Source organism: Jaculus jaculus, chromosome 1 (assembly GCF_020740685.1).
Source record: "Jaculus jaculus isolate mJacJac1 chromosome 1, mJacJac1.mat.Y.cur, whole genome shotgun sequence".
Taxonomy (NCBI): Eukaryota; Metazoa; Chordata; class Mammalia; order Rodentia; family Dipodidae; genus Jaculus; species Jaculus jaculus.
Genome location: NC_059102.1, coordinates 206216390 through 206793105, shown reverse-complemented (window position 1 = coordinate 206793105; position 576716 = coordinate 206216390). Strand labels below are relative to the sequence as shown.

Here is a 576716-nt window from a genome sequence, read left to right as displayed (position 1 = left end):
ATTTGCAACAGTATTTCATTTCTGTTCTTAAAAAGTAACCTTGATCATTGATGAACTCATCCATCTGTTAACACATGGAATCCACACTAATATATTTTTCATTTCATCTGAAATTTCCAATATTTGGCTACCTGAGGTATAACTGTACAGACCCTCTTGATGGTGAGTTTCATATCATTGCTTCCTCCTGGTTCCTTGAAATGGTTTGTTTTGTGGTTCCTATTATTATCATTATTATTGTTACTGACAATTTTCATATAGGAAGTCAATGCATTTTGATGATAATCCCTTCTAATATTTTCTTTTTTATCTATATCACCTATCCCCCTGAACTGAGTTCCTTATTTTCAATAAGATCCCTATTTTGATGACCTTTTTCTGCCTTCTTTCATAATCCAGTCTGTAATGCTGATGAGCTCATTTATATGGAGTTCATATGGAAATAATAACAGCAACTATGAGATCATAATGTAAGTGACTTCGTGTACTGAAGATAATGTCCCATAGTGCTCCTCCCCTTTATATGGCCCTGAAAACCTTGCTTCTTCCTCTTTTTCCATGTTCCCTAAGCCTTGGAGGGGATGTTATCTCTGTCACGATTAATGCTGTGTTCTCAGTCTTATTTACAGCACGTTGGAAAGTTTCAATTCTCCTCAGTAGTGACTGTGGTCTGCCAAAAGAAGCTTCCCTGACCAAAGATGTGATCAGCACTAATCTATGGGGGAAAATATCAATATTTAAAAGACAACTTGATGGGTACAGCATATCCATTTAGTCAGTCAACATTAATGACTTCCCTCCTAGACTTCTCAACACCAGACATGTATTCTCAGTACATTCCAGATATTGGCATTCTGTCTAAGACTGTCAGCCAAACCCATGTGACGCTGCTGGGGTTAGTTAGGTTATGAGGGCTGGGGTGGTCGCTGAGTCTACCACAACTATAATCCACTGGGTCTGGGCTTGGTTGCTGCTGGATAAAACCAGTCATTGGCTGCCAGAGCAGAATAAGAATCTTCCCTAAAGCAGGACTTGTAAACATGGCCAGAGAGCTTTTCTTAGCTCTTTGCCCAGCTCTTGCATCTTAGAAAGTAAGGGGTGGCTCTCAGCTGTCCCTTTCCTCCCCATCTGAGCTAAGTGAGGCCAGACGGGTTTACCAGCCCTCTGCTTAGCCTTCAGTGGTGTGAAGTCGATAAGAAGGGGTGAATCGCCATACTTCTGCTTCTCCACCAGCTGCAGCTACTTCTGACTCCTGCCTCAGATGCTTTCTCTCAGGTCTCCTGCCTTAATACCTTTGGCCCATGTGTGCACTTGGTGGAGAACCCTGAGAAAGAATTGAGAAGTGAGCCTGGCTGATATATTGATCTATTTACTGGGGATTCTACAGACTGGATCATGCTAAGCCTTTAAAATTATTAGTTAAGTTATCAGCTTATAACAGGAGTGGAGAGTCAGAAAAAGTCCCTAAACTCCAAACCCTGAGCTCATATCTGTTTTTCACAAAAACTGCAATAAACAGATTGAGAAGGATAATTTATAAACAATTGCATTTATCCAGGGAAGTCAGGGCAACAAGGGAGAGTTTGTGGACCAAGGAAAAAGGAATGGATATACCCACTGGTCTGACAGCCGACATGAGAGTTGAACATGGGCCTGGGTGAAACAAAATAAAAATAGAAATTTATTTTCTAAATGTAAATAATGAAAGGCCATAAATATAGTAAAAACAGAACATTCTGAGTGAGATGGACATATATTACTAGCGTGAAGATCCTGGCGTCTCAGGTGCTGGGAAATGAACAGCCAAGAAGCCAGAAAATGAAAATGGTAAGCCAGTGTGGTTCTAAGTATTTATTGGGGCCGGGGGGGCTGTCTCTGGAAGAGACTGGCACACCTTGGTAGGGTATGATAGCCAGCTGGCCTGGTTTCAAAAAGAGGTACATACACCTGACAAGGTAAAAGAGAGAAAGCTGATTGGATGAGGCTGGGGCAGACTCTGAATTCCTGTTCTGTGTAATGTTTTTGAAAGGGAGGAAGAAGACCCTTGTCATCCAAGAAGCAGGCAAAGATCAATTTAAGATTTCTTTTTGAGGGCTGGAGAGATGGCTTAGCAGTTAAGCACTTGCCTGTGAAGCCTAAGGACCCCGGTTCGAGGCTCGGTTCCCCAGGTCCCACGTTAGCCAGATGCACAAGGGGGTGCACGCGTCTGGAGTTCGTTTGCAGAGGCTGGAAGCCCTGGCGTGCCCATTCTCTCTCTCTCCCTCTATCTTTCTTTCTCTCTGTGTCTGTCGCTCTCAAATAAATAAATAAAACATTTTTTAAAAAAAGATTTCTTTTTGAGAAAGAAAGAAAAGGTACATATGCCTGCATTAGAAAAGCTAATCTCTCTATGTCAGGGCAGGTTTTGGGTTACATATGTTTGGTTGGCTTTACCATTTTCAAATAAGCTGTATTTGGGGGTTGAATATTGTTGCATTTGATGCTTTCATATTTATAGTGTCTTTATTTTTTGCTTCTGTCATTATTTTGGGCAGGGTCTGATTCATATGCAGGCTGACTTGGAACCCAAATCAGAGCAGATACCTCTACTTCCCAGCTGGCAAGATTAAGAGTGTAAAACACACTAGAAGAATGGATAACTAAGATGTGGTATGTCTACACAATGGAATTCTACACAGCAGTAAGAAAAAATGACACAAAGTAATCTGAGGAAAACTGGGTGAACCTGGAACAGATCATCCTCAATGAACTTACCCAATCACAGAAAAAAAATCGCCACATAGTCTCACTCATCTACAGCACCTAACCTGAATCTACCCAAGATACCTTACATACCCAGCAAGCATCTCATGGACTAGACACTAGGATGGATGGGGAGGGAAGGGAGGGCATAGAAAGGGTGGGAAACACTAATTTAGACCCAAACAGCAATGGTAACATAAAATTCTACTTCCTAAAAGGCAGACCAAATGGTTGAACCCTCACCAGGCCCTTGTAGGAAACACATGAACCACAAGACACTGGAGAGGGTAGGATCAATCTAACCTAAACCTTCTACATCTTCCCTCCCTCCCTCTCCCTCTCTCTCTCTCCTCCCTAACTCTTGTATATTAGTTATATTCTTCCTCATTTTCTTAGTGGGTACTGACCTGTGACTCCCAGTACCAGCATGGGGCTATCATCCACAGTGAGCTTTTGATCAGAGAAACCTACAAGGTTTCCTAAAAGAATGACAGATTTCTGTCAGAGTACTTGATGATCCACCAAAGGTGAGTGGTAAGACCCTATTGCTGAAGACACCAAATGCAGCTGACATGAAAAATAGAATGGCATGGCTGGAAGCCAGGAGAGAGTCAGTCCCCAGTCAGCATATCTAGTACCAGAAGGTACTACATGGGCTACTGGGGGAAATAACCAATATCTCTCCAAGCAAATCATAGTCTAACCTACTTAGCAACAAATAACCGGTTGTGATGCCTACACAAGTGCAATAGTGGCACACAGCCATGGTGGGGAACCATCTGCTCTTGATTTGGCTAACTGATCCCATCAATGGTATGGGACCCATAGCTGGAGCTGGGAAACAAGTCAGAATCATATCCAAACATAAACCCTCTCTGCAATATCAAGCTACCATCAATCATGGGCTACAAGAGGGCCTACACCTACTAAACTCTCTATTAAAAAAAGAAAAAAAGTAAGGGTTATTTCATTTGTCTTGAAACTAACTTACTCTCTGTTGGAGAATCTGCTTCTCTTTTTCAGATAGATGTAGATCCTAAGGAGAAAGCCACCTCATCATACCTCAAAAGGGCCCCGGCTGAAACCAAGGAAAATTAGCAAAACAAGCAAGGGTGCTGATTTCCTGATGAACCAGATACCAGCACAAGGGGGAAGGAGACCAACACAGAGAAAAATCAACTCCTACCAAATCAGAGAGCCAGATCCTCAGAGGCCCCCAACACCTCAGCACTGAAGCAGACCAAAAATGAACCCAACATGGCTCAGGGAAATTTTGTGGAAGAGGAGGCAGAAAGAATATCAGAGCCACATGTTGGGTCAGGATTATGCAGAGACATTTATTGTACCAGTAACTGTGGGCTAACTCCACAAGGCATGACCCATATACTTCAACAAGGAGGGCCCAATGGGGAGGGGTTAAGTCATGGATGAGCCTAATAATGGTACCAAACTGCCTGTATTTGCTGAATAGAAAACTAATTAAAAAAAAAAAAAGAGTGTAAAACAACACATACTCTTAGGGATTTGGGCTTTATAAGACTATCTGTTTGTTTTAATATTCACACTTGCATACTCTGTGCTGGTTTTCATTTAATGTGTATATTGCTCAGTTGAAGTTTAGAATCTGCCACTAAATTGTTCCACCCAGTCCACTAGAATACTTGCTTAACAAGCAAACTCACTACCTAGGATTACTTCTGTGGTTGGATTGGAGTATAAGAACTACACTTGGTACCATAAACCCATATCCTGAAAGTATATAAAGGTGGATCACCACATCTAAGAACACTACAGATAAGTAGAAAACCCAAGCATCAAGTCATTCATGAAGGAACAGATGCTACATTATAGTACAAAAAAACACAAATAATCAAGACGATACCATCCCACCAAAAATTATAAATTCATCAGAAATAATCAACAGAGACTGTTTTAGATGAAATGCCTGACAAAGATTTCAAAAATTGTTTGTATCTGGGGCTTGAGAGATGGCTTAGCGGTTAAGCACTTGCATGTGAAGCCTAAAGACCCCGGTTCGAGGCTCGATTCCCCAAGACCCATGTTAGCCAGATGCACAAAGGGACACATGTGTCTGGAGTTCGTTTGCAGTGGCTGGAGGCCCTGGCACACCCATTCTCTCTCTATCGGTCTCTCTCTCTCTCTCTCTGTCATTCTCAAATAAATAAAAATGAACAAAATTTTTTTAAATGTGTGTATCTGTAATCAAAGAAATAAAGGAATTAAAAAAGCAAACAAAGGAATTAAAGAAGAAAAACTCCTGAAAGAGAACATAGGAAACCAGCTTAATGAAAGAAGGAGGCCATTACATGACATGAGCAAGGAAATAAAAATACTGAAGAGAAACCAGGGTGAAATTCTAGCTCTTAAGAACACAGTTAGTCAAGTAAAAAACTCTATGGAAAGTCTCACCAGTAGAATGGATGAAGGAAAGGACAGAATATCTAAACTAGCAGACCAGGTGGAAGACCTAATACAGTCCAACAAAGAGAAAGACAAGCTAATTGGAAGGTATGAATGGGAATTTCAAGATATCTGGGACACTATGAAAAGATCAAACATAAGAATTGAGGGTATAGTAGGAAAAGAGGAATTTCAATCCAAATGCTGCAGAATATATATTTTTCTCAGAAGCACATGGAACATTCTCTAAAATAGAACTTATATTAGGACACAAAGCAAATCTCAACAAATACAGGAAAATTGAAATAATCCCTTGTACTCTCTGTGACCACAATGAGATTAAACTGCAAATCAGCAACAAGAAAAATTACAGAGCACACAGAAATCCATGGAGACTAAACAGTACATTATTGAGTGATGAATGGGTCATTGAAGAAACCAAAAATCAAGTAAAAAAATTCATAGAATCAAAGAATGATGAGAATACAACATACCTAAACCTTTGTAACACAATGAAAGAAATCCTAAGAGGGAAATTTATAGCTCTAAGTGCCTATATTAAGAAATTAGAGGGCTGGAGGGATGGCTTAGCAGATAAGGCGTTTTCCTGCAAAGCCAAAGGACCCAGGTTCGATTTCCCCAGGACCCACATTAGCCAAATGCACAAGGGGGCACATGCATCCGGAGTTCATTTCCAGTGGGTGGAGGCCTTTGAACACCCATTCTCACTCTCTCTCCCCCTTTTTGTCAAATAAATAAAAATAAATAAATATTTTTTTAAAAAAGGAAATTAGAAAGTTCACAAGTAAATAATCTAATGCTTCACCTTAAGGCCTTGGAAAAAGAAGAAAGCAAAAATCAATAGGTGGAAAGAAACAATAAAAATTAGGATGGAAATTATTGAACTAGGAACCCCCCCCAAAAAAAAACAATCCAAAGAATCAATGAAACAAAGAGCTAGCTATTTGAAAGGATAAAGAAGATTGATAAATCCTTAGCAAATCTGATCAGAAAAAAGAGAGAAGAGATAGAAATTAATAAAATTGGAAATGAAAAAGACACCTAGCTACAAATGTATAGACTTGTGTGTGAGCTGAAATCAAAAATTGGTAGCAGAGGCCAGTATGCTAGAAAAAGGCTATAAGGTCTGGCTGGGTATGGTGGCACATGCCTTTAATCCCAGCACTGGGGAGGCAAAGGTAGGAAGATTGCAGTGAGTTCAAGGCCACCCTGAGAATACAGAGTGAATTGAATTCCAGGTCAGCCTGGGCTAGAGTAAGACCCTACCTTGAAAAACCAAAAAGAAAAAAGAAAAGAAAAAGGCTATAAGGGAAGGAGGAGAGGGAAGGACTTAAGGGAATGGTGTGTATATATATATATATATATATATATATATATATATATATATATATACACACACACACACACACACACATGCACACACACACATATACATACATACATACATACATATATATATATATATATATACATGTATATATATGTATATATATATGTGTGTGTTTGTATGTATGTATGCATATATATATAGACAGATTACAGGGAGGGCCAAGGCCTAAGCAAGTCCAGGGGAGGGGAAGAGATTATGTAAAAGAAGTGTGGGCTGAGGTGGGAGAGGGTCATTCAAAATTCAAGATATTCTGAATAAGACATATGAAAATCTACTTTCTGAAATAATGGCACATCCAGAAACCATAGACTATTACTAGAAAATTTTCAGTGCCAGGGATGGGATACCTTCCAGTGAGTTGTTGGCCAGGAAGGTCCCTATTGCCTACAAAACAATACAGGCTATTGCCAAGGCCCTTTGTTTCTCTTGAGAAACAGATGGTAAGATCCTATTGCTGAAGACTTCACTTGGCTGAGTGGCAAAGTCACTGAGAAACAAAGCTGGTGCTGAGCAGGAAACCTTCTCCCTGAAGACCAGCCAAATGAAAACTGAAAAAAGCTACACTGTATTCAGCCCTATTAGAGACAGAAGTCATCAACAGTGGTAATAGTGGACACTGGAAGCCTCAAACTTGGCCAAACAGGCCAAATAACCAAACATACAACTGTGGCATGTCTGCCCTGGGGGACATCAGCTGCTCTCTAATTGGACTGGAGACCTGCTCTATGGGATGGTATACACATCTGGTACTAAAAATCTAGTCAAAAGCTATGGCATGAGAGGTCATGAGCCTTAGGGGTATAAAGCTTGCTCTTGTCTGGATAAATGTATATATTATTCTCACCAAACTGCCCTGAAAGCAGTACACTTAATGTTCACACTCACATATTAAAGCTACTCTTACTTCTGGTTAAAGAAGCTTCTCTTTTCAGCTGACGAAGACCGCTGGGATGACCCAAAAGGCAACATAGTGCTGAGAAGAAGAGATGGAGGAGTGTCCAGCCCTGAAACATCTCTATCACACCCTCCAAGGCTCAGGGCCCGTTGTGGAAAAGGTGGTGGAAAGAATGTAAGAGCCAAAGGAAGGGTACCATTCCTTAAAATGCAACTGTCCAGACAGATATTGGCCTTGGTATTCATGACCTCATGATGCCTAACAATACCTACACAAGATCCTCATAATAGGAGAAAAAGATGATGACATCAAATTAAAAGAGAGGCTACTGGAGAGAGGTAAGGGATATGATGGAGAGCAGAGTTTTGAGGGGGAAAGTGGGGCAGCTGAGGGAAATACCATGGCTTATTGTCTGTAAGTATAGAAGTTCTCAATAAAAAAGTCAAAAAAGAAGTATTCCTAGTTGTATTAAATAGAATTTTAAGAGTCTGTGTGTTGGGACAGGACATTTACACTGGGACCAAGAGATTAAACCCACACTGAATTTTTTCACAGTGCTTGAGCTTTGGTTGAATGGAGGAAAGCTGTTACAGATTGGCTAAATATGCTGGAACCAACTGATTAGTTGATGTACTAAGCTGTAGCCAGTAAAGTTTGTATCTCGAGCTCACCTCCATTACTTCATAAATACATCTGAGAAGGTCATTTGTTAGAATTCTTATCACCTGCTCTGATTCTTGGAGTCTGAATTATGTTGTATTTTGTTTAGTTCATCTTTGCACAAACTCTGCATGACATGATTGGCTTATTGCATATTCCCTTTTAATACTTGCCATAGGTGGTGGTTTACAACAATATGTTTCAGTTTGGTGTGTGTTACAGCCAGCTGTACATTGTGGAAATGGACCTCCAAACCAGATATGGTTTATGGGAGGAAGGGATTCATTTCAAACTTACAGGTTCTGGGGAAGTTCTATATAAATGGTGGGAGAAGCTGGTTCCTTTTCATAAGTTCACACAGACAGAGAAAAACTTCAGCAAGCAAAACCAACACCAGCAAATACACACAACCCATCAGAGCTCAAAGTGCTTTGTGCATACCTTTAGGCTGGAATCAGATCCTCCCCCAGTGACATGCCCCTCCAGCAGACTGCTGGACAGACTTAATCAGAAAGCTAAAATACCTGAGGCTATGGGGGTGGGTGTACATTTACACTCAAATGACCACATTCACAGAATACAACTCAGTTGTAAAGAACTTGCTTAGCATGTGCAAGGACATAGACTCAATATCCAGTACTACATAAAAAAAAATAATAATGCTATTTACAGCAACAAACACACCAATAAATAATTAAATAAATAAAACCTAGTCAATGACAAAATGCCAATAAAGAAATGTGGAGGGAGTGCCAGAAGTTTTTCTTAAATTCAAGGCAAGAAATCTTTACTGAGAGTTTTGTAAACAGAACATTAGAAAATACAGTAACCAAAAACATATATCCAGAACAACTTCTTATCCATAGGAACAATGTTTTATTTCTTAGAGAAGTTTAATTTCTTAGTATCTTTTAATAAAGGTGGATAAAAGTGTAGGTGAGTAGAGTTTAACCATTACAGCTGAACTTGCTTTATCTAGCCACATTAGCTGGGAAACTTCTGCTTCTTTGAATTATTCTCCCTCTATATTTCTTCCAGGGCTGAGCTCTCTCCACCAGAAATGCTTAGCTCTTCCAACTCTCCCCTTAATCTCCTTGGACAGCATGTGGGTGTAAAGTGAAGGCTGATGTACCATCAGGAGTGAAGCAGGTCTTTGATACTTCTGGATGCTGGCTGCTATGGTGCTATTTCATTCCTCTTTATCTTGCTTTACCAATGTGGACCATAATCTTTTCCTGGGGATTCTTTTAAGCAGCTCAGCCCTTTCTTCATTCCTGGTTCTAGGGTTCTATGACTGAGCACTGTGCTATACTTAACTCCAACTTTCTTAGTAGTTTACTTCTTTGTCTCTGAGGTACTGTAGTTCCATGCTATTTTGGGAAAATATGTTGACTCTTAATTTAGCAGAAAACCTGGTGTCAAAGTATTCATTTCTTTCCACCTGAAGCCAGGGATCCTCAGTAAGAGATAAGTAGTATATCCTATAGCTTTTTTCTGTGGGACCATCTATAAGATCATACTTAATCCTTTGGACTGATAGCATAAATTTTGAGCATGAATGGTATTTTGGAAGAAAAAGACATGAAAACCTTGTCATCTCGCATGTACAAACATATCAGTTCTATCATCATTTCTACCTCCAACCTTGAGCTCCTCCAATTTAGTTCTAGTAGATGCAGGAATAAATCCTACCAGAGTCACTCTCCTACATGAAATATCTTGACCACTATACAGGAAGGTTTTCATTGAAACTGCTACCTTAGTTTAAATAATTTTTACTTAATTATTTAGTGGAGAGAGAAACAGGGAGAGGGAGAAGGAAAGAGAGAATGAATGGGCACGTGAGGGCATCCAGCCACAAATGAACTCCAAATCATGTGCTGCCTTGTGCATCTGGTACTGGGAAATAGAACTTGGGTTCTTAGGCTTCATAGGCAAGTTCCTTAACTTCTAAGCCATCCCTCCAGCATCTGTAACCTCAGTTTATATTTTGAATCTTCTATATGCTATGATTAACTGTCACAATCCTGGGCTCTGGTTCCCCAGGTGAGAGTTTAGTCACTTAAGTCATAGTTTAAATTGCTTTAATCTGATAAAGTTGATAAATCTCATACTCAAATTAACATTCTAACACATTCTCAAAAGATTGAGACTGAAGCAAGGATGCCCATTATAATCAGGCTTGTTCAGCATTACACTGTTGATCCTTTTCAATAAAGTAAGGAAAAGCAATAAATACAAAGGATGCAGGGAATGAAGCTCTATCTGTAGAAATTGCTGTATGTATATAGCAACTTTAAATGGGGTATTACATAATTGGTAAGGTGGTTGGATATAAGGTTAACATACAACAATATTTTCAGTAACAAAAGCTAATAAAAATAGAATATTTAAGCTATTGAAAATAGTATCAAATATATCAAATAATTATCAAAAATTCTAAGGAGAGATGAGCCGGACATTTTTCTGAACACTGTAGAAACTGAGAGTAACTGAAGAAAGCCAAAGTAATGTAGGAGTTCTGCTCAAGTGTTAGAAGTCACAGTATTTAATGATTGTGCATCTCCAAGTTATTCCAATCACAGTCAAGTTCAGGATTTTTGTGACAACTGTTAAGCTAATTGTAAAAATTATATGAAAAGGAGCTGGAGAGATTGCTTAGCAGTTAAAGTGCCTTCCAGCAAAGCCAAAGATCTCAGGTTCATTTCCTAGGGCCTACGTAAAGCCAAATGCACAAGGTGGCACATGTGTCTGGAGTTCACTTGCAGTGGCTAGAGGCCCTAGTGTGCCTATTCCTTCTCTTTCTTTCTATCTGCCCCTCTCTCTCACACATACATACCCTCAAATAAATAAATGATGTTTTTAATTATATGAAAAGATGAATGAAATCACTTTAAAAAGAATAAAATATAAGATTTATCCCACTTGTTTAATCCCACATTGAATACCATAACCCCACTGAGGAAAGACCCCCAAGGTAACAGGAGGAGGGGCAAGGGGATAAAAGAGTATAACCCATTTTTGTTTTAACTCTGAAAAAGGGTAACCTTAAACAAAAGGATTTTAGTTGTTAAAAAACTGCCAATGGACTATACATATCAATGTCAAATTGTAGGAAGGATAGACAGTGTACAGACGCACATGTGTATGACTTTTTATGATAAAGGCAACACTGAAGAACAATAGCGTGACAGTGAACATTATATTGCTTCATCTAAAATCACTGGATGGCCACTGGAATCTCACAACACACACTAAACTCATTGCTCAGTGGGTTGCTCATTTAAATAAGAAAGATCATAAAGAGGATGTCTGCATGATGTCTGTTGTTCCTTCTTAAAAGGAACATAGCAATCACTAAACAAATGTGAGAACCAACACTTACAAATCAGAATTTCTGCTCATCAATGCAGACTTAAACAGCAAGATTCATACAACTGAGCATGAGCTATATCCACAATTATTTTAGTGCAGATACAGGTAAAGACAGGGAATCCAGTCGAATAATGAGAAAAACACCAACACCAGACACTTAACCAAAGGTGTGTGTCCAAACACTCAACACACATCTGGATAAACACTTAGTTTTCTTAGTCCCCTGAGAAATGCACATAAAGGTCTGGAGTAATGGCTTAGTGGTTAAGGCATTTGCCTGCAAAGTCAAAAGAGCCAGCCAGGTTCAATTCTCCAGGATCCACGTTAGCCAGATTCACAAGGGGGCTGTTACAGTCCAGTTATATGGCTGGTAGAAATAACCCAACCAAGAGCAGCTTCTGGGTAAAAGAGATTTATTTTGGCTTACAGGCTCGAGGGGAAGCTCCACCATGGCAGGGGAAAACGATGGCATGAGCAGAGGGTAGACATCACCCCCTGGCCAACATAAGGTGGACAATAGCAACAGGAGAGTGTGCCAAGCACTGGCAAGGGGAAACTGGCTACAACACCCATAAACCCGCCCCCAACAATACACTCCCTCCAGGAGGCATTAATTCCCAAATCTCCATCAGCTGGGAACCTAGCATTCAGAACACCTAAGTTTATGGGGGACACCTGAATCAAACCACCACAGTGGCACACACATCTGGAGTTCATTTGCAGTGGCTGGAGGCCCTGGTGCACCCATTCTTTCTCTCTATCTCTCTCCCTCATTCTCTGTCAAATAAATAAATATAAAATATTTTTAAAAAGAAATGCACATAAAAGGTGACTGAGACCTACCTTAGACCCAGCCAAGCACCAAAAAATGCTAAAAATGTAAAGATTGTTCTAATAAGGTAGTTACAAAGATCTTGAACAGTGGTGGAGCGTCTGGCAGCAGGGTAGGGCGGCTGCGCCACTCACACTCATGAGGAACAGGAAGCTTACAGGTGGAGTGCGATCCTCCCTATGCCTGCAGGCCCGAAGTTGCTCTGCAGCCAATTTGGCCTCTGTCCAGGACGTCACTGGCTCCTCATCTGCCAAGACAGCATGTCTGAAGACTTCATCACACAAGGCCCCAGACAGACGAATTTCCAAGAAGTTCAAGTATGACAAAGGTCACCTTTTGAAGGCAGAATTACAGAGACTTGTCCCCAAAAGTGACATTGGTGCTGTGCCAAAAGTGGTTCCCACAGCCCCTAGTGAAAATGAGCTTGCCGAAGGGGGCGCCCAGCTCACAGACGGTGAGACTGTGATCCCTGCCCAGCAGGAGAGTGCAGGTGTTCTTCCTGGCCACTGCCAAGCTGTGAGTGAGAGTGAGGCTCCCTCAGCAGAGACTGAAGATGGCCAGTCTGCAGCAGAACCCAGCTCTGGTGCACCAGCCCAGGAGCCAAACAGCAGTTCCAGCAGGCAGGCCGAGCCTGTGCTCCAGACAGAGGCAGTGCGGGCACCACAGCTTCTCATGGACAATAGCATCTTTCGGGATGATGACAGCAATCAGCCCATGCCAGTGAGCCGCTTCTTCGGGAATGTGGAGCTCATGCAGGACCTGCCACCAGCCTCTTCATCTTGCCCTTCGATGAGCAGACGAGAATTCAGAAAAATGCATTTCAGAGCCAAAGACGATGAGGACGACGATGATGCAGAAATGTAGAGAATGGCTTCTTTGTATTTTTTTAGTACAGTTAACAACTGGAGAGTAAGTTTTTAGATTTCCACAAAATTTATCTCCAAGAGAATGTTTTTAATTGAACTTCAAAACTGATCAAAGACATGGCACAAAACACCCAACACCTGCGGGAGGTTCCTCCCAGAAACCCATGAGCTGCTACTGCTTCTGCTCCCGTAGCTTTCTTTACCTTCACCCACAAACAGCCCTGGCTGGGTCAGCGAGGGCGGAACACAAGAGCCATCTGTGTAAGGAAACCCATAAGCATGTTAGTGTTGATGATGCATAAGCTTATTTTACGTTAGCCAAGTGGAATCATTCTTGAGATGAATTCAGAGCCAGTTCTTAGACTTTCCTCTGCTTATCAATGTGAGCCTAATTGTTTAACTTGAAAATTTTACAGAATGCTTATAGGAAAGGAATAAAATCTATTTTGAAAATAAAAAAAAAAAAGATCTTGAACAAAGGGAACTACCTGCATTGTTTGCACTAGTAATCTGCAAAATTTTTCTATAATATCTATAAAAACTGAACATATCATGAAATATAAAATCCAAAAATTCCATTCCTTGGTATACACCTGATAAACTTCATCTATCTGAAAGAGAATGACATTTTTATTGTAACATTTGTAGGATATAAATAGAAAACAACTAATATGTCCTTGAGCAATAGAATGCTATGCTGAGGGTTTATTTTTTTTTCCAATAGAATCCCATAAGGGAAAATTAGATGCATATGAATACTACTCAACAACTATATAGCACTGGGAATAGATGGTGCTATCAGACCACTGAACAAAAGAAGCTCTTCATGAAAAACCACACAGGATTTCACTTAAACTACAGTTCTTTAAAATACATATTCTGGAGATAAAACTATAAAACAAGAGAAGCAACACTCTGGTTACATGTGTTAGGAAAGAAGGTGAGTGATGGTTGGGAAAGCACAGGAAGGAAGCTTACCTGACGCTGTCACAATCCTCTCATTTAACCTGTACCTAGAAGACAGACATTTGCTTTGTGGCAAATTACTGAGCTATGCATTTTTATTCTGTGAGCTTTATTAAACACACATGAATAAATGCATACATTAGAGGAAATGCATAGTTGAATGTGTCTTTATGTTCTGATGTAAGAATGAGGAATGAGAAATTGAAAAGGAATAATGAGGTGAAAATAATGCAGACATTTGTAGAAAAATATAGTTATTAGATGAAATATCTAAGAAAACAAACATCTTTTTTACTATAGTAGAATAAAACAGAGACTTGTTCGACTATATGTAAAGCAAATATTGTATTTGATCTTGATAAAGTAGTATGTACAGGAATGGAAATAATCTACAATGAAAACAGATATTTAAAGTATATTTGGCATCATAATTTTGAGAATACACTCCATGCTGTCTTCTCACATTGAGGGAAGACCTTTTAATTAGAGCCAACTGAGTGAGAAAAGATGCAAATTAAAGTAGCTATGGAATGTGAAATACAAGCTTATTTCATTTGGAAGAAAGACAGGAAAGGGAATAAAATAGTTATTGAAGACATTCAAAGGAAATGAAAATGTTAAAATTGGTACAACTTATCTGAAGACATTCTCGATCACATCCAGGTTGAGCTCATAAAGTGATGAAACAATGAAAATAGGTGAAGTCACATGGAAATAATATAATACACTTTAAAGGATGGAGGTGGCGCTGTAGCTCTGTGTTAGCTTGTTTTGCATGTCTAAGGCCTCAGTTCAATCCCCAGCACCAAGAAAAAGTTTTATAAGACAAGTCCAAAAAATGTATCAAATAAAAGATCAATAAAGAAATTAAAGAGACTTCTGATTAAGATGGCAGCGTAGGTACCACACCAAAGCAGCCTAGGGGGGAAAAAAGACTAACTCAGCAAAATACACACTTTTACTAAACAGTGAGGTACATAGGAAATTGAAGAAGCAGCGGAGAAGTAGAAGAGATCCAGAGCATGAAGAGCCTGCACAGGCCCGCAAAAGCAGCTCTGGCAGCTCCGCCAACCGCCGTGGCGGCAGCACACCAGAAAGCGGCCAGTCTCGGCTCCAGCCGCAGAAAAGCCAGGTGCATGGATTTTCCACTCACACCAGCGCTCTCCGCAACTCAGGAAATGTGAAGGGAGAGCAGCGAGCAACGGAGGAGCAGACCACGAGGTAGAAGAACACGTGGAGCAGCGAGAGAACCAGAGCAGCTGCGGCTCCCTCCCCTCCCCCACCACCTGAGCCCAGCTCCAGTGAACGTAGCAGCGGTCCCGGGACCCAGCCACGCCAACTTAAGCCAACAGCGGGACCCAAGCTGGAGCAGAGTTTGGCAGCAACATCAGTGGCTCCGGCATCAGTAACACCAACCCCAGCAGTAGCAGGTCCTGTTGCGGCAGCAGTGGCAGACCCAACAACAGCAGACGCAGGAGCGGCAGCAGTGGCAGATCCTGCAGCAGCAGCTTCAGTGGCAGCAGCGGCAGTGGACACAGCAGCAGCAGAGGCAGCAGCAGCGGTGAGCCCAGCAGCAGCAGCTTCAGCAGCAGCGGCTACAGACCCAGCAGTGGCAGCTTTAGCAGCAGCAGTACCAGCAGCAGGGGTGCTGATCTGCAGGGCCACACTTGCCAGGCTTGGTTTTCCCCACAGGAAAAACCAGTGCCCAGCTCCAGAAATCAGAACAGCAGCCTGACAAGACAGCAACTTGACTGAGACCAAAATCATCCAAGGTAACTGGGATTGCAGCAGGGAAGGGTCTCACTTGGTCGCAAGCTGACTTGGATCCCTCAAAAGACCAGAAATCTTAACCTCTTTGTTGATAGAGGATCTAGTCACTATAATAACTACTCTTGCATAAATACTTGAGGCTATTTTTGATTCAATGTGTACAGTGTTTAGTTAAATATTAGAATCTACCTGTATTTTATTCCACTCAGCCTGCTTGAACACTCCCATAGCAGGGAAACTCAACCCCTAGGAACACTTTGGAGATACTCTAAGAGTCTGAAGAGCCACACCTAACAACTTAAGCTCCTACCCTGAAAATATATAACAACAAATCAATTGATACAGCTAAGAATACCCAGCTAGCTAGAAAACCCAAGCATTAACTTAATCCAAGATGCAAAAATATATACATTATAACACAAGAAACACTGAAAAGCAAGACGATATAAATCCACCTAAAAGTATTAATGCATCAGAAATGTCCTCCAGTGAGAATCAGTTAGAGGAAATGCCTGAGAAAGATTTCAAAATAATGATTATAAATATGTTCAAACAGGTCAAAGAAGAAATCAAAAAAATCAAAGAAGAAATCGAATCAAAGAAGACACAGGATACCAATTTAATGAAATAAAGAAGGCAATACAAGACATAAATAAGGAAATAGCAATAATAAAGTAAAATCAGTCAGAATTACTAGCAATGAAGAACACAGTTAATGAAATAAAAAACTCTGTAGAAAATCTCACCAGTAGGATGGATGAGGGAGAGGACAGAACATCTACACTAGAAGACCAGGTGGCAGATCAAATACAGTCCAACAAAGAGAAAGACAAACTTATAGAAAAGTGTGAGTGGAAATTTCAAGATATTCGGGACACTATGAAAAGATAAAATATAAGAACTCAGGGCACAGTAGAAGGAGAAGAATTCCACTCCAAAGTCATAGTAGGCATCTTCAACAAAAGCATTGAAAAAAATTTCTCCCAAATTGGGAAAGAGGTGCCAATGCAGATACAGGAAGCCTTTAGAACCCAAGCCAGACAAAACCTGGAAAGAACCTCTCCTCGCCATATTATAATCAAACTTCCAACCACACACACCAAAGAAAAAATACTGAAAGCAGTTAGAGAGGAAAATCAAGTTACCTACAAAAGCAAGCCCATCAAGATTACAGCAGATTATTCAACACAAACATTTAAGGCCAGAAAGGTTTGGAGTGATATATTCCAAGTTCTGAAAGATAACAACTGTCAACCAAGGTTACTTTGTCCTGCAAAATTATCCATTCAAATGGACGGAGAAATAAGGACATTCCATGACAAAAACAGGCTAGAGTATTTGAAGACAAAACCAGCTCTACAGAAAATATATGATAGAATCCTCCGTGCTGAAGAAAAGGAAAAGCACACATATAAGGAACCTAGAAAAAACAAGCAATACTCAAATAGTAGTTAACAGAAGAGAGCGCAGGTAGAACCAGAACCACAAAAAAAAAAAAAAATGGCAAACATAAATACATACCTTTCAATAATCTCTCTTAATATCAATGGCCTCAATGCCCCAATAAAAAGACATAGATTTGCAGACTGGGTAAAAAACAGGATCCTACAATTTGTTGTCTACAAGAAACTCACCTTTCTACAAAGGATGGACACTCTCTTAGGGTGAAAGGTTGGAAGATGGTGTTTCAAGCAAATGGGACTAGAAAACAAGCAGGAGTTGCTATCCTAATATCTCACAAGGTAGACTTTAGTCCAACATTAGTCAAGAAAGATAAGGAAGGTAACTTTATATTGATTAAGGGCACACTCCAACAGGAGGACATTACAATCCTAAACATATATGCACCTAACATGGGGGCTCCCAAATTCATCAAACAAACACTATTAGAACTAAGGTCACAGATAACACCAAACACAGTGGTGGTGGGTGACTTTAACACCCCACTCTCATCAATCGGCAGGTCATCCTGGGAAAATAAACAGAGAGAGATCTGGACTAAAAGAGGTCATAGAAGGAATGGACTTAAAAGATATATATAGGACATTTCATCCAAAGGCTGCAGAATATACATTCTTTTCAGCAGCACATGGAACATTCTCTAAAATAGACCATATATTAGGACACAAAGCAAATCTTAACAAATTCAGGAAAACTGAAATAATTCCTTACATTCTATCTGACCACAATGGAATTAAACTACAAATCAGTAGCAAGAAAGGCCATAGAGCATACACAAAATCATGGAAACTAAACAATACACTACTAAATGATGAATGGGTCAATGAGGAAATCAAAAAATTTATAGAGTCAAATGATAATGAGAACACAACATACCAAAATCTCTGGAACACAATGAAGGCAGTTCTAAGAGGTAAATTTATACCCTGAAGTGCCTATATTAAGAAATTAAAAAGGCCACAAGTAAACGACCTAATGCTTCACCTTAAAGCCTTGGAAAAGGAAGAACAAGGCAAACCAAAAATCAGTAGACGGGAAGAAATAATAAAGATTAGGGCAGAAATTAATGAAATAGAAACAAAAAGAACAATCCAAAGAATTAATGAAACAAAGAGTTGGTTCTTTGAAATGATAAACAAGATTGATAAACCCTTAGCAAATCTGACCAAAAGATAGAAGATACACAAATTAATAAAATCAGAGACGAAAAAGGTAACATCACAACAGATTCCAGAGCAATTCAAAAAATCAAAGGGACATAGTATAAAAGCATATAGTCCACAAAGTATGAAAATCTGAAAGAAATGGATGATTTCCTTAATTTATATGACCTACCTAAATTAAATAAAAATGAGATTATTCACTTAAATAGACCTGTAACAAACATGGAGATCTAAACAGTTATCAATAATCTCCCAACTAAAAAATGCACAGGCCCAGATGGATTCACTGCTGAATTTTAACATGCCTTTAAGGAAGAGCTAACACCATTGCTTCTTAAGCTTTTCCAGGAAATAGAAAAAGAAGGAATTCTACCAAACTCCTTCTATGAGGACAACAACACCCTTATACCAAAACCAGGCAAAGATAGAACAAAAAAAGAAAATTACAGACCAGTTTCCCTCATGAACATAGATGCAAAAATTCTCAACAAAATATTGGCAAACATAATACAAGAGTATATCATGAAGATCATTCACCCTAACCAAGTAGGCTTTATCCCAGAGATGCAGGGATGGTTCAAAATACACAAACCTATAAATGTAATACATTACATAAATGGGTTGAAGGACAAAAATCACATGATCATCTCATTAGATGTAGAGAAAGCATTTGACAAAATCCAACATCCCTTCATGATAAAAGTCTTACAGAGACTAGGAATAGAAGGAACATATCTCAATATAATAAAGGCTATTTATGACAAGCCTACAGCCAACATATTACTAAATGGGGAAAAACTGGAAGCTTTTCCACTAAAATCAGGAACAATACAAGGGTGTCCACTGTCCCCACTTTTATTTAATATAGTTTTGGAAGTCTTAGCCATAGCAATAAGGCAAGAGACACACATAAAAGGGATACAAATTGGAAAGGAAGAGATCAAGTTATCATTATTTACAGATGACATGATTCTATACATGAAGGACCCTAAAGACTCTACTAGCAAACTGTCAGAGCTGATCAAAACCTACAGCAATGTAGCAGGATACAAAATAAATACACAGAAATCAGTAGCCTTCATATATGCTAACAACAAACACACAGAGGATGAAATCAGAATCACTCCCATTTACAATTGCATCAAAAAAAAATAAAGTACTTTGGAATAAACCTAACCAAGGAAGTAAAGAATCTCTACAATCAGACCTTTAAAACACTCATGCGAGAAATTGCAGAAGACACTAGAAAGTGGAGAAACATCCCTTTTTCCTGGATTGGAAGAATCAATATTGTGAAAATGGCAATCTTACCTAAAGCAATCTACACATTTAATGCAATTCCTATCAAAATTCCAAAGGCTTTCTTCATGGAAATATAAAAAACAACCGAAAAATTCATTTGAAATCACAAAAAACCTCAAATATTTAAAATAATACTGAGCAACAAAAATAAGGCTGGTGGTATCACCATACCTGATTTTAACCTATACTACAGAGCCATAGTAACAAAAACAGCATGGTACTGGCACAGAAACAGACATGTAGATCAGTGGAACAGAATAGAGGACCCAGATGTAAGCCCAAGTAGCTATAGCCACCTGATATTCGATAAAAATGCCAAAAATACTCATTGGAGAAGAGACAGCCTCTTCAGCAAATGGTGTTTTGAAAACTGGATATATATCTGCAGAATGATGAAAATATATTCTTCTCTCTCACCATGCACAAGAATTAAGTCCAAATGGATTAAAGACCTTAACATCAGACCTGAAACTGTGAAACTGCTAGAGGAAAAAGTAGAGGCAACCCTTCAACATATTGGTCTTGGCAAAGACTTTCTGAATACAACCCCAATTGCTCAGGCAATAAAACCACAGATTAATCACTGGGACCTCATGAAATTACAAAGATTTTGCACTGCAAAGGACACAGTGACAAAAGCAAAGAAGCAACCAACAGAATGGGAAAAAATCTTCGCCAGCTATATATCTGATAGAGGATTAATATCTAGGATATACAAAGAACTCAAAAAGTTAAATAATAAGGAATCAAACAAGCCAATCAAAAAAATGGGCTATGGAGCTAAATAGAGCATTCTCAAAGGAAGAAATACAAATGGCATATAAGCATCTAAAAAAATGTTCTACGTCACTAGTCATCAGGGAAATGCAGATTAAAACTACATTGAGATCCCATCTCACTCCTGTCAAATTGGCCACCATAATGAAAACAAATGATCATAAATGTTGGCAGGGATGTGGAAAAAGAGGAACCCTTGTACACTGCTGGTGGGAATGCAATCTGGTCCAGCCATTGTGGAAAACAGTGTGGAGGTTCCTAAAACAGCTAAAGATTGATCTACCATATGACCCAGCTATAGCACTCCTAGGCATGTATCCAAAGGACTCATCTCATTTCCTTAGAAGTACGTGCTCTACCATGTATATTGCTGCTCAATTTATAATAGCTGGGAAATGGAACCAGCCTAGATGTCCCTCAACGGATGAGTGGATAATGAAGATGTGGCACATTTATACAATGGAGTTCTACTCAGCAGTAAAGAAAATGAAGTCATGAAATTTGCAGAAAAATGGGTGGACCTGGAAAGGATTATACTAAGTGAGGTAAACCAGGCCCAGAAAGCCAAGCGCCACATGTTCTCTCTCATATGTGGATCCTAGCTACAGATGACTGGGCTTCTGCATGAGAAGGAAAATACTTGGTAGCAGAGGCCAGTAAGTTAAAAAGGAGACATAAAGGGAAGAGAAAGGAAGGGAGGAGGATACTTAATTGGTTGATATTGTATATATGTAAGTACAGTGATTGTGATGGGGAGGTAATATGATGGAGAATGGAATTTGAAAGGGGAAAGTGTGGGGTTGGGGAGGGAGGGAATTACCATGGGATATTTTTTCATAATCATGGAAAATGTTAATAAAAATTTAAAAATTAAAAAAAAGAAATTAAAGATGTATTTAGTACCTAGACATGTTCTCTAGAAAACATTGTGTCATATATTAATGAATGCAGGGAGATATTGCATGCAGGTATCACAGAATGTGTATGTGTATGTGCACTATAATCACCCTAGAATCCAAAATTTTAAATGTTATTTATTTGCAAGCAAAGAGAATAGAAAAAGGGAAGGGAAGGGAAAGAATGGGAGAAGAAAGGAAGGGAGGGGAGAAGAGGAGAGGGAAGGGGAGGGGAGAGAGGAGGAGAAGGGAGAGAAGATAATGGGTATGCCAGAAACTCTAGCTACTACAAATGACCTCCAGATATATGCACCACTTTGAGCATCTGTCTTTATATGGGTACTGGAGAACTGAACCCAGGCCATTTGGCTTTGCAGAAAAAAGCATCAGCCGCTGAGCTATCTTTCCAGCCCCTAGAATTCAAATTTTAATTACTCAATTGTAACAATGAGAGAAATATGCCTTACTAGGACTTTTTGAGATGTGCAGAGTATTAGTGGAGCAATTACAGTTTTATTGGTTCTTTAAGAGTGTTTAGAAGTGCCAAAACATAAATATAGTGAAAAACAAAGTATACATAGGGCTTTTTCTATAAAGAGCTGGGAGATCAAAGACAGCAAAGATTTTATGGGCAAATGAAGAACATGCATGAAAGAAATACTATGTCAATTAAGCAATTATAACATTCCTTTCTATTTCAGCAAAGACTGGGGATTGAGCCTAGGGCTTCACACATACTAAGTAGGAACTCAAAATTATTGAGTTATACTACCAGCATTCTCATTGCAGTTTTGATTGAAACCTTATATAATTCTTTCAATTTCTTCAAAATCATGACACAAAACTTTCCCTTTTTCAATTTTGGTTCTTTGAGACAGTCTTCCCCTGTAGCCACAGCTGTCCTAAACTTACTACATTGCCTATGCTGATCACAAACTCAAAGCAATTCCCCTGCTGCAGCTTCCTAAGTGCTGGAGTTGGCTAACATCTGATTCACTTTTTTCTTATGTATATTAAAAGTAATACTTTAATCACTACTATATGTGTTTAAGTCTTTCTTGTGAGCTCTCTATGTAAGCTGAAAAGGCCGTATTAAGCTTATATAAGCTTATTAATCTTATAAACCTTACATGGTATAGAACCTAGCACAAAGAATGGTTATTTTGACACATGTGTATCTAGTATGTGGGCTGTAGTTTGTGTGGTGTGTGCAGTGTACCCATGAGTGTTGGCAGTTTCACATGCCCTGTGCACACATGCAGAGGCCAGAGGGAAATTCCAGGTTTCCCCTTCTATGATTCTTATGCCTTGTTTCCTTGAGACAGAGTCTCTCTATGAGCCTGGAGCTGCCATGGTCCCCATCAGACTAGCTCAGTAGCAAGCCAGAGTGATTCTCTTGTCTCCACCTTTCACAGGGCTGCAGTAATATGTGTGCATAATAATGCCTAGTTCTTTTCATGAATGCTGGGATCAAACTCAGGCCCACTCAGACCTTTGTGTTCATGTGGCAAGTTCTCTTACCCACTGAACCATCCCCACAGTCATTTTTATTTATCCATTTGAAAGGAGAGGGAAAACAAGAAAGAGGGAGGGAGGAAGACAATGGGTGCCTTGCCACCACAAATGAACTCCAGATGCATGCACCACTTTGTGCATTTGGCTTTACATGGGTACTAGGGAATCAAACCCAGGTCATCAGGCTTTGCAAATAAGTGCCTTAATAACTGAGCGATCTCTCCAAGGTCATCATAATTTTCAAATAGAAATGATTCTTAACACAAAGGAACCATTAGGGACAATCATAATTTGTTTTCTGAACTTGAGCAAGAGTTGATGTTGGAATGAGAATTAACTTAATGGAAGAAGACATGCAGTATTTGAATGAATGCATGCTTGAAGTCAAATATGGTACCAAAATTCCAACTTTTTCCTCTATGAAAGATAATTTTCATAAATAGGAGGATACAACAAAAATTGAAAGAATGATGTCTGCAATGCTAAAATTGATCTAGGTACCTAAAACATGTATGGTCAAACTGGACCACACGAGCCTTCATGCATCTTAGGACAACTATACAACCTGAAATATTTGTAGATGCCAATGCCAAATTACAATGTCAAATGGTTGAATACCCTTGCCTAAATTGTAGTCAATAAATGAGTAATGAATGAAATCAAATGGAATTGGCCATGTTTTTCAAAAATCTCTTTTATTATCTGGAAAAATTATTAAACTAAATCTACACATGCCAGACTTGATAATATTGTAAACCAAAATTAAAACAATAAATTACAAACATTTATTTCTTACATAAAGTATAAATATTGCTTTCTCCTTGAGGAAATAAATTACACTTTCCAATTTATGTAGAATGATATTTTCAGAATACAGATATTTTATTATAATCTATAAGCCCTTAATTTAAACTTAAGTACTTAACTTATTATGACTAAGAAAAAACTGACACAAAGTTATCCTTTCTTATCCATGGTTTATTTTGCTGTGAATTTATGTACTACTAGTGAAACATTTGTTGTCTGAAAATAGTAGAGTTTGTCAGAAATAAGCAATTCACAAGTTTAAAGTTGTATGGTATTTAAATATTGTGATGAGAACTTGTCCTGCTCTTGCATGCCAGGAATATGAATCATATTGGTGCCCCATTTTCCAGTGTTAAAGTAACTTAGTTCCCATCTTGGTTATCAGATCAATTACCACAGCATTGCTGTGCTATGTTAAAATAATCCTTATTTTATGAATATCCTAAATAACAGAAGACTTTTTCTGTGCAATGTTGAATCAATAATTTTCTATCCATAGTGCCAGAAACACCTAGCATTGGGAGGGAAATAATTATGGTATTAGACTTAGAAGGATTTAAATATATACTATCCACACATTCTTCCTAAAAAAAAATAAAATAATTCATACAAATGTCAATAACGATAAATAATTTGTATCAATTCAATGATATTACAAGGAGGAAAGATGTGATTGAAACAAGATGGCTTCAGAGATATACCCAACTAAAAACCTCACATTTGGGTGGTGCAGAGATGGCTCAACCATTAAGGCACTTACCTAAGCCTAAGGATCAACTTGCAAATCCCTAGTACCCACATAAAGGCAGATGCACAAGGTGGTGCATGCATCTAGAGTTCATTTAAAATGGCTAGAGGCTCTTGGGGCCCACTCTCTCTCTATCTGCCTCTCTCTCTCTCTAATAAATAAATAAAACATTCAAAAACACATCATGTTTAAGTCATAATGTTGTAGTTAATGACTATAGACCAGAACTTATTGTAACAATAAATAAGCTGAATCATAAAACTCATACTATTTAAATAAAAACAGAAATGAAAAGGGATGACTGCAATATTTCTTATGTACTATAGATTTGATTTTAGTCTTAATGTTTAAATAAAACGGAAGCATTTTAAAACATAAAAGCAAATGGTACTGGGATAATAACATGGCTTTTCTGATTTTGTTTAGTTGTATGTTTTTACTTTCAGTACCTTAATGTCTTCATAAAGGTTTTAGTTTCTTTTTTCCTAGATCCTGTCAATGTTGTTGGACCTTGTACAATTTGTATTAAGTGCACATTAAATTTTTCAAAAATTAAAACAACAGGGCTGGAGAGATGGCTTAGCGGTTAATCACTTGCCTGTGAAGCCTAAGGACCCCGGTTCGAGGCTCAGTTCCCAGGTCCCACATTAGCCAGATGCACAAGGGGGCACATGCATCTGGAGTTCATTTGCAGTGGTTGGAGGCCCTGGCGCGCCCATTCTCTCTCTCCCCCTCTATCTGTCTTTCTATGTCTGTCGCTCTCAAATAAATAAATGAAAAATGAACAAAAAATATTAAAAAAAATTAAAACAACATATGTTTGTTGATCTATATTAACTTTAATATATAATGTCAATCTCTCTGCAATCAAATAGATATTACCTCATTTTATTAAACACAAACATGTAATAATAATTTACATTTACTCTATGTATACTAAAATATTCTACAACTGATGACCATATAAATTCTTTTGGAATTTTGATATTATGTTATCCTTAATATCGAAATAATTTCTAATTGCAGTTTAAAATTTAAATTTGTAATGATAGTTATTTTGGAGTATATTTTATAAGTTTTTAATGCTTGATCTACTTTTTGGGAATTTTTTAGTACTTGGAAAGAACATATTTTCCCTCTGTTGTGATTTTTTCTAAATTTTTAGTTGAGGTCATTAATACTTAAAATTACCTGACCTATGATGTTGTATCCTTATAGAAAATCTGTTTATACTTGCTGAAGCATTTGCAGCTCTTATCTGACCTGCAGCCAGTTTATACATATCTTGATAGCTGCTCTCCAGAGAAACCTGATTAGGGAAAGGGGCATTCTTAGTGAAGAGTGACTATCAGTAAGGTGAGATTCAGAGGAAGCAACTCAACAAAATGCATGGAATAACAGAAGCATTATATCACTTATAGAGGACAGAGATTAGTGGTAAAATGTGCTGGTGGTTTGAATGCAAGTGTATACCCCCATAGCCTCAGGTATTCAGGTTAAGCTTTCTGTTTAAGTCTTTAGCAGCTTGCTGAAGGAGGTGTCACTAGGAGTGGATCCTGGTGTACGTAGTTATGTTTGGAAGCAGATCTTGATTCCAGCCCAAAGGCATTGAGAGAGCAGTCTTGAGCTCTGGAGGTTTTGTTTGTTGGTGTTCATGTTTTCTGGCTGCAGTTGTTTATCTCTGCTTGGATGTATGAAAGTAAGCAGCTTCTTGCGCCACTGATAGAGTTTCTCCTGGGTTTGCAAGTTGAATTAAATCCCTTCCTCCCATAAACTGTATCTGGCTGGATATTCATCCCAGCAATGTGGAGCTGATTGCAACAGTTATTGGTAGCAGAGAGTTGAGTTGTTGCTATGGATGAGTCTGACCAAATGAATTTTAGTCTTTTGTAAATTGTGTATGGACTTGGTACTTGGGATTGCAAAAAGCCTTACACAGTGGTAGGCCAGATTTCATGGGCTACTGTTGTGATAGTGTAAAAATGTCAAATGCAGAGAAACTAATATACTATGGAAGCTTGATTTATGAACTTTCAAAGGGATAGGAGAGAAAGCAGAGAACTAGATTGGGACTCTGAGCTACTGGCATAAGGGCTGGCTATGTTCTTCTGCCCAATCCCTAAGAGTTTAAGCAAGGTTGAATTTAAAAGTAATGGACTAATGTCCTTGAAAGAAGGTATAGTATGGAAAGATGTATGATTTATCACAGGAAAAATTCAAGCAAGTTTAAAATTACAGGCACAGACACATTTTTTATGCTGATAAAGCTGCTATTGTTAAAGTACCACCATTAAGGGCAGGCCAACTGCTTTACATTGAAACAATGGAAAAGACACCTGAGGATGAAGACCACCTAGAAAAGATTGACTGAGTAGGAATGCAAACTCTTTTGAAAGGAGATAACTGAAAGGAAGAATTGAGAAGGCTCAAGGTCAAGATTTATTTCCTTTTGCAATAACAAATTTGCTGTGCTGCTGAACACCTGATATTGATTTTGAAAGCACAAAGAATGTGTGGAAGTAGGTCATGAAGTGAACATGGTTCAAGGAGACACTGGTGAGATGCAGCTTGTAAAACAGGGTGATGTCCCTGTATTAAAGACTAAAATGACCATCATTAGAGTTGTGAAGACAGACCATGGTGTGCAGTGGAGACCCAAAGATGTGTTGTCTATACAAGGACTGTGCCAAAGCTACCATGAAGTGCTGTTGGCTCAGGATAAAAGTTTTCCCCTAGATACTCAGCCCAGCAGGAGGGGAGAAAATAGAAATCTAGAGACTGCCACCACTAGTCATGGATGTAAGACTTGAATTACAGATGTTTGATGTTTATTTGATGGTTATTGGTTTGTATTGTTCTAGTCTCTCCTTGTTATGCATTTTTGCAGTGGAAATGTTTCCTCTGTGTCATTATATATTGGAAGTATATAACTTGTTTTGATTTTATAGAAGTTACAGTTATGAAATAGTCTTAAATCTCAGATGAGACTTGTAACTTTGAACAGTGTTAAAGTTAATGAAGCTTATTGGGACCTTTGAAGATAGACTGAATGAAATTTGCATTATGATATGATCATGAGTCTATGGGCACCAAGGATGGAATGTAATGGTTTGAATGTGAAAGTATGCCCCCCATAGCCTCAGGTATTTTTTATTTGTTTGTTTTTGAGATAGGGTCTCAGTCTATCCCAGGCTGACTTGCAATTCACTATGTAGTGTCAGGCTGGCACAGAAATCCTCCTACCTCTGCCTCCACCAGTGCTAGGATTAAAGGTGGGTGCCTTTACATCCAGCAAAGTATTTTTGATTAAGCTTAAGATTACTGTGTAAATCTCTAGTAACCTGCTGAAGCAGGTATACTGGAGGCAAATCCTGGGGTCCAGCCCTAAGGGGTGTTTGGGGCAGATCTTGATTCTAGCCCAAAAGTGTGGAGAGAGCTGTTTTGAGTTCTGGTGTTTTGTGCTTGTTGGTGTTTTGGTTTGTTCGCTGCAGTTGTTTCTCTCTGCTTGGATCTGTGAGTCAGCAATTTTTCCACCATTGCTAGAGTTTCCCTTGGATTTGTAAGGTGAAATAAAGCCCTTCTTCCCACAAACTGTGTCTAGTTGAAGGTTTGTCTTGACAACTGTAGTATATCTCCTAGGGCCAAACAGAAAGGAAGAGACATCTAAGACACATGCTTAAGTAGCTGGTTGACAATAAGAATGAGAATGACTTTGGGGCACATGACATGACCCAAGCTATTTTTCAGAGGGAGTTCTAACTAGTGTGTTTGACAGTTCCATTACCTGTTGAGTGACAACATGACAGAGTGGTAGCTGCTATCTCATATCTCACGGCTCACGCAGAGTGTGAGGATCAATGAAGTGAGTAGGTCGTACCTGGCTGTCCCTTAGAAGGTATCAACAGGATAGTGCCAATGTCTGGTTTAACAAATTACATATTTGTAAATTATTTATGTTTACTGGACATAAAACATTTCAGTAGCATCAATATATAATGTCTCTGGTCTCCAATTCTGTATTTTGTTATTATTGCTCAATCATACACAGATTGTTATATATTTTCCTGTTATATAATTGATTATGCTTTTACATTTAACTTTATTTCCAAAGAATTTCTTTAAACAATATAAACTTGACCTTGTTCAGCCACAGCCAAGATTCTTTGTCATACAAAGTTTGATGAGTTTGTCCATTCATGTCTATTGTTACTGAAATGTCCCATACAATTTTTATAATACACTGCTTCCTATTTTTCTTTTTCAAAATATAATATACTTTTAAAGATGGTTTATTTTCTTATAGTTTTCAACTTTTTACATTGCCAAGGGGATGGAAGTTCCTTATATGGATGAGAAGAGAATGCAGAAATGTGAAATTTTCACATTTCTTTCAGATTAAAGTTCTCAATGATATATTCTTGGTGGGTTGGATTTTAATTTTTAATTTGCTACTTTGTTGTAGCAGGTATCAGAACTTCATTCTCACTTATTGTTCAACAACATTACATTATATTGCTACTATAACTGTTTATCTATTATCAGTTGATGGGTGTTTGAATTTTACAACTTTCCTATTGTATTCCAGGTTACTATGGCATCCATATATGTGCTTTTGTGTAAAAATATGTTTTCAATTCCCAAGGAAATCAGATATGTTCCCTAGAGTATAGTTATTAGGTTACATGACACCTCTATGTGCAATATTTAATGAAATAGCAAAACTGCTTCCAAAGGGCTACTTAATTTTAGAATTCCAGCATCAATTTATTGGGACTCCAATTTCTCCAAATCCTCACCAACACTTGTTAACATCTATCTTTCTCAATCTGACTACCTGAATAGGGAAAAGTCATATTTGTATACATTTTCTAACAGCTAAGGATGCTTTCCATTTTTTCATATGATTATTATCTATTTACATATGTTTTAGATAAATCTATTCATATAGTTTATCCATTTTAAAATTGCATTTATTTCTTCATCACTGTTATGCAATTGTTTTGTATTCTGGACAGAATTTCATTATTAGATATGTGGTTTACAGTATTTTTTCTCATTCCATGAGTTGTCTTTTCATTGATTTGATAATGTACTTGTGTGTACAATTTTCTATATACAAGATGATGTTTTGTGACTGGAGACAGTTTTACTGCCTTTCGAATCTTGGTGAGTTTTACTTTATTGTCTTGCCTAATAGTGCTGAGTAGGATTTCAGAACAGTATTGAATCTCAGTGGCAAGAAAGGACATCAAGCATTGCTGATATTAAAGGGGGACTTTTAGTCTTTCATCATGAAGTATGATGTTAACACTGAGTATTTTTACATTTGTACTTGTCATATTTAAGTGGCTTACTTCTATTCCTAGTTTGTTGAGTATTTACTTCATGTAAGGGTGTTAAATTTTATAAAATCATTTCTCTGTATCTACCATGGCAATAAGAACTATATTTAAAAGTATATTGAGAAGGTTTATTTCATGCATTCAACTTTTTCTTAAGAGGCAGATCATACTGTAGGCCAGAATGACCTGGAACTGTCTCTGCAGTCCTAGTCTGATCTCAAAGTCACAGCAATCCTCCTACCTCTGCCTCCTAAGTAAATACTGGAATTAAAGGTGTGCACCACTACACCTAGCTTCAACTTATTTTCAGTTCTTGGAATGATGTTAACTTTGTCATACCATATATGTTTACAGATTCCTAGACATGCTTTCTAGTAATTAATCTAATATTTCTTCCTTTATATTAATAGGCATTGAGCTGCAGTTTTATTTTCTTGTGATTTATTTGTCTAGTTTTGTAGCAAGGGGAAATGGACCAGATAGAGTGAGCACAATGTTGAAATAGTTTTAAGAACTGATGTTAATATTTTTCAAATATTTGGCATAATTCTTCACTGAAGTAGCTGGCCATAAGCTATACTTTGGGAGACATTCTGTTATACATAATTTGTTTTGTACTTAATTGGGTTTATTCAAATTTTCTACTGGTTCTTGAGTCAATGCTGCTAGTTTCTGTCTTTCTGAAAATCTGTCTATTTTATTTAGATTATCTGTTTTGTGACATCTATCTGTTTTTATTATTTCCCTATAATGATTTTATTTGTGTATTCAACAATTATGTCCTTTCTCATTCATGATTTTATTTTTTTTAATATTTAATTTATTAATGTGTGTATTAGAGAGAGAGAGGAAGAGAGAGAGGGAAGGAGAGACTATAGGTGAGCAGGGCCTCTTGCCACTACAAATAAACTTTAGACACATATGCCACATGCATCTGGATTTACATGAGTACTGGGGAGTTGAACTGGGGACATCAGGATTTGGAACTGTCTTTAAACACAGAGCCATCTCCCTACCCCATCATGACTTTATTTTTGAGTCTACTTCTTTTGTTCTTATTCATTCCAACTTAAGTGTTGTCTATTTAGATAGTACTTTCAAGTACTCAATCTTTTCTTGTTTGTTTGTTTGTTTAACAGTAGGGTTGCAAATTAAACACAAGGTCTTAGGCATGTTAGGTAAGTGCTCTCCCACTGAGTAATACCTTCAGACCTTATTTATCTGTAGCTTTTCTATTATCTATTTGATACTTTTTACATCACTATTTCCTTATTTTGTTTTAGGCCTGGTTTGCTTTAATTTTTGTGGCTACTTAAGTGAAAAGTCTAGGTAATGAGTTGCATATTTTAAAAAATGTAAGCTATCTATCCTCTTAGGAATTTCACAAAGCTTCAAGTCTACAGTATATGGCTACAGTTTTCCTGCAGGTCCTATATAATACAATTTTAAAAAATATTAAACTGTTATTGTGAAAATACAAAACAAAAGTGAAACTTGGGTGGTAGTCCTGCTCCTGTCCCCAAATGATATGAGACAATCAAAGATCCCTCTTTTATATTATTCTTATTGAAAAGAGAAAACAGAAGTTATTTTCTAAAACTGTTATTATAAAGCATTATAAAATTAGTGTCTTTAGCAATGAAAGTTATTGTATCCTAATTTTGGAGCCAGAAATCTGAGATTATAATGCTAGTAGAATGGTTGGCTCCTTTTGATGGTTGTTAGGAGATCTACACTAAATAGTTTGACATTTTCCAGAAAGCTCTTAGAGAAATATTAACATACTTGTAGAGCTTGACTTGGGAAAGGAGAGTCAATGCTTCTTCTATCCCATGTAGTAGTCACTTAGTGGCTTCCCTCTGCAGCTTGTACAACTGTGGTCTTCAAGTTGGCTTCCGGGCTTGGATATAGGGACAAGAGCACAACAGACTGAATGATGCTGATGTGCTTCTAGCATCATTCAACCATTCTACTTGAATGAATACTCCATGATTCTTTGAAAACTTTGGGTGGTTTTACAAAGATATGAGATTGTTTTTTCTTTTACCAATTTGATGGAGGTTTTTAGAGTTCTCTATTCCAAAATAGTTTGAAAAAGAGAGATTTTTTAAAGAACAGTTCTATCTCATAATGTGTTGAGCCAATTTTAAGATAAATTGCACATGCTTGTATTTCCATATGAATAACTTTATTCTTAGCCAAGTTTTTTCATTGCACTGATGGCCTGTGGTGTTGAAAATTCACACAAAAGCTACTTGGAACAGAATGAGCTTTTAGTATATTATAGTACAAATAGTGGTGCCACTTGGGAGACAAGCACAATGCTGGTAGACAAAATAGCCAGTATTTCACTTTTTTTTTTATTGTATAGATTAACTATATTTTACAGGACAATAGTACTAGGAAGCATACACTACTTATTTAGAATGACTATAACATTTGTGAAGAACCCAAAATAACTTATCTGACACAACCAATTACAATAAGCAAAACACCACACTGTATGGAACTTGATGTTAAAATGTATTATAAAGATAATGGATTATATATAAATGCAATACCATCATAAGGAAAACACAAATTAAGATTTTGCTAAGGTCACAGCTTATTACATAGATCCAGATATATGAGTGGCACTTGCTTCTAGTCAGGTCTGGGTCTCCCCAGTCTTAGAAAACTCAAAAAAAGAAGGAAAAAAGAAAACTCAAAAAGTACTAAAATATAGAGTATATGGTGAATGGTAAAGGCTCCTTGACTGCCTAAAAATATTACTTATGCTATTTGAAGGTTGGTTTCTCCCATAATATATTCTGCATTCAACAGCCCCCATTTCCTGTCTTATCCCCTTCTGGTTCCTTTGTATTATAAACCCTAAACTTTGCTGGTGATAAGTAATGCCTGACAACTTGTTAGAACCTGGCCATCTAAGAACTTCCTCTCAGCACATATATGTGTACACAGTACTCTGAGTGTGGGAAGATGAGTCATGATGATAACTAAATTCCCTGTACTCATTTTCACTGAGGCCATAGCACAAACATAGTTGTTGAACAGTTAGAGGAAAGAGGGGATTAAAACATGATTAAAGACATGTCAATGTCAAAAGTGAAAAACAAGAGAGAAATGACATTTTAGAAATAAAAATCACAAACATTTTCACTGTATCCAGAGCCTGATTTTGCTATTCATAATTCTCACAAAGACAATATTTTTATTTTTTACTCAAAGCTATCTTAGTTCTTCAGGAAATGAAACAGTACCAACAGAAATTCTTTTGTGCATGAAATGAAAACCTTTCTAGAAATGGTAATTGACAGGCGTACTTGTATGCAATCTATGCCTACTTGGACTTAAAACATACTGATAAATGAGTGTCTGTAGTGGTAAATGTACTCAGAGGGTTTCTTTTAACATTGTTTTTCTGATTGCATTCTAGAGTAGGACTGAAGCATAAACACTGGGGAAAACCAAATTTAAATTTGATCTCAAATATATCATAATTCACTACTCAGAAGTCATTTAATATATTAATGACATGGTCCTCAGTTTTCTAACTTACAGAGGCCCTTGGTATTTCTATTTTTAGGATTAATAAAATCATGTTGCTTTTAATGTACAATAAGAATCTGATGTTAGCTAATTTCCCAAGTGTCATTTTATCAACAAATGCCTCTAAGCCTTCATTTTTGCTTTTTCTTGACTATAAAGATATGAAATTGAAAATGTATTACAAGTTTCCAGCAATATATTTATTTTTCAGATATTTTGTAGTTGCATTGGATGAAACCTCTTCATGTCTCAGTTCACTAATCTAAAAAATGGAAGGGATCCTCTAGAGGATCTCAGACTATTTATGAGCCAAGAATCTTTGTCCTGGGTCTCTTGGTTGCAAATCACAGAAAACCACAACAATCTAGTTTAGAAAAACAAAAATATATCTTCCTAAAAGGCAATTGTGGTGTAGCATGAAATAAGAAGGAATGTTGAAAAATAGGATTTACAGGGGGAGGCTGTAGTCAGTTTGGGAAGTTTAAGGGCAGAAATTGATCTTTATTTTATTGTGATATCAACATAGTCCTTATTGTGAATGCCTACACCTTTTAATTCATACTTTCTTGAGAAAGAATCTGATTAGTTCATCTGAGTTTCCCCCAGCTCCAAAGATTATTCATTATTACTAAAATGAGGCAAACAAAAAAGCTTTTCTGTTTGAGATTTTTATAAAATTGTACAAAATATGTATTATGTTTTAATTTGCCTCTTTTACTGTAATGGTTAATTTCTTCTCATTAACATGACAAGATTTAGAATCACCATACCAAAAAAAAATAATATTAATTTGGTATGACTGTTAGAAATTTTCTAGACAAGATGAAATGAGGTGGGAAGAACCACCCTAACTATGGGTCATGCCATTTTATGGTTTGTGGTCCTGGACTGCATAAAAAGGAGAAAAACAGATGAGCAATAGCATTCATCTCTCTCAACTTCCTACCTGCTCCTATCACAATGTGACACCAGTTTCCTGCTCCTACTGAGTTTTTGCGCCATGATGTACTTTGTCTCTGGAACTATGAATAAAAATAAACACTTCCCTTTTCTAGGCTGCTTCTGACTCAGCAATGAGATACTATCTAATTCATTTACCACTTTTAACAATGAAAGAACATACAATATAGTCTTGGCAAATACCAATATTAACCAAGTATAGAATAAAAACACTCTAAAACAAACTATTTCCCTGATCCTCATCATCCCTAACTTACCCCACAGAGTATTTGGAAGATAAGAGAAAACAGGTAAAGAGAAATGTTTTTAAATGACTGCTAAGAAACTAGGCAGTAGCAACTGAGAGACACTATCAGAAGCTAATTTTTTCACTTAATTTTTTCATGAGACCAAACAATCCTACTATCAAGTTTTCATCATTAAATTCTTTGATTTTTGTTAAGATAAATAGACATTGTTCTTTTCTTTTCTTTTTTCATAAAGATTTTAGTGTCAGCAACATTACTGTGGCCAATGTAAAGCAATCACAGGAAACACTCTGCTAAAATGTCCCTGGCCAGGGTTCATTCATCTTCATTATCAACTTGTCTACATTAAAATACACCTAGGGAATGATTAGTGACGTCACCCCTTTTGTGACTGTAGGGGTGTTTCAAGAGAATTAGTTCATGAGATCTTGGACTTACTCGAGAGTTAACACACTGATGTATTAACATTAGGATGACATTATGGAAAGTGAAAAGTAGAGATGGGTCTAACTGGAGGAAGTAGTCACTAGGATGTTAATTGGGCATTTTAACTTGCCCTGACCTCTTACAACTGCCATCGCCCTCCCTGCAATCATAGACTGAACCCTTTAAAATCCAGAATAAAGAATATATCTTTCTTCCATTAAGTTGTTTCTGTCAGGTATTTTGGCCACAACAATGCAAAAGTATATAATGTATTCACTATCCACATTTAAATGTAAATTGAAGCTAAAATGTTAACTAACCATGTAATATTTTAAAATTACCTTTAACCTTCCCATTTTTCCAAACTGTCATTTACTCATGTTTCTTTAAACCTTTGTTTCATGGCATTTCAGGGAGCCTGAATTCCATATCTGTTAGCCCAGAAATGTGGCTCTTAACATGACTAAATATTAAGCTCTTATCTTTATGCTTGTGTCTCAACCTTGAACATTCTAATTTAATTGATCTGAAGTTCTGCCTGGACAGTGGAATTTTCAAGAGACCATCTAATCTAATTATTCTGTGTGCGTGTTTTATAATATTTTATTTAAAACTTTAACATATGAGCATATTGTAATTTAGTCACATTCCATCACATTACCCCTTATGATCCGTCTCTCTCAACCCCTTTCCACTGAGGATCCTTCTCTTTCAAGGTAGCCTTTCCTCCATTTTGTTGTATCATTCCTTTTATCCTCCTCTGTCCTCTAGGTCAAAATGTTTATAGGCTCAGACCAGTGCAGGTCTTGTGGTGGCATCTATAATCATTATGAGGTCATGAATGCACCAGTGCTTCCTGTTAAGAGAACAGTGTTTCTTGCCATGAGTTAGAGGCCCTCCTGAGACTACATAGTGAATTTCAGGTCAGCCTGGGCTAGAATGAGACCCTACCTGAAAAACCAAAAAAGAGAAGAGAGAGAGAGAGAGAGAGAGAGAGAGAGCAGAGCAGAGCAAGAGAATAGTATGTTTCACAGTATGTCTTCCTACCTTGTGGCTCTTTCTTCCTTCCTTGTCTTCCACAATGTTTCCTGAACTTTTAAGAGTGTGTGATAAATTTCCATTACAGCTGAGCTTTACCACAGCCTCCTATTTTTCGCACTTTGATGAGTTTTGAGTATCCTCAGTGTCTACTGCCATCTCCACAGAGGAGGTTCTCTGCTGGCAGCAAGAACAGTGGCCATATTCAATTTATCACTTCCTCTGTAATGTTTCCTGAGCCATGAAGGGTGTGACAGAGAGGACCTAACCAGTGTTAGGCATTTGTCTTCCCCTTCTTGTCATTTTGTTGAGTCTTGAATCTTCTAGATTGTCACTGTCATTTTTAAATAATTAGCAAAAAACAACAACAACAAAAAAAGCTTCTTTAGCCAACAGTGAGAGCAGCATTAATCAAAGTGACAAAACACATATATTTAAAAGTCTTTTTGTAAACATAACACCTCAATTTACCCCAAGAACAACAGAAACTTTCCACGAGCTTCTATGACCTTCTAAGCCACAGGTCTTTGAATCCGAATCATAACCAGGCTCAAAGTCCCTCCCACTGAGCAGGCCTCCTATCCAATCAGAATGCAGGTTGTTTCCCCCAAGATTTACTGCTGCTATTGTACCTCTGGGTACATCTTGCCTGGCTGATTGATTTGTGTAGTTGGCAGGAACCCCTACTCTTTCATGCTGTTGATGACCATTATCTCTCAGCAGCTTGCACAGCACTTTTCAGCACTATGAAGGCTACCCAGAAAGAATATAGCTTTCATTCCAGCTCCCCCTTGATTTCTCAATGTGCTGTGACCACAACTCATGGTGTTTTCAGCAATAGGGTCTTAACCATCTACTTCTGATGGGCAACCAAGCACTTTGCAAATGGCCTGCATTGTTTTGGAGGCCTCATGGGCTTCCCTGAGGCTCACTGGGGGGGAGAGGGTGTTCAGGGAAGGAAGGAAGAGGAAGGACCTATCTTAGGCACGAGGATTTACTTGCAACAACCTATGGATTTAAGGTAAAGCTTTCTCCACCCATTATGGGTACTTTCACCCAAACAACCTTCTCTCTCTTTTCTCTTTCTCACACAAACACACTCTCTCTCTGTGTGTGTCTCTGTCTCTCCCTCTCTGTTAATATCTTTTAGTTAGCCACAAGTTAAGTTTCCACAGTACTTGTATCATCTTTAGTTTTGCATGTCCCTCCCCCTCCTTTCCCTGCCTTTTACTTGTCAGCCCTTATGCCTTTGTACCTGCGTTCTTGCAATAAAGATGATGATAGAGTTTTTAATTTGTGACTTTCTTCTGTTGAACCAGGAGGCATCTAGCCAGTCTTCAGAGGAATAGGGAGGAATAAGAAAGCATTAAACAAAGAAAACGTTTGATAATGGTAAAAAAGGGGTATCAAGGTGCTTGGGTTGATTAGCTTGAGCTTATCCAAAATCAAGCTGTATCATTGGTTGCTTGGTATTGTTGGGTGGGGGAGGCATGGGATCCTAAGAAGCTAGTGACTGACTCCCACAGACATGAGCGTCACGCCTCCTGCTCCCACCTGTGCATGGCAGGCTTACTGTTCACTTTCAGTAAATTAAGCTGTCCCCTCTGCTTGACTGTTGGATATTTCCCTCAGTCTTTACCACAATTTCCCACCCACAAATTTCAGACTTGATTTTTTGTTCTCTTTCCTCTTGCCTTTCTCCATGAACATGTGTTTGAAGGTGGCCACAGCAAAGTGATGTGTAATTTCTTTTTTTTTCTTTGATAGCAAGCAACATTTTTAATGTTGCAGAAAAAGGTAAGAAAAAAATTTCAAAGTTTCAGAAAAAAAAGTAATTAGACCATCTTAAGATATTGTATTAGCTAATTCAAATCAAAACAATTGATAGCGCTATTATAGTAAAAACTCAGCATCTTCAAGAAAAAAATAGAATATTTAATGTATTATTATTGTTATTTATGAAGGAAGGCACTTTGCCTTTTTTTCTTAACCTTGGTTTTTTAATCAGAAATTTAGAGTGTATTTTACTTTGATAGTTTAACTCCACTTATATTTAACAGTGCCCTTCTTTCATCTTTATATCTCAACCTATCTTTTCTATTTAATCATGGGTGAAGATACAATGAAATAAAATACACAAGGTGGGGAGATATGATTGTTCTTGCTGTCAAAAGTAAACTCAGCCACTGACCCTTTCTGTACAGCTAAGTTTATAGACAGAAAGAAGTCCACAAATGAATTAAGTTCCAGAGAGAAAAGACACATTGCTGTCCATGTGACAAGAGAAGTTGTGTTCATGTCTCTAGCTGTGTTCTTATGCTATAGGGGAGGACAAAAATATCTTGGAAATGGCAGGGGATGTTCTTGAACAGAAAAAAAAAAAAACAGTTTATTGGTTTTTGTGCTGTTGTCTTCCATTTTTTGATTCGGTTTTGAGATAGTGTTTCATTATGTAGCCCAGGCTAGACCTGATTCAAGATCCACCTACCTGTGTCTCTCATGTAAAAGAATTACAGGTGTGCTATTAATTCCCAATCAAAACAAGAGAAAGAAAGAAACAAAAAAATATTATCCTTGTAATAATTCTAAAAAAAACCTATCAAATTGAATTTCTATAGCCAGTAAAAAATGCTATTCAAAACTTATAGCAAAGAAAAAGCTATAAAGGAGGGAGGATAGGGAAGGATTTAAGGGAATGATATTGTATATATGTAAGTAGAAGAAGAGATTACAGAGAGGGAAAAGGCCTAAGTGAGGTCAGGGGAAGAGATTGAATAAAACAAAGGTTGGGGGCAGGGTCAATCAAAGTTCAAGATATTCTGAAAATCTACTGTGGTGGTTTGAATAGAATAGATGCCCCCCCAGTACATTCAGTTGTTTGTTTGTTTGTAGTTTGCATCTTTAGCCACCTGGCTGGAGGCAGTGTCAACTGGGTGGATCTTAAGGTGTGGTGGTGGGTTTCAGATTTCAATCTAAAGATATGTAAAGTGTGCCTAGCTGGAGTTCCTGAAGTGTGCTGTGGCTTTTGGCTTTTGGCTTGTACTTCTCTCTCTCTGATTGGTCCTGTAAAGGCAAGCCAGCTTCTTCTGCCATTTATGAATCTTCTCTTGGATCTGTCAGCTTCAATAAATATCCCTTCCTCCATAACTGTGCCTGGTCTGGAAGCTCATCTTCATCAACCTGAAGCTGTCTGCTACATCTACTTTCTTAAATAATGGCACATCCAGAAGCCATAGACTGTTACTAGAAAATTTTCAGTGCCAGGGATGGGATGCCTTCCAGTGAGTTGTTGGCCAGGGAGGTCCCTGTTGCCTCCAGAACATTATAGGCTATTGCCAAGGCCCTTGGTTTTCCATGAGAAAGAGATGGTAAGATCCTATTGCTGAAGATTTCACATGATTGAGTGGCAAAGTCACTGAGAAATCAAGCTGGTAATGAGCAGGAAACCTTCTCCCTGTAGCTTAGCCAACTGAAAGCTGGATAAAACTACACTATATGCAACTTTATGGGAGACAGAAGTCATCAGCAGTGAAAACAGTGGACACTGGAAGCCTGAAGTTTGGCCAGATAGGCCAAATGACTGAAGGAGTGCAATAGTGGCATGTCTGCTCTGTGGGAAACCTACTGTTCTCTAATTGGACTGAAGACACACTCTATGGGAATATACACCTGGTACTGAAAACCTAATCAAAAGCCTATGGCAGGGGAGGTCATGAGCTTTAGAGGTGTAAAGCCTGCTCTTGCCTGGATAAATGTATATATTACTCTCACCAAATTGCCCTGAAAGCACTACATTTAATGTTCATATTCATATATCAGTGCTACTCTCACTTCTGGTTAGAGAAGCTTCTATTTTCAGGTGGCAAAGACCACTGGGATGACCCAAAAGGCAACATAGTGCTGAGAAGAAGAGACAGAGGAATATCCAACACTGAAACATCTCACACCCTCCAAAGCTCAGGGTCCATTGTGGAAGACATGGGCAGAAATAATGTAAGAGTCAAAGGAAGGGTACCACCCCTTACACACAACTGTCCAGACAGGATTTGGCCTCGATGCCCAAGATCTCACAGTGCCTAGCAATACCTACACAAGATGCTCATAATAGGAGAAAAAGATGACGACATCAGATTAAAAGAGACTAATGGAGAGAGGGAGGAGATATGATGGAGAGCAGAGTTATGAAGGGGAAAGTGGGGGGGGGAGATACCATGGGTTGTTGTCTGTAAGTACAGACAAATTTTTAAAAAATTATATATATGTATGTATATAAAAGGGAGTGTGAAGTTTAAAAAAAATCTCATCCTATTCAAAAAAAACTTACAGCAAAGTGAAAGCTGACACAGTTTTTCATAGAAGGATCATGCTGAAGGAAATGCTTCAGACTTAAGACAAGGGATAGCAGGTGGACGTACTTCTCTTGAGGAAGGCATGAGCACCAAATCACCAATTATGGAGATCAATGGAAAATCTGCATGCATGTGCTTCTTTAAAAGATGCTAGGGAATTTTGAGGAAGACTGGAAGGAAAGACTGTAAGAGCCACAGGTTGGGACTTCATACCCAGAAGCATTGCCCCCACCCAATAAATGACTGCTGCTTCCACAATGCATAAACCACAACCCCATGGGGAGGGCCTTTTGCAGCATGGGAACAGGGAAGAGGAATAAGATGGTACCAAACACATTCTAGGTATGCTCTTAATAAAAAGAATATGGTTAATGAGGGAAACAAAAATGGTAATAAATGACAAGGTTGGGAAATGTGTTGAAATTCAGTGTTAACTTGTGTAAGCAATGGGGAAAAAGTAAGTACAACTTTGACCATATAAAGTTTTATAGTGTGTTTAGAAAAATTGATGAGATATATTTTAATCTCTAAAGATAATACCAAAGCAAAAGAATGGGAAAATGGGGAGTTACTAACAATCCAACAAAACAAAAAGATTGATGACTAAGAAATACTTATTTCATCTATAAGAAACCAAAAATTGGGGCTGGGGAGATGGCTCAGTGGTTAAGATGCTTGACTGCAAAACCTAAGGTTCTGTTCCCCAGTACCAACATAAAGCCAGATGCACAAAGTGGCACATGCATCCGAAGTTTGATTGCAGTGGCTGGAGTCCCTGGTGCGCCCATTCTCTCTCTCTCTTTCTCTCGCTTTCTCTTTTTCTCTCTCTCTCTCTCAAATAAATAAATACATAAATGAAAAAAAGAAGTTTTTAGAAAGAAACCAAAAACTGAAATGAGTAGTGGTAGCTGGACACGGAACCTCAACCCTTGAAGGCAAAGCTAGGGGCATGGTAATTAAGAGGCTCACCTAGGTGACATTCTTTTTTTAAATCAGGACAGGAAGAACAATGGGAGAAATGACCAGATGAGACAGATGAAATACAGCAAAATGATAGACTCATGTCCAACTAAGGAACTCTTTGAAATAGGAAACTGATATCAAGTTTGAATTTATATCAATACAATGATTTCTGCTATAAGATCAGTAATCAGCACTCAATGCCTTTCCTTCCACATTTTCACTGCAGTATTTTAGCCCAAGCTGAGCACATTTGTAGTTGCATGCTTCTTCTGTCAACATGTCTTTCCTACTAAAAGTTACCTGAGGACTGCAGAGATGACTCAACACTTAAGGCACTTGCCTGAAAAGCTTAGTGATCCACCTCAATTCCCAAGTGCACATGTAAAGCCAGATGTATAAAGTGCTGCATGCATCTGGAGACCATTTGCAGTGGCTGAAAGCCCTGATATGTCCATTATCTTCCTCCTGTCTTTCTTTTCTCTCTCTCTCTCTCCCTCCCTTTCTCTCTATCTCTCCCCATGCAAATAAGTAATACATACATTTTAAAAGTTACCTGAAAACTGTTGCTATAGTAGAAAAAATGTAGCTGGCACAAGTCCAATAAACCCATTGTCTATCATCTATACCTTCTGACTGTATTCTTGCCTTTAAACTGGAGAGAATACAAACTGCAAGATATGGATTTAGTTTATCTCTAAGTACAGGAAAATTTATTTTGACAATGAAATATTTATGAAAATTGTTCATGCTTTCTTCAGTTGCTTGGGTTCAAGTTATATTATCTCCCATGGAAAACAGATGATGCATATGTCTTTAGGAAGAATGCTAGAAAATTATCTTCTGAAAGATGAGTCTAAGATAAATATAATTCCAGTAAAGATATAACTAATTTTAAATTGATATGTTAGCATACTTATAAAAACATTAATGCATTATGTTCAGTGTGAGCCAGATTATTCCATATCAAAAAGGAAAAGTCTATGTAAATAGCTATTACTCAAATATCAAATAGAAGGCACTCAAGTTTCCTCTTCTGCTTAAATACATGAAAATCTAGAAACATAATGCCTTTTCTCCCCTTTAGACCTTGCTTGATCATACTAGACTATGTGAACTGGAAATCAGCTGTGTTTTTAATCCACTGAGATTCTGCAGAGAAATCTTCCATAGCTAGTGCACTCTAAACAGAGTAGACAAGTACATTTTTTCAAGTGCTAATATACCAAACTTAATTAAATATGAATTAATTATTTCCATAGAAATAAAATGGCTCTTTAAGGACAGGGTCACTGATGCTCTTCTGAAAGTAATCAGTGGGAGTAACAAGGAATGCAGGTCTCCTGTTCCATGGGTACTTTCTATTCTCCTTAAAACAGCAATTGAAGTAATTAAAATAGGCAGTTGATAAGCAGGGAAAGAGCAAAAAGATATAATTTAATAAGAGCATTATCCATTGTTAACAAAAGCAATACTTTTTAATATTAGAATTATTATGACAGTTTAAAATAAATAGATGAAGGTAAATTATAAGAGGCTCACGTCCTGTTGTTTGCCAAAAAGAAAAGACTTTTATTATTGTGGGTGGATGAATTACTGACACTAGCTCCAAAATCTTCCCCACCCCACCCTCCCATTGTAATGGGGTCAGTTATGATAATTAAGTCAGGAGCTGTGGAGATGCTCACTGCATCCCCACCACCTACATAAATGCCAGTAGGCATAGGCTGCCTGTAAACCCAGGCACATGAGGCAGAAACAGGGAATCTCTGGTGCAAGCCCACTATCTAGACTCACTGATCAACAAGCTCTGTGGTCAAATAAGAGACCCTACCTGTGGTAGTTTGAATCAGATGTCCCACATTAACTCATGTGTTCTAAATGCTTGGTCCCTAGCTGGTGGCACTTTTGGAGGTGGAGCCTTTGGGAGGTGTGTTGAAAATCTATACTCATGTGAGGTGTGTTGCTGTGCATGGGTTTAAGGATGTTATACCCAGCTCCTCCTTGCCAGAGGTCTGCTCACTCTCTTGCTGCTTTTCTTCCATTTGCTGTGGCAGAAATGATGTCCAGCCTCTGCTCATGCCATGCTTTTACCTGCCATCATGAAGCTTCCCCTAAAGACCATAAGCCAAGATAGAAACCTTTTCTCTCAAGAGATGCCACCAGTGAAGATACTCAACAGTGGACACTGCAAGCCTTATATTTGGCCAGCCAGGTCAAATGAGCCAATGGGTGCAATAGTGGCACTTCTGTCATGATGGAAACCAACTGCCCTCCAATTGTACTGTAAGCCCACTCCATGGGAGGGAATACAGCCCTGATACTGAAAATTTAAAACAGGGGTGGTCATGAGCCCTAGGGGGGTAATATCTGCTGATGTCTGGATAAATGTATATACTACGCTTATCAAAGTGCCCAGTAAGCACTTCTCTTAATATTCATACCATTATATTAATGTTACTCTCACTTTGGGTAGAGAATCTTCTCTTTTCAAATGGCAGTGTCCTTGGGACCACTCAGAAGGTATCATGGTGCTGGGAAGAAGTGACTGGAGTAATGAGTAACATCTCAATCACACCTTCCAAGGTTCAGAGTCTAATTCAGAAGAGGTGGCAAAAAGAATATAAGAGCCAAAGGAAGGGTAGGACTCCTTACAACATGCTCCCTCCAGACATAAAATGGCCTGGATATCCATGACCTCAGTCATGGTGCCTGACACTACCTACACAAGACCATCATAAGAGGAGGAAAAGATCATGACATCAGAATAAAAGAGAGACTGATTGAGATGGGGAGGGGATATGATGGAGAATGGAATTTCAAAGGGGAAAGTGGAGGGAGGGAGGTATTACCATGGGATATTTTTTGTAATCATGGAAAATGTTAATAAAAATTGAGGAAAAAAAAAAAAAAAACACTTTCTCTCATCATCCTGTTGGGTGCTTAATTCCAGCAGTGAGAAGAGAGGTACAATACTCCCTCAGTAAAATGAAGAGGAGAGCAATTGAAGAATGCATGTACACATGCACATGAATTCATACACAAACCCCTACATGCATAAACACACACACACACGCACACATATAGCAAAAAACAAAAAGAAAAGAAATCAGAAGCTGATTCTTATTAATATCTCCCATCATTCTGTGGATCTAGGTAGTGCAGTGACTTTCACATTGCTGGACAAATGCCCAACCAGATGCAGGGAGGAAAGAGTTTATTTTAGGCTTACAGATTCCAAGGGAAAAACCAACAATGGCAAAGAAAGTGCCTCAGTTCCACAGATCCATAGCAGGGAGAGACAACTACAGTAATCAGTAAGAAGCAAACACATCCAGAATTCCAACTGATTTCAACACATAATCTGACCTCAGTGATACCTCTTCCTCTGCTGGGCTCTGCCCACTGGAGACTCCAGTTGAAAGCTTACTCTTAATAAAAAATAATGGGGGGGAGGGTATTACCATAGGATAATTTTTATAATCATGGAAAATGTTAATAAAAATTGTGAAAAGATTAAAAAAATAAAATAAAATAAAAATAAAAAATATTGAAAGTACAAAAAACATGCCTGAGGCTATTGGGTCATACATTCAAACCACCACACTAGGCATGGCAATATATGCCTGTAATCTAAGCTACCCAGGATGCTGAGGTATAAGTATCATAACTTTGAGGCTAGCCTGAACAGCTTAACAAACCCTGACTCCAAAGTAAAAAAAAAAAAAAAAAAGAGTGAGTGGGAATACAGATCAGTGCCTGTTGCAGTGACCTTTGCATTGCTGAGCCAAACATCCAAGCAGAAGCAGATTATTGGAGGAAAGGGTTTATTTCAGGTTTACAGATCCCAGGGAATATCTCATCATGAGGGAGGAAGCTGGCTCACATCATCATACGGCCATAGCAGAGAAACAACAGCCAGCACCAGCAAGCATGAGCTGACTCTGAATACCCAAGGACTGGACTCAAGGTCCATCCCAGTGACACACCTTTTTTCAGCAAAAATACCTCAGGCTATGGGGCCATTTACATTCAAACCACCACATTGCCAAAGCACTTGCCTAGCATGCACAACTACCTATATTCAAATTTTAGTTCTAAAAAAAAAAGAAGAAGAAGAAGAAAGAAAGAAAAGAAAAGAAATGAAAAGAAAACTCCTATGCTAGATCTTTGGAAATACAGCAGCCTGGCCTGGCTGACACTCTACTGGCAGCTAGAAGACCTATAATCCAGTCAGTGGGATCTATAATACTAGGGAGTAGCAGGCACCAAACCAAGTAGAAAGAACATTAAGGCTATGTGGAACACACAGGGTGGAGAGTTTTTTCCTGAGTCAGGGATAAGACCAAGGATAAAAGTTTTGCCTTCACAAAATTGTGTCTAGTTTCTTGGTCTTTGACATTAATTCTTGTCCTGTTCTGACATGAAAGTGCTTTCTGTAAGGCAAATTGCCAGAAATGTACTCTAATTACAATAAATTATAAAATCTCTTGTTGACCAAGTTCAGAAAGATTTTGATGATATTTACTAAATTTTACCCCAAAGTCTAAAACTATAGATGCTGATACCAACTAACCCCTGAAGCCTTCGGCCTGTTATGAGGTGTTGCAGTTGTCACTGAGAAGATTAGCTTTGCAAAAAGCCACTCGGTTTGGCATAGATGTTCCTGTTATAGCAAGAAGTGTGATTGATTTTAGCTTTGATATTCAACCCATGTACCAGTTTCTCTGGGTCACCCAAAGTTGATAGAAAGTAAAGGGAGCGTGAACTCTGCCTTCACATCATCACCCTAACTCACAATGCTGATGTGAATTCAGAAACTGTCATCATAGCCTGTACAGAGAACATCCCCAAGCAAGCAGTCACATCACAGGAAAGTAACACATGGATGGCAAATAAATTCCAAGTGCAAAGCTAGAATTCTGAGCCGGGAGTCCAGCTGAGATTTTCTTCCCAGGAGCTTGCTATCTCTCAGGTGGGGCCATAAATCCAAGTGAGGAAAACAAGTCTCTAAGGAATCTGCAATCTGATAATAAGACAATTCCCTTTTCTACACATCATCATCAGTCTGCTAATTTTCCATCTGCTTGTCTGAAGTAACACAGGGAACAGACTTATTCCAGCATGCTTTATTACTCCTTGTAAAGCCAGAAAAACCATCCATGAGTACAGAAAAATTGAACCCATTTTATTATGTGACAACAGCCTGCCATAATGAGCTAATGATGAGTAATGTTCTCTTAGGCTCTTTGAGGTGATTCAGATCAGGTCTGGAAAGTGTAAGCACATATTATTCTAAAAGAACTCATAAAATGTCACATTCCAGTATTCCAGTCTCTGTTCTTTCTATTGGTGTATGCACTCATTTACTAGAACAAAAATGTTACTTAAGTTATATATAAAGCTCCTAAAGCCCAAATAATACTTAATGGGGAGAGACTAAAGGAATTCTCATTGAGATCAAGAACAAGACAGGGGTGTCCACTCTCACCTCTGCTCTTTAACATAGTACTGGAAGTCCTAGCTCAAGCAATAAGACAGGAGAAAGAAATAAAAGGGATATAAGTTGGAACAGAAGAAACAAAGTTAGTGCTATTCGCAGACAACATGATCCTATTCATAAGAGACCCGGAAATCTCCATCTCAAAACTATTCAAGGTGATTAACTCCTTCAGCAAAGTAGCAGCATACAAAATGACCCACATTCCCTAATGAGGAGGATCCCTGAAGAGGGCAGGGAGGAGGCTAATGATGCTCCCAACATGACTGTATGAACACTGTGTACATAACTAATAATAAGAAAAAAAAATAAGTTAAAAAAAAGCCTGATGGCCCATATTCAATTTCCCAGTTCCCACATAAAGCCAGATACACAAAGTGCACATATTTGGAGTTCTTTGTAGTGGTAGGGAGCTCTGGAATACCTATTCTCTCTCTCTCTCTCTCTCTCTCTCTCTCTCTCTCTCTCTCTCTCTCCTTCTCTCTCTCTCTCTCTTTCTCTCCCCCCTTGTGAATATAAATAAATAAAAATTAAAAATAATATAACCATTGATAGTAAATACATTTGTGGGTAGTTTCAGGTAGTCTGTTAATTTTCCTCCTATACAAAGGATTTATAGTTTACCATAAATAAAAAGTAGGAATTGTTTAGTTACAATCACTGTCCTAAGAAAGACAGACAGATGGCTCCCAGAATGCCTTGAGAAGTTGAAATTCACAGAGATACATAATGAGAAACTTTGGTCTACAAAACAGTCTGTCCACAGTCAAGGGCATTTCATGGGTACAATTGTTTCCCATGTTTCCTGATGAAGTAGTTTGTCAAGTAGAAGAATGAGAATTTCCTACCAGATGGCTGGTCTCTGGCTTCCAGCCTTCCTAGAACTCCTCTTCAGTGAGAGAAAGAAGATACATCTTACACATTAATCAATCTACATCCTTTTCTGAACCATTTTTTGCCCTTGGCTTCTCACATCATATTAAGGAAACAGAAGTAGTCCCATAAACTCATTCTTTTTCAACAACAACAAAGAAACATATAAGAAGGACTTTCTAGAACCAATTTAATTCAGTAGGACCCAAGATCCATAGATAAAAGTATCATGTACACTTTTCCCACCAACCAAGTCAAACAGAGCAACTGTGGAGTTCTAAATCACAAATAAATTCATTTGTTCCCACAGTGACACAGACTATGTAGAAGCAACCTGATCTGAAGTAAATATAGCTAACTTTTTCTTCTGATCTACTTTTAAAATGCTACACAGTTTATATTACACTGTGTAAAACAAGGAAATAAGAAAGTATACAAGCTGCTCTAATACTAAAGTTTAATTTTATCTCACTTGTTCCAAGATGATGCTTTGCCAAGGGCAAAAGATGGTTCAGAAAAGGATGTAGATTGACTAATGTTTAAGATGTATCTTCTTGCTCTCACAGTGATGCAAGCACACAATGTTACACATGTGCCCCAAGGGGGTGCACATACCTGGAGTTTGTTCACAGTGGCTGAAAGGCCTTGGCATGTGCTCCATGTGCTCTCTCTCTCACACTCAAAAATAAAATTTAAAAAGTAATAAAAATGTCACAATGTATTCATATATGAATATGCATGAACAAAATTGTATTTTCCTTTCTGATAAAAAACAAGAATGGCTGCAATTGCTTTAGTCGTGTCCTTTTATTTTCTTAATAAAACATCTTTTCTTTGGTAACAATTCAGTTGGCTGTGAACTACTTGAGATAAAGATCATGACAATATTTTAATATAATTTATACTTTTCCACCCTAGACTGAGTGGCTAAATGATTAGAACTCATGCTAGAAAAGACTTTTCTCTTACTTACTCATGTTCTGCTTCCTCTGCCCACTAGGCCAGTTTTAAACAAAGTCAGCACCAAATGGACGGAGGCTGAGATACCTGAATATGAGCAGAGCCCTAATCGTGGGACTTTTCTTTTCTGTGTAGCCACTCAAGAGTGTTCAGAATCTCAAAGTTTGAAAATGTAGCTAATGTTCCCCTTTTTTATTATTAGTTATGGACATACAGTACATATTGGTACCATCTTTCCTTCATCCCTGCCCCCCTCCAAAAGGGCCCTCCTCATTGGGGATGCTGGTCATCCCCATGAAGGTTGTGGGTCATGCATCGTGGAGTAACCATCAGTTGTGGGGAAGAGGCAATGTCTCTGTGCATAATATCCCAACTTGTGGTTCTAACAATATTACCACCCCCTCTTCTGCAAAATTCCCTGAGCTGTGTTGGGTGCATTTTAAGTCTACTTCAGTGATGGGTTCTTAGGAGCATCTGGATGTCTGGTTTGGTAGGTGTTGAGTGTCCTCGGTGTCTTTCTCCTTCACCCTTGTGTTGGTATTAGGGTCACCAAGAAAGCAGCACTCTTGTTCATTTCCCCAGTTACTCTGTGGTTTCAACTGGGGCCCTGGTGAAATGCAATGGGTTGTTCCTCTCCTCAGGTCCAGCTTATGTCTGAAAAAATGAAGCAGGTTCTGCAACAGAGGGTGAAGTCAAAACAGGTTAAGTGGGATAACCATTATTAGTTTAGAGAGAATTGAATGGGTATAGACCCACTTGTAGCCCAACATCAGTGGGAGCTTGATATTGGACAGCAAACTTATTATCTGGATATGATTCTGATTTGTTTTCAATTTCCAGATGTGGGTTCCTTTCCATTGAGCAGATCTGTTAGCCAATCCAACAGCAGTTGGTTACCTACCATGGCTGTGTGCCACTATTGCACTTGTGTGAGCATCACATCAGGTTGTTTGCTTCTGAGTATCTTAGACCTCAAATTTCTCAGACAGATGTTGGTCACTTTTCTCCAGGAGCTCATGTAGTACCTTCTAGCACTAGATAGGCTAACTGTCTTGGGACTGGCTCTCTTCTAGATTCCATCCAAGTCTCTAAATGTCCCATATGGATATCATATGGTGTCTTCAGCAGTAGGGTCTTGCCATTAACCTCTGGTGGGTAATAAAGTGCTCTGACAGAAGTCTGTCTTGTTTTGATAAACCTTGTAGGTTTCTTTGATCAACAGATTATTGTGAGTATTAAACACATCCATATCCTGGTACTTGGAAGTACTGGCCTGTGCCAAGAGGAAAAAAGAATGAAAAGAAAGAAAATAGAAAAAAGATGGAAAGATAAAGAAAAAAGAAACAGGAGAATTTTAAGGTTAGGCTTCATCTTACCTTCTCCAGGGCCCTTCAATTCATGGGCTCCCTATGTGGCCCTGTTGAGGTTTCAACCTTTTAGTCTGTCTTCAAGGATATAGGATTCTATGGCACCAGTTCCACTTAGGTTCAGTTTTGTGTTCCCCCTACCACCCTTACCCTCTTCTCAAGTCCTCTCCCTATTGCTCAGGTCTCAAGATGCCTATTAGTTATGTCACCATCTCAGGCTGATCCAGATTAGGAGACACAAATGAGTGACACCATGCAATACTTGTCTTTCTGTGATTGTGTGAGTTCACTGAGTATGATATGTTCCAAGTTCAACCATTTTTTTAAAAAGTTTTAATTGTGTCATTTTTTTCTAACAGCTAAAAAGAATTCTGTAGTGTATATATACCACATCTTGGTTATCTATTCATCCAATGATGGGCACCTGGGTTGATTCTAGTTCTTAGCAATTATAAATTGAGCAACTATAAACATTGTTTAGTGGTTAAGGCATTTACCTGCAAAGCCAAAGGACCAAAGATCTATTCCCTAGGATCCATGTAAGCCAGATACACAAGGTGATGCATGTATCTGGAGTTTGTTTGTAGTGGCTAGAGGCCCTGGTGCTTTCTTGTTTCCTACTATCTAGAATAATGTCCAGCATACAATAGATGCTCAGTATGGGAGCCCCCAATAGACTCAGTATTATTAAGATTGAATTTCCACCTTTTGCTCCTAGTAGGTAGATTCCTGCTATGGGTGTCACTGAGGGAAGATCTGGATTCCAACCTGTGGTATTCAGAGTGTTTGAGCTCTGCCTGACTTCCCTGCTATTTGACTGCCAGTTTTTGCCCTTGCTTGCGATGCTAGTATTTGTTTGTGGTTCTCTCTACTTGGATCTGTGAAAGGGGACCAGCCTTTTTTGCCATTATGAAACTTCCCCTGGATGTGTAATCCCAAATTAAACTTCATTCCACCTATAAAAAGTGTCAGGTTTGGAGGTTCATCCCAGCAGCCTGTAGCTGACTATGATAGTAGATAATATCTTGTGGTCATTATTATTTATTATTATCAATATTAATATGATTTATGATTATTATTTCAGCAGAGACTGAGAAAATAACAGATATTTGATTAAAATAGAGAAATGAAAAGGGGAAACTTTGGGAGGTCATGTGAGATATTTTAGATCATTGAGTCTCAGCTCTCATTAGTGTTACCTTCCAACAAATACCATCCACCGACATAACATGCCTGTTTATGAAAACTAGACCATCCACTAATGTCTTAAGATTTAGTGCAGTGTTTTCCACTCAAGACTCAGGAAAGAGCTGTTGTGCTTGGATTCATTGAAGCTAACTATGGAACCCACCTTACCCTGGAGATCATGTGATGCTTTCTTTGGCTTAGACTATAAAATAAACTCATTTTCATCTCAGCACTTTTATGTAAAATACTTTCAAAATTATTTGATGATAATTCACTCCTTGTTTCATTATAAATTGTTTCATTCATTTTTTTAATTAACTTGGGTTGACAATTTAGGGCAAACAAATAGAATTTTTAAAAAGCCAACAACTCTAAGCTATTGAAATAGTGGAACATAGTTGATAAGAAAGAACTTTTCACATAGTGGTGAGGATGAATATATTATAATAAGAAATAGCACATAAAAATAGTATTTGTGCCATGAATATATTCGAAAGGTATCTATAGAGTTAAATAAATAGGAAATAATTATATTCCATAAATGTCAGCAAGTATAACTTATTGCCTAATGAATAACATAACTAAATTGGAGTAGCCATTTATACAACCAAATGTGGGAGGATAAATCCAAAATGGAAAGATTTAATGAGAACAAATATTCACTTTCAGATTAAAGATCTGCCTTGCTGATGTACTGTCAAATCACACATTTTATATGCAAATTAATGTTATATAATAATAACAGTGTTAATATTTAATTCCATAGTCTCAGAGTACCATAAACCTTAACTGAGAGAGGCAGGTTAAATTCTATGTCTCAGAGATTTGAAATTTGTAAGACAATCTATGTCTCCAGAAAAGGGGAAACAATATCTAACAGCTTGATAAGTCACTGTCACAGCTACAATACAACAAAGATGGCAAATGTGGACAGAGACCTCAGGAGATGGAGGAAGTTGAAGATGAATGCTACCAACTGTTAATCTTTAATGGAAAACAACTTGGACAGCCTGCTCTAAGCACTCAGACTTCTTTTTTCTTTTTTTTATTATCAGATATGGACACATTTTGTATATAAACATCACATGTTAGTACCACCCTTTCTCTCATCCCTGTTCCTTTTCTGGAGAGGCCTTCCTCACTGAGGATGCAGGTCAACCCCATGGGGATTGTGGGTCCTGCACTATGGAGGCAATTGTCGATTGTGGTTGAAATCATAATGGTTGTATAATTGTCATGGATTTCTTTGACTTAGACTTTATAATTTTTAACTTAATTTTACTTTATGAAACTTCTATGCACTTGAAATAACACCTTTTTCCCCATAGCAAAATATGTTTAATTTATAGTTCTACCATGTGAAAACTTATTTGAATTGGTAATAGACCTTTATAAGAAAGTTGTAGATCTTTCATGACATAATTCAGACATGAAAATTTATACAATCCCTCTGCAAAATAAATGGCATTTGTAATGTATGACTTCAGGTATAAAATAACAGATACAATATAATTAGCTTGAAATATTGTGACAGAAAGGAATAAATTAAATCTTTGGTACTCAAAACTGAATGTTTCAACCTTGACCAAATGGAATCTCTTTGATTTTTAAGCTTTTTGTCTGTTACACAAATTCAAAGCTTTATTCCAGGAGCTCTTCAGGAAAAGTGTGTGGTTATGTAAGGGAGAGAGAAGCATTTGGCATAATCTCTGCCTGTGAGAGGTTTTCAGTTGAATTAAAGAAAATGTGAAATAAGACAGTTCTGTGAACTACTCTGTCATGTTAAGTGACAGATAAGTTCTAGAATGGAAAGTAAGAAATGCTCCAAATAGCAACAAATTCAACCTCCTTGTTTTATAGAAGGTAAAATTTAGCCCTAAAGAAATCATCATATAAACACAGAGACCTGGTCAAGCCAATGTATACTGACTCTTGACTGGGGCTTTTTTCTCCAACTTCACCACTGCACTGTTCTCTCCAATTACAGGCTGCAGGGCAGGCTCACAGCACAGGATAACAACCATTTGAGTCTGTAGAGTCAAAATGCTGACCCACAAGCTTCATGAAGTGAATTTGTTACTCACAGATGTATGCTTAGGGACAGCAGGAGCCTGGGATTCATTGTGAGTGTGTCCCCTAATGTTAGGGGCAATAGGTGCTCAGGTGTGTATGCCTTGTTGGCACTACAGAGGTGGGATCTTAAATGCTTCTACCCTGGGTTTTCAACCTTATGGTCAGAAGACACTAAACTAAAACCTGGGATGACACCCTGTTTTTACAGGAGCACCTGAACTGAAACTGGGCTTTTCCAGGCAGGGCTTTTATCTCAAGATCTTGCTTCCTAGAATTTTCTACAGTTATTCTTGAAAACACTTGTGAAAGGGTTAGTATAAAGCCATCTAGAGGGCTGGAGAGATGGCTTAGCGGTTAAGCGCTCGCCTGTGAAGCCTAAGGACCCCGGTTCGAGGCTCGGTTCCCCAGGTCCCACGTTAGCCAGATGCACAAGGGGGCGCACACGTCTGGAGTTCGTTTGCAGAGGCTGGAAGCCCTGGCGCGCCCATTCTCTCTCTCTCCCTCTATCTGTCTTTCTCTCTGTCTCTGTCACTCTCAAATAAATAAATAAAATATTTAAAAAAAATATTTAAAGCCATCTAGAGAACCATTCTGCCCAGAGGAAGACAAAAGTTGGTGTTCAACTCATGACAGCTGAGGAGTTGATCACAGGATATACATACTCTGCTTAAGAAAACACAGAAAGTCAAAAGTAAAACAGGCCAATATCCATTCTGGAAGAAAAAGGAAGTTCCTGGCACCTCCTACAAAGAATCAGGAAAGGGAAAAAATAAGCTAATACTTACTGACTGCTCACTGAGTCCTGGCCAGCTGATGGGGGACTTTTATGCATCAATTACTATTTGCTAAAAAAAAAGAATGAGCACATATATTTTTGATAAAATATGATTATTCCAAGCTATAAAAGGACAGTGAGGACTCTCTTCTCAGCATCAGTTCACTCATAGCCTTTTGGATACCAGATTTTGTATTATACTCACCATTACAGAGAGGCTTCCAATGTCTACTAAACTGGAATGTAAACTTGACAATCACTTTTCCTTTGAGCTGTATGCACTCAAAGGAGGTATATAGCATTTACAACATCATAAAGCTTAAAATGGAAATGTTAGCTTTCCAAATCAGACTTAGAAGCACTTTCAAATCCTTGCTCTCCCATTGCAGCTCTCAGGCTGATCATTGTAAAGGCAGCAAAGAAAGTGATAGCATCCCATAGAACAAGTCTTGTGTAGAAAACACAGGCAAGACCTTGGAGATGGCTCAATGGATAGTGTTCACTATGCAAGCATTTAATACCTGTGTTCAGATCCAGAAGCCACATAATGCCAGATGTAGTAGTGACAGTATTTGCTATTCCAGTGTGCTTGTGGGAGAATGGGAGAATCTTCTGAAAGCTCATAGGCCAGCTAGCCTGATTATTGCAACAGTAAATAATAGAAAACCCTCCTCAAACAAGGAAGGAGGCAAAGACCAATACCATGGCACATGCATGGCTACATTCACACAGATGAATGAACATGTGTACACACATACCAGAAAGAAGGAAAAAGAGAAAGGGAGGAAGAGAGAGAGAAAGAAAGTGGGAGAAGAGAAAGAAAAGCCCAGTAAGGCAGGCCAGAATAGACATCAGTTTATCAGGAGCACAGGGCACACTGGACACCATAAGCCTTAGTATATGTGTGACTAGGATCCAGGAGACAGCTCTTTGAATCCATTCCCAGCACCTTGAGAAAAATTTCTTCCAAGAAAGAAAGTTGAGAATTTAGAGAAATCTGGATTGGAATCAGGTACTGTATAAAGAAGATGAATTTGTGTTAGAAAGAAATTAACCAGTTGTAAAAATTTTTTACTTGACTATAAAATTTACATCAAAATGCAACCCCTGTTTTTTTCTCATGCATCTTTTTTTCATGTGTTTTCCAGAATCCAGTGATCGCCTCTCTTCTCCTTCATACCAGGACTAATTTCAATCCAGGCAAAATGCTCCCCGGTTTCTTTGAAATCCATGGGACAGGTTGGAGAGATGAGGATGTACCTGGTGTCAAGAATCATAGGCCTTGTTCTTCACTGAGAATAGACTGAGGGTTCAAACTGAGTAGTCTAGAGACTTATCTTGAGGGCTAGGGTCTCTGGTGAGTCTGGAGCTTGGGGTACATGTTTTCTGTGGGGAACAAGAACCATTTATTGTGCAATCATCCTATGAGCTATTTTTTGTTTTCCATTCCTTAGTGATCCACACTGTTAGGAAAGTCAGCCATGATCCTTTGCTGCATATGGAGATATATAAAATTCAATCTTCATATCTAACAAAATTCCAGAAGACTGGGAACATGCTACATAGTAGAACATTTCCCTAGTAAGCTTGAGGCCATAAGTTTAATCCCCAGCACTACAAAAATTGAATAGGTGAATGAATGAATGAATGACTATAATGAAAAAGTGGAATTGTCCTGAGAGTGTCTTTGAGATTCTTTTACAGATGTGTGCCAACATCAGTCTAGTACATGTCTCATAAACATGTATATATACATGTGCGTAAATAGAGAAAGAGCTGGGGCAGAGAGGGAGAGCAGTCTCTTGCATAGTAGGTTGTATTCAAACTCCCTATGTAGCCACGAACTTTATGATCCTCCTGCCTCCACTTCCTGCCTGCTAAGATTACAGGCATGTACCACCATACCCCATTATGATGTTTGTGTATGTGTTTGTGTTGTATGTGTATAGATGTGCACACCCCATGAACTCACATACAGAGGCCAGAGTAAGACACTGAATGTTCTCTATCATTCTTACACCTTATTTTTTCCGACATAGTCTCTTTCACTGAACCCAGAGGTCTCCACTGTCCAGCTAGACCTAGCAACCAAGGCTAACCAAGCAGTCCCAGTGATCCTCCTGCCTCTGCCTACTTCAGTGCTACAGTTATCGCCATACAAGTGCACCATTCCTCGTGTTAGAAAATGCAGGAAATGAAATAAGAGAGAAGACTTGGCTCAGCAGCAGAGACAGGCTTTATCCAGGAAAGCCTGAGAAGGGCTCTGGCCAGGCAGTTCAGAAGAAACTTCCTTAAATACTAGGAAATACTTCTGGGGTGGTGGAGGTCTTTGGAATTCTTTGCCTCCAGGTGGTCCACCTTGGCTCAGGGCTTGGACCAATTTAGCAAAGATAACTGAACAGGTGGTTTGGGGCCATTCAAAGAAAGTGATAATGGGGGTGGCTGCTCTGAGCCATTCACGCCAGGTGATAATTATGAGGGGTGTTTGGGTCACTTGAGAAACAAGGAATTAAAATGAAATGGCAATCAGAGCCCAAAGATGAAGGTATTCTGGTTTTAACACTCAGATTTTTATATGGATGCTGTAGACTCAGTTCTTCATTTAACAAGCACTCCGACATGCTCAGCTATTTCCTCAGCCACTTAAGGTGTTTTAATATACTCAGAACCATAGTGAAATAAGTAAACTGGAGATGAGTAAAAAGCATGCGGCCACTTTGTTCACTTTCCAGAGCAGAACAAAATATTGCTTTTCCTCTAAACACTGACAAGTTGGGGCTTCAATACCTCAATTTTTTCTTGGGACCAAATTCATCCTGTAACAGGGTGTTAGGAGTCCAGGAAAGTCCTTGAACCCCAAGCCCTAGGTTAGTTTCTAATTGTAATCAAAGAATTAAATAAAAAAGAAGATGTAGAAGGATAATTATTAAATTATTATGTTTATTGAAGGAAAGGCACCCACATGGCTAGAGATCCCACGTGGAGGGCCTGAGTAAGAAAAACTTGTGGAAAGAAAAGAGAAAAGAAAGTTCAAGGAGTTACTGCCATGTAGGGATCTAGAAGGGATAAAGGAGCCCATGTGGAGAGTAAGGGCCAAGGGGAAAAAATGCACTCACAGCTGGAAGTTTGCAAGTGGTCAGTGTGCCTGCCCTCCCTTTGAAAAGGTGTTTATGACCTTATGGTGGTGGGCTGTCTTCTGGCCTAGGTGAACCAGAGGAACATTTGGTTGGTTGGGGTTAGGGGCCGTCTCAGGAAGAGGTTAGCCCTGACACCAAGTTCCAGGGGCTGAACTTGATTAATCACAATGCTTAAATCCTATGAAAGCCCTCCCTCCCAGGACAGGTCCTGGTTGTTTGTGGAAAAACAGGCCTAGTGAACTAGGCAAGAGATAAGAAATCAGATCATCTTTGATTTCCAGCAAGTGCAAACTTTCCTGCACTTTTTTACCTTCAGGGGTCTAGTCACCCTAACTGTGCCCCCTGCTCAACCTCAAGTACTTCTCATACCTGGAGATAATGTGATTTAAATATTAAATTGTAGCCGGGCATGGTGGCACACGCCTTTAATCCCAGCACTTGGGAGGCAGAGGTAGGTGGATTGCCGTGAGTTCGAGGACACCCTGAGATTACATAGTGAATTCCAGGTCAGCCTGGGCTAGAGTGAGACACTACCTCGAAAAAAAAAAATATATATATAAGAAAAAATAAATAACTAAATAAATATTAAATTGTAAAATTCATAACATCTTAACATTTTAGAGTGAATGGCGACAGTGCTAAAAATAGTCTGACTCCATGTTCATTAACCTTTTGGGAATGAAGAAAAGCTGAAGTAATTTAGGGAGTCTCTTCTGAACAATGTACATGTGCATATCAACACAATTTTGCACACAACTAAAGGAAGTTCTGAAGATTCTTTAGAAACTCCATAGGTAAGTCAGCCTCTTTTTTAGAGCTCAAGTGTCTTGCACATGGTTGCTTGGCTAACTGATATTGGAGCTGAACAGGAATAAGGTTTTCAAATACATAGCTCACATCTGATGACAGTTACGCCCAAATTACAAGTAGGATGCAAGAGACTTAAAATTCTTTTCTCAAGTTACCCGTCCTCTTTTCCTACTTGTATTGCATGATTTTTGCCTTATATAACCCAGTGAGCAACACTCCAGATGGAATCAAAGAGATACTTAATGAGGTAATAGTAGTCCCTTTTTAATTAATGCCATTTTCTGATCTCTTTTCCTTTTAGTTTTGATCATTTTCTTGTTTTGAATGGTCATGTTAATCTCTCTCTTTCAGGAGTGATAGAAAAGCTTTTAAGAGCATTCATGGTTGCAGCAGGGGTTGTTATGAGTGCCAGGTGTTCATTCTCTCCATTAAGTTGCTGCAAAGTAAAATGAGATCCTGGAATGCACAAGCTTTAACATATCTGAAGCAACATCACTTCCATTGAAATTTATATGGGGATAATCTAAAATATGTGTTGTCAGGATTTATGAGGAGGCTGCTATGCTTATCTTAATGCCTTTTAGACAAGGATTGAAAGAAAGCCTGTCCAAGAACAGTCAACAGCTGAAGGTTATAATGTGATGTGTTCTGCAGTAATGGAGACTATACATGTATTAATATGTATTCTTTAGTCTTTTGTGATAAGAGTATCAGTGGGAAGGAAAAAAAATAGGACAAAGTTCTGCGTTATGGACACTTGGTCTTTCTCTAATTCCATTTTCATTGTCTAAGACACAGCTGAATTCACCACACCTGCTCTCTACTGTTGTACCTTCAAGATGTCTTTGTCATTGACTTGCTGAATCAGTATTGGGTTTTATTTTCTTAAATAGACTCTTAACTTGATAAGGACTGGGCCTCTATTCTCTTGGACAAAGTATCTGACACTAAATACTCAGTAAGTATTGGTGGAATTCTTAACTAAAAGAAGCATATAAGTTAGTTTATATATACTCCATGAACTGGGACATAACCAAATAAGCTCAGAAAAGCTTTACAAAGAACTAATCCTCCAGAGAACTTTTTTTTTTGTTGTTGTGCACTCTTTAAAACAATTTGTCACACTGAATTCTGCTATCCTAGCAGAAAACCAAAATGAAATAAAGGGAGAAAAGAAATTATGGCCCCTTTAGAGATAAACTAGATTAGGAAGGCAATAAAATTATAGATTCACTGGAACTGATAAGAATGTGTGAGAAAGGATATCTAATAGATTTGACAGAAAGTAGATTTCAATTTTATCCTTCAATAAATGAAGGGGATTTATTTATTCAATTCAAATGACATAAGTAGGACTTGAGTTAGAATTGTCCTGAGATATTTTGGAGTTTTTATAGGTGACTTGATTAAATACTTCAGAACACATCTTATGGATACATCAGAACTTCCAAGGGCAAAGCCATATTTCACAAAACTGAATTCCCAGTTTTACCCCAATGCATGGCGCATAATGTTTTAAAACTATGCATGTGTGTGTGAGCATGCTATGTAACTGTGTGTGTGATAGATGTTATAGAATTGCTCTTTACCTATATCAGATGATTTTGAGGATTGATATAAAGGTCCTATTAACAAAAATCAGCTCTTTTATTTTATTCATCTAAGAATTAGAGGGTGCTCAAGAGATGGCTTAGCGGTTAAGCACTTGCCTGTGAAGCCTAAGGACCCCGGTTTGAGGCTCGGTTCCCCAGGTCCCACGTTAGCCAGATGCACAAGGGGGCGCACGCATCTGGAGTTTGTTTGCAGAGGCTGGAAGCCCTGGCGTGCCCATTTTCTCTCTCCCTCTATCTGTCTTTCTCTCTGTGTCTGTCACTCTCAAATAAATAAATAAAATATTATTTAAAAAAAGAAAAGAATTAGAGGCCTACTTCTTCACATTCAGTCTTTCAATCTGGCTTTCTATAATCAGAGGTTTTTTTTTTTTTTTGGCCAGTATTACTTTATTCTTTATTTTTATTTTTTATTAATTAGTTTTGAACTCAGAGAATATAGTTAATTTGGTACCATTACTAGGCTCATCCATTACCTACCCCTTGCCTTGGACCCTCTTTGTTGAGGTATATGGGTCATGAATTCTGGAGTTAGCCTACAGTTATGGGTAGGATAAATGTCTGCATATCATGACCCAACATGTGGCTCTGACATTCTTTCCTCCCCCTATTCTGCAAAATTTTATTTTTTGAGAGAGGGTCTCACTCTAGCCCAGGCTGACCTAGAATTCACTACGGAGTCTCAGGGTGGCCTTGAACTTCTGTAGAATATTTCTTAATTCATTATATTTTTTAAAAATCTGATTAGCAGAGCGTGCTGAGGCATGCCTTTAATCCCAGCACTCTGGAGGCAGAGGTCACCCTGAGACTCCATAATGAATTCCAGGTCAGCCTGAGCTAGAGTGAGAAACTTCCTCAAAAAAACAAAAAGAAAGAAAGAAAGAAAGAAAGGAAGGAAGGAAGGAAGGAAGGAAGGAAGGAAGATATTCTGCAGAATTCATTAAAACATGAAACATCTTTTGTATCGTTTCTATCCAAGATGGGATATATATGCCACAGTTACTTTCAATTAATTTGAAACATACCCTTTTTGATATATTTATTATTTATTTATTTATTTATTTATTTGCAAACAGAGGGAATCAGAGAGATGAGAGAAAGATGATAGAGATAGAGACAGAGATAGAGATAGAGAGAATGGCAATGCCAGGTCCTGTTGCCTCTTCAAACAAACTCCATATGCATGCACCACTTTACATGTGTACTGGGGAGTCAAACTTTCATTGTACAGCTTTGCAGGAAAATAGCTTAATGGCAGAGAAATATCTCCAGCTCTCCAGTCCCTTTTTAAGAAGCATTTTTTCAACTAATGTTAACAAAGATCATTATATAAAGGATACCATAAAGTGATTCACATTACCATGTCATAGTTTTCTTACCACAGACAAAGTGGGGGGGGGGGGTCATGTGGAGGGAAACTGGTGTGACAGTACCTAAATTAGTTAATAAAAAGGAAGAACTGAAGAAAAGTTGCAGGTTTCATGAAAGATGTGTCATTTCCCCAAGCCCCAGCCTCTTCTTCCCTTCCTTGGGAGAACATGTGATATATGAGAACATGAGAGAGAGAGAGAGAGAGAGAGAGAGAATGAGAGGGACAATGGGTGAACCAAGGCCACCTGCCACTACAAACTCAAGACAAATGTACTGCTTTGTACATCTGGTTTCATGTGGAAACTAGAGAATCAAAAAGGCAGTTAGGCTTTGCAAGCAAGTACTTTTAACCACTGTGGCATCTCTCCAGCCTCTGTATTCTTATGATGCATTTACTACACATCCTGGAATAGCAATAACATTTAATGATGCTGAGTTTTGTTTTAAATCAAAGTGTATATTTCATTTTATTACATTATTTGTAGCATGTCCCAGACCAGAAATGAACAGGAGACTACCCAAACAAAAACTGAAAAGGCGAGTCTTTATTTAGCAGGCCAGCAACTGTCCCCTCACAGCAAGGAGCACAACAACCTTGACCTATATTTACAGTGAGGTGCTTTCTTTTTTGTTGTTGTTGTTCTTTTGGTAGAGTCTCACTCTAGCTCAGGCTGACCTGGATTTCACTATGCAATCTCAGGCTGGTCTTGAACTCCCAGTGATCCTCCTACCTCTGCCTCCCAAGTACAGGGATTAAAGGCATATACCACCAAACCCGGCTTACATTACTACATTCCTTTACAATGATCTGAAAAGCTCCCAGATACACCCCCCACAATTGTCTTTAGCAAGAGCAAGCAAGTATGATTACAAAAGCAGAATTTTTGCAGTTAGCACCATGTATGAATCAGATAAGAAATATCAGGACATCTTGACCTCAAGGTGAGAGGAAATACTAGATGCTTTACTGGAACATCTTTATTCTTGTAATTAATGCTCTGTGCTAATATTTCATCTCTTATGGCTCCTTGAGAATATCAAGATGGCTGCCTGGCCTAAGATGGTTTTCCTTAGGTTAATTCATTGGAGGTTGTTTCATGTTAATGCTTTCTGAGCAAAAATATTGGCACCCTGGCTAAAACATGTAGTTGAAAAGCAACAGTCTGGAAAGCTAAAGATATAAAAGTATTCTGGGAATATTCACATTCCAAAGGGTTGAGACAAGCTAAAGAACTACAAGCCTGTTTTCCTTCTAGTGAGGATCAGTTTGGGTTAGAAAACAAAAGGAATGTTTTTCCAAGTCTCTGGAGAGAGGGAGAACAGATGTCAAGGGCCTATATAAGTTCCTTTATTTATTTATTTATTTATTTATTTATTTATTTATTTATTTATTTTTCCAAGGTAGGTCTCACTCTAGCTCAGGCTGACCTGGAATTCACTATGTAGTCTCAGGGTGGCCTTGAACTCACAGCAATTCTCCTACCTCTGCCTCCCAAGAGCTGGGATTAAAGGCATGCACCACCATACCTGGCTGAGTTCCCCTATTTACAGCATGTCGTTTTATGTAGAACTTGGGCGTGGACAACCAATGCTCAGAACATACTCAAGTAAATAATGTTTGTTTCTTATTCACAAAGCCTTGTTACTTGTCAAGATGTAGTGCATATTAGGTATTTACCAAACCTGTATTATGTCCCAGTTACTATGTTAAGTACTTTATGTATAATATCATATTTAATTTTTAGAAAAACCATATAAATAGAATGTTGGGATTGATTCCTAAGTAAGGATATTGAGATTATGACTGTAAGGTTATCAGTCCAAGGTCAGAAGTTCTGTATTAGTTGAGGTACACCTCTAATCCATCAGAAAGAGTCATATCTCTTTTGAAGATGTAGCTTTACCAGGAATTTTCTTTCTTTTTGCTGCCTGATGGATCCATAAAACCTACTAGAGTACTTGAATTTTAGTAGATGTTCAGGATACACTTTTGAATAATTATTCTCCTGATTTCAGGAGTTATGAATGTGGGAAACATTCTTGGGAAATAATTTGTTAGAAAGTCACTAGCAAAGACATTTTAAGTGAAACCTTTAATTCCATCATCTATTATTTTTAGAGCTTTCAAAGAACATATTAGGGTATTATTTAACTAGGCACAGGTAGAAGTCATTTTGATTTGCTATATCCAACTTGTCATTAAACTGAACTCATTCTAAGTGGAACCAATGAAAACATTTGTGGTTACACACTTAACAAGGACACTTATCTTATAATACAGTAAAGATCAATTCTTTAACCATTTAACATTTTCCTAACAAAGTAATAAAGTTTGGGTCAATTTGTCTGCTTACATTATAATAAAACTTATATGAAGGAACTTTATAAATTGACAGAAGAAAATATTTGAAACAATGGCACCCAAGTTTAGCTTAGTAAGCCATTGAGTTTATTGGGGTTAGTTACACCAGTATTTGTGAGGAATTGCTTCCAGAAGCTTGGAAAACTCTACATGACTGAGAAGCCCACACCAACATAAGTGACAGTTCACCAAACTGGCATCACTAGAGCTCACTGCATGACTTACAGGCAGCTGGACGCGTTTTGCCCTCCCTCACCAACTGTCACTGCGTATATAGCCTTGTGAACCTTCCATCTGCCTGAAACTCGTGCTTTGTCTTCTTCCTGAGCCATGTGAGTTTTGTTTACCTCCTGAGTTAACTACATTCTTCAAGGAGAGAATGCTTCGATTCAGAGGAAATAGCTTTCACAACTTCATATTTCCACAAAATTTATTATTTATCACAAGGAATTATGTAAAGATAGAAAATTCAATGTTAAATCTACTTTATAGAATATAAAATTTTGAGCCATATTTCTGGATACATCCAAACTAATACAAAATTTAGAATATGTATATATTTCAATAATTAAATATAACTTTATGTAATTTTAGGATTTATAGCAGCCAATGAACAGATGTACGATAAATCTGAATACTGGCTACATGGCTATGATAATAAATGTCAAGCTAGGGAACAACTTCAGCTAATGTAAAATATAACAAAGGTTTTAATTGGACTAGAGGGATTCTTAGAACTGTTAATAATAGATTCTGAAACACATGAGACTCCCTATTAGTGCTTTCACTAAAAAGTGGAGCAAAACATTTTTTCTTCAAATTTTACCACATAAAATAAGTTTATTTTCACTAAAGTAGTGACTTTAGTTTTTGCTTACTACATAATTAACTTAAGCTGAGAGTCCTATATACATTTTAAATTATTACTTTGGCATTAGTATACATATATATCATATATTAGTATATGGAAGTAAAGAGCCATAATCATTTCTTTCAAATAATAAAAATTAGGAACATGATGGGATTTTCACTGGTTAAATATGCTTAAATTATTATCATATTTACTGTAGAGTTCTTTTAAAGTAGAATTTGTCTTCATGACAATTACATAAAGTTAATTTTACCCAAGAACCAACCTTAAAAGTCATCAAAAACTTGAAATTCTCTTTTCTTTCTTCTTTTTCCTACACTACAATTGACACTTAGTTATACTATGCTTACAGTTTTAAATGATGATGCCATTGATAAAATTTCTAATACTTCAGTTTTCCTCTTGCTATAGTGCTCTAAGATTTTTCATCACTTGCTTCCATTCTCACAGTTTTCTGTTTTAAGTGAAGATTTCCAATGGAAGCAAGTCAACATCCTAAAAGTAAAAATGGGACAATATTTGAGTCTGAGTATGGAGAAGGGACTTTATCATTCAGTCTGACAACAGAAATGATGAAAGAAAGATTCATGGTTATGACACATGACTGAGAGTGTAAGCCTAACTATTTGGCTTTATCATTGTGGTTTGATTAAAGTAGATATTTACCTCAAACTCTGTACCATAACATCTTGGTAATTGCTGCATAGCAATTGGTATTATAACAATGGAGAAACCTGAGTGAGAGAAAGCGTACATGAATGCATAGATGTATAAGTCTTGGGGAAAGTGTTATGCAGCCTGCTAGAGGAGAAAAGTCATCAATGATCTTAACCATCAGTGAACACTGCAAGCTGCATGGTGGCCAGCCAGGAAAAATGTGCTAACTGGCACAGTGTTAGCATGTCCATCATGGAGAAAACCAGCTGATCTCTGTTGTTGTTTTTTTTAATTATTTATTTATTTATTTGAGAGCGACAAACACAGAGAGAAAGACAGATAGAGGGAGAGAGAGAGAATGCGCGCGCCAGGGCTTCCAGCCTCTGCAAACGAACTCCAGACGCATGCTCCCCCTTGTGCATCTGGCTAACGTGGGACCTGGGGAACCAAGCCTTGAACTGGGGTCCTTAGGCTTCACAGGCAAGCGCTTAACCGCTAAGCCATCTCTCCAGCCCTGATCTCTGGTTTTTGAGGCATGCTTCATAGGAGATAATTCATGCCTGGTACTGAAAACCTAATCAAAAGCCTATGGTTTGGAAGATCATAAGCACTACTACTGTTGAATAGCTAAATAGGTATGTTATTCATACCCACTTATTCTCTAAACATTTATATTTGTGTCCATATGTAAATGTTACTATCACCTTTTGTTTGAGGAAGCTTCTTTTTCAGATGAAGTGACCTCTTGGGTAATTCAAAACTCATTAAAGTGTTGAGAAAAGTGACAGTAGAGTGCTCAACATTAAATGACACATCTCTATCATTTCCTCCAAAGCTCAACGACCATTATAGAAGAGGTAAGAATGTAAGAGCCAAAGGATGAGAAAGAATGCTTACAAATGCTCTCTTCCAGATACAAAATGGCATTACATCCATGACGTCACAGTACTTGACTATATCTACACAAGGTCTGTGCAACAGGAAGGGAAAAATTATGGTATCAAAACAGAAGAGGGGGCTGGAGAGATGGCTTAGCGGTTAAGCACTTGCCTGTGAAGCCTAAGGACCCCAGTTCTAGGCTCGATTCCCCAGGACCCACGTTAGCCAGATGCACAAGGGGGCACACGCATCTGGAGTTCTTTTGCAGTGGCTGGAAGCCCTGGCGTGCCCATTCTCTGTCTCTCTCTATCTGCTTCTTTCTGTCTGTCACTCTCAAATAAATAAATAAAAATTAAAAAAAAACAAATGAGGGACTAGTTCAAAAGAAGACGGGATTTAGTGGAAAGGGAATGGAGGAAAAGGGACAAAAGAGGGCGTTAGGATTATGATTTTGGCATATTGTGTGTGTATTTATGGAGGTTGTCAATAAAAAAGCTTATAATAAAAAATTATTATAAGACCCAAAAAAGTAGTGAAAGAAGAATAACAATACCACCAAAAAAAAAAAAAAAAGACCTAAGTTACAGAAAATAGAGAAAAAAAATACTACTTTTTGGCATAACTACATTTCATCTGCAAGATTCAAATAAATACAGGAATTTTAATTTCATAATAGAATGTATACTTTATAAGCCTTTACAGCCAAGATATATTGCAAAACAATAGAACAGAAAAGGGAGAAAGAAAGTGGAAGTAAGTAAGTAAGTATATATTTACTCATTTTTAAATTAAAATCAAAAGAGCCTTGAGGGATGGCTTAGCAGTAAAGGTACTTGCCAGCAAAGCCAAAGGACCTAGGTTCACCTCCCTAGGACCCATGTAAGCCAGATGCACAAGGCAATGCATGCTTCTGGAGTTTGTTTGCAGTGGCTGGAAGCCCCAGTGTGTCCATTGTCTCTCTCTCTCTCTCATCCCCTCTCTCTTCCTCTTTCTCTCTCAAATAAATAAATAAAAATAAAATGTTTTTTTTAAATCTGTATAATTTAAAGTTGGGCTGGAGAGATGGCTTAGCAGTTAAGTGCTTGCCTGTGAAGCCTAAGGACCCCAGTTCGAGGCTCAGTTCCCCAGGTCCCACGTTAGCCAGATGCACAAGGGGGCGCACACGTCTGGAGTTCCTTTGCAGTGGCTGGAAGCCCTGGTGGGACCATTCTCTCTCTCTCCCTCTATCTGTCTTTCTCTCTGTGTCTGTCACTCTAAAATAAATAAATAAATAATGAACAAAAAATATTTTTTAAAAAATCTATATAATTTAAAGTTATAAAAAAAGTGTGGTTGTTTGAATATAAAATGTCTTCCATAGCTTCATGTGCTTGTGATTAAGCCTCATGCTCAATCCCAATGGGTGCTGTTATTCAGGAAGTTTGTGGAGTCTTTGGGTGGTTGAGCTTTGCTGGAGGAGGAGTGTCACTAGGTGTAAGCCTTGGGTTATTATAGTGCAGCCCAGCTTGCCATATTTAACTACACTGTCTACTTCCTCTGTGATAATGTGTGGAGATGTGATGCCTGGCTACTGCCCTCCCATGCATTCTCCTCCATGATGAAACTTCCCCTTGAAATTGTAAGCCAGAAATAAACCTTTCTTTCCATTGCCTGCTTCTGGGTGGGTGTTTTGTTCCAACAACCAAAAGGTCACTGCTACACAAGTAATAGTGTTGAAAATAACATATATTATTTGTGAAAAAGTGGTTAAATAACTCATAGTGTTAACACATCATATGTGCATGCACAGTAGAAAATGATATAATAATATTAAAAAAAGAAAAATGGTCACTATGAGACTAATGTATGAGTCAAACTTTGAAGAAAATCAATTGGCAGATCTTACATTGGGAGGTTGGCATGATCTGGACTAGCATTAGATGATTTTCCAATTCATGCTTTTAGCCTACACATGAAACTGCCATTTAAATATTTAGTGCATACATGATTTTTTTCATTCCAACCATCATTTATCTGACTTCTTATCCTCCCCTAGTGACAAAACAAATGGCATAATAAGATTTAATGTACAAAGAAATGGAAACAAAAGAGCATGTGGCAGCTTTAACAGGCTTGTTAGACAGACAGTATCCAGCACAGTTGCCACCAACAAAGAAATAAATGACAATGTTTCCAACCTTCTGTCTCTGGAAGGACATTTTTACTATAGAAGCAAATATTAGGTCTTATCTTTCACTATGCCTTGCTATATTTTTTCCTAAGAGGAATACAATTTCCTATTTGCTAACACATTATTGTTTTCATCCAAAAGCAATAGTAAAGTATGGTATTATAATTTAGTCTCTTGGGTAAAGAATTTTTATTTGTTTACCATTCAGTAAAGCAAGAGCTCAGTAATACACTTTAGCTATTAAAAACTTGGAAAAATAGCCTGTAGAAGACAACAACAACAACAACAACAACAAAAATCAACATCTCTTAGAGGTCAGACACATGATTATTATTATTATTATTATTATTATTATTACTTAATATTTTATTTATTTGTTTGTTTGAGAGACAGAGAGGGAGAGGCAGAAAGAATGACAGGCACATCAGGGCCTCCAGCCACTGCAAATGAACTCCAGATGCATGCGCCACCTTGTGCATCTGGCTTATGTGGGTCCTGGGGAATAGAATTCTTAGGCTTCATAGGCAAACACCTTAACCACTAAGCTCTAGCTTCTTTTTAATTTTTTTTTTAAATTTTTCAAGGTAGGATCTCATTCTAGCTCATGCTCACCTGAAATTCACTATGTAGTGTCAGGGTGACCTTTAACTCTCAGCAATCCTCTTACCTCTGCCTCCCAAGTGCTGGGCTTAAAGGCATGTGCTACCATGCCTGGCTGAGATGTATTTTTAAACATTAAAGGAAATGAGGATATTAGATGATAGTTATAAAATACACACACACGCGCGCACACACACACATTTATATATATATATATATATATATATATATATATATATATATATATATATATATATATATGGAGAGAGAGAGAGAGATGTTAATTCCACAAGTTGAAAAATTAAATGTAGCAACATGTGCATTAGTTTTCAAGGACTGCTATGACAATGTTCCATAAAGCACATGACTTGGAACACAAGAAGTTCATCACTTCATCATTCTAAAGGCCAACATCAAAATATTTCCAGCATTATACATTCAATGCCAGGCATCTAGCAGCCTCCCACGATCCTTCACTTGTAGATATACACCTATGCTTCTGTTATCCTTACATTGAGCATGTCCTCCTCTGTATCCAAATTTATTTTTATGAAGACTTCCATGTATTGAATCAAAAGCCACCGTTTTGACTTCAAAATAATATTACATTTTTGCATTTGGCATTAGGGCTTCATTTTATGGTAGTGACTAATATAATTCAATTCCTGTGTGCCTGTAAGCCAAAATAAACCTTTTCCTCACACAAACGGCTTTTGTTCAAGTAGTTTGGCCATCATTGTGAATGTAACTATAACAATCTATAAAATAAGTAATGAGAAAATTTAACTGTTTCAATATTCCTAAGTAAAACCCATATTGAACCCTAAATGCTACCCTTTGAGCCCTATTCAAATAAGTGGTAACTTTAGATCATCCTACCCAAGATAATCCTTACCTACCTCTAGGTATTTTGAGGACTATTCATATAGGCAACTCCCTATGTAATAGTAGAGTTTGGTGGAATGTCATTGGAAACATAATTTTTCCATAATTTGTTTCTAGTCTTACACATACTTCAGAATCAAATAGCCAACTAGAATGAGCTTCATAACCAGACTCAAGTGTGTAACATGAAACCTGATTGGTTAGTGAGCCCAAGAGAAACAATGACTCAGGAAGAGCCCATCCACAGGCTAAAGCCAAGAATCTGAGGAAGAAACAGAAAGCTGTTGTTGCTGACTGAGGATTGGGAGGTTATTGCTTATAGCTATCTTGGATGAGACTGTATCAGATACCAGTTCTAGCCCAGGCAAGGCAGGTAAAGTGTCATTCATGTTTTCATGAGTGAGGCACTAGTTAACTATGTACCAAGAGAAAAGCTACCTTGTTTATACTCAGTTAGTAGGATGCTCTATATGGAAAGCATGGAACAATACAAAGAGGACAATTACACACACAAATGAATAATGCCCACCCACACATGACAGAAGAACTGTGACCCACAACCTCTGTACTATTAATCACTCCACAATGGTGAAGATTTGGTCAAGGACTAAAAACGCCCTTACATTTATACCCCTATTTCTTACTTAAGAGCAACCCAAGAGAGCCAAATATACTCTCCAAATCAATTATATAAGCTGTACTGCAGCTTTTTCTATCTCTAGCTTCCCCTTGTGTACAGCTTTCAATCGGAGCATATCTGAAGTCTTCCTTTTGTTCCCTAGAGAACATCGCATTTGTCTGCCTCAAGTGACTGGAGCTAACCCTGTTAGGTCAGGACAAAATGAAGTCATAGCAGGATGGCCACAGAGACATAAGGAAATGGGTCATCCACATTCCTCAAGGAACTGCCCAGCCATTATCCCTTCCTTGCCTAACAATGCCCCAGGTCTAGGTTTCCTGCCCCCTTATCGCTCAGGACACCTGGTCACTGTTCTGGTTCCCCCAACTGAAGAAATTTATATAGTGCACTATCTGTAATCTCAAAGATGACTGTGCTCTGATCTTGAGAGTGAATCCTGGCAGCTCGTGTTTTCCCTGAATAAAAGCTTCCTTCTTTGCTTCAGTGGTCTCCATGGTCTTGGTCAATCCTGAAGTTTACATTTTGTACTGTGACTCAGATAGAAAGGCTTCTGGTTGCCCTCTTGGGCAGCCAGACCTCCTTTCCCCTGATAAGAGCACTGAGCTGCCATTTGACCCTCTGAAGGCCTCAGACCATCTCTCTCTGACACAGGCTCTCACACCCTCCATGATGCAACCTTGCTGTTCTTCCCTTCTCTCTCCTCCCTCCTTCTCAGTAAGTGTCCCTCTCAGGTTGGCATGCTCTCGGGTTTCATCCCTCCTCGTGGAAGTCATGCCTGCATGCCATGCTACACCCTCGGCCGTTAGGCCTCAACCCCAGGTCTCAAGAAAGATGCACTCTCAACACCTTGGATCTATTGCTCTCTGTTCTACTATAAAGGGGCACCTTTTGGTTCAGTTACCATCTCAGGACACTCCCTCTCTCTTCCTCCTCTCCTCTCCTTCTTAAGCTCTCATCTTCCACTGCCAGCCATTTTCATATTCCACATCTAGCTGCTTTCACCATCAGGAGCACAGTCACCCTCCTTGCCCACTAGTAGGCTAAAAAGCCAACAGTTGTGACCTATATGGCCTCTACCCGCATGGGAGGTGCAGGCCCCATTCATCCTAATGGGCCAGGGGGTCATATTGGTATTCTGTGTAAACCCAGCTTAAGCTCTGGTTTATTCTTCTCTCACCCTTGGTTTGCTCTTTTCCTGTCTCCTTAAGAACTTAAAGCCTCTATAACTCATATTTATTTATTTATTTATTTATTTATTTATTTATTTATTTAAGAATGACAGAAAGAGAGAGAAGAGGTAGAGAAAGATAGAGAATGGGCGCACCAGGGCCTCCAGCCACTGTAAATGAACTCCAGACGCTTGCACCCCCTTGTGCATCTGGCTAACGTGGGTCCTGGGGAGCCTCAAACCGGAATCCTTAGGCTAAGCCATCTCTCCAGCTCTTGAACAGCATGTTATCTTTCTCTGCAATTCTACTTGGTCATATCCATAAGCTGGACAATGGGTCCAAGTGGCCTGAAAATGATACTTATGATTTCCAAATTCTCACTGTTTGAAAAAAATAAGGTAGAGTTTAGCCTATTATGCTAAAAATAAAATTTTAGCTTATGTATATTTTTATAAGATGTTCTTACTAAGCTTCAAACACTTTAGTATTGCAATAAGAAGTGTTGTCTTCATCAAGCAAGTTTGCAGATCTTTAGCTGAGCATGTATATGTGAATATATTTATTCTAGTTCTTAACACTAAATAACTTATTCAGAAAGATAAACCCACTTAATTAGGACAGAACATTCTTTGAACAATCTCAAAATTATCTCAAAAACAATCAAATACATTACATATTTCTAGTAAATAAATAGAATAGTAGAAAAGTAAATTCCACCATAATCAAAGGTGCAAGCACGGGTTGCAGACTACAGAAGGGACTCTGGGGATATTTGGAGTGACCTAAACATGAAGGAATTTGACAGGTAGACTTCTGCCCCAGGGCAGTCAGTATATTAACTGTAGTCAGAGGACCAACAACACCTCTGGATGATGGTGTGATATAGAGAAAATCTACAATATTGTCTTCACTTCTGAGTGTTTCCCTTTCTTCTACCCTGACATTGTGGAATTTAATATGGTCCTTCAGAGACTCTATACCTACAAATATACCAAAAAAAAACTCACCTGACCAAGACCAAGTTAACCACACAAAAGAGAATGGATAATAGAGGACTTCCTGGGAAAAGACTGACCCTGGCTCCCAGCCCTAGCCCTGAGATTTTCTTAGACAACCAGCCATCTTGACATGCTCAGCCCTGAGATTCTCTGTTTGGTTTTTGTGGTTGTTTTTATGGATTCCTTGTTTCTTTTCTTTTCTCTTTTTTTGTAAACCTGAGAAAGTTACCTAATCTTTTGATTTTAATTATATCATGTATCAAATAAAATTATTTCCATTTGCTAAAATAAATAAATAAATTGTCACAATGTACAGAAAAATGGTCTGAAATACCCTATTTTTCACTCTGTGTGCAAGGCCTTCTTTCTGCTCTACCTGCGTTTCTCACCAGGCCCTTCTAGCCACGTCACTCCCATAGCTCCTCTGGCTCCTCCAGCTCCATCAGCCTCTCCTGACACTCTGCTTGGTAAAAAGGTTTGATTTCAGTCTCAAGAGTTTTTAACTAAAACAGAAATTTAAAATGGGAATGCATAATTCCTGAATGAATGAATGAATGTGTGAAGGGGAAATGATTATCTAGAGTCTACACGAAAAATGCACTTGAAATGAATGTGTGTTTGTATGAGTATGTATGTGGCTCATAGCCGTAAGGCTGCAGGATGATTTCTGTTCTGAGCAGTGCCATTTCATTGTGGGGATGTTTTCCAGCAAGCCCACTGTACTAGATGGCATAGCCAGTTTTTACTGTTGAGTATCTTTCAGAAGAAACTCTAAAAGTAATTAAGATCATTTTAAAAAATGCAATATTCTTCTGCTCTTAGAGAGTTGTAAAATGGCAGGTTCAAAAAGCTGCCTTGTAGCCCTGAGGAAAGACCAAAACTCTTCCTGGAATTTAGGGGAGAAAAATTAAAAAAGTTTCTTTCTCAGCTTCCCTGCCTTGCAGAGGCAGGGGGCTGCAAGCACAAGGCAGGATCCTGGGCCCAGCATGATGATGAAGGAATGCCAAGTCACTATGGGGACTTCTTATAAGAAATTTGTAAAGGGGAAAGTGGAGGCGGGGGAGGGAGAGTATTACCATGGGATTTTTTTTATAATCATGGAAAATGTTAATAAAAATTAAATTTACGATAAAAAAAGAATTTTGTGTGTGGAAAAAAAAAGAAATTTGTAACTTTTTTACATTTACTTTATCTTTCTATGCTTCTGTGGAACTACTAACAGAAAACAGCCTCAAGATTTATGTTTAAATTTAGAAGTACTCAATATTAAATTTGTAAAATATTCTTTCATATTTTTAAAAAGGTCTTATAGGAAAGTTATAAAAAAACAAAGATACAAAATCTATATATTTATTCCAGGTAAATAGTATAAGTCAAGTATGGTCTACACTTTCAAAAAAGTTATTTCAAAAGGCCTTCTTAAAAAAAATGGTCATATTAAGGGCTGGAGAGATGGCTTAGCGGTTAAGTGCTTGCCTGTGAAGTCTAAGGACCCCGGTTCGAGGCTCGGTTCCCCAGGTCCCACATTAGCCAGATGCACAAGGGGGCACACGTGTCTGGAGTTCGTTTGCAGAGGTTGGAAGCCCTGGCACGCCCATTCTCTCTCTCTCCCTCTGTCTGTCTTTCTCTCTGTGTCTGTCGCTCTCAAATAAATAAATAAAAAAATTTTTAAAAATGGTCATATTAAAAGTCTTATGGGGGCTGGAGAGATGGCTTAGTGGCTAAGTGCTTGCCTGTGAAGCCTGAGGACCCTGGTTCGAGGCTCATTTCTCTAGGACCCACGTTAGCCAGATGCACAAGAGGGCGCATCCTTCTGGAGTTCGTTTGCAGTGGCTGGAGGCCCTGGCGCGCCCATTCTCTTTCTCTCTGTCCATCACTTTCAAATAAATAAATAAAAATAAACAATAAATAAAAAAAAAGTCTTATGGCAAGGACAATAAAAATTGTTGGTAGTTATGAGATAAACTGACTAAAAAAGATAAACTGGAAAAAAAAACTTTATATATTAGATGTTAAATGTTTGAAGAAAAAAGATTGTTACAGAGTGGTTATATAGATTGTAAAGTATGTAAATGATGGCAATGAGTAAAGTATTTAAATGAAATATGAGTAAGCTTATACAGAAGGTTAAGTAAAAAGTACTTAATCAGATTACAGACTTCTTGAGATATAAAATGACTATTAGCCTAGGGTTTACATCAGACTAACAAAGTGGGCCCTGGCTGGTAGCAGGTTGCTATGGTATTTAAGTTGTAAAGCTAACTTTAACTCATTGATGTTAATCTGCTCATAATAATGGTTATGAAAGTCTGAATTAGGAGTACACAACCAAGTTAACTAGGTTCCTGTATTTGTCAACCTTTTAACTGAATTTTAAGATTAATATTGACATATTAATATTTAATTCTCTCCTAAGGTTATATCTAAAACTCTAGACTGGGCATGGTGGCACATGCCTTTAATCCCACCACTAGGGAGGCAAAGGTAGGAGGATCACCATGTGTTCGAGGCCTTCCTGAGACTACAGAGTGAATTCCAGGTCAGCCTGGGCTAGAGTGAAACCCTACTTCAAAAAAAAAAAAACAAAAAAAAAACCTCACAGAGGAACTATTTACTGTTTTTTTTTTCTTTCCTATTTTATAGGTAAATAGAACACATTTAAAATATTAAACAGTATTTATCTGCCATACACTTGAAAACTATTTGCTTCATGAGAAACAGTAAAAAGAAATTCTAAACAAAATTATACTGTGATTTAAAATATAATTCCTCAATTCCTCCAACAACCAGTCTGAACACTTTAGATGTAATTTACATACTTACTCAGCAAGTTTACCAAATTATCATAGGCAAAATATTAGAGTTGGTTAAGGTTCAAATAGTTATAGATTGTGTCATAAAAAATTTGTGTATGTTTGGAATTCAATACAGTTCTATAAAATGGTTTTGGAAGAGATTAAAAATACTTCTTTTCGGCTCAGCAGTTGAAGGTGCTTATTTGCAAAGACAGCTGCACCTAGTAGAGCATCCATTTGGCAGTTTTTTGCAGTGGCAAGCAGCTCTAGCAGGCCTGTTCCCTCTCCTTCGCATGACACGTGTCTCCTTTTTCATTAGATCATGGCAGTTCAATCCAGTTCCTCTGTTCTTTGGGTATGTTAACTATAGCTAAAGTAATTTCAAAAACTGATTTATAACCCGGGCATGGTGGTGCACCTTTAATCCCAGCACTTGGGAGGCAGAGGTAGGAGGATCTCTGTGAGATTGAGGCCACCCTGAGATTACATAGTGAATTCCAGGTCAGCCTGGGCTAGAGTGAGACCCTACCTCAAAAAAATAAAACAACAACAAAAACTGACTTATAGGTTGTATGGACATCTTATTTAGCTTTTAAATGTGTTAAATCTCCATATATATTATAAATGTGTTCCACCTCTGATGAACTTTAAAAATTATATAATTGTTCATGTCTTCATATTTAAGCCAAAAATGTTACTGTATAATATATATTTTATTTTTATTATTTTAAATTCTGTCAGCAGATCTTTTGTTCATAGTTTACTTTCTATAGCCTCATGTGCCTCAAATATGTAAACTCTACTTTTTGTTAATATCAGACTTTTCCAGAAATCAGAATATTGTAATTTGGTTTATACAAAGTCCATGATGTTTAGCTATCAATAAGCATGCATCACCATGCCTGTCTAAAACTCTAATTTTAAGATGGTTCTTTTCTTGTTCATGCTGATTTTGCTAGATGATTATCACGGAGGTTATAATCTAAGTCTTATAAATAGTGACTTATTGTGATTTTTGTTCTTTGAAAAACTGGAAAAGCTTCCCATCTCTTTAAAAAAAATCCACTGTATACAAACAATGTTAATACAGTTTGTCTAAGCTTCATGTAAGTCATAAATATTTTTTTAGTTAAGCCTTAAAATTGTTCAATGGTAAAAGGTACTTATTTAAGAAATTACTTTGTGTCTGCCATATTGTCTCTAATGTAACTCAACAATGACCAAATTTTATTTTATTCTTCAGCTATGTATAATCAGTCTAAGTTAAAGTCTAACTTAATTAATTGTCTCATTTCTGGTATCTTAAGTTCATTGCTTATAGAGATATTGATACCTAAACATGTTTCCTGTCCTAGAAAAATAGTCTTAAATTGCTGTTCTTTGGGGGATAATTGGTACTTGCATGGTATACAGACTAGCCAAAGTTGTTTACAAACACACATGCTAAGTTTTTATACTGCCTTGTCTTTTCCTACCATACAATTTCTATATTAAATCAATTGCCTTAAAGATATTGATAAAATGATTGATAACATTGTTTGCTGGGCTACTAGGATGTTCTGCCTATACTTATAACTGACAGATACTTAAAAGATAAAGTGTGTATGCTTTCTATGTCCCAGGTATAGCTTACACTGTCACCTGACAACTATAGTTAAATATAAATCAGAATGGTTTTTAAACTATTGTATCATTCTCTAACCAGATCTGCTTTGGTAACCAGATATGTTCTACACTCTTTTTACTAAACTGTTTTGCTAATCAGATAAGTACAGTCTCTCCAAGTGAGTAATAACCACATGTAGAAGCCAAAATCAATTGAAACTGTTGAAGTTAAAAGGATAAGCAATATTTTGGTTCCTGCTCCTGGGTCAAAAGGCCACAGAAAATGATGGGACACTTGAACTTCTAGTCTCTGATAAGTTACCTGTCTTCTTGATCAGAGAGGTTGTAGAGACCCAGAAATGAATTCCATGTCAGTGTATCTGCCACAGGAAAGTCACATTGGAGGAAATCCAGTCCTCCCGGCTGCCCAAAAGAGGGAGGGCCACTTGATCAGCATGGCCTTGACTTATCCTAGCAGATGACAATGCTGAGAGCCACAGAACTCCTCACAGGTCCCTGAAAGTCTCTCAGACACTGCCATTATTGACCTCCAAAATATAGTTAATTCTTGCAGCCTACATGGTCTTAATCACCCAGTAAGGTAAATCTAACTATGATATAAATAATGATTCAGACTAATAGGCTCCCCTGTCTGATGCTGACTTATAATATTAGACTCTAACATTAACTCACGCCTTCTGCCTCTCCCTGCCCTGATTAACTTTGCCTACCCTGACACCAGCTCCTTCCACTTGACTTAGCCAGAATCAGAGCTAGTCCTTGAGTGCTCTCCTTCCTTAACCCTCACCCTATCTCATCCAGGGTTAAGTACACTCCACCCCAACAGGCACTCTCAAACTTAAACTCTCTTGTATTCTCACTCTTCCTCTGAACAAGCTGCTTTATTCTCCCTTCTGTCTTCTTACGGGGTTCTGGCAAAAAAAAAAATGTACAGGAGGTTCTCTCAGCTTTGTCATTTCAATGTGTGTGTCTCTCATCACATCCATAATGCATGAGGGCATTTAGTTTTATGTTTCTGCCCTTCTATAATGGCCCCTAATTTTCTTAAAAAAGAGTGAAGAATCCAGGCATGATACATGGTACAAGTCTATAATCAGAGTACTTCAGCATTACTGAAGCAGTAGTGAAAAGGGTTCATGGGTTCAAGTCCAGGCTAAGCTACAAAGTAAGCCCCTGTCTCAAAAATAAATAAATAAAAGACGGTACCATTAGAGCCTTACCTTAAGATTCCCAACACCTTGTTTCAACTTTATAACAGAGCAAATACTTAATAACTGTGGAATAAATGAAAAAATTAATGAATAAAATTCTTATTGTCCTCTGCTTCTCTCCCTTGGTACTGACTATAATTTCTAGAAATGGGAATAGCAGCAGCTGAGAGGACATAATAATATGGCCATAAGATTTGCTGAAAGTGCCGTTACTTCTTTAATTCGTATTAAGTAGCCTACAAATGGTAAGTGAATATTAGGAGCAATAGTTAGGAGTAAAAATGAGGCACTCACTCAGCAAGGACAACATCACTATGGCAACTGGGGGCCAAGACCAGAAATTGGCTGTACACTGATATGCAAATGAGCTAACCCTAAGGTGGCTATCAGCAGGAAAAATGAGGAAAAAATGAGTATAAAAACCCCAGCAAAAGCTCAGAACATTATCACTCAACTCAGAGAGGCAAACTCCACATCTTTCTCTTTGGTGATACCCACTGAAAGAAGAAACAGCCCATTGGAACCCTTGGGTGGCCTGGCACAGAGTAGACAGAGCAGAACCCCTGGATGCTGCCCACAGGCCAAGTGACATCACGAGTGCCCCAGGGTTTAGGCTAGTTGAGAAGATAAGGGAGAAAGAGACCTGGCTTGAGTTTTCTTGAGACTTCCAGTTAAGATGGCGGCATAGGTACCACGCCAAAGCAGCCTAGGGGGGAAAAAGACCAAAAAAACTCAGCAAAATACACACTTTTACTAAAAAGTGAGGTGTATAGGAAATTGAAGCGGCAGAGGAGAAGTAAAAGAGTTCCAGAGCATCCAGAGCCTGCACAGGCAGGAAAAGCGGCTCCAGCAGCTCAGCCAATCGCCGCGGCCGCGGCGCACCAGAAAGCTGCCAGACTCGGCTCCAGCCACAGGAAAAGCCTGGTGCCAGAGCTTCCCCTCACAACGCGCTCTCTGCAACTCAGGGAACGTGAGGGGAGAGCGGCAGCAAGCAGCGGAGGAGCAGACCGCAAGGTAGAAGAACGCTTGGAGCAGTGAGAGAACCAGATCAGCTGCGGCTCCCTCCCCTCCCCCACCGCCTGAGCCCAGCTCTGGCGAACAGAGCAGCGGCCCGGGACCTGGCCACGCCAACTTGGGCTGACAGCGGGACCCATGCAGGAGCAGAGTTTGGCAGCAACATCAGCAGCTCCAGCACCGGTAACAGCAGCCCCAACAGCAGCAGACCCAGGAGTGGCAGCAGCGGCAGACTCGGCAGCAGCAGCTTCAGGGGGAGCAGCGGCAGTGGACACAGCAGCAGCAGCTTCAGCAGCAGTGGTGGCTCCAGCAGTGGCACCTACAGCAGCAGCAGAGGCAGCAGCAGCGGTGGGTCCAGCAGCAACACCTTCAGCAGCAGTGGCTACAGTCCCAGCAGGGGCAGCTTGAGCAGCAGCAGTTCCAGCAGCAGGGGTGCTGATCTGCAGGGCCACACTTGCCAGGCTCAGTTTGCCCCACAGGGAAAACCAGTGCCCAGCTCCAGAAATCAGAACAGCAGCCCAATGACCCAGGCAGCAACTTGACTGAGACCAAAATCATCCAAGATAACTGGGATTGCACCAGGGAAGGGTCTCACTTGGTCTCAAGCTGACTTGGATCCCTCAACAGACCAGAAATCTTAACCTCTTTGTTGATAGAGGATCTGGTCATTATAATAACTACTCTTGCATTCATACTCGGGGCTGTTTTTGATTGAATGTGTACAGTGTTTAGTTAAATTTTAGAATCTACCTGTATTTTATTCCACTCAGCCTGCTTGAATACTCCTATAGCAGGGAAACTCAACCCCTAAGAACATCTTTGTAGATACTCTGAGAGTCTTAAGAGCCACACTTAATACCTTAAGGTCCTACCCTGAAAATATATTACATCAAATCAATTGATACAGCTAAGAATACACAGCTAGCTAGAAAATCCAAGCATTAACTTAATCCAAGATGCAAAAATATATACAATATAACACAAGAAACACTAAAAAGCAAGACGATATAAATCCACCTAAAAGTATTAATGCATCAGAAATGTCCTCCAGTGAGAAAGAGTTAGAGGAAATGCCTGAGAAAGAGTTCAAAAGAATGATTATAAATATGTTCAAAGAGGTCAAAGAACACATCAAAAGAATCAAAGAAGAAATCAAAGAGGAAATCAAAGGAATCAAAGAAGATGCAGGACACCAATTTAATGAAATAAAGAAGGCAATATAAGACATAAATAAGAAAATAGAAATAATAAAGAAAAACCAGTCAGAATTACTAGCAATGAAGAACACACTTAATGAAATAAAAAACTCTGTAGAAAATCTCACCAGTAGGATGGATGAGGGAAAGGACAGAATATCTAAGCTAGAAGACCAGGTGGCAGACCTAATGCAGTCCAACAAAGAGAAAGACAAACTTATAGAAAAGTATGAGTGGGAATTTCAAGATATTCGGGACACTATGAAAAGATCCAATATAAGAATTCACGGCATAGTAGAAGGAGAAGAACTCCACTCCAGAGGCATAGTAGGCGTCTTCAACAAAATCATAGAAGAAAATTTCCCCCAAATTGGGAAAGAGGTGCCAATGCAGATACAGGAAGCCTTTAGTACCCCAGCCAGACAAAACCCAGAAAGAACCTCTCCTCGCCATATTATAATCAAACTTCCAAACACACACACCAAAGAAAAAATATTGAAAGCAGTTAGAGAGAAAAATCAAGTTACCTACAAAAGCAAGCCCATCAGGATTACAGCAGATTATTCAACACAAACTTTTAAAGCCAGAAGGGCTTGGAGTGATATATTCCAAGTTCTGAAAGATAACAACTGTCAACCAAGGTTACTTTATCCTGCAAAGTTATCCATTCAAATAGATGGAGAAATAAAGACATTCCATGACAAAAGCAGGTTAAAGGAGTATTTGAAGACAAAACCAGCTCTACAGAAAATACTTGATAGAATCCTCCATGCTGAAGAAAAGGAAAAGCACACATATAAGGAACCTAGAAAAAACAAGCAATACTCAAATACTAGTTAACAGAAGACAGCGCAGGTAGAACCAGAAACACACACACACACACAAAAATGGCAATCATAAATACACACCTTTCAATAATATCTCTTAATATCAATGGCCTCAATGCCCCAATGAGACCTGGCTTAATTAACATGTGTGAAGAGTAAATAAAGTGTGGCAACCAAATTAAAATAGTCCACCTCTTGACTACTGACTTTAGCTCTGGCAACAGTGAATCAACTACAAAGAGGTTGAATTTCATTTCAAGTTTGTTAGACAAAGATGAACTTGTTGCATATACAAAAGCCTTTAGTGGGACAAGGTGGCGCACACCTTTAATCCCAGCACTCCAGAGGCAGAGGTAGGAGGATCACTGTATGTTCAAGGTCACCCAGAGAATACATAGTGAATTCCAGGTCAGCCTGGACTAAAGTGAAACCCTACCTCAAAAAACAAAAACAAAAATCCTTTAGTTCCAATTCAAGAGAGGCAGGACAGGTTTGGGGAAATTGACTTGCTTAAATTTATGATGGGAATACTATGAGAACTTCATGGAAAAGCTATAGAGCAAGGCTTTTAAACAATCCCAGCTGATGCCTATACCTTGCTAATAGATTTATCTACTTAGCCTCCTTAAAACTCAGCATCTTTCTATTTGAAATCTGTGTATGAACAGATGTTTGAGAACTTTCCTGAGGAAACAGTGGAGTCATTCATGAATCAAGTAATAATTGGCCATTAATAACAAATAACAAGATTTCTTTCACACATGTGATTACTCAGTTATTTGAGATAATAAAATGATGCTCCATTCACCATTATACACATGCTGGGCCTCACTGCCCTCTTCTTTTAAAAATGTCATTGATTTTGTAAACACTTTGTGACTAAATTTTTTAATTCTTTGCATAGCAAAAAATTATAAAGCAATAGAAAACTTATATTTGCTTTTTCTTTTTTTTTTAATTAAACTTTTTTGTTTAAAGTTTATACTCCTATATCTCCTCTATCCTACCCACATCCCACTAATGGCCCTCTCCAATGAGGTTATTGGTATTTTCCTTCTGGAGTCCTGAAGGCATCAGTCAGTCTGGGGGGAGAGGGAGAACCTTGCCTTAGACTAATCCTACTCACCCTAGTGCTATTAAAAATCATTCTGGAGCTGGAAAGATGGCTTAGTGGTTAGGCACTTGCCTGTGAAGCCTAAGGATTCCTAGTTCGAGGCTCAATTCCCAAGGACTCACGTTGGCCAGATGCACTAGGGGGCGCACACGTCTGGAGTTCGTTTGCAGTGGCTGGAAGCCCTGGCACGCCTATTCATTCTTCCCTCCTCTCTCTCTCTCTCTCTCTCTCTCTCTCTCTCTCTCTCTCTCTCTCTCCCCCTCTCTCTGTCTGTCGCTCTAAAATAAATAAATAAAAAAATTTTTAAAAATCATTCTGTCCCTTCTTCCACAATGTTCCCTGAGCCTTGGTGGGTGTGTTAGAAATCTGATTTGGTGTTTAATTCTCTGTAGCTTCTGGGTCTCCTTTTTGGTGAGGCTTGAGTGCCAGTGTCTGTCACGATCTCCTTGGAACTGGTTTTCAGGCCAGCAGTGAGAGCAAGACTGTGTTGTTGCTTCTTCTGTAATGACTCTTGGACCCGGGCAAATGTGGCAGAGTGCCAGTCATAAGCAGGCAGTCAGTTATGATTGATGTATTGATGTAACCTGATCTCCCCATTATTCTCCACCAGTTGTAAAATGATGCAGATTCTCCAACTAAATATGAAAGTAGTTTGGATTCAAGGGTTTAAGCATATTTCCCAACAGACGGGCCATTTTGTTTTTATTTTATGTGAGAGAGCAAGAATGACACACAGAGGATTAGGGTGCCAGGGCCTCTAGACACTGCAGTTGAACTCCAGAAGCATGTGCCCCCTTGTGCACATGTGCAAGCTTGCACACTTGTGTTACTTTGTATGTCTGATGTGGGACATGGAGAGTTGATCCTACGTCCTTGGGGTTGGCAGGCAAGTGCCTTAACTGCTAAGCCATCTCTCCAGCCCTTAAGAAGCTTTCTGATGTTTGTGCCCACTCTTATTAGACAAAGAGAAGCAGAGGTTCTGTTTAGAGTACATTAGAGTACATGAGTTTCCTATCCATGGGGTCCTAACTTACTTTCCAATGTCAATTATGAGTTCTTTTTCACTGAGCAGGTATCATGTCCATTCTGTGAACAGTTGGTTGCCCACATAGGCTATGTGCCACTATTGCAAAGATGTGTACCTCTTGCCAAGTTCAGTGATTTTATAGCTTGCAATATCTTCTGTTTATTCACACTGTTTGTAACCATTATCGTCCAGCAGGTCACATAGCACTTTTCAGTATTATGAGGGCTAACCAGGGGGGAAGTGGTTTCCATCTCAATTCCAGCAAGATTCCCAGTGTCTTATGGCCAGAAGCTGTGGTGTCTTCAGCAATAAGGTCTTACCTTTCAGCTCTGGCAGGTAATAATCTCCAATAATCTCTATCTGGGTATATTCAATGGCTTATTCTTGGTTTTATTTCTATTTTAACTATCAGTAACAACAGATATTCTTCTCTCTTTGACAGCATCTTTTCTAGGTCTCATTTTCCTGGTTTTTGTTGTTGTTGATGTTGTTCTGTTTTGTTTTTTTAACCAAACAAGATGTGCCCTTAAGCTACCCAGAGCTCAGTGCTTTGGCAATGACTTGCATTGTTTTGGGTAACTCATTGATCTCCTGAGCAATACTTACTGTGGGAGTAATTCAATTCTGACCCTTGGATTTACCAGCCAAATCCATGATTTTAGGGTTAAGCTTTTTCCACCTTCTATGAGGTACTTCCCTCTCCCCCAAGCCCATTGCTTTTTGAGAGTTACATCTTATAGTATGCTATCCAGTAGGAAGATTTCTATGGTATGGAGTCATGTTATCATTCGTTTTGTGCAATTCCCCCAGGCCTTATGTAATTTTTTGTGGGTTTTTAATAATACTTTATTTATTTGAGAGAGAGAGAGAAAGAGTCAGGGAGAGAGAAAGGGCATGTCAGGGCCTCTAGTCACTGCAAACAATCTCGAGATGTATGTGTCCCCCTGTGAATCTGGCTTATGTGGATCCTAGGGAATTACCTGTGTCCTTTGGCTTTGCAAGCAAGTGCCTTAACCACTAAGCCATCTCTCCACCCATGTGGTGTCTTTTCTTTTTTTCATTTTTCTTTTTTTATTAATTAGTTTTGTATTCAGCAAATACAGTTAGTTTGGTACCATTATTAGGCTCATCCGTGACCTACCCCTCCCCATTGGCCCCTCCTTGTTGAGGTATATGGGTCGTGCATTGTGGAGTTAGCGCACAGTTATGGGTAAGATAAATGTCTCTGCATATCATGACCCAACATGTGGCTCTGACATTCTTTCTGCTCCCTCTTCCGCAAAATTTCCCTGAGCCATGTTGGGTTCATTTTTGGTCTGTTTCAGTGATGAGGTGTTGGGAGACTCTGAGGCTCTGGCTCTCTGATTTGGTAGGCGTTGATTTTTCTGTGTTGGTCTCCTTCCCCCTTGTGCTGGTATCCGGTTCATCAGGAAAACAGCACCCTTGCTTGTTTCACCAATTTTTCATAGTTTCAGCAAGGGCCTGTTTTAGGTATGATGGGGTGGCTGTCTCCTTAGGATCTCCATCTATCTGAAAAAGAGAAGCAGATTCTCCAACAGACTGTAAGTTAGTTCCAGGACAAATGAAATAACCCTTACTTTTTTTTTTTTTATAGAGAATTTAATAGGTGTAGGCCTTCTTGGAGCCCACGATTGATGGTAGCTAGATATTGTAGAGTGGGCTTATGTTTGGATATGGTTCTGACTTGTTTCCCAGCTCCAGCTATGGTTCCCATACTACTGAGGGGATCAGTTAGCAAAATGAAGAGCAGTTGGTTCCCCACCATGGCTGTGTGCCACTATTCCAGTTGTGTTGGCATCACAGATGGTTATTTGCTGCTAAGTAGGTTAGACCATGAGTTGCTTGGACAGATAATGGTCATTTTCCCCCAGTCACACATGTAGCACCTTCTGGCACTAGATGTGCTGTCTGTCTGGGGACTGACTCTCTTCTAGCTTCAAGCCATGCCATTCCATTTTACTTGTCAACTGTATATGGTGTCTTCATCAGTAGAGTCTTACCACTAACCTTTGGTGGGTCATCAAGTACTTTGACAGAAATCTGTCTGTTTTTTAGGAAACCTTGTAGGTCTCTCTGATCAAAAGCTCATTATGGATGATAGCCCCATATTGGTACTGGGAGTTACAAGTCAGTGCCCCCTAAGAAAATGAGGAAAAATACAACTAATATACAAGAGTTAGAGAGAAAAGAGGGAGGGAGGGAAAGGGAGGGAAGGAAGAGGTAGAAGATTAAGGTTAGCCTTGATCCTACCTTCTCCAGTGTCTTGTGGTTCAGGTGTTCCCTGTAAGGGCCTGGTGAAGGTTCAGCCATTTGGTCTGCCTTTTAGGAAGTAGAATTTTATGGTACCATTGCCATTTGGGTCTAGATTTGTGTTTCCCACCCCTTCAATGCTCTCCCATCCCTCCCCATCCATCCTAGCGTCTAGTCCATGAGATGCTTGCTGGATATGTAAGGTATCTTGAGTAGATTCAGATTAGGTGCTGTAGATGAGTGAGACTATGTGGTGGGTTTTTTGTTTTTTTTTTTGTTTTTTAATTTGTGATTGGGTAAGTTCACTGAGAATGATCTGTTCCATGTTCAACCATTTTTCCTCAAATTTCATTGTGTCTTACTGCAGTATAGAATTCCATTGTGTAGATATACCATGTCTTAGTTACCCATTCTTCTAGTGATGGACATCTGGGTTGATTCCAGCTCTTAACTATTATGAATTAAGATAATACAAACATGGTTGAGCAAATCTCTCTGGCCTGTGGTTTGAAGGTTGTAGGGTAGATGCCCAGTAAGGGAATAACTGGGTCTGTTGGTATTTCTATAGTCAGGTTTTTCAGGAGTATCCATATTGCTTTCCAAAGTGGTTGTACAATCCTACATTCCCACCAACAGTGAATGAGTGTTCCTACTTCTCCACATCCTCATCAGCATTTATTTTCATTTGATTTTTTTTGTAATTTGTACAATTTTTATCGCAACTCCAAGAGATTTTTCGACCTTTTTTTTGTTTTTGTTTTTCATTCTTTCTTTATGTCTCTTGACTTGTTGAGTATCATCTCTCTTCTACCTCCCTATTTCCCCCTTTTACTGGCTTCAATTCTAGTTCTATATTAATACTCCTGATGCTTACTGCCTTTTATCATCAACTCAAGCTGTTCCAGGTTAAGAAGAACATATGAGAGAACATCAAATGTTTGCCTTTCTCAGCCTGTTTGACCTTGCTTAGTATAATAGGAAATGCAAATTAAAACAGTGTTGAGATTTTATCTCACTCCATTCATAATGTCAATCATCAAAAAAAAAAAAAAATGACAGGCTGGGCATAGTGGCACACTCCTTTAATCCCAGCACTTGGGAGGCAGAAGCAGAAGGATCATCATAAGTTCAAGGCCACCATGAGACTACATAGTGAATTCCAGAGCAGTCTGAGCTAGAATGAGACCCTACCTCAAAAAAAATAAAAATAAAAATCAACAAGTGCTGGCAGAGTGTTGGAAAAGAGGAACTCTTATCCACTGCTGGTGGAAGTGCAAACTTATATAGCCACTATGGAAATCAGTATGGAGACTCCTCAAAAGACCAAAAATAGACCTGCCATTGGATCCAATTATACCACTTTTGGGCATATACCCTAAAGACTCTACAGTTAACTACAGAGATATTGCTCAACCATATCCATCACTGCTCTATTCACAAGGGTTAGGAACTGGAATGAGCCCAGATGGTCCCCAACAGGTAAATTTTTAATGAAAGCTGATTTTACACACTGTTGTTTTAGATCCAACTGTTACTTCTCTATGAATAATAAAGGTAGTTGCTTCAGGTTTTCATTTAAATACAAACATTTCACATGTACTAAATTTACTTTGTCAAAGACTTCTTTTATACCATTGTCAGGCTCCTTCCCAGACAGGTAGGTAGTGCCGAGGGAAGGAGCAGGCCTGCTGGTTCCTCCCTAGGGAATGAGGGAATGATGAGTGTCAGATGACCCAGACCTCTCCTGGCCACCAGAGAAAAACCACACTGAGTCGGGAGTCTTTTCAATGCAGGAACTCGCAGAAACAACTCGCTTTATTACTCGGAGCAGTTGCCTATATCATGTTGGGGACGAAGGCAGGGATTTTAGGATGGGGGAAGAGGTAAGGGCCAATGGTAAACTGTAACTATTGAAATGGTAATTACAATTGCCACGAATAAGTGGCAGGTGAGAAGCCATTAGGCATCTTGCTGAGTCCTATCTGGCCAGAGACAGGTAGCCAAAATTTAGCTAGGCTCAAGAAGTTCCACTAGGCCTCATTCCTGGGCCTTTCAGAACCCAACATACCATATTTTTTTTTTTTTTCAAAAAATTTTGTTTTTTGTTTTTCCAAGACAGGGTTTCACTCTAGCTCAGACTGACCTGGAATTCACTGTGTAGTCTCAGGGTGGCCTCAAACTCATGACAATTCTCCTACCTCTGCCTCCCAAGTGCTAGGATTAAAGGCATCCACCACCATACCCATTGACCAAAAAAACTCTTGTGACCAAAGTGTCTGCCACCATCTCCTTCCATGATAGTAATACTACAATAAACTAAATACTTCAAATATAAAATATATTCTTTTATTTGGAAGAATCTACAATGATGAATAAATAAGATCTCTCACTAAACTCTGACTGTAGTGTGAAAATGTAGAAATTTGAAATAGTAACATTGCCTGTGTGCTTTGCAAGTTTTATTTTCATGTAAAGTCATAGTATCATAAAATTTTAAGGAAGAACAAGGCTTTAAAACTACCCTGACCAAAATTCTGTGTTCAAATAAAACTGAGGTTAATAGCTGCTTAAAAAGTAAAGAATAAAATTGAGTTTCCCAAGAGTTGGATTGTTGTAGAGACAGTTATTTGGACTGAAGGTGGGTAGAACTCTGGGAAATCTTTTTGGAAAAGTTACAATTAATCAGTATCTGAGGAACAGGTTAAACTAACTATAAAGAGAAAGTTATCATAAACATAAAGTCTAAGTATTAATTTACATTGAAGGGTTTTTTAAATTTTTTTTAAGATTTTTATCTATTTATTTGATTATTTGAGAGTGACAGAGAGAGAAAGAGGCAGATAGAGAGTGAGAGAGAGAATGGGCACGCCAGGGCTTCCAGCCACTGCAAACAAACTCCAGACATGAGCGCCCCCTTGTGCATCTGGCTAACATGGGACCTGGGGAACCGAGCCTCGAACCCGGGTCCATAGGCTTCACAGGCAAGCGCTTAACCGCTATGCCATCTCTCCAGCCCTACATTGAAGGTTTTAACTAAAAAGCAAACAATAAAAAAAACATTCTCTGACCTGTTACTCTTTTCCATTGGAAAACCTGTCATGAACACTCCAATTAGGGACAATAGTGACAAGGGTCACTGAGCTTCATGGGTTATATACTTTTAACCCAATTTCTCTAATAAAGCTGCTACATTAAAGGCCACCAATAATCTCCATCTGGGTATATTCAATGGCTTATTCTTGGTTTTGTTTATATTTTAATGCTCAATGACAACAGATATTCTTCCCTCTTTGACAGCATCTTTTCTAGGTCTCTATTTCCCTGGTTTTCTTACCACACAAGATGTGTCCTCAGCCTCTTTTGTTGGCCCTTTCTCTTCCTCTGATCTCTAACACAAGCTCCCCAGAGCTCAGTCCCAGACTGCATTCTCTTCTACACCTAGGTTCTCAGCCTGGGGCAGTGGTTCTCTAAGTGAAGTGCTCAGATCAGCACTGTCAACACACCCTGGAAATCTGTAAGAAATGCAAAATTTCACATCTCTCTAAAGACCCAATTATTCAGAATTAGGTCTACTATGGGCCCAACAATCTCAGTTTTAACAAGAACTTAAGGCATAGTCAACTCAAATAAAAGAATGAAAGCTATTTCCCTTGGGGATCTTACAGTCTGAACTCTGTAACAACTGTAAAGCATGTACTACAATTTTAATTACCTATAAACTAATCCCTTCTATATTTATACGTCAACTGCTAATTTGATCTTCCCGTGTAGATAGCTAATACTCATTTCAATCATTGCATGTCAAATTTAGACAATAGACAATTCTCCCCCACCCCATTCTTTTTCTCCTGTTTGTGGTAGTGTTCATCTTAGTGTTCCAGTTGGTGAAGTGAAAATTCTTAGACTTATCAATAATACTTCCTGTTTTCTCGTGCTCCATATCTGATTTACTGTTGGATTCCAAACTATACACAGAAAATGCTATATCTTATTGCCTCTGTTACCACTAGTCTTGTCAAGTTACCATCATCTTTCACCTAGATATGCATCATAGTCTCCTAATAGTTTTTCTTTCTTATCTTTTTCTGGTCTAATTTCAACCAGGCGACTAAAATGATCCCCCCAACATAGAGTTGAGAATTCAATGCCACACTGATGGTAGGAGCCCACTAAATTCCATCCTTCTGCAAATTCCAAGGAAAACTTCTGAACAAAATATGAAGGTCATATTATATAAAAGGAAAACAAAATTGCCTTTGAATTCTCAAGAGCAAACAAAAGGGTACATTATGGGGAGAAGTCAAAGCTTACAGAAACAGCCTTGCTTAGGTGCTTGCTTAGGCCTTCTGTGGTTTTGATTACATGAACAGTTTTAATCACAACAGTTGGTCAATATTCCTGAAAATTATCTTTTTGAGTGTGGTGGTTTGATTCATGTGTCCCCATAAACTTAGGTGTTCTGAATGCTAGGTTCCCAGCTCATGGAGATTTGGGGATTAACACCTCCAGGAGGCTGTGTATTGTTCAGGGCAAGCTTGTGGCTATTGTAGGCAGTTTCCCCTTGCCAGTGTTTGGCACATTCTCCTGTTGCTAGGGTCCAATTCGTGTGTGCCAGAGGGTGATATCCACCCTGTGCTCATAGTGCCATTTTCCCTGCCATCATGGAGCTTTCCCCTTGGGCTTGTAAGCCAAAATAAACTTCTTTTTTTTTTTTTTTTCCCCCAAAGCTGTTTTGGGTTGGGTGATTTCTACCAGCAATGTGAACCTGACTACAATACAGAGAGATAATTATGGAAATATTGGAGTGGGGAGAGCTGGTAAAGACGTTTGCCTAGTCTTATATGTGAATCAGTATAGGCCTGAGATAGGGAGGGGGCAAACTTGAAGAAATGATGCATTTAAAATAAATTATTCCAGAAAATAATTTGGTGGTATTTTAAAACGTCTAAGGCTTGAGGATTGGGGAGAATGTTTAGTTGTTAAAGGAGCTGGCTTCAAAGCCAGTTGGCTTAGGCTCACTTCACTAGTACCCATGTAAAACCAGATGCAAAGTGGTACATGAGCCAGGAGCTAGGTTGCAGTGGCAAGAGACAGTGACTCTCTCTCTCTCTCTCTTTCTCTTTCTTTCCTTACAAAGAAATAAAAGAAAGGAAAGTCAGACTGGAGAGATGACTCAGCAGTTAAGGCACTTGCCTGCAAATTTTAATGACACCGGTTCAAGTCCCTAGTACCCACATAAAGCCAGATGCACAAAGTACTGTATACATTTGGAGTTTGTTTGGCATACCTTTCTTTCTTTTTCATTCTCTTTCTCTTTGCCTGTATTTTTTCTATCTCTCCTTGCAAATAAATAAATATTTCTTAAAAAATGCCTACTGGTTGATTATGCCTCAAACTTTTCACTCTTAGGAAACAAATATCATGTCCATATAAAGGTGGATCTCTTACCTCCTTAGCTAAGATCTATGCTCCCTACTTTATTTAAAACAATACTCTTCTCCCATTTTCTGCAGTTCTTGTCCATCTCACTAACATATTTTATTTTCCCTAGAAGTTATCACCATACAACATTTATATGATGTATGTTTCTATGTAATCTTACTAGATAATAAAATTTATGTATTGGAACTCTGACATATTTTACATATTTCTATGTTCTGGAAACTAAAACAGTGTCAAGTATGAAATATTACATAAGATTTATTGCATAAATAAGTATCCGTCAAAAAGTAGCTAAATAGTCATGTACCCTGAACCTAGCAACAACAAATAATGTATTCTTCCATAGATTTCAAGATGGCATCTGCCAGGGCATGCCTCACCTCTCAGGGAAGGCAAGGCAAGATCCTTGGGGTTCTTTGACGTTTTTACGGGTTTTCAGATACTAGTAGACCTCCAGTGGAGGGCATGGAGGAGAAAAGTAGGGATTTGGCTGATTTCCACACTTTTGGTTATCTCACCAGTTCCCCAATTCCATCATGCAGCCCTCCCAGCTGCAGCTCCAGCTGCAGTTCCAGTCTCAGTCCCAGCCACTGGTTCTTCCTACACTACCCACAGGCTAAGTGGACCCAGATCAGCAGGCTAATGTTCCCCCTCCCTCAGTTTTCCTGACCCTAGGGACCTCCAGATGTGACTACAGTCCCATCTACCACCCCACCATGGGCAGACCAGGTCTTCCTTTGCAACTTGTAGGCTATTCAGACCCAGGACAGCATGCTATTTATTGTTTGCCCCTCCCTTCCACATCTAGCCACCAGAACCACTGCCCATTACCACCCCCCACCACATGTCATGTGACACACAGCAGCCCCATAGCCCCACTCCACTCTGTTGTGTCACAGGACCCAGCAGTCCCATCCACCCCCTGCTTTCAGTCCCACTTCCCTCACTCCTCAGCATCACAGAACCACCACACAATCCCAACCTCCTCTCCTCCACCTCCCTGCTGTAAAAACAGTCTACTTTGTCCCATTCCTCCCTACCCCTTGTTCCCTCAGGCCACATGATCCATGCAGTCCCATACCTGGAACCACTGACCAAAAGACCACTTTATCAGGTCCTTGGACCCCACCAGAGCTTGGAAGGCTCCTTCCATCTGAGAAGACAGGCACTATTGCCACCAGAAGCCTAATTGAGTCAAACATAAAAGGGAATAATCACTAAAAAACACTTCAAGGGTAAACTACAGATCCTCCTAAATTAAATAAGATACCTACACTATGATTGGCAGACCACAGAACAAAAGAAATAGCATGAAAAATAAAATGCAAATAAATCAAACAAGGTTGCCAGGTCCCACAATGGAAGTCTCTAATCAAAACATAGAAGAGACAATAGAATCAGAACCCCAAAATGAACATCCAAGCTATACAACCCTGAAGAAGCAATTAACAGAACTTGAAGAAAATCAACAAAAGTCCAATAATAGTATGAATTCTGTCCTTGCTAGATTAGACCTAATAGACAAAAACCAAGAAGTGTTCCAAATACAGTTAAATGATCTGAAGGATTTCAAAAAAAAAAAAAAAGAAGACGAAAAAGAAAAAAAGAAGAGGACCTCAATAATCAGCTGGCTAAGTTCAATAAAGACATAAATAAATGCAAGGATGAACTCCAAGAAGCACTAAGAAAATCACAGAATGGGGCTGGAGACATGGCTTAACAGTTAAGCGCTTGCCTGTGAAGCCTAAGGACCCAAGTTCAAGGCTCAATTCCCCAGGACCCATGTTAGCCAGATGCACAAGGGGGCACCAGCATCTGGAGTTCATTTTTAGTGGCTGGAGGCCCTGACATGCCCATTCTCTCTCTCTCCTCCTCCTCCTTCTCCTCCTCCTCCTCCTCCTCCTCCTCCTCCTCCTCCTTCTTTCTCTGTCACTCTCAAATAAATAAATAAAACATAAAATATTTTTTAAAAAAGAAAATCACAGAATGATATGAAAATGGAACTCAACAGAGGGATGGAAACTGTAGACAACAAGGCAATAGAAAATACAAACCAAATGGAACAAGTCCAAAACACTATAGAAGTCAGCCATGTGGAGGATAGAAACTCAGAATGGAAGACAAAGTGGAAGAAACAGTTCATGAGTCCAAAAATTTCAATAATTTCAAAAATTTCTGTAAATAGAACATGAGGGAAATCTGGGATACCCATAAACATCCCAACATTTAGATCATGGGAATAAATAAGCTTAAACCTTTTCTGAATCTATGGAAATGATCATGTGGTTTTTGTGTTTAAGCTTATTTATGTGGTATATTATATTGACAGATTTCCATATGTTGAACCACCCCTGCATTCCTGGGATGAAATCTACTTGACAAAGATGGAGAATGCTTTTGATGTGTTGTTGAATTTGGTTTGTGAGGATTTTGTTCACAATCTTTGTGTCTAAGTTCATCAGGGAAATAGGCCTAGAGTTTTCTTGTGGCATCTCTGCCTGGTTTTGGTATTAGAGTGATACTAGCTTCAGAGAAGGTGTTGGGGAACTTTCCCTATTCTCTGATTATGTGACACACTTAGAGAAAAATTTGTTTTAGTTCTTCCTTGAAGGTTTGATAGAGTTCAGCTGAGAAGACATCAGGTCCTGGACTCTTCTTTTGGGGGAGGTTTTTTAGTACCTTTTCAATCTCTGTGGGTGTGATAGGTTTGTTTAGGGGATTAATAAGATCAAAGTTTAGCTTTGGTAGGTTTTATGTGTCCAGTAATTTATCCATTTCCTCCAGATTATCCAATTTGGTTGAGTAGAGATTTCAGAAGTAAGTCCTGATGTTTCTTTCCATTTCACTTATGTCTGTTTTGATCTTTTTCATTTCTAATTTTGTTGGTTTGAAGCATTTTTTTGGCTTTATCAAATTGGCTAGTGGTTTATCATTCTGGTTTATTTTTTTTCAAACAACCAGATCTTTGTTTCATCAGTTTTCTTAATTGTTTTCTTTGTTTCCAATTCATTACTTTTTGCTCAGATCATGATTATTTCTTTCTGTATGCAGCTTTTTATGTTGGATTCTTCTTGTTTTTCCAATGCCTTTAGATAGATGGTTAGGTTATTGATTTGGGATCTCTCTGTTTTTGTTATGAAGGTTTTTAAGGCTATGAATTTTCCCCTAAGGACCTTTGTCTTCATTGTGTCCCATAAATTGTGATATGATGTGTTCTCATTGTAATTCAATTCTAGAAAATTTGCAATTTCTTTTTTTTTTTTTTTTATTTTATCTACTGCCAATTTCTTGTATAAAAGTGTGTTGTTCAGTTTCCAGGAGCTAATGGGATTCCTGGTGCATCTTTTGTTGTTAATTTATAGCAATGCAGTATTGTGATCTTATATCATGCAAGAAATTATGTCAATCTTCTTAAATATAATAGATGCAAGCTTTATGGCCCAGTATATCATTTATTGTAGAGAAGGTTCCATGGACTGCTGAGAAGAATATGTAATCTGTGGATTTTGGGTAGAATGATCTGTAGATGTCTGTTAGGTCTAAGTGCTCTACAGTGTTGTTGAGCTCTCTTACTTCCCTGTTAATTTTCTGTTTGAATGATGTACCTATTGCTGATAGAGGAGTATTGAAGTCCCCAACTATGATTGTGTTGGTGGTTATTTCTGTTTTGTTGTCAAGTACATTTTCCTCTATGAATTATGGTATACCTGGTTTTTGTGCATAAAGATTAATGATTGTGATATCCTTTTGTTGGACCATTCCTATGATAAGTAAGAAGTGGCCTTATTTGTCTTTTTTGATTATTTTTGGTTTAAAGTCTATTTTATCCAATATTAGTACAGGTACACCTCCTTTTATTTTATTTCTGTTTTCTTGGAATATCATTTTCCACCTCCCCTGCCCTGAGGAGGTGCCTGTCTTTAGTGGTGATATGTGTTTCTTAAAGACAGCAAATTGAGGGGTCTAATTTTCTGATCTACCCTGTTAGCTTATGTATGTTCATGGGTGAATTAAGTCCATTAATATTTAGGGTAATAGCTGTGAAATTTCATTTACTCCCTGCATTATTGTGGTGGTTTATGTGATTTGGTGTTTTCTTGGACTTTGTAGTTATTTTTGTGCCTTCTCTGAGTTTGGTGATCTGCTTCTTGTAGGCACTTGAAGTTGGTTATTTGACTCCTCTGTGTGGAGAACTCCCTGATGTACTATCTGTAGGTTTGGCTTTGTGTTCATATAGTTGTAAAGCTGACTTTTACTGTAGAAAATTTTTCTCTCATCATCTACCATGAAGTATACTTTTGCTAGGTAGAGTAGTGTGGGTTGGAGATCAGAGGTTCTTAGACTTTGTAGTGTTCAATTACAGGCCCTTCTGCCTTTCATGGTTTCCACTGAAAAGTCTTAAGTAATTCTGATGGGGTTACCTTTGTATGTAATATGTTGTTTCTCCCTAGCTGCTTTTAGGACTTTCTCTTTGTTATCGATGTTTAGAGTCCTAATGATAATATGTCCTGGATAATTTCTCTTTTGGTCCTGTCTGTTTGGAGTTCTGATAGCTTCTTGAAATTTGATGGTGCTTTCTTTGAAGACAGTGGGAAAATTTACTTGGATACTTTGTTGAATAAGTTTTCCATGCCTTTGGTCTGAATTTCTTCCCCTTCTGGTATTCCCATGATCTGAATGCTGGGATATTTAAGGGTATCCCACAATTCCCTCATGTTCTGTTCACAAAAGTTTTGAACTTATTCAAATTTTTGGACTCATGAACTGTATCTTCTCTTTTGCCTTCCAGTTCTGAGTTTCTATCCTCCATATAGCTGACTCTAATTCTTGAGAGCTTCTGTAGAAGTTTGGACTTGTTCAATTTGGTTTGTATTTTCTATTGCTTTTTTATGTATAGTATACATTCCTCTGTTGAGTTCCCTTTTCATGTCACTTTCTGATTTTCTTAATGATTCTTGGACTTCATCCTTGCATTTATTTATGTCTTCATTTAACTTAGCCAGCTGACTATTGAGGTCCTCTTTTTGTCACACTCCTTCAGATCATTTAACTGTCTTTGGAACACTTCTTGGTTTTTGTCTATCAGGTCTAATCTAGAAAGGACAGCATTCATACAACTATTGGATCTTTTAAAAAATATTTTTCTTCAAGTTCTGCTAATTGCTTGGCCAGGGCTGCATAGATTGTGTCTTTATTTTGGGGGTCTGATTCTGTCATGTCTTCTATGTTTGATTAGAGACATCCATTGCGAGAATGGGCAACCTTGTTTGATTTACTTGCACTTGAGTTTTCATGTTATTCCTTTTGTGCTGTGGTCTGCCCATCACAGCGTAGGAATCTTATTTAATTGAGGAGGAAGCTATATTTTATTCCTAAAGTGTGTTATGCAATTAATTCCCTTTTATGTTTGACTGAATTAGGCTTCTGGTGGCAATGGGTTCTGTCCCCTCAGATGGGAGGAGTCTGAGGGGCTCTGGTGGGAGCCCAAAGACCTGATGGAGGGGATCGTTGGTGGGTGATTCAGGGTGTGAGACTGCATGGTAAGGTGCATGACTGCAAGGTTTGGGGGGAAATGGTAAAAAGCAGTCTGGTATTGCAGCAATGATGTGGAGGAGGCAGGAGTATGGGATTGCATAGTTCTGTGATGTGGTGAGGTGACGGGATGGGACAGAGGTGTTCACTGGCACCACAAAGCAGGGTTGGACGTGACTGTGGGATCCTATGACACACTGGGGCAGGATAATGTAACTGTTGCATGTCCAGGATGTGACACAGTGAGGGGGGTGGCAAGTGCTGGGAAAGAGGAGTTAAACCTACGAGGGAAGGAGAACACTAGCCTGCTATCCTGGGCCTGCATAATCTGCAGATATTGCAGGAGGCCCATGCACAGCAGTGGGCAGGTACCTGGGTAGGAGGTCACGGCTGGGATTATAGTCCTGGTGGTGGGAAGGGGGAGGGGAGTGGAGCTAGGAACTAAGGAGTGTGAGCCAGATGGCCTGGGTCCACATAGCCTGCAGGTAGTGCAGAAGGACCTTGTCCATGCATGGCTGCAGGAAGGCAGATGGGATGGTGGTCATGACTGGGATTAAAGTTTTGGTGGCAGAAAGGGGGAGGGCAGCTGAGGAAGGGAATAGGAATGTGACCCTACTGGCCTTGGTACATGTAGCCTGCAGGTAATGAAGGGAAAACCTGGTGGTGCAGCAGCTTGGACAGTTGTCTGAGGGATTTGTGGGACAGGTGGGCTACCAAAGAGCATGGGAATCAGTGGATTCCCCACTTTGCTCCTCTGTGCCCTCCTACTGGAGGTCTTCCAGCATCTGCAGACCCTAAATGCCCTCCCAGTCTTCCCTTTCCTACCATGAAAGGTGAAACATGGCTAAACAGGCACCATCTTGACCAGAAATTACAAAGATGAATTTTCTAAAAATATACAAATTAGGGATGATAGGCTTAGATGGAATGGCTGGAGATGATAAGGTAATAGAGCAATTATTAATAAATGAGTTCTTGTAAAGAATTTGGCATAACCAGGATTTGAAGACCACACAGAATATGAGTACTTATAGAGAATTCTACAGACAAAATATTAGAAGAAGAAGCAGAGTGGGATATTAAAATGCTTCATAATTTTATTAGAATTTATATTATTTATTTATTAGTATTTTATGAAATTAGAGCATTAGAACAAAAGTAAAAAATAGGGGTGGAGAGTCTAGTGCTGAAAGGCACTACATGAGGTACTGAGGGAAAGTGACCAATATCTGTCTAAGCTACTTGGAAGCAAATAACCTGATGTGATGCTCACCCCAGTGCAATAGGGGGCAACCAACTACTCTTGGATTTGCTAACAGATCCACTCAGTAAAAAGTAACCCATATTTGGAATTGGGAAACAAGTCAGAATCATATCCACATAATGACTTTGCTCTCTAATATCAAGCTCCCACTAATCTTGGGCTATAAGAGGGACTACACCCATTAAAGTCTCTAAATTAATAATTCTTATCCATTTAACCTGTGCTGACTTCACTCTCTATTAAAGAATGCTTCTTTTTCAGACAGGAGTGGGACCTGAGGAGATAAATGACTTCAGTCTGGCCCCAGCTGAAACCATTTTGGAATTGGGGAAACAAGCAAGAGTGCTGTTTTCTAGGTAAACTTGATATTAGCACAAGGGTGAAGGAGATAGATAATGAGGACACTCAACACCTACCAAAGCAGAGATTCAGAGGCTTCTAAGAGGCCATCACTGAAGAAGTAGACTTAAAACATACCCTGACGTGGCTCAGAGAATTTTGTGGAAGAGGGGGCCAAAAGATTGTTAGAGACACAAGTTGGGACATTATGCACAGAGGCATTGCCTCCTTCCCATATCTGACTGCTTCCACACAAGACCCACAATCCTTATGGGGATGACCTGCATCCCTAAAGAGGAGAGCTCCTTTGGAAAAGGGGCAGAGAGGAGGGAAAGGATATTACCAACATGTGTTGCTTACATACTAAGTATGTCCATAACTAATAAAAATAAAATTAACAAATAGTAGTAGGAATCATGGCTATTTTCCCAGGGATTAAAAAAAGTCATTCCTAGTTACACCATAAGCAAACTATATAAAATTGAAAAACAAAAAAGAAAAAAAGAAAAAAAAAATAGAGCTGAAGGGATGGTTTAGTAATTAAGCAGCTTGCCTGCAAAGTCTAAGGACCCAGGTTAAACTCTTCAGAACCCACAAAAGCCAGCTGCCCCACAAAGTGGTGCAAGTGTCTAGAGTTCAATTGCAGTGGCTAGAGGTCCTGGTATGCTACTTCTCTCTCTCTCTGTCTCTGTCTCTGGTAAAATAAATATTTTTTTAAAAAAATAACAAATTATATGGCATGAAATGGTAATGAAGAGATAAATTAAAGTCAATACACAACCCATCTAGAAAAATGATAAATTATATTGACACATAAATTTCTATGGAGATATTAGGGACTGTCAATATTGAAGGCTGAAGAAATAAGCTCTAAAATCTAGAATTACTTGAATTTTCACCAGATTACAGAATGTTCTGAGGTTAGTATAATCTCAGTATAGTATAACAGGCTAACATGCACAAAAATCCTGGATTTGGTCTCAAAAAACAAAAAAAAAAAAGAAAAGGTAAAGGATAATTTCCATGTTAATTTAACTAACAAGAACAAGGTAGACATGTTCTAGATTGAATAACATCTTCACCATTATTAGAAATAATGCAAAAAATTTAAAAAAAAACATAGTATCCAAATATATGATTGGGCTGGGTTAAAATAATGATGATGTAAAAGAAAGAATTAGAAGCAATAGTGTTTAGTTCTTGAAATAAGTAGCTTGAAACACACATCTCCAAGTGTAAGGCATAATTTCTGTTGCCCTTCGTATCTTGAACTTCAAAGGAGAAACAGTAGCATTGGTACCATTATGCTTAAATTTCCTTTTTTATCCTCTGTGTCAATCACAAGGGATTTAGTGAATGAGAGATCTCTATAACCTTTAGAAACTCCTTTTGAAATACCTGTCAAAGGCAATGGCTGAGTGGCAAAAATGAGTAAAATGATTAGATTCAGGTTGTATAATCAAAAGGTTTAGGAGCATTTAATTTTGCCAATTTTGTGAAAATTAAAAATAAAGCACATTTCAAGTATTTTTAAAAAGGCAAATGAAAGTACAACAATAATAACTTATAAAAGAAAGTCAGCTCTAAGGGAAAAAAGCTGAAATGCAGCTGGAAAAGATTTCTATTGAAGTCCTATAATAATAATGTGGAGTCTGTATATGATGTTTGTCTCTGAAGACATGATCATATGATCACTGAAAACAACTATTAGTCACATCACTTTATTTTTCCTTAGCCTATCAAGTTAGGAAAGAAAACTTAAAAGTTTGTCTTGACATCATCTCATGACAAAATCTCATAATAATCTCTGGGTTTCCATTGCTGATTCATTTTGTCCAGGCTTCTCTCTCCTTTTCTCCAAGCTGCTAAAATTTAGTCCTGATGTTTTTTGATACCATGACTGCTATCTGTTTCTGCATTTTCTCCTTCATGAGGCTCCTAAGATGCCTTTTTTGTTTTGTTCCTAGAGTTACCAGTGTGGGGGGGGTTTGTGCCTGACGTCAGGAATATTATAGTCTACTGGCTTTTTCTTGTAACATCTCCTCAATTTACTATAGAGTGAGTTCTAAGATTCAAGCCTTGGCAATATCCATGTTCACACTTTGGCTATATTATCTTACTAAAATTTATCTTTCAAAATTTTGTTAATTTTACAAGCATGGAATGCTCAAATAAAGCAGTTTGGATCCCTCCTGGGCCCTGCCAGCAGGGGCAGGTAGTGCTGATGGAAGGATCAGGCTTGCTGGTTCCTCCCTAGGGGTTGAGGGGATGATGAGTGTTGGATGACCCAGACCTCTCCTGGCCACCGGACAAAAACCACACTGAGTCAGGAGTCTTGTCGATGCACGAACTCACTTTATTGCTCTGAGCAGCTACCTATATAATGTTGGGGACAAAGACAGGGATAGAGTGGAGAGGTAAGGACCAATAGTAAACTGCAACTATCAAAATGATAATTTTCAACTCCCACATGGAGGTGGTAGGCAAGAAGCCATTAGGCATCTTTCTGAGTCCTAGCTGCCCAGAGACAGGTCACCAAACTTTAGCTAGCTCAGGAAGTTCCACTAGGCATCACACCTGGGCCTTTCAGAGCCCAAAATCTCCCCCTTTTGTTTTTGTAAGAGCATAAGTCACCGTGTCCCCTGTCTTAGGTTATCCCCCTCTGGGGATCTTACCTGTCACTGGGTACCATGAGTTTAGCTCACTGGGAACCCACTCCATGGCCTGTCTTAGGTTGTCCCCCTCTGGGGATCTTACCCATCATTGGTCACATGGAGGGCAAGGGAGGTGACAGTGGGTCATCTGAGGAACTTAATTCCTGAGTTGCCAGCCTGTGATAATGTATCTCAACCTGATGAAGTTTTATTGCCTCTAGCCTCTGGTGAATAAATTGTGTAATTTTGTTAATTACACAAGGCCCAACAGTGACGATAAGGAGGAGGGGAAGGAGGGGTCCAGGTAGAGGGAGAAGGCAGGGTAAGAAGTCATGTAAGCCTGTCCACAGTGGGCTGTCCTGGAGGTCCTGCTGCCTCCTCTCCAAGTCTTCGTGGAGCCTCTTAATCTTGTCCTGGATGATTCCAGATTTACTGGCATAAAAGTGGCATTTTTCCTGTAGAAACAAACATATGCCTCCCTTTTTGGCTGTTAGTAGATCTAGTCCTCTCCTGTTTTGTAGGACTACCTCAGCCAGGAATCTAGCTTCCAGGAATGATATCTACATCTGGGATTAAGGTGGCTGGGGCATAAGGGCCCATCCAATTGGCCATCCCACCTCCACAGACATAAACCATTCCAGAAGGTGGGCAGCACTGAGCACTGGGCTCAGTTGTGTTAAAAGTACAGAAGGAAGGATGAATGTATCCCACATCTATACTGGAATTATTAGGGGAAGGTGGGGACCAAATGCCCAGAGGAAACATTGGGAAAAGCTGGACAGGGGTGGGGAAGGTGGCTGAGTAATTGTAATTTCCAGAGAGGCCCAGTTCGGAGGCAAAGCCAGCAATCCTCCACAAAGGAGGGAGTTATTTAGTTTATCAGGGTAAAGGACCATTTTAGGAACAGTCCTCGGGGTGGGACACTCTGTAGAGAAGTGATTGTCAGGGTCCCCTTGTTGGGACAAATATTTTAGGTCTCTCACTGGTTCCCAAAGAGGTCTTTTTTCTTTTTACAAAGTTTTTCCATGGACAAAATTCCATGACCTTCTCATAAGTTTCTATCAAAAAACTCCTTTCGGTTACAGAGTTTTTGTACTTTAATCACTTTTAGTATAAAAGATTATCCCAAGGTTGGGAAACAAACAAACCTTTTGATCTCAGCAATATAAACATAAATATGAAGGAATGGCCAGCTCTTATCAGTAACACTGAATGTGCATAATCATAATCTTGCTTACATTTAGGTCTTGTTGTCAAATGGCCAAGAGGTATGGATACAGGGCAAGCCAAATGGTTTTAGACAATTTCCCCTCTTTTATTTATTATTTTTTTATGAACCAGGCCCCTCTGGGCCTCAGTGCAGAAAGATTGTGCCTGTCTTAGGTTGTCCTCTATGATATTTAGGCCTTACCCACCATCGGTACATGAGTTCCATCATTCATGCCCTGTCTTAGGTTGACCTAACTCAAGAAAATCTTACCCGTCTTTGACTACCAGCCTCTGCAAGGGCTTTAAGATAATGTCTCCGGAAGCCAGGGTCAGGTCGTAGCTGTATTCCATGTATTTCTGTACAGATATCTATAATGGATCTTAAAATGCATTTAAAGAGTATAGGCAGTAGACACAGAATGAGCAAAAAACAAACACCTGTAGTAGCAGAGCTTCCTATCTAAGAAGTGAGAGAATTCCATCTAGGCAAGGCAGACTTAAAAGCAGATATTAAGTCATCAGCAGCTTTAGCTGCATCAAAAATAAGATGATTATTTTGTAAAGATAAAGTCTCTGATTGTAACTGAATTAGATAAATGTATTTTCCCAATGCTGTTGATTGTTATCATAGTTTTTAGAAGTAACATAAATCCGTTGAAAATCTACATGACACTCCAAATGAGTTTTAACTTTTAACCCTAGTATCTCTTCTCCCAAATACGTAACTATATCATATAGAGCATCTAACAGGTTAAACTGTATCTAGGGGTAAGGATCGAGCCCAAGGTCTTAAAGGGAGGTACAGTTTGAACTTTCTCAGGAGCTACTTTAAAGCTGTGAGTATGAAGGATAGAAAGACATTAAAAGTACAAGCCTAAAGCCTAAAGCCACAGCACACTTCAGGAACTCCTGCTAGGCACACTTTGTATATCTTTAGATTGAAATCTGAAACCCACCATCACACCTTAAGATAAACAATTGAATATCTTGGGGGCCATTTATTTAAATTACCACATTTCGCCCCTGGAGTCCAATAGATTTATAACCACCACACATTATAAATTGTTAGAAAAATAAAAATATTTAGGGTAAATACTGTCTTTTATAGTTGGTCATGTGGGGGTAAGAATTCCCCCTTTTGCTTTTGTAATTGAGATTTGAGAGTTATCTTTTAACGATAGCCTGGCCCCAGGGGTTGTATGGGATGCCTGTGGAATGTGAAATTTTTCAGGTCTGGAGAAGATATCCAAAGGCCTTGCTTACGAAGCAGGGGTCATTATCTTTCAATTTGATCAGGCAGCCCAAGAGTAACAAAACATTGAAGCATATGACTAATGGTATGTTTATATTTTTTGCCGGCATGTGCCGATGCCCAGTATGCACAGGAAAAAGTCAGTGAGCCCAATCACCATGAGAGGGCAGACTTCTCCCTTGTTCCCATCTGGGTCAGTCCAAGGGGTCCATGTGGCAGTCTCCCAGGAGGTGGATTGCCTGCCATTTCCCAGTAGGGGAGGGTTGGGCACAAGCTGCCAGAAGGGGGGCCATTTATTTAAATTACCAAATTTTGCCCTGGCTCCCAATAGATTTATAACTTATTATATATTATTAATTGTATTCAGTTTAATTTTAAAGGTGTCCACATTTTTGACCAATTTAAGATATTAAGATTTGTATAATTAAACAAGTTAAACACTTCTAACATATAAAGGCATAGAGTAAACATTTTTAACTGGTATAAGGCATAGCAAGGAGAGACTAAAACAATCTAAACTGAACCACCATAACCTAAAATTAGTCTCAGTGCCTGTAATTTCAACTTGCTTGAGGTTTTCTAGCTTAAAATCTTAACTCTCAGCTGGTCGTGGCAGTGCATGCCTTTAATCCAAGCACTCGGGAGGTGGAGGTAGGAGGATTACCATGAGTTTTAGGCCACCCTGAGGCTTTATAGGGAACTTCAGGTCAGCCTGGGCTACAGTGAAACCCTACCTCGAGAAACCAAAACAAAACAAAAACAAAACTTATATCTCTTAATCCAATATCTCTAGCTAAGTATTTTTTAGTCTATTACAAATTTAACCTTGATTTAACTCCCTGGGCCTGGGAAGCAGGACGTAGCCAGCTCTTATGCCTGTAGCCCAGTTCCAACAAAGTCCCCTGTAGCCTTTCTTTCCTCTTAGAAAGCTTATAAGCCAAGCCTTGAAGTTTAATTCTGTCTGTACTTAGAAATTTTAAACTTTTATCTGAATAGTCCATAAAATTTGGCTTACCACTTCAGAAGACACCTTTAATTGTAAGCATCAAGTCTATGCCTATTTCTTCAAAACAAAGGTTCCAAAAAATCAACATCCACATGGTCAGGTTCATCTCAGCTCATCAGACAGCTTTAGGTTCACTGAGATAAACTTCCAGACCAGGTACAGTTATGGAGGAAGGAACATTTATTGAAGCTTACAGATCCAGGGGAAGGTCCATAATGGCAGAAAAAGCTGGCCTGCCTTCACAGGCCCAAGCAGAGAGAGAAGAAGCACAAGCCTTTAGAAATATAAAAGGCGCAGATGGAGATTGCTGGGCCCCGTTCAGAAATACAAAAGCCGCCGGCGAACCGAAGGTGAAGGGAAAGAGAAAGGGACCGAAGTGATGTTGACATACAAGTACAGGTTATAGAAACAAAGTTTAGTGCACTAAATATGAAGACTGCCTCATAACTCATGAGGGTATGCTCACCCGCACACGTACACCGATTACCTCCTCAACGACTGCCTCTCACAGGGGCACTAGTCTGCTGGGTTCCCAGAGCCCCACGTTGGGCACCAGTTGCCGGGCCCTGCCGGTGGGGGCAGGTAGTGCTGAGGGAAGGACCAGGCCTGCTGGTTGCTCCCTAGGGGTTGAGGGGATGATGAGCATTAGACAACCCAGACCTCTCCTGGCCACCAGAGAAAAACCACACTGAGTCGGAAGTCTTGTCAATGCAGGAACTCACTTTATTTATTTATTTATTTATTTATTTATTTATTTATTTATTGATTGGAGACAAAGGTGGGGATTCGAGGATGGTGTGGAGAGGTAAGCGCCAATAGTAAACTGTAACTATTGAAATGATAATTTTCAACTTCCACATAGAGATGGTAGGCAAGAAGCCATTAGGCATCTTGCTGAGTCCTAGCTGCCCAGAGACAGGTCGCCAAACTTTAGCTAGGCTCAGGAAGTTCCACTAGGCCTCATGGCTGGGCCTTTCAGGGTCCAACAGATCTCCAAATTTCTGTTCCTATGTAATTTATTGTGTGTAAATTATTTAATTGTTCCATGATGTATATTTCTTATATGTCAAAAAGTGACTGCACACCCTACTTTGTATTGTTTTGAGGATTTAATTATACCATGAATGCAGCTATCGTAGAATAATGCTGCCTTGCAATATGACAGAGGAGTAAGACTTTGTGGACATATTAAGTACTGTTGACTATTACCTCTTCCTCAAAATGAAATCTTCATTTTCATGCTGTTGAATGTTCCTGGCTCTGTAACTTTGGTCTTTTTCTCTGTTAACTATTTATATCCTTTTTTTCCTCTGCTTACTACAGTTTTTCATTCAGGTCATACCTCTCCCTCTGTATTTGCTGTCTTATATAGCAGCATGGCAAGGTAGAGGGACTTTGGAGTTAGGAATCAGACAATAGGATATGGAATATTTTTTCTAACAGGTGGGAACTTTGGAAATGTGCCTTACTTTTCTGAACTTCACCTTCCTCATTTGAAAAATTAGCACAAAGTTTCATTAAGGCCAAAAAATTTATAACAAGGAAAGAAATAAGAGAGCCACTAAAATAAAATAATAAAGTTGTATTTAACTTTTTTGTACTTAAACATTAAAAGTCTAATGTTAAATAATTTTTTATCAAACTAATAAAGCCATGTAAGAAATCCTTACTCACCTGAAAATGAATTGATAAATTTCATACTATGAACTCTTCCATGTTTAAATATATATTTCTGCATTGAATGATCCCTGTATCCCCAACTCTTGGATTTTCTGCTCCAGAGCATGTGTGCTCAGAAACACTCATTGAAGATACTACAAAGGCAAATGCTTGCTTCTTCCTCAATAAAATAACACTTTTACCCTGAGATGGGTAGACCTCAACATAAATATATATTTACGCTTTCTTTCTGAAGGAAAGGTTCTGCTTACAGTCCAGTCACTTAAACTTTTACTAGGGCAGTAGCAAAATATTGATAAAGGAAAGAACTTTGCTTTTATGATGAAACAATTTGAACATTATGTAATGATGACAAAGTACTGAGATGCAAATTAAAGCAGATTATCTTTCAAAATATATGTATATGTATGTATATACACACATTTAAAAAATTTATTTATTTTATGAGAAAGAGATAGAGAAAACTGAATTCAAACCCCAGATGCATGTACCACCCTGTGTGCATGCACAGCCTTGCACTTGCATCACTTTGTGCATCTGGCTTACACTGGACCTGGGGAGTCAAATATGAGTCCTTAGGCTTTGCAGGTGAGCACCTCAACTTCTAAGCCATCTCTCCAGCCCTCTTTGAAGATATATTAAAAGAGATGAACTCATCAAAGAAAGAGAAAGAAAAAGCTAGTGAAATTACGTTTTGCTTCAGGTAAATTATTACATATTTTTATATAAAGTAAAGGTTGAGCTCAGCTTTTTCTACCAAGCTTGTCCCTTGATCTGTAAGCATTGCTTGGTCATGGACCACTCTTTAAAAGAGATATTATTCCTAGGGTAAAAATTGATGCTCATAGATGCATTTCTATGTTAACCTCTTTGACCAGTCCATTTCTAAATATTGTGATGTTTGTCCATAAATATGGTTATCTTCAACATTGTGCTAGTCACTTTTTGTTACTGTTAACAAACACCCAATAAAGTGGTTTAAATAAGAAAGGAATTATTTTGGCTTATAATTTCAGAGGTCACTCAGTCCATAGTCACTTGCTTCCATGTGATTTTGGTAAGGCAGCACATCACTGATGGAGGAAAATCATTTACCTCATGATAGTGGAAAAAACAAGAATGACAGGGAGAAAGGGGAGGAGACAAGATTCATTCTTCCAGGACATAGCCACAATGATCTATTACCCCCCAACTAGTTTCTAGGTCTTATGTTTTACTACCTCCAAATAATTCCACTAATTATTAATCCATAAAAGGATGTTACATTAATTAGGCAAAAGATTTTAGGATCTAATCACATTTGGAAACCTAACTCCCAATACATAAAATCTGGGGAGGCAATTCTTATTCAAGTCATGGTTTGATCCTGTAAATTTACACCAACTTCAAAACACAAACCATATTTAACCTATCTTCAAGAGATGGTGGTCTTAACAGTTTCATTCAATATTCCATTCCTCAAAATTCCAAGTGCAAAATTTTCTAAGAATTAAGGCAATACTTAGCTGTGAGCCTATGTCCAGTGAAAACCAGGTTATATACTTTGAAAATAAAATGGTACTGATTAAACATTCTCATTCCAAAATAGAGGAAAGGGGCATATTAAGGAGAAATATTACTAAAGTAAGGCCAGAACCCAGCAGAACCAACATTAAATCCTGCAGTTCCATCTCTGGCTTTTAGGACACATGAGTCGTGATAAGAGCTTGAAAGGGCTTGTGCAACCCTGCTTCTGTGGCCTTACTGGTCACACCATGTGGCCTTTCTCTTGGGTTGAAAAGGTCTCTGTTTGCACTTGCTTTGGCAGGTATCTCATGATCTTGGCATCTCTATTTGAGGTCCTTAGCTCCACCTTCATACAATTACATGTTGCCCTCTTGAAGATCTTCTGCATGGATTCTAATCCTTCTACCTACTACTTGGCTTCCCAGTTTTTTTTTTTTTTTTGAAATTTAGGCATGTTGATACAAAACACACAGCTCTCACCTCAAAGGGTTTTATTCTGGGGCCAAATACGAATGACCATGGCCTAGGAGCACAGATTCAGATAACCTCAAGTTCCACATTCTAATGTAATAACAACTTCATTAAGTTTTTACATTTACAGAACAAAAGAAGGTTATAAACCAAGACACTTTTCAAAGGCATTGTTTGTAGAACCATCAGGAGGTGGGCTATAGCAAAGCAGGGAAATCTCTAGTAAAAGCCAATGGTCTGTTTGTACATTTCAGAAAGGCTTCAATGGATCAATTGCTAGTTATAGGATATTAGGTCAAACACTGATGTGAGCAATAAATGCTATTAAAGGGCTAAAGATAGTCCCTTCATAAAGACAGCCCAAAGTAATTTGCCTCTGAATCCACAATATTCCATCTCTCCACAATCACAGAAGTTCAATTAGTCTGGCAGCCTGGTAGGATGTTTGAAGTAGGTGCATCTGCTTTTTAGGAGCTTTAGTTCACAGGTGGAAGCCTCCATTATCCATCACTCTTACTTTCATCATGGCGACAAAGTCAGCATCATATAAATTGTCATATGGTGGGTCCAGCAGTAGCCACTCTCCATGGAGTGTGCCTGGATGGCTCCACATAGGGAAACACTTGTTCAGTGTTACTTTACTCTGCCTTGGAGCTGTCCTCTCAACACAATGTCCTGCACATAAGATAGAACCTTTACATCCTGAAGCATGCAGGGGGTGGAGTACAGTTGTCCCTGATATGCCTTTTTTATGCCCAGGTCTCAGCACACCCAGTGACCACCAAGGAAAACTGTCGCGAGCACTCTCAAAGGTGATTGGTTGAGAGGATTCCGCCCATGAAGGTCAATAATACTCAGACGCTGGTGTACTCGCAAAGGAGTTTACTGGGATGAAAGTCACACACAAGCAAGTCCAAACTATCACAACTAATATTATAGCTAATATAATATATATCCAAATTATATTCATCACTACTAACACAATATTTCTAGTGAGTCTAAAATGTATACAACCTGATATCGCGACACTTGGGAGTATCGCGAGACTCGGTCTGTGAGATTTCTGACGTCACAACCTGGCGACGCGGGGTCCGTGCTCCGACTTTCTCTCGGTTCGCAGTTTTCAAGGCGAGTCTCAGTCGTCTCGGTCGTTCGGACAGCGTGTCGGGCAGATGAATTCGGATCAGCGATGCGTCTCACGGAGGTCTCAGTCCGGACCGCTGAGCAGCCGTTCAGTCAGTCATAGTGTCGGGAGGACTGGGACAACGGCTGCTCAGTGGCTGGGTTTTTTGTATTTTCCACTACTTATCTAGGGTTGCACACACACCTTCTGGTAATCTCTTACTATGTCATTGTACTCAGCTTTTTCTTAGATTTTTGCTTACAAAGGTTGACTTTGCAATTTTGCTCTCACACACAAAGAAAAACAAACTTATTTATCTAAACTGTCCCTGGACCATATGCTGGTCCTTACATGCTCATAACATTCCACCCCCTGACACCTGAAATGTAATCAGCATGAAAGGTGTCATGTACTGGTTATCCGCTTTCCATAGGATACCAGAGTTGTCTCACAGGACGGGGGTTTACAGAGTCATACGGTCGCCTATCTGATGAGCTTGTAATGTTATCAAAGGGTCTGAATAATTTTATTGGTAAAGCAAGCATTTTTGTTCTTCTATAAGTTCTATGAAGTTCATACCAAGTTTTATAAGCAGAAAATTCTTTAAGCAAATCTCTTAAGAGAGGGCGTAATATTATTCTCATAGACCATGATTGCAGTGATTGTGGTTCTGTAGGTGCACTGATTGCAGTGCAACAGTGCCAATCTCCATATAACAATTGCTCAGCTTCCTCCGGTCTATGTCTAATCATATTTCTACAAAGCTCATAATGGGCATGATTGCCTTTACAAATAAAGCATGAAAAAAGGCTAGCTAAGATATGTAGGAATTTGTCAATTGGATGTCTTTCAACATATTCTGTACCGTGACACATGAAATGAGTAAAGAGTAACAATAAGGAATCATCAGATCTAGGACCATTTAGGAATCTGGAAGAATATCTTGAGAGGCAAAAGTGGCAATCTGGCATATCATTATGGCGAAAGTTGAATCCCATGCGGTAAAATAGGTCCATAATGGGTCTAAGGTGTCTGTTGTAGTGATGCCTCAGAGTAATGATCACACCATTCTTCTGGATTAAATCACATTTCCTTCCAGAGGGATTTTTCTTTGAGCGAGGCATATTTCTTTCTCCTTCTGCAACATATTAGTAATCTCAACAAAATTATGAATGCAACAAGTATCATTATTACATACATGATCTCTTTAAACCATTCCCACCATCCATGTAGTGGGGTGCAAATAAAGTCGAGTTGTATCAATCTTGCCATATAATCAAAGAAGCTACATTTTTTGATTTGTTGTATCCAGTCCTTATGTATCATAGTATTAGTTCTAATCAATCCGACCAGATTATGTGTTTTAGTAATACTATGAGTTAAAGAATATTGTGCTTGTTGTATTTTCTTGTGGATTGAGTCTAATTGTTTTGAATTAAATTCTGCTACTTTTTCCAGTTCTTGTGCTGTTTTTACAAACTGCTCAAAGTGTTCCTTTTCTAGTTGTTGTATAAAGATGTTGGGTGAAGAGTAAAAATGACTTTCTTGTAAGGATAGGGACGTCACCAGTGTCCTATTTAGAGTACTATGTGTTACTTTTGAGCAATTGTGTAAAACCCAGCATCCTGGTTGTGGGTTAAATGAGGAGATATCATCTTCTTGAGTTGTACTATTGTAGTTGATACATGTGACATTAACATTATCTTTAGTGGTACAGATTAAGAATGACCAATCCCCTAAATCTGTGATGGAATCAATCATGGTTGAGGATGTAAGTCTTGTTTCTGCTAAATTTGTTATTGGTAGGTGTGGATAAATGTATGTATTAGCTCCTAAGTTATAGACATCATCTGTTGGAATGTATACTGGTGTATTGTTTAGGTTTATAAAGAAAAAGTGATCAATCGGAGTCACCCATTGTGCTGTAAGTGTTTTCCATGGGTCTGTTTTCTGGTCCCACCTCTGTGGTACAGATTTAGTATGAAATCCTTTATAAGCATTATCTAAGAAAACTTGTATTACATGTATCTTGCAAAAGCCTTCATCACATCCGCTATCCTCATTAGGGTCTAGGAGAGTTTGATATTCAGGAGTCCTTCTTCCTAGGCCTTGAATGAATAGCGTATCTAATTCTCTAGTCATTCTTTCTGCTGCTAGTTTATATTGTAGGCACATAAGGTTATTATGATTGGTTATCATTCCTTCTGTGTGCCAAAGTTTGTCTCTTCCATATTCTGTTTTAAAAATTTCTATTTCAGCACGCATTTGTTGTTGTAGAATATTTAATGAATCAATAGATCCTGATATAGCTGCCAGGGCCTCTGAAGTATGTCTATTGAGTTGATTTATATGTGTGAGTTCAGCTTTTATGGGTTCTAACATAGCTGCGGATACACCTCCACCCATAATACCTCCTAGTATGGCTCCTGCAAGGACTGCTCCTAATACCATAAACTGTAAAGGTTTCCTTCCCACCTTTATTGGGGTTGTATATTGTAATTGTTGTAGTTTGTCTGTAATGGACTGACAATATTTGGAGGGTGCTTTAAGAGCTTGTAGGTCGACTATCATAGAGATTTTTCTTATTTTAGGATATAATATAATTTTTGCTGGTGTAGTCATATCTGGTATTATCATGGGTGCCGATACCATATTTGGTGGTCCGGGCGGTGGGCATAAATATCCTTGAGGAAAATGGGCTGTGAATAAATGAAATTCTTCCTTGTTTTGATTAATTGTGCCTCTATAGATTAGTTTACCATCATGTAATGGGGTTATGCCTTCCCAAAGTTTATGTGTTAGAGGGATGTAATATATTTTATCCCAGTCTATCATAAGAGAATTATTTAAGCCTTTGGGTGTATGTGCGATCCATTCTGCTTGCATCCAATTTTGTTTACGTGGGTGTAGGGTCCATGTTGAAAAATGGTAGGGATGACCTGTGTGTATAGTTGTATGTGCATTATATGATGTTACGTTTATGTATTGCAGCCACAAGATAGATGTTGATACATTAGATGTATAGTGTGTAAAGAGTTTTGTTGCCGCAACTACCAATTTATTATCTGCAACTCTAAGGTAATAAGTACTATATGGTAACACATAAGAAATGTTGGTTATTGTTTCTGTAATATTAATTGTTGGTATACTTATTGGGTTGTTTAGGTTGTTGGTGTATCCTATGGTTAAGTTCCTTGTTTCAAGGAAATAAGTTGTTTCATTAAATGATATATCATATGGTATTGGAAAATCATCAATGTCTGGTAAGGATACGCATGCTGGAAGGGGTCTTGTTATTTTGTCAAATGACGTAATTTCTATTAGTGATGGAATACCTGGGATTTCCTCTGTGCCATTATATACATAATGTGAGGAGTTAAAGATGTAAATATTTGTGGTGTTATGTAAGTATAATACTTTGAGGGGTTGTTGTATGATTACATCCATTAGGTTATCTATTGTCCATCGTGGTACTGAAATATTATATCTATTATTTGTAAAGGTTGTTATTGTTTTATCTATCTGATATTGTAAGCACAGCACAATTAATGTGCCCTTGCTGGTGGTGTTGGAATTTGTTTTAATGGCTTTGGCACATATGTATTGGGGAATTCCACAAGTGGTCTTTAATGAATAATCTCTAAGTTGTCCCCACGGTTGTGGTAATATTGATGTTAGTATAATTGGGAATCTCCAATGTTCCACTCCTAATGCTAAGATTCTATTCCAAAAGGACCAATCCCAATGATCTGATGTGTTAGCTTCGGGGACTGTATGTTGGTTGTATTTTCTAATATAATGTGTCCGAAGCGGTGTTCCATTATAGTCTATAGGTGTCAAATTACCATAGAAGGGTAAGTTTGGGAATTCAGATACGCATAATATGTTGTATTTTGTAATGTTATGTGGTAAATTATCTCTAATTCCAATTGACCTGATTTGTAGTTTCTTTAAAAAAGATTTTGGGCATTTGTTCCCCCATGGTTCTGGTAGAGGTGGCATCCCTTCTTTAATAAAGATAGGTGTGAACATATCGTCCACCCATTGGCAGCCTCTAGTAATATTATTTGTGAATGACATATGTAAGGGTAATTCTAGGTCATCAAAAAGAAGTTTAGGACCATTTACCTCATAATGGGTACATGGGTCTGGTTTTGGTACTGGTATTGGGATGTTACGTGTATCAAAATCTAGGATATCAGTGTCATTGCCATCATCAGTGTCATTATATTCACTATAATCATAGTAGTCAGAGAAGAAGGTTCCTTCTTGAAAAGATTGGGTTGTTCTATTGAACATCAGGCCATGATAATATCCATAAGCTTGGAAAATCATTGGTTTAAACCAAGATCTCACAAAGGTTGTGTTCATGGCCATTCCACATGTGAAATATGGGTTATATTCTGTATTAAATTCTTCCATCTGTGTTTCTACTATCCTGTATTTATTATTAACTTTAATATGCATTTTGTTAATCTTCCATATCCTCCATGCTGAAGCATAGATTGCCATGTGGCTTGTTTTGTTTCCCCATAATTCTATCCCATGGCATTTTAATGGGTTTTGCTCATCTAAATCGGTAGCATTATAGAGCATATCTGCCATGAAAGTTTTATAATGATATGAATGTCCTATTGCTTTCCTATATTCTTCACATCCCATATACCATTGGTATTCCATACAGTAGGAGTATTTTCTCCAAAAGCTAGCAAATATGTTCCTTATTCTGGTAAAAGTTCTTATATCACTCCATACTTCTGGAAATCTATTAGTAATATTCTGGAACTTAACCTCATATTTGTCCCTAATAAATTCTGTATCTTCTTGGGCTGATGTAATTATCATAATCATAAGAAATGAAACCAACATAATGTGTAATTTATGGCCTTTGTGCCTGGGTGTGCTATGGTGAGATTTTCTACCATGGTGTGGTTCCAAATAAGGAAACAAAAATTCCATACCAGGTCCAATATGGGTAGTGCGATCCAGATGAGCACTACAAAAATGGATAGGAATATTAATGTAAGTTTAATTATCTTGTTCCAGGACCACATTTATGCAATATTTTCTAGTTTAGCTAGTTTGAGATCTCCCTTACCTTGCGTGATCCACGCGTTATTTCCTGTTCCTTGGGCCACAATCTCGGCCTTTGTGATCAGATTATTTTTCTGATTCCTGTGGAGGCATAGATGAGATCTTATTAAATCTCTGTTTACCTCCACTGGATATTCTAAAAATGGTTGTAATTTTAGGGCCTCTTGTAAGGGGCTATTTCTGTTTAATCTAGGTCTCTGATTTAATTCTAATGTAGAATATAGTAGTGCTTTTTCTAATGGTTCGCCTATTCTGTGTGTTAATTGTGTTTTTAGCAATCCATTAAAACGTTCTATGGCTCCAGCACTTGTTGGGTTGTATGCTTTATGAAAGTCCCACATTATTCCTAAATTCTTTGCTATTCCTTGTGTAAGTGTTCCTGTAAAGTGTGATCCCTGGTCGGATTGAATGACTTGTGGTGGTCCATATTGGGCACACCACATGATGCATGCTTGCTGGTCTGGATGGTTACCTGGTCTTGTCATAGCTAGTCCTGTAGTAACATCAACCATAGTGCATGCATATTTATTTCTAAATCTTGGCAATGGTCCAATAAAATCAATCTGTACCAGAGTATTAAATCCCATTTTATAACCAACTTTTCCATGATAATTCTTATTGAACCTCAACTTGTTATTGGGACAATTAACACACATTTTTAAGGCTTGGTTTATAGTATGCCATGTAACTTTCAAATTCCTTTGATCAAACCACTGTTTCAAGGCATGGGCACCAATGTGTCCCATAGCATTGTGGAGATTCAATATCTCCTGTTTATGAATATTAATAGTCTCAGAGGAACCCAATGTTCCCAGTTCTGTATTTTCTGGGTTGTGTATTTTATAAGTTGTTACAATTTTCTTTTTAAGAGGACCAATGTCCTCTACCTTATATTGTTTTTTGATTTTAATATTGGTTAATAGAGCTGGTAATCTGTCCACAACCTCATTATTCTTATGGGTTTCATCTTGTTTTCCTGTATGAGCATCTACATGATGTACAATAATTTTAACTGTTTCTGAGATTTTATCTAGTTCTTTCCATATTTTGTCTGACCATAGTGGTTTGCCATTTATTTTCCAGTCTGCTCTACGCCATTTACCTGACCAGACTGCAATTCCATTGGCTACACACCAGGAATCTGTATATAAATTTAGCTCTTTTTTATTTTCTTTTTGAGTTTGTCTTGCAGCTAAAAGTGCTGCAATTACTTCAGCATGTTGTGCAGATTTATCAGTTCCTTGGTCTGTAATAATCATACCATCACTTGGCCTATAGGCGGCAGCTTTCCAGTTTACTCTGTTATTAGAGGTTGTTGAAGATCCATCAGTGAACCAAGCATTTGGGATGCCTTGTTGGAACTCCTTAACGCCCCACAGACCAATGGTCCGATCTGGGCCAGGTTCCTTTATTTTAGGTATTACCTTTGGACTTATTAGCCATTCTGATTCCTCTAGTGCTGGTTGTGTTCTCAGTATGTTCTCTGAGTTCTGGGGTATCTTGCCTTGTGTAGACACTTCATTGTGCTTCACAAAGTCATTTAGATACCATTTCCATTGTAGCACCTTTCCTTCCATGGGCAGTCCAGCCCAGGCTTGCTCTGGTGCCTTAATCCAATCCATGATTGGTATTTCCGTTCTCAGAATGACCTTATGGCCTCTAATTAGGGAATGAGTAGTTCTGCATGTCTCATAGGTTGTCCATATGGTTTTTTCAAACAATGAGAACTTATTATCAGACCAAGGAAACCTTTTACAATAAAATCCAATCGGTGTTAATCTATTCCCTTTTGCAAAAATATTCCAATTGCCATAACCTGAAGTAAATAATATTTCAATAATAATAATATCACCTGGTTGTGTGTAGCCAAGGTCCTTGTATTGTTTGATTAGTTCTAATATAGTGGTAACTGCTTGTTCTTGGGCTGTTTCCCATACAAAATCCTCAGCCTTTTTTATTATTTTATATAATGGCTGGAGTATCAGTTGCAGATATGGTATGTGTTGGCGCCAATAGCCGAACATACCAATTAAGTGCTGTACCTGTGTTTTATTTTGTGGTCTCTCTAATGCATTTAATTTTTCTATCACTTCATCTGGAATTTTTGGTCCACTAGTTGTCCAATGTACTCCTAGGAACTTAACTTGTTCTGCTGGCCCCTGGATCTTGGATGGATTAATTGTCCAACCATGATCCCTTAAGTGTTGGATTAATTTTTGGGCTGCAGTAGCCACTGTTTCTTTATCTTGACCTAAAATCAATAGGTCGTCTATGTAAGTTAAAATTTCCACCCCCTGGCACTCAAAGTCCTCTAAAGTGCTAGTTAGGGTTGTATGGGCTATCACTGGACTGTTTAGATAGCCTTGTGGCAGTCTCAGAAATTTATATTGTTTATTCTGCCAAGTGAAAGTAGTAATTTCTTGGGAATCTGGGTGCAAGGGAATACCAAAGAACATGTCTGATAAATCTATAGTTGCCAACCATTTAGGGGATGCTTGCCTAATCCTGAGGAAAATGTCCTCTACATCAGGTAATGAGCCAGGCATTTTTGGACTTTTCTCATTAATTTTCCTGTAATCTACTGTGAATCTCCATTTACCATTGGGTTTCATTACCGGCCAGACGGGTGAATTATAATTAAAACTCTGAGTTGGTGCCACTATGCCTTCCTTAAGCAAATCCTTCAATGTATTGGTAATATCCTCAATTCCTCCTTTTATAGGGTATTGAGGGGTAAAAGATGGGGGAATTTTTGGTAATCTTACTGGGTCCATTTTTACTTCTGCTAAATTAACAAATACCTTTTTAATAGCCTTATTATTTAAAAATTCTGGAAATATTTTCCTTATTTCATTAATTCCTAGAACGTTAGAGGGCGCTGTTAAGCTTGCGGCTTCTATATCTATAAGCTTATCATAAACTTGTAGACACACATTTATTACTGGCGCATCTCTATGAGAATTTATTCCTTGTATAGAAATATGTTTTTTAGCTTTTTCTTGATTAGGATGAGTAGTAATTATACTTATCTGGCTACCAGTATCTAGTAGCCACTTGGTAGGTATTAGTTTATTTTTTAATTTTATGGGAATATTTACAAACGGTCTGTTGTCATAGTTTCCTAGATTTATCTGGAAAACCTTGGTGGGTGGGGGAGGAGATTCGCGCGGTTTGTTATCTGTCTGCGCGTATTCCGCCCAGCAGGGGGCCCTGACGGGCCCCGTCGTCCTAAAAAAGTTCTGGAATAATTTGGTCTACCAAAGGGATAGTTTCTTTGGCCAAAAACACGGCGAAAGGGGCCCGTGGGTCCCTTAGGCCTTATAGGCATTGTATTTCTATTTCCAAAGGGTCTTATTTTAATATTAAAATAAGGTCTGGGTCTGTCCTTGTTCCCATTAAACCTCTTCCTGGGAAGTGTCCGTGCCTTAACTTGAAAAGACACTACATTTTCTGCTTCAAGTTCTCTGAATCCTTTAAAAAACTGAATAGCATCAGCTATAGTTTCTGCACCTTGTAAGTTACCTACAAGACTCATTTTTAGATGTTGTGGGGCGCCCTTAATGATGAGCCTTCTAAAAGCAGGTAATAAAGGTGAGGCTTGTGGTGTCTCTACCTGATTATACACATAATATAATACTCCCAGTTTTCTGCAAATTTGTATTGCGTCTGAATATGAATTCCACCTTCCTGCAGTTTCAAATTGAGTTAAGTCCAGAGAGGGGAAAGCTAATCTCCAAGCTGCAGTCAGCCAGTCTATCAGGGAATGGGTGTCACCCTTTGAAGTTTCTAAAACATGTTCTAAAGCTTCATGAATGGAGGGGTTTTCAATAATACCTCTAATTTTTCTCATTTCTGTTTCATGAAGCATCACTGTGTCTGCCCCCTTTTCCCATAATTTTACTAAATACTGGGCATCCTTTAGTCCATTCTGTGCATAATCCCTCCTTAAATCAGACAATTCTTGGGGACTAAAGGTTCTGGACTCCTCTATGCAAGTTCCCGGTTCGGCGGGGGCTTTAGACCAATTGGGAGCTAATTTTTGTATAGCTCTACCCATGGGAGTCCTTTTTGTAGTAGTAGTAACCGGGAAGGAGTAAGAAGCACCAGAAGGGTTGATCAGGTCCTTCTGCTTCTTCACAATATTCATGGCTAGCCTTTTGCCCATTAATCTGTCCTTATCTAAATCTTGCACAGTTTTCATTAATACTGCCGGCACCTGTTTTTTAGAAACTGATTTCACAAAGGGTTTAACTCTTTCTGGGTTAATTAAATCCAAATCAATATTAATTGGCTCCATTCCTATCCTAGACTGTACTGCTTCAGCAGTAGTTCTCCATTTGTCTTCCTCTTCTGAGGAGGGAGGTTCTCCTGTAACTGGAGAAACCTTTATTCCCTTCAGTTTTTTAATTAGGGAATTCATCTCCACAATAGGTCTGATAACCAATAAAGAAACTTAACTTCTCGTTTGCGAATATACCAGGTCAAATTCGATGGATTTTCTAGTCTCATGAGCTGTTCAAATTTTAAATCAGCTCTTCTTTCAATCCTTTTGCTTAGAAATTTCCACATAAGTTCTGACTTAGTGACACGGTTCCAATGCGCATCAACCCGCTCTTCCTCCTGTTACAGAGTTGGCATCGTGGCGTCAAGTTACCGGTACTTCCGCACCCTTAGGGAGGGTGGTGTTTTCTCGGCCGGGCTTTTCCCAGCACCAATACCCGCTCTTCCTCCTGTTACAGAGTTGGCATCGTGGTGGTTGGTACTAACCCGTCGGTCACTTAGTCATACACTTAGTTTCAATTTCAAAGCTAGGATTTCTAGAAGCTATAATTTGAAATTGACCTTCTAATTATGGCGGATCCTGCCGACTACGCCAGCTGTCGCGAGCACTCTCAAAGGTGATTGGTTGAGAGGATTCCGCCCATGAAGGTCAATAATACTCAGACGCTGGTGTACTCGCAAAGGAGTTTACTGGGATGAAAGTCACACACAAGCAAGTCCAAACTATCACAACTAATATTATAGCTAATATAATATATATCCAAATTATATTCATCACTACTAACACAATATTTCTAGTGAGTCTAAAATGTATACAACCTGATATCGCGACACTTGGGAGTATCGCGAGACTCGGTCTGTGAGATTTCTGACGTCACAACCTGGCGACGCGGGGTCCGTGCTCCGACTTTCTCTCGGTTCGCAGTTTTCAAGGCGAGTCTCAGTCGTCTCGGTCGTTCGGACAGCGTGTCGGGCAGATGAATTCGGATCAGCGATGCGTCTCACGGAGGTCTCAGTCCGGACCGCTGAGCAGCCGTTCAGTCAGTCATAGTGTCGGGAGGACTGGGACAACGGCTGCTCAGTGGCTGGGTTTTTTGTATTTTCCACTACTTATCTAGGGTTGCACACACACCTTCTGGTAATCTCTTACTATGTCATTGTACTCAGCTTTTTCTTAGATTTTTGCTTACAAAGGTTGACTTTGCAATTTTGCTCTCACACACAAAGAAAAACAAACTTATTTATCTAAACTGTCCCTGGACCATATGCTGGTCCTTACATGCTCATAACAAAAACCAAACACATATGCAAAGGCAAGGACCTTTATTTTGGGCTTAGGCTCGGACTCTTGACTTCACCAATGCAGTGGATCCATAGAAGAGCCCTGAGCAGCAGGAGGGCAGGGTTTTAAATAGGGATTTGAATGAAAAAGTAGGGGGCAGTTACATGATTGGTTGGTTTAAACAGTAACTGTACTTGTCTTCTTTTTGATTGGCTGGGGCAGAGAGGCAGAAGGGACAAGTCTTGGGCATGCCTGGGCATGTCTAGGCGATGACTTAGGTCCTTTGCCTAAGTAGGAACTTGAAACTTAGGCTTTGCCAGGGCAGCACCTTACTGAAGCCTGTCATGGCACCAGTCTGGTTTCTGGGTCTTTCACCTTCATGGCATCTTTCCTATTGTTCCTAGTGAGGAACTTGGCTTCTTCTTTATGGCCTTAATTTCTTAAACAGTCACACCTTTTTTTATTTATACTTTAGAAGTATTACTTTTCTGGAAAAAATGCAAGATTTTCATATTCTTTTACTGTCCTTTTGATGCAAAATTCTTGCTCTAAACCCAACAAATCAGCCAGCAATAATCATGCCATAGCCAGAATGCTAAACTTTTCTTTGCTGGAAATCCCATCACTTTTAAGTTCAGACTTCTAAAAAGACTTAGGAAAAGTTCTTTGCTGGAATGGCCTGCATTCTAATTCCCAACAGAGTCTACATTTCCTCATGAAACTCATAAGCATAATCATTACTCCCCATGTTCCTATTAGCATTTTTATCTCCTGAGTTCATTCCAGAATTGCCCATTAAGCTTGCCTACCAAGGGTTTTCTGACTTGCTTTTCCAAACTTTCCAAACTTCTTATTGGATAGTTCCCAAGACTTCTGAATCACATCATCAGGGAAAGCTATAATAGCTCAACTTCCATGGTGCATTTTTTTCTGTATTAGTTATTTTTCTTCTTGCTGTGGGGAGAAAAAAAAAAAAAAAAAAAAAACACCTGCTAAACAATTTAAAAGGAGTGTAGTAGACAGCTTGCCATTGGTGAGATGAACCTCTGGACCAGACACCATTATGTGAGGAAGGAAAGAATTTATTGAAGCTTACAGATCCAAGGGAAGTTCCACAATGGCCAAAGAAACTGGCCTGCTTTCACGGGTCCAAGCAGAGAGATAGAAAATTCCATCACCAACACACCAGCAAAGGGAAGCACACTTCAGGAACATGCAGGCAAAGCTCAAGAACTTTGCATATCTTTAGACTGGAATTCCAAATCCACCCCCCCCAACCTTAGGGCTGGACACTCGGGTCCTCCCACAGTGACACCTCCTGCATTCAAGACACCTAAATTTATGGGGAACACCTGAATCAAACCACCACAGTAATATTACCATACTGTTACCTTTTGATGGTGTACATTTCAAGTCTTGCTTTCTCCTCTAAAAGTACAAATGTGTTGACAGTGTGGAAAGAGTTGGTAAGACAGCCACCAGACTATGAGTAACCTAAATATGGATTAATAGTCTCATGGCTGTGCTGAGTCCACTACCTAATGGTTCCAAATAACAAAGTGTTTAGAGAGAGAAATGCTGCGGATGCAGACAGAAGTCTGCAATGAGCAAAGATCCCTTTGAAGCAATGATACAATTATATGAGAATCAATGCTGCACTTATAACCTCAAGTTCCAAATTACTAATCAACAATTTCAATTTCTGTGATGGCATCTTGAGTTTTATTCTCCAACAAAATAAAAGAGAAAGGTTCTTGAATTTAGGTTCTCCTGGCTCCACCTCACTTTGTCATTGGGACACAGGGGTCACAGGTGTTATGTGATCATGAGATGGATTTTGTTAGGGTAATAACATGTAAATTTCTGTTACATAAGTGAAATGTAGGAGCCAAGTAAAGATAGCTACTATTCTTAGCATTAACAATTAGCATATATCTTAATTTTAGCTTTGATAAATAGCTCTTTTTGTTTTTTGCAGACTTATTATCACATACTTGTCATATTAACATGAATAAAAATGTCACATGTAATTATTTTGAAGATAAAGAAATACCACCATTTCATAATTTGGAAAAAAAAATAAAAAATAAAAATAAAAAAATAAAAGAGAAGGGCATGTTGGATCAGCCAAAATAGACATAAATAACTTACTCTTTCCCTTTTAGGTGTAGCACCATCAGAGAGAGCATGGTGTTGCTGGGTATTGTGAAACTCCATTTTAGTATAGCCATCAGCCCGGTCTACTGGGTAACTCTCAGATCCTTACTTACATCATATCTTTTAAGGACACTGAATTATATGATGAGTGCCAAAACATGCAGCCACCCTATGAAAGCTCTTAGTTGTGGGGGAAGCTCAAAACTGGGTATGTGAAAGAATTGCTTTCAAGGTGCTAGGATAACAGCCTTGCCCTAAAAGCTTGTTCTGAATGAAGTGCTTGTTCGAAGAAAATGAGCATATAAATTAAGTCTCCAAATATGTTGAGCATACAGTTCCACAAAACCCTGGGATATAAGAGGCAGCTCTTCTGCTCCTCCCTTTTATTTCCTCATGATAAGTTGCATGGAAAACATTTTGGTTCTGTAATATTATCTCTTTCCCTGATTGATTGTCTGAATTTTCACTGTTAGAAATAGTAATGTGGGGCTGGAGAGATGGCTTAGAGGCTAAGCGCTTGCCTGTGAAGCCAAAGGATAGCAGTTCAAGGCTCATTCCCCAGGACCCACGTTAGCCAGGTGCACAAGGGGGCGCAGGCCTCTGGAGTTGTTTGCAGTGGCTAGAAGCCCTGGTGCTCCTACTCTCCTCTCTCTCTCTCTGCCTCTCTGTCTGTCGCTCTCAAATAAATAAATAAATATTTTAAAAAAGAAATGCAAATTATTTTAAAAAATAGTAATGTGCAACAGAGTTTAGTTCGATCAGTTGTTAAAACAGTTTATTATGACTTACAATGCATACAGCACATACATATGATCCCTTCCCCAATTTCTTCAATGGCCAAGTATTTTCTCAGCTTGTGCAAGGAACTGTTCAAATCAGAGAATGAGATTCCCACTTACTTCTCTTAAAACTCATCTTTAGTTCTCTCCATTATCTACTTAAGATGATTTCTCATTATGTATAGCAATAGTTCTTTATAATAGAACTTAATTTATGTGTTTTTGCACAACTTATTTCATACATTGTTCCCCCAACTACACAATAATTTATAACAACAAACATATCTTGAATTTCTTTCGTACTCTGCACACAGCCTAGTTGACTGTTAAGTATTAATTAAGTACTTAATATGTACCAACCCCAATAGTCTTATACAATTAGTTTTTTTTTGTTGTTGTTTGTTTGTTTTGTTTTTTTGATTTTTTTGAGGTAGGGTCTTGTTCTAGCTCAGGCTGATCTGGAATTCACTATGTAGTCTCAGGGTGGCCTTGAACTCATGACAATCCTCCTACCTCTGCCTCCCGAGTGCTGGGATTAAAGCATGCCTGGCTTTTACTCTTTAAATTTTTTTTTTTTTTTTTTTTTTTGTTTTTTGAGGTAGGGTCTCACTCTGGCTCAGGCTGACCTGGAATTCACTATGTAGTCTCAGGGTGGCCTTGAACTCATGGCGATCCTCCTACCTCTGCCTCCCGAGTGCTGGGATTAAAGGCGTGCGCCACCACGCCCGGCTAAATTTTTAATACTGATTAAGTCCAAGGTCATCTAGAAACTTTGTCTGAGGGAGAAATTGGATAAAGCAACTTATTGGATAATTAAACCAAACAAACAAAAATGACTGATATTACATGGATATTTCTGTTAACTACAGGTATATGATTTTCACATGACTCTTGAGCAAATAAATATTTATAAACTCAAGCTAAGTCAAACCATTCAAAATCCTTAAGCATCAAAATTTCCAGAAAAGGGCTTGAGAGATGGCTTAGCGGTTAAAGCGCTTGCTTGTGAAGCCTAAGGACCCTGGTTTGAGGCTTGATTGCCCAGGACCCACGTTAGCCAGATGCACAAGGGGGCGCATGCGTCTGGAGTTCCTTTGCAGTGGCTGGAAGCCCTGGTGCGCCCATTCTCTCTCTTCTCTCCCTATCTGCCTCTTTCTCTCTCTGTCACTATCAAATAAATAAATAAAAATAAATAAATAAATTATTTAAAAAATTTCCAGAAAGAAAGCCAACTAATTTTTAATTAAATACATATTTATTGGCAATGTATTGCACAGAAGAAGCTAAAGAGAAAGCATTTAAATTTATATCATATCACACTTCCACCCCTGCATTTCCCCAAATTGTTCCCCAAATTGTTTAATAAACAATGCTTATTTTTCATGCAAGGAGTAAGATTTTTTTTTTAAGGAGGATTTTGCTTTATTTTGTTTTGGTGAGTTTGTGTCTTTATCAATATACAGAAAATCAAAATCTATATTTTAAAATATAGAAAACCTTGCTATGGTCTTTTTATCATGACACTTATTATGAATTACGCACAACTCTAGCACAGAAAGTTTACAAATATATGCAACATTAAAGTGAGTTGTTACTATTTAAGGTTGACTTTTTTTTAAATTTTTTTTAATTTATTTATTTGAGAGCGACAGACACAGAAAGACAGATAGAGGGAGAGAGAGAGAATGGGCGCGCCAGGGCCTCCAGCCTCTGCAAACGAACTCCAGACGCGTGCGCCCCCTTGTGCATCTGGCTAACGTGGGACCTGGGGAACCGAGCCTCGAACCGGGGTCCTTAGGCTTCACAGGCAAGCGCTTAACTGCTAAGCCATCTCTCCAGCCCTAAGGTTGACTTTTGCTTGCTGATTTTACATTATAGTAAATATCAATAATTATAGGTTCTTTAAGTGAACTCCCAAAAGTGCAAATCAAATGTATGTAGTCTTCACATATAAGCTGCTATAACATGACAGCCTTACTTGTGCAGGAATTGCCAAAAGCATTGTGTAGGTGTTAATTCACTTATGTCTACAATTTCCCAATAGTAGACACTTTTATTGTGAGAAAACTGAGACATAGATGTTAGGTAACTTGTTCAATGTCATAAAGCTATTGCAAAAAAGTTAGATTTTAGACCCAGGTTGACTGACTCCAATGTCCATACTCTTCTATATCTTATTGCATTGCCACAAATCATTGTCCCAACATACTTTGAGAATACTAAATTTGAATGGTTGGTGAATAATATCAAATGGTTAAAAAGAAAACCCTCTCACATCACACTTACTATACTACTTTGATTTCTACTAGTGATTACAGATGCTAGTTGCTCAATAAAAAAAAAAAGTTTATTGAGTGTCTTAGTTTGTTACAGGTAAATGTCAGTGCCATAGGTCTGTCACACCATACCCAGTGAGTCTTTGGTCAGGTCAACCCATGAGCCTACCTGAAACAATCCAGGCTATTATTGATGCTCATGGTTGCCCATCAGCACTATAAGGTAAGACCCTATTGCTAAAGACATCCCATTCTTCAGTTATAGGACACTTAGATGTCAAGCTGGAAAGGAGCTAGAAGCCTCCTCCCTGATGGCTAAATATCATAGTGCTGGAAAGTATTATACAAGCTGCTGGAGAAGACATGTCATCAACAGTATAAACCAACAGTGGATCCTGCAACCTATGCAATGGGCCAGCCAGTCAAAATGTGGTCACTAGCACAATAGTGACAGGTCGTCATGGGAGTAACCAACTGCTCCCTATTTGTATTTGAAGCCTGCTCCATGTTGGGTAAGAAATGCATGCCTGGTATGGACAACTGTGTCCAAAGCCTATAACTTGGAAGGTCATAAATCACAGTGAGGGAAGCTTTCACTTTTTGGCTAAATGAACACTTTGTGCCCATCAAATTGCCCTCTATATGATTATGTTTATACCCATAGATTATGGATGTCCTCACTTTTGGTTAGAGAAACTTCTTTTGCAGATAGTAGTGAATCCTGGGGAGTCCCCAAGTGCACCAAGGTGACAAAAAGAAGAGAAAGTCCAAACCCCAGCACTCAAGAGGCAGAGGTAGGAGGATTGCTACAGTTTGAGGCCACCCTTAGATTACATAATGAATTCCAGGTCAGCCTCTCCTACAGCAAGAGTCTACTTAAAAGAGAGAGAGAGAGGGAGGGAGGGAGGATGAGAGAGAGAGAGAGAGAGAGAGAGAGAGAGAGAGAGAGAGAGAGAGAGAGCAATGTCTGACACTGGACATATATCTCTATAACCTGCAAAGTCACAGGGATCTTTGTAGAGGAGTAGGTAGAATGAATATTAGTGCTGCTCTTACAGCTAGTGAGAGAAGCTTCTTTATGGAGATAGTTGATGGTAGATAATGAAAAGACTAAAAATTCAACAAAGTCCTGAAAATAAGAGCCCATTGAGAACTTGGCACTAAGTGGAGCATCTCTTTCACACCCTCTATTGTTCAGAGAACACTGTAGAAGAGTGTACAGAGAGAAGGTAAGAGCCACAGGGTAGGATGTAGTATTTTAAGGTACTCTCCTCTGGGTATAAGCTGACTGGTGAATCATGCTCTCACAGTAGAGGCTATCACCCCCACAATACCTACCACAATATGGAGCTCATCAACAATTTGTCAGGGAGGATGGCGGAGGACATAATGAGACATCAAAACAGAAGGAGGACTACTTGGAAAGAGGAATAGGCTCAGTGGAAATGGGGTTCAGGAAGGACAAGAAAAGAAAGCAACAGGAGGGGAACATTATCAAATTATATATTCATATACAAAAACCCTCAAAAAATGTACTGAGTTAAAGTAATTTCATTTACCCCTATCTTTCATAGTCTAAACTATGGAAATTTTTTCTTTTTATTTTATTAATTATGAACTTTACTATATGAACAAATCACATGTTGGTCCCATTCCCCTCATGCTATCCTCTTATATTCTCTTTCAAAAATCCCCATTCCATAGAAGGCCCTCCTGAGAGGGGTTATTGGTATTCACCAAGTGATTATGAATGCATCAGTCAGTCTCTATGGAGAAGGGGTCAGTGCCTCAGGATACTACTCCTTCCTACCCTGTGGCTCTTACAATCTTTCCGCTCCTTCTTCAGGACTGTTCCATGACTGGTGTGTTATAAGTTGACTATAGTGTTGAGCTCTCTGCAACCTCTGGATTTCTGAATTTAATGAGATTTGAGTGTCCTCAGTGCTATCCCCATCTCCCTGGAACAATTTGTCATGTTAGCAGAGAGAATAGCACTCATGTTTAAATTGCCACTTTCTGTGTAATGTATTCTGGGCCATGGAAGATGTGTTACTCATTTTATGCTAGGCAGTCAGCTCTCTTTTCCTGTATTGATGGATCTTGGATCTCTCTGGTTTCCCTTGCCATCTGTTAAAAATAAAAATAAAAGCAGTAAATTCTCCAACTAAGAGTGAGAGCAGCATAGATTAAAGGGGATAAATATAGTTAATTAATAGAAATTTTGATGGGTGTAGCCTCTTTTCTTGATCAAAAACTCATGGGAGCTTCTCTCATAGGTGCGTACATAGTCTATGTGGGTAATCATTAGCTGTCTGACTGCATAAGAGGCTGATACAGTAGGAAAGAACTCATACCTGATAATGAGAACCAAGTCAGAATCCTATGGATACAATGGTTATAGACTCTAGAGAGAAGCACTTCACTACCTACCATATTGTCTTGTTGGTTGATTTAGTAGATTGTAGGATCCCCTGCTTGTTTGCATTTTTTTTTTTTTTTGGCACTATGAAACTAACCAGTAGGGGGATGGATTCTTTCTCAGTTCCAGCATAATCTCTCAATGACCTATGTCTGAGGTCTGTGTTGTCTTCAGCAATAGGGCCTTACCATTTAACTCTGGTGGGTAACCAAATGCTTTGACATTGTATTGGGAGCCTCATATTTCTGCCTGACTAACATCTCACTGTGAGATGTAACCCTGGAATTTATAAGACTTATTTCTTGGATTTAGGATTAGGCTTTCTCCACCCTTTCCAGAGTCCTTATGCCTGGATAATCCCATCCCCCACCCATCCCTCTTATTAAGTTATACCTTTTAGTTTGTAATCCAGGAGGAATGTTTCTATGATGCTGATTCATGCTGTCATTAATTTTGTAATTTATTTATTTATTAGAGAGAAAGAAAGAGACAGGAAAGAGACAATGGATGTACCAGGGCCTCTAGCCAATGCAAATAATTCCAGATGTATGCTCCACCTTGTACATCTGGCATTACATGTATACTGGGGAATCAAACTCAGATCCTTAGGCTTTGCAGGCAAGTGCCTTAACTACTGAGCCATCTCTCTAGGCCTGTCATTAGTTTTGTGTATATTCTCTTACCCTCCTTTCCTCCTTATCGCCTTTTATCCCTGTGTTCTGTCCTTCAGTTATCTGTCAAGTATTCCCTCCTTTCCTGCCACTATATTTTCATTTTCTCCAGCTTCATTCTAGTTCCCTGTCCATACTACTTATGCTTACTAACACACATAACTCAAGCTGTTCTACATTAGGAACCACATATGAGAGAGAACATGCAGCATTTATCTGTCTGAGATTGTATGGCCTAGCTTTGTATGATTTTTTTCCACAACCACCCATTTTCCTGAAAATTTCATTGTTTTTTTTTTTCTGTGTGGCTGAGAGTTCCTTTGTATATATGTGCCACATCTTGATTTGTTCATGGGTTCACAAACATCTGGGCTAATTATAGTTCTTAGCCATTGTGAATAGACCAGTGATAAACATGGCTGAGCAAGTATCTCTCTAATAAAGGGTAGAGTCTTTAAGGTATATGTGCAAAAATGGTAGAGCTAGATCAAATTGTATGTCTACTTTTCGTTTTGTGAGGAGGCTCTATACTGATTTCCATAGTGGTTGTACAAGTGCACATTCACCAGCAGTGGATGAGCAACCTTCACATACCTGCCAGCAGTAATTGTTACTTGGTTTTTTTTTTTTTAAATTTATTTATTTATTTATTTGAGAGCGACAGACACAGAGAGAAAGACAGATAGAGGGAGAGAGAGGGAATGGGCGTGCCAGGGCTTCCAGCCTCTGCAAACGAACTCCAGATGTGTGCGCCCCCTTGTGCATCTGGCTAACGTGGGACCTGGGGAACCGAGCCTCGAACCGGGGTCCTTAGGCTTCACAGGCAAGCGCTTAACCGCTAAGCCATCTCTCCAGCCCTTACTTGGTTTTTGATGATTACCATTCTTACTGAAATGAAATTGAATCTCCAAGTTGTTTTAATTTGCATATCTTTGATTGCTAAAGATGTTGAACAACCTTTAAGTGTTTATTGATCATCTGAATTTCTTCCTTTGAGAATTCTTAGTTCAGTTCTCTGCCCCATTCTTTTAGTGGGTTGGTTGACTTTATGTTGCTTAGTTCTTTTTTTGTTTGTTTGTTTTTTGTTTGAGTTCTTTGTAAATTTTAGATATTCATGCTTTGTCAGAGGTATAGCTGGTAAATATTTCCCCCATTCTGTACGTTATATATTCACTCTATTGATGGTTTGATTGTCTGAGTAATAGCTTTTTCACTTGGGATCCCAGTGGTTGAGCATTTGTCTAATTCCCTTCATTACTATGGTCTTAGTCAGAAAGTCTTTCCCTATATCTTAGATCTAGGAGTGTTGTTCTCTTTTGAGAGTTTCAGGTCTTATATTGATGTTCTTGATCCCATTGGACTTTGCTTTCGTGTGCAGGGTGAGAGAAGATGGCCCAGATTTATTTTTCTGCATGTGGCTATCTAGTTTCTCCAGCACCATTTGTTGGAAATACTCTCTCCAGTGTGCAGTTTTTGCCCCTTTGTCAAAGATCAGTGGGCTTGTACTTACACAAACTTGTACTTGGATATTTATTTTATTACATTTATCTGTGTGTCTGTTTTTGTGCCAGTATCATGATGTTTTTATTACTATAGATGTATAGTACATCTTGAAATCAGGTATGGTGATTGTAAGGGTCTGAGAATCACTGAAGAAAGACCCCAGACTCAAATAGTATGTAAAAGTAAAGAGTGTTTATTCTGCAGAATTAGTCAGCATGTGGGGGTCAACCATTCATGCAAAATGGTGACCCTGAGTTGAGCTTGCAGGCTTCTTTTAAGCACAGCAAGAGGTATTTTGGTGGTCTCAATCTTTTCTAACATGATTGGCTAATCTGAACAGTAACTGTAGTTGTAATCTCTTGATTGGTTGGGGCAGAAGTTATGAAAGGGACATGTCTGGGCATGGTCCAGGAACTGACTCAGCCTCTGGTTGGCTATTTTCTGAGCCACATGTCAGGGCAGGCCCTTTCCAGAAGTCCTGCCTGCCTCCCTGGAAAACTGAACCTTAGGACTAGTTAGAGTAGTGGCACCTTACTGAAGCCTGTCATGGCATCAGTTTGGTCCCTTCATTCCCCCCTTGAGTATGGCCACATCTCAAATCCTCCAGATGTATCTAAAGGCTCCAAAGGTTGGTACCGTTATCTCAGAACCATTAATTGTACTGTGGCTAGGCGATCCTTAACAAATTTGACCAAAGTGTTAATGATGCAAGGCCCACAGATGAAAGCAAGCAGTAAAAGAATAAAGGGACCAGTTAGGGCAGAAATTAAATTTGTTGACCAGGGGGGCCAATTGAACATGGACTCATACCATCCTTGAGATTGTTCTGTTTCTAATTTTCTTTCATGTAGTCTTTTTCTAAGTATGGCATGGACTCTAATAACACCAGGATGATTAACATAGAAACAACATTTTTCCCTTAAGGTGGCACAGAGGCCACCTTGTTGGAGGAATAGCAGGTCTAGTCTCCATCTGTTATGCAGTACTACCTCAGCTAAGGAGGAGAGTCTTGTAAGTGGTTAATTGATTTTTATATTTGTTCTAAATCTGCATTAATGGCTGAACTTAGGTATTTATAGTTTTTTTTTTTTTTCTTGAAGCACCAAAGCAAAAGTGCCAGTGCCTATTGCCCCAGCTAAACCAAGGCCTAGAAGAGAAGACAATAAAACACTAGCAATGTTTTCTCATTTTCCCCATCCCATTGGCTCTAATTGTGAAGGAACATCTTGGTGGGAGTAGTAGACTATCTGGAGAATTAGCTGTACTAATACACGGAAGTCTCCTGTTTGGTTAAGGACCTGGGTATAGACACAAGCCCTTGGTATAGTACAAGCCCTGGGTATAGTACAAGCCCACCACCTATCTTGTCATGGGATTAAGTACTGTGGTGGTTTGATTCAGGTGTCCCGCATAAACTTAGGTGTTCTGAATGCTAGGTTCCCAGCTGATGGAGATTTGGGAATTAGCCTCCTGGAGGAAGTGTATTGTTGGGGGCTGGCTTATGGGTATTAAAGCCAGTTTCCCCTTGCCAGTGTTTGGCACATCCTCCTGTTACTGTGGTCCAGCTTCTGTTGGCCAGGGGGTGATGTCCACCCTCTGTTCATGCCATCGTTTTCCCCTGCCATCGTGGAGCTTCCCCTCGAGCCTGTAAGCCAAAATAAATCTCTTTTTCCCAGAAGCTGCTCTTGGTTGGGTGATTTCTACCAGCAATGAGAACCGGACTGCAACAAGTACCCAGAACCAACGGGATACTGAGTTTGGTTACATAGTGGGCTTGAGGAACCTGATCTCCAATGCAAAGCCCATTCCCTGTCACTGACTGTAGGGTTAATTTCCTGATTGTTGCCAATGGCAGGCTATTGCCTCTGTAGCCATGGAACAATGTTTTGGTACTGCTATGCCTTCATAGAAAAGAGATTGTGGGTTGAGACACAACTAACAAGCCTTAGTAATTTCAAGCCTAGAGGAGTTGAGGACCTTATAAGTTGCCTCCAATGTTGAGTGGAGGGAAGATATGAGCCACTGAGTCAGTGTTGGGGAATGGGGATGGGGCTCTAGAAGTTTGAGCAATTAGGGAGGGGTCTATGGTTCTTTGAGGCCAGCTTTGAGGTGGGGCCAACACTTTGTTGGGCCCTAGGGATTGGGGAGGTTCTCATTGGACAAACTGCCAATCTAATAGTGAATAGAGCATCAGGATCTGTTTCCATTACATGTGGTTTGAGTCCCCATGTCCTACCATAGATCCAATTTTGAGTCCTTTTTCCTTTCTCTGTCAATCTGATGGTTAGGGGGTTGCATTGCTTTTTTCTTACATGCCCTGTTTATAAGGTGTTTACCTGTATCTTTCCCCCATGTGGCCCTCTCTTTTATAATTAAGTCTTTTCCTTTGTTAGAAGATGCCCATGTAAAGGTGCCAGTTGTTTCACATCCCCAGGAGGCACAGTAGCAATAGTTGGGGTCCCCACATTTAGATTTGTGGGCTTTTGTCAGGTCACTCCCAGGACAAACATAGATAGTTAAGGCTCAATTCCATTGACGCCTAGCTGGGTAAGTGCATCCAAAAAGGGGGAAAGGGTTGTTGGTCACTGGGTTCCCATTGCCCTTCAAAGATATCACATAAGTCTACTGTGAGTTCTGGCCACCATGTACATGGTGGGGCCAGCCAGGAGGTGGAGTTGATAACAGTCCCAGTTGCAGGGTTAGAGATTATCCAGGTGAGATTATAAAGCTCATGTGAATTATGGTGATGTGGGGTGAGGTTCATGTGGGACACCAGAGTTCTGAGCAGCAAGCAGACATAAGAAGAAACATAACCATAAACATCCCTAGCCTCAACAAGAAGGGGCTTGGGGGAGGGGGTAGGACATGGATGAGCCCAACAATGGTACCAACTTGACTGTATTCACTGAGTACAAAAGTTACTAATAAAAAATTAATAAATCTAAAAAACTGTTTGAATAAAATCTCTCAAATAAAAAAAAAATCCCTAGCATCATTGTTGAGTCTCTATCTTATGAATCCTCAGGTTGAGTGGATCCTGCAGGTGTGCAATGGCTCACCACAGTCCTGGCTTCGCTTCTGGTGTGTAGTCATCTGGATCTGTGTGTGGATCAACAGGTTTCACATGTGAGTGATGTATCCAGATGGGGACACCATCCACCTTGACAGCAGTTGGAGTGGTCAGGATCACAGTGAAGTGTCCCTTCCAGCCTGGTACAAGAGTCTCCTTTCAGTGTCTTTTGATGAGCACTGGATTTCCCTGGTGGAGGTGCCATTGCATAGATGGCCTGCAGCTGAGGCCAGAGATGTTCTTGCACCTGAAATAAAGTTTGTAAGGAGGAGAGGAATCTTTCATCATCAAATTCACTTAACATTTCTGCTTTTATATTAGGCAACTAGGATGGGGGCCTTTCTTACGTGACTTTAAAAAGGGTATGGTATATGGGAAGTTTTGAACTTGGAAGAGGGCAAAGAGAAGAAGAGACACCCAATCACTGCAAGTTTCAAGGATTAATTTAGTTAGGGTCTCCTTTAGGGTCCGATTCATACTTTCTACCTGTACTGAACTCTGAGGACAATACACACAATGGAGTTACCAATTTGTCCCCACATTTTTTTTTTTCAAGGTAGGTTCTCACTCTAGCCCAGGCTGACCTGGAATTCACTATGGAGTCTCAAGGTGGCCTCAAACTCACAGCAATCCTCCTACCTTTGCCTCCCCAGTGCTGGGATTAAAGGCATGCACCACCATGCCTGGCTCTCCCCACAGTTTTAACTATGGCCTGGATTACCTGTGAGATGAAGGCTGGTCCATTGTCTGACCCCAAAAGAACAGGTAAACCATACCTTGGGATTATATCATCCATAGTTTCTTGGCCACAGTTGTGGCAGTTTCATTCTTAGTTGGAAAAGTCTCAGTCCATCCTGAAAAGGTGTCTATAAATACTCATAAATACCTGTATCCATATAAACCAGGTTTTATCTCTATAAAGTCAATTTCCCAATTTACTCCTTGTTGGGTCCCTCTTTCCCTGATTCCCAATGCAGAAACTCCACTTTTTGTGTTTACTAGGCTGCAGGCATGGCATTGAGTTATGGCTTCTGCTGCCTTTTGTCTCAAGTCAAAACCTTTAAAGTTGACCCATCTAAGTAAGTCTTCAATCTCTGTTGTCCTAGATGAGTACTCTGGTGTATTTATCTGATGAGTTGGCAAGCAAAGTTTGATGGGAGGATGATCCTTCTGTCAGAAGTCATATACCATCCTTGTTCCTTATAAGCTGCCATGCAGGTCTTAATCCTCTGTAGTTCTGAATCAGTGTGGATTGGTGTCTCTGGAAAAGTTGGTGCCATCTTTGGAGGAAATTTTGCCACCAGGGAAGTAGCAAGCTGGAGGGTTTCTTCTCATGTTGCCTTGTCAGTCCTGTTGTTCCCTTTAGAAGTAGGATCCTCCTCTTTATGGTTATCAGGGAAGTGCATGATTTCTATCTCCTTAGGGAGCCACATAGCTCACAGGAGGTCCAAAATCTCCTGTTCGTTTTTAATGGTTTTTCCTTCTGCTGTCAATTTCTTTATAAATGGCCCCATGAACATGCACCATTGCAAAAGCATAATGGCTATCAGTATGGATATTAAGTTTCTTTCCTTGGCCTAATTGAAAGGCCTTGGTCAGAGCTATCAATTCAGCTTTTTGGGCAGACATAACTGGAGGGAGGACCTCTGACCATACAGTTGTGTCTTCCATTGTCACTGCAGCTCCTACATACTGGACACCATCCTTAAGGAAGCTGCTTCCATCTGTATACCAGGTCAGCTCTGATCCTTTAAGGAGAACATCCTTTAGATCTGGTTGGGTCCCTTGTAAAGTGCTCAAGATCTCTGAGCAGTCATGTATGTGACTGTCCGGATCTGGGTCAGCTAACAGCATTGTGGAATTGAGGGCCTATATGGCAACACATTGGACCCATGGGGTTTTGAGAAGAAGAGACTGATAATGAGTCAGTCTGGCATTGGTTAGTCACCTGTCAGGGGCTGCTTTAGCACTTTAAGGAGTAGTCACTGTCAGGGTTTGGCCCAAAGTCAGTTTATCTGAGTCTTTGAGCAATGAGGTGGTGGCTGCTATTATTCAGAGGCATGTGAACCATTCCATTGTCACTGGGTCTAATTTCTTTGATAGGTAAGCAATTGGCCTCTTCCAAGGGCCAAGAGTTTGAGCCAATACCTCTTTAGCTTTGCCTTTGTTCTCATTAATGTAAAGATGGAACGGTTTGTGTATGTCTGGCAAAGCTAATGCTGGGGCTTCAAGGAGGGTCTTCTTCTACTAGAGGAAGGCCTTCTCCATTTCTGGGGCTCATTCAAGGGAATTTTCCTGTCCCTTCATGGCCCCATAGAAAGGCTTGGTAATCTCTGTGAATCTGGGTAGCCAGAGTCTACAAAACTCTGCTGACCCCAAGAACTCATGTACCTGTCACTGGGTTCTGGGGTGGGGAATAGTTGGCCCCCCCTTGAGTATGTATCCAAGATAAGTTACTCCCTCTGGAAGAGCTGTTCCTTTCTTGCTGAAACTTGGTATCCCATGTGGTCCAGTTCTCTCAGCAAGACATCTGTGGCTGATCAGCAGGCTTCTTCATCTGAGGCTGCTATGAGAAGGTCATCTACATACTGCAAGAGGGTTATTTGGGGATGGGTCTGGCAGTACTCATCCAGATCCTCATGGAGTGCTTCATCAAAGATAGTGAGTGAGTTTTTAAATCCTTGTGGCAGTCTGGTCCAAGCCAACTGCTTGTTGAATCCACACTATGGATCACTCCATTCAAAGAAGCAGAGGTTGATTGGCCAGGGCCAGTGGCAAACTGAAAAAGGCATCCTTGAGGTCCAGCACCATGTACACATTGCATTCCAGCAACAGAGTGATTAGCAGAGTGTATGGGTTTGGCACCATGGGATGGATGTCTTCCACCCATTTGTTAATTTCCCTCAGATAGATCCTGAACAGACTGGTAGTCATTGGAGTGGGGCTTCTTTATTGGCAGGAGAGGTGAACTGACAAGGGACTGATATCCCTTGTTCCCAAAGTTGGTTTATGTGAGGTTTTATTCCCAGTTTGGCCTACTGGGGCATAGGGTATTGGCAGAGTTGGATTGGACTGGCATTGGGGCCCAGTGTTTGGCCAACCGGTCTGATTTCTTTCTGTCCATACACCTGGAATCCTTTCCCATAGTTCCTTCAGATATGGGCTTTCAGGGGTGGCTTGGGAGGGTGAGGTCTAGAGTTTATATTCTTCCCCCAGTGACGCAGTTAACACGGGCACAAGACCATTCTGATTAAGAACCTGTACTCTCTCGGGGCTGGAATGGATCTGTGCCCTCAGTTTAGTCAAAAGTACTCACCCCAAGAATGGATATGGGCACCGAGGGATGACCATGACCATGAACAAATGGGTTACCTGTCCCATTCCTAAGTCCACTTCTTTTTGGGTAGTCCATGAACATTGATTTGTCCCAGTGGCTCCCTGGACCCATGTCCTTTTGGTGGACAGGAGGTCACATAGGCTGTTTCAGGATTGACTGCTGAGCCCCAGAATTGACTAGAAAGTCTACTGCTTTCCCCTCCACCTTCAAGGTTACCCAGGGCTCATGGAGGGGATGTGAGCTCCAACACTCTCAGTCACTGAGTTCTCCTATCTCCAGGATTTTAGGATTTTTGTCCCTTTGTCTTTGTGGACATTCATTTTTCCAATGTCCCATCTCTTTACAATAAGCACATTTAGCTTTTTGGACATGGGGTTGGTGTTACCCTTCCCCTTTCAATTGTGGGGCTGGTTTGCCCCTGTTTCTCCCATAAGCCATGTTTTTTAATTCCCTTGGGTCATATTTTCCTGTGTCAGCCAGTAGTATTTTGGCCAGGCCTCTAGTTTGTTTATGTTCTTGACTGTCTCTATTATTATAAACTTTTTTCTGCTATTGCTACAAGTGCTAACATCTGCTTACCCACAAAACTGTCCAGTCATTGGGTTGTTTTGCTGATGTCTGGTGCCACTTGGTTGACAAAGGCCATATTTATGGCAGACTGGTTTTCTCTTGCTTGTGAGTCCAGCGGCATATAGGTCCAATATGCTTCCAGTAGTGTCTCTAGAAAGGCCTCTGGGCTTTCCTCCTTACCTTTTATAACCTGTACTACCTTAGATAAACTTGTGGGCTTCCTAGCAGACTCTCGGAGAACCTGCATCATAATCTTGCAGTAGGCTTTGAGTCTCTCCTTACCTTCAGGGTTCTTGGGATCCCAGTCAGGGCAGGCTAAAGAGAAGGCTGCATCCACAATAGCCTGCACAATTGTGGGTTGCACATTAGGTCCAGGAACTAGCTTGAAGGTGGTGGCTAGAATATGTTCTCTTTCCTCTTTTGTGAAGAGAACCTGCAAAAGCTGCTGACAGTCATCCCAGGTGGGCTTATGAGTTTTCATTATAGAATCTAACAAGTTTATGGGAGCTGAGGGTTTATATGAAAACTTTGGATCCTGCATATTCCAATTATACAGGTCACTAGTGGAGAAGGGGATATGGGCCATGAATTGTTGGCCATCCTGATTAGGGGGACCTAGTTCTTGCAAGGGCAGTGCAACAACTGTGGGGCCTGCTTGTCACATGGTTTGGGTTTGTGTATGGGGAGGACTTCTCATGTTTCCTCCTTCTTCCCTTGGACCCAGATCAGCAGCTGCCACTTGCAGTGCAGGTTCTGGCACATGGGCAGGTACATAGGGAGGCAGGTAGAGGTCCTCCTCAGGGCCAGAAGGGGGCAGGACTGCCGGCTTATGATCCTCCAGTGGTTTAAACTCCTTTATAGACAGGATGGCTAGGGCTGGTAACAATAAAAGGGGCTCAACCATGGAGGGGGGTCTTTCTACCAGGTATTTCCAGGCTGTGATGTATGGGACCTGGTTAGGATACCCAGGGACTCCCATACACAATACCTTTAACCTTATAAATGGTGGCAAGGTAGAAGGTGCTTCCCTCTGGCCATCCCACATTGAAAGTCAACCATTCATTCCTGAAAAAGATGGTTAGTTTCCCCAACCATACTGTTAAACCTAAATTGTCCACCAGTTGTGTGAAATCCTTGAAATGTGACTGCACAATGTCCAATGGGGTGGAGCTGGTTGCCTGTCCCATAGTACCTTTCAATAAAACTTTCAAGAAACCAGAAAAGGACAAACAAGACACAGGCACACAGACACAAAAACAAATTTCCCGGGAAGTGAAAAAGAAAACAAAATGTGTTTACCAAAATCAGTGTCAGACTGGATCTCTCAGGCTCTACCATATTGGAGCTTTCCAGCTCCACCATAAGGAGGTCCTGAACATCCTCAGAACCCCCTGCCCCAAGGTAATTTCTGCCTCATCAGCCTTACTTCCATGGGCCTCAAAATTGTACCCAGACACCAGGTTTACCAAAAACGAAACAAAGAACAAAGCAGACCAGAGACATGTAAAACAAAAACTGCTTCACCTTACTGATTTACAGAGAAAGAAATGCTCTCCAGAAAGTGCTCCACTATTGAATCTAGGGTGGCAGGGGGCAGTGGAGGGGTCCACAGTGATCCCAGACGAGTCCCAAAATGTAAGGGTCTGAGAATCACTGAAGAAAGACCCCAGACTCAAATATTATGTAAAAGCAAAGAGTGTTTATTCTGCAGAATAATCCAGCATGGAGGAAGGGGTCAACCATTCATGCAAAATGGTGACCCTGCCTGCCTTTCTGGAAAACTGAAACTTAGGCCTAGCTAAAGTGGCACCTTACTGAACCCTTCATGGCATCCAATTGGTCCCTTCACTGATACCACCAGAGTTATTCTTTTTGCTGAAGATAGTTTTGGCTATCCAAGGCCTTTTGTGTTTGAGACAATCTTTTCTAACTCTATGAAAAAGACTGCCAGAATTTTGAATGGAATTACATTGAATCTGTATATTACTTTTGATAGGATGGTCATTCATACAATATCAATTCTTCTGATCCATGAGCATGGAAGTTAATTCAATCTTCTCATATTTTCCTTTATTCTTTCTTCTTCTTGTCCCTCTCTCTCCCTCTCCCTCTCCCTCTCCCTCTCCCTCTCCCTCTCCCTCTCCCTCTCCCTCTCCCTCTCCCTCTCCCTCTCCCTCTCCCTCTCCCTCTCCCTCTCCCTCTCCCTCTCCCTCTCCCTCTTCTTCTTCTTCTTCTTCTTCTTCTTCTTCTTCTTCTTCTTCTTCTTCTTCTTCTTCTTCTTCTTCTTCTTCTTCTTCTTCTTCTTTTGTCTTTAACTGCATAGTTCTTTCAACTTCTTAGTTAGAGGCATTCCAGTATACTTATGATTTTTTTTTTTTTGTGGCCATTGTAAATGGGACTGCTTGGATAATTTCTTTCTCTTGATTTTATATCCTTACACTTTGCTGAAAGAATTTATTATGTCTAGGAGTGAAAACTGTTTCTCATCATCATTTGCATTCATACATTTTATGTTAAGTTTACTATAAAATATTTTAAGATGCATAATCTTCACATTGGTTCCAACAAAATGGCAGCAAGGCAGTTATTATCACCTGAACTGTCAAGATCTTCTTAGCAGCTTATCCAGAGAGAGAAGTGACATCTTTATTGTTACTATAAGAATGCAACATCAACAGTACTATTAATGACACTGAGGGACAATATTTGTGTAATTTATTTATTTACTTAGAGAGAGAGAGAGAGAGAGAGAGAGAGAGAGAGAGAGAGAGAGAGGTATATGTATCATATATAAATAGAGAGAGAGAGAGATGGGCATGCCAGGGCCTTTAGCCATTGCAAATGAGCTCCAGACACATGTGCCACTTTGTGCATATGGCTTATGTGGGTACTAAGGAATTGAACCTAGGTCCTCAGGCTTTGCAAGCAAGTGCCTTAACAGCTAATTCATCTATCCAGTCTCTAATGTTCATTCTCACTCAATCAAACATTGATTCCCAAAGAAATAGAGCAAATAGGAAAGTCTGTGGACTTTTATTTTTCTTGACATGGTCTAAATGTTTGACATTTGAGGGTTTTTTTTTTTGTTTTTTTTTTTTGGCTCTGTTAGTCTACAATGCTCGATCTGGTAAACTAGCTTTTCATTGTGAACTTACTTGTGTAAAGCTTTGCATACACATGGCACAACACCAGATATGTGTCAAGTTAAGATATCTTTTAATCCCTGCTGACAATAAAATTGAAGCTTCTCATCTGTTAGATGTCCCCAAAACTTTGATAAGAAAACTGATAAAAGTAGTTTTGCGGGCTGGAGAGATGGCTTAGCGGTTAAGCGCTTGCCTGTGAAGCCTAAGGACCCCGGTTCGAGGCTCAATTCCCCAGGTCCCACGTTAGCCAGATGCACAAGGGGGCGCACACATTTGGAGTTCGTTTACAGTGGCTGGAAGCCCTGGCATGCCCATTCTCTCTCTGCCTCTTTCTCTGTCACTCTCAAACCAATAAATAAAATTAAAAAAAAAAAAGTAGTTTTGCATCCTGTGTACTATTTATTTGGTGAATAAAAAGGAATGCAAATTAAGTCAATGAGGAAAGGAGAAAGCATGAATAAAATATTTTAATATATAATCATCAAAGAGAGCATAAAAGTCTGTTCTTAAAATATCCATGACTTTTTTTTTTTTTTTTTTTTTTTAATCTGGCAGAGATCAGTGGCTGGAGAACTGGCTTGGCTATTTGAGGTAAGAACTTGCTACTCAAAGAAAAATGACAGTCTTCAATGGAATTTGAAAATAGAATTTATCCCAAGAAGCTCTTTAACCTTCACTACATTATCAAAGAACTATATGTTTAAGACAATAATCCATTGAGCATGCCACTTCTTCTTTTAACCTAGTTCCATCTTCCTTTCTCCAAATGGAGCTCAAGTATAATATCTACCTGATTTTTCACACCTCTATTTCCTTGCTTCCACTGTATCTTTTCTTCTGTTTCTGCAAATTAGCCAGTTTGGTCTTTGTCAATACCAGCAACACTACATTTCCAGCTCTCTTTGACAGCAGAATCAAGTCCCCAGTGAGCATGATTGTGGTTAGACAGAGGAGGGAAGAAGTGATCTGTGCTACTTCCAGATCTGATTTCTAAAAAGTATTTGTGTGGCTGTCCTATGTTCTTTTTTACCCCTAATAAATATATTATAAAATACTTAGTGGACAGAATTATTGAAGGTGGGGAGTGACTGCATGTGGTTGGAGACTGCATGCAAGAGCAAATCCTCCTGCAACTAACTCCCTAAAAACTCTGTGAAATGTAACATGGAAGAGGAGGACAAAATGCCTTTATCTATGTTACATTATTTTAATTTATTTTTCTCAATTTTTATTAACATTTTCCATGACAATAAAAAATATCCCATGGTAATACCCTCTTCCCCCAATTTCCCCTTAGAAATTCCATTCTCCATCATATCCCCTCCCCATCTCAATCGTTCTACTTACATATATACAATACCAACCTATTAAGTACCCTCCTCCCTTCATTTCTCTTCCCTTTATATCTTCTTTTTAACTTACTGGCTTCTGCTACTGAGTTTTTTCCTTCTCACACAAAATCCCAATCATCTGTAGCTAGGATCCACATATGAGGGAGAATATGTGGCACTTGGCTTTCTGGGCCTGGGTTACCTCACTTAGTATAATCCTTTCCAGATCCATCCATATTTCTGCAAATTTCATAACTTCATTTTTCTTTACCACTGAGCAGAGTTCCATTGTATAAATGTGTAATATCTTCATTATCCACTCATCAGTTGAGGGACATCTAGGCCAGTTCCATTTTATAACTTGAGCAGAAAAAACATGGTTGAGCACGTACTTCTAAGGAAATGAGATGAGTCCTTAGGATATGTGCCTAGGAGTGCTGTAGCTGGGTCATATGGTAGATCAATCTTTAGATGTTTTAGGAACCGCCACACTGATTTCCACAATGGCTGGACCAGATTGCATTCCCACCAACAGGGTAGAAGGGTGCCTCTTTTTCCACATCCTGGCCAACATTTATGATCATTTGTTTTCATGAAGGTAGTCAATCTGACAGGAGTGAGATGGAATCTCAATGTAGTTTTAATCTGCATTTCCCTGATGACTAGTGACGTAGAACATTTTTTTAGATGCTTATATGCCTTTCTTATTTCTTCCTTTGAGAACTCTCTATTTAGCTTCATACCCCATTTTGTGATTGGCTTGTTTGATTCCTTGCTAGTTAACTTTTTAAGTTTTGTATATCCTTGATATTAATCCTATATCAGATATATAGCTGGTGAAGATTTTTTTTTCCCATTCTGTAGGTTGCTTCGTTGCTTTATTCACAGTGTCCTTTGCAGTGCAAAATCTTTGTAATTTCATGAGGTCCCAGTGGTTAGTCTGTGGTTTTATTGCCTGAGCAATTGGGGTTGTATTCAGAAAGTCTTTGCCAAGACCAATATGTTGACAGGTTGCCCCTAATTTTTCTCTAGCAGTTTTAGAGTTTCTAGTCTGATGAAAAGGTCTTTAATCCATTTGGACTTAATCCTTGTGCATGGAGAGATAGAAGGATCTATTTTCATCCTTCTACAGATACATATCCAGTTTTCCAACACCATTTGCTGAAGAGGCTGTCTTTTCTCCAATGAGTATTTTTGGCATTTTTATTGAATATCAGGTGGCTATAGCTACCTAGACTTATATCTGGGTCCTCTATTCTGTTCCATTGATCTACATGTCTGCTTTTGTGCCAGTACCATGCTGTTTTTGTTACTATGGCTCTGTAGTATAGGTTAAAATCAGGTATGGTGATACCACCAGCCTTATTTTTGTTGCTCAGTATTATTTTAGATATTTGACGTCTTTTGTGATTCCAAATGAGTTTTTGGAGTGTGTTTTCTATTTCCATGAAGAATGCCTTTGGAATTTTGATGGGAATTGCATTAAATGTGTAGATTGCTTTTGGTAAGATTGCCATTTTCACAATATTGATTCCTCCAATCTAGGAAAAAGGGATGTTTTTCCGCTTCCCAGTGTCTTCTGAAATTTCTTGCTTGAGTGCTTTAAAGTTTTCATTGTAGAGATTCTTTATTTCCTTGGTTAGGTTTATTCAAAAGTACTTTATTTTTTTTAATGCAATTGTGAATGGGAGTGATTCTCTGATTTCATCCTCTGTGTGTTTGTTGTTAGCATATATGAAGGCTACTGATTTCTGTGTATTTATTTTGTATCCTGATAGGTGGCTGTAGGTTTTCAGCTCTAACAGTTTCCTAGTAGAGTCTTTAGGGTCCTTTATGTATAGAATCATGTTATCTGCAAATAATGATAACTTGATCTCTTCCTTTCCAATTTGTATCCCTTTTATGTGTGTCTCTTGCCTTATTGCTATGGCTAAGGCTTCTAGCTCTATATTAAATAAAAGTGTGGACAGTGGACACCGTTGTCCTCTTCCTGGTTTTAGTGGAAAAGCTTCCAGTTTTTCCCCATTTGTTGGCTGTAGGCTTGTCAAAAATAGCCTTTATTATATTGAGATATGTTCCTTATATTCCCAGTCTCTGTAGGACTTTTAACATGAAGGGATGTTGGATTTTGTCAAACGTTTTCCCTGCACCTAATGAGAGGATCATGTGATTTTTGTCCTTCAATCCATTTATATGATGTACTATATTTATAGATTTGTGTATATTGAACCATCACTGCATCTCTGGGACAAAGCCTATTTTGTAAGGGTGAATGATCTTTCTGATATACTCTTGCATTCTGTTTGCCAATATTTTGTTGAGAATTTTTGCATCTACGTTCAAGAGGGAGATTGCTCTGTAGTTTTCTTTCTTTTTTTTTTTTTTTGTTTTATCTTTCCCTGGTTTTGGTATCACTGTGATGCTAGCTTCATAGAAGGAGTTTGGTAGAATTCCTTCTTTTTCTATTTCATGGAAAAACTTAAGAAGCAATGGTGTTAGCTTTTCCTTAAAGATCTGGTAAATTTCAGCAGTGAATCCATCTGGGCCTGGGCTTTTTTTTAGTTGGGAGATTTTTGATAAATGTTCAGATCTCCATACTTGTTATAGGTCTATTTAAGTGATTAATCTCATCTTGATTTAGTTTAGGTAGGTCATATAAATCAAGGAAATCATTCATTTCTTTCAGATTTTCATACTTTGTGGAGTATATGCTTTTATGGTATGTCCTTATGATTTTTTCAAATTATCTGGCATCTGTTGTGATGTTATCTTTTTCATCTCTAATTTTATTAATTTGTATATCTTCTCTCTTTCTTTTGGTCAGATTTGCTAAGGGTTTATCAATATTGTTTATCCTTTCAAAGAACCAACTCCTCATTTCATTAATTCTTTGGATTTTTTTTTTTGTTGTTGTTTCTATTTCATTAATTTCTGTCCTAATCTTTACTATTTCTTCCCATATACTGATTTTTGGTTTGCCTTGTTCTTCTTTTTCCAAGGCTTTAAGGTGAAGCATTAGGTCATTTAATTGTAACCTTTCTAATTTCTTAATATAGGCACTTACAGCTATAAATTTACCTCTTAGAACTGCTTTCATTTTGTCCCAGAGATTTTGGTATGTTGTGTTCTCGTTATCTTTTGACTCTATAAATTTTTTTATTTCCTTCCTGATTTCTTCATTGACCCATTCATCATTTAATAGTGTTTTGTTTAGTTTCCATGATTTGGTGTATGCTTTATAGCCTTTCTTGCTATTGATTTGTACTTTGATTCCATTGTGGTCAGGTAGAATGCAAGGAATTATTTCAATTTTCCTGTAGTTGTTAAGATTTACTTTGTATCCTAATATATGGTCTATTTTAGAGAATGTTCCATGTTCTACTGAAAATAATGTATATTCTGCAGCATTTGGATGGAATGTCCTGCATATATATGTTAGGGCCATTCTTTCTATGATGTCATTTAGTCCAGATTTTTTTTTGATGAGAGTGGGGTGTTGAAGTCACCCACTACCACTGTGTTTGGTGTTATCTGTGACCTTAGTTCTAATAGTGTTTGTTTGATGAATTTGGGAGCCCCTATGTTAGGTGCATATATGTTTAGGATTCTAATGTCCTCCTGTTGGAGTGTACTCTTAATCAATATAAAGTGACCTTTCTTATATTTCTTGACTAGCATTGGACTGTAGTCTTCTTTGTCAGATATTAGGATAGCAACCCCTGCTTGTTTTCTAGGCCCATTTTTTTGAAACACCATTTTCCAACCTTTCACCCTAAGATAATATCTATCCTTTGTAGAAAGGTGAGTTTCTTAGAGGCAACAAATTGTAGGATTCTGCTTTTTAACCCAGTCTGCAAACCTGTGTCTTTTGGTTGGGGCATTGAGGCCATTGATATTAAGTGATAGTATTGAAAGTTGTATATTTATGTTTGCCATTTTTTTTGTGGTTCCAGTTCTACCTTTGCTCTCTTTTGTTAATTAGTATTTGAGTATTGATTGTTTGTCCCAGGTTCCTTATATGTGTGCTTTTCCTTCTCTTCAGCATGGAGGATTCTTTCAAGTATTTTCTGTAGAGCTGGTTTTGTCGTCATATACTCCTTTAGCCTGCTTTTCCCATGGAATGTCCTTATTTCTCTGTCTATTTGAATGGATAGCTTTACAGGATAAAGTAATTTTGGTTGACAGTTGTTATCTTTCAGAATTTGGAATACATCACTCCAAGCCCTGATGGCTTTTAAAGTTTGTGTTGAGTAATCTGCTGTAATCCTGATGGACTTGCCTTTGTAGGTAACTTGAATTTTCTCTCTAACTGCTTTCAATTTTTTTTTTCCTTTGGATTGCGTGTTTGCTAGTTTGATTATAATATGGTGAGGAGAGGTTCTTTCCAGGTTTAGTCTGGCTGGGGTTCTAAAGTATTCCTGTATCAGCATTGGCACCTCTTTCCCAATTTGGGGGAAGTTTTCTGCTATGATTTTGTTGAGGATGCCTACTATGCCTTTGAGTGAGATCCTTCTCCCTCTTCTATGCCCTGAATTCTTATGTTTGATCTTTTCATATTGTCCCAAATATCTTGAAATTCCCATTCATACTTTTCTATTGGTTTGTCTTTCTCTTTGTTGGACTGTATTAGATCTGCCACTGGTCTTCTAGCTTAGATATTCTGTCCTCTCCTTCATCCATTCTACTGGTGAGATTTTCTACAGATGTTTTTATTTCATTAACTGTGTTATTCATTGCTAGTAATTATGACTGGTTTTTCTTTGTAATTTTATTTCCTTATTTATGTCTTGTAATGCCTTCTTTATTTCATTATATTGGTGTCCTGCATCTTCTTAGATTCCTTTTATTTCCTCTTTGATTACTTTGATTTGTTCTTTGACTTCTTTGAACATACTTACAATCATTCTTTTGCAATCTTTCTCAGGTAGAAGTCATCTCTGATTCATTAATACTTTTTGGTGGATTTATATTGTCTTGATTTTGGGTGTTTCTTGTGTTATAATGTATATATTTTTGTATCTTAGATTAAGTTAATGCTTGGATTTTCTAGTTAGCTGGGTATTCTTAGCTGTATCAATTGATCTGATGTTATATATCTTCAAGGTAGGAGATTAAGATGTTAGGTGTGGTTCTTAACACTCTCAGAGTATCCAGAGAAAAGGGGTTGAGTTTGCCTGCTATGGGAGTACTCAAGTAGGCTGAGTGGAACATAATACAGGTAGATTCTAAGATTTAACTAACCACTGTACACATTCAATCAACAACAGCACTGAGCATTTATGCATGAGTAGGTTTTATGACAACCAGATCCTCTATGAACAAAGAGGTTGAGATTTGTGGTCTGTTGAGGGTTCCAAGTCACCTTATGACCAGTGAGACCCTTCCCTGGTGCAATCCCAGTTACCTTTTTGGATGATTTTGGTCTCAGTCAAATAGGCTAGCTGGGTCACTGGACCACTATTCTGTTTTCTTGAGCTGGGCACTGGCTTTTCCTGTGGGGCAAACCGAGCCTGGAAACTGTGGCCCTTAAGATGGGCATCCCCGCTGTTGGAACTGCTGCTGCTACTGCTGAAGCTGCCACTGCCACTGCTGAAACTGCTGCTGCTGCTGCTCATGGTGCCACTGCTGCTGCTGAAGCTGCCACTGCTGGACCTGCTGCCACTGCTATAGCCACTGCTGCTGGAGCTGTTGCTGCTGCTGCTGCTGTATCCATTGTTGTCAGTGCCAGAGCCAGTGCTGTTGCTGCCGGAGCAGGAGCCGTGGCTTCCAAGGCTACTTCCACTGACAGAGCTGGGGCGCCACTGCCAGAGCTACTTTGGCCTGCCTGTGTGGGCTCTGCATGCTCTGGGAGTCTCCTACTTCTCTGCTGCTGTTTTAATTTCTCATACACCTGTCTTTATAGTAGAAGTGTGTATTTTGCTGAGTTTTCTTTGGCTTTTTTCTCCCCTAGGCTGCTTTGGCGTGGTTCCTATGCCACCATCTTAACCGGAAGAAGCCTATGTTACATTTTTGAGATTCAGGAATTGTTTACTAAAGTTAGTTATCTCTCTATCCTACCTAAAACAACTAATTTAGACAGTGGATCCTAAATGCTACAAGACAACAGTGCCAAAATTTCCAAGTCTGCTTATACATGTAGAAGATTTTCTTATGACTTCTCTTTCCTAAAACCTCCAGCACATCTTCAACTTACTCTGTGGCTAACATCTCACTTCCTCTTTATCAATAAAGTAGGAGCACTCCAAGCAGAAATTCTGTACACACCCACACCAGAGCATTAGCCCTTTGACCCAGCACCTGCATTCACTTGCTCCACTCTGCCTTCCTTCTGTAGTACTACCATAATGACTCTTTGCACTCCCCCCCAGCTATGTTGCCCTTTACCTGGCTCAGCCACATTGCTTTTCCAATTATACACTTTTCTTATTTTCCTATTTGTGGATGTGTGTAGTGTTTGTGGGGTGGTGTGTGTGATGTGGGGTGGGTGGTGAGCACATGTGTATGTGCTGGTGCAGTGCTTGGCTTGTATGGCCAGAATGCCTCTGTCACTTACCACCTGTTTTGCCTTTGAAGTAGAGCCTTTTACTGATGCCAAAGCTTGCCTGCCATTCAGAGCCCTGGTGATTCTTCTGTCTCAGCTCCCCACAGAACTAGGGTTACAGACATGTGTGGCCATATCCAGCTACTTATGTGAATTCTGAAGATTTGAACTGGAGTGGTATCATGCTCTTTGAGGCCTCCATGTTTGCACTTAACTGCTGAGTCATCTCTCGAGCCCAATTCTCTATGTTTCTTGCCAAATTTCTTTCTTTCTTTTTTTATTTATTTATTTGAGAGCAACAGACACAGAGAGAAAGACAGATAGAGGGAGAGAGAGAGAATGGGTGCGCCAGGGCTTCCAGCCACTGCAAACGAACTCGAGACGTGTGCGCCCCCTTGTGCATATGGCTAACGTGGGACCTGGGGAACCGAGCCTTGAACCGGGGTCCATAGGCTTCATAGGCGAGCGCTTAACCGCTACGCCATCTCTCCAGCCCGCCAAATTTATTTCTTTGTTAAAATATTCTCAACCTGTTTCTCTGATTCCCACCAAAAAAGCTCCCAAAAAGAAGTACCAGAGCTTAAGTTTGCAATTCTCATGGTCAGTAGTCCTATTTCTCCACTGAAGCAGCATTTTCCTCTGTCATTGCCCTGCACTGATTATCCATGATCATCTCCCCTGGTGTAGTAGAGGACATGAGTGGTCTCCATAAAGATGCAGGAGATCCTCCGACTTATGAATCCCAACTTTAGGACTTTGTTCAAGTTATCAAATAATTGAAAAACACAGACACAGAGAAGAGTAAGTTATGAGAATTTTCTTGAAAGCAGAGATAGGAAGAAGAAAAACAGAGAACGAAAGAATGGCTGCTCCAGGGTCTCCAGCTGCTGCAAACAAACTGCAAATGCATGTGCCACTATGCATCTGGCTTTATGTGGGTACTGGGGAATCATACCTGGATCCTTAACCACTAAGCAATCTCTCCAGCCTCCTATTGATTTTTTAAATAATCATTAGGAAGAGTACAGGGTACAATGTTTACCTAAGGCTAGCTAAAGTCCAATATGGCCAGATATAAACAGAGACAATTATTGAACACTGCTCAACAATATAGTTATATATTATATAAAATATATAGTAGATATTTACATGTGACAATATCTTTATTTTCTGTATATTTAATTTTTCTATAATCTATGGAATAGATCAGTTTTGTTTGGGGGGTGTCAAGGTAGGGGTCACATTCTATCCCAGGTTGACCTGGAACTTATGCTGTAACACTATTTTTGCTTCAAACTCACAGTAATTCTCCTACCTTGGTCTTCAAAGTGCTGGGATCAAAGGTGTGCACTACTATGCTGAACTAAAGAGAAAAGACCATATCCTTCAAAATGACAACTTGCTATATACTAAAGAAGGTTGACATTAATGGAAGCGTAGTTAGCAGCCCTAGAAACAACATTGAGAAAGCAGGCAGAGTTCCCAGGAGCAGCAACTGGTTATTGCTAAAACCAGCCCACACCTGAACCTGGAAATGTTAAGAATGGAAAGGTCAGTAAGCACACGTCCAACTGCATCTCTGCCTCATAACCACTGGAGAGTGTGAAAGACTTAGACATGGTTTGCTTCTGTTTGCCACATTCTTATGGTCATGAAAGAAGTAACAATGGGAGAACTGAGAACAGAAAAAGTATTGAAAAGAATAATTTTATATAATGTGATTATATCTAATGCCTTGGACAGAAATGGCACATAGAGAAGATTTTTTTACCATTGCAGGTTTTTTTTTTCCCCCCAATATCGAAATTCTCTTGGACTGGAGAGATGGCTTAGCAGTTAAGGCACTTCTCTACAAAGCCTAAGGACCCATGTTCAACTCTCCAGGTCCCATGTAAGCCAGATGTACAGATGATACAGGTATGCAAGGTTGCACATGTGCACAAGGCAGCACATACATCTGGAGTTCAATTATAGTGGCTGGTGGCCCTGGTGCACTAATTCTCTCACTCTTGCTTTCGCTCTCTTGCATAAAAACATTTCCTGTCTATTGGGCTTGTCTCAAATTTTTTTTTTTTAATTCTCTTAAGGATGATGATAAAATATAAAATAATACAACAAAGGCTGAAATACCTAAGTAAGTTATCCATTTTATCACCAAATGCTCAGGGTGTAATATCTTTTAAAAATGATCATGTACTTTTACATATTAAGTGTTTTAAAGTAAAATCCAGTGATATAATGAACCAGATTTGTGACAAAAAAATATCTGTGTAAATATCATTAAGTCCTTTAGTGAACACATTTTATCAGGAAGAAGTTTGTACTAAAGTTGATAGTCAATTGATTTATAATTATACAATTACATCTTTTCTAATGTAGGCCAGAGAACATATATTCCTAATCTCTAACACATGTGGACTAGTACTTTCACAGTATGCTCAAAACTAGTACAAGTAGAAGATTTTAAAACTTTTCTGGTATAAACATTTTTAAACCTATCTATCTAACTTTATATGCTACTGAACATTTATGATCACTTACATAAGAAAAAATATATATATATATACATATGTGTGTCATAATATTGTCATATCAAATTCTTTCATTTTCACTGATTAATATGATCTTTGGTTGATTAGAAATAGTTTGATTTCAGAGTCATAATGAAAGTTGAAACAAATTAAAGATTTTTACAGTTGTATATAGGTAGATGAAGTTATTTTATAATAACAGATTTTTTGGTAGTTTAAACTGCTTTGAATGTAACTAACTAGGCTAATAATACTAAATGTTCTAACTCATAGGCATTTCAATGCTAAATTTTTCATTAGCCTTTCCTTTCCTTTCCTTTCCTTTCCTTTTTCCTTTCCTTTCCTTTTCCTTTTCCTTTCCTTTCCTTTCCTTTCCTTTCCTTTCCTTTCCTTTCCTTTCCTTTCCTTTCCTTTCCTTTCCTTTCCTTTCCTTTCCTTTCCTTTCCTTTCCTTTCCTTTCCTTTCCTTTCCTTTCCTTTCCTTTCCTTTCCTTTCCTTTCCTGGGAAAGAATGATTAAAAATAGCAGTAAAGGGAAATTTTCTGGAAAAGAGATCTTGTTTTCAAAACCAATGCACTCTGTGATCATTTTTAAAACATTTTACATGTGTTGTTCAATTGCTGTGCTGAATGGTGTTTCTCTAAAGGTAAAATTTCAGACGACAGATAACATCAACATTGACTTTATTCCTGAATTTAATTTTTCTATCTTTGGTCAGCCAATATTTCCTTAGGTTGTTTATAATAATCACACATTTACCTTTAGGTAAATGACTACTGTTTTGTCAAATAATTATTTGAGAATTCTGCTCTGTGAACTTCACCTTGCTTTGATAGGAAAGAGATTCTGAGGACTGGGACATGGTCATTTTACCTGTCAAAAAGCTGTGCTGGTTTTGTCAGTCTTTGGAGTCAGCACAGTACAAAGCTAATGGCTTGGCACTACTTCAGAGAGGAAAGACCTGTGGCATAGTGTATTGACTCCATTTTGGGAGAAGTTATAGGCCTTAAAGAGCATTTGCACCGACCAATTCCATTAAATTCCCATGCTGAAGTCCTGATGCCCATGAGCTTGTATGTGAAGATGGGTCTTTGGATGGTAATTGGGTTTAGGTAGGGTGGACAAGAGTACCCAGAGTAGCCTTCAAATAGCACTGTCACAGATATCTTTCATATCCACTTTATGCATTAGCATCATGTCCCCAATTTAGCAAGTCCTATTGCCCTTATATTGTCTTATGTTAAAACACTTAGCACTATATTTTCTTAGTTATTAGTTCATTGAAGTCTTACCTACTATGAATTTATGCTCTAAGAAGGTAGAATTTTGCAGGTCATCACAAGATTCCTCAGTGGCCAGAACAGTATTGGACAGGTATAAGAACCCAAGAAACATTTCTTGTATGCAGGGGCAAATGACTAGAGCAATTTCTGTCTATGTTGTCTGGAATTTTAAACCAATCATGCTAGAATTAGAGTGTACATGAAACCATAATGAAGCCAATGAAAACAGTATCAAAGACAAAATTTTAGATGCCTTTTGTGTTTAAAAACAATGGTTTTTCTATGGTTGGACCATGAGCATGCATGTTTGCAGAAGCTACTGAGAAGGCACCTTACAGGTTAAGGAGCCTAAATTGGGATAAGGAATTGGAAACAAACACTTCTCTGATGAGGCCAAAATGATGCTAAAAAGGCACATCTTTCAAGAAGGTAAGAATTGACTTTGTGATCTGTAGTGAAGGTGTGACGGCAGTTCATGGGGATGGATGACGAGCATGTTGACCACATGGAATGACTAATTGCAAAGTAAGCATTCATTCACCATTCCACTGATGTAAAGAAACAGATGAGGTGTGAGCAGACCAACACTACTAGGAAGCAATTTATAAACAACCTCTAGATGGTGTGTCAGTGTTGCTAACAATCCTCTAGGCAGAGGAACTTCTTTGAGTATCTGATGGCTAGCTCAGAACCATATTATGGGAGAAAATCTTAGTAAATATTACCCTAGAGATGTGAAGGTATCAGGCTAATTGATTGAACTGGCTGGTTCTCTTGGAGCAGGAGGGATGGAGCATTTTAAGGAAGAATGGAGACAGCTGGGCCATCTTATCCCAGTCCTTTCTATATTTTAACAATTAGCCATAGCTCCATTTCAAATCAGTGCTCAGGTGCTTAACTTTTGAATATATATTTGAATTTTTTTGCAGTGAATTTTTGTTTCTATAAAAAGTATTTTCCCCTCTCAGGAAGCTTTCTCTGATATAAACTGTTGGGAAAACCATAGCAAAGACATTGACTAGGATCCTGACTAAACTACTGTGATTTACTCACATGCTGGTAAAAAAGAAAAGAAAAGAAAAGAAAGTTCCACCCTTTCTCTGCAAGATTTCCCTGGTATGACAATTGATAAATATTGTCAGCATTAATGGATTTAGAATCACCTAGGAGATGGCAAGTCTCTCTCTCTCTCTCTCTCTCTCTCTCTCTCTCTCTCTCTCTCTCTGTGTGTGTGTGTGTGTGTAAGGGAATTCCCAGAGAGGTTTAAAGACCCACCCTAAATGTTGGTGGCACCATCTCTTGGCCTATGGGTCTATGGAGTAAAAATGATGCACATCTTTAATCCCAGAACTCAGGAGGTAGAGGTAGGAGGTTCACTGTGAGTCTGAGGCCACCCTGGGACTACAGAGTGAATTCCAGGTCAGCTAGGGATACAGTGACACACTGTTTTGAAGAAAGTAAGAAAGAAAGAAAGAAGGGAGGGAGGGAGGAAGGAAGGAAGGAAGGAAGGAAAAGAAAAAGGAGAAAATCAGACAAATACTGGCACTGTGAGATGATCATAAGTCTATGAGGGCCAAAGGCAGAATGTGGTGGATTGTTTATAAAAGGATCCATAGCCTCAGGTAATTTTGATTAAGATTCCTATTTAGTCCAGCAGGTGGAGCCCTGCTGGAAGAGGTGTGTCACTGTGGATGGATCTTTAGTCTAGCCATAGGTGTGTGTTCAGAGTAAGCTCCTACTTGATGGAGCTGGCTGTTTCCTCTCTCCCTTTCCTGTGTATATACAATGAAGTGACACAGCATGTTCTGCCATGATAAAGCTTTCCCTGGAATTTATAAGCCTGAAATAGACTATTTCCATTCCATAAGCTGCTTCTTGTTGGGTGTTTTTCCCAGAAATGAGAAGGTAACTAAAAAGAAGGTACCTCCTTACAAGATTCTTTCATTTCTGCATATTTTGTTAGATTAACTTCTTTTCATCTAGAAAATAGTCATGGAAGATGGGGATAATGGATCTTTCTGGAACCAGGGCAGGTACATTTACTTTTTCATATAGTAAAACCAGTGCTGTTGGAACAAAAGGCAGAGAATGCTTACTGCCTATTAAAAAGTTAGGGGTCTCAAAGTTTAGGATTCCTTTCCTGTATGTAGCACAATTCACTCCTTATCTGCAACTTTCACTCTTAAATGAATAAATAAATAAAATATTTCAAAATAAATAAAGACCACAGGAAGAGTAGTTCTCAATGGTCGAGGTCTGTTGCAGTCACAAGCAGAGTCTATAAGGATAATTATGCACTAGAAAATATAACATTTGAAAAGTACTGCAACTGAGTCGTGTAGGACATACACTGTTCAATACAGTGAGGTCCAATATAGCTTCACACAAGAAACTGACAGGATGTAGGAGGCAGCACTTCAGACAAGGAGAAAGTGCTCTCAATTTTCTGGCACTTTTGCCATTAGAAGAAGCACCTTGGACTACACTCCCTCCTTCCAAAGTACTGTAGTCCCATTGGCTTTCTCAGGTTTCCTGGAGCACAAAATTTCTTCATTTGCAGGGTAGTTTATGAGCTCCATTTCCTTTCTGAAATGCTTATTCATATGGTTCCTTCAATTCAACACTGGATTATGTCTTTAAGATACTTTTTTTCTAGAATATGTAAATGAGCTGGAGAAAGTTGGGTTTATGAATCAATACCAAGTGAAATTCCATTAGTCAATCTCTTACAGATTCATACAAATGCAGACATGCCTTAGTCTCCCCCATATCCTTGCTTGTGTAGTTTGGTACTTTAAAAAAAAAATCATTTGGATTGGGGTGAGATGCAAAGCATTGAGGTCACATCTCTTGATGACTAGGGGTCTTGAATATTTTTCATATATTTACTGAACATATATATTATTCCTTTTGAGAAGTGTCTGTTCAAATAATTTTGGATTGGATTATTTGTTCTTTGCTAACTTTTTTAGTTCTTTAGTTCTGGATATCAGTTCTTTGTCAGACGAGTGCCTACTAGTAAGTTATTTTCTCTTATTTTGTAGCAAGTGTTGATTATTGTCTTTTCTATAAAATGCTTTATAATATGAGATAATCCCATATGAAAATTCTTGTCTTTATTTCCAAAGCCATTGATTATTGCATTCATTTTCTAGGCTACTGGAGTTCTTGGGAAATCATTGTTTGTGTTAATATCTTTAAGTTTTCCCCATTTCCCTCTCTTTATTAGTTTCAAAGTTTCAGGTCTTCCATTGAGGTCTTGGACTCATTTTCAGATGAATTTTATACAGGTGAGAGATAGAGATCTACTTTTATTCTTCCATGTATAGATCTTAAAACTTCCTAGAACTGGGCTGGAAAGATATCTTAGTGGTTAAGGTACTTGCCTATGAAACTTAAGGACCCAGGTTTGATCCTCCAGGTCCCATGTAAGTCAGATGCATAAGGTGGTTCATGCATCTGGAGCTTGTTTGCAGTGGCTAGAGGCCCTGATGCGCCCATTCTCTCTGTCTCTCTCTCTTCCTCTCCCTTTCTCGGTTTCAAATAAAATTAAATTAATTAAATTCTTTTTTCTGGAACCATTTATTTAAATGGATATCTTTTCTGCAACATAGTTTTCAGTATTTTCAAGAATTAGATGGCTACACGTATGGGATTATAGGCATGTCACACAAGGCCTTTTTGTTATTGTTGTTGTTGTTTCCCTCTTCTAGTTATTACTGTTTTGATTGTGAGGGTATTTAATATATAGACTGATTTTGATAGTATGGGTATTCTAACAATATTATTTCTCCTAAAGTCATGTCATTTGCAGGAAAATGGATGAACCAGTAAAATTCACCAGATGCAAAAGGTAAGAATCACATGTTTTCTCTTATACATGGAAGCTAGAATTTTAAAAGGACAACCTGAAATAATTAGGATAGTAAATATGTAAAATTGGGCCTGGAGAAGGTTGTGGTACTGGCAGCAGAGGAAAGGGGAGGGGCATTTTGCAAGGCTATCTGCTTAATTTTCTTAAAAATTTAACACCTGCCAGGGAGACTAATCTCACATCCCCAAATGGGCTGAGAACTGTGGAATAGTAACAGTACCTTCTTTGGAGCCCATCCCCTCCTCTTGGGGGAATGCTTTTCTAAATCATTCATTCTCTTCTAAAAGATTTTCATCTCCTATCATTGCTGCTATGTCCTGATTTCTGGGCACCTACAGGTTTTGGTGTTCTCTCTCTCTTTATGTTCTCTTGAAAAAAAGGACTGATTAACTATCAGGCATCTGGAAGAAATAAACCCTTCATCTGGCAGTACTCCTAACTGATACTTTCATCCTTCCAGAAAGGATGAAATCCTGATCTCATTTGGTTCTCTTTTTATCCTCTTTAAAATATTAACTATTAACTATTTATACCAATCTCTTACAAGAATGAAAGGATGCTATGTTGGTGACCAAGGTCAAACATGTCACTAGTTCAGGATTTTCTTCCAGATATTCTTTGCTGGTTTTTAAGGATCCCATGGTCATGGTCTGTTAAAGTCCTGATCATACTGTAGAAGTGGGTAAGAAGATTAGAGTGCAGAGGGGCAGGCCACAGCAGTCAACCGTTTTGGAAAACTTCCTCTTTTGAATTATTAATAGAAGACAGAACAGGTGAAAAGCCTCATCTACAGTTATGACTGCATTATCCCATCTCTCCAAGTAGCAACAGATGAAACTTCTTAACAAATAGTAGGGATTGTAACCAAATATCATCCTGGTATGCATTAATTCTTTGAAGAATGAGAATGAAGTAGGTACTGGGATAAAAGGTGTGTGCCATCCTGCCTAGCAATCATATTTTCTTTGCCTCTGTATTTTCATCTGTAAATTGATACATAAAACCACACAATTTACATATTAATGGGGTACCATGTTTCATAATGGTATGTACTGCATAATGTCTAAATCCAGTTACACATATTGGTCATTTCTTTACAGTGAAAACTTTCAAAATTCTTGTCTATTTTGGAATGCAGAGTACATTATTGTTATGTAAAATGTTAAGAGTTATTTTTAATGTCAACTCTGGGAAGAAGATTTGAATGGAAATGAGTTGCCTTAGCAGTAGGTGTCTTGTGGTCAGATTGATTTTTCTTATGTATTAAGATCCAATACAGGGGAGCAGCTCTTCAGAAGTGGATGTAGCAAATTCTAACTTTTTTTTTTTGGAACTAGATATCACAACAATAAGAAGTAATTTGTTGTTTTAAAAATAAATATATAGTAAGAATTGGTCTCATTATGCTAAGAAAGGTTTGCATTGGCATCATAAATTCCCTCAAATAATGTATTTTATCTATGCTTTTTATTACAAGGCTGACATGAACACTCCAGGAACCAAACCCATGATAAGTAATCTGTTGGCAGGTTATTGTGCAGAACAAATAACTATGCACTGATTTTTCTCTACACTTTATATTCTATGTCTGGTTTCACTGTCAACCACTGGTTTCCATCCAGCATTACCCACTATACTAATCCTGTCATTATTCATAATTAGTGCATGTCATGCTAATTGTAGAATTACTTCTGAAAGCATGTTGTAAACAATCTCAGAACTTAACACTTTCTGTCTAAAACAATATTTACATTCTAAAATAACTATATTCTGTAATATAGTAATTAGTAGCCATTTTTATGATAGGAAAATTATGAATTAACAAGGATGCGGTATACATATTTAAGAAATGTGGAGGGCCTGGCATGATGGTGTGTGCCTGTAATCCTAGCACTCAGGAGCTTAGGCAGGAGGATTGCTGCAAGTTCAAGGTCACTGTAGGATACGTAATGAGATCCTGTCTCTTTTTGCTATACTATAGCAAAAGGAAAGCCTAAAATATTTGGAGAATTGTAAAGTTTTAAAATTATTATTATTTGCAAGGAAAGAGAGAAAGATTGAGAATGGTGCACCAGGGACTCCTGCCACTGCAAACACGACTCCAGACACAAGTGCAACTTTGTGCATCTGGCTTTTCAAGGGTACTGTGGACTTGAACTGGGCTGTGAGGTTATGGAAGCAAGTGCCTTTAACCACTGAGCAATCTCTCCAGCTCAGGTAAAGTTTTAAATCTTGAGGTTCAGTGTTGTGGGGTAGACATATTTTTTAAAAGATATGAAAATCACAAAAGAATAGTAAACAATACATTTATAACCATTAATTAATGGCTCTGCTTCCACCATCTGATTCCTTTTTACTCTACCTTAATCTGTTTAACTGGCTCACACTGTTTCAAGTGTGTCTATGTGAGTGAAGAGTACCGAAATCAGAAATGCACTCTGCAGTCATTGTTTTTTTGCTTCAAAAAGGAAAGAAACTCAATGTGAATCCTTGAAACATTTCACTCTTCTTAAAAGCTTCTACATCATTTTATCCACATCACTTTCATCTTAAAGATATATTAAAATACTTTTCTTGCTGTACAGATGGCTTCTTTTCTTTTCTTAAGTTTTCATCTGTGGGCTGGAGAGATGGCATAGCAGTTTAGGCATTTGCCTGCAAAGCTAATGGACTGAGGTTTGATTCTCCAGTACCCACTAAGCCAGATGAATAGGGTGTCACATGTGTCTGGAGTTCATTTGCAGTGGCTAAAAGCACTGACTGGCCCACTCTTCCTCTCTCTAATTAATAAAAGATATTTTTCAAACTTTCATTTGTGTGTGTTTGCTGTGCATGACACTGGGCTATAAGAGGCTATTTTCATAAAATATGTAATATACTTTGAGTTTATTCTCTCCTCTTGCCCCACTACTTTCTTCTTTTGAGCCCCTCTCCATTAGTGTTTTATGTTGCTAGTTTTACATCATATACACAGACATGATTAATGTGTCTACATAAAATCTAGGAGCCGTAGAGGTCATGGACTCTTTAATGATCCAAACTCTCCCCTCCTCAAGGAGAAACTGGTTGCTAACATTCCTTCCTAAATGCATAGGTTAGGTATGTACTGGGTAGGCCTCAGTTTATGCATACTCAGTGGGGATAGATTCTTGGCTGCCCAGTGTAAGGGAGTTTCTCCACTCATTTCTGAAAAAAATTATCTCAAAGGGAACAGATCCGTAAACAGGTTCTATTGGGTATATTTGTGTGGAGGGAGAGTTAGGATGCTTCTATTCTACTACATTGCAGGCAACACCATGATATCCCTTTTTTGATATTGCTAATTTGTTATGAGGTGTATAGACAAAGAAAGCAGAATTCAGGTAGTGCTTAGGTTTCCAAAATCTTGAACTAATTTTTAAAAAGTTAGTTAAGGTTTAATAATGTTCTCTAGATGTTTCATGCTTTTTCCTTAGAACTTCTAAAAACTCTGTTATAGTGTAAATCAGAATTAAAAATTAAATTGTATGTAGTATTGCATTTTATATGTTCTATGGAAACTCACCAGATGTGCTTATTGATTAATGCCCTGCTGTCATATTATGCTATTTGAGAATGTATTAGATGGGAGGCCAAAAGTGAGTGTCATCAAGGGAAATTTTATAATGATAGTGCTCTTTAAACTGAATTCAATAGAATAATATTTATGGTGGAGGAATAAAGAACTGTGCCTGAAATCAGGCAAGAGGAGGAACAGTAGAATATAGTCTAAAAAGACCTTTGTGAGGAATAAGTAGATAAATGTCTGTGGCTGTCATGTGTGCTTTTAACCTGTAAATAGGTTATATTTAGTGAAATAAAATCTCAAGAGCTCACAAATTAGTGAGTGTTCATTTGAATGGTTAAGTATATGCTGTATTTATATAATATGTTATATTTCAAAAATGCATAATATTTTTATATAACAATAGAATGTAATTCTAAAGTGTGTCAGAATATTTTTTCTTGATTCAAGGTGATTATTTTTCACTATGTTGTACTTTTGTCATATACTCATTTTGAAATCTACAATTTAGGTACTTTGTAGAAACAGTACTTACCAACTCTGTTGAACTGTTTAAAAATGGGAATCACTATTCACTTGGTCAATGAATCCTACAGCAGGCAGAGGTAGGATGGTTGCTGTGAGTTAGAGGACATTCTGTTGCTACATAGTAATTTCTAGGTTTGCCTGGGTTAAAGTGAGACCTTATGTACCTAGCATGTGTCGGTATATAAACAACAATGTAGGATGCTTTGTAGTACATTTGTTTTTTCATATAAAGATCTTGTATATATATTTTTAATTTTTAAAGTACTCTTTTAAACATTTATTTACTTGAGAGAGAGAGATACAACCTGGGTGTGGTAATTCATACCTGTAATCCCAGATATTGTAAGGCTGAACAAGTGGATTACCATGAGTTCAAGGCTACATAGTGAGCTTGAGGCCAGCATGAGCTATATAGTAAGAACTGACTGTGCTCAAAAAAAGTATAAAAGTAACAGTAGAAAGATAACCAATTTATATTTCATGTGTCTTTGGTCAGAGTATTTTCACTGTTCTTCCATCACTCCTCAAGATGCAGTAACATACGAATAGTGATCTAATGGTGTCACTGATGAAATCAGGTATGGTAATGCAATCTCTTAGTTCTGAAATTGTGAGGTTGAGGAATGAGGAATGTAAGTTACAGAGTAATTTAGACTACATAGAAATGTCTAGGTCAATGTGGAATACATAGTGAGATCCTGCCTCAAACATGTAAATAAATACATAAAAAAGTGAAGACATGCATGAATACATACATTTATTGGTGATAGATGAATAGGTTGTGATTCTAATTTTGGCATTAGCCATGTAACTGGAAATACTTTAGTTAATATTGTATATTTAAGTTTCCTATGAAAAGATAATATTAAAAGAACTCATATTCTTCATTTGTTGTATTACATTGGGGTAATATATACAAAGTATACAAAACAGGGTCATTTAAGAAAAGTATTGTTCATTAAACATTGACCTTTAGATGCTTAAAAAAAGTGAGACCTTAACTCAAAAAAAAGGTAAAATCCAAGAGACATTAAACCCATAGTTTACATAATCCTGTAAAATTAACCTTTAGAGAAGAGATAAGAAATAAGTATAAATGAGAGATAATAAATGAGTAATAAATGGAGCACCAGTTTTTTTTTATCAATTATTGGAATTTCAATTTAACAAACTCATGAAATCATTAAAAAAATGATTTTCAGTTTCCGCAGCATGTTTTACTCCATCACAGATAGATGTGTGATCCTAAAGAACATCACATCATGGCTTTTGCTCTGTTTCTTTCCTAATGTGTAACTACTACCATGATTCTGCTACTTAATTTAATCCATTGACCTATGTTACTGGTCACATATATATAAGCCTGTCTGTCCGTGTGTGACATCTCACTGGGGATGGTCTGGAAAAGATAGTCATTTCAGCAGTGGGTACTGTCAGGTTTCCTCACATGTTACTGTTTTTGGTAGCCCTCTGTATCTATTCTCATTGCAAGCATTGATTTGGAGAAACCATGCCTCTAGGTGTACATCTTCAAAAATTGTTATTTGTGTGACAATTAAGGTAGCCTTTCATTATTTCATTATCTTGCACCACGAACTTGAGCACCTAAACTATAAAAGGAAAATCTTTATCATCATGAAGAACAAAACTTACTCTAATTTTACTACTAAGTAATAATTATTTATAATTTTTACTATTTTATGCTTTTATGAATTTTTTGTGAAGATGAAGAATTTGTTTGAACATGGGTTGCTTATTCAAAAAGAATCTACTTGTAGTTTTAACTGAAATTATTTTAGTAGTAAGTAAAATCTTTAAAATTTTTTATTTATTTATTTATCTTATTTTAGAGAAACACAGAGAGAACTGGGGCACCAGGGCCTCAGCCACTGAAATAAAACTGCAGATGCTTGTGCCTGAGGCGTGTGTGACCTTGTGCTTGCCTCACTTTTTGTGCATCTGGCTTATGTGGGATCTGGCAAGTAGAACATGGGACCTTAGGATTCGCCGGCAAGTGCTGCTAAGTCTTAATTGCCAAACCATATCTCCAGCTCAAGTAAAATCTTTAAAAAATATTTTAATTAATTTATTTATTTATAAGAAGAGATGGGAGAGAGAGAATGAGAGAGAGAGGGAGATTGAGAATGGGTATGCCAGAGCCTCACTGCAAATGAATCCCAGACACATGTGCTACTTGGTGCATCTGGCTTTATGTGGGTACTAGGGAATTGAACCCACACCATCAAGCTATGCAAGCAAGCAACTTTAACTGCTGAGCCATCTCTCCAGCCCAAGAAGTAAGTAATTTTCTTAAAATTTGACTGTGATTTCTGTGTGAGAAAGACTCACATGATTTTGCTAAGGATTAGCTCACTCAGCAATTGCTCTATTTTTGTGGGTGAAATCCCTGCTTTCATTTCACATTCCCTGATGTCAGTACAAGCAGCAAAGGGACCAAATATTGAGAATTAATAAGCAAGGGTTTTGTGATGCCAGAAATGCCAAAACCTATATATGTTGGCGCTTTAATATATTCCAAAACCTTCAATGGATTCTTAGGGTGTTTTTTATAAGAATATGACATGTCCTTTGCACATACTAATACCCATAATCATGTATGGTATGAGCTCTCAGAGGAAAATACTGTAAGAGTTATTTTTAAAATTTATTTATTTGAGAGCAACAGACACAGAGAGAAAGACAGATAGAGGAATAGAGAGAGAATGGGTGTGCCAGGGCTACCAGCCTCTGCCAACGAACTCCAGACACGTGTGCCCCCTTGTGCATCTCGCTAACGTGGGACCTGGGGAACCGAGCCTCGAACTGGGTCCTTAGGCTTCACAGGCAAGCGCTTAACCGCTAAGCCATCTCTCCACTCCTTAAAATTAAGTTTTATTAGAAACATATGGTTCAATTCCTGGTCATATGGTTCTTGAATGTGTGGTAATAGCAAAACACTTTGAATTATAGTGATAAATACTTGATTATTTTGTTTTGGGTTTTTTATTAAAAAATCTAAGGACCCATCTATTGTCAGAATTCTCACTTACACTTTTGATAAAACTGCTGTTTTTACCACCCAAAAACTATTATAATGTTTGATGCTTGGTTGTTGACCAAAATAATTGTCTTCAGTTTATTTGTTCAGTCCAGTTTATTCTACCTGCTTTCCTTATTTGTCTTCTTTCAGTGGCATGAGTTATCATATTACATCTTTAAATGGTGAATTTAGTAATTATTTATTTTAGAGAGAGAATAAAAGGAAGATAGAGAGAATAGGCAGGCCAGGGCCTCTAACATCTGCAAACAAACTCCAGATGCATGTGCCACCTTGTACATCCAGCATTATGTGGGTCCTGGGGAATTGAACCTGGGTCCTTTGGCTTTGCAGGCAACTGCTTTAATTGCTAAGCCATCTCCCAAACCCAACATAGGTTCTGGAGAACTGAATTTATGTTAATAGGATTTGCAACTTATTTTTTAAAAATTAATTTATGAAATTTTATTCTGAGCATTTGTTAATGTACTAATTTCTGACTTTTTAAAATTAAATTTAAGTTTTCTTTTCAGCAAATACAGGCAGTTTGGTACCATTGTTTAGGTTCATCTATGATCTACCCCCTCCCATTGGACCCTCCTTGTTGACGTAAATGTGTCGTGCATTGTGGAGTTAGCCTCCAGTTATTGGTATGATAAATGTCTCATGACCCAACATGCGACTCTGACATTCCTTCCACCCACTCTTCCACAAAATTTCCCTGAGCCATGCTGGGTTCATTTTTGGTCTGCTTCAGTGCTGGGGTGTTGGGGGCCTCTGAGGCTCTGGCTTCCTGATTTGGTAGGAGTTGATTTTTCTCTGCGTTGGTCTCCTTCCCCTTTGTGCTGGTATCCAGTTCACAGGAAAACATCACCCTTGCTTGTTTTGCCAATTGTCCTTAGTTTCAGTTGGGCCCCTTTTGAGGTATGTTGGGGCAGCTCTCTCCTTAGGATCTACATCTATCTGAAAAAGAGAAGCAGATTCTCCAACTGAGAGTAAGTTAACACCCGGAAAATTGAGATAACACTTACTTTTTTGATAGACAGTTTGATAGATGTAGGTCCTCTTGTACCCCATGATTGATGGTAGCTTGATATTGTAGAGTGGGCTTGTGTTTGGGTATGGTTCTGACTTGTTTCCCAGCTCCAGCTATGGGTCTAGTACCACTGAGTGGATCAGTTAGCCAAATCAAGAGCAGTTGGTTGCTCACCATGGCTGTGTGCCACGATTGCACTTGTGTGGGCATCACATCAGGTTATTTGTTGCCAATTAGGTTAGACAATGAGTTGCTTGTAGACACACTGACTGTCTGGTGACTGACTCTCTCCTGGCTTACAGCCATGCCATTCCATTTTACGTGTCAGCTGCATATGGAGTCTTCAGCAATAGGGTATTACCACTGGCCTTTGGTGGGTCATCAAGTACTCTGACAGAAGTCTGTCATTGTTTTGGGAAACCTTGTAGGTTTCTCTGATCAAAAGCTCATTGTGGATGGTAGCCCCAAGCTGGAAGTGGGGGTTACAGGTCAGTGCCCACTAAGAAACTGAGGAAAAACATAATATACAAGAGTTAGAGAGGAGAGAGATAGAGGGGAGAGGGGGAGAGGGAGGGAGGGAAGATGAAGAAGATTTAGGTTAGTCTTGATCCAACCCTCTCCAGTGTCTTGTGGTTCAGGTGTTTCCTGTAAGGGGCTAGTGAAGGTTCAGCCATTTGGTCTGTCTTTTAGGAAGTAGAATTTTATGGTACCATTGCCGTTTGGGTCCAGATTACTGTTTTCCACCCTTCGATGCCCTCCCCGCCCTCTCATCCATCCTATTGTCTAGTCCATGAGGTGCTTGCTGGGTATGTAAGGTATGTTGGGTAGATTCGGTTAGGTGTTGTACATGAGTGACACTATGTGTCAATTTATTTTCTGTGATTGGGTAAGTTCGCTGAGAATGATCTGTTCCTGGTTCAACCATTTTTCCTCAAATTACTTTGTGTCATTTTTTCTTACTGCTGTATAGAATTCCATTGTGTAGATATACTACATCTTTGTTATCCATTCTTCTAATGATGGACATCTGGGTTGATTCCAGCTTCTAGCTATTACGAATTGAGCTGCTACAAACATGTTTGAGCAAATCTCTCTGGCCTGTGGTTTGAAGGTTTTAGGATAGATGCCCAGTAAGGGTATAACTGGGTCTGTTGGTATTTCTATAGTCAGCTTTTTCAGGAGTCTCCATATTGCTTTCCAAAGTGGTTGTACCATCCTGCATTCCCACCATCAGTGAATGAGTGTCCCTCCTTCTCCACATCCTTGCTAGCATTTATTTTCATTTGACTTTTTTTTTTAAGTTTCAAAAAGCATATTTTGTTTTCCTTTTCTAATTTAGAATCTTGTTAATAATCATTAGCATCATTAATAGAAAACAACAAGCAAGCCATTTAAGAAAATAATGTAGTAATCAACACCTCCAGAAAACAGTTGCTTTCATTTGATTCTACTGGCAAGCCTGGGTATACCCTGAACACTGAGTCCCAGTCATGAACGGATGATGAAGCCATTCAAGTAAAAGGTGGTTATAAGTGTGAGCTTCTTAGGGATACTGCCTAAAAGGAGGCTCAGGAGCAACCAGCCCTCCAGTTTATCCAGGATTCAGATGTCCCTGGGATGACTGGTATAGTTTCCTTTTGAGGACCTGTGTCAGCTCATCAGCCTCAGATTTCAATTGATATAAATTCCATATTTTTTAATATTTTATTTATTTATTTATTAGAGACGGAGATAGGGAGAGAGAGAATGGGCATGCCAGGGCCTCTAGCTACTGCAAACAAACTCCAGATGCTTGTGCCACCATTGTGCATCTGGCTTATGTGGGACCTGGAGAATCGAACTTGGGTCCTTGGACTTCCTGGGCAAGTGCCTTAGCCACTAAGCCATCTCTCCAGCCCTAAATTCCATATTTTTTTTTTAAAAAAACTACTTTATCCATTGAAGTAGGTCTTTCATCGCTTCTCCAACTTCTTGTACTTGGCTTCCAGTTTTTTTGAATAAGCGTCCAACTTGTAGGCTGCCAATTCCAGAGCTGCCACCTGCTCCTCAATGACATTGATCTGATCCACATATGGCTGTAGTTCAGCATATTTCTGGTTTAAGTCCTTTAAGTTTCTACTGATGTTTATAGCAATATCCTTCATTTCAAGGTACTTCAAGCTGGTTAGCTTATTCATATTTCCCAGGAGCTTATAGTCTTCACTGGTGGCTCTCAGTTCCCCAGTCAGGTATGTGGCCATTTTGGAGAACATGTCCCGACAGAGCTCATTGATGTCCGCTTCGGCGGGCTCCTTGGCTTCCTCAGCCGTCTCCACAGTGGCATCCTTTCAAGCCGGCTCCTCGTGCGGCACTGCCGGGACGCCTTCCACAGCCGCCGCCATGCTCGCGTGGCACTGCGTCCCGCTCTCTCATTTGAATTTTGATGTTGGCTGTCCTTACTGGGGTAAGGTGGAATCTCCTAGTTGTTTTAATTTGCATTTCTCTGCTAATTAGGATGATGAACATTTTCTTAAGTGTGTGTTTGCCATTTGTATATATTCCTTTGTGAATTGCCTGTTCAACTCTGTGCTCCATTTTGTGAGTGCGGTATTTGTCTTCTTATTGTTTAGACTTTTGAGTTCTTTGTAAATTCTAGAGATAAAGCCTCTATCAGTTGGATAACCTGCAAATATTTTCTCCCATTCTCTGGGTATTCTATTGGCTTTGCTTATTATATGCTTGTCTGTAAAGAAACTCTTCAGCTTCATATGATCCCATTGGTTGAGTGACTGTTTAAGAATGTGAGCCACTGGGTTTTGTTCAGGAAGTCTTTTTGCATTCCTATATCATGGAATGTAGTTCCTAAATTTTCTTCCAGTAGTATTCAAGTTTCTTGTCTTATGTTGAGGTATTTGATCCATTTTGATTTCAGTGTAGTGCATGGTGAAATGTGTGGATCAAGCTTTAGTTTCCTGCATGTGGTTATCCAGTTTGTCCAGCACCATTTGTTGAAGATGCTATCTTTTTACCAGCCTGTATTGTTTGGGCGTTTGTCGAATATCAAGTAGCTATAGTTGCTTGACCCAAAATCCGGGTCCTCAAGTCAATTCCATTGGTCTATACTCCTGTTTTTATGCCAAAACCATGCAGTTTTTATTATGATGGATTTGTACTATAACTTTAGATCAGGTATGGTGATGCCACCAGAGGAATGTATTTTGCTGAGGATATGTTTGGAAATGCGAGGCCTTCTGCCTTGCCATATGAAATTTGAAATCATTTTTTCTATCTCTGTGAAGAACACTGTAGGGAATTTAACTGGAATTGCGTTAAATCTATATATTGCCTTTGGTAGGATTGTCATCTTCACAATGTTAATTCTGCCTATTCAGGAGCATGGGAGGTCTTTCCATTTTCTCAGGACCTCCTCAACTTCTTTTTTGAGAGTTTTTATATTTTCGTTGTATACATCTTTCACTTCCTTCGTTAATGTTATTCCAAGGTATTTTTTTTTTTTGTTGCTATTGAAAAGGGGACTATGTCCTTTATTTCTTTTTCTGTGTCTTTGTCAATTGCATACAGAAATGCTACCGATTTTTGTGCATTGATTTTGTATCCTGCTACTTTGCTATAGGAGTTAATCACCTTCAGGAGTTTTGGGATGGAGTCTCTCGGGTCTCTTACATATACAATCATGTCATCAGCAAACACAGCTAACTTAACTTCTTCCTTTCCAAATTGTATCCCTTTTATTTCCTTCTCCTGTCTTATTGCTTGAGCTAGGACTTCCAGAACAATATTGAAAAGCAGAGGTGAGAGGACATCCCTGTCTTGTTCCTGATCTTAATGGGAATTCCTCCAGTCTCTCTCCATTAAGTATTATTTGGGCCTTTGGAGCTTTGTATATTGCCTTTATTATGTTAAGATGTGAACTAGCCATGCTGATTCTCTCCAGTGTTTTGATCATGAAGTGATGTTGCATCTTGTCAAAGGTTTTTACTGCATCTATGGAAATGATCATGTGGTTTTTATGTTTAAGCTTGTTTATGTGGTGTATTACATTGACAGAGTTTTGTATGTTGAACCACCCTTGTGTTCCTGGGATAAATCCCACTTTGTCAAGGTGGATAATGCTTTTGATGTGTTGTTGGATTTGGTTTGGGAGTATTTTGTTCAGGATCTTTGCATCTATGTTCATTATGGAAATAGGCCGGTAGTTTTCTTTTCTTGTGGCATCTCTACCTGGTTTTGGGATTAGGGGGAAACTAGCTTCATAGAAGGAGTTGGTAGCTTTCCCTGTTCTTCAACTGTGTGGCACAGTCTTAGAAAGATTGGTTTGAGTTCTTACATGAAGGTTTGATAAAATTTGGCTGGGAATCCATCTGGTCCTGGACTCTTTTTTGGGAGGTTTTTTAAATTACCTTTTCAATCTCTGTGAGTGTGATGGGTTCATTGAGGTGATTAATCTGCTCTGAGTTGAGCTTTGGTAGATGAAATGCATCCAAGAATTTATCCATCTCCTCCACATTTTCCAGTTTTGTGGAGTAGAAGTTTTGGAAGTAAGTCCTGATGATTCTGCCGATTTCACTTATGTCTGTGGTGATCTCTCCTTTTTCATTTTGAGTCTTGATAATTTGGCGTCTCTACTTTTTTGCTTGATCAAATTGGCCAGAGGTTTGTCAATCTTGTTTATTTTTTCAAAGAACCAGCTCTTTGTTTTGTCAATTGCCTTGTTTCCTTGGTTTCCAATTCATTAATTTATGCTCTGATTTTAATTATTTCTTTCCTTCTGGAGCTCTTTGGTTGGATTTTTCCTGTTTTTCCAATGTCTTTAGGTGTATGGTTAGGCTATCTATTTGGGATCTTTCTTTTTTATGAAGGCATTGAGTGCTATGAATTTTCCCCTGAGGACTGCCTTCATTGTGTTCCATAAATTTTGGTATGATGTGTTCTCATTGTCATTCAATTCCAGGAATTTTGCAATTTCATTTCTTATTTCATCCAATATCCATTTATTGTTTAAGAGCATGCTATTCAGTTTCCAGTTGCCATTGTGGTTCTTGTTGGTTTTTTTTTTTTTTTTTATTTCTAGGAATATAGCAGTATGATCTGATATCATGCAGGGAATTATGTAGATTTTCCTAAATATGTGGAGGCAGTCTTTGTGACCCAGTATATGGTCTATTTTAGAGAATGTTCCATGGGCTGCTGAGAAGAATGTGCAGTCTGTGGATTTGGGATGGAAAGTTCTGTAGATGTCTGTTAGGTCTAAGTGCTGTATGGTTTTGAGCTCTCTTACTTCCCTGTTGAGCTTCTGTTTGGATGATCTGTCTATTACTGATAATGGTGTGTTAATGTCCCCAGCTATGATGGTGTTGGTGGTTATTTCTGTTTTATTGTCAAGTAGGTTTTGTTTTATGAACTGTGATGAACTTGTGTTTGGTGCATACAGATTTATGATTGTAATATCCTCTTGATGGATTGTTCCCTTTATAAGTAGGAAGTAGCCTTCTTTGTATTTTTTGATTGTTTTTGGTGTGAAGTCAATTTTATGTGATATTAATATAGTTACACCTTCTTGTTTCTTATACACATTTGCTTGGAAGATTGTTTTCCACCGTTTCACCCTGAGGAGGTTTCTGTCTTTAGTGGTAAGGTGGGTTTTTGGAAGGCAGCAGATTGAGGGGTCTAATTTTTTGATCTATCCTGTTAGCTTGTGTCTCTTGATGGGTGAATTAAGTCCATTAATATTTAGGGTGATGTGAGATTTGATTTGATCCCTGCCATGTTGTAGTGGTAGAGGTGTGTTGGCATTTCCATGGAATTTGAAATTTTTTCTGTCTACTCTGGGTTTGGTTGCTGTGATCTGATTCTTGTAGGCATTTGTGTTTGGTTATTTGTTTCTTCTCTATGGAGAATTTCCTGGAATACTTTCTGTAGGTTTGGTTTTGTGTTCATATAATTGTAAAGCTGAGTTTTGTCATGGAAAGTTTTCCTTTCACCATCTATTATAAGGGAGACTTTTGCAGGGTAGAGTGGTTTGGGTTGGAAGCCATAGTTTCTTAGAGTTTGGAGAGTTTCATTCCAGGACCTTCTAGCTTTCAGGGTTTCCATTAAGAAGTCTTAAGTAATTCTGATGGGCTTTCCTTTGAAAGTGGTGTGCTGTTTTTCCCTAGCTGGTTTTAGGATTTTCTCTTTGGTGTCAATGTTTAGAGACTTAATGATAATATGTCTTGGGGAGTTTCTCCTTAGCTCTAGTTGGTTAGGAGTTCTGTTTGCTTCTTGTATCTTGATGGGCCTATCTTTTAAGAGACGGGGGAAGTTTTCTTCAATTATTGTGTTAGATAAGTTCTCCATGCCTTTGGTCTGAAATTCTTCTCCTTCTGGTATTCCAGTGATTCTGATATTAGGACGTTTAAGTGTATCCCACAATTCTCTCATGTTCTGTTCACAGGAACTTTTGAACTTACTGAAACTTTTGGACTCTCAAACTGTTTCTTCCATTCTGTCTTCCAGATCAGAGTTTCTATCTTCCACTTCGTGACTCTGTTCTTGAGAGCCTCTAGCGAGTTTTGGACTTTTTCAATTAAGTTTTCATTTTCTACTACTTTCCTATGTATCACTTCGATTGCTCTGTCCAGCTCCCTTTTCACCTCATTTTCTGATTTTCTTGATGATTCTTGGAAATCATCCTTGCGTTTCTTTATGTTTTCATTTAGTGTGGCCAGCTGATTTTTAAAGTCCTCTCTTTTTTCCACTCTCCCTCAACTCTCCTAGCTCTCTTTGAATTCCTTCCAGTGTCTTATCATATTGCTCTAGCTTAGTGATGGTAGCATCCACAGGATTATCTGTCCTTTGTAGCTTTCCTGCCAGTTCTAGCAGTAGGTTGGTCAGGGTTGCATTGTTCATAGCTTCCACTTGATGTTCTGATCCTAAACACTCTTCTATGTTTTGGTTAGATGTAATCCTGTTGGACTAGGTGATCTGTCTGGATTTTCTTGCATTTTATTTTTCACGTTATTTCTTTTGCGCTGTGGTCTACCCATGTCAGTGTATGGGCAGGTAGGTGGGTGGAGCAGCCTGGGATCTAGCTTAATGAGAATCCAAGGCAGCCTGGGGCAGTTGCAAGCAGCCTGGGTTTTTGCTCTCTCTTGCCAAAGTTGCCTATGTATAGCTTGACAGGGCGCCAAAGTTGCCTGAAGTCTCACCCAGTAATGCACCAAAGCTGCCTGCCTTCGAGTTTGGAAGCGGACTGAGGTAGCAAGCCCTGAAGCTGCCCAAACTCTGGCTGGGAACACTGGGACCTGCAAACAGTCTGTGCTCTCCCACCTCAGGGGAGTGGGGGATGGGTGGCAATGGACAGGTAGGGGATGGCACCTGAGCTGGTGATAGTGACTCAGTGTGGACTTTTGTGGCCCTTGCTGTGGGACTGGGCCCACTGCATGTGCAATTGTAGTGCAGAGGCAGCTGATGTGGGCACGGGATCAGGACACAGCAGAGGCTGGCCAGCGGGCAAGTGATGGGAGCACAGCAGCAGGAGATCTGGCAGCTGCCTAATTACGGCAGAGGTGGCCCCCGTGGGCGTGTGAACTGAGCACAACATGGCTGGCCTCAGTGCAGCATGCTGGCAGGCATGGCTGGCGGGCACTTGATCTGAGCACAGCCGCGCATGGGGCACGGGGCACGGCCGGGCGTGGTGGGGCGCAGGGCATGCATGGGGGGTGCCGCGGCCGGGCATGGCGCGCGGGGATGTGTGAATCCCTGTTTTTCTCCACTCTGTGCCCTCACACTGGCAAAAAGACCCTGATAGCCCTTAATTTCTTGCCTTTCTTTCCCTGGTATCTGGAGTGCAGCTAGGCGGTTGCCATCTTGGTTGTAATTTCTGATTTTTAAATGCATTTTTGTGTAGGGTATTATTGTAGTTTTTGCTTCTCTGTGATAGTTCATTTCTAGATAAAAATAAATGTTCTCTGCAAAAATTATTATGGAAATATAATATAACTATCCTTTTGCTTATTATGTCAAAAATTGGTAGAGGTGTTAAAATATTTCACTGAAATTTCATTTTTGCTAATTTATGCCTTTATTTGTAACAGTTGTTTTCTAATGTACCAAATGAAACATTTCAATATATAAAGTCAGATATGTTGCCATTTGTATTTCATTGTTTCTACATTCCACTGGTAAAAGCTTGCCTATCATTTAACTCTACACTTAATTTTTTGATTTTTCTTCTTACCTTGAGAACTAAATTTTATATTGTTCTGCTTTGTAGATGCATAATTGGCCTTCAGTGAACAATATATATGCAATTTGGTGCTCTAAATGTGTCAGCATGAAGCATTTGTTGATCCCTTTCTTTGTAAGAGGTTTTCCATCCTCTCCACTCATCCTAAAACAACCACTGAGGTGCTGTTATATAGATAAGCTTACACTTTCTACAACTCCACATACATGTACTAACACAGTATTCTTGGTAATCTACTTAATTCTTTTCCAATTTTATGTTTTCTATAGCAATGGTTGATTGTTTTTATATTGCTTGGTGGCATTCCAGTGTACAAATAAACCACAGATTATTTGTTTCTGCACTGTTTCAGTTTTCAGCTTATACACAGCATATTTCTTTTACCATATTGACTTCTAGTTCATGGGTTTGTTATTACTGGAAATGGCATTTAAATCTCAATTTCTGATTTATCACACCTAATAAACAGAAGCATACCTAACTTTTGATCATGGTATCCTAAAAGTATCTTAAACTTTTTTTTTTGGTAGATTTGGTCAGACTCATGCTACCTGGAATAGAGACACTTTTACCTGGGCCTTTTCAATTGAGCTATCTTTTCTATTTATATAATTTTCCTGGATAGATGTTATACATTCCCAATTGAATAAAAATGAAAATTGCCATTGTTACATATGATCTCATCAGGAAAGTACTATAGCTTTTCCTATAAGAAAGATATTGCTCTAAGTTGCCCTTTCTTAGGTTCAGGAAGTTCCTCTCTGCTAGTTTAGGGAGAGCTTTGATTTGAAGTTGTTTGTTAATGTTCCAAGTGACTTACAATTCATAGATTATGTTATGATATTTATGCTTTGTCAGTTTATGTCCTAAAAATATGGGATTATACTAAAAATAATACTATTTTTTGATGTTTCTTATTTTTGATGTTTCTTTGGCTCAGTTAATCTATGCTTTATACAGTTGCCTCAGCTCTGTTATTTCTCTTCAGCATCATTTGCTATCTCAATCATGCCTCCTTTATCTTATTTTACTCTGATTTTCTATGATATTTTAACCTACATTTTGTTAAAACAGAAGAGATTAAGCTTCTAATTTTAATGAGTTTATCAAAATTATTACAATGATCTGATGGTCAGATGATAATTGGAGCATTTTGTATAGAACTTTGGACAAATTCTTTAATGTGTCAAAGGTCTCATTAGTAGAATAGAATAACTTCTGATGATGTCGTGAATGATGCCAATAGTCAATTCAAGAGCATCCATTTTTCTCATTGATATAATGGAGTTCATATTCAAGAATCTCCATCACTATTTCCATTGTTTATATCCCTGTTTTCTCTGGCAAACTTCCTATGGACTGCTGGGATTTCAGGTTCAGAAGGAATTATATCTGTTGGTACCAGAAGAAGAGATCTTGAGATCATCAATGCAGGAATGAGATGCTTCTTCCTTTGTCACTTCAAACTTTTCCAGAAAAATTCCTATTCAATACCTGAGATAAGTAATTGGACCTTTATGGACAATTTCATAGTAATATTTGTTGACTGAATAATGGTAAGACAATAATTTTATAAAGCTACTTATACTGAAAATCAAAAATATGAATAAGTACACACAAACAAGTGAGAAATTCAAGTACACATTTGAGACTCCATAAGAGTGACATTTGACATGGCATCTGATGCAATCAGATCTGCAAAGATGCTTTGAAGATAGTATCCCCCAGGAATCATGCAACCATGTGCTTACTCTATGTATTTAGTAACCACCCATTCATAAGACAACCAAAGATAGATGCTGAAGATAGAAGAAGCCTGTTCTTCCTCAAAGGGGTCATAGAACACAAGTGTAGTTGTAGTTATTATGACAGGTAAAATCAAAATGAAAGAAATATTAGATTAAAATCGTCATAGGCTTGAAATCTACTGATAAAAGAAGCAATCATCAGTTAGGATGATCTTCAAGTCTGCTTCTCTTTTCATGGCTCATGTGAAGAGGTAATCTTCACATGCCTCAGACTATACGCTGTATAAACTTAAAAACTAATTAGTCTCATTCTCATTTAATTTGATTTTTGTTTTCTGCATTAGCTTAGTTACAATTTTTTTAAAGTTTTATTTTTATTTTTATTTACTTATTTGAGACCAACAGACAAGAGAGAAAGAGGCAGATAGAGAGAGGGAGAATGGGCTGGCCAGGGCCTCCAGCCACTGAAAATGGACTCCAGACGTGTGCGTCTTGTGCATCTGGCTAACGTGGGTCCTGGGGAATCGAGCCTTGAACTAGGGTCCTTAGGCTTCACAGGCAAGAGCTTAACCACTAAGCCATCTCTCCAGCTTGGCTTAGTTCCAACTTTTGACAATTTTCTCATGTTTTCCATACTCATGCACCTATACAATGGTGCATTGAAAAGGAAGTGCATTCAGAAGCCTTGCTCTTTCCCTTAAAATGTGTTTATCATCTCACCATTTTGTAATTACATATATCTTTAGATCTACATGTTTTGGTTAAGATACCCCTAATTGGAACTCTGCCATCCAAAGCTGGGTCATTATGTGGTTGTGTGTGGTGCTGAAGACTGTGAGTCCTTGAATGGGATTCATTATACTTAGCTCATCAAAGGAAGAAATGTAGTCATTCATGGAAGAGAAGATAGGGTGACAAGAGCATAAGGTGACTAGTAACATCACATCCTGCCAGGAAGCAGAGACAGTTGAAAGTACAGAAGGACAATTTGTGTTCAGCTGATTTTCTCCTTTGTGTTAAGCCTACGGGATGGTGCCCCTCACATTCATGATTGTCTGCCTTGTTCTGATACATCTTTCTGGAAACAACTTGCTAGGCACACTAGCAGGTGGTTTCTATGGTGATTCAAAATCTAGTAAAGGACTTCCGGCCAAGATGATGACTGCCTAGCTGCCCTGTGAATCCCGGGGAAAGAAAGGCAAGACATTAAGGGTTTTCTGGGACTTCTTATCAGTGGGAGGGGACAGAGGGGGGGAGAACAGTGAATTGTGGATCCCCTCATGGGCGGGTAGACCAACTCAAACACCAAATAGCCTTTGTGACCAGCGCCGCGACGCACTGACAAGGCCCCGGATGCCCATCTGCAGCACTCTGCTGCCGCCGCTGCCGTGGCTCTGCACCTGCCACCGCTCTGTGCCCACCACCTCGGTTCCGCACCTGCTGCCTGGGACTGTGCCCGACTCAGCAGACCTGTGACCCACCGTTGCAGTACTGCACCTCGCTGCCCCCATTGCACCTGCTTACACACCCAGATCACGCGCACAGATCGATCAGTGCGTGTGGAAGCTTAAACCGCTCTGTACACTTGCCCATAATACTGTTCAGCGAGCCCAGTCACACAGCAATTGCCACACAAGCCCAGAGTGTCTCTCCCTTGCACTAGCTCAGGTGCCCTCTCCTACCTCTCTGCCGCACTCACCATCCTACATTCTCCTATGGCGGAGGAGCACAGGCTATTTCCAGGACCCAGGGTGCCCAAACAGAGTTCAGGCTGCTTCAGGGCTTTGCACCTCAGTCCCCTCCCCCCAAATTCAAAGGCAGGCAGCTTTGGTGCATTACCACTTCAGAATTCAGGCAACTTTGGCGAAACTGTCAAGCAGTAGATAGGCAGCTTTGGCAAGTGGGAGCCAAGGCCTAGGCTGCCTGACAACTGCCCCAGGCTGCCTCACATTCCCATTGTGCTAGAGCCCAGGCTGATCCACACACCTACCTGCCCATACACTGTCATGGGCAGACCACAGCACAAAAGAAATAGCATGAAAAATAAAATGCAAGAAAACCCAGTTAGACCACCCAGTCCTACAATGAATGCATCTAACCAAAACATAGAAGAGTTATTAGGATCAGAACATCAAATGGAAGTTAAGAACAATGCAACCCTGACCAACCTACTGATAGAACTTGCAGGAAAGCAACAAAGGACTGATAATTGTGTGGATGCTACCATCACTAAGCTAGAACAAATTGATAAGAGATTGGAAGGAGTTCAAAGAGAGGTAATAGTTTGAAGGAGAGTGAAAAAAAAAAAAAGAGTACCTTAAAAATCAGCTGGCCATACTAAATGAAGACATAAAGAAATGCAGGGATGAATTTCAAGAATCATCAAGAAAATCAGAAAATGATGTGGAAAGGGAGGTTGACACAGTGATGGAAATGATACAAAGAGAATAAGCTTAAAACTCTCTAGAGGCCCTCAAGAACAGAGTCGGCAAAGTGGAGGATAGAAACTGTGATCTGGAAGACAAGATGGAAGAAAGAGTTCGAGAGTTCAAAAACTTCAGTAAGTTAAAAAGTTCCTGTGAACAGAACATGAGGGAATTGTGGGATAGACTTAAACATCCTAATTTCAGAATCATTGGAATACTAGAAGGAGAAGAATTTCAGACCAAAGGCATGGAGAACTTATTTAACAAAATAATTGAAGAAAACTTCCCCAGTCTCTTAAAAGAAAGGCCCATCAAGATACAAGAAACCAACAGAACATCAAACAGACTGGACCAAAGGAGAAAATCTCCAAGACATATTACGATTAAGACTCTAAAAATTGACACCAAAAACAAAATCCTAAAAGCAGCCAGGGCAAAAAAGCACACCACTTTCAAAGGCAACCCCATCAGAATTACTTCGGACTTCTCAATGGAAAGCAGGAAAGCTAGAAGGGCTTGGAGTGAAACTCTCCAAAGTCTAAGAACCTATGGATTCCAACCCAAACTATTCTACCCGGGAAAAGTATCCCTCATAATAGATGGTGAAAGAAAAACTTTCCATGACAAAACTCAGCTTTACAATTATACAAACACAAAACCAAACTTACAGAGAGTATTTCAGGAAATAATCCACAAGAAAGAAACAAATAACCAAACTCAAATGCCTACAAGAAGCAGATCACAACAACCAAACCCAGAGCAGGCACAAAAAAACTTCAAAGGCCATGAAACACCAACACACACCTAGCACCACAATATGGCAGGGATCAAATCAAATCTCACAGTCATTACCTTAAATATTAATGCCCTTAATTCATCCATCAAGAGACACAAGCAAACAGGATGGATCAAAAAATAAGACCCCTCAACCTGTTGCTTTCAAGAAACCCACCTCACCACTAAACACAGAAACCTCCTCAGGGTAAAGTGGTGGAAGACAATATTCCAAGCAAATGGGAATAAGAAACAAGCAGGTGTAGCTATATTAATATTGGATAAAATAGACTTCAAACCAAATATAATCAAAAAAGACAAAGTAGGCTATTTCCTACTCATCAAGAGAATGATCCATCAAGAGGATATTACAATCATAAATTTGTATGAACCAAACACAGGGGCACCAGAGTTCATAAAACAAAACCTACTTGACAATAAAATAGAAATAACCCCCAACACCATCATAGCTGGGGACTTCAATATACCATTATCAGTAATAGACAGATCATCCAAACAGAAACTCAACAGGGAAGTAAGAGCGCTCAACAAAACCATACAGCACTTAGACTTAATGGACATCTACAGAACTTTCCATCCCAAATCCACAGACTACACATTATCAGCAACCCATGGAACATTTTCTAAAATAGACCATGTACTGGGACACAAAGACTGCCTCCACATATTTAGCAAAATTGACATAATTTCCTGCATGATATCAGATCACAATGCTATATTGCTAGAAATCAACAACAAAAGACCCACCAAGAATCCCAACAGCACCTGGAAACTGAACAGCACACTTTTAAACAATAAATGGATAGTGGATAAAATAAATAAAAGAAATTGCAAATTTCCTGGAATTGAATGACAATGAGAACACATCATACCAAAACTTATGGGACACAATGAAGGCAGTCCTCAGGGGAAAATTCATAGCACTCAATGCTTTCATAAAAAAGACAGAAAGATCCCAAATCAATAACCTACCCATCCACATAAAGGCACTGGAAAAACAAGAAAAATTCAACCTAAGAGCTCTAAAGGAAAGAAATAATTAAAACTAGAGCAGAAACTAATGAATTGGAAACCAAGGAAACAATTAAGACAACTGACAAAACAAAGAGCTGGGTCTATGAAAAAATAAACAAGATTGACAAACCCCTGGCCAATTTGATCAAGCAAAAAATAAAAGGGAGAATCTTCAAATTAACAAAATTCAAAATGAAAAATGAGAGATCACAACAGATGTAACTGAAATTGGGAGAATCATCTTGACTTATTTCAAAAACCTCTACTCCACAAAACTGGATAATGTGGAGGAGATGGATAAATTCTTGGATGCATACCATCTATCAAAGCTAAACTCAGAGCAGATTAATCACCTCAATGGACCCACCACACTCATGGAGATTAAAAAAGTAATAAAAAAAACTCCCCCAATAGAAGAGTCCAGGAACAGATGGCTACTCAGCTGAATTTTATCAAACCTTCATGGAAGAACTCAAACCAATCTTCCATAAGCTGTGCCAAACAACAGAAGAACAGGGAAAGCTACCCAACTCCTTTTATGAAGCGAGTATCACCCTAATTCCAAAACCAGGCAGAGATGACACAAGAAAAGAAAACTACCGACCTATTTCCCTAATGAACTTAGATGCAAAGATCCTGAACAAAATTCTCACAAACCGAATCCAACAACACATCAAAAGCATTATCCACCTTGACCAAGTGGGATTTATCACAGGAACACAAGGGTGGTTCAACATATGGACATCTGTCAATGTAATACACCACATAAACAAGCTTAAACATAAAAACCACATGATCATTTTGACAGATGCAGAAAAGGCCTTTGACAAGGTACAACATCCCTTCATGAACAAAACATTGGAGATAATTGGCATGTTTGGTTTATATCTTAACATAATAAAGGCAATATACAAAGCTCTGAAGGCCCAAATAATACTTAATGGAGAGAGACTTGAGGAATTCCCATTAAGATCAGGAACAAGACAGGGTTGTCCTTTCTCACCTCTGCTTTTCAATATAGTACTGGATTCCTAGCTCAAGCAATAAGACAAGAGAAGGAAATAAAAGGGATACAATTTGGAAATGAAAAAGTTAAGTTAGCTCTATTTGCTGATGACATGATTGTATATGTAAGAGACCCAAGAGACTCCATCCCCAAACTTCTGAAGGTGATTAACTCCTAAAGCAAAGTAGCAGGATACAAAATCAATGCACAAAAATCAGTAGCATTTCTATATGCAAATGACCAAGAAACAGAGAAAGAAATAAGGGACATAGTCCCGTTTTCAATAGCAAAAAAAAAAAAAAAAAAAAAAAAAAACCTTGGAATAACATTAAACAAGGCAGTGAAAGATCTATACAGAGAAAACATAATAATCCTCAAAAAAGAAATTGAGGAGGACTTGAGATGATGGAAAGGTCTTCCATGCTCCTGCATAGGCAGAATTAACATTGTGAAGATGGCAATCCTACCAAAGGCAATATATAGATTTAATGCAATTCCAATTAAAATCCCTTCAGTGCTCTTCACAGAGATAGAAAACATGATCTCAAAGTTCATATGGAAAGGCAGAAGGCCTCACATATCCAAACATATCCTCAGCAAAAGAAGTACCTCTGGTGGCATCACCATACCTGATCTAAAGCTCTATTACAAGGCCATAGTAATAAAAACAGCATGGTACTGCCATAAAAACAGGAGTATAGACCAATGGAATAGACTTTAGGACCCAGGCTTTGGGTCAAGCAACTATAGCTACTTGATATTCGACAAAGGCCTGAACAATATAGGCTGAAAAAAAGACAGCATCTTCACCAAATGGTGCTGGACAAACTGGGTAACTACATGCATGAAACTGAAACTTGATCCACACATTTGACCATGCACTACACTCAAATCCAAACGGCTCAAAGACCTCAATATAAGACCAGAAACTCAAATACTATTGGAAGAAAATTTAGGAAGTACTTTCCATGATATAGGAATGTAAAAAATATTGTTGAACAAAAGCCCATTAATGGGCTGGAGAGTTGGCTTGGCGGTTAAGCGCTTGCCTGTGAAGCCTAAGGACCCTGGTCCGAGGCTCAATTCCCCAGGACCCATGTTAGCCAGCTGCACAAGGGGAAGCACACATCTGGAGTTCGTTTGCAGTGGCTGGAAGCTCTGGTGTGCCCATTCTCTCTGTCTCTATCTGCCTCTTCCTCTCTCTGTCTGTCACTCTCAAATAAATAAATAAAAACAAAAATAAAAAAAAAAAAACCCAGTAACTCACAATCTTAAACAGTCACTCAACCATTGGGATCACATGAAGCAGAAGAGTTTCTTTACAGACAAGCATACAATAAGCAAAGCCAATAGATTACCCACTGAATGGGAGGAAATATTTGTGGGTATTCAACTGATTGAAGCCTAATATCTAGAAATTACAAAGAACTCAAAAATCTAAACAGTAAGAAGTCAAACACCCCATTCACAAAATGGGGCAAAGAGCTGAACAGGCAGTTCACAGAGGAAAAAACACAAATGGCAAACACGCACTTAAGAAAATGTTCAACATCCCTAATCATCAGAGAAATGCAAATTAAAACAACTATGAGATTCCACCTTACCCCAATAAGGATAGCAAACATCAAAAAATCAAGTGAAAATACATGCAGGCGAGGATGTGGAAGAGTAGGAACACTCATCCACTGTTGGTGGGAATGTAGGATGGTACAACCACTTTGGAAAGCAATATGGAGACTCCTGAAAAAGCTGACTATAGAGATACCAGCAGACCTAGTTATTCCCTTACTGGGCATCTACCCTTAAACGTTCAAACCACAGGCCAGAGAGATTTGCTCAACCATGTTTGTAGAGGCTCAATTCATAATAGCTAAGAGCTGGAATCAATCCAGATGTCCATCACTAGAAGAATGGATAACTAAAATGTGGTATATCTACACAATGGAATTCTACACAGCAGTAAGAAAAAAATGACACAAAGAAATTTGAGGAAAAATGGGTGAACCAGGAACAGATCATTCTCAGTTAACTTAACCAATTACAGAAAAAAAAAATCAACACATAGTCTCACTCATCTACAGTACCTAACCTGAATCTACCCAAGATACCTTACATACCCAGCAAGCAACTCATGTACTAGACACTAGGATGGATGGGGAGGGAAGAGAGGGCATCGTAGGGTTGGGAAACACTAATCTAGACCCAAACGGCAATGGTACCATAAAATTCTACTTCTTAAAAGGCAGACCAAATGGTTGAACCCTTACCAGGCCCTTATAGGAAACACCTGAACCACAATACACTGGAGAGGGTAGGATCAATCTAACCTAAACCTTCTACATCTTCTCTCCCCCCTTCTCCCTCTCTCTCTCTCTCTTTCTCTCCTCCCTAACTCTTGTGTATTAGTTATATTTTTCCTCATTTTCTTAGTGGGCACTGACCTGTGACTCCCAGTACCAGCATGGGGCTATCATCCACAATGAGCTTTGGAGCAGAGAAACCTACAAGGTTTCCTAAAAGAATGACAGATTTCTGTCAGAGTACTTGATGACCCACCAAAGGTTAGTGGTAAGACCCTATTGCTGAAGACACCATATGCAGCTGACACAAAATATGCAATGGCATGGTTGGAAGCCAGGAGAGACTCAGTCCCCAGACAATCAGTGTATCTAGTACCAGATGGTGCTACATGGGCTACTGGGGGATATAACCAATATCTCTCCAAGCAAATAATGTTCTAACGTACTTAGCAACAAATAACCTGCTGTGATGCCCACACAAGTGCAATAGTGGCATACAGCCATGGTGGGGAGCCAACTGCTCTTCATTTGGCTAACTGATCCCCTCAGTGGTACGGGACCCATAGCTGGAGCTGGGAAACAAGTCAGAATCATATCCAAACATAAACCCTCTCTCCAATATCAAGCTCCCGTCAATCATGGGCTACAAGATTAAAAAAAAAAAAAAAAGGGTTATTTCATTTGTCCTGGAACTAACTTACTCTCCACTGGAGAATCTGCTTCTCTTTTTCAGATAGATGCAGATCCTAAGGAGACAGCCACCCCATCATACCTCAAAAGGGTGCCGGCTGAATCTATGGAAAATTAGCAAAACAAGAAAGGGTGCTGTTTCCCTGATGAACCGGATACCATCACAAGGGGGAAGAAGACAAACACAGAGAAAAATCAACTCCTACCAAATCAGGGAGCCAGAGCCTCAGAGGCCCCCAACACCTCATCACTGAAGCAGACCAAAAATGAACCCAACATGGCTCAGGGAAATTTTGTGGATAAAGGGGCAGAAAGAATGTCAGAGCCACATGTTGGGTCAGGATATGCAGGCACATTTATTGTACCAATAACTGTGGGCTAACTCCACAAGGCATGACCCATATACCTCAACATCGGACTAATGGGGAGGGGAATGTCATGGATGAGCCTAATAATGGTACCAAACTGCCTGGATTTTCTGAATAGGAAACTAATAAAAATTTTTTTGAAAAATCCAGTAAAGATGACAATGAAGATTTACTTTCAAAATTCCATGTCTTGTCAACTTGATACCCAACTATCACTCACTTATTTATTTATTTTTGAGTGTTATTATATCCTATTGTCCCTGTATTTCTCAGTAATAATAAACATCAAAATAAGAATGAAGACTTTGATATATCTCCTAAAATCTAAGTTATACTCATATTATGACAATTGCACAAACACATAGATGTGTTTCACAGAAGACCCTGACGTAGTCTCATGTAGCATGTCATGTGTGTGTGGAATTTGCATCAGCTATTTGAGCTTGTTAATAATGTCACTTTAAGTAATAAGGTTCCAATCCTGCCTCATAAAGTCTCATCTCATCATGGAAAATGCATTTAATCCAACTAAGCATCCTACTATTGTCTTTGGGCTTTTTTTTTTGTAATGTAAATCCATTTATTTACTTCTAAATCAAATCACTTTCACAACAATGAAAATTCTTGACTGGTAAAGGTGTGCTGCCGTACATATTGCCATTTTCTGACTGTGATCAGGACCTGGTCCTTATCCATGAGGGTGGCAGAAGGATAGAGGTTGAGAAGACCCCCCCCCCCACACACACACACAAGAAAGAAAAGCTACTTTGGCTGAGGTTGAATGTTGATCCTATGGAGGCTACCCTGTAGAGGGAAGGGGGCTCCCAAGCTGGCTCTCCTGCCCAGCTCCATGTCTGAGGTGCATGGGGACCTATAAGGTTCACAAGAGACATGTTGCCACCCCAGCTTTACTAACAGTGTGTTCCCAGATGTCTTTGCTGGTAGAGCTCTCCTGGGCTCACCACATTTCCAAAATATTCCAAAAATTTTTTCTACTCACAACTCTTCTTTAATCTTTCTTCTGGAAACTCGTATCTTTAAATACACTGATTAAAGTTTTCCCTGTACTAGTTAGAGCCACACTACAACAAGAGGACCTACCAATTTTCTCTAGAACATAGACAGACACCCTAAGGACCCCTATACTGGGGATTTCTAGGTGACAAAGAGAACACTTGAGGGGATGCCCATGAATGTCAAAAACCTGTCAGGTACACTATAAAGTTGGTGACTTATTCCTAGAAAGTGAATTTGCCTAACCAACCTGCCTACTCAATACTTTACACTTTTGTCTGAACACTGGCATTGGCAGGTACGTGGAAAAAGGCGGGGACTATGCAGTGGGAAGGCGGGTTTCCTCACCATCCTCAAGGTCTTGGTTTCCATACATTATATAGTTGGATGTGGAAAAAGCACCAGGTAAGGCTTTCTTCCGTTTAGTGGTTATTGCTGCAGCCAAGCCAGGAGCAGTGTGGGCTGGAGGAGTGAGCAAGAGACCCCAGCAGAAGCCCATCTCGCATCACCACTGACAGCTCCAGGGAGAAGCTAGTTTCCAAGATGTAGGTTGGTGGGCAGCGCAAGAACTGCCTCACCTGCCCAGAACTACGTTCCCATGGTCAGATCTGGAGGAAGCACTTTAGGAAACTGGAAAACAAACTAGACCTGGAAAATATAGTTTCTCCTGGATTCACATCTAGCCCTGGCTTTGGCATACGTACAAGTTTTCAGGGACTCTATGGAGCCATACCAAAATCAGGATCACAGGTGGGTACCCCAACTCCCTGTCTCTTTAAAAGTAGAACTGGGCTTCTGAGGTTGGTGTTCTTGCCCATGCACTGGGTGGCCCTGACAGAGCCTCCAGTCTTCTCTGGGTGAGTGCTAGGAGATATAATCAGAGCTTCTGTGCCCTAGGGGCAGGGCCTGCTTGTTTGGTTGTTCCTCTGTCATTGTAACTCTGAAGCAGATCAGCCAGTCTCAGGTTAGCAGTAGTCTAGGCTCTCTTCCCTCTGGAGGAGAGAGGCAGATGCACTTAATTTTGAGGAGAAACTTGATGGAAAATCTGAGTGGAGTGACATGTCTCACTAGGGACAATCTACACTGGGAAGCTAGGAGATCATTCAAGTGGCTTTGTAGGGCCAAGAAACCAGCAAGGCCTGGGTAAGCAAAAGACCTGAGTATTGGGTAAATTCCATGAAGCAACTCCAGCTTCAGCTGATGCAATTATGGTCTTCCCAGGACAGCAATTTCTTATGTCTCTGCTGAGAGAGGGGAAGACAGACAGACCAGCACTGGAATCTGGAAGGGTCCCTCTCTGTAGAAGAAGCCCACTTTGGAGGCGTCTTATTAAGGGGTACTTAAAGAGATAAAAGTAAGTTTCCATAAGTACCATTTAGATCATCCCCTTGTTTCTGCAATATAAAACTCAGGGTAAAGATAATCTGTTTCTTTCTTTCCAATCACTTTCCTGTGTCTACTCAGAACTTGATGAATAGAACTTGATGAACAGGACTTCACATTGCCGCCCATGAGAGGGGATTCAACACCAAGGCCTGAGGTTACAAAAGGACTGTTTACAGCAGTGGTGACACTTGGGGGGTCCTCATCAACTGATCTTGAGTTCCACAGCTCTAATGGAGAGGACAGACTCCTTGAAGTGTTTCTGATCCGATTCTGGGGTCAGGAGAAGCCAGGAAGCCAAACACCAGGAATGGGGGTGGCACATCACCAGTCCAGAGGCTTTGCTATGGATGCAGACAGGACAGAGACCAGCCCTAGGCAATCAGGAGCCAGAACATGATCATCAGGGCTACAAATAGGAAAAGGCTGACAGGAACTGTTTATCCAAGTACTGGGGTGCCCCAGGGACAGCTTGGGGAGGCCATCCATCATTTAGGTTAAATTCTGTGGCAAATATACCAAATGGAAATGCCCCAATTCCAAATGACATCTGGAATCCACCATCTCCAAATCCAAATCCTTGAAATCCCCCTCTATTTTCCGGCTCTGGCCTCTGGCCTTGAGGACGAGGAGGGGTCTTCTCTCTGGGGTCCTGCTGACCAGTGCTGCCCCTGCCATAGAGTGGAATGACTTTGTCTCAGCTGATGCCAGCTTTGCAAACTGGACACACCTGCAAGTTAGGTCTGGTCTCTAACCAGTGATGTAAACACGGCCAACAGAAAAGGTGGCCACACAGGCTGATGACGGCGTCCTTGGCAGTGTCCAGACATATGTTGCACTCAAAGGTACTGTCCTGCCCTCTGTTCTTGCCAGACCCATTACTGATACCGCTGGGACTCCCTCGCTGGAATTTTCAGGAGACACAGAGGCCAAGGGCCCTTTGCTTGCCATCCTTGGCTGTCAGCAAATCTTCCAGTGATGCTTCTTCCCAGGAAATTCTCGCGGGGCCCCGGTCTATCCAGTCTGCCAGCGCACAAGCCAGTCTTACTCAATCTCTTAAGACCGGACCTCCTCCAAGCCTCCTACGCCGACTCCCGTCACCTGACACGCGGCCTCCCCTCTGTCTTTGGGCTTTTGAACAATGTTTGGGATTGTTAAATTCTCTTCTCAGATTTGAGATAATCTCTCAACAATGAGCTCCCATAAAATTAAATAACAGTTACATATCTCTAATATACATTTTATCCACTTGTCCTCTTGATGGACATTTAGACTCTTCTTTCTGTTGGCAGTTATGAATGGTGTGTGAACAAGTTTTGGCTTTAATACCTTTCAATTCTTTTGGGTATATTTCAGGAGTATAATTCCGAGTTCATAAGGCAAATCTCAACGCATTGAAGGACCACTGGATTCTTCCCAAAGTAGGTCACCATGATATTCCAAGAAGCCATGGAGAAAGACTCCATTTCTCCACATTTTTCAAAGCACATTTTCTCTATTTTTTTCATTACATTGTGGAAATTTTGGAGCTATGAAATCATACTCACTGTGACTTTGATTATCATGTCCATAATACCTACGGACACTGGGCATCTTTTCATGTGATCTTTGCCATGGTACATTTTACAGTAAGGTCTGATCATATCACTTTTCCAGGGCTTCTGTAACAGCGTGCCATCAACTAACAGAAACCTAGTTTTAATGTCCTAGAGGTTGGATGTCAGGATCAAGCTTGCAGGAAGGCCACGTTCTCTCAAACTGTCATGGGAATCCCTTGTCTCTTTCTAGCTTTTGTTAGTTGACTGAAAATTTATGGAATTCCTTGACTTATAGGTATATTGTCCCAATTATCTGTTTTATGAAAGTGCCTTTCCTGTGCCAATCCTCATATGGCAATCTTCTTATAAATTATCCTCTTATTAATATAATTATTAATTTACAAATTGATATTATAATTTATAAATTTACCTTTTCATAAATTATATTGCCCCTACCTCTTTTTTTTTTTTTTTTGAGGTAGGGTCTCACTCTGGTCCAGGCTGACCTGGAATTAATTCTGTAGTCTCAGGGTGGCCTCAAACTCATAGTGATCCTCCTACCTCTGCCTCCCGAGTGCTGGGATTAAAGGCGTGTGCCACCACGCCTGGCTCCCTACCTCTTCTTGGCTACATTTTCATCAACTTGTTCCAGATAAGATCACATTTTTAATGGTGTTAGAATTTCATAAGCATTTGTGTGTGCATGTCTGTCATCTGTCAGTCTGGAGGGAGAAACACAATTTTATCCAAGATATCAGTTTTCAATTTGGATTTTGTCTTTTTGCTCTGTATAAATTATGTGTTCTGGGTACTTGATTTTTATAGGATGTATTACTTTTCAAATTGCTTTTCTATTTCTCCCTCTAATTTGGCCTGACTGTGCTAGCTTCTGTGATCAGATGAGAATGGTCATGTTCAGGGTTTTATGGCATGGCAATAGATTAGTTTTTCTTACTTCTGTGGGTAGTCTTTACTCTCCTTCTGAGGTGCATGCTGTGTGGGTGCCGTGCACATATGCCATGGCACAGAAGTAGTGGTCAGAGGAGAACTTTCAGATGGTCTTGCCTTATACTTTCTTTTGAGGTAGGATCTCTGGTTGTTCATGGCTGCATTTTTGCCAGGCTAGTTGGTCTATGAATATCTGGTGGATTCTCCTACGTCCACCTCCTCTCTTGCCCACAGGCAGCACTGGGGTTATATATGCTTACTGCAGTGCTCAACTTTTTATATGGGTGCTAGGCTCCAAGCTCAGGTACTCATGCTTCCATGGCAAGTGCTGAATCCACTGAGCCGTCTCCCTAGTCCCTAGCTTTCTTAACAGTTGTGTTTAACATAAAACATTTTAACTGTGATAAAGTCCAGTCATCTATTTTTATTTTGTTACTTGTTTTGGTGTCATAGCTAAGAAACCACTAACTTCTAAATTCAAGATATTAAAGGCTTACAGTTTTGTTTCTTTCTAAGATACACAGTTTTAGTGCTTACATTAGAGGTACTTAAGGTATTTTTTGTATGACATGAAGTATAGTTCAATCTTCATTATTTTTCATATGTAAATTCAATTATCTATGCATCATTTGTTGAGAAGACTTCCCCCACTGAAGGCCATATGTTGAAAATAGTTGCAATTACAAGAATTTTTGTTTTCTATTTTGTTCCATTTTTTGTAAGCTTATCTTTCAGCCAGTACCTATGTTTGGACAACGTGGTTGCCACCACCAATATTTACTACTGTATGATCATAGCAAATTTTAAAAACTTGTGAATCTTCCAACTATATTCTTTTTAAGTATCACATTGGCTACTAAGAGGCTTAAAAGTTTTCATATGAATTATATAGACATTTCCCTTTTTTTGAATTTATTTTTTAAATTACTTGATTACATGGTTTTAAAGCATGAAGTCTGTAGGTCCTGTTGTGTTGCAATGTCAAAATGTTTATTCTGAAAGGAGCCTCTAAACAGTCATCATGTAGACAGGTCATGCCTCTACTGTCCATTTTGCCAGGACGTGCTTTCCACTGGTGCTCCTGATGAACTTACATTCAAAGATCTGACTGGTAGCAAGATGTAGTTATGTCATTCTGCAATTTGTTTCCTCCATGTTATCTTTTTAAAAATTACAAAGATTCATTTTCCATTAAAAAAACATCTTAAATGTAATTTCACATTACTCTATTAAGTATAATTATAGTTTATACATGACTTAATTTTTTTCAAATTAGTTTTCTTTCATTTATAAAGTGACAGATTTCATTGCAACTTTTTCATTTAATCTTGGTTGCTCTTCTTCATTGACTTCTTGCCCCTCTCCTCCTAATCTTGTTCTCTTCTACTCTCAGTAGTCTCCTTTCCACTTTCATGTCTCTATTCCTCTCCCCAATTCCCTTTCTTAAAACCTCTGACTTCTCTTTCCTAGTTTCATTACCTATGCCTACACTTAGTCTCACATAAATATACATGTATAAAATTAGAAGACAGAAACATAATTGAACACATGGTATTGTCTTTCTGAGTCTGGTATAATAATTTCCATAACAGTGATTTTTCCTAAAAACTTCATTTTGCTTTAAGACAGATTAACATTCTATTGTGCATATGTATTACATTTTCATTATTGATTCATCTGTTGATGAACATCCAGGCTGACTCCATTTCTTTGCGGTTGTGAATACAGTAGCAATAAGCAAAGATTTGCAAAGGATATAGAGGTCTTTTAGCATATGTCAGGGAGCAATATAGTTGGATCATATGGGAGCTGTTTTGTTTCTGGAGAAATTTCCACACTGATTTCCATAGTGGTTATGACTAGTTTATGTTCCCATCAACAGAGAAAAGGGTTCTTTCCCCACATTCTCTCAAGCATTTGTTATGATTTGCTTCCTTAACAGTAGCCATTCTGATTGGGGTAAGATGGAATCTCAATGTTGTTTAGATATGCATTTCTCCAATGTCTAAATATGTTAAACAATTAATATTTATTGGACATTAATGTTTCTTTTAAGAACTATTTAGTTCATTTGGAAGTTTTGACTGAGTTCCGTTTAAGTTTTACAGTTTAAAATAATATATGCTAGGGGTCAGGAGATGACCCAGTAGATAAAGCGCTTGCTTCCCAAACATGAGGATTAGAGTCTGGATCCATAACCCTCACATTAGAAAGTTGGATATGGTAGCCTATGTCTATAATTCCAGCATGCCTACCCACAGTGAGATGTAGACAGGATAATCAGAAGCTTAGGGGCTAGCTAGTCTGGTGAACTCAGCAGACAATAGAGTCTAATTCAAATAAGGTAGAAAGTCAGGACCAGTAATCAAAGTTATCCTGTGATCTCCATTTGTGCACTCACACCCACCATACACACTAAAATATATTCTAGATATTATCTGCCTGTCTAAAGTACAGGTAACAAAGATTTTCTCTCAATTGTAGGTTGTCTGTTCACTCCAGTGATAATTTTCCTTTGCTCCTTAATACATGTAATCCCATTATGCAAATCTTGGGGTTATTTTCTGACTTACTGGAGTCCTTTTCAGAAAGTTTCTGCCTATGTCTGTATCATGAGTGTTTTCCCTTTTACACTTTCAGTGTTTCAGGTTTTACATTAAAACTTAGGATTCAGTTTGATTTTGGTATGGGTATGAATATAAATAGATTATTCTGGAGGTGGATATCCAATTTTATCAGCACAATTTGTTGAACAGGCTTTTTGTTCTGGGTATGGTTTTGATACCTTTATCATAAGTTAGATGCCTTGTAGATGTGTGGCTTATTTCTAGGTCCACCATTATACCCACTGATATAAGTGTCTGTTTTTGTGGCAGCATCATGTTGCCTTTGTTTCTATGGCTTTGCAGTATAATTTGAAGTCTGGTATCATGACAGCTCCCATTAGTGTTCTTTTTGCATAGGAATTCTTTGGCTATCTGTTGTGTTTTATGTTTCCTTGAGATCTAGGATTTTTTTTTTCAAGCTCTGTGAATAATATAATCAGAATTCTGATGGAGACTGCATTGAATCAATAGGAATAGTAAGACTGTTTTCACAAAAATCTGTCAAAGAAAACAATATCTTTCCAAAATCTTTTTCCCCCAGTGTCTTAAATTTTCACTTCAGCAGTCTTTCACCTCCTTTGTTGTTTAATCCTAAGTATTTTATTCATTATTTGAAGGCATTATAAATGATTTTTTCCCTAATTTCTTTTTTCATTGTCATTACCATATATATATACAAGCTACTGACTTTTGTACATTGATTTCATGTCCTGCAAATTTACTGAAAAGGTTTATAAGATTTGAGAGTTTCCTGGTGGTTTGTAGGGTCTTTAAAATATAGAATCATGCCATCTAAAAGTAAGGATAGTTTAACTTGTTCTGACCCAATTTTTATGACTTTTATAGTTATTCATGTTTTATTGTTCTACTCATGAGTTTGAGACCTACACTGAATGAAAGTGGAGGGAGTAGGCATCCTTGTTTTGTTCCACAAGTTAGAAAGAGAAACTCCAGTTTTCCCTATTTAGTATAATACTAGCTCTAGGGGTATCATATATAGCCTTAAATATTTTGAGGTATATTCTGTATACTTGAAATATCTTTAGGGTTATTATCATGAAGGTGTGTTTGGTTGACTTTAGCAGTGAAGCTCTTGACTTTTCTTTGTAAGATTTTAAATTATAGTTTCAGTCTCATAATCTCATTGCTGGTAATGGTCCATTTAAGTTACTTATATCTTCTGGCTTTAACTTTAGTGAGTCATAAGCTTATACTTTTTTTGTTTGTTTGTTTTTGGTTTTCCAAGGCAGGGTCTCACTTTACCTCAAGCTGACCTGGAATTCACTCTGTAATCTCAGGGTGGCTTCAAACTCATGGTGATCCTCCTACCTCTGCCTTCTGAGTGCTGGAATTAAAGGCATGTGTCACCATACCCGGCAGCCTATACATTTTTTTTCAAGGTTCAAAGTATTCACTGATGATCTGAATTTCACTGCAAATTATTATTTTTTTTCTGAAAGGAAGCTTTTTAGAAAAGCTTCCTTTTCTAAAACCCTTCCTTTTCATGTCTCTCTATATAATTTAAAACTTCTGTTTCTCTTTGTTAGTTTGGCTAAAAGTATGCTAATCATATTCTTCTCAAGGAACCTAGTATTTGATTCTTTGCTCTTTTTGCATATATTTCATTAATGTTTGCCCTATTCTTGTTATACATTTCATTTAGGTTTGGATTCTTCTGTTTCTAGAATCTTTAGGTGCGTCATTAATTGCTTGTGGTCTCTATTTTTTTCTTTTTAAAGACAAACACTACTAAACTATTCCCCCCAGGATTGCCTTGATGGCATCCCAGAATTTCTGGTAGATAGTATTATCATTTATATTTGATCCTAGGAAACTTTTAATCACCTCACCAGAATTTACTATTCATTCAAAAGTATGTTGTGCAGTCTCCAAAACTGTCATTTCTGAGGTTTGTTAGTGATTTATAATTTTATGCCACTGTAGTCTGATAAGGTATAATAGATGCTTTTCATTTTTGGTTTTGTTTTATATTTGTTAAGGTTTGTTTTGTGGCTTATAAGACAATCAAATTAGAAATGGTTCCATGTGCTGCAGGGAAGACTGTATATTTCCTATGCCCTAGGTAGAATACTCTGCAATTTCCATATCTGTTAATTCCAATCAATCTATGGCATAATTTAATATGGATATTTATATTTATTTTACAATACCTATCTAAACATCATAATAGGGTACGCTGTACCATTCCACTATTATTGTATTAGGACATAAGTGGCCCTTTCTATCTTTCAGCATTTATGGAATTGGGATACCTAACTTTCAGTATATAATATTTACAATACATATACCTATTTGATGAATTGCTTTATCAATAGGGAGTTAACCTCTTTCTCTCTTCTGACTAGGTTTGTCTTGAAAGCGTCCTTTATCAGATGTGAGAACCACTTTGGCAGTTTTTCTGAGACTGGTAGTTTGGTTTTTCAACCATTGGCTGTTTTTGTATCAAGTTATGTAAGTTCCTTGATCACACACACACAAAAAATGTTGGGTCTTTATTTTTATTACAAATCTTTTAATTGGAGAGATAAGGCCATTCTTCTTGAAGGGTTTGCTACTTCCTGTGAATATGTGGGGTATTCTGGAGGAATGGATTATTGGTAGTTCATTTCTTCTTCGGTTAGTGTTAGGGGTTAATTGGTCTGTGGTGTTGGGCAATTAATTCTACCTCTTTTCTGTTCATGTTTTGCTCTCATGAAATGTATTATTTCCCTGTGGCCTCAGGATAAAATTGTCTTTCTTCATCCTTTACATACAGTATTTTTTAAGAATTTTCTGCTTTGCTGGATTGATCATTATAGATTGCCTTGTGTTTGTCTTGAAATATTTATCCATCAATTATGAGGTATCTTTAATAGGTATTGTAATGTTGGTTGACAATTAAGTACATTTAGGGCATGAAATATACATAGTCCATGTTTTAAGGGGTTGTTGACAAAAGATATTCTGATGTTTCTTCATTTGCATGTGAGTTGGTATTTTTTCCCTTTCAATTTCTAGTGTTATTCCCTCACTTTGTATTTTTGGTTCATCTCTGGTCTTGTTTATTTGGGGTTATCAATGTCTCTTGAATTTGCATGCTGAAGACATTCTGTAGGTCTGGGGTATTCTCAGATACAATTTCTCTTTATCATACCTCCTTCTAACCCACCAACTCTTAGGTTTGGTCTTTTGAACATATCTTGGAATTCTTGGAAGTTTTGGTATGTTCACTTTTTTTTCATTGTGATACTGTAGACCTTTTTCCTCTATACCTAAAATTCATAATTCCCTGTCTGCTGATGTTTTCTGCTATGATTTTTTGACTTTTTCATTTCTTAAATTTGCTGATTTCTTCCTCCATGATTTTAAATTCCTCAAAACTGACCATGATTTCATCCACATTGAAAACTTTCTTATCTAAACTGATTCTGTTCTCATCTAGGTCTATTCTGATTTCTTTGTGTAATTCATCTGATGATTTGATTTCTCTATATGGTCACTGATCCTTTTCTATAGTAAGACTGTGAAATTGTTCTCTGGTATTTATCTCCTTAACTTTGCTTTCTGGTATTCAGAAGCTGTGAGCCTGTGGAAGAAGTGTTTCAGTGGACTGCTGTCTCATTGTGTGTGTGTGTTCCTTTGTTGTGTTTTTGCATATTTTGAAATGTATGTATCCTTAGATTTTAGTTCTCCTACTTTCCTACTCTTTGTGTTTATGAGTCTCCTGGTTGGTTGCATCTGCTTGGATTTTTCTGTGGGGAGGCTGACTGCAATAATACAATGGTTTGATAGCAGTCCCTGAATTAAACTTGTGCATTTCTCTTGTGTCCCTTAAAAGGTTAAATAACAAGTTCTGTACAAACTTCTACAGTCCATAGCTATTCCCTGCTATGGCTGGGGTAGGAAGTGTTGAGATTATTTCAGCACCACATTAAACATACACTGTCCATGATCCTGATCTCTTTTTCCAGTGGAGTAGTGGGGTATTGAGAACCAGTTTCAGACTTCTGTACCTATAATGCTATCTTCACCATCTGTGCTGACCCCATCAGGACAGCACACCACATTCAATCTTTCATTGTGTTCTTTCTGCAGTTCTAGTCCCAGTCCCTTGCTTGTCCCAGCAATTGCATATTATTTTATCACAAATACTTTCTTTTAAGTTTAGATGCTTTAGTTTTCTATATAAATACCTCTTCTCATTTCCTGTTGTTTGGTATTTCAAAATTTGCTAATGGTTACTCTGTGAACTATAATATGACAGATATGCATTACATTTACAATACTTATCATTAATAACAGCTTAGTTTCTTATAAGCATAGAAAATCGATTTATATGCAATATGTATTCCCCTTTATGCAATTACATTTGTACATTGTGTATGTACACTTGTAACATAGATTTTTAATAATAAAAATAACTCAGGAGAAAAAGTTACCAAATTTTAAGCCTTTCATGTAATCCATGCAACTAACCCCTTGCAAGTATTTCATACTCCTCTGCAGGGCTTTTAGTTCTTGTCACTGTACTCAGATTTTAGCTCACAGGACCTCAATAAGATGTTTCATCAGGTAGATCTATGGGCAACAAACTCCTTTAATTTGGAAAAGCATTATTTATCTTATGTTTTAAAGATAACTTTGTTAGGTAGAAAACTTATCTTAACAATTTATTAAAGGGTCTCTTATTTTCCTGAGACTGGGTCTCATATAGCCCAAGTTGATTTTAAACTCACTATGTAGACAAGGATGACCTTGATCTTCTGATTCTCTTGCCTCCACTTCCTAAGTGCTGGGATTACAGATGCATGCCTTTATGTTCCACTTACTCTCTGCACTTTAAAACACCTTCCTGCCACAGTGGTCATTAGTGAGATGCTCACTATTAAACTGAAGACCTCTTATACAGTAATTTTGTATCTTTCAGAAGTCTATAGTATTAAAATGTGTCTCAATATGGATATGTTTGAATTTATACCAACAGAAGTGTATTGCACATCTTCAATATGCAAGTTATTATTCAAATTTAGGAATTTTTCCAAGTATAATTTTTCCAAATATTTTCTTATTGAATTTTTACATACAAACATATGCTTCATGGTGTCTGATGAATCTCCTGGTCATGTTTACTTTTTTCTTTACTTCCTCATACTGGTACAATAAAACCAACCTAACTTCATAGATTCATGTTTTTGTTCTTGAATCTCTCTCTAGTGAATTTTCTTATTATTGCATATTTGATGATGTTTAGAGTATTATTTACTATCTTGATTATGATGTGCATGTGCATATGTGGTTGTGTACATAAGTGCTGGTGGTGTGGAAGATCAAAGGTCAGCTTCACTGTTAGATACACCAGGCTAATGGCCCTAGAGCTTCCTGGATTCTCCTGTCTCTGCCTACTAAGTAGTTGTAGAAAGGCAGGGATTATAGATGCTTGCGACCATAGCTGGCACATCAGAACCCATATTACAGATGCAGGATGCATCTTTAAAATTATGGCTTTAAGAAAGGTGAGAACAAGAATAGGATATAATTTTATTATCACTCCTAATGGGTTCAAGTTGCTTTTATCCTAATATGTGCTTAGATGGTAGAAATCCCTGCTTTCCAAATTGCCAGAAGTTGACACTGACAGTTTTTTTTTTTTTTTTTTTTGTCAGTTTTACTAGTGTTTCTACAGAGGAGTGTGTCTGGAGTTTCTTACTGTTGTTTTCCCTATGTGCATAATTTCTAATGGAAATAAATATTAAACATTTGAGCTTGAGTGAAAATGACACAATTTTCCTAACTCTCAACGCAAGGTATTCAGTTAAGAAACAGTGTAAATAGATTCTCTTTGTACATGATGAAAACATATCTATGTGTTTTCAACATGGTTCTAAAAAGAATGTTGGAAAATTCATAAGTAACAAATCCTGGTGAATTACACAGGATATATGAGGTCTAAGAAATGCATACTTAGGACTTTATGTATCAGCCTCACCCTTCTCTGAACACTGTAGCAATATTATTAGATATAGTAATGGTCTGATCCCAGATATATATATATATATATATATATATATATATATATATATATATATATATATATTCATGCTGAAGTATGAAAAGTACCTTGTTTTATTATTTTAATTTAATAAGCTGTATGAACTCTAAAGAAAATTACTCCAATAATTCAAATATTGTATCCCAAATGCTTTAGCCAATGTGTTTGTCTATATTAGCAGTTCTTCTTAAAAACAATGCTTAATTTAATGTCACTGATCTCAAAATAATGACATACCATGCCTTATTTAGAATAAACACTCCCTTTATGGACACATAGAGAGGTTTTCATAATAGCAAGAAGGGAATACTTGTCAAGATCTCTGGCTAGAGCAAGATCCAATTCCCTCAAATTACCATGCCTGATGAATTTTAATTGACCAGGCATATTACCTTATGTGTAGAAGAAAATTGCAGTAAGCATACAACATTACTGGGCTTGCTTATGTGAATACACAGTGCAAGAAATTTGCTGAACAAAATTTATCAAGTTATCATCACATGTTATTGTAAAATGAAACTACTTGAGATGGAATTTTGGAGCAGGATTTTTTTTTTTCTCCATGCTGTCTAGCTGGAGATTGTTAAACATATAATGAATTTAAATATAAGTTTTAAATAAAATGAATATGGGTTAAAAGCAATATTGCAGGAAGAATAAAGTGGTTACAAATCAGTCCCAACTATCTAGCAAAGTACATGATGATATACATACATACATACATACACCATGTATGTGATTTTGCACATGTTCAATTTAGCCACCCCTTGCAGCTTTTCCTGTAGTATGTTTGAGAGACGATTTGTGTTGACTATTTTCTTTTGCAGTCATTTTCCTAATGCAACAACTATGTACAGAATAGTTATATTTTTCTTAAACTGTGAAATTCTGAAAATACTGTTTTTATCACTAGATTTACTTTTGATGTTCAGAAAAAACAATATAAAATGCAGGTAGAAAATCTTTTATGAAATTGAGATATATTGGTATCTCTGTCATAGGGATGAGAATGACCTGAGGAGAGTCATGAATACCTTATTATTTAGCCTTACAAAAAGGTTAAGATTTGCTTGTTATATCATTTAGTAAATTACATGCCAACTGGAATGTAATTTTGAGATTTAAAGGGACCAAATTAAGGAAATTTTCTTTTTTCTTTTCTTCTCCTTCTTCTCCTCCTTTTTTTTTTTTATTTTTTTGAAGTAGAGTTTTGCTCTAGCCCAGGCTGAGCTGGAATTCACTATGTAGTTTTGGACTAGCCTCAGATTTACAGTGATCCTCCTACCTCAGTCTCCCAAGTGCAGGGATTTAAGGTGTGCAGCATCATGCCTGGCAAAAAAAAAAAATTCTTTTAATGTTATTACTTGTAAAATTCAGCTACAGATTTGAATTGTAGTTTCTGAAGTTCTGAATGTACTTACAAGACTGTTAAAATAAATGGACTAAGAACTGCAAGTGAAGTATTACTCAGGGATAGGCATCAAACAATTACTCTGACTTATGCTTTCACATAAATGTCATTACAATACTGAATATAAAATCTATGAATACAACTAGAAAGATAGTTGTTTAAATAATAGATTTGGGAATATATAATAAGGTTAATATAGCTCTCAATTATGCAAGTTTTAGGGAATATATTATCAGGTCTGAAAGACATTATTTGTTCTATAAGCACATACTTTACCTTGGAACAGAACTTGACAAACATGCCCAGCAGGTTCTTATATTCCCCAATCTCCACTGAAATTCTTAAATACAAAGTAAGTTCAGTGAACGCACATCTGGTTATTTTAGAGTATATAGTTGCAACTCCACTGGACAAGTTCCCATGCTCTTCTTATACTAATCTTAATGAGAATTAGAAAATAAACCTTAAAAATAAAAAAAGTAGGGCTGGAGAGATGGCTTAGCAGTTAAGCGCTTGCCTGTGAAGCCTAAGGACCCTGGTTCGAGACTTGGTCCCCAGGACCCACGTTAGCCAGATGCACAAGGGGGCGCACGCATCTGGAGTTCATTTGCAGTGGCTGGAAGCCCTGGCGCGCCCATTCCCTCTCTCTCCCTCTATCTGTCTTTCTCTCTGTGTCTGTCGCTCTCAAATAAATAAATAAATAATTTTAAAAAATCTTAAAAAAAATAAAAAAGTAGTAAATAAATTTCATTTTCCTAAGATGATCTTTGGATTGTAGTACAGAATAAAACACACACAAGTTTGAAAGACTGGTTACCAGTTTAATTTTTAATTTTTGGCCTCAGGGTTTCATTATTTTGTAAGCCAGGAAAAAAAAAAAAAACACTCACATTTCCTGTACAACTTTAAAGATGTTATAAATCATAGGGTGAAAGGTGTATTCTGAGGCATTGTCTCCCCCACAAAGACTCATCAGTACATTGTCCCTCCTACAGTGGCTACCACTAAGACCCTGAAGAGGGCCTTCAGTGTAATGAAGGCTGGGACCAGAGGAGAACTTAAGAGTATAATCTGATGGAAATAGGAACCATTTGTAATATGTTTATATATTAAAGTTATCAATAAAATGTATTTTTTTAAGATGTAAGGAACCAGAATAGTAGGGTCTGTGGATATGTTTTATAAATTGAGGGTGGATGCAACAATATTCATCCTCTTATATTAGGTTTTTAAGAAAACTTCCTTGATGCATCCAAGGAAAACACCCTCTCATGTGGATTCAGGAAATACGGCTTGGATAGGCAGCTACTTCCACAAAACAAAAAGGAAAACAACTAGCTTAGGTATTTTCTTATAAATCTGGATTACTGGATACCATGTCTCACAATGGATTATTTTACAGTTGTGATGCAGTTTCCATTGCCTGAATCCTTTTGAGACAGGAGGATTTAGTGTATGTTTGCCTTAGATTAGCTCCCAGAAAGAAAGATCCTTTTCCTAGCTCAGGGATTCAAATGTAGGCATTCCAGCTCCCTGTCCCATAGACAATGGTCTAGTTAAGATGAAGAACAAAGACTCTATGTAACAGTGCATGTCCTTTATAGCAGAAACAGCAGTAAGCATAATTTTCCACACATGACAGATTTCATGCATATGCTTTATCCCAATACATTACTAATGATTCTTTAACATACATTCCACATTTCCTTTACTAACACAGTAGTTTCCTTTACTAATGAATGGACAGTTCTAAAACATGAATTCATAGTTACACTGTCATTTAATTCAATCCTGGAGCATACACTGAGTAAAATATAATTGAAAAACACTTTGATGTTCTCCCTGTGAATTACTCAATATCGTTACCTATTTCTATAAATTATATTTACTAGGAAAATCCACTGTTTAAAAAAAGTATACAAGAATAAGCTAGCTTATCACAATCACCAAAGAAATGAATTCAAGAATTCAAAATGGTATAAGATCAATACTTTATCTTCATGGTAAACATTCACTTTATGCAAATCCAACTTGGCTTCATTTAATTAAAAAGCTGTAAGAGAAAGAAAAGCATTATGTATTGAACATTAAGAAAAACAGTAATTTTTTTAAATTCTATATTAGTGCAAGTATATTTAACAAAATTTCATAATTATATGCATCTAATTATTATCAAGGCAAGTTTTTGAAACTTGGTTCTGTAATAGAGTCAGATTTATGGTGAGAATAGTAGCAGAGGTGAGAGAAGATGTGCCAATTTTTATTTTTTTGGTTTTTCGAGGTAGGGTCTCACTCTAGCCCAGGCTGACCTGGATTTCACTATGGAGTCTCACGGTGGCCTCAAACTCACGGCAATCCTCCTACCTCTGCCTCCCGAGTGCTGGGATTAAAGGTGTACACCACCATGCCCGGCAGATGTCACAATTTTAACTGTGCTATAAACACATAAACATTGCTGGATAGACCAACCACTAAACTAGCATTAGAATGATGATGTAGGGGAAATAAAGGAAATGGCTTAAAACAAAAATCTGAAATTAAATATGTTAAGGGAAATTCCTACTTTCCTACCAGATTTCCAATGTACCTACTTATAGAAAACAGTAATCATTTAAATATCTGCTCTTTTGTTATAAAGTTCTACAATTAATTATGTTGAACATCCAAAAGGAAGGGATATATATCCAGTTTGCAACAATAGTCTGATAAATCATGACTACAAATAGATGCTTCTATGTAGAAAACAGTAGTTTTGCGAGAGAAAAAACTATTTTATTTTATTCTTCAAGCTTCCTAAACAGAATAGGGTTTTAACTTTGTAAAGTGATCAATACATTTAAATAACTTTTTAACAGGTTTTTATTTGATTGACTTTTTGTTTTGTTTCGTTTTTCAAGGCAGGGTCTCGCTCTAGTCCAGGCTGATCTGGAATTCACTCTAGTCTCAGGCTGGCCTCAAACTCCTGGCAATCCTCTACCTCTGCCTCCCAAGTGCTGGGATTAAAGGCATGTGCCACCAATGCCCGGCCATCTTAATTGACTTTTATACTTTCTGTCAACAACATGGGACATGGAGTCTTGGAAATATAAAATATGCTTGCAAGGCAAAATACAAACCAATTTTAACAGAACAAACATTAAAGCAATTAGTGAAATCAGTGAGTCCTGCAGTTTAAAAGACATGTTGTAGGAAAAGTGTTCAAACTAGTAAGTGCAATATTTGGGAATTTAAATTATATCCTAGGAATATATGGCTCTGTTGTTCTTAATCTTTACTTCCTCATTAATGACAAATGACACAAGTTCTTTTAAGTATTAATGCTTTATGGTTCTGGTAATACTAGTACTATAATAAAAATATACCTAAAACATGCATATATTATAAAGTATTAAGATATATTTACACAAAAACCTAAGTATGTAAATAATGGTGAATATACAGTATTTAGTGCTTTAATTATTGTACTTATAATTTATAATTAAGTAACTTATGTATTAGTTTGTACTTTATAGCTTCATTTTTCAGGAATTGTTAAGTTCAAAGAAATCATATGGTGAAATTAGGATGCAATGAGATATTAATTTTATTTTGGGGGTGGCAGGTTGTGACTACAGTAGTACAGAGTAGCTTTTTCCACAAAGAGAACAGTGAGTCTTGTCAGAGCACAGGCCATAATGGTCACTCCATCCACAGAACTCTTGATGGCATTGATGGCTGTGGAGAGATGTGTCCCTTGCAGATACACAGTTACATTTTTTTGCTTAGTTAAAAGCTTCCTCTGAGATGAAACTTACTTGAAGAATGAAGGTTAGTAAAGAGAAACCTTTATCAGAAGACACTTTGGGCTTAGAGGTAGAGAAACTGGACCTTGAACCTGAGGAGGATTTGTGAGTGTTTGTTGGGATTTTAAAGAAAGGGATTTGAAAATTTCAAGATGTGGAACATCTAAGTTAACCCTTTACTGTTGATAAAATGCATTTCTACAAAAGCAAAAACAACTATTTCATGTTTTATAATCATATACTTAAAAATTTTAAAGCTAGATAAGTAAAAACACTCTTTGGTAGTTAGAGGTTGAAGAATTTTGTTGACACCTTCTTAATGAAGAAATGGACTGTGGATCCTTATGGATTTTCTAAACTACAAGTTTAGTCAGTATTTATAAATTTTGTTATAACAATCATTTGTTTTTTTCTCTCTGTGAAACCAAAAACATACTCCATCTTTACTTGATCATTTGACTAAATGTCCAGCCACGAATGATAAATCTAGTAAGTAAAATAGTAAGGTACCCTTTCATAAAAAAAAAAATCATTACAAGTATATTGTTTAAGATAATAGAATGATTTGAATCAAAAAATCAAAATGTTTTGCTAATTAAAATGTTTCTCAGAGAAGTATGAGTTGTTGTTCTTTAGAAAATCAATCATATAAGATTTCATGCTTTGCTTTCACTTTCATTATATAACTATAAAATGCCCAAAAATATATACAAATGTTAATGCTTTGTACTGATAGTACCATTCAATAAATTAGTATCTTACTTCTATGTAGCGTCATCTGATTCAATGTACTTTCTTTTATATTATCAAACAGTTTAATAGGAGAAAAATACTCAGGTAAATTCAGCATATTGGTGACATATTTGAGACAATGAGTCAAAGTGTGGAAGAATTTTTTTTTTTTTTTTTGATTTTTCGAAGTAGGGTCTCACTCTAGCCCAGGCTGACCTGGAATTCCCAATGTAGTCTTAGGGTGGCCTCGAACAAACAGCAATCCTCCTACCTCTGCCTCCCAAGTGCTGGGATTAAAAGCGTACGCCACCACAACCGGCTGGAAGAAACTTTTTTCAATAAACAAACATGTAAACTTCTGATTTCCAGTAGTGATATGAAAAAAAGACAGCATCCTGGACCACAGAGATGGAGAAGACAGGCACCACAACATGGAAAGTCATCATGTGCTCTGTTAAAAACAACTAAAGCAGGAACATGCACACCTGCAAAACGCCTACAGGCCAGTATTTAAACCTTTTGGAACAAAGGTCTTGGATACAGTTAATCAACTATACTGTTGTAGTGAAAAGTCCATGGGCACTAAATGGACCTGGATGTTCTTCAGTAAATCTTTTTTTCATAGATACTGAAGCCTAAATTTCACATCATAAAATATTTTTGGCTATAATAATTTAAGACTGCAATGTCTATTCTTAGTTTTGAGGTGCACCACACAGGCAGCAGGGTTTGACTCCTGTTCCCAACCACAAGGGATGCTGATGGCTACTTTTTAAACAATCAATGGAATTTTGCAGTGATTTATAAAAGACGTTTTGTCTATCCAGGAAAAGCATACGTATTCTGGAGGAATTGTTAATGACAGGTGGCTTCTAAAAGATTTATGTTGTACTTCTTCCCTAGGCTCAAGGTATGTACAAGCCAAAGTGCTGACATGTGATAACCAGGCAGGGAGTATGACTAGATCTCACGTTCTTCATTTTGCCTATCTGTCTAAATGGCACATGTTCCTGTCAGGTATTGGTGGATTTGATGAGGAAGCAAGACAATTGGTGCATATCCTAAAATGGCAATGTTGGCAATTAAGCTAGTGCAAGTAATGGATTATAAAAAATAATAACCATTTTAAGATAGGGGAAAGTATGAAAAAGACATAGTATAATTATAATTATACAGTTGTAACATAAATTAATGATAAATTAAGATGGCAGCTGAGGGGCCAGATAAAGGATGGCAAACAAGTCAAATAACGATACAGGATGTGGATAGGGTATACATATTAGATGACTCAAGGTTTCTAGCACATGAGTTTATAGCACAATACTGTCATGGGAGCAAGGGGAAAAAGAAGAAATGCACTTTGGAAACAGACCCTAGTGATTTGGCCATGTAGAAGGTGAGCTATAAATGCAATAGTCATCTCTAGTTCTGGAGCTCAACAGAAATACAAGGATTTGATATGTATATTTGGTATTGAGATAATCCTACAATAAAACAAGCAGGTATGTAAGTGCTAATTTACAAAATCTAGGGTATAAAGTTTGAAAGGGCCAGTCATTTAAAATGCTAGAAAGGTTATGGGAAAAACAAAACAAAACCAATCAATTAAACAAACCAAAAACAAAAACAAAAACAAACAAACAAAACCTCTCAATTTGGTCACTGGAGATGCAAGTTATATGGACTGTATTTGTTTTTCTCTTTCTTTGCAAGGTCTGACAGAGCAGTGAATGGTACTGACTATTTGTCTTGAGTTTTACTTATCCACAATGCTATACAAGGATGTAAATACTGAAATCTTCCACTGTATCACACTTCCTGTTCTGAAACCAAGACAGGATTCAGGAACATCTAGTGCATATGTGAGTGACACATGATGGAGGAGAAGCTGTTTAGATTTCAACTTGGTAACCAAAAAAGCAAAGAAGGAAAGAAAGGTCTCACATCATTAAACACTGATGGGAGCCACTGGACAAATTCCAGCCCCCCCTTTTTTTCTTTTTCTTCTCTTTTTTTCTTTCCAGAAAGGGTCTCACATAGCCTAGACTGGCTTCAAACTCTTGATCATCCTGTCTCCACTTCCAAAGTGCTTGATTACAGATGTCTGCCACAATGTCTGGATTTCCACTGCTTTCAGTAGGCTTATAATTAGTACATTTAATTGATTACTGATTTCACATTCCTAATGACTTTGTTTTTAACCTTTATATTCACAATGTTAAGTGGAATTGCTAGGGACAAGTCCCGTAGAGTCTTTAGCCAGATGTTCTCAGCCTAAAATCTTGGGGGGGGGGTCCTTTCTTCCTAAATGATCTCTGAACCCAAAAAAGTCTTCAATTCTGAAGTCAATGGCCTTTTGAAAGTCTCAAGAAATGAAAAAGAGCCTTTGGGGAAGAGATTTCTCTTTCTGCAATGACACTGGGTAATAGCTATGAAGTAGAACTTCTGCCTAGGCCAGTATTCTACACAGCCTGCAGAGAGGCAGCTTAATAAGAAGCTTGATGACATGGCTATTAAGAACTAGGGACAGTCAGAAAGACAGATACTGGTCTGGTGAAACGGGAACAATGAAGCCAGCACAAGGTGTAGGAACAGATGAAGAGCAAATAATTCATTCAGGCTTTTACTCCCCACTTCTTCCCTATGAGATGCTAATAAATGGAGAATTCCTGCCAGGGGAAGAGCCTTACAGTGAAAATACTCCTGTTGAGCTTCTGATACCTACCTAACCTGGGCCTCTAGGTCTGATAAGTTAGAATGTTCTGTAAAAAAAAAGGCAGAAACTCAATTCCTACAATGACTTTGGATTTAAAAAGGTTTTGATACATTCACTCTCTGGAAGACTTGAATTTTGTTTAAGTATTAATCTTGGATGCCAAGGTTTATACTGTTAGTGGGAAAAAGGATTGGACTATGTTTTTCCCAAGGACAAATTAACTATATTTCTGTTAATTGGTTTAGCTTTGCATTTCTTCTCTAAAGTGACAACAAAAGAAGCAAAATTACAATTAAATTAGATTTCATTTTAGATAGGATATATTCATATATAACTATTATTTAAACAACATACTGTTTTTGAAATTGTTATTACTGGTAGGAATTTATACTGAGAACTTGTCTCCATAGCAGCTAAGAATAGCATCAAACTGCAAAATAACTTTATATCATGGTATTCTTATACTTGTAAAACAATATTATATATATATATATATATATATATATATATATATATATATATTATATTATTATATATATATAACTTATGAGATAAATATGGTCTTTACTTGAAAGATAAGGAAAAGTGAGGCTCAGAGAAGATGAAAAGACTTGCCTGAGGTTATAGAGTTTTTAAGTGCCATGGTCCAAATCACATCTTCTCACTCAAAGTCCAGATCACTTTCCAATACACCACAGTGAAATACAACAATATGGAAGAAATAATCCTTAAGATTCAATTTCCACATGCATGATATTCTTATAAGAATTATCACTGAATTCTTATCTTGATAAGACAGAGACACAATTGTGTCTTTAGTGCACCTCCACTTTTCTCTAAATCTCTTTTTGGGCCTTTGCACCATTTGTTAAAGCTGTAACATAGCACAAGAAAGGCAACTCCAGCTAAATTTTTACTAGCGGCTTATATTGTGCACTTATCCCACTGTTTTGATATTTTTCTATTTTCATAGCTTGATAGTATTATTTTTCCAAACAGATGAAAAATGTGTATCTAAAATGTGCAAAAACATGTGATGTTTGCAAACATACTAGGGATAGTTTTCCCCTTGTGCTTATTCACTAACTATGATTTCTAAGTATGTAAGGATTATTTTTAGGTGCTATTCTATTCTGTACTTACCCCACTGAATGCCATGCCATCTTTTATTGCTATTCATCATCACTCTGAATATTCAAAGACATCATGAACCCCAGTTATCTTTATGAGACACACATACTTTGGGTCCAGCATATGCTTAATTAACAAACATTCTGCTGTTTGTTTGAGTTTGCAACAGCTACGTTTAGAACTTAAGTATATGGCATACCTATTTTCACACATAATTTAGTTATGTGGGACAAAAGAACAGCACCAGGAGTGTCATTCAGCATGGATTCCAGCTCTGGAATTCAGCAACATAGCAGACCAGTACTCTGCAACCTGTTCTAATGGTTCCTTTGCATTATCCCAAAGTAAAGAATGTTTTCAAGAAAACAGGTTAAATCAACAAATATATGATGAACACCTACTGTATTCAGAGTACTTTGTAGACAAACATGGTATATTTGTCAAGGACCCTTCCTCAAATTCCTTATAGTCTGTCTAATAGAAGGAACATAAAAAGCACAAGAGACAACAGCACATGAAAGCTTAATTTTTTTAAAATAAGGTAATGCAGTAACCACTACTTAGTAAGTGGTACAATGGTTGGTAAAGGTGAAGGGAAGTAAAAGAATTTTTATTGAGAATCCACTATACTCCAGTGACTACAAATTTATCCCCATAAAATTCCAAGGTTGGTATTATCACATCATATCCCATCTAGAGATACAGTTCAAGATACTGGCAAAGGACATAGAAATAATTAGGTACCCTTAACTACTGACCCTATCTTCAACCCCATAAAATACTACATTGGGGCTGAGTAAATATGATACTTAGAAGTTTAGTAGATAATTCTAAGTAAGCAGCAGAGGATCTTAGACATGTCAAATTCACATTTGTGTGAGTACAGAACTAGATCTCTTGTTGACTTATACACAAAAGTAAACCCCAGACTCAAACTCAGAACTTCTCCTAATTACTGTCATTTTCTTGTTGTACTATCCTGCCTTGCAGATAGCTGGGGTCAACATGAGAGAATCAAAATGTTTCATGTCACCATCCTACTAAAGCAGCCACTTCATGTGCCAAACATGTTCTTACTAAAGTCTTTAGGAAAGATCTAGTCATGCCAGTGGAAAAACCAAGAAGGTAATTACTAATATGGAGACTATCATATCCCCATTAGCACTATGCTGTCTGAGAAAATACAGCATGGATTAAAGTCAATTTTTATTCATTATATAAAATGAATTCAGTTCTACTATCACACTAAAATTTCTTCTGATTATATCTCAGATGGTAATTAGATAAAATGCATAGATGTTCTGGTATTTCACCCATAGTTTCAAGGACTCAGAAGCTCAATTAAGTTCACTGAAGGGTTCTGCAAAGCTCTGTTCTTTACTCAACTGAATTTCACAACTCTAAAACAAACTGCTTAATGTGCCATACAAATAAAAACCCCATTTAGAGAAAAGCAGATTAAATGTATATGAACTTAAAATATTCATATCAGAATTAGTGATAATAATTAGCATCAAACATTTATTGAGTAATTAATAGGATGTACTACTAGGCAATGAGCTAGGTAATTTTCATGTATTTTCTCATGTAAATGGAGAGTGATATATGTTAAATTATCTTCACTTACAAATAAGAGCACCTACAGTTAGAAAAGTTAGGTAATCTGCCCTGGTCACACAAACGGACTGGGGAGTCAAGGACAGTTTGCTTATTGAGGCTTCAGAGACAGTCTAGGAGAACTTGATAATGGTATGCAACAGCTTGGTACTGAAAAACACCATGAATACTAAAACATGGGGAAGATGTAAGGAAAGAGGATAAATATTCAAAGTAGACTTTTATGCTTTCAACAGGTATGTATATCACAAAATAGCAATTTTGAAATTCGGGTGAAAACAGAAAAAAATGGGAAAAATGTTTAGTTTCATGAAAAAAGATTAAAATTAAAACAATTTGTATCACTCAATAGAAAAATAAAATTAATTCAAAAATTTGAGGAAATAATGAAAAAAAGTTTAAAGATGATCATTATTATGCTATTTATAAAGATAATTATGTCTATCAAATGGCACAAAACCCATACTACACAGAACATCTCAAGGAAGACACTGAAGCTCACAATGTCATAAATCCAAGAAAGTAGTTTTACCTGAATCTTAAACTGGGGGGTTGGTGGTCAAGCCCCTTCAAAAGAGCTCTGTACTTCCTCTGTTGGGCATCCCATTGCTAAGTTTCCCAGGGTCCCCTTAGGGAGTTTTCTTCCCACTGATTTTGTTGCTTGGCAGCAGCTCCTTAAGAGTTCTTAGATAAACTGCCAAATTTCATATTCTCAAGCCAAATCTTAGGCATGCTTTTAATCTCTGGCTTCTTTTAAGACTGGTGGAGCTCCCACAAGGGAGTGGGTATTCTTACATAAGAAGTCCAAATCCAGCCAGTATACAGGTTCAGATATTCTTTTTTATTTTTTATTTTTGGTTTTTCAAGGTAGGGTCTCACTCTGGTCCAGGTTGAGCTGGAATTAACAATGCAATCTCAGAGTGGCCTCGAACTCACAGCGATCCTCCTACCTCTGCCTCCCATGTGCTAGGATTAAAGGTATGCACTACTACACCTGGCCAGATATTCTTACTATTTCTATTTAGGGTAAGGCCTAAGGTAAGATTCTGAGAAACCTAGAGCATTGTACAGTTATTGCATTCAGTGATAACTAGATCTTGGAAAAAAGTACACACTTGAAAACTATCACAGTGAAAAGAGTCCCATTGAATATAACATTATCATAAGACTAACAAAATGTTATTTTTCTTTTGCCTTTTCTAGTTATCAAGTTACTATGTCAGCAAAAATCTACATAGTAAAGGATGTTCAGATACAACTCTGTGCTTGGATGCTAGAAAGAAGAAAAGAGAAATACTTTGCCATTATCTTCTCTTACTTCCTGATTGTCAATAAAACAGGGTTTATGAATCTCAAGAGTGGCTTGGGAGGTAGATCAGAAGATAAATATTCTTGCATGCAAAGCCTATAGACCTGGGTTTGAGACCCCAGTATCCACATTAAGCCAGATGTACAATGTGGTACATATGTCTGGAGTTGATTTGCAGTGGCAAAAGACGATGGTGTACTCATTCCCACCCCCCTTTTGTTCTCTCTCTCCCTCACCCTCAATGAATCTGATGAAAACTTTTGTTATATGTATTTTTATTTTATTTACTTATTTTGGGGAGGAGAGAGAGAAATAGAGAGAGAGAGAGGAAGAGAGAGAGAGACAGAGTGAGTGAAAGCACGAGAGCAAGAAAGCATGTCAGAACCTCTAGCCATTGCAAAAGAATGCCAGACACATGCATCACCTTGTGCACCTGGCTTGCATGGGTACTGGGGAATTGAACCTGGGTCATCAGGCTTTGCAGGCAAGCACCCTAACCACTAAACAATCTCTCTAGCTCGGTTTAATGTTTTTATAAAAGTTAAAAAAAATACCTGAAAAAAACCTCTCATATATTTTAAGTACTATAGATGGGTTAAATTATATTAAGCATCCTAGATAAAAACTTACAAATATAGAATATTTTTATTTCTTTTCATTGTTTCTATTATAGAAAAAATGTATGCTAAACTAAGAGAAATTAATGAATTTTTCCATTTTTCACATTGAGAACCAAAACTGGTTACTTGATATCAAGAATAAAATGATGAAACTATAGTCTTTGTCTTTCTTACTAATCTTTCTACTCTCAGAACTGATGCTTGTAAAGCAAGGTTAAAGGTAAATGGTCCAACAACTCAGATTTTATACATTGTCTCCTTCCCTTTGTCTACTTCTTTTTAATGCATGTGGGAGAAAGCAATAGGAAGTGTACTCTCATTCATAAGAGAGAGTGACAGTGCTCAAAAGCCCTATTTTTTTTTTTATTAGGATTCTACAGTTAGAATTCCTTTTCCCAGGATTAGTGTTGTACTTCAGATGGAACTAAATAATTCTGGTATTGTCTACGTAGAAACATTGCTTAAAATGTTCAAAGTTCACTCAGGGAGATGTGTGCAAGGAGTTATATAAAGTTGAGATTTTAATTCTTATCCCATTACTGGCTCTACTATCTCAGCAAACATGGCCTTCAACATCTGAGTAAGGATATATAGGGCTTTTACTTTAGTAAAAAGAAAGATGTTCTTGTTGTAGGATGGACTCACAAAAGTTAAAATATTTATTTCTTGAAAATAAAGTCAAGGGAGGAACACAGTTAAGAAACAAGTAAGCCAAGCAACTAGCATCAGGCACATCTGCTGAAATGTGTTTCAATGGAAGTATGGTTTGGTAGTAATCTCTGAATCTCAATATCCACCCATTTCTCATTTGGATGTTATTGGTGAAAATCCTATAAGATTTTCATTATGCTGACTTCTAGTGACCAGACATGAGTTTATATTTATATTTATCTTTTCCTTTTCAAGTTGGCTTTTAGTATTTTGAAAAGTTACAAGATTGCAAAATTCAAAACATAGGTTAATTATTTATTAAATACTGAAATGTAGATTATATGAGAAAAAAATCCTTCAAAAAAAAGTAAAAGTCATGTCAAATGAGAAACAAAGAGAGGGAATAATTTTGATGAAGCCTATAAAACTGAGAGCTTATTTTTCAAACACACATAAATATTTCTAAAATGAAAATATGCCTTGGGAACCAGGTCAGTACTTTCTGCTTCCTATAGTCTCCTATTATGCTGAACACATGGTAGGTGCCCAAAAAGTTACTCAGATGAGTTTAAAAGTGTTACTTACTTTACATTAGTCCTTAAGTATATCTTAACTACTTAAATCTGTTTACTAGTTCAAAATGAAAACATCCATGTTATTATATTAGTCTTTATATATTAACCACATAAGATTCTGTTCATCACTTCAAAATAAAACCATCCATGTTAGTATAAATATATTACCTGTAAGGATAGCCATGGTACTTGGAACGAAATATTGAAAGTAGAAAACTGAAGAAGAAAACCACCAGGCCTAATCCCACTAGGCAAATTACTAGAAAGAGAGAAACACACTATTAATGTCTAAAAATCATACAAATGGTAATGCAAATATTAGTAATTTAAAATGCATTCAATTACAGACCACTTACTTTTTATAGTTCATGGCACACACAGGTACAACAAACCAGATAATCCACAATACAATGTATTCATTATTGTCTACATTCTTGTCAATATAAATGGAGAATACAAACAACAAAACTGACTGATCTAAATGTTCTGGTGATTTTCTTCTCTTACAAAGTTCCTATGAATACTAAAATGCCAAGATGGATCAGAACAAAACAAAATGTGGTAAGTCAAAAACAAGATAATTAGCACTGAATTATGAAGAACTGACTACAACATCAGGAACATCTGCACTATTACTATCTTTTTCGGATGCCATGCAATCTTCAGGAAGAAGGCATAATTTTTATTTACTGGTTAAATACTGTCTTACAACCTGTTACTAAGAAATTTACCCCCTAGTGTATACAAGGCTAATAGCAAATCTTTGCAGGTAAGAAAGCATACTTTGAGGGAGAGCCAAGGGGGAGGACAGGCTCTCTGTAGTAAACAACACTGTCAAAGTATTACATTCATGCTATAAAGAACTAAAGGCATAGGTCTCCATAAGATGTGCTGTTGTCCAGTCTTTCAATAATACTCTGTCCTAGGAAAATTGATAATCAAAAAATACTTTCTCATTTTTTCTTCTCCTTTCTATTATGGTTGGAAAGATTTTGCTCTACAATAAGTGGGTAATGAAACATGTTGTTTCTTTTTCATATGTTTTGGTTATTTATATGAGATTCATCATTCTTCAAATTAAACATGCTTCCTAAAAGTTAAATATTTAAAATGAGTCAATTAGAATAAAAATGAATATATTTAAATAAATGGTATATAAAATATTTTCTGTAGTGTTAGAAATTAGTTATTGTTTAATCAGAAACACTTGAATACAGTTTATGAACAAAACTTTTGCATCCTTTCAATAGTTTCTAGCAATACTAAAATAGTTTCAAAAATCTCTGAAATAATTAAAGAATGGAGAATACAAAAGAAACTAAAAACTAAAATTGAAGAAAATCAAAGTTGGATTGGAGGGATGGATTAGTGGTTAAGGTGCTGGTCTGCAAAGCCAAAGGACCCAGGCTTGATTCCCCAATACCCACATAAGCCAGATGCACAAAATAGTGCATGCATCTGGAGTTCATTTGCAGTGGCTAGAGGCCCTGGTATGCCCCTCCCTCTTTCTCTGTCTGCTTCTTTATCAAACAGATCAATAAAAATAATTTTAAAAATAAAAGAAAATGAAAGCCAAATGAATCTACATGCTTCTATATTTCAGACATAAAATTTAAGAACTGATCATCATAGAATGGATGCAAGTTTAATTCCAATCCTGGGATGGAGGGGAAATGAAGAGTGGTGCTGTCAGAGCCCAGTCCAGTAACATGTCTGTGTTCACACTGACACAGCTCTTCAGCAATAGTATTTGCTGTTCTGAGTAAAAATTATTAAATATCATCATTTTTAAGTAGCATTTAATTGTATCTTCTGACATTTCAATTCAGACAACATTCATACAATTAATTTTAAATGAATATTAGCATAAAATAGGGTCTAAAAACAGGGTTGTTAATCTCATAAAACATCTTTTAAAAATATTGTGTAATATTCAAGTATGAGAGAGCTCTGACCCTAAGTGCATCATGTAGCAATTGCTTCCAATAATCTTAGTAAACCCAGAACTAACTACACAGTGTTTTATTTTATACTTTCCCCAATATATTAAGTTTGTCAAATTTTCTTTTTACATTGTTAGAAATAAGACACTTCTTGCTGGTATTCACCTGGCTGGGTATGTTCAAGGGCAGATCACACTCCAGATCCATGGTTTACTTAAATAGAACTGACTTGTTCCTAAGCAGTGGAACAAAACAATGCTACAAGCACCAAAAGCTAAATCAACAAGCAAGGAGTGGGATTGAGTACAGGGAGGGGCTAACTGCTAAGAGAACCAGGACCATTCACATAACAAACCGGAAGGAGACTTGAGTGTTCTGACTGGGCACTAGTAATAACACAGCACATGTGTATATCAAAACCAGAAAGCCAGAAACTTGGGCTGAAGAGATGGCTCAATGGTTAAGGTACTTGCCCACTAAGCCTAAGGACCCAGGATTGATTGTCCAGAACCCAGAGAAATCCAGATGTACATAGTGGCACATGTGTCTGGAATTCATTTGCAATGGCTGGAGATACTGGTGTACCTATTCTCTCTCTCTTTGTCTTTCTCTCTCTTTCTAATAAATAAAAACAAAATACTTAAAAATAGAAAGCCAGTATTTTATCACATGTGGGCACATACTCTCAATCTTACATCCACACATATATAATCTGCAGATGAGTGTGAATAGGAATGATGATAGAAATATCTACCAAGAGGAAAGTACAAAACAATGTTTTTGTTGTTATAAACTTGGTAACTGTAGATGTAAGATTAAAACATACATTTTTTTAGTACTCTTACTAGTCTTAATAGGTCAAAAAATAAGGCAAATATGTAATCATATTAAAATATATCCTCATAAAATATTTTACCAATTTTAAGATTATTCACAAGGTTTATTCAAAAGTTATGTCATAAAATGATGTGAACTATGCTAAGGAAGGAAGTGCACTCATCTCTTCAGTTTCATTACAACCTTGTGGTGAGAGCCTTATGAGAAAATAGCCAGTGTTAATTGTACACTATATGTCCATTATTTCAACACTTAACACTTTTAAGTATTCACAAATCACTATGACACATTAACATATTCATCATACTAGTTAACAACCCTATAAGGAAAATACTTAGTTTTCTAAACTATCTTAATAAATTATTAGTTTTTGAAATACCTATACTTTTTACATAAAAATTTTAGACTTCAAAAAGTTCTGACATGCAAACTGAATTGACAAAAATTCTAAATATAGGGCCATGATATTAATTATAAAGCCATCTGTGGCAGGAAACATTGGATTTAAGATTCTCTTCTTCCCTGACCTATATTCCTCAGGGAAGAATATAGTTCCCAAATATCCTTCTATCTTTCCTCCCAAAATTTGTTGCTTTAGAAAGTTAAGATGTTTACTACACCTCTCTGGTAGAGAAGAGTCCCATTAAAGATACATCAGAGTCAACTTTCTTAAATTTGCAATGCTAGGACAGAGTTGTAAATCTAGGTATTTCAATGGAAGACTCAAAGCCCTATAAAATAGTAACAAGAAAGATTATCCACCCCCCTTACGGAGAAATTATAAAGGAAATAAATGTGTGTGTGTGAACAAAAAAGTCTGTAGAAACTCATCTACCTGAGTGAGCCTGTCTTTAATTGCAAACCTACTTTTCCTAGCATAAGAACCATTATGTGTCAATAAGCTCCCTAAAGACACTGCCTCTCTCCATAGTGGGAATATTCTAAACAGACTTCTGCAGAGATAGAGTAGAGCATCCCTGAGAATGGCGATGGCCCCTCTCCATCTTTTGTATGCAACGTACCAGAAAAGCACCCAAATTTCATTTTGGAACATATCTATTTTTAAATACAGTCTCATACACTTATATGAAATAGGAAAAAGTAGAAAAAAATAAAGTAACCTTCAAACTATATCACCTTCTAAGAAGTTTGTGTTTACAAAATGCTTTTCCATACTTCCCTTTGATTTGATGAAATCTTAACAATAAAAATTCTAAAATCGCAACACAGAGACTTACTCCGTCTTTTTCCAACATCCCCTTTGGAAGTTGCTGCTTCATTTAGAAGAACCATCCCCATGGTGATAGCAGCATCTACAGTGGTTGTCAAGGAAACAGTAGAAATAGATGCAAATAAGCTCTATTAACTTTTTTTTGGATATGAATACCATGTTTCAGCATGGACAGAGTATAAATGCAAACACAGGTAAATGTTATTCCCTATATAAAATAAAACTCTCACCCTTTACAGAAGTTTTAATTTTAGCATATACCCTGGAACTAGATCTTGAAAGCCCAATTCTTAATTCACTGAAATCCTTTCTTACTAGTATATGTGAATTACATGGACTTTTAAAAATCAGATATAATATTTCATATTTAAAAAATATTTCCTACTATGTCTATCACTAGTATTCATAGTGTCATACCTTTCTAACAACCTTAGTAAGTTATAGCAATTCACTAGGATTTGATCTTTCTTTTTCATTTCTGTAGTGCCTCTCTCTCTCTCTCTCTCTCTCTCTCTCTCTCTCTCTCTGTGTGTGTGTATATGTAGTTCCACTAAAATTTTTAACTATTGTTTTAACACTATTTTGTCTAGTTACAGAAACACTTATGTAGAGAATGATACTGTGGGAATCTAGTTACAAGGTCAGGTAACATGGGCACCTAGTTACAAGTCTTACCAAATCAAGTGAAAACAATGCTATAATCACTGAACATATCTTGCAGGTTCTTGGTTTCCAACAGAATAAAAAGATGAAAAGAGGGCTGAAGAGATTGTTCATTAGTAAAAGGCACTTGCATTCAAAGCCTGACGACCCAGGTTTGATTCCTCAGTATCCACATGAAAAGCCAAATATACAAAGTGATAAATGCACCTGGAGTACCTTTGCAGTAGCACTAGGCCCTAGTGTACCCATTCTTATTTTCTCTCTCTCTACTTGTAAATAAATAAATAATTTATAAAAAAATAAAAAGAAGAAAGCTAACTGAGCACCAGCATTCACCTCTCTTTGCATCCTGACTGCTGATGCAATGTGACCAGCCACTATATGCTCCTGTTTGCACGACTTCCATGACATGATGGACTGTATAATTTCAAACCATGACTGAAATTAAATCCTTTCTTCCTTGTTTGAAATAATAACAAAAATGTCATTATTATAAGTAGCATTACTTCTGTACTTCATGCTGTCAGGGATTAAGAAAGTGATGGCAGCTTTCAACTATAAAAGAACATCTTTTTGTCATGTTATTAAAATATTTCTGGGACTGTCTACTGTTAAGATTTTAGAATCTACCAATTCTGAAAATATATTTAATATGTTTGTCCAAATGACTAGTGGACTCAAAAATGAAGAGAGAAAAAAATTCTATCTCACAAATTCCTCCACTTGCTAATTACTTTGACTTCCTTGTCTTCATTTTTGGTGTTACAAGCCTGCAAATAGCACAAAAAGCCTACTACATACAACATCTCTTCTCCTCAAGACCAAAAGCCCAAAGGGTACCATTAGGCTATATCTACATAACTAAATGGAAGTGGTCAAAGAAGGTATTTCTATACTGTCAGTTTACATAACCACATTACTGCACTTGTGATCACAAGCAATTATTACATTCATATTTGATTACCTACTCAGGACCCTACCACCCAACATCTGGACAACAGCTGACCCCTCTAGTTATGCATTCATGTTTTCAATGAACTCTCTAGACAAATGATTTTTCAAATTATTCTATTTATTGTAGCACTGGAGCACTTTCTCAAAAAAAAAATCTAGCAAAAAAATATCTTGGTTGGCGCTGAATATTTTCCTGAGAAAAGTCTTCATCACCCCCGTACAGTGTTTCTTCTTGCCAGCTACAAACACCCATATACTTAATGCTCTACTAAATTTTGAAGAAATACATGATGCACAGCTTATGAGTCAAGGCAAGTCCAGATATTGCTGAAATTGTAAGTTGCAGGCAGGCGGCAACATTGGGGCAAGAGCAGACCTCTTGTACTACTAGGACAAGAGAGTTAGCCTGTAGAATTTAAGGACTCATTACTTGTAGCTTTAGATAATACACCTGTATAAATTCCCCTTAAGACCAAAATCATAGGTCTTTGCTAATAATGAAGGATGGAAAATGAATTAAAAACCTGTATCACTAAACAGTTCATACATAGAGATTTCTATTAATTAACTCTGTTTCTGCTATTTCATACAGAATTCTGGAGTATTTTAACTATAACAAACTATTATCATGAATATTAAAATGTATATGACATTTAAGAACATTTTTGTAGGTAAGAGAACCGAAGCATATCTTCATTTCATGACTCCACCTGCTTAGTATCATTAATTCCATCAATAAAAATAGGGAGAGAGTGGGCTGGAGAGATGGCTTAGTGGTTAAGCACTTGCCTGTGAAGCCTAAGGACCCCGGTTCAAGGCTCGACTCTCCAGGACCCACGTTAACCAGATGCACAAGGGGGCGCATGTGTCTGGAGTTTGTTTGCAGTGGCCAGAGGCCCTGGCATGCCCATTCTGTCTCTCCCTCTATCTGCCTCTTTCTCTCTCTCTGCCCATCTCTTTCAAATAAATAAAAATAAACAACAATTTTTTTAAAAATGGGGAGAGAGTGGTACTATTTCTATTACTGGAGAACATTAAGTTTACAAAATTTAAAGACAGACAATTTGAAATGAACACAAATCCTTGTTAAAAGGTTCTCAGGGTCAACTATTTACTGACATTAGTATAAATTCATGTGTTTATAAACACATACACACATGTGATCTCAGCTAGAAGTATATATTAATGTTGGTATACACAGCAGTTATGCCAGCACTCAAGAGACTGATGCAGGCTAATGATAAGTTTGAGACCAGACTAGACAATTTAGCAAGACATTTTTTTTTAAATTTTTTATTTATTTGAGAATGACAGACACAGAGAGAAAGACACATAGAGGGAGAGAGAGAGAATGGGTTCGCCAGGGCTTCCAGCCTCTGCAAACAAACTCCAGACGCATGCGCCCCCTTGTGCATCTGGCTAACGTGGGACCTGGGGAACTGAGCCTCGAACCGGGGTCCTTAGGCTTCACAGGCAAGCGCTTAACCGCTAAGCCATCTCTCCAGCCCCAAGACCACATTTTAAAGTCAAGCAGGGTTAGGGAGATGCGGTATACAGTTCAGTGGTATATCATACATGAGGCATCTGGTTCAATCTCTAGTCCTAATAAAAAAGAAAATGTATTGACTACTAACTGGATGTATCTTCATTACATATTACTATTCTGTAGTCACCTAGGTCATTCTGACAGCACAGCAGGTTTCTCCAATATCGTATGCTAAAGATAATAACGTGAGGATGAGTTTCTTCATTTTTCATGGGAGTACTTCCCTTCATTGGACTGTACAGCACAAGTGAGCCATCACCAATTCACTATCCGTCTGCTCTTACAGACCCATGTAGCTACATCACCACCTTTTTCTTCATTTACACAACAAGGTCTCTCAGATACCACTTCAAAGCACTTACTCTAGGCACCACAATTCATGACTCTTGGGCGACAGTCTCACTTTGCTTTGAGTAAGGATTTCTTTCTCACATTTGAGGTCTTTAGTTTGACATTTATGTTGACAGAATAAAACTGTTTACTTAAGGATAATTTGTGAGTCAAACATTAACATAAATGTTAACTACAATGTATGGTAACTACATGTGGTAGACTGGTCATATAAATTGAGGTAGACAAAATGTTATTACTTTAAAGCAAGATAATTCATAGCAAATACAAATAATTAAAAATACAGAGCAATGAACATAAGAAGAAAAACATAAAATAGCATATACTTATAAGTGATAACAGCGTTGGGTTATTTCCTTTATTGAACACATTCTGTACAGCAAACCTTTTCAATATCAGAAAGTAAATGTCAGCTATACAGCCCACATAGTTTGCATTACTACTGCTCAACCCAGCTGCTGTAGCATAAAAATAATCATAAATAAGTCACAAAAGAACGGATGTGGCTGTGCCTTAAGGGGAGTACCACATAGGTTGGATTTGGCCTGTATTGGTTCTAATGTGATAACACTTAATAGAAGAAAAAACAAACAATGCACGTTATACCTAACAGGGATTTATTCTGGCTAGAAAACAAGAATGTCGATCTTAGTATATCATATGGCAAAAGTAGGACTATTTTTATGCCAGTACCATGTTGTTTTTATTATTATGGCTTTGTAATATAGCTTTATATCACGTATGGTGATGCCACCAGAGGTATTTCTTTTGCTGAGGATATGTTTGGATATGCGAGGCAGTCTGCCTTTCCATATGAAATTTGAGATCATTTTCTCTTTCTCTGTGAAGCACACTGTAGGGATTTTAATTGGAATTGCATTAAATCTATATATTGCCTTTGGTAGGATTGTCATCTTCACAATGTTAATTCTGCCTATACAGGAGCATGGGAGGTCTTTCCATCTTTTCAAGTCCTCCTCAATTTCTTTTCTGAGAGTTTTTATATTTTCGTTGTATAGATCTTTTACTTCCTTGGTTAACGTTATTCCAAGGTATTTTCCTTTTTTTTTGGTTGCTATTGAAAATGGGACTATGTCCTTTATCTCTTTTTCTGTGTCTTTGTCATTTGCATACAGAAATGCTACCGATTTTTGTGCACTGATTTTGTATCCTGCTACTTTGCTATAGGAGTTAATCACCTTCAGGAGTTTTGGGATGGAGTCTCTCGGGTCTCTTACATATACAATCATGTCATCAGCGAATAGAGCTAACTTAACTTCTTCATTTCCAAATTGTATCCCTTTTATTTCCTTCTCCTGTCTTATTGCTTGGGCTAGGACTTCCAGAACTATATTGAAAAGCAGAGGTGAGAGAGGACATCCCTGTCTTGTTCCTGATCTTAATGGGAATTCCTCCAGTCTCTCTCCATTAAGTATAATTGGGCCTTTGGAGCTTTGTATATTGCCTTTATTATGTTAAGATGTGAATCGGCAATGCCGATTCTCTCCAATGTTTTGATCATGAAGTGATGTTGTATCTTGTCAAAAGCTTTTTCTGCATCAATTGAAATGATCACGTGGTTTTTATGTTTAAGCTTGTGTATGTGGTGTATAACATTGACAGATTTTCGTATGTTGAACGACCCTTGTGTTCCTGGGATAAATCCCACTTGGTCAAGGTGGATAATGCTTTTGATGTGTTGTTGGATTCGGTTTGCGAGTATTTTGTTGAGGATCTTTGCATCTATGTTCATTAGGGAAATAGGCCGGTAGTTTTCTTTTCTTGTGGCATCTCTGCCTGGTGTTGGGATTAGAGTGATACTAGCTTCATAGAAGGAGTTGGGTAGCTTTCCCTGTTCTTCAATGGTGTGGAACAGTTTTAGAAAGATTGGTTTGAGTTCTTCCATGAAGGTTTGATAAAACTCGGCTGGGAATCCATCTGGTCCTGGACTCTTCTTTTTTGGGAGGTTTTTTATTACTTTTTCAAGCTCCGTGAGTGTGATGGGTTCATTGAGGTGATTAATCTGCTCTGAGTTTAGCTTTGGTAGATGATATGCATCCAGGAATTTATCCATCTCCTCCACATATTCCTGTTTTGTGGAGTAGAGGTTTTTGAAATAAGTCCTGATGCTTCTACCGATTTCACTTATGTCTGTTGTGATTTCTCCTAGACCAATGGAATAGACTTGAGGAACCGGATTTTGGGTCAAGCAACTATAGCTACTTGATATTCGACAAAGGGCCATACAATATAGACTGGAAAAAAGATAGCATCTTCAACAAATGGTGCTGGACAAACTGGATAACCACATGCAGGAAATTAAAACTTGATCCACACATTTCACCATGCACTACACTCAAATCCAAATGGATCAAAGACCTCAACATAAGACCAGAAACTCAAATACTACTGGAAGAAAATTTAGGAAGTACTTTCCATGATATAGGAATGGAAAAAGACTTCCTGAACAAAACCCCAGTGGGTCAAGTTCTTAAACAGTCACTCAACCAATGGGATATTATGAAGCTGAAGAGTTTCTTTACAGACAAGCATATAATAAGCAAAGCCAATAGAATACCCAGAGAATGGGAGAAAATATTTGCAGGTTATCCAACTGATAGAGGCCTTATCTCTAGAATTTACAAAGAACTCAAAAGTCTAAACAATAAGAAGACCAATACCCCACTCACAAAATAGGGCACAGAGTTAAACAGGCAATTCACAGAGGAAGAGATACAAATGGCAAACACACACTTAAGAAAATGTTCATCATCCCTAATCATCAGAGAAATGCAAATTAAAACAACTATGAGATTCCACCTTACCCCAATAAGGATAGCCAACATCAAAAAGTCAAATGAAAATAAATACTAGCGAGGATGTGGAGAAGCAGGGACACTCATTCAATGTTGGTGGGAATGCAGGATGGTACAACCACTTTGGAGAGCAATATGGAGACTCCTGAAAAAGCTGACTATAGAAATACCAACAGACCCAGTTATACCATTACTGGGCATCTACCCTAAAACCTTCAAACCAAATGCCAGAGAGATTTGCTCTACCATGTTTATAGCAGCTCAATTCTAATAGCTAAAAGCTGGAATCAACCCAGATGTCCATCATTAGAAGAATGGATAACAAAGATGTAGTATATCTACACAATGGAATTCTATACAGCAGTAAGAAAAAACGACACAAAGAAATTTGAGGAAAAATGGTTGAATCTGGAACAGATCATTCTCAGTGAACTTACCCAATCACAGAAAATAAATCGACACATAGTCTCACTCATCTACAACACCTAACCTGAATCTACCCAAGACACCTTACATACCCAGCAAGCACCTCATGGACTAGACAATAGGATGGATGGGAGGGTGGGGAGGGCATCGAAGGGTGGAAAACAGTAATCTGGACCTAAACGGCAATGGTACCATAAAATTCTACTTCCTAAAAGACAGACCAAATGGCTGAACCTTCACTAGACCCTTACAGGAAACACCTGAACCACAAGACACTGGAGAGGGTAGGATCAAGACTAACCTAAATCTTCTACATCTTTCCTCCCTCCCTCTCCCCTCCCTCTCTCTCCTCTCTAACTCTTGTATATTAGTTATGTTTTTCCTCAATTTCTTAGTGGGCACTGACCTGTAACCCCCACTACCAGCCTGGGGCTACCATCCACAATGAGCTTTTGATCAGAGAAACCTACAAGGTTTCCCAAAACAATGACAGACTTCTGTCAGAGTACTTGATGACCCACCAAAGGCCAGTGGTAAGACCTATTACTGAAGACTCCATATGCAGCTGACACATAAAATGGAATGACATGGCTGGAAGCCAGGAGAGAGTCAGTCCCCAGGCAGTCAGGGTGTCTTGGGCCAGAAGGTGCTACATAGGCGACTGGGGGAAATTACCAAGATCTGTCCAAGCAAATCATTGTCTAACCTAATTGGCAACAAATAACCTGATGTGATGCCCACACAAATGCAATAGTGGTACACAACCATAGTGAGGAACCAATTGCTCTTGATTTGCCTTCTGATCCACTCAGTGGTACAAGACCCATAGCTGGAACTGGGAAACAAGTCAGAACCATACCCAAACACAAGCCCACTCTACAATATCAAGCTACCATCAATCACGGGGTATAAGAGGGCCTATTCCTATCAAACTATCAAAAAAGTAAGTGTTATCTCAATTTTCCGGGTGCTCACTTACTCTCAGTTGGAGAATCTGCTTCTCTTTTTCAGATAGATGCAGATCCTAAGGAGAGAGCTGCCCCAACATACCTCAAAAGGGGCCCAATTGAAACTAAGCACAATTGGCAAAACAAGCAAGGGTGATGTTTTCCTGTGAACCGGATACCAGCACAAAGGGGAAGGAGATCAACACAGAGAAAAATCAACTCCTACCAAATCAGAGAGCCAGAGCCTCAGAGGCCCCAAATACCTCAGCACTGAAGCAGACCAAAAATGAACCCAACATGGCTCAGGGAAATTTTGCGGGAGTGGTGTCAGAAAGAATGTCAGAGCCATATGTTGGGTCATGATTTGCAGAATCATGTATCATACCAATAACTGTGGGCTAACTCCACAATGCACAACCCATTTACATCAACAAGGAGGGTCCAATGGGAGGGGGTAGATCACAGATGAGCCTAAACAATGGTACCAAACTACCTGTATTTACTGAAAAGAAAACTAATGAATTAAATTTAAAAAAAAAAGGAGGACTATTAAACTGCAGGGTTTGCTAGATACAGGTGTGTTTAACCCTGAGAAGAAATATGATAGAAAGTGGTAGGGCCAGAAAGAGGCACAACTGACTCCTCAACTACATGCCAAAACTAGTTTTCTAGGCTCTAAACAGAAAACAGAAGCCAGACTAGTTTAAATTTTCAGGCTGTAATTATGACATATGAATTAAACAAAAATGAGCTTTAATCTCAGCAATCTTTGCACTCTTTTACAGAGATTTTGTTTTGTTTTGTTTTCTGAGATAGGGTCTCATGCTAGCTCAGGGTGACCTGGAATTTACTATGTAGTCTCAGGGTGGTCTCAAACTCTCAGTGATCCTCCCACCTTTGCCTCCCCAGTGCTGGAATTAAAGGTGTGCGCCACCATGCCCAGCTGAGAAAAAAATATTTTTTATCATAAGGACTTTTAACATTTTATCTTAAATTCCATTCTGTGAGCTAAAATATTTTGGGCTAAAAAAAAAAAAGCCTACATCATACTTGCCATTTGGGAAATAAACTGTATTTGTAATATAAAAATCTAAATTTTTACACAGACGAGGGTAGATGATTGTTTGTTGAGATTAACAGTTGTGTAGCATTTTTTCCCCAATGGTTGGAATGATGATAAAAACCCCTCCAAATTGGAAAGATGTCAAACAACAGGAATGCAAATGGTAGATTATTAGGTATCTAGCTGCTCAGGTTTGCAGTGCCCCAATATTAAGAGTATATAGACAACAGGCCTCCAATTGCCTACCCTCAGATACTTAGCTGGTCCAGTTATGAACTCCTTTGTATATGTGAGTTAACATCGCAACATTCCAGACTGCATGTCTGGGGCCAGTTCGCAATTGCTTTGTGATCCTTATCATTACTCAAGCCGGATCAAGCTATCCTCAGTGGTGTATACAAGTGTATCTTCATCCTTGACTCTCTTCTATTATTTATTTTTAATATACATTTTGTCTTTTCCTTGTTTTGGATATGGTATGTCATGTGTGTGTTTGTGATACACATATCTATGTGGGTAGAGGTGCATGGCCTGGATGCACACAGAGGCCAGAGGAAGATTGCATGTCCTTCACTATTGGTCTTCTCACCTTTCATCCTAGAGTCTCTTACCAAACCTTCTGCCTCCACTTTTCTGTTGTGGTTGGACTGGCTGATTAGTGATCCTCCTGTCTCTGTGCTCTTCAGTGCTGGGATTATAGCTATAAGCATCATGGCAGGATCTTGAACAATGAACACAGATCCTCATGTTGGCACAATAATCTCTCTTACTCACTGCACCATTTTTCCAGTCTCGCCTCTTAAATTTTTTGTATTGTTAACATTAAGTTTTCATCAGTAACAAAAAATATTCAGACTCCTGATGAAGGTTTGACTTTTTAGTATGTCTTCCAGGATGTAGGATTTTATGGTACCATTTCCATTTGGGTTCAGTTTTTGTCTCTCTCCCCATCCTTACCCTCCCCTCCTACACCACGATCCCTGTAGTCCAGTCCTTGAAATATTTATTAGGTTTTTCAGCATCACAGGTAGATTCAGGTTAGGAGCCACAGGTGAGTGAGACCATGTGACGATTATCTTTCTGTGATTGGATTAGTTCACTCAGAATGATCTGTTCCAAGTTTGACCATTTTTCTTCAAATTTCATTGTATCATTTTTCTTTACTGCTGTGTAGAATTCCATCCTGTAGATACACCACATCTTAGTTATCCATTTGTCTAACAATGGACATCTGGGTTGATTCCAGCTCTTAGCTGTTATGAAATGAGCAGCTATAAACATGGTTGAGCAAATATCTCTCAGGTGAGGTTTGGAGTTTTTAGGGTAAATGCCCAATAAGGGAACAACTGGTTCTGTTGGTAACTCTATAGTCAACCTTTTTAGGAGTCTCCATATTTGTTGCTATAATGGTTGCACCAGCTTGCAACCCCCACCAACAGTGAATGAGGGTTCCTATTTCTCCACAACCTCATCAGCATTTGTTGTCATTAAATTTTTTAATATTTGCTATCCTTACTGGGGTAAGTTAGAATATCCTAGTTGTTTCAATTTGCATTTCCTTGATGATTAGGGATGTTGAACAATTTCTAGAGTGTGTGTTTGCCTTTTGTATGTCTTCCTCTGAGAACTCCCTGTGCAGATCTCTGACCCATTTTGTGTGTGGGTTGACTTTTTATTGTTTAGGTTTTTGAGTTCTTTGTAGATTCTAGAAATTAAGCCTCTAATTTCGAAATGTATTTTCTCTCATTCTGTGACAAGACAAATCTATTGGCTCTACTTATTGTTTATTTGTCTCTGAAAAAGCTTTTCAGGTTCCTGAGATCCCAGTGGTTGAGTATTGATTAATTTCTGAGCTACTGGGATTTTGTTCAGGAAGTATTTTCACACTCCTAAATAATGGAAAGTTCCTCATATTTTTTCTTCTAGTAGTAGCAGAGTTTCCATTCTTATATTGAGGTCTTTGATCCTTTGATTGGATTTGAGTTTTTGGCATGTCAAAATGTATGGATCAAGTTTCATTTTTCTGCATATGGTTATCCACTTTGTCCAGCACCATTTGTTGAAGATGCTATCTTTTTTCCAATCTACATTGTTAGGGTCTTTGCCAAATATCAAGTGCAATAGTGCCACAGAGCCATGGTGGATTACCAACTCTCTTGATTTGGCTAATGGATCCACTCAGTGGAACCAAACCTGTACCTGGAATGGGGAAACAAGTCAGAACCATATCCAAAAATAAGCTCACTCTCCAACATCAAGCTCTCACCACTAGTGGGCTACAACAGGGCCTACATCTATTAAATTCTCACTAAAATAATAATGGGTATCCATATATCTTGCACTGACCTCACTCTCAGTTGGAGAATCGGCTTCTCTTTTACAGATGGATGCAGAATCTGAGGAGAGAACCAGCCCATTACACCCCACCAGGGCAACAGCTTAAGCCATAGAGTTAGTGGGGTAATGAATAAGAAATGCTTTCTTGGTGAACGTGGTATCAGCAAAAGGATGAAGGAGACAAACAAAGAGAAAACTCAACTCCTACCAAATCAGATATTCAGAGACACAGAAACTCCCAAGACTTCCCATCACTGAAATAGACCTAAAATGAACCCATTATGGCTCAGGGAAATCTGTGGAAGAGGGGGCGGAAAAAATGTCAGAGCCACACGTTGGGTCATTATGCACAGAGATATTGCCTCACCCCCATAACTGATGGCCACCCCCACAATGCAACACCCATATCCTGCAGGGGGTGGGAATGACAGGGAGAAAGCTAATGATGGTACTATCATGGCTGTATACACACTATATACATAACTAAAAAAAAAACAAATCAGACTCCAGAGTCATCCATGATTTCTAACTTTAATCCTCACTTGTAAGTGATAGCTATTAACAGGTTTCAAGCATCCTTATGTTAAGAAACAAATGAATAATCCCTCCACTGCCTTAGATTAGATTTTTGTCCTCTAGCTAGAATAAGTGCCAGTATGTTCCACTTTCTCGGTTCTCCCTTCCTCATGCTACTCAGGTTATTTGGTAGTAGAACAAGCCCCTATTGTCCACTTCTCCTTAAAACAAGAATGGGATATACAGGCCACTTTATCCCTTTCCACAGACAAACTGATTAAGACACTCAAACCTCAACTTCAGTATACTTTGTAAAGAATGAATCATAAGACTTCCGGTTAAGATGGCGGCATAGGTACCACGCCAAAGCAGCCTAGGGGGGAAAAAGACCAAAAAAACTCAGCAAAATACACACTTTTACTAAAGAGTGAGGTGTATAGGAAATTGAGGCGGCAGCGGAGAAGTAGAAGAGTTATAGAGCATTCAGAGCCTGCACAGGCGGGAAAAGTGGCTCCGGCAGCTCGGCCAACCACCGCGCCCGCGGGGCAGCAGAAGGCCGCCAGACTCAGCTCGAGCCGCAGGAAAAGCCAGGTGCGAGACTTTCCCCTCACACCGCACTCTCCGCAACTTGGGAAACTAGAGGGGAGAGCGGCAGCGAGCAGCGGAGGAGCAGACCGTGAGGTAAAAGAACACGTGGAGCAGCGAGACAACCAGAGCAGCCGCAGCTCCCTCCCCTCTCCCACCGCCTGAACCCAGCTCCAGCGAACACAGCGGCGGCCCGGGAACCGGCCACGCCAACTTGGGCTGACAGCCGGACCCAAGCAGGAGCAGAGTTCGGCAGCAACATCAGCGGCTCCAGCACCGGTACCAGCAGCCCCAGCAGCAGCAGACCCAGGAGCGGCAGCGGCAGCAGATCCGGCAGCAGCGGCTTCAGGGGGGCAGCAGCGGTGGACACGGCAGCGGCAGCTTCAGCAGCAGTGGTGGCTCCGGTGGTGGCAGCTACGGCAGCAGCAGAGGCAGCAGCAGCAGCTCGGTTTGCCCCGTAGGAAAAGCAAGTGCCAAGCTCCAGAAATCAGAACAGCAGCCCGACCCAGGCAGCAACTTGACTGAGACCAAAATCACCCAAGGTAACTGGGATTGCACCAGGGAAGGGTCTCACTTGGTCACAAGCTGACTTGGATCCCTCAACAGACCAGAAATCTAAACCTCTTTGTTGATAGAGGATCTGGTCATTATAATAACTACTCTTGCATACATACTCGGGGCTGTTTTTGATTGAATGTGTACAGTGTTTAGTTAAATTTTAAAATCTACCTGTATTTTATTCCACTCAGCCTGCTTGAATACTCCTATAGCAGGGAAACTCAACCCCTAAGAACATCTTTGTAGATACTCTGAGAGTCTTAAGAGCCACACTTAATACCTTAAGGTCCTACCCTGAAAATATATTACATCAAATCAATTGATACAGCTAAGAATACACAGCTAGCTAGAAAATCCAAGCATTAACTTAATCCAAGATGCAAAAATATATACATTATAACACAAGAAACACTAAAAAGCAAGACGATATAAATCCACCTAAAAGTATTAATGCATCAGAAATGTCCTCCAGTGAGAAAGAGTTAGAGGAAATGCCTGAGAAAGAGTTCAAAAGAATAATTATAAATATGTTCAAAGAGGTCAAAGAACACATGAAAACAATCAAAGAAGAAATCAAAGAGGAAATCAAAGAGGAAATCAAAGGAATCAAAGAAGATGCAGGACACCAATTTAATGAAATAAAGAAGGCAATACAAGACATAAATACGGAAATAGAAATAATAAAGAAAAACCAGTCAGAATTACTAGCAATGAAGAACACAGTTAATGAAATAAAAAACTCTGTAGAAAATCTCACCAGTAGGATAGATGAGGGAGAGGACAGAATATCTAAGCTAGAAGACAAGGTGGCAGACCTAATGCAGTCCAACAAAGAGAAAGACAAACTTATAGAAAAGTATGAGTGGGAATTTCAAGATATTAGGGACACTATGAAAAGATCCAATATAAGAATTCAGGGCATAGTAGAAGGAGAAGAACTCCACTCCAGAGGCATAGTAGGCATCTTCAACAAAATCATAGAGGAAAATTTCCCCCAAATTGGGAAAGAGGTGCCAATACAGATACAGGAAGCCTTTAGAACCCCAGCCAGACAAAACCCAGAAAGAACCTCTCCTCGCCATATTATAATCAAACTTCCAAACACACAAACCAAAGAAAAAATATTGAAAGCAGTTAGAGAGAAAAATCAAGTTACCTACAAAAGCAAGCTCATCAGGATTACAGCAGATTATTCAACACAAACTTCTAAAGCCAGAAGGGCTTGAAGTGATATATTCCAAGTTCTGAAAGATAACACCTGTCAACCAAGGTTACTTTATCCTGCAAAGTTATCCATTCAAATAGATGGAGAAATAAAGACATTCCATGACAAAAGCAGGTTAAAGGAATATCTGAAGACAAAACCAGCTCTACAGAAAATACTTGATAGAATCCTCCATGCTGAACAAAAGGAAAAGCACACATATAAGGAACCTAGAAAAAACCAGCCATACTCAAATACCAGTTAACAGAAGAGAGCACAGGTAGAACAAGTAACACACACACACACACACACACACACAAATGGCAAACATAAATACACACCTTTCAATAATATCTCTTAATATCAACGGTCTCAATGCCCCAACGAAAAGACATAGATTTGCAGACTGGGTTAAAAAGCAGGATCCTACAATTTGTTGTCTCCAAGAAACTCACCTTTCTACAAAGGATAGACATTATCTTAGGGTGAAAGGTTGGAAGACGGTGTTTCAAGCAAATGGGCCTAGAAAACAAGCAGGGGTTGCTATCCTAATATCAGACAGGGTAGACTTTAGTCTGACGTTAGTCAAGAAAGATAAGGAAGGTCACTTTACATTGATTAAGGGCACACTCCAACAGGAGGACATTACAATCCTAAACATATATGCACCTAACATGGGGGCTCCCAAATTCGTCAAACAAACACTATTAGAACTAAGGTCACAGATAACACCAAACACAGTGGTGGTGGGTGACTTTAACACCCCACTCTCATCAATTGACAGGTCATCCAGGGAAAGAATAAACAGAGAGGCATCTGGACTAAATGAGGTCATAGAAGGAATGGACCTAACAGATATATACACGACATTTCATCCAAAGACTGCAGAATATACATTCTTTTCAGCAGCACATGGAACATTCTCTAAAATAGACCATATATTAGGACAGAAAGCAAATCTTAACAAATTCAGGAAAATTGAAATAATTCCTTGCATTCTATCTGACCACAATGGAATTAAACTACAAATCAGTAGCAAGAAAGGCTATAGAGCATACACAAAATCATGGAAACTAAACAATACACTACTAAATGATGAGTGGGTCAATGAAGAAATCAAAAAGGAAATCAAAAAATTTATAGAGTCGAATGATAATGAGAACACAACATGCCAAAATCTCTGGGACACAATGAAGGCAGTTCTAAGAGGTAAATTTATAGCCTTAAGTGCCTATATTAAGAAATTAGAAAGGTCGCAAGTAAACGACCTAATGCTTCGCCTTAAAGCCTTGGAAAAAGAAGAACAAGGCAAACCAAAAATTAGTAGACGGGAAGAAATAATAAAGATTAGGGCAGAAATTAAAGAAATAGAAATAAAAAGAACAATCCAAAGAATTAATGAAACAAAGAGTTGGTTCTTTGAAAGGATAAACAAGATTGATAAACCCTTAGCAAATCTGACCAAAAGAAAGAGAGAAGAGACACAAATTAATAAAATCAGAGATGAACAAGATAACATCACAACAGATTCCAGAGAAATTCAAAAAATCATAGGGACATACTATAAAAGCATATACTCCACAAAGTATGAAAATCTGAAAGTAATGGATGATTTCCTTGATCTATATGACCTACCTAAATTAAATCAAAATGAGATTAATCACTTAAATAGACCTATAACAAACATGGAGATCCGAACAGTTATCAATAATCTCCCAACTAAAAAAAGCCCAGGCCCGGATGGATTCACTGCTGAATTTTACCAGACTTTTAAGGAAGAGCTAACACCAGTGCTTCTTAAGCTTTTCCAGGAAATAGAAAAAGAAGGAATTCTACCAAACTCCTTCTGTGAGGCCAGCATCACCCTGATACCAAAACCAGGCAAAGATAGAACAAAAAAAGAAAATTACAGACCAATCTCCCTCATGAACATAGATGCAAAAATTCTCAACAAAATATTGGCAAAAAGAATACAAGAGTATATCAAAAAGACCATTCACCCTGACCAAGTAGGCTTTATCCCAGAGATGCAGGGATGGTTCAACATACGCAAATCTATAAATGTAATACATTACATAAACGGGTTGAAGGACAAAAATCACATGATCATCTCATTACATGCAGAGAAAGCATTTGACAAAATCCAACATCCCTTCATGATAAAAGTCCTACAGAGAGTGGGAATAGAAGGAACATATCTCAATATAATAAAGGCTATTTATGACAAGCCTACAGCCAACATATTACTAAATGGGGAAAAACTGGAAGCTTTTCCACTAAAATCAGGAACAAGACAAGGGTGTCCACTGTCCCCACTTTTATTTAATATAGTTTTGGAAGTCTTAGCCATAGCAATAAGGCAAGAGACACACATAAAAGGGATACAAATTGGAAAGGAAGAAATCAAGTTATCATTATTTGCAGATGACATGATTCTATACATAAAGGACCCTAAAGACTCTACTAGCAAGCTGTTAGAGCTGATCACAACCTACAGCAATATAGCAGGATACAAAATAAATACACAGAAATCAGTAGCCTTCGTATATGCTAACAACAAACACACAGAGGATGAAATCAGAGAATCACTCCCATTCACAATTGCATCAAAAACAATAAAATACCTTGGAATAAACCTAACCAAGGAAGTAAAGAATCTATACAATGAGAACTTTAAAACACTCTAGCGAGAAATTGCAGAAGACACTAGAAAGTGGAGAAACATCCCTTTTTCCTGGATTGGAAGAATCAATATCGTGAAAATGGCAATCTTACCTAAAGCAATCTACACATTTAATGCAATCCCTATCAAAATTCCAAAGGCTTTCTTCATGGAAATAGAAAAAACAATCCAAAAATTCATTTGGAATCACAAAAAACCTCGAATATCTAAAATAATACTGAGCAACAAAAAAGAGGCAGGTGGTATCACCATACCGGATTTTACCCTATACTACAGAGCCATAGTAACAAAAGCAGCATGGTACTGGCACAGAAACAGACATGTAGATCAGTGGAACAGAATAGAGGACCCATATGTAAGCCCAAGTAGCTATAGCCACCTGATATTCGATAAAAATGCCAAAAATACTCATTGGAGAAGAGACAGCCTCTTCAGCAAATGGTGTTTTGAAAACTGGATAAATATCTGCAGAAGGATGAAAATAGATTCTTCTCTCTCACCATGCACAAGAATTAAGTCCAAATGGATTAAAGACCTTAACATCAGACCGGAAACTTTGAAACTGCTAGAGGAAAAAGTAGGGGAAACCCTTCAACATATTGGTCTTGGCAAAGACTTTCTGAATACAACCCCAATTGCTCAGGCAAAACCACAGATTAACCACTGGGACCTAATGAAATTACAAAGATTTTGCACTGCAAAGGACACAATGAAAAAAGCAAAGAGGCAACCTACAGAATGGGAAAAAATCTTCGCCAGCTATATATCTGATAGAGAATTAATATCTAGGATATACAAAGAACTCAAAAAGTTAAATAATAAGGAATCAAACAAGCCAATCAAAAAATGGGCTATGGAGCTAAATAGAGAGTTCTCAAAGGAAGAAATACGAATGGCATATAAGCATCTAAAAAAATGTTCTATGTCACTAGTCATCAGGGAAATGCAGATTAAAACTACATTGAGATTCCATCTCACTCCTGTCAGATTGGCCACCATCATGAAAACAAATGATCATAAATGTTGGCGGGGATGTGGAAAAAAAGGAACCCTTCTGCACTGCTGGTGGGAATGCAATCTGGTCCAGCCATTGTGGAAAACAGTGTGGAGGTTCCTAAAACAGCTAGAAATTGATCTACCATATGACCCAGCTATAGCGCTCCTAGGCATATATCCAAAGGACTCATCTCATTTCCTTAGAAGTACATGCTCAACCATGTTTATTGCTGCTCAATTTATAATAGCTGGGAAATGGAACCAGCCTAGATGTCCCTCAACAGATGAGTGGATAATGAAGATGTGGTACATTTATACAATGGAGTTCTACTCAGCGGTAAAGAAAAATGAAGTTATGAAATTTGCAGAAAAATGGATGGACCTGGAAAGTATTATACTAAGTCAGGTAACCCAGGCCCAGAAAGCCAAGCGCCACATGTTCTCTCTCATATGGGGATCCTAGCTACAGATGACTGGGCTTCTGCATGAGAATGAAAATACTTAGTAGCAGAGGCCAGTAAGTTGAAAAGGAGACATAAAGGGTGGAGAAAGGAAGGGAGGAGGATACTTAATAGGTTGATATTGTATATATGTAATTACAATGATTGTAATGGGGAGGTAATATGATGGAGAATGGAATTTCAAACGGGAAAGTGTGGGGGTGGGGAGGGAGGGAATTACCATGGGATATATTTTATAATCATGGAAAATGTTAATAAAAATTAAAAAAAAAGAATGAATCATACAGCCAGTGTCTACTGTATGCTATTACACCATGTCATTTATTCTGAGAACCTCCTTTCACATTCACCTCCCCGCTGGAACATCAGGTCCACTTGTCTATTGCTCCTTTTTTGCATGCAGTGATTATGACATTTGCCACACTGGCTAATAAATATTTTTTGTCATACTAGCTTTTTGGTAACAGCAAATATATTACATAGTTAAATCATATGTTGAAAGTAAGAAATAAGATGCATTTTTTGTATAGAATCATGTCATCTGCAAATAATAACTTGATCTCTTCCTTTCCAATTTGTATCCCTTTTATGTGTGTCTCTTGCCTTATGGCTATGGTTAAGACTTCCAGTTCTATATTAAATAAAAGTGGGGATAGTGGATACCCTTGTATTGTCCCTGATTTTAGTGGAAATGCTTCTAGTTTTTCCCCATTTAGTAATAAGTTGGCTGTAGGGTTGTCATAAATAGCCTTTATTATACTGAGATATGTTCCTTCTATTCCCAGTCTCTGTAGGACTTTTATCATGACGGAATGTTGGATTTTTGTCAAATGCTTTCTCTGCATCTGATGAGATGATCATATGATTTTTGTCCTTAAGTGCATTTATATAATGTATTATGTTTATTGATTTGCATATGTTGAACCATCCCTGCATCTCTAGGATAAAGCCTACTTTGTCAGGATAGATGATCTTCCTGATATATTCTTGTATTGTTTGCCAATATTTTGTTGAGAATTTTTGCATCTATGTTCATGAGGAAGATTGGTCTGTAATTTGCTTTTTTTGTTTTATCTTTCCGTGGTTTTGGTATCAGGATGATGCTGGCTTCATAGAAGGACTTTGGTAGGATTCCTTCTTTTTCTATTTTATGGAAAAGCTGAAGAAGCAATGGCATTAGTTCTTCCCTGAAGGACTGGTAAAATTCAGCAGTGAATCCATCTGGGCTTGGGCTTTTTTTAGTTGGGAGATTTTTGATAATTGCTTGGATCTCCATGCTTGTTATAGGTCTATTTAAGTGATTAATCTCATCTTGATTTAATTTAGGTAGGTCATATAAGTCAAGGAAACCATCCATTTCTTTCAGATTTTTATACTTTGTGGAGTATATGCTTTTATAGTATGTCTCTATGAGTTTTTGAATTTCTCTGGCATGTGTTGTTATGTTACCTTTTCAACTCTAATTTTATTAATTTGTGCCTCTTCTCTCTTTTTGTTGGTCAGATTTGTTAAGCGTTTATCAATATTGTTTATCTTTTCAAAGAACTAACTCTTTGTTTCATTGATTCTTTGGATTTTTTTTGTTGTTTCTATTTCATTAATTTTTGCCCTAATCTTTATTATTTCTTTCCATCTACTGATTTTTGGTTTGCCTTGTTCTTCTTTTTCCAAGGCTTTAAGGTGTAGCATTAGGTCGTTTACTTGAGACCTTTGTATTTTCTTAATATAGGCACTTAAAGCTATAAATTTCCATCTTAGGACTGCCTTCATTGTGTCCCAAAGGTTTTGGTATATTGTGTTCTCATTATCATTTGACACTATGAATTTTGAGGTAGGGTCTTGCTCTATCCCAGGCTGATCTGCAGGAATTCATTTTGTAGTCTCAGGGTGGCCTCACACTCACAGCAACCCTCCTACCCCTGCCTCCCAAGTGCTGGGATTAAAGGCATGTACCACCATACCTGGAGCCCAAAATGAATTCTTACTAGAAAAAATGTAAAAATCACATAAGTATTTATAGCTATATCAGATATACACCTTATTAAAATGCCCTAAGGTTGCATATTCCTTTTTATATAGTTTTCGCCCAGACACTACACATAATTGTTTTTCATTTTTTCTTAATAAGATACTATGAAAATGAAGCATGATGATATTGAGTAAAATCTTTCTGACAATAAATATCAGATGGTAACTCATGAAATTAAAAATCTCCATCTGCTTTCTCTTAATTGTGTCAAAATTTTTTTTATAAAGTAACTTCATCTAATGATCTGGTTGTCTGAATTAGGAAGAGAAAGTCAAAAGCCACAAACATTCTCAATGGGTTAGCAAGTAGTAACCATCTGGTATTTATTCATTTATTTGCATAAGGGGAAAGATAAACATACATTTTTAAGTGTGGTACAGGTAAAAAATATTTGTAGACTCTGCCAAGTGAAATTGACATTAGATATTATTATAAAGTGGCTGCCTTAAGCTTTTATTGATGATATTTATAATCTCCTATTTTAAAGTAATTCCTCTCTTTCTAATATTTAACTCTGAAATGGAAATACACAGGAGAAATGAAGGAACAATTACTGTCAGTATAAAGAGAATCAGGACCTTCATTGTTTTATGTATTACTGCAAAGATCTGTATGGAAGACTTCACAGTGCTCATGAAGTATCTTTCTAACCTGAATTTCAGCTGATGGCAATGGCCCATATTAGAATGATGATCCCTACACAGCTCTTCGTTGAGACATTCTCATGATGTACTGTCACAGGCTTCCTGCTTTGGCTATAAGATACTGTAAAAATGCTATACTCTAGATACAAGCAAATTAAGAAAGAAAGGAAAAAAAAAAACCTATAAGAACTAAAACAATTCACGTGTAAAAACTACTAAGAATTTCCTATCATTTGCATTAATATACATCAATATTTCCTTAAATGATTTTTAAATTAATTTAAAAAAATCAACTAACAGCAAATATGGCTTTGCTCCTTATTTTAGATGAGGAGATGATCCAATTCACATACATATACTTCCTTTTCCCACCATCTTCTTACTACATTAGAGCTATAGCAAGGAAACCCAGACACTGGACAAAATGACATTGTCTGAGGACATGTGTTCAAATAGAGTTGTCTTTAGCTGCACCTTTGAGACAAATTATAGCCCAAAACAAAATCCTTCACCATGGTAATTTCTTATTTTTGAAAGAATAACACACACTGGTAAGTCAGCGAACGCACACAAGGGAATGGGCTGTGGTAGCACAGTTCTCTGAATGCATATAACTGGGTAAGTGCTATGAGGGAGGCTAGCATGCAGAGAAATGAACTGATAAGGAGGGTGCAGATGGCCAATAATGCAGGTCACCAAATGTCAGAAAAGTATTGACAAAATGGATATTTATAAGCTCCTTCTCAATCTCTTATTTAAAAACTCAAAACTCAAGCTTTAAACAATTCTTTTGCATTAACTTGTAGCTTAATAACTGGAAGAGTTAACAGACCTTACTTTGGAAGAATAAAGTCATTCCAATATATCACCAGTATAGGTTTTATAATTTCTAGTAATATAACGGGACTATAATTTTTCTCTACTTGTCTTAGACTTTTATTATGTATTATGTATGAATTCTATATGTTAAAAGGATAACAAGTGAATATATTTCTGTAAGTTATAATTAGAAAGAAATGAATGCTTTATTCTCTAGTCACCCATACCTTTTGTCATGTGCCACTGAAGTTCTGACCAATAAAAATGCCATCTACAGGACTGAAGAGATGGCTTAACAGTTAAGGTATTTGCCTGCGAAGCCTAAGGTCCAATTTTCGATCTCTCTCCAGATCCCACATAATCCAGATGTACAAAGGTAAGGGAAGCACAAGATTGCACATGCCTATTAGGTTGTGCAACAAACCTGGACTTCAACTGCATTAACTTAGACCCTGGTGTGCCAATTGTCTCTCTCTCTCTCTCTCTCTCTCTGAATAAAACCCATCTACGCAGGCAGAGCATCTCTTACCAGTGAAATGTGGTGTGGTAATGATGGGAACATAAAGGAGAAAGTTTAAATTAAAAAGATTTTTATGAATACTAGAAGTTATATGTGTGCTATTTCATTTTTCCACATATAAGAGAATAATTTTCTCTCTATTATTTATACTAAAGGCACACTTTCTCACCACTAAGATCTTATGCAGATAACCAATACTGAGTAAATCTAATACTTTGAATCTCCACAGTCAGTAACAAAGATTATTCTGCAAATGATTTAGAAAAACAATACAATAGTGTATTAAAATAATTACATAGGAGTTAGAAAATTAGTAATAGTAAAGTTTCAAATTAAATGTCTTTTCATTTTTGATATTGACTATGAGAAAAATCCCCTCATTTTGTTTGTTAGAATTAGTTCTAGCTTGCCCTCTTCAGGTACTCTGTTACTGTAAAGGATACTCAGTACCAGAATAATGTGTGACTCTGCCACGAACTGAGCCTGGCTGCTCCCATGAATGTAGCTCTGAAAGAAAAGATAAATAAAATTTACAACAGGGAAAATAATTATTTTGCAGTTTGTCATGAAGATAAATAACATAGACATCTACCAATTAAGTTCCTATTTGTAAATCTTTTGAACACAAGTATTTCTTAGCTGGAAATGGATGGCAGTTTTGATATTCTCATAAATAAAATTTACTTGTTAAAATCTTCCTCAAATAGACATACATCTTGAACTCAATGGAAGAACAGAAATTATTATGAGTAAAAACAGAGATAATCTGGCATCAATATAAAGAAAGAACATCTTTAAAATATGACATAAAATTATAGTTTCTCTGATAACAGTATAATAATTCAACAAGTTTGCCTTACTGCACTTATTAAAGTTCTTTGGAATTAATTTTGGCTGTTTAAGATTTTTGAGTACACGGGCCACAAAAGAGCTGATGTTCTGTGAATGACAGAACTAAGTTTACCACATGCCTGAGTTTACTTAGACTACAAAAAGAAAATTCCATGGACTAGGTGTCTATAACACTAGAAAATGTATATTCTCCCACGGTGGGGACTAAAAAATCTAAGATTAAGGTGTCAGCAGGACTGGCATGTAATGAGGCTTTTCCCGTGGGTTGAAAACAGCCACTGTCTCACTGTGTACTTGTATGACTATTTGTTAATATGACAGAAGGAAATCATCTCTATGTATGAAGCCACCAACCCTATCACATACGGGCCACTTCCTTATAGACACTTATTCTTGCTTCCTGAAAAGTCTGTCTCTGAATACAGTTAATTGGAGGTTAGGCTTCAACATGTGATATTAGGAGTTAGGTAAAATTTAATATGCACTGTTATAAAATTCTATTTAGAAGTAGCATGATGGTTAATCCTAAGTGTCAACTTGGTAAAAATAGGGGTTACCATGGAAACAAATTTCTGACATGTATGTGAAGGAGTTTCTATATTAGAACCACTTCAATTTTATTAAGTGAGATTGGAAGACCCACTCTGAATGTGGGCAACACTAGTCCATGGGTGTTGGAAAAAATAGCTGAGCATCATTATCATATCCCTCTGCTTTTTCACTGCAGCTGAATGTGAAAAGCTGATTTATGTTCCTGCCAGCCTGCCTTCTCCACCATTATGCTCTCAAACAGTGAGTCTCCTTAAGTTGTTTTGTCAGGTATTTTATCCCAGTAATGAGAAAGACAACCAATACAGATAGCATTTCCAAATATTAGCTAGTAGAAATATAACATACTATTCTAGTCATGAGTCTTTTTTATACACAAGGATAACTTGAATACTTACATGACATAATAACAAATATTTCCTTTTCAGTAGCAAACTACTTCTCAAAAATAATATTCTTGTACTGAGAAGTCTGGACAGACTATAGATTGCAATCAGTGTTAGCATTATTAAGTACATTAGGGATCCTATAGTTGTCCCACTGTATTATACTATGATTCTGCCTATTGGAGAGCCAGGTAATCCTTTAGTAAAATCAAACAAATAAACAACAAAATGTGAAAGAAGAATGAAAGGAAGAAGGAAAAAAAGAAGACAAATCAGTCAGCAGGATTCTGTTTGGCAAAAGGAAGCAGCCTGGGTCACTGCTAACACTATTTAAAATAATCTGAAATAAAAGATTCCAGCAAAACATTTCTTAATACTTATATGTTTCCTAGTCACATCCTCAAGGTCTTCTTTGTTTTCTTCAAGTTGCATTGACTTCTCTGAGGCAGAACTGATTCTTACCTGGCTGCTATGCCAAATGGCAGGTGTGACACTGACAATGAAACAACTAGTTCAAGTCTTTCTGGATTTGTTTGAAACAAGAGATAAATAACTATCACCTACTATCACAAGAAAAGGAACCCTCAAGTTTTATCCCAGAGTTTGTTCATATCATATGCTTGAACTTTCTCTGCAATTCATTAAAGAGAAACTTAAACTAAAGATGGTATGAATATTAGAAACAACATTTCTTTATGAAAACAATGATAAACCTTATTTGCCACAAGAGTATTTTTTCACTGTCAGTTGTTAGTAATAGCCTTCATTCTTGTTACTTGAAAACTTAGATACCTCTTCAAAGTAATTTTCCAGCTATTCTTATTATATGACCATGATTCAGTACTGTGGTAGTATGAATGTGAATGTATGTTCTCACAGACTTAGGTGCTTTATTAAGATTGTAAGTTGGGTCAGAGGTGTCACTGGATGTGTGTCACTGGACGTGGATCCTGGGGTCTAGCCCAAAGGTGTGTTTGGGGGCAAATCTGATTCTAACAAAAAGTTGTAGAGAACAGTCTGAGCTCTGTGGTCCTGTTTGCTTCCAGTGTTGTGCTTGCTAATTGTTTCTCTCTGCTTGAATCTGTGAAAGGGAGTCAGCTTCTCCTATCAATAGAACTTCCCCTGGATCTGTAAGCTTGAAATAAACCCCTCCCTCCCATAAACTGAGTGTAGTTAGATGTTCATCAAGGCATCATGGAGATGACTACAACAAGTGATAAATACTTACTTGGCTCTAAAGGATTCTTTCAGATTTGGTCATCCCACCCAATGATTTAAAAGGGCTGATCAGTACAAAGACATCTGGTTTTCAGAAGTCTCAAACTGTAAGTACATGAAAATGACCTAAGATACCTATTTACAAAACAAATTCTGAGTTGGTATATGTTTATTTTCTAATACAACATGAGCAAAAATTTACATTGTAGATGAGTTAGATGCCACATTTATGCAACCATATTTTCTGAGACTATCTCGTTAATATAATGGTATAAAGTATTTTGGAAAAGTTGGATGTTCTAAAGAAACACTTTTCCTAGTATGTTGTTTATTGATGCAATATATTGAAAGGATTGTCATTGCACTATAGCATTTTAGGAGCTAATATGGCACAATGGCTGCAAACTGAACTTAAGCGATAGTAAAAGACTACATGCCATTTGTTAGGAAGGTAAGTAATAGATAATACGGTGTCAAATCAGCACAGCCACAGATTTCAACCATCCCGTCAAGTCCTGTCAGAAATTCTCTGGGATGCTACAGAGAGGCAGACTCTGAGCCTGTTGTAAATGAAAACAACAACAACAACAACAAATTGTGGGATAGGAAAGAATAATAAACTCAGGACTTGGATAAATTCAGTGTTGTTTGATTGTGGCCACAGGAGGGATCTTATTCACTCTTCTTCATCAAGATGCTAGTCTAGGAGGTAAAGCAGAAAATTACTTCTTTTAAACTTAACCTGAATTTCAGTGTTAATAGGACTGGCTATACATATATCGTATAACAGTAACAACATACTTAATGCTATAGAGACCCTGGACATGGCATGCTGAAAGACATCGTAACTGGCCCTCCTTAGGCCAGTCAATGCACACAACACTCAATGAGTAATATAAAACAGTCCAAACCCCAGACACTAGAGGAGACAGTTGCAGTAACAAGCTGTGTGTGGAAAAGAACTTCTTGCGTTTGGAACAATATTGACACTACATTAAATTATAGAACTTTTTCATCTACTGCATTTTCAAAGTAATTATTGTACAAATAAAAGGATGACACAATTAGATTAAGAAATTTTCAAGAGCAAAACAAATTTACAACTTATTTCTAGACATTTAGGTTTTACAACATTCAGTAACAAAGAAAATTTGAAATGTAAACTGTAATAACATTCAAGTAAGTTTCTTCAATAACTAATGCAATTAAGTCCAAAATGACAAAGGAAATTCCTGAGCATTTTAAAGATCCATTATAACAGCTTTTAATGTGAAATATAACAAAAATGCAATCTATTGTGTAAATGTTTTTGTAGCTGTGCTCATCAGGTATTTATCCAAAGTGCAATATAGTTAAATTATGTCTTTTTTATCCAGGGAGAAAAGCAGTGCAAAAAATTAATCTCACATCATCATTAAACTATATAAAATGCAAGTAAAACAAAACCAAATGCCAACTAATATAAATTAAAATCAGCATCATTCTTTGTTAAAAATTACTCATTTTATATCACCAGTTATGTTATACTTGTGATTACAATAAATAAAAAAATTAAAACTTTTTAAATTAATTAGTTTTGTACTCAGTGAATACAGTCAAGTTGGTACCAATGTTAGTCTGCTCCCTGTCCTCCCCTCTCCTCCGGACCCTCCTGGGTGAGATATATGGGTCATGAAGTGTGGAGTTAGCCCTCAGTTACGGGTGGGTAGGAGGAAATGTCTCTGCATATCATGACCCAATGTGTGGCTCTGACATTGATTCCGTCCCCACTTTTGCAAAATTTCCCTGAGCCATGATGGGTTCATTTTAGGCATGCTTCAGTGATGTAGTGGTGGGAGCCTCTGTGTCTCTGGATATCTGATTTGGTAGGAGTTGATTATTCTCTGTGTTGATCTCCTACACCATTGTGCTGGTACCAGGCTCACCAAGAAAACAGCACTCTTGCTTGTTTTACCAATTATCCTTAGTATCAGCCAGGGCCCTTTTGAGGTATGATGGGGTAGTTCTCTCCTTAGGATCTGCGTCTATTGGAAAAAAGAGAAGCAGATTCTCCAACGGAGAGTAAAGTTTGCACAATATAAATGGGAGGACCTTTAATTTTTTTTATAGAGAATTTAATAGGTGTAGGCCCTCTTGTAGCCCACGATTGGTGATAGCTTGATAATTTTGGATATGGTTCTGACCTGTATCCCAGCTCCAGCTATGGGCTCCTTTCCACTGCATGAATCAGGAAGCCAAATCAAGATCAGGTGGTATTCCATTATGGCTGTGCACCACTATTGCACTTGTGTGAGCATCATGACAGGTTACTTGCTGCTAAGTAGGATAGACCATGAATTGTGTGGACAGATATTGGTCATTTTTCCCTAGTTGCCCATGTAGCACCATCTGGCACTAGATGTGCTGACTGTCCGGGGACTGACTCTCTTCCGGCTTCCAGCAGTATCACTCCATGATAGGTGCCCACCACTAATGGTGTCTTCAGCAGTAGGGTCTTACCACTAATCTTTGGTGTGTCATCAAGTACTCTGACAGAAGTCTGTCATTCTTCAAGGAGAACTTATAGGTCTTTAAGGTCAAAAGCTCATTGTGGAGGATAGCCACCTGCTGGTAATAGGAGTTACAGGACAGTGCCCATGAAGATAAGTAATATAAAAAAGGTAGAGAGGAGGGAGGGAGGGAAGGAGAGAGAGCGAGCGAGAGTGCTGCAGAAGATTAAGTTCCATCTTTATCATACACCCTCCAGTACCTTGTTACTTAGGTGTACCCTCTAAGAGCCTTGTGAAGGTTCAACCATTTGGTCTGCCATTTAGGATGTAGAATTTTATGGAACCACTGCTGTTTATGCCCGGATTTGTGCCCCCAACTCCTCATATGTCCTCCCCTCCTTCCCCACCCACCCTATTGCCCAGTCCATGATATGCTTGCTGGGTATGTTGGCATCTTGGTAAATTCAGGTTAGGTGTTGTAGATGAGTGATACTATGCGGTGATTATATTTCTGTGATTGAGTAAGTTCATTGAGAATGATCTGTTCAACCATTTTTCTTCAAATTTCATTGTGTCATTTTTTTCTTACTGATGTATAGAATTCCCTTGTGTAGATATAACACATTTTGTTATTCTTCTAGTGATGGATATCTGGGTTGATTCCAGCTCTTAGCTATTATGAATTGAGCTGCTATAAACATGGTCGGGCAAATCTCTCAGCACTGAAGCTTGAAGGTTTTAGGGTACATGTCCAGTAAGGGAATAACTGGGTCAGTTGGTAACTGTATAGTCAGCCTTTTTAGAAGTCTCCATATTGCTTTCCAAAGTGGTTGTACCATCTTACATTCCAACCAACAGCAGATGAGGGTTCATTTTTCTCCACTTCCTCACCAGCATTTAAATTCATCTGATTTTTTGATGTTTACTACCCTTATTGGGGTAAGGTGGAATCTCATGGTTGTTTTAATTTGTATTTCCCTGATGATTAGGGATGATGAACATTTTCTTAAGTGTGTGTTTGCCATTTGTATTTCTTCCTCTGTGAGCTGCTTATCCAGCTCTTTGTCCTGTTTTGTGAGTGGGTTGTTTGACTTTTATTGTTCAGATTTGGAGTTCTTTACAGATTATAGAGATTAGCCCTCTGTCAGTTGGACATTCAGCAAATATTTTCTCCCATTCTGTGGGTAATCTATAGGCTTTGCTTATTGTATGTTTGTCTGTGAAGAAACTTTTAAGCTTCATGTGATCCCATTGTGTGATAGTGTAAGATTTTGTGCTACTAGGGTTTTGTTCAGGAAGTCATTTTACATTTCTATATCATGGAAAGTTCCTCCTTTATTTTCTCCCACCAGTAGGCAAGTTTCCGGTCTTATATTGAGGTCTTTGATCGATTTGGACTTGTGTGTTGTGCATGGTGGGATGTATGGATCAAGTTTCAATTACCTGCATATGGGTATCCAGTTTGTTCAGCACCATTTGTTGAAGATGATATCTTTTTTCCAGCCTATATTGTTAGGGCTTTTGTCAAATACCAAGTAGATGTAGTTGCTTGACACAAAGTCCAGGGCCTCAATTCTATTCCATTGGTCTATACTCCTGTTTTTATGTCTGTACCATGCTGTTTTTATTACTATGGCTTTGTAATATAGCTTTAGATAAGGTATGGTGATGACTTCAGAACTATTTATTTTGCTGAGGATATGTTTGGATATCCAAGGCCTTCTGCCCTTCTGTGTGAATTCTGAGATCATGTTTTCTATGTCTGTGAAGAACTATGTTGGGATTTTAATTGGAATTGCTTTAAATACGTATATTGCCTTTGGTAGGATTGCTATCTTCACAATGTTAATTCTGCCTATCCAGGAGCATGGGAGGCCTTTCCATATTCTCATGTCCTCCTCAATTTCTTGAGTGTTTTAATGTTTTCATTGTATAGATCTTCCACTTCCTGTGTTAACACTATTCCAAGGTATTTGTTTTGTTGTTGCTATTGAAAATGGGACCATGTCGCATATTTCTTCCTCTGTATATTTGTCATTTGCATATAGAAAGGCTACTGATTTTTGTGCATTGATTTTGTATCCTCCTACTTTGCTACAGGAGTTAATCACCTTCAAGAGTTTTAGTCTCTTGGTTCTCTTAAGTAGAGTATCATGTAGTCAGTGAACAAAGCTACCTTAACCTCTGCCTTTCCAAATTGTATCCCTTTTATTTCTTTCTCCTGACTTATTGCTTGAGCTAGGGCTTCTAGTAATATACTGAAGAGCAGAGGTGAGAGTGGACATTGATGTCTTGTTCCTGATTTCAATGGGAATTCCTACATTCTCTCTCCATTAACTATCATTTGGGTTTAGAAGCTTTGTGTATAGCCTTTATTATGATATGTACTGACCATGCCAATTCTTCCAAATGTTTTGATTATGAAGTGATACTATATTTTGTCAAAGGCCTTTTCTGCATCTATTGAAATGATCATGTGGTTTTTGTGTTGAACTTTGTTTATATGGTGTATTGCATTGATAGATTTCGGTATGTTGAATCACCCCTGTGTTCCTGGGATGATTCCCACTTGATCAATTTAGATAATGCTTTTGATGTGTTGCTGGATTCCATCTGCAAGGATTTTGTTTCTTTGCATCTAAGTTCATCTGGGAAATAGGCCAGTAGTTTTCTTTTCTTGTGGCATCTCTACCTGGTATTGGAAGTAGGGTGATACTAGCTTCATAGAAGGAGTTGTGGAGCTTTCCCTGTTCTCCAATTGTGTGGCACAGTTTGGAAAGATTGGTTTGAGTTCTTCCCTGAAGGTTTGATAAAATACAGCTGAGGACATCTGTTCCCGAACTCTTCTTTTTGGGAAGATTTTTTTTTAAAATTACATTTTCAAGGTCGATGATTGTGATAGGTTTGTTTAGGAGATTAGTCTGCTCTGAGTTTATCTTTGGCAGATAGTATGAGTCCAGGAATTTATCCATTTCCTCCATATTAACCAGTTTTTTGCAGTGGAGGTTTCTGAAATAAGCCCTGATGATACTCCCAATTTCATTTATGTCTGTTGTGATCTCTCCTTTTTCATTTTGAATTTTGTTAATTTGAAGCATCCCTCTTTTTTTTTTTTTTTGCTTGATCAAATTGGCCATTGTCAATCTTCTTTATTTTTACTGAGAACCAGCTCTTTGTTTCGTCAATTTTCTTAATTGTTTGTTTAGTTTTTATTTCATTAATTTTTGCTGGGATATTAATTATTTCTTTCCCTATGGAGCTTTTTGGGTTGGATTCTTCTTGCTTTTCCAGTGCCTTTAGGTAGATGGTTAGGTTATTAATTTGGGTTCTCTCTGTGTTTGTTATGAAGGCATTTAGTGCTATGAATTTTCCCCTGAGGACAGCCTTCATTGTGTCCCATAAGTTTTGGTACGATGAGTTCTCATTGTCATTGAATTCTAGAAATTTTGCAATTTCATTTTTTATTTCATCCACTATCCATTTGTTTTTTAAAAGTGTGCTGTTCAGTTTCAAGGTGCCATTGGGATTCTTGGTGGGTCTTTTGTTGTTAATTTCTAGCAATATAACACTGTGATCTGATATCATGCAGGGAATTATGTCAATCTTCCTGAATATATGGAGGCAGGCTTTGTGACCCAGTATATGTTCTTTTTAGAAATTCTTCCATGGGCTGCTGAAAAGAATGTGTAGTCTGTGGATTTCGGATGGATTGTTCTGTCGATGTCCATTATGTAGTCATCTATGGATTTGGTGAGCTCTCTTACTTCCCTGTTGAGTTTCTGTTGGGTGATATGTCTATTACTGATAATGATATATTGGAGTTCCCAAATATGATGGTTTTGGCAGTTATTTCAAGTATTATTTTGTTTTATGAACTGTGGTGCCCTTTTGTTTGGCACATAAAGGTTTATGATTTTGATATCCTCTTGATGGATCATTCCCCTAACAAGTAGGAATTGGCCTTCTTTGTTTTTTTTTTTTTTATTAGTTTTGAAGCCTATTTAACTGATATTAATATAACTATGTCTGCTTATTTCTTATTCCAATTTTCTTGGAATATTGTTTTCCACCCTTTCACCCCAAGGAGGTGTCTGTCTTTAGTGGTGAGGTGGGTTTCTTGAAGACAACAGATTGAGGGGTCTAATTTTCTTATCCATCATGTTAGTTTGTGTGTCTTGATGGGTGAATTAAGGCCATTAATAATTAAGGTAATGACTGTGAGTTTTAATTTGATTCCTGCCATATTGTGTTGGTATATGTAGTTTAGTGTTTTCATGGACTTTGAAGTTTTTTGTGCCTTCTCTGAGTTTGGTTATTGTGATCTGCTTCTTGCAGGCATTTGAGGTTGATTATTTGATTGTTCTCTCTGTAGGTTTGGTTATGTGTTCATATAATTATAAAGCTGAGCTTTGTCATGGAAAGTTTTTCTTTCACAACCTATTATGAGGGATACTTTTGCTGGGTAAAGTAATTTGGGTTGGAAGCCATAGGTTCTTAGACATTGCAGTGTTACATTCCAGGCCCTACTGGACCTCAGGGTTACCATTGAAATGTGTGAAATAATTCTGGTGGGGTTATCTTTAAAAGTGATGTGCTGTTTTTCCCTAGCTGCTTTTAGAATTTTCTCTTTGGTGTCACTGTTTAGAGTCTTAATGACAATATGTCTTGGAGAGTTTCTCCTTTGGTCCAATCTGCTTGGAGTTCTGTTAGCTTCTTGTATCTTGTATCTTGGTGGGGATGTTTTCTTCAATTATTTTGTTAAGTAAGTTTCCCATGCTTTTGGTCTGAACTTCTTCCCCTTCTGGTATTCCCATGATCTGAATTTTAGGAATTTTAAGGGTATTTCACAATTCCCACATGTTCCATTCACAAAAATTTTGAACTTATTGAAACCTTTGAATTTTCAAACTGTTTTTTCTGTCTTGTCTTCCAGATAGGAGTTTCTATCCTCCATATGGCTGACTCTATTCTTGAAAGCTTCTAATGAGTTTTGATCTTGTTAACTTAGGTTTGTATTTTGCACTGCTTTTCTATGTATAGGTTCCATCCCTCTTACAAGGTCATTTTTCATATCATATTCTCATTTTCTTGATGCTTCTTGGAATTTATCCTTGCATTGATTTATATCTCAATTTAGCATCATCAGCTGATTTTTGAGGTCCTCTTTTTTTCACTCTCCTTCATATCCCTTAACTGACTTTGAATTCCTACCATTTTCTCATTTATTAGGTCTAGTCTAGTGATGGCAGCTTCCACACAATTATTGGTCCTTTGTTGCTTTTCTACAACTTCTCCCAGTAGCTTGATCAGAGTTCTATTGCTCATAGCTTCATTTTGGTGTTCTGATCCTAATGTCCCTTCTATGTTTTAATTAGAGACATTCATTGTAGGACTGGGTGATCTTATTGGATTTACTTGCATTTGAGTTTTCATGCTTTGAGCTGTGTGGGCTGAGCATTACAGTGTGTGGAAAGGGAGAATAGGACTGTGGTCTCGATGGGCAGGGGAAGTGGTACCTCTTGGGGGAGCTGTCATGAGCTAGCAGGCAGGCAAGCAGATGGGCAGACTGGTCCTGAGCTAACAACTTAGGTGGGTGGATTAGCCTGAGCTAACTCCACAATGCATGACCCATTTACATCAACTAGGAGGGTCTAATAGGAGGGGGTAGATCATAGATGAGAGTAAAAAATGGTACCAAACTGCCTGTATTTGATGAAAAGAAAACTAATAAATCAAAAAAAAAAAAGTACATGGAGAGGAAGAGACAACCTATCTTGCTTATTCAGAAGAACTCTCTCAAATTTACCCTTCAACAGGTATGGATATTAGCAGAAGAAAATGCCATTCACAGAATTTTCACTGGGCAATTTAACAACAATCCAAAGTTACCATTACCATTGGTGGCTACACCTGGAATATTTGCAATGCACCTGAGGAGCATCCCCCACAGAATGGGGTCCAGGATGAGGGAAAACAGGGTACAAACACATGACATATCCATACAAAACATCTGGTTAACAACAGCAATAATAATAAACATAAACATAAAAATACTAGGTACTAGTAAAGACACAGAAGAGAGTTGGTACAAGGTAGGAAGAGAGGGGTTGGAAGAAAAATGGACATGACCAATGCATGATATGCTGAAATGGACATATCACAGTGATGTACAACAAACAACTATTTATCATTATATTAGGAACACAGTAATGACACAGGAAGAAAAACTTGCATATTACACATTTATTTTTTCCTAAATTTAAGGTATACTTCAATACAAAAGAAAAGGATGCTCTATTTTTTTTTAAATTTTTATTAACATTACCCATGATTACAAAATATATCCCATAGCAATTCCCTCCCTCCCCACCCCCACACATTCCCATTTGAAATTCCATTCTCCATCATATTACCTCCCCATTACAATCATTGTAAATACATATATAAAATATCAACCTATTAAGTATCCTCCTCCCTTCCTTTCTCTACCCTTTATGTCTCCTCTTTACCTTAGTGGCCTCAGCAACTAAGTATTTTCAATCTCACGAAGAAGCCCAATCATCTGTAGCTAGGATCCCCATATGAGAGAGAACATGTGGCACTTGGCTTTCTGGGCCTGCGTTACATCACTTAGCATAATACTTTCCAGGTCCATCCATTTTTCTGCAAATTACATAACTTCATTTTTCTTTACCGCTGAGTAGAACTCCATTGTATAAATGTGCCACATCTTCATTATCCACTCATCTGTTGAGGGACATCCAGGCTGGTTCCATTTCCCAGCTATTATAAATAGAGCAGGAATAAACATGGTTGAGCATGTACTTCTAAGGAAATGAGATGAGTCCTTTGGATATATGCCTAGGAGTGCTATAGCTGGGTCATATGGTAGATCAATCTTTAGTTGTTTTAGGAACCTCCACACTGTTTTCCACAATGGCTGGACCAGATTGCATTCCCACCAGCAGTGTACAAGGGTTCCTTTTTTTCCACATCCCCGCCACATTTATGATCATTTGTTTTCATGATGGTGGCCAATCTGACAGGAGTGAGATGGAATCTCAATGTAGTTTTAATCTGCATTTCCCTGATGACTAGTGATGTAGAACTTTTTTTTAGATGCTTATATACCATTTGTATTTCTTCCTTTGTGAACTCTCCATTTAGCTCCATAGCCCATTTTTGGATTGGTTTGTTTGAATCCTTATTATTTAACTTTTTGAGTTCTTTGTATATCCTAGATATTAATCCTCTATCAGATATATAGCTGGCGAAGATTTTTTCCCATTCTGTAGGTTGCCTCTTTGCTTTTTTCACTGTGTCCTTTGCAGTGCAAAATCTTTGTAATTTCATGAGGTCCCAGTGGTTAATCTGTGGTTTAATTGCCTGAGCAATTGGGGTTGTATTCAGAAAGTCTTTGCCAAGACCAATATGTTGAAGGGTTTCCCCTACTTTTTCCTCTAGCAGATTCAGAGTTTCAGGTCTGATGTTAAGGTCTTTAATTCATTTGGACTTAATTCTTGTGCATGGTGAGAGAGAAGAATCTATTTTCATCCCTCTGCAGATATATATCCAGTTTTCAAAACACCATTTGCTGAAGAGGCTGTCTCTTCTCCAATGATTATTTTTGGCATTTTTATCGAATATCAGGTGGCTATAGCTACTGGGGCTTAAATCTGGGTCCTCTATTATGTTCCACTGATCTACCTATCGGTTTTTGTGCCAGTACCATACTGTTTTTGTTACTATGGCTCTATAGTATAGGTAAAAATCAGGTATGTTGATACCACCAGCCTCATTTTTGTTGCTCAGTATTATTTTATATATACCAGGTTTTTTGTGATTCCAAATGAATTTTTGGATTGTTTTTTCTATTTCCATGAAGAAAGCCTTTGGAATTTTGATAGGGATTGCATTAAATGTGTAGATTGCTTTAGGTAAGATTGCCATTTTCATTATATTAATTTTTCCAATCCAGGAACAAGGGATGTTTCTCCACTTTCTAGTGTCTTCTGCAATTTCTTGCTTGAGTGTTTTAAAGTTCTCATTGTAGAGATTCTTTACTTCCTTAGTTAGGTTTATTCTGAGGTACTTTATTTATTTATTTATTTTTTTTGAGGCAACTGTGAATGGGAGTGATTCTCTGATTTCATCCTCTGTGTGTTTTTGTTAGCATATACGAAGGCTACTGATTTCTGTGTAATTATTTTGTATCCTGCTACATTGCTGTAGGTTTTGATCAGCTCTAACAGCTTGCTAGTAGAGCCTTTAGGGTCCTTTATGTATAGAATCATGTCATCTGCAAATAATGATAACTTGATTTCTTCCTTTCCAATTTGTATCCTTTTTATGTGTGTCTCTTGCCTTATTGCTATGGCTAACACTTCCAAAACTATATTAAATAAAAGTGGGGACAGTGGACACCCTTGTGTTGTTCCTGCTTTTAGTGGAAAAGCTTCCAGTTTTTCCCCATTTAGTAATATGTTGGCTGTAGGCTTGTCATAAATGGCCTTTATTTTATTGAGATATGTTCCTTCTATTCCTAGTCTCTGTAGACTTTCATCATGAAGGGATGTTGGATTTTGTCAAATGGTTTCTCTAAATCTAATGAGATGATCATGTGACTTTTGTCCTTCAACCTGTTTATGTAATGTATTGCATTTATAGATTTGCATATGTTGAACCATCCCTGCATCTCTGGGATAAAGCCTACTTGGTCAGGGTGAAGGATCTTTTTGATATACTCTTGTATTATGTTTGCCAATATTTTGTTGAGAATTTTTGCATCTATGTTCATGAGGGAGATTGGTCTGTAATGTTCTTTTTTTGTTCTATCTTTGCCTGGTTTTGATATCAGGGTGATGCTGGCCTCATAGAAGGAGTTTGGTAGAATTCCTTCTTTTTATATTTCCTGGAAAAGCTTAAGAAGCAATGGTGTTAGCTCTTCCTTAAAAGTCTGGTAAAATTCAGCAGTGAATCCATCTGGGCCTGGGCTTTTTTTAGTTGGGAGATTATTGATAACTGTTCGGATCTCCATGTTTGTTATAGGTCTATTTAAGTGATTAATCTCATTTTGATTTAATTTAGGTAGGTCACATAGATCAAGGAAATCATCCATTTCTTTCAGATTTTCATACTTTGTGGAGTATATGCTTTTATAGTATGTCCCTATGATTTTTTGAATTTCTCTGGAATCTATTGCGATGTTATCTTGTTCATCTCTGATTTTATTAATTTGTGTCTCTTCTCTCTTTCTTTTGGTCAGATTTGCTAAGGGTTTATCAATCTTGTTTATCCTTTCAAAGAACCAACCCTTTGTTTCAATAATTCTTTGGATTGTTCTTTTTGTTTCTATTTCATTAATTTCTGCCCTAATCTTTATTATTTCTTCCCATCTACTGATTTTTGGTTTGCCTTGTTCTTCTTTTTCCAAGGCTTTAAGATGAAGCATTAGGTTGTTTACTTGCGACCTTTCTAATTTCTTAATATAGGCACTAGGCTATAAATTTACCTCTTAGAACTGCCTTCATTGTGTTCCAGAGATTTTGGTATGTTGTGTTCTCATTATCATTTGACTCTATAAATTTTTTGATTTTCTTTTTGATTGCTTCATTGACCCATTCATCATTTAGTAGTGTACTGTTTAGTTTCCATAATTTTGTGTATGCTCTATAGCCTTTCTTGCTACTGATTTATAGTTTAATTCCATTGTGGTCAGATAGAATGCAAGGAATTATTTCAATTTTCCTGATATTGTTAAGATTTGCTTTGTGTCCTAATATATGGTCTATTTTAGAGAATGTTCCATGTGCTGCTGAAAAGAATGTATATTCTGCAGCCTTTGGATGAAATGTCCTGTATATATCTGTTAGGTCCATTCCTTCTATGACCTCATTTAGTCCAGATGCCTCTCTGTTTATTCTTTCCCTGGATGACCTGTCAATTGATGAGAGTGGGGTGTTAAAGTCACCCACCACCACTGTGTTTGGTGTTATCTGTGACCTTAGTTCTAATAGTGTTTGTTTGACGAATTTGGGAGCCCCCATGTTAGGTGCATATATGTTTAGGATTGTAATGTCCTCCTGTTGGAGTATGCCCTTAATCAATATAAAGTGACCTTCCTTATCTTTCTTGACTAACGTCGGACTAAAGTCTACCCTGTCTGATATTAGGATAGCAACCCCTGCTTGTTTTCTAGGCCCATTTCTTGAAACACCGTCTTCCAACCTTTCACCCTAAGATAATGTCTATCCTTTGTAGAAAGGTGAGTTTCTTGAAGACAACAAATTGTAGGATCCTGCTTTTTGACCCAGTCTGCAAATCTATGTCTTTTCGTTGGGGCATTGAGACCGTTGATATTAAGAGATATTATTGAAAGGTGTGTATTTATGTTTGCCATTTTTTGTTGTTGTTGTTGTTCTGGTTCTACCTGTGCTCTCTTCTGTTAACTAGTATTTGAGTATTGCTTGTTTTTTCTGGGTTCCTTATATGTGTGCTTTTCCTTTTGTTCAGCATGGAGGATTCTATCAAGTATTTTCTGTAGAGCTGGTTTTGTCTTCAAATACTACTTTAACCTGCTTTTGTCATGGAATGTCCTTATTTCTCCATCTATTTGAATGGATAACTTTGCAGGATAAAGTAACCTTGGCTGACAGTTGTTATCTTTCAGAACTTGGAATATATCACCCCTAAGCCCTTCTGGCTTTAAATGTTTGTGTTGAATAATCTGCTGTAATCCTGATGGGCTTACTTTTGTAGGTAACTTGATTTTTCTCTCTAACTGCTTTCAATATTTTTTCTTTGGTGTGTGTTTTTGGAAGTTTGAGTATAATATGACTAGGACAGGTTCTTTCAAGGTTTTGTCTGGCTGGGGTTCTAAAGGCTTCCTGTATCTGTATTGGCACCTCTTTCCAAATTTGGGGGAAATTTTCTTCTAGATTTTGTTGAAGACACCTACTATGCCTTTTGAGTGAAATTCTCCTCCTTCTACTATGTCCTGAATTCTAATATTTGATCTTTTCATAGTGTCCCGAATATCTTGAAATTCCCACTCATACTTTTTTAAGTTTGTCTTTCTCCTTGTTGGCCTGTATTAGATCTGCCACCTGGTCTTCTAGCTTAGATATTCTGTCCTCTCCTTCATCCATTCTACTGGTGAGATTTTCTACAGAGTTTTTTATTTCATTAACTGTGTTTTTCATTGCTAGTAATTCTGACTGGTTTTTCTTTATTATTTCTATTTCCTTATTTTTGTCTTGTATTGCCTTCTTTATTTCATGATATTGGTATCCTGCATCTTCTTTGATTCCTTTGATTTCCTCTTTAAGTTCCTCTTTGACTCCTTTGATTTGTTCTCTGACTTCTTTGAATATATTTACAATCATTCTTTTGAAATCTTTTTCAGGCATTTCCTCTAACTTGTTCTCACTGGAGGTCATTTCTGATGCATTAATACTTTTAGGTGGATTTATATTGTCTTGCTTTTAAGTGTTTCTTGTGTTTTAATGTATATATTTTTGCATCTTGGATTAAGTTAGTGCTTAGATTTTCTAGCTAGCTGGGTATTCTTACCTTTATCAATTGATTTGATTGTTATATATTTTTAGGGTAGGAGCTTAAGGTGTTAGATGTGGCTCTTAAGACTCTGAGAGTATCTACAAAAGTGCTCCTGTGGGTTGAGTTTCCCTGCTATGGGAGTATTCAAGTAGGCTGAATGGAATAAAACACAGGGAGATTCTAAAAGTTAACACTGTACCCATTCAGTCAAAAAGAGCCCCAAGTATGTATGCCAGAGTAGTTATTATAACAACCAGATCCTCTATCAACATAGAGGTTAAGATTTCTGGTCTGTTGAGGGATCCCAGTCAGCTTGTGACCAAGTGAGACCCTTCCCTGGTGCAAATCCAGTTACCTTGGAATAGTTTGGTCTTAGTCAAGTTGCTGACTGGGTCGTTGGGCTGCTGCTCTGATTTCTGGAGCTGGGCACTGGCTTTTCCTGCGGGGCAAACAAAGCCTGGCAACTGTGGCCCTGCAGATCAGCACCCCCGCTGCTAGAAGTGCTCCTGCTTCTGGGTCTGCTGTTGTTGCCACTCCTGGGTCTGCTGCTTCTGGGGCCACTGGTACTGGTTCCGGAACTGCTGATGTTGCTGCCAAACTCTGCTCCTGCTTGGGTCCTGCTGTCGGCTCAAGTTGGTGTGGCCGGGTCCTGGGATGCTGCTCTGTTCGCTGGAGCTGGGCTCAGGCGGTGGGGGAGGGGAGGGAGCCGCAGCTGCTCTGGTTCTCTCGCTGTTCCACCTGTTCTACCTCGCGTTCTGCTCCTCCGCTGCTCACTGCCGCTCTCCCTTCACGTTTCCTGAGTTGCGGAGAGTGCCGGTGTGAGGGGAAGCTCCCGCACCTGGCTTTTCCTGTGGCTGGAGCCGAGCCTGGTGGCTTTCTTGTGCATCCTGCCACCGCTGTTGTTGGCCGAGCTGACGGGGCGCTTTTGCCGGGCTGTGCGGGCTCTGGATGCTCTGGATCTCTCCTACTTCTCGGCTGCCACTTCAGTTTCTTATACACCTCACTTTTTAGTAAAAGTATGTATTTTGCTGAGTTTTTTTGGTCTTTTTCCCCCTAGGCTTCTTTGGAGTGGCACCTACGCCGCCATCTTAACCCAAGGATGCTCTTAAAGAAAAACTATTTAGAAACCATATGCAAAAATACAATAGCTGAATGGATAAATAATATGTGGTTCATGGATGAATAAAATGGAATTTTATTTAGCCATAAAGTAAAATGAAATTTAGTCCTTTGCTGGAAAATAAATGGAATGGTACTGAATATCATTGTAAGTTCATAAGCCAATCTTAGAGACTATTTTAGTATGTTTTCTCTCACATACAGAATCTATCAATATTTATCTACCTACCTCTGTACCTACATACCTACCTATCATCCATCTATAGATCAATCTATTTATCTATCATCTATCTATGTGTATATTATGCACATGTATATATACATACATGGGGGGAGGCTCAGTCAAGTGTTTACTTCACAGGCATGAGCAACTAAGTTAATGTCCCCAGCACTCATGGGAATAAGAGGTGTGATGGTGAAAACTCTAATCCTAGGCTCAGGAGGTGAAAAGAACGGATTTCCTGGGCAAGCTGGCTAGCTAAATATAGATAACTGGTATGCTCTCGATTCAAGGAGAGACCTTGTCTCAATAAACAGGGTAAGAAGCCGGGCATGGTGTCACATGCCTTTAATCCTAGCCCTTGGGAGGCAGAGGTAGGAGGATCACTATGAGTTTGAGGACATCCTGAGATTACATAGTGAATTCCAGGTCAGGCTGAGCTAGTGTGAAACAATACCTCGACAAACAAAAAACAAAAACAAAATAACTAAATAAAAGATAAGGGCAATTATTGAAGTTTAGACTCCATACACATGGGTAGCCATGTATGCACAAACATAAGAACACATATTCACCCACATATGCACATCACACCTGCAAAAAAATCATAAATGTGTGTGTGTGTGCGTGTGCGTGCGTGCGTGCGTGTTTAGGTCAAAAGACTAAAAAGGGGATCATGAATGTGGAGGAAAAGACCTTAAAGGAGAAGGAGGAAAAGACAATAGAATACAAGCACTGTGAAAGCAGAATGGGGAACTATTTGTTGGAAGGATGAAACAGGTAGGAAGCTAATCTTGGGGATTCAGAGGGGTATTGGTGAAGGGGGATGACCAAAATGAAGCATACTGAAATTCACTACTTTGTTAGCTAACTTAAAAAAAAATGAAAAAGTAAGTAGAAGAAAGAAAATCATTTTACTATATCTATGGAAAATGTTCCTGAGAGGTTTTAATTTTTAAATTGACAAACTTTTTATTTATTTGCAAGCACAGATAGAAGTAAAGAGAAGAAATGAGCAAAGGAGAGGACAGGAGAGGATAAGAGAGAAGAGATGGCAGAGAGAGAAAGGGTATGTGAGGGCCCCCATTGCTATAAATGAACTCCAGATACATTTGCAACTTTGTGCATTAAATAATAAAAGTGTCACATTCTACATGCATCTATATTAAGAACTAAAAACTATAAATCATGACATCACTGTCTATCCACAATAGTGAGTGGTGACACTAATGATTTGAATAACTGTTGTTAGCTTGTTTTAAGAAAATAATCAAAACATTATCTTTCAGTCTCACTTTTTAAAAAGTAGCATTAATTTTCCACAGAATGACAGAGATTATACAAACATTATATGTAGTTTCTGCTGAGCATATGAGTGGAAAGACAGAAGTATAAGGATCTATGTAACACTGAAAACAACAGTTACCTCTGGAATAGATCTGATAAACTGAGAGAATAATATTGAAAGTGACACTTCTCTATCAGTATGGTATACAACTTCTTATAACTTCTATGAAGAAAATATAAATGTGAAAATACTATTTGGGATCAATTTTTTGTGAGGAGGGGTGAGAACAGAATCCATGGGCTTTGGCGATGCTAGGAAAGCACTCTATTGCTGTTCTACACATAGAGTACAACATGTTCTTTTAAAAAGTAGAAACATATTTATTATTATCACTAACAGTGATAATATTTAAAAAATAAGATTCACTTACAAATGCTGTAAATGTTTTTTTTTTTTTAATGTCTGAAAAGGGTCAATGAATAATGATCTAACAACATAAACAGCTAGTGATCAGTTTGATGGGTTCAGATAAGTCTGATTAGCTCATAGTAAAGTGTGAAGATTCCTAGAGATATGTGATAACAAGAAACTTTAGAAACAAGCCCGCTTTTATTAAATCAAAATGGTAACTACGTGCCCTATTTTACAAGTGACAGCACAGCAGAGTGGGGCTTGACATAGGAAAGGAGACATGGGATAGAGATTTTGGAGAAAGAAATCTTAGTGTCATTTAGTTATATAAATCCCTGAAAATAAATGTCTGAAGATGTTAGAATGAATCAAATAATCTCCCAAAATAATATAAGATCCATGAATTTAATTTCTGAGTAAGTTATTAAATTCACTTTCATTTTATAAAATAGATAAATCATTTTCTAACATGAGTTTAAATAACACATCATGCAAAGAAATTGTTCTACAGACCTCAACACCAAGAAATAGAAGTTGCAAATTTAATAAGTCAATTTGTATCAAAAGATCAATTATGAAGCACCTAGAAATTTTCAATTGTAAGAATGTATCCTCTGGGTCCTACTTTGGTCCAGACAATGTTACTTTTTCTCTACTGTGGGTTTTGGTTTTTCCCACCCACCCCCATAAACTGGTTTTGGTGGATCCAAGTCTTAAGTTTCTCAATTAAGGGAAAAAAATCTCCATAAAAAAGAAATTGCCAATCAAATTAATTTTCTCTTGAAAAACTAAAACCTGAAAGGCTAAACATAATTTGTAGTACATAATTATAATTAATGTATCACTTGTTTGCTAATCCAGTGTTTATCCTAAAGTTCATAAAACTGGCTTATGACTTCCTGTTAGTTCCTAAAAATATATTAAAGTCCACTGTTGGTGGGAATGTAACCTTGTACAATCACTATGGAAATTAATTTGTAGATTCCTGAATGGGATAAACATAGAGAGCTACCAACAGACCTGGTTATTCCTGAAGGATTTAGGAACCAGAAGGATGCCATGACAGGCTTCAGAGTCCTCAGTAGGTCTAAGTTTCTGTTTCCTGACGAGGTCTAAGTTTTTATCTTCAGGTAAGGGTGGGTTTAACACTTACTGGAAACTGATTATGCCATACATTCCTGTAGTGATAGATAAGTTCAATTCCCCTAGCCACAGCCTGACAACTTTGCCCACCAAAACCCTAAGCCAACCAGAAAAGTATACTGTTTAAATCAACCAATCATGTACCCATCCCCTTCTTCTATGCTCAAATTCCTATAAAAACCCTACCCTCCCACTATTTAGGGCTCTTGTAAGGATCCACTGCGTTGGTGAAGTCAAGAGACCAAGCTTAAGCCTGAAATAAAGCTCCTTGCCCTTTGCATATGTGTTTGGTTCTCCGTGGTGGTCACTGGGCGTGTTGAGAACTGGGCATAACAATTCCCTTACTTAAATGCTCCACGCATCAGTACAGAGACTTGCTCAACCATGTTTATAGCTGCTCAATTCATCATTGCTAAGAACGGAATCAACCCAGATGCCCATCATTGGATGAATGGATAACAAAGTTGTGTATATTTACACAGTGGAATTCTATACGGCAGTATGAAAAAAACTATACTATGAAATTTGTAGAAACAGACTTGGAACTCACACAATCAGAAGACAACAAACACCACATGGTGTCACTTATCTGCAGTTTCTAACTTGGACCTGTGGAGTTGCTGTCATACCAGTGAGGCAACTCAAGGCCCAAACAATAGCGATGGGTGGAAGGGTTTGGGGGGAGGGGAGGGAAAGTGATAAAACAAACAAACAAGAAACTTGGAATGTGAACTATTTGAAACAAATACAGAGAACTATGTGATTATTGAGGAGGCAAGTCAAAGAATGAATTGCTACAAAGAATTGTAGCAACTATCTGAAAATAGAAAAGAAACATTATGTTGATTTCACAGATCCTCCAGGAGAAGCCAATCCTGTCACTGTTTCTTACTTGAATGTCTAACTTTCTGAACTTTTGCAACACACTTGCTCTTGAATTAAAATACCAAAACTGTGTAACTTTGGTATTAGCAGTCCTAGAACATTAATGTAGCATTTTTTTCCCTGCCAAATTCCTGAAGGTAAAGATACACACTTTCCCATTTCTCTTTTATTGCTTTCTGTAAAGTCATCCAGGAAACATGCTTTTACTCAATCATTCATGCCACAGAAATATTTTCAACTTTATATTTAATCATAATACAGTTGGAAGGTGGTCATGTTTTCACATGGTAATTCCCCAATAGGACTGGGAGCACAGTGAGAGAAGGATGATTCTATTCTTTAATGTCTAGTATTTAGTGATGACGAACAATGACGTGTTAAAATATAAAAAGCATAGGCTTAAAAATAACAAAATTCATAAAAATTATTAATTTTTTTTTGGGGGGGGGGTTCAAGGTAGGGTCTCACTCTAGCCCAGGCTGACCTGGAATTCACTATGGAGTCTCAGGGTGGCCTCAAACTCACAGCAATCATCCTACCTCTGCCTCCCAAGTGCTGGGATTAAAGGTGTGTGCCACCATGACCAGCTAAAACTTATTAATTCTTATATGGTATTCAGTCATTTAAAAGAGAATACCTGGGCTGGAGAGTTGGTTTAGCAGTTAAGGCACTTGCCAACAAAGCCAAAGGACCCAAGTTCAATTGCCCAGCACGCATATTAAGCCAGATGCACATGGTGGCACATGTGTCTGGAGTTCATTTGCAGTGGCTGGAAGCCCTTTATTGCCCATTCTCTCTTTCTCTATTTGCTTCTTTCTCTCTCTTTCCCTCTCCCTTCCTCAAATAAATAAATAAATAATTTAAAATATGAGAATACCTGACATGACTTTCATTGTCAGATTTATCACAGAAATTCTGGATGTGAAACAAATGTCCTATTAACTTCAAACTAATATTACATTTTCAAAAGTATATTTAAAGTCTCATTGATACTAGGTAGTGTAAGCAGTTTTCAGTCTTCTATGCTTTTACTTTAACCTAGTTTTAACTCAATGACTACATGCAGATATTATGGTGGTGCTAACCTTGCTATACAAGGGATGTTGTAGAATCAACCACTCATGGTGGTTATCTTCACAATGAGGATGTCAGTGTGGCTATGTTCATCCATGCACAAGGTAGCCACAGAAGGCTTGTCACTAAATTTACAGTAGTATCTACACACTGTGCAGATGTTTATCTTTGCACACAAGAGTCACAGAAGGCTTGTCACTATATGCACGGTGGTATCCACATAATGAGGACATCAGTGTGGGTATGTTAATCCATGTACATGAGAGACATAGAAGGCCTGTCACTATATTCATAAAATGAGGACATCAGTGTTAGGATGCTCATTTATGCACAAGAGAGCCCCAGAAGGCTTGTCACCATATTCATGGTGGTACCCCACACAATGAGGATGTCAGTGTTCATCCATGCACATGAGAATTACAGAAAGCCTATAACTCTATTCATGGTCTCTACTGTGGTATCTAAACACTGAAGACAGTAGTATGGGGATATTCCTCCATGGACATGAGGGTCATGGATGTAGGCTTACCACTGTATTTGAGTTTTATCTAATAATACTCATTTCAACATGAACAACACAAAATTTTGCATTCTCTAAAAAGATGGATAGCATGCTACCTTTCTTCTTATCTTCTAATTTTAGAGTAGATACTATGACTCCAAAATCTGTCCAAATAAAAGTACAGTTGAATAAAGTTTGATTGCTTTATTTACCTTACTTAAAACCAGTATTTTTAAATTGATTTTTCTGTTAAGATTATATATTAAAAAAAAAAAGTTTTGGTTCGTTTCCTTGAAAAATCAGCTGTCCCTTAGAAATGACATAGTCTTTTATAGGCTTATTTTGCTTATTCAACTGACATTCAGTTAAAATAAGAATATTGCTACTAGGCCATAAAATAAAAATAAGCAGCAGAAGTACAAAAGTATATAAAAATAGATCATATGTATATATCCTAATAGTCATTTATTATTAATTAAAACTTCAAGAGTATACTAAGATAACAGATATTAATGTTTTCTCACTAGATTACAATGTATTCTAATTAGGTACCAAAGATAACAATTTATAGTCATTTAACTTTAAACATTGAAGACATTCAACTAAAGTATAAATAAATGTAAGTCCAAACTTGAATATGAAAACTAGCAGCAAATGGACATCTTGTGAAAGAGCTCTGTTGCATCATAACATAGAGAAGCAGAGAGAGGAATATGAAAAGGACTTGGAATATGAAGAAAGGAATGGAAGAAGATGTTTCTGTAGTTGAAAAGACACTATCAGATCAACCAAGCTGCCTTCCTTCCTATTTATCATGGCCTACGTGCTGAGTTTCTCTCTGTTCATATATTCATACTAGTTGCTCATTTCCTTCAAGCCACTGCTTTTCAGATAGCTTTGTAGAATATTGCCTAAAAAATCTCCCCAACTTCCTGTCACTGTTCTATTCCTCTCCGAGGTCTTCTACAGCTTGCTTTGATGGTTATTCATGTGTCACCATGAGAAAATGAAAACTTTAAAAGGGTAAGAATCACTTTATTCATCACCAAATCTGCACTGCACAGCTCAGGCTGCTTTCTGCTTGAGTAGGAAAATGCACATTCACAGCGCACACTCTGAACTTCTGCTGATGGGACAAATGAATGAACAAATGAATACAGGACAATTAACTACTATTTTCAACATCACTGTACATATGTGCAGAGAATAAGACTGAAACTTCAACTTCTATACTCAAACACATACATGAAATCTAAAGAAATTTTCACATAGATAAGTAAAGGAAAATATGGGTGAGATAGCTGGAATACATAATTTCTTCCAATTTTATGGGGAGGAAGGGGAGGGCTTTGAAGGGTGGAAAACAGTAATCTGGATGCAAATGGCAATGGAACCATAAAATTCTACTTCCTAAAAGACAGACCAAATGGCTGAACCTTCACTAGACCCTTACAGGAAATAACTGAACCACAAGACACTGGAGAGGGTAGGTTCAAGGCTAACCTAAATCTCCTACATCTTCCCTCCCTCCCTCTTCCCCTCTCCCCTCTATCTCTCTCCTCTCTAACTGTTGTATATTAGTTATGTTTTTCTTAAATTTCTTAGTGGGACTGACCTGTAACCCCCACTTCCAGCGTGGGGCTACCATCCACAATGAGCTTTTGATCAGAGAAACCTACAAGGTTTCCCAAAACAATGACAGACTGTCAGAGTACTTGATGACCCACCAAAGGCCAGTGGTAAGACCCTATTGCTGAAGACTCCATATGCAGCTGACACCTAAAATGGAATGGCATGGCTGGAAGCCAGGAGAAAGTCAGTCCCCAGACAGTCAGCGTGTCTAGTGGCAGAAGGTGCTACATGGGCGACTGGGGGAAAAGACCAATATCTGTCCAAGCAAATCATTGTCTAACCTAATTGGCAACAAATAACCTGATGTGATGCCCACACAAGTGCAATAGTGGCACACAGCAATGGTGAGGAACCAGCTGCTCTTGATTTGGCTAACTGATCACCTCAGTGGTACTAGACCCATAGCTGGAACTGGGAAACAAGTCAGAACCATACCCAAACACAAGCCCACTCTACAATATCAAGCTACCATCAATCATGGGGTATAAGATGGCCTACACCTATCAAACTCTCTATCAACAAAGTAAGTGTTATCTCAATTTTCTGGGTGCTAACTTACTCTCCTTTGGAGAATCTGCTTCTCTTTTTCAGATAGATGCAGATCCTAAGGAGAGAGCTGCCCCAAAATACCTCAAAAGGGGCCCGACTGAAACTAAGGACAATTGGCGAAACAAGCAAGGGTGATGTTTTCCTGTGAACCGGATACCAGCACAAAGGGGAAGGAGATCAACACAGAGAAAAATCAACTCCTACCAAATCAGAGAGCCAGAGCCTCAGATGCCCCAACACCTCAGCACTGAAGCAGACCAAAAATGAACCCAACATGGCTCAGGGAAATTTTGCGGAAGAGGGAGCAGAAAGAATGTCAGAGTCATATGTTGGGTCATGATTTGCAGAGACATTTATCATACCAATAACTGTGGGCTACCTCCACAATGCATGACCCATTTACATCAACAAGGAGGGTCCAATTGGAGGTGGTAGATCATAGATGAGCCAAAACAATGGTACCAAACTGCCTGTATTTGCTGAAAAGAAAACTAATAAATTAAATTAAAAAAAAACTCATTAAAAATGGGGCTGCCAGCCAGTTTAATAAAAAAAAAAAGGTTATTTCTTCTAGTCTAACTTCAATTACCAAGTACAGAGTAGTCCCTCAGTAAATGTTTCTAAAACCTTATCTATTCAAGTATAGTTTTCAATCACCAGCTTTGTTGTTGAGGATTGCTTTAGCAATACAACTAGTATACTCCTTTGCCTTCAAATGTCTGGATTTTACTTACACAAACTCATTACAAACACTTTTGAATACTATGCACTTTAAGATAGTATATTTAAGAAAGAAAAATCAACTTTTTTTTCTAAATTAGTAAGCAGTTATAATATACTTCTTAGCATCACCCACATAGAGTTCAGTTCCTCCCTGTAACTGTTACTTCAACTCTGTCTAGTGATGTTAATGTCCAATGAGTCTGATGTAGCATGTACCCATTCATTTATTTTCTCTTTCTCTCTCTGTCTCTTTCTTTGTATTTCTTTCTGTCACTCTCAAATAAATAAAAACGTTTTTTATAAAGACAGAAACAGCACAGAAATGAGCTTTGTTTCTGTTGTTTTCCACTTGTCATTTGTTATTTTAAGTCATATAAATCAGGTTACCAAAGGAAGGTAATGCTTCTACTCCTCCCAGTTCAGAACACATCTCAACAACAGCACCCAACACAAAATTTGCAAATATTAAGAGTGGTACTTGCTCTCTGGACAGCAAAACAAAGCACAGTAACAAGGATGGGGGCCATCAGAAATACAGCAATGGACAAGAGCTAAGGGGCTCTTCCAAATAAAGATTCCTAAAGCAACAGTGATTGTCTCATGAGAATATAAGTTCCTAAAACATCTAAACTGGCAAATACAGGATTTTGGCATTGGTATTTTCTTGATTCCCTTCCATATTAAAATTCCAGCCTAAAAGTCTGGACAATAAAATGTTGAGGTAGGACGGTGTGCAAAAATAAGTTCCATCTGGCCATGAAAGCAGAATCCCCTTACTTTCACTAGTGTCTTCACTGCCATCACAATGCCATTATTTTGGTAGTAGTCTTAGTAACTTGAGATTTATCAAGTACCTTTTAGCTTATCTCTAAGAACTGAGACCATCTGTGTCAATATGACTTAGTAGTCTGTTCAAGGAAATAATCTCCTGGCAAAGATAAGACTATAAAGCAAAGAAATAAGCTCACTGTTTGCTTCAGGAAATTTGTTCAAATCAATTTATCACAGACAACAGTCCACACACCTGGATACGCAACTTAGTTTAAGATTCTTGCCTTACAGTATCCAGGAAACCTAAAGTACTGTATCAAAAAATTTGTCTGAATTGAAAAGCTCACCTTAAGCCATTAAGCTCAGTCTCAAAGTTCTGGAAAAGGTACACTTCCTTCTGAAACACTGCAAAACCTTTTTCCTTGATAAATTCAAACATAACACCTTAGATAGATAGATAGATAGATAGATAGATAGATAGATAGATAGATAGATAGATAGATAGATAGATAGAAAGAAAGTAACTTAAGCATTTATCTAGCTTGAAATTTTTAATGAAAGGATACTCACAAGATATCTAGTATATGGAGTGTTGTAAAATTACATGAGACTAGTTAATTTAAAACACACAGAGGTTTGCATCTTACAATAGTTCCGAAGGCTGAGAATTTCAAATTCAAGAGACAGGCATCTAATGAGGGCCTAAACTGTAGCATGTCAAATAGAGAAGTCAGAGAGGCAAGAGACACTGAGAAGTCCAGAGGCATGTGAAAAGGAATTGGAGAGAGAGAGAGAGAGAGAAAAGGAATTGTGCATCCAACTATACCAAAACTGAGAGCTGTGGGTTCCAAAAACAGTAGTGGCTTGATTCTACCTCATCCTGCAATGTAATGTTCAAGTTCCATCATCTACTCTTGAAAATGTAACGATATTGTTGGTAAGTATACAAATTGCATGTATAATCACAAACACAATACCCAGTCATTACTTATTTCATAAAATTCCCTTTATTGTAAAAATGGCTGTTTTCATTATTTCAGTGGAAGAAGACTATAATGTTTAGATCTTTTGACAGAATCTTATAAGGTTTTATGTGGGACACAATACTTTGTGTTACTTGGTAGAAATCAAATGTTTCTTTTCATACTGATTTTTTCTCTGGGAGAGAATGGAAGCATTTTGCACTGTTCACACAGAAGCTCTGCACTTACATCTATTACTCATTTTGGGGCTGAGGTTTACTTTGCATATTGTGAACTTAAACAGTTTTTTTTTTAATTGAATATTCAGAGAAGAAAGATTGTTAAAATAAAGATAAGCACTATTAAAAAATTAACAAGTTATGGTATATATTAACTCTATTTGGGTAGTTTCAGGCAAATCTAAATTGAATTATCTTAGTCAAATCTCATTTTTCCTATAAGATTAAGCTTTAGTGATGTGACAAAAACCTACATTGAATTAACTGTTAGGTAGACAGAGTAGATAATGTTGTAATGATTTAATGTTTCATAACCAGTAATTGAAACATTCTGTATAGCCAATGGTCTTTTAATGAGATAAATAAATAAATAAATAAATAAATAAATAAATAAATAAATAAACTGAAAGCATGACATTCCCTGATTACTCCAAAAATAAGTCAACAGTGACAGATACAAGGGAAAGCCTTGGGTACATTGTAAACATGTTGAGGAAAACAAGCGGTATTATCAGTGTAAATGAAGAATAAAATAGAATAAATCTATTGGGCTTAGTTATGTTGGGATCACTTTCCTTGGAATATCCATTTTTCACTAGACAATCCAGAAAGCCTTATGAATAGTAACAGTTTAAGACTGGGGTCAACATTTCCATTTCATTGAAAAAATAATGAAGCAAACAGATAAGAGTAAGCTATTCAAACAAATAACTATCATTACCATTCAGAAGAAAACGTATGTCCACCAAAAGACACAGAAAAGTGACATTATCAAGAAGTGGCAAATGACATAGGATAGAAAAAGTGCTTAGGGAAAGACAGGAGGAATACCATTCCAAGAATTCAGCATGTAATAAAAGACAAGATGTAACTCATTTAGTGCAAGCCAGGATTTAAATTCTAAACAATAAATTTCATTAATTCTAGTATGATTTATACTGCATTATTTAATAAAGGCACAGTGTAATAATGTTTAGGGGAAGAAAGGAGGAAATGAGGTATGCAAATGGAAGTCAAGAGAGAAAGCACTTTATTGTTAGTCAGTATGAATTATGCAAAGATATAGGACACATAACAATTCTTGTCTAATTTATCTATGTTGTATTATTAATTATTCTGAAATTCAGTATGCATTTATAAACTAAACCATATTATGGTCTACCACACAAATCATGCTGATTTGTAGCTATATGTAACAGGAGACCACATACTTTTGTTTCATTAATGAATATTACATCTACGACCTAATAAGACTATGGAAAAAAAAATTATTAGCCTCCTTACACATTTAAAAACATTAAGATATTTTAAAAAATTCTGAAGCCTTTTGCCCAAATTTTTATTTTTTTACCTGACAGAGGAAAAAGAGATCATATTAATACTGAAGTAATAGATGTATATTTTGACATTTTATAAATGTATATAGTGTACTTAGATCATATCCACTCTTTTTATCTTTACAGAAATGAGATTATTGAATATTTATTTCATCTAGTTATATGTGAAATTCATGGCATTAAAATTATTCATTAGTATCATATAATAACATAAATATTATTGTACTTTACATGAATTCATAGAATAAGAACAAATGTAAATTATACAAACTTACAGGGTCTTAATTTGAAGTTTCAAGACATAAATTTAAAATATTCTTACATCGGGCTGGAGAGATGGCTTAGATCAGAACACTACAATCAAGCTATGAGCAACGCAACCCTGATCAAGCTAGTGGTAGAACTTGCAGAAAAGCAACAAAGGACCAATAATCATGTGGATGCGGCCATCACTAAACTAGACCTAATAGATAAGAAAACAGAAGGAGTTCAAAGATAGTTTTGAAATATGAAAGAGACTGAAAAAAAAAAAAAAGACCTCAAAAATCAGCTGGCAATGCTAAATGAAGACATAAAGCAATGCAAAGATGAATTCCAAGAAGCATCAAGAAAATCAGAAAATGATGTGAAAAGGGAGCTGGACAAAGGGATGGAAACTATATATAGAAAGTAGTAGAAAATGCAAACCTAACTGAACAAACCCAAAACTGTTTAGAAGCTCTCAAGAATAGAGTCAGCCATGTGGAGGACAGACTTTCTGATCTGGAAGACAAGATGGAAGAAAGAGTTCAAAAGTTTAAGTTTCAAAAAGTTCAAATTTTTCTGTGAACAGAACATGAGGGAACTGTGGGATACCCTTAAATGTCCTCACATCCTGATCATGGGAATACCAAAAGGGGAAGAATTTCAGAACAAAGGCATGGAGAACTTAATTAACAAAATAATCGAAGAAAATGTTCCCACTCTCTCAAAAGGAAGGCCCATCAAGAAATAAGAAGCTACCAGAACTCCAAACAGATTGAACCAAAGGAGAAAATCTCCAAGACTTATTGTCATTAAGACTCTAAACACTGACACCAAAGAGAAAATCCTAAAAGCAGCTAGGGAAAAAATAGCAAATCACTGTTAAAGTGAACTCCATCAGAACTACTCCAGACTTTTCAATGGAAACGCTGAGATCCAGAAGGGCCTGGAATGGACCATTGCAATGTCTAAGAACCTATGTCTTCCAACCCAAATTACTTTACCCAGCAAAAGTATCCCTCATAATAGATGATGAAAGAAAAACTTTCCATGACAAAATTTAGCTTTACAATTATATAAACACAAAACCAAACCTACAGAGAGTATTTCATGAAATTCTCCACACAAAAGAATCAAATAATCAACCTCAAATGCCTACAAGAAGCAGATCACAATAACCAAACTCAGAAAAGGCACAAAAAACTTCAAAGTCCATGGAAACACCAAAGCACATATTTACACTATATCACAGGGATCAAATCAAACCTCAAATTCATTACCTTAAATATTAATGGCCTTAATCCACCCATCAAGAGACACAAGCAAACAGGGTAGATCAGAAAATTAGACCCCTCAATCTGTTATATTCAAGAAACCCACCTCACCACTAAACAAAGACAACTCCTCAGTGTGAAAGGGTGGAAAACAATATTCCAAGCAAATACAAATAAGAAACAAGCAGGCGTAGCTATACAAATATTCGATAAAATAGACTTCAAACCAAAAATAATCAAAAAAGACAAAGATGGCCACATCCCACTTATTAGGGAAAAGATCCATCAAGAGGATATCACAATCATAAATCTTTATGCACCAAACACAGGGAAAACAAAGTTCATAAAACAAAACTTACTTGACAATAAAACAGAAATAACCACCAACACCATCAAAGTTGGGGACTTTAATACACCATTATCAGTAATCAATCACCCAAACAGAAACTAAACAGGGAAGTAAAAGAGCTCAAAAAAACCATAGATCACATAGACCTAACGGACATCTACGGAACATTCTATCCCAAATCCACAGACTACACATTCTTCTCAGCAGCCCATGGAAAAATCTCTAAAATCGGCCATATAGTGGGTCACAAAGCCTATCTCCATATATTTAGGAAGAGAGACATAATTTCCTGCATGATATCAGATCACAATGCTATATTGCTAAAAATTAACAGCAAAAGACCCACAAAGAATCCCATCAGCTCCTGGAAACTAAAGAGCACACTTGTAAACAATAAATGGTATTGGATGAAATAAAAAATGAAATTGCAAAATTTCTGGAAATGAATGATGAAAAGAACACATTGTACCAAAACCTATGTGACACAATGAAGGTAGTCCACAGGGCAAAATTCATAGCAGTAAATGCCTTCATGACAAAGACAGAGAGATCCCATATCAATACCATAACCATCCACCTAATAGCACTGGAAAACCAAGAACACCCCAACCCAAAAAATTCCAGATGGAATGGAACAATTAGGATCAGAGCAGAAATTAATTAAATGGAAACTGAGAAAACAATTAAGAAAATTGATGAAACAAAGAGATGGTTCTTGGAAAAAATAAACAAGGTTGGCAAACTCCTGACCAATTTGATTAAGAAAAAAAAAAAAAGAAGAAAAGAAAAGAGATGGTTCAAATTAACAAAGTTCTAAATGATAAAGGAGAGATCACAACAGACATAAGTGAAATTGGGAGAATCATCAGGACTTATTTCAAAAACCTCTACTCCACAAAATTGGACAATATGGAGGAAATGGAGAAATTCTAGGACATATATCATGTACCAAAGGTAAACGTACAAAAGATTACTCTCCTAAACAAACCTATCACACTCATCGAGATTGAAAAGGTAAAAAATTTCCCCAGAAAGAAGAGTTCAGTACCAGATGGCTTCTCAGCTGAATCCTATCAAACCTTCAGGGAAGAACTCAAACCAATCTTTCTCACACTATGCCACATAATTGGAGAACAAGGAAAGCTCCACAACTCCTTCTATGAAGCTAGTATCACCCTACTTCCAAAACCAGGCAGAGATGCCATAAGAAAAGAAAACTACTGGCCTGTTTCCCTGATGAACTTGGACACAAAGATCCTGAACAAAATCCTTGCAAATGGAATCTAGCAACACATCAAAAGCATTATCTACCTTGATCAAGTGGGATTTATCCCAGGAACACAGGGGTGGTTCCACATACAAAATCTGTCAATGCAATACACCATATAAATGAGGTTAAACACAAAAACCACATGATCATTTCAATAGAGGCAGAAAAGGCTTTTGACAAAATACAACATCACTTCATAATCAAAACATTAGAGAGAATTGGCATGGTTGGCTGATATCTTAATATAATAAAGGCTATATACAAAGCTCTTAAAGCCCAAATAATAATAGTTCATGGAGAGAGACTGGAGGAATTCCTATTGAGATTAGGAATAAGACAGGGGTGTCCACTCTCAGCTCTGCTCTTCAATATAGCACTAGAAGTCCTAGCTTAAGCAATATGACAACAAGCAAAGCCAACAGATTACCCACAGAATGGTAGAAAATATTTGCTGAATATACAATTGACAGAGGACTAATATCTAGAATCTACAAAGAACTCAAAAAGCTAAAGAATTAAAAGTCAAACAACCCACTCACAGAATGGGTCAATGAGCTGAACAGGCAGTTCACAGAAGAAGAAATACAAATGGCAAGCACACACCAAAGGAAATGTTCATCATCCCTAATCATCAGGTAAATGCAAATGAAAACAACTATGAGATTCCACTTTATTCCAGTAAGCATAGCAAACATCAAAAAATCAAATGAAAATAAATGCTGGCAAGGATGTGGAGAAATAGGAACCCTCATCCACTGTTGGTGGGAGTGTAAGATGGTACGACCACCTTGGAAAGCAACATGGAGACTCTTAAAAAACTGAGTTTAGAGTTACCAACAGACCCAGTTATTCCCTTCCTGGGTATGTACCCTAAAAACTTCAAGGCTCAGTCCAGAGAGATTTTCTCAACCATGTTTATAGTAACTCAATTCATAATAGCTAAGAGATGGAATCAACCCAGATGTCCATCCCTAGACAAATGGATAACGAAGATGTGGTATATCTATACAATGGAATTGTACACAACATTAAGAAAAAAAGTGATACAATGAAAATTAGAATAAAAATGGTTGAACCTGGAATATGTCATTCTCAGTGAACTTACCCAATCACAGAAATATAATCGCTGCATCGTCTCACTCATCTACAGCACCTAACGTGAATCTACCCAAGATGCTGAAACACCCAGGAAACATCTAGAGAACTGGACAATAGGGTAGGTGGGTAGGGAGAGCAGGGGAAGGGAGTGGGTAGGAAACACAAATCTGAACCCAAACAGCAATGATACCATAAAATTCTATATTCTAAAAGGCAGACCAAATGGCTGAACCTTCACCAGGCCCTTAGAGGGAACACCTGAGTCACAAGGCACTGGAGAGGGTACATGAAGTCTGACCTTAATCTTCTACAGCCTCTCTCTCTCTCTTTCTCTCTCTCTCTCTCTGTCACTTCTTTCTAACTCTTTTATATTAGTTATCTTTTTCTTCCTTCTCTTAGTGGGCACTGACCTATAACTCCCAGTACCAGCATGTGGCTATCATCCACAATGAGCTTTTGATCAGAGAGAACTATAAGGTTTCTTAAAAGAATGACAGATTTCTGTCAGAGTACTTGATGACCCACCAAAGGTTAGTGGTAAGACCCTACTGCTGAAGACACCTTATGTGGTTGACACGTAACATGGAGTGACATTGCTGGAAACCAGAAGAGAGTCAGTCCCCAGACAGTTAGCATATCTAGTATTAGAAGGTCCTACATGGGCAACTGGGGGAAAATGACCAATATCTGTCTAAGCAACTCATGGCCTAACCTAGTTAGTAGCAAATAACCTGTCGTGATGTTCACACAAGTGCAATAGTGGTACACAGCCATGTGGGAAACCAACTGATTTTCATTTGGATAATGCTCAGTGGAACAGAACCCATAGCTGGAGCTGGGAAACAAGTCAGAACCATATCCAAAAATGAGACCATTCTCCAATATCAAGTTACCACTAATTGTGGGCTACAAGCGGGCCTACACCTATGAAATTTTCTATAAAAAAAAAGAAGTGTCATCCCATTTATCTGGTGCTAACTTTACTCTCTGTTGGAGAATCTGCTTCTGTTTTTCAGATAGATGCAGATCCTAAGAAGAGAACCATACCATCATACCCCAAAAGGGCCCCAGCTGAAACTAAGAATAATTGGCAAAACAAGCAAGAGTACTGTTTTCTTGGTGAACCTAGTATCAATACAAGGGTGAAGGAGATCAACACAGAGAACAACCAACAACTACCAAATCAGATATCCAGAGACATAGAGGCTCCCAACACCTCATCACTGAAGCAGACCTAACATGAACCCAACATGGCTCAGGGAAATTTGTGGAAGAGGGAGTGGAAAGAATGCTAGAGCCACATGTTGGGTCATGATATGCAGAGACATTTCCTCCTACCCATAACTGAAGGCTAACTCCACAATGCATGATCCATATACCTCAACAAGTAGGGGTCAGGGGGAGGAGGGTGGACATGGAGGAGTGCCTTGCCAGGATCTAAGGATATTAATCATATCATTTTTGTTTTTAATTACTTGTGAGGGTCACATGAAGCAATGCTAGAAAGAATGCAGCTGATCCCTCTAAAAGCTGACTACCTGCATCCCCACTGAGGAGCATTCCCAGTGGAAAGGGGGCAGAGATGAGGGAAAAGAAGGTATCAACACATGATGTATACATATGAAATATGTTGTTAATAATAACAGAAAAATTTGAAAACATTAAAAATCTGACTATTTGGTCAGATACCTAGGGTAAAGGTAGACACAGTTAACTGTAACAATGAAAGCTAATACCAGTGAAAAGGGTCAGTGCACAGCAACAGATGTTAGAGATGAAAGCAAGCAATTTTGCTAGAGCCAGCTAGGCAGACAATAACATCAAAATTCAGCGATGCCACTCTTGAGCACACCCTGAGAGGACTCTATATCCTACCACAGAGATACCTGCACATCTAGGGCCCTTGCTGCTCTTATGAAATACCTAGGAAATGGAACCAGCCTAGACGCCCATCAACAGATGGCTAAATTAAGAGAATGTGGGCATATGTACACCATAAAACTTTACAGTAAAGAAAATTAAATAATGACAATGGCAGGAAAGTGGATGAATCTGCAAAAACTAAGTGAGGTGATCAAATTCAGAAAGACCAAAACATCAGATTCTCTCTAATATATGTATCCTAGCTTCTAATATTTACAGACTTGTATATATTCTCTTTATATCAGCTATGTATGCATATATTTTCTATTAAGTGTGTATTTGTATATATGCTAGAGTATACATAGAGATTTGTATACAACTATATGCATTTATATATACATACTCTACTGGTAGCCCAAACTGTGAGCTATTATTACCAATGTTTCCTCAGCTGTAGATTAGAGATTGCAAGGTAAATGGAAAGTAGGGGTGGATGGTGTAGATTATTGTAAGCAGTTACCATTTCTGAAGAATACAGTTCAAAACACAGGTCCTATTAAGAAAACATCAATGACAATCTTCCTGTAAGAGAACTGTGAAGGTTTAAATGTAATATATTCCTTGCGCTCAAGTATTTGTAATTAAGCTTCTTGTTTGGTCTGTAGCTTGTGAAATATTTAGGAGGAGGAGCCATGCTGAAGGAGATATCACTGGGGGTGAACCTTGAAATTGATACTCAAGGCCTACTGAGGGTTGAGAGCTGGCTCAGTTAGACTGCTCTCTTTTTTTTTTTTCTGCAGTTGAGATATGACATGAGCTGGTTGCCATGTTTTCTCCACTATGATGAACCTTCCACTCAAAATGCTGAGCTTAAATAAGCCTTTTTATTTTTTTTTTACCATAAGTTGTTTCTAGTCAGGTGTTTTACCCCAGCGATGAAAATCTAACTGTTATATGAATAAAGCACTTATTTACATATATTAAAATTATTAAAATGAAAAACAAAGATAAAATGAATTATGAGAGATTTTCTTAAAGGTGTATACCTTCTCTCTATTTTTCTTTTCATGATTGTTTATAAGACATGTATGATAGTGTTTTATAAAATAAAACTAACCATCATAAGAGAAATATACAATAGGTCAAAAATGTCAATAACAAAATGTCTTTCTTTATACATTATTTTCCTTTGCTTTAAAACTGAAAAGAAGGGGGCTGGAGAGATGGCTTAGCGGTTAAGCTCTTGCCTGTGAAGCCTTAGAACCCCAGTTTGAGGCTTGATTCCCCAGGACCCATGTTAGCCAGATGCACAAGGGGGCACACGCATCTGGAGTTTGTTTGCAGTGGCTGGAAGCCCTGGCGCACCCATTCTCTCTCTCTCTGCCTCTTTCTCTCTGTCACTCTCAAATAAATCAATAAAAATAAAAAATATAAAAAAATAATTAAAAAACTGAAAAGAAACAATCCTGCATGAACTGGAATCAGAAGGAAGCAATGCCTATGAACACAATATTCATACATCCTTGCTTTTGTGTGACCTGTTCTCATTGGAAGCACCTTCCTCTAAGTATGACCTGTTCTCATTGGAAGCATCTTCCTCTAAGTATGACCTGCTTTCACTGGAAGCATCTTCCTCTAAGTGTGACATGTTCTCATTGGAAACATCTTACTCTAAGTGTGAGCTGTTCTCACTGGAATCATCATCCTCTAAGTATGACCTGCTTTCACTGGAAGCATCTTCCTCTAAATGTGACCTCAAAATCACTTATAAGAAATTATTCCCATGGTTGTTGTTTTAACTTTAAAAATGAAGGTATTTTGGGATATCTGCTACATGGAATCTTACCTAAGTTATGTCTATGGTCCTCTGCAATGTAAAAAGAGAACATCTTGCTCTCAGCAATCACACACATTGGGCTTGGTTATATTCCTATGTACATGCTCCTATACTTTGCACTCTGGGCCATTTACCAGCAGTCTGTTCTCAAACTGCCCATGGAGAACAGCTGCCTCTACCGTTATGACAACACAAGACCTACCCTTTCAATACTGAATTTTCTTTGGTGCCAAAATCATGCTAGGATACATGAAATGAGCTCTGCAGTCCATCTATCCTTTTACTACACTCCATGAAATGGAGGCAAAGAGTACTGAGTTTTAATGAGGCACCAGAGTAAAATCTTTATATAGACTTAGAGATTTTCAAGATGAGGAACAATTAAGTATTGAAAGCATTTATCTGATGGTTCAAAATTTCAAAGTTATCCAAAAGTGGAAAAAAAAAGTAAAAGTGATTATTATTCTAAACTTCAGTGGTACATGATAAAGTCATATTGTTTAATGTTTTGGCTCAAAAACAGAATCTGTTATCTGCTTATATTTCAGAGAGAAAGTTTATTGTTCTGTCACTGGTATCTGTAAGACATGAAAGCATGAGGAAGAATACAACACACTGTGGTATGATACAAAATTTTTTTTTTTCATCTGACATGGAACAGTATTTCTGGGAAGTGAAATAGATGAAGGAAATACCAAGTGACTTTTGAAGATGTTCACAGTATAAAGAAACTTTCCATTTTAAGAGACTGGGATACTATTTTTTTTTTTTTTTTTGGTTCTTTGAGGTAGGGTCTCACTCTGGCCCAGACTGACCTGGAATTCACTATGGAGTCTCAGGGTAGCCTTGAACTCACGGCGATCCTCTTACCTCTGCCTCCCGAGTGCTGGGATTAAAGGCCTGCGCCATCACACCCGGCGAGACTGGGATACTTTACATTCATTTATCAACATGCGAGCATAATAAGAGTACTTTTCCACATATATTTTAAATGATGAGTTGAAACTTAAATAGCATACATTTAGTACTCATTGTTAAAATAATCATTGTCTTAAGTGAAAATTATTTATGCTGTGTCCATTTCATTTTATAAAATAAACCTAATCTTCTATTTTGTTCCTCGAGTATAAAAACACATTACACAAATATATTCACTACAACAGAAATTAAAGTACATTTTTTTGCAGCATATGCTGACATTATGTATATATAAAGCAGGAAAGGAAGGTCTCCTAAGACATAGTAAAAGGATAAGACAAATACCATAATGTGAGATCTTCTCTTATCTCTTCAGCAATGCTATGGCAGGTTGAAGGTACTATCTATTCTATTTATTAAAAAATAACTTTAGTAAACATGGTATAAGAATTTTTTATTTTTATTGTTTTGGTTTTGTTTTTTTGAGGTCTAACTCTAGCCCAAGCTGACTTGGAATTTATTATGTAGTTTCAAGGTGGCCTTGAACTCACGACAATCCTACTACCTCTGCCTCCCAAGTGCTGAGATTGAAGGTATGTACCACCATGCACAGTAGAAATAAATGTATTTATATATATAAATATGTACATACATATAACATTAAGAGAGTAAAAGGTTATAATAAATTAAACCTCTCATATAGTTTGCCTAAAAGCCTTAAATCTGATTATTTCCATAAATCTTAAAAAATTTGTTTTTAACATAATTATCTATACATATTGGGTATAATGACATAAAATGTATATATTGTATAATTATCAAACTGGAAAAGTTACCATATCTGTTATCTCAAGCATTTATCGTTTGTTTATGGCAAGAATCCTCAAAGTCACCCCTGTTGAAAGAAAACCTATGGAGGGAACTATAAACAGCACAAATAGGCTAACACTGACTTTGTCTGCAAAGTAACAGAAAACATAAATAAAATAAAATAGCAAAAGAAAAATGACAATGGACGGGGAATCTGAAACATTAATATTTCCAAATTCAATGGTAACTGAACTCCATACATCTCAACATTACAATAAGGAAAGTATGTTTCAGGCATACTAATCTCAACAGCTGAGCGCTTCCTATGGATTCAATTGTTTTTCACATATTTGTAGTGAATAATTGGGCATAGAAAGTGGAGCAGTAAGATATGAAAAACATGAAGTCTGGCAGGAAAGGAGTGGACAATGCAAGTTTAGATGAAGCCACTAGAGCCTGTAAATAGATCGGCATCAATAAACAGAAGCTGTGCTCATTGCTCGAGGAAAGTAGGAATGGTAGCTTGATGGTGAGAGCCGACCCATCAAAGACTCCAGGTGTCATAATGTGCACACATTTGATAGATTTTCCTGTACACTGGGAGAGCAGCTTGAACACTGCCACCCAAAGATGTGTCCTGCCACTCGCCTGCACCCTCATTCTCATTAACGCGCTGTGTTAATCACCCAGGGCCTGCTACAGCCAGAGCACAAAGGAGCCCCATCACTCCTCAATATGGCAACATAAGTTGGTTTTGCAGGCATATGGAACTTAAGAATTTAAGAATTATGCACCAGGATTCTTGAGAAAAGCCTGTTAGATCAGACAATGTATAGAAATGATACATTTGTATTCTACACAGGAAGCCCGAGTGGGTATGGATGAAGATGTGAGGGGGTACCCTTAGTAGTAATGTACAACCAAGGATGCCATAAGCGCTAGAAATATAAGACATTTGTCAAAAAAGCTGCAGGCAGCAGGGTTGGAGCAGGGGGCAAGGCTACCCACACCTACTGGATCAGAAAATACCACCAGGAGGTGGATATGGAACTAGAGGATCTAATTTCTGCTGGTTGGGTTTTTGTTTTGCTGTGACCCAATCTCACCTTGCCATCTCCCTTTTGTAATGGAAATGTTTACTCTGAGCCATTGTATATTGTGAGTATATAATTTTATTTTTATTTTACACAGGCTCATAGCTAAGAGATTTCCCTGAAGCTCAGTAGAAACTGGATTTTTGAACACTGTTAGAACTTACAAGCCCTTGGGGACTCATGAAGTTGGTCTAAGTGCATTTTTTATTAGGAGATAGTCATAAGCCTTTTGGGTACCAAGGGGAGTGTTATAGTTGAAATTTGAAATTTGCTCCACAAATTCAAGTTATGGCACTTGTTCCCTGATTAGTAGTGCTGTTCTGGGAGACTGTGGAATGTAATTTTTGTAACAAAAGATTACCAACACTATAAATACAATGTTAGGATTCATAAAGATATTTAATTATCCTCTTCTGATTTGTTAAATTTACCAGTGATGGAAAACTGATTTCTTGCCGAGCATGGTGCACACATTTAATCCTAGCACTTGAGAGGCAGAGATAGGAGGATGGCCGTGAGTTCGAGGCCACCCTAAGACTATATAGTGAATTCCAGGGCAGCCTGGGCTACAGTGAGATCCTACCTCAAAAAACAAAACAAAACAAAACAAAAACCCCAAAACTGACTTCTTATTATTCAACTTTTTTCTCTTGTGGCATTACATGTCATTGTCATGATAACCTATAGACTTGTAGAAGTATCTTACATATATCTACACTTAAAAAAAATAAAAACATCAACACCAAAGCAGCTCTTATTCTAAAAAAGTAATGTGTGTTATGAGTGTATGCATGCATGTGTATATATGAAAGCTGTAGTAAACTAGAATGTATAAACAGAATCTATTCACATGAAAGAAAAAAAACATTATTTCATTAAACAGGATAACATTCATAGTACTGATGGTTAGAAAATACACTTACCACTTGTCCATTGTGTGGGTTCTTGTGAGCATATGGAGGTCCACGAATATGATTCCACATCTGGCCAGACGTCATAGCAAAGACTATACACTGAAAACCAGGGCACAATATTTCAATACCTAAGCCAGAGAAGGCCAGAATAATGCACTTAAAAAATCTTATATCAGCCTCTCAATAAGAAATGTTCATATATAATGGGACATTGGGCAAATTACTTATTATGCATTTCCAGTTCCTCATCTATGATACTGGGTTCCCTATTTTGCTGAAGAGATACTCATTAAATGGAATGAAACTATGTTAAAATATCTCCTATGGCGAAAGAGAATCTGATAGCATGTGCCAACCTGAGCAAGGTAAAGCCACAGATGATACATAAACTTTTAAGTGATAAAGGATATGATAATAATCCATATTTTCTAAACTTAACTCTATACCAGTTTGAATTCCCAAAAGCCTATATTCTTGAGTCATAGTACTTATATCCTCATAAGTATTTAAAGGTTTTCAGCAAGGTGTCTAACAGTAAATTCAGATGTTTAATGAGAGGAAATCACAAAAAGATACAGGCAGGAATAAGTCATAGAGATCAATTTTATGTTGCTTGGGCTGATCAGGGAAATGTTTATTTGGAATACTAATCTTGAAGAGCCAAAGCATTAATAGGGAAGGTGGGAGAGAGAGTGTACAAACAGCTCAAGTGCTGTAACATGAGTATGTATGGTCTGTTTAAGTATTATTTTTACATTCATGAACTTGAATACCTTTAGAATGAAATGTATTCTTCAGTTTTTAACAGTGTGCAGCACTTTATCTTAGAGTCATATAACTTGGTCACTCTTTACTTCATTTGCTTGTCAATGGAAGCTTCCTTAACCAAGACTGAAGAGAAGCAGCAGCAGCAATCTAAACAGCCTAGGTTCACACAATTTGTGAAGATATAAAGAGGAAACAAAGAGGAAAAGCAGGAAGGGGTAGAAGCATGGAAGATACATGAACCTAGAAGATGAATTTGGATTATGATTCTTGGGAACTAAGGCATCTCAACAGAAAAGGCCATTGCCGAGACCCTTGGTTTCCCACCAGGAATAAATGGTAAGACTCTATTGCTGAAGACTCCACACACTTGGGCTGCAAGACCACTGAGAAATCCTGCTGGAACTGAGCTGAGAACCTCCACCATGTAGACCAGCTGATAGAAAGCTGGAAGAAGCCATTTTTCATGCAGTTCAATGGGAGAGAGAGAAATCACCAGTGAAGATCCTCAACAGTGGACACTGCAAACCGTATATTTGGCCAGACAGGCCAAATGAATCAACAGGTGCAATAATGGCACTTCTGATGACTCAGAAGGCATCATGGTGCTGGAAAGAAGTGACAGGAGTGCTCAGCACTGCAATATCTCTATCACATGTTCCAAGGCTCAGGGTCTGTTGTGGAAGAGGTGGCGGAAAGAATGTAAGAGACAAAGGAAGGGTAGGACTCCTTACAATGTGCTCCTCCCAGCACAAAATGGTCTGGATATCTATGACCTCACAGTGCCTGACACTACCTACACAAGACCATCATAATAGGATGAAAACATCATGACATCAAAATAGAGACTGATTGAGAGGGGAGGGATATGATGGAGAATGGAATTTCAAAGGGGAAAGTGGAGGGAGGGAGGTTATTACCATGGGATATTTTTTTTTTTATAATCATGGAAGTTGTTAATAAAAAAAAAAGGATAAAGATTAGAAGAGCTAGAGAGATGGTTCAGTTGTTACATCCTTGCCTGCAAAGCTATAGGACCCCGTTCAATTCCCCATTACCCGCATAAAGACATATGTACCATGTGGTATATGCACCTAGAGTTCTTCTGCAGTGGCTAGAGGCCCTGGTGAGCCCATTCTCTCTGTGTCTCTATTTGCTTCTCTCCCTCTCTCTCTCTCTCATGTAAAAAAAAAAAAAGTATGAACCCGATGTAAAGTGTCAGATATAGTAAAGGTCAGACACTGGATGAGATCACCAAGGAAGAAAATATAGTCAGAGAGAAACAATATAACCACTCATAGTGGAAGGTGTAGAATATAAGAATGGAGAAGAAAGGAAAGCAGCACCATTCACACAGGACACTCACACAAATGGGATTAGAGGAATCCACAGAGGATACTCCTGAGTGGGATAAATAAATAGAAGCTTCCATAGAAAGCACTCACATGAGTGGGATGGGTGGAAGCATCCACAGAAAATGCACAAGTGGGGATTAATAGAAGGCAAATAAAGAAAGTGGTTCAGAATGAAGACATCAGAGTGTACATGTATGAGTCCTCAATCATATTAAGTTATCAAACTATAAATACAACTTAGCTCACTGGAAGAGATCTGTGGACTTGACAAAAACAGGAAAAAGAGCTTTATGAAGAAAAAAATTGAGAGTATTCAGAAAACCAGTTTAAGGTTTTTTCCTATAAAAATAAGACAAAGAGGAGACTGAAAGTAAAGGTACATATATTCATGTTGTTAAAGAGAATTATTCAATCAGTAAAGTAGATGAAAAATTCATAGTGACGGAGAAAGGGGGGGGGAACTGTTGAAACACTGTTATTGAATAAGTGACAGGACAAGATCTAGCATACAAGAAGGAGGTGTTAGTGTTGGCTATGAGTAGAAACTGCTCAAATAATAAAATAGCAACAGACCACAGGAGATCCATGTATCAAATTCAGTGGTATAACAGTCTCTGAATCTGTGTAAGATAAAAAACAATCTTTCTTTTCAATCTTATAATGGAATATATACATATGTGTATATTTTCACATTCAGCTGTGTAATTAGATCAAATCATTTTTTTAAATATATACAATAATCTCAATAAAAATACACAAATTCTCATAAGGTTTCCATATTACAGTAGTTATAGTCAATACCTCAAATATTGTTTATAAAGAAAATCACTTCAACCTATCAAGTCTTGTGATTTCATGCATTAGTAAGGAGGAAAATACTCCAGACACAAAATGGCCTGTATATCCATGACCTCACAGTGCCTGCCACTACCTACACAAGACCATCTTAATAGGAGGAAAAGATCATGATACTAAAATAAAAGACAGGCTAATTGAGATTGGATGGGGATATGATGGAGAATGGAGTTTCAAAGGGGAATGTGGGGTAGGGAGGGCATTACCATGGGATATCTTTTTACAATCATGGAAGTTGTTAAAAATAAGAATAAAATACCAAAAAAGAGAAAACATTTCATACGATTTGCCAGTACTTGAAAGAAAAAATGATGGGTTGGAGAGATAGCTTAGCAGTTAAGGCATGATGTCAGGAAAAGAATGGCAGTGCAGAGGCTAGGCATCACAGTTTTCCACAGCACATGGGAAACAGCAGCAAGAAAGTGAACTGAGCTTTGGCAAGGGGGAAGCTGGGCTATAACACCCCTAAGGCAGCCAGCCCCCAACAACACACCTCCTCCATCAAGGATCCACCATGCAACTGGCACCAGTTAGTGGGGGACCAAACATTCAAATCACAGAAGTTTATATGGGGTGTCTGATTCAAACTACTACACATAGTAAACACCACTTAGTAAGTTAGTGACTTTCATTTTTTAGTGGGGTCTTTCACCAAACAGTTTTTCATTTTAATGCACTTCAATTGATAAATTATTTCTTCTATTATGGCTCCTTAAGTTTAAAGTAATTCTTGACTAACTACATATATCTCTGTGTTTTCAAAAGTGTCAATCATTGTTTCCCATTTAAATTCACAATTCAGCTTGATTTTTTTTTTGGGGGGGGGCACATGTTAGATGGGAAGTACAGATGACATTTGCTTTTTCTCACATGATTGTCCCAATAACACTAAAATCATCATATTTATCTCCTCTGCACTCTAAGGCTATTTATATCTGAAATGAAGTGATTGTATAAGCATGACTCTGTTTATGGACTAAGAAATGTGTTCCATGTGCCTTTCTGAGAAATGAACACACAATTTTAATCATCAATGCTCTACAATAAATGCCAATATCTGCAAGTGTGAACTTGATACACTGTTCCTTTTACTTGACAGTCATGGATCTATTTTTTTTAAAGAAATTATGTTTATTTATTTACTTGAGGGGGGAGAGAAAGACACGGGGGGGGGAGAGAGAGTATGGGCACACCAGGGCCTCTAGCTGCTGCAAATTAACTCCAGACACATGTGCCATGTTGTGTACATGGCTTATATGGGTGCTGGGGAATTGAATGTGGGTCCCTTGGCTTTGCAAGCAAGCACCTTAACCATTAACCCATCTCTCTAACCCCAGAAGTCATGGATCTTTTTCTTATTCACTATCATACAATATTTAGAATCTTCATCACATATCATAACCTTTTTTTTAATTCTCAAGTTCAACATAGACATCTTTATAGCATTAAGTCACCCAATCTTGAACACATTGCACCTGTGCTTAAGGAACACAGTATATGAACATTGCTGAATTTACTCATTTGGTCTAATATTTTCCCATACACATAACCAAATCCTTTTATTCAGGAAAGTTTTACATTTTAAAAAATAATTCATGTATCTATAACTGAGAAGAGGAAGGACTGGACATGCTAAGGCCTCTTACTATTGCAAACAAAATCCAGATGTATTGCCATTTTGTGCATCTGGCTTATGTAGGGTACTGGGAAACTGACCCAGGCCTTCAGGCTTTGCAAGCAAGTGCCTTTACCCACTAAGCAATCTCTCCAGCCCCCTTAACTTTTTAAAATTCATAACCTCTATCTATTTACATGTTTCTCTTATCTTGTCCTTAGTGTACTGACCTGGGCCCACAGTAAGGCCATCAAGTAAAAGACATATTATTCTACAGTTCAGGGACACAAAAGCTGTCAAATGTGATATTTACAGGTTTCTTATCAGATTAAGTAAATGTTCTTCCATTTAGTTTTTTTAAATCTTTTAATGCCAATAAGCACTGAATATAAAAATGCTGATATTTGTAAGGCCATGCCATTCTTCTCTTTACCTATAGTGTAAAGAATTATACTGGTAAATAACTTATGTTACTGAAATAATTATTTGACAATGTATAAGGGTTACTATTTTACTTATAATTATGTTCTAGAAATTTCCTTAAAACAATTGCATCTATATTCATGAGATTGGTTATTTTCCCATTTTTAAGTCTCACTGTCATAATTTAAAACCAAAGTTATTCTTGAATCAGAAAGTAAGTGGAGAAGCATTTCCTCTTTTCTTATTCAAGAAATTATTTATATAACAAAAGTAGTGCTTCCTTTTGTATGAGAACTAGCTACTGGTTTTTTAGGAATAGATTCAATTACCTGACTTGAATAGAGTAGTATATACTTTCTGACTAGCCTTATGTTACTTTGGTATACTAAGATTATTGAAATCCCTTAAAAGTATGTTACTTGGTAAAGTGTGATCCCTTATCTTGACATGATAATTCACTGAGTCATGCTAACTTATGCCTCAGACAAAGCTCAAGTCTCTTTCTAACCTGCCATTAATCAGATCTTAAATGAAGACTGGAAAGTCTTACTTTATAAAAGTGCAAAGAAATGTAGCTTGCTTTTAGGATTTTAGAACATTCCTCTTCAGGAAGTACCCTAAGGTACAAGACTTGTGGTAAAGTTACTGATAAAACACTGTTTATTTTTTCTATTTTACCATAGAACCAGAAACTTGGGTAGCACCCAAAAATATCCCCCTGCCCCAGTCAGCCCTGCCTTCAGATCAAGAGGCTAAATCTGCAATGCTATAAACAGCAAGAGTTAAAAAAAATCACTCAAATTATTTGCTGTAATTAACAGAGATACCAGGTAGATCAGCTTTAAAAAAATATTTTACTTTTATTTATTTAGTTGAGAGAGAGAGATACAGAAATAGGCAGGCAGAGAAAGACAGAGAGATAGGATGGGTACGCCAGGGCCTCCAGCCACTGCAAATGAACTCCAGATGTGCGCACCCCCTTGTGCATCTGGCTCATGTGGGTCCTGGGGAGTCAAACCTGGGTCCTTTGGCTTTGTAGGCAAGCTCCTTAACTGCTAGGCCATCTCTCCAGCCTTAGACCAACTTTTGAAAAAAGATAGGTAGCAGGAAGGAAAAGTCCCCAGCTGGCCATGGAACATGTCCTCTCTGTGACACAGACCAACAGTGAGGAACATCAGCCGAAACTTAAATAAGGAGATTTGAGCTAGAAATTACTGAAAGAACTACAGAATTCAGATTATTTACTAGTACTCAAAGCCTAGAGACAACAAAAGGCTCACTCCTTAGATCATATCCCCAATCCCTGCAATAGTATCAGAAGAGTGAGGAATCAAAGCCATGGACTTTTGAAAACCCCTCCTGGTTCAGCAGCCTCTCCCTCTTTTTGGTCTATTAGATACCACATAAACCAATAAAAACTTCTTTCTTTGTTTTCTGCTCAGATCAATCTATAAAAGCACCCTGATACAGTCATTCACCTGACATTCCACTTTCAGGTCCTCTTTGGCTGCTAGGAGGACTTTCCCTTTCCTTTAGTAAGATCTCCTTGGTTGTGCTCACACCTCATTGTCTATGTTTCGCCTTCTTTTTGGTCATGAGGAATCTACAGAAAGAAAAGAAAATCTCCAATACAGCTGATTCAATGAAGTCCTTAAACGTGGCCCCCTTGGAAAGCACTGTGGTTTTCAGATTTGCATTTTCCCTGAGTTTCATCTCAGAAAATCAAAATTTGAACATGTGTTAATAATGGCATAATGAATAAATGTTAATAAATAAAGGTATATACGTGGACAGAATTTTTATTATAAAACTAATCAAAATATAAGTAATGTTAAGATTTTTTAAGAAGGGAAACAGTATACTATGATATTACAACAGTAAAAACCTATCTATTCATTTAACTTTCATCAAACAAATATTTACTTAGCTATTGGGATTCAAGTTGAACTTTAAAACTCTCCACACTTTCCCCACAGGGATGTTGCTAATTCCCAGAAGTAAATATATTCCATTAAGCTTATATATACAGTCTTCACATAATCTCTGCCTTGCTCTTTTTAAAAAAAAAAAAAAAGCTGACATACTTGCCTTTCTTTTTTTCCTCTGCCACCCACACACATGGAATTGATAACTCGTTTTATTTATTCATTTAAGACAGAGAGAAAGAGGCAGGTAGCAAGAGAAGGAGAATGATCACTCCAGGGCCTCTAGCCACTGCAAACAAATTTCAGAGGCATGTGCACCTATCTGGTTTTACATGCGCACTGGGGAATTGAACCTGGGACCTTTGGCTTTGCAGGCATGTGCTTAAACTGCTAATCCATCTCTCCAGCCAGAACTTTAAAAAAATATATTTATTTATTTATTTATTTATTTATTTATTTATTTATTTATGACAGAGAGAAAGGGAGAATGGGAATTGACAACTCTTAACTCCTCTCTGCTCTTTCCTAGTAAGTTCAAACTCTCAAGTACAAACTCCTTTGATGATCAATGTAACAATTCTTAGTTGTTTTCCTAAAGTTCATTAAGTAATTACCTACTACTCGAGCTTTTCATCTATAACCTTGAGAGTAAACATGTATTTTTCCCCTAATAAAAGTAGAGCTCCCTTTAAGCTGTGTGCTTCTCCACTTGGAATTCACCTTGTGAGGTTACTCAGTTACAAACTGTTTGTCTGAGATCATGTTGTATCACTGTTCCATAGGTTATTTTTTTTTTCTTTTACACTTGTCCTTAATTTTCTACAATGAGCACATTCTACATGCTGAGCACATCTAAACACCAGGATGCACACACCATCTGATCTTCCATACCTCATTGTAGTAACATAGTACTCATTTCTGATATCTAATACCACAGGCAAGCATTCAATAAACCCCAAGTTTAACACAAAATCACACAGTATCTCTCTCACAGAGGTTGCAGAGCACTGTGGTGTCCTCCTTTAAGAATCCTTTTCAAATGAGCTCCTCAGCCCCTATGATTTTCCAGTGAATGTATTTCCTGTCACCTTCAGGCATAGCATCTAGGCTTTTAACTGTTCTGTACAATGGGCTTTCATATCTCACTGCAGGGAAATGCTGTCAATGCCTCAAAGAATAGGAAAAAAAGAACACAATTCTTAACACACATTAACAATTCTGAGTTTCATACATTTCTATTACTTAAAATAAATGTGAAAATTAAGAGGGTTTGTTATCTTCTTCTGAACATTACTGTGAGTCAATTTTAAGATATCCTAATTTAATTAAATACTAATTAAGTTGTTACTGAAAGTGAAAAATTAATTACAGTTGTGTCTCCCATATCTGTGAGTTTCACATGGGAATTCTATTTACCATAGATAATAATATTTCAAAAACTTTGACTGTTCTGAAACATACAGACATGTGTTCCTTGTCATTATTCCCAAAATGGTACAGTATAAAACTAATTTACATAGTATTTACAGACTGTTGTGCATTATATGTAATTTATAAATGATGCAATGTATCCAAGAGGATGTGTGCAGGCCACATATAAGGGTATAATATTTACATATGGGACTTGGGCAGAATTTGGAATATTTGTGGACTCCTGAACCAATCCCTCAAAGAGACATAAGTATTCAAAAAAATATAATATTCTAATTCTTACTATATAGTTTTTATGTGACATATATTTAAAATATAAGAATTCAATTGAGTCATGAGTATGACATGCTTATTTAATAAATATATATAAATGACAAAATAAATACTGATAGGCAGGCCAAGGAATTCAAACAGTATTCACTTTTCGTATTCACAAGTGAGATGCCTGTAGAATTTTAAAAATAAGGAAAATGTTATATAGATATACTATCATAATTTCTAGGTACTTTATCTATTACATTTGTAAGAAAATAGGTAGGAAATGTTTTATGATACTGTCAGCTCGCAATAAAAGTCTAAATATTGACTTCCATGGAAAGAAACTATACAGTGACGATAACTGGTCCAATAAATACTATTTATAACTGGCACTGACTTAGGTTAAGGTTAGCATATAATGCTATAGACCCACAGACTGAATCTTCACAGAAAAGTTATGAAGCTATGGCTTCATAAGAAACAAAGGACTGAGGAAACAACAACCAAGGGCAAAAATGTATTCTTAAAATGTCTATCCATAATGAGTATAGTAAAATGTTCTTTGATTTATTGAGGCCATTGCTTCCTCTCACTATAGAAAATAAGGACAAATTTTATTAAGAAAAACATGCTCTAAAAACATAATCCATCTCAGTATACTGCTGTGACAATTCAATATAAATATAACATACCTACTTTGTAAAAAGACTTATGTATCTTCAAATGCCCAAATGTCAGAACTGCCTGACAGAAAAACTGTTTAAGACAACAAATTCACTGGGAAAGAAAATGATAATAACAGTGATCGTTGGCTTCTCCCTTCCCCACAAAAGAATAAACCATAAAAATATTATTTGGATAATTAAAAGTTATATAGTTTTATTAAAGTAAGTTTGGGAGGAAAAAGTTATTTTCTCATGCTGTTTGAAGTCAAAGTTGTCCAGTAGCTTTGAATGGGCAGAAGAAATACAACTGTTCTAGCAAACCTCACTGGGTATAATACAAAAAAAAAAAAAAAAAAAACTTTAATAAATGTGAAAGTTTTCTGAGAATTTATTCTAATTTTCAGCGTTTAAGATTTCATAAAATATCAAGTAATTAAACTGATAATAACTTTGAGGTGGAAGAAACACAATGGAGTATGAATCATGCTACTAATACAGACTATCAGCATAAACAGGCAGAAAAAGCTTCTATCCTACTATGATTTACTATGATAATAACATTAGGTTACTACACTGTTAAGAATGTTTTATCATGTTTTTAATTGCAGATCCTTAGGATGTTTTCATTTGTGTTTGAAATAAATTTTACTACTCACCTCATTGATATATTCCATAATGAAATGACAATCTATGAGGAGCTAAGCTGTAGGTTACTAGGACATTCAGTATTTTTATGGGTTACAAATTTTTACACCTGTTGGTATTTTAAGTAATGCAGGTTTTTATTTTTTGCAAACTATGAATATCAAACCCACATTCCTTGAAATTATGTACTAATATAATTCAACATTTTACTTATCCATTCGACTCTATAAACATCAAAAACAGGTCATGTATCTACTTATATGCCATACCACAGAGATGTATAACATAAGAAGCAAAGGGTCTGAAGACAGTGAAACAAAAATCAATCAATGATAATTATTCTGCTCCATTAACCATTATCCTCATCTACAAAAAATAGTATTTAACAAGTACTTTTTTTTCCTGTTTAGGCAGGATATAAGGAGAAACTTATGAGTATTCTTTTACTATTCTCATTTTTGAAGATTCAGACATAAAAAAGCTCTGAAGTAGGTATGTTTTAATATTTACATATTTTCTTTTTTTTCTAAGAAGTTATGTATAACCTTTTTGTGCATCATAAAAACTAAGAAACGATTAATAACTTCCTCCTTAAACCATTATATTCCATTCTTACCATAGAGATGATCCATATGTTGCTAGATTTAAGATGGAATCTTCCCAGAACTAAGGGGCTCATAACACAAAGTAATTCCTCTAAGTATTTTTGCAAGGGTTCAACTCTAAAACACACAACAGCTAATGGTATCTATCTGATTCTTTTTTTATAAATTATTTATTTATTTATTTGAGAGCGACAGACACAGACAGAAAGACAGATAGAGGGAGAGAGAGACAATGGGCGTGCCAGGGCTTCCAGCCACTGCAAGTGAACTCCAGACGCGTGCGCCCCCTTGTGCATCTGGCTAACGTGGGTCCTGGGGAACCGAGCCTCGAACCGGGGTCCTTAGGCTTCACAGGCAAGCACTTAACCGCTAAGCCATCTCTCCAGCCCTATCTGATTCTTTACAAAGCAATCACATGGCATGGAGATTACATACCTAACCACATTTTCTGGTGTAATTCTTTCTATTAATCATCTACTCTTGTAGAATTAATCAACACTTTAAGAACGTTCCTTCTACTTTGCAATCACAGGCTTTTGTCTGAACTTGTAAAATCAATAATAGTTTTGGGAAAATATACTAAAGGTACTCTAATATGCAAAGAAAAATGAGTATTACTTATTTTAAACAGATAAATATTTATAAATCATCTGAATAGGTCAACATTATAGACTGCCTCTTAACTTTCTAAAAAGAAATCTTAAAAACAGCTTAACAGGACTTCCACTTAAGATGACAGTGTAGGAACCATGAACAAGGCAGCCTAGGGAGGAAAAAGCCAAAATAAATAAATAAATAAATAATAACCCTGGCAAAATATACACTTTTACTAAAAAGTGAGGTGTACAGGAAATTGAAACATCAGTGGAGAAGCAGGAGAAATCCAGAGCATCCAGAGCCCGCACAGGCCTGAAGAAGCTGCTACGACAGGGCAAGTCTGTGTGCCAGACCATGGCAGCAGCTCTTGGCTTGAGCCACAGGAAAAGCCAGGTGAGGGGATTTTTCACTCACACCACAGCTCTCTGCAAACTCAAGAATTGTGAAAGGAGAACGGCAGTGAACAACTGAGGAGCAGATCACAAGGTAGAAGAACGCGGGGAACAGTGGGCAAACTAGAGCAGCATCAGCTCCCTCCCCTTCCCCGCCACCAGTGCCCAGGCCTCTGGAACAGAGCAGCTGTCCAGGGACCAGCCACACCTATTTGAACTGACAGAGCACCAAAGAGGAACCCAATGAAGAGGGCAGCTCAGACCAAAATCCAAAAGGTAACTGGGATTACACCAGGTCACTACGCGCCTAATAAGCCTGGTATATATGCCTGAACCAGAAGTGCTAATTGGACCTTCCATATCAGAATATATTCTATGTTGAATTGGATGGATGGTCAAATTTGCCATTCTTAAATAAGCTGTATTTTGGACTTGTTATTTGTTGTATCTTGAATTACAGTGGTTTTGTTTATTCTTCTGGTAAACATTAGGGAAGGGTATCACCTGGTCACAAACTGACTTGGAACCCTTTACAGACCAGAAATCTTAATCACCTTGTTGTCAAGATTAAGGGAGTGGGTGAGGCATCACACAGCCTAAGGGACAGACAGAGGACCTGGTTGTCATAATACCCACTCTTGGATAAATACTCTGTGCTGTTTATCATTGAAAGTGTACATTGTATACTTAAATTTTATTACCTGCCTGTATTTCGTTCCACGTAGCCTACTAAAATACTCTCATAACAGGCACACCCAACACCTAGAGTCCCTTTTGTAGATACTCTAAGAGTCTTCAGAGCCACAACTAGTGCCTTAAGCTCCTACTCTGATAATACATAACATCAAATTGATTGATACATCTCACAATATCCAGAAAACAGGAAAATCCAATCATTAAATAATCCAAGAAGCAAAAACATATACATTATAACACAAGAAACACCAAATATCAAGGCAATATATATACACCAAAAAGTATTAATGCATCAGAAATGACCTCCAGAGAGAACAAGTTGGAAAAAATGCCTGAGATTTCAAAAGAATGATTATAAATATGCTCAAAAAACTCAAAGAAGCAATCAAAGGAAGCAAAAAGACACAGGACGCCAACTTAATGAAATAAAGAGGTCACTACTAGACATAAATAAGGAAATAAAAATCATAAAGAAAAACCAGTTAAAAATTACTAGCATTAAGAACACAGTTAATGAAATAAAAAAAAATCTGTAGAAAGTCTCACCAGTAGAATGGATGAAGGAGAGGACAGAATATCTAAGGTAGAATACCAGGTGTCAGATCTAATACAGTCCAACAAAGAAAAAGACAAACTTATAAAAAATTTGAGTGGGAATTTCAAGATATTCAGGACACTATGAAAAGATCAAATATAAGAATGCAGGGCATAGTAGAAGGTGAAGAATTTCAGTCCAAAGGCATAGTGGGTACTTCAGCAAAATCATAGAAGAGGGCTGGAGAGATGGCTTAGCAGTTAAGCACTTGCCTGTGAAGCCTAAGGACCCCGGTTCAAGGCTCGGCACCCCAGGTTCCACGTTAGCCAGATGCACAAGGGGGACACACACGTCTGGAGTTCGTCTGCAGTGGCTGGAAGCCCTGGCGCGCCCATTCTCTCTGTCTCTCCATTTGTCTTTCTCTCTATGTCTGTCGCTCACAAATAAAAAATTTTTTTAAAAAATCATAGGAGAAAATTTCCCCCAAATTGGGAAAGAGGTGCCAATGCTGATACAGGAATCCTTTAGAACACCAGCCAGACAAAACCTGGAAAGAACCTCTCCTCGCCATATTATAATCAAACTACCAAACAGAAAATATTGAAAGCAGTTAAGAGAGAAAAATCAAGTTACCTACAGAAGCAAGCCCATCAGGATTACAGCAGATTATTCAACACAAACTTTAAAAGCCAGAAGGGGTTGCAGTGATATATTCCAAGTTCTGAAAGAAAACAACTGTCAACCAAGGTTACTTTATCCTGCAAAGCTATGCATTCAAATAGACAGAGAAATAAGGACATTCCAAGACAAAAGCAAGCTAAAGGAGTATTTGAAGACAAAACTAGTTCTACAGAAAATACTTGAAAGAATCCTCCATGCTGAACAAAAAGAAAAGCACACATATAAGGAACCTAGAAAAAACAAACAATACTCAAATACCAGTTAACACAAAAGAGCAAAGGTAAAACTGGAAGAACTACAAAGAAAATGGCAAAAATGAATACACACCTTTGAAAAATATCTCTTATTATCAATGGCCTGAATGCCCCAACGAAATGACATAGGCTTACAGACTGGGTTATAAAGAAGGATAATTCAATTTGTTGCCTAAAAGAAACCCACTTTCTACAAAGTATGGACACTATGGATGAAAGGTGGGAAAACAGTGTTTCAAGCAAATGGGCCTAGAAAACAAGCAGGGGTTGCTATCCTAATATACAGAAAGGTAGACTTCAGTCCAACATTAGTTAAGAAAAATAAAGAAGGCCACTGTATATTGATTAAAGGCACCCACCAAGAGGAGGAAAATACAATTGTAAAAATATATGCACCTAACATGGGGGCCCCCAAATACATAAAAAAAAAAAAACGCTATTAGAACTGAGGTCACAGATAAAACCAAACACAACAGTGGTGGGTGACTTCAACAACCCACTCTCATAAATTGACAGGTCATCCTGGGAAAAAATAAACAAAGAGGCAACTGCACTAAATGAAATCATAGAAGGAATGCACCTAACAGATATATACAAGACATTTCATCCCAAGGCTGCAGAATATACATTCTTTTCATCAGCATATGGAATATTCTCTAAAACAGACCATATACTAGGACACAAAGCAAATATTAGTAAATACAGGGAAATTAATTCCTTGCATTCTAACTGACCACAATGGAATCAAACTAAAAATCAATGGCATGAAAGGCTATAGAGCATGCACAAAAATCATGGAAATTAAACAACATAATACTAAATGATGAATGGGTCAATGAAGAAATCAAGAAGGACGCTAGCTATATATCTGATAGAGGATTGATATCTAGGATATACAAAGAACTCAAAAAGTTAAATAATAAGGAATCAAACAAGCCAATCAAAAAATGGGCTATGGAGCTAAATCGAGCATTCTCAAAGGAAGAAATACAAATGGCATATAAGTATCTAAAAAAATGTTCTACGTCACTAGTCATCAGGGAAATGCAGATTAAAACTACATTGAGATTCCATCTCACTCCTGTCATATTGGCCACCATCATGAAAACAAATGATCATAAATGTTGGCGGGGATATAGAAAAAGAGGAACCCTTCTACACTGATGGTGGGAATCCAATCTGGACCAGCCATTGTGGAAATTAGTGTGGAGGTTCCTAAAACAGCTAAAGATTGATCTACCATATGACCCAGCTATAGCACTCCTAGGCATATATCCAAAGGATTAATCTCATTTCCTTAGAAGTACGTGCTCAACCATGTTTATTGCTGCTCAATTTATAATAGCTGTGAAATGGAACCAGCCTAGATGTCCCTCAACCGATATGTGGATAATGAAGATGTGGCACATTTATACAATGGAGTTCTCCTCAGTAGTAAAGAAAAATGAAGTTATGAAATTTGCAGAAACATGGATGCATCTGGAAAGGATTATACTAAATGAGGTAACCCAGCCCAGAAAGCCAAGTGCCACATGTTCTCTCTCATATGTGGATCTTAGCTACAGATGATTGGGCTTCTGCATGAGAAAGAAAATACTTGGTAGCAGAGGCCAGTAAGTTAAAAAGGAGACATAAAGGGAAGAGAAAGGAGGGGAGTAGGATCCTTAATAGGTTGATATTGTATATATGTAATTACAATGATTGTAATGGGGAGGTAATATGATGGAGAATGGAATTTCAAATGGGAAAGTGTGGGGGTGGGGAGGGAGGGAATTACCATGGGATATATTTTATAATCATGGAAAATGTTAATAAAAATTTTTAAAAAAATCAAGAAGGAAATCAAAAAATTTATAGAGTCAAGCGATAATGAGAACACAACATACCAAAATCTCTAGGACACAATGATGGCAGTTCTAAGAGGTAAATTTATAGCTTTATGTGCCTATATTAAGAAATTAGAAAGGTCGCAAGTAAATGACTTAATAATTGATCTTAAATCCTTGGAAAAAGAACAAGGCAAACCAAATATCAGCAGATGGGAAGAAATAATAAAGATTAGGGCAGAAATTAGTAAGCACTTCTTTTAATATTTATACCCTTATATTAACACTACTCTCACATGGGGTAGAGAATTTTCTTTCCAGATGGCAGTGACCATGGGATGACTCGGAAGGTATCATAGCGCTGTAAAGAAGTGACTGGAGTACTTAGTAACATCTCAACCACACCTTCAAGGCTCAGGGTCTAAAGCGGAAGAAGTGGTAGAAAGAATGTAAGATCCAAAGGAAGGGTAGGACTCCTTACAACATGCTCCTCCAGACACAAAATGGCCTGCATATCCATGACCTCACCATGCCTGACAATACCTACACAAGACCATCATAAAAGGAGGGAAAGATCATGACATCAAAATAAAAGAGGGACTTATTGAGATGGGGAGGGGATATGATGGAGAATGGAATTTCAAAGGGATAAGTGGGGGGGGGGGTTATTACCATGGGGTATTTTTTATCATCATGGAAAATTTTAATAAAAAATAAGAAAAACAAGATTAGGGCAGAAATTAATGAAATAGAAACTAAAAAACCAATCCAAAAAATTAATGAAACAAAGAGTTGGGTCTTTGAAAAGACAAACAAGATTGATAAACACTTAGCAAATCTGACAAAAAGAAAGAGAGGAGACACAAATTCATAAATATAGAGATGAAAAGTAACATCACAACACATGACAGAGAAATTCAAAAAAAAGCACAGGGACATACTAAAAAAGCATATATTCCACAAAGTATGAAAATCTAAAAGAAATGGATGATTTCCTTGATTAATAGGACCAACCTAAATTAAAGCAAGATGAGATTTAATCACTTAAGTAGACTTAGAACAGTTATCAAGAATCTCCCAACTAAATAAAACACAGGCCAGATAGGTTCACTGCTGAATTTTACCAGACCTTCAGGGAAGAGCTAATACCATTGTTTCTTAAGCTTTACCATAAAACTGCAAAAGAACGAATTCTACCAAACTCTTTCTATGAAGCCAGTATCACCCTGATACCAAAACCAGGCAAAGATAGAACAAAAAAAGCAAATTACAGACCAATCTCCCTCATGAAGATAGATGTAAAAATTCTCAACAAAATATTGGCAAACAGAAGAGAAAGAAAGATCATTTACCCTTACTAAGTAGGCTTTATCCTAGAGATGCAAGGATGGTTCAACATATGTAAATCGATAAATGTAATACATTATATAAATGGATGGAAGGACAAAAATCACATGATCATCTCATTAGATGCAGAGAAAGCATTTGACAAAATCCAACATCCCTTCATGATAAAAATCCTACAGAGACTGGTAATAAAAGGAACATATCTCAATATAATAAAGGTTATTTATGACAAGCCTACTGCCAACATATTACTAAATGGGGAAAAAGTGGAAGCTTTCCCACTAAAATCAGGAACAAGGCAAGGGTGTCCACAGTCCCCACTTTTATTTAATATAGAGCTGGAAGCCTTAGCCATAGCCTTAAGGAAAGAGACACACATAAAAGAGATACAAATTGGAAAGGATGAGATCAAATTATCATTATTTGCAGATGACATGATTCTATATATAAAGCATCCTAAAGACTCTACTAGTAAACTCTTAGAGCTGATAAATACATACAGCCATGTAGCAGGATACAAAATAAATACACAGAAATCAGTGGACTTCATATATGCTAATAACAAACACACAGAAGATGAAATCAGAGAATCACTCCCATTCACAATTGAATCAAAGAAAATAAAGTACCTTGGAATAAGCCTAGGCAAGGAAATAAAGGATCTCTACAATGAGAACTTTAAAACACTCAAGCAAGAAATAGCAGACGGCACTAGAAAGTGGAAAAGCATCCATTGTTCCTGGATTGGAAGAATAAATATAGTTAAAATGACTATATTACCAAAAGCGATATACAAATTTAATGCAATTCCCATCAAAATTCCAATGTCATTTTTCATAGAAATAGAAAAAAACAATCCAAAAATTCATTTGGAATCACAAAAATCCTCAAATATCTAAAATAATAGTGAGCAACAAAAATGAGGCTGGTGGTATCACCATACCTGATTTTAACCTATACTACAGAGCCTTAGTAACAAAAACAGCATGGTAATGGCACAAAAGCAGACATGTAGATCAATCAAACAGATTAGAGGACCCAGATATACGTCAAGGTAGCTATAGATACCTGATATTCGATAAAAATGCCAAAAATACTTATAGAAGAAAAGACAGCCTCTTCAGCAAATGGTGCTGGGAAAACTGGATATGTACCTATACAAGAATGAAAATAGATCCTTCTTTCTCTCCATGTACAAGAATTAAGTCCAGGACATCCGGCCAAGATGGCGACCACCTAGCTACACTGCAGATACCGGGGGAAAAAAGGCAAGAAATAACGGGTTATCAGGGTGTTCTTGCCAGTGGGAGGGCACAGAGTGGGGAAAAGCAGGGAAGCCCGCATCACCCCTCGGGTGGGTAGTCTACCCCCACACATACAGCCGCAGCAAACCCCCGTCCCATGCCCCGCACCCCGCGCCTCGTGGTTGTGCTCAGATCGCTCGCCCACCAGCCCATCACGTGTCCACAAGCCTGCTGCACTGACACGGTGACCTCCGCCTTTGTGCTATGCGGGGGCCACCTCTGCCATGATTAGGCAGCTGCCAGACCCCCTGCTGCTGTGCTCCAAACACCAGCCTCTGCTGTGTCCTGATCCTGTGCCTGCATCAGCTGCCTCTGCACTAAAATTGCATGTGCAGCGGGCCCAGTTCCACAGCAAGGGCCACACAACTCCACACTGAGTCACTAGTGCCAGCTCAGGTGCCATCCCTTAACAGTCTGTTGCCACCCATCCCCCTCTTCTCTGAGGCGGTAGAGCGCAGACTGTTTGCAGGTCCCAGTGATCCCAGCCAGAGTTTGGGCAGCTTCAGGGCTTGCTACCTCAGTCTGCTTCCAAACCCAAACGCAGGCAGCTTTGGTGCATTACTGGGTGAGAATTCAGGCAACTTTGGTGCCCCTGTCAGGCAGTAGATAGGCCGCTTTGGCAAGAGAGAGCAAAAACACAGGCTGCTTGCAACTGCCCCAGGCTGCGTTGGATTCTCATTAAGCTAGATCCCAGGCTGCTCCACCCACTTACCTACCCTTACACTGACATGGGAAGACCACAGCTCAAAAGAAATAACATGAAAAATAAAATGCAAGAAAATCCAGACAGATCACCTAGTCCAACAAGGATTACCTCTAACCAAAACATAGAAGAGTGTTTAGGATCAGAACATCAAGTGGAAGCTATGAACAATGCAACCCTGACCAACCTACTGCTAGAACTGGCAGGAAAGCTACAAAGCACAGATAATCGTGTGGATGCTACCATCACTAAGCTAGAGCTATATGATAAAACACTGGAAGGAATTCAAAGACAGCCAAGACAGTTGAGGGAGAGTGAAAAAAAAGAAGACCTTACAAATCAGCTGGCCACACTAAATGAAAACATAAAGAAACGCAAGGATGATTTCCAAGAATCATCAAGAAAATCAGAAAATGAGGTGAAAAGGAAGCTGGACAGAGAAATGGAAGTGATACATAGGAAAGTAGTATAAAATTCAAACTTAATTGAATAAGTCCAAACCTTGCTAGAGGATCTCAAGAATAGAGTCAGTGAAGTGGAAGATAGAAACTCTGATCTGGAAGACAGGATGGAAGAAATAGTTTGAGAGTCCAAAAATTTCAGTAAGTTCAAAAGTTCCTGTGAACAGAACATGAGAGAATTGTGGGATACACTGAAACGTCCTAATATAGAATCATTGGAATACCAGAAGGAAAAGAATTTCAGACCAAAGGCATGGAGAACTTATTTAACACAATAATTGAAGAAATCTTCCCCAGTCTCTCAAAAGAAAGGAACATCAAGATACAAGACACAAACAGAACTCCTAACCAAATAGACCAAGACATATTATCATTAAGACTCTAAACATTGACAACAAAGAGAAAATCCTAAAACCAGCTAGGGAAAGACAGCACACCACTTTCAAAGGAAAGCCCATCAGAATTACTTCAGACTTCTCAATGGAAACCCTGAAAGCTAGAAGGGCCTGGAATGAAACTCTTCAAACTCTAAGAAACTCTGGCTTCCAACTCAAACTACTCTGCCTGGCAAAAGTCTCCCTTATAATAGATGGTGAAAGGAAAACTTTCCATGACAAAACTCAGCTTTATAATTATATGAACAAAAACCAAACCTACAGAAAGTATTCCAGAAAATTCTCCACATAGAAGAAAGAAATAATCAAACACAAATGCCTACAAGAATCAGATCACAGCAACCAAACCCAGAGTAGACAGAAAAAATTTCAAATTCCATGGAAATGGCCAACACACCTCTACCACCACAACATGGCAGGGATCAAATCACATCTCACAGTCATCACCCTAAATATTAATGGCCTTAATTCACCCATCAAGAGACACAGGCTAACAGGGTTAATCAAAAAATTAGACCCTCAATCTGCTGCCTTCAAGAAACCCACCTTACCACTAAAGACAGAAACCTCCTCATGGTGAAAGGGTGGAAAACAATATTCCAGGCAAATGGGAATAAGAAACAAGCAGGTGTAGCTATATTAATATCAGATAACATTGACTTCAAAACAAAAACAAACAAAAAAGGCAAAGAAAGCTACTTCCTACTTACAAAGGGATCAATCCATCAAGAGGATATAACAATCATAAATCTGTATGCACCAAACACAGGGGCACCACAGTTCATAAAACAAAACCTATGTGACAATAAAACAGAAATAACCACCAACACCATCATAGCTGGGGACTTTAACACACCATTATCAGTAATAGACAGATCATCCAAACAGAAACTCAACAGGGAAGTAAGAGAGCTCAACAAAATCATAGAGCACTTAGACCTAACAGACATCTACAGAACTTTCCATCTCAAATCCACAGACTACACATTCTTCCCAGCAGCCCATGGAACATTCTCTAAAATAGACCATATACTGGGTCACCCTAATCCGAAAACCTGGCAGAGATGCCACAAGAAAAGAAAACTACCGGCCTATTTCCCTAATGAACATAGATGCAAAGATCCTCAAGAAAATACTCGCAAACAGAATCCAACAAAACATCAAAAGCATTATCCACCTTGAGCAAGAGGGATTTATCCCAGGAACACAAGGGTAGTTCAACATACAAAAATTTGTCAATGTAATACACCTCAAAAACAAGCTTAAACATAACAACCACATGATCATTTCGATAGATGCAGAAAAGGCCTTTGACAAGACACAACATCACCTCATGATCAAAACATTGGAGAGAATCGGCATGGCCGATTCACATCTTAACATAATAAAGGCAATATACAAAGCTCCAAAGGCCCATATAATACTATGTATTATATTATTATATTATATTATTATATTATATTATTATATTATTATATATAATATTATATTATTATATTATTATGTATTATAATAATAATATGGAGAGAGACTAGAGGAATTCCCATTGAGATCAGGAACAAGACAGGGATGTCCTCTCTCACCTCTGCTTTTCAATATAGTTCTGGAAATCCTAGCCCAAGCAATAAGACAGGAGAAGGAAATAAAAGGGATATAAATTGGAAAGGAAGAAGTTAAGTTAGCTCTATTCGCTGTTGACATGACTGTATATGTAAGAGACCCGAGAGACTCTATCCGCAAACTCCTGAAGGTGATAAACTCCTATAGCAAAGTAGCAGGATACAAAATCAATGCACAAAAATCAGTAGCATTTCTGTATGCAACTGACAAAGATACAGAAAAAGAAATAAAACACATAGTCCCATTATCAATAGCAAGAAAAAAAATAAAATACATTGGAATAACGTTAACCAAGGAAGGAAAAGACCTACAACGAAAATATAAAAACTTTCAAAAGAGAAATTGAGGAGGACTTGAGAAGATGGAAAGACCTTCCATGCGCCTGGTTAGGCAGAATTAAATTGTGAAGATGACAATCCTACCAAAGGCAATGCATAGATTTAAATCAATTACAATTAAAATCCCTACAGTGTTCTTCACCGAGAGAGAAAAAATGATCTCAAATGTCATATGGAAAGGCAGAAGGCCTCGCATATCCAAACATGCTCAGCAAAAGAAATACCTCTGGTGGCATCACCATACCTGACCTAAACCTATACTACAAAGCCACAGTAATAAAAAAAGCATGGTACTGACATAAAAACAGGAGTATAGACCAATGGTATAGACTTGAAGACCTAGATTTTGGGTCAAGCAACTACAGCTACTTGATATTCGACAAAGGCCCGAACAATATAGGCTGGAAAAAAGAAAGCATCTTCAATAAATGGTGCTGGACAAACTGGATAACCACATGCCGGAAACCAAAACTTGATCCACACATTTCACCATGCACTATACTCAAATCCAAATGGATCAAAGACCTCAACATAAGACCAGAAACTCGAATACTACTGGAAGAAAATTTAGGAAGTACTTTCCATGATATAGGAATGAAAAAGACTTCCTGAACAAATCCCCAGTGGCTCAAGTTCTTAAAAAGTCAGTCAACTAATGGGATCATATGAAGCTGAAGAGTTTCTTTACAGACAAGCATATAATAAGCAAAGCCAATAGAATAACCACAGAATGGGAGAAAATATTTGCAGGTTATCCAATGGATAGAGGCCCTATCTCTAGAATTTACAAAGAAGTCAACAGTCTAAACAATAAGAAGACAAATACCCCATTAACAAAATGGGGCGCAGAGTTGAACAGGCAGTTCACAGAGGAAGATATACAAATGGCAACACACACTTAGGAAAATGTTCATCATCCTTAATCATCAGAGAAATGCAAATTAAAACAAGTATGAGATTCCACCTTACCCCAATAAGGATAGCCAACATCAAAAAATCAAATGAAAATAAATGCTGGCGAGGATGTAGAGAGGCAGGGACACTCATTCACTGTTGGTGGGAATGCAGGATGGTACAACCACTTTGGAAAGCAATATGGAGACACCTGAAAAAGCTGACTATAGAAATACCAACAGACCCAGTTATACCCTTACTGGGTATCTACCCTAAAACCTTCAAACTACAGGCCAGAGAGATTTGCTCAACCATGTTTGTAGCGGCTCAATTCGTAATAGCTAAAAGCTGGAATCAACCCAGTTGTCCATCATTACAAGAATGGATAACAAAGACGTGGTATATCTATACAATGGAATTCTATATAGCAGTAAGAAAAAACAACACAAAGAAATTTGAGGAAAAATGGTTGAATCTGGAACAGATCATTCTCAGTGAACTTACCCAATCACAGAAAATAAATCGACACATAGTCTCACTCTTCTACAACACCTAACCTGAATCTACCCAACATACCTTACATACCCAGCAAGCACCTCATGGAGTAGAAAATAGGATGTATGGGGAGGAAGGGGAGGGCTTTGAAGGGTGGAAAACAGTAATCTGGATGCAAATGGCAATGGAACCATAAAATTCTACTTGCTAAAAGACAGACCACATGGCTGATCCTTCACTAGACACTTACAGGAAATAACTGAACCACAAGACACTGGAGAGGGTAGGATCAAGACTAACCGAAATCTTCTACATTTTCCCTCCCTCCCTCTCCCCCTCTCCCCTCTATCTCTCTCCTCTCTAAATGTTGTATATTAGTTATGTTTTTCCTCAATTTCTTAGTGGGCACTGACCTATAACCCCCACTTTCAGCTTGGGGCTACCATCCACAATGAGCTTTTGATCAGAGAAACCTACAAGGTTTCCCAAAACAATGACAGACTTTTGTCAGAGTACTTGATGACCCACCAAAGGCCAGTGGTAAGACCCTATTGCTGAAGACTCCATACACAGCTGATGTGTAAAATGGAATGGCCTGGCTGGAAGCCAGGAGAGAGTCAGTCCCCAGACCGTCAGCGTGTCTAGCGCCAGAAGGTGCTACATGGGCGACTGGGGGAAATGACCAATATCTGTCCAAGCAACTCATTGTCTAACCTAATTGGCAACAAATAACCTGATGTGATGCCCACACAAGTGCAATAGTGGCACACAGCCATGGTGAGGAACCAACTACTCTTGATTTGGCTAACTGATCCACTCAGTGGTACTAGACCCATAGCTGGAGCTGGGAAACAAGTCAGAACCATACCCAAACACAAGCCCACTCTCCAATATCAAGCTACCATCAATCATGGGGTACAAGATGGCCTACACCTATCAAACTCTCTATCAAAAAAGTAAGTGTTATCCCAATTTTCCGGGTGCTACCTTACTCTCAGTTGGAGAATCTGCTTGTCTTTTTCAGATAGATGCAGATGCTAAGGAGAGAGCTGCCCCAACATACCTCAAAAGGGGCCCGACTGAAACTAAGGACAATTGGTGAAACAAGCAAGGGTGATGTTTTCCTGTGAACCAGATACCAGCATAAAGGGGAAGGAGACCAACACAGAGAAAAATCAACTCCTACCAAATCAGAGAGCCAGAGCCTCAGAGGTCCCAACACCTCAGCACCGAAGCAGACCAAAAATGAACCCCAGTTGGCTCAGGGAAATTTTGCAGAAGAGGGAGTGGAAAGAATGTCAGAGTCACATGTTGGGTCATGATTTGCAGAGACATTTTTCATACCAATAACTGGGGGCTAACTCCACAATGCACGACCCATTTACATCAACAAGGAGGGTCCAATCGGAGGTGGTAGATCATAGATGAGCCTAAACAATGGTACCAAACTGCCTATATTTGCTGAAAAGAAAACTAATAAATTAAATTAAAAAAAAAAAGAATTAAGTCCAAATAGATTAAAGACCTTAACATCAGACTGGAAACTCTAAAACTGCTAGAGGAAAAATTAGGGGCAACCGTTCAACATATTGGTCTTGGCAAAGACTTTCTTAATACAACCATAATTGCTCAGGCAATAAAAGCAGAAAATAACCACTGGGAACTCATGAAATTACAAAGATTTTGTACTACAAAGGACACTGTGAATAAAGCAAAGAGACATCCTACAGAATTGGAAAAAATCTTCACCATGTATATATCTGATAGAGGATTAATATCTAGGATATACAAAGAATTCAAAAAGTTACATAATAAGATTTCAAACAAGCCACTTTAAAAATGGGCTATAGAGTTAAATAGTGAGTTCTCTATAGAAGAAATACGGATGACATGTAAGCATCTAAAAAAATGTTCTACATCCCTAGTCATCAGGGAAATGTAGATTAAAAATACATTGAGATTCCATCTCACTCCTGTCAGATTGGCTACCATCATGAAAACAAATTATCATAAATGCTGGTGGGGTTGTGGAAAAAGGGGAACCCTTTTACACTATTGGTGGGAATGCAATCTGGTCCAGCCATTGTGGAAATCAGTGTGGAGGTTCCAAAAACAGCTAAAGATTGATCTAGCATTTGACCCAGCTATAGCACTCTGAGGCACATATCCTAAGGACTCATCTCATTTCCTTAGAAGTATGTGCTCAACCATGTTTACTGTTGCTCAATTTATTATATCTGGGAAATGGAACCAGCCTAGATATTCCTCATCTGATGCATGGACAATGAAGATAAGGTACATTTATACAATGGAGTTCTCCTCAGCGGTAAAGAAAAATGAAGTTATGAAAATTGCAGAAAAATGGATGGATCTGGAAAGGATTATACTAAGTGAGGTAACCCAGGCCCAGAAAGCCAAGTGCTGCATGTTCTCTCTCATATGTTGATCCTAGCTACAGATGATTGGGCTTCTGTGTTAGAAGGAAAAAAGTCAGTAGCAAATGCCAGTAAGCTAAAAAAGAGATACAAAGGGAAGAGAAAGGAGGGAGAAGGGTACTTAATAGGTTGGTACTGTACATATGTAAGTAGAAGAATAGATTATCGGGAGTAAAAAGGCCCAAAGTAAGGTCACGGGAGGAGATTGAGTAAAGGAAAGGTGGAGGGAGGGCTAATCAAAATCTAAGAGGGTATAAATAAATCATATGGAATCCCCCGACTTTGGACAATGGAACACTCAGGAGCTATAGATCGTTGCCAGAAAATTTTCAGTACCAGGGATAGGATACTTTCCACTGATTTCTTGGCCAGGGAGGTCTCTGATGCCCCAATACATTATAGGCTTTTGCCGAGGCCCTTGGTTTCCTACCAGGAATAGATGGTAAAACCCTATTGCTGAAGACTCCACATACTTGTGCTACAAGGCACTGAGAAATCCTGCTGAATGTGAGCTGATAACCTCCTCCATGTAGACCAGGTGACAAAAACCTGCAAAAAGCCATTCTACATGCAGTTCAATGGGAGAGACAGAAATCACCAGTGAAGATACTCTACAGTGGACACTGCAAGCCTTTTAATTGGACAGTCAGGCCAAATGAGCCAATGGGTGCATTAGTGGCACAGCTGTCATGGTGGAAACCAACTGCCCTCCAATTGGACTGGAGGCTTGCTCCAAGGGAGGGAATATATCCCTGATACTGAAAACTTAAAACAGGGGTAGTCTGGAGCCCCCTGGGTGTAACATCTGCTGATGTCTGGATAAGTGTATATATTATGCTTATTAAACTGCCCAGTAAACACTTCTCCTAATATTCATACCCTTATATTAATGCTTCTCCCACTTTGGGTAGAGAATTTTCTCTTTTCATATTACAGTGACCTTGTGATGACTCAGAAGGTATCATGGTGCTGGAAAGAAGTGCCTGGAGTACTGAGTATCATCTCAATCACACCTTCCAAGGCTCAGGGTCTATTGCGGAATAGGTGGCTGAAAGAATGTAAGAGCCAAAGGAAGGGTAGGACTTCTTTACAACGTGCTCCCTCCAGACATAAAATGGCCTGGATATCCATGACCTCATAGTGCCTGACACTACCTACACAAGACCATCATAAGAGGAGGGAAAGATCACGACATCAAAATAAAAGGGAAACTTATTGAGATGGGAAGGGATATGATGGAGAATGGAATTTCAAAGGGGAAGGGGGGGAGGGAGTGTGTTACCATGGATATTTTTTATAATCATGGAAAATGTTTTTAAGAATCAAGAAAATATATAATAAGATTAAAAGAATAGGTTAACAGATTGTAGAAAAGAATAAATAATTTTTTCAATATTATAAAGAATTAAATTTAGTTACAGTGTGGATGGCAATAATAGTGTTGATATGAGGCACAAAACTGTGAAGATTTAAATTTATATTTGATCTTCTTGCTTAATTATTTAAACAGTTATACAGGCTTTATATCTCTACATTTAAGCCATGCAAAGAGAAAAATAGAAAAGTATAAAAATGTAGTTTGTTTTTACAATAAATCCACAATTTAAAAATTTACCAGCAGAATGCATCTTTGTAATGTACTTTTTGAAAACATGTCTCTTCTCTACAGCCTTCCAAAAGGCTACCTTGGGGAGGTTTACCTGCCAAGATTCCCTTCTCAAGTATGTTTGTAAATGCTACACCATCTTCTGCTTTGCCAAGTTAATTAGCTTTCAAGGATTCAAAGTAAAGCACAACAACAAAAATCTGCATGATATACCAGAGGAAGCATGAAATCAAGCTGCTGAAGTATTTAAGATTATATGCCATACAAATAATGTTCTATGCATTTTCCTGTAGTCCTGGTGGTTCATTTTAGCCATGGAGTCAAATATACAACATAAAAGATATGCTAAGCCAGAGAAGCCCAGCTTTGTGAAGAGAACACACAGCCAAGGCACATATAATCAAATCCCAGTTCCTTCACTTTCTAACTGTTTAAACTGAGGCACCATGCTTTCACTGAATTTTGTTCTCTAGCTTGTAAAGTGAAGATATAAATCCCTTGTCAGATACTGTAAGAGATTAACATAAAACACCTCAAAGAAGAGAAATCCAATATGTACAGCAATAATGATGATTGGCACCTTTCATCATAAACATCAATATTGATTATTTGGTAACTCAATATAACTGTAGGGCTCCCCATAAAGAGCGAGAATTCAGAGGCAATTATGAGTGTTTTCTGTTACATGAAACTAGGACAAAACTGGGTATGATACTACGGTTAGAGTATCAAACAGTTTAATTTTTAGTTTTACTTTTCCCAAAAACACTTCAATGAAACACTGGATTTATCAAAAAACTTGGGAAGCTTCATTAGATTATTCAAGTTAAAATCCTGCATATTCAAAAAGCAAAATGCTTGACAGGTCAAACATCATTCTGTGTCTACATTCTGCAGGGTATAGCTAATTATTTAACTGCATCATCACATCACAAGTACCAAACTTTTCTTAGTAAATCTTATCTCTTTTACACTTAAACATGCAAAATTCAAATTTACATTCTGTCTATGTTCTTGAAAGCCTGAGAGGTTCTGTTTGAATATCTAAGCTTCAGCTGTTACTACAGCACGCAGAATTGCTTTAAGGTGACTGTGGCCTTGCCTCCATTCACTTTGCCCTCTCACTTCCAGTTTAGTTTAAAGACCCCTACCTGTTTGATGAAAATAAAGTGGGAGCTATGAATGGCCACAGGAAAGAAGACAAACAGCTATACAAGCATATCACTACATCTTTCAGACTGCACTATGCATGTCCATTGTTATATTCTAGTCATATTTTTTATCTTAGCATTTTTTGCCAATGTTTGATTAAATGACTTGTACAAGTTAATGGGTTCACTGATACTTCCATACATATATCTACTCCCCCAAGTCCCCTCTTTCCTTATACTTCAATTCCCTGCCTGGTTTATTTTTCAGTATCATGTAGTTTCAAATTTTAATGTTTAATTACATATATAAGAAACCTAGTATTTCTGGGTATGTAGCAATTCAGAAAATTTGCCAAAATGTAGTGTTAATTATATTATTAGTTCTCTATAGACTGCTTTGAATTTTATGTGGATAAGTGCATTATAAGGAAACTATGTAAATAACCCTAACCCTTTATAATTTTTACTCCAATTTTTTTGTTTTATTTTTTGAGGTAGGGTTTCACTCTATCACAGGATGACCTGGAATTCACTATGCAGTCTCAGGGTGGCCTCAAACTAACAGCAATCATCCTACCTGTGCCTCTCAAGTGCTGGGATTAAAAGGTGTGTGCTACCAATGAAGTCCAGCAATTTTTTTTTGTTGTTTGTTTTTTGTTTTTTTAAGGTAGGGCCTTGCTCTAGCCCAGGCTGACCTGGAATCCATTATGTAGTCTCAGGCTGGCCTTGAACTCACAACAATCCTCCTACCTCTGCCTCCCAAATGCAGTGATTAAAGATGTGTACCATCATATCCCTCCAAATATTTCTTATTCTGAGCTTATACCTTGATTAATTCCATCAGTAAAAAAAAAAGAAATTATAGACATCACTTTAATTTTCACCATAATTTATCTGCTAGGAATTTTAATTTTAATAGATACCTAATTAATAATGCTCACTTTAATTCATTGTTAACCTTTAAAAATTATGAAGGATGAATTTTACCTAATTTACATGGCATCTAAATATATTCATAATCATTTTACTTCTCCTATAAATAATTAGTGTAATATTTTACAAGAAACTTATACTCCACCTATTGCTTAACCTTTCCAGTGACCTGTGTTTATTAATTTGTTTTCTTATATTCTAAGTGCTGTTCCGTTGACAATAATACTTGTATAAATTTAGCTTGTTTATTCCCAAACAAACTTTGCTGTGTGCCATGTTACATATCCCTATGTTTTGGAGTTCTCTAACTTCTAATTTTGTCTCTCTTGATAGCTGTAACTTGTTTATTTCTCTCAGAAGAATAATTTTTATAATTTCCATAAACTATGTCACATTTTCTAATTGCTTCATCTGGATGGCCATAATATCTATTTACAAACTTTATAGTAGAAACATGTACAGACACTGCTATATTTTTACTTATACTATTCTCATTGTTCCTTTAACAATAAGGTGCATTTTTTACTAATGGGGTCTCCTTGTTACTCATCATATGCTTACTTTCCAGAAGGAAAGGGAATCAGCCTAAAATGATACTCAAAGAAAAATTTCAATATGAAGGAGGTATTGGACCTATAAATATTTTTGGCTTTTATCTTCTATTATTTCCTAAAAAAATACAAATCTTCAATAAGAGTGGAAGTCCCTTCCAGAATATTTTTTCAAAAATAAACTAAAAATTACTGCATCCGTTGAGTTTTTCAAGGTTAACTTGTAAATGCTGGATAAACTTATTCAACATTTACTGCTTAGACATGACTTATATTTATCCTTAATTAGTTATATTTGTTCATATTTTCCCCAAATTTGTTTTGTATGCATGAATTCAAAGAACTACGTTTTGGAATATTTCCCCTCTCATCTTATTTCTTAGTAACTTCTGTCATTTCATTTTGATGGCTTATTGCAAGACTATCTAGTTTGATACTGTTTTCACATAACCAACTTTCAAAAGCACTTCTTGCCTGTTATAGTAAATCATTCTAACTTTAATTGTTCCTTTTTATCTTATATTTTATTCTTTTTGCATTTTCTAAAATAATATTATAATTGCTTCTGATTTTAACAAATAAATTTATCAGGGGAAAGTAAGTTCCTCAAAAAATAGGGAAGACATGATCTTTGGTAATCATGGACAAACTGATCTAGTGGCCTATACTGCTTGGTCCCACAGCCATGACAAATGAAGTAAGCACAACAACATAAAGGTTACTTCTATGATCATGTGAATGTGGCTAGAAACAGGAGATAGGATTCTCATCTGGGATTCTACCCTTCTTTCCCTGCTGTTTCCTAGCTTCCTTTGACTTTGAGAGGTACTTGTATAGAGGTGAGAGTAAATTGAAGGTGGAACCCCAGTGTAGCCTCCATGATGACGTTGGTGATTCAGTTGTTTTGGAGTCAAGCACACTTCTGTAAGTAACTCTTCATCCATGCTCTTACAAAGAAGCTAGATAAACTCCCTGGCTCATCAGGTTTATTCTTGTGTCTGATACTGCCCTACTTGGGGTGAGTAGACATTTGAAAAGCAAGCTAACAACATTTAAGAGAACTACCTGTGAAGCCACTACACATTAACTGCACCATTTTTTGGATATGCCTTACATGCACTGTGTTATTTACTTGTATATGTTATATAGGTTTTTATTCTTATATTTCAGTTATAGTACGTTCAAATACAAAATATTTGTAACTTAGTTTTCAAACATGGTTTTGCTTTTATTTATATCTCTTGCCTTTTGAACTAGCTGCATTAAGAAGGAAGATGGCAACCACACCAACTGCTACAATCTCCAAGGAATAAATTGGAGATACTTGGAGAATAGCTAAATATGGCTAAATGCTAATGTCCATAGCAAAGCAACAGAGAAAACTTTAAAAAAAAACTCAAGAGAAGAACTGAGCCCAGCAGGGAAAACATCTGTTTACAGTGCAGAGTGCAGGCAAAAGCAGAGCTCTGGAATTACAGTTCTAGATGGAGACAGGATCAGAAAATTCACCCTTTTCTCTCAGTACCAGATAATTTATAAAATCAGTTCTCCAACTAAAAGATGATTAGCAGACTAGATTACAAACAGGACATCTATTTGTACAACATACAAATTCATGGATATTGAATAACACTCCACTTAGTAATAAACAGGAGAATACTTTAAAACTTCTAAGAACTGAATGAAAATGAAGCAGATTTTATGTAGCAGAAAGATTAGAATACAATAAGAGTAGTTCTAAGAGGAAAATGTATAGCCAAAAATCTAAATTTACAAAAGAAGAAAGAGCAAATAAGTAACACAATGACACATCACAAAATCTTAGAAGAATAAGAACAAAACAAACTCAAAGTCATATGTGGGAAAGAAGCAAAGATCAGGGCAGAAATGAATGGATAGCAATGAAAGCAAGGCAAACAATGAAACAGAGCTGGCATGTGGAGAGATAAACAATATTGACAATTCCTTAGATAAACTAATACTTGGGCCCTGGTAGATTCATCACAGAATTCTATCATTGTACTTTTCGCATCTATGAGTTCTATTTTTCAATACTCTACACATAAGTGAGATCATACAGTATTCTTCTTTTTGTCCTGCAATTATTTCACTAAGCACAATACTTTACAAGTTCATTCCTGTTTTTGCAAATGGTAGGATTCTTTTCCCTTGTACGGACAGATACTCCACTGAATGTGAACATTCCATATTTTCTTTGCCTAGTCATCTGTGAACACATGCTTGATATAACATCTTAGTTAATATATATTATGCTGCAGTGAACATGGGACTGCTAACATTTTTGACATACTGATTTCATTCCAGTTGGATATCTGCACAGGAGGATTCCTGGATCATATAGTGGTTTTATGCTTACTATTTTGAGAACCCAGATACTATTCATTCAATGGCTATACAAATCATATTCCCACAAAAACATACAGGAGTTCCTTTTTCTCTACAGCCTCACCAGCACCTGTTTTGTCTTTTTGATAATAGCCAAGGTAACAGTTGAGAGATGTTTGCTGATTAGAAATGTTGGGCACTAATTTATATGCACAGTGGCATTCTTATGCCTTCTTTGGAATAATGTGTATTCAAATACCTGCCAGTTCTTAAGGTGTACTTGGTCTGACTTTGGCATCAGGATAGTTTTTGGTCTTACTTAGTAAGATGATTTGAAATGTGTCTGATTTGCCTTGACTTTTGAAACAGTTTCAACATGATTGGTGTTAATTTTCTTGAAATGTGTGCACAATTCATCAAAGAAATCATTTACTCTTAATTCTTTTCTTCTTGTGACTTTTTCATTACTGGTATAAGCCTTCTTTCTAGTATTGGTGTGTTCAGGTTTTGTGCTTCTTCCTGACATTTTTGGTAGGCTGTCTGTAGGATTTTATCCAATTCCTCTAGGCTACTAATTGATGGGTTATGGTTGTTTATTAGTAGCTGTCTATGATCCTTTATACTGCTATGCAAAAACTAATGCCTCCTCTTTCAAGCCTACTTTGAGAGTTTTTTCCTTCATTTTTTTATGGTTAGGAAAACTAAAATATTATCCACTTTATCTTTAAAAATGACCATTTCATATCTTCATATAATCTTTGTTTCCATTCTTAGTTTGTTTTTCTTCCTTGTCTTTAAAGTAAGTTATGTTTTTTATTTGATACTTCTTTTTTATCTGAAGTGCTTGTTAGCTACAACATTATTTCTTGAAATATTCTTGCTACACTATCTAGGTTTGGGATGTTGTATTTTATTTTTTATTACATATTTTATTCTTTGATCTTGCTTTTGATTTCTTTGATCCATTAATTGTTCAGAAGTGTACTATTTAGTGTCCATTTTCTAATTTTCCTATTAATGATTTTGATTTTCACACCAACATGGTCAGATAAGGTACAAGTTTGTTAAGACTTGCTCTGAGCTCCACCTTCTGTGTACTTGAGAATGGTTTGTTTTATGCTACTGTGCTGACAGAACATGTTTATGTCTGTAGAGACCACTTGTTCAGTGTTGCTCACATGAGCTGTTTGCTTGGTGGTCTTCTGTCTCAATGATTTCTCCGCTCTTGAAATTGTGTTAAAGTCTCCTATGTACTGCTATCTATTTCTCCCTTCAGTTATTAAATTTCTTTTATATAATTCAGTCTACCAATATTGGGTACAAATATATTACAGAAACCTTAATGAACTGCCTCCTCTGTTATTTTTACATAATTATTACCTTTGTTTTGATTTGAATTTATTTGTCTTGTCTCCTGTAAGTATAGCCACCCCACCTTCTTTTTGTTACCATTTGAGTAGAGTAACTTTTTACATCCTCTTACTTTCAGCCTGTATTTATACACATGTACATCTTTATAGCCAAAGAAGTGAATTCTTTGTCTTCGTTTAATCATTACATTAGAATCACTTATGTATCTATTAACTACCTTTAAAGGCTAAATTTCCTTTGTCATAGGACCTATGGGTTTTCTTCTGGTTAAGGCACAACACTGTGTGTTTATCTTTTAAAACTGATAATGGACAATTAAAAAGACCTACTACTTGCCTAACCATGCCACCGGGTACACTAATTGTAGGTGACTTTTGGGAGTTCCTCCGGCATAAGAAAATCTCCATGCCTAGGATGAGTATCACATGATCCTTGCTATAGGGAAATGAACATCAGGGAAGGAGATCTGCTTTCTTCTGATCTCTTGCATATATTGATTGGTTAATAGAATCAAGGTTGCTATTTTCATTCTGCTACCTGTCAGATGATCTGACAACTGACTAAATAAGCTGGCATGTGATCAAGTCAGCAACTGTGTAAGATGTTGTTCTGAAAGAAGAAAATACCTGCAGGCCTTTCAAGGAGTAGTGCTTTTGAAACTCTGCAGTATTCTGAGGGGGTTCATAGGGTACTTCAAAAATTGATCATGGGGGATGAATGCCAAATTGCTCCTCACCAGAAATGTCAAAAGCTATGGGGAGTATTATCAGAATCCTCACAGAAAACTAGGTTCTGTAAGGGGCAACAGGTCCTTATTTCCCTGTAGCTCCGGATGCTCGTTCATGCTTCATTTAGGTTACATGAGAAAGCGATCAAAGGAACTCAAAAAATTTGGGAAAGCAGCATGATCCATTCTTATAATTCTCCAACAAAGGGCTCATCAAGGAGAGCTGAAGTACCTAACAGCTGCCCCAATGACTGTTATGCACCCAATAACTGGTTGCTCTGAACAACTGTGGCCCTAGTGTTGATAAATGCCTACAAACTTCAATGAGAGAAAATGTAGAGCTCAGACTGGTTGTCTCAAAAGGCTTTAAGAGCACTTAGCAAAGAGATTAGTTCCTTTTCCAGATCAAACAGGTAATATTATCAAACGTAGTGAGTGATGGTCTGTAGAATGAGTTGCAACAGACCTCTCCTTCAAAATGCCCCGGCAGTGGCATCCATGATTGGGGTTAGGATAGCTATGTCTCCACCTATCTGGAGGATACTCAAGTGAGGCTTCCTGCTGTGGTAGTGGTTCCATGAGTAGCCTATGGGGTCCTGCCACAAGCATAAGGATGGCAGCTAGGCCTCAATACAACATGTTATGGTCCCACAGAATTACCTGGAAGAGGAGAGGCAACTGAGCTACAACTACCATTAGGCAGGTGCTACATCCTGCCCTATAGAAGCAAGGCTGTGATATAAACTGGTCCTTCTTGTGTACCACCCAGAGCTTCCATCCCAGGTATTCTAGCCAGAAACAGCCTTTGTTCCTCCTTGACTTGGATATCCAACTTTAAAAAGACCTTATCAGATACAAGGCCAGTAATTGTCACTACAATGCCTCACTGCTCTGGCAAGGGCAGGATTCCTAAGAGTTCCAAAAAAATAAAGATGAAAGAGAAGAGCTTTCAAAGAAGACAAAACGTGAAGAATTCTCCTTACTTTATTTGGCTTTATACATTTCCTTCCCAATGGGTTTCTCACTCTAAGACTGTTCACTTATAAACTGCACTGAATTCAAGCCAGTAAGGCTGGAGAGATGGTGTAGCAGTTAAAGGCACTTGCTTGTAAAGTCTTATGGCCCTGGAACAATTCACCAGAACCCCCATTAAGTCAGATGCAAAGAGTGGCACATGCATCTTTAGTGCATTTGCAGCAGCATGAGGCCTTGGTATGCCCATACACACTTTCACTTTCTTTTATCTCTGTCTTTATTTCTCAAATAAATAAATATAAATATTTTTTAGGGTTGGAGGGCTGGCTCAAAGTTAAAGAGCGCTTTCCTAAAAAGCCTAGTGGCCCAGGTTCCATTTCCCAGTAGTCACGTAAAGCCAGATGCAGTGGAACATGGCGTCTGAAGTTTATTTGCAGTGGCTAGAGGTCCTGGTTCACTCATTCCCTCTTTTTCTCTTTCTCTCTGTCTCCTTCCCTCCCTCCCTCACAAATAAACAAATGTGAGGTAACTTTGTTAAATTATCATCTGCATCTGCATCTGTATATTTTCCAGCATTGTAAGACTATTCTGCCTTCTCTTAATTGCTTAGCATTGCTGTCAAACTGAGTTGACAGCAAACATGTGTAAGTTATTTCTGCACTCTGTGATTTTTGTGAATGATCCAAGTGTGAATTCATAGACTGATTGCATACTATTTCAATTACTCTAGTAAGTCATAAAATCAGACCACGTCCTCAATTTTTTTGTCTTTATACAAGCTATATTACTCTTCCAGATTCTTTGTTTTCCTGTATTAACTTTAGATACAGCTTTTCCATTTTATTCCAGCAAGCCTACAAGGTTTATGATCTGAAGGAAATATGATGTTATTAAATCTTTTGCTCTTGAACAAATCTCTCTCTTTTTATTTACATCTTTTGAGGGGAGAGGTATATATATGTTTATTTGTTTCCAGTACTTTTGCTTTCTTCCTCTGTTGGCACCCAGGCTTGCTATTGCATTTTATTCTTTTGACAATCTCTACTTATTCACTGGAGTGGTAAGTTAATTTACATACAGTAAACATAAATATATTGACATGATTGAACTTAGGTCTATCATTTTATTTGTACTGTATTTCATATTTCATTCCTCTGTCCCTTTTGTATCTTCTTATTGAATAATTGTACAAATCACTAGTTATCCATCTTTTTTCTATCTATATCATTTTGTTTATCAGCTGTTCCTGCTTTAAACACATCCTAATCAAAATTAAATTTAATATTAAACCACTTAAAGCATAGTAATACTGTCCATGTATAGACTAATTTGCGCTTTATATGGTATTTTGTCACATATATACACTAATATAAATAGATAAGTAAACATAAATTTCTTAAAGCATTGTTATAAATTATGGTCTTGCTGTCATACATGTTTCAAAATAACTGACAAATAACAACTAAAAATTAATAATCACCTATTTACTGGGAATTGTTTTTAATTTCTAGTAAGAGTTTAAGTCTATTTGTATTTGTGCAACTTTATAGTATCTATTCTAACACTAATATTTTAATTAAATTAAATATGGAGTAGTAGATATGTCTTTTGTTTTGTTTTGGTTTTTTTTTTTTTTGAGGTAGGGTCTCATTCTAGCCCAGGCTGAATTGGAATTCACTATGTAGTCTCAGGGTAGCCTCAAACTCATGGAGAGCCTCCAACATCTGCCTCATGAGTGCTGGAATTAAATATGTGCACCACCACACCTGGCTGTAGACATGTAATTTTCTGAATATTGTTTACCCAAGTTTATACTTCATTTTTTAAAAAATTATTTATTTGAGAGTGCAAGACAGGGAAAGAGGCAGACACAAACAGAGAGAGAGAAAGCCAGAATGGGTGCACCAGGCCTCCAGCCACTGTGAATGAACTCCAGACACATGTGATACCTTGTGCATCTGGCTTATGTGGGTCCTGGGGAACTGAACAGAGGTCCTTTGGCTTTTCAGGCAAATATTTCACTTTATTAGGCAATTTTTATAACAAATTAAGTATGATCTTAATCATAGACAAAAAATGAACTTGTAGCAAGTTTGAAATAAGATCATGCTTTCTGGATTATTCTAATATCATCTGAATTAGTCTTCTATTTTCCAAACTTAGCCCTTTCACTCAAATGACCACTGTTATCTCAGTGGTCACTCTAAACCTAAGTTCAATCATGCTATTTGTACTGGAATATTTTAAGGCCTTTCCCCTCCACTGGAATAAAACCAATGTTCTTGGCATTCCTTCTTCCTTCTCTCCTTACTTTCTTTATTGTCATTCAAAATTTCAGAATTTCATTTCATTTTCTCACCAACATTTAGCTGCTAATGCACTATAGCAAGGCTGTCTCAGTTCTCTTCAATATATCATATCTATCTTTTTTTTTTTTTTTTTGGTTTGTCTAGATCGAGTCTTACTCTGGTCCAGGCTGACATGGAATTAACTATGTAGTCTCAGGGTGGCCTTGAATTCTCAGCGATTCTCCTATCTCTGCCTCCCAAGTGTTGAGATTAAAGGTGTGTGCCACTACGCCTGGCTGATCAAATCTATCTTTTCTCTGTATTCCTGTTGCTTCCCCTGTTAACTGTTATCATAGTATACACAACCTAACACTATATATATCAGCTGGTCAGACTGTATTCTTAAATTTCATTTATTGCCATCAGGGTCTAAATCTCATTTGTATATCCTCTAGAATCTAATAGGTATTAAGCACATATTAGAGACACAAGAAATGATTGCTGGGGGAAAAAAAAAAAACACTGAATAAGTACATTTCCAAGTCTTTTCAGACCCTCAAATACTCTAATTTTATTAATTTTCACAATATTTCTAAACATGCTAACTATGCATTTACAGAGCATGTGCCATCTGCTAAGTACTGAGAGATATTACCTTTTAATGGTGAAAAACTGAAGGAAGCATAAATACATAGTTTAAGTTGACAGTGAACTCACACTATCTCATTCCTGTTATAAAACAGTGTAACTCTTCTCATTTATGTTCTTTTACTGCAATAATAACCTGGCTTGCTGTGTTGTTATGAAGCATTACAATGCAAAGAATGAGACAACAGTATAATGTAATAACATACCAGAGACACCATGGCCCAGCCAGTCTTATTGTAGATGAATTCCAAGTTGTTCCTTCTTAAATATAGAAGACCTCCAACAAGTGATACTAGCAGTGCCAAAGCAATGGTACCAGAGTAGTTGGGAGGCCTGAAAACCCGAATCTGCAAAATGTAAAAGAGATTTAAAGGATGAGAAATGCCTTATCTTGTTTGTTTTTTTTTCTTCTTCCCATATTCTAGTGCTAACTGTTTTTAGCAAAAGAAACTCAGAACTGTCAACTCCTTTTTCCCATCTATCATGGACACCACTTTACAAAGGTGAATTAGAAATATCTGCTATTCTCACTCATCTACAGCACCTAACCTGAATCTACCCAAGATGCCTTATATACCCAGCAAGCATCTCATGGACTAGACAACAGATTGGGTGGGGAGGGAGGGGAGGATGGCAGAGGGGTGGGAGAAACAAATCTAGACCCAAACAGCAATGGTATCATAAAATTCTGCTTCCTAAAAGGCAGACCAAATGGCTGAACCTTCACCAGGCCCTTAGAGGGAACACTTGAACCACAAGACACTGGAGAGGGTATGATGAAGAATAACCTTAATCTTCTACAGCTTCCCTCCCTCCCTATTCTCCCCTCTAATCTCTAACTCTTGTATATTAGTTATCTTTTTCCTCCTTTTCTTGGTGGGCACTGACCTGTAACTCCCAGTACCAGCATGTGGCTATCATCCACAATGAGCTTTTCATCAGAGAGACCTACAAGGTTTCCTAAAAGCAAGACAGATTTCTGTCTGAGTACTTGATGACCGACCCACCAAAGGTTACTTGTAAGACCCTAGTGCTGAAGACACCTTAAGTGGTCGAAATGTAAAATGGAATGGCATGTCTGGAAGCTGGAAGAGAGTCAGTCCCCAGACAGTCACAGCGTCTAGTGCCAGAAGGTGCTACATGGGCGACTGGGGAAAAATGACCAATATCTATCCAAGCAACTCACGGTCTAACCTACTTAGCAGCAAATAACCTGTTGTGATGCCCACACAAGTGCAATAGTGGCACACAGCCATGGTGGGGAACCAACTGCTCTTCATTTGGCTAACTGATCCCCTCAGTGGCATGGGACCCATAGCTGGAGCTGAGAAACAAGTCAGAACCATATCCAAACATAAGCCCACTGTCCATTATCAAGCTACCAGCAATCATGGGCTACAAGAGAGCCTGCACCTATTAAATTCTCCATAAAAAAAAAGTAAGGGTTATCTCATTTGTCCTGGTGCTAACTTACTCTCTGTTGGAGAATCTGCTTCTTTTTCAGATAGATATAGATCCTAAGGAGAGAGCCACCCCATCATACCTCAAAAGGGCCCCAGCTGAAACTAAGAAAAATTGGCAAAACAAGCAAGGGTGCTGTTTTCCTGGTGACCCGGATACCAGCACAAGGGGGAGGAGATCAACACAGAGAAAAATCAACTCCTACCAAATCAGATATCCAAAGACCCAGAGGCCCCCAACACCTCATCACTGAAGCAGACCAAAAATGAACCCAACATGGCTCAGGGAAATTTTGCAGAAGAGGGGGCCAAAAGAATGTCAGAGCCACATGTTGGGTCGTGATATGCAGAGACATTTATCCTACCCATAACTGTGGGATAACTCCACAATGCATGACCCATATACCTCAAAAAGGAGGGGCCAAAGGGAGGGGTAGGTCACGGATGAGCCCAATAATGGTACCAAACTGACTGTATTTGCTGAATACAAAACTAATTAATAAAAAATTAAAAATATATCTGCTATTAAATACCAAGGCCATGCAGACTCTTCATTTTGGATAAACACACTGAGTCCTATACAGTGTGATGATTCCACCCATAGCTGCTCTGACTCACTCTTCAAACACCAGACTATTTAGCATGTAGAGGATTAGATATGGGTACATTTCTTTATATCAAATTGGGATTTTTTTTTTTTAAGGCTACTTTGGTGGTGTGATACAGATGCCCTCCATAACCTCATGTGTTCTAAATATTGGTTCCCAGCTGGTAGCGATTTGGGAGGTGGAGCCTTATTGATGGAGCTGTGTTGTTAGGGGTAGGCTTAGAGGGATTATAGTCAGTTCCCCATTGCTAAAGTTCTGCTCACTCTTGGACTGCTGTTTTCCACCTGCAATGGCAAAGATGATGCCCAGTCTTGCTCATACATGCTGTCCCCAGCCATCATGAAATTTGCCCTTGAGAGCATAAGCAAAATAAGAACCTTTCCTCCCATCAGCTGCCTTTATTAGGGTGTTTTGTCCCAGCAAGGAGAAGGTCAAGAGTGGAGTAGTTACCAGTAGAAACCTGATTGAATGGCTTTTAGCCTTTTGTAGTTACATTTTAGGTGTAATATGGAAGAATTTGAAACCTTGGCCTAAGAGACACTTACAGTGAAGTAAGAAGTATTTAATGGACCATTCTTGTGAGAGTTGAAAGACCTAAATGCAGAAGTAACTATGGGTTACTTAATGGATATAATGAAGAGTATGTCTGGGGTTCAGGAGATCTGTTAGGGCACCTCTTAGTGTTACCATATCTTCTTCAAGATGTTTGATGGGAAGCTACAACAACCCAATCAAGGCAGTGGGCTAAATGGCCCACATGCTTCAGGAATGGAGGTTGGGTCACATCTCCAAGTGAAGAATCAAGACTTGCTGTGGTGCTTGCTGAAGGTAGAAGAAATACAGAATGGGTAGTAGAAGAATGCAGTTACAAATACTAGCTAAGACCACGTGACCAGTTACAAAAAGGAGGATTATAATTGCTATGAGTATTCCTGTCTTACCTTGATATTAAGAATATTTGTGCACATGTACTCAAATATTAAGATGCATTTATTTTCTTTCATCTATTTCACTATTATGTAATTAATATTGCCCAAGATTATACCAGTAGTTAAGTGTTGTAGAATTTCTAAACATATTGGATATTCAAGACTAAGAATTCCTCAAGGGACCTTGCCATGAGTTTGAGGGAAAAGATGCATTTCCTATTATACATGGGATAGTTATATTATGTTGGGCATGATGTTGTTTCTAGAGAGGTTTAACTGAAGAAGGAAGTCCTTCCTCCAGAGTGTGTCCTCTATATAGTGGGTGACACTCCTGGTGGTGAGATATATACCTACATATATTTATATCTATATCTATATCTACATCAATACTTTGAGAGGACAGGGCCCCTTTTTCCCACCTGGCTCCCTGTGCTGCTTGCTGCTGAGTGCTTCACTTGCACATGCATCTATTCTGTTTGGCCATCCTTCATTTGCATTGGAACCAAGCTTCATCCTCATCCTTCAAACATGCACTGAAGAACAAAGTTTCTCCAGAAAGCCTCCAAGCCTTCAGTACTGGATTGGGACATGCTCCAGCCATGTGGACTGAGCAGCTACTGGGTTCCTTGATACTTGAGCCTACAGACAACAATTATTTCAATGTTGTAAGCTAATCCAATTAATTCCATGAATTTATTTTTATTTTTATTTATTTATTTTTACAGGGAGAGAAAAACAAAAATAGGTATGTCAGGGCCTCCAGCTGCAAACAAAGTCCAGCTGCATGCACCACTCTATGAATCTGGTTTTACATGGGTACTGGAGAACTAAACCTGGGTCGCGAGGCTTTGCTGGTAAATCATAACTGCCAATCAATCACTCTAACCAATAAATTTTCTCTTTTCACAATAAAAATAAATTATTTTTTATTTTTTTTATTTATTGGCAAAGCAGGGAGAGAGAAAGAGAGAGATAAATGATGATAGGGAGACAGGCAGACAGACAGACAGACAGACAGATAGACAGATAGATAATAGTCATTCCAGGACCTACTGGCACTACAAATATATACTAGATATATGTACCACTTTCTGCATCAGGCTTTTTACATGGATACTAGGGAACTGAACCTAGGTCATCAGGCTTCGTAAACAAGTGCTTTTAACCCCTGAGCCATCTCTCCAGCCCTAAATTCTCTTTGTAATACCAATTTTTCTAACAATTATGTTGCTCTAGATAACCCTTGCTAATACAGCTATATTTAATGAATATATTAAAATACAATGTGCAATATAATACAATCCATAAAATGTAATATGCCATAGACTTGGCCACCCCAAATAAATGGCTTCTGTTATAGCTATAGTTGTTACTATTATCTCCACAACCACTGTATTTAATCACCATAAATCTCTCATTTATCCCACAAACCCCAGCCATCAGTAACTACTAATTCACCTCCTGTCTATCCAGATATTTATAATATGTGCTTTTTAAAAAATAACTGGCTATTTTTCAATAGTTTTTGATGTTTACCTATGAGTAAGCCTACATCAGTACATTATTCCTTTTGTAGTTAGATACTATTCATCTGTTTGCTGCTGGCTATTCCCTTTGTGAGTTCTATGCCATGACAATGCCCAATTCTGATATCACAATATGCTATTATGACATTACAATTACCCATTGCAATATCACAATGCTTTTCTGTGTATCACAATGCCCCCCAAACTGGCTAATGCCATAAGTCCCTTCTTGGGTAGAAAGTTGGCTTATAATACTGAAACATCATAATACTGAGTGGTTTAAAAAATAGTATTACAAAGCAAAATTCATTAATTGTGTGTCAGTAATAAACATGCTTTCAGCAGATTGGTGAGTGCAATCTAAAAATGTGGACAAACAACTAGAATTCTAATCATCATTGTGCAATTATTGCACTGAAAATTGAAATAAGCAATGAACATCAGCAAGTGCTATATTGAAGATAAAATCCCTGTGAAGAGCAGGATGTTTACATGGTCTCCATATCTTCATGCATGTAATTTATTAATTATAGAAGCAGACAGAAACTAAACTGAGGTGGTAGGTTTGACTGGTAATCTCAGCACTGAAGGAAGAGGCAGGAGATACCACTGCAAATTTAAGGCCAGCCTGAGATAAATGAGTTCAGGGCCACACAGGAATACAAAGAGTAACTCTATCTTCAAATAAAAGAAATAAATCAATCAAATTCACAAAATATACTGTAAATAGATGAGTGATTATATAGTGAGAAACACTGATAGGGCATTAAAATGACCATCAAAGTTTAACAAATAATGCCAATTTTTATTTTAAAATTAACTAAATGCATTAGTTACATTCTCATTGCTATGAGGAAATACCTGACCAGAAGCAATTTAAGGAAAGAAAGGTTTTAATTCAGCTTAAAGTAGTGAGGGGAAGTTCTATGGCACAGAAGGTATTGTAGTTATGTTCTCCCTGCTGGGACAATGTATGACCAAAAGCAAATGACAGGAGGAGAGGGTGTCTTTTTCAATTTATGTCTTGAGGGGAAGCTTCAACAAGGCTGGGAAAGAATGGCATGAGCAGTGAACTGTCACATATGTAGGTGGAAGTTAATCTTATTACTAACCTTGAAGCCAGACTAACATACCCCAAGGTCTGTCCCCACCCCAAGAACACACCTCCTTCAGCAAAGCTCCATCTCCCCAACTGCCACCAGTTGGGAACCAAGTATTCAATGCATATGAGGCTATGGTGACCATGTCATTCAAACCACCACAGATAACACAAGAATAACAGCAGAATTGGTCATATTGCACAAGTGATCAGGAAGCAGAGAGAAACAGGAAGTGTGGTCAGAACACAAAATCTCCATGCCTATGCCAAGTGAATCACTTCCTCTAGCCAGGTTCCACTTCGAAAGGTTCCACAACCTTCCTCAAATGGTGCCAAGAGCAGGGGACCAAACACATGATTCTATGGGGGATATTTTATGTTCAAATCACAACAACCACCAGGTCAACTAAATACATAAGGGTAATAAGCAAACAGATCAAAATTATTTCCAATTAAAACTTAGTATTATTATTCTCTTATTTTGTTGTTTCGCTTTGTTTCAGTGGTGGAAAATCAAACTCTGGTCCTTGTGCACGAGAGGCAAGTATTCTAAAAAGCTATATTTTCAGCTAAAACATTTAAGAAAATAGTACTTTCATATTACCCAAAATGTTTTGCACCAACTAAATTGCATACTTCTCAGTAAACTATTTGCCAAGATGTTACAAAAAATTACAATTCAGAAACAAGTTTACTCACAAAAATTAAAAATAAAAACTAAAACCAACAATATAGGTGATATATAGGTTAGTCTTGAAAACCACATGAAACAACTGCCTTATGTTTATATGTTTTGGTAAAAATTAAATCTCTAAGTTATTTTTAGCATATGCATTTTTAAGCATTAGGGCTGAAGAGATGGCTTAGCGACTGAGGCATTTTGCCTCTGGAGCCAAGGAACCCAGGTTCAATTTCCCAGGACTCATGTCAGCCAGATGCACAGGGTGGCACATGCATCTGGAGTTCGTTGCAGTGGCTAGAGGCCCTGATGTGCCTTTCTCTCTCCCCTTTTCTGTCAAATAAATAAATAAATAGAAATAAAATATTTAAAAATTAAAAGGTTAGAATAGCTTAAGGGCCAAATGTGGTGGCATAAGCCTTTAACCCCAGCACTCTAGAGGCAGAGGTAGGAGGATCACAGTGCATTCGAGGCCACCCTGAGACTACATAGTGAATTCTACGTGAGCCTGGACTACAGTAAAATCCTACCCTGAAAAACCAAAAAGAATAACTTAAGGTAAAGAATACAGGAGATATTTGAAAACCAAGCTGCAGCAGTCAGTTTCACATTACGGGCAGAGCACCTGACCAAGAGCAGATTGTGGGAGGAAAGGATTTTATTTTGGCTAAATGACTCAAGAGGAAGTTAGATGAGGGAGAAAAAATGGCATGAGCAGAGGGTCGACATCACCTCCTGGCCAACATCAGATGAACAATAGCAGCAGGATAGTGTTCCAGACACTGGACACTGACAAGAGGAAGCTATCTATAATGCCTATAAGCCCATTCCCAACAAGACATCACCTCCAGAAGGCTCCAATTCCCAAATTGCCACCAGCTGGGGAACTACAATTCAGAACACATGTTTTGGGGGAACACCTGAATCAAGCTACCATACAAGTTATAAATGGGTTATTAATATTTTTGTTCATTTGCTTCCTAAAAAGATGTTCTCTCTCAACCCATATTCACATTAATGGTTTAAAACAAAACTCTTCTAGAGAATGGACAATCCACTAGTGCCTCCACAACCCAAAACATAAAAATGACTCTAACTGAACTCAGTGCATCAAAAAGAAAGAAACAAAGACCAGCACATGAAAGTAGGATGGAATTAAATTGGTTTTAGAGGGTGGGAATGGGGGATAAGAGGGTAATGGGAAAGCAGGACCAAAATGTGTTCTATACATATACGAAGGTAATCAAAAACTAAATACACATTTTAAAATTCTGTATCATATTTTCAACTTTTTCAGTTGTTAGAGTCTGAGCTTCTCTTATTTTTAGATATTTTTTTTCCATTAAAATGAATGTTGTTAATTTATTTTTCTTGGCTAAGATTTTGAAACATCCTCTATTACAACCTTATGTTCAATTCCTAGAAGTGGAACTACTCTGTTAAATCTCGTAAGATAGAATAAGACTCATGTTATTAGAACAGCTATAACCTTCCATATTCCCAAGAATACTACATGTTAGGAGGAATTTTCCTGTGGCTCTGAATTCTTTTTATACTTGCACAAAAAATAAGTAATATTCTTAAATTTTATTTTTAAAGTACAATTTTGTTGATTACTAATAACACTGAACAATTTTTCAATTGTATTTTTCATTCACTCAAGTTACTTTGTACCTAACTCACATAACCTACTGTGCTACAACTATTCAGATTCACCTGAATAATCAAAGTTTGCCTTACCAGTTATAGCCACATATCTAGATTTTTGGCACTCAGAATGTATGCCTGAATTCAATCCTCAGAACAGTAAAACCAAAACAAAATTTCTCCAAAGCAAGGAGACATGTATACAGGTAAATTAAAAAAAAAAAAAAATCTCAAGGCCTTATTACAATGGCATGTCCAGCCTAATCAACTGGTAGATAACTGTGGAGAATAAAAGCTTACATGAACATCTGTTCTGTCAGCAATCCACTTTGCTAGCTGTTCAGCTGCAAATCCAATTCGTTGAAGGTCAAAAGTATCAGCTCTCTTGGGTCTGCCTTTTGAAGGAAAATGCATAAATGTAGGAGCAGAGTTCATGTTCAGCTGTAAAACATGTGAGAAAAATGCCAATTATAACATCATGCTAATATTCTTTATAGTTTATCTAACTTTTTACACTACTTTGTATGAATTTTCAAAAGAAAGCATGGATTAGGAAAATCCAAATGGCTTTCTGAAGCTTGATTTCTGTTTTCACACATCTTGCGGCACTAGTAAATGAAATGGAACTGGTAAATTTGTTTAAATTCTCTGGAGTGTCACATTTAGCGTATTTATCCTCAGCTTGATATTTTAACCAATTTTTCACAGCCTGTCATTCTATTCTTTTATAATTAACATGATGAAAGGGACTGCAAGTGCAAAATACAAATAATGTGAGATGCTAGTATGTGGATTTTTTAATTCTTATGTAGTTAATGGAATTTAAAAATGCATTATGGAATTAATTTATTTCAAACACATTAGACATAGATTAAAGTTAATACTAAAGACTTAAAGAGTTTCTCTTTCAGTAATAACAGTCACCAAGCAGTAGACTTCAACTTTTTGTTGCTGTTGTTCTGAGCCACTTACTAGAGACTACAGGTAAAATCCCTGATGTAGCTGGTTCTGCTTAACAAAATTGCGATAACACGGACAATAGTCTGTAAGTAATCACCATTAAGAAAGAAGACTAAATAGAACAGTACCTTACTATGCATGATGTTTGTTAACAATATGCTATCTACTAACACATAATAGATTAATTTGATTCAGGGGATAACTACAGCCATATAAATAATGTTCCCATTATCCAGGTATTACAAAAAAATAATGTTAAGATAAAAAGCACATAATGTTTAGCCTGTGACTTGAAATATAACTTACTCAATGAGAACAATGATCAAAATCATATCAAGTAATAAATAAGGGATAAAAGTTGACCTCAAAGTAAGGATATAGTACTAAAAAGCTTAGCTGCTGAGGACAACTAAGTTTAAAGTCAAGCAGCTCCTGGTATATAAATGACTTCCAGCTACAGCTTTAAGTCATAAGACAACTACAAATCACTTTAGAACTTCAAACAAACTGGCACGAAAGAGCTGAATATGCAAAAGAAATGTATCTATATCAGTATTTAACATGTGTTTTCAGTATTTACCTTCCAGTCAGTACATTATTAGTACTTTTCAGACAGTTGGTCTGTGTGCAATATGGTTTGACTGTTTACATCCTCTTAAAACCTCATGTTGAAATTTAATTGCCATTGTGAAAATGGGACCTTTATGAGATAACTAGACCAGAAGGGTGTACCTTCATGGGGGATGTGAAAGGAGAAACCATTATGAAAGGGTGGGTTCACTCCTTCTTGCCTCTATAATTGTGCACCAGGAAGGCCTATGTTAGGTGCTGACATCTTGTTGTTAGACCTCCCTTCCTCCAGAACTGTGAGCCAATGAATGTCTGTTTATTTTGAAATATCCAGTCTGAGTTATTTTGTTACTCTGGCACATTCTAAGAAATCTTAAGTGATTATGTTTTCTAAAGGCATACTTCAGCATGCTATTTCACTTGTTTTCTTTCTTACTCTCTATTTCTTTAGCCTAACTTTTCATTCATTCCACAAAACATAGATTTAACCAACTTGTGCAAAAGTAAAGTAGTTAGGGGAGGATGGCAGCTGTATGTTAATATTATTGCTGTTACATTACTAAAATAACAATTATTTGTAAAAACATGTATACATCAAGCATACAGATAAGCATATATATACATATATATATATATGTATATATATGCTGGAAAAATTACAATGATATATATGTATATAAAAGATTACAATGACATATATATCTATATGCATATATAGATATATATGTCATTGTAATCTTCCCAACAGTCCTATAAGAAAGACACTGTTACTTTTCTTCTTCAACAGACAAATCATAAATCATAAAATTTTCAAAGGTCACACAACTATAAAGAAGTAAAGCTGGAATGTGAGCTGTGATTCTTCTCACAGATTGTTCACTGCTACCATTTCATAATGCTCTTGGAATTCTAGTCCCATGGGTAAAAATTATACAATATTTTTTTCATAAATACTTCTATAGATTTCTACAAGTTCATTATAAAACTAAGCCATGATAACAAGTTTCAATAATGTAGTAAAAACCTGACATTTTAACATGCTATCACATAAAACATTACACACATACACACACTGCACACATCTCCTACATATGTGTTTATGCACACATGTTTACATAAGCGTCTCTGCCTATCATGGTGCTACCACTCTATTCCCTGGCAGTGGGTGTGCATGTCCTGGGAGTTTAGTAATGCTGGCTCAGCTCAACAGAGCACACAATGACCAGTTCCTATCTTCCCTGTGCTTCTACTACTCAGGTCTTGTTCTGTTTTGCTTATCTCATGGATACACAAGAGAGTATTAGCATTAGCAAATATGTAAGGTTACAAGGAAGACAAAGAAAGCTCATTCTCTCTGAACTAAGTCAAACAAAAACCATACTCAAGCCTAGTAATCTGCAATTTTGGAGTTAAAAAACATGCAACATAAAGTTTCCCTTAATTGAAATATTCAAACCCCTAAGGCTACACAAGTAGGTGATAATATGGATCTGTTTTCTACTCCAAAATTCCTAATACCCACTGGCCTAGCCTCAGAAATTAGGCCTGTCCAATCCTATGTTAATCACATATAATTTATTTGGCAGCAAGTCTCCTAAAAATCTAGATATTTAAGTTCTTGGGCTATTAATATTATCTTCAGATATTATACTATTGCTGATAATGCTGAAAAATATTTCAATAAATGCCTCAATAGTAAAGAAATTATGAAAACCAAAAATCTTTTAGTGGTTCAATTGTAGCAAAATATATTCTTCTGTACTTTTTTCAGTAAAAAAATATTAGAGAAATGATTAACTGGTACAACTGTTATACATTTCTGCATTTTAAAATAGAAACCTCCTAATGCTAAACCAGGGGCTAGGTTTGGGGAAAGAAAGAGCGGATCTATGTTAGGAATTCTGCTGAATCAAAATTAACCTGAGGAAAGTTTTCATTAAAAGCAATCTTGACTTTGACATACTATGGAGAATTTTTTTTAAACATCTGATGTGTATAAAATAATTCAATGGTCATCTACATTACATGGTTATAAGATGGAAACCTACAACCTGTACTAAGCAAAAACTTAAAATTTCCCCCATAAAGTTGTCTTTTAAAAAATATAAACAATTTAAAGATTGAGAAGTTTAAATTAGTTATAATATTTATATAAATATTTTGGCCTTTTCTTCATCCATCAGTCTGGTTGTGTGGCCTACACTTCTCCTATGCAGCTAACACTCAGCTGCTTCTCTACCACAGAGGATAAGAAGGATTCTCTGCAGTTCACTGCAGACTTTAGGCATGCCATACCTAGTGCATCAGCAAGAAGACCAAGGGTCAAATGCTTGCTGGTTTTTTTTTTTTTTAACTTTTATTTCTTACTGTAGCTAGAAGCAAAGTGAAACATGAGGATTTCTAGTCAAATTTTATTTTTTAAAAAGTAAAGATAGAATAAAGAAGATATTCGTGTTAAAAATTTTTTAATTTGAAAAGAAAAACTACATCTATTTGTACAAGTGAACTAGTAACACACTCAATATGCCAGATATGTGTATAACCAAAGAGAATAATGAAACTAAACCAACGCAACCACTGTGTTAATGTGGCTCCCAGGCCTATTCAGGATAGCCATGGGTGCAAAGCTTCTGCAGGGTGAAAGCTTATGTCTACCTGCAAGCAGAGCAAAGTAGAGTCCAGTATGCACTGGTAGTATTTCCATTTCATGGTCTTTAAGGCTGGGATTAAAGGTGTGTGCCATCACACCTAGCTCAGATCTTCCTCTTATGAGGATATCAGTCCCGCTGTGTTAAGGCCCCATCCTTATGATTGTTTTACTTTTCAGTAAGTCTATACTTACAGAAAGGCACAGTGTGATTTATGGCTTCAACATTAAATTATGTAGGAAAAACACAATTTAGTCCAAAAGAGAAAATTCTTTAAATAAATCGATACTATTTATTCTACGTATGAAATTCTCATTATCTGCCAGAGTAGAGAAATAAAGAAATAAGTTCGAGTGAATTTTACATAAAATGTCATACAATTGTATAAAATGTTTTCTAAACAATAATAACATCAGAACATTACATGTGAACTGTCACTGTATGCTAGGAAACACATTTCTTTTACACTATAGCAGTTAAAATGTTTCTATTAACTCACCAATGCCAAAATTACAACTACAGATAATAATTAATTAATCACATCACAGAATAACTTTTTATTATATTGATTAACATATATACTGACTGTATTTTACCCAGCAAACAAAACACATTGACAACATACATCTCAGGAGTATATTGCAAATATATATATATATACATATCTTTTTTTTTTTTTACCTGTTGGAAAACATCTGTTCCCTCATCATAGTCCACCATACCAAAAAATAGTTTGTTACAAAAAGCAGATGAATAGCGCCATGAATTAGCCAGTATTTGATATTCTTCATTAGCTTGCCTAAAAATGATAATGAGATAAAACAGAAATGTTTCAGTATACAATGAACAAAGCCACTGGTAGAATGAGTACATATGGGCAAGAACTTATCAACTTTTTATTAACTGCAATCTCAATACATACATGGAATGTAAGGTACATAGATACAAAAAAAACATATAATAATCTAAAACGTGTAAAAACTACATAAAACTACAGTCTTACTGTTCATAAGCAGTCTTACTATAATATATATATAGTTCTGTTGACTCATTTACATGTGGCTAAATTTCTTCTAGTTTTACAATCAATCTTTGAACAGGGTATAGATTCAAATATGGTTACACAAGAATGTAAATACTATAAATATGACAACAGTATATTGAAGAGAACTTGGCAGGTCAAAGTGAAGAAGCAGAGGTGATAGAAAGTAGAGTGCATGGTAATGCTTGTGCCTCGGTAGACCATCATAAAGCACCATCTATAATTAATGCACTGGAAACACATGGATGGTAATAGTGGTATGATTCAGGTGTCCCCCATAAACTTAGGTTTTCTGCATACTAGTTCCCCAGCTGATGAAAATTTGGAAATCAATGCCTCCTGGAAGAAGTGTATTGTTGGGGGTGGACTTATGAGTATCTTAGCAAATTTTCCCTTGCCAGTGTGTGGCACACTCTCCTGTTGCTATTATCTGCCTGATGTTGCCCAGGAGGTGATGTCTACCCTCTGTTCATACCATCATTTTCCCCTGCCATGATGGAACTTCCCCTCAAGTCTGTAGGCCAAAATAAAACTGGCATAAAAAAAGAAACATAGAACAACGGAAAGAGAATAGAAAACCAGGACCTTAGGTCAATTAACCACAACTACTTGATCTTTGACAAAAGTGCCAATAAAGTAGATTGGAAAAAAGAATCTTCAACAAATGGTGCTGGACAAATGGGATAACCATATGTAGCAAAATGAAACTCACCCCACTCATCTCACCATATACAAAAATCAAGCTCAAATGGATTAAAGACCTCAATATAAGACTAGAAACTCATCTCTTACTGGAAGGAAACTCTCCATGATATAGGAGTGGGGAAAAACCTCCTCCATAAAACTCCAGTAAGCCAGGAAATTAAAGAATCACTCAACCAGTGGGATCTCATGAAGCTAGAAAGCTTTTGCATTTACAACCATATCATAAGAAGAGACAATAAATTACCCACTAAATGGGAGAAAAATCTTCGTCAGCTATACCAATGACAGAAGCCTAATATCTAGACTCTATAAAGAACTCAAAAAATTAAACAATAAAAAAGCAAAAAACCACTCCAAAAATGGGGCAGAGAACTGAATAGGGAGTTCTTACAGGAAGAAATATAAATGGCTAACACACACTTAAGAAAATGTTCAACATCTCTAAACCATTAGGGAAATGCAAATTAAAACAACTTTGCAAATCCACCTTACTACAGAAATCAATATGGAGATTCCTGAAAAGTACGCACAGAGAGCTACCCACAAACCCAGTTATTCCCTTACTGGGCATTTATTCTAAATGCTTTATACTTTACTACAGAGATATCTGCTCAATCATGTTTATAGAAGCTCAATTCATTATAGCTAAGAACTGGAATCAATCCTGGTAGCCATCATTGGATGAATGTATAATGAAGTTTTGGTATATTTACATAATGAAATTCTACTGAGCAGTATGCAAAAAAGGGCACAATTAAATCTGGAGAAAAATGGACAGACTTGGAACACATCATACTCAGATAAGTCACAGAATCACAAAAAGACAACTGCAGAGTGCTGCCAGTTCCTAACCTGGACCAGCTCGAGTTGCTGATATAACCTGATAGGCAATCAAGGCCCAGACAATAGAAATGGAAAGGTTAGTGGGGGGAACAGGGAAGGGAAGAGTGGGGTAAATGAACACAAAACTAAATCCCAAATGATCTGATACCATAGAAACCTTTATCCTTGGAGACAGACTAAAAGATACAACCCTCAAAAGGAGTAAGGAGGGAATACCTGAAAAGGACCTTGGAGAGGGTGGGATGAAGCCTAAACTAAAAAAAAGTTTGTTTATTTACTTATTTAGTTATTTATTTTTGTCTCTGGCCTGTAACTCCCAGTACCAGAAACTGATTGCTACCCACTATGGGCTGTTGATCAGAGAGAGGAGGTCCTCAAAGCAAGACAGGTTTCTGTCAAAGCACATGATTAACCACCTGAAGCAAAAGGTAAAACCCTACTTTGCTGAAGACAAAATATGCTGCTGACAAAGAGCATGGAAAGACCAGGCTGAAATCTGGAAGATAGCCAGTCCCCTGATAGTCAGCTACTGCTGGAAAGCTCTACCTGAGCTACTGGCGGAAAGTAGCCAACAAAGGCCTGAGCAACCAGAGGTCCAAGCAACTAAGTAATAAACACCATAACAGGATGTACACGACAGTGTAATACTGACATCTGAGGAAATAAACCACCCCCTCACGCTTCAGCCAAGCGACAGCTGAATCCACACAGGAATGGGGAGATGAGCAAGAGTTCTGCTTCCATGGTAAACCTGATAATCAGTGCCAGGGAAAAGGAGACAGACCCTGAAAATACTCAACACTTAGCTAAGCGAACATCCACAGGTTCCTAAGAGCTCATCACTGAAGTAGATTTAAAACTTATCCATCATGGCTCAGAGAATTTTTGTGAAAGAGATTTTAAGAGCCACAGGTTGAGACATCATGCCCAGAAATATTGCCTCCCTCCCCACAAAATAAGTAACTGATAGCCTCTCCCACAATGCATAACCCATTACCCCATAGGGAATACCTGCAAGCCCACTGAGGAGAGACCACAGCAGAATGGGGTCAGGGAAGTGGGGTACCAACATATAATGTATCAACACAAAATATGTTGTTAATAATAAAAATAATGAAGAAGAAGAAATAGAAACAGAAAAAAAAATTACAGACAATAACACGGGATCTTCTCAGGCAGTAGGATCATGAAAGGCTTCTTAGATGTGGTGACATGCATGCTGAAATCCAAGGATAGTAGAGAATGGTGAGAAGTAGGGCTTCTATACTAAGGAAAACATTCATATCCTCGAGGAACAGCATAGAAAACAGGTCCCTCCCTCCCCCTCTTACCCTGCTTGCCTCTCATCTTCCAAGGAAAAATGAAAGCCAACACAAGCCCTGAGTACTTGTTTTATTTTTAACAGATAGAGTATTATTCTTAAGTATGCAACATTGATTTGCAATGAAAAAGTGTAAAGTAACTTTATATAGTGAATGGTGTTGATAATACATTGGCTTACTTAAAGCTCCATCATTGCATTAAGAATAATCAGGAAAAACATGACATTATAATTAAGAAAACAGAATGTAAACAAAGTTCTATCACTGAAGCATTCTTTACTTTAACTTTTAAAATCAAACCTGACAAAACAGAAAATCAGTGAAAGCTGCCACTTGTGGTGATGACATTCTTTCTATGAGATGAAAATTCATCATTCTAAACATAAAGAAAGAGAATATCCTATTTTAGATTTTTCACCATCTCTATTTATCTGTGAAATGGTCAAAGACCTGAGATAATATTGATTTTTTTTTCCCTCACATCTGGCCCAGACCTACTAGAGTATACAACAATGCACTCATTAACTCAATACAAAAATCCTTTTTGGTAATATGGAAGTGAATAGTAAATGCAAAATCCCTGTGATGTTTTATATTATCAACTTGACAGTAGAATCACCTAGGAAAGGAGCCTCTGGGCATGCCTGTGAGGGACTATCTTGATAGGTTAAATGACAATGACCCATCTTAACTGTGTGCAGCATCAATGCACAGACCAGAGTCAAACTGTACAAAAAGGGGTGAAAAACATTCATTGCTGTGTCCTTCCTTACTGTCGATTGAATGTGACCAACTGCCTCAAGCTCCTACTACCATGCCTTCTCCTCCATGGTACATGTAACCTTGAAATGCAAGCTGAAATAAACTCTTCAAGCTGCTTCTTGAAAGATATTTGGCACTACAATGAGAAAGTAACTAATATAGTTCCAGATCTCCAGCAAGTTAAACTCTAGGGAGAAAGAAAGGTCTATACAAGTAAAAACAATCACAAAATTTTAAGCTTTCTGAAGAAAATTCCAAAAAGAAAATGACAAGAGAGAGAAGTCAAAAGTGATAAATTCATTTTTCCTTTCAAGTCTGTACTCCAAGAAGCTATGGAGATAGTTCAGCATTTGCTCCTCAAGCATGAACACTGAGTTCAGTTCCCAGCACCCAACTAAAAAGCCAGGCATGGTCTTACATGTCCATAACCTCAGGGCTGAGGTGAAGACAGGGGAGTCATCAATGAGGCTTTCTGGTCAGCAAATCTGACTGAAATTGCAATTCTAGTTTCACCAAGAGACTCCATCTCAAGAGAAGGTAGAGGAACAATAGACAAAAAACACCAATGTTCTCTTCTGGGACCTGCAAGTGTGCACATGCACTATATAATCCACAGACATGTGCACACAGACCACACATACTACCCTCCCACCCACCCTGCCACAAATATACTCAAAAGCAAAAGAAAAATATTTCTTTCAGATTTAACTTTCTAATATCCACTATGTACATTCTATTCTGTATGCTCCCTCGCAGTCAGCAGGACTTTTACCAACCTCCAGAGACATACCTAACTCACAGTCTATTTCATGAAACTGCCATCTCTATTCTTACTGCTTGTACTAAGTATTGTTTAGAATGCCTTCCCTTCTCTCAAAAGCTAGTTCAAAACCTGACATGTCCTTGAAAGCCACTTCAAATGTCCAACCCTACAATACTTGTTGATGCCCTTGCTTTTGAAATGGCATTGTTTCCTTTATGCACTCATCTGCTCCACTAGTACATAATGGCTGTCCAATTGTTAGACTCTTACATATAACAGCCTCTGAATAAAGTTGTTCTCATAGTGATGGTGAATCTTATATTTCCTTCATAATAAACAAAACACAAATATCCTAAAATTAAATCAAATTTACTGCATTAGAGATTCTGACATCTAGAATATGACTAAAAAAACCACATGGATTTGTTTCACTCTATTTAGGATCCTCGAGGAAAGAAATATGCATTTCAACTTATATACTGTCATAAATATATGCTACTTGACAAGAAATAGTGTTTAATGTCTCTAAAGGTTATAATGAGTAAGTCACAAAGTGACATCTTATTAGTAATGTCAATTTCATATGCAAATATGTTATTTAAATCTAATCAAAGATATTTCAACATTTTAATATATGCTATAATAATGAGGACATATACTTCATAATCCCTACCTTTAAGTGGCTTCTTAATAGACATGTACTGTGTTCCATAAATAAGAATAATTTTAAAATTAAATTATAGGTGGCATTAGTGTATAAAGTAGGGCAATATAGTACTAGACGAGCACTAGGACTAAATGTGAAAATATCTGGAAAGTAACAGGGGCATGCATGTATGACAAAAAGTATACTGAACAATACAAAACAGGGAAATAACAGTAAGATAGTAGAATAACGATATTTAGTCTGAAATGTTTTGTACATGTTCAACAGAACTTAAGTGTCACCTTGGGAAATAAGGAAAGGGGGATAGAGAAATGGCTTAGCAGTTAAGGTGCTGCCTGCAAAGCCAAAGGATCCAGGTTCAATTCCCCAGGACTCATGTAAGCCAGATGCACTAGGTGGAACACGTGTCCGGAGTTCGTTTGCAGCAGCTGAAGGCCTTGGCTTGCCCATTCTCTCCTCCCCCTCTCAAATAAATAAACAAAATTATAGAAAATATGGAAAGAAAGGACTAAAAGAGATAAAGAGGATTACAGTTTCATTTTGTAAAAGAAACACATTAAGTGTTTTTTAAATAAGTGGATTATTCAAAATATTACTTATGCTACTTGCACTGTACCTGGCAACCAACTACTGGTTTGAGAGGAGGGGGAAGGAGATGATGATTATGGTGGTTTAAATAAGATGTTCTCCAGAAACTCATGTACTTTGAAAGCATTGGTCCCCAGCTTATGGCACTTTTGGAGGTAGAGCCTTGCTGGAGGAGGTATAGTGCTTGTGGCAGCCTTTTAGCCACAACTACTTGGCAGAGTTCAGCTCACTCTCTTGCTACTGTTTGCCACATGCTATAGCAAGGAGGTGATGTCCAGCTTTGCTTTGCCCTACATTTATGAATCTTTCCCTTGAGACTGTAAGCCAAAACAAAACAAAACAACAACAAAAACTTTTCTCCTAATTTTCCAAAACTCTGCTTTTGGTCAAGTGCTTGGTACTACAATGATAAATGTTTTGCTTGAGCCCACTTGAAGTGTTATTATAATGACCTAGTTGGAAAAAATGTAGGAGGGTGATAAACTATTATATAAAGATTTAACCTATTTTGTATAGTCTACGAAATCTTGAAGGCCAAAGCACTCACAAAATTTTCTGAGCAATCTATTTATGAATACTTCAACTTGAATAAAGGATTCCATGCAGGACAAAACCAACCACAATACTGGCAAAACAAATGGGGGCCTTTCTTCTATTGAATGGAATTCAGTAACAGCAGGATCAATGAACAAAGCCATCTCATTAAAAAACAATAAATATCCCTACCATCATTATCCTATATTCTCCCTGTATTCTAAGTATTTACAGTTTAACAGAGAATAGAAGCGATTTATCAAAAGAAACAACAGAATTTTGTGGATGCTTGCATGTTTTTGTTGGTCTAGAATAAGGCGTACTCTACTTCAATCCACATTACCATTTGAATGTGGAAAGTGAAAACCACAAATGTTCCAAGAACAGAATTCAAATAACTGTCGTGTCAGGTGTTCAAGGGAACCTTAATGGTCACACTGTATGAATTTAAAGAAAACTATAAACTGTTCTAATGTATTCACAAACAGCCTGAAGAGGGCAGTCAAGCTGCATGAAAACGATCAAGGAGTACTTAAGCAGTAACTGCAGGGCACTCCTATGTTTAATTTGTTAAATCAAATCTTCTCCATTTTTTTATTAAGGAACAAGAAAAAAAAATCACTTTATTTAAATGCTATAAGTTTTTTACATTAGACTTTTCTAAAAAAGGTTATGTAAAACTAAAAGTACTATTAACTCATCTATAGTGCTATACATTTAATATATTTCCCAATATATTTTTATCTTTAATGCTCTTGAAGAAATGTTTTAAAAGGTATGGTTTCTCTTCTTAATATTATTCAAATTTCCTATCAGATAAGAGGTTTATATTCAATTCCTTAGATATACTTTCATAGTCTAAATGACTATGATAAATCAGATACTTGTATAAATACTTATCACTTAGTTTTACAAAATACCACTTCATGAAATCTCAAACAATTTTATCTAATAGTGATTTACACAGACCTGAACTGAGCAGACTTACTTATTACTTAATGTTCTGAGGTTCTGATTTTGGAGGGGGAAGAGATGGCAAACAGTACCTTGCACAAAGATTTTAATGTTATTTTCTCATTATGCTACACATACTCAGTGCCCAGCAGAAAATACTGAAATTAACAGGCCCACGAGACCCAATGATCCTGAAGAGCTAAGAAATCAACAGCCCACAAACACATGGTAAATAGCTCTGCATAATTCACTAGTTGGTTGTTAGGTTAGTCAGACTTTCCCTCATTAAAAAAAAAAAAAAAAAAAAAAAAAAAAGCACTCTGGAGAAGGAAAGATTTTCCTTGGCTCAAAGTTTCTCTCTCCACCTGGAGAGAGGCTGACTGCATAACTGTGTGCCTGATGAGAAGATGATATTACAATAGGAAAGCATGTGAGTGAGGTGTTCTCCTTGTAATGGCCAGAAAGCAGAATGCAGTAGCACGAAGTGTCAAGGCTACTGAGAGGGGCTACAGGCGCCTATCCTGCAGCTCCTGGGCAACCCTGACATATAGTTAGCTGGCCAGGACAATTCTCTGTAAGTGGGCACTAGAGATTGAACTAAGGCCTTGTGAGTCCCTCATGTTTATGTGGCAAGCACTCTTGCCCACTTAGCCATCACCCCAGCCCATAAGCATTTTCTTTTTGACATAATTCTTATGTACAGACAAGTTGCAATTTTATATATATATGGGAAAAAACTGATACGATTTTTAATGAATAACATAATGATTAAATAAAGTTAGCTATCATATCCATCACCTCCATTTAGAATTTAATTTTGAGAACAGTTTTAAGTTCATAGCATAAACTGAGTGGAAAGTATAGGGATCCATAAACTATGATGAAGCAATTCTTGACTACTGTTAAACAAATGACTATATATGTATATGTTATAAAATGTGTGTTTATATATAGCATATATTAAAAAGATTTATCATTTGATGTTGTAAGATCTCAATGCACACAGCTTTTTTTTAGGCAAGCCCAACAAACTGGACTTTTATTTAGTGTGAGACAGTGAGAGAGAAAGACAAAGACTTGGCAAACCAGGGTCTCCAGCCACTGCACTAGAACTCCAGACACATGTGCCACCTTGTGTTTCACACGTGCAACCTTGTACACTTGCATCACCTTATGTGTCTGGCTTATGTGGGACATGGGGAGTCAAACATGAGTCTTTAGGCTTCACAGGCAAGCACCTTAACCACTAAGCCATCTCTCCAGCCTACAAACAGCTTTTTTATACTACTTCAACATCCCTTATTTTGTAACTATACTATCAGACCACCATACAAATGTCTTATAATAATCAATGAAGAAACATTCGTGGAAAAATTTTCCTTCAGGTGCAATGAGATAAAATTAACTACAAAACTACACATAATTAATGTATATGACCCGTACAATTTAGTAATTATAGATATGTATATACTCATTGGCACCCCACCGAGCATTTTGGAGTATAACAAATGCAGGAAAGAGAGGATCGTTAAATTTGCAACATGGTCTTGTGTTTTGGAAATGGCCATGGGCAGTGTGAAGCCAATTTGCTGGATGCCTGCATGGAGACCCGATGGAGCAGTAAGGATGGATTGTGGGTTGCAGTGGAGACCCAGTAGAGATGCCAGGACCACAAGATGGCTGCAAAGTAGAGCTGCCAGCCCTGATGAAGTTTTCCAGGACTATGAGTAGCCTGGCTGAAAGTGTGGAATTGGAAGTCCAGAGACTTATTATGGTTAGAATTATTGGACTTGGAGATTTTTCACTAACTACATTTGTTGAACTTAGAGCTACAGAGTTTGATATCCGCCCTATTAAAATCTTGTATTGGGTTGAATATTTCTTTGCTATGGCCAATGCCAATTTTTCAGTGTATTTGTTCTGTGCCGTTAACAGTTTTTTGGCTTATTTTTGGAATTATGACTCTGTTAAAAGATATGGACTATGGGGATGTTTGAACATCATTGGGATTGATAAAATGCATGGGGACTTTTAAAGTTGGATGAATGCATTGTATTTTATATCATTTTATGGGGGCCATGGGCAGAATGTGGTAGTTTGAATCAGGTGTCCCCTGTACACTTAGGTGTTCTGAATGCTAGGGTCCCAGCTGATGGAGATTTGAGAATTCACACCTGTTCGAGGCAGTATATTGTTGGGGATGGGCTTATGGGTATTATGACCAGTTTCCCCTTGCCAGTGTTTGGCACATTCTCCTGCTGCTGTTGACCACCTGATGTTGACCAGGAGGTGATTTCCACCCTCATGCCATCATTTTCCCCTATCATCATGGAACTTCCCCTCAAGTCTGAAAGCAAAAGTAAACTTTTTTTTATCCCCCCACAAGCTGCTCTTGGTCAGGTGATTTCTGCCAGCAATGTAAACCTGACTGCAACACCATCCAAATACCTATCCATAATGTCTCTTAGGTAAATACTGGTTCAGATATTAATTAAATCTCCGTCAATATAAATTGTTAAACACCAAAATATCAAATTTCATGGTAAAATCTCTTATGTTCATGATAAAGTTTCATTCCTTGGCTTCTGTTTAACACTCTAAAGCAGAAAAAAAAGTTATTAAATAGACCTTATACACAGAATTTACTAAAAAGAAAAATAGCAAACATCTAACTTATTGCCAAAAATATTGTTAAAGAGTTCATAATTACTAAGTTTATGTATTGGTGGTATCCAGCAACCACAGGCTTGGTGATTCACTGAAAGTTTCAAACTATCAGCATATAGTTATGTTAATGCATAAAATGACAGCAAAGGGATACAAGGCAAAGGTGCAACATCTCATCAGAGTCAGATGTCAGCTTCCCAGAGTGACTCCTTACCAAGCCAGAGTACTCACCTAACCTAATTCCTTCACTACAGAGTTGCAGCACCATGTGTAAAGTGTGTGCATCAAGGAGTTTGGCTGGAGATGCTAGAGAGCTGACCAGGTAGACATGCTCTGTCTCCTACACAACCAAAGTACAGACTGTCAGAAAAAAGCAGATGGCCAGAATTCAACACTTACTATGCACATCGATTAGGAATAGGGAGCCACCACAAGTAATGAAAGGGCCAATGTTGTGAGCTGGTCTTTAATTCTACAGTAATAGGCCCTTTGTACTGACTTCCTGCACTCTCAGTGATTTCAATCAGGAAGTGTCCAGTAAGCAAAAACGTGCAAAGCCTTAAATTTCAAGCATCTTCATAATTATCATCATTTTGTCAAAATAGTTCATAGTCAAATCATTTTGTGATCAGAGTCCAAGTTTACCTATAAAGAATAAAACAATACTTACAAAATTACTGGATCCCTATAGAATCATGAAAAAAAAAGATTTCTAAAAAAAGAAAAACACCTCGTTTTACATAAAGAGAAAACAAAGCTATAAAGAGAGTAAGAATAAAGAGAATGCTACAGATTCTCAAAAGTTGACAGTCAAAAAAGGAGATTAGAAGTAAGGAGCAATTTTCAGCTCAGATATGAGAGCTACAGAAGAGCTTCTCTGAGGCAGGTGGCTGAGGGAATGAATGTACAAGAGTTCAAGGTTGGACAGTCATCCACCAGGACCTAAACACTCTGGCTGTCGGAAAACAGTAAGAGAAAACAAATGAATCCAGAGCACTGAGGGACTCAGGACTGTGGCAGAGGAGAAGTAACAGAAATGGAGATGCAACAGGCAAAGCTGTCATAGAAACAGATGCAGTCCAGAAAGCAGTATTAACAAGCTGACTTGTGCACTGCACTGAGGGTCAGTGCTGAGAACGGTTTGTGAGATATGTGGATGCAATGGGTCCAGCCCAAGCTTGGTGCTAAAGGAAATCTAAATTCCTACATTCCTACAACCACTGTCATGCCATCCTAGCCTGCACTGACATTAAGACCAGTGTGGCAGAATGGAAAGGCCACTGAAACAAATTCAATAGGAAAAAAAAAAAAAAAAGCAGGAACCAGGTGTGGTGGTGCATACCTTTACTCCCAGCACTCAGGAGGAAGAGATAAGAGGATCACAGTGAGTTCTAGGCCACCCTGAGATTACATATGGATTCCAGGTCAGCTTGGGCTAGAGTGAAACCCTACCTTGAAAATCCAAAAAAAAAAAAAAATAAAATAAAACAGCAGGATTAAAGTAGATATGACGGGCTACATACTCCTAAAACTACTGTGTGTGTGTGTGTGTGTGTGTGTGTGTGTGTGTGTGTGTGTGTGCATGTGTGTACACTCTAAACACTCACACGCATATATGTGAGGTACTGTTGGGGGTAGGAGGGTGCCCCAGCACAAGTAAACATGTGTGATGATGACATGTATCTTTCTAATCACAGTTCACAAATTTTTTTACAAAATATTTTTTGTATTATTTTACTGGGGGGGGGGTAAGAACTAGATAGAGAGAATGGGCACAAAAGGATCTTGAGCTACTGCAATCAAATTCCAGATGCATGTGGCACTTTGTGTATCTGACTTACATGGGTCCTAGGAATTTAATCCTGTGGTTTGTGTAGGCAAGCACCTTAACCACTGAGCTATCTCTACAGCCTTACTTTTTTTGGATACAGGCTTTCTCTCCAAACATGGAGCACAATGACTCAAGCTAGCAAAGAAACAGTAAGAAATAATGAACATAGTCCCATTTTCAATAGAAAAAAAAAAAACACCTTGGAATAACGTTAACCAAGGAAGTGAAAGATCTATACAAAGAAAACATAGAAACTCTCAAAAAAGAAATTGAGGAGGACTTGAGAAAATGGGAAGACCTCCTATGCTCCTGGATAGGCAGAATTAACATTGTGAAGATGACAATCCTACCAAAGGCAATATACAGATTTAATGCAATTCCAATTAAAATCCCTACAGTGTTCTTCACAGAGAAAGAAAAAATGATCTCAAATTTCATATGGAAAGGCAGAAGGACTCGCATATCCAAACATATCCTCACCAAAAGAAATACCTCTGGTGGCATCACCATACCTGATCTAAAGCTATATTACAAAACCATAGTAATAAAAACAACATGGCACAGCCATAAAAAACAGGAATATAGACCAACGGAACAGACTTGAGGACCCGGGCTTTGGATTAAGCAACTATAGCTACTTGATATTTGACAAAGGCCCGAACAGTATAGGCTGGAAAAATTAGAGCATCTTCAACAAATGGTGCTGGACAAACTGGATAACCACATGCAGGAAACAGAAACTTGATCCACACACTTGACCATGCACTTACACTCAAATCCAAATGGATCAAAGACCTCAATTTAAGACCAGAAACTTGAATACTACTGGGAAAAAATTTAGACAGTACTTTCCATGATATAAGAATGGAAAAAGACTTCCTGAACAAGACCCCAGTAGCTCACAATCTTAAACAGTCACTCAACCAATGGGATCACATGAAGCTGAAGAGTTTCTTTACACACAAGCATACAATAAGCAAAGCCAATAGATTACCCACAGAATGCGAGAAAATATTTGCTGGCTATTCAACTGATAGAGGCCTAATCTCTAGAATCTACAAAGAACTCAAAAATCTAAAGAGTAAGAAGTCAAACAACCCACTCACAAAATGGGGCAAAGAGCTGAACAGGCAGTTCACACAGGAAGAATCACAAATGGCAAACACACACTTAAGAAAATGTTCATCATCCCTAATCATCAGAGAAATGCAAACTAAAACAACTATGAGATTCCACATTACCCAATAAGGATAGCAAACATCAAAAAAATCAAATGAAAATTAATGCTGGTGAGGATGTGGAGGAGTAGGAACACACATCCACTGTTGGTGGGAATGTAGGATAGTATAACAACTTTAGAAAGCAATATGAAGACTCCTGAAAGAGCTGAGTATAGACATACCAACAGACCCAGTTGTTCTGTTACTGGGCATCTACATTTAATCCTTCAAACCACAGGCCAGAGAGATTTGCTCAATCATGTCTGTAGCAGCTCAATTTGTAACAGCTAAGAGCTGGAATCAATCCAGGTGTCCATCACTAGAAGAATGGAAAACTAAGATGTGGTATATCTACACAATGGAATTCTACACAGCAGTAAGAAAAAATGACACAAGGAAATTTGAGGAAAAAATGGGTGAACCTGGAACAGATCATCCTCAGTGAACTTACCCAATCACAGAAAAAAAATCACCACCTAGTCTCACTCATCTACAGTACCTAACCTGAATCTACCCAAGATACCTTACATACCCAGCAAGCATCTCATGGACTAGATACTAGGAATGATGGGGAGGGAGGAGGGCATAGAAGGGGTGGGAAACACTAATTTAGACACAAAACGCAATGGTACCATAAAATTCTACTTCTTAAAAGGCAGGCCAAATGGTTGAACCCTCACCAGGGCCTTACAGGAAACACGTGAACCACAAGACATTGGAGAGGGTAGGATCAATCTAACCTAAACCTTCTATATCTTATCTCCTTCCTCCTCCCTCCCTCCTTCCCTCTCTCCCTCTCTCCCTCTCTCTCTCTCTCTCTCCCTCCCTCTATCTCTCTCTCTCTCTCCCTCTTCTCCCTAACTCTTGTATATTAGTTATATTCTTCCTCATTTACTTAGTGGGCACTGACCTGTGACTCCCAGTACCAGCATGGGGCCATCATACACAATGAGGTTTGGATCAGAGAAACCAAAAGGTTTTTCTAAAAGAATCACCTATCTGTCAGAGTACTTGATGACCCACCAAAGGTTAGTGGTAAGACCCTATTGCTGAAGACACCATATGCAGCTGACACGAGAAATGAAATGGCATGGCTGGAAGCCGGGAGAGAGTCAGTACCCAGGCAACTAGCATATCTAGTACCAGAAGGTGCTACATGGGCTACTGTGAGAATTAACCAGTATCTCTCCAAGCAACTCATGGTCTAACCTAATTAGCAACAAATAACCGGTTATGATGCCTACACAAGTGCAACAGTGGCACACAGCCATGGTGGGGAATCAACTGCTCTTTATTTGGCTAACTGATCCCCTCAGTGGAACGGGACCCATAGCTGGAGCTGTGAAACAAGCCAGAATCATATCCAAACATAAACCCTCTCTCCAATATCAAGCTACCACAATCATGGGCTACAAGATTAAAAAAAAAAAGTAAGGGTTATTTCATTTGTCCTGGAACTAACTTACTCTCCGTTGGAGAATCTGCTTCTCTTTTTCAGATAGATGCAGTTCCTAAGGAGACAGCCACCCCATCATACCTCAAAAGGGTACCGGTTGAAACTAAGGAAAATTGGCAAAACAAGCAAGGGTGCTGTTTCCCTGATGAACCGGATACCATCACAAGGGGGAAGAAGACCAACACAGAGAAAAATCAACTCCTACCAAATCAGAGAGCCAGAGCCGCAGAGGCCTCCAACACCTCATCACTGAAGCAGACCGAAAATGAACCCAACATGGCTCAGGGAAATTTTGTGGATGAGGGGGCAGAAAGAATGACAGAGCCACATGTTGGGTCAGGACATACAGAGACATTTATTGTACCAATAACTGTAGGCTAACTCTACAATGCATGACCCATATACCTCAACAAGGAGGGGTCAGAAGGAAGGGGGTTGGTCAGAGATAAGCCTAATAATGGTACCAAACTGCCTGTATTTGTAGAATACAAAACTAATAAAAAAATTAAAATTAAAAAAAAGTAACCAAAGAAGAAAAGGAATCAAAGAAGGAAACAAACTCCTAAAGGAATCCCAGAACATAGAAAACCTACTTAATGAAATAAGGAGGTAAATACAAGACATAAGTAAGGAAATAGAAATAATGAAAACTACCAATCAGAAATACTACAAATGAGAAACAGACTAAGTGAATTAGAAAACTCTGTAAAAAGTCTTATAAATAGACTGGATCAAGGAGAAGACAGAATATCTAAACTAGAAGAGCAAGTGGCAGATCTAATACAGTCCTTCAAAGTGAAAAACAAGCTAATAGGACAGCAAGAATGAGAACATCAAGACATTTGGGCCGGGCGTGGTGGCGTACACCTTTAATCCCAGCACTTGGGAGGCAGAGGTAGGAGGATCGCCGTGAGTTCAAGGCCACCCTGAGACTACATAGTGAATTCCAGGTCAGCCTGGGCTGGAGTGAGACCCTACCTCAAAAAATAAAAAAAAATAAAAAAAGGCATTTGGGATACCATGAGAAGATTAATAATAAGAATTCGGGGTACACTAGGAGGAGAGGAATTTCACACCAAAAGACATAGTATGCAGTTGCAGCAATATCATAGAAGAAAAATTTCCCAAATAGGAAAGATTATGACTGTACAGACACAGGAAGCCTTTAGAATGACAAAAACACAAAATCAGGAAAGAAACTCTCACTGCCATATTAAAACTAAACTACAAAATACACAAACAAAAGAAAATATATTGAAAGCAGTTAGGGAGAAACATCAAATCACAAGTAAAGGCAATCCCATGAGGATAGTAGCAGATTACTCAACAAAGTCTAAATGCCTGAAGGACCTGAAATGATGTATTCCCAGTTATGAAAGATAAAAACTATCAATCAAGTTTTCCTGGATCAATTACATTATCCAGCATAGTGATTCCAAATAGACAGAGAACTAAGGACATTTCATAAGCAACACAGGCTAAAGGAATATATGAACACTAAACCAACTATACAGATAAAACTTGAAGGGACCCGTCATGGTAAAGAGAAAGAAAAGCACACACATAACAGGAAAAGAAAAAAAAAAATCATAGTCTAATAATAGCTAATACAAGAGAATAAAGGAAAAACAGGAAGCACTGCAAAACAAGAATAGAAAGAATAAATGTACACTTTTCAATAGTAACCCTTAACATCAACAGCCTCAATACCCTAAACAAAAGACAGAGGCTTGGAGACTGGGTTAAAAAGCAGGATCATTCTATTTGTTGCCTCCACGAAACTCACCTAACCATAAAAAATAGAAACTAATTTAAGGTAAACGGATAGAAAATGGTATTTCAAACAAATGGGATTAGAAAACAAGCAGGTGTTGCTATACTAATGTCTGACAGGATAGACTTCCAACCAACATTTATGAGGAAAGATAAAGAAAGTCACTTTATACTGATTAAAGAGACACTCCAGCAGGAGGACATTACAATACTAAACATATATGTGCCCACGATGGGGGTTACCAATTTCATCAAACATACAATATTAGACCGAAGTTACAGATACCACCAAACACAACAGTAGTGGGTAAACTCAATATCCCACTCTCATCAATTGACAGCTCATCCCGGAAAAACATAAACAGTGAGGCATCTGGATTAAATGCACAAATACAAGAAATGGATTTAACAGGGCTGGAGGGATGGCTTAGCGGTTAAGCACTTGCCTGTGAAGCCTAAGGACCCAGGTTCGAGGCTCAGTTCCCCAGGTCCCTCATTAGCCAATTGCACAAGGGGGCTCACGCGCCTGGAGTTCGTTTGCAGAGGCTGGAAGCCCTGGCATGCCCATTCTCTCTCTGTCTTTCTCTCTGTGTCTGTCGTTCTCAAATAAATAAATTTAAAAAAAAATTTAAAAAAAAGAAAAAGAAATGGGCCTAATGGATATCTAGAGAAAATTCCATCCAAATTCTGGAAGTCTTATCTATAAATATAAGGCAAGAAACACATATAAAAGGGATACAAAATGAAAAGGAAGAGATCAAATTATCATTATTTGCAGATGATATGATTCTATACAAAAAGTACTCTACCATCAAACTGTTAAAACAGATGATAAAAAAAAAAAAACACTTCTATCAACACAGCAGGCTCGAGAGGAAGCTCCATGATGGCAGAGAAAAATGATCACATGAGCAGGGGGTGGACCTCACTCCCTGGCCAACATAAGGTGGACCATAACAACAGGGGAGTGTGCCAAACACTGGCAAGGGGAAGCTGTCTACAACACCCATAAGCCTACCCCAACAATACATTGCCTTCAGGAGGTGATAATTCTCAAATCTCCATCAGCTGGGAACTTGCCATTCACAGCACCTAATTTTATGGGGGCCACCGGAATCAAAACACCACACCTTCTTCTATACTGTCAGTGGGAATGTAAACTGGTTCCTAACATAACTAAAAACAGATTTTCCATATGACCCAGCTATACCACTCCTAAGCATATATACTAAGGACTCATCTCACTACCTAAGAGATACTTACACATCCATATTTATTGCCACTGTATTCACAGTAGCATGGAAATGAAACCAGCCTAGGTGTCCCTCTAGTGATGACTAGAAAATGAATATGTGGTACATTTATACAATGGAATTCTGTTCTGCAGTAACAAAAACACAAATTTATGAAATTTTCAGGGAGATGGATAGATCTGGAAAGTATTATACTAAGTGAGGTAATCCACGCCCAGAAAGCCAAATACCACATGCTCTCTCTCATGTGTGGATCCTACCTACAAAAGTTACTTTTATATGAGGTGGGGTAAAAAAAAAATTGGTAGCAGAGGCCAGTAAGCTAAAGGGGGGGGGCTGTAAGGGGGGAAGAGAAGGGAGTATTTAAGGGGATGGTATTGTATATATGTAAATAGAAGAACAGATTACTGGGGGTGGAAAGGCCTAAGTGAGGTCAGAGAAAGAGATAAAATAAGGGTCAGGAAAGGGTTAATCAAAATTTAAGAGGGTATGGATAAGCCATACGGAAACCTACTTTTTTGGACAATGGTGCCACTAGAAGCTATAGGTTGTTACTAGAAAAATTTCAGTGCCAGATATAGAATACTTTCCAGTGAGTTGTTGTCTGGGGATGATCCTGTTGCCCCCAAAACATTACAGGCCATTGCTGAGGCCCCTGGTTTCCCAACAGGAACACATGGTAAAGATCCTATTGCTGGAGACCCCACATACTTCGGCTCCAAGGCTACTGAGAAATCCTGCTAGAGCTGAGTTGAAAACCTCCTCCGTGCAGAGCAGCTGACAGAAAGCTGGAAAAAGCTACACTGCATACAGCCCTATGGGAGAGAGAAGTCACCAGTGGAAAACAACAGTGGACACTGCAAGCCTAACATTTGGCCAGCCAGGCCAAATGAGAAATGGGTGCAATGGTGGCATGTCTCTTATGGGGGCAACCAACTGCTCAGTAATTGGTCTGGAGGGAATACATGCCTGGTACTGAAAACCAAAAATAGTAGAGGTCATGAGCCCCAGGGCTGTAACACCTGCTGGTGTCCTGCTAAATACATATATTATATTCATCAAACTGCCCAGGAAGCACTTCTCTTAATGTTAATACACATATATTAATGATACTCTTGCTTTGGGGTAACAGAACCTTCTTTTTTCAGAAGAAAGTGACCTAAGGGATGACTCAAAAGGCACCATATGGCAGGTATGGTGGCACACAACTTTAATCCTGGGACATGGGAGGTAGGGGGATCACCATGAGTTAAAGGCCACCCTGAGACTACATAGTGAATTCCAGGTTGGCCTGGGCTAGAGTAAAATTCTACCTCAAACCTTCCCCACCAAAAGAGGGGGGAGGCAACATAGTGCTGAGAAAAACTGACAGATAACTGTTCCGGAGTAAAACATCTCTCTCATAACCTCCAAGGCACAGGGTCCACTGTAGAAAAGGTGGTGGGAAGGGTGTAAGAGCAAAAGGAAGAGGAGGAATGCTTATAATGCAATTTTCCGGACACAAAATGACCTGGATATTCATGACCTCTCAGTGCCTGGTAATACATACAAAGGACCCTCTTAATAGCAGAACAGATTATAACATCAAAATAAAAGAGAGATTAACTGAGAGAGGAAGGGGATATGATGAAGAATGTATTTTTGAAGGGGAAATGGGGAGGGGAGGGAATTACCATGGTGTATTGTCTATAATTATGGAAGTTGTTAATAAAAAAAGTTTTAAAAAATTACTACATACATCACAACCATCCTTAAGAATTGAAGGAGAAATGAAAATAAACATAAATTACAAGGTTTCATTACTACAAAGCTAGCATTGCCAAAAATGATTAAAGAAATCTTGTACACAACACAGGAAGATACGAATAATCAAAGATCACAGAAGAAATTCTGTACTAAAAATGGACAAAAAGGAGACTCAAGTAAGAATCGAACATTAGAAAATCAACAAAATGGCAAGAATAAGTTCATAGCTTTCAACTATTACCTTGAATTTTTAAAAGTATTAATTGCTCAAATCACACACAGATGAACAGATAGGATACGAAAACAAGATTTAGCTGCTTACCATATGTATGTAACAAACCTCACTATTAGCAAAGGCTTATACAGAGTAAGCATGGAAAATGAGAGTACAAGCAAAAGGAATCCCTAAGTAGGAAAAGACATACACATATATGACACAGCAGCCTTCAAGTCAAAACTAGTTCCTGGAGACAAAAGAAAAGAAAAAGTAGTTTCCATATACATTTAAGAGAAACAATGCATCAAGAAGGAACATTAATCGTAAATATATATGCACTGAATAATGGCTCAACCCACTTCATAAATCAACACTATGAGACTTAGAGAAAAACGATAATAGTGGGTAACTTCTCATACCTCACTCTTATCAGTACATATGTCATCAAGACCAAAGGGAAAAAAAAAGAAAGTCAAAAGTTTTCAAGCTAAAACTACCATAGATCAAATAAAATTTAAAAGATCTCTAAGAAAATCCTATTCAACAATCACAGAATAAATTATTTTCAGTAACTGGTAGAAATTTCTCCAAAATTCAAAATATGCAGAAGCGCAAAACAAGTATTATCAAATGTTTAAGAATGAAATAATTTTTACATGTTATCAAGCCAGAAAAGAATGAGACTAGAAAACAACAGTGAGAGAACCATAGCCTTCTGAATAGTAGGTGGGTTACTGAGGAAACCAGGTGGGAAATAATTCATAGAAGTAAATGAAAATGAGAATATAAGATATTAGAATATTTAGGATAGAACAAAGACAATTCTAAGAAGGAAGCCTACAACTATGAATGCCTGTGTAAAAATAAAATCAAAGAAATTTCAAATAACTAGATTCACGGTTTTAGAAGAACAAGACACGTCAAATCCAAAACCATTTTTTAAAAAAAGGAATAATAAAGGCTGAAGAGGGATTATGATATACAGCCAAGAAAAAGGGCACACACACAATCAAACAAAAAGCTGGCTCTTTGAAAAGATTAACTGATTTATAAACCTTTTATCAAAGTAACAGAGAAAAAATCCAAATTAAGAGACAAAAATAGATAGGTTAGCTTCAGTAAAAATCAGTGAAATCTAGATGAGTATAAGGAATTTGTTGAATACTTCTACTCCAATAAGGTGAAAATGAAGATGAATTTCTATACACATATAACCTACAAATACTGAACCAAGATGTTTAAATAAAAAAAAATCAATAAAAAGTAATGAAAATGATGAAATGATAAAAAGGCTCCTAAAAAAGAAAATCTCGGGAGCAGGTTTACCCACTATTGAGTTTAGTAGACATTTCGAGAAGACCCCAAAGAGACTAAAATAAAAACACAAAGGAACAAGGAAACATGGTACTGCTTCCTTAAAATTATTAATGAGAATGACAAACATTTAGGGAATATTTACCAAACTATCCCACAGAATATAAGGAATAGATTATATCTTAATGCATTTGCTAAAGGCATGCACAAAAATGAAATCAGGCCAAATCAAAAGAAGACAAAGAATGCAATCTGAAACCCAATACACAATTGAAGATCCACCCAGTGACATTGCCTCCAGCCAGGTAGCCAGCAGGTGCAAACTACAAACAGTCAACAGGATATATTGGCGGCCATCTATTCTATTCAAACCACCACAAGTCCTTAGGATATATGCCTTGGATTGCTATAGCTGGGTCAGATGGTAGATCAATCTTTTGCTGTTTTAGCAACATCCACACTGATTTACACAATGGCTGGACCAGACTGCATTCCCACCAGCAGTGTAGAAGGGTTGCTCTTCTTCCATATCCCTGCCAACATTTATGATCACTTGTTTTCATGATGATAGCCAATCTGACAGGAGTGAGATGGAATCTCCATATAGTTTTAATCTGCATTTCCCTGATGACTAGGGACGTAGAGAAATTTTATAGATGCTTATATGCCATTAGTATTTCTTCCTTTGAGAATGCTCTATTCAGCGCCATAGCCCATTTTTTGATTGGCTTGTTTGATTCCTTATTATTTATCTTTTAGGTTCTTTGTATATCCTAGATATTAATCCTCTATCAGATATACAGCTGGTGAAGATATTTTCCCATTTTGAAGGTTGCCTCTTTGCTTTTTTCACTGTCATTTGCAGTGCATAATCTTTGTAATTTCATGAGGTCCCAGTGATTAATCTGTGGTTTTATTGCCTGAGCAATTGGGGTTGCATTCAGAAAGTCTTTGCTAAGACCAATATGTTCAAAGGTTTCCCCTAATTTTTCCTCTAGAAGTTTCAGACTTTCAGGTTTGATGTTAAGGTCTTTAATCCATTTGGACTTAATTCTTGTGCATGGAAAGAGAGAAGAATCTATTTCATCTTTCTACAGATATATATCCAGTTTTCCAACACCATTTGCTGAAGAGGCTGACTTTTCTCCAATGAGTATTGTTGGAATTTTGATCGAATATCAGGTGGCTATAGCTACCTGGACTTACATCTGGGTCCTCTATTCTGTTCCATTGATCTACATGTCTGGTTTTCTGACAGGGCCACACTCTTTTTTTTTACTATGCCTATGTAGTACAGGTTAAAATCAGGTATGCTGATACCACTAGCCTTATATTTGTGACTCAGTATTGTTTTAGATATTCGAGGTTTTTTGTGATTCCAAAGGAATTTTTGGACTGTTTTTTCTATTTACAAGAAGAATGCCTTAGAAAGTTTGATAGGGATTGCACTAAATGTGTAGATTGCTTTTGGTAAGATTGCCATTTTCACAATATTGATTCCTCCAACCCAGAAACAAGGGATGTTTCTCCAATTTCTAGCGTCTTCGGCACTTTCTCCCTTGAGTGTTTTAAATTCTCATTGTAGACATTCTTTACTTCCTTGGTTAGGTTTATTCCAAGGTACTTTATTTTTTTTGATGTAATTATGAATGGGAGTGATTCTCTGATTTCATCCTGTCTATTTGTTGTTAGCATATATGAAGGCTACTGATTTCTGTGTATTTATTTTGTATCCTGCTACATGGCTATAGGTCTTTATCAGCTCTAACAGTTTGGTAGTAAAGTCCTTAGGGTCCTTCATATATGGAATCATGTAATCTGCAAATAATGGTAACTTGATCTCTTCCTTTTTAAATTGTATCCCTTTTATGTGTGTCTCTTGACATATTGCTACGGCAAATACTTCCAAAACTATATTAAATAAAAGACGGGATAGTGGACACCCTTGTCTTGTTCCTGATTTTAGTGGAAAAGATTCCAGTTTTTCCCCATTTAGTAATAAGTTGGTTGCAGGCTGGTCATAAATAGCTTTTCTTATATTGAGATATGTTCCTTCTATTACCAGTCTAGGTAGGACTTTCATCATCAAGGGATGTTGGATTTTGTCAAACACTTTCTCTGCGTCTAATGAGATGATCACGTGATTTTTGTCCTTCAACCCGTTTATGTAATGTATTACATTTATAGATTTGCGTATGTTGAACCATCCCTGCATCTCTGGGATAAAGCCTACTTACTCAGGGTGAATGATCATTCTGATATATTCTTATATTTTCTTTGCCAATATTTTGTTGAGAATTTTTACATCTATGTTCATGAGGGAGATTGGTCTGTAATTTTCTTTTTTTGTTCTATCTTTGCCTGGTTTTGGTATCAGGGTGATGCTGGCTTCATAGAAAGAGTTTGGTAGAATTCCTTCTTTTTCTACTTCCTGGAAAAGCTTAAGCAGCAATGGTGTTAGCTCTTCCTTGACGGTCTGGTAAAATTCAGCAGTGAATCCATCTGGGCCTGGGCTGTTTTTAGTTGGGAGATTAGTGATAAAAGTTTGGGTCTTCATGCTTATTATAGGTTATTTTAAGTGATTAATCTCATCTTGATTTAATTTAGGAAGGTCATATAAATCAAGGAAATCATCCATTTCTTTCAGATTTTCATACTTTGTGGAGTATATGCTTTTATAGTATGTCCCTATGATTTCTTGAATTTCTCAGGAATCTGTTGTGATGTTAACTTTTCCATCTCTGATTTTATAAATTTGTGTCTCTTCTCTCTTTCTTTTGGTCAGATTTGCTAAGGGTTTATCCATCTTGTTTATACTATCAAAGAACCAACTCTTTGTTTCATTAATTCTTTGGATTGTTTTTTTTTTTGTTTGTTTGTTTCTATTTCATTAATTTCTGCCGTAATCTTTATTATTTCTTCCCTTCTACTGATTGTTGGTTTGCCCTGTTCTTCTTTTTCTAAGACTTTAAGGTGAAGCATTAGGACATTCACTTGGGTCCTTTCTAACTGCTTAACACAAGCACTTAAAGCTATAAATTTTCCCCTAAAACTGCCTTCATTGGGCCCCATAGATATTGGTATGTTGTGTTCTCATTATCATTTGACTCTATAAATTTTTTGATTACCTTCTTGATTTCTCCATTGACCCATTCATCATTTAGTAGTGTATTGTTTAGTTTCCATGATTTTGTGTATGCTCTATAGCCTTTCTTGCTACTGATTTGTAGTGCAATTCCATTATGGTCAGATAGAAAGCAAGGAACTATTTTAATTTCCCTGAATTTGTTAAGATTTGCTTTGTGTCCTAATATATGGTCTATTTCAGAGAATGTTCCAAGTGCTGATGAAAAGAATGTATATTGTGCAGCATTTGAATGAAATGTCTTGTATTTATCTGTTTGGTCCATTCATTCTATGAACTCTTTTAGTCCAGATGCCTCTGTTTATTTTTCCCAGGATGACCTGTCAATTGATGAGAGTGAGGTGTTGAAGTCCCCCACTAAAACTGTGTTTGGTGTTATCTGTGACCTTAGTTCTAATAGCGTTTGTTTGATGAATCTGGGAGCCCCCATATTAGGTGCATATATGTTTACAATTGTAATGTCCTCCTGTTGGAGTGTGCCCTTAATCAATTTAAAGTAACTTTCTTTATCTTTCTTGACTAATGTTGGACTGAAGTCTACCTTGTCAGATAGTAGGATATCAACCCTTCTTGTTTTCTAGGCTCATTTGACTGAAACACTGTTTTCCAAACTTTCACCCTAAGATAATGAGTATCCTTTGTAGAAAGGTGAGTTTCTTGGAGACAACAAATTGTAGGATCCTGCTTTTTAACCCAGTCTGAAAACCTATGTCTTTTGGTTGGGGCATTGAGGCAGTTGATATTAACAGATATTATTGGAAGGTGTGTATTTATGTTTGCCTTTTTTTGTGTGTGTGTGTTTCTGGTTCCACCTTTGCTCTCTTGTGTTAACTAGTATTTGAGTATTACTTGTTTTTTCCAGGTTCCTTATAAGTGTGCTGTTCCTTTTCTTCAGCATGGAGGATTTTATCAAGTATTTTCTATAGAGCTGGTTTTGTCTTCAAATACTCTTTCACATGTTTTTGTCATGGAATGTCTTTATTTCTCCATCTATTTGAATGGATAGAGTTACAGGATAAAGTAACCTTGGCTGACAGTTTTTATCTTTCAGAACTTGGAATATATCACTCCAAGCGCTTCTGGCTTTTAAAGTTTGTGTTGAATAATATGCTGTAATCCTTATGGGCTTGCCTTTGTAGGTAACTTGATTTTTCTCTCTAACTGCCTTCAATATTTTTTCCTTGGTGTGTGTGTTTGGTAGTTTGATTATAATATGGTGAGGAGAAGTTCTTTCCAAGTTTTGTCTGGCTGGGGTTCTAAATGCTTCCTGTATCTGCACTGGTACCTCTTTCCCAATTTGGGGGAAGTTTTCTTCTATCATTTTGTTTAAGATGCCTACTATGCCTTTGGAGTGAGATTCTTCTCCTTCTACAATGCCCTGAATTCTTATGTTTGATCTTTACATAGTGTCCTGAATATCTTGAAATTCCCATTCATACTTTTCTATGAGTTTGTCTTTCTCTTTGTTGGACTGTATTAGATATGCCACCTGGTCTTCTACCTTAGATATTCTGTCCGCTCCTTCATCCAATCTACTGGTGAGATTTTCTACAGATTTTTTTTTTTTTAATTTCATTAACTGTGATCTTCATTGCTAGTAATTCTGACAGGTTTTTCTTTATTCTTTCTATTTCCTTATTTATGTCTTGTATTGCCTTCTTTATTTCATTAAATTAGTGTCCTGCATCTTCTTTGATTTTCCCTTTGATTCGATTCCTTTGATTTCCTCTTTGATTTCTTCTTTGTTTCCTTTGATTTGTTCTTTGACTTCTTTGAACATACTTACAATCATTCTTTTGAAATCTTTCTCAGGCATTTACTCTAACTCGTTCTCACTGGAGGTAATTTCTGATGCATTAATACTTTTAGGTGGATTATATTGCCTTGATTTTTAGTGTTTCTTGTGTTATAATGTATATATTTTTGCATCTTGGATTAAGTTAATGCTTGGATTTTCTGGCTAGCTGGGTATTCTTATCTGTATTAATTGATTTGATATTTTGTATCTTCAGGGTAGGAGCTTAAGGTGTTAGGTGTGGCTCTTAATACTCTCAGAGTATCTACAAAGGTCTTCCTAGGGTTGAGTTTTCCTGCTATGGGAGTATTCAAGTAGGCTAAGTGGAATAAAATACACATACATCCTAAATTTAACTAAACACTGTATACATTCAATCAAAAACAGTACCAAGTATTTAAGCAAGAGTAGGTATTATAACAACCAGGTCCTTTATCAACAAAGAAGTTAAGATTTCTGGTCTGTTGAGGGATCCAAGTCGGCTTGTAACCAAGTGAGACCCTTCCCTGGTGCAATCCCAGTTACCTTGGATGATTTTGGTCTCAGTCAACTTTCTGGCAGGGTTGTTGGGCTGCTGTTCTGATTTTTGGAACTGGGCATTGGCTTTTCTTGCGGGGAAAACCGAGCCTGGCTTCTGTGGCTCTGGAGATCGTACCCCTGCTGCTGGAACTGTTACTGCTGGTATTGAAACTGCCGCTGCTGGGTCTGTCGCCACTGCTGCTGCTGCTGCTGTAGCTGGCACTGCTGGAGCCACTGCTGGTGCCGCTGAAGCTGCTGCTGCTGGATCTGTTGCTGCGGCCTCTGAAGCAGCTGATGCTGGATCTGCCACTGCTGCCTCAGTAACTGCTGCTGCTGGATCTGCCGCTGCTGCTGCTGAAGTTGCTGCTTCTGGATCCGCCACTGCTGGGGTCACAGATGCCGAAGCCGGATCCGATATGTTGGTGCCAGATCTGCTCCTGCTTGGGACCCGTTGTCGGCACAAGTTGGCATGGCCGGGTTCCGGGACCGCTGCTCTGTTCACTGGAGCTGGTCACAGGCAGTGGTGGAAGGAAGGGAGCCACAGCTGCTGTAGATCGACATGTTCCACAGCTATTCTAGTTCTCTCGCTGTTCCATGTGTTCTTCTACCTTGTGATCTGCTCCTCCATTGTTCACTGCCGCTCTCCCTTCACGTTTCTTGAGTTACAGAGAACTCGGGTGTGAGTGGAAGCTCCCTTCACCTGGCTTTTCCTGCGGTTGCAGCAGAGCCTGGCAGCTTTCTGGTGTGCTGCTGCCGCCACGGTCGGCATAACTGCCAGGGTTGCTTTTGTCGGCCTGTGCGGGCTCTGGATGCTCTGGATCTCTTCTACTTCTCCACTGCTGTTTCAATTTCCTATACACCTCACTTTTTAGTAAAAGTGTGTATTTTGCTGAGTTTTATTGGTCTTTTTCCCCCCAGGCTGCTTTGGCATGGTACCTACGCCACCATCTTCACCAGATGTCCTGTTACTTTCTCTAAATGTCACATATGGAAAAAATTGTGATTCTTGTCTTTGTGAGTCTGGCTTTTTGTGTTTAACATGGTCACCTTCAATTCTATCTATTTTCCAGCAAACAACATGATTTTGTTTTTCTTTGCAGCAAATAAAATTCTTCTAGGTAAGTATACCTTTTCTTAATTGAACCTGTGTAAATTTAGTAACAGCAACAACTGACATAACAAGGTACAGAAAACCACACAGCAAACTTTGGAAAGTATACAACTTATGAAGGCAAACAGATACACAAAGAAATCAGCTCCAGATGAAGACATTGATTACAGTTGTCTGATGAGTGAGACATCAAGTAATACAATGTCTTAAATGCAAGTCAGTTAAGAATGTTCCTACTGCCCTATTTTAGGCCTGTAGTGTTACTTTAGTTGTTATGTTTTTAAATTAAACATTTCTTTATTATTTCCTGAATGAAAGGTTTTCATAAATCTTCATGTTGTTTTCAGAAGAATATTTAAGAGACTGTCAAGTAAATAGTATGTGCTCAGCAAATAGCTGAAATGAATGAATAAATCCAGTCTAAAACACAAAAGATTACAAACTTTTAAATGTGCTCGTTTTTTTGTAGCTGAGGCTTATAATGTGAAATGGGTTGTGAAGCCTTCATGTCATGGCCTCTGGACATATTTCATGCTGCTAGAATCAGAAAACTGACTGAAAGGGACAAAATAAAGGTATATCCATAGCACCTTTTGAAGGAACAAAGCATCTGAATCAAGCAGTCAGAGTCTCATAACTTCATATCTGGATCACTTACAAATTCACTGTTACCAGCCTCCACAGTGGAATCTTCAATGTTGTTGAGTAAAACTTTCATTTGTTCATATTTGGTCTTTCAGCAAGTTACTGTTTTCTCTTCCAGAATTTCCATTTCCCTGTTCTGTACTCTGGGTCATCCTACATGTATATCCATGGACCATCTATCTCTAGCCTCTGTCTGCATTAGCAAATGAAGCCTGTGATAGATGAGTCTTAATCATCAACTTGAAAATATTTTGATTCACCCTGGAGAAAAACTCTACACATGCCTGTGAGGGCCAGAGTGGTTTAACTAGGGAAACAAACTAGGGAAAGAAGACCTACCTAGAATATGGATAGCACCATTTTATGGTAGGGTGTCCCAGACTGAATAAAAAGGAGGTAGTGAATAGATTAGTAGCATTCATCTCTCAAGGCTTCCTGACTATAGAGACAATTTGGTCAGCTGTCTCACTGTCTGCTGCTATTTTCTTCCCCACAATGACTGGGCCCTCAAATCGAAAACCAAACTAAGTCATTTTTTGACAGATATTTTGTCACAGGAACAAGAAAAGTAACTCACACAGACACATGGTTGGGAGATTAGACATTCAAAAGACTGGCTAGTGATTTATTCTCCTGGTTCTCTTAACACAGTTTTGGTAGTGGTTGAGTCTAACTGAATGCCATAATTCCAATTGGACAACTTTCCTCAAGAGACTTGATACCATCCTCATAGATGCCCCTTCCATTGGTCACTTTTGGCCTATGTGTTGTAAAGTTCTTGACAGCTCCCAGGTTTCTGCCATCCTTTATTGTTCTTTCTAGTATTCTACTTTATTTGGAGGTTTGCAGGGTCTGCTTATTTCTATTTTTAGTAGTGTGTATTAATTGGATGAAATAATGGATTTCATTATGATTTTTCATACTGTATATACCATACTTAGAATGGGAAATGCAAAATGGATAGATCTGGAAAGGATTATACTAAGTGAGGTAACCCAGGCCCAGAAAGCCAAGTGCCTCATGTTCTCTCTCATATGTGGATCCTAGCTACAGAAGATTGTGCTTCTGTGTGAGAAGGAAAAACCTCAGTAGCAGAGGCCAGTAAGCTAAAAACAAGGGAAGAGAAGGGAAGGAAGGAGGGTATTTAATAGGTTGGCATTGTATATATGTAAGTAGAAGAATAGATTAATGGGGGTGAAAAGGCCCAAAGTGAGGTCAGGGTAGGAGATCGAGTAAAGTAAAGGTGGAGGGAGGGCTAATCAAAATCTGAGAGGGTATAAATAAAACAAATGGAATCCTTCAGTTTTGGACAATGGAACTCTCAGGAGCCATAGAACATTGCCAGAAAATTTTCAGGGCCAGGAATGGGATACCTTCCAGTGAGTTGTTGGCCAGGGAGGTCCCTGATGCCCCCAAAACATTATAGGCCATTGACAAGGTTCTTGGTTTCTCACCAGGAATAGATGGTAAGACCCTACTTCTGAAGACTCTACATACTTGGGTTGCAAGGCCACTGAGAAATCCTGCTGGAATTGAGCTGTTAACCTCCTCCATGTAGACCAGCTGACAGAAAGCTGGAAGAAGCCATTCTACATGCAGTTCAATGGGAGAAAGACATACCAACAGTGAAGATACTCAACAGTGGACACTACAAGCCTTATAATTGGCCAGCTAGGCCAAATGAGCCAACAGGTACAATAGTGGCACGTCTGTCATGGTGGAAACCAACTGCCCTCCAATTGGTCTGGAGGTCTGCTCCAAGGGAGGGAATACATCCCTGATACCGAAAACTTAAAACAGGGGTAGTCATGAGCCCTAGGGTTGTAACATCTGCCGATGTCTGGATTAGTGTATATACTATACTTATCAAAGTGCCCAATAAGCACTTCTCTTAATATTCATACCCTTATATTAATGCTACTCTCACTTTGGATAGAGAATCTTTTCTTTTCAGATGGCAGTGACCTTGGGACAACTCAGAAGGTATAATCATGCTGGAAAGAAGTAACTAGAATACCAAGTAACATCTCGATCACACGTTCCAAGGCTCAGGGTCTAATGCGAAAGAGGTGGCGGAAAGAATGTAAGAGCCAAAGGAAGGGTAGGACTCCTTACAACATGCTCCCTCCAGACAAAAAATTGGCCTTGTTATCCATGACCTCATAATGCCTGACACTACCTACACAAGACCAGCATAAGAGGAAGGAAGGATCATGGCATCCAAATAGAGGAGAGACTTATTGAGATGGGGCATGGATGTGATGCAGAAGGGAATTTCAAATGGGAAAAGGGGGGGAGTATGGTATTACCATAGGATACTTTTTATAATCATGGAAAATGTTTAATAAAATTGAGAAAAAAATATAAATAAATAAAAGAACTGTTAGCTTGGGAATCACAAACCCCTACATTGACATTATTAGCTATCTGACATCAAGTAAATTAAGCAATTTGTCAACCTGAATGCCATCATCCATAATACATAATTTTCTCATGTCTCCCTTTTAAGATAATGTGAATCTACATTATTCATGAGTTTATATATGGGTATGTACATATATATTTACATATATACACACATACATAAATTTGTATACAAATATCAATGTAGAGCAGGAGAGATAGCTTAGCAGTTAAGGTGCCTACAAAGACTAAGAATCCAGGTTTAATTCCCCACTACCTACATAAGCCAGCGAGATGCACAAGGTGATACTACATGCATCAGGAGTTAGTCTTCAGTGGCTAGAGGCCTTGGCATACTCATTCTATCTTCCTCTTCCTCTTTCTCTCTCTCTCTAATAAATAAAATAAAATTTATTTTTAAAAAGGTCAATGTAATACATCATCATTAATGTTTTCAAAAATTTTTGTAAATTAGTATGTTTCATTTGAAATCTATAATAAATGAATCTCTAGCACATATACAGAACTTTGTTTACACATAAATTTGCTTGATTTTTCAAGTCAAAAACCAAAAAATATATTTATTCTCTTTCAATTGGACTTTTTTTTTCTTTCGATATATTGATCCATGTAATAGCCTTAACAGGGGATATTTTGTTCTTAGGATTGGTAGTAAATTCTGGAGGAGATGAGTAACTATGTGAGAACACATCTACAAAATGTGGCAATTATGGGAATATTCTTCACAGTAAAATAAAATAAAGTGTGGAGCTAACACTTAAAAGAAGTGAGAATTGTACTGGGTAGACATAATTAACAACTTTATTTGGCCAAGGAGTTTGACATTAACAAGGAGGGAGCTGAGAATTGAATTCTGAAATTTGTAAATAAACTGACTGTGTGACAGAAGAGCAGACTGATTTTCAAAATGGATCTAACCAAGGCCAGAAGCTTAGTTCCCACTTTCCTGCAAAGAAGTAACCAGAGCATCTGTCTGAACTGACATCAACATGACAGGAAAATTACATTTCCTTAAAGAAAAGAAAAAGACAAAAGCAATTATCTCACATTGGAGTGCACATGATTTTTAATAGTTGGAACTTTCCAAAGAGTCTTAGAAATGACAGCCCAGGAAAATTCATATGGAAAGAGAAAAGAACACTGCTGCTTACAGGTGGCATTCTGAATGTATATACAACTTCCTTCAGGCGTAATTTATAATAACAATTAATACACCAGGGTATGGTGGCACACACCTGTAATCCCAGTCCTCATGAGGATAAAACAGGAGGATTACAAATTTGAGGTAAGCCTGGGCCACAAAGCTAGTTTCAGGCTACTCCTGGCTATATGTTTTGAGACCCTGCCTCAAAAAAAATTCTTTGTGGATATATATATATGGTTTGTGTATATGGGTACAGAGTGTGTATGTATGGTTACACAATTTGCATGTGTATGGGTACACAGTGTGTGTATATGTATGGTGTGTGTGTGTAACCTGAAGAGGTTTTCCTGAAACTCCTTTTTACTTTATCAGCTTAGTTGTCACCTTGGACACTCTGATACACTCTTCCCACTATGCTCTGGGTTTACCATAGAATGGTCTTTGGTTCAATGACAAATCTCAAGATTAGTGCTCAATCACAATTATTTAACAGATCCTCCTTTAAAATACTGTCATCCTGTCACCTAATTTATTATCCTTACCTAAAAAACTTCAAAGCAGCCCTCTTTCAGCTGTCCTTTCCTCTCATGCTTTGGTATCATCTGAACTATTTCAACATTCAGATGTATGATCAAGACATTATAGCAGCCTCACAGTTCCTTAAATTTCTCAATTCCATTAAGAAATCAGCATCTGGGTTGGAGATATGGCTTTCTGGTTAAGGCTCTTGCCTGCAAAGCCAAAGGACACAGGTTCAATTCCCCAGGATCCACATGAGCCAGATGCACAAGGTGTCTAGAGTTCATTTGCAGTGACTGGTCACCCTGGTGCACCCATTCTCTCTCCCTCCTTCTTCCTCCCTCAAATAAATAAATAAAATATTAAAAAAATAGAAATCATCACCCTTGTATTCCTTTAGGAAACCCTTAAGAACTTTCTAATTCTCAATCTGATTCTACTTCTACATGAAATTTGTAGCCCACTTATTGGAAGGGCTGTTAACACACCTAGTTTATTAGTTTGCGACATCTCTCTCTGAACCCCATCCGAATTTTTAACCCACAGTTAAAAAATTGCAGTCCACTAAAACCAGCGACTTAATTTACCTCCCAAAATTCTCTAAGGGTAGTTGATGCTCCTAAACTGCTTAGCCAGAGAAAGAAAACCTTGAATCATACAGATTTCCATTAGGAAACCATAAATTCTGGTTTCATAATGAACCTTTGCTACGTCCACGGCGCCCTTGCCTGTGTAGCAAGCAGAGATGCTTCTGTACTGGAAGAGAGCTGAGGACAGAGGGCCAGCACTCCTTGGAGGGATGCCCCCGGTGACCCCTTGGCAGTCAGTTACTGTAATGGTTCCTGCTGCCCATAAGAAGTCACAAAGACCCGATTACTGGCGCCAATGTGCTGTTTTCTGCGCTCTGTTCTTTCCTGCTTCCTTCTAGCTGTTTGTCAAAGAACAGCTAGTTTCTACGCTACGCTTACTATTAATCATGCACACAATCAGAGTACAAAAAACAATTTGAGTATTGAATGTGCCCCTCCTATGATTAGGGCAATGGAGGAAATGTATAACTCTACTAGGAATAAAAAATTAACTCTAAAACAGTTTTTAGATGGTGTAGAGTAGAAATAGCTTATGATGTTTGAGAACGATACTGAGCCTGAGAATATGAAAGTAGAAATGTTGATCGGTAGTGTTCATAAGAAGCATGACAGTTCTACAGAAAAGGAGTTACAAAACTTAGACATTCCCACCAGGAAACTTCCTGGGGGATATGTTCAGTACTTGATCAAGGGCAGATGGTGGACTCCTAGAGCTGGAATCTACTTAGTTCCACTCCCCTATGAGGGAGGATATGATAAATTCGGTAATAAATGAATAAATTATGAAGGAAAAAGAAGGCTATGGCATTCTCTTCCATTTATGAAATACTTAACAAAGACACGTAAGCCTTGGTGCTTATACTCTAGACAAGTAAGAAAAAAAATTCCTAAAAAACATTAAACCAGCCTTAAAATATTGGTGGTCTTTTGGATAGAAACACTTTTATAATGAATATGAGGATTATATAAATAATCTAATAAGTGACAAGAGATGGCTCTCTGCTCGGTTTATAAAAAATAAATAACCTATTGTTCACCTTACATCCCTTACCCCAAGCTTCTATTCATGTAAAGCTGTGGTCAATGATGCAAGACGTCCTTCTTAAAAAATGGGTACATTCCTGCCTGATAAATATTACATGTATGCTTACAATAGAACAATACTTAAGATTGTTTAGATTAATGATTTCTGTGATCACTTGTTGGCTTGCTAAGTTTCCCTGTTCAATCTGTATAAAACCTTCATGAAACCTTCAGTAAATTGCAGCAGCATATTCAACTTAGAGTGTGTCTGTCTGTCATTTCCTCGCCGAATCCCGAGTTCTCCTTGAGCCTTCGCCCTTGTTCTCCCTCGGTCCTGATCTCCCCGAGAGTCAGTCCACGGCAAACCTTAAATACTACGTGGCATCCCAAGGAAGGCTTTTTCATTTCCATACCTCCTCAAAGAAAATGCATACATATATATTCATTTGTACATGTATGGAATGTGTGGATGTACATACATACATACATACGTAACTACCTACCCACCTAAGGGGCTGGGGAGATGGCTCAGTGAATAACCACTTGCCATGTAAACCTGAGTACCTGTGTTTGGCTCTTCAGAATCCACCTAAAAGCTGGGTGCACTAGTGGGCATTTTCAATACCAGAATGCTTATGGGAGAGAATGTAGACAGAGGTAGGAGAATCCTCTGGAAGCTTCCAGGCCAAGAAACAAGAAACAAGAATAAGAAAGTGAACAATCAGGCACCTCTGCTAAAAAGGAGGTGAAAGGCTAGAACCAATACCCAAAAGTTGTCCTCTGACTTCTACTTATACACTTTGCAATACACATACCTGCACTCATACAATGAACACACACTGCCAAAAGAAAAATTAATAATAAGACTGCTGGAGAGATTACTTAGTGGTTAGGGCTCTTGCCTGCAAAGTCAAAGGTCCTAGGTTTGATATCCCAGGACCCACATAAGCCAGATGCACAAAGTAGCACATGTGTCTGGAGTTGCTACATAGCAGCTGGAGGACGTGGTATAACCATATTCTCCCTCCCTCCTTCTCTCTCTCTCTCTCTCTCTTTCTCTCTCTCTCTCTCTCTCTCTCTCACTCACTCACTTGCTCTTGCTGTCTCTCACCCCCAAATAAAATCTAAACTGCCAAGTCATATGTGATCTTTTCTAAGTACAGCTTTACAGCCAACAATTCTAAGAGTGCAAGCATTCTTAAGCATTGTCCCACGCATTTATTGTAAGGAGAACTCAGAGCATCTGGAGTACTGCTTTTCAAGACTTTGTTTCTCTGTCTTCTCTGACATCAGATTGTGCACAAACATTTCATAATGTGTAAATTCCTTTGGTCTGCAAGTTAGTGTAAAACTGATGATTTAATCGACCCAAGTAATTAATAACCTTAATATCCACTAGAGCTCGAAAGCAGCTGACACGTAAAATGGAATGGCATGGCTGGAAGCCAAGAGAGAGTCAGTCCCCAGACAGTCAGCGTGTCTAGTACTAGAAGGTGCTACACGGGCGACTGGGGGAAATGACCAATATCTATCCAAGCAACTCATCGTCTAACCTAACTAGCAACAAATAACCGGATGTGATGCCCACACAAGTGCAATAGTGGCACACAGCCATGGTGGGGAACCAACTGCTCTTGATTTGGCTAACTGATCCCCTCAGTGGTATGAGACCCATAGCTGGAGCTGGGAAACAAGTCAGAACCATACCCAAACATAAGCGCACTCTCCAATATCAAGCTACCATCAATCATGGGATACAAGAGGGCCTACACCTATCAAACTCTCTATCAAAAAAGTAAGTGTTATCTCAATTTTCCGGGTGCTAACTTACTCTCCGTTGGAGGACCTGCTTCTCTTTTTCAGATAGATGCAGATCCTAAGGAGAGAGCTGCCCCAACATATGTCAAAAGGGGCCCGACTGAAACTAAGGACAATTGGCAAAACAAGCAAGAATGATGCTAACATTAACCTCATACTAAAAGTAGACCACGGGCAATAAAAAAAATTGGAAACTATGGCTTAATACTTATAATGAACTCAAATGCATCAATCTTCAAGAAAACATTGGCAAACACGATCTAGGAAAACAAAAATATTGTACGATAAAGGTACAGTATATACAAAAAAATTGGTTCAAAATCTAAAACTAAATCTTATTGGCTATATCAGCCAATTAGCCAATCAACAGGGTTAATTAACAAAAGGTCATATTGGCTAATACCAAAATAATTATCACAAAATCTAATACCCAGTTATGAAAAAAAAAATGGAAATTCTTAAATACCTTAAAAATAAAGGACTTCCAGTCAAGATGGCTTATGCCTAACCTCACCTCACAGGGAAGAAAAGGCCAAGACCCTTAAGGTTGGGGAGTAGTAATTTTTGTTTAGGGGCTTGTAGTAGGCTTCCAGTGGGAGGGTGTGGAGGAGCAAAATAGGGAATGCACTGATTCCCACACTCCTGGATTTCCTAACACCACCATCCCCCCCAAGCAACCATCCTAGCCGCAGTCCCATTAGGCGGTCCCTCCTGTACTAACTGCAGGCTAAGTGGACTCAAGCTAGGACGCTAGGTCCTCGGCCCTAGGCTTTCCAGCCAGGAAAATCTGGACAGGATTGGTGTTCGGCCTTTCCAGCCCAGATTTGCTGTCCCTTGCAGGTGCATACAATCACCTTTCCTCCTCCAGCCTAGCTGTTCCCCATGAGCCCACACGATCTCTGGTGTCTACCCCCCTCTCCCCAGCCTTGTTGTCCCCTGCCTGCATTTGTGATAGCCATTCCTGCCCAGCCTTGCACTCTCCTATGGGCAGGCGCAATCACCAGCCTCCCCCAGCCTGGCTGTGCCCTGCACACATGAATGCAGTTCATCCCAGCCTTGCTATCCCCCACACGCAACTGGATGCCTGAGTTGCAGTTACCATCCAGCCTTGTTGACCCCTGTGGGTGATCTCCAACCAAGTTGATGTCTTCGCCCAGCCCATAAGAGCTGAGTGGGCAATTGCCTTACCTCTCGATGCAGTCCCCTCCCACCACCAAACAGGGACCAGGCTAGTACCTCTACCCTAGCTTTTCTGAATTCCATGGGTGATCATCGTCCCACTTACCGTGAACCCCCCACTGCCATGCCTGACCAGCAGGCTAGTATCCCACACCCTAGGCTTTCTGAAACATTGTAATGGGCAGACCACAGCAAAAAAGGATTAGCACTAAAAATCAGATGCAAGTAAATCAAGCTAGATTGCCCATTCCCTCAATGGATGTCTCTAATAAAAACACAGAAAAGACAATAGGATCAGAACCCCAAAATGAAGAAACAAACTATGCAACTCTGGCCAAACAAATAGCAGAACTTGCAGAGACTCAACAAAGGACTGATAATTGTATGAATGGTATGCTCACTAGATTAGACATACTAGAAAAGAACCAGGAAGTGTTCTGAAGACAGTTAAATGATCTTACGGAGAAAGAGAGAGAGAAAAAAAAAAAAAATAGGAAGAGGTCCTCAACAACCTGCTGGCTAAGCTCAATGAAGACAAAAAAAAAAAAAAAAAAAAAAAAACAAGGATGAACTCCAAGAAGCATTAAGAAAATCTGCAAAACAAACTCAAAAGAGGGTTAGAAACTAAACATAAAAAAGCAGTAGAAAATATGAACACTGAACAAGCACAAATCTCTATAGAAGCTCTCAAGAATACGGAGTCAGCCATGTGGAGGACAGAAACTCAGAATTGGAAAACAAATCAGAAGAAACAGTTTGTGAGACCAAAAGTTTCAACAAGTTCAAAAATTTCTGTGAACAGAACATGAGGGGACTGTGGGATACCCTTAAATGTCCCAACATTTGGATCATGGGAATACCAGAAAGCGAAGAAATTCAGATCAAAGGCATGGAAAACTTACTCAACAAAATTATCAAAGAAAATTTTCCTACTCTCTCAAAAGATAGTCCCAACAAGTTATAAGAAGCTAGCAGAACTCCAAACAGACTGGACCAAACCAGAAATTCTCCAATACATATTATCATTAAGACTCTAAACATCAACTCAAAAAAGGCAGCTAGGGAGAGACAACAAGTTACATATAAAGGAAAACCCATTAGAATTTCTTCAGATTTCTCAATGGAAATCCTAAAAGCCAGAAGGGCCTGGACTGGAACACTGCAAACTCGAAGAACTTAGGTCTTTCAACCCAAACTACTCTACCCAGCAAAAGTAACCTTCAAAGTAGATGGTGAAAGAAAAACTTTGTACAATAAAACTCAGGTATACAACTATATAAACACAAAGCTAAACATACACAGAGTACTTCAGGGGATGCTCCACATAGAAGATTCAAATAACCAACCTCAAGTGCCTACGGGAAGCAGACAACAATAACAAAGCTTTAAGAAGGCACAAAAACTACAAAGGACAAGAAAACACCAACCTCAATATGGCAGGTATTAAAATCAAACCTCACAGTTATTACTCTAAATATTAAGGGCCTTAATTCACCCATCAAGAGACATAAGCTAACAGGGTAGATAAGCAAATTAGACCCCTCAATCTGCTGTCTTCAAGAAACCCATGTCACTACTATAGACAGACACCTCTTCAGGGTGAAAGGATGGAAAATTATATTCCAAGCAAATGGAAATAGGAAGCAAGCAGGTAGACTTCAAACCAAAAGTAACCTGAACAAAGTCCTTGCAAACCAAATTCAACAGCACATCAAAAGCATTATTGACCTGGATCAAGTATGCTTCATCCCAGCAACACAGGGATGGTTCAACAATATGGAAATCTGTCAATGCAACGAATCACATAAATAAGGTTAAACAAAAAAACACATGTTCATCTCAATAGATGGAGAAAAGGCCTTTGACAAAAAACAGTATCACTTCATGATCAAAACATTGAAGAGAATCTGTGCGGACAGTCTCAACATCATAAAGGCTACATATACAGATCCTAAAGCCCAAATAATATTTAATGGGGAGAGACTGAAAGAATACCACTGAGATCAGGAATAAGACAGGGATGCTCACCTCTGCTCTTCAACATAGTACTGGAAGTTCAAACTCAAACAATAAGACAGTAAGAAAGAAATAGAATAGATACATATTGGAAAGGAAGAAGTTAAGTTAGCCCTATTTGCAAACAACATAATTCTATACATGAGTGACCCAAAAAACCTCCATCTCAAAACTCTTAAAGTGTTTAACTCCTTCAGTAAAGTAGCCAGATATAAAATCAATGCACAAAATCAGTAGCCTTTCTATATGCAAAAGACAAAGATACAGAGAAAGAAATAAGTGAAACTGTCCCATTTTCAATAGCATCAAAAAATACCTTGAAATAATATTAACCAAGGAGGTGAAAGACCTTTACAGTAAAAACATAAAAACACTTAAGAAAGAAAATCAGGAGGACCTGAGAAAAGGGAAAGACCTCCCATATTCATGGATAGGTAGAATTAACATTGTGAAAATGGCGAGCTTACCAAAAGCAATATGTAGATTGAATATAATACTAATAAAAATCCCAACATCTTTCTTCACAGAGATAGAAAAAAAAGATCTCAAAATTCAAATGAAATGGCAGAAAGCCTCAGATATACAAGCATATCCTCAGCAAAAGAAACACCTCTGGAGGCATCACCATACCTGATCTAAAGCTATACTACAAAGCCATTGAGTAATATGGATAAAATGAATGATAAAGAATATCCTCAACTTCTCCTGTTTTTTTCTCTCTTTCTTTTCTCTCTTTCTCTTTTATATTACCTATATTTTGCTTTCTTCTTCTCTCTTGACACTGAGCTGTAACTCCCAGTACCAGCATGTTGGTGACATCCACAATGCTGTTAATCAGAGACCTACAAGTTTTCTCAAAGGAAGACAGAATTCTGTCAGAGTACTTGATGACCCACCAAATAATGGTAAGACCCTACTGCCAGAGACACCATATGCTGTTGAGACAGAACATGGAGCAATGTGGCTGGAAACCAGAAGAGTCAATCCCCATACAGTTAGTTAGCTTTTCTAGTGCCAGAAGGTGTTACATGAGCGACTGGGGGAAAATAACCAACATCTGTCTAAGCAAATTGTGCTCTAAGTTATTCAACAGCAATCAACCTGACATGATGCTCACACAAGTGCAATAGTGGCACACAGCCATGGTGGGTAACCACCTGCTCTTGATTTGGCTAACAGATCTGCTCAGTGGAACAGAACCCATACCTGGAATGGGGAAACAACCATATCCAAAATTGAGCCACTCTCCAACTACAAGAGGGCCTATACCTATTAATTTGTCTGTAAAATAATAATAGGTATACATGCATCTGGCACTGACCTCACTCTCTGTTGGAGATTTTACTTCTCTTTTTCAGATGGACACAGAACCAGAGGAAAGAATCAGCCCATTGCACACTACCTGAGCACCAGCTGAAACCATAGAATTAGTGGGTTAATGAGCAAGAGATGCTTTCTCAGTGAACCTGGTACCAGCATAAGGGTGAAGGAGACAGACACAGAGAACACTCAACTCCTACAAATCAGATATCTGGAGACACAAAGATTCCCAAGACCTCCCATCACTGAAATAGACCTAAAATGAACCCAACATGGCTCAGGGAAATTCATGGAAATGGGGGAAGAAAGATTGTTAGAGCCATAAGTTGGGTCATTATGCACAGAGACACTGCCTCTCCCCCATAACTGAGGGCCAACGCCATAATGCAACACCCACAATCTGCCGGGGGGGGGGTTGGAGGGGAAGAGCAGGATGACCGGGAGAAGGCTAACTATGGTAACATCATGGCTGTATACACACTATATAGATAACTAATAGAAAAGAATAAATAAAGATGAACAACTTCAGTTTCATAAAGGTAATTTTTTCAAAAAAATCTATATTTTATATTATACTTGCTGATGAAAAACTGAATGGTATCTCCAAAAGAAAGGTCAGTTCAAAGAAAGAGAGAGAGAGGAGAGAAAGAATTGGCACACCAGGACCTCCAGCCACTGCAAACTCCATATGTATACTCCACCTTGCATGCATGTACAACCTTCCACATGCAACACCTTGTACATCTGGCTTACATGGGATCTGGGGAGTCAAAAATGGGTCCTTAGGCTTTGTAGGCAGGTACCTTAACTGCTAAGCCATCTCTTCAGCCTCAGATCAAATTTTTAAATAGAAAAATTCAAAACTAGGAAAGAAAATTCTTTGGTATACAGAGCTGAGACAGAGAGTCCTTTAGGTTTTGAAAAGCTATAAATGTAAAAGCTAATAAGCTAAACCTCATTAACATTAAAAGAACTAATAATTAAATAGAAAGATAAAATCAAGACTAGGAGTGTTTGAGAACCACATATCTCAGAAAGAACATGTTAGAAAGTATATGAGAAATACTTGAAAAATCTTATTAGAAATGGGCAAAAAACACATGAACAGGTATTTCATACAAGGCTGGATGACAAGCACCTGAAAATATGTGCAACAGATTAATAAGCATATACAAAGGCAAATAATTTTCATCAGTACTTGAGAGAAAGTTCATAGGAATATTAATGTAAGTTAAACACATTTTATCTAAAATGTTTGAGACAACAGTTGTTTAAGGTTAAGGATTATTTCAGATTTTTCTACACTTTTTTTGTCAAATCATGTCCACAAATAAAATAAATACGCATCACAAAAAAATTATACACATAACTAGAAAGTAATTCCATGTAGTGTTGTTACTGTGTGCTTTTTGAGTATAACGTAGTACATTGGCTCAGGAGTAGAGTGTCACCAGACATCATTATCAGTGCTCAGCATTTTGAAGCATTTGGGATTTCAGATTAAGAATATTCAACCTGTAGTAGACTAAAATTGGAAATAATCCAAGTGATCTTTAAGAAACATATGGCAAAGTAAATTATAGCAATTCTCCCATGAAATTAATATTCAGTAATAAAAACAATTAATTGCTGATAGATGCAACAATACTTTGAGGGAATAATGCTAAGTAAAGCCTATAGGCCCACAGGGCCATATAATTCATGGTTACACAACAGTCTTAAATTAACAAGATTACACAAATGGGAAACAGATTAACTAGAGGCCAAATTCAAGATCAGGTATAGAATATACTACTGTATGAGGAAAATAACAGTATACTGGTGGTGATGCAGCACCTCTGTATCTTGACTGATTAATGCCAACACATGCTGTGGTGCTGTGCCATAATTTGTAACATGTTACTAGTGGAGAAACCATGGTTCCTAAGGCTCTTTTATTTGAGATCTGGTATCCAGTTAGAGGCACTAGGTAAGAAGTGATTGAGTCATGAAGGCTCTTAACTTCCATTACCAGATTACAACACTGATGAAATCAGAGTTGAATGGACTACTGGGATGCAAGGCCTTTTTGAAGAAAGTGGGATACTGGGGTTATGCCTTTGAAAGGCATGTCTGTGTCCTCATGCCCAGTTCTGCTTCCTTTCTGTGAGGATGTAAGCAACTTTCCATGCCCCTTCACTATGATGTACTTTAGACCTCAAACAGAGTCAAAAGAGTAGGGATGCAAATCTCTGAAAATTTACATAAAATAATTCTTTTCTCCTTTAGGCTGATTTTCTCAGGCATTCTGTCAAAGTAATAGCAATGTAGCTAAGAGGATCTTCTTCCAATGTCTTACATGCTAATTTACCATTATTTCAAAATAATGTTAGTTTTAAAAGTAGTTATTGCATGTACATTATATTTGTCCTTGTGCAAGATTTTCTTCATTTATAATGACTAATCTTTTATTCACCTAAGACTATTGATTCCTATCACCTAGAAGATGTTTCTAATCATTGGAGCCATCAAACAGAAAACTGATTTCCCTAGACAAAAGAGTCCCCTTTATTAACTATGATTTATTATTAATTTACTAACTGTGAGCATAGAGTGCATTTGGGGGAGCTACTATACTGAACAGAGATATTACCAGATGATCAATAAGGCAAAATAAAATGTAGGACATAAAGAAAGAAAATCATTTGTACAAATTATGTGTAGGATGGGTCAACAGGTATTTTACAGCCCATAGTGGAATACCATTAACCTACCAAAGAATACTAATTTTCCTTTTAAATGGAGTTATATTTTACAATGAAACATGACTTAATTTTCTTACACCTATGTACCATAAGGATATTAAGCCTGGGATGGCCTTGTATGTATTTTTCAGTACTGTATTACCTGCAAACAGAGCACTGGCGCTGAGGCTGAAGGGCTGTGAACATGACAATCATAGAGTAGTTTCGAGGTGGTGCCTTTACAAACTTCCGGAATTTATCTCCATTCATTCGGAAGATCGAGCGCCTAGAGCTCCATTCCATCAGCTGTTCTACTTTTTCTGCCAAAAGGTTCTGCAATTAAACATACAAGTTAAAGTTTACAGGGAGTTAAAAGTGTTCAGATTAGATCTCTTATAAATAGAATTACATTGAGAGTAGATTTTTAAACCAAATTAACCTTTCTTAAAGGTTTGTTTAGGTGATTTAGGTGATATATTCATTTTTGTCACTGGCCATCATTTTCCCAAATGATTCCTGTTTCCACTTGAAAAGTATGTTCATAACGTGAAAAGGCAATGCAAACAAATAAACCTCTAGTAGGTAGAAGGCAGGCAAGCTGGTTAGGGAAGTTGAGACCCAAGGGTGGCACAGCAGCAGATTCCCTAGATTTTTCTCTGGTCTGGTATTTTCCAGGCTGTTTTCTGACTTGCTTCCTGGAGAAGGCAGTGCAGCGACACAAGAATGCCAATGACAGAAAGCAACAAGGCTAAAAGACACGTGTTCTATTCTCTAACTTGAAGGATAAGGAAAAGGCCAGCCTAGTAAGATAAAAATAACTCCCAGCAGAGCTGGAGAGATGGCTTAGTGATTAAGGCAATCAATTCCCCAGAACCCATGTAAGCTAGATACACAAAGTGGCACAGGTGTCTAGAGTTCATTTGCAGTGGCTAGAGGCCCTGTGTGCCCATTCTCATTCATTTTCTCTCTCTCTCTCTCTCTCTCTCCCTCTCTCTCTCTCTCTCTCTTCTCTCTCTCTCTCTCTCTCTGTCTCCCTCTCTCCCTCTCTCTCTCTCCCTCCCTCCCTGCCCCCTCTCTCTCTCTCATATAAAGTAACTAAATAAATAAAATTTTTAAAAATTAAGAGACCACAAAAACAACTGCTGTCATCATCAACTCACTGGCACATGTGGAATGAGAGGCCTGTAAGTAGCTAAACTTCTCTGCATGTTCATATGCAATGGCACAAATCTCACAAACAGAGCTGCATGAAAGAGGAGACACAAGATTACAATGATAAAAGTGAAGACAGAGGTCAACAGTGAGCCAGCAGGGGGCAATTGGAAGGGGCAGAGACTGAAGGAAAGCACAGGAGTTGGGAGCATTGGGCTCCACAGGAGGCAGGGAGGAGGGGGCCCTCTAGCGTCTGTGTAGAGCATTCATTGTAACAGGAAGAGGCAGAAAGAAATAAGAAAAAAAAAAAAACTCTTCAGGTTGTATTTCTCTAAGAAAAAGAACTTCCTGCCCTTACAAAACCAAAGCAAATGTCAGTGGTCAGAAGAGAAGCTGGAATTATTATATTTAAGTCAGCTCTACTGTACAATTTAAGGAGAAATGTAATCTCTTTCCCTTAAAAACGTGATAGCAGCTCCCTATGAATCCCTCAGAAATGGGCATGAACTCAAGAAGCGAAGGCAGACACCACAATCTGCTTTCAGGGAGAAAGAGGTAAGAGAAGTGTCCCCAGCCACCTGGGCAAAGAGCAGAAGGCCTGCCATAGTCATATGACAGAAAACATTCCCATAAACATGACTGCATGAAGAAAATATATGGCTAATTATTGGGCTACTTTTTAGCTTTAAAAACAAAGAGTCTTGATTTTGCTGTAACAAAAAGGGAAGAATTGAAATTAATCTTCATTACAAAACAAACTACTTAGTTGCAGGTATTTTTAAAGGGTAGTGCTTAAATTCTGTCTGCAAATACACTATGAATACTTTTTCATAAGGATAATAAAATTAGAACTTGTTTTAAGAGAGACCACTCTTCCTCACTACTGTGCCCAAGCACTTGACAACTATGCAGAAAGACTTAGTTCTTACTCTCTATTCTTAGAAGCAATATAAGAGTATTTTTCATCTTATGCCTAATCACTAGTACCAGTCTTCAACTCTACTATTAGGTTGAGATGGGTTTCCCAAATAGGGAGTCGCCAAAGAAAACAGGATGGAGACAGAGAGATAGATATAAGGGAGTGGGTCATCCACATTCCTCAAGAAATTGCCCAGCCATTATGCCCCAGGAACAGAGATTTACTGCCCATTATCTCTCACCTGGTCACTTCTGGTCTCATCTTAAAAACAGAGATTTACTGACCCTTATCTCTCACTGGGTCACTTCTTGTCTCACCATATGGCTAATGTAAAGAACAGAGATTTACTGCCCCAACAAGAAAAAATTCCTTCCCTTCCTCACCTTCCCCCAACTGAAGAGCCTATAAAGCCCACAATCTGTAACCCCAAACTGACTGCTCCACTCTTGAGAGTCAGTCCTGGCGGCTCATGTTCACCTCCCACCCTGCCCCCATAACAACTTCCATCTTTGTAAAAACTCCCATCTTTGCCTCAGAGTAGTCTCCGTGGTCTTGGTCACTCCTGAACCTTACATTTACTATAACAGTCAATTAATATGCTATCAATAAATTCCTTTAAGCCTTGAAACTTTTATCTAATATCTATGAGATTAACACAAAATGTATTTTTAAAAATTTAAGACTTGTAAGCCTTTATGTAAAGTCAGAGTCCTCAAACCAAAAATCAAGTATTAATATTTATAATAAATTATTTTTAATGTAAAAAAAAACTAACTAAGGTTACCACTCCTTACATACAACTGTCCAGACAGAATTTGGCCTCGATATACAAGACCTTGAAGTGCCTAGCAATACTTACACAAGACCCTGAGAATAGGAGAAAAAGATGATGAAGGGGAAAGTGGGAAGGGGAGGGAAATACCATGGTTTGTTGTCTATAGCTATGGAAGTTGTTAATAAAAAAATATATATATGAAATATTTATTCTCTATCTGCCTTTCTTTCTTTCTGTCAGTCTCTCACTCTAAAATAAATAAAAAATGAACAAAAAAATAAAATAAATAAAGGGCTGGAGAGATGGCCTAGCAGTTAAGCGCATGCCTGTGAAGCCTAAGGACCCCGGTTCGAGACTCAATTCCCCAGGACCCATGTTAGCCAGATGCACACATCTGGAGTTCGTTTGCAGTGGCTGGAAACTCTGGCGTGCCCATTCTCTCTCTCTCTCTCATTCTCTCTCTCTCTCTAGCTATCTCTGCCTCTGTATCTCTCCGTCACTCAAGTAAATAAATAAAAATGAACCAAAAAATTATTTTTTTAATTTAAAAAATAAAGTATTGTGATTTTCATTCTCTCAAACAAATAAAGGAGCTGAACATATGGCTCAGCAGTCAGTGAAGCTTGCTTGCAAACCCTAGCCACTTATAATACACTCATGTTCTAGGATATGAAATTCACTACACTATTTTGTCTGACCAGATCATGGTATTCATCCTCATTTTCTATTTCTTTATTATTTTAATATTTTATTTATTTATCTGAGAGAGAGAGAGAGAGAGAGAGAAGATGAATATGAATAAGGGTGTGTCATGGCATCCTATCAATGCAAATAAACTCCAGATGCATGTACCACTTTGTGTATCTAGCTTTATGTGCATATTGAGGAATAGAACCAAGGACATCAGGCTTTGCAAGCAAAGGGCCTTAAACCTCTGAGCCATTTCCCCAAATCCCCTCATTTTCCCTTTCTTACACAAAGACATTTATTTATACCACTAGTATAACACTGAAAAAGGCATGTCATTGTTTTAATTTACAATGCTATTTTGTGGCAAAGTGAATACTTTAGCACATTTATACATGCAATCTGTCTTACAAACTATTTCACATTAATCACTGATCTACTCACAAATGATTATTGAAATTTTGTTAGCATATATTTATTACACAAAGTCATGAGTTTCAAATAACATTTGAAATATATCATTTACTCTGATAGAATATCCTCTCCTGTCTGACCACTGTTAGTCTCCACCTTCCCAAAGAGTCCCTGCTTCTACTTAAATATATTACATATACATATATATCATATAAACATACAGGAATCCTAGGGTCCCTGTTTGAGAAGAATCATGGTATTTGTCTGAGTATAGTTTATTATGCTTAAATGTCATTTTTACTTTTATTCATGTTCCTGCAACTGACATAAAATTATTCTCTTTAATGTGTGAATATCTGAAATGTGTCTACTGCTATATTTTTGGCCACATGTGTTACTTCATTTTTTGAGACCTGTTTGTTCATTTGTCCATTTACTGATTGCATGATTTGGGTGAGGATGTTTAATATTTGAAGCTTGTTTTATTTTCCAGGTATTAATCCTGTTGGATGTACAGCTGGCAAGGATTTTCTCCCATTTTATAGGCTGTCTTCATTGTTTATTGTTGTGCTAATGCACCTTTTTAATGTAATGAAATTCTATTTGTCAATCCTTGACTTAGAATCATTTCCAGAAAGTCTGTGCCTTAGCTTCAATATCAAAGTATTTGTCCTATTTCTTTTTTTTCTCTAGTAGCCTCAAAGTTTTAGGTTTTCCATTAAGGTATTTATCTATTCTTGATATTTGCACAGGAAAGGAAACAGGGCTCTAGTCCCATTCTTCCACATCTGCTTCTCCAGTATTTCCAGCACCACATATATAATTTCTTTCTATTAATTCATTAATTAAGAGAAATTAATAATAGCAATTAATTTATTCTATATTAGATAAAATTAATGCAATGAAACTTCCACAGACCAAATAAATATCAAAGCAATGCCAAAATAGGAATTTGTCACTTCTACATTATCTTCTTTTTGCTTATAGGTTGGGAAGAGAATACAGATGTTATAAAAGTAATGGTTTTGAAGTATATATTTATGTTTTGTAAATTATTTTTGTTGTAAAAACATTCAATTTACTATGTGAGAAAAACTGTAGCTTTAAAACCTGAAAATCAAACCCATGCTTTGACACTATAGTCACTTTATTTATTCAGTATTTTTTTTTATCATAGAGAGAGATAGAGAATTGGCAGCAGAGCCTCAGCTTTGCAATCAGAGTCCAGACACTTGTGCCACCTAGTGGGCACGTGCATCCTTGCACTTGCCTGACCTTTGTGTATCCTGCTAAGGTGGAATCTGGAGAGTAGAATATAGGACCTTAGGCTTCACAGGCAAGCACTTAAATGGCTAAGCCATCTCCTCATTCCTATTTAATGAAATCTCCTTCTCACCAGAGGAATTCACATAATCATGTATGAATCTTTCTTCTAAAACAATACATCTAGCATAATAGAACTGGTGTCTAATGACTGGTGATCAATCCATTCCTACAGATTTGTCCAAACCAACAGAAATTCTTAAAAAAATTATTGTGCATAATTCTTTAGTGTGGTCAACCTAGATTCAAGTGACAGCTTCAAAAATGAAACAGTGTTGTTAATAAGCTTCACTATTTCAAGTCAATAACACAATATTACTTTGGAAAGCAGTATATGATTTGATGCCATTATAGCCAAAAAGGAAAGAAGATGCACAAACATCCAACTCAAGTTCTTGTTTCATACAAGGACATGGATTAACATATCATTTTATGAATACACTAGAGTTAAAAAAAAGTATGACTATATAATGAGTGGTAAATCTATCACTGTCAGAAAATAATTTACAATAAGGACAAGGAAAAGACTGGGTCCAGTCCTAGGGTCTTAGGTAGGGATTAGAAGGATCCATTAAAATTTTCTAGTTTTAAAATATAAATATGCCTATATGTTTAAGTAGACACAGAAATAAATATGGGTCTTATACACAAATAAAAATGTTTTTATACATGTATTTCCTATTTTCTGCTGAGAAGACTGAGGAATAAGGTCATGACAATAGCTTTAAGCATACTTAACATTGAGAAGTTCTACCTGACCTTAAAACATTTGGTTCTGGCTTGTAACTCCCAGTATTATAAATTGGCTACAACCCATATTGAGGACAGGCTTCTGTCAAAGCACATGATTACCCGTCTGAGGTAAAGGATAAGCCCTATTGCTGAAGACACCATATGCTGCCAACACCAAGCATCAAGAAATCCAGCTGGAATCTGGAAGGATGATTAACCTGTATAGTGCTGGAAAGCACTACATGAGCTGCTGGGGAAAAATGCCAATTACATTGTGAGAAAGCAGGGGACATTGCTCTATGAAACCAACCAGCCTGACAAGATGTATACACCTGTGAAATAGCGGTACCCAGACTATGTGGGTAAACAGTGGCCCTCTGGTTAGCTAAGAGATGGCTCAGTGGAAAGGAACTCATACCAGGAACTAGGAACCAAATCAAAATCCTATGAAGCCAAGCGTGCTAGCACACACCTTTAATCCCAGCCCTTGGGAGGCAGAGGTAGGAGGATCGCCATGAGTTCGAAGCCACCCTAAGAGTACATAGTGAATTCCAAGTCAGCCTGGGCTAGTGCGAGACCCTGCCTTGAAAAATCCAAAAAAAAAAAAAAAAATCCTATGGAGATCATAATTATGGACTCCAATAAGAAGCTCCTACTAGTATTTGGCCAAAACACAGACTACACCTATCAGAATTTCTTTTAGTTTACAATGTTTATTCCCTTTTAGCTATGCTAACTTCATTTTCTATTGAAAAATCTGTTTCTTCTTTTTCAGAAGGCAGCAGGAACTGAGCATAACCAAAATCTGTCGACAACACAAGAAAAGATAGCTGACTACTTCTATGGACAACACGAGAAAAGACAGCTGAATCCTGTCAGGAGATGAACTACCCCTCACACATTAGCTACAGCACAAGTGAAACTGCAGAGGAACTTATAAGATTAGCAAGAATGCCGTTTCACTTCCATGACTAGCCTGACAACCTGTACCAGAGTGATAGAGATAGGACCAGGAGTATACTCAAAAAGTACCCTAAGAGAAATCCAGAAGCTGCTGAGAGCTCAACACTAAAATAGACTGAAAACACATCCATTGTGCTGGAGAGGTTGCTTACTGGTTAAGGACCTAGGCTCAATTCCCCAGTACCCAGGTAAGCCAGATGCACAAGGTGGCAAATGCATCTGGAGTTCGTTTGTAGTGGCTGGAGGCCTTGGTCCACCCATTCTCTCTCTACCCACCTCAAAAAAAAAATATTAAAAAAAAGGCTGGCAAGATGGCTTAGTGGTTAAGGCACTTGCCTGCGAAGCCTAAGAACTCATGTTTGAATCACCAGGTCCCATGTAGCCAGACACACAGTCAGGCAAAGCATGCAATGTCACTCATGCATACTAAGGGGGCACATGCATCTGGAGTTTGTTCTCAGTGGTTGAAGACCTTAGCATGCCCATTCTGTCCCTCTGTCTCTCCCTCAAAACATGAACACACACACTAAGGCTCAGGGGATTTTGCAGAAGAGAGGCTGCAGAGAATGCAAGAGTGACAGGGTGGGAAGGACTATCCAGAGGCATTCCCACTGCACCACAGTGACTGCTATTCACACAACCCATAACCCACAATCCCACAGTGGCCCTCAGTGGAATGGGGACAGGGAGGAAAGAAATGATACTGCCAACACGACGTGTCCATACAAATTTTCTATTTAATAAAGTGTGTGTGTGTGTGTGTGTGTGTGTGTGTGTACATCTTAGCTTCTAAATACCATCTCCTATAGAAGGAACTAGGATCCCCTGAAGAAGTGATTTTTAAAAGATGAAATAAAAAGAAAACAGTGTGATACTAGAACTTACAAAAGTTTATCATGGTGACACAAAATAAATAAGTGATCAAAAATAGTTAAAAGAGGCCAGGTGTGGTGGTGCATGCCTTTAATCCCAGCACTTGGGAGGCAGAGGTAGGTGGATCACCGTGAGTTCGAGGCTTCCCTGAGACTACATAATGAGTTCTAGGTCAGCCTGGACTAGAGTGAGACCCTACCTCAGGAAAAAAAAAAAAAAAACCAACTGATAAAGATCATACAAGAACAAAAACAATTCCCTATAAACAAACACAGAAACATGTAAGCAGCAAGAGAAGTACTGTATCCTCAACTACAAAACAAATACCTAAATGTCCATACTTACATTACTAAATAACTGCATGAGTTAATAAATTCCTTGCAAATAAAGAGGGCTAGATTAGTAGAGAGGCCCATTAAACAACATTGAATCCAGATAATCAGAGCTTACATCAAGAAACAAGGCTTGCCAAAAACAGGTATAACCTTACATGCCCCATGGGGGACAAGTCACTTTAGTCATATTCTTCTCCAAACTTATAACTTCAATCAAATGTAAGAAAAGACTGCAGAAACCCAAATGTAGTAACATTCTACATAAAACTAACTTAACAGGTACTTTCTAGGCCTACATTTTATACAAGATAAGGATGTAAATACTGAGCAGTTGTCACATATTGGACAAGACTAAAGAGAAATTGCAACTGATTGCACTGAGAAGACTGGACATAGGGCTTAGAGGCAGAGCACTTGCCTAGCATATGAAAGAGCATGGAGAGACACACAAAAGCCATTTACTAGAGGGAAGAAAAACGCAGCTTGAAAGCCTAGAATCAAACCTCATACAGAAAAGTAACATTAATGAAACTGAACTATAAAGTGTATGTTAGTTAACACTAATGAACCAAGCCAGATGTGTAGAGGGAGGAGGATTGCTGTGAAATGGAGGCCACCCTGAGACTACATAATGAAATCCAGGTCAGCCTGGACTCAAAAGACCAAAAAAAAATAATAATAATAATAATAATTATCATCATCATCATCATCATTCAATGTGTCTTATTTTTAAAAAAATATATCTGAGGAGAACCTGGATGAAAAGCTTGGGAGCATGCAAAAAAATCACTGCTGCTCAATCTGAATTTGGACAAAAGCTTCAGTACTATAAATTTAAAAGAGGAATTACAGTTTTCTGCTACCTTATACTGGCACATTTCCACACATAATTATTTCTAAACTTTCTGCAAGAAATATGACAGTGTTTATGAAGGTAAGGAGAAAGAAATAATCTAGCAAAACTCTTCCACAACAGATTTTTATATATTTGTTGGGAATCCTCAGGAAACTTAAAGCATGAAGAAAATTAAGAATAGTTCCAAAAACACATGCAATGTTAAGTTAGCAATAAGTATTTCCTAACTCACTGTGTCAGAATTAGGACTTAAGAATACAAGAAGACATATGATAACATCTGTTTTCACTGATTTATGTGTAAGATTTGTTTCACAAACTTTAGAAATAATTGGAATTCTCAAATTTACAAGATTACTCTTCAGAAAGTATACTGATTATAAAGCCAAGTTTCCCAAAAGATACAGTAAGTTAAGTAAAGGGACAAAAGAAAGCAGAAAAGATGAGGCTTTGCAGCACCTGAGCAAGACAAGAGACAAAAAAGAGCCTCTCTAGTCAGCAACCTTCACTACATGGTGAGAGGCAGAAGAAAAAACAGACCATGATCTTAACAATTTCATCTCCTGCTGTTTCCTCATAACTCCTCACTACCTTATAATGATAAAATGATAATACCTTGATTACGTATAACATGATGTCAGAGGGGAGAAGCTAATAATTCTTGATAGTGTGGTATCTTTCTTCATATGATCAAGGATAAGGCAAGCTCCTCAAGAGGAAAGGCCTAATTTCTCCATTTCCTACATGAGTTTGTCCTGATCCTAACAGACTCAAGTAACCTACATCTTTCACAATGTCCCAGAGGGATTTCCAGTCCTTCTAAAGGATTAGAACGCTTATTGTGTTGTTGAATGACTTGTGTGTGAGGTTACAAGTACAAATTAAATCCTTCCTTGTACTTATTAATATTACATAGAACAGAATGGATACAGAAATACTGTGAACTTCACTATTTTCTGACTAATAAACTTTGATTCTAGTACTAGCTGTTGTTTGATCACAATTATAATAAATAAATCAGCAGAAACATCCCACAATATCTGGAAGTATTTTGCATTTGAAACTAATGTAACTAAAAATTAGATAAATGAATATATAGGATTACCTGAAATAAATTTATGCTGCATTTTAAAAAATAAGACCTCACACAAAGACAGTGATACACAATAAACTAAACTTTTTAACAGTTAATAATCATAATATGTCCAAAGTGAAAATAATCTAAATATGGTTATGTGATTAAGAAAAATATAGAAAATGATGAGAACATACTATTAAAACTATTTGAGACTAGAATGATACATGTAACCAGTCTATAACGGGTGAGTAATTCTAAACTAACAGTGAGTGAATGATATTGGGTAATATGGGTACACTAATTACAGCTACGCAAACATAAGTGCAAAAACAGGTCATGAAATCACGTAAATAAATAACAACAGATTTACTTAGTATGGGGAGTTATTCTGTTTTATTTCTGCTATAAAGTGAAAAATTACTTTTTTGGCAGAAAAAGAAGATAGATAGAGAATGGGCACACCAGGGCCTCTAGCCATTGCAAATGACCTCCAGACACATGTGCCCCCTTGTGCATCTGGCTTATGTAGGTACTGGGAAACCAAACCTGGGTCCTTAGGCTTCACAGGCAAGTGCCTTAACCACTAAGCCATCTCTGCAACCCAAATGAAAATATTTTTCAAACGTATAGGTGGGATATCCTTTATACTATTTTTCACTCAAAATACTTGCATAACACTTCTTTCATGAAACATTATTAAAATGGGAGCCATGATATTTTCCCTGAAGGGCTAAAATCTGAAGTCATTTTAATAAAAGGCAATAATAAGATGAGCAACATTAGCATCACAGTTTTATTCTACCATTGCACTAGCTTCTGTCACTAACCTTCTAGAGCCCTTTCATAACTGCTATTGGATATTCACATTGCATAAATTTTAAATACTACATTTTAAAACTGGAACCAGACACATACAACAGAAGCAGTTGTTGAAAGCAGAAAAATCCTGGTGTAGCTGTGCACAACCATCTGGGATTCCTCTCTTGGGAACACAGATCCAGGCAGGATGGCCATTATCAGTCCAAAAGAGTGTTGTACACAACCCATTATTGTAATATGTTATGTCATAACATAAACTGTACCACCTTCCACATCATTTTTGCAATTCTCTTCACTGTTAATGGCAACACATGTGCAATAGCTTAAGAAAGATTTTTTCTACAAGAATACAAAGAAACAAAATAACAATAAGTTGCAGAATTAAGAGATGATTTCTCTTCTATAAATTTATTCCTGAGTTACACAACATCATCAATAAAATCAAAAATCATTAGGTTAAGATGATAATTAAACAGAATCCAACAAAAAAAAAAGTTAAGAGCACAACTGTAAATTTTCAAAATTGGTCTATCAGTATATTTACCAATGGTTGGAACAAGCTAAGTTTTGGGAGAGTATAAAAAAAGATTTCCTTTGGCTATTCTACATGAGAATACCACTTTAAAAAATAAATAGCAGGGCTAGAGAGATGGTTTTGCAGTTAAGACACTTGCCTGCAAAGCTAAAGAACCTCAGTTCATTTCCAAGGACCCATGTAAGCCAGATGCACAGAGTGGTACATGCATCTGGAGTTCATTTGCAGTGGCTGGAAGCCCTGGTGTGCATCTCTCTCTCTCAGCCTCTTTTCCTCTCTCAGATAAATATATTTTAAACTTTTTATGCACTTTACTATTTCTAGTATCAAAATGTAATATTTTAAATAAACAAGAAATTTTCCATTATATGAGTGAAAACAATGAAATAGCAAAGCGGGCCTATTAAAATCCAACGTGTACTTCTCCACAGGCACTAATGTCTTCAAAGAAACTTCTTGAATGGGATTTCATGTAGAAGGCATTGTACCAGTGACAGTATTCTTTTCATGGTCCTCCCATGAGTAGACAGGAATGTCCCCACTATTGTTCTGTTTATCCCTATAATATAACTAACTCATCTTGAAGTGGATAATTTATAGAAACTGAAGAAAATAATGTTATAGAAAGTTCAAAAATAATGTAAGGTAACCAAGCAAGTAAAGTCATTAAGGACTTTAGACAAATCAAACCCTAGTGGAGATGGTGGAATGACATCAAGATAAAATCTAACCTATAAAAAAATACTTAAAAATCTAACCAAAAGAAAACTCAAAATGACTCTGGTTAGGAGAAGCTACAGCAGAATACTAGATCTTATTATGGTGTTTACTGTATGCAATTAATTTAAGTGTAAAACCAATAATCAGCAATCCTGGGAATTACAGTGAAAGATAGACTTGCTATGCTGGTTTGTCAATGTAACCCCAACTACCCTTTCTATCTCTGAACAATTATGCTGAGTAAGTTGTATGATTACCTAACATTTGTTGCACAAATGCCTCATAATTAGGTAATAAATTAAATACATAGAGGTAGGGAAGGGAACTAGGAAGGAATTTTAGAATACAACATTTCCATGTATTTTATAGCATATAACCAAACAATATAAGCTTTAATTAAAATAGTGTTATTTTGAAGAATTGTTAACTTTGTGCATGGTGAAGTTATGTCCCCTACTTTAATATTATTCTTAGAAAGGTACTCTGGTAATCATGGAGATTAGATGAATATGCAAGAAAGCAAAACAAAGGTATAAGTTTCTATCAACTGTTTTATGTTTGGAAAATTCACAATACATTGAGAGGAACAAAATCAAGTAGTCTAAGATCAGCAACAGTTGTTTCTAGAAGGCAGAAGTTTCCAGCAATTTCCTTTTATGACTCTCAAGTTTAAGTGTTTGAATTTTTCTTCTTCTTCTAAGTACATGATTTTGCAAATATGTCATTTTGTAATAGTACCTGAAGTTATTCAAGGAGTTGACTATTTTCATCTGCTTATCAGGTTCTATCACTAAATTATAAATTACTGTGGGACCAAAACTATAACTATATTCTTTAGCATCCCCAGTGACCTGCCCATGAACAAATGTTAACTTAGTAACTAAACAATTTTTTGAAATTACAAAAAATAAAAAAATAAAAATAACTTTGTGTCAAAGGTATTTTCTAGGTCCAGACTACCTCGTCTAACTAAATCTGGAAGAATAATTATTTTTTTGTAGAGTCTCACCCTAGCTCAAGCTGACCTGGAATTCACTATGTAGCCTCAGGGTGGCCTCGAACTCACCATGATCCTCCTACCTCCAGAATGCTGGAATTAAAGACATGTGCCACCATGCTGGGAAAATGATTTCTTTTTAAAACAGCTGCTATTATGAGCAGGGATAGAAGCCAGAGTCAAAGCTAACTAGTAAAACTTGGAAGTCATCTTTACATAAGATAATGCTATTACACATCCAGGGTAAACATCATACAACACATTTTATTATTTAAAAGTCACTTGGCTGGAGAGCTCCCTCAGTAGTTAACAATACTTCCTAAGTGCTTGCCTGTGAAGCCTAAGGACACTGGTTTGAGGCTCGATTCCCCAGGACCCACGTTAGCCAGATGCACAAGGGGGCGCACGTGTCTGGAGTTTGTTTGCAGTGGCTGGAGGCCCTGGCGAACCCATTCTCTCTCTCTCTCTATCTGCCTCTTTCTCTCTATGCCTGTCACTCTCAAATAAACAAATAAAAAATTTTTTAAAAATTATAAAAAAAAAAGAATACTTCCTGTGCAAGAATGAGGACCTGAAGCAGCCTGGGAGACCACTCTAGTTCAATCCCCAGGACCCACATAGGCAGCTGGGAGTGGCCAATGTATGCAACCTCAGTCCCAGAGGGGAGCAGAGATGAGATATATTGTCTCAGCAAAACAGCTAACTTTGGGATAACTAAGAGACTCTGGATTAAATAACAGCATGTGGAGAAACAATTGGGTGAGATACCCAGCATTCCATTCTAGTTACCAAAGGTGAGCATGAAGGCATGGGGCTCCTTGGGCACATGCACCTGCATAGTCCATGCACAAACAATGCCAACAACAATCTCAAGAAAATGACATCTCAAGGGACAGAATATGGACATACACTGATAAGAACTCTCAAGAAGTACACTAATATACATACATATATATATATATATATATATATATATATATATATATATATATATATACACACACACACACACACACACACACACATACATACATACATATAACATAAACTTAAACATATATATCCTTCAGTACAGCAATGGAATCTCTATGAACTTATTCTAAAAAATAAATCATGACAATCTCAACATATTTAGGTAAAAGGATATACAATGTAGCATGATTTATAATACAAGTATTTGGAAATATTTGTTCCTACAACCAAGAGCCTGGTTAGATCACAACATGATTGGAAGCAGAATTTTTTATATTTACTTACTAAAATAAACCAGACTTACCTAAGCAGATGTCCATAACTCACATTGAGGCAATCCAATTAAGTATTATTAATCAAATAAATATACTTTGTAAGTATTATATGTTAAAAACATATGGGTGTACCTATATATTCATTAGGATTAGAAAGTCCATGCAACAGATTCATATTAGAGATTAAAGAGTTTCCAGGGTACTAGGCTCATCTGTTAACACTTGGTTCCTACTTGGTGGTACAATGTTAAAAGGCTGTGGAACTTCCGGCAAAGATGGCAACCGCCTAGCTGCGCTGCAAATACCGGGCAAAGAAAGGCAAGAAATTAAGGGTTATCAGGGTCTTCTTGCCAGTGGGAGGGCACAGAGTGGGGAAAAACAAGGAATCACAGGTCCCCTCTCCGGTGGGTAGTCTACCCCCCCCCAATACAAACGCTGTGCTCCATGCCCAAAGCGGCTGTGCACCGATCGAGTGCCCGCCAGCCCATTGCACGCCCGCGAGCCTGCTGCGCTGACTGCGTGGGGGACCTCTGCCATTGTACTCTGATCGAGAGCACTGTCCCGCCATGCTGTGCTTGGTTCGCACAACTGTGGAGGCCACCTCTTCTGTGATTAGGCAGCTGCCAGACCCCCGCTGCTGTGCTCTGATGGTGTGCCCGCCGGCCAATCTCTGCTGCGTCCCAATCCCGTGCCAGCATCAGCTGCCTCTTCACTAAAATTGCACGTGCAGCGGGCCCAGTCCCACAACAAGAGCCACACAAACCGACACTGAGCCACTAGCACAAGCTCTGGTGCCATCCTCTACCTGTCCGTAGCCGCCCACCACCCACTCCCCTGAGGCAGGACAGAGAAGACTGTCTGCAGGCCCCGGTGTTCCCAGCCAGAGTTTGGGCAGCTTCAGGGCTTGCTACCTTAGTCCCCTTTCAAGCTCAAAGGCAGGCAGCTTTGGTGCATTACTGGGTGAGAATTCAGGCAACGCTGGCACCCCTGTCAGGCAGTAGATAGGCAGCTTTGGCAAAAGAGAGCAAAAACACAGGCTACTTGGCAACTGCCCAAGGCTGCCTAAGATTCTCATTGACCTAGAGCCCAGGCTGGTCCACCACCTACCTGCCCATACACTGACATGGGTAGACCACAGTGCAAAACAAATAACATGAAAAATAAAATGCAAGAAAATCCAGACAGATCACCCAGTCCAACAAGGACTACATCTAACCAAAACATAGAAGAGTGTTCAGGATCAGAACATCAAGTGGAAGCTATGAGCAATGCAACCCAGACCAACCTACTGGTAGAACTTGCAGGAAAGCTACAAAGGACAGTTAATCATGTGGATGCTACCATCACTAAGCTAGAGCTATAAGATAAGACACTGGAAGGAATTCAAAGGGAGCTAAGAGAGGTGAGAGAGAGTGAAAAAAAAACGAGGACCTTAAAAATCAGCTGGCCACACTAAATGAAAACAAAGAAATGCAAGTATGATTTCCAAGAATCATCAAGAAAATCAGAAAATGAGGTGAAAAGGGAGCTGGACAGAGTGATGGAAGTGATACATAGGAAAGTAATAGAAAATACAAACTTAATTCAACAAGTCCAAACCTTGCTAGAGGCTCTCAAGAATAGAGTCAGCAAAGTGGAGGACAGAAACTATGACTGGAAGACAGGATGGAAGAAACAGTTCGAGAGTTCAAAAATTTCAGTAAATTCAAAAGTTCCTGTGAACAGAACATAAGGGAATTGTGGGATACACTTAAACGTCCTAATATCAGAATCATTGGAATACCAGAAGGAGAAGAATTTCAGACCAAAGGCATGGAGAACTTATTTAACACAATGATTGAAGAAAACTTCCCCAGTCTCTTAAAAGAAATGCCCATCAAGATACAAGAAGCAAACAGAACTCCTAACCAACTAGACCAAAGGAGAAACTCCCCAAGACATATCATTGAGACTCTAAACATTGACATCAAAGAGAAAATCCTAAAAGCAGCTAGGGAAAAACAGCACACCACTTTCAAAGGAAACCCCATCAGAATTACTTCAGACTTCTCAATGGAAACCCTGAAATCTAGAAGGGACTGGAATGAAACTCTTCAAACTCTCAGAAACTATGGCTTCAAACCCAAATTACTCTACCCGGCAAAAGTCTCCCTTATAATAGATGGTGAAAGAAAAACTTTCCATGACAAAACTCAGCTTTACAATTATATGAACACAAAACGAAACCTACAGAAAGTATTCCAGGAAATTCTCCACAAAGAAGAAACAAATAACCTAAAACAAATGCCTACAAGAAGCAAATCACAACAACCAAATCCATAGTAGACACAAAATATTTCAAATTCCATGAAAACACCAACACACCTCTACCACCAGAACATGGCAGGGATGAAATCAAATCTCACAGTCATCAACCTAAATATTAATGGCCTTAATTCACCCCTCAAGAGACACAAGCTAACAGTGTGGATCAAAAAATTAGACCCCTCACTCTGCTGCCTTCAAGAAACCCATCTTACCACTAAAGACAGAAACCTCCTCAGGGTGAAAGGGTGGAAAACAATATTCCAAGCAAATGGGATTGAGAAACAAGCAGGTGTAGCTATATTAATATCGGATAAAATTCACTACAAACCAAAAACAATCAAAAAAGACAAAGAAGGCTACTTCCTACTTATAAAGGGAACAATCCATCAACAGGATATTACAATCATAAATCTGTATGCACCAAACACAGGGGCACCACAGTTCATAAAACAAAACCTACTTGAAAATAAAACAGAAATAACCACCAACACCATCATAGCTGGGGACTTCAACACACCATTATCAGTAATAGACAGATCATCCCTACTGAAACTCAACAGGGAAGAAAGAGAGCTCAACAAAATCATAGAACACTTAGACCTAATGGATATCTATACAACTTTCCATCCCAAATCCACAGACTACATATTCTTCTCAGCAGCCCATGGAACATTTTCTAAAATAGACCATATACTGGGTCACAAAGACTGCCTCCACATATTTAGGAAAATTGACATAATTCCCTGCATGGTATCAGATCATAAGGCTATATTCCTAGGAATCAACAACAAAAACCCCACCAAGAATCCCAACGGCAACTGGAAAATGAACAGAACACTCTTAAACAATAAATGGATAGTGGATGAAATAAAAAATGCAAAATTCCTGGAATTGAATGACAATGAGAACACATCATATCAAAACTTACGGGACACAATGAAGGCAGTCCTCAGGGGAAAATTCATAGCACTCAATGCCTTCATAAAAAAGACAGAAAGAGGGCTAGAGAGATGGCATAGCGGTTAAGTGCTTGCCTGTGAAGCCTATGGACCCCGGTTCGAGGCTCGGTTCCCCAGGTCCCACGTTAGCCAGATGCCCGGGGGGTGGGGGGGGGGGACACGTCTGGAGTTCGTTTGCAGTGGCTGGAAGCCCTGGCACGCCCATTCTCTCTCTCACTCTCTATCTGCCTCTTTCTCTCTCTGTCACTCGTCACTCTCAAATAATCAAATAAATAAATAAATGAAAATATTAAAAAAAAAAAAAAAAGAAAAAGAAGACAGAAAGATCCCAAATGAATAGCCTAACCATCTACCTAAAGGCACTGGAAAAACAACAAAACTCCAACGCAAAGAGCTCCATAAGGAAAGAAATAATTAAAATCAGAGCAGAAATTAATGAATTGGAAACCATGGAAACAATTAAGGCAATTAACAAAACAAAGAGCTGGTTCTTTGAAAAAATAAACAAGATTGACAAACCTCTGGCCAATTTGATCAAGCAAAAAAAGGAGAGACTCCAAATTAACAAAATGAAAAAAGGAGAGATCACAACAGACATAAGTGAAATTGGGAGAATCATCAGGACTTATTTCAAAACCCTCTACTCCACAAAACTGGAAAATGTGGAGGAGATGGATAAATTTCTGGATGCATATCATCTACCAAAGCTCAACTCAGAGCAGATTAATCACCTCAATGAATGCATCACACTCATGGAGATTGAAAAGCTAATTTAAAAAACCTCCCAAAAAAGAAGAGTCCAGTACCATATGGATTCCCAGCCAAAATTTATCAAACCTTCATTGAAGAACTGAAACCAATCTTTCTAAAACTGTGCCACACAGTTGAAGAACAGGGAAAGTTACCCAACTCATTCTATGAAGCTGGTATCACCCTAATCCCAAAACCAGGCAGAGATGCCACAAGAAAAGAAAACTACCGGCCTATTTACCTAAAGAACAAAGATGCAAAGATCCTGAACAAAATACTCCCAAACCAAATCCAACAACACATCAAAAGCACTATCCACCTTGACCAAGTGGGATTTATCCCAGGAACACAAGGGTGGTTCAACATATGAAAATCTGTCAATGTTATACACCACATAAACAAGCTTAAACATAAAAACTACATGATCATTTCAATAGATGCAGAAAAGGCCTTTGACAAGACACAACATCACTTCATGATCAAAACATTGGAGAGAATCGGCATGGCCGGTTCACATCTTAACATAATAAAGGCAATACACAAAGGTCCAAAGGCCCAAATAATACTTAATGGAGAGAGAAAGGAGTAATTCCCATTGAGATCGGGAATAAGACAGGGATGTGCTCTCTCACCTCTGCTTTTCAATATAGTTCTGGAAGTCCTAGCTCAAGCAATAAGTCACTAGAAGGAAATCAAAGGGATACAATTTGGAAAGGAAGAAGTTAAGTTAGCTCTATTTGCTGATGACATGATTGTATATGTAAGAGACCGAAGAAACTCCATCCCAAAACCCCTGAAGGTGATTAACTCCTATAGCAAAGTAGTAGGATACAAAATCAATGCACAAAAATCGGTAGCATTTCTTTATGCAAATAACAAAGATACACTAAAAGAAATAAGGGACATAGTGCCATTTCCAATAGCAAGAAAAAAAAAAAATACCTTGGAATAACATTAACCAAGGAAGTAGAAGATCTATACAACGAAAATATAAAAACGCTCATAAAAGAAATTGAGAAAGACTTGAGAAGATGGAAAGACCTCTCATGCGCCTGGATAGGCAGAATTAACATTGTGAAGATGACAATCCTACCAAAGGCAATATATATATATATTTAACACAATTCCAATTAAAATCCCTACAGTGTTCTTCACAGAGATAGGAAAAAATGATCTCAAATTTCATAGGGAAAAACGGAAGGCCTCCATATCCAAACATATCCTCTACAAAAGAAATACCTCTGGTGGAATCACCATACCTGATCTAAAGCTATACTACAAAGCCATAGTAATAAAAACAACATGATACTGGCATAAAAACATGAGTATAGACCAATGGAATAGACGTGAGATTCCGGATTTTGAGTCAAGAAACTATAGCTACTTGATATTCGACAAAGGCCTGAAAAATTTAGGCTGGAAAAAAGATAGCATCTTCAACAAATGGTGCTGGACAAACTGGATAACCACATGCAGGAAACTAAAACTTGACCCACACATTTCACCATGCGCTACACTACAATCCAAATGGATCAAAGACCTCAACATAATACCAGAAACTTGAATACTACTGGAAGAAAATTTAGGAAGTACTTTCCATGATATAGGAATGGAAAAAGACTTCCTGAACAAAACCCCAGTGGCTCAAGTTCTTAAACAGTCACTCAACCAATAGGATCATACAAAGCTGAAGAGTTTCTTTACAGACAAGCATATAATCAGCAAAGCCAATAGAATACCCACAGAATGGGAGAAAATATTTGCAGGTTATCCAACTGATAGAGGCCTAATATCTAGAATCTACAATGAACTCAAAATTTTATTTTATTTTATTTTTTTTAATTATTTATTTATTTATTTGAGAGTGACAGACACAGAGAGAAAGACAGATAGAGGGAGAGAGAGAGAATGGGCGCGCCAGGGCTTCCAGCCTCTGCAAATGAACTCCAGATGCGTGCACCCCCTTGTGCATCTGGCTAACGTAGGACCTGGGGAACCGAGCCTCGAACCGGGGTCCTTAGGCTTCACAGGCAAGTGCTTAACCGCTAAGCCATCTCTCCAGCCCAGAACTCAAAATTTTAAACAATAAGACAAATACCCCACTCCCAAAATGGGGTGCACAGTTGAACAAGCAGTTCACAGAGGAAGATATACAAATGGCAAACACACACTTAAGAAAATGTTCATCATCCCTAATCATCAGATAAATGCAAATTAAAACTACTATGAGATTCCACCTTACCCCAATAAGGATAGCCAACATCAAAAAATCAAATGAAAATAAATGCTGGCGAGGATGTGGAGAAGCAGGAACATTCATTCACTGTTGGTGGGAATGTAGGATGGTACAACCACTTTGGAAAGCAATATGGAGACTCCTGAAAAAGCTGCCAATAGTTACCAGCAGACCCAGTTATACCTTTACTGGGCATCTACCCTGAAACCCTCAAACCACAGGCCAGAGAGAATTGCTCAATCATGTTTGTAGAGTCTCAATTCGTAATACCTAAAAGCTGGATCAACCTAGATGTCCATCATTAGAAGAATAGATAACTAAGATGTGGTATATCTACACAATCAAATTCTATACAACAGTAAAAAAAAAAAAAAAAAGACACAAAGAAATTTGAGGAAAAATGGTTGAACCTGGAACAGATCATTCTCAGTGAACTTACCCAATCACAGAAAAAAAATCGACACATACTCTCACTCATCTACAACACCTAACCTGAATCTTCCAACGATACCTTACATACCCAGCAGGCACTTCATGGACTAGACAATAGGATGGATGGGGAGGGAGGGGAGGGCATCGAAGGGATGAAAAACAGTATTCTGGACCCAAACGGCAATGGTACCATAAAACTCTACTTCCTAAAAGGCACACCAAATGGCTGAACTTTCAGTAGACCCTTACAGTAAACACCCTGAACTACAAGACACTGGAGAGGGTAGGATCAAGACTAACCTAAATCTTCTCCATCTTTCCTCCCTCCCTCTCCCCTCCCTCTCTCTCCTCTCTAACTCTTGTATATTAGTTATGTTTTTCCTCAATTTCTTAGTGGGCACTGACCTGTAACCCCCACTACCAGCCCGGGGCTACCATCTACAATGAGCTTTTGATCAGAGAAACCTACAAGGTTTCCTAAAACAATGACAGACTTCTGTGAGAGTACTTGATGACCCACCAAAGGCCAGTGGTAAGACCCTATTGCTGAAGACTCCATATGCAGCTAACACATAAAAATGGAATGGCATGGCCAGAAGCCAGGAGAAAGTCAGGCCCCCGACAGCCAGCGTGTCTAGTGCCAGAAGGTGCTACATGGGCCACTGGGGGAAATGAGCAATATATGTCCAAGCAACTAATGGTCTAACCTAATTTGCAAAAAATAACCTGATGTGATGGCCATACAAGTGCAATAGTGGCACACAGCCACGGTGGGGAGCCACCTGCTCTTGATTTGACTACCTGATCTCCTCAGTGGTTCCAGACCCCCAGCTGGAGCTGGGAAACAAGTCAGAACCATATCCAAACATAAGCCCATTCTCCAATACCAAGCTACCATCAATCATGGGATACAAGAGGGCGTACACCTATCAAACACTCTATCAAAAAAGTAAGTATTATCTCAATTTTCTGGGTGCTAACTTACTCTCCATTGGAGAATCTGCTTCTCTTTTTCAGATAGATGCAGATCCTAAGGAAAGAGCTGCCCCAACATACATCAAAAGGGGCCCGACTGAAACTAAGGATAATTGGCAAAACAAGCAAGGCTGATGTTTTCCTGATGAACCGGATACCAGCACAAAGGGAAGGAGACCAACACAGAGAAAAATCAACTCCTATCAAATCAGAGAGCCAGAGCCTCAGTGGCTCCCAACACCTCAGCACTGAAGCAGACCAAAAATGAACCCAACGTGGCTCAGGGAAATTTTGCAGAAAAGGGGGCAGAAAGAATGTCAGTCACATGTTGGGTCATGATATGCAGAGACCTTTATCGTACCAGTAACTGTGGGCTAACTCCACAATGCACTACCTATTTACATCAACAAGGAGGGTCCATTGGGAGGGGGTAGATCATGGATGAGGCTAAACAATGGTACCAAACTGCCTGTATTTGCTGGAAAAAAAAAAAAAAAACAACCTATAATTAAATTAAAAAAAAAAAAGACTGTGGAAACTTAGGAGGTACCTAGCTATATAAAATGGGTCACTAGACCCTACAGGGCCAGAGTTCCCTGATTCCTGTTCTTCACCACTTGATCAAACCCTTTGATAAGCTCCAGTTGCTATAGAGGGAGCATCAACCATCATGCCTTTCCCACCAGGAGAAACTGCACCCCTTAAACCCAGATTGAAAGTAAACCTCTTCTTCCTTAGGTGGTTTATATTCCTTGGTTACAGCAACAAGAAAGGCTAAATAATACATGAGGATATGTTTATTTCTCCTAGACAATTATCAGTAATTCTGAAATTTTTACCATTGTCTCTTTATAAACAGTAATTCTCTATTAGAAAGAGATCTTGGGAAAAGAGATCCAAAAAAAAGAGGAACACAAAAGGCCAAGAAATATCTATCCCCCCAGGAACAAAAGTAAAGCAATGTCAGGTAACATCATCGATTCTGAGAATTTCTGTGACTCCAAGGCTCATCTTCCCATCATGATCAATTCCACTCCCATCTAAGCTATGCTCACTTCACCTCAATCTAATTCCTACTTTGAGGTCAGGGTGCTTTTAGAGAAAATGTAGAGGTTTCATTAAATTGCAACTTGCACAGTTACTACTACATTTATCTTTATTGACTAACATCATAGTTTTTTTCAGTGAAAATGGCCTGGAGAAAGTATCAGAAGTTCTCTAATAACCAAAGGTATATGGATCTCCTTTCTAAGAAACTGAGAAAGCAATCCCAGGTGTTTCACATCTAATTTAGTGAGCCATTAGAGTAAAGAGACACTAGAAACCAATGTAACCTCAACAATAAAACCATTTTCCTAGGACTAGTAAGATGAAGTTTTAAACTTTTTTGATGATATAAATGCCAAAAAGGACAAATTTAAGATTCTTAAAGTATTTATAAGAACCTAACTGTATTCATAGTTCACATTCTGCCACCATACATATTAACCTGTTCAAAGGTGTGGTGGTTTGATTCAGGTGTCCCCCATAAACTTAGATGTTGTGAATGCTAGCTCCCCAGCTGATGGATATTTGGGAATTAAAGCCTCCTTTAGGGAGTGTATTGTTGGGGGCGGGCTAATGGGCTTTATAGCCAGTTTTCCCATGCCAGTGTTTGGCACACCCTCCTGTTGCTGTGGTCTACCTTATGTTGGCCAGGTGGTGATGTCCACCCTCTGCTCATGGCATCGTTTTCCCCTGCCATCGGGGAGCTTCTTCTTGAGCCTGTAAGCCAAAATAAATCTCTTTTTCCCAGAAGCTGCTCTTGGTTGGGTGATTTCTACCAGCAATGCGAACCGGACAGCAACAAAAGGCTTACTTTTACATTCCAAATAGAAAAAAAGCAAACGAAACTTTTCAATTAATGAGGTAGAAACTTTATAAAAGGGCTTTTACTACATTTGAGATACCTTTTTAAAATAAACTATGTTTATGTTATCCTTATTAGCTTTAAAGATAAACAGGTATAAGAAATATAATAATATACATTATGATTGAACATGTATCCTTTTTTTGGGGGGGGGTCTCACTCTAGTTCAGGCTGACCTGGACTTCACTATGTAGTCTCAGGGTGGCCTTGAACTCACAGTGATCCTCCTACCTATGCCTCCCAAGTGCTGGAATTAAAGGTGTTCACCACCACACCTGACTGAACATGTATCCTTAATTTATACTCTTGTATACTTGTATGTAGTCTTATGGTATCACTTAAAAAGTTTTAATTCAAGATTGTGTTTCAGAAATATTAAGCTTACCGACACATAGATAGATAGTGTGGTAGTTTGAATGTCCCCAGTAGACTAGGTGTTTTACTAAAACTGGTCGAATTGGATCTCCAGCAGCCTGGTTGGAAGAAATATCACTGAGGATGGGTCCTGGAGTATAGCCCAAAGGTATACAGAGAGGTCTGAGCTCTGGCAAGGTTCCTGCTTGCTGCAGGTTTATGCTTGCTGCTCCCCCCACCCCCCACACACACAATTTTTTTCTCTCTGTTTAGATATATGAAATGTATGGAAGCAGCTTCTTTCACCATGGATGAACTTCCCCATGGATCTGTAAGCTTAAATAAACCCCTTCCTCCCATAAACTGTGTCTGATTTGGTTGTTCATCCCAGAAATGTGAAACTGGTTACTACAGATAGGCAAATCAATGATTTCCACTGCTATGGATATCTTTTTTTTTTTCTTTTTAATTTTTTTATTGACAACTTCTATACCGACAGATAATAAACCATGATATTTCCCTCCCCGTCCCCATTTTCCCCTTCACAACTGTGTTCTCCATCGTATCCATCATATCCGCTCTCTCTATTAGTCCCTCTTTTATTTTGATGTCATTGTCTTTTTCTCCTGTTGTGAGGGTCTTCAAAAGTACTGCTAAGCACTGTGAGGTCATGGATTCTGTCTGGGCAGTTGCATTGTAATATATATGTTGCTTCGTGTTGCTGGCAGAAAACACCCAACCAAGAGCAGCTTATGGGAGGAAAGGATTAATTTTGAAATATAGACTCAACGGGAAGCTCCATGATGACAGGGGAAAGTGATGGCATAAACGGCAGTTGGACTTCACTTCTGGGACAATGTCAAGTTAACATTAGCAGCAGGAGAGTGTGCCATAAACTAGCAAGGGGAAGCTGGCTATAAAATTCATAACCCTGCCCCCAAGAATACACTGCCTCCAGGAGGCTTCAATTCCCAAATTGCTACCAGCTGGACATCTAAGCATTCAGAACACAAAAGGTTATGGGGGATACCTAAATCAAACCACCACACATATCATATTAAATGTTTCCATTTTTTGTTGTTTTTTTTTTTGAGAAAGTCTATGTAGCAAAATCTGACCTGAAACTTACAGCAATCCTCCTGCCTATGCCACTACATGATGGGATTACAAAGCATGTGCCATGATACTCAGATCCATTTCTCTTAATAATAGTCATACAGATTTTATTTCCTACAGCTGTTAAGTGTTCATAAGTGAGATATCACATAAGAGTTCATTAAAAGGCTCTTTATAGTTCCCATAGTAATAAGTTAGGACTGCCTGAACTTGGAAAGTGTAAATGTTTTTCTTTTTCACAGTTGTCTAAAATTTAGCATTTTAACTATAAGTACAAGCACAAAAAGATGGAGGATTGGAAGTATTTGTGGTTTTAAATGTATTACCACTACAGATATTTTCCTCTTGAACACCAGTTTGTGATCAATATATGGTTGACAATCTTCACTATTTTGAAACTACACTGGTTACCATGCTTGTTCCAAGATTGCTGGTATAAAATGACTTCTTAAAAATTTTATCATTTAATGGTAGAGAAAGAGCTCAGGGGTTAAGGGTACTTCCTGTACAAGCATGAAGGACTGAGAAGAACTTAGAGATGGCTTGAATTAGATCACCAGGACTGACATAAACAGACGGGGATGATCTCACACACACAACTATAGCTTCAGTCCCATAAGACAGCAGAGAGCAGAGACCACAAAATAGTAAGAGCTTGTAAAAACCAACAAGCTATGGGATCAGAAAAGACTCTGGCTCAAATTAGAACAGGTAGAAGAAAGATGGAGCTAGATACCCTACATTCTTATCTGACCACTGCAGGCAAGAGTATGAAGAACAATGTGGCCATATGCACATGCATATATTCCCATCCCCTTTCCACATACATACATTACATACACATTAGCAAAAATATAACACTCTACATTTGAAAAATATTTCACTGGATGTTGCAATGAAAGCCATTAATTAATCCCAGCATTTGGGCAACAGAGAGAGGAAGATCACTATGTGTCTGAGGCCAGTCTGAGACTACACAGTGAATCCCTGGTCACCCAGGACAAGAGTAAGATCCTACCTTGAAAATCCAAACATGCACATTTCAATATAAAAAATAAATAAATATAAGCAAGGTGTGGCAGAGCAGGCCTTCAATCCCAACACTCAAGAGGCAGAGGTAGGAGGACTGCCGTGAGTTCAAGGCCAACTGAGACTATACAGTGAAATCCAGGCCAGCCTGAGCTAGAGTCAACCCTACCTCATAAAACCAAGATAAATAAATATAAACAAATATATATACATATTTCAATATGCTTTATAGTTTTATATATTATTTTATGAAATTAAAAAACATTTTGCAAATAAATACAAAGGTTCCATTCACCAGGCTGTCAAATATTCCCATCACATACAAAAAATTAATAAGACCATGCAAAATCCTAGATATCCCACAGAAGCCAAAAGCTTTGGATGTTCATGACCCTCAAAAAAAATGGCATAGGTATTTGCATATAACTTACAAATTTTACTATACACGTCAAATTATCTATTACCTATAATATCTACTATAACCTAGGTGCTATGTAAATATTTGTCATACTATCATAGTTAGGGAATAATGACAAGAAAAAAGCCTTCCCATGCTCAAAACACACAAGGAGTTTTGACCCATGTTCCATCTGAAGTTGACTGAATAGACAGATGTGGAAGCTACAAATGAAAAGGCTGACCAAATACATTTACACAATTGTATGCCTTCCAACAATGAATGATCTAACTCATCAATTCTGGCACAGCCAGGTTGCACAGATTTTTGCAAAGCTGATGAAGCAACAACAATACTGTAATTATTAAATGTATTATGATTAACGATATCATCATGAATACTTTTTTTAAAAGAAAAAGAATCAGTGTACCAGGACCTTAGCCAAACAAATCAAACTCCAGATGTTTGTGTTACCTAGTGCATATGTGTGACCTTGCACTTGCAGCACTCGGGCATCTGGTTTACACTGGATATGAAGAGAGATGGAACATGGGTCCGTAGATTTCACAGGCAAGCATCTTAACTCTCCAGCCCTCATCATGAATATTTACTAACTAAATGAGTTTTCACTATGCATTGATTGCCAAGATTAAATATCTATTTTGATCTGATTAGTTTCTTGTATGAAATAGTTGACAGTCTTTAGTGATAATTACTTAATAATGAATTTGTAATTACTACTTTTTACATTTTATTATGTTTTATCCATGACATAAAATACAAATTTGCATTTTGTTTCCTGTATTACAGTGAAGTATTTAATAAGGTAAATTTAAATCTGTTCATTTACACTTTGTATTTGATTCATTCTAAATTAATTTATGACATTAGAAAATATTCTTGTAATCCAATAATATTAAAGGTTATTTTATACTTAGGTTATGTTTATTATATGAGGTGAGAATACTTTACTTTTTATTAATTTTTTCTCAATTCTTATTAACAAACCATGATTACAATAAATATCCCATATTAATACACTCCCTCGCCCTACATTCCCCTCTAAAATTCCATTCTCCATCATATCCCTTGCCAATCTCAATCATTCTTTTATCTTGATGTCATGATCTTTTACTACTCTTATGATGATCATGCATAGGTAGTGTCAGGGAGTATGAGGTCATGGATATCCAGGCCATTTTATGTCAGGAGAAAGCATGTTTTAAGGAGACCAACACTTCCTTTGGCTCTTACATTCTTTCTGCCACCTCATCCGCATTACACCCTGAGCTTTGGAAGGTGTGATTGAAATATTACTCGATACTCCAGTCACTTCTTTCCAGCACTATGATACCTTCTGAGTTGTCCCAAGATCACTGCCATCTGAAAAGAGAAGAATCTCTACCGAAAGTGAGAGTACCATTAATATAAGGGTATAAATATTCAGAGAAGTGCTTACTGGGCAGTTTGATAAGCATTGTATATACATTTATATAGACATCAGCAGATGTTACATCCCTGGGGATCATGACTACCCCTGTATTAAGTTTTCAGTATCAGGGATATATTCCCCCCAATGGAGCGAGACTCCAGTCCAACTGGAGGGCAGTTGGTTTGCACCATGACAGACATGCCACTATTGCACCCGTTGGCTCATTTGGCCTGGCTGGCCACTTGTAAGGCTTGCAATGTCCACTGTTGAACATCTTCACTGGTGATATCTTTCTCCCATTGAACTACATGTTGAATAGCTTCTCCCAGCTTTCTGTTAGCTGGTATACATGGAGGAGGTTATCAGCTCAGTTCCAACAGGATTTCTCAGTGGCCTTGCCACACAACTATGTGGAGTCTTCAGCAATAGGATTTTTCCATCTACTCCTGGTGGGAAGCCAAGGGTCTTGGCAATGGCCTATAATGTTTAGGGGGAATCAGGGACTTCGCTGTCCAACAACTCACTGGAGGCATTCCATCCCGGATACGGAAAATTTCTAAAAATGACCTATGGCTCCTGAGTGTTCCATTGTCTAAAAACAGATGATTCCATATGATTTATTTGTATCCTCTTAGATGTTGATTAGCACCCCTCCACCTTTGATTTACTCAATCTCTTCCAGTGACCTTACTTTGGGTCTTTTCACCCCTGTTAATCTATTCTTTTACTTATATAAACACGATGCCAACCTATTAAGTACATTCCTCCCTTCCTTTCTCTTCCCTTTATATCTCCTTTTCAGCTTACTGGTCCCTGCTACTGAGTTTTTTCCTTCTCACACAGAATCCCAATCATCTTTAGCTAGGATACACATGAGAGAGAACATGCGGAGCTTGTCTTTCTGAGCCTGGGTTACCTAACTTCATATACTCCTTTCGAGAGCCATCCATTTTCCTGCAAATTTCACAACTTCATTTTCTTTTCTTTTCTTTCTTTTTTTTTTTTTTTTTTTTACCACTAAGTAGAATTCCATTGAATAAATGTGCCATATCTGTATTATCCACTCATCAGTTGAGGGACATCTAGGCTGGTTCCGTTTCCCAGCTATTATGAATTGAGCTACAATAAACATGGTTGAGGATGTACTTCTAAGTAAATTGGATGAGTCCTTAGGATATATGCCTAGGAGTGCTATAGCTGGGACATAAGGTAGAACGAGTTTTAGCTATCTTAGGAACCTCCACCATGATTTTAACAATGGCTGGACAAGATTGCATTCCCACCAACAGTGTAGAAGGCTTCCTCGTTTTACACAACCCTGCCACCATTTATGATCATTTGTTTTCATGATGGTGGCCAATCTGACAGGAGTGAGATGGAATCTCAATGTGGTTTTAATCTGCATTTCCATGATGACAAGGGACATAGAACATTTTTTTAGATGCTTATACACCATCCGTATTTCTTCTTCTGAGAACTCTCTATTTAGCTCAATAGTCAATTTTTTAATTGGCTTATTTGACTTCCTATTATTTAACTTTTTGAGTTCTTTGTATATCCTAGATATTAATCTCCTATCAGATATATAGATATAGATATCAGATATATAGATATATAGATATATAGATATAGATATAGATATAGATATAGATATAGATATAGATATAGATAGATATATAGCTGGCAAAGATTTTTTCCCATTCTCCTTGCTTTATTCACAGTGTCAATTGCAGTACAAAATCTTTTTAGTTTCATGAGGTCCCAGTGGCTAATCTGTGGTATTATTGCCTGAGCAATTGGAGTTATATTCAGAAAGTCTTTACCAAAACTGAAAGGTTGAAGGTTTTCCCCTACTTTTTTCTCTAGCCATTACACAGTTTCCAGTCTGATGTTAAGGTCGTTAGTTCACTTGGACTTAATTGCTATGCATAGAGAGAGAGAAGAATCAATCTATTTTCATCCTTCTACGGATATGTATACAGTTTTCCCAGCACCATTTACTGAAGAGGATGTCTTTTCTCCAATGAATATTTTGGGCCTTTTTATCGAATATGAGGTAGCTATAGCTACCTGGACTTATTATCTGGGTCCTCTATTCTGTTCCGTTCATCTATACGTCTGTTTTTGTGCCAGTACTGTGGTGTTTTTTTTACTATGGATCTGTAGTATACGTTAAAATCAGGTATGGTGACACCACCTGTCTTATTTTTGTTGCTCAGTATTATTTTAGATAGTCAAGGTTTTTTGTGATTCCAAATGAATTGTTGGATGGTTTGTTCTATTTCCGTGATGAATGCCAATGAAATTTTGATGGGGATTGCATTAAATGTGTAGATTGCTTTTGGTAAATTGCCATGTTCACAATATTAATTCTTCTGATCCAGGAATAAGGGATGTTTTCCATTTCCTAGTGTCTTCTGATTTTCTCGCTTGAGTGCTTTATACTTTTCATTGTAGAGATCCTTTACTCCCTTGGTTAGGTTTATTCCAAGGTACTTTATTTTCTTGATGCAATTGTGAATGGGAGTGGCTCTCTGATTTCATCCTCTGTGTGTTTGTTGTTAGCATATAGGAATGCTATTGATATCTGTGTATTTATTTTGTATCCTGCTACATGGATGTAGGTGGATATCAGCTCTAACAGTTCGCTTGTAGAATCTTTAGGATCCTTTATATATAGAATCATATCATTTGCAAATAATGATAACATGATTTTTTCCTTTCCAATTTGTATCCCTTTTATGTGCACCTCTTCCCTTCCTGCTATGGCTAAGACTTCCAGTACTACATTAAATACAAGTGGGGACCATGGACACCCTTGTCTTGTCCCAGATTTTAGTGGAGAAGCTTCCAGTTTTTCCCCAGTTAGTAGTATTTGGCAACAGGCTTGTCACAAACAGCCTTTATTATATTGAGATATGTTTCGCGTATTCCCAGCCTGTGTAGGACTTTGATCATGAAGGGATGTTGGATTTTGTAAAATGCTTTCTCTGCATCTAACAAGATGATCATGTGATTTTTTTGTCCTTCAATCCATTTATATAGTGTGATACATTTATCGATTTGCATATGTTGAACCATCCCTGCATCTCTGGGTAAAAGCCTACTTCATCAGGGTGAATGATCTTTCTGATATATTCTTGTATTCTATTTGGCAATATTTTGGAGAGAATTTTTGCATCTATGTTCATGAAGGAGATTGGTCTGAAATTTCCTTTTTTTTTTTTGCTCTATCTTTGCCTGGTTTTGGTATCAGGGTGATGCTGGCTTCATAGAAAGAGTTTGGTAGAATTCCTTCCTTTTCTATTTTATGGAAAACCTTAAGAAGTAATGGTGCTAGGTCTTCCCTGAAGGCCTGGTAAAATTCAGCAGTGAATTCACCTGGGTCTCAACTTTTTTTAGTTGGGCGATTTTTGGTAACTGCTTGGAAATCCATGCTTCTTACAGGTCTATTTAAGTGATTAATCTCATCTTGATTTAATTTAGGTAGGTCATATAAATCAAGGAACTCATACATTTCTTTCAGAGTTTCATACTTTGCAGAGTATATGCTTTTATAGTATGTACCTATGATATTCTGAATTTCTCTGGCATCTGCTGTGATGTTATCTTTTTCATCTCTATTTTTATTAATTTGTATCTCTTCTGTCTTTCATCTGGTGAGATCTGCTAAGAGTTTATCAATCTTGTTTATACTTTCAAAGAACCAACTCTTTGTTTTCATTGAGTCTTTGCATTTTTTTTTGTTCCTAATTCATTAATTTCTGCCCTAATCTTTATTACTTCTTCCTATCTACTGATTTTTGGCTTGCCTTGTTCTTCTTTCTCCAAGACATTAAGGTGAAGCATTAGGTCGTTTACTTGTGACCTTTCTAATTTCTTAATACTGGCAATTAATGCGATAAATTTACCTCTTATGGCTGCCTTCATTGTGTCGCAGAGATTTTGGTATTGTGTGTTCTCATTATTGTTTGACTATATATATTTGATTCCCCTCTTCATTTCTTCATTGACTCATTCATCATTTAGTAGTGTATTGTTTAGTTTCCATGATTTTGTATATGCTCTATAGCCTTTCTTGCTACTGATTTGTAGTGTAATTCCATTGTGGTCAGAGAGAATGCAAGGAATTATTTCAATTTTCCTGAATTTCTTAAGCTTTGTTTTGTGTCCTAATATATGGTCTATTTTAGAGAATGTTCCATGTGCTGCTGAAAAGAATGTATATTCTGCGGTATTTGGATGAAATGTCCTGTATATATCTGTTAGGTCCATTCCTTCTATGAACTCCTTTAGTCCAGATGCCTCTGTTTATTTTTCCCAGGATGACCTGTCAATTGATGAGAGTGAGGTGTTGAAATCACCCACCACCACTGTGTTTGGTATTATCTGTGACCTTAGTTCTAATAGCATTTGTTTGATTAATTTGGGGGACCCCATGTTAGGTGCATATATGTTTAGGATTGTAATGTCCTCCTGTTGGAGTATGTCCTTAATCAATATAAAGTGACTTTCCTTATCTTTCTTAACTCATGTTGGACTGAAGTCTACTTTGTCAGGTATTAGGATAGCAGATCCTGCTTGTTTTCTAGGTCCATTTGCTTAAAACACCATTTTGCAACCTTTCTCCCTAAGATTGTGTCCATCCTTTGTAGAAAGGTGGGTTTCTTGGAGGCAGCAAATTGAAGGATCCTGCTTTTTAATCCCATCTGCGGACCTATTTCTTTTGTTTGGGGCATTGAGGCCATTGTCATTGAGATAATATTCAAAGGTATGGACTCATTTTTGCCTCTTTTTTTTTTTTGGTAGTTCTTCCTGCTTTACCTTTGCTCTCTTGTGTTAACTAGTATTTGAGTATGGTTTGTTTTTTTCCCAGATCCTTATATGTGTGCTTCTCTTTGGCATGGAGGATTCTTTCAAGTATTTTCTGTAGTGCTGGTTTTGTCCTCAAATACTCCTTTAGATGGCATTTTCTTGGAATGTTCTTATATCTCAATCTATTTGAAATGATTGCATTGCAGGATAAAGTAACCTTGGTTGACAGTTGATATCTTTGAGGACTTGGAATACATCATTCCATGCCCTTCTGGCTTTAAAGTTTGTGTTGAGTAATCTGCTGTAATCCTGATAGTCCTGCCTTTTTAGGTAACTTGATTCTTCTCTCTGACTGCTTTCAATGTTTTTTCTTTGGTTTGTGTGTTGGGTCGTTTGATTATAATATGGCGAGGAGAGGTTCTTTCCAGGTTTTGTCTGGCTGGTGTTCTAAAAGCTTCCTGTATCTGCATTGGCACCTCTTTCCTGTTGGGAGCTGCAGATGGGAGCTACAGGTGGTCTTTAATCTCTTATCCGAAAGCCTAGGTGAGAAGGCATCCCAGATGAAATAACGCCAGGCATCATTTAACATAAGGCATAGGCACCTGATAGAGGGGCATTACCACATGGCCCTGGGCACAAGGGCATTGTCTTCTGTACATAAGCTTTTGTCTGCCTGAATAAACCTGAGCCATAATCAGAACTTGTCTTAGCTCCATGTCTTGTGTTCTTCCCAGATTCATTCCCACTCCCTTCTTCGGGGTCTGTTTCAACCTTCATGCTGCAGGCCGGCACACTGTGGTGCCCAGAACAAGGGACCTGAATATGAGGGACTCAGTGAGGAACACCAACATCAACTCAGGATTTGCGGAAGAAAGAAAGAAAAAAAAAATTAAAACAGGACTGTAGACGACCGTTCAGTCTTCTGGAATAAGGTAAGTTGGCACAGTTATGGGACAAGCAAAGAGTAAAAAGGAGCTAATTGCTGTTGTAAAAAATATTTTTAAAACACAAGGAATTGGGATTACATCAAGTTCTTTCAGCAATTTTTTTTGATTTTGTCAATAAAACGAGCCTTTGATTTATAGAGCAGGGAAATTTTGATTCAGATGCTTAGGATAAAGTAGGGAAAGAATTAAATGTCTTTTTACAAACTCATGGTCCTAATAAGGTTCCGGTAATTCCCTTTTCCTTATGGTCTTTGATAAGGGATGCCTTGGATTCAGGTACAAAAGATAGTTTAGTGAAACAAATGTTAAATCAGATTCTAGATGTTATTGAAGAAACTAGAAATCAAAGTCCTGAAAAAGGGACACCTGTAACTCACAAAGAATTGAATAAAACATTGCAATATTTACAAATTTCTAAGGAAAATAATGATGAGGAAGAGGAGAAATTAGAGCCAGAAGAAACAGGAGAATTAGAAGAGGAGGCCGCTAATTATCATGCCGATTGGGACCCACTGCGTACTTCTACCCCCATGCTCCCTACACAAGTATATGTAGCAGAATTAAAATATGAGGTGGCAGATACGTTGCCATATACTATGTCAATTATAGAAGCAATGACAGGGAAAATCCTAACAGCAGATGATTGGAAATCTATAGGCAAAGCTTGTTTATCAGGAGGAGAATATTTAATTTGGAAAGTAGAATTCTATGACTTAAACAAAAAGACTGCAAAGTTCAACCAAAAGGCAGGGAATGGTGATTGGAATGTTGATATGCTTATTGGGGAAGGAAATTATGCTGGGAATGACAATCAAATTGTATATCCCCATGCTGTTTATCAACAGATAGCCGCAGCAGTTCATAAAGCGTGGTTTAATCTTCCTTCAAAAGGAGAAGCTGCAGGGGAGAACTTAACTAAGGTTACACAGGGTCCTGATGAGAATTATGCTGATTTTGGATATAGATTGATAAAAATGGCATGGAGAGTATCTGGAGATGCTGGCACTGGTATGAACTTTGTATAACAGCTTGCTTATGAAAATGCAAATAGTGCTTGCAAAGCAGCTATAAGGCCGTACAGAAAGAAAGTTGATCTACAAGAGTATTTTAGATTATGTGCTTAAAGCTTTATTGCAACATACTACTAGTATATCTATTAATATTTCCACTGATAGCCAATATATTGCCCATTTAGTTCCTTATTTGGAAACCTGTAATAGAATAAGTCCTTCTTCTACTGTTTACAATTTGTTTGCAGAGGTTCAACTTTTGATTTTGCAGTGCTCAGCACCATTCTATGTAGGACACCTTCATGCTCATTCTGGCCTCCCCAGACCCTTAGCTCTGGGAAATGCTATTACAGACGAGGCTACTAGAATTTTTTCTGTGGAAGAAGCTATTAGTGCTCATGAGCTTCATTATCTTAATGCTAGTACTCTACGTCTTAAATATAAAATTACACGTGCACAAGTAAAAAAATGTCAACACAGTCTCACATTTTTACCTGTGCCACATCATGGTGTCAATCCTTGAGGTTTGACACCTGGCCATTTATGGCAAATGGATATAACTCATGTTCCTGAGTATGGAAAAATGAAATTTGTACATGTTTCTATTGACACTGATTCTGGTTTCATTTGTGCATCTGCTCAAATGGGAGAAGCTACTAAACATGTTATTGCTCACTGTCTACATTCTTTTAATATTTTAGGAGTACCTAAACAACTGAAAACAGATAATGATCCAGGATATACAAGTACAGAATTTAAGCACTTTTGTTCTTCTCTTAATTATTGAGCATGTTACTGGAATTCCTTATAACCCTCAAGGGCAAGGCATCATTGAACGAGCAAATGGAACATTAAAAATCTGGTTACAAAAAACTAAAAAGGGGGAAATGACACAGGGATCAGTAACAAAATGGTTAAATCATACTTTATTTATTTTAAATTTTTATTTTTCAATGCAAAAGGGTTTTCTGCTGCTGACCGTTTTGGTATGCACAAACCAAGACTAATTATGCTGAATGGAACGATCCATTGACTAACAAATGCAGTGGACCTGACTATTAATATGGAGACGAGGATCTGTTTGTATTTTTTCACAGAAAGAAAATGGAGCCAGATGGTTGCCAGAACATTTGGTCCAGTATGCAGGCCACGAGATCAAACAAGAGGACACTGCTGATCCTGATGATATGGTGTCATGTATGTCTTGCTTACAGTGAAGTCTACTGGACTGTCCTCAGGAGTGTGGTGGTCAGACAATAGACACCAGCAAACTTGTATGTGGAAAACTGCTGTTGCTATGGGAGGTATCAAGGTTACATCTGCTAGCAATAATTCAAATAGTCTTCCGAAGGGAACTATTATGGCCTGTGTTACGCCACCTTATGCCCTGATGTTAGGAAATGTAAATAAATATTACTTGGTATCATGGGTCTGAAGGAATGTTTAATGTGACCTGTGATAATTGTAGTCTGTCCAATTGTGTTTCTCATAATTCTGAAACTGTAATGATTGTCAAACAACCTGCATTTGTTATGATTTCTGTTAATCTTTCAAAGCCTTGGTATTCTGACAAGAGCATTCAAATTCTAGAGGAGATTAAAAATAGTTTAAGTAGACAAAAGGGAATAGTAGGTTTAATTATTGCTGGCATTGCAGCTGGTAGCCAGAGATGGGTAAGATCGGGGGAGGAGGCATCCAACCTAAGACAGAGCACATATTGAAAGATAATATGTTTATCCAATGATGTACTCTCCTCCTTTAGGAACTGCATAGGATTCAGACCTATGCATATCAGCTCACAATAAAGTGAGTACAATATTGGCACCAACATGGGTACGAGGCAAGCACCACAAGGGAAGGTTGCTTTCTGACCACTTCTGAATTCCCTGAGAGAAAAACCTGACTTCTATGGAGGTTGGTAGCACACCTATTATGATCACAAGGGCCCTGCCTACCCTCCCCAAAAGGTACTAAAGGTAGAGATTGTGGGATGAAAAAATGACACCCCACGGGAGAAGTCAGGTCAATACTCCCCCAGCTGGTAAAAGCCCACTGCTGAATAGCGGCTCTCCCCCTCTTTTGTACAAAAGAAGGAAGGAGATGTTGGGAGCCACAGCTGCTCTTTGACCTTGGGAGCTAAGGATGTCCTTCTGCCCCTGACAACCTAAGACAGGCACATTTGCTTCTTTTAAAAATAAAGAAGGGGAGATGTGGGGAGCTGCAGGAGGGAGCTACAGGTGGTCTTTAATCTCTTATCCTACAGCCTAGGTGAGAAGGCAGCCCAGGTGAAATAACGCCAGGCATCATTTAACGTAAGGCATAGACACCTGACAGAGGGGTGTTACCACATGGCCCTGGGCACCAGGGCATTGTCTTCTGTATATAAGCTTGAGTCTGCATGAATAAACCTGAGACATGATCAGAACTTGCTCCATTCCTTGTGTTCTTGTCTCAGATTAATTCCCACTCCCTCCTTCGGGGTCTGTTTCAACCTTCGTGCTGCAGGCTGGCACACTTTCCCAATTTGGGGAAGTTTTCTTCTATGATTTTGTTGAGGATGCCTGCTATGCCTATGGAGTGAAATTCTTCTCCTTCTACTATGCCCTGATTTCTTATGTTTGATCTTTTCATAGTGTCCCATATATCTTTAAATTCCCACTCATACTTTTCTATTAGTTTGTCTTTCTCTTTGTTGGACTGTATTAGATCTCCACCTGGTCTTCTAGCTTAGATATTCTGTCCTCTCCTTCATCCATTCTACTGGTGAGATTTTTCTACAGAGCTTTTTATTTCATTAACTGTGTTCTTCATTGCTAGCAATTCTGAGTGTTTTTTCTTTATTATTTCTATGTCCTTATTTATGTCTTGTATTGACCTCTTTATTTCAATTTAGGTGTCCTGTGTTTTCTTTGCCTCCTTTGGTTTCTTCTTTGACTTCTTTGAACATATTTACAATCATTCTTTTGAAATCTTTCTCAGGCATTTCCTCTAACTCGTCACTCTAGGTAATTTCTGATGCATTAATACTTTTTGGTGGATTTATATTGTCTTGATTTTTGCTGTTTCTTGTGTTATAATCTATATATTTTTGCATCTTAGATTAAGTTAATGTTTCGATTTTCTAGTTAGCTGGGGTATTCTTAGCTTTATCAATCGATCTGATGTTATGTATCTTCAGGATAGGATCTTAAGTTGTTAGGTGTGGCTCTGAAGACTCTCAGGTAGCTACAAAAGTGACGCTAGGTGTTGGGTTTACCTGCTAAGAGAGTATTCAAGTAGGCTGAATGGAACCGAACACAGATAGATAGCTTCTAAAATTTAAATAAACAATGTACACTTTCAATGAAAAACAGCTCAGGGTATTTATCCAAGCATAGGTATTATCACAACCAGATCCTCTGTTTGTCCCTTAGGCTATGTGGAACCTCACCCAGTCCCTTAATCCTGACAACAAGTAGGTTAAGATTTCTGGTCTGTTGAGGGTTACAAGTCAGTTTGTGACCAGGTGAGACTCTTCCCTGGTGTAATCCCAGTTACCTCTGCTCCTGCTTGGATCCCGCTGTTGGTTCAAGTAGGTGTGGCCAGATCCCTGGACCACTGTTCTGTTCTCTAGACCTGGGCACTGGCAGTGGGGGAGTGGAGGCTGCCGATGCTGCTCTAGTTCTTTCACTGTTCCACATGTTCTTCTATCCTGTGATCTGCTCCACCATTGTTCACTGCCACTCTCCCTTCATGTTTCTTGAGTTTGTGTAGAGCTCTGGTGTGAGTGGAAAATCCCCTCACCTGGCTTTTCCTGCGACTCACGCTGCCGCCACCGCCACCACTGCTGCCACTGCTGCTGCAGTACAGGGACGTGCCGGAGGCGATTCCGCCAGCCTGTGTGGGCTCTGGATGCTATGGACCTCTCCTACTTCTCCACTGCCATTTCAATTTCCTATACACCTCACTTTTTAGTAAAAGTGCATATTTTGCTGGATCTTTTTTTTTTTTTTTAATTTTTCCCCCTACACTGCTTTGGTGTGGTACCTACACCGCCACCTTAACCAGAAGTCCCGATAGTATTTTTCTATATATGACTTTCAGTCTTTTTTCTTTGTAAAAATCAATATAATTAAAAACCATTAATAATAATGATTACATAGTTTAAATAAACTCATATACTAGGTACTAATCTGTATATACATATAGTATGTATACATACATTTACAAATATAAATATATAATATTTAATATATACAATAATCTAGAAAGACAGTTACTACAATAGCTACATTTATAGACTGGGATATTTGCTCAAGGTCACAAAGACCTGTGGGTTTTCTAAAGCAAAGTCCATATGACACATGAAGATCAATGTACTGCTTTCTCCTACCAAGGGGACAAAGGCCCTCAAAAAAAGAAAAGCTCCTGCCAGGCGTGGTGGTGCATGCCTTTAATCCCAGCACTTGCGAGGCAGAGGTAGGAGGATTGCCATGAGTTCGAGGCCATTCTGAGATTCCATAATGAATTCCAGGTCATCCTGGGCTATGGTGAGACCCTACCTTGAAAAACCAAAAAAAAAAAAAAGCTCCAAAATACTTTTAACAAATAGATAAAAAAGTTATGATGTAAAAGATATCATCCACTTGGATTGTGCAGAAATAAAAATTGTAACATCTTTGTTATTGTTTGTATTAAAGTTAATTTAAACTTGGCTTTAATATAAACAAATTTCAACCATATATTATATATTAAAACTCATAAAATATGAATAGTTCTGAATGAATAGTAGGAGAAGAAACATAATAAATTTATCAGTAAGTGAATCCCACAAAGCATAAATTATAGTGTGAATTTTAATGCTTGTTTGCCCTTTAGTTAATTCTAAAAACTGAAAAGGCTGTATTAAAAGAAACTTGAAAGACATGGATAGAGCTGGAGAGATGGATTAGCTGTTAAGAAACTTGCCTGCAAAGCCTAAAACATCCTGGTTCAATTCCCTAGTACCCATGTAAACCAGATATGCAAGGTAATACATGGGTCTGGAGTTCCTTTGCAGTAGCTACAGGCCCTAGCATACCATTTTCTCTCTCTCCCTCTCTCTCTCTCTTCTTCTTGCTTCCCTCCTCCTCTTCCTCCTCCTCCATATCACCCCTCTCAAAAATAAATAAATAAAATATAAAAAGGACAGAAAGAATTTTAGGAACAGAATGTATCTGTAACAGAAAGCATGGTACATTTTAACGTGCACTCGGTGTGCAATGGGCTTGATACAGACTCTAAATCATTAGTAGGCTAGAGAGGCACTTGCCTATAAAGCCTTATGACCTGAGTTTGATTCTCCAGGACCCATGTAAAGCCAGGTGCACAAAGTGGCACATGTTTCTGGAGTTCATGTAGCAGCTGGAGGTACTGATCTGCACATTCTCTCTTTCTTTCTCTCTTTTCTCTATCTCGTCTTGAAAATAAATAAATAAATAAGGAAAAACAAGTACTGTAAAAGGAAGGAACATGACTCAATGCACACTTCAATGAAAGAACTAAAGACAGTGCAACATGTTTATACATTCCTTATGGCCAGTTGTTTCACATTGTATGTGTTACAAGTGAGGAAGATAAACTCATTCCAACAGAAAAGCATAATTCAGTAGCATGTGTTACTACAAAACAACAACAAATGTTGTATAGATCATGTTTTTTTTTTAATTTTCAAATCTAGAAAGAATCATAGCCCTAAAGATCTCAAACCCTATCACAACACAGAAATGCTTGCAGTCTCTAATTAATCAGCAGTATTTATTAGATAAGACCCATCATTACTGGCTTCAAAATGTCACTGTACATATCTCTACATCCTTTAGAGGCCACCTAGGATTTAGACTGAATCTAATATTGAAGCAATATCCTTTGTACTATAGAACTTACATTGTATAAATAATAATATTAAACCTAAATGAATGAATAAAAGTTATATCCTAAGTCATTATGAATTAACCCAGCTTCTTACTGCTGAGCAGCTGTGGCCTGTGATATTTTATTTTTAACCAACAAACAAACCTCAGGTAGAGTAAGACCTCAGTTTTGCCCTATTTTTCTAATTTCCAGACTCTGCTACTAGGTGGAAGAAGTTACTATAGTCATGTCCAGTGGGCTAGGCTCTCTCCAGGAACCCATACAAACTATAAAACCTCTGTTTTATGCATTTAAATCTTATTCCTTCCTCAGGATAGCATAGAAAGGTCGCTATAATGGTTAGTATCAATTGACAACTTGATTGGATCATCTAGGAAACAAATCTTTGGGCATGGCTATAAGGAAATTCTGCACTGGGTTAAGTAATTGAGGTAGGAAGCCCCACCCCAAATGTGGGTGGTAGCATCCCATGGGCTGGGGTTCCTGGATGAACAAAAAGGAGCAAGTAGGATGTTCCCTAACATTTATTATTCTCTAGTCCTGGTAAATACAATGTGACTAACTGTCTCAAACTCTTACTGCCACATTCTCTACTGTGAAGAACTGTACCTAACAATATGGACCAAAATAAACCCTTCCTTCCTTAAATTGCTACTCAGTTAAGTTGTTTGTCACACTAACAAGAAAAGAGTAACTAATATAGTCACAGATAAATGGGGAAATGCTTGTGGGGGATGGCCAGAAAATGACTTATATAATGCTAAAATCAAATATATGAAAAGATGGCCACAATAACAAGTAAATAAAGTGCTTATTTAAATCATGAGTAAAAGATTTGCTCTAGGCTTGCTACATGTGAGAACAAACACAACAATTTGTTTAAAAATTCAACATGTTTTAAATTCCTTAAAACTTAGAGTAAACAAAGACTCCTTAAGAAATAATCAACCTGCCGGGTGTGGTGGCGCACGCCTTTAATCCCAGCACTCCAGAGGCAGAGGTAAGAGGTAAGAAAGAAAAGAAAGAATCAGCCTGAACAAATCTGTATGATGGAATTTGAATCAATGACTAGTAATAGTAACCTTCCAAATAAAAAGTACTAGGTTCAGATGGGTTCAGTGTTAAATTCTTCTAACATTTACAGAAATTAAAGCATGCAAGCTTCTTCACAGATCAGAGGTAGAGGGAAGGCTACATCATGAGGTCAACATTACCCTAATACCAAAACCAGATATTGAAACAAAAGTACAGCCAGACATGATGGTGCCCTCTTTTCAGTGCTGGTGAGATAGAGGTACAGAAGCAGGAGGAAGAAGCACCAACACTGACTTCAAAATGTGAGTTTGAGGTCAGTCTGGGCTACAGGAAGATCCTACCTTGAAAAGCCAAAAAAATAACAAAAAAAAAAAAAGACAGACCAATATTACTTATGAAAAAATGTAAATGCCAAATACCTTCAACAGAACATTATTAAACTAACTATAAAATGTATAAAGTATCAAAGAAACCACAAACAAAGGGCATTTATTCCAGCCATGCAAGGGATTAATCATTTGAAAATCAATTACTTTATCACTAAACGAGGCAAAACAAGAAAAAGGAAATGGCCACATCAATTAATAAACAAAACATTTATTTGACAAAATTCACTTTCATTCATAACAATAACAAAATTCTCAGCAAAAAAGGAGTAGATGGGCTGGAGAGATGGTTTAGCGGTTAAGTGCTTGCCTGTGAAGCCTAAGGACCCCGGTTCGAGGCTCGGTTCCCCAGGTCCCACGTTAGCCAGATGCACAAGGGGGCGCACGCGTCTGGAGTTCGTTTGCAGAGGCTGGAAGCCCTGGCGCACCCATTCTCTCTCTCTCCCTCTATCTCTCTGTGTCTGTCGCTCTCAAATAAATTTAAAAAAAAATTTAAAAAAAAAAAAAGGAGTAGAAATTTCTATACCTTGACAACTATCTACAAAAAATAAATAAATAAATAAAACCTGGCAGTTAATATCATACTTTATAGAGAGAAATTAAAGGTTTTAAAATAAAAATAGGAATGAAACATAGATATATTTTCTTACCACCATACCAAGCCTTAATGAATAAAACAAGTAAAAGACACATAGATGGGAAAAGTTCAATGAAATTTTCTTGTAAGATGGCACGCTAAGTAGAACACTCAAAACAATCAACAGCAAAAACACACCCTGACTTAATTAGGGATCATAAATATATGGTACACACAATTAATATGCACATATCAATGGCTTTCCTAGATAAAAACAATAAATAAGTAGCAATGAAAAACGTCTTTTATATTAGCACCAAGAAATGAATTATTTATGAAAACATCTAGCAAATATTTTTAAGAACATATGGGGCAAACTATAAAACTCTGATAAAAGAAAATGAAGAACTACATAACAGGGGAATATTTAATATTCATGGCCAGAAAGATTCAGAGCTGTCAAGATGGCAGCTCTTCCAGCTAGACTGACTGATTCAAGACCAGCACAATCAACACCTCAGAAAACTACTTTGTGAATATGGACAAACTGTTGCCCATACTGAGATGTAAAACTGACAAAATAATCAATATATTTTTAAGGATAAAATCAAATGTATACTATCCACCCTTAAAACTAAAGATTTACTATAACATCATAATAATCAAAATGGTACATTATTAATTCTTAAAAAAAAAACTAACAAGTAGACTAAGAAAACAGATGCATAGTCAAGAAATAGAGTGACGAAATATAATAACTGATCTGTGGAAAAAGAGGAAAAACATTCAAATTTAGCAAAGAGTTTTCAACAAGGAATACTGGAGCAAGTTGACATCAACATGAAAAATAAGAGAATGACTTAAACCCATTGTAGATAGTATATCCCTCTCAAAAAATTAACTCAAAGTATGTCACAAATCAAAATGTATTATGCTTAAGTATAAAACTGATAGATGGTAAAATGAGAGACATCTTATATAACCTAGGTATGATGAGAAATTTTTAGATATAATGCACCAAAGGGGTCTGATCTATGAGAGAAATATTAAACAATTCATACACTAAAATTCATTTAAAATTTCTTATCTGAAAAACAAACACTGACACAGAAATAAGGAAATAAGGCACAGACTGGGACGATATCTGTAAAGACATATATGATAAAGGAATATTAATTAAAATTTACCAAGACCCCTAAAAGACATTAATAAAAATACTGAAAGCTAATGAGAAATAAAGGCCAAAGATTTTTAGACACACATCACCAAGGAAGACATTCAAATGGCAAGTAAATACATGGAAGATGCTCCACATTATATCCCTAAGGAAATACAAATTAATGAAATTATGCTACTTGCCTCTCTGAGCAACCATAGTCCAAGACCCCAAAATTATCAATTGTGGCCAGAGATGTACAAGAACAGAAATTCTACTGCTAGTTGAATAGAAAATAGTAAGGCCTTATTGGAGGATAACTGGCCAGTTTCCTCTAAAACTCATATACCTGCAGGTATGTCCAGCCTTTTAAATTGGGACACAATGCTGTCATCCCAGACAGTACAAGCTAGAAAAATAGACAATTGGAGTTACCAAAAAAAAAAAACAAAAAAAACCTCATACCATTTTAAGTTCACAGTTTTGCGTTAGGATGCAGTCACAGCTACCCTAGGCACTTACATAACAATATATATATATATGGCACTCAGGTCTCGGACTGGACATGTGTGCCAGCTGAGGATGTATGGTAGGAAAAATCACATTCCTTGATACCTACCCCACAAAAAGTAAAAGCCAGGTCCATACAAAATCCTACACAATGGTTTTTATAGCAGCTTTACTCATAACTGCTTAAGACTCTGAAGCAAACAAAACATCTTTTACTAGATGTTGTGGTTTGAATGTGAATGCATGGCCCCAATAGCCTGAGTTTTGATTAAGCTTACAAATTGAGTCTCCAGCAGGTAAAGCCTTGTTGGAGAAGGTGTCATGGGGACTGAACTTAAGTCTAGCCCTAAAGTGTACTCAGAGAACATTGAGCTCTGGCTACTCCTGTTTGCATGTGTTTTGCTGGTGTCTCTGCTATTGATCTATGGAAGTGAGCCAGCTTCTTCTGCAACAGTATAATTTGGTACAGAGAACAGAGTCATTACTGCAATCAATGTGACCCTGTGGGTTTTGATCTTTTTGAACCTATGGGTGGGAGGAATTTGGGAGGATATGGTATTTTACAAGAACCTGATGGACTATTATAGTGGGAGTTTGAAAATACTAAATGTAGACAGAATTGCTGACTGTGAAGGCTTGTTTTATGAACTTTGAAAAGTTAAGCATTGAACCTTTTTGGAGCCAGGATACTGGCAGAATGGCTGGCTGTATACTTCAGTCTGTGCTCAGAGAGGTTGATGAATATTGACTAAAAATAATGGACTTTTGTTCTATACCTTCCACCAAGTACACAAGGTGTGAAAAATGTATAGTCTATTACAGAAAAAATTCAAACAGGTCTGAAATTATGGGCACACAGACTAGCTTTAGGTCTGTAATTGTTACACATATTACCACCATTAAGGGTACGCAAATTGCTTTGCATGAGGAGTACAGAAATGATGCCCTGAAAGGAGGTGGCTCAAAGAAAGAATTATAAAGGAGCATGCTGCTCTTCAAAACCAAGATTTATTTCCCCCTGGATTAACAAATTTGGTAGCATACCTGGTTCTATGGCATAAAAGAAATGCTGGGAGAAAAAGGTTATCGAATGTGCAACATGAGTTTGTTTTTTCAAATTGGCCCCTAAACATAGTGAAACAGGGTTGCCTGGTGTGGCAACTCAGTAAAACCATTGTATGAAGATAAACCACTTCCAGGAATTGCTACTGAGATATCAGTACGTAAAATAGGGTTGAAATCCTTTATTTGATGGTCAAGTAAGGCCACTGTATGGAGCTATGAAGACAAGCAGTAGATTATATTGTAAACCTGAAGATGCTTTTGATATACTAGGACTTCAGAAAGGCTGTTAGCTGATGGGGCAGAATTGGAATCCAGAGACTTTTGCCAGTGGTTATGAATGTTGGATTTGATCTACAGATTTTTGATGTCTGCCTACTGTTTACTGATTTTGCATCGTTTCAGTCTCTCCTTATTATGCCTTTTTGCAATAAAAAATGTTTACACTGTGACATTATGTGTTAGAAGCCTGTAACTTGTATTTTGATATTGCAGGACTCACAGCTATGAGTTGAATCTCAGATAAGACTTGGGACATTAGAACAGTGTTACAATTGGTAAGGACTATGGAGACCTTTGAAGTTGGTCCGAGTCCAACTTACATTGTGATACAGTCATGAGTCTATGGGAGCCAGGGGCAAAATGTGTTAGTTTGAATGTGCATGTATGTGTCCCATAGCCTGAGATACTATTGATTAAGCTTCCAACTTGAGCCTCAAATAGATAAAGCCCTGCAGGAAAAGTTATCACTAGGAATCAAACTTAAATCTAGCCCTAAGGTAAGCTCACAGTAGTTTGGCTCTGACTATGCCTATTTGCTTACATATTAGTGGTTTCTCTGGGCTATTGATCTATGGAAGTGAGGCAGCTGCTTCTTCCATGATGGTATTCCCCTTGCATTCTGTAAGCCTGAAATAAACCCTTTCCTCTCATAAACTGCTTCTGTTGGTTGTTTGTCCAGTAACAAAAAATGTAACTACAACACTAGATGAATCAATATATAAGAGATACAAATTCCAGCCTCCAAAAAAGACATATAGGAAACTTAAATGCATACATTAAGAAACCAAGTTATGTAACAAGTTGTGACTCAACATATAGGCCCTTTTGGAAAAAGCAAAACTCGGGATAAAATACCACTTAAAACATCACTGGTACACAGAGGTTATGAGGATGAAAGAATATTAAAAAAACAAAAGATTCTGAAGGCAATTTTAAAACATTTATGCATGATATTATGAAGATTGACAGGTCATTACACATTTCTCTAAACACAGAATCCATAGCCTCTGACCACACCCAAGTGCAACACTGGACTGTGATAAAATATAACGTCTTAGTGTCATTCACCAACTGTAAGAGATGTTCCACTCTGGTGGAGATGTTGATAATGAAGATGACCATGCCCATGTGGAAGTTAGAGACATTATGAACATTTTCTATCTTCCTTTTGATGTAGCTATGAATCTACATATTATTCCACAAGAAAGAATTTAAGAAAATGGTATATAGTATCATTAAACTAAAATATGAAATAATAAAATCCTAAGAAAACTCGGAATGGGAAATGAAAGAAATTATGTTCTAGAGATGGAAAAGATCACATCCAATGCCAATTTATATTACACTCTCTAAGCCCTATTATCAACCAGATTTAATTAACCAGAAACTTGAAACAGAAATAACTTTATGCTCATAGTAATTATTTATACTAAACCAAAAGAAAACCACCTTATGTAAAAAGCACTATGAGAATACCAGTGCTGGGCCACAGATTAAGAGATAAAAAAATCAACATGACAGAAAATTTTGTTTAAACAAAAGAACAAACATATACAACACAGAGAGAAAGAGAGAAAGAAATGAACATTTGTCCTGCAGTGTTATTTTAAAGCAATGCACTGTGAAATACAACTTTCTTTTCCTCAATTCCAAATTCAAAATTCTATTTGCCTTAAAAAACTAGGCCACACATTTCTGATAAGTGACAAATTACAGACTGGCTGGAGTTCAAAAAGTCGGGACCATGCCATATGCTTACTTCCAATGTCAAACCTGGTCGTTTTCCAAGAACAAATCCATGAGGGTTTTTCCAAATACTGTCATTCTACATTCAATGTACAAGTAGTTTATTATACATGTCCAATCTGCCAGGCAATAACAAGGAATACTCTGGTTGTTAGATTTCAGTAATGTACAGAGTTGACTACTTAAAATCACTTCAAAAAAACACAAAGTCTGTCATTCCAAAGAGAACAATTTGGTGGGGGGGGGGGGACTGAACTTAATACTTATAAATGAAAACTTGGAACTAGAAGCTAAAACTTAAGGTACTGTCATGAAAACTGGGTCAAGAAGAATATAAAATATACCTTCAAAGCAATAGTCTGAGACTATATTCCAATAAACAAAATGATACTGGTTCACAGAATGTGATGAGTATTATTGTCAATGTAGCAGGATCTAGAAATACCTAGTAGAGAAACCTCTGGGCATGTCTGTGTGGGACTTTGTAAATTAATATGGAACATCCACTCTGACTGTTAGCTCCACCATTCCATAAACTGGGGTCCTAAAATGCATAAATAGAAGAGCAAGATGAGCATCAGCATTCATCACTCTCTGATTCTCCATTGCAGACTGAATGTGACTGTCTCTTCCTGATGTCCTGACTTCTGGATCATGATTAATATCTTCTTGGAAATAAATCCTTCCTCCCATAAGATGCTTGCTTCTTATCAGACATTTTTGTCACAGTAACAAATAAAGTAACTGTTGTAGACAGTTTCACATTGCTGGGATGAGCATCCAAACCAGCCACAGTTTAGAAGAGGAAAGGATTGATTTCAAGCTTATAGATTCAAGGGAAAGTACCATGAATGCTGCTTATACCCATCCAAACAGAGAAACAACCAAAAAGACTATAAAAGCCAAAAGGAACAAGCATGAAAGGACAGCAAATAACAACAGGGTCCCAGGCAGAGTTCAAACCTCTCTGCAGATCAGATCCACCACCTGGCTGGGAGAGGTCCTGAACCTGTGTTCCAGTCCTAAAGGTAGGTTTGGTGGTGGATCTGATCTGCAGAGAGCTGAGTCTATGGGGGACATACATTAAAACTGCCACAGTAACAAGTACAGAACCTGTGTGCACAAAGGGCATGGTCTTCAAAACTAATTGCTGAGTTGTACTGTACAAGACTTAAAATTAGCTCCATCAAAATTCATAGCAAATCTTTATTATTAAACTAAAACAACTTCTCGCTGTCATGATCTACAGGTTGACCAAGGTAGTCTCTCATCTGTACATTTCTTTCAAGACGATTATCCCTGACCTTGGGCTAACACAGCTGATAGTTCAAACAAGACTTACTCTGCTTAACTTAGCCACTTTCTCTTGGCCTACTGCTACTTGACCATGCATTAGATAGGGCTATCAATTCTTTAGCCTACTCCATAACCTCTAAAATCACCTATAGGTCTATTTCTTATATTGAATTTATAGTGATCTTCTCTTACTTGAAAAAGGAATTACATATAATCAGAAGATCTTTATTTCATAAAGCAAAGGAAAAGTAATTAATAAAATTATACTTAATCTAAACAAGTCATTTACCAAATCCTTTTATTTGAGTAATGAAAACTTTCCCAACAACTACACATATGCTATAGTGGTTTGCATGATGAAAAAGCTATGAACCTGTTTCATAAAAGCAGTTCACAAAATTTATTGCTATTACAAAATACAAATACAGGTAAAAAAGGAAAAAGAGAGTGACAAATTACTTTGAACTTTTATCTCAAAATAAATCTTCCATTCTCTTTCCTGTATCTTACATTAATTTAATTTTAGAAATTATTTTATTATAAATATATTAAATATCATGAGGATTAACTAAAGAGCATATTAGAACTGTAGATACAGTCCACATGCCTTTGACTAGAAATAAGCTATAGGTAATGCTTCAAATATATGTGGATGGACAGATGGGTGGGCAGATAGAAGGATACATAAATACTCATATCCACAGAACTGTATTAATACAGCAACACCTATATAAAGTGTACATATAACTACACATCAATATTCACATATGGGCATCTATTTACAAAGCTATCATAAGAGAAAAGAGTGTTAAACTACTTTTTCTATGCATGTGTCTGTGAGTATGCAAATGCTTCTACACATATGTGTGCTGCATGTGCACATTCATGCAGGTCTTATGGAGGCTACAGGAAAATAGCCTCAAGTGTTATCCTCAGGTGCTCTCTTCCTTTTTCATTGAGACAAGAGACAAGGTCTCTCATAGGTCTGGAGCTCAAGTAGGCTAAACTGGCCTAACTGGGCACCCCAGGGATCCACCTCATTTTCCTCCATTGCACTGGATATAAGCATGTACCACCATGCCTTTTTTTTTTTTTTTTTCTCTATGTGTTATAGCAATCAAATCCAGGTCCTCATGCTTGCATAGAAAGTACTTTACTGAGTAGTCTCGCCAGCCCAGTAAAAAGATTCTTTATGTTTTATAGGACAGTAGAACACCATGGTTAGCAGTAATTAATTGTATTCATAAGAATAGCTAGTTGGGAATATTTTGAATACTTTCAATAAGAATAAATTAATTTTTTGAAAAGATTGATATACTACTTATTTTGATCTGAGCATTACATGATGTATACTTGTATTCAAATGCAGCAACGTTCTCTATAAATATATATATGCTAATTAAAATATATTAGGACTGGAGAGAAGTTGAGAATGCCTGCAAAGCCTAAGGTCCTGGGTTCAATTCCCCAGTACCCACATAAAGCCAGGTGCACAAAGTGGTACATGCATCTGGAGTTCATTTGCAGTGGCTACAGGGCCTGGTGTACCCATTCTATTGCTCTTTCAAATAAATGAATGAATGAATAAATAAATAAATATTTTTAAAAAACAAAAATAACTGAAAAATGAATTAAAATAATCATGGGAATAGCCAATAAAACAAATGATTTCATAAACAAATAAATACTTACCTGTTCCAATTGAAATGGCTGGAAGATGAAGAAAGTGTGAAGCCTGCTCAAATAATAATGGGTTCACTAAAAGGGTTAGAGAAGTGGTTGGATACAAAATTTAAATACAAAAATCTTAACAATTGTGCCAATTGGTTAAGAAGTTACAAAATAAGACTTGTTAAAAATATGTCACTTAAAAAAAAAACAGCAATGAACTAGAGGTAGTGGTATAGCCTAGTGATAGACCACCTGCCAAGTATGTGTTAGGATGTGGGCTTCATATCCCCCAAGGAACAGGGACAAGGAAGGAAGCAAAGACCAGGCAAAGGTCAATAAAAATGGTTCATATATGTATGAAATATTAGCACAAAGACAATGTAAGTCTCTAGTGTAATTATTCAACTTTGGAGGTAAGGAATTCTAGAGGACTTCTGAGAAAAATGATTTCATCGCCACCTAGTAGACAAGTTAGGTTTCAGATCCAGGCAGGTTTCTGATACAAAACCAAGGATTCTGTGCTGCCTTCATCACTGCCACTAGAAAAATAACTGATTCTTCTTGAAGCAAAATCAAACTTTATTCAAGATGTACAACTTCATTCCATTTATATATATGTAGTCCTTTAAAGACAGTAAAATTTACTACTATCTCAAGTTGTTATCAATGAATGTTAACTATGTCATTAATAATACCAGCAAGAAGAAATATTAACTATCTTTTCATATAGATCTAAGATCTGCTTCCTCAGCTGTGTCTACACTGAGAAGAAATAACCAAAATAACCAATTGTTTTGCAAGTGGGGAGGACCAGTTAGGAATAATTTTCATATTCTTAATTTACTACTGCAAGACACATTAAAATAAACCATATATAGTCAAAGAGACTATAGGAGATTTGGTTTAGAAAAGTTATCCCTGTAACCATCACTAAAAAGATGAAGAAACAAAGTATTAAAATATTAAAGTAGCAAAGATGTGAAAAGTATGAATGAAGAACTCTATTAGGGGCTGGAGAGATGGCTCAGCAGTTAAGCGCTTGCCTGTGAAGCCTAAGGACCCTGGTTCAAGGCCCAATTCCCCAGGACCCATGTTAGCCAGATGCACAAGAGGGCACACACGTCTGGAGTTTGTATGCAGTGGCTAGAGGCCCTGGCATGCCCATTCTCTCTATCTGCCTCTTTCTATCTGTCTGTCGCTCTCAAATAAATAAATAAAAATAAACAAAAAATTTTCTTTAAAAACTCTATTAGAATGAAGATAACAAAATAAAAATCTACATATGGAAGATTAGCTTTTTTCCATTCCCAATAAATTTATATATACATATGTATGTGCACACATGTGTCCACAAACACACACACACACACACACACACACACACACACACACACACACATAAACATAGTAACTGTACAAAGAATTTCTCAAGGTGGCTGGGAAGATAGCTCAGCAGTTAAAGGCACTTGCTTTCAAAACCTAGCAGCCCGGGGTTAAGGTCCCCAGTAACTGATACAAACCCAGGTGCATGAAGTGGTATATGTATCTGCACTTTGTTTGCAACAGCAAGAGGCACATGCATACTCTAAACATATACATAAACAAATGGATAATTTTAAAAAGTATTTTCAAGACTTACAAACCAAACTTGTAATTAGAAGAATAAGAACCTATTACATGTAGTAAAAAAAAAAAAAAAAAGAAAAAAAAAAAAAAAAAAGAAAAAAAAAAAAAAAAAAGAAAAAAAAAAAAAAAAAAAAAAGAAACTTGGATAAACTGAAAAGGTAATCCAGGATGACTAACTAAAATTCAAATATCCACAATATTATCTATATTTACCGTATAATCTTTGACCTAAATTCTAAGTCTGAGGTTTTTAGTAGATGAGCAGTAGGGCAAAATGTAATTCATGTATAAAAGCTAATCAGAAAATAGAAAACAATCACACAGTGAAACCTACCAACAAGAGCAAATCTCTCCTAACCTGAGCTCTGAGTTCTTCCCTACCCTGGGTTCACTGGAGACAATGAGAATTTTACATTCATTTGCTCCTTCATGGAAATAGTTTTCTCTTCCAACTTTTCCAAAAGATGTTCTATAATCAGAATGTGGGTATTATGCTGACTTAACCATTAGCTTATTTTCAGTGGTACACTGACTATTACTTAAATTCTCTAACTATGGTTACTCATTTGTAAGATGATAATGAGGATAAGTGGCATAATGGAAAGAAAAAAAATGAAATGCATTATTTCTATTTTAGCCATGTAGAAGGATTTGTTTACATTAACAGCATAAGCTCCTAATAATGCTGCCCATGCTGGTCTATGTGAGGCAGAGAAGGAGGACCCACATCTCCATGGGCACTGGGCAAGGTTTTAGCATTGTTTAAAATCATTGGATCAGTTATGTTCTTATTGCTCAAACAAAAGTACTTTTTATTTGCTCTGTTATATTAAGAAAAATATCTCAGAGAAAAATGCAAATTATACTTAACTTTATAATTTCTAAGTATTGAATTAAGTACTAAATGTTTACTACACAACATTAGCAGACAATCAGAGCCCTGGGCTTGCGTTTAAAAGCTATAGCGGTAGAAAAGAACACATCAGTCTGGACTCCAATAAACCTGGTCTCAGGAAGACACATTACCCAGCTATGTTACCCATGCCCAAGATAGTTTGACTTCATTGCTCCTCACAGTATATCAGAGGTAAAATTCCATACTATGTCAATGATAGCTAAGGAGCCACTGAAAGGCTGGAATGAGATGAAGGTAAAGTCAAGAGAAGTAAACAGGGTCAGATGCACTGACAACTGGCATATGTGAAGTGACTTAAGACTCTCCTACATTAATTTCTTCATCTGACAGACATCACTTATCTGTAGAGTGCTTTCTACACTCAGTCTGCCAAGATGGCTATGAAAGAAGCTTAGCAGACTGTCTTTTCTAGTAAAACAAATGAACCTGGTGGAAATAATTAAAATGCAACCATCAAAAGTCACTGGAAGTTGACCCTAAGAAACACAAGAAATTGAAAAATATTTACTAAAGAAAATCTCTAAACTTTGGCTAGAACAAGTTTGTGACATGTGAGCCAAAAACTGCTTCCCTTCCAAGCCAAGCTCTGAGACACAGAAGATCTACTCTGGACAAATGAAGCAAAAAGGGCAGGTCCCTTCCTCCCCAGCCATTCTTACAAGGCATGAAGCAAAGGTCCACACCAGTAGGAATAAGCTGAGAGCAGGGACACCGTGTATTCTCCTCCTTGTAGACTAGAAGTCCATATAATAAGTTTGAAAAAGAATTAGCTATCCATGTTGACAAGCATTTGTCTATAATCACAACAGCTTGAGAGGCTAAGACAGAGAATGACATAACCCCAAGAGCTCAGTCAAAGCCCTCTGGTTGAGGAGGGGAGAGAGGAACAAAAAAAAAAAAACTATTTGTAAAAATTGGTATAATTCTAATCTCCCAAGAAAACAATAAGTTTGATTTGGCTCAAGTTTCACAGTTTGACTGAAAATTAAATAAGGTCCTAATTAACTAGGAAAAGCATGCTAGCACATTAAAAATGAACTGAAAATTTAGTCTCTCACAGCCAACCAAGCCACTTCTATACTCACTTTTCACATACTCTGACATGTTGCTTTAATATAAAAACTTTATTTAGAAAAAGGTATGGAAATTTTAGTGATAAAATCTAGTCATAACTTTTAAACTTAAAAAAATCCCTATATCTAAAATTTTAATTGTAATTAATTTGAATTACAATTGACTCCTAATTAATATGCATTAAGTATAGAATATAAAATACATAAATAAAAATAATAAACTTTTAATTCACTGTTACAATCCTCTCTTCAATTAAAACTCAATTAAATATTGGACATATTGTTATTTTTTAAATATCTAAACATGTAGCAAGATATGGTGGCACATGCCTTTAATACCAGTACTCGGGAGGCAGAGGTAGGAGGACTGCTGTGAGTTCGAGCCTACCCTGAGACTCCATAGTGAATTCCAGGCCAGCCTGGGCTACAGTGAGACCCTACCTCAAAAAACAACAACAAAAAAAAGACTTCCAGTTAAGATGGCAGCTTAGGAACCACACCAAAGCAGCCTAGGGGAGAAAAAGCCAAAGAATAACGACCAAAATACAAACTTTTACTAAAAAGTGAGGTGTATAAGAAATTAAAACAGCAGCAGAGCAGTAGGAGAGATCCAGAGCATCCAGAGCCCGCACAGGCAGGCCTAAGTGGCTACGGCAGTGACAACTTTGGCTCCAGCAGTGGCAGCATCCAAAGTGACGGCTCCAGCTCTGGCTCTGCCATTGACAGCGCCAGCTCCAGCAGCAGCAGCTCCAGCAAGGCAGTGGCAGGTCTGTGGGGCCACAGCTGCCAGGATCAGCTTACCTCACAGGAAAAGCCAGTGCCCAGCTCAAGGAAACAGAACAGAGGTCCAGTAATCCAGCCAGACTACTTGAAGCCACAAGGCACCAAAAAGACTAAAGCAGAACGCAGCAAAACTGAGACCAAAATCATCCAAAAAGGTGACTGGTATTGCACCAGGGAAGGATCTCACTTGGTCACAAGCTGACTTCGAGCCCTCAACAGACCAGAAATCTTAAAGTCTTTGCTGACAGAGGACCTGGTTGATAAAATACCTACTCTTGCATAAATAATTAGAGCTGTTATTCATTGAAACTGTACATTGCTTAGTTAAATCTTAGAAGCTATCTGTATTTTGTTCCACTCAGCCTACTGGAAAACTACCACAGCAGGCAAACTAACCCCTAGAAACACCTTTGTAGATATTCTGAGGGTCTTAAGACCCACACCTAACACCTTAAGTTCCTACCCTGAAGATATGTAACATCAAATCGATTGACACAGCTAAGAATACCCAGCTAACTAAAAAATCCAAGCATTAACTTAATCCAAGATGCAAAAATATATACATTATAACACAAGAAACACTAAAACTCAAGACAATATAAACCCAACAAAAAATATTAATGCATCAGAAATGACCTCGAGTGACAAGTTAGAGGAAATGCCTGAGACAGATTTCAAAAGAATGATTGTAAACATGTTCAAAGAAGCCAAAGAAGAAATCAAAGGAATCAAAGAGGAAATCAAAGGAATCAAGAGGAAATTAAAGGAATCAAGAGGAAATCAAAGGAATCAAAAAAGACACAGGACACCAATTTAATGAAATGAAGAGGTCAATACAAGACATAAATAAGGAAACAGAAATAATAATTTAAAAAAAGTCAGAATTAATAGCAATGAAGAACACAGTTAATGAAATAAAAAATTCTGAAGAAAATCTCATCAGTAGATGGATGGAGAGGACAGAATATCTAAGCTAGAAGACCAGGTGGCAGATCTAATACAGTCCAACAAAAAGAAAGACAAACTAATAAAAAAGTATGAATGGAAATTTCAACATATTCGGGACACTATGAAAACATCAAACATAAGAATTCAGGGAATAGTAGAAGGAGAAGAATTACACTCCAAAGGCATAGTAGGCATCTTCAAAAACTCATAGACGAAAACTTCCCCCAAATAGGGAAAGAGGTGCCAATTCAAATACAGGAAACCTTTAGAACACCAGCCAGAGAAAACCTGGAAAGAACCTCTCCTCACCATATTATAAACAAACTACCAAACACACAATTCAAAGAAAAAATATTGAAAGCAGTCAGAGAGAAAAATCAAGTTACCTACAAAGGCAAGACTATCAGGATTACAGCAGATTACTCAACACAAACCTTAAAAGACAGAAGGGCTTGGAGTGATGTATTCGAAGTTCGAAAAGATAGTAACTGTAAACCAAGGTTACTTTACGCTGCAAAGCTGTCCATTCAAATAGATGGAGAAATGAGGACATTCCATGACAAAAGCAGGCTAAAGGAGTATTTGAAGACAAAACCAGCTCTACAGAAAATACTTGAAAGAATCCTCCATGCCAAAGAGAAGGAAAAGCACACATATAAGGAACCTGGAAAAAACAGACAATATTCAAATACTAGTTAACACAAGAGAGAAAGGTAGAACTGGAACTACAAAATTTAAAAAAAAAATGACAAACATAAATACACACCTTTCAATAATATCTCTTAAATTCAACGGCCTCAATGTCCCAACCAAAAGACATAGGTTTGCAGACTAGGTTAAAAAGCAGGATGCTACAATTTGTTGTCTCCAAGAAACTCACTTTTCTACAAAGGATGGATATTATCTTAGGGTGGAAGGTTGGAAAATGGATTTTCAAGCAAATGTGCCTAGAAAACAAGCAGGGGTCGCTATCCTAATATCTGACAAGGTAGACGTCAATCCAATGTTAGTCAAGAAAGAGAAGGAAGGTCATTTTATATTGATTAAGGGCACACTCCAATAAGAGGATATTACAATCCTAGATATATATGCACCTAACATGGGGGCTCCCAAATTAATCAAACAAATGTTATTAGAAATAAGGTCAAAGATAATACCAAACACAGAGTAGTGGGGGACTTCAGCACCCCACTCTCATCAATTGAGAGGTCATCCCGGGAAAAAACTAAACAGAGGCATCTGGACTAAATGAGGTCATAGAAGAAATGGACCTAACATATATACAGGACATTTCATCCAAATGCTGCAGAGTATACATTCTTTTCAGCAGCACATGGAACATTCTCTGAAATAGGCCATATATTAGAACACAAAGCAAATCTTACCAAATTCAGGAAAACTGAAATAATTCCTTGCATTCTATCTGACCACAATGGAATCAAACTACAAATCAATAGCAAAAAACGTTATAGAGCGTACAAAAAATCATGGAAACTAAACAATACACTAGCAAATAAGGAATGGGTCAATGAAGAACTCAAGAAGGAAATCAAAAAATTTATAGAGTCAAATGATGAGAACACAACATACCAAAATCTCTGGGACGCAATGAAGGCACTTCTAAGAGGTGAATTTATATCTTTAAGTACCTATATTAAGAAATTACAGAGGTCACAAGTAAAAGACCTAATGCTTCACGTTAAAGCCTTGGAATAAGAAAAACAAGGCAAACCAAAAATCAGTAGACAGGAAGAAATAATAAAGATTAGGGCAGAAATTAAAGAAACAGAAACCAAAAAAAAAAAAAAAAAAAAAAAAAACGCCAAAGAATCGATGAAACAAAGGATTAGTTCCTTGAAAGGATAAACAAGATTGATAAACCCTTAGCAAATCTATCCAAAACAAAGAGAAAAGAGACACAAATTAATAAAATTAGAGATGAAAAAGGCAACATTACAACAGATACCAGACAAATTCAAAAAATCATAGGGACATACTATAAAAGCATATACTCTACTAACTATAAAAATCTGAAAGTAATGGATAATTTCCTTGATTTATATGACCTACCTAAATTAAATCAAGATGAGATTACTAACTTAAATTGCCCTATAACAAGTATGGAGCTCAGAGCAGCTATCAAAAATCTCCCAACTAAAAAAAGTCCAGGCCCACACTGCTGAATTTTACCAGACCTTCGGGAAAGAACTAATGCCATTGTTTCTTAAGCATTTCCACAAAATAGAAAAAAAAGGAATCCTACCAAACTCCTTCTACGAAGCCAGCATCACCCTGATACCAAAAACAGGCAAAGATAGAACAAAAAAAAGAAAATTAGACCAATCTCCCTCAAGAACATACATGCAAAAATTCTCAACAAAATATTGGCAAACAGAATACAAGAATATATCAGAAAGATCATTCACCCAGACAATGTGGGCTTTATACCAGAGATGCAGGGATAGTTCAACATATGCAAACTGATAAATGTAATACATTATATGAATGGACTGAAGGACAAAAACTATATGATCATCTCATTAGGCGTAGAGAAAACATTTGACAAAGTCTAACATCCCTTCCTGATAAAAGTCCTACAGAGACTGGGAATAGAAGGAACATATCTCAATATAATAAAGGCTATTTATGACAAGCCTGCTGCCAACATATTACTAAATGGGGAAAAACTGGAAGCTTTTCCACTAAAATCAGGAACAAGACAGGGGTTGCCACTGTCCCCACTTTTATTTAATATAGTACTGGAAGTCTTAGCCATAGCAATAATGCAAGAGAAGCACATAAAATGGGTACAAATTGGAAAGGAAGAGATCAAGTTATCATTATTTACAGATGACATGATTCTACATATAAAGGACCCTAAAGACTCTACCAGCAAACTGTTAGAACTGAAAAACACCTACAGCCATGAAGCAGGAGACAAAATAAATACACAGAAATCAGTAGCACTCCTATCTGCTAACAACAAACACACAGAGGATGAAATCAGAGAATCACTCCCATTCACAATTGCATCAAAGAAAATTAAGTACCTTGGAATAAACCGAACCAAGGAAGTAAAGGATCACTACAATGAAAACTATTAAAACACTCAAGCGAGAAATTGCAGAAGACACTAGGAAATGAAAAACATTCCTTGGTCCTGGATCAGAAGAATCAATATTGTGAAAATGGCAATCTTACCAAAAGCATTCTACACACTTAATGCAATGCACATCAAAATTCCAATGACATTCTTCCTGGAAATAGAAAAAACAATCCAATTCATTTGGAATCACAAAAAAACCTTGGATATCTAAAATAATTCTGAGCAACAAAATGAGGCTGGTGGTATCACTATAGCTGATTTTAACCTATACTAGAGATCCATAGTAGCAAAAACAGCATGACATGTAGCTCAATGGAACAGAATACAGGACTCAGATTTAAGTCCAGGTAGCTACAGCCACCTGATAATCAATAGAAATGCCAAAAATTCTGATTGGAGAAAAAGACATCCTCTTCAGCAAATGGTGCTGGAAAAACTGGATATTTATCTGTAGAAAGATGAAAATAGATTCTTCTCTCTCTCCATGCACAAGAATTAAGTCCAAATGGATTAAAGACCTTAACATCAGACCTGAAACTCTCAAACTGCTGGAAGAAAAAGTAGGGGAAACCCTTCAACATATTGGTCTTGGCAAAGACTTTCTAAATATAACTCCAATTGCTCAGGCAATAAAACCACAGATTGACTGGTGGGACCTCATGAAATTACAAAGATTTTGTACAGTAAAGGACACTGTGAATAAAGCAAAGAGGCACTATTCCTCCATATGTATATAAGCCAGGTACACAAAGTACCACTTGCATCTAAAATTCATTTGCAGTCGCAAGTGGCCCTGGAGCACCCATCCATACTATCACTCTTGTTTGTTCCCTCCCTCTCTCCTCCCTCTCCCTCTCTCTGTTTCCTTATAAATTTAAAAAGGACTTTGGTAAAACCCAAAAGATTTGGACTTGGTGCCACAGCTTACCAGCAGAACACTGGCCTAGATGCATAAGGCACTGCTTAAAAACAACAAATTAAATTAAATTAGGAAACAGACACCAAATGTGCTTTTAAAAATGTCTACTGATTCCAAATATGAAGTATGTTTATATGCAAAAAATGTATTTATATAAAATGTTTGGTTAAATGTCTCCTTAAATATACACTGTAAGTGACAGTGTAATACACCTGCTACTTTATTAAATTTTTAATTACCTTACAAAGAATAAGTTTTCATTATGGTGATTTCATACCAACTTTTGCCCCTTTCTTTCCCCTTTGTGCCTTCCCTACAATTTATCCCCCTTTCTTCTTTCATATTAAATGGCTTGTTTTTAAAACCTTCTGTAAATACCTGGGTCTTCTGTTTTATTTGTAATAGTACTATAAATTAAAACTAGGGCTTCAGGCAGGTGAGACAAGCACTTACCACTGAGTGACATCCTCAGCCTTCTTTAGACTTCTCAATTTGAGAGCACCTCTTTCTTTACTATTTGCCATGGCATGCCTTGACTTACTCCATAGCCCAAACAACCATTGAATTTGTGATCCTCCTGCCTCAGCCTATAGAGTAACTGGAATTATAGGCCTGCCCACCAAACCTGGCAAAAATCAGTTTTTGATAAGTAATCTTATAATCCCCTAAGTAATAAATGTAAAGTAAATTTAAATTTAAAAAGCACTCTACAGAAAATAACCAATACAAAGAACTCTTATTTTTACCTTCAAAATAATCTCAAAATACAGTGACAAGAGGACAGGAGACAACTTTTATAACATAAGGCTTAAAGGGGAGCATGTTTTCTTGATTCTACTTGGCTGATTATCTAATTGTTTCCAAGTGATTTACACCCAGATTAAAAAAAAAAAAACAAAAACATTTTGACACACAGTGTAAAATCTAGCTTAAAATAATGACTGATGCATTTCTCTCAAGTAATATAAACTCACTCACATTCTCAAGAGGAAAGAAACAAACGAGCTACATTAGTGGGAGCTATTGCTCACTGAAACAAGTATGCATCAGAACCCTAAATTAAGCTTTGTAGAACCCTGTTACTAGAAGAATCACCAAAAATTATGGAAACTCAAGGGGGTTAAGAGTCACTGAGTACTCTTTAAAACCACAGCTACCATAAGAACCTATCATCCCCTAACAACTCAAAGGAGAAACTCACCTGAGAAAAAGAGGTCGCCTGAGGAACTCTCTATCGGTGGTGGTTTGAATGTAAATGCCCCCATAGCCTCAAGCATTTCTGTTTAAGCTTCTAAAGGCCCCAGCTGGTGGACCTTTGGGAGGCTGAGCCTTGTTGGAGATATGTTTCTGGTTGTTTTTTGGGGTTTTTTTTGCCATTTCAGAACCAATTTATTTTCTTGCTTTGTAAGACCATTCTCTGAAAGTAATGTATCCAGCATACACTCACAAAGCAGCAGAACCTTCTATTTAAACACAGGATGTTAAAAAAAAAAAAAAAGGAAATCACAGGACAGAAATGGTGAACTGTTCAAATTCAGGAGTAAGAGTTTAACAAAGCAGGAATAGAATCCAGTTCCCAAACTGGGATATTGGTGGAGTTAGTCCATTCATAGTGTTAATTGTAAAAATGGAACAGAAACATTTTATTTGAAACTTATTATTTTCACTTACTTATTTTGGTAAATTGTACCTAATTTCCCAAACCCCAATAGTCCCGTTAATCAATATTGGTATTTAAAGTTAAACATTAAGAATGGAGAAAGATCAAAAAGTACATTATTTACATGCATTCCAAAATGGAAAAAATAAATATAGGGCCATAAAGATAATTGAAGAAAGCCACTCATACCTTTGACATCTGTATTTTGATAATGTGTTCAGTTAAAAAAATAAAAAATGTTATGTAGACCAAGACTATGGATTTATCACTAGAAACAGACTTAAATTTACTGCCAGGTATATTATCATGGCTTATTTAGAAGTTAATTTTATTATTTTAAAAAAATATTTGCAAAGGAATCTTTTAGGGTTTTACTTTTTCATGCTTACTATGCCATGGGTGTGATTTCAAGGAAAAATAAACTAATGCTTACATTTTTGCAAGTATTCACTAAGAGTGCATTGGAAGGATGGATAGAGGAATGGAAAGATTTTATCCATTAAATATGTCAAGAGAACCATTAGTAGTGGGTAAAAAGTCGTATCACAAGGATATATTCCTGATAGTCTAGTACTAGTAAATATCTCATTTGAAGCAGCTGACACACAAAAAAACAAATTTTTATATACTCACATGTATAACGAACCTTAGGCACAATGAGTTTTTCTATAGAGAGCTTACTAGAGCTGTTTGCTTTTGCACCAAAATTATGACTGTGGTTATTGGGGGCTTCCTATGGCATTTCCAAAGGAGAAGCACCGTTAGGTTTCTGTACTGCCAAAGAAGCTGACACTGAATGTCATAGCACCTCCACATTTTAACAGAATCAAGTTTGTCAATGAAAGTTCTTAGCTCTAAACTTTTTTGGGGGGGAGGGAGTAATCCTCATTGTTGGGGTAAAAACATGAATCAAGCCAAGCATGGTGGTGCACGCCTTTAGTCCCAGCACTCCAAGCAGAGGAAGGAGGATCGCTGTGAATACAAGGCCACTCTAAGACTACATAGTGATTGCAGGTCAGCCTGGGCTAGAATGAAACCCTACCTTGAGGTGTGTGTGTTGGGGAGGGGGGGGGGTTATGAATCAATACAGCAATGGAATATGTTTCTGTGACATAAAAGACACAGCTTTCACCTCAAAGGGGAAAAAAATGTTTATTTTGGAATCAACTATGAGTGACCATAGCCTAGGAACAGACTTAGGCTACCCCAAATTCCATGCCCCAACATGTTAACAATTTCATGAAAGTTATATAGTTACAGAACAGAAGAAATCAAAGTACTTTTCAAATGCATTAGCTAACCATTAGATAGATGGGTTACAGGAAAGCAAAGGGAAATCTCCAATATAGGTTTTAGATGTTATCTGTGTTAGACCAGAGTCAGTGCTGAGACCATATAAAACAAAAACAAAAAAATAACATAACAGGAGAGAATATACAACCTCCACAGCAGGCTATTCTTTATTGGAGAGCAAGTGAAGAGTGAAGGAAGGGAGCAGGTTTGAGGCAGCTGTGCTGAGATACTGCTAAACTGGATATTTAAAGGGAAGGGGCAAGCAGGGCAGAGAATGATGGAAGAAAAAAATGCAACTGAAACAGGGCTATTTCTTTTGCTGACTTGTTTTGCCAGATATGACTCTTAGGTCTGGCTTGGCTAGTTTTTAATAATTGGCCTGTTTGCATGGTTTTGGGCAATGGTTCCTGTGCAGCAGGGTGCCCTTGTAAGGCTGTAGTTTGGAAAGTTATTTACAACCCAAAAGAATTTCCTTTGTGTTAAAGCCTGTTCCGAGGCCAGCATGTTTAAGTAACTTCTATGACTCATTCAATGCTCACTGCAATCCCCAAACTAATTAACCCTTTCAATTTCATGACATCCTTAGCCCTTGGGTTGTGGAAGCTGGTTGTCTGCCAGTACATTACAAATAGGTTGTACCTGATTAACTATTAGGTCAGACACAGAAATGGGCAACAAATGGCTAATATTTAGGGGCTAAAGGTAACTCAAGCAAATTTGGCTCTGACCTTACAACATTCTCTCTCTCTGAAGTCACAAGAGTTTTCTTCATCCATTCAGCCTTGTTGGAAGTAGATGCAGCAGATGCAACCCTTTTTTAGGAACCTTGATTCACACAGCTTCTAGGGGCAGACCTTGAGATCATTAGTCCAGCCTACTAGATGTTGACAGCCAGCTCCTGCTTGCCGCTGGCTCTCTGCAGTAGACACATGATGAAGTGAGTGAGCCTGTTTTCTCCACTATGATGAAAATACACTTCCAAACCATAAGCATAAAATAAACTTTTGCCTCCCATAAGCTGCTTCTTGTCGAGTGTTTTGTCCCAGCAATGAGAAGGTGAATGCTACGCTATCTTAGGGAAGAGATCAAAAAAGAAGAAAAGAAATGGAGCACTAAAGAACACCCCTTCGTGACACTTCTTCAGCTATGCAATTTTCCATAGTTATCACACTTAACATTTGATGCAAAAGACACAGTTCTCACCTCAAAAAGGATAAGAGATAGATTATTCTGGAGCCAAATATGAATTTTCATGGCCCAGGAACACAAATTTACACAAATACATTTTATACATAAACTACATTTGTATTTATACAAATACAATGGCTTAACATCAGGTAGGCCAGGTACAGAAAAAGGGGTTAAATCTCAACCACAGGTTTCAGGTGCTACCTGGTGACATTCTTAGCCTTTGGGTTGATGGAAGCCAGTCATGAATTTGCTCATTCTAAAAAGGTTTCACTTTGTTCCTTGACAGTCACCAGGATGGCATGTCTGGAACAGTGATAAGCAGTAAATGGCTAGGAGAGAAATAGGGAGGATAAAGGTAGCCCAAGGTAATTTGACTCAGATCCTGCAACATCCCATCTCTGTGGAATCACAGGAGTTTTATCAGTCTACTCTGTTTTGTTCAAAGTAGAACTATTTCATACTCCAGAGAGCAGTGACTAATAGGAAGGGGAGAGACACAGGGAGAGTGAGAAACAAGAGGAAAGGAGACAGGTATTGCACTTTAGTAAGGGTACTCACTATGGACAGAAAACATACAGTGAGCCGGGCATGGTGGTGCATGCCTTTAATCCCAACATTCAGGAGGAGAGGTAGGTGGATCACTACAAGTTCAATGCTTCCCTGAGACTACATAGTGAATTCCTGGTCAGCCTGAGTCCGAGTGAGACCCTACCTCAGGAAAAAAAAGAAAGAAAGAAAACATACATTGACAATAAAGTTCCGAAACTCCTTTTATTAAGTCCACCTAAGACAGGTATAGGATACAAAAAAAAAAAAAAAATGTGGAATGACTTCCAGAACAAAGTTTCGCCCCACCCTCAATAGTATAGATGTACTTAGAAGGAAAGGGCTGGCTTGACTAACCATTTCTGTGTTCTAGACCGTCTACTGAGATACTTGGGATGACCAGGAAAGTATAGAGATGGCATATTGTAGGGAAGTCATTCTGTTTGCCACTTATGCTTGTTAGTGGCAGCTTTTCCTGGAAATTATTTTTACATAGCATTCATACAACAAACAGCCTCCCCTTAAAGCATACCACCGAGTCAGAGCACAGACTTCTTTCCCTGCCAAAAGAGCAGAGCCATGGCTCCTACAGAGCAAGGTTGGAGAGATTTCAAGCACCCCAAGTGTTCTTCTACACTCAGGGTTTCTCAGGTGTGAAGCAGACCCACTGAGTTGGTGGCTGGTGTTGTGCCTTTAGTAATGTAGTCTAAATTCACTTAGGTGCCCTGTATCATCCACACCTTGAAGATTATCTGAGGCAAATTAATCAATTGCCTCTGGTAAGGAAAAGGAGAATGACAAGCAGCATAAAGTTTTGCTTCTCTGTTTTCTCTCTTGTCAAGATCACTAAAGCTTTGTTAAACTATACTTTTGTGAGACAGAGAAAAAGACCATAAAAACAAGAGAAGGTCATCTCATAATGTTAATTTCATGCATGACAGCATGAATGTAATTCAGATTTATCTGAATTGAGTTTATAATTATATAAACTGAATTGTTTAATTAAATAACATAAAATTATATAATCATTGATTTTATAATTCAGGGTTTATAAAAGACCCTCATATTGCATTTAAGATAAATGAAAATTATAAGATTCTACCTTTAATCCCAGCATTTGGAGAGGCACAGGTGGCAGGATTAGGAATTTCATACCAGCTTGCTTCTGAGAAATGAAAACAGAAACTCTCTTTATCCCTGAGGCTACAAAATAGACCTGCAGACACTACTTACAATGTCTTGAAGTGGAGAGATCAAGACTTGATTCTGCTTTAGTTGCTTTTTAATGAAACCATTTCCAACTGTGTTAAATTTATTGTTAAGTGTGGTAGTTTGATAGATGACCCCCAATATATTCAGTTTTTTGTTTGTAGTTTGCATCTGCAACCACCTAACTGGAGGCAGTGTCACTGGGTGGATCTTAAGGTGTGGTATGGGTTTCAGATTTCAGTCTAAAGATATGCAAAATGTGCCTAGCTAGAGTTCCTGGAGAGTGCTGTGGCTTTTGGCTCTTTGGCTTGTGCTTCTCTCTCTCTGCTTGGGCCTATAAAGGCAGGCCAGTTTCTTCTGCCATTATGGAACTTCCCCTGGATCTGTAAGCTTCAATAAATATCGCTTCCTCCATAACTGTGCCTGGTCTGGAAGTTCATCTCTACAAACCTGAAGCTGTCTGCTACAGTAAGTATTTTCTTCAGGGAAGTTATCAAGTTTTACCTGTATCCATACTTTTAAAAGTGTACAAGACTTTTTGGTAAACTAAGTAGTGATAAGATCAATCCCAGCACTCAGGAGGCAGAGGTGGGAGGATCACCATGAGTTCAAGGCCACCCTTAGACTACATAGTGAATTCCAGGTCAGTGTGGGATAGAGTGAGACCCTACTTGGAAAAAAAAAGACAAAAGAAAACAACAACAATAACAAAGATCAAAATTTATTATTAGTTGTTGATTTTTCTCAATTTCTGAGGAGATCCATTCACAACACTTGGGTCAAAGTATGTTAACCCCAAGTTGTAATTCTCAGTTCTATTGTTTATAATGCCATTTAAACATAAGTTATTAGATATCTGGTTTAAAATTCATCTATTTCAAAAACAAAAATGGTGATGAAGGAAGATAGGAGAAAACTATTTTTTTTAGGTGGTTTCAGCTAAGAGATTGATGCCCAGAGAGCACCAGAAGATGCCACCTACATGCCACCTAGTCCCTACACAAGAACAGAGAGCACCAGGAGATGCCACCTACATGCCACCTAGTCCCTACACAAGAACAGAATGCTTGGCAGAAATGGAACTTGTATCTGATGGAGACTGTTCTACAGCGCCCCCTGCTGCCAACAGCCTAGCATGCTACTGAGCTAGACAGCCCAGGTGGCTGGCCTATGGAGTCCAACTTCCAAATATACAATTCAATTGGGTCTTCCCTTTGCAAATAAAGGCTCCCATCTTCTTTCTATCTTGCTTCTTCTTCTCTATGTGGGATTCTCCTGGACTGACCCCTGGACTACTTGGATACACCGGAGTCTGGCTTCCCCTTCACCCAGCCTGGCTAGGTGGAAAGGGAGAGCATAAAACTGCTACTTGGTTGGGAAAACTTTTCGGCTGGCCTCTGCATTAATTTTGGGTAGCTTCTCACTTTGATTACAGGCATGATTTTCCTTTGGTCTCTCAATCTACTACGTGTGTATTTCCTTAAACTCTAGATCTACTACATGGGTGCTGTTACTAATTCCAGGCCTGCTACCTGTGTATAAAGCCAGGATAACCATTAGTGTAATTCTCTTCATTACTCATTTATCTTCTAAATTTCTTGGTCTCTGCTTTGATATTTTCCCTCAAGCCTTATCATTTGCCTTCTTAACTTCACTCCAGGGGAAAGCAGATGCCATGTGTGTTCCTTCCAAGTCTCCCTACATATATACCTAACTTCTATTTTCCATGTGCTTTCAGTTCTGTCTCAGTCCTTCCTTGAAAACCTCAGTTTAACTCCCCTCCACATGCTTGTGGATCTACTCAAGTTTGTTTCCCAAAAACCTCAATATCTCTTAAAAGAACCTTAAATCTATGTGGTATTTCCATGAGAGTGTGCTTCCTAGTTTCCATGTGTTCATAACTCTGCTCTTGCCTTCCTAAATCCCAATCTCCTTTAAATAAATTCCGTAATTTATGATTTTTCCCTAAACTTAGTAATTCATAATTTATTCTTCTTGAGTCTGTCATGATCAATTCTTTGTTAAAGGTAAGACAGAACACAAATTTGGAATTCATAGATTTGGGGAACCTCTTCTGAACATCAAAGTTCTGCACTGGTGAGACATAAAACTGTGTTATGTTAACCAAGGTGACCCTAAGTGATGTACATCAGATTGATTGCTATGGACTTCTGTACCAGGGTTGTTTATGTTTAGCCCAGGTTACACAAGATAACTAAAACCATGAAAAATATATACAGGTACTTATGTGTATGAAAAGATGATGCAAATTGCTAAAAACAGGTTTAAGTTTCAGCTTTAAAATAAAAAATGCTATTTTATATTTGCTGCAACAGTAGTCAGATGTCCTTAAGTACAAAAGAGATGCCAAAATTCAACTCTTGATTTTAGACTACCTTACAGACTAAATTAAAAGGTCAAAAATTTAGATGGGTTCAGGTCCTTATTATAATAATTTAAATCTCTGACAGACTGTTTGAATTGTATTTAATGATAAAACACAAGACTGTTAAAATGTTTTAAAGTTCACATTAGGGCTAGAGAGATAGCTCAGTAACAGTGCACTTACCTGAAAAGCCTAAGCACCCAAGCTCTATTCCCCAGTACCCACATAAAGCCAGAGGACAGTGGTGTATACATTTGAAGTTCGTGTGCTCTCATTCATTCTCTCTCTCTCTCTCTAACTGCAGAAAAATAGTCATTTTAAATTTGATGTTAAGTTAGGCTGGAGAGATGGGTTAGTAGCTAAGGCCCTTGCCTGTGAAGCCTAAGGACCCAGGTTTGATTTTCCAGTACTAATATAAGCCAGATGCACACAGTAGCACATGCATCTAGAGTTTGTCTGCAATGGTTGGAGGCCCTGGCATGGCCATCCTCTTATCTGCCTTTTTCTCACCCTCTCTTCCTCTCTCCTAAATACACATGTAAAAAGTTATGAAAGTTAAACTAGTGAAGGCTGTCTAATAATAAAAAACATTGTTATGTGTCCCACATTCAAGTTTAGATCCTCCAATGTGTGAATGGCATCCCTCTTTGTGCTCCACAGAGGAGGTTTCACAAGGCAGTGATCACTGTCATGAATCAATTGCCTTTATGTTAGGGCTAAATTAAGGACCCACTCTTTCCTAAGTGAGACAGGACATCACCCTTGTTTTCTTTATACTGGGCCACAGCCCCTTTAAGAGACAAGGAAACCTAGCCCCCTGAGTGGATGACACCATCCTTCAGTTAGACCTCTTTTACCAAAAAATAAATAAAAAAAAAAAAACCAGAAATGAACTGAGTTATTCTATATTCAACTCTTTTTCTCCCTCAAAAACCATCCAAAACCATAGGTTAGACCCTCAGCCTTCTCAATTTCCTGGCAGGTAAGAGCTATAAGCCTTTAAATTCCAGGGCTCAACTGAGCCAAGACACTATGTAGTATTTGTGATTGGTTTTATCAGAGAGACTAAGACATTAAGTGGAGAGGAGATGAAGGCTAGTATTTCCTGCTCACTCCATGGGACCCTCAAAAAACTCAGGACATTCTTGAGCATCTCAAGGTTCTGATGGTTATGATAGAATATGCCAATAAGAATTGCTCAAGAAGCAGAGATGCAGAGATAAGAAATCCAGAGTTCAAGGCCAGCCACCTTGAGGCACTGCCAAGAATAGCCCTTCTAATTCCTAAGGCTAAGTTGAAGAAACAATCTGACTATGTGTATACCCATGATATGTTAGGCTTGTTATTCTCTAGAGGAAATTTCTGGCTGATTGATAATTAATACCTGGGATAACAGACTGCCTTGATATATGTTCCTTTAAGATTAGAAGTACACCCCTTGTGATGGAGAGATTGCTTAGTGGTTAGGACACTTGCCTGCAAAGCCTCAGGACCCACGTTCAATTCCCCAGTACCCACATAAGCCAGATATACAAGGTGGCACATGCTTCTGGAGTTCGTTTGCAGAGGCTGAAGGCCCTGGTGTGCCCATTCTCTCACTCTCTAACTCTCTCGAATAAATAAGTAAAAAGGTTTTAAAAAAAAAAAAAGAAAAGAAATATACCCCCTCATAATCCTCAGTAACAAAACTGGTACATCTCTTCAGCATACTATAACTAAATGAAGGTCAGAGTTAATACATATGTTTTTGTTATGAAAGATTGTCCTCAGGGCTATTAACATTTTTTGTCTGTACCTACCAATATTAAATAATATGATGTTTCCTATATTTCAGATATGGCTTACCATGTCTCCAGAAAACTTAAGTTAAATATTACAAAATAATCACACACACACATACACACACAAACACACACAGATACATACATACATATGTTTTCTTTACTTAAGAAAGGAGAGAGGGGAAGAGGGGTAGAAGCAGATACAAAGAGAATGAGTGTGCCAGGACCACCAGATGCTACAAACGAACTCCAGATGCACGTGCCGCCTTGTGCATCTGGCTTATGTGGACACTGGGGAATCAAACCTGGTTCCTTAGCTTAGCAGGCAAGTGCCTTAATAGCTAACCGATCTCTCCACCTAGGTAAATATAAAAATATACATATCTTCTTTTAACTAGATCTGTTGTGCTAAAGACAGTCCCATTTTTCTCCTGGGTGCTTAACAACAAGAGGTAGAAGCTAAAACCAATGAGGACTTTGGGGCTAAAAGGACAACCAGTATTTGGTTCCAGACCCTCCATGCATGCAAAGATCAGAGGGCAACCTCAAGGTGTCTGTGCTCTACCTTCTGAGATAGGTTCTCTTGCCTTTGCAAATATGAGCTTCAGATTACATCCAGCTTTACGTGAGTGCTGGGAAATTCAACCTAGGCCTGTAGGCTTTGCAGACAAGTTCCTTTATCACCAAGCCATCTCCCCAGCCCCATAACCTCATCTTTTAAAAAAGGAAGCAAAAAAATCTTATTAGGGTTGTGTGGTACAGTAATATTATATAAACAAAACACTTAGGAGATAGTGTACTCTAGGAAATTAATAAATAGTAATTACTAAGATTAGTCTATTATATTGGAACATGCCAACTATATGTAAATGTATTGCCTGTTTTAATAAAGTCTATGCAATTATGTCTTAAAATCATTTCTAAATGTCTTCTACCAAATTCTTCCAACACAGGAGAACAAAGAGAGAGAGAGAGAGGGGAAGAGAAAGGAGAAGAAAGCTCATATACCTCTATTTGAATTTATGCAGTTTTATGCTACAAATATAAACACAACAAATTAAAATCAAAAAATGCATACAATTGCTATCAAATATCATTAGGAAAATTGGCCAACATTCAAATAAATTTGTTTATCTGTGTGTACATAAATAAAATAAGATTGCTTTAACATAAAAGCACTAACATTAGGCTATAGGGTCTTCTAATGTAAATTATGTTACAAAAACAGATATATAATTGTTCTACTATACTGAGTTTATACTGTAATGGGATGAGCTACAAGCTATGCACAAATAACAGTAACACAGGGACCTTTTCTTATACCTACTGGCCCTTTAAGCACATTTTTTCCACCAAAGCTTTGTATACACAATCAAATATTTACCTTTGGCTAGGCGTGGTAGAGCACGCCTTTAATCCCAGCACTCAGGAGGCAGAGGTAGGAAGGAGAGTCACCATGAGTTTGAAGCTACCCTGAGACTACATAGTGAATTCCAGGTCACCCTGAGCTACAGTGAAACCCTACCTCCAAAAAAAAAAAAAAAAAAAAAAAAATTACCTTCATAAATACTTGGATATAAACTTTATTTCATTTTTAATTTTAAAATTCCTTAACTTATGAAAAGACAAGTACTATAATAAACTTTTAAAGTATGCATTTTAAAATTATAGAGATTAGAGCTGGGCATGATTGAGCACACCATTAATCCCAGCACTAGGGAGGCAGAGATAGGAGAATTACCATGAGTTCAAGGCCACACTGAAACTACATATGAATTCCAGGTTATTGTGGCTACAGTCAGACCCATCTTCAAAAATAAATAAATAATAAAAATCACAGAAATGAGTAACACTAAAATAGTAAGTGTAACATATTGAACTCTGGGTCTGTACTAGGTAAGGAATCACACATATCAGTCATATAGTATTTTAAAATAGAGAAATTTTCAACTGAGATTCCTTTGAAATTGTTCTTATTGATCAACAAAAATATATTAGACTGTACATAAATTTTAAAACCCTTTCTCTCCCACCTCTGAATATGGTGGCCAGATGTCCCAGTTTGTCCAGGGATAGTCTCACCTTATTCCTATTATCTCAGCAAAATTATTAATTGCACCTTCTCTTCCACACCCAGTGCCCTGGTTTGGATGATAAATTATATAGTCACCCTCTTTCTAAATAGCTCACTCCTTCTGGCCATAAGTTACTGTCTTTGCCCTGGTCCAGATGTTAGAATAATTACACAGATATTCTGAGATGGGTTAGATAATATTATGCAAGTTATGTGGCTTTATAATCATTATGCTATAATTTGTTATTGCAAATTTATATGGTGAAATTTCCTTTGATTCATACTTCAATTAGTATAAATTTACAGAGCATGTATTTTCTATGAAAATAAATTACCTATATATTTTTCCAGCAGGTACTAAGGAAACCATACGAATGATAATAGAACAGTGTAGCAGACGAGTGACTCAAAGAATAAGTTGTTTATCTTAATACATTCACTATTCCAAATATGGAAGCATCTCAAAAACATTTCAGCAATGTAATTGCAAGAGTACCAATGAATATGCTTCACGTATTCTTAATCATATCTAGATAATTTGAAAACTATGTCAGACAGACATGGTGACTCATGTATGTAATCCCAGTACCCAGGCTGAGGCAGAATGATTGCCATCCTGTCTCAAAAAAAAGTCATTGAACTGTTGTAATTCCTCAAATTTTGTTTATCTAATGTGGAAGTAATCACATAGACATCTGACAAAACTGTCAGCCTAAAGTTTATACTGCAACAATTACAAAACAGTTACACCTTTCTGAATTACTACAGAAAAAAAAAAAAATAGTCAATCAAAATACCCTACCAAATATCATCAGGCTAAAGCAAAAAAAATGGAATATGAGAAGGAAAAACTAAAGTACAAGGTAATTTCCACTTCCTAAAAATGAGAAAAAGTATGAAAATTTAGAAGATTTTATCCAAATTCACAAATAAGAATTAAAATATTTTGATGCCAGACTATACTCTTTTTAATATTTTTAGGAATAGAACCCAGGCTGTCAGGCTTTACAATTAAGTACCTTTAACCACTGAACCATCTATCTAGCCCTTGGATGATATTCTTAATGAAAGCTAAAAAGCAAATATAATTATTCTTCCATATTTATCAAAAGGCCAGGAATTATGAAGAACATCAGCCTAGTTGAATGTTGTTTAGGAGAGGGTACACTATCAAGTTTACAGAACAAAACGGACAAAGGTAAACCTGGTTTTAGGGTTGCCTACAATGTTGTTGTCAAGGTTCCCTCCAGCTACTGACACAGGAGCACAGCAATGTCTGCATGTTTGATGAATGCATGATGGTACCTAAAACAAAGACTGGCACAGATTAGTACCATACTAGTTAATAAGTGACAACCTCCTTTTCGTGTTTCTGTTTCATTCCCTGACACCATTTTTCTGTGGCATAAGTGACACAGGAAAGGAAAGCACAACCAACTTATTTCAAAATGCAATCAGCAACGCCATCTATCTTCCTGCTACTTCCATCTAGAGAAATCCCAGGGAATGGCTTAGTCACTACCTTACCTTGTGACAATCACTGTGATAGAACAGGCAAGAAACAAGAAGCCTGATGTGGTAGTACATGCCTTTAATCCCAGCACTAAGGAAGATGAGATAAAAGGATTTCCATGAGTTCAAGGCCAGCTACAGAATGAGTTCCAGGTCACCCTGGATTAGAGTGAAATCCTGCATCAAAAAAAAAAAAAAAATTAAAAATAAAGAAACAAGGATGCCTAACTACCTTAGTAATATAGTTACCTAGGAACTGCTACAAGTAATCAACAGGTACACACACACACACACACACACACACACACACACACACACACACACACACAGCATAGATGCAGAAGCTAAGGGACCAACCACTTATAAAAGTACTCAGGTGCCTATGCAGACATACTTCTTCATTCCCTCCTATAATCTATTCCAACCCATCATGTAACACTACTTTTTGTTCACTGTTATATTTGACTAAAATTGATATTTATCAAAATGATACAAGGCTGAAGACATGGCTAAGATGTGCTTCCAGTATAAGCATGAAAGACCTGAGACTTCCAGAGTTCAAATCCCCAGATCCCACACAGAAGAGCTGGCATGAGCATGCACATAATGTCAGTCTCACAGGATATCAGAGACCAGAGACTCTTTAGAGGTTCAGGAATTAGTAAAAAGAGATTCTGGTGGGGGGAGGGGTTTCAAACCAGCAGCAGACAGAGAAGCAATGGGCAGGATGTTCAACTCTAGTCACAACAGGATAGCAACCCATTGTATGAGGCCCCATAAGGGTACCTTTACGGGCACTACACATGCATGTGTAAGTGGCTAAATAGTAAAAGCTCTTAACCCCCTTGGGTGGGAAGACAGGGTGGGAACATCATTTTTAGTTAAAAAAAATCTTAATTTCAGTGCTCTCTTGAAAGTAAAATGAAATTTAAAATAATGTTGCCTCCAATGACCTGAATTATTTTTCATTTCAAAGAATGATAAGATGTGAAGCTTCAAAACCATCTTTGATCTGGTTCATGTCTAGTTTTTAACTGACAAAAGTACAATGACTAAAAAAGATGTTAACTTAACCAAGATTACAGAACCATGAATCTGTAAAATCTGCCGTACCATTGTCTTAAGCCAAGAGTGAATTCAACAGAAGCCCTTACAGTGGCCATTCCTAAGGGAAGACTCACAGATAACAGAAAAAGAACACGCTATGATTCTTGTGAAAGCTATCAAGAGCAAAGTACATAGGTAGTTCTGCCTACTGAGAGGTATATGTGATGAACATAAGTGGTGAGCTTGGAGCTGCATGACCTGTTTCCAAGGCCCAGCTTTTTCTGTTACCAGAAATATACCTTAGGACAAAAATTTAGTTTCCTTCATTTTAAAAAATAACAATACCACCTATTCAAAAGTAAGCAATCAGGCTGGGGAGATGGCTCAGTTGGTACCTGAATTTGATCCTCAGAAGACACTTTAAAATTTAAAAAGAAAAAAAAAAAAAGCAGCAGATGTCTATAATCCTAGCACTAGGAAAGTGGAGACAGGAAGATCCCAGAGGCTTACTGTTCAGCCACTCTGGCCCAATTGGCAGGCCCAGGCCAATTTTGTCTAAGAGATTCTGTCTCAATAAAGAAGGACATTGTGCCTGAGGAATAACATTCAAGGTTATCCTCCACATGCATGCACAGAAACTGAGCTGAGGAGATGACTCAGCAGTTAAAGGCACTTGCTCCACAATCCTGCTAAACCAAATTACATCCCCAGTACCCACAAAAAACTGGAAACAAGGAGAACACTCATCTGGAATCCCACCACACCTACAGCAATGGGCAACAAAGCCAGGAGAAACCCAATGCTAGTAGGCCAGCTACACTGGCCTTCCCAGAAGTGAAACAGGGTAGATCCTATATCAAGGTAGGAGAAAACCAGTATTTCAAGGCTGTCCTCTGTTCTTCACACAAGCATCAAAACAAGGGCATACCCACACATACACAAGCATATATATAAACACACATACTTATATACACATACACAAGTAAACCCTTGAGATAGAAATGAAATGATGCTAATAGCTATGTTCCACATACTACTTGCCACTAAAATTTACTTACGAGCCCCAGTAACATTTAAATTTGGTGGCAGAAATATATTAGCAAGGATGGGGAGATGGTTCAGGGATTAAAGGCACTTGATTGCAAAGCTTCCTGGCTTGGGTTCCATTCCCCAGTGCCCACATAAAGCTAGGATGCACAAAGTGATGCATTCATATAAGATTCATTTGCAGTGACAAGAGGCCTTGTTGTGCCCATATTCATTCATTCATTCATATTCTCTCTCTCTCTCTCTCTCTCTCTCTCTCTCTCTCTGTCTCTCTCTGTCTCCTTACAAATAAAAAATAATAATACTAAAAGAAACATACCAGCAATCACTGCTATATCCTACCTAAGAACAGTCACACTAATAAGCCAACAGCTTTTAAATTCCATGCTTTGGTCTTGACACTGTAAAGAATGTGTCGTAGGTACACTCTACTAAAGACACAAACAAAAGACTATGAAATGCAGTTCCCAAAAAGACACAGAGGATGTTATAATAAGTTAGAGGCTCAATTATTTATAATAAATAATGTGCACAAATGTCACATGCCTGATTTCCTTGTACAGTATTGCCACACATGCAAATACAAAGAAAATGAACTACTCTTTAAAAGGCACAGAAGGGTGTGGCAGTCAGGTTCACATTGCTGGTAGAAATCGCCCAACCAAGAGCAGCTTGTGGGAAAAAGGATTATTTTTCCTTATAGGCTCAAGGGAAAATGATGACATGAGTAGAAGGTGGCCGTCACCCCCTGGCCCACATAAGGTGGACAACAGGAACAGGAGAGTGTGTCAAACACTGGCAAGGGAAAACTGGCTATAACACCCACAAGCCCACCCTCCTCAACAATATATTCCCTCCAGGAGGCAGTAATTCCCAAATTTCCATCAATGGAAAACCTAGCATTCAGAACATCTAAGTTTATGGGAGACACCTGAATCAAACCACCATATTCTTCCCTTAGCCCCCATAAACTGATATCCATACATGATGTAACATACAAAGCATTCAGTCCAACTTTAAAAGTCCCCATAGTTTTTATGAATCCCAATGATATTCAAACATCCCCATAATCCAAGATCTTTTAACTGAGCCATAATACCAAAAGATTCCCCCCACACACAAAAAAAAAAATCCATAATGGCACAGAATAAACATTCACACTGCAAAAGATGGCACTGGGCATAGCAAAGAAATATCCAGCCAATATAAGATTTAAAACACCCAGGGTAGAGCTGGAGAGATGGCTTAGCAGTTAAGCGCTTGCCTGTGAAGCCTAAGGACCCCAGTTTGAGGCTCAATTCCCCAGGGCCCACGTTAGCCAGATGCACAAAGGGGCACACATGTCTGGAATTTGTCTGCAGTGGCTGGAGGCCCTGGCGTGCCCATTCTCTCTCTCTATCTGCCTCTTTCTATCTGTCTGTCACTCTCAAATAAGTAAATAAAAAAATAAACAAAAAAATTTAAACATCCAGGGCAAACATCAAGCTCTGTAACTTCAAGTCCAACAACTCAAGCCAGTGACAAATCTCCAAGTCCAATAACTCTAACCAGCAACAAGTCTCTGGATTTCCAATTCTGCTCCTCTAGCTAGGCTACTCACAGTCCTGGAAAACTTCATCTGGGGCCGCCAGCTTTCCGTAGCAGCCATCTCATGGTCCAAGCATCTCCACTGCACCCTACGGTCCATCTTCATGTTCCCATCAGGTCTCAGTGCAGGCATCCAGCCAACCTGCTTCACATTGCCCATGGCCATTTCCAAAACACAAGACTGTGTTGCAAACTTAATGACCCTCTTTCCTGCATTTCTAATACTCCACAATACCAGGTAGGGTGCCAATTTGTTAATCCAGGGCAGAATAAAGCACACTTTGAAAGAACAGGAAATTCCTTGAGCACTCAGACCCCTTCAAAAAAGTCTACATTCTTCCTGTTGCCCCATTACAGATCAGCTGGCCCAATCTCAATGGTTGTAATCTCTCAATTTGCAGGTGAACAGGCAGCAGTTTAGGACCAAAGATTTTAAGTTTTCTGTGCCATACCCCCCTGCTCATACCAGTCCATTTCTAGGCAATGCAACCCTCCACAACTTCTCAGGACCCAGTTATAACAGAAGGTTTTCACACAAACTTCCTCTAGCCCAGTCCAAGGAAAGCTCTCTGTCACACTCATAAGCCAAACCTCACAGTCCATAGTTCTTACTGCATTGAGGTCTGAATTTGACCAGAACAGTCCATTAAGCTGTACTTATAACACTGTAAGACATCTCTTAGGCCAAGGTTTCAAATCCTTCCACATTCCTCTTGAAAATCAGCTCCAAAAAGTCAAAGCTACACAGTCAGGTGTCTAGCAGCAATCCCACTCCTCGGTACCACTTTACTATTGCAGTCTGGTTTGCATTGCTGATAGAAATCACCCAACCAAGTGCAGCTTGTGGGAAAAAGAGGTTTATTTTGGCTTACAGGCTAAGGGAAAGCTCCACAATGGCAGGGGAAAATGATGGCATGAGCAGAGGGTGGATATCACCCCTGGCCCACATAAGATGGCCAACAGGAAGAGGAGAATGTGCCAAACACTGATAAGGGATAACTGGATATAACACTGATAAGCCCACTCCCAACAATACATTCCCTCCAGGAGGCGCTAATTCCCAAATCTCCATCAGCTGGGAACCTAGCATTCAGAACACCTAAGTTTATTGGGGACACCTGAATCAAACCACCACAAAGGGTAATAAGGTTTGCTTAACTACCTAATTTTCAATAAACCATCTCTAATAATAATAAATTGGAAATGGTTTAACTAGGATCAGGGGAGGGAATGGAGGAATGGGTGAGGTAGGGATAATCAAAATTAAAGATGTTATAAATAAGCCATAGAAAATCTACTTCTTCACTAGCCAAATTATGTATGTATCTGCATATATGCACATATGTATATGGACAGAGGGAGAAAAAGAGAGAGAGAATTGTGTGTGAGTGCTGATAATGCTGTTCCCAAAAACCATAGATTGTACACACACACAAAAAAAAAAAAAATCAGTACCAATGTTGGGATACCTTCCATCAACTATTTAGTCAGGGCCTCACCAGATGCCCAAAACATTATAGACTATTGTCAAGGCTGTTAGTTGAGTACCAGACCTAGATGGTAAGACCCTATTGCTGAAAACTTCACATGCTTGGGCTGCAGGTAACAGAGAAAACAAGCTGGAGGTGAGCTGGAAGCCTCCTCCCTGTTGACTAGCTGTCAGAAGGTTAGGAGTTATACAGCCTATTGGGAGAGAATTGTCCTCAAAGGTCTTAGCCAGCACTGGACCCTGCAAGCTGAAAGGGTGGCCAGGCCAGGCCAAATACACCAACTGGTACAAAGGTGGCATAACTGTTATGAGAGAAAACAGCTACTCTTAAACTGGATCTGAGGCCTACTCCATGGAGGAAATTTATGCATTGTACTGAAAACCTAATCAAAAACCAATAGCTGGGGAGTTCATAAGCCCTAGGAGGAAACTACTACTATTTACCATTGTCTGGCTAAATGGATATATTATGCCCACCAAACTTCCCTCTGAACACTTACATTTATAACCATAATGCTACTCTCATTTTTGGTTAGAGAAGCTTATTTTTTCAAATGAAAGTGACTACTGGGCTCATTCAAAACTCAACAATGTGCTGAGAAGTGACAGTGGAGTGTTCAGCACTAAGTGAGACACCTCTATCATGCCTTCCAAAACTCAGGGAACACTGCTGAAGAGGAGATAAGAATAACATAAGAACAAAAGAAAGGGGAGGAATGCTTGTCTAAACTGTCTTCCAGACACAAAGGGGCTATGGTGTTCATTACTTCACAGTGGCTAATTCTAACTATAAAATACCTATATGATAGGAGGAAAAAGAAAAAATGGTAACATCAAAATAAGAGAGACTACCTGGAAAGAAAGGATTAAGTGGTGGGAGTGGATTCAAGAGGGGGAAAAGGGAAAAGAATGCTAGATTTGGACTGTGGTCATGGTATATAGTCTATAATTATGGTAGTTGTCAATAAAACATTTTTTAAAATGGACAATAAAGATTTTTAGCTAGTAAAATAACTCAAATGTAATATGGCTGCCCCAACTTAGGCATCTAATATTCTCTATGACAATAAGCAAATCTGGAGCACATTTGTTACAAGGTGTTGTTCCATTCTTGTTGCTGGGACAAAACACCTGACCCAAAGCAGCTGATTGGAAAGAAGGGTTTATTTCACTTTGCAGTCTCAAGGGGAAGCTTGAAGCATGGCACAAGCAGAGTTTGGGCATCACTTCTGGCCATAGCAGGTGAAAGGTAGCAGCAACAGTGTGCTGAGTTGAGCTCTGGAAGGGCTAGCTGGCTGTAACACACCACAGCCCACCCCAATAAAACAACTCCTCCAATAAGGCTCCACTTACCAAGCTGATGCAAAGCACCATACAATGCTTACAAAGATTTAAAGTATCAGCCATAAAAATGAAAAAAGTTTGAACCTTATCTTTGAAACTTTTTTTTTCTATCAACCGTAAGGTATATCTGATAGAAAAATATAGTTTATCTATAATGGAAGGGAGAAAGAAAATATTTCTCTAAGTTCTTAATATAAGAAAAAGGAGAAGGAAAGAAGGGAGAAATGAGTGGAAGGAGGGAAAGAAATTTTGGAAGCAAAAAGTGCCACAAGCATCTGGTTATCTGGTGTGCATTTGCAGTGGGAGGCCCTGGCTTACTCATACACACACAAACATGGAAAGAAATAAAATATTTTTTAAAAACAAAATTCATTTTAAAAGTATGTTCTGTCAGACAACAATAGGCAAAATCAAAATCTGTTCATTTTCATTCTTAATCTGAACTGTTTATTTCCTCCATGAAAAAGAGAATGTCATTACTCTTCCATCCTTCTACAGGAGTTTAATGGGTATCGCGAGACTGTAAGATAAGTGAGCTATTTAAAATGATTCTTATCATTTCCAACTACTTATTTGGGGAACTATCTTGTCAGCACTGTGAAATGCAGTACTTATAAGCTTTAAAATCACCCTCAGGATGGTTTAGTCTGAGAAACTGCTAGTTCTTAATCTTCCCCTGGAGCAGGACCATTGGAATACCACAGGCTTTCAGAGACCACTTAACCAGCCACACAACTGCATAAGGTCAAGTCCTTGTAACAAATCCAGACAAATGATAACTGATCAATAAGTAATGACAGATAGGTAGAGACAGACGGACATATTCATCTTTTTGTGGTCTTGTTTCTCTAAACACATATATTATTGTCACTTGAATTTTAGTCATTGCTAAATGTATTCAAGAATGTTTTTAGCATACCTGTAAATCATACTTGTTTACACTGATTTTATAAGCCACAATTTAAAACTATGAAAAATATCTAAAATTTCAGCCTATTTACTTTTGTAAGCAAAATTTTAAAATAGCCCCCAATGAACCACACTGTTAAATAACTCCATGCTAAAATTATTGGAAATTTTTGTGATGTCAATGGACTAGCATCCCCAAAATTATGCTAACATGTATGGAAAACATCTGCAGGTAAAAAAAATCCTACTTAGGACACTCTGAGAAGCTTAAAAGAGAAAACTCTCCTAGGCACGTCTGACATAATCTGGTGATAAAATGAAAAGACAGTAATTGCCACAGGCCATCATATGAAGTGGACTAGAATCTGAGATGGCCCTCAAAGAACAGAAAACAACATACACAGCAAGTTTAAACAACAACAACCAAGAGCTTTCGGTGGGCACAGGGAGATTCAATCCATTTCTGCTCCTGACTCACCGCAGCTCACTCTTGCTAAGGAATTAAGTCTGTCAGGAAGCCACACCTCATCCAAGGTCTTTAAAGACACTGGGAAGACTTACCTGTAGAACCCTAGGTGACCACTCACAGAATCTGGAGCACAGTCACCAGTTATAATGTAAAGTCTCTGGAAAAGGTATATGATGACTTGCTCAGAGATTCCAAGGACAAGGACTTCAAAGTGAAAGGATCAGTTCTCATGCCCATCACTGAGAAAATTCTATAAGGAAATCACCTTGTAGTGAAGGTTCAAGACTTGGGATCACTTCCAGATGAGAATCTACAAGTGACTCATTGATTTACACAGTCCTTCTGAGATTGTTAAGAAAATTATTTCCATCAGCACTGGGCCAGGAGTGGAGGGTGCAGTCACCATTGCAGATGCCTAAGTCAATTATTTTAATAAACTGACTTATTCAGTTAAAAAAAAAAAAAACAGAACTCAGCCCTATAAATACAAGAAACTAAATTCTACCAAAAGTTCAAGTGATCTAGCAAGAAAATTTAAGATATCCAGATTGAAATTTAGCCTGACCACACCTTAGCCTCCCTCCCTCCCTCCTCCACTCCCCTCCCCTCCCCTCCCCGCTCCCCCCTCTTCCTCTCTCTCCCTCCCTCCCTCCTTCCCTCCCTCCCTCCCTCTCTCTCTCTCTCTTGCCACACGTGTGTACATAACAAAAGGGCAACCTGTTGGACTTGCTTAAAGAAATGAGAGATTATTATTCATCAAAACAAAAATATATGCTCAAAAACCACCTTTTTTTTTGTATCCTTTTTCCTAATGGTCATAGCATATTGTTAATCTTAAGAGGAAGACAGAAGAGTAATGGAAAGATAAACTGAAAAGTAGTTTTATTATCTATACCATACTGTGCAAAAATATATTATTTTTAAGGAGGGCATTTAATACATAATCCCCAAATGATAACCTCATAGAACAAAGCTCTGTTCAGTGGATCACTGCAGAACCTAATCTCTGTCAGTAAGTCTGTGGAGATACCTCCAGATATTAAAAGAAAAATGCTTCATCTATATTACTAATGTGAGTCCTTGTAATCACTCCTGGCTAAAACCCAAGTTTAAATTGTCATTTTAATAATGTGACAATACTTCCTTATATTCTAAATCAGTAAGTTACCTAAAATTTTATTAAAACACAGTATTTGAAACAATGAAAATAGGTTATATTATGATGTGATCACAACTCCAAATCTCAGCAATAAAAACTAAATAAAAGCTACTGTGAATTGGCAAGGAGACTATAAGTGCTATTAACTCAGCAAGCCAAGCAGATAAACCACCCATGATCTTAAACATCCCCTTTCCCTGCAACAGAGAAAAAGAGGGACATGGCAAGCCAGGTAGAGCACTTCACAATGTGCAAAGTATTATCTGCTCACATTTCAGTGCTCTAAGTATGTAACCATTCCACGCTCAAAGGAACAGCAAAGCACTCTTTTTCCTGCTACACTCTGAGCTGCGTCCCTCAAAATTCCTATGCTGGGCCTTCAGAAATGGAATTAGTGCCCTCAATTTTAAGAGAGATGCAAGTGAACACGTGTTCATCCCTTCTGTGACAGGACCTGGGAATATTTCCTAAAAAGCATTGACTCTTTACTCAGGCATGCACATGGCCAATGGGTCACCAAAAGCAGAGCAAGAACATGGCATTTCTACCTTCCTCTACTTCGGTCTCCTTTATTATGGCAAAACTTTACTCTCAATCACGTTATAGTCAATTATGGCATTTTCATCCAAAACTGGAAATCCATCCCCATTTCAAAGGCTGAAGACATGAAGTTAAAAGTAATTACAGTGTTTTCAACATATGCAGGGCATCATAATCAACATATCATCAATTACCAGCTTTTACAATGTCCTGTTCCTAAATGCCTGAAGTGGTGCCTAGAAGACTCCAGTTGTTACAGGGAACATTTTCCCTGAGTAGAAAAAAACATGAGTCTATTCACCTCAGACTGGGCTCAGATGACAGACCAAAGAATGATTGTACCAAAGAGTTTTGTAGGAAACTAGAGTGAGGATTTGCTTGTAGGAGGCAGCTGCATCACTGAACGGCATCTCTGGAGCACGCTGAAAAACTTGCAGGCAACTGCACAGAGCCTATGGGAGAGTCTCCTAAGCGTCTATCCCTTCTCTTACCAGGGGGCAGGAATGTTTCAATTCAGAGACAATTTACTGTAGAGTTTGTCAGAGTTTGCCTTTCAACAGTCATTTACTACTCCTATTAACAGTGAGTTGTATGATGATTTTAAGTTTCAATTCTCACAGATACCTTGACCACTGGATTCCTGTGAGTCCACCAGTCATTGCCCTAATCCTGCCAAGAAAAGGCAGATGTTGAAAGAACATCATCCCACGTGTACCTGCATTCTTTAGACAGGAGCAATGACCTCAAGATGAAAGTTGAGTCATGTCCTCAGGGGGTGAGGACCTTTTTAGAGCATTGGGAACTAGTCCTAACATAGGAATCAAACAGAAGACAGTCTGACAAAGACTGCCTGGCATGCTACCCGTATAGCTTCCCTGACTAATCCTGGAGCTCATACCAGTAGCTCTGAAGTCAAAGCTCAGGAAACTTGATGTCTTTTATCTTCATCATATATAAACTCCTTTCTTGCTTTGCACCAGTGCTTTTTCTCTCTGGTTCCTGAGGTGAATGGTTGGATCCACTTTGTTGGGACTTGCCAGTCAGGTACCTTCTCACCTAGCCTCAGGTAACACTTACATCGCCCATATAAATACCAAAGTAGATACACATGAAAAAGTGGACCATATCAGATGCCAAATCTAATGACATCTTAGCTTAGACTTCCCAGGCCATAGAACTGTGATAAGTTCCTGCCATTATGAACCAAAATGATTTATATTGCTAAAGTGGCCCCAACAAAGTAAAATATAACCATATATATGGAACAAGACCAAATGTGTGATAATGAGAACAGCTCAGAACCACATTTATTTCTTTATAAAGTCAAATCTACCAGCTTTTCTCTAATTTCCACTTGTTCCTCCTCTTTTTCAGCCACCTGACTCATCAGTTTTCTCTTCTTTTACTTGTCTTCTAGTTCTCTGCTACACTATCTCCTATCCACAGCAAAACTGCTTGGTAAGATGTGTTACCTATTTCCTCTTCCTTACAACCCACTCACTCATTAACTGACTATATTGTGGCTTCGCATACAGTAAATTAAATCCCAAAGGCATTGCTTTTATTTAACCTCCCAGTAGTCACTTGTTACTGCTAATCTTCCACTAAAACATTCACCTCCTGTGACACCCAAACTCTGCCAGATTTCTTGCCTTGCAGTAGTACAGTCTTGGCATTATGACTGTATCACCTGTGAAGTATTATTATTTTAAAACTAAAACAAGATGCTAAATAGCTAACATTTTAATTGGTGCTTTTATACACTGGCATTTGAAACTGGAAAAATAAGTGTCAATTTAATTGCTATTTGAAGGCATACAAAATTAAATATTTCAGCCATGAATAGTTATGAATAATCCCTAAAGTTATATAATTCAATTAAATTGTTATTTATGAAAAGGAAATTGTAATTCAAAGTCAACTTCTAAAATATAAAAATAATTTTGATATATAAAGAAATTACCATATATCATTCATTTTAACTATAGTTAATATAATCTTAAAATATAGAAAATATATACAAAAATGAAAATATCCAAATAGTTAATTCTTTTGAGAATAAAAAGTTCAACTCCAGCTTGGTCTAAAGAGAGAGATATCTTGCCTTGGAAGGAATGAAGGGAAAGGAGAAAAAGGAGGGAGGAAGAGAGCAAAACAAGGGAGAAAGGTGAGCCTGCACAGTCCATAGTTTTATCTATATTTAAACCTTTTAACTCTGGCCAGAATGGTCCATCAAACTGTTTCTAGCACTGCAAGGCATCTCTCAGGCCTAGGTTTCAAATTAGCTTCCATATTCCTTCTACATATCAGTTCCACAAGGCCATCAGCCCCATAGTCAGGTTTCTAGCACCAATAAACCTACATCAGTAGTACAAATTTTCTCTTGTAGCTACTTTCTTGTTGCTGAGACAAAGCCCAGCCAAAATCAGCTGATTAGAGGAAAGTTTTTATTTTGACTTAGAGCTTTTCAGGGACGCTCCATCACTGCAGAGGAAAGCATGACACGAGCAGAGGCTAGACTCACCCCTGCCACAGCAGATGGAAGACAGCTGCAAGAGAGCCTAGTTCTTCAAAGGGGCCATCACACTCCTATGCCTCAGAAACACCTGCCTCCAGCAAGGCTCTATCTCTCAAATTGCCACCAGTTGGAGACTAAGTATTCAGAACACATGAGTTTATGGGGCAGTCTGTTGGGCATTATTTTCTATAAACAGAAACAATCTGTGATAGTTAACATTGACTATCACCTTGACAGGACCTAGAGTCACCTGTGAGGAATTATTTTGATTAAGTTGAGGTCAAAGACCCACCTTAACTATGGGAAAGGACCTGGACTGTAGAAAAAGGGGATTACTGGCTAAGCAGCAGCATTTATCCACCAGCTTTCATCACTCTCTGCTTCCTCATTGTGGACTTAATGTGATCAACTGCCTCAAGTTCCCCCATACCATGCCTTTCTCGCCCTGATGGACTATAACTGTAAACTGATACAACAGCAAACATGATGGATCTAACAGTAGGGAACAAGGAACTGGGCTAGAGGCAATTCATGTTACAAGCTATATAAAAAACTAGCTACATTCGGCCTGTTGTTGGGCCTTGAGAGGCCCGGCGTGAGGCCTAGTGGAACTTCCTGAGCCTAGCTAAAGTTTGGCGACCAGTCTCTGGCCAGCTAAGACTCAGCAAAACACCTAATGGCTTCTTGCCTGCTACTTCTGCGCAGGAGTTGGAATTATCATTTCAATAGTCACAGTTTACTATTGGCCCTTACCTCTTCCCCCATCCTAAAATCCCCGCCTTTGTCCCCAACATTATATAGTCAACTGCTTGTAACAATAAAGCGAGTTCCTGTGAATTCCTGCTTCCACAAGACTCCCGACTCAGTGTGGTTTTTCTCCGGTGATTAGGAGAGGTTCTGAGTCATCCGACACTCATTCCCCCTTCTCCTCAACCCCTTGGGAAGAACCAGCGGACTGGTCCTTCCTCAGCACTACCTACCCGCCGGGGAGGAGCCCGGTACCTGTGTCCTGAGGACTTGAATGATGCTGAACTCAAATGCAATGGACTAATTTTCCTGGAAGAAGTCTCAAGACAGGCTAACATTCAGGTTGGCACTGAGAAAGCAGCTGTAATCATTACAGTTGAACATAATTGTAAAAAACTCTCCTATGCTGCACTGGTTAAAAAAAAAAACAAAAAAAAAAAACAGCAAAACCCCACCCATCAGAGGGCTAAAATTGAAAATATAAGTGTGAAGACTGTGAAGAAACGGGCTGAAGAAATTATAGGCCTTGGTAGTTGGAAGTACTGAGACAACTTAGGCTGCTGTCAAGAGACAGGGAAATCCCAACACTACAACACTAGCCATCATCAAAGGCTGAGTAACATAAACTTCTTAGCCTACATAAGAAATGTAATATATGGCAGGCTAAAGGCCTCAGTGGCCCAGACCTATAAAAAGTGTTATAACACTAGGGTCACCACTTGTACTCTTGGCTGTCTACTGTGGCTGTTCATGGCTGCCAAACACCAAAGGATGCAAAACTGCCAGCACTGAAGGAACTGCTCCTCCTCCACCCAGTATCTCTGTCTTGAACGTGAAGGCACCCACATCCAGGTGATTAGGAACAGAGTCACTCTCTGAATACTGTGATACAGAAATCCCATGTCTTATGCCATCATTCTTTTAACAAGGATAAGCTAGACAGACAGGGGTGGCTATTGTAGATAAGACCTGTCATTTTCAATCGTTCTTCCAAGGGTTATCTAAAACACACACACACACACACACACACACACACACACACACACACACACACACCCTAAGCTGGATCAAACATCCCAACATCAGTGTCACCTGTATATTACTATGTCCTTCTGAAAATTACATACTTACAAAAATTTTCCTCCATGTCAGTTTTTGACTTAAGAGTAACATCCACTGTTTATCTACATCCTTGCCCTCTAAGTACTTACTAAGATATTAAACTCTCTCACAGATGATTCATTAAAATGAACTGCGTATTATACATCCCCATGTAAATGTTCTTTAAAACATGAATAATACACAGAAGTATGTTAAAGACAATGGAAAAGAAAAAGGCAAACATTTGACTCCTGTTAGAAAATACTTATGAGCCAGTCATGTTTTCACAGTGCATATTCAGGTTTACCTACATATATATCACAGTTACTTACTAGTCATATATTTTGCAGACAAATTATTCTAACAGCTGCTTCTGATGCTGGGAAAAGTAAGTCTATTAGAAAATCACTGGCGCCTTTAACCTCTATTTTTACATAATCAGAAAAAAAGTAATTCAAAATTAAAATAGTTCTCAGGGCTGGGGATATAGCTCAGTAAATAAGGTGCTTGCCTAGCAACCATAAAGACCCAGATTCAAGCCCCAAGACACATATAAAAATGCAGGGCACATTGGTTCACACTTGTAATCCCAGATCTGGCAAGGCAAATACAGTCTAATAACTGGGGCTTGCTGGCCAGACAGTTCAGATTAATCAGTGATTTCCAGACCAATAAGAGAACTTGTCTCCAAAATAAAGGTAGATGGCATTCCTGAGGAATGTCCCTTGAGGTTGTTCTCTGGCCCAAGACACACCTATATACACAGGTGTAAACATACACAAATGAACACAGACAACACATGCATAAATACAGGGTAAAATAATTTTAAATAACAATTAGTTAACAATGTAAGAAAAAAATAAAACTGTCAAATACAGCTGGGCGTGGTGGCACACACCTTTAATCCCAGCACTGAGGAGGTAGAGTTAGGAGGACTGCTATGATTTCAAGACCAGCCTGAGACTGCATAGTGAATTCCAGGTCAGCCTGGGCTACAGTGAGACCCTTCCTCAAAAAACTAACTAAATAAATATATAAATAGAACTGTCAGAGCAAAATGAACTAGATATATACATGAATGTTGCTAAGAAGCCAAAGTTTTCTACTAAGTCACATGACCTACCATGAAAGAAATCCAAAATTTATTTATGGGACATGAGGAGATGGCTCACGCAGGTACTAGAGAATCAATCCAAGCCAACAGGCCTTATTAGCAAGCAGCTCCAATCATAAAGCCAGCTCCCCAGCCATAACAGAAAACAAAACAAAACAAAAAATTAATGTATTTATTTATTTGCAAGCAGAGAGAGAAGACAGACAGACAGACCAAAAAGACTGGATGTACCAGGGCCTCCAGCCAATGCAAACAAAGTCCAGACACATGGGTCACCCTGTGCATCTCCAAGTGGGTACAGGGGAATCAAACCTGAGTCTTTTGGCTTTACAGGTAAGTACCTTAACCACTGAATTGTCTCCCCATCCACGTAACAAAAAATTTTAAGGAATGAAAATATCCTGTGTCATGAAGATATATGCATAAGCACACATATACATAAGACTTACATATGCAAAAACACACACAAATCCATGACTAATTTTTCTGTAGTTTATTTTACTTTTTTTTTGAGAGAGAGAGAAGGAGACAGACAGAAAGGGCATGCCAGGGTCTCTAGCCACTACAGCTGAACTCCGGACACAGGCGCCACCTTGTGCATATGGTGTTATATGCATACTGGAGAAACACACCTGTGTCCTCAGGCTTTGCAGGCAAGCATCTTAACCACTGAGCCATCTCTCCAGCCCCTGAAGTAGTTCTTATTCTACAGAATTCCAGCGATTTATAATTAAGACAATTTAATGCAGAAGCCACACAATTTAGTTTTATAAACTTTAACATAAACTAAAAATTATAAACATTGACATATTTCAGAATCTCATCATGGTAATGCTTTCCTATAAATAGAGGTATCACTTACTGATCTTGTGTTAGGTTCAAGACACTTCTTATGCAATGTCATTTAACCTTAACAGCTATCCTGAAATGTACGTATTGGGTCTGGATTTAAAAATAAACAAACTGAGGGGGGGGAGGGTATTACCATGGGATATTTTTATAATCATGGAAAATGTTAATAAAAATTGTGAAAATAAATAAATAAATAAATAAACTGAAATATAATGTTAAGTATCTTGCCAGGTGTCATACAACTAGGGATTGAGTTGCAATTGGACTCAAAAATCCATGGTGGTAACAATTATTACCCTAAATCCTTCCTCAAAAGCAACTAATAACCATTCTGGATTCCAGGCTCAAGTTTATTTAGACTTTAACTTAGCCTTCCCAGAAGGAAGGAACATTGAGCAAAGTCAACCACTCTGATACATACATCAGTAATATTTATTGTAAACTAAGTTCCAACTGTTCTGCTTTCTGATTTCATGTTGTTGAATCTTATACTGAAAATTAAGTTCTTAAGACAGAAAGAGAATGAAGGCACACATGTTCAAAACTATTCTGGGCTACTGTTGGTCTCTATTTCCAAATGAGTGTTCTCCTTCCAGAATGCAAAATAAACGGTTGAAAAACTGAATAAAAGGCATGGAATTGACATATATATAAGACAGACATGAATGTTCACTGAATACCAAAACTTCAAGAGTTTAATTTCCTCTCCTTTTCCTTAAATAAACTGTGTGTATGCTGTAAGACCACTGTATAATAGTATTATGTCCTCTTGCTTATAAGTAACAAAAGTAAACCTGGAAGACACTGTTTTTCAATCTTCACCCATCTTCTCATAAACATTTTCATTGTACTTTATTATTCAATCACGTGTGTGGATGTGTGTTCACATGCAAGTACACTACACACTTCACTTGAGGCAAGGTCTGTGTGGTAGTTTGAATAGATGGCCCCCAATATATTCAGTGTTTTATTAGTTTGTAGTTTGCATCTGTAGCCACCTAGATGGAGGCCATGTCATTGGGAGGATCTTAACATGTGGTAGTGGGGTTGGATTTCAATCTAAAGATATGCACAGTGTGCCTAGCTGAAGTTCCTAATGTGTGCTGTGCTGTGTGGCTTTTGGCTTTTGGCTTGTGCTTTCTCCCCCTGCCTTACCCCTCCCCCTCTCCCCCTCTCTGAGCTTGGTCCTGTGAAAGCAGGCCAGCTTCTTCTACCATTATGGAACTTCCCCTGGATCTGTAAGCTTCCATAAATCCCTTCTTCCATAACTGTGCCTGGTCTAGAAGTTCATCTCAGCAAACCTGAAGCTGTCTGCTACAGTCTGTCTCTTTCTTCTTGTTGACTACTGCACTGAGCTTCCAGAAAACAGGATCACCCGTTTCCATCTCCCATCTCACCCATCATCACTACTGGCTATTAAGTAGGGTCTGAGAATCAAACTCAGGTACTCAGGCTTGCGTGGCAAGTGCTTTATTCACAGAGCCATATTCCCAGCCAAGATTTTTCATTATAAAAATCTTTCATAAAACATCTTTTAATGGAAGCAAATGCCACTGTAATTTAGATTTAGTCATTTCAGTGATACTAAACACTTTTACATATTAAAATAGTTACATAACTGGAGATGTTAAGATGCTATGAACCTGTATACCTTCTAATATTCTCTCCTCCAATTACAAAGTTAGAAGAATCAGTATCATTCGTAAGAGATAAAAACATCTGAATTTCCATGAATTCCCTTACCAATTTTTACTGATCTCCGCTCTGGTAACTCACACACATCCTCCAAAAAGAAATCTACTCCTCAAACTCCTTCATTTCCTGTGAAGTAAAATCTAAAACTCTATGAATATGACACAAAAAGGAAATGTGCCAAACTGTGTCTTTTTTTGTTTTGTCTTGTTTTGTTTTGAGGGCATCACTTTAGCCCAGACTGCTCTTAAAATCACAAGGAAGCCCAGACTGGCCTCAAACTCATTGGGACTCACCAAGCTTCTTGAGTGCTGGGATTAAAGGTTTGTGCCACCATACTTAATTTACAAGTGTATCTTTCATTTACGTTTGAAATTGATCTCAGTGGTAGAGCTTCTCCAAATCCCTTATCAAAACACCAAGATTTTTGTGTGGCCTACTTGCATGCTAAAAATCTAATAAGAAGGAGTTTGGTAGGATTCCTTCTTTTTCTATTTCCTGGAAAAGATTAAGAAGCAATGGTGTTAGCTCTTCCTTAAAAGTCTGGTAAAATTCAGCAGTGAATCCATCCGGGCCTGGGCTTTTTTTAGTTGGGAGATTATTGATAACTGCTCGGATCTCCATGTTTGTTATAGGTCTATTTAAGTGATTAATCTCATTTTGATTTAATTTAGGTAGGTCATATAGATCAAGGAAATCATCCATTTCTTTCAGATTTTCATACTTTGTGGAGTATATGCTTTTATAGTATGTCCCTATAATTTTTTGAATTTCTCTGGAATCTGTTGTGATGTTACCTTGTTCATCTCTGATTTTATTAATTTGTGTCTCTTCTCTCTTTCTTTTGGTCAGATTTGCTAAGGGTTTATCAATCTTGTTTATCCTTTCAAAGAACCAACTCTTTGTTTCATTAATTCTTTGGATTGTTCTTTTTGTTTCTATTTCATTAATTTCTGCCCTAATCTTTATTATTTCTTCCCGTCTACTACTTTTTGGTTTGCCTTGTTCTTCTTTTTCCAAGGCTTTAAGGCGAAGCATTAGGTCGTTTACTTGCGACCTTTCTAATTTCTTAATATAGGCACTTAAGGCTATAAATTTACCTCTTAGAACTGCCTTCATTGTGTCCCAGAGATTTTGGTATGTTGTGTTCTCATTATAATTTGACTCTATAAATTTTTTAATTTCCTTTTTGATTTCTTCATTGACCCACTCATCATTGATTTTGTGTATGCTCTATAGCCTTTCTTGCTATTGATTTGTAGTTTAATTCCATTGTGGTCAGATAGAATGCAAGGAATTATTTCAATTTTCCTGAATTTGTTAAGATTTGCTTTGTGTCCTAATATATGGTCTATTTTAGAGAATGTTCCATGTACTGCTGAAAAGAATGTATATTCTGCAGCCTTTGGATGAAATGTCCTGTATATATCTGTTAGGTCCATTCCTTCTATGACCTCATTTAGTCTAGATGCCTCTCTGTTTATGAGGCCAGCATCACCCTGATACCAAAACCAGGCAAAGATAGAACAAAAAAAGAAAATTACAGACCAATCTCCCTCATGAACATAGATGCAAAAATTCTCAACAAAATATTGGCAAACAGAATACAAGAGTATATCAAAAAGATCATTCACCCTGACCAAGTAGGCTTTATCCCAGAGATGCAGGGATGGTTCAACATACACAAATCTATACATGTAATACATTACATAAATGGGTTGAAGGACAAAAATCACATGATCATCTCATTAGATGCAGAGAAAGCATTTGACAAAATCCAACATCCCTTCATGATAAAAGTCCTACAGAGACTGGGAATAGAAGGAACATATCTCATTATAATAAAGGCTATTTATGACAAGCCTACAGCCAACATATTACTAAATGGGGAAAAACTGGAAGCTTTTCCACTAAAATCAGGAACAAGACAAGGGTGTCCACTATCTCCACTTCTATTTAATATAGTTTTGGAAGTCTTAGCCATAGCAATAAGGCAAGAGACACACATAAAAGGGATACAAATTGGAAAGGAAGAAATCAAGTTATCATTATTTGCAGATGACATGATTCTATACATAAAGGACCCTAAAGACTCTACTAGCAAGCTGTTAGAGCTAATCACAACCTACAGCAATGTAGCAGGATACAAAATAAATACACAGAAATCAGTAGCCTTCGTATATGCTAACAACAAACACACAGAGGATGAAATCAGAGAATCACTCCCATTCACAATTGCATCAAAAAAAATAAAATACCTTGGAATAAACCTAACCAAGGAAGTAAAGAATCTATACAATGAGAACTTTAAAACACTCAAGCGAGAAATTGCAGAAGACACTAGAAAGTGGAGAAACATCCCTTGTTCCTGGCTTGGAAGAATCAATATCGTGAAAATGGCAATCTTACCTAAAGCCATCTACACATTTAATGCAATCCCTATCAAAATTCCAAAGGCTTTCTTCATGGAAATAGAAAAAACAATCCAAAAATTCATTTGGAATCACAAAAAACCTCGAATATCTAAAATAATACTGAGCAACAAAAAAGAGGCTGGTGGTATCACCATACCTGATTTTAACCTATACTACAGAGCCATAGTAACAAAAACAGCATGGTACTGGCACAAAAACAGACATGTAGATCAGTGGAACAGAATAGAGGACCCAGATGTAAGCCCAAGTAGCTATAGCCACCTGATATTCGATAAAAATGCCAAAAATACTCATTGGAGAAGAGACAGCCTCTTCAGCAAATGGTGTTTTGAAAACTGGATAAATATCTGCAGAAGGATGAAAATAGATTCTTCTCTCTCGCCATGCACAAGAATTAAGTCCTAATGGATTAAAGACCTTAACATCAGACCGGAAACTTTGAAACTGCTAGAGGAAAAAGTAGGGGAAACCCTTCAACATATTGGTCTTGGCAAAGACTTTCTGAATACAACCCCAATTGCTCAGGCAATAAAACCACAGATTAACCACTGGGTCCTAATGAAATTACAAAGATTTTGCACCGCAAAGGACACAGTGAAAAAAGCAAAGAGGCAACCTACAGAATGGGAAAAAATCTTCGCCAGCTATATATCTGATAGAGGATTAATATCTAGGATATACAAAGAACTCAAAAAGTTAACCAATAAGGAATCAAACAAGCCAATCAAAAAATGGGCTATGGAGCTAAATAGAGAGTTCTCAAAGGAAGAAATACGAATGGCATATAAGCACCTAAAAATATGTTCTACGTCACTAGTCATCAGGGAAATGCAGATTAAAACTACATTGAGATTCCATCTCACTCCTGTCAGATTGGCCACCATCATGAAAACAAATGATCATAAATGTTGGCGGGGATGTGGAAAAAAAGGAACCCTTCTGCACTGCTGGTGGGAATGCAATCTGGTCCAGCCATTGTGGAAAACAGTGTGGAGGTTCCTAAAGCAGCTAGAGATTGATCTACCATATGACCCAGCTATAGCACTCCTAGGCATATATCCAAAGGACTCATCTCATTTCCTTAGAAGTACATGCTCAACCATGTTTATTGCTGCTCAATTTATAATAGCTGGGAAATGGAACCAGCCTAGATGTCCCTCAACAGATGAGTGGATAATGAAGATGTGGTACATTTATACCATGGAGTTCTACTCAGCGGTAAAGAAAAATGAAGTTATGAAATTTGCAGAAAAATGGATGGACCTGGAAAGTATTATACTAAGTCAGGTAACCCAGGCCCAGAAAGCCAAGTGCCACATGTTCTCTCTCATATGGGGATCCTAGCTACAGATGACTGGGCTTCTGTGTGAGAATGAAAATACTTAGTAGCAGAGGCCAGTAAGTTGAAAAGGAGACATAAAGGGTGGAGAAAGGAAGGGAGGAGGATACTTAATAGGTTGATATTGTATATATGTAATTACAATGATTGTAATGGGGAGGTAATATGATTGAGAATGGAATTTCAAATGGGAAAGTGTGGGGGTGGGGAGAGAGGGAATTACCATGGGATATATTTTATAATCATGGAAAATGTTAATAAAAATTAAAAAAAAATCTAGTAAAAAAACAACATATTAATAAAATACGTGTGTGTGTATGTGTGTGTGTGTGTGTGTGTCTGTGTGTGTATATATATAAACATAGTGACTGGAGAGTTGGCTTAGTGGTTAAAGGCACTTACTTGCAAACCCTGAAGGCCTAGGTTCAATTCCCCAGTACCCATGTGAACCCAGATGCAGTACTTTCGCAGTGTCAAGAGATCCTCAAAAGCCCATTTTCTTTCTCTATCAAAATAAACAAATTAAAAAAAAAAAAACCTGAAACTAAGGGTGTATGGTTTCAATAAAAAGTGATGCGATTTTTTCACTCACTCTCTATGTACAAGTCTACTAGTAATACCTTGAACATGATTCAGATCATAAGCCACATGTAGCTATATAATTGCAACAGAAAAAGCCACTTTGAATTGAGTAATCCTACCAAAACAGATCAAAATTATATTCCTTAGTCACATTTTCAATGTATTTTTTTTTCTGAAGACACTTTCCACAACACTGCAAGCACACCGAATTCACAAAATAATTCTACACCCCTTTTAGAGAGTCACTTCAGATATCACCCTCCTAAGGGAGGCTAGGATTGACATCAGATGACCTGGACTTCCCAAATAAATTTGCATAGTATGAAAAAAATGACATTATTCTCTACACAGAAATAAGTGTTCACTTTTATAAGGTCTAAAACACTCTCCATATGATGTTCTCTTAATATAGACACCTAAAGGAAGAGAATTCAAACGAGAGAAAACTAGTTCCTGTAAGTACTTCTCAGGGGAATTTTCACACCCAGTGACACCGTGCCTGAGGCTTAGTCCACAGCGGAGGCTCAAAGCGCCCAGGTGTGACAGGCGTGGGTGCCCAGCTGCAATTCAGGGGACACTTCCTAGCTTTCAAGCTAGCCAGGGCCATTAACACATCCAAAGCCCAAGGCTCCAGAGGCCACGCCCACCCGCCTGCCTCCCACGCGCCGGGCAGCCGTCGCCCACGCCCGCTGCCTAGCAACGCGGCGGGGCTTCCTAGCAACGCGGGCCCGTCCGCCTCCGCCCACCAGCGAAAAGGCCCCGGGATTCATGCTACCTCCTTTTTCTTCTGTCCTCCCCCGAGCTGGATGCAGAGCAGCAGCAGGAGGAGGAGGAAGGGAAAGCTCCCCGTGGGCAGGTAGCGCAGCCGCCGCCCTGCCTGTCTCCGGCGTGAAGGAGCGGCCCGGGCACCCATGGCCGCAGGGCAGTGTCTCCTCCACGCGCGGTAGCCGTGCGCGCCCAGCTCCTACCGCGCCCGCACCAGCCCGGCCAGCCGCACGAGCCTCCGCCTGGGCTCTCGGGTGGCGGTGGCCGCTTCTCCTCCTGGGAGACGGAGGGAGGCTAAGGACGCGGAGGAGGAGACTGACAGCGCTTCCGGTTCACCGGAGAGGGACCCGGAGCTTCGCGGGATGGGGCCGGAAGTGGGCGCGGCCAGGGCGCCGGCTCCGTGCGCGCGCCGTGCTGCCTCGGGGGACCGCGCAGGTGCTCCTCACCCTGATGGGTCTAGGCAGTAGGTCACGGGAACACGCGAGGGACCCTGGCAGTCCAAGCACTGCCTGGAGCTAAAGGCCTACGTGGCCTTTCTTGACTCATGCAAGATTCGAAGGAGAGCTTGGCAGCTGCCGCCATCAGCACCCTTCACCTGCATGAAGCCATCCATACTTAGGAAGGATGAGCTTCCTCCCAAGCCCTTCTGCAGCCCTGACTTGCTGTAGAACCCTGGCATGCACACAAGCTGCATCCACACCCCAACCGCCCTGTGGTTTCATCCACCCTTTACTGAGGTCCTGAAGCGACAACCTAGACCCCGGCCATTCACTGTTCATAGAGGACCAGTCTACAGAGCTTTGTTCTAGCAGCTTTAAGTGCAAGAATTAATAGAAGCTAATTCAGTTCCTGTTCTCTGAATATTTTAACAATAGCAGGCTGTCCATTGGATATTTGTTTTAAACAAGGTGTTATATTGGGTGACTTTTGTGAAGTTTTTGTTGGTTCTCTTTATTTCAAACAGGTTGGCAGTCCATCCCAGGCTATCCTAAAACTCACTGGGTAGACTTAGCCTCAAATTAAGGATAATCCTCACAGGTCTGATTTAATAGATCTTGGGTATTTATTTTATTCCTCTAGCTCAATATTATTTTTCATTTGTGTCATGAGAATCTTTGATAATTTTATGAAAACTGAAGTCCTGGTATTCTAATGAAATGCTGTCTAAATTTAAAGAATTCATAACCTTTCTCCTATGAGTCAACAAATATTTGTATTTGGGGAATATTGGCCAGTAATGTGGATGTGAAAAACAATGTATGAACATTCAGACATCCTACTGTATATAGTTATGGTTACAAGACATAATTACAAATTTTAACAGTTCTAATTTAATAATTTTCGAGGTAATAATATTCATCTTATCTTCAGCCACTGCACTTGTTATATGACAAGGTCTTATTTCTATAGTACACAAAGTAATAAGTACATATTTCATAATATGGCTTATTCCTTCCTTTGTAATTGACAAAATTTAGTTTTTGTGACCAGTCAATAGAAGTAGGGATATATATAAATATATATGTATATACACACAGACACACACACACACACAGAGTCCACAGATGCTCCAAAATTGTTCTAATTCCAAACTAAGAATACTTTCTCCATAACAAGCTTAGCAGGAAAGCTCCAGTAGAATAATTTTCAGATAACGAAATTAACACTCAAAAATTATTTGGTATGGCTGTCTGCCCCATCCATGGAGAGACCTGGTTGGAATCCAAGAGAGAGCCAGTCCCCAGACAAATTAGCCCATCTAGTGCTGGAAGGCGGTGCTATATGAGTAAGGGGGGTGGGGAGTGGCCAACATCTGTCTGAGCAACTCAAAGTTCAAGCCACTCAGAAGCAAACAACCTGAGGATGATACTCACACAAGTGTAATACTGGCACACAGCCGTGGAGGATAACCAACTGCTCTTGGATTGGTTAACATCTGCTCAGTGGAAAGGAAACTTTATCTGGAAGTGGGAAACAAGTCAGAATCATACCCAGATAAAGGTTCTGCTTTCCATTGTCAAAGTCCCACTAATCTGGGCATATAAGAGGATCTACACCCTTTAAATTCTCTCTAAATTAATAATGGTTATCCCAGTTAATTGCTGCTGACTTCACTCTCCACTGGAGAATCTGCTTCTCTTTCAGACAGGAGCTAGATCTGAGGAGATAAACAACCCAGTGCACTCCACCCTGGCCCCAGCCCCAGCTGAAACTACAGACGAATTGAGGAAATAAGCAAAAGTGCTGCTTAGTGACTCTGATATCAGAACAAGGGTGAAGGAGCTAGACAGTGAGGACACTTATCACCTACTAAACCAGAGATACAAAGGCTCCTAAGTACCCATAGCTAACATAGCTTTAAAATGCTCCCAACATGGCTCAGGAAACTTTTCAGAGGAGGAGGTGGAAAGATTATTAGAGCCATAAGTTGGCACATTTTGCACAGAGTTGTTGCCTCTCCCTGAGAACTGACTGCTGCTCCCATAATGCATGACCCCCAACCCCCATGGGGTTGACCTGCAACCCCAAGGAGGAAGGCCTCTTCAGACAAGGGGCAAGGAAGAGGGAAAGGATGGTACCAACATGTGGTGTTTACATACTAAATATGTCCGTATCTAATAAAAATAAATTGTAAAAAATTATCTGGTATGGCAAAAAGGTGGAGCAGAAATTTGAACCACTGTGTTTTAGCCATGATTATGCTATACCACATTGTAAATGGGAATTTACAAATTTCTTTTCTGTCATTGATTTCCCTCAATAATTTAACCTTTCTGCTCAAATTAGTGGTCACTCTTTTTCTATGTTTAATTTACTTATTTGCATGTGTGTGTCAGTGCACCAGGCCCTCTTGTAACTACAGACAAGCTTGCACCCCTTTGGGGAGAATTGAACCTTGGGTCTGCAGGCTTTGCAAGCAAGTGCCTTTAACCACAGAACCAACACCCCACCTCTGTTTTGAGACAGGGTGTCACTCTGTCTAGGCTATCCTCAAACTCACTATATAGAGGAAGCTACCTTGAACTCCTGATCCTCCTTCCTCCACATCTCATGTACTGGGAATACAGGCAGCAAGTAACTGTCTATATATACATATATAAATTCCCCAGCACCCACAGGAAGCCAAAGGCAATATGCATGGCTCATGCACAGGTCTCTGATGGCAATGTGTCTACAGCAATGGAAGGCATAGGCAAGATAATCAATAAGTGGTAGACCCTAGACTAGTGTATGCAGAAGAAAAACAAAATCCTCTGATCTCTACATTCATGCCATGGTGCATACTCATACATTTATACACACAGTTTTAAAGAGAAAAATGTTAGGCAAATTTATCAAAATGGGAAGCTCTCAAAACTAGAAGAAGTTTAGAGAGTTCAGTTCCAATAAGGCCTAATATTAAAACTAAGGATGTTATTAGGTGTTATTCCAAACTGAAATATTCCCTGTTGAAAACATCATAGAGCTCTGTAGATTCACAAGGTCAAGTCTGGGAAAACTGAAATTTAGAACATCATACAATCATTCCCCAAGGTTTTATAAAGGGAAAGCAAGGGCTTGGGGAAGAGACTAATCAGCCAAGCTGCCTGCAGGTTGTGCAGTGAGCTCCAGAGATGCTGCTTCCATGAGTCATCACCTAAGCTGCAGTGGTATTTTCAGTGATGTAGTTGCCTTTGAGTCATCCGTGTTCTTGTAAGCAACATTCACCCTGCTCTGAAGGTAACCCAGTAAACTGGCTTTAGTGCAATCATGCTTTGGTCTGTTGTCTGTGCCCTTTCTGGGGTGAACAGGCTTTTGTTCATGTCTCCCCAGGGAAAAAGTTTCCCTGGACACCTGATTACTCCACCTAGGTCTTTGACTTTTAGAGTCATGGAGTGATAAGACACGTTTCCCAAATGGATATGGTCTGATAGAATGTCATGTATGTCCAATGAGCTGCTTGGCTACTTTGTGTTTTTCTCATGTTTATTTATAAGATACTACATCTTTTGCTTTAACTTCTAAAAACTGATGCTTTGTTTTTCTTTGAAATGTGACAATAGATTCAACTCTTCTCTCTTTGGATAAGAGTAAATTTATGATCAATACAAGTCAGTATCTACATCTAGATATACCCAATAAAATCAAAATCCATTATCCTTCCCTTTCTTTCCCAAACTTCTTACTTATTATAATTCTTGGCACTGCCCATCCCAATGAGCAATGTTAAGAGGCTCAGACCTGTATTCCATGTTTCTAATTCTCCCCAGCCACACTACCATTCACACTCAATATTCAACATACTTCCTTTCCCAGCATCATGAGAATTGACCTCTCCTATTTTGTATCATCATTACAGAGGCATATCACATCATTATTACTTGGTCCTCCTTCCCTTTTTTATAATCTTATACCATCCTCATCTACCAGCATAATCCCAGGCTCCTTCATCCTACCTTCCTGTATTCTGATTTGAGTAAAACACCTACAGTGATCCTTTCAAGACATACATCAGTGTGAGCATGTTCTTTGTCCTCACTAGAAAAAGTCCTTAAGCACTCACACTTCTTTACACCAACCTACCTTTCAAGTTCATGTTCTTTTTCTTCTTTGATCACTGGATTCTATTTTGCAGTCTTATTTTCCCTAACAAACTCTAGCTTTAACATGAGTGTTATCTCATCACTGTAATATTTTTCACATAGGTAGAGATTCAGGTGGGATGTTTCATCCATTTATTCATGTCAAGTTCCAGATCTCCTAAAATTATATCTCCAATTCTCTCAGAGAGCATTATCAAAAAATTCAACTCTGTACCATTAACACCTTAACTTATTATACTACTGCAGTATACATACTACCTTTGCCTGTTTCCCTACGATGTGTACTAATTTATTTCTAACTTCCAGCTCTGCATTAGTCTGCAGTGGAATAGGATCCTTGGATCTAAAATAGTGCCTACTTTGCTTATGGCAATATGAAAAACCACCCCCTCCCTCCAGCGCCCCCCAAACACACATTATAATTCTTAGTTGCCTTAGATGGATTTCACAGCTATACATTATATTTGGATAATTTATGGGAAACTCTTTTTTGGCCTGGAAAAAGCACCATTTTAGATCAAGAGTACATCTTTCCATGTGGAACTGGAGCAAATGCTAAGTAATATTGATTAGAAGTCAGACAAAACAAACAAACAAACAAAAAAAAAAAACACCTGACTTGAAACTAAGCCAATTATGAAAGACTAACACAGAAATCTGTGGTGGTTTGAATCAGATGTTCCCCCATAAACTCAGTTGTTTTGAATGCTTAGTTCACAGCTGGTGGCAATTTGGGTGGTGAAGGCATGGTGGAGGTGGTTTGTTGTTGGCCACAGACTTGGGAGTATAATAGCCAGCTCCCCCTTGCCAGAGTTAAGCTTACTCATTTGCTACTGTTTTCCAACTGTGTGGCAAGAAAGGGATGTCTATCATCTTTCCCCGTCATCATGACACTGTAAGCAAGAACAGTAACTGTCCTCCTCTTAGCTGCTTTTGGTCAGGTATTTTTGTCCCAGCTACAATTTTCTGCTTACACATGTTTCCTCATATACAGGACACTATATAAGTACACTAAGGAAGTGAACAGTTCAAAAACAGAAAACAATTTGACCAAAAGTAATATAAATCAGTTTGGGAAAGAAAAGGCACTGATTCCCCAAGCTCATAGAGGCCACAAGAGAATGCATGCCTAAATAACTGAAAAATAAATAAACCAATATTGAAGTCACAATAAAATGTTAACCAAAGCTCTTATTATAGTAAAATTTACCTTTACCCCATGACTTGTTTAAAAAATTGAAAATGTAGAGATCCCCAGGGGCCTCCAATGTGCACAAAATGAGTGTCAAGTCTTGCTACAATAGGATCTCACTCTAGCACAGGATGTCCTGGAATCACTTCCAGGCTACTCTGGAACTCATAGTGATCCTCCTACCTTTGCCTCCCATGTGCTGGAATTAAAGGTATGTGTCACCATGCCCACATCTGATATTAAAATTTTTGCATGGCTTTACGAGACAAGTTTTCTATGATGAAATTTTTTTCAGATATTCTAAAGTAAAGGTGCTTTTGTATACTATAAAATTCATTTAATTATTTTAAACTGTACCTTAGCAAATAACTGAAATGTCCAAGTGTTGTCTCTGTAATAAATAGCAATTAAATTATTTTCAATAAATAATTAAACTTCAACCTATGGACATATCTCATACTGAATTAAAACATTATCTTTTTCATATCATTTCCAAAAAAAAATCTTTTTGATAATGCTTTTATTACTGACTGATTTGTGCCCTAGGATTTCTGTCATTTATATATTTATGTTAAAATGCAATATTATGTAATAATCTGGTTAAAGAGTTACCAAATGGAATTAGAATACTAAGGAGCTACACCTGTAAATTGAATTCTCACCTATGTTTGTATTTGAAATGTTTTCAGAAACAACCACTAGCATATGATGTGGTTGTTCTGAACATTGTATTATCTCAAACAGTTTTTCACTCATTTGTTCAGCATGTCCATGTATTTACAGAGGACAGCAGGGCATATGTTAGGCCTAAGAAAAATAATTTCAAAGAACCCTACACTATTTAGTAACTTTGGTAGTAAAGAGTACTAAAATGAGAACTAGGGAAAGAATTAGGTTTAAACTGCTATATCACATGCTCTGAGGTCAAAGTCCATAGTTTTGCTTCTTTGTGGCAGAATACTACCAAAGGTTTCCTAGACTCAATAAAAATATTCACTTTATCTTAATGGAATTATGTAGAGAGAAAGTAGTGACATGGGCAAATGATTGACGCTATTTAATTCAAACAATCTGTTGCAATTTTTTTTTAACATAAAGGAATCCAAGAGGGTCACAGGAGGGTGCTGAGAGCATCTCTGAGATGCTGGAAATAATTGAAGAAGGGTACCATAGAGCCAGGAAAACCTTGGAAAGGAAACTATGATGCCAGGTGAGCAGCAGAGATAGTGTTGCCATTATTTTTGTGCCAAACAAATTGTCTGGGCTTGGATAGATGTGAGTCTGCTGCAGAATACTTACCAGTGGATTTTGATGTCTCCTTCTCTGGGTTTGAAAGTGCTATAATTTGTTAGTGTACAAATGACTGCCATTTCAACTTATTTTGACTTCCTTTCAATTATCTCTTCTTTTGAGTCCTGTGTGTGTGTGTGTGTGTGTGTGTGTGTGTGTGTGTGTGTGTGTATTTGAATCTAACTTTTACAATTAATGAGTAAACTGTGCACTGATTCTCCAAGTGCACAGCTTTCTTCTGAATTTATTTCCTTCTCTCACCAAGTGAGGTAGTAACTTACAAGCCAAATAACTTTATTTCTCTGACTCAAAGTTCATTTTAAACTTATCATTTTAAAGTAAAGAAGTGGTGAATAGTTGGGTTATTTTTAGACATCACAAATACTAAGCTGAACATGAGCATTTTCCAATTAACAGCATTAAATATTTAATTGGAATTATAATCTGTCATTAAGTTTTATTGGCAGAATGTTATGACATAGCCATTTGATTTCCTGAAAGAGTTATTTATCTGTTTTAGAGGCTAAATGTGTTATTAGGGAATATGTCAAGAGATATTTTTAGTTGTTAAAACCAGGATGTACCAGGTAGCTTTAATCTAAAGTGTATGAGTTATCAGCTAATGTGATTAAAGTATATTGACATTATTCCAAATCATTTCACTCACTTTTAAAAGTATGTATCAGTGGGTTTAGGGGTAAGAAAGGGTAAATGAATGTGGAATTGACAACCCAGAGACACATTAACTGGTGTATTTATTTTGTTCAAAGATTCAGTCATTTTCAACTTCTAATAGGTTACCTCTCTATAGAGTCAAATGCATCATCAACATGCATTTCCTTGAGGTATAATTACATTTATGTTATACCATCACACCTGCTTGAAAACTTTGCTTGACTCCCAATAGCCAGTGAGACTAATAAACCCACTTGTCCTGTGTTTTAGTTTCCTATCTCTTGCTACTTTTAAAAATATTTTATTTATTTATTTATTTAAGGAAGGATGAGAAAGAAAGAGGCAGATACAGAGAGAAAATAAGCACCCAGGGCTCCAGCCACTGCAAATGAACGCTAGACACATGTACCACCTCGTGCATCTGGCTTTACATGGGTACTAGGGAACCAAATGTAGGTCCTTAAGCTTTGCAGACAAGTGCCTTAATGGCTAAGCCATCTCTCCAGCCCCATTGTTACTTATGTATATATTTTGCTCCTATGTTTTTTCTATTACACCTGAATTTATTCAATCAATAAAAGGAAGTGGACTGGAGAGATGGCTTAGCATTTAAGGTGCTTGCCTGCAAAGCCTCAGGACCTATGTTTGACTCCTCAGATCCCACGTAAGCCACATGCACAAGGTAACACATATGCAAGGTCACAGATGTGCACAAGTTCGTGCATGCATTTAGAGTTCAACTACAGTGGCTGGAGGCCCTGGCATGCCAATTCTTCCTCCCTCTCTCACTTTCTCTTGCTCTCGCTCTCTCTCAAAAAATGAAGGCCAGTCTGTTTGCCTTGCCTTAAAGATAAAAAGGAAGCAATTGTTCTGTTCTAAAGAAAAGTGATAATACAAAATATTTTTGTTCTGAGAGTCCAATAAAATTTCCCTTCTGCCATACCTACTGTTATTTTTCTTTTTGTTATCAAAAGACTATTCCTAAAACTTATTAACACAAATAACAATGTTAGTCTAAGATTTATCAATAATATAGAAAACCCAACCTTCACAGTCAGCTGATCCACAGAAATAGCCTGATCTGATTGCTCTACAGGACTGAAGGAACCCAACACATAGACAAATCAAATTAAGACTAAAGACGTCCTAAAAAATCCCCTGAGAGTTCACCTTGTTCACGCTAATGATAGTAACGTTTTCCCTTGCTAATATAACTATGTCATGTGTGTTTGTAATTGTCTTCATGTAATTTTATGTTATTCTACGTCAAAACAACATAGAACAAAAATTCCATCTGACCCCTAGAATTACCAAGTAGCTGTGCAAGAAAATATATGGCCACATCATTTTCCATTGTGTGTGTGTGTGTGTGTGTGTGTGTGTGTGTGTGTGTGTGTGTGTTTTCTTAAGACAGTGTCACACTGTAGCCCAGGTTGATCTGGAACTCTGTCTGTAATCCAGGCTCAAAGTCACAGCAATCCTCCTACCTTAGTCTCCCAAAGTGCTGGGATTAAATGTTTAAGCCACTATATCTAGTTTAATTTTTTTTCCATCCATCTTTATTGCATACTAACATTACTATTTTTTTTTCTTTTTTTTTTTTTTTTTTTTTTTTTTTTTGTATTTTTCAAGACAGGGTGTAACTCTAGCCCAGGCTGACCTGGAATTCCCTCTGTATTCTCAGGGTGGCCTCAAACTCACAGTGACCCTCCTACCTCTGCCTCCCGAGTTCTGGGATTAAAGGCATGTGCTGCCACAACCTGTGACATTACTACTTTTTATTTTAATTTTATTTCTTGATATGCCTACTTAAGATGTGTGAATGGATGCAAATGCAAGTGTTGAAGATGTGTTAAAAGGGCTGATAAGTACACACTTATAAACTTAGATACACTTAATTTCTTGAAACCTATTAAAATAACTAAGTATATAAATGTTTCAAAAACTTTAAAATTCTACTTACTTATATAATACAACATACACTGAACATTTCTAGGTTAGTCTGTATACCTCTTGCCCCTATACCTTCGTTGGCTTTGGCTTCCAAGTATGGTTATTGAATCTGAAAAGACAAGTGTCATTAAGCCATAAAATTTAATAATGGATATACAGATTTTTAATAATGATTTCATTCCAAAACATATTTGAAAAAATTGATTAAGCATAAAACAAAAACAATAGCAACAACAAAAAACTAAATAAAAGTCCTTTTATTAGATAAATTCCCTTTTCACAAATATTATTAATATTCAGTACCAAATGTGTTTTTATTATATCTGCTTATTAAAGATCTTTATGTTGAGGGATGTAGAGATAGCTTAGTGGTTAAGGTGCTTACCTGCAAAGCTTATGGACCCATTTTCAACACTCCAAACCCCAATTAATCCAGACACTCAAAGGTGAGGCAGGCACAAGGTCAAACATGCCCACTAGGTAGGGGAACCATTGGGAATTCGATTGTAGTGGATGAGGCCTTGGCATGCCAATTCTGTCTCTATCTCTCTCTTTCTCTAAAGAAAAAGTCCCTTTTATTGAATTTCATAATAAAAATTAGAAGCGCTATAACCCAAATACACTAGTGTTCAGAATCTTAACTTATTCTGTACATATTAAAGAAGCTATATTATGAACTCAATATATTGCATTTTTAAGATGAATTTATGAAATTAAACATTGCTTGTTTAGCCATGTTCTCCTCTTTCAAGATGGACTCATCAAGGTTCACAGTTTGTCAGGTTTAAACTTAAAAAAGGAAGGGCTATATGGTCTCTAACTGTTCAACTTACCTAAAGCCTCATCAGTGACCAGGTTAAATTAGGTATCTTTGAGATCAAAAGTTGGCATTATTTCTGTTGGGCTTCAGGTCTTTATGTATATGTAATTAAACAGTTTTAGTCAAGATTTTATTTAATTAGTCATTGTCTCCATTCTGATTTCACAAGATGAACCAAAAAGTTTCTATTCCATAGGGAAATAAATTGGCTCTCAGAAACTGATGGTTCCTGCTCCAGGGTACAGCCTCGGCCTCATGATCAATGACACTCATCTGCAAATTGTCCTTTAGGCACTACTATCCCTAAAATTCAAACATTGAGACAATGACTTTTCACTGTCTCCAGCTTTCCTGGAGTCATTAACATGCTTGCCTGCAGAGGTATACAGACTAACCTAGAAATGTTTTAAAACAGAGATGCCAAGACCATCCTGTTTAATTAAGTTGCTTTATGAGACCAAATAAAAAACAAATGCTTTTTTTTTTACAAAACCAATTTCTTTATAGCTGTTTGTTGTAATAAAACTTAAATTCTTATCAAATTTAAATTAAATTTGAAAAATAAATATCTCCAGAGCTGTTAATATGTCTTGCCTATAATTATGTGTTAGATACATAAAGATAAGATGTATGTGCTGTTTTGTTTCAGATGTAGTTTTCTGTATTTTCATCAAAATGCAATGTTACTTTATTTTTAAAAGTGCTTAAGGGAGACATTAACTTGACTGTATATAGTATCAACAGGGAATTTAAGAACATGAGACAAAATGATTAGTCACTGGCAGTTTAAACTTTTATACTATCCTTTAGCTAGATCTATTTTGCTAAAGACAAAAATCTATTCTGTATGTATGATTTCCTTCAAGACTGTTATAACTGAACTTCTGGGTGTTCAATAACCATACTTGGAAGCCAAAGCCAATGAAGGTACAGGGGAAAAAAAAAAAAAAGAGCCAATAATTTGGTTGCTGCCTTCAGATGGGGGGGGGGGCAGTAAACAACAAACAATAGGACACCTCTAATGGTCCTCCAGCTCTGGTGTGTTACCTGATCTCTTGATGACAGAAGCTGAACTCCAGCCAGAGTGAACTCTACAAGAGGAGGGTCAAGACAGGAAAAGATCCTCAATACTTCCAATTTGACCCATCCCATCAGGTGACAAATGGTACATAAAGACTAAAGGAACCAGGAGGTTCTTTCCAGATCCCTACAAGTAATTTCATAAGTGCCTCATCTGACCTTAAGATATAGTTAAAATTTTGGCTAGCTAACTTGGTCATAAATATCCAGCAGGTAAGCAAAGAGTAAAATTATTTGTACTAATATAAACCAAAATAAAAAACTACACTAGACTCCCTTTTGCCTCGTTTTGAGACAAAATGATTCAGCCTGTATAGCCCACTTAATGCTGAATATGGGCAGGTTAAAGGACTCTCCTGCCTTTCTCAGTTCTATAAATAACATTGTAAGTATGTAGACTTCAGAAATACTGCTAAATATGCCTTTGCTTTACAAGATCTACAAAATCAGATCCAAGCCACGTTAGACACCATCTGTTGCTTTGTTGAACATCTTTAAAATTAGTCCCTGGATCTTCATGGTGAAATATGTTATATCTAGTTCTATTAATCTTGGAAATTTATATAATTTTATACCTTCTCCTTGAGAGTCGATTGCCCTCTGATGGTCCTATAATCTAACTCCATCTAGCAGGGTTTCCTGAATCATCCTCCAAGGCCTGAAAGTCGTCGTAGTCTTCTTCTTCTTCTCCTTCTTCTCCTTCTTCTTCCTCTTCTTCTTCCTCTTCTTCCTCTTCCTCTTCTTCTTCTTCCTCTTCCTCCTCTTCTTCTTCCTCTTCTTCCTCTTCCTCTTTTTCCTCCTCTTCCTCCTCCTCCTCTTCCTCTCTTCCTCCTCCTCTTCTTCTTCTTTTTTGTCTTTTTTGGATGCCTGCTAAAATCCTAACCATATTTGTCCTAAACTGATACACTGATGCTTTTTCACCTTTTTGTCAATAAACCTCCTTTGCTCCACTTTTCAAAAAAAATCTGAGCTGGAGAGATGGTTCAGCATCCTGGAAGCTCCAGTATCCACATTAAACCAGATGTACAAATTGACACATGCATTTGGAGTTTGTTTGAAGTGGAAAGAGGCCCTGACACATTCATTCTCTCTGTGTGTCTCCCTTTCACTTTCTCTCTCAAATAAATAAATAAGAAAATATATGTCTTTAATTCCATAACAATTTCTCTATACATTACTATTTCTCCAAAAGGTCTTGGAAGAACTTCCCAAGCAGCATGATTTCTCATTCTTTCTGCATTATTTTTCTCCTCTGATTATTGAGAAATTAGTGACATAATCCAGAAGTTCTCAACCTTTTTGGTATAAAGGCCTCCTTATACTTCTGAAGATTATTAAGGATTTGTATCAGTCAATATTTTCAGGTAATAAAATAAAGGAGAAAAAATGTAATCATTTTAGGAATAATAGTGTGTTATTCACTAACAAAAATAACATTTTTAATCAAAAACATCTGAATGGTAGCTTTTAAGAGATATTATCTAATTTAATTAGAGCTACATTCTTGTTTCTATTTTATATTTAATCAAACATTCTAAAAACTGTAGTGGTGACCATTCATGAAAATGACAGCTTGAGTATCTAAAAGTTAGTCTTCATTGGGTCTGCTTTTACCTCTACCCACATGTAAAACAGAAAAGGAATAGGAGTTGTATGTGGTCATAGTGATTCAGGAACACATCATCCTCCTGGAGACTTTAAAAATCAAATACGTTCTTCCTATTACTAATACTGGGTATTATTTCTGAAAAGTCTACTCTCAGTTTATGAAATAAACTATATCAAGGCTGAGAAGATGGTTCCATGGATGAAGTGTTTGTGCAACAAGGATCTGAATTCAAATCCTAAATTCTCATATCAAATAATATATGTCTGGAATCTCAGTGCTGGAGAGGTGGATCAAGAGAGTCCCACTTTCCAGCTAGCTAGCTTAACAGTGTGCTACATGTTCAGCAAGAGACCTTGTCTCAAAGAACAAGGCAACAGTGATACAGGAAGGAACCAGATGTTGACACCTTTCCTCAGCATGAACGTGGACATGTGTCCAAACTCATAGAAATACAAACACACACTCGCACACCACATATATTCAACAACAACAAAAAGGAAAAATGGAAAGGTCTGTATAGGATTTAATATCACTTGAACCAAAGTTTTTTGAGTGCATATGAATGTAACATGTTATTATTATATGAGTCCATTCATTTTTAAACATGCAGATAAATGGTGCTGGTTTTAACCATCACAACTTCTTTTCCTTTCATGTAATAATGAGAATTAAGTCTATCATCCTCCCAAACTCTTCACTATTATCATGGTTGGATGGTAGTAGGCTTATTTAATATTTCTGCTTTCATAAACACAAAATTAAGTATGTACTATTATCAGTTAATATAAACAAAGAAAAAGTAATTCCATTAAAATATTAGGAATAGGGCTAGGGAGATGGCTCAGCAGTTGAAGGTGGTTTATTGCAGAGCCAGCTGGCCTGACCAAAATTCATTTCTCTCGTACCCACATACAGCTAGATGCACAATGTGGCACAAGTTTCTGGAATGTGTTTGCAGTGGCAAGAGGCTCTGGAGTGCCTATATTCGTTCATTCATTCATTCATTCTCATTTTCTTTCTCTATCTTTCTCTCTAACAAATAAATAAAAATACTTTAAAATATTAGGAATATAAGCTAATATCAAATAAATACAATGCATATCTAAATGAAATGTAAAACAAATTATCCTATTGTGATTTTTCAATTCAACTATCTCCTCTACTAGGAAATATATACTTCATTTTTTTCCTTAAACCAGTTATTTCAGAAGTCATATATTTTTAAAATTGGCAAAATACTTACACTTAATTATCACTTATGTTACTATTATGAACAATAGCCCATTGATGAATCATCTTAGGATTTGAAATAAGCTCAATGTAGACTTAGTCCTTATGGTGTCTGAATGAAAAATGACCCCTAGAGACTAACATATTTTTTATTAGGCCCCATACTTAATCCCCAGCCTTTGAGAGGTAGAGCCTTGCTAGAGGAGGTATGTTACTGTGAGCAGGCCGTTGGATTTTATAGTTCAGCCCTGCTTGTCTCTACTTCCTCTCTGCTGATGAGGAAGAGATATGACACCTTGTTTACTGCTCTTGTCATGTTTTCCCTACTATGGTGAAATTTCACCTGGATTCTGTAAGCCTAAGACAAACCCTTTGCTTCCCCAAGCTGATTCCTGTGCTTTATCCCAGGAAGGAAGAAGTAACTGCTATGGGCCTCAAGGGATTCACATATTTTGAAGACATAACAAGCACCTATGGAACGTGCATAAAAAATAAATGATGAGAAATATACAGAGAAAGTATAGGGAAAGAGAAAGAGAGGGAAATGGTAACAGAATAACATAAAGCTGTTACAGCACTCACAAACATCTCTGTACACGTCTATAAATCTTTATGCAGATGCACTGGGAAATATTTCTAGTCAGACTGTCTGATATACTTCTTACATCTTACCTCAGATTCACTCACAACTGTAGGGGAAATGCTATGAAGCACTTTTTAACCATCAGGGACCCTCAGATAGGTAGATGCTTCACTAGGTTATCACATTTTTGAGTCTGTCACAAAGCTTTACATATGGTATTACAAGGTTAAGCACTTGTTTTCTATGGCAATATCTTATTTGTTGATAAATCTTTGTTTTTAAATATTTTAAAATATTTTTATTTATTTATTTGCAAGCTAAAAGTGACAATGAGAGGGAAGGGGTATGTCAGAGCCTCTTGCCACTGCAAACAAACTACAGATGCACGTGCCAATTTGTACACATGGCTAAATTTATGTGGGCAACTGGGAAATTGAATCTGGGCCATAAGGCTTTGCAAGCAAGTGCCATTAACACTTTAACCACTGAATAATCTCTCCAGTCCACTTGTAGATACATCTTTGTATTGGTTTTCAACAACTCTTATCTTTTTCACCCATTGCCTCTCTTTTATGCAACCTAAAATCCAAATAACTTCTCAAACTAAGTTAGCTGAGCTTCACCCAATTTCATGGAGATAAACCATTTTGACATGATGCTGCACATCTTCCTTAGTGTTACACAGTCCTGTATCCTAGATAAGTGCTTTTTTCCAGTGGGAATAAGGAAATAGATCCTGATTGGGAGGAAATAGAGTTTATACCTCTTTCTCTCTCTCCCTCTTTCTCTGTCAAAAACGAAGGAAATAAGAAAGAAAGAAAGAGAATATTTAAAATAGTCATATAAAGCAAACATTTTCTGATAAGTATAAAAATTCATTTAAAAATAATTCTTTGATATAATTATCCATTTTATTAAAAATAAAAGTAAATTTGTACATTAATGGATATGCTTGTTAATATAGTAGTCATAAGTACTGTAAATCTCATAGCTGTAAATCAATTAAATTTTGGGTAAATTTTTTTTATTAATTAGGTTTGTACTCAGGGAATACAGCCAAGTTGGTACTATTGTTAGCCTCCTTCATGTCCTCCCCCCCTCCTCCTGGCCCCTCCTTGTTGAGGTATATGGGTTATGCATTGTGGAGTTACCCCTGAGTTATGGGTAAGAGAAATATCTCTGTGTATCATGACACAATGTGTGGCTCTGACATTCTTTCTGCCCCCTCTTCCGCAAAATTTCCCTGAGCCATGTTGGGTTCATTTTTGGTCTGCTTCTGTGATGAGTTGTTAGGGGCCTCTGGGTCTCTGGCTCTCTGAATTGGTAGGAGTTGATTTTTCTCTGTGTTGATCTCCTTTCCCCTTTTGCTGGTATCCGGTTCATCAGGAAAAATCACCCTTTCTTGTTTTGCCAATTTTTCTTAGCTTCAGCTGGGGCCCTTTTGAGGTATGATGGGGTAGCTCTCTCCTTAGGATCTACATCTATCTGAAAAAGAGAAGCAGACTCTCCAACGGAGAGTAAGTTAGCTCCGAGACAAATTAAATAACTCTTACTTTTTTATATAGAGAATTTAATAGGTGTAGGCTCTCTTATAGCCCATGATTGATGGTAGCTTGATAATGGAGAGAGGGTTTATGTTTGGATATGGTTCTGAGTTGTTTCCCAGCTCTAGCTATGGGCCCCATAGCTGGGTGGTTCTCTCCTTAGGATCTGGGTCTAAACTCATGTCTACAACTGAATAGCATTTTTAACCTCAAACATTCAAACACAATACACTACAAGTATACAGTAATTTGATACTTACATGCTAAGGAAAGATATAGGAAAATATTAAAAGACTTAGTTTCCATAAGCAAAGCATGTTTCTAGGACAACAGAAAACTTTACATGTAAAGTAAAATAAAACACTGTAATTCATAACTCACAGTAGTGTCAAATCTGACCCATGTTGTTTCAGGCAACATTTGTTAGCATTGCATCGTCTGACACCATGCACAGTGCAAAGAATGTATGTTGTGTGCTCAGAATGGAGGCTGTAAGAAAACCATACGATAAGGCACAAATCAATGCTGCCAAAACACTTCATATTAATCATGCATTGCACTTGGGATTAATCTGTGATTGTTATATATTTAAAAACTTTTTAACATTGCCAAATGTTTCATGATCCATTAGATCAGTTTCATAACCCATTGTGACCCACATTTTGAGAAGTTGAGGTATGATGAAAGGAATCCAAGGATAGAAAAGTCGGAATGTTAGGACATTCTCCTCCATTTAATTTTTATTTTTGTTTTATGTGTTATTTGCTTTTGTTTTTAAGAAAAGTGCTTAGTATATAGCCAAATATGGTATCCAATTCATGATCTTCTTCCTTCTATCTCTCAAATACTGGGATTATAAGGGAGATATGCCATACCAGGCCATTCTAATTTTCTGCTGCCATGGCTTGAGTTACCTATAAAAACAGGTAGTCTTGCAGAAGTTGAATATGCAAGGGATTCAAAGCCATAGGGCCACTCTTGTGTGATATTTTTATTTTTATTTATTTATTTGAGCATAAGAAAGAGGCAGGTAGAGAGATACACTGCAAATAAACTCCTGAGGCATGCACCACTTTGTGCATCTGGCTTACTTGGGTCCTGAGGAATTGAACCTGGGTCCTTTGACTTTGGAGGCAAGTGTCTTAACGACTAAGCTAGCCCTCCAGCCCTGCCATAGGGCCACTCATGACCAATGAATAAATGATAGGCAGTAGGTACTACTTCTGAGGCACATTTCATAATATTCCCCAGATAGCATTAGCAGATGATTTTGCTAGTCTGTCAGAGACCAGCTGAATTCCTTGTGCAAGAAAACTCTCTTCCCTGTGTCATTGCTAGCACTCCTGACTTTTACCCTGAGATCATTTCCCATGTAAAAACATCTGTATATAATGTTTGTATCAAGGACTACTTTGACCATCACTCTTACCTTTTGAGTAAAATTGTTAGTTTCATTTTTTTCTACCAACAAGACTACAAGGACAGGAATTTTGAATTATTTATTTCTGTATGTCCTACAACTAGCACAGAGAATAAACTCGCTGTATCTTTCTTGAATCATTGCCAGTTTTTGTGAGAAATTTGTTGTGGGTAGAAACCATACAGGCTTCAACCTAGAATTACATAGAAATATGAATACATTGGGGAAAGTGAAGAGGAGTTAAAACTATGAATCTTCTCTATCATTTACTTATTCCTGTTTTCTCAGGTACAGATAATAAATTGTTATTATACAATGTAGAAATGTAATACAAAACAAATAGGAAGCATCATGGCATCCTAGAACACTCTATTTCATAAAAATACAAAGTAAATAACATTAGCTACCAACAGCCATCAATGTTTTGTATAAAATATAACTTATAATTATCTCACTTACAAATGAGGAGATGAAGGCTTTAGAAATTGATATGTATTCAACATCACAATATTGTGGAACAACTAGAAAAAAAATCCAATTATATAGCAACATTAAGGTTTCCATGATTTTAAAGATACTTAGATGTGCCTATATACTTATAAAGTGAGGAATCCCAATACATACAAACCATACCATACTATCTTTTTTCTTTCACTCAGTGTTTTCAATATGTGTTGAATTTGAATTCAACCTAAAATGGGAGTGAGAAGGAGAAATTTGAGTACACATGAATTAGGAAGTAGAATTCAATATATTTTGATTTATGGAAACTATGACTACATGTCAGGGATATTATTTGATATTGAACAGGTCATTCAAATAACTAGATTATTTTCAGGCACAAAAATATGAAAAATAAAATAGATATAGGCTTGTCATTAATGGTGCATATCGTCATCTCTAAAGCTATATGATCACTTAGTAAATTATAGCTTTGAATTTCTACAATTATGAGTAACAAACTAACTGAAAGCCTACATAGTTGTAACAAAGAAATAACAATTAACAAGTCTTGGTGGCACAAGACTTTAATCCCAGCATTTGGGAGGCAGAGGTAGGAAGACCACCATGAGTTTGAGGCCGGCCTGGGACCACAAAGTGAGTTCTAGGACAACATGGGCTAGAGTGTGCCCATCCTCAAAAAAAAAAAAAAAAAGACACTATAAAAAATACCAGTTGCAGAGTTCCTTACATAGACAGTGTGTGGGCAGGCACAGAGGTCTGGAGTGAGTAGGCCAGACCCATTTCTGGGCTCATCCCACTTCTTGGGTCTGAGTTCCTTGTGCTATCTGTGTGGGCAGGCATAGCTGTCTGAAGTGAGTGGGCCTGAGCCATTTCTGAGCTCCTCTCACCTTCACCCAGGTCTGAGTTATTTGTACAGTTTTCAGGCAGATGCTACAGCCTGGAGTTAGTAGGTTGGATCTATTACTGGACTCTTCCCACCTCCCAGGTCTGTGTTGCCTACATTGGTCTGTGTCCTGGAGGACACAGCATGAACTAGGCAAGATCCCTGTTCCCTTGTTCCTCCTAGCCCCTGGTTCTGGTAGGTCCCATTGTGCCTTGCTCAGGGAGATCTAGCCCCTGTGTGAGCTGTGGAATCAGGCCTTTGCCTGGTATCTTGGCTGGCCTCTAGGTGCCAACATCCTTGTTCACCCAAGTCAGAGGGTGAACAGGCCAAAGGACAAAAACTTGCTCCCTCCTCAATAAAATACAGTCTTCCTAAATGGGTAGACAACAATGCAAAAAAGCCAACAAAATTTAGAAAACTGAGAGATAGCCACCAAGGATGCCTACTCCTACTATGGAAGCTTCCAATGAAATCTTAGAGAAATCAACAGAAATACATTCCTAAAATGAAAACACAACAACCAATGAGACCCTGATTAAAAAAAAAAATCTCTGAACTTGAAGCAAACTATCAAAGAACCAACAATCATATCAACAAAATTGAACAGAATCATCTCCTAGAGCATTCAGGCTTTGACAGTAACCTTAACTTGATTGAAGAAAATGTTAGAAACCTCCAAAGATATATGAATAAATTGAAGGTAAGTCAAGAAATAGAAGACCTCAACAACTAGTTGATTAAGCTTAATGAAGACTTGATCAACTGCAAGAATGAATTACAGGAAACATCAATAAAATAGTAATTCAAACTGAAATCATACCTCAAAAAAGAGATGGACATGGTAAAAAAAATAACACAACAGAAAACAAAATCAAATAGAATTTATAAAAACCTCTCTAGAACCACTCATCATCAGAGATACTCATATGGAAGACAGAACTCCTCCCTGGAAGATAAGACATAAGAAATTGATCAAAAAGTCAAAAATTTTGCTAAGTTCAAAAAATCAAGTGAGAGGGAATTACCATGGGATATATTTTATAATCATGGAAAATGTTAATAAAAATTAAAAAAAAAATCAAGTGAACAGAATATGAGGGAACTGTGGGACACTGTAAAATGACTGAACATCTGGATCATGGGTATACCAGAAAGAGAGGAAATCCAGACCAGAACCATAAAAAACATACTCAACAAAAGTATTGAAGAAAATTTTCTGAATCTTGCAAAAGAGAGCCCATCCAAATACAAGAAGCCCACAGAACACCAAACAGGCAGGACCAAAGAAGAAACTGTCCAAGACACATCACAGTTAAAACCCTTTACAACGAAAACAGAGAGTGTTAAATGCAGCAAGAGAGAAGTAATTCACAATATACAAAGGCAATCCCATTAGAATAACATCAGATTTCTCAATGAAAACCCTGAAAGCAGAAGGACCTCGAATGGAACACTTCAAAGTCTGAAAAACTATGGCTCCCAACCCAAGATACTTTTCCAAGCAAAAGTATCCCTGATAATAGATGGTGAAAGGAAAACTTCATAAAAAAAGTCAACTCTATGATTATGTGAACACAAAGCCAAACCTACAGAGAATACTTGAGGGAATACTCCATACAGAATAGTCAACCAACCAATCTCAAGAGCCAACAACATGATCACAATAACAAAAACAAACCCAGCCTCAAAATAGTATATAACACAAGTAAGCACCCAACCCCATAAAACACCTTATCATGGCAGGGATTAATTCCAACCACTCAGTAATAACCTTAAATATTAATGGTTTTAACTCACCCATGAAAAGACACATGTTATTAGGATGAATCAAAAAACTTGACCCTTCTATCTGCTGTCTTCAAGAAACCTACTTCACCACTAAAGATAGACACATCCTCAGGGTGAAAGCTTAGAAAATGATATTGCAAGCAAATGGAAATAAAAAACAAGTGGGTATTGCTATAGTAATATCTTACTTCAAACCAAATGTAATAAAAAAAAAAAAGGCTAAGAAGGCCAATTCCTACTCATCAATTTACAGAGAAAGAAATCAGTGAGGCTGTCCTATTTTCAATAACAAATAAATAAATAAATACCTTGGAATAATACTAACAAAGGAGGTGAAAAAAGTCTATAATGAAAACATAAAAATACTCAAGAAAGAAATAGAGGAGGACTTGAGAAGATGGAAAGGCCTCCCATTCTCCTGCAGAGGTAGAATTAATATTGTGAAAATGGCAATTCTACCATAAGCAATTACAGATTTAATGCAATACCAATAAAAATGCCAGCATCATTCTTCACAGAGTTTGAAAGAATGATCTCAAAATTCATATGGAATGGCAGAAGGCCTCAGATATCCAAATATATCCTCACCATAAAAAAAAAACATCTCTGGCAATATCACCATATCAGATCTAAAGGGAATAAATGACCCAGTGCACTCCACCCTGGGCCCAGCTGAAACCACAGAGGAATTGGGGAAATGAGCAAGAGTGCTGCTTTCTTAGTTAAGCTGATATCAGCACAAGAGTGATGTAGAAAGATACTGAGGACACTCAACATCTATCAAACCAGAGATCCGTATACTCCTAAGTGACCACCAATGAACTAGACTTAAACTACTCCCAGCATGGCTCAAAGAATTTTGCCGAAGAGGGTACAGAAAGATTGTTAGAGCCACAAATTGGGACATTTTGCACAGAGACATGGCCTTTCCCCTATAACTGACTGCTGCCCCCATAATGCATGAACCACAATCCCCATGGGGTTGACCTGCATCCCCAATGAGGAAGACCTCTTCAGAAAAGAGGCAGGGAGGAGGGAAGGATGGTACCCACATGTGATATTTACATAAAAATATGTCCATATCTAATAATAAAATTTAATTAATTAATTAAAATACCCATTGCATGAGATATATTTCTTTGATAAATATTGATAGGCATTAATGCTTTGTAGTCTTTCATAAGTTTCAATTAGAATTTTATCACTAAAACTTTTAAACAATCCTAAAATTAGCTAAATAAGATAATAAAACACAATCATTATCCTCATAATCATAATTGCTCCATCATGCTCAGCAATTTAAAGATCAGTGATAAATCTTGTGTCAGCATATGTGCATACTAGAGTGAGCAGAAAGCCAAATCAATGTTTCAAGATAAAAAACATACAACATTGCTGTAATAATGTATTGTTGCAGTAAATGCTATTTTGTGGCTTACTTGCATACAAAGATTTCATTTGTTTATTCAAGTTTAGGATATACTTGTAATGTCTTGGGCATGGTTGAATAAAAATTTTCAAACAGAGAGGAGAGAATAGTATAATTTAGATTGATTCTACTTTTTATTAGTTACAGACATACCCAGTATATAAACAGCACATGTTGGTACCATTCTTTCCCTCATCCATGCTCCTTCTCCAAAAGGACCTTCCTCATTGGTGATGCTGGTCATGGGGCATTGTGGGTCATGCATTGTGGGGATAGTGGTCAATTACAGGGAAGAAGTAATGCCTCTGTGCATAATGCTGCAACTTGTGGCTCTAACAATCTTTCTGCCCCTCTTATCTGAATTTTCATAAGCAATGTTAGGGTCGTTTTAAGTCTACTTCAGTAATGGGTTCTTAAGAGCCTCTGGATATCTGGTTTGGTAGGTGGTGAGTGTCCTCAATGTCTATCTCCATCACCCTTGTGCTGATATCAGGTTCACCAAGAAAGCAGCACTCTTAATTATCTCTTCATGTTTATATGCAAATCTGAGAATAAAACTTATGTTTAGTTTTATGAAAAGTTAGGACTTATTATCAGTGTGCTTGTCAAAAGATATTCCATAGGTATGTGTATATATGTGTATGTGCGTATTTGTTTATTTTTATTCTCTTGCATAAAACTTTAGTGATAGAAAGCTTTTTTAAATCCTCCATTTTTCTCTTAAATTCTAATTTACTGCTATGACATGTAACCAAACATAAAAATATGTACCCTGTTTAAAGTCTGTTTATAATTCTAGGAAATAAATAAATATATAAATGTTACAGAAACAGTATTATTTCATAAAGAGACTTGATGGCGACCTTATCCAATACAATTAGTTAAAATTAAATTGCCAAAGCTGGGTGCAGTGTTTATATCTGTAGTCCCCTCTGAAGTTTCTAAGGCAGAAGCATCACTGGAGCTCAGGAGTTTGAGTTCTGCCTGGGTAACACAGCCAAGATGTCTCAAAAAAATATTTATATAGAATATTTTCCTTTGAACACAAAATACACTGATTTGAGTCAAAGAACTGAAGGCATTTTTAATTTTTTCTCTCTCTAATTTTAAGATTTCTATTTAATATTCAAAATTCTCAATATCACATACTATAGGGAAGAAATTATGACATAGATAATCTGAGATTATAATATCAATCCAGCAAATTTATATCATGTTTGTGATAGAAAGTTATTTCTTTCAAATGATAAAATGTTTTTGTTTTGGCTTGAATGCATGTCCCCCAATAGATCAGGCTTTATTAAAACCTTAGATACCCTCTACCTGGCTAGAGGAGGTGTCACTATTGGTGGCTCCTAGGGCCTAGCCCTAAGGTATGTTTGGGGAATTACAGTCTAAAGATGTACAATGTGCTTGACCTTTACCTGGAGCTTCTGAAGTGTGCTTATTCGCTTGGGCTAGTGGTAGTTACTTTTCTCTTTATGTTTCGATCTGTGAAAGGGGACCAACTTCTTCTGCCATTATAGAACTTACCCTGAATCTGTAAACATCAATAAATTCTCTTCCTTTCATAACTGTGTCTGTACTGAAGTTTCACCCCAGTGACCAGAAGATATCCGCTACAGTAACAATGATGCAAACATTAAACAAGGTATAAAGCTTCAAGGGTTTTTTTAAGGATTTAAAGCATGATCACAAACATTGTGCTAAGATTAAAAAAAAAAAAATCCATCTGGAAAGGGTTATACTAAGTGACATAACCCAGGCACAGAAAGACAAGTGTGGCATGTTTTCTCTCATATGTTGATCTTAGCTACAAGTGTTTAGACTTATATGTGAGTTGAAATAAAAATCTGGAAAAGAAGCCAGTAAGATAAAGGAGCTATAAGGGAGGAGGAGAGCGCAGGATTTAAGGAGATGGTACTCCATATACTTAAGTACATGAACAAATTACCAGGGGTGCAATAGTCTAAGTGAGGTCACGGGAAGAGACTGAGTAAAAAGAATGGTGGAGTAGGGTTAAACAAAATTAAAGATGTTATGAATGAGCCATATGAAAACCTGCTTTTTTGGATAATCGTTCACACAGATAGACTGTTACTAAAAAAAAAATTTCATTGCCAGGAATGGGATACCTTCCAATGAGTTGTTGGCCAAGGAGGTCCCTGACACCCTCAAAACACTACAGGCCATTGTCAAGGTTCTTGGTATCCCACCAGAAATAGATGGTAAGACTGTACTGCTGAAGACTTAACATGTCTTGTGTAGCAGACAGCTTCAGGTTCACTGGGATGAACTTCCAGACCAGGCACAGTTATGGAGGAAGGGATATTTATTGAACCTTACAGATCCAGGGGAAGTTCCACAATGGCAGAAGAAGCTGGCCTGCCTTCACAGGCCCAAACAGAGAAAGAGAGAGAAATACAAGCCAAAAGACACACAGCACAGAACACTTCAGGAACTCCAGCTAGGCACACTTTGCGTATCTTTCTATTGAAACCTGAAACCCACCACCACACCTTAAGATCCACCCAGTGACATTGCCTCCTGCCAGGTGGCTGCAGATGTAAACTACAAACAAATTAAAAAAAAACTGAATATACTGGGAGCCAACTATTCAAACCACCACACCTTGGCTATGTGTTCACTGAGAAATTGAGCTGGAGCTGAGCTGAAAACCTCCTTCATGTAGAACAGCTGACAGAAAGCTGGAAAAAGCTACACTTCATGCAGACCTATGGGAGAAAAAAATCCTTAGCAGTGAAGAGTGGACACTACATACCTTAAGTTTGGCCAGCTAGGCCAAATTATCAAATGAGTGTAATACCAGCAAGTTTGGTATGGGGAAAACCAAATGCTCCCTAATTGGACTGGAGGCCCACTCCATTCGAGGGAATACATGCCTTGTGCTAGAAAACTAATCAAAAGTCTATGGCAGGGGAGCCATAGAAGTGTAATACCTGCTCTTGTCTGGATAAATGCAAATATTAAGTCTGCCAAACTGCCTTTAAGCACTTTTTTAAAAATGTTCATACCCATATATTAATGCTACTCTCACTTTTGGTTAGAGAAGTTTATCTTTGCAAATGGCAGTGAACATGGGGATGACCCAAAAGACACCATAATGCTGAGAAGAAGTGACAGCACTGAAACATCTCTATCATACTTTCCAAGGCTCAGGGTCCATTGCCAAACAGGAGTCAGAAAGAATGTAAGAGCCAAAGGAAGGGTAAGACTGCTTATAATGCTGTCATTCAGAAAGAAATTAGCCTCGATATCCATGACAAGCCTGGAAGTACCATCACAAGACCCTCGTAATAGGAGGAAAAGATGATGACATCAAAATAAAAGAAAGACTATTTGAGAGATGGAGGGTATATGATGGAAAATGGATTTGTGAAGAAGAAAGTGGAGGAGGAGAGGGAATTTTCATGGTTTATTGTCTATAATTATGGAAGTTGTCAATAAAAAAGTTGAAAAAGCCAGGTTTAAATGGTCAGATATTTTCTGATGTATTCATATACAGTCCACAGACCTTGTAAATATAAGTGCAGGAAGTGGTTCGGAGACTGGGGATATACAATTATTGTATATGTGTTCACTTTGTAGGATTGTTACAGTAGTTTTGTATTATGTAGGGTTGATAGTCCAAAGCTATATGAACACAGTAATACCCATATGCAGTAATGTATTTGAACTATATTATAATAATAATATAAAACAATATAAAAGCGATATCATTTCTCATTTTATTTCAAGTGCTCATCACTGTAGATGTTTACAATGATAAAAACTTATCAATTTCTCAAGAAAAAAAGCAACTAGTCAAACATAGTTTTTGGAAGTATACAATCTTGAAATATTTATGACACAGTGATATTCTGAGATTGCTGGGTATAAACTATCAATGGCAAAATAGCATAGTCTTATTTGGGATCTATATTATTTAATATAGCCATTTTCTTGGAAGCATGATTATTCAAAAAGAGAATGAACCTCAAAAAAGCACTGTCTATGTGCATTTTTGTTTCATGCTAAAATATTAGAATGCTCACAGTGTCATTTGCCTTTTCATCTGTTGCCCCCATTTACCTGTTGTCTGTGTATATAAATATTCATCTCCACTTCTGACTGCTTGCTCACAGTCACATGTGTGTTCACACATGTGGGATTGGCAGGATAATGAAAACTGGAGTGGAAGTTAGCTTAAAGAAAACAAAGAGCATGGTGCTGCTAGGTGGGAGACTCAGATTATCACTTTACCTACGAGAACAATTGTTCTGATAACTGCTTGTCAATTTCCTCATCTATAAAATAAAAAGATTAGATTGTGATTAAATTATGGAAATTATTTGTAATGTGATGTGATAGCTCTAAGATGTTTTTCAAGGATCCCTAGAGTTCTTTAAAGAAAGAGGTTTAACTACTCAAAGGAAAATGTAAGTATTAACTAGTGATATGGGTTGTATGAATAGGAAAGAAGGAATTCTACACACTGCTATCTTCCAGCAGATAATCTTTAGAGAATTTATTTTTCTCAATAAATATCATATTTTAGTAAAATGTTACAAAGTTGGCATTCAATTAAACTAGTCATATTTAAAAGAATTCAAGTACTAAAGGTAGTTGTGTAAAATTAAATAATTCAGGCTCATAAAAACGGTTGTCACATAATCTCATGCATATGTGGAATCTAAAAACGTTGAGCGTAGAATAGTGGTCATTATTAGAGGTTGGGAGTATAATATGACAGTAGAGATGATGAAAGGCTGACTGATGTGTACTAAATTTTAGTTACACAGGAGAAAGAATTTTGGGTAGTCTGTTATATTTAGGATGACTATAGATAATTATAATAAATTTCATGTTTAAGAAAAAAATAGAACACGAAATTTTACTGCTTTATTTTTTTTATAAAGAAATGACAAAGGTTGGTGACCCAATGAAGAAGAATTAGCATAAGGAAAATGGACTTTATTCATTATATTCCCAAGAAAGGGCTTTGAAGATTTGGATTCACAAAGTTAGGATAGCTCAAATGTACAGAGCTAAAGGGCAAACCAAGAAAAGAAGCAAGCTGAGCTTAACACAGTACCAGCCATATAGCTACCCAGTAGGGGAAGAGGAAGCAGAAGTCTCCTTCAAAAGGTAAGGCAGACAGTCCTAATGAACAGACATGGGTAATGAAGGAACAGACACCACCTTTCCCACAAGACAAGCTGAGAGTTCTCATGAGTCTCACATCCAGTTGTAGGTTTGGAGAAGCAGAGATTTTTCCAGCAAACAGGTCAGCAGTGGAAGAGAATTCCATTTTGTTACTCTCTATGGCTTGGAGAGTAGCAACTGGCTGAAATCTTGACAAGAAGCTTATTTAAAACTGATCTACACTGGGAACCTGAGAACAGGGAATAATCATGAGTAAAGGAACCTAATTTTAACGTGCCACAGTTCCAAGGTGAAAGGCAGTCCTAGGAGGCAGTTGTGGAAAGTTGACAGGCCCCTACTCTAACAAGTTTAAAAAAAGTATATGCAGGTAGCAGTAGCCCTGATCAAGAAATAAAATATGGAGAACAGGTAGTATCACTTTCAATGACTGGGGGCAGACCTCATAAACTGACAACTCTGGAGTTCTACTTGACACCCACCACTGCATACATTTTTGCAGCAGGGTTCTCAAGGGGTTTTGAACTATGAAGTCAAGTTATCCACAGGTACAGATCTTGGTGCTATGGTTGCTTCCCCTATTCTCAACACACTTGTGAAACTTCCCTTAATTAGAACACAAAACCTTAGGGGAGCACAATTTAGGAAATTCTTAAGAAGGTGTGAGAATCTTGCCAGCCCACAGACTACAGAGCTAAGAGAGACCAGAGGAGGCTCTTGGTATGCAAATAAAGGAAGTTATTAATACGAAAAAAAAAACACTCTGGAGAACATTGTCCAATACAGGCTTAGTAAATGCATAAACAATAGGAAAGATTACTGATCATAAGTGCACCTGACCATCCCCTTCATGATTATGCTTGGCAGTCTCCCATTTGCAAGATCCCAGTCAGAAGCTGCTCTACACTTTCTCCCTCCCTCCCTTTCTTCCTTCTTTCTTTGCCTTTTGGCCAGATGTCAAGAAGTAATACAGATAATAGCATAAATTAATGAAATTGAGATGAAAACAATAAGTATCAACCAGATAATTGCTTCTTTGCAAACATAAAGCTTGACAGAGAATTGCTTCTTTGAAATAAAAATTGGAAAACCCCTCCAAACTAACTAGAGAAGACACAAATTAATAAAATTAGAGATTAAAAATTACATGTTAGAAATGATTCCCCTGAAATCCAGAGAATAATTAGGCAATAACTTGAAATCATATTACTGAAAAATCTAAAAGAGTGGATAAATTCTTTCATATGTAAATGCTAAAATGAACCCAAGAGGTTATAAACAAATAGATCTATAATAAGCAACAAGATTTACATAGTAATGAAAAGCCTTTGAACAAAGAAAGTCCTAGAACAAGATAAATTCATTGCCAACTCTGACAAACTTCTAAGCAATTAACACCAATGTTTCTCAAATTGTTCTATAAAATAGAAGGGAAGAAACCCTACCAAACTTATTTTGTAAAACCAGTACCCTGAAAACAAAATTTGATAACAAAACAGCCAAAAACTATAGTGCAATTTCCCTAATGAACATAGTCATAACAATTCTCAATAAAATTCATGAAAACCACATTCAAGAACAGGCTAAAAAATCATATGTCATAATCAAACTGGTTTCCTTTTAGAATGGTGGTTCAATACATAGACCCTTCTTCCTATAAACTGTGTCTGGTTGAGCTGACTACAATAACACCTATGACAATGGTACAAAAAAACACACTGGAAAAAAGGCAACCCAACCCATTCAAGTGATGCTTGGGAAACTGTATATCCACATGTAGATGAATGAAATTAAATCTACATCTCTCATTGCATTAATATTATTTTCAAATGGGTCAAAAACATGTAAGACTTGAAACTTTGAGGTTATTATAGGAAACCTAGGAAAAATATTTAAAGATGCAAGTAGAACGAAAAACTATTTGGAAAGGACTCCAAGGTTCAGGAAATATGAACAATAATTGACAAATGAAATTAATAGAGGCTTTCTCATCAAAGGAAACAATTAATTGAGTAAAGAGACAATCTACAGAATTGAAGAAAGCCATTGCTAGCTGCATATGAAACAGTGGGTTAATGTCTAGAATTGTAAAAATTAAATACTCAAAAACCCTAATCATCAATCAATAAATGGGCTGGGTAGATAGTTCTCCAAGGATCAGTATAAACTGACAATAAATATTTGACAAAAATGTTCAATATCCTTAGCCAACAGGGTTATACAAATTGAAACTGCTTTGAAATTCCATCTCTCCTCTATCAGAATGATTGTAACACAAAACTATAGGAACAAGTGATAGTGAAGATATTGGAAAAGAAGAATCTTTATACACTGCTGGTGGGAATGTAAACTAGTATGGCAACTATGAAAATCAGCATGAAAGTTCCCCCAAAAAACAAAAATACAATGACCATATGATCTAGCTATGCTATTCATGAGTATATGCCTGAATGATGTTAAGTCAACATACCACAGATGTACTTGTACATATATGTTTATTGCTATTCATAATAACCAAAATGTAGAAGTATCCTTGACAGCCACCAATAGAAAAATTGATAAAGAAAAGTGAAGTACATATATACAATATAAATATTTTCATTTATAAAGAATGAAACTGTGAGATTTGTATAAAAATGAATGTAGCTGGAGATTATTATGATAAGCAAAAATCTGAAAGGCAAATATATATTTGACTCATATAGAATCTAGGACATGAAAGTAGAAAGGGGACTATGAGAGAGAAAGAAGTCTAATGGGAACAGATGTAGAAAAAAGATAGGATGATAAAAGAAAGAAAACATGATGGAGAATGGAATTTCAAAGGGGAAAGTGGGGGGGGGGGGAGGGAGGGAAGTACCATGGGATATTTTTTTATAATCATGGAAAATCTAATAAAATTTTTTAAAAAATAATAATTTGGCCAATAAGATGCATGTTATTAAATGTTTACTAATTGATGTGATTTAATGCAAATTGTTAAAATTTTAGATACTTAAAAAAAAAGAAAAAAAAAACAAATAAAGGAGACATGTTTATCCTGTTTTAAACATTAGGTTACAGATGCCTATACCAGAGAATCACATGGCATTCTATCAATATGTACAACTATGATATATTAAAATTTTCAATTTATAAAGGTTATATTTATTTATTTGCATATGTGTATGTGTGTGGTGTGAGTACCAGGGTCTCATCCTACTGTTTAAATGCCACAAATTATATAGTAATTTTCATATCAGGTTTACATGGGTAGCTTGGGAATTGGATCTGGATCAACAGGCTTTGCAAGCAAGCACCTTTCACTGCTGAGACATCTTCCCACTCCTGTAACAAAATTTAGACAGATCATAAAATTCATATTTTTCCTTGAAATTTTTTAAATAATGTAAATGTTGTGAAATTACACACCACTGTTTAAAGACTTATTTGGAAGTGCAATCATTACAATAAGCAACTCCCACTTTTACATTTCGTCTCATCATCTATTCCTCATCATTTTTACTACTCAACAAACAAAGAGGGAATGGTAAGTGGTCTCTTGTATTTCATACAATTCATCTAAATATAACCTGTCTAACTCAGAAGCTTGTTTGCCCTCTGCTTGGTGGTAGTGTATATGTGAGCGAGAACACTTCAAGTAATGAATGCCAAAGCACAGTTGCAAGGAGGAGCCAAATGCTTTCAGCTCCAATTTATAAACCTACTCACTTTAATTAGGAAAAGTAATCTGTATGGTAATGGAAAGCCAAACCATTTTCAAGGAAAAGAAATCACCTGCCATAGCATCAAGAAGCTATGTGTGTATCAGGAGGAATTCACAGAGCCCAAGTGTAATGTATTGTAAATTAATAATGTCCTGAAGTAACAAAAGTGAGGAGTAGCCTGTGACAAAGGAAGCCAGTAAACAAAATGAAGTCATTAGTAATTAAAGCCAGGTGAGAATATTGCTTTTAAAAACTTGAAATAGACTGTGGATTTTGTATATTGGTTGTCAATGTGCAGCTCTGCAATTATTTTAGTACTCACTGTGTGCTGAATATATCAAGGAAAGAATATAGGGAATATATATGTTGCAGTCAAGTTCACATTGCTGGCAGAAATCACTCGACCAAGAGCAGCTTGTGGAAAAAAAAGTTTATTTTGGTTTACAGACTTGAGGGGAAGCTCAATAATGGCAGGGGAAAATGATGGCATGAGAAAAGAGTGGACATCACTTCCTGACCAACATCAAGTGGAAAACAGCAAGAGGAGAGAGTACCAGACACTTGCAAGGGGAAACTGGCTATAATATAACACCCATTAGCCCAGCCTCAATAATACACTGCCTCTAGGAAGCATTACTTCTCAAATCTCTATCATCTGGGAACCTAAAATTCACAACACCTAAGTTTGTGGGGAACACCTGGATGAAACCACCACATTCTACGCCTGGCCACTATAAACTGGTAACCATCCATGATATACAGTATAATGTAGTCAGTCCACCTTTAAAAGTCCCTATAGATTTTAATCAATACCAATGATATTCAAACATTTCATAATCCAAGATCTTTTAGCTGAGCCATAATACCAAAAACAAAAACAAAAAGCCACACATAATGGCACAGAATAGATATTCACACTGCAAAAGATGGCACTGGACATAGCAAAGAAATATTCAACCAATATAAGATTTAAAGAGGGCAAACATCAAACTCTGTAGCTTCAAATCCAACAACTCTAGTCAATGACAAGTCTCCAAGTCTGAGAATTCTTAGCCAGTGACAAGTCTTTGGAGTTCCAATTCTGCCCCTCCAACTCGTCTACTCACAGTCCTAGAAAACTTCATCTGGGGCCAGCATCTCTTCTTAGCCATCTCATGGTCCCAGCATCTCCACTGGGTCTCCACTGAAACTCATGGCTCCATCAGGTCTCCATGCAGACCTGTTTCACTCTGCCCATGGCCATTTCCAAAACGCAAGACCATGTTGCAAATTCAGTGACCATCTATCTCCTGCATTTCTTATACTCCATAATACCAGGTAGGGTGCCAATTTGTTAATACAGGGGGAATAAAGCAGACTTTGAAGAACAGGACACTCCGTCCACATTAAGGCCCCTTCAAAAGAGTCTTCATTCTTCCCGTTATCTCAGTGTATATCAGCTGGCCCAATCTCCATGGTTGTATCTCTCATACAATAGCAGCTGAATGTGCAGAAGTTTCAGGCCCCAAATTTCTTTCTGTGTCATATCCTTCTGCACACACCAGTCTGTTTCTACAAAATTCAACCCTGCATAAATTCTCAGGATGGGTGTAACAGCAATCCTCTCACATGAACAGCTGATATCCCAGGCCAGGCAAAGCTCTTTCTCACCCTCACAAGCCAAATCTCACAGTCCATAGTTCTTTTTTTTTGTTTTGTTTTGTTTTTTGTTTTGTTTTTGTTTTTCAAGGTAGGATCTCACTCTAGCTCAGGCTGACCTGGAATTCACTATGTAGTCTCAGGGTGACCTTGAACTCACGGCGATCCTCCTACCTCTGCCTCCCAAGTGCTGGGATTAAAGGCGTGTGCCACCACGCCTGGCCAGTCCATAGTTCTTATTGCATTTGGGTCTTTCATCTCTGACAAGAATAGTCCATTAAGCTGTCCTTACAGCATTGCAAGGCATCTCTTAGGCCAAAATTTCAAATCCTTCCAAAATCCTTCTTGAAAAAGGCCAAAAGCCACACAGTCATGTGTCTATCAACAATGATATCACTCCTCTGGTACCAACTTTACTGTTGCAGTTAGGTTCATATTTTTGGCAGAAATCTTATGACCCATGACCAGAGGCTGGCCATCACCTCCTCACCAACATCAGGTAGACAATAGCAACAGGAGAGTGTACCAAATACTGGCAAGGAGAAACTGGCTAGAGTACCTAAAAGTCTGCCCGCAACAACACACTGCTTTGAGGAGGTGTTAATTCCCAAATATCCATCAGCTGAGAACCTAGTATTCAGAACACCTAAGTTTATGGGGGACACCTGAATCAAACCACCACACTATGCCAGTTTTCTAAAATTAGTAAAGGGTATTTGATATGATACATGGAAGTGAGTCAAATTCCATTGACTCATTCATGAAAGACATCAAGAAAGAATGCTATGAAAATCTGTACTGATTTGAGCTCTTCTTACTTTTCTCTAAATATATGTAAAACTTGTTTAGCATAATCTAACACAATCTGAAATTCAGAGAAAACACTGAGAATATAGCAATTTTTAAAGGAGAAATGTCTTGTGACATACAGAGTATAAATGTTTCTATGTGAAAATATTTGATTAACAAAAATTAAATTGTTATTTAATATAGGCTATTGTAAATAGCCTCTCAGGCTATAAATTTGTTTTCAAATTTACAACAAATAATGAACCAAGGAAACCATCACATTGAGTGCTTTGCTAAAGCCCGGGAGACACTAACTACTGCTGATGTCATAAAAAATTAATAATGTAAGCAAATATAATGCTGAGCTGTCAAGCTATATAACCTTACAGCACTTGTCCAGAAGTCTTACCTTCATTCCTCAGTGACACAAAGTAGGAAAAAAAAAAAGTACTAAATGTTAAACTGTTGGTCACTGAGGACTGGCAACCAACAGAACTGGAATTTTTATTTATTTTTATTTTATTTTAGTTTAGTTTAAGACTAATGTTTATTTATTATGGTAACTTTTAAAAAATGCCATAGTTTACTTTTGAAACTCGTACTTCCATTAGGAAGACAAATACTGAGGAAATCACCATGAGCAGGATGCATGTCTTGGTAAACATGTTCTCTTTGCTGTTAAATCTTATCATAAATCTGATTTTTGTGCTAGGGACGTTGGAGGTGAAGATGAGTTACCTACTGTAGAAGGAAACCAAGGAAACTCAAGCATATCTGATGTGTCGTATCATTACTGTGGCTTTTAAAGTCTAATGGTGACTTTGTGCAATGTTTTTTTAACACTTTTAAATCTATCATGCTTCTTTTCAGATAGGAATAATATTTATAATGATACAAATTATGTATCTTACTCCAGACCTAAATGACAGGGTTGCAGAGGGTGAACTTTCCCTACCTTTAAGACAGATGCTATTACAAAAATAGATTCACAGTCTAGATGTACTTCGACTCCAGAATTCAGTTTCTCTTTTAGCTCTCTACAGGATTTTATATTGGCCGACTGCCTGAAGATGCCTTTTGTGAGTGGGCCTTTTTGATTAAGAAAGGAAAGCATATCTAAAATAGGCTTGGGCAGATTGTCATTCTCACATAAATCTGGTACAGGAACTCCAGAGAGCTGTCCTGGCATAGGAGACGTTGGTGACATAGGCAAGTTGTCCAGGTGAGTGCTAGAGCCTCACCAAAAGGCCCAGTTGATAATAGATCTTCTCCTTTTAAATGCCTTCTGGCCTGAATCACTCAGCTGCTGGGCTGTTGCCAAGAGGCTGGGCTTCAAGATGAACTGGCACTGCATCTCTCGGGGCAGCTGTTCCATGAGGAAGGGTTCTTGGAAGTTGGAAGCAGTGACAGAATCCTTTGATCCCTGTATCAGGAGGGCAGTATCACGGAGATGGCTCATTTTAACTCCATAAAGATATTCATGCCCAATGAGTGGATATGGTGCTGCTTCTTTTCCAGAATTAACCCATAGCTGGTAATCTTTCTCAGAGCCAGTTATCCCTAACATTGGTAATGACATGCTGATAACTTCACTCGCTGTATCTGAATTCGTTACTGTTATAGTTTTAAAATAGGCACAATTACCAATGTCCTTGGCGAAGATTTTGAGGGGAATGCTGTTCGGGAAGTCCTTCTCTTTCTCTAGATTGATGTATCTCTGAAGCAGAGACAGCCATTTGTCCTTTTGTTCTGGAGAACTAAAAGTGGCCACAAAGTTCACTGTGGGCCAGCCCAAGACAAAGGATTTCATGGCATTGGTGTTACCTTCTCCCACTTCATCCACACAGCTTGCTGTCCACATATCAGTTAATTTTATTTTATTTTGTATCTTAAAGTTATTGTTGTATTTGATTTTGGCAGCAACAAATAGATCATTGAATAAGAAAAGATGCTGCCCCTGTCTCTGTAGGCCTCTTTTGAGTTCTACTGGGCCATCAATCAGTAAAGTCCTACTGGAGCAGACAAACGATGATCGAAATGCACAAGTGTCAATGCTAGCAGAAGGACTGTCTCTGGTCACTAGGCCGTTTTTTGCAAGGCTTTATCCAGGATAAGGGATGGAGCACTCCTCCTCCTTTCTGCTAGTGTTGTCATTTTCTTTTTGGTGCCCGAGCCTCCAGAGATCCGAGACATTCCCGTCAGGGATGCCGAGCGCCCCAGCTGTCCCCCTAGAGCATTCTGTTGGGGCGACGTCGCTTCCACGAAGAAAACCTGCGCGTCAATCCCAGCCCAGGAGGGAGGCTTAGGCGCGCATGCCGGCGGGGCGAGGGCCGAGCGACCCTCGAGGCATGCACCGCCGCCCGCGGCCCGAGGCGAATCAGAACTGGCATTTTTAAATGATATTTTCTGAAAAACCTTAAAACAAAAGTTGAAAAGCTAATTCTAAATCTCATGCAGACATACAAGGGATCTCTAACTTCCTAAAACTATCTTGGGAAAGAATAAAGTCAAAGCAATTAGACAGATTTAAAAACTTCAAAATATTTCAAAAAGCTATGAACTAAGACGAGACATATACATTAATGGGGAACAAGTAAGAATGTAGGAATTAAGCAATACATCTCTAGCATGTGCTCACATCTTGTTCAATCGTAATTAAATGATAATATGAGAGTGCTTACTACATGTCAAATATTTACTACAAACCAGAACTTTAAATATTTTCAGTCTTACCAAGCCATGCCATTTTTCATTATGTCTATTCTTTTATTCATGTGTGTGTATATATATATATATATATACATATGTGTGTATGCTCTTTTAATTATATTCATTTTATTAATAGGATATCAGATGTTTAGATAGAATTTAAGTTAACTAACTTATAACTGGTTAAAAGTTGGCTTATAATATACTATCCAATACTTTTCATCAGGTAGAAATTTCTTAAAAAAAAAACATTTCCACATGATGCTACAGTTCAATTCCAATAGAATTACTATATCTTAATTATATAATTACTTTTATATTTATTAATAAAAATAAAGTGAATAGTGAAAATATTAACACTAAACATAATTATGAAAACGCTTTAATAAACGTTTGGTGGGCTATTTGACATTAAAAATCTAAATCAGGACATAGGAATAGTATATCTAGAATATATGAAGAAGTATGAAGTACTGTATCCTTGCAAATGAGGTTTTGACTTCAGTGGAATTATGAGTCCATACTTCAAATTTCATCAACTTCTATTTAGGTTTTTATAGTCAGTGAATAAAACTATTTTTATAGCATGATAAGGACTACATTTTCCTTCACAAGCTTGGTTGTGAGGAACATTTAAAAAAATCTATATTATGTTAAATTTTGGCAAAATTATCATAATATATCTAAAATATAAGAATAAGTTACCACTAATGTGTGTTACTTTGAAATAAATATGTATGTTGCCAACTTTCACCTATTAGCTCCTTCATCACAACATACAATAACAAAACAGTTTTTATATATACATAATTATAAGAACCAAGCACTCCTTGAACTGAGGTTATATAAATAAAAACATCAGGCTAGACAGATGGCTTAGAGGTTAAGGAGCTTGCAAAGCCAAATGACCTTGGTTCAATTCCCCAGGACCCACATAAGCCAGCTGCACAAGGTGGCACATGCATCTGGAGTTCATTTTCATTGGCTGGAAGCCCTGGCATGCCCATTCTCTCCCTCCCCAAACACCCCCTCTCTTTCTGTCTCTATCCAAAATAAACAAATAAAAATAAAAATTATTAAAAAAAGAAAAAAAACATCTAAATAATAATGTCAAATCCACTTAGATTTTAGTGTGAATTCTAAGTACCAACAAACATAGGGGAAAATAATCTCTAGTTTGTGAAAGCAAAATAGTTAGTACTTTGGGGGACACAGAGGGTTAAATAGCAGGATGAGAAACTTTTAACATTTCATGATTTTATGTAATTTCTTTATCATCTACTTGGATGTGGGAATTCATGGAGATGTACACTTATTTATATATATGTCTATGTGCATATTATATATGTCAGCCAAAATGTACATAAAATGCATTTTTTGGCTTGGGAAAATAGTGATAGAACAGCAGCACAGCATGAATAAGGCACTGGGCTTGATACACAGCACCTCAAAGAAGGAGTGTGAAGAAAGAACAGGGACAGGGAGGGAGGTGAGGGGTGGGGAAAGAAGAGAGGGAGAGATAAAATGCATATAGATTGTCTGTACTAAGAAATAATTTTTCAATGAATGTGTTAAAAGACATAGACTTAAGCTCTAGCATGTGCTCAAAGTTAGAATGTGGTGAATGAATGTAATCATATTAATCATTGATAAACATTTAGGTGCTATTATAACCACCTCTGATATATTTTATGTGACTATCTATGTGTGTGTTATATCTTTTTATTTAAGATAATTGCCTTAATTATTGTTATAGGTATGGAGTTATTGGACTAAAGAACATTAAGTTTGAAGCCAAAGCTTTGATTTTTAAGATTTACTTTACTGTTTCTACTTTAAAGCATTATAAAAATTCCTTGTCTACCAAATAAAATATTTAATAAGCAACAAAAAATGTTTAGTTATAAGTCTGTTTAATTGGAACTTAAAAATAAAACTAAGTGGCAATCCAGTAGAAAATAAATATTAGAACAACTATGTTGAAAAAAGCTAATTAAGGGCTTAATTTATGTTTATTTTTATTTATAAATTAAATAAACTTTTGGTAGAGAAAGTTAAAATTGGAGTTATAATATGCTAGAAAATAATTTCAGATAAGTAGAAATTTCTCCTACAACTTTCTGGAAGATGTTTATATTTGTTGAAACTTAAACTATAATAGGGCTCAACTTCAATTACAGTAATTTTCAAATATTGGAATGCTCTTGACTTCAGGTTTAGTCAAAATTTAACTGCTAAATTAAATTTGAAATTAAGTATATAAAATACAGAGAGTGATTCAAATATTTTCAATCTAGTGCTTATATAATACAAAAAGTACAACAAAGGGTTTAATTTTATCAGTGTTTGACACGTATGAATGGGAAAAGCTTTGTCGAATTTTCCAATTAGTAGTTAATTGGATAAGTAACCAATAAAGCAAAAAATTACATATGTTTGATCAACAAATACAAAAAATTGTCTCTTTGTTTATTAATATTCACTCCACCTTCTAATTTTTAGGCCAGATTATGAAGAAGGAATGAAAGCTCCACAAATCACCTATATTTTCAAGGTGAGAATAATAAAGTCTAGATACTGAACATTATCAAGCCAAATTTAGGAATACAAATGTCTTCTTCTAATACTTAATCTAATTATTCTGATATTATATCATAATTTTGAATTTCACAGCACACTTGATTAAGAATAAAACAACATTGGTAGGGAAGAACACTTATAAAATAAGAAACAAACATTGGTAACTGCTATTTCTTTTTTAATGTTATTATTATTATTAACAAGATGACTTTATGGATACATCATGTCTTTTCTCTCATCCCTGGCCCAATTCTGTTGGAGACCTCCTCAGTGAGGTTGTAGGTATTCTCCATGGGGTTGTGGTTTATGCATTGTGGGAGTAGTAGTCAGTTATTTGAGGAGGCAAGAGGGAACACTTCTGAGTATGTTGTCTCAAACTGTGGCTCTTACAATCTGTCCACCTGCTGTTCTGCAAAATTCCCTGAGCTGCAGTGGGTGATTATCAGGAACAGAATGGAAGCAGCACTCTTACACATCTCCCCAATTTCTCTGTGGATTCAGCTGTGGCTTGGCTGAAGTGAGAGGGGTAGTTTATTCTGGTCTTGCAACCTTCTGAAAAAGAAGAGCAGTGAAGTCAGCATAGTTTAAGTGGGATAATCATTATTAATTTAGGGAGAATGTGATATATGTAACCCCACTTTTAGCCCAAGACTAGTGAGAGCTTGACACTGAAGAACATAATCTTCGTAGCCATAGGATTCTGATCTGGTTTCCAATTCTAGGTATGGCTTCCATTCCACTAAGTGAATCTCTTAGCCAATCAGAAAGCTATTGGTTACCTACTGAACCTGTGTGCGACTAATGCACTGGCCTGTACATCATGTCAGGATGTTTGCTTCTAGGTAGCTTAGACGTCTAGTTGCTCAGACTGTTGTTGGCCATTTTCCCCTAGTAACTCATATTGCACATTACAACACTAGACAGGCTAACTGTCTGGGTGCTGGCTTTCTTCTGAATTCCAGCCAAGTTTCTCCATGATCTGTGTCAGCAGCATATGGTGTTTCAGCAATAGGGTGTTAGCTTTTGCCTCAGGCAGATAATCCAGTGCTTTGACAGAAAGATGTCTTGATATGGGGACCTTGTAGGTCTCTCCAATCAACAACCCAATGTGGGTACCAAGCAATCTCTGGCATTAGGAGTTACAGGTCAGAGACAGAAAAAAAAAAAATTCTCTTAAGCCTGAACTTTATACCACTCTCACCATAGCCCTACTTTTTAGGTGCTTTCCCCTTTCTCCTATTGAGGGTATATCTTACACTATCTCCAAGTATAAAGGTTTCTATGGTATCAGCACATTTTGGATTTAACTTTTATATTTATTCCTCCCTTCCTCTTCCCCCAGACCCTTCGACCCCTATATTCTAGGCCTTGAGTTGCCTATGGGGTATGACAACTACTCAAGCAGGTCCAGGTTAGGAACTGCAGATAAGTGACACCATGCAGTGTTTGTCTTTCTGTGATTATGTATGTTTGCTGCTTATGATCTGTCCCAAGTCTGTCCATTTTTCTACAAATTTCAATGTATCATTTTTTTTCTTACTGCTGAGTAGAATTTCATTGTGTAAATGCACCACAACTTCATTATCCATTCATCCAATAATAGGCATATTCGTTGATTCCAGGTCTTACCTGTAATGAATTGAGCAGCTGTAAACATGGTAAACATGTATTGATACAGAGCATTTAGGATAAATGTCCAGTAAGGGAACAACTGGGTCTATTGGTAGCTCTATGTTCATCCTATTCAGGAAACTCCAAATTGATTTTTATAATGGTTGTACAAGTTTATATTCCCACCAACAGTGGGGGAGGGTTCCTCTTTCCCCACATCCTTGCCAACATTTGTTGTTGTTAGATTTTTTAATGATTACCATCCTTACTGGAGTAAGGTGAAATCTCATGGTTATTTTACTTTTCATTTCCCTACTGGTTAGGGATGTTGAACATTTTCTTAAGTGTGTGTTAGGCATTTTTAATTCTTCCTTGAGAAATCCTCAGTTCTCTGAACCACTTTTGGGGTGGGTTGTTTGATTTTTTTTATTGTTTAGATTCTTGAGTTCTTTATAGATCCTAGATACTAGGCTTCTGTCAATGGTCTAGCTGGCAAACATTTTCTTCCATTCAGTGAGTAATCTTTTGGGTCTACTTATGGTGTGTTTGTCTATGAAAAAGCTTTTTAGCTTCATGAGATCTCATACTAAAAGGATGTAGTATGAGTGATTGTTTAATTTCCTGGACTACTGGGATTCTGTTCAGGAAGCCTTTCTCTACTCATGGAGTGTCTCCAAAATTTTTCCTCCAGTAGGAGAAGAGTTGAGGTCTTTAATCCACTTGTACTTAATGTTTTGTGTATGGATAGGTGAGTTGGTTTAGTTTCATTTTTCTACATATGGTCATCCAATTTGTCCAATACCATTTGTTGAAGATGGTGCTTTCTCCAGTGTATATTATTGACACCTTTGTAAAATATCACATAGCTGTAGTTACTTGACCTAAGTTCTGAGTCTTCAGGTCTGTTATGTTGGTTTATGTTTCTGTTCTTATGCCAGTGCCATGCTGTTTTTGTTACTATGGCTTTGTAACATTGCTTTAGATTGAGGCTTTGTAGTCAGGCCAACCTAAAAGTGAACTTCATTTTACTTTTTTTTTTTTTTTCTGGCCTAAACTGTCTTTCCTTCTTATCATCCCTTTGGACCTCTTCTTGACAGGTCCTTGATTGGGATTTTTCCATCTTCTGACAAAGATAAGTTTTAGCTCCTTAGCAGTTAACTCTTACAGTGACTCTGTGAATCAGTTCAAATTTTAGCTTTTTTCCTAAAACATTCCTTCTTTATTATCGTACCACCTTATGATTTGCAAGTAATGGCTAGTATACCTGGCATATCACCTACATTTTAATTATTTTATCCTAGATTGGATGAATCTGGACAGAGCATTTAGAACATAGGATTTTAACATAAGTCTCAGCATAATTATTATGAGAGGCCCATTAAAGGAGGTAGCCAGTGTCCCTATGTAGTTCATATAGGGGGTCAGGCCCAAGGTCTGGGGTACATCAGCTTAAGGCCTCTAGAGTCTTGGGTAAGCATAACCTTGAGGGCCAAGCATGTGTCAGTTGTCATTAGAAATGTTGACATAATTACTGTTAAATTTTATATTTACTTTATAGTTGTAGGAACTGGTTTATGATTATTGTCTTTAAATATATGGATGGCAAATCAATATAATTATTATAATAAAACAAAGAGTCAGAAGGGTCTTCTCTGTATACAATTAGTCAGCTGGAGTGACTTTGACTAATCTTATTATGAGAAGAATATCACCAGACATTCCTGCAGTTAGAGGTAGGCAGTTATAGCACATTCCTCAAAAAGAGACAGATATGCCTGTGGAAGAAAAAGGATGTAGTATGAGGCAATAGTAAAGAAATTTACCTGTTCATGAGTGAATGACATAAAAGTCTCTTGGAAACAAAGATTATTTTTTTATTTGTTTATGGATATCATGAGGTTATCAAGTGAGGTGGTTGGTCCAGCAAATGGAAGGAGCTAGGATCTTACCCATGAGTCTAATTTTTTGGCATCTCATGTTGAAGTCTTCAGGCTTCTGTCATGCATGGAGCAGGGCCACAGTCTTTTTGGCAGGGGCAGATGTCCTCCAGAGCTTGATTTGAGGGGATCCTCTAGATCCCTGGTGACCTGTTAACTGTTACAATTGGCTGAGGATACTGTCTTTTTTTATTCTGGTGTGTTAAGTTTGTATCACTTGGCTGATGGATATTGGCCAAATTTTCCAAGGGTGGGTCCCCTTGTGTTACAAATTTTAAGGGAGCATCATCATTGGCAGGAAAATATGGCTTACCTTTCTAAATCTAAGGAAAGAGATACAATCAAACAACCACCACCAGTATAAGCAAATATAAGCAGCCAGAATTTTAAATTGATTTTATATCTTTTTTTTTCATTTTTAGATTTTCAAGGTAGGGTTTCACTCTAGCCCAGGCTGACCTGGAATTCACTATGGAGTTTCAATGTGGCCTCTAACTCATGGCAATCCTCCTACTTCTGCCTCCCAAGTGCTGGGATTAAAGGCATGTGCCACTCCACACATGGCTGATGGCCGATTTTATATCTTAGGGCTAGGCTCTATATTTTCCCTAAATGAGATCTTAGTGTACTTAGTGATATATCTTCTTTTAATAAGCCATATCAAGGAGAGATTGAACTAATACAAATCAATAACTATCAGGTAAACATAATCAGTGAGGATAATTTTGGATCTTTGATTTAAAGGCAAACAGTGGCTGATTAATCAGAGCCAGCCAGAGGCAGATGGTATGAGTTAATAATTTAGTACTGGGCTGGAGAGATGGCTTAGCAGTTAAGCGCTTGCCTGTGAAGCCTAAGGACACCAGTTCGAGGCTCGGTTCCCCAGGTCCCACGTTAGCCAGATGCACAAGGGGGTGCACGCGTCTGGAGTTCGTTTGCAGAGGCTGGAGGCCCTGGCACGCCCATTCTCTCTCTCTCCCTCTATCTGTCTTTCTTTCTCTGTCTGTCACTCTCAAATAAATAAATTAAAAATTTTTTAAAAAGTCTAAAAAAAAATAATTTAGTACTGTAAACCAGCATCAGGCAGGGCAGTCTATTTGTCTGAATCTTGGTTTATATTATATCTTATAGTTATATTTTTATTGGGTGTTAAAGATCATGTAGGCAGCAAAAATTAACTATGTATTTATTATACTTAAGAAGTCATTCATGGCTCTGTAGGAGAGACTTTAGGGACCTGTGAGGATTTCTATGACTCTTAGCATCGTCATCTGCTAGCATAAGTCAATGCTATGCTGACCAAGTAGCCTTCCCTCTTTTGAGAAGCCTGGAGGACTCATTTTCCTCCAATGTGACTTTCCTGTTGTAGATACATTGATTTGGAGTCCATCTCTGGGTCATCATGTCTTCCCTGATTAAGAAGATAGGCAACTTACCTGAGGCTAGTAGTTATTAAGTGTCCCATCGTCTCCTATGGCTTTCTGACCTAGGAGCAGAAACCTTAAAAAGTACAGAACGTATCTGGTTAGCAAAGCAGATTTGGTCAGAAAATGACATAATAGTTTAAAATCATTTTGATTAGCATTTAAGTTCAGTTGTCAGGTGACAGTGTAAGCTACATCTGGAACATAGAAAACATACATATTTTATCTTTTAAGAATCTTTCTGCTATGGGGCTGGAGGGATTGCTTAGTGGTTAAGGTGTTTGCCTGCAAAGCCAAAGGACCCAGGATCAATTCCCCAGGAACCACGTTAGCCAGATGCACAAGGGGGCGCACATGTCTGGAGTTCGTTTGCAGTGGCTGGAGGCCCTGGTGTGCCCAATCTCTCTCTCTCTTTCTCTTTCTCTGTCAAATAAATAAATAAAAATAAAATATTTAAGAATCTGTCCATTATAAGTATAGGCAGTACATATTAGCAGCCCTGGAAATTATATTTTATCTATAAATTTAAATTAATTGATTTGATCTAGAAAGTGTATGTCAGGAAAAGAGAAGACAGTACAAAAATTTGGCACCTGTGTTTGAAAACAACTTTAGCTAGTCTGTATACCAGTGTGGGTACCAATTACCACACAAACTGGAAGCAGAACAGCAACATTTAAGATCATTTTTCTAGAGTAGGGAACATGTCTTAAGTATTAATATATCTATAAGCAATGAACTTAAGAAACAAGAAATGAGACAATTACTTAAGTAAAACCTTGACTGAGACTGACTATATATAGCTTAAGAATAAAGTCAAACCTGGTCATTGTTGACCTATATTAGTCTGATTTTAATATATATTAGAAACATTATGATAAACATGAAGTTTTTTTTGTATTAACCACCTTTAATCATTGAACCATTTTTAAGTTTAACTTAAGGCAGTATTTATGACTGGTAGAATATATGAAGCCTAGACAAACTATATTAACATTGTTTGTATATTGCAGGCTTTCCTAGAACAGGAGTTTCTTTTGTTTTCCAAAGTCACAATGATGAAATCACCTTTTATAAGACTTAAGACAATAATCTCAGTGATAATTACCCAGTAAAACAGCATGAACAAGACAGTTTACAGCATTTTTAAAATATATATGATAATCTTATTAACTATTATATGGTTGATGAATAGAGGAACATAACAAACTTGTTTGAAAACTTTTAAGCCAGGCTTTTACAACCTTATACCTATTATTATGATCAGATTAATATCATTAAGTTAAAGTTTTAAATTTACAACCTAAATATCATAATATCCTACAACCAGCTAGGGCCAACCTTTGTTACTCTAATACAAACTCTAGGTTAATACACATCTTAATGTGAAGTAGTCTGTAATCTGATTAAGTACTTTAAAACTTACTCAAGTTTGTCTTTAAACCTTTTATTTGAGTTTTTCATAACTTTATCTACATAATCTGTGTAACCATTTGATACCAATATTTTTATCAAGTATTTAATATCTAATACTTAAAGTTTTTTAGTTTATCTTTTTATCTAGCTTTTCTCATTATAATTACCAGCAAAAAATTTATTGTCCTTATCATAAAACATTTTAATATGGCCATTTAAATGTTTTATTTTTGCCCTCAAAAGACTCTTTGAAAAATAATCTTTTATAAAATAGTAGACCAGACTTGACTTACATTATTTATTCACAATATGCATATAGATTTTGTCATTTGTTGAGTTTTGGAATGTCTTTTTATTAACTTTCTATAATGCATATTTTAGAAACATGAAAGCAGGAGCTAGAGAGATAGCTTAATGGTTAAGGCACTTGCCTGCAAAGTCAAAGGACCTAGGTTCGATTCCCCAGGACCCACATAAGTCAGATGCACAAGGATGGCACATGTACCTGAAGTTCATTTGCAGGGGGTAGAGGCCCTTATGTGCCTAATTTTTCTTTCTCTCTTCCTCTCTCCCTCTATCTGCCTCTTTGACTTTCTCAAATAAATAAATAAATATATGAAAGCATATTAGAACATTATTAGAACTTTTAAAAAATTTCTGACAAAGTCAGTATTAAGCATTTCTCAATCTAAACACAAACCTTGGGGCTATTGTCTTTTAGTAGTTCCATAGAAGCATTGAGAGATAAAGTAAACTTAAAGCAGTTACACATGTCTTATAAGAAGTCCCCATCTGTCCACAGTAATTTGGGACTCATCCGTCATCATGTTGGGACCAGGACCCTGAGATTCCCTGTGCCTGTAGACCCCCCCTGGCTCTGCAAGGCAGGGAAGCCAAGAAAGCAGAGTCATGAGGGATTTCCCTGGGGATGGCATAAGCCTAGAGAGGTTTGGGCCTTGACTCCCTGTCCAATGAAACTTGTATGTCAGTTTCCCCCTCCTATTCCAGGGCCATCTGATCATCATGGAGGTCAAGCTCTACAGGGGAAGCACTAAGAGACATATTACAATTGCAGGTGACAGCTCATGTTTAGTCCCTATTTTGTCTTTACCTTGGATAGCTGTCCTAGCTGTAGCATATGAGATCAAGAGTTTCCCCAGGTTTCTAGCAATAGCATGGAATTAGCCCCAGAATTTAGCTATTTTTGACTGACCTTTTGTCACTGGGGAACACAGTAGGACAGGATAACCCTTCTCTGCAAGTGTGGAGGGGCTTCCCCTCCTCTTCTGTTTGGTATATTGTTGGGTTTAGGGCTTGAGTGACCTTTATCACATTCACTTAGCTTAGAAGCATTTGTAAAACATTGCAGTGAGACTTTTATATTGGATTGTCTTTTTTTTTTTATCATTTATATATTTTTTTCAGTGTCAGGCTCCAGAGTGGTAGAATTTCCCAGTATCCCAGACAACATTATCTCCCTCCCTACCCCCCTTTCCTGTGGCCTTGGGTTTTTGCCAATTTAAATTTTTGCCAGCCAGTACCTCATTACTGGACAGTGTGATAGGAGGCAGCTGTGTGGGGACAATCTCTGGCCTTGAAGCTTCTGTTTTGACTTTAGTTGACCCTTCCCCCCTACCCAAGGATAGTTTTGTATTCCTCTCTGGGCTACAGGGTAGCTCCCTGATCTTGCCATTTTATAACTTAAGATAGGAGAATCTTGCATTTTTCCCTGTCTATAATCTTAGTTATTTTTTAGTGTTTCCTATGGGGGCCATTTAACAGTAAAAGCTGGTCTTTCTAATTTACAGAGACCTTTAGTTTTCTTGGTGTCATCTTAGTATAAGAATCTCCTGAATATTCCCTCCTGAACTATGGTTTGTTTTTGACTATGCAGCCTAGGACAGTGGGCTTGGTGGAGGACATCCCCCACAATGAATTTCCCACTGTGTCAGTGCTGCGGAACAGACACAAAGATAAAGCCATTCTGTAGCCTTGGGGCTGTGAGCCACATGCATACTTGTACATACATTCATATTAGGTGCACTTTTCATATAGACTACAGATGGCCATCTCTCCCTTATATGTTTACTTGATTATTTAGTCAGGGTTTAAACATTTTTTAATCTAATTGTATTCATAACCCTGACTGAGATCATTATAGAGACCAGAGCAATATCAGACCTTGTCTAGCTAGTTATCCATACTGCATACCATGGTACAACCTGACACCTGAGGGAAATAGGGTCATCACATTGCAGCACTTTTGAGGATCAGGGATTCATCCTCTTGCAGGAATCAGTCCAGTCCATGTCAGCAACTCCAGATGTGACTAGTTATAATCCAGTTTCCAGTTTCCCAGGGGAATTCTTACATGGTCTAGACATCTGACTAAGCTTCATCTCCTTCTGTTTAGGAACACTGGTCCTGGGCTTCACAGACTCCTTGGGACACCTGGAAGGGGACATGCAGTCATGTCAGGGATGTGTGCATCCCAGTTCCAGGGACCTTTGGCAGCCTGGGAGGCTCAGGAGCAGCAGTCCTTCCTGAGCAACTGGGTTGTGGCAAAAGAAAATCTTGCTGGGGCCTCTAGAGATGTAGAAATTTTCTGGAAAGATCACTCCAATTCCAGAATGAGTGAAAGTAGAGAAGTTTATTACCCATGGACCAAGAAGCTTAAGGTAGCCCTACAAAGCAGCTTTGGCCCTGAGCTGAGATTTTATTTTTATTGTATAATTTTCATAGCCAAGATGATTCAATTTGTATAGCAATCATTTCTGAAGTCAGGCCCCTTTGTTTTGGCCTAAACTGTCTTTTCTTCTTATTTGAGCCCTTTTGGGACAGGTCCTTATTTGGGATTTCTCCATCTGCTAACAAAGATAAGTTTTAGTTCCTCAGCAATTAACTTTTATAGTAACTCAGTGAATCAGTTCTACTTTTAGTCTTTTTTTTTTTTTTTTTTTTTTTAATAACACAACAGGAACACATCTTCACCCCAGACTGGGCACAGATGCCAGACCAAAGAGTGATTACACCAAACTAGTTTTAGTGAACCAGTGAGATTATGTGGGTTACTTACAAAGCATGGTGAGTGGTTGCTTACAGGAGCAATGGACCACTCACAGGTTGCTCCATCACTGAAAAGCCCACCCCAGAATAGATAGAACTGGTTGGAGAATCTATAGCACACTGCACTTGCCAGCAGCTCAAAGGGAGAGTCCCATCCGTAAGTGGTTGTTTTCCATTTGCATAGCCATAGGGTGTGTTCTTGCAACCATTCCCCAGGCTTGTTGACTTCTTGAGACTTCTGAGCTTCCTTCCTGACCACCAACCCCCAGGAGGAGATAAATGTCTCAATGTCTAATTAACATTGGTCAAAGCCTGCCCTTAATCATTCTTATAACCTTGGGGAGTGGTCATGTGACTTTTTAAATTTTAGGTCTCTCAGGCTTGACTTCCTGAATCTCCAGAGCCTCCTTCCTTTTTCAGGAGGGAATACTTCAGTTCAGGGGATGTGTTACACAACATGTGTCTTAAACAAAGGTAATTTATTTTCTTACACTTCTGGTGCCTGGTAGTCTGAGACTAAGTTGCTGATTGACTGATTCATTCTGCAGTCTTTTCTTGGTTTTCACAGGGTCATATTCTCTCCATGGTTTTTTTTTTTTTTTTTTTTTTTTTTTTTTTTGGCAGTGATTCCTTGTTTCTAAATTGCTTTTACTATCAAATACACCAGTCACTTTACATTAAGACCCACTGAAATGATTTCCTTTGAATTTAATCACTTGTGTATAGACCCACTAGTTTTAGATATAATCACATCCTCAGGTACTAGGCAGTCAGTACTTCAACATATATATATATATATACATATATATATATATATATATATACACATACATATATAGAGAGAGAGAGAGAAAGAGAGAGAGAGAGAGAGAGAGAAAGAGAGAGAGAATATGAATTAAATTCATAATAGGATTCCTGGAATCATGTTATGCAAGATTCAGATTAGTGCCAAATTTCTCAAATGCTAGAAAGTAGTGGAGAGGTATCTTTGAAATCCTAAATTCAAGTATGTCTTAGCAAATCTCCATCCTGACTCATAAATCACACACCACCTTCCTGTTATCAGTTTTAATCCCTAAAAATTGCCACTTTTTCGATTCCTTCTAGTGTTTACCAACACATTTCAAATCTATGCTCACAAAGCATTTTGTTTTCCATTTCAATCATTATGTACTGATTTATTGTCATTATGAGAGTTTCATTCCTTTATACTGACTTATAATTTATTGCATAATGAATCATCTAAATTTGGCCAAATTATTGATCAGATAAAAAAAATATTAAAAAATATAATGCTTTTTCAAATGAACAAGCATGAGAAGATTACCTGTCTGGCATTCCCATGAAATGTACTGAAAATGCATGACATAAAAGAAAGGTAGAATATAGGATCTAGGAAATGATGATTCAATATGTATGCTCTAATGCAAGGACATTTTGATCTGTCCTGATGGTAGATGCAATTTTGGAAAGCAAGCTCCTTGACTAATGAGGGTGAATAGAATTCATAGATTGTATGATGTATCTGTGCTTAAAAAAATGTGTGCTTATGCTCTCCAATGTCAAGTTCCTAGTAGCCTTTGCCTATAAAGAGGGTCTATATCCATCAAACTCTCCCTAAATTAATAACCCTTATCCAATTTAACCTATGCTGACTTTATTCTCTACTAAAGAATCGTTTTATTTTTTGTTTTTTAAATTTTTTAATTTTTATTTATGTATTTGAGAGTGACAGACAGAGAGAGAAAGAGGCAGAGAGAGAGATTGAGAGAGAGAGAGAGAGAGAGAGAGAGGGAGAGAGAGAGAGAGAATGGGCATGCCAGGGCTTCCAGCCACTGCAAATGAACTGCTGATGTGTGCGCCCACTTGTGCATTTGGCTAACATGGGTTCTGGGGAATTGATCTTTGAACTGGGGTCCTTAGGCTTCACAGGCAAGTGTTCAACAATGTTATGCTCAGTTCTCGGTGCCTCCAGTGACCACCAAGGAGAACCAAATACATATGCAAAGGCAAGGAGCTTTATTTCAGACTTAAGCTCAGACTCTTGTCTTCACCAATGCAGTGGATCCATGTAAGAGCTCTGAGCAGCAGTGGGGTAGGTTTTTTATAGGGATTTGAACAAAGAAGGGAATGGTTACATAATTGGTAGATTTAAGCAGTAACTGCACTTGTATTTTTCTGATAGGCTTAGGATGCTGGGGGGCAGAGCTGGTGGGCAGGGGCCTAGGGGAATTTCAAGCAGATTAGGTAACCTTTATTGTGATTGGCTATGTGTGTTTGAGGAACTTAAGCAACTTGTCCTATGACTATAGAAATGTATGGCATAAACAATTTGTGATCTTTTTTAGTAACTGTTAAATTCTTATTTAAACCTTGCTGGGAAACAGAAACTTAGGCATACTGGTGACTCTGAAGCCTGTCATGGCATTCTTCTGGTTCCTGAGTCCTTCATTCCCCCCTCTGCTTGTAACTTAAGAGGACCCAATCTGGGCTGGAGAGATGGCTTAGCGGTTAAGCGCTTGCCTGTGAAGCCTAAGGACCCTGGTTCGAGGCTCGGTTCCCCAGGTCCCACGTTAGCCAGATGCACAAGGGGGTGCACGCATCTGGAGTTCGTTTGCAGAGGCTGGAGGCCCTGGCACGCCCATTCTCTCTCTCTCTCCCTCTATCTAGCTTTCTCTCTGTGTCTGTCACTCTCAAATAAGTAAATAAAATATTAAAAAAAAAAAAAAGAGGACCCAATCTTGGGCCTTCATTAGGGAAGAGGTTGTAAAGGAGGGTACTGGGTTCTTAGCACCATGAGTTGTACTGTGTTAATTCATTCCCCGACAAAAGAGGTTAGTTTATTGATTATAGAGTCACGGGTCCAGCTAGGGCTGAGAACAAGATTGTTAGCCATGGGGACCAATCAAACATTGATTTATACCAATTTTGATTCTGCTGTCTAGCTTTAGCCCCTTTCTCTAGTTTCTTGTAGACCATGGCCAAGCTATTTCTCATGATACCTGAGTTTTTGATATAAAAGCAACATTGCTCTCCCAGGGCTTGGCATAGTCCTCCTTGTTGTAGGTAGAGTAGATTGAATCCCCTTTTATTTCTCCCTCTCATGAGAAGGCACTCCAACTGCTTTAGGGGACTGGGATAAAGATATCAGATCATTTGCTACTTCCTGCTGAATGGGACATGATGCGGGGATTTGTTGCAGTTAGACAGTCTCTCCAAGAGAGGGGGACTATTTCAATGAACCACAGAGTGTAGGAAGATAGTCTTGGAAGACAACACTGGGGAGAAAGAATAAATGTAAGGAATTAATGAGAAGTGAGCACACAGCAAACTGGTTCTTTTTGAGGCTGAAGGAATTTAGGTTGACAGGCTTGTATTGTATCAGGACCATCTGCAGATGAGCTAGCTCAGATTTTCTTCCAGAACTGTTCATTAAATGGTACAGTAGTATTCAACATGGCTTGTAAAACAGACAAAACATTAGCAGAGTTTTCAGAAACATATACACAACATTTAACCTAGATAATAGAGAGCTATTGGGTGCCATTAAAGGCTGTACAAATATATTTTTAAATCTTTGGTTATACATTTCTTTCTGAGTGTTTAAGACCATGCAGATGGCCAAAATTTAATTAAGGATTCATTTTGAAGGTCATTAATAGCTCTCCAAAGAGACTTTAGGGACACAGGAGTAGCCCCATAGCTTACTGGTGTCTTTTGCCTGTTAGGATAAGTCGGGGCCATGCTGGTCAAGTAGGTTGAGTAGTTTTCCCTTCTTTGGAAAGTCAGGAGGACTGATTTTTCCTCAATTTTAACTTTCCTATTTGAGACTGTACACCAATTTTGTTTGGGTCTCCATATCCTCCCTGCTCAGGAAGACAGGTGACTTACCAGGGGGGGCAGTGTAGAAGTGTCCCTTCATCTCCAGTGGCCTCATGACTTGGGCGCCTTTTGCTCTGATGATTCCAATTGGCTTTGGCTTCTATGTAGGTAATTAACACAATCAGAAAGGAAGTTAAACCAGCCTGGATGTATGTACATATAGAGCACATTTGATTACTGAAATAAACTTAAAGAATGGCACAAGGCTTTTAAAATCATTTTGTCCTATCTTTAGAATTTTAGTTGTACTATGGCAGCATAAGCCTTATATACGAGGTATAGAAATTAGGCACATCTCACATTTTAAATATCTAACATTTAGATATATAGGCAGAACCTGTTATCAGTCTTGAAAACAGTACCAATTGATTTACAAACTAACTAGTTTAACCTAGAAGTTGTCAGAAAAGGACAAGTAAGACAGTATAAAATCTAAGCACCTGTATTTGAAAACATCTTTGGTTAGTTCAAATACCTGTGTTGGTAAAAATTACCCAGAGAACACTGGAAACAGAACCACAGAGCTTGAAATTATATTTTTTTAAGCTAAAACAGCTAGCTATATTTTAATATAACCCTTGATAAATATTTTTGAAAGAAAAAAACTTTTTTTGACAACTCATGATTATGGCTTAAACTTGATAGCTATTGATTTTATGTACCACAGAAATTTTTATTAACATAAAACAATTTTATGTTTTATCCATGACTTAAATTTGATAAAGCTTAAGCAAACTATCACAACATATCTCAGGAAGATGAAAGTTATCATTACTGAAATTAAATCATTTAAACCTAAGTGATTAAACCTAGTTATGACCATTTAATAGAATTATCATAAATAAGACAGAAGGTATTTTTAAAGTCACAATGTCTTTATGTATGAGTGCTTTACTGTTGGGCTCTGAAAGGCCCAGGCGTGAGGTCTAGTGAACTTCCTGAGCCTAGCTAAAGTTTGGCGATCTTTTCCCTGGCCAGCTAGGACTCAGCAAGACACCTAATGGCTTCTGGCCTGCCACTTCCACATGGTAATTGTAATTATCATTTCAATAGGTACAGTTTACCATTGGCCCTTACCTCTGCCCCCATACTAAAATCCCTGCCTTCGTCCCCAACATGATATAGGCAACTGCTCAGAGTAAAAAAGCGAGTTGTTTCTGCGAGCTCCTGCATTGAAAAGACTCCCAACTCAGTGTGGTTTTTCTCTGGTGGCCAGGAGAGGTTTCTGAGACGTCCGACGCTCATCATCCTTCTTAACTCCTAGAGAGGAACCAGCAGGCCTGGTCCTTCCCTCAGTACTACCTGACCGGGAAGGAGCCCGGCAACTGGTGCCCAACGTGGGGCTCTGAGACTCCGACAGACTAGTGTACCCCGTGAGAGGCAGTCGTTGAGGAGGTAATCAGTGTGTGCGGGTGAGCGTACCCTCATGAGTCATGAGGCAGTCTTCATATTTAGTGCACTAAACTTTGCTTCTGTATGCTGTACATATTTGTCGACATCTCTTCATTCCCTTTATCTTCCCCTTCACCTTTGGTTCACTGGCAACTTTTGTATTTCTTTTTATTTTATGTTTTTAATTTTTGTTTATGTTATTTATTTATTTGAAAGTGACAGAGAGAAAGAGGCAGATATATATATATATATATATATATATATATATATATATATATAGAGAGAGAGAGAGAGAGAGAGAGAGAGAGAGAGAGAGAGAATGGGTGCAACATGGACTCCAGCCACTGCAAATGAACTCCAGACGTATGCGCCCCCTTGTGCATCTGGCTAACGTGGGTCCTGGGGAACTGAGCCTCAAACCGGGGTCCTTAGGCTTCACAGGCAAGTGCTTAACTGCTAAGCCATCTCTCCAGTCCAGCTTTTGTATTTCTAAAGGCTTGTGCTTCTCTCTCTCTCTGCTTGGGCCTGTGAAGACAGGCCAGCTTTTCCTGCCATTATGGAACTTCCCCTGGATCTGTAAGCTTCAATAAATATTCCTTCCTCCATAACTGTACCTGGTGTGGAAGTTTACCTCAGCAAACCTAAAGCTGTCTGAGCTGAGATGAACCTCACCATGTGGAAGTTAATCTTTTGGAATCTTTGCTTTAAAGAAATAGACATAAACTTGATGCTTACAACTAAATGTGTCTTCTGGACTGGTAAGACAAATTTTATGGACTATTCAGATAAAAATTTAAAAATACTAAGTGCAGACAGCATTAAACTTCAAGGCTTGGCTTATAAGCTTTCTAAGAGGAAAGAAAGACTGCAGGAAACTTCGTTGGAACTGGGCTACTGACATAAGGGCTGGCTACGTCCTGCTGCCCAGGCCCAAAGAGTTTAATCAAGGTTAAATTTGTAATAGACTGATATGCTTAGCTAGAGATATTGGATTAAAAAATTTAAGATTTGTTTTTTCTTTGTTTTGTTTTCTCGAGGTAGGATTTCACTGTAGCCCAGGCTGACCTGAAATTACCTATGGAGCCTCAGGGTGGCCTAAAACTCATGGTAATCCTCCTATATCCACCTCCCAAATTCTGGGATTAAAGGCGTACACCACCATGCCCGGCTGATTTAAGATTTTAAGATAAAAAATCTCAAGCAAGTTAAAATTACAGGCAGTGAGACAAATTTTAGGTTATGATGGTTCAGTTTACATTGTTTTAGTCTCTCCTTGCTATGCCTTATACCAGTTAAAAATGTTTACTCTGTGCCTTTATATGTTAAAAGCTTATTTTTACAGACCTTAATAGCTTAAATTGGTCAAGACTGTGGAGGCCTTCAAAAATAAACTAAGTATAATTTATAATATATGATAGTTATAAATCTATTGGGAGCCAGGGGCAGAATTTGGTAATTTAAATAGATGGACCCCTCCTGGCAGCTTATGCCCAACCCTTCCCTACTGGGAATTGGCGGGCAATCCACCTCCTGGGAGACTGCCACATGGCCCCCTTGGACTGACCCAAGTGGGGGCAGGGGAGACGTCCGCCATCTCGTGGTGACTGGGCTCACTGACCTTTTCCCGCACCTACTGGGCATTGGCACATGCTGGGGAAAAAAAAAAAATCTAAACATGCCATTAGTTATATGCTTCAATGTTTTGCCACTCTTGGGCTGCCTGATCAAATTAAAACAGATAATGGCCCCTACTTCATAAGCAAGGCCTTTGTAGATTTTCTCCAGATCTGGAAAATCTCACATTCCACGGGCATTCTATACCCCGGGGCCAAGCTATCATTAACAGATATAATCAAACTCTCAAATCTCAGTTACAAAAACAAAAGGGAAAATCCTTATCGCCACACAACCAACTAAAAAAGGCCTTATTTACCCTAAATATTTTAATTTTTTCTAACAATTTACAATGTGTGATGGTTATAAATATATTGGGCTCCAGGGGCGGAATGTGATAATTTAAATAAATGGCCCCCAATATATTCAATTGTTTATCTTAAAGTGTGATGGTGGGTTTTAGATTTCGATCTAAAGATATACAAAGTGTGCCTAACAGGAGTTCCTAAAGTGTGCTGTGGCTTTTGGCTTAAGGCTTGTACTTTTAATGTCTAACTATCCTTCATACTCACAGCTTTAAAGTAGTTCCTGAGAAAATTCAAACTGTACCTCCCTTTAAGATCTTGGGCTTGATCCTTACCATAGATACATACATAGATACCTGTTAAATGCTCTATATGCTAGGGTTAAAAGTTAAAACTCGTTTGGTGTGTCATGTAGATTTTCAATGGATTTGGTTACTTCTAAAAAAATATAATAACAGCTAACAGCATTGGGAAAATACATTAAGAGATATTTGGTACAACAATAATATTTCCTTAGATCTGATTCAGTTATATTCAGAGATTTTGTCTTTACAAAATAATCATCTTACTTTTGATACAGCTAAAGCTGCTGATGACTTAATATCTACTTTTAAGTCTGTCTTGCCTAGATGAAATTCTCTCACTTCTTGGATAGGAAGCTTTGCTGCTACAGGTGTTTGTCTTTTGCTCATTCTGTGTCTGCTGCCCATACTCGTTAAAAGATTTTTAAGATCCTTTATGGATATCCATACTGAAATACATGGTATACTGCTATGGACCTGACCCCAGCTTCCTGAGACATTATCTTAAAGCCCCTACAGAGGCTGGTAGTCAAAGATGAGTAAGATTCTCTTGAGTTAGGTCAACCTAAAACAGGGCATGAATGATGTAATTCATGTACCAATGATGGGTAAGGCCTAAATATCATAGAGAACAACCTAAGACAGACACAGTCTTTATGCACCGAGGCCCGGAGGGGCCAGGTTCATAAAAAATAATAGATAAAAAAGGAGGAATTGTCGGGAGCCATTTTGGCTGGACTTGTATCCATAGCTCTGGGCTTTCAGCAGCAACACTTTAACAAAACTATAGCAAGGTTTTAGCAAAACTATAGCGCCTACAGTAAGCAAGATTATGAATATTCAGTGTCAGGAAGCTGTTCCAGCAGCAAGACATTAACACCTCCATGTAAGCAAGAGTATGTATATTCAGTGTCAAAAGCCATTTGGCTGGCCTTAATAGTCTTTTGTACTGAGAAGTAATTAAGATACAAAAACTTTGTAACAGAAAGGAGTTTTTTAATAGAAACTGTGTGAAGATCATAAAAATTGTGTCCATGGGAAAACTTTGTAAAAAGAAAAAGACCCATTTGGGTACCAGTGAGAGACTAAAATATTTGTCCCAACAAGGGGACACTGACAATCACTTCTCTAGGGAGTGTCCCGCCCCTGAGGACTGTTCCTAAAATGGTCCTTCACCCTGCTAAACTAAATAACTCCCTCCCTTGAGGAGGATTGCTGGCTTTGCCTCCACAGCTAATTACAGTACAGTTGTCCATACGACCTTAAAAAACTGCTCAGCCACCTTCCCCATCCCTGTCCAGCTTTTCCCAATGTTTCCATTGGGCATTTGGGCTCCGACTTCCCCTAACAATTCCAGCATAGATGTGAGATACATTCATCCTTCCTTTTGTACTTTTAACACAACTGAGCCCAATACTCAATGCTGCCTGCCTTCTGAAATGGTTTATGTTTGTGGAGGTGAGATGACCTATGACTATCTGCCCATCAATTGGATAGGCCTTTGTGCCCCAGCCACCTTAATCCCAGATGTAGATATCATTCCTGAAAGCTAGATTCCCTGGCTGAGGTAGTCCTACAAACCAGGAGGGGATTAGACCTACTAATGGCCAAAAAGTGAGGCCTATGTTTGTTTTTACAGGAAAAATGCTGCTTTTACACCAATAAATCAGGAATCATCCAGGACAAGATTAAGAGGGTCCAGGAAGACTTGGAGAGGAGACCATGGGACCTCCAAGATAACCTGCTGTGGACGGGCTTACATGACTTCTTACCCTCCCTCCTCCCTTTATCTGGACCCCTCCCCCTCCTTATCCCTCCCCTCCTCCTTATCCTCACTGTCAGGCCTTGTGTAATTAACAAAATTACACAATTTATTCACCAGCAGCTACAGGCAATAAAACTTCATCGGGTCAAGATATCACAGGCTGGCAACTCAGGAATTAAGTTCCTCAGATGACCCACTGCCACCTCCCCTGCCGTCCATGTGACCAGTGACAGATAATATCCCCAGAGGGGGACAACCTAAGACAGGCCATAGAGTGGCTTCTCAGCAAGCTAAACACCTTGTACCCAATGATGTGTAAGATCCCCAGAGGGGGACAACCTAAGACAGGGGCCATGGTGACTAATGTTCTTACAAAAACAAAAGGGGGAGATGTTGGGTTCTGAAAGGCCCAGGTGTGAGGCCTAGTGGAACTTCTTGAGCCTAGCTAAAGTTTGGCGACCTGTCTGTGGCCAGCTATGACTCAGCAAGACGCCTAATGGCTTCTGGCCTGCTACCTCCGCGTGGCAATTGTAATTACCATTTCAATAGTTAAAGTTTACTATTGGCCCTTACCTCTTCCCCCATCCTAAAATCCCTGCCTTTGTCCCCAACATGATATAGGCAACTGCTCAGAGTAATAAAGTGAGTTGCTTCTGCGAGTTCCTGCATTGAAAAGACTCCTGACTCAGTGTGGTTTTTCTCTGGTGGCCAGGAGAGGTTTCTTAGTTGTCTGACACTCATCGTCCTTCTTAACTCCTAGAGAGGAACCAACAGGCCTGGTCCTTCCCTCAGCACTACCTGACCGGGAAGGAGCCCCACAATTTACCTTTGGAAATTAACCACTTCTATGTGAGCCTTTATAATTTACTTCACTGAGAGTATCTTAAAGCCAGTTTTATAACCCTTAAATCATAACAAGTTAGCATCAGTGACCTGTTAATGAAAGAGGCCTTCTCATAAGACTTAGTTTATCCACTGATTAAAACCTAGGCATCAGGTAAACATTAGATTTAATCCAAATAAATGTTTTAATGAAGGAGCCCTTACCCTGATATACACATTAGGTAAATCTGATGCTTGTTTATGTAAGGAGTTTGTAACCTGATCAAATACCTTGACTCAGTTTACCTATTTAACATTTTGTCTAGTGAAAAAACTTTATCTAACAGATGTGACTTTAGGTGTTTAAAGAGAAGAACTAAACAGAATCACAGCTATATGCTGTACTCCTTTTTCCTTGTCAGAGACAGTTGGCTATTTTTCTCTAGTCAAAGTCTGGGGGACACATGGCTTAAACTTGCATGCGGTCTGAAATAAAGGGGGTTCCATCTGTTTTTTCAGAGTCCATTTTTCTATGAATTTAAGTAGCATATGTTGGAAAGCAAGAGCAAAATGAAATTACAGAGCAGAGAGAAATGCGTCCTGATATTCCTCATTCTATTGTGAAGTTGTTTGTTTTTACATAATGAATTTACCCATTTGCAAAACACAAGGTGATAGACTCTTGTCTATGTTTACCCTGGTTAAACCTCCAATTACATCTGCACTTATGACTTTGTGACCCACCTAGCATAGGCATCACTTGTGTCTAATATAAGATGAATTTAGACTAAGGCTATGTCCCTATATAAAACTTTTAGAGTATCCTTAAGAGTTTATAAACAGTTGGAAAACCTCTAACTTTAGGCATGGCATTTAGGTTTAGCCTGAAAATTTTTTCCTATATATGCACATCCTCATTTACATATTTTAACATTCTCGTCTAAGTGCCACTCAAAAAGCATTTTTAATGAGCATTCTATGTCCCCACATTGAAAAATTCCTTTCCAGTTTCTTTAATCAACTTATCTCATTCCATTATTAACCACCTTTCTCACAAGGCTATTATGAAAAACTACACCAAGTTAATCAATCCTATTACTCACTAACAAGTGAGTAGTCTAAAGACAATTTTATGTCATTTATATCAATAAGACATTAAACTAAGGCAAATATCATTGTTATCTTGAGGCAGGCTGGCCTAGAAGTCAGGTCAGTTGCCTCCTCCTTTTAAGGACATTACAAATTTTTTTCCCCTCTCACTACTTTTTGGAGTGCTGTTGCAGCTGGGTGGGGCTTGTATACACCTTACATCAGTCCTGCCTTACTCCTGGCTCTCTCCAGGAGTCCGGTCTAGCACACATGAAGGTAATGGCCAAGAAGACTGCCAGGAGGTCAAGGATTCTGACTACCTGAAGGGGAAAATGGGGGGTCTCCAGGACTGCCAGTAGGCCTCTGAAGAAGGCGGCCCACTGGGAGGGTGCTGAAGGAGTGGGGCCACTGGGAGAGGCGGCAGAGACATGGCACCTGCATGGGCAGAGGCACCATTGTCTGTCTGCCACCTGACTCTGACCCATGCCACTTTGAAGCACTTGCAAAGCTGACTTGTAGTTTTGCTGCTTAAAGGGAGTGAGGGGAAATTTTCTTCCTGAACTTTTCATTTCCCAGCCAGATAAGCTATGTGGGTCCACATGGATCCCCAGAAATCCAGAAATGACCTGGACAACTTCTTTCCAAAAGGAGCTTGTCTCCCTCTGGGAGGGCTCATTTCCTTAACTTTCAGAAGAGCTCTTATTCTATGAATCTGAGATAGATTTCTTTCTTTCTTTCTTTCTTTCTTTCTTTCTTTCTTCCTTCCTTCCTTCCTTCCTTCCTTCCTTCCTTCCTTCCTTCCTTCCTTCCTTCCTTTCCTTCCTTCCTTCCTTCCTTCCTTCCTTCCTTCCTTCCTTCCTTCCTTCTTTCTTTCTTTCTTTCTTTCTTTCTTTCTTTCTTTCTTTCTTTCTTTCTTTCTTTTGGTGGAAGGCAATGTTACCCATGACAGAGAAAGATTAGAAGTGCCAAGACAAGAAGGCAATGTTCCCGAGGGCTGATTAGCACAGGGGGGATTCCTCAGAGCTCCGGGCGTGAGCCTGTCCATAAGTTTAAGAGGCCAGAGACCTGCCCTACAGGCTTTTAAGAGTTCGATGTGTTACCAGTTTTTTTGGGGGGTGTGTGTTTGTCGGAGAGAAATACATACAGCGTTTTTGCCAACACCCAACAGGATGTTGGGGTCCAGGCAGAGGACGGCTGGCCTTTAGTCAATACCAAAGAGTGGCCCCAGCCAAGAGACATCAGTTGCCAGTTTGTCATGCCTGGTCACACGAGATGGTATGAACCAAAAATAAAAGAGGAGAAAGAGAAGCCTGCCAGCTCTCAAAAACATGGAGGCAAGGCTGCATGGGCCGATGTCTCCCAGTCCCTCTGGGAGAGCACTCACCCACCTTGTCCATCTCATCAATGCCCCCTGCAAGAATTGGGGCTGAGGCTTCAGCAGTGGGCTTGGTGTCTCAAAAGAGGGGGCGAGGAAGGGAGGAATGACTTCATCAAGGAGAGAGGCTCTTCTATCAGGTTCCTCAAGGTCACAATATAAGGGGTTGATCAGGCTGCCCACTCCTAGGGCAAAAAACAATTTTTTCCAACCTCAAGTATAGTAGTTAGATGAAAGGTCCCCCCTGGTGGCCATCATACATTGAAGGTAGGCCATTCAGAGGAACAAAATGTAATCCTTCTGTCTTTTTTAACATTTACCCCATTGTTATGGACAACTGCTTTGACATCCTTTCAGAGACCTAAAGGGGAGGAAGGAATCTGTCCCATGTTATTGGGTCAGGGGAGGAACGTCCTTAGGATTAGGGCAATGACAAGACACACAAGTGTTACACAGGCACACAGCCCCCCCCCCCCACAAAAAAAAAACAACAACAGATGCATGCTACAGATTCAGATCCATGATGGCCAGAAGAGTCTGAGTCCTTAGGGGATGGCTCAATAATGCCAAACATGGTACAGATGGGAGCAGATCTCCCCAGCAGGTTTGCTCTGTCAGGGACAGAGACCCCACTCAGATGAGGGGGCAGGACGTCTTGTGCCTCCTAAGGGTCTGTCCTTATGGTGTGTCCACCAGGATGTATGACCTGATTAGAATAACATAATTACAGATGCCACAGATGCGGCTTGCCAGCAAACTGAGTGTAAAAAAAAAAAAAAAAAAAAAGGGAAGACAAAAGAAAAGGAACAAAAACAGAAATGCACTTACCAGCTGTCAACCTGAGCTCCATGTGTTGGGAGTCCTCAAGATCTCTGGGGGGATCCCGGACTAGCCCCCAAGATTCTATTATTGTTGTTACTAACCCTTAGACCCTGAATAATCAATAAAATCTCCTTTGTTGGGGAATGAATTAACACAGTACAACTCATGGTGCTTAGAACCCAGTACCCTCCTTTACAACCTCTTCCCTAATGAAGACCCAAGATTGGGTCCTCTTAAGTTATAAGCAGAGGGGGAATGAAGGACTTAGGAAACAGAGGAATGCCATGACAGGCTTCAGAGTCACCAGTATGCCTAAGTTTCTGTTTCCCAGCAAGGTTTAAATAAGAATTTAACAGTTACTAAAAAAGATCACAAATTGCTTATGCCATACATTTCTATAGTCATAAGACAAGTTGCTTAAGTTCCTCAAACACACATAGCCAATCACAATAAAGGTTACCTAATCTGCTTGAAATTCCTCTAGCTCCCTGCCCACCAGCTCTGCCCCCCAGCATCCTAAGCCTATCAGAAAAATACAAGTGCAGTTAATACTTAAATCTACTAATCATGTAACCATTCCCCTACTTCTTTGTTCAAATCCCTATAAAAAACCTGCCCCCCCTGCTGCTCAGAGCTCTTGTATGGATCCACTGCATTGGTGAAGTCAAGAGTCTGAGCTTAAGCCTGAAATAAAGCTCCTTGCCTTTGCATACATATTTGGTTCTCCTTGGTGGTCCCTGTGGGTGCTGAGAACTGGCCATAACACTGATGTGTGTGCCCACTTGTGTATCTGGCTAACATGGGTCCTGGGGAATCGATCCTCAAACAGGGGTCCTTAGGCTTCACAGGCAAGTGCTTAACCACTAAGCCATCTCTCCAGCCAAAGAATCTTTATTTTTCAGAAGGTAGTGAGACCCGAGGAGATAAACCACCACTCACTTCTCTGTCAAGACCCAGGTGAAACTACAGAGGAAGTGTGGAGATGAACAAGAGTGCCACTTCCATGGTGAGCCTGCAAATCAGTGCCAAGGTGAAGGAGACAGATGCCGAAGATACGCAACACTTACCAAAGCAGAAATCCAGAGGCTCCTAACAGCTCATCGTGAGGTAGATTTAAAGCACACCCACCAAGGCTTAGGGAATTTTGTGGAAGAGGGGGCAAATAGATTGTAAGAATCACAGGCTGGGATGTCCTGCCCAGATGTACTGCCACTCTCCATGAGTGACTGCTTCTCCTCTAGCAGAAAATAGCAATAAAGAAAAATGTCTGCTGGGTTACAGAACCCCCCAGCAAGCCAGAAGTTACCCACAAAGAGCAGAGATAAGTCCTAGTTGCCCTTGAGCCACCCACAGTGAGAGACCAGAGAATAGAGAGATAAGCTCCCACTTGCCCACAAACCATCACAGTGGGAGACCAGAGAACAGAGAGGTAAGCTCCTTGCCCTCAAGGAACTACCAGGGAATGAAGATAAGTTCTCTGGCTATGCTGTAAGTTACTATAGTTACGGGCTAAGACAGAAACTGCAAGAAATTTAAACTAGGTAGCTGCCCACTCACACCATGTATGCTTCCATAACTTTACTTCCTTGTAGGAAGAAAGATATCAAAAGCCCCTCTTGCCTAAGCTCAGAACTGATGCCATTACAGAGTGATCTGGGTCTGCTAGTGTGAATAAATTTTCCACTCCTCTGTTCTAATGACTCTGTCTCATTCAGGAAATTCCTGCAACACTCCTACAACACATAACCCACAACCCCACAGGGAATACCAGTAACCCCACTGAGAAGGGTCCCCTGTAGACTTGGAGCAGGGAGGAAGGAAAAGATGGTATTAACCCATGATGTATCCATACAAAATATGTTCTTAATAATAAAAAGAAATTATAACAAGTTTAACAAGTCACTGAGGTATTTTTGAAAAAATAAGGGATTATATTTGAAACTACATAAGTGAAGAAATAAAATAAAAAATACATTTGGATTGGGGGCTGGAGAGATCACTTAGTGGTTAAGGCATTTGCCTACAAAGCCAAAGGATCCTGGTTCAACTCTCTAGGACCCATGTAAGCCAGATGTACAAGGGAGTGCATGCATCTGGAGTTCCTTTGCAATGACTGGAGGCCCTGGTATTCCCATTCTCTCTCTCTCTTTCTCTAACTGTTTCTCTGTGTCAAATAAATAACTAAAATATATTTTTAAAAAACATGTAGATTTCAACAAAACAGAAGGAAAACTCACTTCTAGTTTATATTTGACCAAGATGTGTTCAATATTTACATTATCAAAATGAGCTAAATAGCTGTTCTTAACTAAAATGTAAGGGCTAGGGAGGTGACTCGGCAGTTAAAGGCACTACTTTGCAAATCCTAACAGCTTAGTTTCAATTCCCCAGTACCCATGTAAACCCAGGTGCACAAAAATGTGTCTGGAGATTGTTTGCAGTGGCGGGAGGCCCCAGGATGTCTCCCTGTCTCTTTCAGAAAAAAAAAAAAATCAAGATATATCAATTTTAAAATGATGAACAGGTCCACTATTGAGTAAGACTATAGATGACTTTTCTTCCCTAGCAGGTTGCATAATACTCTCCAGCATTATGGAAGCTAGCCAGATGACAGGGAGCTTCTATCTCAGTTCAGGCTTGATTTCTCAGTGTCCTGCAACCAATGTAGGTAGTATCTTCAGCAATAAGTTCTTAACATCTATTTCTGTTGGGGAATCAAGAGCAGTGATGATATCCTGCACTGTTTAGGGGAATTTTCTGGGGCCTTTATGACTGGGAGGCATCCTATTCTTGGATAAAGTTAGTCCCTTTATTCCAGTTATTTGCTCAATTATCCCCTGTTGCATTTACCAAATGCTCTATAGGGTATATTTTCTTATTTATTTCACTTGCTTGCCATCTTGAAAATCCTGTGACATAGAGATTTTTTTTTCTGTTTTTTTTAAAATATTTATTTATTTATTTGAGAAAGAGAGAGAGAGAAGCAGATACAGAGAATGGACATGGCAGGGCCTTCAGAAAATGAATTCCAGATGAGTGTGCCATCTTGTGCATCTGGTTTATGTGGGTACTGGGGAATAGAACTCAGGTCATTTGGCATTGCAGGCAAGGGCCTTAACTTCTTTTTTTTAATTTTTTTTTGTTATTTTTGTTTATTTATTTGAGAGAGACATAGAGGGACAGAAAGAGGCAGATAGAGAGAGGGAGAGAGAACGGGCACGCCAGGGCCTCCAGCCACTGCAAACGAACTCCAGACGCATGTGCCCCCTTGCGTATCTGGCTAATGTGGGTCCTGGGGAGTCGAGCCTAGAACCAGGGTCCTTAGGCTTCACAGGCAAGTGCTTAACCACTAATCCATCTCTCCAGCCCTGCCTTAACTTCTAAGTTAACTATCCAGTTCCCTTTTTTGTTTCTGGTTTGTTCACTGATGCAGTTCTAGTATTCCAAACAGGTACACAATAGTTCATTGATAAATATTTATTGAAAGAATAAGCACAATCGCCTTTAACCTCCTCCCTTCCAAGTTTCAACTACCAAGTCTTTCTGATTCTGTTATCAAAAGCCAATGGAAAGTAAAAATTTGTACTTGTGATACATTTTGAATTTGAAAAATGTGAAGAAAAGAGTAAATCAAGACTATGATAGATGATTTAGGTCTTCCTATCAAAAAGGTATACACTTGGCCTAGAAATAATGAAGATGTTTCTTCCATAGAAGGCAGCTCAGGACTTTCTTTATTTCTTTATTCCTCACTCAATCACTAAGCCTATTTCTAAAATTGAGTGCATGATAGTCCTCCTAGAAATGTGTTGAGCTTGATGAGGGAGGAAAATTATTCCAAAATAACAGCAAGACCTTTTCAGCATGTGCCAACAGATTGAACGATGTATGCTGGAGAATGAACCCTGAGAGGTTTTGCTCAAGAGGGTAAGTGTCTAAGGTTTAATAATGGAAAGATTCCTAATTTGAGATCGTTTTTCAAGAACATTAGAATTGGCACTGGCAAACAGCCCTAGGAGATAGTATAAAATCACTGTTAGGCACTGAGAAACATGAACTTGTCAGTGTTTATAGTAAATGAAATTGAAGTACCAGATATTGCTTTATAAAAGAGTGCAGGATGGGCACAGAGTAGCAAGAATGCTGGAAGAGACATGCCATGAGGCTAGAAATTGGACCATATAATTATGAACCCTATAAAGACCCAGAGCACACATAATTTATCAAGCCTATAAGATGTGATGTTGAAAGGGACACCCAAATCACTAATATTAGTGGTGATGCTTTTATATAACAGGGCTGAAAATACAATGTAATATTAGAGAGCTAAGGTCACCAATAGAGATTTAAAGTGAGAAGATTCCAGAACCCCAAAGACTCCTGGTAGAGTTTGCTGTCAGAGGTCAGTTAGATATAATTTTTGTATTGAATGGCAAAGATATTCCCAAATTTGTTCTATCAAAGGAGTCTAGGGGCTACAGAGATAGCTCAATGTGTAAGGCATTTGTCTGCAAAACCTAACAACCCAAGTTTGCTTCTCCAGAGCCCATGTAAAGACAAATGCACAAAGTGGTACATGCATCTGGAGTTCCTTTGCAAAGTCTGGAGGTCCTGGAGTGCCCATTCTATTTCTCTCTCTCTCTTTCTCCCTCCCTCTTTCTCTCCCTCTCTGTATCTGTCTCTCTCCCTCCTTGAAATAAATAAAATATTTTTAAAAGAGTCTAAACACAGATGACTATGAGTCTGAGGGAAATTTCTTCAATATAGAGGTATCATCATATTAGTCTTAATTCCTTTATCAGCTAGTTTTAAATCTAGAGCCCCTGGTATAAAAGTTCATTTTCCTGAAATTAAGATATGGTGGACTTGAGAGATGGCTTAGCAGTTAAGGTACTTGCCTGTAGCTAAAGGATCCAGATTCAATTCCCTAGGACACATGTAAGCCAGATGCACAAGGTGGTACTGAAGAAATACCATATATTTAATGTTTCTAGATTATACTAGTCCAAATTTAATATAATCAATATATCTATAAGAAATGTAAATGTCCCTAGAACTTCCAGTGAAGCAATAGATGTTGCACTTCCCTCCTCTGAAAGTGCAGCATGGGAGATTCCTCTGATGGTAGCTAATAAGAATGCTGTGACTCTGAGCCGGACTCTTGGACAATATATAACTACCTTATCTCAGGAGACAACTGCCTGTACTTAATCTTATTTGATAGAACTCTACATTCATGGATATAAATCCCTCCCCTCTCTAAGCACGGGAGAATTCAGACAAAGGATTATAAAAGGTGTACAAGTCCAGCACAAGCTGAGTTCAGGGTCTCTGTCAGCTTTTTGGCATTATCCCACAGAGTTCTGCGTGTGAATAAAGGCTTTCTCCCTCTCTGTGAGGTAGATTTTGCCTCATTATTCTCATTGACTCATTAATTCCTAAAAGAGTGGTACATGCATCTAGAGTTGGTTTGCAGTGGCTGGAGGCCCTGGCATGCCCATTCTCTATCTGCTTCTCTCTTTCTCTTTGTGTCTCAAGTAAATCAACAAAAAATTTATATATCTATATCTATATCTATATCTATATATCTATATCTATATCTATATCTATCTCTATCTATATCTATCTATATATATATACACATATACATACATACATATATATGTATATATGAGAGACATGGCAAAATTATGATAATTATACTTGGTAAGTGTGGTGGTTTGATTCAGGTGTCCCCAATAAACTTAGGTGCTCTGAATGCTAGGTTCCCAGCTGATGGAGATTTGGGAATTGTTGGGGGCAGTCTATGGATGTTATAGCCTGTTTCCCCATGCCAGTATTGCAGACTTTCCTGTTCCTATTATCCGCTTTATTGGCCAGGAGATGATGTCTACTCTGCTCATGCCATCATTTTCCAAGCCATCATGGAGCTTCCCCCTCAAGCCTGAAAGACAAAATAAACACCCTTTTGCCCACAAGCTGCTTTAGGTCAGATGATTACTACCAGCAATGTGTACCTGACTACAACAGAAAGATTTTCCATCCTTCCCCAAGGGCAGCAGTGGACATTATCATAAGTAAGCATCACAATAAAAAAGGAATACATTAACATTTCAAGGGGTTCTAGACAACGAATCAGAGTTGTCATTGTTGCCTAAATCCAAAAGTGTCAGCATTGGTCATGATAGACAGAAATGTGATAGGTGTTAAGTAAAATCCTGGACAAGTTCCAGCACAGTGAATTGACTGAGTCTGTGAACTTACCAAAAGGTCATTTCCTTGATTTTTGGATGTATACTTAGAAGAAAAGTAATTCATAGCTTGAAAAACACTAACATTGGGGTATTTTCAGGTAAGATTTATTATATTTGGTGAGAAAAAGACAAAGAAGTAAATACAGCCCTTCCCACTTTAGCCAAGACAAAAATGAAAACAAAGATTTTTATCTACAAGATGGGCATAAACTAGTGCTATTCCTAAACTTCTAGGTATTTAGGGGTAGTAGTTACCACTTGGATGCTCATGAAAAAAGCAGAATAGGGCTATAGCAATGGCTTAGTGGTTAAGGTGCTTGCCTGCCAAACCTAAGGACTCAGGTTCAATTCCCCAGTACCCACATAAGCCAAATGCATATGGTGGTACATGCATCAAATTCGTTTGCATCAGCTAGAGTCCCTGGCACACCTAGTCTCTCTCTCTCTGCCTTTCTCTCTCTCTCTCTCTCTCTCTCTCTCAAAGAAAGAAAGAAAGCAGAATGGTCTAAGAAAATTAATACCACCAATTAAATAAGTATAACCCCAAGTGTATATGCTATATCAAATGCAATTAATTTTTGCTAGAAATTAAAATTCCTGCTAGTATAAAATCAAAGCAGGGGTAATAGTCATACAATAGATAGTATGTTCTTAAATACTTTAATCTGTAATGCCAATTACCCACACAATTTATTTCCCTGATTAGCAATGCATAAAATAAGTCTGTACCCTGTCCTCTTACCACAAGAGGCAAAATCCACCAGAACATCTGTATTTTGCATAGGAAATTCTCCAGTATATTATGAAGAAGAGATTTCTTTAAGAAAAATGTCATTCTCAAGAAAAGGAAAGAAAAAAGGAAGGAAGGAAAGTCATTTTCATAATTAACAAAACCCAAACCACTGCAAGAACTACACCTGCTCTTTTGTTCGGTGGGTGGGTAGCCTGAATTTCCCTGCCTGACCCTTACCCTTCAATGCTATTTCTTTCTGACTCAAACTTTTGCTAAGAGCTCATAGCCTTAGTTTTGTTCCGATAGTGACTGAAACAAGTTCCATGGCATACATCTGTAATCACTACTGATTTGGTGAATGAATTCTTTGCCATTTCTATACAGAGGATTAAACTTGTTTGCAGTAACAGTGGAAAGACAATGAACTTGACTGACAATGGAAGATGTCAGTGGTGGTTTGGTTCAGGTGTACCTCATAAACTTAGGTGTTCTGAAAGCTAGGTTCCCAGCTGATGGATGTTTGGGAATTAATGCCTCCTGGAGGGAGTGTATTGTTGGGGGTGGGCTTATGTGTATTATAGCCAGTTTCCCCTTGCCAGTGTTTGGCACACTCTCCTGTTGCTGTTGTCCACCCAATGCTGGCAAGGAGGAGATGTCCAGTCTCTGCTCATGCCATCATTTTCCCCTGCCATCATGTAGCTTTCCCTCCAGTCTATAAGCCAAAATATATCTTTTTTTCCCATAAGTTGCTCTTGGTCAGGTGATTTCTGCTAGCAATCGGAACCTGACTGCAACACTGTCTAACATCAACTGACCAAATCTTTTGGGGAACTTACAATCTCTTCCTTGGTAGATGTGCTACAGTGAGAACAAACAAGTGATGTAAGTGTTTACACTTGTGCCCACTTCTTCATGCCCAAGCACGTGCTTTTAACCCACATCTGCCCCAGTTGGTCATTGAAGCTCTACTGCTCTTTGTTTCCTTCTGTCTTTGGTTCTCCCTCCTCAGGCATCTCTTTAATACTTACCCTGCATTAGAAACCCCATCTTTTGGCCACTGGTACCACCACCTTGGCCTGTATCTCTTCTGCTCAAGGATATTGGTGTTTTCTATTGCTCCTGATATTGAGAATTACTCCCAGGGTCTGTTTCCCAGAAATACTAATCTTCAATAAATGACTTATCCAATTGGCTAAAAGTGATATAAAGTTATATAAATTCAGCAATTATTTGAATAAATGTGCATTTTATTGGACATATATGGGAATAATAGTACATATAGTTTATGACATTATTTAGCCTATCTTGAACATAAATTTGAGAGCTGCTGGAATAAATTCTTTAGTCTAATATTGTGCCCTTATGTTGGAAGTCATTACAATGGAGGTGATTCACTGTTACTGGAGATGTCTTAAAGCTAAGATACTTCACTTTATTACTTATTAGATAAAACATTGCTCCAGTCACTCACATAATGGCAATTGCACACTCTCTGATCTCCAAGTTGTCTGAACAGTTATTTTAGTTTCCCAGGGTGGCAAGTCAGCAAGCGGCTTCTTAGGTCCTAAGATAGAGGGCACAGGTGGTTACCTCTGGGCAAACTGTGACTCACATTTGTAAGTCTGCCATCTCTGGTAGAACCCCTGGCATTTGTTGAAGGTCTATTTCTCACTCCTTCAAAGATAAGGCAGAGTAAAAGCTATATGGACATCACTTTTAAAGCTTACTTTCCTTCCCATTTTGTAGATAATGAAACTGATGCTCAGAATATTGATTTTCTCGAGGCTACACCAGTTTGAATGCAGTTAGGAGAATAATTCAGATCTCCCTAGTTCCAAATAAGTATGTTTTTATGACTGAACAGCCACTTTTCTTTTCAACACAATTGGGGGGGGGGGAAACCTCTCTCTGTTAGCACACAGATAATCCTATTGATGCAAACAGTAAACTAAGACTAGATAATGTATTAGGTAGATTTTGATTTGAAATTGTAAGGAAATCATAGCAAAAAATAAGGAATTCCCTGAAACATCTAACCCAGAGAGAAATAATAGTAGAATAAATTGATATATTTTGTAGGGAATAGAAGGAAATAGACTTAAGAGAATTTTGTTAAACTGTGATTTAAGAAAAGGCTGTGGTGGTACTGAAATAAGATTAACTTGTTTAGCACATACTCTAAGTGCTCAAATGAAAAGAGAAAGCATCTAAAAAGAGAGTAGGTGTTTGCTGGCTTTCTCCTATAAGCAGAACCCAGAGGCAGGGAGCTTCTTTCCCCAGCCTATGAAGCCCAAACGTTAGATCATCACTCATACCAACAAGAAATTGAGAAAACAGATTCCAAAAAGTTTAAGTTATAAGGTTTATTTGAGAAAAATTTAATATCTAGAAAAGGCTGGAATTGTGGAGGGGATTCTAAAGAAACAGAAAGAGAGACAGACACCTCCCTGCCCCCCCCCCACACACACACAGAGAGAGAGAGAGAGAGAGAAGCAAAAGGTTACAAGTCTTTTGCCTTCACATTAGGAAAACTGCTAAGATGTAAGTTAGTAAGGGTCCTCTCTCAGCATCTCAGCCCAGTAGGAATTGCACACCTGGTAAGCCCCTCCTGGTTAGCTCACTGGAGTGGGCTTTAGAGAGCTGCTTTTCCTACTTCTGTATCCTGAGTGTTGGGATTAAAGGTATATGCTGTCATGCTGGCTTAAATTTGTATTTTATCTTAACTATTTTTATTTATTTATTTGTGAAAGGAGAGAGAGAGCAAGAGTGAGAGAGTGAGAGAGAGAGAGAGAGAAAGAGAGAGAGAGAATATGAATAAGGACAAACTAGGGCCTTTTGCCACTGCAAACGAACTTTAGACACATGTACCACTTTGTGCTTCTGGCTTTGAGCAGGTAGTAGGCAATTCAGCCGAGTCTGACAAGCTTTGCAAATAAGTGCCTTTAACCACTAAGCAATCTCCCCAGTCCTAAATGTTGCTTTTATTTAGAATTTTAATATATGAACATATTACAAAGTGGCTATCTTCCCACTAGGTTTTACTCTTACATCCCCTCTCCTCTGCCCACATTCCACTGAGAGTCCTCCTCTGCAGCAGGAAGGGGGGAGCGAGGGGCCTCTGTAATCACTCTGGGGTCATGAATACATCAGTCATTTTTTGTGGAGTAGACAGTGACTCAGAGTACACCTTCCCACCATGTGGCTCTTACATTCTTCTGCCCCCTCTTCTGCAATGTTCCCTGATTCTTACAGGGCATGTTAGAATCTCCTTTAGTGCGGAGTTCTCGGCAGCCCCTGATTTTCTGCTTTGATGAGTTTTGAGTCTTCTTGGTGTGGTTGTCTAGTGCCTTCTTGCTGCGGAGGCTGTCCGGCTAGCCATGAAAGCAGCACCCATATTCGTATTTAATCTGCCGTTCCCCTGTGATGTTTCCTGGGCTCTAGAACGTTTGCATGGTTTTATTGAAAATTTTTTTGTCAACATTCATCAGGGATACTGGTCTATAATTTTATTTTCTGGCTGTGTCTCTGTCTGGTTCTCATATTAGTGTAATGCTGGCTTCATAGATTGAGTAAGGGATCACTCCCTCGTTGTTAACTTTGTGAAATAACTTGAGAAGCAGTTGTTTTAGATTTTTTATAAAGATTAGGTGGAATTAAGCACCAAATCAATCTAGACCTGGACTCTTGTGATTGGGAGGCTATTAATTATTCTTTCAGTCTCATTAGATGTTATAACTCTATCCAGGTAATTTATTTCTTCTGTATTTAACTTTGCCAGATCATATGAATCAAGAAATTCTTCCATTTCTTTCAGATTTTTCAATTTGTGGAAAATAGGTTTTTGTAATGTTGTCTAATGACTTTTCTTATTTCTTAAATTTTTTAAATTATTCATTTATTTATTTATTTGAGAGCGACAGACACAGAGAGAAAGACAGATAGAGGGAGAGAGAATGGGCCCGCTGGGGCTTCCAGCCTCTGCAAACGAACTCCGCGTGCGCCCCCTTGTGCACCGGAGTCCTTAGGTTTCACAGGCAAGCACTTAACCGCTAAGCCATCTCTCCAGCCCTTCTTATTTCTTTAGCATCTTTATTTATCACTAATATTGTTGATTAGAGTCTTCTCTCTTTTTCTTTTAATTAATTTATGCAGGGTTTTTATTGATCTTGTTTGTTTTCTCAAATAAGCAACTCTTTTTTCATCAATATTTAAAATTGTGTAAATTGCTTTCTTCATGTCTAATTCAGTTTTCTGCCCTGATATTGACTATTTCTTTCTGTGTGCTATTATTGGGTTTAGATTTTTCTTATTATTACAAAGTCTTCATAGTTTGTTATTTATTTGAGATCATTCTATTTTTATGTAGGCATTTAGAGGTATAATCTTCCCTCTTAACAGTGCCTTCGTTGTCTCTCATAAATTTTGGCATGTATTTTCATTCTCATTCACTTCTAGGAATTTTTATTTCACTTTCTTCACTGACCCGTTCATTGCTGAGTAGTGTGTTGTTCAGTCTCTAGGAGTTTGTGTGTTTTCTTGTTGATTTCTAGCTTTATTTTATTGTGGTCAGATACAGTGCAAAGAGTTATGTCAATTTTCTTAAATTTGTTTACACTTGGTTTATGTTCTAATATTTTAGAGGAGGTTCCATGTGCTGTTGAGAAGGTGTTTGAATTTGGATAGTATGTTCTGTAGATGTCTAAGTTCATTTGATCTATGGTGTTTAGCTCCACTCTATTTATTTTCTATGTAGATGATGAGTCTATTGACAGTAGTGGAATATTAATGTCATCAGATATCATTGTGTTGGGATTTATTTCTCATTTAATGTATATTATGTATTTTGCTTTATAAAATGTGATACATCTGTTTTTGGTACATACATGTTTACAATTATAATATCCTCTTGGTGAATTGTTCCCTTAATGAGTATAAAGTGGCTTTCTTTATCTCTTTTGTTTACTTTTAGTTTAAAGTCTATTTTGTCAAATATTAGTATAGCCACAGCTGGTTGTTCTTTATTTCCACTTGCTTTGAACATCCATTTCCATCATTTCACCCTAAGGTGGTATATGTCTTTAATAGTACGTTTGGTTTTTTACTTAACCAAATGGATGGATGCAATTTTTGGATCCAGCCTCTTAACTTGCTTGTTTTAATTGAGAAGTTTAGTTCATTGTTATTCAGAAATATAACTGAGAGGTGTGAGTTTATGCCTATTAAGTTGAAGACCCTGTGGAGTTTGGTGTTTTTCTTGATCTTTATTTGTCTTAATATTTGTTCTACTTTAAAAAAATATATTTTAATATTTTATTTATTTATTTTTTATTTATTTGAGAGTGACAAACAGAGAAAGAGGCAGTTAGAGAGAGAGAACGGGTATGCCAGGGCATCAAGCCACTGCAAATGAACTCCAGACACCTGCACTCCCTTGTGTCCTAGAACATCGAGCCTCAAACTGGGGTCCTTAGGCTTCACAAGCAAGTGCTTAACCACTAAGCCATTTCTCCAGCCCTTGTTCTACTTTTGATTGTTGTTCTGTCCCTTCTGTAGCCTCTTTAGTATGTTTATTCTTATCTTCAGTATGAACTAGTTTATCCAGTATTCTTTAAAAGGCTTTTCTTTCTATTTCTAATTATGAGGGATAATTTTTCTTGGTATAGTAGTTTGGGTTGGCTGCCATGGTCTTTCAAAATTTGAAATTCTCTATTCTAAGCTCTTCTGTTTTCTAGAGTTTCCATTGAAAAATTGGGTGTGATGCTAATAGGCTTACCTTTGTAAGTAATGAGCTGTTTCTGTATTGTAGCTTTTAGTACTCTCTCTTTGTTTTCTGTGTTTAGTGTTTTAACTATAATGTGATGAGGTGAATTTCTTCTTTAGTCCTATCTATTTGGTATCCTGTGTTTCACCTGTATTTGGATAGGCCTGTCTTTTTTAAGACTTGGGAAATTATTTTCTATAATTTTATTGAATATATTATCTATACCTTGGCCTGTAGTTCTTCCCCTTCTTATATGCCCATTATTTTAATGTTTGGTATTTTGAAGGTGTTCCATAGTTCCCTTGTGATCCGTTCATATGTTTTTTTTTGAACTGCCATATTTGTCATTAATGTTAGTCGCTCAGTCTATCTCCTGTGTCTCATCCTCAGTCCCTCTACATGATCTATTCTGTTAGACAGACTTTCTTGGGAGCCTTCTAAATGTGTTATTTCATTTTTGATTTCCATTAAATTTTTCTTTCCACATCTCTATCTCTTTATTGGAATCAATTTTCATTACTTGGTTTGACATTTTTTATCTTTTGAAATTCATTCCTACATCTGATTATGCATGTCTTCTTTGAGTTAATTTCACTCTCTAGGAGTTCTTTTTGTTGTTTCTCATTATTTTCATTCAGCTGTTTATGGTCTAATTAAGTTTTTGAAGGTACTTATTGTAATTGCATTATGGAATTCTTTGGAGTTTCCTGGAAGTAGTTTTCATTAGTGGTTTCCACTATGGGACAAAGCATTCTTGGTAGGCATATGGTGCCTTGATTTCTTGTGTTATTTGTTTTGCACTTGGGTTTGTCCATGGGGAAATGGTCCTTTTGTCTTGCCTGGAATGCATCAAAAGTAGCTCTTGTGGAGCTGGTGTTGAATGGCCTAGTTTGCCTTGATCCACATGAATGTGAGATGCTGGACACACCTGAAGCTGAGCATATTACCATGTGCATTGTTATGCAAATAATATGGCATAACAAAAGCATTTGTTTCAGTAGCTTTATAAAATAACCATAAATCTAAATGGACACAATGAAGCAACCAGAGAAGAATGAAGGAATAAATTATTAAATTAAGAAACTTAAATCATGAGAATTTGAAAAATGAATTTAATAATTTGAGTTTTATAACCACATGTAAATATTTAAAATCTTACTAAAGTACATACAATATAATCTATATGATAAAATAGTGGGACAGGAAAGAAATAAAACACATAGCCAAACCCATCACCTTAATGCTTATAGGGTGAGCCAATCAATATGTACTTAGAAAATCATAGTAATTCCTTCTATTCTTAATTTCAAAGGTGTATTTAAAAGAAACTAGTAACTCATGTTGTTTAAGAATATTTATATGATAATTGGAGATATTTTAGACTTAAGTTTTTTGGCCTTTTGTGAAATATATTTGACAACAAAATAAGTCTAACAAAAAAAAAAGCAGTGCAACTATCACCACTTCTTTCTCATATAGTTCAAAGGGCAATTACCCAAATACTCATTAATGTTAGTAAAGGTTCTAGGGAAGAGCAATTAGACTACTAATACTTCCTTTTGCAATTTATTTTAACCTTGCAATTACCAGTACACCATATACCTTGTCTTCTTCATGTTTTTGAAGAATAAATTTGAATAATATTTATTTATTTAAAATGATACAGGTAATTAATAAAATTACATATCATCATTTTTATTGATAAAAGAATTTAAATTATTCCCAATTTGAACACTAGTGCAAACAAGCTAGAGGATCACATATTTAATTTTTATTTTGAGGTATAAAAGTCCTTGAATAGCCAGGCATAGTGGTGCACGCCTTTAATCCCAGGCAGAGATAGGTTGATTGCCATGAGTTCGAGGCCACCCTGAGACTATATAGTGAATTCCAGGTCAGCCTGAGCTAGAGTGAGACCCTACCTCAGAAAACTTAAAGAATTCCTTCAATGATCTAATAGCCCATGCTATTAAATACACACACACTATGATATATATACATCTGTGTTGATCAGAACAGGCTATGCAATTCAGGTAGAATTTATCTTTCATGTTCCAGTGAATTCTGTCAACAAGGATAGTTTTCTTGCTTGTCATAGATATCAATTGAGAGAAGGCTGGGATCCAAGATGGTTATATTCTAGAATGCAGACTAATGAAGCTTTCTTTCATTCACAGCATTACTCAAGGAAAGAGATCATGTGAGCCATAGGCTAGTTTATAAATATTCCACTTACATCTGTGGTTTATACTAAAGATAGGCAAAGATGTATAATCATAATCTGCCAGGCTCCCCCAGTGGGTAGTGCTGAGGAGGAACCAGGCCAACTGGTTCCTCCCAAGGAGTTAAGGAAGAAGGGATGAACGCCGGATGACTCAGAACCTCTCCTAATCACTGGAGAAAAACCACACTGAGTCGTGAGTCTTGTGGAAGCAGGAACTTGCTTTATTGTTACAAGCAGTTGCCTATATAATGTTGAGAATGAAGGCAGGGATTTTAGGATGCGGGAAGAGGTAAGGGCCAATAGTAAACTGTGACCTTTGAGATGATTGGTCCCAAGCGCACATGCGGGAGTTCCAACTCCTACGTGGAAGTAGCAGTCCAGAAGCCATTAGGCATAGCTGGCCTGAGGCAGATCACCAAACTTTATCTAGGCTCAGGAAGTTCCATTAGGCCTCACACCCAGGCCTCTCAAGGCTCAACATCTCCCTCTTTTGTTTTTGTAAGAGCATTAGTCACCCTCACCCCTGTCTTAGGTTGTCTCCCTCTGGGGATCTTACCCATCACTGGGTACCAGGAGTTTAGCTCACTGAGAACCCACTCCATGGCTTGTCTTAGGTTGTCTCAGTAAGTCTTAGATCTTACCCCTCATTGGTCACACGGAGGGCAGAGGTGGCAGTGGGTCATCTGAGGAACTTAATTCCTGAGTTGCCAGCCTGTGGTAATGTATCTCAACCTGGTGGAGTGTTATTGGCTCTAGCCGCTGGTAAATGAATTGTGTTATTTTGTTAATTACACAAAATCCTACAGTGAGAATAAGGAGGAGGGGAAGGAGGGGCCTAAGTAGAGGGAGGATATAGGGTAAGAAGCCATGTAAGCCCATCCACAGTGGTCTATCCTGGAGGTCCCACCATCTCTTCTCCAGGCCTCTTGAAGTTTTTTGATCTTGTTCTGAAGGATTCCCGATTTATTGGTGTAAAAGCAGCATTTTTCCTGTAAAAACAAGCATATGCCTCCCTTTTTGGCCGTTAGTAGGTTTAGTCCCCTCATGTTTTGTAGGACTACCTCAGCCAGAGAATCTAGCTTCCAGGAATGATATCTACATCTGGGATTAAGGTAGATGGGGCACAAAGGCCCGTCCAATTGGTGGGCAGAAAGTCATAGGCCATCCCATCTCCACAAACATAAACCACTCCAGAAGGCAGGCAGCATGGAGCATTGGGCTCAGTTGTGTTAAAAGTACAGAAGGAAGGATGAAAGTATCTCACATCTATACTGGAATTATTAGGGGAAGATGGGGCCCAAATGCAAGTTCCAGAGGAAACATTGGGAAAAGCTGGACGGGGATGGGGATAGTTGCTGAGCAATTTCAATGGGTCCCTCCATCTTACCCATATAGCTTTAGAAAAATTTAAAATATTTAGGGTGAATAATGCTTTTTCTGTTGGTCATGTGGGGGTAATGATCACCCCCCTTTTTTTTGTAATTGGGACTTGAGTGTCTGATTTTCCTATCTTTAAAATTTTAGTTGTACTATGGTAGTATAAGCCTTATATATGAGGTATAAAAAGTAGACATAGCTCATATTTTAAATATATAATACTTATATCTCATATTTAAAATATTTAATATTTATAAACACAGGCAGAACCTGTCACCCGACTTGAAAACAGTACCAATTGATTTATAGACTAACTCATTTAACTTAGAAATTTTTAGCACCTGTGTTTGAAAACATCTCTGATTAGTTTAGATACCTGTGTTGGTACAAATTACCCAGGGAATATTGGAAATAGAACCATAGAGTTTAACAATTTTAAACCAAAACAGCTAGCTAAATTTTAATATAACCCTTGATAAATATTTTTGAAATAAAAATATTATTTGTCAACCCATGATTTTGGCTTAAGCTTGATAGTTATTGATTGTATGTATCACAGAAACTTATTAACATAAAACAATTTTATGTTCTACCCATGACTTAAATTTGATAAAGCTTAAGCAAGCTATCCTTACATATCCCTGGAAGATGAAAGTTATCATTACTGAAATTAAATCACTTAAACCTAAGTGATTAAACCTAGTTATGACCATTCAATAGAATTAGCATAAATAAGACAGAAACTATTTTTAAAGTTACAATGTCTTTAGGTATGAGTATTTCACCTTTGGAAAATATCCACTTCTCTGTGAGCCTTAAGAATAGTTAAAACCTTGATGAAAAGAGGAACCTAATTTACTTTACTGAGGGTCTTAAAACCAGTTTTATAACCCTTAAATCATAACAAGTTAGTATCAGTGACCTGTTAATGAGTGAGGTCTTATAAGACTCAGTTTCTCCATTGATTAAAACCTTGGCATCAGGTAAACATTAGATTTAATCTAATTAAATGTTTTAATGAAGGGACCCTTCCCCTGATATACATATTAGGTAAGTCTGATGCTTATCTTATGTAAGGAGTTTGTAACCTGGTCAAATACCTTGACTCAGTTTACCTATTTAACATTTTGAGAAACTTTATCTAACAGATGTGACTCTAGGTGTTTAAAAGAGAAGAACTAAAGAGAACCACAGTTATATGTTGTACTCCTTTGTCTTTGTCAGAGACAATTTGCCATTTTGTCTCTAGTCAGAGTCTGGGGACATGTGGCTTAAACTTGTATGGGGTCTGAAATAAAGGGTGTTTTATCCATTATTTCAAGTCCAGTTTTCCATGAATTTAAGTAGCATATGTTGGAAAGCAAGAGCAAAATGAAATTATAGAGCAGAGAGATAGGAAACCTGACATTTTTTATCCTATTTTGAAGTTGTTTGTTTTTACATTGCAAATTTACCCTTTTGCAAAACACAAGGTGATAGATTTTTGTCTATGTTTAACCTGGTTAAACCTCCAATTACATCTGTACTTATGACTTTCTAACCCACCTAGCATAGGCATCACCTGTGTCTAATGTAAGATGAATTTAGATTAAGACTATGTCCCTATATAAAACTTTTAGAATATCCTTAAGAGTCTGAAAACAGTTGAAAAATAACTTTACTCATGGCATTTAGGTTTAGCCTGAAAATTTTTTCCTACATATGCACATCAGTCCATTACAAATTTAACTTGATCAAACTCTCTGGGCCTGGGCAGAAGGATGCAGCCAGCCCTTATGCCAGTATCCCAGTTCCAACAAAGTCCTCTGCAGTCTTTCTTTTCCCTAAGAAAGCTCATAAGCCAAACCTTGAAGTTCAATGCTGTCTGCACTTAGTATTCTTAGAATCTCATCAGAATAGTTCATAATATTTGGCTTACCACTCCAGTAGACACCTTCAGTTGCAAGTACCAAGTCCATGCCTACTCTTCCAAAACAAAGGTTCCAAAAGATCAACATCCACATAGTCAGGTTCATCTCAGTCCACTCCTTGGTACCAAGTTCTGTATCAGACAGCTTCAGGTTTACTGAGATGAACTTCCAGACCAAGCACAGTTATGGAGGAAGGGATATTTATAGAAGCTTACAGATCCAGGGGAAGTTCTATAATGGCAGAAAAAGCTGGCCTGCCTTCACAGGCCCAAGCAGAGAGAGGGAGACAGAGAGAGAGAGAGAGAGAAGGAAGCCCAAGCCTAAAGGTCAAAATCCACACAGTGTGTCCACTAAGGACATATGACTTGTTCAGAAATACAAAAGCCACAGATGAAGCTTGCCATGACCCATTCAGAAATACAAAAGCTGCAGATGCTCCTTGCTGGGTAACTAAAAGTAAAAGGAAAGAGAAAGAGAATGAAGAGATGCTGACAAGCAAGTTCAGGTTATAGAAGCAAAGTTTAACACATTAAATATGAAAACCTGCCTCATAACTTATGAGGGTATGCTCACCCACACACCGATTGACCGCCTCGAGAATGCCTCTCACAGGGCACTAGTCCGCTGGGTTCCCGGAGCCCCATGTTGGGTGCCAGATGCCAGGCTCCTCCCCAGGGGGTAGGTAGTGCTGAGGAGGGACCAGGGCTGTTGGTTCCTCTCAAGGGGTTGAGGAAGAAGGGGTGAACATCAGATAACTCAGAACCTCTCCTAGTCACCAGAGAGAAACCACACTGAGTCGGGAGTCTTGTTGAAGTAGGAACTCACTTTATTGTTACAAGCAGTTGTCTATATAATGTTGAGAATGAAGGCAGGGATTTAGGATGGGGGGAGAGGTAAGGGCCAATAAAACCGCGACCTTTGAGATGATTGTTCCCAAGTGCGCATGCGGGAATTCCAACTCCTACGTGGAGGTAGCAGGCCAGAAGCCATTAGGTGTAGCTTACCGAGGCAGATCACCAAATTTTAGCTAGGCTTAGGAAGTTCCACTGGGCCTCACACCCAGGCCTCTCAAGGCTCAACAATAATCTACTTTAAGAAGTGGTGCTGGAATGAGTACAGAAGGATTGTTTATCAGAAAATTAATTTAGCTATATTATGGACTGATTTATGCTACCCCCAAAGTCATGTTTTAAGGCTATTAACTGTACATTTATGCACATTAATGTCTTTGAAAATAGGGCCTTTAAATTGGAAATCAGGGTAAAGAAGGTCATCTAGCACAATTCAACCAGGGTCCTTAGACGAGGAAATAGTGAGTCACAGAGACAGTAGGGATGTGTAACACACAGGATGGTCATGTGCAAGCAGGATAAAAGCCTCTTGTTCGAAGTACTCAGTTGCTGGAATTATGTTATAGAAGCTTGAGCAAAGGGCAGAAGTAAAGTATATCTCTTCATGTATCTTTCCAGAGTATTCTACTGATTTCTGCGGCATTATGAACTCCAGTTAGAACATGGTCTTGCCAGTTGTGGTGGTGCATGCCGGTAGGATATTGCTGAAGAGGCAGAGACAGGAGGATCAGGAGTTCGAGGCCAGCCTGGGCTACACATTAAAAAAAAAAAAAAAAAAGAACATGGTCTACAATGAGGGCAGTATAAGAAAAGTTCAGGAATCCAAGGAGGCAATTTAATTCATATCATGTTATCTAGAATTCTTGACAATTCTTGAAAACACTACACAGATAAATTTCTCACTATATTTAGTTATCTTAAGCTTTTGATGTGAAAAGTAGGATCAATTATCTGGGATATTTAATTGATTATTTCTATTTGCAGCATTAAACTTTCAGTCCAGTGAGAAGTTGATGATGAGTCATAGGCAAGATTTATTTTATCTACCCTCAAGAAAAAAAAAAAAAAAAGCCTGAAATAGGGGAGGGGTGGAAATAGCCTCATGGGCAACTAGGTGGAAACAAATTCTTTCATCAATAGAACTGAAAGTTTCAAGTATTTGTTCAATATAGAATTAACTACTTTGCAAATAATGTCTTCAAAATTATGTGAGTACCCTCTTAAATGTTAATATCTGAGAAGTTGCTAGCTTTGGTGATATAGTCACCATATTCCTTAGGGAAAAATATCCAATTAATAAAATAATATATTATAGGCAGCTCACTTTCTAAACTCTTGAAATACACAACAAATTACACAAAGGAATTTAATGCAATGAGTTGACATGTGTGATGGGTGAATAAATTTATTTTGTGGGAATTTTGTAGCTTTAATTCCATCCTATTCAAAGTTCATGCTGAGTTAGATAAAACTGTTTTTAAAAATCTTTAAATGGAATATTTTCTTAAGAACATAAAACCTACTTGAATAATAACACAATTATAATGTCATCCCTTGGGTACAGGCAACATTTTGTTACATTAAAAAAAATCACTTTATTCACAATGATATTTCTAAGTAGAGAAAACAAGCACTGTAGGAATAATTTTAAAGTTATCTTTGAAACCTTGATGTACAGCAAAAAAAATTAAAATCTCATTATGTTGTTAAAACTCTAGAAGTCCTATTCTTTTCATATCTAAATGCATATCAGATTGAGTTATTCTTGTTAGAACAATCTAATTAGAAAGGAATATATTCTGAATCACTTAAATCTATCCAGGGAAGAAAATTAACAGGGCTATGTCATCTAAACTATCAGAGTGCATACATTCTATTAATGCTAATTGTGTTTATAAAATGCAAGTTACTTCCCTTTGGTCTGTGTATCCATGTTAATGTGCACAATTTAAACTAAAGCAAAAACACAAGCCAACAATATTCATATAAAATGAAAATGATTAGTTTTTTTAATTGCTGTTATAATAGCATGCTACCCCCAAATACTCTAAAGCTCCAACATTTCCAGCTTGATTTTATTTTTTATAGCTTTTTTTCAAGTCTGTAGAAACAAAACTCTCTGTACAGGATTAAACAGTTTCTGATCTGAACATTTATCTAGGGGAATTTAAAAAGTTGCTTTTGGAATTTGGCTAAGAGGCTGAGAAGTAAACAGAAAGCAAACAGATGGGAAGAATAATATTGGTATTTATTAAATGAAGCAAAACATGAAACTACTTAAGGAAAGGTGGAGGGAGGGCTAATCAAAATCTAAGAAGATATAAATAAATCATATGGAATTCTCTGATTTTGGACAATGGAACACTCAGGAGCCGTAGATCATTGCCAGAAAATTTTCAGGGCCAGGGATGGGATACCTTCCAATGAGTTATTGACCAGGGAGGTCCCAGATGCCCTCACAACATTATAGGCCATTGCCAAGGCCCTTGGTTTCCCACCAGGAATCGAAGGTAAGACCCTATTTCCGAAGACTCCACATACTTGGGCTGCAAGGCCACTGAGAACTCCTGCTGGAACTGAACTGATAACCTCCTCATATAGACCAGCTGACAGAAAGCTGGAAGAAGCCATTCTACATGTAGTTCAATGGGAGAGAGAAAAATCACTTATTGTTCCATTAATTCTCTTAATTATTTAGACATTCAATTAAACTTTTTTTTTTTTTTTTTGAGGTAGGGTCTCACTCTGGTCCAGGCTGACCTGGAATTAACTCTGTCATCTCAGGGTGGCCTTGAACTCATGGCAATCCTCCTACCTCTGCCTCCCGAGTGCTGGGATTAAAGGCATGGGCCACCACACCCAGCTCAATTAAACATTTTAAAATGAAAAGAATAGCTGGGTGTGGTGGCGTATGCCTTTAATCCCAGCACTCAAGAGGCAGAGGCAGGAGGACTGCTGAGATTTCGAGGCCACTCTGAGAATACATAGTGAATTCTAGGTCAGTCTGATCTAGAGTGAGACCCTACCTTGCAAAACCAAAATAATAATAATAATAATAATAATAAATAATACAGTTACATAGTAAAAAATTGTCTCTCAAACTCTTTGAACATTATGCAACATATATATTCCCTGAAATTTCTCAAAAATGACTTATGCAGCTTTTCTTATAGCTGTTCCATTTCCTATTCCTAGTCAAATTCACTTCCCATCTTAATAAAATTTTAGTAATACTGCTGAGTAAAACTGGAACTTTTCACTTAGGTTGTGAACCCTTAGTTACAATCAATGCTTTGAGTGACAGGACAAGACTTCAACTTGAGTAGAGCATCAATTAGCTTTCAATTGCTGGGACAAAACACTCAACCAGAAGTAGTTTATAAAAGGAAAGTGCTTATTTCTGACTCATTCTTTTGAAAGGAAACTTCATTCCATTTTGACAGCATCAGGAGAGAAGTACAGTGAATGAGCTAGAACACCCAATGATAAGAGTAGTAAACCTCAAGACTCACCTGCAATGACATACTCCTTCCATCAAGGCTCCACCTCCCAAAAGCTCTGCCATCTGAGGATTAATCATGAAGCTTGATAAATCACAAACACAGAAGGCTATGGGGAACAATTCACATTCATGCCACCACATGGAGCAAGCTCAGATAAAATGAGCTTTTTCTCCATAGTACACTCATGTGAAAGCAACACTGATTCTGCATAGTAAGGTTGGAGGATGATATGAAGTTTTTCCTTTCAGTTGAATTAAGCAGAAATTATGTTTGTAACTGTGTCACAACAGTATACCTCATGATCATCACCAAGTGTTTTAATCAAGTGTGTATAAGCTATGTAAAAAATAATGGAAATAGTGCACCCTCTAAATTCAATATTAGCAAGTTACCATATAGAAAATGATTGCTAGCTCAGAGGTGAGTTAAAAGGTCTATACTGAGCACTCATTGCATTAGGCTTTATTGGGGATGAAGCAAAAAGAATGAGGAAGATTCATTCCACTTAAGTCTTCCCATCCAGCTTCTTGAAAACAGTATATACCATAATGACCCCATATTTGGCCTTGTCCCCAGTAATTATACATTTAAACCCCACCTTGTATATTTTCTAGTTACATATCTTTAGCCAGTGCACCTATCTTTAAGAAATTCTATTTACAATTTGTAAAATGACTATGGGCAGATGGTAAGATGCTTTTTTATGAAAGGGTCCCATATTGAATGCCAGGTCCACAGTTACTTATCTATTTTAAGTCAACTCTGTTTCTCTTACCTTAAAATCAGAGGTCTTTTATGACTCATTTTTAAGGGATTATGATACCACTATCATTTTTATCATGATAACTTATCTGTACAACTTAATTTTCTGATTAGAATCCAGCTCCGTTTAAAGATGTTTGGAGTTGTTTACCTCCTTTGACTCTAAAATGAGGTATGAGATCAATAATGCTCACATTCATGCTTCTCCACTCTTCCTAGAGAGAAAGAAACTAAAAGCAACTGTGCACTGTAATTACTCTTTTCACTGGGAACCCAGGTTTAGTAAGTCATGGACTATGCCATCAGAGCCTCTAGTGTATGTTCAGGAAGACATGGACTATGACATCAGAGCTTATAGTCTATGTTCAGAGATGTAATCCAAGTGCTGACTTTATCCTTTTTTATTTCTAATGTACGGCAATTTTTAAAACAAAAATGTATAAGGTTTAATATATGTGTAAATATATTCATAAATGTATATATTGTACATTGAACACTTCAATCAACACTTATACCTCATTTGCATGCCCTGATCCTCTCTTAGTTCCATTTTTTCTCATTTTTTTTAAAATTTTTTTATTTATTTATTTGAGAGCGACAGACACAGAGAAAGACAGAGGGAGAGAGAGAATGGGCGCATCAGGGCTTCCAGCCTCTGCAAACGAACTCCAGACGCGTGCGCCCCCTTGTGCATCTGGCTAACGTGGGACCTGGGGAACCGAGCCTCGAACCGGGGTCCTTAGGCTTCACAGGCAAGCACTTTACCGCTAAGCCATCTCTCCAGCCCTTTTTCTCAATTTTTATTAACATTTTCCATGATTATAAAACAATATCCCATGGTAATACCCCCCCACCCACTTTCCCCTTTGAAATTCCCTTCTCCACCATACCCCCTCCCCATCTCAATCATTGTACTTACATATATACAATACCAACCTATTAAGCACCCTCCTCCCTTCCTTTCTCTTCCATTTATATCTCCTTTTTAACTTACTGGCCTCTGCTACTGAGTTTTTTCCTTCTCATGCGGAAACCCAATCTTGTGTAGCTAGGATCCACATATGAGGGAGAACATGTGGTGCTTGACTTTTTGGGCCTGGGTTACCTCACTTAGAATAATCCATTCCAGATCCACCCATTTTTCTTTAACACTGAGGAGAACTCCATTATATATATGTGCCATATCTTCACTATCCACTCATAAGTTGTGGGACATCTAGGCTGGTTTCATTTCCCAGCTATTATATATTGAGCAACAATAAACATGGCTGAGCATGTACTTCTAAAGAAATGAGATGAGTCCTTAGGATATATGCCTAGGAGTGCTATAGCTGGGTCATATGGTAGATCAATCTCTAGCTGTTTTAGGAACCTCCACAATGATTTCCACAATGGCTGGACCAGATTGCATTCCAACTAACAGTGTAGAAGAGTTCCTCTTTTTCCACATCCCCGCCAACATTTATGATCATTGGTTGTCATGATGATAGCCAATCTGACAGGAGTGAGATAGAATCTCAATGTAGTTTTTTTTTAATTTTTTTAAATTTATTTATTTGAGAGCGACAGACACAGAGAGAAAGACAGATAGAAGGAGGGAGAGAGAATGGGCGTGCCAGGGCTTCCAGCCTCTGCAAACGAACTCCAGACGCGTGTGCCCCCTTGTGCATCTGGCTAAGGTGGGACCTGGGGAACCAAGCCTCTAACTAGGGTCTTTAGGCTTCACAGGCAAGCGCTTAACAGCTAAGACATCTCTCCAGCCCATCAATATAGTTTTAATCTGCATTTCCCTGATAACTAGTGATGTAGAACATTTTTTTTTAGATGCTTATATGCCATTCATATACCTTCCTTTGTCTCTATTTAGCACCATAGCCCATTTTTTGATTGGCTTGTTTGATTCCTTGCTAGTTAACTTTTTAAGTTCTTTGTATATCCTAGATATTAATCCTCTATCAGATATATAGCTGGTGAAGATTTTTTTCCCATTCTGTAGGTTGCCTCTTTGCTTTATTCACTGTGCCTTTGCAGTGCAAAATCTTTGTAATTTCATGAGGTCCCAGTGGTTAATTTGTGGTTTTATTGCCTGAGCAAACAGGGTTGTATTCAGAAAATCTTTGCTAAGACCAATATGTTGAAGGGTTTCCCCTACTTTTTCCTCTAGCAGTTTCAGAGATTCTGATCTAATGTTAAGGTCTTTAATCCATTTGGACTTAATTCTTGTGCGTGGAGAGATAGAAGGATCTATTTTCATCCTTCTACAGATACATATCCAGTTTTCCAACACCATTTGCTGAAGAGGCCATCTTTTCTCCAATGAGTATTTTTGGCATTTTTATCCAATATCAGGTGGCTATAGCTACCTGGACTTACATCTGCGTCCTCAATTCTGTTCCATTGATCTACATGTCTGGTTTTGTGCCAGTACCACACTGTTTTTTTTTTTTTTTTTTCTTTTTTTTTTTTTTTTACTATGGCTCTGTAGTATGTTAAAATCAGGTATGGTGATACCACCAGCCTTATTTTTGTTGCTCAGTATTCTTTTAGATATTCGAGGTTTTTTGTGATTCCAAAAGAATTTATGGATTGTTTTTTCTATTTCTATGAAGAATGCCTTTGGAATTTTGATGGGGATTGCATTGAACATGTAGATTGCTTTAGGTAAGATTGCCATTTTAACAATATTGATTCTTCCAATCCAGGAACAAGGGATGTTTCTCCACTTCCTAGTGTCTTCTGCAATTTCTCGTTTGAGTGTTTTAAGGTTCTCATTGTAGAGATTCTTTATTTCCTTGGTTAGATTTATTCCAAGGTACTTTATTTTATTTTTTGATGCAATTGTGAATGGAAGTGATTCTATGATTTCATCCTCTGTGTGTTTGTTTTAGCATACATGAAGGCTACTGATTTTTGTATATTTATTTTGTATCCTACTACATGGCTGTAGGATTTTGTTAGCTCTAACAGTTAGCTAATTGTGGTGGTTTGATTCAGGTGTCCCCCATAAACTTAGGTGTACTGAATGCTAGGTTCCTAGCTGATGGAGATTTGGGAATTAATGCCTCCTGGAGGGAGTGTATTGTTGGGGGCCAGCTTATGGGTATTAAAGCCAGTTTCCCCTTACCAGTGTTTGGCACACCCTCCTGTTGCTGTGGTCCACCTTACGCTGGCCAGGGGGTGATGTCCACCCTCTGCTCATGCCATCATTTTCCCCTGCCATTATGGAGCTTCCCCTTGAGCCTGTAAGCCAAAATAAATCTCTTTTTCCCAGAAGCTGCTCTTGGTTTCTACCAGCAATGTGAACCAGACTGCAACAGTAAAGTGGTACCAAGGAGTGGGATTGTTGCTAGACACCTGACTGTGTGGCTTTGGCCTTTTGGAGCTGATTTTCAAGAGGAAAGTGGATGGAATTGAAACCTTGTCCTAAGAGATGCCTTGCAGTGCTGTAAGTACAGCTTGATGGACTATTATGGTCAGAGCTACAAGACCTGAATGCAGTAAGAACTATGGACTGTGAGGTTTGGCTTATGAGGGTGAGAAAGAGCTTTGCCTGGCCTGGGTTAGCAGTTTATGTGAGAAGCTTGCTCTTAGGCCTATGTCCTGAGAATTTGTGCAGGGTTGCTTTGCATAGAAATGAACTCGTGTGAGCAGAGGACTATGGCACAGAAAGAAAAATCTTTGGGTGAACTGTTGCCCATTCAGCTGCAAGTGAGAGATTATAACCTTTGCGACTGGGCTAACTGATCTGCTCAGGGGCAACAAGAAGAATGTAGACTCTTTTGAAAGGGGCTGAGTGTTCAAGGAGTGTCCTGTTCTTCAAAGTCTGCTTTATTCTCCCCTGGATTAAAAAAATGGCTCCCTACCTGGTTTTGTGGAGTATAAGAAATGCTGGAAAGAGGGTCATTGAGTTTGCAACATGGTCGTGTATTTTGGAAATGGCCATGGGCAGTGTGAAGCAGGTTTGCTGGTTGCCTGCATAGAGACCCCATGGGGCCATGAGGATGAACCGTGGATTGCAGTGGAGACCCAGTGGAGATGTTGGGACCATGAGATGGCTGCCAGGGAGAGCTGCCGGCCCTGATGAAGTTTTCCAGGACTGTGAGTAGCCTAGCTGGAGGGGTGGAATTGGAATGCCAGAGACTTGTTGCTGGTTAGAATTATCGGACTTGGAGATTTGTCACTGGATAGAGTTGCTGGATTTGAAGCTACAGAGTTTGATGTTTGCCCTGGTTGTTTTAAATCTTGTATTGGTTGAATGTTTCTTTGCTATGCCCAATGCCATCTATGCAGTGTGAATATTTATTCTGTGCCATTATGGGTTTTTTCAGGTTTTTTTTTTTTTTTTTGGTATTATGGCTCAGTAAAAAGATCTTGGACTATGGGGATGTATGAACATCATTGGGATTGATAAAAAATATGGGGACTTTTAAAGTCAGACTGAATGCATTGTATTTTACATCATGTATGGATATCAGTTTATGGGGGCCAGGGGTGGAATGTGGTGGTTTGATTCAGGTATCCCCCATAAACATAGGTGTACTGAATGCTAGGTTCCCAGCTGATGGAGTTTTGGGAATTAATGCCTCCTGGAGGGAGTGTATTGTTGGAGGCCAGCTTATGGGTATTAAAGCCAGTTTCCACTTACCAGTGTTTGGCACACCCTCCTGTTGCTGTGGTCCACCTTATGCTGGCCAGGTGGTGATGTCCATCGTTTTCCCCTGCCATCGTGGAGCTTCCCCTTGAGCCTGCAAGCCAAGATAATTCTCTTTTCCCCAGAAGCTGCTCTTGATTGGGTGACTTCTACCAGCAACGTGAACCGGACTGCAACACTAGTAGAGTCTTTAGGGTCCTTTGTATATAGAATCATGTCATCTGCAAAAAATGATAACTTAATCTCTTCCTATCCATCTTGTATCCCTTTTATATGTGTCTCTTGCCTTATTGCTATGGGCAAGATTTCCAGAAATATATTAAATAAAAGTGGGGACAGCAGACACCCTTATCTTGTTCCTGATTTTAGTGGAAAAGCTCCCACTTTTTCCCCATTTAGTAATATGTTGGCTGTAGGCTTGTCATAAATAGCCCTTATTATACTGAGATATGTTCCGTCTATTCCCAGTCTCTGTAGGGCGTTTATCATGAAGGGATGTTGGATTTTGTCAAATGCTTTCCATGCATCTAATGAGATGATCATGTGATTTTTGTCCTTCAATCCATTTATATGATATATTACATTTATAGATTTGCATATATTGAACCACCCCTGCATCTCTGGGATAAAACCTACTTGGTCAGGGTAAATGATCTTTCTGATATATTCTTGTATTCTGTTTGCCAATATTTTGTTGAGTATTTTTGCATCTATGTATGAGGGACATTGTTCTATAATTTTCTTTTCTTATTCTATATTTGTCTGGTTTTGGTATTAGGGTGATACTGTCTTCATAGAAGGAATTTGGTAGAATTCCTTCTTTTTCTGTTTCATGGAAAAGCTTAAGAAGCAATGGTGTTACATCTTCCTTGAAGGTCTGGTAAAATTCAACAGTGAATCCATTTGGGCCTGTGCTTTTTTTATTTGGGAGATTTTTGATAACTTTTTAGATCTCCATGTTTGTTATAGGTCTATCTAAGTGATTAATCTCATCTTGATTTAATTTAGATAGGTCATATAAATCAAGGAACTCATACATTTCTTTCAGATTTTCATACTTTGTGGAGTATATGCTTTTATTATATGTCCCTATGATTTTATGAATTTCTCTGGCATCTGTTGTGGTGTTACCTTTTTCACCTCTAACTTTATTAATTTGTATCTCTCTCTCTTTTGGTCAGATTTGCTAAGAGTTTATCAATCTTGTTTACCCATTCAAAGAACCAACTCTTTGTTTCCTTAATTCTTTGGATTTTTTTTTTTGTTCCTAATTCATAAATTTGTGCTCTAATCTTTATTATTTCTTCCCGTCTCCTGATTTTTGGTTTGCATGTTCTTCTTTATCCAAGGCTTTAAGGTGAAGCATTAGGTTGTTTACTTGTGACCTTTCTTATGTGGTAATATAGGCACTTAAAGCTATAAATTTACCTCTTAGAACTGCCTTCATTGTGTCCCAGAGATTTTGGTTTGTTGTGTTCTCATTATCATTTGACTCTATAAGTTTTTTGATTTCCTTTTTAACCCATTCATCATTTAGTAGTATATTGTTTAGTTTCCATGATTTTGTGTATGCTCTATAGCCTTTCTTGCTATTGATTTGTAGTTTGATTCCATTGTCGTCTGATCGAATGCAAGAAATTATTTCAATTTTCCTGCATTTGTTAAGATTTGCTTTGTTTCCTAATATATGGTCTATTTTAGAGACTGTTCCATGTGCTGCTGAAAAGAATGCATATTCTGTATCATTTGCGTGGAATGTCCTGTATATATCTGTTAGGTCCATTCCTTCTATGACCTCTATAAGTCCAGATGCCTCTCTGTTTATTTTTTCCTGGGATGACCTGTCAATTGATGAGAGTGGGGTATTGAAGTCACCTACTCCTACTGTGTTTGGTGTTATCTGTGACCTTATTTCTAATAATGTTTGCTTGATGAATTTGGGTGCCCCCTTGTTAGGTGCATATATGTTTAGGATTGTAATGTCCTCCTGTTGGAGTGTGATCTTAATCAATATAAAGTGACCTTCCTTATCTTTCTTGACTAACGTTGGACTGAAATCTACCTTGTCAGATATTCAAATAGCAACCCCTGATTGTTTTCTAGGACTATTTCCTTGAAACACCATTTTCCAACCTTTCACCCTAAGATAATGTTTATTCTTCAAGAAAGGTGAGTTTCTTGAAGACATCAAACTGTAGGACTCTGCTTTTTAACCTAGTCTGCACACCTATGTCTTTTGGTTGGGGCATTGAGGCCGTTGATATTAAGAAATATTATTGATAGGTGTGTATTTATGTTTGCCATTTTTTTTTTTTGTGGTTCCAGTTCTACCTTTGCTCTCTTGTGTTAATTAGTATTTGAGTATTGCTTACTTTTTCCAGTTTACTTATATGTGTTCTTTTCCTTCTCTTCAGCGTGGAGGATTCTTTCAAGTATTTTCTGTAGAGCTGGTTTTGTCTTGAAATCCTCCTTTAGCCTGATTTTGTCATGGAATGTCCTTCTTTCTCCATCTATTTGAATGGATAGCTTTGCAGGAAAAAGTAACCTTGGTTGATAGTTGTTATGTTTCAGAATTTGGAACTCATCACTCCATCTTGTATCTGGCTTTTAAAGGTTGTTTGTTGGACTATATTAGATCTGCCACCTGGCCTTCTAGCCTAAATATTCTGTCCTCTCCTTCATCCATTCTACTGCTGAGATTTTCTACAGAGTTTTTTTTTTTTTTTTTAATTTCTTTAACTGTGTTCTTCATTGCTAGTAATTCTGACTAGTTTTTCTTTATTATTTCTATTTCCTTTTTTATGTCTTGTATTGCCTTCTTTATTTCATGAAATGGTGTCCTGCATCTTCTTTGATTCCTTTTATTTCCTCTTTGATTTATTCTTTGACTTCTTTGAATATATTTACCATCATTCTTTTGAAATCTTTCTCAGGCATTTCCTCTAACTCATTTTCACTGGAGGTCATTTCTGATGTATTAATACTTTTTGGTGGATTTATATTGTCTTGATTTTTGGTGGTTTTTATGTTATAATGAATATATTTTTGCATCTTGGATTAAGTTAATGCTTGGATATTCTAGTAGCTCGGTAATCTTAGCTGTATCAATTCATCTGATGTTATATATCTTCAGTGTAGGAGATTAAGATGTTAGGTGTGGCTCCTAATACTCTCAGAGTATCTAGAAAAGTGTTCCTAGGGGTTGAGTTTTCCTGTTATGGGAGTATTAAAGTAGGCTGAGTGGAACAAAATACAGGTAGATTCTAAAATTTAACTAAACACTGTACACATTCGATTAACAAAAGTACCACGTTTTATGCAAGAGTAGATGTTATAACAACCAGATCCTTTATCAGCAAAGAGGTTAATATTTCTGGTCTGTTGAGGACTCCAAATCAGCTTATGACCAAGTGAGACCCTTCCCTGGTGCAATCCCAGTTACCTTTTTGGATGATTTTGGTCTCAGTCAAGTAGGCTGGCTGGTTGCTGTACTTCTGTTCTCTTTTCTGGAGCTGGACACTGGCTTTTCCTGTGGGGTAAACTGAGCCTGGCAACTGTGGCGCTGCAGATGGATAACCCTGCTGCTGGAACCACCACTGCCACTGCTGAAGCTGCCGCTGCTGGGTCCACTGCTGCCATTGCTATAGTCACTGCTGGAGCCACTGTTGCTGGTGCCAGAGCTGCTGCTGTTGCTGTTGGATCCAGAGCTGTGGCTTCCACCACCCCTTCCACTGCCAGAGCCGGGGTGCCGCTGCCATATCTGCTTCTGCCTGCCTGTGTGGGGTCTGGATGCTCTGGGACTCTCCTACTTCTCTATTGCCATTTTGATTTCTCATACACCTCACTTTTTAGTAAATGTGTGTATTTTGCTGGGTTTTCTTTGGCTTTTTCTCCCCTAGGCTGCTTTGGCATTGCTCCTATGCCACCATCTTAACCAGAAGTCTCTAGTTCCCTTTTTACCATAAGTAGTTTTACATCTACCTTACCTTCATATCATTGAGCTGATAAATATTTTTGTTTATTTGTTAGATTGTTTTCTCAAGGTACAGACTTACTTTAGCCCAAACTTACCTAGAACTCACTCTCTAGTCTCAGGTTGGCCTTGAACTCTAAGTGATCCTTCTACCTCTGCTTTCCCAGTGCAGGGACTAACAGTGTGCACCACCACACCTGGCCTTATAATCATTTTTAATAAATTAAAATCATCATGTTCTCTCTCTCCTTCTCCCTCTCTGTCAATTTTTCCTCCCAACTCTTAAGGATTTTGCTGTCTCTCTTAATCTGAAAGAACTTAGAGTATTTATTTAAAACCCTGGGCAAAAATTTGACATACACAGCTTTAAGAATGTTATTCAGGTGATAAATAAACTTTTCTGGATAAGAAGGAAAGACAGACACTTTTGGCATTGAATTCCAACTCAAGATAACTTTTAATTTTTATGTGTTTTTTTTAAAAAAAGATTTTATTACTCTATTAAGGAAGAGGTACGATATATGTACTTGCATAAATACATATATAGATAGGCATATGTATATATGAATATGTATATTTTGCTACATAGTCAATACTATTAAAAATAAAGGAAGATAGCCAAAATGTATACTGTCCTTCTTACCTTTTTTTGAAATTTTGTGTGAAGGTATCAAAAATTAGAAATGCAGCTGATTTCCTTGGAGAATGACCATATTGATAAAAGTAATTGACTGACATTCTTTTAGTCATATTAGCAGTCAGTACATGCAAGCTCATAAGATCAAGAGAAGCCAAATGAATTGTGACTTCTAACTTGTTTCTTAACTTGTTTTGGCTATGTCTATGAATGCTTTATCCCTCTAGACTCAGTCTGTCCAACCAACCATTTTTAGCCTTAAGTCTGGCTGCTGATGACAGCGTTTTGGTTTTATCTTATGCTTAGACAAATCGAGTGACTGACTGCATAATTGTGATGAATATTTGGCCCTCTGTGAATGTACTTCTCATGTTCAGGAAATTTTCCAATCTGTAAGCTTTATGTCTAAGCATATTGCTGAGTACTCCTTTCTCTATAAATTGAGATAAATGAGCATAAAAGATGGCAGACATCTTTTCTTTCTCTTGTAAGCTGTGCAGATTATGTGATCCATGTTCTTTTTATTCTGTGCATGCACCTCAGACTTTGAACTAGGAATTTTTGTATAAGATTCAGAAGTAATAGAAAATCTATTTCAGGGCAGAGGGTGGCAGATTTTTTTGTTCATTTTTTTTTTAATTTATTTGAGAGTGACAGAGACAGAAAGAGGCAGATAGAGAGAGAGAGAAAGAGAATGGGCACACCAGGGCTTCCAGCCACTGCAGACGAACTCCAGATGCTTACGCCCCCTTGTGTATCTGGCTAACGTGGGTCCTGGAGAATTGAGCCTTGAACCAGGGCCCTTAGGCTTCACAGGCAAGCGCTTAACCACTCAGCCATCTCTCCAGCCCCAGAGGGTGGCCGATTTAACAGCAATATCAAATATGTAGATACAAACATACTATGGTTTTATCATTCCCACTCTAGTAGCAATGGTATCTAAATGAATGGGAGCAATGATTTACTCAGTGTTTATCCATGATGATTTCAGGCCTAATTCTTTCTGGATTTGCATATTGCTTTTTGTTGTTTGTTTGTTTCCCTCCTTTTCTTCCTTCTATCCTTCTTCCCATGTCTTCTTTATACCATTCTTGCCTTTGTAACAGCAGTGAAAGTGGATTCTTCTGGTGCTATCCTTACCAGAAGTTGGCAGTTGGGTGCTGTTCTTTCAGTCTGATCACTTCGATGGTGGGTCCTGGGATGCTATCTTACTGTGATTTTATGTGGCCTTTCTCAGACCTTGCAGAACAGAATACTTTGCACACACTTATTTGTCACCTGTACTCTTCTTCAGGAATATCTGTTTTCACATCTGTTGCCTGGTTTGTAATCAAAGTGTTAGTTTTTTTATTTTTGAGTTTTAACAATTTCTTTGTATATTTTTACATTTGGGTCCTTTATTTGACATAACTTTGGCAAATACCTTTTCCCAACCTGTGGCCTAGCTTCCCATTTTCCTGACACTATCTTTTTATTTATTTATTTATTTTTAAATTTTTATTAGCATTTTCCATGATTATAAAATATATCCCATGGTAATTCCCTCCCTCCCCACTCCCACACTTTCTCATTTGAAATTCCATTCTCCATCATATTACCTCCCCATTACATTCATTGTAATTACATATGTACAATATCAACCTATTAAGTATCCTCTTCCCTTCCTTTCTCTACCTTTTATGTCTCCTTTTAAACTTACTGGCCTCTGCTACTAAGTATTTTCATTCTCACGCAGAAGCCCAATCATCTGTAGCTAGGATCCACATATGAGAGAGAACATGTGGCACTTGGCTTTCTGGGCCTGGGTTACCTCACTTAGTATAATCCATTCCAGGTCCATCCATTTTTCTGCAAATTTCATAACTTCATTTTTCTTTACTGCTGAGTGGAACTCCATTGTATAAATGTGCCACATCTTCCTTATCCACTCATCTGTTGAGGGACATCTAGGCTGGTTCCATTTCCCAGCTATTATAAATTGAGCAGCAATAAACATGGTTGAGCACGTACTTCTAAGGAAATGAGATGAGTCCTTTGGATATATGCCTAGGAGTGCTATAGCTGGGTCATATGGTAGATCAATCTCTAGCTGTTTTAGGAACCTCCACAGTGATTTCCACAATGGCTGGACCAGATTACATTCCCACCAGCAGTGCAGAAGGGTTCCTTTTTTTCCACATCCCCGCCAACATTTATGATCATTTGTTTTCATGATGGTGGCCAATCTGACAGGAGTGAGATGGAATCTCAATGTAGTTTTAATCTGCATTTCCCTGATGACTAGTGACGTAGAACATTTTTTTAGATGCTTATATGCTATTCGTATTTCTTCCTTTGAGAACTCTCTATTTAGCTCCATAGCCCATTGTTTGATTGGCTTGTTTGATTCCTTATTATTTAACTTTTTGAGTTCTTTGTATATCCTAGATATTAATCCTCTATCAGATATATAGCTGGCGAAGATTTTTTTCCCATTCTGTAGGTTGCCTCTTTGCTTTTTTCACTGTGTCCTTTGTGGTGCAAAATCTTTGTAATTTCATTAGGTCCCACTGACACTATCTTTTACAGAGTGGATTTTAATTATAATGAAGGCCATCTTCTCATCAACTCTTTCCTCCATGGATATGCTCCTTTGGGTTCCTGTAGCCTCCATATGTGTGGAGATACATGTTCTGTTCAGGGTAAGGCCTATTTGTTACTGCCTTCTAGTCTTGAAACTCATTCTTGGCTTCTGTGTTCTGGGCAAATTTCTGTGGTCTATAATCACTTAACTGATTTTCTTCTGGGTTAGATCTCTAGTCATCTGTTATTCTTTGACATTCAACATCTGGATGTTTCATTTGTCTGCATTTTCAACCAAACTTACATTTCTCTTTGTCACTGACAAGTCTTATGGAAAATGTTAATTGTTTTAAATATATAAAACACTGTATAATTTTTTTTATAAATTGTTCTTGAAAGGCAAATACCTTGAGCCTCTAGTAAGTAATCCTTATGTTATATAAAGGAGTTAAATAAACTTTCTATTTTAGTAGATCTCCAACTCTCTGTGCACTTCAGTAACTCAGCATTTTCCCTCTCATTTGCAGGAGTAACAGATGAAATTCTGCCAGGGTATTTGTTCTCCTCAGAGGCAAAACCCAAATAAATGTATATGTTTTTTAGGACACTAACTATATAATAGTCTGTAACTATATAATAGTCTGTAATTCACTTTTTAACTTGGCCCCAAGTAGAATACACTTTGCAGAAAGTCTTCAGATTTCTGATATGTACTTGACATTCCTTCTCCTTTTAATTGCTAATGTATGTTTCCACAATTTAAAAATGCTTTTCCATTTTTGTATACATTTCTTTACTACACTTCCATCTTGACAGCAAGTCTATATTATTAAGAAATTTTTTATTTGTTATAAAATAAAACTCTGGGTTTACTCTACAGGAATCAGAATAAGTTATATTGTTGAATTCTAAATGATAATATTGCAGACAGATATTTCAGATAGTACATTCTATGTGTAAAGCATATTTGTCCAAAACAAGATACAGTGTTATTCAAAAAAGTCAGAAAGACTTAAAAAATAAAGAGGCGGAGAGGGAGTGAGGAGGGAAGGGGAGAGGGAGAGAGGAAACATAATCTTAGATGACATCTGATAGCCAAGATCTTTGAGTATCAAAGAGTTCAAAAATAGTGTCAAAACTGTGAGGCCATTTATTGGTTTTAGTGGAGGGTTTTATAGACTGGTAACATTTTCTAAAAAGCTACATGTGTTCCTAAAGCCCAATATTAGTATTTTCCATCAAAACTGGAAGGTAGAAGCAAAGTAAATTAATGTAAAATAGCTACTTCCATAAGGCTTTGGAATTAGAAAATTTCCCTAACCCAAAGCCAAAGGAAGGATTTTTAATTTACTGCAATTGATTCTGATCAGAATGTGCTTACTCAAATTTCCTCATTGTGCTTTCTTACTTGTTTTTTTTCTTAGTCAATTTCAAACACAGAGGTTTATTGTGAGTGATGATAAATAGAGAAAACTCCAGGAAGGTTTTATTATTAAAGAACTTTCTATTTTAGTGGCTTTGAATGACAGTTGATGAGTGAATCCCACATAAAATGTCATAGGAAAACACAAACTTGTTGACAAAATCCTTTAAAAAAATGCATTAATGTTGCCTCTTAATCATTCCCCCATACACCTTATGGTATTAATTTTTAATCAAATACATGCCTCTTTTCTGAAGCGTTTTACATATGTCTAGCTCTCAATCTCTGTAACCAGGATTAGAACATATCTGGACTGTCCTTTACAGTAAGTAATGGGAAAATTACTTCTCAAATGCCAATAAAACCAATCACAAGAAGGGTGAAGTCATAATTTTAAAAATTCAGAAACTAAAACCTTTATACTACAGGAAAGAAGTCTTTTACATAAGAGAATAAGAGAAACCATGTTTGATTAATAACTCTTCCTATGACTAAAATGGCAAAAAACTAAAGTTCTTTTCTATGTATTTATATTTATTTACTTGAGAAAGAAAGAGACATGGGGGGGGGAGGGAGAGAAAGGGCACAACAGGATCTCTAGCTACTGCAAATAAACTCCAGACACATGTGCCACCATGTGTATCTGGCTTACTTGGGTACTGGCGAGTCAAACCTGGGTCCTTAGGCTTTCCAGGCAACCACCTTAACCATTAAGCCATCTCTCCAGCCCCAAAGTAAGGGTGTTTAGATTATTTCTTCCTACTATGACACAGACAAGTAGCTCCAAGGGAAGGAAATCAATGAAGAAAAAGTGGTTCACTGAAAAGGGACAACTGTCTTAAAAAAATATTAAGTAGCAAGGATTAAAGGGCTGGGGTATAGCATAGTATTAGAGAGTGTTAACCTGATATGTGTGCAGCCCTTGGTTTTTATTTTATAATTAATCACATTTTAAAATAATTGTGGGGATAGGCTGAGACCACTTTAAATGAAAATTTCTTTATGGCTTGTTAGACCAGATTGTAATATGAATTAACAACATAAACCAGGTTCAAAGTCTATGAGAAAGGCAGCTGATTGTTCAGTATAAGCTACTCAGGAGGCTAAGACAGGAGGATTTCTTGAGTCAAAGAGTTCATTAAAAGCCTTGGCAATATTGGGAGACACAGTCACAAACACCACCGCCAATAACAACAACAAAACACTCAAAATCTTGGGAGACAAACCACTTTCTCCCAGTGACAAGATTAATTCATGTATGTTTTCTTACTGTTTATTCTGCATGGTCATTTATTCATTTTATCCTTAAGAAAGAATTTAGCCCCTGATGTTCCATCTTGGGATGTCTGCTTTCACAATGCTACACAAATAATGGTGCATATGGCAATGGAATATTTCTTAGATTCCATGTAAAGAAATTTGTTTTATAAGTCCTCAAGGATGCCAAGAAGAGGCCAATGATGATGATGTTTGGAAATTTAAAAAAAAGAGCCCTCATGTGTGTTTTGAATGATTTCTGAGGAATTAGACACTGGCTGGAAGTAAAGTGATTGCACAAAGTCAAGGTTTCTCACTGTATTCTATACCTTAGTTAAATAGCAAAATCCAGTAGCTTCAATTGAAAAATTAAAACTGTTAGATGTAGTGAGGCAAGTTAAACTTGGCTGGTTCAGAAACATTAATACACTAAGAACATATAATAGTATATTTAAAGGAAGAATATGTGCCTTAATATATATATTGTTTTATGGATCAAATAGGTCACTTTATAGAAAACATTCTGAAAATGAGGATTTTTCTCTGTTGTGTTTGCCGTTTTAGAACAGTGTTGTGTATAGATTCAGAACATTAATAGCATGTAATAGACATTCAGTAATATTTGTTGATTGATAGGGTCAAGCAATACTGATCCCTAGATGTTTGTGGAAGTGATGCCCTGTAGGTCACTCCAGAATGGTTAAGTTCTTATGGCTTAGATCCATGCATGTTTCATTCTTAGAGCAATTCAATAAGACTGCATCCCAGTAAGCTGAAGCATCCTCCTGGCAGAGTTTAGTCACTTCATGTTTGCTCTATTGAGATACACTCTAGTAAACTAGATGCAATCGTTAATCATGGCAGCCAGCAAATAATATTGACCACTTTCTGTGCTTCAGATGCCTATGTACACTGATATAATTAACTATCAAAGTGTTTGAGTGTAGTTTGATTGATTCTTGCTAAATAACATCTAGTAACCTTAGAAACAATTTTCACAATTCCAAATATTCCTTTCCTATAACACTGTTTTTAAAGGATGCTATTAAGAAAGTGTGCAAGTAAACTAACTATCAGAAAGATGAGTACAGCTTCATGGAAACACAACAGAAATTTATATTTGTGGTTTAGAAAAGATGTGATGTTATTGGAAACTCCAGGGTGCTTAGAAATGAGAATGATTCACAGATGGTGATATCATGAAGTTAGGATACTATATTATAATAGTAAAGTCACCATGTCTACAGAGGAGCTCTGTTTTTGACAGTGTCTGATGCAAAAGGCAAGCTAAGTTTATGAGTATTCCCTTTATATTCTTTTAATGAAGGTGCATGAAAAAGCTTAATGGTGTGTTACAGCACTAATTATTTGGTGATAATCAAAAGGCCTCATGATCTGAAGAAGGTGTTTCCACACAGCCCATTAAACAATACAAAGGGCTGTTATTCCCCTTCTACCTTTCTGCCACTCGGGTGCTCATTTGCCAGATGCTTTCTAATTAAGAGCATATAAAATGAGAATAACATGAATTGCACAGTCAGGTGAGTTTATGTCCAATTATAGTGCCAATAATAAAATTATCTTTTTATATGATTTGTACCAATATATGATTATTTATACTGAAACTATATTATGACACCAGAGAAAACTGCCTAATACTAGGTTATGATGAGAATCACAGATAGGAATGACCCCTCTAACTTTAAGGTAGCTAAGACAACAGTATATAATTTCATTCTTACCAATTTGTATAATGTAATTTATATTCATTCTAATTAATTTGTAGTAAATCCATCTCCTGATGGAAAATTGTATTTTATGAATGGTCACAAATATTCTTTTGAATAAAACAAAAAAAAATCCTTCTACATGTGTATAGAACAAAGACATAGAGAAAGAAAGTTGGGGGCAATAGGGAGGGAGGAAGGGAGAAGAGGAGAGAGGGAGAAAGAGGAATAGTAGACGGAAGAGATAGTGAAGAAGAGGAAAAAACAAAAAAGAAGAGAAATAATCAAAATCATTACCCCAAATCCTCTTTTTCTTTTCTCCCTGGATTCTCCTTTACAATTGACAAATTGCTTTTGGGCTATTTCATATGCACTACAGAAAACAAAACCCTCTTTTACCTGGTTTTTTATAATCCAGGGGTTGGTGATCCAGAATCAGTGCTCAGAGCAATGCATTCCTTCTTCCCAAGATTGGAATATATTTCTGAAGTCAGGATGTGAAGAGTTTCAGGCACATGAAAGGTGTTTTGTCAAGCAGAACAATGACATCAGCAATGTCATAAGCAACTGTATTATAAGAAAAAATGCCTGCAAACTAACTTTTACCACATCCAAATGAACACACACACACACACACACACAAACACACACACACACACACACACACACACACACACACACACACCCTCTCCCCACCCCACATCCCATCTTTAAACATAAAATTTGCTGGGAAGAGATAACCTGAAGATAACATGGAGAGGTTATAAACTAGTCTGCATAGGTTCAAAACCTGGCTTCTACCACCAATAATGCCTTTAGCTCTGGGTGCCTCATTTTTTTCTTCTATAATATGAAAACAGTATTTTGGCAGTTGCATATATTACTTGGAGAAATTTCTATTCAAACAAGTTGCCAATGTTTATATTCTTTTTCTTTTATATTATTGCGTTGTAATCATTAACTATAGAGAGTAAATACAAATTTTGGTCAGGTAAATAACTTGTAAAAATTCACTGCCTGTGGATTGTTATGAAGGTTATGATTTGTAACATGTGCAGTGATCAAAATTGTGCCCAAAATATGGTATGCAACAAATAAGTGATCATGATGCTAGTGACTTTTTTAATATTTTGAAAGTCATTAAATGGTTCACTATTGATCACTGATGATAATTGATATTTCATAGAATCCAAATGTATCATAATACAACTTTCTTACAAGAAATTAAAGAAAGAAAAAGTTGCTTAAATCTGATGCCTGTTCCACCATCGGAAATCATGCTAGCACATTTCAGTTATTTGTTCTCTTTTCAGCTTCATGACTTCTGCAGTATCCATACTATATTTTCATAAAAGTTTTCTTTGTATTAAGTCTACCATTTCAATCTTTTAATTTTAGCACATATCCAAATGTTTTTAAATCTCTCTCTCTCTCTCTGTATGAGTATAGGTGTGCATGTGCCACAGCATGTGTGGGGGTGAAAAGACAACTTTGGGTATTGGTCCTTACCTTTTATCTTGTTAGACACAGAGTCTTTTGTCTACCACTACATATGCCAGAATATCTGACCCATAAGCTTCTTGGAAATTCTATCTCTGCCTACCTTTGTGCCTTAGGAATTCTGGGATTACAGGTGCCTGCTACCTCATCCAGCTTTATGTGGGTGCTGGTGATCTGAACTCAGGTGCTTCTGCATGTGTGACAAGCAATTTACCCACTGAGATCTCTACCCAAACCTATATGTCTAAATTTTATATTTTTGTCATCATTTAATTTGACATAGACACAATGTCTTCATTAATTCACTATTAAGAAGAGATTTTGCAATTCCCAATTGACCAATGATAATTCATTAACAGTGTTGTAATAGATCATTCTCAATGAACTTACTGAATCACAGAAAGATAATTGCCATATAATCTCACTCATCTACAACACCTAACCTGAATCTACCCAAGATGCCTACTTACCCAGCAAGCATCTTGAAGGACTAGAAAATAGGGTAGGTGGAGAGGGCGGAGAGGGCAAGGGAGGGGGTGGAAGACAAAAATCTATACCCAAACAGCAATGGCAGCATAAAATTCTATATCCTAAAAGGCAGACCAAATGGTTGAACCTTCAGCAGGCCCTTGAGGGAACACCTGAGACACAAGGCACTGGAGAGGGAATGATGAAGACTGACCTTAATCTTCTACTATTCTCACTCTCTCTCTCTCTCTTCTCTAACTTTTTTATATTAGTTACCTTTTTCTTCCTTTTCTTAGTGGGCACTGACCTGAAACTCCCAGTACTAGCATGTGGCTATCATCCATAATGAGCTTTTGATCAGAGAGACCTACAAGGTTTCCTAAAAGGAAGACATATTTCTGTCAGAGTACTTGATTACCCACCAAAGGTTAGTGGTAAGACCCTGCTGCTGAAGACACCATATGCAGTTGACACATAAAATGGAATGTCATGGCTGGAAGCTGGAAGAGAGTCAGTCTGCAGACAGTGTGTCTAATGTCAGAAGGTGCTACATGGGTGACTGGGGAAAAATGACAAATATCTGTGCAAGCAACTCATGGTCTAACATATTTAGCAGCAAATAACCTGTTGTGATGCTAACACAAGTGTAATAGTGGTGCACTGCCATGGTGGGACACCAACTGCTCTTGATTTGGCTGACTAATCCATGCAGTGGAAAGGAACCCATAGCTGAAGCTGGGAAACAAGTCAGAACCATATCCAAACATGAGCCCACTCTCCGTTATCAAGCTACCAATAATTGTGAGCTACAAGAGGGCTTACATCTATTAAATTCTCCATATAAAAAAAATAAGGGGACTTCTGGTTCAGATGGCGGCATAGGCACCATGCCAAAGCAGCCTGGGAGGGAAAAGACCAATGGCTCAGCAAAGTACACACTTTTACTAAGAAGTGAGGTATATAGGAAATTGAAATGGCAGCGAGGAAGCAAAAGAGATTCAGAGCATCCAGAGCCCAAACAGGCTGGCAAAAGCGGCCTCAGCAGGTCCACCAACCACGGTAGCGGCAGAGCACCAGAAAGCCGCCAGGCTCGGCTCGAGCCACAGGAAAAGCCAGGTGAGGGGAGCTTCCACTCACACCAGAGCTCTCTGCAAACTCTAGAAATGTGAAGGGAGAGCGGCAGTGAACAATGGAGGACCAGATCACAAGGTAAAAGAACACATGGAACAGTGAGAGAACTAGAGCAGCTGTGACTCCCTTCCCTCCCCCACCACCTGTGCACAGCTCCAGCAAACAGAGCAGTGTCCCAGGACTGGACACGACAACTTGAGCAAACAACAGGACCCAAGCAGGAGCAGAGTCCAGCAGCAATATCAGCGGCTCCAGCATTGGCAACAGCGGCCCTGGGGGCAGCAGATCCAGCAGTGGCAGCAGCGGCAGATCCAGCAGCAGCAGCTTCAGTGGTAACAGTGGTGGTTCCAGCAGCGGCAGCTTCAGAGGCAGCAGCAATGGTTCCAGCAGTGGCAGCTAGAGCAGCAGCACCAGCAGCACGAGCAGCAGCAGCAGGAATGGTGGATTGAGCAGCAGCAGCTACAGCAGCAGCAGCAGCAGGAATGGGGGATTGAGCAGCAGCAGCTTCAGAAGCAGCAATAGTGGTTCCAGCAGTGGGGGTGCCAATCTGCAGGGAGACGGTTGCCAAGCTCAGTTTGCCCCTTAGGAAAAGCCAGTGCCCAGCTCAAGAAATCAGAACAGCAGCCCAACGACCCAGCCAGCAACTTGACTGAGACCAAAACCATCCAAAAACGTAACTGGGATTGTAACAGGGAAGGGTCTCACTTGGTCACAAGCTGACTTGGATCCCTCAACAGACCAGAAATCTTAACCTCTTTGTTGATAGAGGATCTGGTTGTTATAACAACTACTCTTGCATAAATACTTGGTGCTGTTTTTGATTGAATGTGTACAGTGATTAGTGAAATTTTAGAATCTACCTGTATTTTATTCCACTCAGCCTACTTCAATAGTCCCATAGCATGCAAACTCAACCCCTAGGAACACATTTGTAGATACTCTGAGAGTCTTAAGAGCCACACATAACACCTTAAGCTCCTACCCTGAAGATATATAACATCAAATCAATTGATATAGCCAAGACTACCCAGCTAGCTAGAAAATCCAAGCATTAACTTAATCCAAGATGCAAAAATATATACATTATAACACAAGAAACACTAAAAAGCAAGATGATATAAATCCACCTAAAAGTATTAATGCATCAGAAATGACCTCCAGTGAGAATGAGTTAGAAGAAATGCCTGAGGAAGATTTCAAAAGAATGATTGTACATATGTTCCAAGAATTCAAAGAACAAATCAAAGGAATCAAAGAAGAAATCAAAGAGGAAATCAAAGAAGACGCAGGACACCAATTTAATGAAATAAACAAGGTAATACAAGACATAAATAAGGATATAGAAATAATAAAGAAAAACCAGTCAGAATTACTAGCAGTAAAAAACACATTTAATGAAATAAAAAACTCTGTAGAAAATCTCACCAGTAGAATGGAAGGAGAGGACAGAATATCTAAGCTGGAAGACCAGGTGGCAAATCTAATACAGTCCAACAAAGAAAAAGACAAACTTATAGAAAAGTATGAGTGGAAATTTCAAGATATTTGGGACACTATAAAAAGATCAAATATAAGAATTTAGGGCACAGTAGGAGAATTCCACTGCAAAGGCATAGTAGGCATCTTCAACAATATCATAGAAGAAAACTTCCCCCATTTGGGAAAGAGGTGCCAATGCAGATACAGGAAGCCTTTAGAACACCAGCCAGACAAAACCTGGAAAGAACCTCTCCTTGCCATATTATAATCAAACAACAAAACACAAAAACCAAAGAAAAAATATTGAAGGCAGTTACAGAGAAAAATCAAGTTACCTACAAAGGCAAGCCCATCGGGATTACAGGAGATTATTCAGCACAAATTTTAAAAGCCAGAAAGGCTTGGAGTGATATATTCCAAGTTCTGAAAGATAACAAATGTCAACCAAGGTTACTATGTACTGCAAAGCTATCCATTCAAATAGATGGAGAAATAAGGACATTCCATGACAAAAGCAGGTTAAATGAGTATTTGAAGACAAAACCAGCTCTACAGAAAATACATGATAGAATGCTCCGTACTGAAGAAAAGGAAAAGGACACATATAAGGAACCCGGAAAAAAAACAAGCAATGCTCAAATACTAGTTAACACAAGAGAGGAAAGGTAGAACCGGAAACACACACACACACACACACACACACACACAAAAGTGGCAAACATAAACACACACCTTTCAATAATATCTCTTAATATCAACGGCCTCAATGCCCCAACCAAAAGACATAGGTTTGCAGACTGGCTTAAAAAGCAGGATCCTACAATTTGTTGTCTTCAAGAAACTCATCTTTCTACAAAGGATGGACATTATCTTAGGGTGAAAGGTTGGAAACCAGTGTTTCAAGCAAATGGTCCTAGAAAACAAGGAGGGTTGTTATCCTAATATCTGACAAGGTAGACTTCAGTCCAATGGTAGTCAAGAAAGATAAGGAAGGTAACTTTATATTGATTAAGGGCACATTCCAACAGGAGGACATTACAATCCTAAACATATATGCACCTAACATGGGGGCTCCCAAATTCATCAAGCAAACACTATTAGAACTAAGGTCACAGATAACAACAAACACAGTGGTGGTGGGTGTCTTTAACACCCCACTCTCATCAATTGACAGGTCATCCAGGGAAAAAATAAACAGAGAGGCATCTGGACTAAATGATAGAAGTAATGGACCTAACAGATATATACAGGACATTTAATCCAAAGGCTGCAGAATATATATTCTTTTCAGCAGCACATGGAACATTCTCTAAAATAGACCATATATTAGGAAACAAAGCAAATCTTAACAAATTCAGGAAAATTGAAATAATTCCTTGCATTCTATCTGACCACAATGGAATTAAACTACAAATCAGTAGCAAAAAAAGGCTATAGAGTATACACAAAATCATGGAAACTAAACAATACACTACTAAATGATGAGTGGGTCAATGAAGAAATCAAGAAGGAAATCAAAAAACTTATAGAGTCAAATGATAATGAGAACACAACATACCAAAATCTCTAGGACACAATAACGACTGTTCTTTTTTTTTTTTAATTTAATTTATTAGTTTTCTTTTCAGTAAATACAGGCAGTTTGGTACCATTATTTAGGCTCATCTGTGATCTACCCCCTCCCATTAGACCCTCCTTGTTATTGAAAATGGGTCGTGCATTGTGGAGTTAGCCCCCAGTTATTAGTATGATAAATGTCTCTGAAAATCATGACCCAACATGTAACTCTGACATTCTTTCCGCCCCCTCTTCCGCAAGATTTCCCTGAGCCATGTTGGGTTCATTTTTGGTCTGCTTCTGTGCTGAGGTGTTGGGGGCCTCTGAGGCTCTGGCTCTCTGATTTGGTAGGAGTTGATTTTTCTCTGCATTGATCTCCTGAAAACTGAAACTAAGGACAACTGGCGAAATAAGCAAGGGTGATGTTTTCCTGTGAACTGGATACCAGCACAAAGGGGAAGGAGATCAATAAAGACTGTTCTAAGAGTAAATTTATAGCCTTAAGTGTCTATATTAAGAAATTAGAAAGGTTGCAAGTAAATGACCTAATGCTTCACCTTAAAGCCTTGGAAAAAGGAGAACAAGGCAAACCAAAAATCAGTAGATGGGAAGAAGTAATAAAGAAAAGGGCAGAAATTAATGAAATAGAAACAACAACAACAAAAACAATCCAAAGAATTAAAGAGTTGGTCTGTTGAAAGGATAAACAAGATTGATAAACCCTTAGCAAACCTGACCAAAAGAAAGAGAGAAGAGACACAAATTAGTACAATCGGAGATGAAAAAGATGTCAACACAACAGATTCCAGAGAAATTCAAAAAATCATAGGGACATACTATAAAAGCATATACTCCACAAAGTATGAAAATCTGAAAGAAATGGATGAGTACCTTGATTGATATGACCTACCTAAATTAAATCAAGATGAAGTTAATCACTTAAATAGACCTATAATAAGCATGTTGATCCAAATAATTTTCGAAAATCTCCCAACTAATAAAAGCCCAGGCCCAGATGGATTCATTGCTGAATTGTACCAGACTTTCAAGGAAGAGGTAACAACATTGCTTCTAAAGCTTTTCCAGGAAATAAAAAAGAAGGAAGTCTAACAA

The 576716-nt window shown here is 37.9% G+C and overlaps 2 protein-coding genes and 3 pseudogenes across 6 annotated transcripts; 1 reads left to right on the top strand and 4 right to left on the bottom strand.

Moving 5' to 3' along the window:
* Window positions 1–12474: 12474 nt before the first annotated feature.
* On the top strand, window positions 12475–13230 carry LOC101599070 (UPF0688 protein C1orf174 homolog). Its single transcript, XM_045142023.1, has one exon. It carries the CDS (start codon window positions 12475–12477, stop codon window positions 13198–13200), a length of 726 nt encoding a protein of 241 aa, XP_044997958.1. The 3' UTR covers window positions 13201–13230.
* A 151910-nt stretch (window positions 13231–165140) lies between these two features.
* LOC101605697 lies at window positions 165141–165603 on the bottom strand (annotated as a pseudogene).
* Window positions 165604–184567: 18964 nt separating this feature from the next.
* LOC101599361 lies at window positions 184568–185162 on the bottom strand (annotated as a pseudogene).
* Window positions 185163–198327: 13165 nt separating this feature from the next.
* On the bottom strand, window positions 198328–468174 carry Tusc3 (tumor suppressor candidate 3). Of its 5 annotated transcripts, none has more exons than XM_004657096.2 (11): window positions 467922–468174; window positions 371611–371780; window positions 328501–328618; window positions 323942–324082; window positions 315900–316040; window positions 277592–277681; window positions 236451–236514; window positions 213897–213971; window positions 210047–210137; window positions 204591–204655; window positions 198328–198798 (listed from the first exon to the last, which is right to left on the bottom strand). In XM_004657096.2, exons 1-10 carry the CDS (start codon window positions 468057–468059, stop codon window positions 204637–204639), a joined length of 1047 nt encoding a protein of 348 aa, XP_004657153.1. In that variant the 5' UTR covers window positions 468060–468174; the 3' UTR covers window positions 198328–198798; window positions 204591–204636. The 5 variants fall into 5 exon arrangements, with proteins under 5 accessions (XP_004657153.1, XP_044997596.1, XP_044997597.1 ...); XM_045141661.1 differs by lacking the exon at window positions 467922–468174 and adding an exon at window positions 445191–445265; XM_045141662.1 differs by lacking the exon at window positions 467922–468174 and adding an exon at window positions 437316–437345.
* A 34485-nt stretch (window positions 468175–502659) lies between these two features.
* On the bottom strand, window positions 502660–548766 carry LOC101603883 (annotated as a pseudogene).
* Window positions 548767–576716: the final 27950 nt, after the last annotated feature.

Bases quoted from the DNA above. Each gene is read 5' to 3' on its own strand.
- LOC101599070 (XM_045142023.1), top strand. From the start codon at position 12,475: ATGAGGAACAGGAAGCTTACAGGTGGAGTGCGATCCTCCCTATGCCTG.
- Tusc3 (XM_004657096.2), bottom strand. From the start codon at position 468,059: ATGGGTGCCCGGGCCGCTCCTTCACGCCGGAGACAGGCAGGGCGGCGG. The intron at 277,682-315,899 runs GTATGTTATTAC...CCTGGTTTTCAG, and splicing joins GCTGGGCCATGGTGTCTCTG to TGTATAGTCTTTGCTATGAC. The intron at 210,138-213,896 runs GTAAGTCTCTGT...CTCTCTTTCTAG, and splicing joins GGATGTTGGAAAAAGACGGA to TAATTTGCCTAGTGGGATTA.